The sequence below is a fragment of the Scyliorhinus torazame genome, chromosome 3 (assembly GCF_047496885.1).
Source record: "Scyliorhinus torazame isolate Kashiwa2021f chromosome 3, sScyTor2.1, whole genome shotgun sequence".
NCBI lineage: Eukaryota > Metazoa > Chordata > Chondrichthyes > Carcharhiniformes > Scyliorhinidae > Scyliorhinus > Scyliorhinus torazame.
This window is the reverse complement of record NC_092709.1, coordinates 224,156,745-224,733,460: the sequence shown is the minus strand read 5'-3', so window position 1 is coordinate 224,733,460 and position 576,716 is coordinate 224,156,745. Positions and strand designations below refer to the sequence as shown.

Genomic DNA, 576,716 nt, shown 5'->3' with positions numbered 1-576,716 from the left:
GCAGGTCCCTAGAGCATTACTCTGGGTCGCTGGATTACTTGCCTAGTGACAATACCACGACACTACCACACCCCTCTTCCTACTGAAAACATCCCTGCACTTTGACTACAATTTTTGATGGACAAATGGGAGCCATCTCACAGCAGGAGGGAATTTGTGAGTTGTAACTTAACATTGCTTTTAACATTGGCTGAAGAAATAAACTGCGCTGCCTGGCAATATTCCAGGGAGAAGTTTTAATAAGGAATTCAGCAAAATGCTGATGCAGGTGTCGGAATCTTTAACATCCGAGTAAGACTTTTAGACTGAAAGAAGCGTAACAAATAACAGCACATTTAAGGTTAAATGATTTTACTTGCAACAGAGAGGTTGCTGGAATCAAGGGTCACAGCAGGCACACTCTGGGGAACATGAGGAACGTCGAGATCTTTATACACAAAAGAAACCCTTCCCCCCACAGGTGGTACATTGATAATTGCTGAGCCTTTCAGTTGGCTTACACAGAGACAAAGGTGCTATTCCGATACAAAGGGGGGGGGGGGGGGGGGGGGGGGGGTGATCAGATGACGTCAATGTCCCTTGCAATAATTCTACAGAGATGAATATACATTAGCAATACAAAGGCCGTACTAATCGACTGACGTCACTGGCTCCGGTGGTACTGCTTAAACAATTGCATGTGTGTGTCACCATTAAACTGAATTGATCTTATCAGGAGATCGACTAAACTCAAGACAATGTAATTAATTTACAAGGGGCCACCTGGCTGATAATTGAATTAATGAGGTACAGAAAGCAATTTAAAAAGAGACTCTTTAAGATTTTATGTCATGTATCCCATGATTCTTCAGACAGTCAAGTTTAGGTTTCCACACAGGAATAGCTAAAAATTAATCATAAAGTGGTGACTAATAGGTTGGATTCTCCGCTGGCCCCCCACGGGTGGCAGAGTTCCCGATGGAGAATCCAGTATCATGGAAAAAACAGGATCGGCGCCAGGTTTTGATCCATTTTTGATGCTCTGGTTCCACCGGATGACTCATTTGCATCCTATTAATGGGCTGGACACTAGATTCTCCAAGCCTCAGTGATTCGTCAGCCCTCTAGGCCGGGATTCATGTGGGCGAGAATTAGTGCAAGTATTTTCCAGCGTGGCCCTGGCGCGGTGGTTTCGCAGTGGGCCAAAGGGGTAACTCTTTAACATGGGTGTCCCCAAAGTCCATGGGAGGGCCCCCTCCACCCACAATGCATATCCCCCCCACCTCACCCCCACCAGCTTCCCAGCAGAGAGCTCCCATAAGAGAGCCCCAACTTCAAAGGTGTCAGTGGGTTTAAACCCTAGAGATGTGATTTTCAAGTTGTAGGAATTTGCAGTTGCTGCTTTCTCTGTCTGAGCCAGCAGGTGTAGGGCAACAGGTGAGTTTGAAAGCAACAGGGCTGGATTCTCCGATTTTGAGGCTATGTCCCCATGCTGGCGTGGGAACGGTGGCGTTTTACAACAGAAAAATTGACATAAAGCGGCCACCGATCCTCCGTTTGGCAGGGGGCTAGCAGCAAGGCAGTGTAGAGCACCCGGCTCTAGCTACCGATATGGCCCGGACAATTGCCGGGTCCATGGCTGCCATTTGCACGGCGGCGGTCTGCAACGGCCGCACCGCGAAACATGGCGTCGGCTGCTCGCGAACCCGGCCTGCGAAATAGTGGCCCCCCTTTGGCCGGCTTGTGCACCCCAGACTAACTCAACACAGTGCCCCGAGCCTCTGATGAAGTCCGCCCTAGCCGCGGCTCGATCCTCCCCCGACTGTGGCGGCACTGGACTGAGTCTGCAGCCGGCACGCCTAGTTCCTGCAGATGAGACCATGAGGGACCCATGCCGTCAAGAACTCAGACAGTCGGGGGCAGAGCATCGGTTGCGGGCCTCAGGCAATATCCTGAGGACGTCTCCGAATATATCACTTTGGAGGGGATGGAGCATCGCTAATGCAGCGCCGCCCCCGATTTGGTCAGGAACATTGCTTCTCCGGCCGATCGCCGAATGCGATTTCGCCGCCGGCATTACGAGAATCCCGCCCATAATGTTGTCACTGTCTCTGTCGGGACTGTTCTCTGACTTGCAGGCAGGGGGCTGTGTTATGGGGGTTTCTCTGGTGGGGGTTCTGTTCTGGGAGGCTCTGTTATGGTGGGGTCTCTGGCGGGGGAGTCCTCTGATGGGCGGCTCTCTCGTGGAGGAGCTCTCTCATGGCGGGCTCTTTTATGGGGGTCCCTAGTGGGGGTTTGGGGGTTGGTGGGGGGGGGGGGGTCAGGTCACCCTCATCCTGTGGGTGTGGTGATCCAGCAAATCGCGTGGTGGGGGAAGGTTGCAGTTCCATTGCAGACACCTGCTCAAAATGGCAGCCTGATAACGGGATTCGCAATGGAATCCCTCGCCATGAAAACATTTGCACGGCAAGCGATGTTTAATCGCAGCACGAGCGTAAATCGGGGGCGATTCATCTCTGGCGGAAGAACGTGCAGCGGGATTCTCCATTTCAGAAACTATGGGCGGGTTTCTCCGTCCCGCCGTGCCAGATTCCTGATTCGGCACGCCGACGGGACGTTTCACCGGCTGGTCAATGGGGTCGTTGTGGGGCAGCCCCATGCTGTCGGAAAAGCCCCCGGGCTGCCGGCAAAATGGAGAAACCCTGTGGCGGAGAATTCAGCTTCCTATGTGGAAGCTGGGACTGAATCGGTGGTGTTCTACGGCAGGAAAATTGGCGACGTTCCCAGAACAATTCGCATCTGTTAATGGGCTAGCACCAGTGCCACGTGGAACACGACTGATTCCACCGGGCCTGGGCACAGAATCTCAAACAACGATGAGTCAGAGGACAGCTGGGAGACCCACCCCTCCGCCACCCCCCACCCCTTACCTCAACTCTCCCCCCCTGCCCCCCTCCCCCCAACCGGAGAAGGATCGAACCCTCTCCCTGCATCACCTGTCAGCACCCATACCGGCTGCCATGGATGGGTGCTTTGGCCACAAAGGCCCCCAGCTACCCACCCCATGTGCTGTATGCATCCGACTGTCCAACATTGCTTTTCTGTCTGCCCCTCTCTCCCCTCCCCAGGAGAAATGGACCCACAACCGCTGTGAGAGGGAGAGGACCGCAGGAGGACCACTGAAACTGCAGCCCCTCACTGCAGTAGGGCAGCAAGCACTGGACCTGGGAGAGACAGTCACCGAGGCGGATGTCGGCTTTGGGTGAGCAATTGAGACCCCGCCGAGTTGCGGTTCCCCATGTGTGTCACCACCCCCTCCACCAACCCCACCCCCACACCACCCCCACCTCATCAACCTCATCCCCCACCCCCCCGACCCCCACCACGCCTACCCACTTCCCCCTCTACCACCACCACCCGCCACCCCAACCCCAACCCGCGGTCCAATCATGCATCTCCTGCCAATGAGACAGACAATTCTGGTGCCCCTGCCCCTGGCCCCAACCACAACTCCAGAAGGAGAGCAGCGAGATGGGGGATACAGACAGCAATGGGAGCGGTCGACCCACAGCCCCAGTCACCACTCAGCACCAGTCCAGGGATGAAACAGACTTCCCGTCACAGCTGTCTCCAACACACTCCACCATCCCAGAGACTCTCATCTCGGTTGGGAAATTTAGTGAAGAGACTCCTGGTACATTATCTGGTGCACATCACACATGTACTGCGGTACAACAGGTGGAAGTGGGAACCAGTTAGGTTGGCATGAGTGCAGCACAAAGGATAGTGTAGCCATCTGGGATGGCCACGTCCCGATTACAAAATGGACATTTGCAAAGAATGTAGGGAAAATTGGACAATACCGAAAAAGCAAGCAGGTGCAAGGTCTATCTGTTGACTAGAGCCTTAGCTCTCAGACAGGACCGGTACTGCTAAGCCATCTACATACTAATGTGCCATCCACGGGAACAAAAGGCAACATTTAGGTAAACAATGCTAAGCCAGACATCCCGGCGCCAGAGGAGACTAAAACAAAGCAAACCAACAGCCACTTAGGACACGCCCAGCAATCAGGGAACCCACCCCTCTATTGGAGGAAAATCAATAAGGACGATTGGGAAATGGCCCAATTAATTGGGGCCAAGTTCAAGGCCCGCCCAAAAGCGCGCAAAGCCCTTTTGGGTATAAAAAGGGCTCTCCAAGAGAGGATCGCTCTCTTGGCCTTGGCTCTCAGTGGGGAGAGACCCGCCAAAGCTATGCCAGACCAAGTAAGTTCCAAGTCAACGCACACTACGAGATAGACGCTCCTAGTTGCTATCCTGTAAACAGCTCGACCCAGCAGCCTCAGAACCGAGCAACGGCCATTGTTCCTCTGACTGAGTGGGCACCCGAAGCTAAGTATAGGCTTTTAGTAATAGTGATAGTTTAGGTTGTAGAGTTTTATGCATGAGTAGATTTGACTGTGAGTAAATAAATGAGCATTGATTTTGAACTAACTAACTGGTGTATCGAGTCTTTGATCAGAATTCGGTTTTGAACCTTGTGGCGGTGTCGAAAGATACCTGGCGACTCTTGAGCAAACGTGATTAAACAGAGCCAAATTAAGAGACAACAGCAAGTTAGCAACAATAGTGTCAGGGGCTAGGGCACAAAGTTGTGTATATATATATATATATATATGTTAACTTGTTCATATTAAACACATGTTCACAATGTTACAACCTGCCTCTGTGCTCATTTAGAAGGGTTGGGCTGATCTGGGCTGGCCGCAGAGTGGGCGTTGGAGTGGCGGGGGGTGGGTGGGTGAATGTTGGAGGTGAGCTTGGCACAGGGTCCCCAGTTCATAGAACATAGAACATACAGTGCAGAAGGAGGCCACTCGGCTCATCGAATCTGCACCGACCAACCTAAGCCCTCACTTCCACCCTATCCCCGTAATCCAATAACCCCTCCTAAACTTTTTGGTCACGAAAGGCAATTTATCATGGCCAATCCACCTGACCTGCATGTCATTGGACTGTGGGAGGAAACAGGAGCACCAGGAGGAAACCCACGCAGACACGGGGAGGGGACCCTGGAGCTGTGAAGCCACAGTGCTATGCACTTGTGCTACCGTGCTGCCCAGTGCTCACCGCTCCAGTGTCCCGTCCCCATCCCTGCCGTTGGCCAGGAGCCCTAGTCGGTGAACCTGGAGGCAATCAGAATGTCCTATGCGCGCCGGCCGAGGTGTACACATTCTGCGGCCTCCATTGCCTCGGGCCTCATGTCCTACCAATCCTCGCTCTCCTCCACATCCTCTTCATCGAACGAGGCCTGTCGTTCATCCTTCTCCTTCAGCATATCGTCCCCCTGCTGTGTGATGTTGTGGAGGATGCAGCAGGCCACCATGATGTGGCAAACTCTCCTAGCACTATACTAGAAGGCCTCTCCAGAGCAGTCGAGGCACCTGATCTGCATTTTCAAGAGGTCTAAGCACTGCTTGATCACACCCCTGATCGTGGCATGGGCGTAGTTGTAGCAGGTCTCCATGCAGGTCTGTGGCCTCCGGATAGGTGTCATCAACCGCAACTGTAGCAGATAACCCCTGGCACCCAGGAGCCAACACCCCAGCCAAGTGGTGCCTCGAAGAAGCCAGGAACCGTCGAATTTGCCAGGATGAAAGCATCATGCACACTGCCCGAGTATCACATACAAATACGGATGATGCACAGCTCATGTTCACACACCAGTTGCACATTCATCGAGTGGAACCTCTTTCAGTTTGGCAAGAATGGCCCATCGTGTGCTGGTGCTCAGAGGGCAACATTCATCCTGTCGATCACCCTGTGGGCCTGGGACATCCCGGCGATGACAGCAAACCCCGTTCCACAGGCTATTGTGGTGGGCTTGGTCCACATTGAATTTGATGTATTGTGCCAAGTGGGCATATAGGGCCTCCATGATGGCACGGATGCACCTGTGCATCGAGGTCTGTCAGATATAAGACAGGTCCCCATTACAGCGGTGACAATTACCTTTAAGCTCCCTGTGTCCATTCTTTGAAGGAAAACAGCTCTGACCTGCGCCTGGTTCCCACAGACTCATGATTTCCAACAGCTTTCTAGTAGTGGTTTGTGATTGACAGCTTCTACAAACCATCTACAGCTTTGAATCATTCATCTCCTTTTACAGTTCAGTGGCTGAAGGGATGAAACCCCAATGTTTATAAACATTGACCACATCAAAAAGGGGTGTTGGGCTCAGTGACTGAAGTAACCAGCTGGTGTTGGGCTCAGTGACTGGGGTAGCCAGCTGGTGTGGGGTTCAGTGACTGAGGTAACCAGCTGGTGTGGGGCTCAGTAACTGAGGTAACCAGCTGGTGTTGGGCTCAGTGACTGAGGTAACCAGCCGGTGTGGGGCTCAGTGACTGAGGTAACCAGCTGGTGTGGGGCTCAGTGACTGGGGTAACCAGCTGGTGTGGGGCTCAGTGACTGAGGTAACCAGCTGGTGTGGGGCTCAGTGACTGGGGTAATCGGCTGGTGTGGGGCTCAGTGACTGGGGTAACCGGCTGGTGTGGGGCTCAGTGACTGGGGTAATTGGCTGGTGTGGGGCTCAGTGACTGGGGTAACCGGCTGGTGTGGGGCTCAGTGACTGAGGTAACCGGCTGGTGTGGGGCTCAGTGACTGGGGTAACCAGCTGGTGTGGGGCTCAGTGACTGAGGTAACCGGCTGGTGTGGGGCTCAGTGACTGGGGTAACCGGCTGGTGTGGGGCTCAGTGACTGAGGTAACCAACTGGTGTGGGGCTCAGTGACTGGGGTAACCGGCTGGTGTGGGGCTCAGTGACTGAGGTAACCAACTGGTGTGGGGCTCAGTGACTGGGGTAACCGGCTGGTGTGGGGCTCAGTGACTGGGGTAACCAACTGGTGTGGGGCTCAGTGACTGGGGGAACCGGCTGGTGTGGGGCTCAGTGACTGAGGTAACCAGCTGGTGTGGGGCTCAGTGACTGAGGTAACCAGCTGGTGTGGGGCTCAGTGACTGGGGTAACCGGCTGGTGTGGGGCTCAGTGACTGGGGTAACCAACTGGTGTGGGGCTCAGTGACTGGGGGAACCGGCTGGTGTGGGGCTCAGTGACTGAGGTAACCGGCTGGTGTGGGGCTCAGTGACTGGGGTAACCAACTGGTGTGGGGCTCAGTGACTGGGGTAACCGGCTGGTGTGGGGCTCAGTGACTGGGGGAACCGGCTGGTGTGGGGCTCAGTGACTGGGGTAACCAACTGGTGTGGGGCTCAGTGACTGGGGGAACCGGCTGGTGTGGGGCTCAGTGACTGAGGTAACCAGCTGGTGTGGGGCTCAGTGACTGAGGTAACCAGCTGGTGTGGGGCTCAGTGACTGGGGTAACCAGCTGGTGTGGGGCTCAGTGACTGGGGTAACCAACTGGTGTGGGGCTCAGTGACTGAGGTAACCGGCTGGTGTGGGGCTCAGTGACTGAGGTAACCGGCTGGTGTGGGGCTCAGTGTCTGAGGTAACCGGCTGGTGTGGGGCTCAGTGTCTGAGGTAACCGGCTGGTGTGGGGCTCAGTGTCTGGGGTAACCGGCTGGTGTGGGGCTCAGTGACTGGGGTAACCAGCTGGTGTGGGGCTCAGTGACTGAGGTAACCGGCTGGTGTGGGGCTCAGTGTCTGAGGTAACCGGCTGGTGTGGGGCTCAGTGACTGGGGTAACCGGCTGGTGTGGGGCTCAGTGACTGGGGTAACCGGCTGGTGTGGGGCTCAGTGACTGAGGTAACCGGCTGGTGTGGGGCTCAGTGACTGGGGTAACCGGCTGGTGTGGGGCTCAGTGACTGGGGTAACCGGCTGGTGTGGGGCTCAGTGACTGAGGTAACCGGCTGGTGTGGGGCTCAGTTAGCTGCTGAGAGGTGGAGGAAGGGGCGGGGTGGCTGGCACAGCTGGCTGTGTGAAGCCGCTGTGCCGGGCACTGAGTGAGTGGGGGCAGCAGGCTGTGCTGGGCTTGTGGAGTGGGGCTCGGCAGCTCACTGCACGGAAGATGAGCGGAGCGGTGCGGCTGTGCGGCAGCTACTCTAACGTGAGGCAGGAGCTGGTGGAAAGTTTCAGGTGTCCGAGGAAGACGGACGGCGCGGAAGAGATTTACTGCTGCGGCTTCTCGGACCTCAAGTACTGCTGCAGCGAGGCTGACAACTATTTCCCCTATTCGCACGGGTACATGTGGTCACTCAGGTAACCCCGACTGCAGCCAGACCGAGGGACAGAATAGGACAGAGGGGTGAGATACCGAGAGGGGAAGGAGGAGAGGATGGGGAAAGAATTCGAGGGGGAGAGAGAGGAAAGGACATTCATTGCAATGGAGCTTAGCAAAGCTGACTGGTAGGAGCCAGGTTGTCTGGGGCTTTCTGAGGGCTTTTAGTATGTTTGCATTAAATTTACACCAGAGGAGGAAGAACTTGCATTTTATAATTCGGACATCCGTCAACAGTTGGTAGTCATGAGTTGTGGTCCCTGTCACCCAGGCAAAATGCAGCAGCAAATCCTCGCACAAGACCCCACAACCCGTAATGAAACGAGAGATCAGTCAATCTGCTTCTTGTGGCGAGATGAATGTTGTGGAATATGTCATGTCCATCTAAATGGCAAATTAGGGCTGCAATTCAACATCTGACCCAAAACAGCCCCTCCCTCAGCACTGGACCTGAAATGGGATTTACCCATGGAGGCAGGGGGCATGGCTGAAGTATTAAATTAATACTTTACACCGGTCTTTAGCAAGGAAGTAGGTGCTACCCAGGATATCGGTGACAGTAGAGGAAATTCTATCCTGAGAAAGGTTCAAAATCAATAAAGAAGTGTTGATTAGACTATCAGTACTGAACAAGGCATCAGGACTGGATGAGATGCATCCAAGAATATTGAAGAAAGTGAAAATGGAAATTCCAGCGGTGCTGGCCATAATCTTACATTAACACTGCAATGAAGTTACTGTGAAAATCCCCTAGTCGCTACACTCTGGCGCCTGTTGGGGTGCAGTGAGGGAGAATTCAGATTGTCCAATTCACCTAACAAGCACATCTTTTGGGACTTGTGGAAGGAAACCGGAGCACCTGGAATCGAACCCAGGTCCCTGGCAACAGTGCTAACCACTGTGCTACCATGCCTCCCCAGTGGGCAAGCCTCCAGGAACAATTATTCCGGATAGAATTAGTAGTCACATGGAAAAATGTGGATTGATTGGAAAGAGCCAGTATGGATTTCTAAAGGAGAAATCATGTTTAACCAACTTGCTGGAGTTTTTTGAGGAGCTAACAAGAAGGGTTAATGAGGGTAATGTTGGTTTAGTGTACTTGGACTTTCAGAAGGTATTCGATATATAGAAACATAGAAAAAAGGAGGTGGGGAGGCTCTCCTCCTCCTCTTCCCCTACAAGCTTGCTTTGTCATTCATTAAGATCATGGCTGGTCATCCAACTCAATAGCCTAATCCCTCTTTCCCCAATATCCTTTGTTCCCCTTCTCCCTAAGTGCTATATCTAACTGCCTTTTGAAAACAAGATGTTTTGGCCTCAACTACTTCCTGTGGTAACGAATTCCACAGGTTCACCGCTCTCTGGGTGAAGAAATTTCTCCTCATCTCTGCCCTAAATGGTCCACCCCGTATCCTCAGATTGTAACCCCTGGTTCTGGATACCCCTTCCATCAGGAACATCCTTCCTGCATCTAGACCTGTTAGAAATTGATAGGTTTCTAGAGATCCCCCTTATTCTTCTGAACTCCAGTGAATATAATCCTAACCGATTCAATCTCTCCTCGTATGTCTGTCCTGCCATCTCAGGAATCAGTCTAGTAAACCTTTGCAGCAATCCCTCTGTAGCAAGAACATCCTTCCTCAGATAAGGAGACCAAAACACAATATTCCAGATGTGATCTCAACAAGGCCCTGTAGAATTACATGAAGACATCTCTGCTCCTGTACTCAAATCCTCTCACTATGAAGGCCACATACTATTTGCCTTCTTTATCACCTGTTGCACTTGCATGCTTACTTCTGTATGAGATCACCCAGTCTAATTGCACATTTCCCTCAACTAATTTATGGACATTCAAATAATAGTCTGCCTACCCATTTTTGCTACTAAAGTGGATAACCTCGCATGTATCTAAATTATGCTGCATCTGCCATTCATTTGCCCACTCACTCAACTTGTCCAAATCGTATTGAAGGATCTCTGCATCCTCCTCCCAGCTCACCCTCCCACCCAACTTTGTGTCATATACAAATTTAGAGATATTGCATTTGTTCCCTCATCTAAATCATTAATATATATTGTGAATGGCTGAGGTCCCAGCAGTGATTCCTCCAGTACCCCACTTGTCACTGCCTGGTATTTGGAAGAAGACGCATTAATTCCTACTCTTTGTTTCCTGTTTGCCAACCAGTTTTCTATCCATCTCGTACGCTACTCAGTACATTGTTGACAATGTGGCACCTTGACAGTGTCAGCCTGGCAGTCGCAATCTGTGTCAGGGGCAGTGCCAGGGCAGGCTCTATTGGAAGTCCATTGGGGGTGGCATTGATGTGTGCTATAGGATGAGTAGTGGGTATACTTCCGGGGTGTTGGTAGGGGGGTTCAACAACGCTGAGATTGTTAGGGGTGGGGGGGAGCCTCCCCCTCCCCGCTGACTTTACTATCCTGGAAGAAGTCAATAAACGGTTTCCATCTCTGGGCATAGGATGTCCCTGTATGCGGATGACCTGCTGTTGTATATATCGGACCCACTGGAAAGCATAGGGGGTAGCATGGACATTTTGGTGTAATTCGGTCAGTTTTCAGGGTACATGTTAAACATGGGAAAGAGTGAGGTCTTTCCGATTCAGGCAAGGGGTCAGGAGAGGAGGCTGGGCATGTTCCTGTTTAAGGTAGTGTGGCCGAGTTTTAGGTATCTGGGTTTTCACATAGCGCGGGGCTGGGAGAAATTACACGAGGTGAATCTGGCTCGGTTAGTGGAGTGGACTTAAAAGGTGGGATGTGCTTCCGTTGTCAATGACGTGTGCAGTCCGTAAAGATGACTGTGCTCCTGAGGTTTTTGTTTGCATTCTAGAACCTCCCGATTTTTATCCCTAAGGCCTTTTTCAAGAAGGTTTATTCGTGGATATTGGGATTTGTGTGGGTGGGGAAGGCCTCTCAGGTAAAGATGACATTGTTGGATCGAGAGCGGGTGGGGGGGGCGAGTTGGCCTTGCCAAATTTAATGAATTATTATTAGGCGCCAAATATAGCTATGGTAATGAAGTGGGTAGTGGGGGTGGAGTCGGTTTGGGAGCAGATGGAGGCAGCCTCTTGTAAGGGCACTAGTTTGTGAGCCTGTTGACGGCGCCTCTGCCGTTCCCGCCAGCCAGGACCTCCACAAGCCGGTAGTAGTGGCGGCTCTGATGGTGTGGGGACAGTGACGACAGCACCTGAGGCTTCAGGGGGCCTCGGTGGGCCCAGATCTGTGGGAATCACAGGTTCACTCCGGCCGAACTGGATGGTGGTTTTCAGGGTTGGCGGCGGGCAGGGATTAAGCGGTTTGAAGATTTGTACGTGGAGGGCAGCTTCCTGAATTTGGAAGGACTGGTAGAGGAGTATAAGTTGCCCAGTAGAAATGGGTTCTGATACTTACAGATGCAGAACTATGTGAGAAAGCATGTGCCATCCTTCCCTGATCTGCCACACCTGGAGTTGCAGGACAAGGTGCTGTTAGGAAGGGGGGTTGGAGAGGGCAAGGTGTCAGCGATATATAAGGAATTGATGGACTGGGAGGGTGCCCCGATAGTAGTTGGGCAAATGGGAGAAGGAGCTGGGGGGAGAGCTGGAGGCTGGGTTATGACAGGAAGCCTTGAGGAGGGTGAATGGGTCCTCCTCGTGTGCCAGGCTCAGTCTCATTCAATTTAAGGTAGTCCATAGAGTGCATTTGACAGTGGCTAGAATGAGCAGGTTCTTTGAGGGAGTGGAGCATAGGTGCAACAATTCAGGAGGAATACCATGTGTGAAGTAACAGAGCATGTGCGGGGAAGTGGTAGCATAATAAGACGAGGGTAATATTCTGGGAATCCAGCTTCGAAACCCTCCATGGCAGATGGTGGAATTTAAATTTAATTTAAAAAAAGTCTGGGATGAAAACTTTAATGATGACCATGAAGCCATTGTTGATTGTCGTAAAGCCCCACCTGGTTCACTCATAGAACATAGAACATACAGTGCAGAAGGAGGCCATTCAGCCCATCGTGTCTGCACCGACCCACTCAAGCCCTCACTTCCACCCTATCCCCGTAACCCAATAACCCCTCCTAACTATTTTGGACACTAAGGCCAATTTATCATGGCCAACCCACCTAACCTGCACATCTTTGGACTGTGGGAGGAAACCGTTGCACCCGGAGGAAACACACGCAAACACGGGGAGAACGTGCAGACTCCTCACAGACAGTGACCCAGCGGGGAATTAAACCTGGGACCCTGGCGCTGTGAAGCCACAGTGCTATCCACTTGTGCTACCGTACTGCCCTAAAGGAAAGGAAATCTGCCTTCCTTACCCAGTCTGGCCTACAATTGACTCCAGACACACACAGATGTTCACTCTTAAAAGCCCTCTGAAATAGCCTAGCAAGTCACTCAGTGCAAGGGCAATCAGTGTTGGACAATAAATGCTGGCCCAACCAGCAACACCAACATCGTATGTATCAATGCTCAAGCAAAGTAGGCCAGAGATTGAGCATTAGCTGACAACATTCCACAATATATAGGAAGAGAAATCGTTGTTTGAGAAAGGGGTCACTCCACTGCTTCAGAGGAGTAGAGGAATAGATAACCAATCACAAGGAAAGCAGGAAGAAATCGTGGGAGAAACTGAAAGCATGCATTTAGTAGATCTCGCTCAGAAGATTTTTGACAAACTGTGTGAGAACAAAGAAGGCAGCGGGAAATGAGAAAGGTGCCCAACTCTGAATGTCCTCAGCTGCTAGAGGGTGGAGGTGGGGGGGGGGGGGGGGGGTAAGGTGGGGCGATTGGTTAGGGCGGTGGGGGTGGCTGGGTTTGGGGATTTGTGATGGTTTTATTTTTGTACTGTTGTGTGCTTTAAATGTTAAAAATTTTGAATAAAAATACTTTAAAAAGAACTCTGAAAGTCCACCACCACAGAGCCCTGATGAGGAATGGGTTCACCGCACTACCAGAAGGACATGGAAGCTTTGGAGAGAGTGCCAAGAAGGTTCACCAGGATGTTGCTTGGTTTCAAGGATGTTGACTGTGAGGAGAGGTTGAATAAACTAGGATTGTTTTCACTGGAAAGACAGAGGCTGAGACCTGATAGAAGTCTACAAAATTATGAGAGGCATAGACAGGGTGGACAGTCAGATGCGTTTTCCAAGGGTGTAAGTGTCAATTATAAGGGGGCACAGGCTCAAGGTGAGAGGGGGAAAGTTGAAGGGATGTGCGGGGGAAGTTTTTCATGCAGCGAGTGGTGGGTGCCTGGAACGCGCTGCCAGATGATGTGGTGGAAGCAGGCACATTAGCAACATTTAAGAGGCATCTGGATGGGTACATGAATAGGGAGGAAATAGAGGGATACTGACTGATTAATGGCAGAAGGTTTTTTTTTAGTTAGGTCATTGTGATTGGCACTGGCTTGGAGGGTCGAAGGGCTTGTTCCTGTGCTATACTTTTCTTTGTTCTTATGTGGATTCTTTAGACAGATTCAGGAAATGTATGAAGAAAGATTTGTCAGGACTATTTGCTATGGATAAGGATCAGCTTTTTACAGGTGACGAAACAGAGAACCATTCAAAAAATGCTTTCCAGTGTACCAGTGATGACTATGACGATAGCCCTGGGAATAGAATTGCTATGAAGCTAAGCAGAAATACATGCAAATCTGTCATCTAATGATGATAAATCTTCAGAGGAAAAATTTGAAGAAGAAAAGGTAAAAGTAAGTAGTTAATGAAAATATTACTGGGCAGGAAAGTGATTCTGATTTTCAGGAACCTGAGCTGAATGAAGAAGACAAAAGTGATTCTGATGATAAACCGAGTCACCCAGGAAAAAGAGCGTCTCAGAAAGGGGCAGAGGAAAATCAACTTGGCTACCTTCAGAAAAGGTGACGAGTTCAGGAAATCTCATCAAGTAAAAGTAGAGAAATTCTGAAGATGAAAGTAATGGTGATAGTGATGAAATTGACAATGAGTCCAAATCCTCTGAAAAAGTTTTAAGGGAGCTTCTGAAAGTAGGCAATTTACGTACAGAAACTCAAAATGCCTTGAAAGAAGAGGATATAAGAAAGCACATTGCTAATAAAGAAAGGGAGTGATTCTTTTATAATAATCTTTATTAGTGTCACAAGTAGGCTTACATTAACACTGCAATGAAGTTACTGTGAAAATCCTCTACTCACCACGCTCCGGCATCTGTTCGGGTACACAGAGGGAGAATTCAGAATGTCCAAATTACCTAACAGTACTTCTTTTGGGACTTGTGGGAGGAAACTGGAGCATCAGGAGGAAACCCATGCTGACCCAGGGAGGATGTGCAGACTCCACACAGACAGTGACCCAAGCCGGGAATCGAAACTGGGACCCTGGTGCTGTGAAGCAACAGTGCTAACCACTGTGCTCCCATGAGGACAGTGATGAAGACACTGAGGATACACGTGAGGTGGACATTACTAACAAGCAAGATGATGAAGGCTACCTGAAGGTGAAAGAGCAGATGTACCAGAAAATATTAACATTTCTCAGGGGGCTGTTACAGCAGTTCCAGGAAGGTACATGGCAGGAATAGCAGAAATGGAGGAAGAAATTAGATCAGGAGTACAAAGAAGAAAAAAAGAAATACAGAAATTTTCCTGCAACTGGAAACAGAACAAGTAGAAATAAATTAGATTAAAGAGAAAAAGGCAAACAGGGCAATGCCAATGCCCTCTCAAAGATGCATGTTTGTGCAACCTTCCCCTGGACGTATCCTTTAGCCCTGGAGGACGGTATGTGATTTCACAAGGGGCCGGGTTTTATTCCTCACTCAACATGGCTGCCAAATACAGCCAGGCTTCACACAAAATAGCCACCAGCACTGGTGACCTTCAACCTGGAAGTGAATTCACATCAATCTGGGAGATGGGGTTCAGCTGTAAAACAGACTATATAATTGGATCTCCGAGCCATAGTAAGAGAGAAACCTTGGGTTGAGGTGGGAGGGTAGTGACTTCCTGTGTGGATTACTTGCTTTGTGGACTGTGATCGGGGCTGGAGCTTGGCTGTGGATTGGGTGAGAACTTGTATCGGTAAACTTGAACCATTTTTGTGTCGACGACTATGAACTTGATTACATGCCCTTACATGTATTCATCAATAAATTGCTTATTAATTGCATATAGGCTTAAGGTTGCCTGCTTTGGATCTCTAATCCCGCCTATGTCATATCCTGATCCCTCGCAGCATCACAGTATGTATTTCCAATCATTTGAATATTTCCTTTGGACACATTGAAATAGAGTTATCACTTCAAGCCCCAACATCTGTAGTACACTACCACAGGGTTTTTCAAACTGCGGGTCGTAACCTGTGGGGTGGGTGTTGGGAGGGTCAGGGAGCGATCGGTTGTAGTGTTCCTGATCGCGGGAAAAGCAGCCAACGGCTGTGAATGGTTCTTGAATTGAGAATGCTGGCTGGAAACAGCTTTTAAACTGAGAATGCCGGCTGCAACCAGATTTATATTGAGAATACAGCCATGACCGGCTTTTAATTGGAACAATGCAGTCTTCCTGCCAGAATTGGCGGCAGAGAGCAGGTCACACACCCTACACATACACTGATGTCCAGGCCCTGTAACGTCCATGCTTTTGGTGTGAACTCACAGAAGAGAGATTTCTCCATTTTCTAGCTGCCAGCAAGCAAGGCAAAAGGACTGTGTGAAGAAGTGAAGGTGGATTGTTTTATTATAAGGAAGAGAGGACCGGAGACACAAACAGGCCAGGATCTCACAACCAAATCTGCTGGAGAAAGCTGCACAGGAGAGTCCGCGGCAGGACAAAGCAGTGCACCGTATAAAGAGCTCCAGGGCCTCTGGTGAACAGCCTACTAAGAAAAAACTTAAACCGGGAACAAAGCAGTATAGAGATGATTTCTTGAGGTATGGCTTTGTTAATTGTCCCAATGCAAATCAGGATGCATTGCCCATGTGTGTATATGCAGGGAAGTACTGGCAAATGAGAGTTAAAAACCTCATGGCGGTTTCAAAGACAAAGCTCTTAATTTTTTTCAAACGATGCAGCAAGTACTTAAATCATCAGCTGAAGTCCTTAGCAGAAAGGAACATTGAATGACAAAGCACAATTAGCCTCTTACATGGTAGCTTACCATATAGCTCAAGTGAAAATGCCCCACACGTAGCAGAGAAATTAATTCTCCCTATAGTACTAGACGTGCCTCCTACAGTCCTAGATGAGAGGTCAGTTGAAATGCATTCCACTTAGTGATAACTCCGTGGCTTGCTGAATTTTTGATATTGCTGAGAATTTAGAAGCCCAGCTTATTTTAATTTAAAGTAAGCACAGGAGCTCTCAATACAACTGGATGAAAGTACAGACGTTTCAGATTGTGCCACCTTGCTAGTTTACATTAGGTATGTTTGGCACAATGAATTTGTTGAGGATTTGCTGTGCTGCCTGACATTACCAACCAGCATGACTGGCATGGAGATTTTTGAAGCATTGAATTGTTACGTGGTTGGAAAGTGGGGGCTCGACGGGTTAATTGCAGAGGAATCAGAAGCGATGGGGCAGCCAACATTACTGGGAAAAACAGCAGAGTTATAATAAGGATTAAGGAGGCAGTTGGTCAGGACATTATTTGGATTCACTAAGGCATTGGCATTGAAAGGAATTGCATCTGATCTTGAAATGGTGTTGAAAGGAATTGTGAAAGTTGTGAATTTAATTGAACCCAACGCACTCAATATCAGGCTTTTTGAGGCTCCGTGTTCCGATATGGAGGCCGAGTATACACATTTATTGTTCCACACTGAGGTACTTTGGCTGTCAAGGGGTGGGGTGCTTGGCAGTGTTTACGAACTGAGGTATGAAATCCACACTTTCCTCCTTGAGAAATCGTCCCCTCTGACTGATTCATTTGGTGATGAAAGTTGGATGCGAACCTTATCTTGCAGACATTGCTTCAATTATAAACAAACTAAACCTCAAATTGCAAAGGAAGGGTGATGATTGCTTTCGGCACAGTGAAGAAATAAATGCTTTCTAAAAGTAATTGAAAGTTTGGCAATTATGAGTACAAAGCCAAAACTATTACATGTTCCCCACTGCTACGACACATCAAAGAAAACAGTGTTCATATGGGAACTGTTCTTATATACATTCTCCGCTCCATCCTATTTGCTCCCTTCTGCCCAGCTTCTGTGGTTGCCCTTTGAGCTGCTATGATTCTGCTCTTTCATACGATCCCTCAATTTCTTCAAATCTCTTCTCAATTTTGAAAGTTCGGTTTTGTGTCCTGTTCTCCTTTTCCTGCTATGAATAGTCCTTTTTCTGTTTCTACATTGACTTTCTGGGCTTCGTGATCAGATTTCTGTATTAGCTGACTTTACTAGCACGTCCGACTAAATTTTATCAGTCCTTGGGTGACATGCGTATGGCATTTTGCCAACAGTGAGGTAGTGCCTGCTTTGTGGAGAGATTGCCAGATTCGTTAAGGTGGCCTTCCCCTAGCTACCTGAAATTGGTGGTGGGGTTGTGGGAGGTTGGGAATGGGTACCATTGCAGTCAGATGTTCCATGCCCCAAAGAGTGGGCTGTAGGCAGGGGCGTTCACCACTGTGGCCCCAGCGATGCCCCCGGAGAGGTTTCTTTGCTGATCAGTCTGGTCTACCATGCTCCGCCATTCTGAATTTGACATTATATGACTTACCTGCCTCAGCAGCAGCCACCTCTTCCAATGGTGCTGCTAAGGTTTCAGAGCTGCTGGCCCTCTGATTGAGCTGGCAGCATGCAGAATTGGCAGCTGGCAAGAGGCCACCTGGGAGAATGGCTGTGGTAAAATCATTGAGCTAGAAAGTGTGGGCTCAGGACCCATTTTTCGGCCCAACACGAGGTCCCAACGTCTGTAGTCAAATTTAACCCACTGGGCAAAGTTTTCCACCTCATGCCGCTGGTAGCCCTATACTCCGGATCCGTGTGATTCTCTGGTCTCTGGGCCGGGAATCACATGGGCGAGAATCACTACTGGTCCTGCCAAGCGTGGCCCTGATACGGTGGACCTCATGGTGGACCAAGGGGGTAACTCTTTCAGGGAGTTGCCCCCAAAATCCATCCGAGTGCCACCCTGCCCTCCCTACCTACAATGCAAGGCCTGCCCACCCCACCACACTCTCCCCAACACCCCCCTCCTAGAGACCCCCTAAATAAACCCCCAGAGATCATCCAGATAAGCATATCCCCCCAAGGCACTCTAAATAAGGGACCCACAGACCTGCAGAAGAGAGATCCCTGTCAGGAAGCCTCCCCAGAAAAGAGATTCCTGCTAAGAAACCCCTCAGAAGAGTGACCCTTGTCTGGAGCTCCCCCTCTCCTCTCAAGGGAGACCCTTGTCAGGAAGCTAGACAGAGACCATGCTAAGAATTATTCCTCTAACACTCACCTGGGCAATACACCTGCTCTCAAAAAAAGGAAGCAGCACCTGTCAATTCCTGGAACGAACACCAGTCAGCTGTGTCCCTAGGTTAACCCTTGTAATCCTCACCATCCATAAAGTTGCCTGGTGAAGGATTGAATGCAAATCAGGTGCAATTCAACTTTAGTGGGAGAACCTAGGGTGAGATCTATTGGCCACGTGCACTCGAATGGGAGTGTAACACGGCTTGTAGATGCCAGATATAGCCTCACGCGGGCTTCCCGGCAGCCACTACACCTCGCGGAATCTACCCAAGTCCCGCGAGGTGTCGAGATCAGGAACCCGCCCACAAGTGGGCAGTACCAAACCGCACTCACACAATTAGGCCTTAAAACTACTGAGGCTTACTTACCCTTATCTACTGGCCTCCCGGCACCGAACATTCTCCTGAGGTAGTCACCATGCAGGCGCCATTCAGTACTGGTTCACACAAACTGAAACCCCTGGGTGGCCAGGAATAATGCAGGGTGGCCCTCTGGCCCTCCCCCTGCAACATGGGCACCTAGGCACTGCCAGTTGGCACCTTGACATTGCCACCCTGACACTGCCAAGCTGGCAGGATCACCAGGGTGGCAGTTCAGGAGTGCCCAAGTGCTAGGGTGGCACTTCCAAGGGTCAGGTCCCAGAGGGGGGGGGTGCGCATGCCCATGAAAGGAGGGTGGAGTGACATATGAAGGGTGGGGCCTGAATAGGGGTCCCCATGCGACTCTATAGCCATAGCGGGGTGTCCTCACTTGGGGGAGGGGGTGGGGGGTAATGTCCATGTGTATGGGGGGTGGCATTTCCCATGGATGGAGGGATCCACAAGCTCACTTAGAGATCGAGGCACCCTTTCAAAATGGTGGCCCGATCTCTGAGTTCAGCTCCCCGGTAGTGTGGGTTAAACCAATGAGAAACTCCTCAGGGCCCACAAAAGTGACTGGTGTTGTTAGATAGTGGTGGGAAACTTTGTGGGGAAACCTAGTCTTTTAAAGAGGGAATTTGCCCCTATTTCTGTACTACAATTATTTTCAAAACTAAAAATTTTTGAGCAGTACTGTTTTTCTTTGGTTGGCTGATATTTTCTTGTAAAATGTTAGGACCAGGTGTTCAAGCGTAGGTCAAATGTTTGTTGGAGGCCCCTCACATAGAAATATATTGCCAACATTTATCTGTCAATCAATACTACTAAAACAGATTATCAGGCCATTTATCTGCTTGCAGTTTGGGGAACATAGCACTCAAAATGTTTGCTGGGTGTCTTTTAATTACAATTGTGGTTACAGATCAAATTTAATTCATTGGTATTGCACCTTAGTACCTTTAATTATGTTAAGGTACCATAAAACATAGTAGCAGAATTAGGCCACTCGGCCCAACAAGTCTGCTCCGCCATTCAATCATGGCTGATATTTTTCTCATCCCCATTCTCCTGCCTTCTCCCCATAACTCCTGATCCCCTTATTAATCAAGAACCAGGGCTGGATTCTTCGCTGGCGGGATGCTCCATTTTGCCGGCAGCTCGGGGGTTTCCCAACGGCATGGGGCTGCCCCAGAATGGGAAACCCCATTGACCAGCCGGTGTAACGGAGCTTCCCGCCAGAGTGCTGAAACAGAAATGTGGCACGGCGGGGCGGAGAATCCAGCTACCTATCTATCTCTGTATTAAAGACACTCAGTGATTTGGCCTCCACAACCTTCTGGGGCAAAGAGTTTCACAGATTCACCACCCTCTGGCTGAAGAAATTCCTCCTTCTCTCCGTTTTAAGGATCGTTCCTTTAGTCTGAAATTGTGTCCTCTGGTCCCTTATTGGAAACTGATGGTATGCAGCGCATTGAGATTGTCCTGGGATTGTGAAAGGTGCTGTATGACTGCAAATTATTTCTTCTTTATTGGATAAGCACTTTGTTTTGAAAAGAACGGTGAAAATATTTGCAATCATTGTGAAGATAGATATGTTTCAATCCTTTGCCAAGTAATTTCATCCTTGAACTTATTCAAGCGGGATGTACAGGATAAAAGAACACAATGTAGCTGAAATATTCCACAATCCAGTAATGCTGCAACAGAAAAGGGTGCAAACACCTTGCTGCAGATGTCCCTGAAGAGTAAATGGGGGAAAGAATTGACTACGTTTGAGAAAAATAAATTTGAAATTGCCCCATTATTTGCATTTCTTAAATCAGATTTCAATCGGCTGAAGTAATTTGTCATTAATCGCATGAGCTCATCTTTCCCCTACATCCAATGTGGAATTTCAATAAATTCATTCTGAAAGCACCATTTGATGACATTGATTACATTGTCTTTCTGACCCTGTGGTATTATCAGGTATTGCAGTACCCGAGAGTCTGAAGACCATTGGTTAAACCTAGGAGTTTTCCATTGGCTGTTTGGTATGTAGCTCCGCCCTGACAGGTGGGGTATAAGAACCGGTGCCATCCCAGCAGCCCTCATTCTGTACCGAAGCTGCTGGGGAACAGTTCTAGTCTATTAAAGCCTTCAGTTATGTTACTACCTCGTCTTTAATCGTAATTGATCGTGCATCAATTTAATAGACTACACTTAAGCTGAAAGGATGGATCTCCGAATCAAGCTGGAGTGTCTACAACTCATCCCCCACGCGGAGAACTCGGCAGCGATATTTAAGCACTGGCTGGCGTGCTTTAAAGGCTACCTTGAGATGGCCGGAGGTACAACAGAAGAACCTCAGGAGAACAGAAACTGCATCTCCTGCACTCAAGGGTAAGCCCTGGGATCTACACCCTCATTGAGGAGGCGGAGGACTTCGATGCTGTGATCGAACTGTTAAAAGGACATTACATCCGCCCTGTAAATTAGGTCTACGCACGTCACCTGCTTGCAATTCGACGGCAAGGCCCCGGGGAATCATTGGAGGAGTTCTACCGTGCGCTACTGGTGCTGGGCAGAAACTGTGGCTGCCCGCAAGTTTCGGGGAGCGAGCACATGGAACTCCTAATCCGGGATGCCTTCGTAACAGGTATGAGCTCCTCAGAGATCCACCGAAGACTCTTAGAAAATGATACCCTGGGACTCAGAGAGGCACGGGCCCTGGCAGGGTCCATGGACGTTGCCTCCAGAAACGCGCACTCCTATGCACCCGACCGCGCGGCGGCCCCCTGGGCTGCGTGGCATCCCGCAGCGGCAGCCCCACAGACCTTCCTCGTGTCCCCGCAGGCCTGCGCTGTAAAACGGCCCGCTAACTCCGTCGGGCCCCGCTGTTTCTTCTGCGGGCAGGCGAAGCACCCCCGCCAGCGCTGCCCGGCCCTCACCTCCACCTGCAAAGGGTGCGGCAAGAAGGGCCATATTGTGTGGGTCTGCCAAGCACGAGCCGTGGCCGCGGTCTCCAATGACTCCGGACCGCCGCGGGAACCTTTCCTTCGGGCCCCAGGTGGCCAGCACTCACCGCCACCCGCCTATCCTAGGGCCATGTGCGACCCACAGACTCATCTTGCCCCTCGGACACCACACTGGACGGATGGGCGCCGCCATTTTGTCCATCCCCGCCACCATTTTGTCCACCCCCGACCACCATGTACGACCCATGGGAGACGCCATCTTGGATGGGGCCCCAGGGCTCCAGCACGGCCGACTACACGCTGCCCGATCAAAACCCGCAACTACTTCATCTGGCCTCAGTGACTCTGGACCAAAATCGACCTCGGACGCTCGCAACAGCAACGACGACGGTCTTCATCAATGGCCACGAGACGTCTTGCCTGATCGACTCTGGGAGCACAGAAAGTTTTATACACCCCAACGCGGTAAGGCGCTGTTCACTTGTTACACACCCTGTAAACCAAAGAATCTCCCCAGCCTCCGGGTCACACTCGGTGGAGATAAAGGGGTTCTGCCTAGCAAACCTCACTGTCCAAGGCAGGAAATTCAACAAGTTCCGCCTTTATGTCCTGCCGCACCTCTGCGCGGCTGCACTCCTGGGGTTGGACTTCCAATGTAACTTGCAAAGCCTGACCTTCAAATTCGGCAGCCCTATACCCCCTTATTGTCTGCGGGCTCGCGCCCCTTAAGGTCGACCCGCCTTCCCTGTTTGCGAACCTCACCCCGGATTACAAACCCGTCGCCACCAGGAGCAGACGGTACAGTGCCCAGGACCGGACCTTCATCAGGTCAGAGGTCCAAAGGCTACTGCGGGAAGGGGTCATTGAAGCTAGCAACAGTCCCTGGAGAGCTCAAGTAGTGGTGGTAAAGACTGGGGAGAAGCATAGGATGGTCATTGACTACAGTCAGACCATCAACAGGTTTACGCAGCTGGATGCGTACCCTCTCCCTCGCATATCCGACCTAGTAAACAGGATCGCGCAATACAAGGTCTTCTCCATGGTGGATCTCAAGTCCGCCTACCATCAGCTACCCCTCCGTACTAGATACCGCAAATACACTGCCTTCGAAGCAGATGGGCGCCTCTATCATTTTTTAAGGGTTCCCTTTGGTGTCACTAACGGGGTCTCGGTCTTCCAACGCGAGATGGACCGAATGGTTGACTGGTCCGGCTTACGCGCAACGTTCCTGTATCTTGATAACGTCACCATCTGCGGCCATGACCAGCAGGACCACGAAACCAACCTCCGAAAATTTCTCCTGAACGAGAAAATCCTTAACTTAACGTATAATAAGGATAAATGCGTATTTAACACCGACCGTCTAGCCATTCTAGGCTACGTAGTGCGAAATGGAGTTTTAGGCCCCGACCCTGAATGCATGCGCCCCCTTATTGAGTTCCCCCTCCCTCACTGCCCAAGGCCCTGAAGCGCTGCCTCGGGTTTTTCAGTTAATACTCCCAATGGGTCCCTAACTATGCAGACAAAGCCCGACCCCTAACCCAGTCCACAACCTTCCTCCTGTCGACGGAGGCCCGCCAGGCCTTCAGCCGCATCAAAGCAGACATTGCAAAGGCCACGATGCGCGCCATTGATTAGTCTCTCCCCTTCCAGGTCGAGAGCGATGCGTCCGACGTAGCTCTGGCCGCCACCCTCAACCAAGCGAGCAGACCCGTGGCCTTCTTCTCCCGAGCCCTCCATGCTTCCGAAATTCGCCATTCCTCGGTCGAAAAAGAGGCACAAGCCATAGTAGAAGCTGTGCGACATTGGAGGCATTACCTGGCCAGCAGGAGATTCACTCTCCTCACTGACCAACGGTCGGTGGCATTCATGTTCGATAATGCACAGCGGGGAAAGATAAAAAATGACACAATCTTGCTGTGGAGGATAGAACTCTCCACCTACAATTACGAGATCTTGTATCGTCCCGGGAAGCTAAACGAGCCTCCTGATGCCCATCCCGCAGCACATGTGCCACTGCACAAGTCGACCGCCTCCGAGCCCTCCACGAGGACCACTGCCACCCGGGGGTCACTTGATTTTTCCACTTCATTCAGACCCGCAACGTGCCCTACTCCATCGAGGAGGTCAGGACAGCCACCAGGGACTGCCAAATCTGCGCGGAGTGTAAACCGCACTTCTACCGGCCAGAGAGGGCACACCTGATAAAGGCTTCCCGTCCCTTTGAATGCCTCAACATGGACCTCAAAGGCCCCCTCCCCTCCACCGACCGCAACACGTATTTCCTGAACGTGATTGACGAGTACTCTCGGTTCCCATTCGCCATCCCCTGCCCAGTCATGACCGCAACCGCCGTCATCAAGGCCCTCCAGGGTATCTTTACACTGTTCGCTTTCCCCGCGTACATACACAGTGATAGGGGGTCCTCCTTTATGAGCGACGAACTGCATCAATTCCTGCTCAACAGGGGCATTGCCTCAAGCAGGACGACCAGTTACAACCCCCGGGGAAATGGGCAGGTAGAGAGGGAGAACGGAACGGTCTGGAAGGCCATTCTACTGGCCCTACGATCCAGGAATCTCCCAGTCTCCCGCTGGCACGAAGTCCTCCCGGAGGCCCTCCATGCCATCCTGTCACTGCTCTGTACACCTACCAACCAGACACCTCATGAACGTCCCTTTGTCTTCCCCAGGAAGTCCTCCTCCGGGACCTCGCTCTCAACCTGGCTAGCAACACCCGGACCCATCCTGCTCCGGAAGCACGTGCGGGCGCACAAGTCGGACCCGTTGGTCGAGAGGGTCCACCTGCTGCACGCTAACCCCCAGTACGCTTACGTGGCGTTCCCTGACAGCCGGCAAGATACAGTCTCCCTTCGGGACCTGGCGCCCGCCGTAACCCCACGCACACCCGAACCATTACTCCCACTCCCCCCCACCCCTCCACAGCACCTCACAGGAGGGTCAGTCCTCCCGCCGCTCCTGCCTAGGCCCTCCCACCCACCGACGTCCCCTACAGGCGCCCCCCTCTTGTGTCAACCGTTTGCCCCACCAGCGCCGTCTAGGGGTAACGAAGCTGTCATGGAGGCCGAAGCCACGCTCCCGGAGTCGCAGACGCCCGGATCCCCACCAGAATCACCACCGAAGCTCAGACGATCCAGGAGGACGACCAGGTCACCCGACCGACTGATTGCTTCAGTGTAACTATAACTGTAAATGAACACTGAATGTATATATCTTCCACTTATATCTTGTATATATCTTGTAAATATTCTCGACAACTCTGTAAGGAGGTATCACGGTTCCTCCATATCTGATCATACCACGTTAGATGCAATTATAACCACTGGCCACCACCCCCGCCGGACTCTTTTTTAACAGGGGGTGAATGTGGTATTATCAGGTATTACAGTACCCGAGAGGCTGAAGACCATTGGTTAAACCTAGGAGTTTACCATTGGCTGTTTGGTATGTAGCTCCGCCCTGACAGGCGGGGTATAAGAACCGGTGCCGTCCCAGCAGCCCTCATTCTGTACGAAAGCTGCCGGGGAACAGTTCTAGTCTATTAAAGCCTTCAGTTATGTTACTACCTCGTCTTTAATCGTAATTGATCGTGCGTCAGACCCCCAATACAGCACTGATCTCAAAGAATTCCAGTAGATTTTTGAGGCATGGCTTTTGAAACTAACATTTTATTGCAGCTATCCAGAAAATGCATTTGATCACTCTCACCGTAAGCATGTGTTAGACTAAGTAATATTCAGGTTAAGTTTGGGGGGGAAGGGATGGATTTGAATATAATTATTTCTGAATGTCTACTTGTCTTCTTTTGTTCAGTATAGGTGCAATGGTGGGATTGGGAATTGCTGCCCTTGTTTTACTGGCATTTGTCATCAGTGCATTTGTGCTGTGCTACTTATTTCTCTGCACTAAACCTCAAAGATTAGATTCTGGCCTCAGGCTGCAGAACCTGACAGCATCTCCAGTACAAACAAGTAAGACTAAATTTATTAAAGCTAAAGTACCTCTGCTGCATTGTATATGCTTTTGTTTTCTACTGCAAGTTCAAAAATGTTTAGCTCTCCTCAGGGTAAATATTTCCCCTCCCCCTCCCCCCTTACCCCCAATGGTTATCCAGGCTACTTGGCTTTCTGTAAATCATTTCAATAACTAATAAATACCTTAGTAGGAGATGTTACATCTATGATTAAATTTTATTTGTACTATTTAAGAGTTACGTTCATTGCACTTGTGCTTATTGTGTTGGTGTTAATACATAAATCAAAACTATGAAACCCATCATTACACACTCCCATCAGCTAACTTTTGTAGATAGTTCAGCCTGGATTTTCTGTGTCATTGTGCCCGATTTTTGGACCGTACAGTGGATGCATGCTCACTTTTAGGCCCGCCGCCATTTCCAATGGATGGTGAAAGCTCCCATTTTAAAGGGCTGGATGCGATTGGAAATTGGTGAACCAAGGCACATTCTAGTAATGGAGTGCCCTGTTATTTTGCTGCAGCTGAAATAAAGGGAGAAGTGAATTTGAAGGGAGTTGGTGTACACGAGTAAGGAGATCTGGCAGCAATTGTGGAGGGTTTCAGTGAGACCGCAGAACACACGATGATCAATACTGAGGAGGACTGCGACAAACGACTGGAGATCATTAACAAACTTGCAGAATGGACAAATCATCAGCAAATGAAGTTCAACACCGATAAATGTAAGGTAGCACATTGTGGTCGGAAGAATAGGGAGGTTGCTTATTACTTGGAAGGTGTAAGTCTAGGTGGGGTAGATAAACAAAGGGATCTGAGTACAAATATGCCAAATGCTAAAAGTTGCACCACAGGTTAACAAGGCCATTAAAAAAAAATACTAGGGGCTGGATTCTCCATTTCTGAGACAGAGTGTTGACGCTAACGGAGAATCCATGGACTTTTACGACAGAAAAAACAGCGCCACACCTGAATCGATTCCACTCTTGTGGAGGGGCTAGCACCAATGCTGCCTGGAACACAATCGATTCCACTGAAAAATGGGGCGGGATTGGCCGGGTCCATGATCGACACTCAGGAGGCTGACAAGCTGCAGCCGCATATACACATTACACTCCCGACCCACACTTACCCCAACCAAAAAGATGGCACTGGTTGTGCTGGAGAGCACCCATACAGCTGATGGGTCATCTGGGGCCAGGGGGTGCCCTGGGGGGACATCTATATGACCCATAGCACCAGGTTCAAAGCGGGCTGTTAGTGGTGTGCGCAGCTGCATGGCTGCTTTGCCGGTTGTGACAATGGTGTTCCGTGCCCGTCCACCCCGACCCCACAGCCCACCTCCTGACCATCCCCCACTACTTCCCCCAGTCCTGGCAGAAGCACCCAGCCAGGGGCACAACTGTCAGCACGCTATGGTAAAGTTGGACACCTTCCGTACGCCTTCTCTCTCCCTCAGCCGCCGCCATGTTGGTTTCACGATTTTTAAAAGGACAAGTGAGCCACGCCGTCGTGAATGTGGCCCATCGGAGGCGGAGAATGCCGGAGGTCTTGGAGAGTAGCGGGTTGGGCCCACTAATGATTATGCAAACAGTGCCTACTGTACTTGTGGGGTGAAACGCATTGGCGCTGTTTTCGAGGTGACGGAGAATCACGATTTGGCGTCAAATCGATGCCTGTCACGATTTTGGCATCGCAACCGATTCTCCGCCAAATCGCAATTCCCGATTTCGGCGTCAGCTAATGGAGAATCCCGCCCTAGGTTTTATTTCTGGAGGGATAGAATTGAAAAGTAGGGAAGCTGTACAAAACCTTATTGAACTTTGGTGAGACCACACTTAAATAGAGTACTGTGTGGAGTTCTGATTGCCATATTATAGAAACATTGAGGCACTGGAAAGGGTACAGAGAAGATTTACAAGGATGATAATAAAAATGTGAACATATACTTATCAGGAAACAATAGACTGTGTCTGTATGCTCTTGAAAAGGAAGGTGACCCTAATAGATGTTTCTAAAATTATGGGATGTTTTGATACAGTGGATACTGAAAGAATTAGAGGAATTCTTTCAGACCTTTGGAGATGGGCTGGGAGACTGGATGGTGTCAGTAGGGGTGTCGGTGGTCTTCCTGCCATGATGGAATATTATCAGCAGTGGGAAGCTCAGTGGGGCAGCCACAAATTGGGCTGCCAATTCAGCGGTTTATGGGCCCAATTACGGGCCACTTCCAAACTTACCAGTATCTTGCTTGTGGTGGGAGAACCCCCTGCCATCTGGGTGAACACAGGCAGCTTCCAGGGGCTGGAGGAGGCATCTTAATATCTGCTCCATGGCTCACAGACGGATCCCTGGCAGCACTACTGCCCCCAGTTAAATTTGCCACTGCTGTCATGTGACCCCCTCCTGCTCAATCTTTGAAGCCTGTCTGCCTTATGGAAGACGTCTAATAAGAAGAAAACTAGGTGAACCACCCAGCATTGACCTTTGTATCGGAAACAACAAGTCAACCCTACAAATTCTCCTCACGAACATCTTATTACTTGTGCCAAAGTTGGGGGAGCTGTTCCACAGAGAGGTAAAGCAATGCCTCACATAGTCATGCTCACAAAATCATAGGTTCTAGATTCCTCTGTCATCATGCCTGTGAGTAAGTACATTTAGGCCAAATGGCCTACACCTGCCCATAATTTGTGTGTGTTGTATAAGAAGTATGAGCTGGATTAGATCATTTGTCCTTTCAAGCCTGGACCGACTTTCAGCAACACTTATCCTGCAGCACTGAACAAAGAACAAAGAACAAAGAACAGTACAGCACAGGAACAGGCCCTTCGGCCCTCCAAGCCCGTGCCGACCATGCTGCCCGACTAAACTACAATCTTCTACACTTCCTGGGTCCGTATCCCTCTATTCCCATCCTATTCATGTATTTGTCAAGATGCCCCTTAAATGTCACTATCGTCCCTGCTTCCACCACCTCCTCCGGTAGTGAGTTCCAGGCACCCTCTGTGTAAAAAACTTGCTTCGTACATCTACTCTAAACCTTGCCCCTCGCACCTTAAACCTATGCCCCCTAGTAATTGACCCCTCTACCCTGGGGAAAAGCCTCTGACTATCCACTCTGTCTATGCCCTCATAATTTTGTAGACCTCTATCAGGTCGCCCCTCAACCTCCGTCGTTCCAGTGAGAACAAACTGAGTTTATTCAACCGCTCCTCATAGCTAATGCCCTCCATACCAGGCAACATTCTGGTAAATCTCTTCTGCACCCTCTCGAAAGCCTCCACATCCTTCTGGTAGTGTGGCGACCAGAATGGAACACTATACTCCAAGTGTGGCCTAACTAAGGTTCTATACAGCTGCAACATGACTTGCCAATTCTTATACTCAATGCCCCGGCCAATGAAGGCAAGCATGCCGTATGCCTTCTTGACTACCTTCTCCACCTGTGTTGCCCCTTTCAGTGACCTGTGGAGCTGTACACCTAGATCTCTCTGACTTTCAATACTCTTGAGGGTTCTACCACTCACTGTATATTCCCTACCTGCATTAGACCTTCCAAAATGCATTACCTCACATTTGTCCGGATTAAACTCCATCTGCCATCTCTCCGCCCAAGTCTCCAAGCAATCTAAATCCTGCTGTATCCTCTGACAGTCCTCATCGCTATCCGCAATTCCACCAACCTTTGTGTCGTCTGCAAACTTACTAATCAGACCAGTTACATTTTCCTCCAAATCATTTATATATACTACAAACAGCAAAGGTCCCAGCACTGATCCCTGCGGAACACCACTAGTCACAGCCCTCCAATTAGAAAAGCATTCTTCCATTGCTACTCTCTGCCTTCTATGACCTAACCAGTTCTGTATCCACCTTGCCAGCTCACCCCTGATCCCGTGTGACTTCACCTTTTGTACTAGTCTACCATGAGGGACCTTGTCAAAGGCCTTACTGAAGTCCATATAGACAACTTCCACTGCCCTACCTGCATCAATCATCTTTGTGACCTCTTCGAAAAACTCTATCAAGTTAGTGAGACACGACCTCCCCTTCACAAAACCATGCTGCCTCTCACTAATACGTCCATTTGCTTCCAAATGGGAGTAGATCCTGCCTCGAAGAATTCTCTCCAGTAATTTCCTGATCACTGATGTAAGGCTCACCGGTCTGTAGTTCCCTGGATTATCCTTGCTACCCTTCTTAAACAGAGGAACAACATTGGCTAGTCTCCAGTCCTCCGGGACATCACCTGAAGACAGTGAGGATCCAAAGATTTCTGTCAAGGCCTCATCAATTTCTTCTCTAGCCTCCTTCAGTATTCTGGGGTAGATCCCATCAGGCCCTGGGGACTTATCTACCTTAATATTTTTCAAGACGCCCAATACCTCGTCTTTTTGGATCTCAATGTGACCCAGGCTATCTACACACCCTTCTCCAGACTCAACATCTACCAATTCCTTCTCTTTGGTGAATACTGATGCAAAGTATTAATTTAGTACCTCACCCATTTCCTCTGGCTCCACCCATAGATTCCCTTGCCTATCCTTCAGTGGGCCAACCCTTTCCCTGGCTACCCTCTTGTTTTTTATGTACATGTAAAAAGCCTTGGGATTTTCCTTAACCCTATTTGTTAATTACTTTTCGTGACCCCTTCTAGCCCTCCTGACTCCTTGTTTAAGTTCCTTCCTACTTTCCTTATATTCCACACAGGCTTCGTCTGTTCCCAGCCTTTTAGCCCTGACAAATGCATCCTTTTTCTTTTTGACGAGGCCTACAATATCTCTCGTTATCCAAGGTTCCCGAAAATTGCCGTATTTATCCTTCTTCCTCACAGGAACATGCCGGTCCTGAATTCCTTTCAACTGACACTTGAAAGCCTCCCACATGTCAGATGTTGATTTACCCTCAAACATCCGCCCCCAATCTAGGTTCTTCAGTTCCCGCCTAATATTGTTATAATTAGCCTTCCCCCAATTTAGCACATTCTTCCTAGGACCACTCTTATCCTTGTCCACCAGCACTTTAAAACTTACTGAATTGTGGTCACTGTTCCCAAAATGCTCCCCTACTGAAACTTCTACCACCTGGCCGGGCTCATTCCCCAATACCAGGTCCAGTACCGCCCCTTCCCTAGTTGGACTGTCTACATATTGTTTTAAGAAGCCCTCCTGGATGCTCCTTTCTAACTCTGCCCCATGTAAGCCCCTGGCACTAAGTGAGTCCCAGTCAATATTGGGGAAGTTGAAGTCTCCCATCACCACAACCCTGTTGTTTTTACTCTTTTCCAAAATCTGTCTATCTATGTGCTCCTCTATCTCCCACTGGCTATTGGGAGGCCTGTAGTAAACCCCCAACATTGTGACTGCACCCTTCTTATTCCTGATCTCTACCCATATAGCCTCACTGCCCTCTGAGGTGTCCTCCCGTAGTACAGCTGTGATATCCTCCCTAACCAGTAGCGCAACTCCGCCACCCCTTTTACATCCCCCTCTATCCCACCTGAAACATCTAAATCCTGGAACGTTTAGCTGCCAAGCCTGCCCTTCCCTCAACCAAGTCTCTGTAATGGCAACAACATTATAGTTCCAAGTACTAATCCAAGCTCTAAGTTCATCTGCCTTACCCGTAATACTTCTTTCATTAAAACATATGCACTTCAGGCCACCAGACCCGCTGTGTTCAGCAACTTCACCCTGTCTGGTCTGCCTCAGAGCCATACTGTCCCTATTCCCTAATTCTCCCTCAATGCTCTCACCTTCTGACCTATTGCTCCCGTGCCCCCCCCCCCCCCCCCCCCTGCCATACTAGTTTAAACCCTCCCGTGTGACACTAGCAAACCTCGCGGCCAGGATATTTATGCCTCTCCAGTTTAGATGCAACCTGTCCTTAAATAGGTCACATCTGCCCCGGAAGAGCTCCCAGCTGTCCAGATAACGGAAACCCTCCCTCCTACACCAGCTGTTTAGCCACATGTTTAGCTGCACTATCTTCCTATTTCTAGCCTCACTGGCACATGGCACAGGGAGTAATCCCGATTACAACCCTAGAGGTCCTGTCTTTTAACTTTCTGCCTAGCTCCCTGAACTCCTGCTGCAGGACCTCATGCCCCTTCCTGCCTATGTCATTAGTACCAATATGTACAACGACCTCTGCCTGTTTGCCCTCCCCTTCAGGATGCCCTGTACCCGTTCGGAGACATCCTGTACCCTGGCACCAGGGAGGCAACATACCATCCTGGAGTCTCTTTCATGTCCACAGAAGCGCCTATCTGTGCCCCTGACTATAGAGTCCCCTATGACTAGTGCTCTTCTGCGCTTTGACCCTCCCTTCTGAACATCAGAGCCAGCCGTGGTGCCACTGCTCTGGCTGCTTCTGTTTTCCCCTGATAGGCTATCCCCCCCGAAAGTATCCAAAGGGGTATACCTGTTCGAGAGGGAGACAACCACAGGGGATTCCTGCACTGACTGCCTGCCCTTTCTGGTGGTCACCCATTTCTCTGCCTGCACCTTGGGTGTGACCACATTTATATAACTGCTATCTATGACGTTTTCCGCCACCTGCATGCTCCTAAGTGCATCCAATTGTTGCTCCAACCGAACCATGCGGCCTGTGAGGAGCTCCAGTTGGGTGCACGTTCTACAGATGAAGCCATCCGGGATGCTGGAAGCCTCCCGGACCTGCCACACCTCACAGTCAGAGCACTGCGCCCCTCTAACTGACATTGCGTCAATTAATTAGTAAATTAAAGTTAAAAGTTAAATTTTTTTTAAAATGTTACTGTTAACTATATGTTTCCTAGCACTAGATTTCTACTATAAATGTGAAAGCTAAATACAGTACTCTCCGATCTCTGGCTTAGATACCCCTCTAAATTATAATTAAGTAATTATGTTTAATTAGTTTACCAATGCTTAATTTTTTAAGTTTAGTGTAGATTCCCAACCAGCCAATCAGGTCACAGCTTTTCTGTGATGTCACTTCAGTTCCCCCCCCCCCCCCCGCCCCCCACACATACACACACAATTTGAAAAGGTAATAAAAGTAAAAATGAGTAAAAATCACTTACTTACCTTCTGAGAGTCTCAGATGCTCTCTGGTTCTCTCTCTTTCTCTCTCTGGGGGTAGCAGCGCCAGAAACGAAGACATCTCCTTTCTCATAAAGTCCTGAACCCATTCCCCTTCTGTAACTGGTATGTCCCCTCCAGCTCCTCCAAATCTGCAAACGTACCCAACAAATAAATCCCTAAAGTATTCTATCCCCACCTGCCGCCACCCCTGGAACCTCGCATTCATCCCTGCCAGGGCAAATCTATGATTGTCACAGATCAGGGCCCACAGGGACATGCCTTCCATTCTAAAATGCTGCCGACACTGGTTCCACATCCTCAACGCTCATACCACCACTGGGCTTGTGCACTATATGGCCAGCGAGAACGGAAGAGGCGGCAGCAACAGTTCCCTCAACCTGGTCCCTTTATACGAGGCTGCCTCCATCCGCCCCCACAGCAGCCGCTCCTCCACCGCCTATTTCCTAACCATTGTAATGTTTGCTGCCCAATAATAGTTTTGTATGGTAGTCAACGCTAACCCCGCCTCTGCCCAGCTTTTCTGAAACACAAACAAAACCTTTGGCAACATCATCATCTTTACCGACTGGACCCAACCAGCCAATGACAATGGCAGCACATCCCACCTCTTAAAGTCCCCCTTCATTCCCTCCACCACCGCGCCAAATTCAACTAATGCAGCTGGGCCCAACTCCACGCCACTTGTATCCCGAGGTAATGAAAACTCACCCTGAGGTAACAAAAACTCACCCCGATGTAACAACAACTCACGCCGAGGTAACGAAAACTCACCCTGAGGTAACAAAAACTCACCCCGATGTAACAACAACTCACGCCGAGGTAACGAAAACTCACCCTGAGGTAACAAAAACTCACCCCGATGTAACAACAACTCACGCCGAGGTAACGAAAACTCACCCTGAGGTAATGAAAACTCATCCCGACCAGCCAAAGTGACACCCCCCAAACTCCTCCCTGTCCCCAGCAGTAATTGGGAATATCTCACTTTGCCCCTTGTTGAGTTTATACCCTAAAAGGGACCAAACCACCCCAAAATCCCCATGATCCTGCCAAAGCCTCCGACCAGGTCCGAAATATACATCAGGAGATTATCCTTGTTCAAAGAAACTCGGTGCTCCACTTGCCTCCTCTCAATAACCCTCCACCTCCTTGAGAATCTCAGCACCATTGCCAACAGCTCAATTGTCAGGGCAAAGAGCAACGGGGCGAGCGGCACCCCTGCCCGTCTCCTGGTGCAACCCAAAGTAGTCTGAGCTAATCTTGCTAGTCCAAACACTCGCCTTAGGCACCTTATACAACAGCCGAGCCCAGTCCACAAACCTCTGTCCAAATCCAAACTGCTCCAACACCTCAAACAAGTACCCACTCAACCCGATCGAAAGTTTTCTCCTCGTCCATCGCCACAACCCCTTCCACTTCAAGACCCTCCGAGGGCATCATAATTATATTCAGTAACCTCCAGACATTCTTCGAAAGCTGCCACCCTTTCACAAATCCCTTCTAGTCCTCGCCTCTCACCCCTGACACACAATCAACTATCCACATTGCCAGTACTTTCTTCAACAGCTTTGTATCTACGTTCATCAGTGAAATTGGGTTTTACGACCCACACTGCTCCAGGTCCTTGTCTTTCTTTAAAATGAGCGATATCTGAAGCCTGAGACAACATGGTGGGGAGATCTCTCACCATCGACTCATTATACATCTCGAATAACAGGGGCCCCAGCTCCGAACCAAAGCTCTTGTAGAACTCGGCTGGGAACTCATCCGGACCCGGGCCATCCCCGTCTTCATTGACCTCCATGCAATTCATTACCTCTCTCAGCCTAATCGGGGCCTCCAGTCCCTGCACTTTCGCCTCCGCCACCCTCAGGAACTCCAGCCCATCCAAAAACCGTCTCATACTCTCATCCCCCACCGGAGGCTCCGAGCTACACAATTTCCAGTAAAAAGCCTCAAACACCCCATTCACTTCCTTTGGCTCCATTGCTACCATATCCCTACCATCTCTCATCCTCCCAATTTCCTTCGTCACCGCCTGACTCCTCAACTGGTGCGCAAGCATCCTGCTGACTTTCTTTTCTTCCCATCATCCTGTGCAGCATGATGGCATAGTGGTTAGCACTGCTGCCTCACAGCTCCAGGGACCCGGTTCAATTGCGACCTTGGGAGACTGCCTGTGTGGAGTTTGCATGTTCTCCCCGTGTGTGCGTGGGTTTCCTTCGGGTGCGCCGGTTTCCTCCCATAGTCCAAAGATGTGCAGGTTAAGTGGATTGGTCATGGTAAATTGCCCCTTCGTGTCCAAAATGTTAGGTAGGGTGCTTTTTCCAAGGACTAATGCAGACTCGATGGGCCGAATGGCCTCCTTCTGCATTGTAAATTCCATGAATCTATGATTCATATTCTGCCCCCCTGGCCTGCATAGTTGCCCCACCGTCTTTCTTGGGGACACAAGCCCAAACTCCACCTGGAGTTTCTGTCTCTCCTTGAACAGCGCCTCCTCAGATGCCGCTAAGTACCTCCGGTCAACCCTCAGAATGACCTCCACCAACCTCAACCTCTCAGCCCGATCCAACCTCTCCTTATGCGCCTGGATCGAGATAAACTCCCCCCTTACCACCGCCTTCAGCGCCTTCCACAATGTGGAAGCGGAAACCTCCCCTGTCTTATTCTGTTCCACATAATTCCGGATGGTCACCATTATCTTCTCGCAAACTTCTCTACCCACCAATAACCCCACATCCAGCCTCCACTGTGGCTGTTGGGGACTCCCCTTTGCCACCCGCAAATTCACTCAATGCAGCGCATGGTCAAGCACCACGCTCGCCGAATACTCCAATCCAACCCCCGCCAACAGCGCCTTGTCCAGCACAAAGAAGTCAATCTCGGAGTACATCCGGTGGACGTGCGAGAAGTACAAAAATGGCCTCGCCCTCGGCTTCTCAAACTGCCACGTCTGCCCCTCACATGTGTTCCATGAACCCTAACAGCACCTTTGGCATGGACGGCACCTTCCAGGACCTGAAACTCGACCGGTCCAACCTAGGGTCCAGGACCGTATTAAAATACCCCCCATAATCAGCCGGTGCGTGTCCAGGTCCGCAATCTTTGCCAAAACCCACTTCAACACTCCATGTCGTCCCAATTTGGGGTATACACATTCACCAGCACCACGGGCTCCAACCTCCAACTCACCATCACAAATCTACCCCCAGGGTCTGTCACTATACGCCCCACCTTAAAAGCCACCATCGTTTTGATCAACCCCCCTTGTCTTCAGATACGAATGGAATACCTGCTGCACTCAGCCTTTCCTCAACCTTGTCTGGTCCCCTATCTTCAAATGCATCTCCTGAAGAAACACCTCGTCCGCCTTCAAACTCCATGAATGAGCGAAAACGCAAGACCTCTTAATCGGCCCATTTAATCCCCAAATGTTCTAGATAATCAACAGGGTCATGGGGCTCTGCACCCCCCCCCCCTCCTTGGCTCCTTGGTCAGCCATAGCCCTTCTTTATCCAGCTCCCCCAGGTCCATGCCTCGCTCACCCTCGGGGGGGGGGGGGCCCCAAGATGTCTTCCACCATCTCCTCTTAACCAACTGTACCACACCAACTCCACCAACGTCAGCATCCCCCCCCCCCCCATAAGCAAAAAAAAAGACAACCAGCCCACCCCACATACCCCCTCCCCCACTCCCTCCATAGACCAACCTCCCACTTCACTCCTGTTAACCAGCTTACTATGGGTGGCACGGCGGCGCAGTGATTACCGCCGCTGCCTCACGGCGCTGAGGACCCGGGTTCGATCCCAGCCTCGGGTCACTGTCCGTGTGGAGTTTGCACATTCTCCCTGTGTCTGCATGGGTCTCCCCCCACAATCCATCTTTGGTGCAGGGTAGGTGGATTTGCCACGCTAAATTGTTCCTTAATTGGAAAAAAAAGAATTGGGTTCTCTAAATATATTTTAAAACTAGCCTACCCCACTCGATGCAACAGCCTACTCTCCCCCCCCTTCTCCCCTACGACCCCTCACCCCAAGAATGGTTGAACACACTTACCAATCCACATCCAAACACAGTAAATATCACAATTCTTGCGGCATATATACCCACATTCCCCATACTGGCATCTCCAAAGTCCTCCAAAGTTCAATGTCCTCACGTCTCCCAGTCCATGGTCTCATATCTCGTCTCCTCTGCCGTATCAAAATAGAATTCCTGGTTCTGGTGCATGACCCCCAAATGAGCAGGATACATCATCCTAAACTTCACTCCATTCTTGAAGAGGGCCGCCTTGATGCTTTTGAACCCTGCCCGCTGCTTGGCCAACTGCACACCCAAGTCCTGGTAGATACACATCACGTTTCCTTTGCAGGTACATTCTCTTGTCTCCTTCGCCCACCGCAGAACCTTCCCTTTGTCCAGAAAACAATGCGGATACACCACCATCACCCTCAGCACATTCGGCCTCCTCCTCATCGCCCTGTGCACTGAATCCACCTCGGGAAGACAGTTAAAGACGCCCCTCCCCCACCAATGTTTCAAACATATTCGTCACATGCTTTTTGGCCTGTGTTTCTCCTCAATCTCTTCGGACAGCCCTACAATCCGAAGATTCTGCCTCCTGAAGCGATTCTCCTGGTCCTCCACCTCTTTCTCAGCCACTTCTGGCCCTCTGTCACGAGCACAATCTCTGCTTCCAATGAGGCCAACCGGTCCTCAGGATCCACCACCGACTGCTCCATCTTCGGGAGCGCTGAACTCTGTGCCTCCAGCCTTTGCTCCATTCTCTATACAGCCACCCTGATCAGCTCCACCACATTAACCAGGTCTTCCTCTGCTTTTGGAACTTGGCATTCAGAAACTCCACCAATTGCTCAGTAAACCACTGCGCCGGGACGACGCCCCAGAACTCTCAGCCAACTTTCCGTCTGTCGCACTTCGAAAGTCCTCCCGGCCTGACTGCTGCCCCTTGATCGTTACACACCTTTTCCGAAAAGCCATAAACAGGCCCTACTGGAGGAGATTTCTGTCTCTCATTGTTCGTGCACTTTGCACCAGCAAACACCCCCTAATTGGATAAAAAGGAACAAATAATTCCACCTCAAGTAGGAGTCACCAAATGTGCGACCACTCACTCCATGGCCGTCACCGGATGTCATTGTCTGCATGTCTGACACGAGACTTCAAACACAAGTGCTCTACTCTGAGCTTCAAAACTGCAAGCGAGCCACAGGAGGGCAGAGGAAAAGCTTCAAGGACACCCTCAAAGATTCCTTGAAAAAGTGCAATATCCCCACTGACAGTTGGGAATTCCTGGCCCAAGACTGCTCAAAGTGGAGGAAAAGCATCTGGGAAGGAGCTGATCCCCTTAGTTTCATTGCCGAGAGCAAGCTGAAACCAAGTGTCGACGAGTGGCAACCCGGGTACCACCCAGCTGCTCCTCCAACCATTATCTGCCCCACCTGAGACAGTGTCTGTAGGTCACACATTGGACTCATTTTTAGTGTTGAAGCAAGTCATCCTCAACTCAGAGGGACTACCTAATGGGGACATCACTGCAGGAATTCTTCAGATTAATGTCCTAGGCCCAAAGATCTTCAGCTGCATCATCAAAGACTTTCCGTTCATTATAATGTCAGAGGTGGGGTGTTTGCTGCTGATGGCACAGTGTTTATTATCATTCAAACTCCTCAGGTACTGAAGCAGTTCATGACTACATGCAGCAAGGGCTGGATAACATTAAGGCTTGGCCTAATATATGGCAAGTCGCATTTGTGCCACACAGTACCAAGTAATGAACATCTTCAATAAGAAAATCTAACCATCTCCCCATGACATTCAATGGAATTATCATTACTGAATCTCCCACCATCAACCGTCTGACTGAAACACAACTGGACCAGCCACATAAATACTGTGGCTATAAGAGCAGCTTAGGGCCTGAGAATTCTGCAGCAAGCAACTCACCTGCTGACTCCCCAAAGCCATTTCACTATCTACAAGGCACACATCACAAGTGTAATGGAATACTCTGCATTTGGCCGGATGAGTGTAGCTCCAACAACACTCTATGTTCAGTCCCATCAAGGACAAAGTAGTCCACTTGATTGGCACCCCATCAGAGTGTCTGATATTTCTTCCCTTGCTTCTCTCAGTAGGCTGGGATACATTTAATCTGGGCCTGATTATCTATTTTTAAGGATCCCAAACATCTTAATATTTCCTCCCCATATTTATCCCATCTAATAATTCACATACTTCCTCCTTAACTGTGGTGTGTTTATCTATCCCTTGTTTTATGGTCTTACATTATTTTTTTTAATAAAGTATGGGCCATTCTTAATCCTTCTGTTTGCATTTAATATATTGGAAACAAGCAGTTAGAGTCACGTTTTTACTGATACTGCTATTAGATTAATAAATTATTTATAAAGACTACTGTAGCAACCAATTATAACAAATATTGATATAGTTTATGCAAATATTGTAATAGATATTGTAATAGTTTGAAAATCATGAACGACATTCTATAATCAAAGACTTAATGAGAATTTCAGTAAATCTGGACTTTATTGCTGAAGTATCTTTTATTAAGGTCACACGGGTTCAGAGCCTCAAAGCACTGAAAACCAGAATAACAACAAATAGCATTTAAGGCATTCTAAACATTATGAAGCCCAGGCTCTCTGTCATGGCAAAAATTCCAGAAATAGTTAAAATTGATAGGTCCCACTCCCGAACCCAATATTTACCATCTTCACAAGGGCACAAGTGGAGTTGGGCCGAGCTTCACATATGCAGATTCATGGAGGTTGCCGGCCATTTTAATCAGCAGTTGCTTCCACTGAAGTGGGATTTTGGTAGGACAAGAGTGTAAATGCCAAGTGTGCAGATTAGAACAGATAGTGAACTTGGTGGATTTGTTTGGTTAGCCAGGTTACCCCTCTGGAGAGGCAAAGTACCCCTTTGGATAGGGTCCTGGGAATCCTTTGGGAGAGGTAAGGTGTCCTTTGAGAATGTTAAAAGTGAATATGATTATGCACTTATTGTGCACAACCCCATTGGAACTGTCCAGCTATCAAAGCTGGCAAGCAAGTGTCAAGCAAATGTCCAAGGTTAGTTGGCATGGAGGGGGTAAAGGTGGTGGGTGGGGAATGAGTTGATTTGAAGTTGGCACATGATATGAGGGGCTATGAGGTGGATAGAGTGTCATGGGTTGGCATGAATGGAGCCTGGGCAGTGTCCCCCCCGTCCCCCCCACTTGCCAGAATGAAGACCTGCGAGCAGCCATTTATAAAGGTCAGGTTCATTGAGCTGGGAAGTCTTCCGACTCTGAAAACGCTGGCTGGGGATGGAAATATGGGAGTATATCTTATTCAGCAAGCAATTTAAAGTGGAGTATATACAAGGTAAAAATCCTGCAAACACATGATGCCATATTTCATTCAAGAATTGGGGGTTAATTTCTGACAAACAGGATGGAATCTATTAATGCTAAAATACAATATACAGGCACTGAAAATCTGAAATAGAAATAAATAATTGAGGAAATACACAGCATTGTGGAGTTTCAGATCAATAAATTTTGTGAGAATCCAGTAATCTAGGATATTAAATCAAGGTTTCTCTCACCCAAAAATAGTTTGTGATAGATTAAATTATTTTTGTATCTATGTAATTTTGGATAATTGTAAAAATTAAGAAACAAATAGACACCTGTGCATTTAGGTGATCTTTGATGTTTAGATTCAGCTTCATACTAGCTGTTATGTAATTCACATTTCTGCAGCTTTCGTGTCTAAAAGAATATTTACAATTGAGTATCATACAAGGTTTCTGATTTTGACTTGTACATTGTGGAATAATACATGCCTTATTTGCAGGGAAAAATAAAAATAAACGAGGGATCTTGGAAACAACAATACACCCATCACCAGCAGGAGCCCCAGCCATTCCAAAGAGAATTGTTCAAAATAAACCGTTGACAGCAGTCATAGAGACTGAAATTGCAGCAACCGGAATCTCATGAAGTTTGTATTCCTTAAATATGGAATCACATTTTAACATAAATGTTAAGCCTATTTTACTAAGAAGAAAAATACAAAAGTTAACTAAGTTATCCGTTTGTCAAATACAAAGTAATTGAGGATTACTGTTATAAGTACTTGAAGTGTATGTATTAGGTTGTGTTAAGAACTGAAGAGTAAATTGTTTAATGTATGTGGTTTGTGACTTTTGTTTCAAACTTAAAAATGATTTACACAGAAAATAGATTACTTGGGAAAGAAAATCTATTCTAGATTCAGAATGATGGCAATTCAGGTGCCCAAAACATATATTTTATTAATGTTCTTTATATAAATGTTTATTTTTTTAAATGCCACTAACTGAGTTAAGCAGGAAACACTGCCCACATATATGATACACCAAGGATCATGTTAGAAGTTTGAAACTGGAAAATACTGATGGATTTCATTTTGATTCTGTGTAATGTTTCAACATAAGTAAGTTTGGATTTTTTTTAAAGCTAGGAGGGATAATTAACAATATCTGTTACAGTGGAAAAAAAACTGCAGTACAAATATACTACTTCATTTAAGAACGAATACTAATCAAAAAGAAAAATCCTGTTCAACAAATACTGGGCATTGCAATTGAACCATTCAATTGAACCTTCACAACTTTCTAACCTTTAGATCTCAAATTATAGTCTTGATCATTCGTCTAATCACTACTCAGTCTAATGCTGAGCAATTTTGGAGAATGTATTTTTTTAACTATTGGTATTTTAGCTCTGATTTCTTCATGGCAGCAACCATCTTCTGACAAGATGTTTCCCAGGAACGTAATAGCTGCGATACCTGTTCGTGTTATTGATCATTTAGCTCAACAGGAGCACGATAACTTAACAGGGCAGCACGGTAGCACAGTGGTTCGCACCGTTGCTTCACAGCTCCAGGGTCCCAGATTCAATTCTCGTCTTGGATCACTGTCTGTGTGGAGTCTGCACGTTCTCCCCGTGTCTGTGTGGGTTTCCTCTGTGTGCTCCGGTTTCCTCCCACAAGTTAGGTGAATTGGCCATGTTAAATTGCCCTTAGTGTCCAAAATGGTTAAGTGAGGTTACTAGGTTATAGAGATAGGGTGGAGGCGTGGGCTTAAGTAGGGTGCTCTTTCCAAGAGCCGGTGCAGACTCAACGGACCGAATGGCCTCCTTCTGCACTGTAAATTCTATGATTCTGTGATTAACCTCTTCTTTATTCTGACCATTACTTTGTCTGGTCTTCATAACTTTATAAGTCTTTTTTACATTAATTTTCATTCTGTAAGCTTTCACCACTTTATTCATTTCATCCATTAGTATCTGTAGATCTCCTGCCGAGTTAGCCATTATGGCCTGATGCTCTTCAAATCTCACAGTCTTCACCAATTGACCATCTACTTGCTTCACCAATTGACCATCGATTTTAACACATTCTAGTGTTTCTTTTTATCATTGTCTGGTGAAGGATGGAGTGAGTCTGTTGAAGAGAACACAAGAGCAATTAAGATGTTCTCAGGATCGTGGAGGAGGAAAGGTTATTACTGATCATAATCAAGATAAGGCAACAAAGTTGGATTGGCTACATTCCAAAGCATTAGAACATGCTGGTGGAGATAATTGAAGGAAGATTAGAGAGATGTAGAGCAAGAGGGAGAAAAAGAATGATGGTGTTCAACAACTTGAAATTGGAAATGGGAGGCTCCTATAAGCAACTGAAGAGGGTAGCGCAAGACAGTGAGGTGTGGCAAAATGAGCAGAGGAGCTGCCCTTAACAGATCACTACTGCTGCTATTTTTCTTATCCTGCTCTCTTGAAGGTACTGATCCAAACTGGAATATATTTCTCGGGCTACCAGCAGCCCTCCAGTACCTCACCCAAATGACTATGTTTTATATGTGAGCCACAATTATGAGTGTTAGCAGGTTATGGAGAACATGGAATTCAGTCTGTTCGGACCCAATTCTTGTTCACATGAATACATTTTGTTGTTTCAGGGCTCACTGAATAACGATAAAGAGTGCAAATTTCAATTGCTTTTTATTGATTTCACAAGCCCAATGTACTGCTCCAGCTACTGTTATATTATAGAAAATGAGAGCAGGGTTCTCAGTTTGCTGCATTGTTCAGTGCTGAGTGGATTTTGCACCAGTTGTTGCCCCTCGCAAATATCTTGCATGTGGTGTGCTGCCAGCCATGTTCCTATCTGCACCTGGAAATTGGTGGGAAATTTCCATTGTTACTGGCTCGTTGGTCTAGGGGTAAGATTCTCGCTTCAGGAGTTGTTAAGTACGAAAATGTGAGAGGTCCCGGGTTCAAATCCCAGATGAACCCTTTGATGTTGTTCCTTATTAGTAAGCATTTTGGGCAGCACGATGGCGCAGTGGGTTAGCACTGCAGCCTCACGGCGCTGAGGTCTCAGCTTCGATCCCGGCTCTGGGTCACTGTCCGTGTGGAGTTTGCACATTCTCCCCGTGTTTGCGTGGGTTTCGGCCCCACAACCCAAAAATGTGAAAGCTCAGTGGATTGGCCACAGTAAATTGTCCCTTAATTGGAAAAAATGAATTGGGTACTCTAAATTATTAATTTTTTAAAACTGGGGGCAGCACTGTAGCACAAGTGGATAGCACTGTGGCTTCACAGCACCAGGGTCTCAGGTTCGATTCCCCGCTGGGTCACTGTCTGTGCGGAGAGTCTGCACGTTCTCCCCGTGTCCGCGTGGGTTTCCTCCGGGTGCTCCAGTTTCCGCTCACAATCCAAAGATGTGCAGGTTAGGTGGATTGGACATTCTGAATTGCCCTTCGTGTCCAAAATGGTTAGGAGGGTTATTGGGTTATGGGGATAGGGTGGAAGTGAGGGCTGAAGTGGGTCGGCGCAGACTCGATGGGCCGAATGGCCTCATTCCGCACTGTATGTTCCATGTCTGTTCCATGAGATCAACAAGAAATTTGATTCTTTGGGACGAACAACCAAACTTGACAGTGAGAAGGGGGGACTTTCTCCCGACAGTCAACTGCACTCGCTAAGATAGAGCTTTTAAAATGAACATCTCCCTCCGGGACTGAACAATTTTGAATGCCACAAATCCCTGAAAAAGAGATCCAGAAGCTGACAAGCTTAGGGTAAGACCCAAACATGTGCGTGTGATTTGCCAGTCCCCCAGAGCACCGTTTTTGTTCTTTTTAGTGAAAATGTACTATTTATAGTGGGACAATCCACCTGAGGCTTTGTGGGAGTCAGTTTCATGTTGATGATAAAGTTCAGGACATGACCATGAACATATAGGACACAATACCGCACACTTGAGCAGCAAAGGGCATGAGTGATTGTTTGGCTTGTCTTGTGGTCAGCTCCCAGGTCCCAGAGCAGTCATTTCCTGGAATTCACTTCTTTTCACTCTCAGCATTTGGTCAAATGTGACCGCACGGAATCCTGGGTAATCATGGTGCTCAAAGATTTTTGTTTTATTTATTCCTCTTCCTGCACCCACTGGTGCACAAGTCAGATTTTCATCTGTTCTCCCAGTGAGGTTTTTCCTGAAACAGGTCGCTAATAATAATCTATTAGTGCACTGTAAATTCTATGTAAGTAGGCTTACGTTAACACTGCAATGAAGTTACTGTGAAAATCCCCAGTCGCCACATTCCGGCAGCTGTTCGGGTACACGGAGGGAGAATTCAGAATTTCCAATTCACCGAACAGCATGTCTTTCAGGACTTGTGGGAGGAAACCGGAGCACCCGGAGGAAACCCACGCAGATACGGGGAAGAATATGCAGACTCCGCACAGACAGTGACTCAAGCCAAGAGTCACACCTGGATCCCAGGCACTGTGAAGCAACAGTGCTAACCATCGCAGTTTACAGTTTGAGTGTCTCCATTCCACATATAGCATGACTGGCCAGGAGTCGCTTTTGCTTTTAATGACTGCTGGAAGGATTTTGCAGATTGATTTGCAACCTGTTGGCCACGTTATGAATGCATATTCCATTAAAACACAGAATTCCTACTGTGCAGAAGGAGGCCATTGTTATGAACCAGGGTTTAGAGAACCCCAAAGTGTATCATGGAGTTCACCTGACCCACAACTTTTAATAGATTGTGGTATGGGGAGCACACGATCCACTCTACAGGTGTGGTACAGCAGAAATGGAAAAGTATTTTTTAAAGCAAAACAATGTTTATTCTATGAACTCAAGTTAACCTTTTTAAAACATACAGTGAACATCTTAGCAACCATCAATTCAAATACAACCCCCAAAGAATACAACACTAAGTAATCCTTAATAACTTCCCAAACAACATCCAGAAGACAAAAGAAACACCTTCCAACAGAAGCACATTAGGTTTACATTCACTACTGAGAACATTTATAATTCTGAATTCACCAAATGATCAAGAGATAGTCTTTTCATGGCAGAGAGATCAACAGTACACCTGCTCTGTCTGGCTTCAGCTCCAACACACCCTGCAGCAAACAGCCTAAAACAAAAGTAAAAAACTGACAGACAACCCAGCTCCACCCACTCTCTGACATCACTGCAGTAGTAAACACCCATTTCTTAAAGGTACACTCACATGACACCTCTCCGCAAGAAAAAAAATAAACCATCAACTTCAAGATGGTTTCATTTTTCACCTTTTAACGATCATTTAAGAAATGCACACAGTAAATATACTTTTTCGTTTCAAAAAAACAACACACGCAAACAGGTATAATAATATAGTCCATTTATGTTCTTCTTCCTGTAACTAAAATCCTTCTCGATTGATAGTCTCTTTGAACAAGAAGGTCTCTGCACGATCCGTCCATTTCTCTACGCCTCAACATGTCTCTTTAAAGCAGACAGTTTAGTTCAATCTGATCACAGAGCCCCTTGTAATTCTCCAACACAGGAGCATTGGTTATCACAGCTTTCAGGCCGTCAAATGCCTGTTGAAATTCTGCTATCCACTGAAATTTTTTATGTTCTTCAGCAAGTCCATCTGTGGAGCAATCATGCTACAAAACTTTTTCACAAATATTTGATCAAATCCACTCATGCCAAGAAATCGCATTATTTCCCTTTGTTTCGAGGGTATTGAAAACTCCTCAATAACTGTTGGTTTCACATCCCATGTGGCTATTCGACCCTGTCCGATTGTATGGCCAAGGAAAGTGACTTGGGCTTTTCCAAATTCACTTTTGGTTAGGTTTATCACCAAACCCAGTCGATCGAATAACTCCATCAGATGTTTCAAATGTTCTGTCCATGTCTGGCTGAAAATTACCAGATCGTCAATGTATACAGCACAATTGGCTAATCCTGAAACAACTTTGTTAGTTAATCGTTCAAATGTGGCTGGGCGTTTTTCATGCCAAATGGCATAACTTTGAATTGGTATATACCATCTAGAGTCACAAAAGCTGAAATCTCCTTCGTCCTTTCGGATAAGGGGCTGGTTTAGCTCACTGGGCTAAATCGCTGGCTTTTAAAGCAGACCAAGGCAGGCCAGCAGCACGGTTCAATTCCCGTACCAGCCTCCCCGAACAGGCGCTGGAACGTGGCGACTAGGGGCTTTTCACAGTAACTTCATTGAAGCCGACTCGTGACAATAAGCGATTTTCATTTCAAAGGTACCTGCCAGTAACCTTTAAGTAAATCCAGTTTGGAAATAAAAGCGGATTGTCCCACTTTCGCAATGCAATCCTCCAAACGTGGGATAGGATAAGAGTCCGTTCTTGTAACTGCATTAACCTTTCTATAGTCCACACAAAACCGTTGGGTACTGTCTGATTTTGGCACCATCACTATGGGTGAGCTCCATTGGCTGCAACCCACTTCAATTATGCCATTTTTAAGCATACGTTCAATCTCTCTGTTAACCTGTGCCAATTTTAAAGGGTTAAGTCTATATGGATGTCGTTTGATTGGAACAGCATTTCCCACACCTACATCATGTATAGCCATTTTAGTACATCCCAATTTATCTCTACAAACTTGCTCATGTGATATCAATCACTCTTTCAGGTCAGTCCGTTTTTCCTCTGGAAGGTAACTCAACACTTTATCCCAATTTTTAAGAACATCCTCATTTACCAATTTAATTTGAGGTATGTCAAATACCAAGTAATCTGGATTTGGTTCGTCACTTTGAGTTAGAATCATAAAAATCTCCTTTTTCTCTTCTTTCCTTTCAAAGTACCTTTTAAGCATATGCACATGACAAACTTGGTGAGATTTCCTTCTATCTGGCGTTCTTACCACATAATTCACCTCACTTAATTTCCTTTCAATCTGATATTGTCCACAATACCTAGCTTTTAAAGGTTCACCCACCACTGGTAACAACACTAAAACATTATCTCCACTGGCAAAATTACGAACTTTGAATTTCTTGTCCGCTACCCGTTTCATCACATTTTGTGCAACTTTTTAATGTTGTCTAGCCAACTCACCTGCTCTATTTAATCGTTCCCTAAAACTTGACACGTAATCCAATAATGTAATCTCCAATGTCTCACTCTCCAATTTTTCCTTAATCAATTTAAGTGGTCCGCTTACCTCATGACCAAAAATTAGTTCAAAAGGACTAAATTTGTTTGATTCATTAGGTGCATCCCTAATTGCAAACAGTACGAATGGAATTCTTTTATCCCAATCCTCTGGATAATCTTGACAATAAGTCCTCAACATTGTATTTAATGTCCAATACCACCTTTCTAACGCTCCCTGCGATTCTGGATGATACGCAGTTGATTTAAATTGTTTTATTCCCAAGCTATCCATAACTTCTTTGAACAACCTGGAGGTAAAATTTGATCCTTGATCCAATTGTATTTCTGTGGGTAGTCCATTGCTCGTAATGAATTTAAGTAACTCCTCCACAATCTTCTTAGCTGTAATATTTCGTACTGGAATGGCCCCTGGAAACCTGAGAGACACATCCATTATCGTCAAAAGATATTGATTCCCACTTTTCGTTTTAGGAAGCGGCCCTACGCAATCAATTAGGACACGTGTAAAAGGTTCCTCAAATGCTGGAACGGGTATTAAGGGCACTGGTTTTATCACTGCTTGAGGTTTCCCTATCACTTGACATGTGTGACATGATTGACAAAATTTAACTACATCTTTATGTAGTCCAGGCCAATAAAAATGTTTTTGGATTTTAACTTGAGTTTTCCTTATTCCCAAATGACCTCCCACTGGTTCCTCATGTGCAACTCGCAACACCTCCTTTCTATACCCTACCGGCAATACTACTTGATGAACTTCTGCCCACTTTTCATCCGCCTGCATATGTAAAGGTCTCCATTTTCTCATCAAAACATTACTTTTACGGTAATAACACTCTGGCATACTCTCAGATTTCTCTTCCATGTATACTTTCTGATACATCCGCTTTATTTCTACATCTTTCTGTTCTAACCCCGCCAATTTTCTTGAACTAAAAATATCCGCCTCATCCTCCACCTGTTCTTTTCCAACCATCTGATCAAAAATTGTTTCTGATAATTGCACTTCACCTTTATCTTCACTCTCTGATTTCTCCTCTTGACTTAACCTGTGATTTTGCGACTTTGTTACTACACAATCCGGAGAAATCCCAGGATATTCATCCTTCAACACTTCAGTTGTCTGATTTTCCACTGGCTTATCAACCACAGTAGGCATCACTCCCACCTATGATCCAGCTATATCATTACCCAAGATAAACGGTATTCCTGGACAACATAGTTTCTCTATTACTCCTACTACCACTTCACCACTCTTCACTGGACTTTCCAACCTTACCTTATATAATGGAACACTACTCCTCTCACCCTGAATTCCACATATTACCACCTTTTCTGGCAATATTCTTCCCAAACGACATAACTCCTCATCTCTTACCATTAAAGAGTGACTAGCTCCCGTATCTCTTAAAATTGTGAGTTCTTTACCTGCTCCTCCTGATACACATGAGTAAACTTTACCCACACAAACAAATTCTTTGAAGAGATTTGGCACCTTCTTATCAATCATCTCTTGATCAGGCTGTGCAATCTTTTGCACCTCCTTCGCTTCATTTGGGCTTTCCTTTACCACTTTAACAAACCCCACTGTCTTATCCTGTTTTACCACATCAGCCTTCCCAGTGCTTTTCTTCAACCACCAACACTGTGACTTTACATGGCCTAGATTATTACAGTGAAAACATTTGAAACTTTTCATTTATTTTCCACCCTCCTGGGTTTATTTTTTAATCTGAGGTACACTCTCCTTATTATCTCCCATCACATCACCTTTACCTTTACCACTTGAGTATTTATCATGTCCCCAGTTTCTATCCCTCACAGGCTGAAACTGATATTGGAACCCAAGCTTGATTTATGAACTAATTCATAATCATCTGCCATCTCTGCTGCTAACCTTGCAGTTTTAACCCTCTGCTCTTCCACATGAGTTCTCACTACATCAGGAACTGAATTTTTAAACTTCTCCAAAAGTATAATTTCTCTGAGAGCTTCATACGTTTGGTCTATTTTCACAGCCCTTATCCACCAATCAAAATTACTCTGTTTGAGCCTTTCAAACTCCATGTGTGTTTGACAAAATTCTTTCCTTAAATTTCTAAACCTTTGTCTGTCGGCTTCAGGCACTAGTTCATATGCACCTAAGATGGATTTTTTCACCACCTCATACGTCCCAAATACCTCCTCCGGTAGTGATGCAAACACTTCACTACCCCTATCTATCAGTTTTGTTTGAATCAGTAATACCCACATGTCTTGTGGCCATTTCATTTGTTTAGCTACCTTCTCAAATGAAATGAAATAGGCTTGAACCTCCTTCTCGTCAAACCTTGGCAATGCTTGGATATATTTAAATAGATTCCCATCAAGCCTTCGACTTTGACGCTCTTTCTCACTATCCTCATCACTATCCTTCAACTGTACGTTTCCCTTTACGTCTGCCAATTTTAACTGACTGTCATGTTTCATGGCCATTTTCTGAAGTTCAAACTCTCTCTCTTTATCTTTTTCCCTGATCTGTATCTCCCATTCTCTTTCTTTTTTTTTTCTGCTTGGGCTATTCTTTCTTTTCTCCTTTCTTCGCTCTCCTTTTCTTTTACCTCTCGCTCTCTCTTTATTTTTCCTCTCTATCTCTTTCTCTTTCTTTTGACGCTCTCTCTCTTTCTTTTTCCTCTCTTTCGTATTGAAGCTGCTTTAATTCTTACTCATGTTCCATTTGTTTAATTTGTAACCTAATTTTTGCCATTTCCAATGAGTCAAACTGTATCTCAGGCAACTTTAAATGCTTAGCCGCCGCCATAATTACCTCATTTTTCCCCATATTTTGTCAGGTAATGTTAATTGCAATGCTTTTGCCAAATCTAACAGTCTGCTTTTAGTCTCTGTCCGTAAGGTACTGCGTGTGATCGTCTCCACCCCCAAAAAATTCAGAGCCTCTTAAAGAGCCATTGTCCACAACACACGCCCCACTTAAATGAGAATACCACACCTGAAAAGCAACCACAATATGCTCACCCCTCACTGTCTTGAAGTTCACGAAGCCAATCCAATAGATAGACTTTTATCCCCCTCGAGCCCCCAATTTGTTATGTGCCAGGGTTTAGAGAACCCCAAAGTGTATCATGGAGTTCACCTGACCCACAACTTGTAATAGATTGTGATATGGGGAGCACACGGCCCACTCTACAGTGGCTACAGCAGAAATGGAAAAGTATTTTTTAAAGCAAAACAATGTTTATTCTATGAACTCAAGTTAACGTTTTTAAAATGTACAGTGAACATCTTAGCAACCATCAATTCAAATACAACCCCCAAAGAATACAACACTAAGTAATCCTTAATAACTTCCCAAGCAACATCCAGGAGACAAAAGAAACACCTTTTAACAGAAGCACATTTGGTTTACATTCACTACTGAGAACATTTATAATTCTGAATTTGCCAAATGATCAAGAGATAGTCTTTTCATGGCAGAGAGATTAACAGTGCACCTGCTCTGTCTGGCTTCAGCTCCAACACTGAAAACGAAACTAAAATACACCCTGCAGCAAACAGCCTAAAACAAAAGTAAAAAACTGACAGACAACCCAGCTCCACCCACTCTCTGACATCACTGCAGTAGTAAACACCCATTTCTTAAAGATACTCTCACTACAGATATTAATACACACACCCATTTATAAACATCCATTTCTTAAAGGTACTCTCACATTACATCATTCAGCCCATGGAGTCTGTACCAACCCTAGGTACACCTTCTACCCCATCCCTATAACCCAAACAAACATGTACATCTTTTGACACCACGGGGCAATTTAACATGGCCAATCCACCTAACTTGTACATCTTTGGACTGTGGGAGGAAACCAGAGCACCCGGAGGAAACCCATGCAGACTCACACAAACTCCACTCGACTGCAACCCAACTCCACACAGTCACCAATGGCCGGAATTGAACCCAGGTCTCTGGCAGCAGTAAGGCAGCAGTGCCAACCACTGTGCCACCATACTGTCCTTGGCCATCTAGTCCTGAAGTGGGACTCGAACCTAGAGCTTCTGCCTCAGGCAGGGATGTTACACTGCGCCACCAGACTTCCTCTCAAATACTGTAGCAGCTTATATTATCTGGAGATTTTGCTCCATCTGACGTTGTTTCAAGTAGATGGCACAGATTTACATTGTTTCCATTCAGGGACCACATAGGCCGTAACGTCCAAGCTGCCCAGTATTAGATCTTAACCCAAAGATGTGCTGAGGGGTCCCTCTTTGAACTTCACAGGTAAGCATTTGCACAGTAATTGCCCAGAAGTTCAAACTTCTCCTGGGTAATTGTCCTGTGCTGTGAGCCATCTGAAAATGTGATTTAAATTGCAAACTTCTGGCTGAGTTACACTAATAGTTACTCAGAAAAGCTAGAGGAATTAAAACCTCTTCAAACTTCTGGGTAACTACTGTAAAGACCTAGATCGACCTACCAAGGGACTTACCCGCACACACCTGGCCCACCCACATTCTGGATCCCCACCCCCCAAGGGCCACCCCCCTGATAAACCACTCCCCATAGTATTCCTCCAACCCCACATGTAAATCCTCCCACCAGCGCAAGGCTCCTCTTCTCCCCCCCCCCCCCCCCCCCCCCGTAGGCCTGACATTCACTGCCAACATGACCAGATCACACCCAAACACTCCAAAACTCCAAAATCCTGCCCTATCTAAGACCATACTTGTGGACCCACCCTCCCACCTCCCCCAACCAAACTCGTCGTCCACCCCGAAAGCCCAATGCACATCCCCAGACCTGACCTGATCCAAACCCACTGACCCGAACTGACACCCCCCCCTCCCCCCCCCACCCCCAACCCCACCTGATTTCCATCCCACCACTCCTGAGGTCTAACACCACCCTCTCCAGGTCTGACACCCCAGACTTCCAATCCCCCCCACCTCCCAAATACTTTCCACTTACCTTCTCCTTTGCCTGTCAATTTTTATGGGACCTTTAAACTTACCTGGTTTATGGCAGCTAGTGCCATAAAAAAGGGGCCTGTCCTTCTGCAATCGACAAAGTTAGACTGAAGTGCTGGGTCTCGAGGACTGCTGCGCTGCATAGATCTCACCCAGCCTGAGTCAGAAGGCTGGACGAGATTGGCATGGAAGAAATGTTTTTCTTAGAGTGGCAATCGGAAACCGATTGCCACTCCAAGGAAGTTACAGCCACTCTAAAAGTCAGCTAGGATCCATCAAATCTCCTCAAATGTTCCTGATTGGATGGTGATAAACAGCATCAGCAAAGTTGGAATTCTGCATGTTAGGAAATCTGGTTGGCCATTTATATAGCCAATACAGAGCAGGGCTGAAAACATTGAACGTTGGGGAAATCCAGTCCATTGAGTTCACTATCATCTCAGGAAACGAAATGTTGATTTTCTGGTATGGAGGTGGTGGGCCATTTTGCTATTTCTCAATTTGTTTTTACTTCTTTCCATGCAAGAGTTGAATGTGTCAAGTATCCACTTATGTGGCCTCCTGAAGTGCAGCAAGTTAAGAATATTAGATGCACCATTCCATGCAGTTGCCTTTCATATTTTAAGGTTTTCATAAGTAATTACAATGGCTCAGTGTTGAGTTGCTGATTGTGAACTTTCCTTTGATGGGTGAGCATCATTTCATTCCAAGCTGTACTTTGTGGACTGCTTCGCCAATTAGGGTGATGATGTGTTGGGTGCTCTGGATCCGTGGAACACATACAGGCCACCAACACTTAAAATAGTACAACACTATTTTATTAAGTTAGAAACTGTTGAACATACTTTCACTGTGGGTAAACACAATGTTAGATTTTTAAAAAATATATATTTTATTCAATTTTTCGGCCAAACAAAACAATACAAAGGTTTTCCCTTTTTCCAACAATAAAACAATATAAATAACAGTGACCGTTTTAACAAGTAAATAAATTATATATAAACTAAATGGCAACTGCCATAACAAAAATAATAACTCTCCAGATAATAAAATCAAACAATCCAATATACATAACCAAGTACAAATATCTATACCAAAACCACCCCTGAGGACCCCCCCTCCTCCTCCCCCCCCCCCCCCCCCCCCCCCGAGTTGCTGCTGTTACCTTCCTATTTCCTTTATCGTTCTGCGAGGTAGTCAATGAACGGTTGCCACCGCCTGGTGAACCCTTGAGCCGAACCCCTGAGCGCAAACTTTATCCGTTCTAGTTTTATAAACCCTGCCATGTCATTTATCCAGGTCTCCACGCCAGGGGGTTTGGCTTCCTTCCACATAAGCAATATCCTTCGCCGGGCTACTAGGGACGCAAAGGCCAAAACATCAGCCTCTCTCGCCTCCTGCACTCCCGGCTCTTCTGCAACCCCAAATATAGCCAACCCCCAGCCTGGCTCGACCCGGACCCCCACCACCTTCGAAAGCACCTTTGCCACCCCCACCCAGAACCCCTGCAGTGCCGGGCATGACCAAAACATGTGGGTGTGGTTTGCTGGGCTTCTCGAACATCTCCCACACCTATCCTCTACCCCGAAAAATGTACTAAGCCTTGCTCCGGTCATATGCGCCCTGTGCAAGACCTTGAATTGTATCAGGCTTAGCCTGGCGCACGAGGACGACGAGTTTACCCTACGTAGGGCATCAGCCCACAGCCCCTCCTCAATCTCTTCCCCCAGCTCTTCTTCCCATTTTCCCTTCAGCTCATCCACCATGTTCTCCCCCTCATCTCTCATTTCCTTGTATATATCTGACACCCTACCATCCCCCACCCATGTCCCTGAGATCACTCTATCTTGAATCTCCTGCGTCGGGAGCTGTGGGAATTCCCTCACCTGTTGCCTCGCAAAAGCCCTCAGTTGCATGTACCGAAATACATTCCCTTGGGGCAACCCATATTTTTCCGTCAGCGCTCCCAGACTCGCAAACGTCCCGTCTACGAACAGATCTCTCAGTTGCACAATCCCAGCTCCCTGCCATGCTCCAAATCCCCCATCTATTCTCCCCGGGACAAACCTATGATGATTTCTTATCGGGGACCACACCGAGGCTCCCGTCCTTCCCCTATGCCGTCTCTACTGCCCCAAAATTTTCAGTGTTGCCACCACCACTGGACTTGTGGTGTATTTCTTCGGGGAGAACGGCAACGGCGCCGTCGCCAGTGCTTGTAGGCTGGTTCCTTTACAGGAAGCCACCTCCAATCTCTTCCACGCCGCTCCCCCCCCTTCTCCCATCCACTTACACACCATTGAGATATTGGCGGCCCAGTAGTATTCACTTAGGCTCGATAGTGCCAGTCCCCCCCTATCCCTGCTATGCTGCAAGAACCCCCCCCCTCACTCTCGGGGTCTTCCCAGCCCACACAAAACTCATGACACCTTTCTCGATTTTCTTGAAAAAAGCCTTTGTGACCATCACCGGGAGGCACTGAAACACAAAAAGGAATCTCGGGAGGACTACCATTTTGACCGCCTGCACCCTACCCGCCAGTGACAGGGGTACCATGTCCCATCTCTTAAAATCCTCCTCCATCTGACGAATGTGATATAAAATAGTTACTTTAGAGATATTAGTTAATGTAATGTAGAGGTAGGCCAGTCTAATTCTGGTGAGTTCACAGACAAAGGATTTCAGACCGCATGGAAAAGCAGGAAGAGGTGTGTCCACCAAAGCAGGAGAAAAGGATGCTGGGGAATAGGGGCCAGAGGAAGGGATTGGAAGTGAGCCAATCAGAATAGATCAACAGGTCAGGAGGGATATAGGATGACCTATGGACATCGTGAAACTTGATGCCATTTGAATGTATCAGTACAGATTCCTTTGTTCCATATCCTCACTTGATTCCAGAAGTCTATGAAGCAGGATGTGCTTCGTACTCCTGAGAATTGAGGAACGCTTGCAAGCTAAATAAAATAACTAATGCTGTACCTGCAAATCCATCTCGACTTTTATTGAGGCCAGACTGACGGGTAAAGAAACTTGGGATTCTACACATCTGTTCCACCAATCGTGTTAAATTAAGCCTATGTAAGGTTCCCCAACTCCTGGCTATTGAATCCCTAAGTACCGGAAATCTCTTGTTACCTTCCTCAGCGGTAAATCATCTATTCCCCTGCTCTGCTCCCCCGGATGCACCACAAACAACTCACTCTTCCCCATATTCAATTTGTACCCCGAAAATTCCCCAAACTCCCTGAGTGTCTGCATTATCTCAGGCATCCCCTCTACTGGGTCCGCAACATACAGCAATAGATCATCTGCATACAATGATACCCGGTGTTCTTCTCCTCCCCTGAGTACTCCCCTCCACTTCCTGGAGCCCCTCAGTGCTATGGCCAGGGGCTCAATCACCAATGCAAACAGTAAAGGAGACAGGGGACACCCCTGCCTCATCCCGCTATAAAGACGGAAGTAGTCAGACCTCTGCCTGTTCGTGACCACTTGCCACCGGGGCCCTATACAGCAGCTGTACCCATCCAATAAACCCCTCTCCAAAACCAAATCTCCTCAGCACCTCCCACAGATAATCCCACTCCACTCTGTCGAATGCTTTCTCGGCGTCCATCGCCACCACTATCTCCGCCTCCCCCTCTGGTGGGGGCATCATCATCACCCCTAGCAACCTCCGTATGTTCGTGTTCACCTGTCTCCCCTTAACGAACCCAGTTTGATCCTCGTGGACCACCCCCGGGACACAGTCCTCTATCCTCGTCGCCATCACCTTGGCCAGGAGCTTAGCATCTACATTTAAAAGGGAAATGGGCCTGTAGGACCCACACTGCAGCGGGTATTTTTCCTTCTTCAAAAGGAACGATATCGTCACCTCCGACATAGTCGGGGGCAACTTCCCCCTTTCCCTGGCCTCATTAAAGGTTCTCGTCAAAAGCGGGGCCAGTAGGTCCATATATTTCCTATAAAATTCCACCGAGAATCCGTCCGGTCCCGGGGCCTTCCCCACCTGCATGCTCCCAATCCCCTTTACCACCTCCTCCATCTCAATCTGTGCTCCCAGTCCCACTCTCTCCTGTTCCTCCACCTTCGGGAATTCCAGCTGATCCAGGAAACACATCATTCCCTCCTTCCCTTCCGAGGGCTGAGCCTTATATAACCTCTCATAGAATGCCTTGAACACCCCGTTCACTCTCTCCGCTCCCCGTTCCATCTCTCCCTCCTCATCTCTCACCCCACCTATCTCCCTCGCTGCTCCCCTCTTCCTCAATTGGTGGGCCAGTAGCCTTCTCTCCATACTCATACTGTACACCCTGTGCCCTCCTCCACTGTGCCTCTGCCTTACCTGTGGTCAGCAGGTCAAATTCCACATGTAACCTTTGTCTTTCCCTGTACAGTCCCTCCTCCGGAGCCTCTGCATATTGCCTGTCCACCCTCAGAAGTTCTCTCAACAATCGCTCCCTTTCTTTACCCTCTTGCTTCCCATTATGTACCCTTATGGATATCAGTTCCCCTCTGACCACCGCCTTCAATGCCTCCCAGACCACTCCCACCTGAACCTCTCCGTTGTCATTAAGCTCCAAGTACCTTTCGATGCACCCCCTCACCCTTAGACATACACCCTCATCCGCCAATAAGCCCATATCCATTCTCCAGAGTGGGTGCTGTTCTTTTTCCTCTCCTACTTCCAGGTCTACCCAATGTGGAGCGTGGTCCGAAATGGCTATGGCCGTATACGCCGTCCCTGTCACCTTCGGAATCAGTGCCCTTCCCAAGACAAAAAAGTCTATCCGTGAGTATACTTTGTGAACATGGGAGAAAAATGAGAACTCCTTACTCCTAGGCCTACTAAATCTCCAGGGATCTACTCCTCCCACCTGCTCCATGAAGTCCTTAAGCACCGTGGCCGCTGCCGGCCTCCTCCCGGTCCTGGACCTCGATCGGTCCAGCCCTGGATCAAGCACCGTATTGAAGTCTCCCCCCATTACCAACTTTCCCGCCTCCAGGTCCGGGATACGTCCCAACATGCGCCTCATAAAATTTGAATCATCCCAGTTCGGGGCGTATACGTTCACCAGAACCACCGCCTCCCCTTGCAATCTGCCACTCACCATCACATATCTACCCCCACTATCCGCCACTATGGTCTTTGCCTCAAACAGTACCTGTTTCCCCACTAAGATAGCCACCCCCCTATTCTTTGCATCTAAACCCGAATGAAACACCTGCCCCACCCATCCTTTACGTAGTCTGACCTGGTCTATCAGTTTCAGGTGCGTCTCCTGCAACATAACCACATCTGCCTTTAATTTCTTTAGGTGTGCGAGTACCCGTGCCCTTTTAATCGGCCCGTTCAGCCCTCTCACGTTCCACGTGATCAACCGGGTTGGGGGGCTCTTTACCCCCCCCCCCCCCTTGTCGACTAGCCATCCCCTTTTTTAACCCAACTCCTCACCCGGTTCTCACGTACCCGTATATCCCACCGACGGTGCCCTCCCGCCTCGACCACCCCATCCCATAACAGCTCCCCCTTCTCCTTAGCAGCAGCAACCCAGTTAACCCCCCCTCCCTCTCCGCTAGATCCCCCTCTAGCGTAATTGCACCCCCCATGTTGCTCCCAGAAGTCAGCGAACTCTGGCTGACCTCGGCTTCCCCCCTTGTCCTCGGCCCCCACTGTGCGAGGCCCCCTCCTTCCTGCGTCCCCGTTCCCGCCACAATTACCATAGCGCGGGAACAAAGCCCGCGGTTCCCACTCGGCCCCGCCCCTAATGGCGCATTTCTCTCCTCCTTCCCCTTTCCGTCCCACCAGCGCCCACAGTTCCTCATACTCCTCCCCCCCCCCCAACATGGGTAAGAGAGAAAAGTTACAGGATCACAGAATTAACAATTGAAAAATCATCCCACCCCCCCCCTTCCCCTTCCTCGCCCCACATAATCACCCCACCACTTTGTCCCAGAAGCTCTTTCTCTCGCCAGACTATTCCAGCTTCTCGTCCACAATGAATGTCCACGCCTCTTCTGCCGTCTCAAAGTAGTGGTGCTTCCCTTGGTGTGTGACCCACAGTCTCGCCGGTTGCAACATTCCAAATTTAACCTTCTTTTTGTGAAGCACCGCCTTAGCCCGATTGAAACTTGCCCTCCTTCATTAAGCGCCAAGTACCTTTCGATGCACCCCCTCACCCTTAGACATACACCCTCATCCGCCAATAAGCCCATATCCATTCTCCAGAGTGGGTGCTGTTCTTTTTCCTCTCCTACCTCCAGGTCTACCCAATGTGGAGCGTGGTCCGAAATGGCTATGGCCGTATACTCCGTCCCTGTCACCTTCGGAATCAGTGCCCTTCCCAAGACAAAAAAGTCTATCCGTGAGTATACTCCGCACTCCAATTCTGGTATACGCAGATCACCGCGTTCTCCCACCTACAGCTCCGAGTTTTCTTTGCCCATCTGAGGACCGTCTCTCTGTCATTGTAGCGGAGAAACCTCACCACTGTAGCTCGAGGTATTTCTCCAGCCTTTGGTCTTCACGCCAGAACTCGATAGGCTCCCTCCACCTCCAAAGGCTGCCTCCGATCCCAATAGCGAGTGAAGCATCGTGCTCACATATGTCCCGATGTCCGCCCCTTCTGCGCCTTCGGGAAGACCCAGGATTCTTAAATTCTTCCTCCTCGAGTTATTCTCCAGTGCTTCCAACCTCTCCACACACCTTTTGTGCTGTGCCTCGTGCATTTCTGCCTTCACCACCAGGCCCTGTATTTCATCCTTGTTTTCAGCAGTCGTTGCCTTCACGACCCGAAGCTCCAGCTCTTGGGTCCTCTGCTCCTCCTTTAGCCCTTCAATCGCCTGTTATATCGGGGCCAACACTTCCTTCTTCAGCTTCTTCTTCAGCTGTTCCACACAGCGCTGCAGGAACTCTTGTTGCTCCGGGCCCCATAACAAACGGCCACCTTCCGACGCCATCTTGCTTTGAGCTTCCCTTCCTTACCGCTGCTCCAGAGGATCCTCCGTAATCCGGCCGCTACCCTCTCCCTTTTCCATGCTTGTCCGGGGGGATTCCCTTCTGGTTTACCGCACAGTGTTTTTGGCTGTTTAAATTGCCGTTGGGGCTCCTATTAAGAGCCCAAAAGTCCGTTCCAACGGGAGATGCCGAAACGTGCGACTCAGCTGGTCATTGCCGCACCCGGAAGTCAACACAATGTTAGATTAAACTAAAGACCTATGCCTGTCCGAACCAGTCTATGCACTCAGCACATGGTGAGGATCTGTGCTGTAAGCTGTAAGCTCTATCCTTGTAGGAGGCTGCATCCCGAATGAGGGGGAACTCTGATGCCCCCTGTCTTTATAGTGCGTGTGCTCTAACTGGTGATTGGCTGCAGTGTTGTGTGTGTTGATTGGTCTTGCTGTATGTCCATCAGTGTGTGTGCATCTCCACCATGATATACTGGTGTATATTATGACAGGTGAGTTGATGTGCGACTTGCTTAGGAGAAACTATGGTGATGTATTTTTGTTCTTGCCTATCAGGGTTCAGCTTGTGAATAGTGATCCATATTTTTTGTTGTTGTGGCACAGCTTCATTGCTTCAATCAGCTCTCACCAGCTGTCATACTATCCTTACTCCCTCACAAGCATTTCATTGGAAGGATCCATGGTAAAACAGTTCTGAATATCTCTCAAAGAGCCTTGGGATATTTTATTATATTCAAGGCACTGTATGAATACAAGTTGTTGCTTTTGCTATCTTGTTGACAGGGAGGTGGTGTAGCTCTGTTATTTAAGGATGACATCCGGGCAACAGTAAGGGATGACATCGGTGCTATGGAGGATAAGGTTGAATCCATTTGGGTGGAAATCAGGAATAGTAAGGCGAAAAAGTCACTGATAGGAGTAATCAATAGGCCACCAAATAGTAACATTATGGTGGGGCAGGCAATAAACAAAGAAATAACAGATGCATGAAGAAATGGTACAGCAGTTATCATGGGGGATTTTAATCTACATGTTGATTGGTTTAACCAGGTCGGTCAAGGCAGCCTTGAGGAGGAGTTTATAGAATGTATCCGCGATAGTTTCCTAGAACAGTATGTAATGGAACCTACGAGGGAACAAGCGGTCCTAGATCTGGTCCTGTGTAATGAGACAGGATTGATTCAGGATCTCATAGTCAGGGATCCTCTCGGAAGGAGCGATCACAATATGGTGGAATTTAAAATACAGATGGAGGGTGAGAAGGTAAAATCAAGCACTAGTGTTTTGTGCTTAAACAAAGAAGATTACAATGGGATGAGAGAAGAACTAGCTCAGGTAGACTGGGAGCAAAGACTTTATGGTGAAACAGTTGAGGAACAGTGGAGAACCTTCCAAGTGATTTTTCACAGTGCTCAGCAAAGGTTTATACCAACAAAAAGGAAGGACGGTAAAAAGAGGGAAAATCGACCGTGGATATCTAAGGAAATAAGGGAGAGTATCAAATTGAAGGAAAAAACATACAAAGTAGCAAAGATCAGTGGGAGACTAGAGGACTGGGAAATCTTTAGGGGGCAACAGAAAGCTACTAAAAAAGCTATAAAGAGTAAGATAGATTATGAGAGTAAACTTGCTCAGAATAAAACAGATAGTAAAAGTTTCTACAAATATATAAAACAAAAAAGAGTGGCTAAGGTAAATATTGGTCCTTTAGAGGATGAGAAGGGAGATTTAATAATGGGAGATGAGGAAATGGCTGAGGAACTGAATAGGTTTTTTGGGTCGGTCTTCACAGTGGAAGACACAAATAACATGCCAGTGACTGATGGAAATGAGGCTATGACAGGTGAGGACCTTGAGAGGATTGTTATCACCAAGGAGGTAGTGATGGGCAAGCTAATGGGGCTAAAGGTAGACAAGTCTCCTGGACCTGATGGAATGCATCCCAGAGTGCTAAAAGAGATGGCTAGGGAAATTGCAAATGCACTCGTGATAATTTACCAAAATTCACTAGACTCTGGGGTGGTCCTGGCGGATTGGAAATTAGCAAATGTGACACCACTGTTTAAAAAAGGAGGTAGGCAGAAAGCGGGTAATTATAGGCCAGTGAGCTTAACTTCGGTAGTAGGGAAGATGCTGGAATCTATCATCAAGGAAGAAATAGCGAGGCATCTGGATGGAAATTGTCCCATTGGACAGACGCAGCATGGGTTCATAAAGGGCAGGTCGTGCCTAACTAATTTAGTGGAATTTTTTGAGGACATTAACAGTGCAGTAGATAACGGGGAACCAATGGATGTGGTATATCTGGATTTCCAGAAAGCCTTTGACAAGGTGCCACACAAAAGGTTGTTGCATAAGATAAAGATGCATGGCATTAAGGGGAAAGTAGTAGCATGGATAGAGGATTGGGTAATTAATAGAAAGCAAAGAGTGGGGATTAATGGGTGTTTCTCTGGTTGGCAATCAGTAGCTAGTGGTGTCCCTCAGGGATCAGTGTTGGGCCCACAACTGTTCACAATTTACATAGATGATTTGGAGTTGGGGACCAAGGGCAATGTGTCCAAGTTTGCAGACGACACTAAGATAAGTGGTAAAGCAAAAAGTGCAGAGGATACTGGAAGTCTGCAGAGGGATTTGGATAGGCTAAGTGAATGGGCTAGGGTCTGGCAGATGGAATACAATGTTGACAAATGTGAGGTTATCCATTTTGGTAGGAATAACAGCAAAAGGGATTATTATTTAAATGATAAAATATTAAAACATGCTGCTGTGCAGAGAGACCTGGGTGTGCTAGTGCATGAGTCGCAAAAAGTTGGTTTTCAGGTGCAACAGGTGATTAAGAAGGCAAATGGAATTTTGTCCTTCATTGCTAGAGGGATGGAGTTTAAGACTAGGGAGGTTCTGCTGCAATTGTATAAGGTGTTAGTGAGGCCATACCTGGAGTATTGTGTTCAGTTTTGGTCTCCTTACTTGAGAAAGGACATACTGGCACTGGAGGGTGTGCAGAGGAGATTCACTAGGTTAATCCCAGAGCTGAAGGGATTGGATTACGAGGAGAGGTTGAATAGACTGGGACTGTACTCGTTGGAATTTAGAAGGCTGAGGGGGGATCTTATAGAAACATATAAGATTATGAAGGGAATAGATAGGATAGATGCGGGCAGGTTGTTTCCACTGGTGGGTGAAAGCAGAACTAGGGGGCATAGCCTCAAAATAAGGGGAAGTAGATTGAGGACTGAGTTTAGGAGGAACTTCTTCACCCAAAGGGTTGTGAATCTATGGAATTCCTTGCCCAGTGAAGCAGTAGAGGCTCCTTCATTAAATGTTTTTAAGATAAAGATAGATCGTTTTTTGAAGAATAAAGGGATTAAGGGTTATGGTGTTCGGGTCGGAAAGTGGAGCTGAGTCCACAAAAGATCAGCCATGATCTCATTGAATGGCGGAGCAGGCTCGAGGGGCCAGATGGCCTACTCCTGCTCCTAGTTCTTATGTTCTTATGTTGGTTCCGAAAGCCCAAGTCCAAATAGGGAATTGTTTTTAACTTTACATGTCTGGGAGCAACCTGACATTGTGGGTTAACTTCTCATTTTACACCGCGCAATTTTATACTCCTTTGACTTTAGTTTACTTTCAGACACGTTGTGCTTGATGTTCAGTTCCACTGGTGGTGATTCAATATTGTCCATTTCGCACCACCATCAGAGGAAAATTAAAATCCCCCTATATTAGACAATATGCCTCAGGCTTTGGGCAAACATCCACAGCAGAGAAACAAATTCTCCACATTACCCATGTTGGTGTAATATCACAGGTGGATTTATCCAATATATTTTCTTTTTCTTTTCTTTTCATGTACTCAATGATTTGTTGAGCAGCTCGCAGAAAAATTCTTTTCACTGTACCTCGGTACATGGGACAATAAACCAATCCAATCCAATCCAATTCAGAGATAACAATCTTCCAAGCCAATGGGTGGGTGGAGGGGGGGGGGGGGGTTTCCACCCCTATTCGCCATGAGCGCAAATGGTGATGCGGGCGCCAACCCCCACGAGAGCTGAAAAATGAGAATCTCACCGGCGAGGTCGCGCTTTCAGATTTTTCCCGCCAGTGATGAAACGAGGTCCACACCCAGGAAAATCAGAGACTGCATTTCAATACATTTAAATATAATTAATGGCCTTCCCTGCTGTAACAACAACTGTTTTTTAAAAATGTGAACCAGGCGAAGGAAACCCTCTGGTGGCGCACAGGTAAGCACAACTCCCAGGGGGAGAGGGACATGGCTCGGCAGTGCCCTGGCACTGGCCCCAGGGGGCAGCACTGGGAGAAGTGCCAGGGGGAGCCAGTCTTGGGAGCTCCATTGGGAAGAGGCTCCCCTTATCTGTGTGTGGGGGGTGGGTGGGTTACCTGTGTGAATGGGGTGGGGTCCTGTTTTTAAAAATCGGAGATCAGGGGCGTCATTCTCCGACCCCCCAGAGGGGGGGTTCACGTCGACGTAAATTAAACCTCCTTTTCATCGGCGTGACCCGGTGCTCCAGGCTCACGCCGACCAGCGTGGAGGTGAGTGACGGCCTGGGGGGTTGGCTCTGGGCAGGCGATGGCGTGGCCGCAGTCTGAGTGCGCGAGGAGAGGTTTGTCTCGGGTTGTGTGTGTGTGTGTGCGGCGGCGGGGGGGGGTGGTTAGAGTAGGCTGGGCTCCGGGGGAGTGCCGGGAGGGGGTCCGTACCGGGGAGGGGGATGGGGGGTCCATGCCGGGGTGGAGGTTGGGGGGGGGGTCCGTGCCGGGGAGGGGGATGGGGGGTCCGTGCCGGGGTGGAGGTTGGGGGGGGGATCCGTGCCGGGGTGGAGGTTGGGGGGGGGGTCCGTGCCGGGGAGGGGGATGGGGGAGTCCGTGCCGGAGAGGGGGATGGGGGGGTCCGTGCCGGGGAGGGGGATGGGGGGTCCGTGCCGGGGTGGAGGTTGGTGGGGGTCCGTGCCGGGGTGGAGGTTGGGGGGGGGGTCCGTGCCGGGGAGGGGGATGGGGGGGGAGTCCGTGCCGGGGAGGGGGATGGGGGGGTCCGTGCCGGGGAGGGGGGTGGGGGGGGGGTCCGTGCCGGGGTGGAGGTTGGGGGGGGGGGTCCGTGCCGGGGTGGAGGATGGGGGGGGGGTCCGTGCCGGGGTGGAGGTTGGGGGGGGTCCGTGCCGGGGTGGAGGATGGGGGGGTCGGTGCCGGGGAGGGGGATAGGGGGTCCGTGCCGGGGTGGAGGTTGGGGGGGTGTCCGTGCCGGGGTGGAGGTTGGGGGGGTTCCGTGCTGGGGAGGGGGTGGGGGGGTCCGTGCCGGGGAGGGGGATGGGGGGGTCCGTGCCGGGGAGGGGGATGGGGGGTCCGTGCCGGTGTGGAGGTTGGGGGGGGGGTCCGTGCCGGGGAGGGGGATGGGGTGTCCGTGCCGGGGTGGAGGTTGGGGGGGGGTCCGTGCCGGGGAGGGGGATGCGAGGGCAAGTGAGTTGGTCCACCTGGCCAGGTGCCAGCCTCCAACAGTTGGACCCATGTGGTCCATGCCACCTGGCTGGGGGGAGGTGGGGATATGGGCAATGATGACATGTCGTCGTTCCCCTCCCCCCCACCAGGCCATCATGTTTTCCGATCATCCAGCGATGTTGGCCACCGTGGCGGCAGCCGCTCATGTCTATGTTGCCCTGGATGAGGAGGAGGAGCGTGCCAGAGAGGCGGCGCAGGCTGCCGCAGAGGGACAGGCGGCAGCCGCCTAGGCTGGAGGGACACCTGACCGACAGGACGAGGAGCGGGAGGAGGACATCACGGCCCCACGGCAACGGTGACACCCGAGGACGCCCCGTGTGTACCAGCCCCAGCAGTCATACCAGGACCTCACGGACCGGGAATGCAGGAGGAGAGTCCGGATGAGGCGGGAAACCGTGGCACACATCTGCCACCTGCTGGCACACCTGTCACTGCGTGGCACTGGCGGGGGACACCCTCTCCCCGTGTCCGTCAAGGTTACGGTGGCCCTGAACATTTATGCAACGGGGTCATTCCAGGCACCGAGTGGGGACCTGTCCGGCATATCGCAGACATCGGTGCATCGGTGCATCCGGGCAGTGACAGATGCCCTATATGCCATGGCGCACCGCTACATCCGCTTCCCCGTAGACCGGGCCAGCCAAGATGCCGGGGCCGTGGGCTTCTCCGCCGTGGCCGGGTTCCCCATGGTCCAGGGCGCGATCGATGGGATGCACGTCGTCGTGCAGCCACCTGCAGATAACAGGGCCGTGTTCACCAATAGGAAGGGGACCTATTCGATGAACATACAGGTGGTCTGCGACCACCACATGATGATCCTGCACGTCTGCGCCCGTTATCCAGGCAGTGTACACGACTCATACGTGTTGTCGCGGTCATCCATCCCCGGCATGTACGAGGGACGCCATCCCCGGCTGAGGGGCTGGGTGCTGGGCGACAGGGGCTACCCATTGCGATCGTGGCTGATGACGCCTATACGGAGGCCACGCAATGAGGCGGAGAACCGCTACAATGATGCCGATGTAGCGACAAGGGGAGTGATAGAGAGGTGCTTTGGCGTGCTGAAGATGCGTTTCAGGTGCCTGGACCTCTCTGGCCCTCCAGTATCGGTCAGATAGGTTCGGCCGCATCATTGTGGTGTGCTGCGTCCTGCACAACATAGCCCAGCAGAGGGGCGATGTGCCGCAGGCAGAGGAGGGCGGAGTGGAGGAGCAGCAGGAAGAGGTGCAGTCCTCCCCAGATGAGGGGGATGGGGGTAATGGTCAGGGCAGATGGGGTAGACACAGGCGGGTGGCTGTCCACCGTTACCGGCTGGCCCAGCGGGCACGGGACAGACTGATAGCCGCCCACTTCACTGACTAGATGGGCGTGGGAATCGGGTAGTATGGCCACAGACCGCACACCATGGCAACAGCCGACCACCCACACCCCCCTCCCATCCACCCACCCAGCACCCTCACCCCCCTCCCCAACCCCACCCACCCCACCCGCATGCACACCACCCCCCCCCCATTGCCGATCCACCTGCGGCACAATGGGCCGGGCTCTCACAGTTGCGGGTGGACGCGTGTCTATTGCAGGCCATGGAGGATGATGACAACCCGCCCTGCGATGAGCTCCTGGCTCCACATCGTTAGACTATGTCTGACCCATGGCCACAGTACCACCATCCACCCGGACCATCCCTGCATGCGGCTGTGACACTGCAGCGCACGGTCCCGTCCTCTGCCCGGGGGATGTTGATGGCGGCCCAGGGGGAAGGGGGCAGACTCACCTGGGGCTGAGGTAAGACCACCCCTCACACACACACTTGCGCTCAACGTACATGACACCCCCGCACGCTTTGGACAGAGCACAAAGGCAGCTTCTGTAGGTGTAACATTGACTTTAATAACCAAAGGAGTTCATGCACTTGCCCTAGCCCCTAAAACTCATCTGTGCCCTGCACCCGTGCCAACTTACTCAGTGTCTAATTGTTTGGCCTTACGGGCCCTTTGCCTACGTCTACGTGGTTCCCCAGACGGTACAGCAGAACTGGAGGTGGACTCCTGTGATTCCTGCCCTCTGACACTGGATCCCTTTGGCGGCCGTTTCCTGGGGCGTCCTGGCCTAGATGGGCCAGTCTGCGGCCCGGGCGACTGGGATGGCGAGCTGCCAGCCTGTCCTGCCCGTTGCCCACCCGATGCACCTGGGGCGGAAGGGGGGGAGTCTGTGGTGTCGCGGTGTACCGGGACCTCCCCTACAGGGGGAGCTGGGACGGACCACACCACCTCCTCCTCCCTCGGGGTGCCCGATGGCCCCCAGGCCTCTACATGGGTGGGGGATGCGAACGGACTGGCCATCCGACGCCCCCCCGACATCTGGCGCTGCCAGTCCTGGAGGCCCGTGCTGGTATCGACAGAGGTTTGCAGCCATGGAGCCCAGGGGGTTGGCAAGCCCTGTCTGTGACAGTGCGACGCCGGCTCGCACATGGCCACTGGCGCCGATGCCCTCAGCGATGGCCTGCAGAGACTGGGCTATGGCGTTGAGCGCCTCTGCCATCTGGCGCTGGCACTGGCTCATGGCCTCCTGTGAGAGGGCAGCCATGTCCTGGGCCACAGACGCCGCCTGCACGGAAAGCCCCAGGCCTCGCAAACCGTTCCCCATGTCTGACACCGTCGCACCCATTGCCTCCACCGCGGACGCCACCCGTGCGGTGTCAGCCTGGGTGGCACGCATGACCGGCACCACTCCCAGCTCCTGGACGCGGGTGGACTCCTCCACCTGCGACCGCAGCCGCCGCAAGCCGGCCGTCACCCTCTTCGCTCGTCTCCGGGTCGGTGGTTGCATCGGATCTATGGGTGGGTGTGGTAACTCCAGGAACCCGGGATCCATCTGGGCGGCAGATGTTCGCTTGGGCTGGGCTGCCCTCCGACCGCCCGGCCCCTCTGCTGCTCCTACCTCCACCTGCTGTACCGGGACAGCTGTGTTGTGCGCACCAGTGAGTGTACCAGACGCCTCATCACTAAAGTGCCCAACCGAGGTGAGTGTTTCTGCGATGGTGGAGGGTGTTGGTGACAGCAGTGGCGTTGTGTCGTGCTCTTCGTCCCACTCTGAGTCCATGGCACTTTGGGGTGGGGGTTCGTCTCCACCCATCCACTCTGAGTCACTGTCCGGTATTTCGTCTTCCTGGGTAGTGCTGTCCCGGGTAGGGGTGTCCTGGGCAGTGCTGTTCGGGTAGTGCTGTCCCGGGTAGTGGTGTCCCGGGTAGTGGTGTCCTGCGTAGTGGTGTCCTGGGTAGTGGTGTCCTGGGTAGTGGTGTCCTGGGTAGTGGTGTCCTGGCTCGGATGTGACGGGGGCCTGTGGCTGCCCCCCTCGTCGCTGGGTGGTCGCTCCCGCACGTGACGGGGGTGTCGTCTCCCTGTTGCTCCAGGTCTTTCCATCTCCCGTGGTGTGCGAGGGGCATCCTGCGGGCGTCGCATGCTGGAGGGTCCGGGTCTCTCCGTCTCCCGTGGTGTGCGAGGGGCATCCTGCGGGCGTCGCATGCTGGAGGGTGCGGGTCTCTCCGTCTCCCGTGGTGTGCGAGGGGCATCCTGCGGGCGTCGCATGCTGGAGGGTCCGGGTCTCTCCGTCTCCCGTGGCCTCCGAGGGGCATCCTGCGGGCGGTCTGCATCTGCGGGGATGGGTGCCTGGACGTTTGGTCCTGCGATACACAATGAAGCATGCATGCTTAGACATCAGGCAGTGATCAGGTGATATGGGGAAGGGGGATAGAGGGGAGGGGGGATATGGGGACAGGCTGTCGGTGGCTCACTTGCTACTACGCCCCGACCTCTGCATCAGCAACCTCCCGGTCGTCAGGTCCGCCAGCCAGTTCCAGGGCCCTTTCCTCGTGTTCGGTCAGTGGCCTCTCATCAGCGGGGCCTCCTCCAGTCCTCACATGCTCCCTATTGTTCTGTGCGCGCTTATCCTGTGGGTGGGGGGTGGCAGGGGTAAAAGGCAACACTGTTAGGCAGGTATATGAATGCACGCCATCGGTTGCGCGTGCATTGCAGAGGTTAAGGTTAGGGCTGGATTCACTTGGGGATGTGGGGGATATGGGGGAGGGGGGGATATGGGGGAGGGGGGATATGGGGGAGGGTGGATATGGGGGGGATATGGGGAGGGGGGATATGGGGGAGGGGGGACATGGGGGATATGGGGGAGGGGGATATGGGGAGGGGGATATGGGGAAGGGGGTTATGGGGGAGGGGGGATATGGGGGAGGGGGGATATGGGTGATATGGGGAGGGGGGATATGTGGGAGGGGGATATGGGGGAGGGGGGATATGGGGGAGGGGGGATATGGGGGAGGGGGGATATGGGGAGGGGGATATGGGGGAAGGGGGATATTGGGGAGGGGCGATATGGGGGAGGGGGATATGGGGAGGGGGATATGGGGAGGGGGAATATGGGGGATATGGGGAGGGGGATATGGGGGAGGGGGGATATGGGGGAATGGGGATATGGGGGAGGAGGGGATATGGGGGAGGGGGGATATGGGGGATATGGGGGAGGGGGGATATGGGGGCGATATGGGGGAGGGGGGATATGGGGGAGGGGGGATATGGGGAGGGGGGATATGGGGAGGGGGGATATGGGGGTGGGGGAATATGGGGGATACGGGGGAGATGGGATATGGGGGAGGGGGGATATGGGGGAGGGGGGATATGGGGAGGGGGATATGGGGAGGGGGATATGGGGAAGGGGATATGGGGGAGGGGGGATATGGGGAGGGGGGATATGGGGGATATGGGGGAGGGGGTATATGGGGGAGGGGGGATATGGGGGTTATGGGGGAGGGGGGATGTGGGGAGGGGGATATGGGGGAGGGGGGATATGGGGTAGGGGATATGGGGAGGGGAATATGGGGGAGGGGGGATATGGGGGGGATATGGGGGATATGGGGGAGGGGGGATATGGGGGAGGGGGGATATGGGGAGGGGGGATTTGGGGAGGGGGGATATGGGGAGGGGGGATATGGGGACAGGCTGTCGGTGGCTCACTTGCTACTACGCCCCGACCTCTGCATCAGCAACCTCCCGGTCGTCAGGTCCGCCAGCCAGTTCCAGGGCCCTTTCCTCGTGTTCGGTCAGTGGCCTCTCATCAGCGGGGCCTCCTCCAGTCCTCACATGCTCCCTATTGTTGTGTGCGCGCTTATCCTGTGGGTGGGGGGTGGCAGGGGTAAAAGGCAACACTGTTAGGCAGGTATATGAATGCACGCCATCGGTTGCGCGTGCATTGCAGAGGTTAAGGTTAGGGCTGGATTCACTTGGGGATGTGGGGGATATGGGGGAGGGGGGGATATGGGGGAGGGGGGATATGGGGAGGGGGGATATGGGGGGGATATGGGGGAGGGGGGATATGGGGGAGGGGGGACATGGGGGATATGGGGGAGGGGGGATATGGGGAGGGGGATATGGGGAAGGGGGTTATGGGGGAATGGGGATATGGGGGAGGGGGGATATGGGTGATATGGGGAGGGGGGATATGTGGGAGGGGGATATGGGGGAGGGGGGATATGGGGGAGGGGGGATATGGGGGAGGGGGATATGGGGGATATGGGGGAGGGGGGATATGGGGAGGGGGGATATGGGGGAAGGGGGATATTGGGGAGGGGCGATATGGGGGAGGGGGATATGGGGAGGGGGATATGGGGAGGGGGAATATGGGGGATATGGGGGAGGGGGATATGGGGGAGGGGGGATATGGGGGAATGGGGATATGGGGAGGAGGGGATATGGGGGAGGGGGGATATGGGGGAGAGGGGGATATGGGGGAGGGGGGATATGGGGGAGGGGGGGATATGGGGGATATGGGGGAGGGGGGATATGTGGGAGGGGGATATGGGGGAGGGGGAATATGGGGGAGGGGGGATATGGGGGCGGGGGGATATGTGGGATATGGGGGAGGGGGGATATGGGGGCGATATGGGCAGGGGGGATATGGGGGAGGGGGGATATGGGGAAGGGGGATATGGGGGTGCGGGGAATATGGGGGATACGGGGAGGTGGGATATGGGGGAGGGGGGATATGGGGGAGGGGGGATATGGGGAGGGGGATATGGGGAGGGGGATATGGGGGAGGGGGGATATGGGGAGGGGGGTATGGGGGATATGGGGGAGGGGGTATATGGGGGAGGGGGGTTATGGGGGAGGGGGATGTGGGGAGGGGGTATGGGGGAGGGGGGATATGGGGTAGGGGATATGGGGAGGGGAATATGGGGGAGGGGGGATATGGGGGGGGATATGGGGGAGGGGGGGATATGGGGGAGGGGGGATATGGGGAGGGGGGATTTGGGGAGGGGGGATATGGGGAGGGGGGATATGGGGAGGGGGGATATGGGGGAGGGGGATATGGGGGATATGGGGAGGGGGATATGGGGGAGGGGGGATATGGGGAGGGGGGATATGGGGTAGGGGGATATGGGGGGATATGGGGGAGGGGGGATATGGGGGAGGGGGGATATGGGGGAAGGGGGGATATGGGGGAGGGGGCGATATGGGGGAGGCTCACCCTGCCTGCTCTGGCGAGGTCGTTCACCTTCTTGTGGCACTGGGTGCCTGTCCGTGGTGTTAGGGCCGCAGCGGTGACGGCCTCTGCCACTTCCGTCCACAGACGCCGGCTGTGGCGTGGGGCAACTCTGCGGCCGTGCCCGGGATACAGGGCGTCCCTCCTCTGCTCCACCGCGTCCAGGAGCGCCTCCACATCCCGTGACTCGAACCTCGGGGCTGAGCGGCGGCCAGCCATCCAGTCGGGTGTTCCGGTCGGGTGTTCCGGTCGGGTGGGGGGGAGCAGCGCGGCCTTATGAGCCGTCACGCCGTGCGGTGCGTATGACGCTACACGGCGTGAACCACTGCGCAAGCGCAGATCCCGTTACGTCGATGCTAGCCCATTTCGGGCCGGAGACGTTCGACCCATTTTTCCGACGTGACGCAAGTCGGATTTTGCGCCGTTTTTTGCGCCGATCGGCGGACTTTCCGCCGATAACGTAGAATTTCGCCCCTGGTGTCCAGTTTATTTTATAGGAGATTTCAGGATTCCTGATGTTGTCAGCTTATCCCAGCCCTGCCCCGCCAGCATGATGGCGTAATCCACACCCACAAAGCACTGCACAACGTGGCGCAAAAAGCTGACTGCGCAGACGGCGAGCTGCATGCCAGTTTTCTCACCTCAGCCAGCGCTCTCCGCAGAAATGGAAAAACCCGGCCAACCTTTCTAAAGTTCAATCTCAGCAAGTAGTTTATTTTCCTGTGTTGAACTGCAATCTCTATTTTCATTGCAATGCTCTCTGCTGCACTCTCGGAATCATTCACATCACTTCCCATCTGATGTTTCCTGTGCTAACAGAGGTGTTGAAAGGTTAAGTTAGGGCAGTTTCTCTTGAGTCACTATGCAGTTTGGAAGGCATGTTTGTCTTGGCATTATCGAGCAAAGTAACGTTGCTCGTTGTTGACCACTTCTCATCTTTTCCCCCATTGCCTTTGTTGAAATATCCCCAGGCAGTGTTATGACTGTTCATGTCACCTACGACAAAACATGGGGTGGAATTTAACACCCCATCTTGGTGGGCGCAGGGCCATAAAATGAGACGAGTCATTCAAAAATCTACTGACTTCGGCAGGGGCATAAAATCCCACCAGTGTAATCATTTCTCTGGAATAAGCAAGGCAGTTGCTTACTTGGTTTTTAGGGAGAATTAAATAAGTTGAAACATGACAATTTCCATGAAATGAAATGAAAATCGCGTATTAGAACATAGAACATAGAACATAGACATAGAACAATACAGCGCAGTACAGGCCCTTCGGCCCACGATGTTGCACCGAAACAAAAGCCATCTAACCTACACTATGCCATTATCATCCATATGTTTATCCAATAAACTTTTAAATGCCCTCAATGTTGGCGAGTTCACTACTGTAGCAGGTAGGGCATTCCACGGCGTCACTACTCTTTGCGTAAAGAACCTACCTCTGACCTCTGTCCTATATCTATTACCCCTCAGTTTAAAGTTATGTCCTCTCGTGCCAGCCATATCCATCCGCGGGAGAAGGCTCTCACTGTCCACCCTATCCAACCCCCTGATCATTTTGTATGCCTCTATTAAGTCTCCTCTTAACCTTCTTCTCTCCAACGAAAACAACCTCAAGTCCATCAGCCTTTCCTCATAAGATTTTCCCTCCATACCAGGCAACATCCTGGTAAATCTCCTCTGCACCCGCTCCAAAGCCTCCATGTCCTTCCTATAATGCGGTGACCAGAACTGTACGCAATACTCCAAATGCGGCCATACCAGAGTTCTGTACAGCTGCAACATGACCTCCCGACTCCGGAACTCAATCCCTCTACCAATAAAGGCCAACACTCTATCAACCTGGGTGGCAACTTTCAGGGATCTATGTACATGGACACCTAGATCCCTCTGCTCATCCACACTTTCAAGAACTTTACCATTAGCCAAATATTCCGCATTCCTGTTATTCCTTCCAAAGTGAATCACCTCACACTTCTCTACATTAAACTCCATTTGCCACCTCTCAGCCCAGCTCTGCAGCTTATCTATATCCCTCTGTAACCTGCTACATCCTTCCACACTATCGACAACACCACCGACTTTAGTATCGTCTGCAAATTTACTCACCCACCCTTCTGCGCCTTCTCTAGGTCATTGATAAAAATGACAAACAGCAACGGCCCCAGAACAGATCCTTGTGGTACTCCACTTGTGACTGTACTCCATTCTGAACATTTCCCATCAACCACCACCCTCTGTCTTCTTTCAGCTAGCCAATTTCTGATCCACATCTCTAAATCACCCTCAATCCCCAGCCTCCGTATTTTTTGCAATAGCCTACCGTGGGGAACCTTATCAAACGCTTTGCTGAAATCCATATACACCACATCAACTGCTCTACCCTCGTCTACCTGTTCAGTCACCTTCTCAAAGAACTCAATAAGGTTTGTGAGGCATGACCTACCCTTCACAAAGCCATGCTGACTATCCCTGATCATATTATTCCTATCTAGATGATTATAAATCTTGTCTCTTATAATCCCCTCCAAGACTTTACCCACTACAGACGTGAGGCTCATCGGTCTATAGTTGCCGGGGTTGTCTCTGCTCCCCTTTTTGAACAAAGGGACCACATTTGCTGTCTTCCAGTCCTCTGGCACTATTCCTGTAGCCAATGAGGACATAAAAATCAAAGCCAAAGGTCCAGCAATCTCTTCCCTGGCCTCCTAGAGAATCCTAGGATAAATCCCATCAGGTCCCGGGGACTTATCTATTTTCAGCCTGTCCAGAATTGCCAACACCTCTTCCCTACGTACCTCAATGCCATCTATTCTATTAGCCTGGGGCTCAGCATTCTCCTCCACAACATTATCTTTTTCCTGAGTGAATACTGACGAAAAATATTCATTTAGTATCTCGCCTATCTCTTCAGACTCCACACACAATTTCCCATCCCTGTCCTTGACTGGTCCTACTCTTTCCCTAGTCATTCGCTTATTCCTGACATACCTATAGAAAGCTTTTGGGTTTTCCTTGATCCTTCCTGCCAAATACTTCTCATGTCCCCTCCTTGCTCGTATTAGCTCTCTCTTTAGATCCTTCCTCGCTACCTTGTAACTATCCATCGCCCCAACCGAAACTTCACACTTCATCTTCACATAGGCCTCCTTCTTCCTCTTAACAAGAGATTCCACTTCCTTGGTAAACCACGGTTCCCCCGCTCGACGCCTTCCTCCCTGTCTGACCGGTACATACTTATCAAGAACACGCAGTAGCTGATCCTTGAACAAGCCGCACTTATCCAGTGTGCCCAACACTTGCAGCCTACTTCTCCACCTTATCCCCCCCAAGCCACGTCTAATGGCATCATAATTGCCCTTCCCCCAGCTATAACTCTTGCCCTGCGGTGTATACTTATCCCTTTCCATCATTAACGTAAACGTCACCGAATTGTGGTCACTGTCCCCAAAGTGCTCTCCTACCTCCAAATCCAACACTTGGCCTGGTTCATTACCCAAAACCAAATCCAACGTGGCCTCGCCTCTTGTTGGCCTGTCAACATATTGTTTCAGGAAACCCTCCTGCACACACTGTACAAAAAACGACCCATCTATTGTACTCGAACTATATCTTTTCCAGTCAATATTTGGAAAGTTAAAGTCTCCCATAATAACTACCCTGTTACTTCGCTCATATCCAGAATCATCTTCGCCATCCTTTCCTCTACATCCCTAGAACTATTAGGAGGCCTATAAAAAACTCCCAACAGGGTGACCTCTCCTTTCCTGTTTCTAACTTCAGCCCATACTACCTCGGAAGAAGAGTCCCCATCTAGCATCCTCTCCGCCACCGTAATACTGCTCTTGACTAGCAGCGCCACACCTCCCCCTCTTTTGCCTCCTTCTCTGAGCTTACTAAAACACCTAAACCCCGGAACCTGCAACATCCATTCCTGTCCCTGCTCTATCCATGTCTCCGAAATGGCCACAACATCGAAGTCCCAGGTACCAACCCATGCTGCCAGTTCCCCTACCTTGTTTCGTATACTCCTGGCATTGAAGTAGACACACTTCAAACCACCTACCTGAACACTGGCCCCCTCCTGCGACGTCAAATCTGTGCTCCTGACCTCTATACTCTCATTCTCCCTTACCCTAAAACTACAATCCAGGTTCCCATGCCCCTGCTGCATTAATTTAAACCCCCCCAAAGAGCACTAACAAATCTCCCCCCCAGGATATTTGTGCCCCTCAGGTTCAGATGTAGACCATCCTGTCTGTAGAGGCCCCACCTTCCCCAGAAAGAGCCCCAGTTATCCAGAAATCTGAATCCCTCCCGCCTGCACCACCCCTGTAGCCACGTGTTTAAATGCTCTCTCTCCCTATTCCTCATCTCACTATCACGTGGCACGGGCAACAACCCAGAGATAACAACTCTGTTTGTTCTAGTTCTGAGCTTCCATCCTAGCTCCCTGAAAGCCTGCCTGACATCCTTGTCCCCTTTCCTACCTATGTCGTTAGTGCCAATGTGGACCACGACTTGGGGCTGCTCCCCCTCCCCCCTAAGGACCGGAAAACACGATCCGAGACATCACGTACCCTTGCACCTGGGAGGCAACATACCAAACGTGAGTCTCTCACGCTCCCACAAAATCTCCTATCTGTGCCCCTGACTATAGAGTCCCCAATTACTAATGCTCTGCTCCTCCCCCCCCTTCCCTTCTGAGCAACAGGGACAGACTCCGTGCCAGAGGCCCGTACCCCATGGCTTAACCCTGGTAAGTCGTCCCCCCCACAAGTATCCAAAGCGGTATACTTGTTTCTCAGGAGAACGACCGCAGGGGATCCCTGCACTGACTGCTTTTTCCCAGTCCCTCTTACAGTTACCCACCTATCTCCAATCTTTGGTGTAACTAATTCCCTGAAGCTGCTATCTATGACCCCTTCTGCCTCCCGAATGATCCGAAGTTCTTCCAACTCCAGCTCCAGTTCCCTAACTCGGTCTTGGAGGAGCTGGAGATGGCAGCACTTCCTGCAGGTAAAATCAGCAGGGACACTAACTGCATCCCTCACCTCAAACATCCTGCAGGAGGAACATTACACTCCCTTCCCTGCCATTCCTCTAACTTTCTACCAAGATCTGGCTAACAACTAAATTAAATTTTTATAAAAAATAATAATAATATAATAAAATATGGTACTTACCTCAGACCAATGGGTTTTATTATTAGGTTAGAGGAGGAGGGCGGGTGGGAGACACTACACGTGTAGTGTCTCGGGTTTCCTCTCCACCAGAATTTATTGGTGAGGGTCTTCCCAGACGTCCGCGTGTCGACTTCCTGTTCCCGCCTAAAAAACTAATTTAAAAAAAAAAAGAAAAATTCTCAGCTCCTGCTGAAATTGACTAACCAGCCAGCTCCACTCCCACCGAAATCGACTGGCCTGCCCCTGCAAAGACAAGTGCTTTTAAAGGACAGACTTACCTCCCAGCAGCCACTTCCGCACTGCTCCCGCTGAAACTGACTCACCAGCTGTTCTCCCGCCGAAATCGACTGGCCTGCCCCTGCAAAGACAAGTGCTTTAAAAGGACAGACTTACCTCCCAGCAGCCACTTCCGCACTGCTCCCGCTGAAACTGACTCACCAGCTGTTCTCCCGCCGAAATCGACTGGCCTGCCCCTGCAAAGACAAGTGCTTTTAAAGGACAGACTTACCTCCCAGCAGCCACTTCCGCAATGCTCCCGCTGAAACTGACTCACCAGCTGTTCTCCCGCCGAAATCGACTGGCCTGCCCCTGCAAAGACAAGTGCTTTTAAAGGACAGACTTACCTCCCAGCAGCCACTTCCGCAATGCTCCCGCTGAAACTGACTCACTAGCTGTTCTCCCGCCGAAATCGACTGGCCTGCCCCTGCAAAGACAAGTGCTTTTAAAGGACAGACTTACTTCCCAGCAGCCACTTCCGCAATACTCCCGCTGAAACTGACTCACCAGCTGTTCTCACGCCGAAATCGACTCAAGTCACAAGTAGGCTTCAAATGAAGTTACTGTGTCCTATTTCACAGCAATACTTCCCTCCACTCTTGTCGTGCACGAATATCGTGCTATCATGGATGCTACTTTCGTGATTTTAGCAATATGCAGCCAGGGAAATTTGGTCCCGTTGAGTATTTATCTCTTGCAAGAATATGATATCTTAGGTGACCTTGGGTGGAGTCTGCACGTTCTCCCCGTGTCTGCGTGGGTTTCCTCCGGGTGCTCCGGTTTCCCCCCAAAGTCTAAAGACGTGCAGGTTAGGTGGATTGGCCATGCTAAATTGCCTCTTAGTGCCCAGATTTGTGTGGGTTAGGTTATGGGGTTACGGGGAAAGAGCAGGGAAGCGGGCCAAGGTGGGATGCTCTTTTGGAGGATCGGTGCAGACTCAATGGGTCCAATGGCCTCCTTCTGCACTGTCGGGTTCATATGATTCCATGGGCGTGATTTTACCGTCGAGCCGCACTTGCGTGACAGCACGACATGGCCGTTAGATCACAGAAGAGACCAAAATCGAGAACCGTGCCGGGCTGATCACTTTGCGATCTATCTGACCCGTTGGCGAAATCAGGAACCCGCCATGGAGTGAAACCAATAATCACCACTTAAGCCCAATCTCCATACAATTAACGGGAGCGACCCCCTATCTAACGGCCCCCCATGATCTAACCTCCTCCCCAGCAAGAGGTCACTCGGGCATCAATTAGTATTGCTTTTTAAGAAGCTGGCGGAATGGCTGCTGCGGGAATCCGAGGAGGCGAGGAGCCATCTTCACTTCCAAGCAAAGAGCCCAGGGGCACTGGGATTGCTGCCCAGTGCTTGGATTGGGGGGGATACCCCGTGGGTGGCAGTCTCAGTCAGGGTGGGCCACCATCGGTGGGGCGTCGCCCCCGGGCTGGTGGGAGCATCCGGCACCCGCGGGTACACCATGCCACCCACTGGGTCGTGTGTATCCATTACAGGGGCAATCCCAGCCCCTGTCTGTCTGTCCCACCAAACACCCTTCACTCCCACTGACCGTGGAGGTCTCTGGCCACACAGCTGATGGCTATTGCTGATAGGAACTTGTCAATCATAGTTAAGTGAGCACGTCACAGCTCCCAAATGGATTTCTGTGGGTAGGCGTGCCCTTTGGCATGAGGGAGTTATTGCCAGGGCATCCAAATCAGACCGTGATGCCTGGACACTGTGCCCGAACACTGCAGGAAGTAACACCATTGCCGCAGCACCAACATCTGAACGCCCAGGGGCTGGGCTCCAGCACTGGGGACATTCAGCTCCCAGAGGGTGGGTGTGTACACTGGGCAAGGGACTAAGCCCGCTCCAAGTAATGTTACATGTGGATACAAGTAATGTTACATCTGGGATACAAGGTGTGGGGTCCGGTGACCAGGGGATCCCGCTGCGTCTGGGGGCGCGCGGTCAGGGCATGTTGGATTGCAGGAGATGTGGGGGGAGGGAGCAATGTTGGCATAGAGGATCCCAGGGTGGAAGACACAGGATGGATGATATCTTACACCCCATGGAGGCTTCCCTCGCGGTGATGTTGGCAGGCCAGGTGGCCAGACACAGGAGTAGGCGGCAGCAGCAGTGTCGATGGAGACTCGAGGCAGCGGCCTATATCCAGGGCCCGCTGTGGTGAACATATTGCTGCTACAATTCACCACTGTCTTGCATTGTATTGTATTGTATTATGTTGATGCCCTTGTGGGCTCTGCCTATGGCTCCGCCCACCTCGGGGGAAGTATATAGATATGCAGCCTGTAGGCAGCACTCAGTACAGAGCAGGCAGGCACAGATCTAGCTGATTAAAACCACTGTTCACTTCTACTAATCGTCTCGTGTGAATTGATGGTTGCATCAATTTAATCAGCTAAGATATCGCAATGGAAACCGACCTCAAACCTGATCGACTGGATCTCGACCCACAGGCAGCTGAAGCCAAAGGAATCTTTTCACTCTGGCTCCGCTGCTTTGAGGCCTACCTTGCCGCCTCCTCCTCGCCCGCCGTCACCGAGGCACAGAAGCTGAGTCTCCTCCACGCCCGGGTGAGCCACAGAATCTCTGTACCAATTGAAGACGCGACCACGTACGAAGACGCAGTCGCAATCCTGAAAATACACTACGTGAGGCCGGTGAACGAAGTGTTCGCGCAGCATCACCTCATCGCACGTTGTCAATGCCCCGGAGAATCGCTGGAGGAATATCTATGGGACCTGAGGGTACTCGCAGTTGCAAGGACGTCACGGCCTTGCAGCACACTGAGGTACGATCAATTTGGCTGGAGACGAAGTTGAGTTCAAACTGAGGCTTTATTAGTATCTGAAGCGTGGCCTCCTACAGCAGCTGACGAAATGGCTGCTAGCTGAAGGCCACGCATATTTATAACCTGGCTCCTGGGCGGAGCCAGCATGCAGGGGCCCAGGTGAACCTGTAGTGCAGGTTCTACCGTACAACCCTTAATATAGGAACACAGTGGTTTACCACATTCACCCCCTGTTAAAATTGAGTCCGGCGGGGGTGGTGGATAACTATATACAATTTGCAATCTTTAATATTTACAGAACAGTGAAAAAAAAATGTCTCTGGTCATCCGGCGGGCCGGTCAGAGGTTCAGCCGGTCCGGCGCCTTGATCGTCCTCTGGGATCGACGAAGTGGAGCCGGCGATGTTGGTGCTGTCGTGGTCGAAGTTGACTCCGGGAGCGTGCCAAAATCCTCTTCATCAACGGGGGTGGGCAGGGGGAGGACGGACAGTCCTAGGGGGGGTGATGGGGCGACGGGGGAGGGGAGTGTGGCGCCGTGGGCGACGGGGGTGGTGTGGGGGTGGAACCTGCTGGTGCCAGGTCCCTGAGGGAGACGGTATCCTGTCAGCCGTCAGGGAATGCCACGTAGGCGTACTGTGGGTTTGTGTGGAGCAGGTGTGTGGAGCAGGGGTGAGCAGTGGGAGGACGGACGGTCCTGGGGGGGTGATGGGGGCGGCGGGGAAGGGGACGGTGGCGCCGGGGGTGATGTGGGGGTGAAACCTGCTGGTGCCAGGTCCCTGAGGGAGACGGTATCCTGGCGGCGTCGGGGAACGCCACGTAGGCGTACTGTGGGTTTACGTGGAGCAGGTGCACCCTTTCCACCAACGGGTTCGCCTTGTGGAGCCGCACATGTTTACGGAGAAGCACGGTTCCCGGAGCTGTGAGCCAAGTTGGGAGTGATACCCCGGATGTGGACTTCCTGGGGAAGGCAAAAAGACGTTCATGCGGTGTACTGTTAGTAGCAGTGCAGAGTAATGAGCGAATGGAATGTAGTGCATCAGGGAGGACCTCTTGCCAGCGGGAGGCCGGGGGATTTCTGGACCATAGGGCCATCTGGACGGCCCTCCGTACCGTCCCATTCTCCCTTTCTACCTGTCCGTTTCCCCGGGGGTTGTAGCTCGTCGTTCTGCTGGAGGCGATACCCCTGCTGAGCAGGAACTGACGTAGCTCATCACTCATGAATGAGGATCCCCTGTTACTGTGGATGTAGGCGGGGAAGCCGAACAGAGCGAAGATAGAATTAAGGGCTTTAATTACGGTGGCAGAAGTCATGTCGGGGCATGGGATGGCGAAGGGAAAACGGGAGTATTCATCGATCACACTGAGGAAATACGTGTGTCGGTCGGAGGAGGGGAGGGGGCCTTTGAAATCTACACTGAGGCGTTCAAAGGGGCGCCTTCACCAGGTGCACGCGGTCCGGCCGGTAGAAGTGCGGTTTGCATTCCGCACAGACCTGGCAGTCCTTGGTGATCGTCCTTACTGCCTCGATGGAGTAGGGCAAATTTTGTGCCTTAATGAAGTGGTACAACCGAGTGACCCCTGGGTGACAAAGGCTGTCGTGCAGGGCCCGGAGTCGGTCTACCTGTGCGCTGGCATATGTACCTCGGGATAGGGCGTCTGGGGGCTCGTTGAGCTTGCCGTGGCGATACTTAATCTCGTAGTTATAGGTGGAGAGCTCGATTCTCCACCGCAGGATTTTATCATTTTTGATCTTGCCCCGCTGTGTGTTGTTGAACATGAAGGCAACTGACCGTTGGTCAGTGAGGAGAGTGAATCTCCTGCTGGGCAGGTAATGCCTCCAATGTCGCACAGACTCAATGATAGCCTGGGCCTCCTTTTCGACAGATGAGTGCCGAATTTCGGAGGCATGGAGGGTGCGGAAAAAGAATGCCACGGGCCTGCCTGCCTGGTTGAGGGTGGCGGCGTCGCTTTCTACTTGGAAAGGAAGTGTTTTGTCCATAGCGTGCATTGTGGCCTTGGCAATATTCGCTCTGATCCGGGCGAAAGCCTGTTGGGCCTCTGCCGTCTGGAGGAAATGAGTGGACTGTATGAGTGGGCAGGCCTTGTCCGCATAGTTTGTGACCCACTGAGCGTAATACGAGAAGAACCCCAGGCAGCGTTTGAAGGCCTTGGGGCAGTGGGGGAGCGGAAGCTCCATGAGGGGGCGCATGCGGTCGGGATCGGGCCCCAGAACTCCATAGCCGAGGATGGCTAAGCGGTTTGTACGGAACACACACTTCTCCTTGTTGTACGTGAGGTTGAGGAGAGTGGCGGTGCGGCGAAATTTAGCGAGGTTGGCGTTGGGGTCCTGAAACGCCGTTGGTCTCCGTGTGCTGCGGGGTGGACAAGATGGTAGCGCCCGGAGGTCCTGGGGATCACAAAATAGCGGATCCCATGGAACGCATGTTGCGGGGGTGGAGCAAGATGGCGGAGCCCATGAAACGCACGTGTTGTGTGGGGGAGAAGATGGCGGTGCCCATTGCTCACCCATGGCCAGGGGAGGAGGGGAGGAGGGCGGCGGCCATTGTCCGTGACCGGGGGCGACCGCTGCCACTGAGCGGGCCTGGTGCGGGGGAGAAGATGGCGGCGCCCATTGCTCACACATGGCCTGGGGAGGAGGGAAGGAGGGCGGCGGCCATTGTCCGTGACCGGGGGCGACCGCTGCCACTGAGCGGGCCTGGTGCGGAGGAGAAGATGGCGGCGCCCATTGCTCACACATGGCCTGGGGAGGAGGGGAGGATAGCGGCGCCCATTGTCCGTGACCGGGGGTGGGGGCGACCGCTGCCACTGAGCGGGCCTGGTGCGGGGGAGAAGATGGCGGCGCCCATTGCTCACACATGGCCTGGGGAGGAGGGGAGGATAGCGGTGCCCATTGTCCGTGACTGGGGGGGGGGGCGACCGCTGCCGCTGAGCGGGCCTGGCACACCGCTGCGTAGTGGCCCTTCTTCCCGCAGGCCTTACAAAGGGCAGCGCGGGCCGGGCAGCGTTGGCGGGGGTGTCTTTGCTGGCCGCAAAAATAGCATCGGGGCCCCCCGGAGATCACCGGCTGGCACTTAGCGCAGGCGTACTGGGTGGGTAGCCCCCCGCTGGGGCGGCTGCCTGTGGGGCCCATGAAGCATAGGAGGAGTGGGCCGCGCGGTTGGTGGCATATGATTGTACATTGCGCAGGGCGACCGTCATGGAAAACGTTAGTGTTTTAGTCTCTGCGAGGTTGCGCGTGGCCCCTTCTAGGAGCCGCTGCCTGATAACATCGGAGCCAATCCCAGTTACAAAAGCGTCCCTCAGAAGGAGATCTGAGTGCTCCTTAGCTGTAACGTCCTGGCAGTCACAGTCCCGCACTAGTGGGATCAGGGCCCTCCAGAAGTCCTCGATTGACTCACCAGGTAGTTGAGTACGCGTTGCGAGCGCGTGTCTGGCGAAGAGCGTGTTTGTCTTCTGCTCTTAACTCTCTTTGAGTCAAGTCATAGCATCAGTGTAATTGGGCGCATCCTGGATCAGCGGGAAGATTTTAGAGCTGACTCTGGAGTACAAGATTTGAATCTTCTGAGGCTCTGGAACAGGGGTCGGCACTGCGTTGATATACGCTTCAAAACAAGCTCGCCAGTGCTGGAAGTCCTTTCTGGCATCGCTTGTGTGTGGATCCAGCTTCGGTCGATCTAGTTTAATCCGGAGGTCCATCTCCTGAATCAGATACTAATAAATTGAGGCACGATCAATTTGGCTGGAAACGAAGTTGAATTCAAACTGAGGCTTTATTAGTATCTGAAGTGTGGCCTCCTAAGCAGCTGACGAAATGGCTGCGAGCTGAAGGCCACGCATATTTATAACCCGGCTCCTGGGCGGAGCTAGCATGCAGGGGCCCAGGTAAACCTGTCGTGCAGGTTCTACCGTACAACCCTTAATATAGGAACACAGTAGTTTACCACACACATGGAACTCGCCATCCGGGACACATATGTGCTGGAGTCCGGTCCAACTCTGTCAGGCAACGTCTGCTCAAAAAGGGCGCCATCGACCTAGAAGAGACGGTAAAACTATCCACCTCATTAGAGGTAGCCTTCCAGAGTCTAAATGCTTTCCCCTCTGACCACGCGACTTCCTCGTGGGCGTCGGAGGCGCGACCATCACCTGACCCGAGGGTGTCCCAGGCCTGTGGGGCGCGGCTGACCGCCCAACCCGGGGGGCCGCCTTGCTATTTCTGCGGTCAGAACCAACACCCCAGGCAGCGTTGCCCAGTTCGGAACGCAACCTGCAGCGACTGCGGCAAGAAAGGGCATTTTGCCAAAGTCTGCTTGGTCCGACCCAAAGTTGCAAAATCGTAGGCCCGACTCACAGACTCACAGGCTCGCAGACCCCTGCCTGCCGGTACCGCCCCCTTCTGACGTGTCATCCGTCTCATGCTATCCGTGGGGGCCGCCATCTTTAACCCTACCCGACACGCGCGACTCATGGGGGCCGCCATCTTCAACGCCGCCCGACACGTGTGACCGATGGGGGCCGCCATCTTGGGACCACCCCGCTACCACCAACCACCAAGCTACCCGCAGCTTGGCACTGTCACTCTCGACCAGTCACGGCCCAAGCACCTCAAGAACTCCCTGATGACCGCTCGGGCCAATGGGCACGAAAGGCCCTGTCTGTTTGACTCTGGGAGCACGGAGAGCTTCATGCATCCAGGCACGGTAAGGCGCTGTTCCCTCCTGATTTTCCCCCATCCCAAACAATCTCCCTTGCTTCCGGATCACATTCAGTGCAGATCCAGGAGTACTGTGTCGCGAACCTCGCGATACAGGGCGCCGAGTACGCCGATTTTAAACTCTATGTCCTCCCCCATCTCTGCACTCCTCTCTTGTTAGGACTGCATTTCCAGTGCAACCTCAGAAGCCTGACCCTGAAGTTCGGCAGACCCCTACCCCCTCTCACCGTATGTAGCCTCGCGGCCCTTAAGGTCGCCCCTCCCTCGCTCTTCATGAACCACACCTCCAACTGTAAACCCGTCGCCACCAGGAGCAGGCGGTACAGTGCCCAGGACAGGACTTTTATCAAGTTGGAGGTCCATTGGCTCTTGAAGGAGGGGATCATCGAGGCCAGTAATAGCCCCTGGAGAGCCCAAGTGGTGGTCGTCAGGACCAGGAAAAAGAACCGGATGGTTGTGGACTAAATTCTGATATGGCTAACTCGTCATAACCCAGGGCAGTATGAATAAGACAAGATAAGGATTGGATGAGTCTCCTCCAACCTTTTAATGTTCTATCAAAGGACAAGATAATGGTATGAGGGATGAGACAAAGAGTCCGAGAAGATCAACAGGTTATGCTTGTTTCATGACATTGCTTACGTTTCTACATCCGATTGAATTCCTGACTAAGCTGTAGTCACGCAATCTTGATAATGATAATGTATAAATACTGAACTGATTTTCTGTAAAAGCGTGGATTTGAGTAGGAATCAGCAGTGGTAGTAACTGCTCTCCGACCTCAACTTTCAGTCAAAACTGCATGCGGTCGTTTCGTAAATAAAGCCTTGTTATTTTACCATAACAATTTATTGTTGAGTCTTTACCACAGTCAAAGAAGCAGGAAAACTTCTACACAGCCAGACCATAAATCGTTACACGCAACTTGATGCGTACCCCCTTCCCCACATAGTGGACATGGTTAATCCGATTGCACACTACTGGGTTTTCTCCGCGGTAGATCTGAAGTCCACAGACCACCAGCTCCCGATCCGCCCGGAAGACCGCCACTACACTGCCTTTGAGGCAGACAGCCGCCTCTTCCACTTCCTCAGGGTCTCCTTCGGCGTCACCAATGGGGATCTCGATATTCCAAAGAACGATGGACCGAATGGTTGACCAGTACGGGCTGCGGGCCACGTTCCCGTACTTGGATAATGTCACCATCTGCGGCCATGATCAGCAGGACCACGACGCTAAACTTCAGAAGTTACTCCAAACCGCCCAAGCCCTCAATCTCACCTACAACAAGGAGAAATGCGTTTTCCGCACAACCCGACTAGCCATCCTCGGATATGTCGTGCAAACGGAGTCCTAGGGCCCGACCCCGACCGCATGCGCCCCCTCCTGCAACTCCCCCTTCCCCACTGCCCCAAGGCTCTGAAGAGATGCCTGGGGTTCTTTTCATATTATTAGCCCAGTGGGTCCCCAACTATGCGGACAAAGCCCGCCCACTTATCAAAGCCACCATCTTTCCCCTGACGACTGAGGCCCGCCTGGCCTTCAGCCGCATCAAGGCAGACATTGCCAAGGCTGTGATACACATGGTGGACGAGTACATCCCCTTCCAGGTGGAGAGCGACATGTCGGATGTCGCCCTGGCCGCTACCCTTAACCAGACAGGCAGGCCTGTGGCCTTTATCCCCCGTACCCTCAACGCCGCCAAGATTCGACACTCCTCTGTCGAAAAGGCAGCTCAAGCCATTGTGGAAGCTGTGCGGCATTGGAGGCACTACCTGGCAGGTAGGAGGTTCACCCTCGTCACCGACCAACAGTCGGTAGCCTTTATGTCCAACAACACACAGCGGGGCAAGATCAAGAATGATAAAATCTTGAGAACTCTCCACCTATAATTACGATATCGTGTATCATCCTGTGAAGCTCAATGAGCCCCCAGATGCCCTGTCCCGCGGCACATGCACCAGCGTGCAAGATGACCGACTGCGGGCCATCCACAATGACCTCTGTCACCCGGGCGTCACCCGGCTTCTCCACTCATCAAGGCCCGCAACATGCCCTACTCCACCGAGGAGGTCAGGGCCATGACCAGGGACTGCCAAGTCTGCGGGGAGTGCAAGCCGCACTTCTATCGGCCAGACAAGGCCCACCTGGTGAAGGCATCCTGCCCCTTTGAGCGTCGATTTCAAAGGGCCCCTCCTCTCCACTGACCGCGTCATGTATTTTCTCAACGTCATTGATGAGTACTCCCATTTCACTTTTACCATCCCATGCCCGGACATGACCGTGGCCACGGTCATTAAAGCCCTGCACAGCATCTTCACCCTGTTCGGTTTCCCCACTTACGTCCACAGTGACCGGGGCTCCTCGTTTATGAGCAATGAGCTACGTCAGTACCTGCTCGGTAAGGGCATTGCCTCGAGCAGGACTACCAGCTACAACCCCTGGGGAAACGGACAGGTGGAGAGGGAGAACGCAACGGTATGGAAGGCCGTCCTTCTGGCCCTATGGTCTAGAAGTCTCCCAGTTTCCCGCTGGCAGGAGTTCCTCCCCGACGCGCTCCACTCCATTTGGTCGCTCCTCTGCACAGCCACGAACGAGACCCCTCACGACCGTCTATTTGTCTTCCACAGAAAATCCACCTCTGGGGTCTCGCTTCCATCCTGGCTGAAGACACCGGGGCCTATCCTCCTCCGGAAGCACGTGAGGAGCCATAAGCCGACCCCCTGGTCGAGAGGGTCCAGCTCCTACATGCCAACCCTCAGTATGCCTACATGGCGCACTGCGGCGGCCGACAAGATAGTCTCCCTCCGGGATCTGGCACCCACCGGTTCCCCAGCGACCATCACCTACCTCCAAGATGCGGAGGCCCCCCCCCCCCACACCGAACACCACCACCACCCCGCCCCTACATCGCCTACACACACCCCTCGCCCCATCTCCGACCCACCATGATGAAGCTCCAGACGACATGCTCCCTGAGTCAACGAGCCCAACACCCGTGCCCGCAGCGATGAGTTCAACGCCCGTGCCCGCAGCGATGAGTTCAACGCCCGTGCCTGCAGCAAAGCCCAGAGCTGAGGAGATCGCAGCGAACAATCAAGGCGCCGGACAGACTCGATCTGTGAGCCCACTTCACCCCCGCTGGACTTCAATTTTTTAACAGGGGGTGAATGTGGTGAACATATTGCTGCTACAATTCACCACTGTATTGCATTGTATTGTATTGTATTATGTTGATGCCCTTGTGGGCTCCGTCCCCTCGGGGGAGTTATATAGATCTTCAGCCTGTAGGCGCACTCAGTACAGAGCAGTCGCAGGCAGGCACAGATCTAGTTGATTAAAACCACTGTTCACTTCTACTGATCGTCCCAGGTGAATTGATGGTCGCATCACCCGCCCACACCCTGACGACCCAACCATCCCTCAGGTAAGGTACGGACCCAGAGGGCAAAGCCAGTGATGGCCCAAGATGTACAGGCGTTGCTGGTCTTTCAAACAGATGACAGACAGCATGGAGGCCGCAGGAGGCTTCACCTCAAGAAAGGGGACAGTGCGGCAGCTGTGCCATGTCCTCGCAGACGTGGCATCACGTGGAGGATACCCTTTCCCGGAGGCCATCAAGGTTACTGCAGCCCTGAACCTTTATGCCTCAGAATCATTCCAGGGTTTGAGTGGGGACTTGTACGGCATCTCACAAGCTACAGCCAACAAGTGCATCTGTGAGGTCACGGATCTGCTGTTTTCCCGGGAAGCGAACTATATAAACTTTGACATGGACCAGACCCAACGAGATGCTCGGGCAGCCGGATTATCCTTCAGCGAAAGGATGCCCCAGGTCCAGGGGGTAATGGATAGCACACATTTCGCCTTGAGCACATCGGGCGGTCGGTGAGCACCATTTATCGTCAGGCAGGGATTCCACTCCCAGATCGCCCAGCCCGTGTGCTCCACCACCTGAAGATCATGCACATGTGTCCACGCTTCCCAGGGAGTGTGCACGACAGCTACATCCTGGGGCAGTTGGTCATCTCCGGCCTCTTTGAGGACAATCCTAGGATGGCAAGTTGGCTCTTGGGGTACCCACTGAGGAACTGGCTAATGACGCCAGTATGGAGGCTAGAGACCAATGCGAAGACTCGATACAAGGCCTGTGCGGACACCCAGGCTGTCATAGAGCAGTCCATCGGACTGCTTAAAATGCGGTTCCGTGCCTAGACCGTTCTGGTGGTGCACTGCAGTTCATCATCCAGAGTGTTGCCTGCTTTGAGGTGGTCTGCTGTGCCCTCCATAACCTGCTGGCACAGCAGCCGGGCGATGTGCTGGAAGCAGAGGGGGAGGAACATTCGGCCACCTCCCAGGAGGAGGACATGGGGGCGCTGGACAAGGAGGGGCTGGAGGACGAGCCTGTGGAGGACCCGCAGGACCAGCTGGAGGATGAAGAACAGGCGGCTGCGACGAAGGTCCGGCAAGCATGAACCGACAGGGAGGCCCTCATCTTCGCCTGCTTCATATAGGATGTGTCCTCGTCCGTCAACACCCCCCTCCCCCTCACTCACCCCCCCCCCTCACCTTCCCCCACCCTTCCCTAACACACCATCCCACTCCCTGCTCAACCACCCTGTTCTGCCCTCCCAGGGTCTGTGTGACATCACTCCCCGATGATGGAACTGGGTTGGCACTGTCACCCTCGAAGGCAGAGGGTGTGATGATAACCCGCTGAGAGCTGAGCGCTCCTCAATCTATGCCATAGTCTGACCGCTGTCTGTCTGTTGAGAGTTCGCTCACACCCATCACCTGCATGCGGGGTGCCTGTGGGGGGTGGGGATCCAGGACCACCATGCCTGGGGGGGCTGGGGCAGGGGATTGATGGTCACCCGCATTGCAGAAGAAAGTGCCAGAGGCGTCATATTTCCCAGGTGCATCTTTTCTAATGCTGTACATAGTGAGGTGGAGGGGGACGTATGTGTCCCCAACTGCCCTAACCCCAATGGTGCAGCCCTCCCAACCCCTTCACCCACCCCTTCCCCCCCCCTCACCCCACCCACCTCCCCAGTACCCTCTCAGTAACCTTTGAACTGCTTAGTCTTCTGTGCTCTACTGCTGCACCTAGTGTGCCCCAAGATGTACTTTAGAGGTGGAGCCAGCCTGCCGTTTACCTTTTCTCATGACCTTCGATGCCCCTGGCGGGCGTCTTCTGGTGGCTATGGGGCTAGAGGGCCCTGACCCACTTGCCAGTGGCACATGTTGCGCTGTAACACCCTGTTCCTGGTGCTGGCTCCGAGACGCGCCGTTGTCAAAGGGGTGGAACTCAGGGGAGCTGGTGGCCACTGTCGCCAATCAGTAGGGTAGCTCCTGGTTGGCACCCAGCGCCCCCTCCACCCAGCTGGTACCCATAGGGTCCTGGGAATCACCTCAGGACAGAGGGGCAGCAGAATTGAGCCCCGGCTGCCCCTGCGTCATCTGGCTTGGCAAGCCCTGGCAGCTCCCCAACGTCAGCAGCATGGTGTCAACGCCCTCAGCAATGCTCCTCAGTGACTGGGACATGCTCTGGAATGCCTCGGCAATGTCCACCTGAGACTGGGATGTGCACCTGGGACTGGGACACGTCCCTCAGTGAACTGGACATGCTGTTGTGGCTCTCAGCCATGGCCAGCACTGACCAAGCCACACCTTGGATACCTCCACTCATGCTGCTAACGTTGTGCAGCAGGCTCTCCAATGCGGTTGTCATCTAGCAGTGTTGGACTCGGTGCCATCCATTTTCCGGCAACATTGTAGCATCTGGACTCCTCCAGTCAGCTATGGACTTGCTGGAGTGTTGCTGACATCCCCCTCTGAATATCACAGCCGCACCCTATTGACTGCATCAGCTCCGATGAACCTGCTCCAGAGGCTCAGCATCTGACTGGGATCCAGCTGGGTCCTGGGATCAGGCAGACTTCCGACTGCTACCTCACCTGGGCATTACTGCCTCTACCTGATGTGCATCAGCAACTGTGTGGTGCTCAACAGATTGTGCACCAGAAGCCTGACCACTACTGTCGTCCACCGAGGTGCGTGTCTGCTTGGCAGGTGGCAGCATAGTGGTATTGTCGCTGGACGAGTAATCCAGAGACCAAGGATAATTATCTGGGGACACGGGTTCCAATCCCACCACAGCAGGTGATGGATTTTAAACTCAATAAAATATCTGGAATTTTTTTACTTTTTAAAATAAATTTAGAGTACCCAATTCTTTAAAATATCTGGAATTAAAAGTCTAATGATGACCATGAAACCATTGTTGAATGTCATTAAGCTGTCGTAGAGATTGCACTTTCTCCATGAGTTCAGGATTTTTCTGTATTTTGAAGTAGCAGGTCTGGAAGCAGTCTGGTCTTCGAAGTCTGAGTCGCGTGCTAGTTTTTCTTCTTGCTAGAGTCCAAACAATCTATCTGAATTACTTTAGTGTCATGCAAGAGCGCCTTTAAGAAATGGATGTGTAAGCAATGTACCTTTAAGAAAACAGTGATGTCAGAGAGTGGGTGGGGCTGGGCTTTAGGTCAGCCATTTTGCAGGTTTTTAGTTTCAGTTTAAAAGCAGTGTCTGTGTGTTTCCAGAGAGCTGCAAGTTTTGCAGTTTGGTTTTGCTGAGAGCAGCTAAAAAGTGCCTGGCTGGTTTTGCTGAGAGCAGTTTAAAAGTAGAAAGCCAGTTTGCGACAGTCTCTGCCATTCTACAGAAAAAATATATATCCTTTAACCTGATGTGAGACTGTTTAAAGGTGTTAAGGCTCTTGGAAGTTTGAAGGAAGATTTTAAGGAACTATTGACTGTTGCAATATTTTCTGAGTTATCTTTGAAGTAAGGGGTGTTAAGAGATCCAATGTGTATTTAAGATGTTAAGTTGAGTTCATGGAATAAACAGTGTTTTGTGTTTAAAAACCCACGTGTCCATAATTGTAATCCCACACATAGGGAAAAAGCTGTGTGCTCGGAAAAGCAACAAATCCATTAAAGGGAGAGGTTGGTTGAACTCCATGATACATTTTGGGGTTCTGAAAAACCTCGCCCATAACAATTGGGGGCTCGTCCGGGATAAACGTCTATCTAAGTCTATCTATTGGATTGGCTTTTGTGAACTTACAGACAGTGAAGGATTGTTGCTTTTCCGGTGTGGTAATATTAGTTTAAGTGGGGAGAGTGTTGTGAACAATGGCTCTTTCAGATGCTCAGAAGGTTTTGGGGGTGGAGAATGTCACACATAGTACTTTACGGGCAGAAACGAAACGCAGACTGTTAGATTTGGCAAAAACATTGCAGTTAACCTTACCTGATAAAATGTGAAAAGATGAGGTAATTATGGCGGTGGTTAAGCATTTAAAGTTGCCTGAGATAGAGTTTGACTCATTGGAAATGGCAAAAGTTCAGTTGCAAATTAAACAAATGGAACATCAGAAAGAATTAAAGCGGCTGGAATACAAGAGCGAGAGAGAGGAAAGAGAAAGAGAGAGAGAGAAAAAAAAAGAGAAAGAGAGAGAGGGGAAAAAGAAACGGAGAGAGAAGAAAGGAGAAAAGAAAGGATAGCCCTAGCAGAACAAAAAGATAAAGAGAGGGAGTTTGAACTTCAGAAAATGGCCATGAAATATGACAATCAGTTAAAATTGGCAGACGTAAAGGGAAACATACAGTTGGATGATAGTGATGAGGATAGTGAGAAAGAGGGTCATAGTCGAAGGCTTGGTGGGAATCTATTTAAATATGTCCAAGCATTGCCAAGGTTTGACGAGAAGGAAGTGGAAGCCTTTTTCATTTCATTTGAGAAGGTAGCTGAACAAATGAAATGGCCACAGGACATGTGGGTGTTACTGATTCAAACAAAGTTGGCAGGTAGAGCGAGTGAAATGTTTGCATCACTACCGGAGGAGGTATCTGGAACGTATGAGGAGGTGAAGAAATCCATCTTAGGTGCATATGAGCTAGTGCCTAAAGCTTACAGACAAAGGTTTAGAAATTTAAGGAAAGAATTTGGTCAAACATACATGGAGTTTGAAAGGCTCAAACAGAGTAATATTGATAGGTGGATAAGGGCTTTGAAAATAGACCAAACGTATGAAGGTCTCAGAGAAATTATACTTTTGGAGGAGTTTAAAAATTCAATTCCTGATGTAATGAGAACTCATGTGGAAGAACAGAGGGTTAAAACTGTGAGATTAGCAGCGGAAATGGCAGATGATTATGAATTAGTTCATAAATCAAAGATTGGTTTCCGACATCAGTTTCAGCCGGTGAGGGATAGAAACTGGGGACATGAGAAATACTCAAGTGGTAAAGGTAAAGGTGATCTGATGGGAGACAATAAAGAGAGTGTAACTCAGATTAAAAAAGAAATCCAGGAGGGTGGAAAAGAAATGAAAAGTTTCAAATGTTTTCACTGTAATAAACTAGGCCATGTAAAATCACAGTGTTGGTGGTTGAAGAAAAGCACTGGGAAGGCTGATGTGGTAAAACAGGATAAGACAGTGGGGTTTGTTAGAGTGGTAAAGGAAAGCCCAAGGGAAGCGAAGGAGGTGCAAACGATTTTACAGCCTGTTCAAGAATTAATTGTTAAGAAGGTGCTAGATGTCTTTGAAGAATTTACTTGCGCGGGTAAAGTTTACTCATGTGTATCAGGAGGAGCAGGTAAAGAAGTCACAATTTTAAGCGATACAGGGGCTAGTCAATCTTTAATGGTAAGAGATGAGGAATTATGTAGTTTGGGAGGAATGTTGCCAGAAAAGGTGGTGATATGTGGAATTCAGGGTGAGAGGAGTAGCGTTCCATTATATAAGGTAAGGTTGGAAAGTCCAGTGATGAGTGGTGAATTGATAGAAGGAGTAATAGATAAACTATCTTGTCCAGGAATACAGTTTATCTTGGGTAATGATATAGCTGGATCGCAGGTGGGAGTGATGCCTACTGTGGTTGATAAGCCAGTGGAAAATCTGTCAACTGAAGTGTTGAAGGACGAATATCCTGGGATTTTTCTGGATTGTGTAGTAACAAGGTCGCAAAGTCACAGGTTAAGACAAGAGGAGAAATCAAGGAGTGAAGATGAAGTGCAATTATCAGAAACGATTTTTGATCAGATGGTTGAACAAGAACAGGTGGAGGATGAGGCGGATATTTTTAGTTCAGGAAAATTGGCGGAGTTACAACAGAAAGATGTAGAAATAAAACGGATATATCAGAAAGCATATACGGAACAGGGATCTGAGAGTATACCAGAGTGTTATTACTGTAAAAATGATGTCTTGATGAGAAAATGGAGACCTGTACATATGCAGGCGGATGAAAAGTGGGCAGAAGTTCATCAAATAGTATTGCCGGTAGGCTAGAGTAAGGAGGTGTTGCGAGTTGCACATGAGGTACCAGTGGGTGGTCATTTGGGAATAAGGAAAACTCAAGCTAAAATCCAGAAACATTTTTATTGGCCTGGACTACATAAAGATGTAGTTAAATTTGTCAATCATGTCACACATGTCAAGTGATAGGGAAACCTCAAGCAGTGATAAAAGCAGCGCCCTTAATACCCATTCCAGTATTTGAGGAACCTTTTACAAGGGTCCTAATCGATTGTGTAGGACCGCTTTCTAAAACAAAAAGTGCGAATCAATATCTTTTGACTGTAATGGATGTGTCTACTAGGTTTCCAGAGGCAATTCCAGTACGTAATATTACAGCTAAAAGGATTGTGGAGGAGTTACTTAAATTCTTTACTAGATATGGACTACCCACAGAAATTCAATTAAATCAAGGAACAAATTTTACTTCAAAGTTATTCAAAGAAGTTATGGATAGCTTGGGAATAAAACAATTTAAATCAACTGCGTACCATCCAGAATCGCAGGGAGCATTAGAAAGGTGGCATCAGACATTAAAGACAATGTTGAGGGCGCATTGTCAAGATTATCCAGAGGATTGGGATAAAGGAATTCCATTCGTACTGTTTGCAATTAGGGATGCACCCAATGAGTCTACCAAATTTAGTCCTTTTGAACTAATTTTTGGTCATGAGGTAAGAGGACCACTTAAATCGATTAAGGAAAAATTGGTGGATGGGAAATCAGAAATTACACTATTGGATTACGTGTCAAATTTTAGGGAACGATTAAAAAGAGCAGGTGAATTGGCGAGACAACATTTGAAAGTTGCACAAAATGTGATGAAATCCAAAGTTCGTAGTTTTGCCAGTGGGGATAAAGTTTTAGTGTTGTTACCAGTGGTAGGGGAGCCTTTAAAAGCTAGGTTTTGTGGACCCTATCAGATTGAAAGGAAATTAAGTGAGATGAATTATGTGGTAAAAACACCAGATAGAAGGAAGACTCACCGAGTGTGCATTGTGAATATGCTTAAAAGGTGATTTGAAAGGGAAGGAGAGAAAAAGGAGGTTTTAATGATTCTAACTCAAAGTGACAAACCAAATCCAGATGACTGTGAAATTTGACATACCTCAAATTAAATTGGAAAATGAGGATGTTCTTAAAAATGGGGATGAATTGTTAAGTTACCTTCCAGAGGAAAAACGAACTGACCTGAAAGAGTTATTGATATCACATGGGCAAGTTTGTAGAGATAAATTGGGAAGTACTAAAATGGCTATTCATGATGTAGATGTGGGAAATGCTGTTCCTAATAAAGAACATCCATATAGGCTTAACCCTTTAAAATTGGCACAGGTTAACAGAGAGATTGAGAGTACGCTTAAAAATGGCATAATTGAAGTGGGTTGCAGCCAATGGAGCTCACCCATAGTGATGGTACCTAGACCAGATGATACTCAACGGTTGCGTGTGGACTATCGAAAGGTGAATGCAGTTGCAAGAATGGACTCTTACCCTATCCCACGTTTGAAGGATTGCATTGAGAAAGTAGACAATCTGCTTTTATTTCCAACTTCCAGACATTGAAAGAACATTTAAAACATCGGACGGAGTTCTTCGATCGACTTCAGGAGGCGGGTTTGGTGATAAACCTAGCCGAAAGTGAATTTGGAGAAGCCCGAATCACTTTCCTTGCGGAGTTTCCATTATCCTCAAGACGAAGGGAAATAATGTGATCTCCTAGCATGGATGAATTTGATCAAACAGTTGTGCAAAAGTTTTGTGGCGTGATTACTCCACTGATGGAATTGCTGAAGAAACGTAAAAAATTTCAATGGACAGCAGACTTTCAACAGGCATTTGACTGCCTGAAAGCTGTGATCACCAATGTTCCTGTATTGGAGAATTGCAAGGGGCTCTGTTGTCAAATTGAACTAAAGTATCTGATTCTAAAGAGAAATGCCGAGGAGTAGAGGAATGGATGGATCGAGCAGAGACTTTGTTCAAAGAGACTGTCAATCAAGAAGGATTTTGGTTGGAGGAAGAAGAGCAAAGAAAAATGGACTATATTATTATATCTGTTTGCATGCGTTGTTTTTTAAAAAAACGAAAAGGTATATTTACTGTGTACATTTCTTAGTGGATGGTGCAAAAGTGAAAAATGAAACCATCTTGAAGTTGATGGTTTTTTTTTCTTGGGGGGAGGTGTCATGCAAGAGTGCCTTTAAGAAATGGATGTGTAAGCAATGTACCTTTAAGAAAACAGTGATGTCAGAGAGTGGGTGGGGCTGGGCTTTAGGTCAGCCATTTTGCAGGATTTTAGTTTCAGTTTAAAAGCAGTGTCTGTGTGTTTCCAGAGAGCTGCAAGTTTTGCAGTTTGGTTTTGCTGAGAGCAGCTAAAAAGTGCTTGGCTGGTTTTGCTGAGAGCAGTTTAAAAGTAGAAAGCCAGTTTGCAACAGTCTCTGCCATTCTACAGAAAAAATATATATCCTTTAACCTGACGTGATACTGTTTAAAGGTGTTAAGTCTCTTGGAAGTTTGAAGGAACATTTTAAGGAAGTATTGACTGTTGCAATATTTTCTGAGTTATCTTTGAAGTAAGGGGTGTTAAGAGATCCAATGTTTATTTAAGATGTTAAGTTGAGTTCATGGAATAAACAGTGTTTTGTGTTTAAAAACTCACGTGTCCATAATTGTAATCCCACACCTAGGGAAAAAGCCGTGTGCTCGGAAAAGCAACAAATCCATTGAAGGGAGAGGTTGGTTGAACTCCATAATACATTTTGGGGCTCTGAAAAGCCTCGCCCATAACATTAGCAATATCCTGGTACCATGTTATATTCCTTGCCTTTTTCTCAAAGAAAGCCAGATGTGAACTGTTGACAAAGAATATAAAAATAAAAAGTTTAAATCAAAATAATTTATTTTACACTACTAAACTTGAATAAGTTCGCACACTTTACTAAGTAACAGATAATAAACTAATCATACTGAATCTGTAGTACAGTAATCAATATTCTCTCTAACTATTAAACTTCACTTTAACTTGACCTTGTGCTATATCTCTACAATTAAATCTCACTCTGCTCTCATCAGCTTCTCATCATCTCCTCCCAGAATTCCAAGACATGTTGCCTTATACGCAATAACGTAGTAAGGAGGAAATAGCGGGGCACCTGGAGGGAAATTATCCCATTGGGCAGACGCAGCATGGGTTCACAAAGGGTAGGTCGTGTCTGACTAATTTGGTAGAATTTTTTGAGGATGTCACCAGTGCAGTAGATAACGGGGAGCCAATGGATGTGGTATATCTGGATTTCCAGAAAGCTTTTGACAAGATGCCACACAAAAGGTTGCTGCATAAACTAAAGATGCATGGCATTGAGGGTAAAGTGGTAGCATGGGTAGAGGATTGGTTAACTAACAGAAAGCAGAGAGTGGGGATAAATGGGTGTTTCTCTGGTTGGCAACCTGTAACTAGTGGGGTCCCTCAAGGATCAGTGTTGAGCCCGCAGTTGTTCACAATTTACATAGACGATTTGGAGTTGGGGACCAAGTGCAATGTGTCAAAGTTTGCAGACGACACTAAGATGAGTGGTCAAGCAAAAAGTGCAGAGGATACCGGAAGTCTGCAGAAGGATTTGGATAGGTTAGGTGAATGGGCTAGGGTCTGGCAGATGGAATTCAATGTTGCCAAGTGTGAGGCTATCCATTTTGGGAGGAATAACAGCAGAATGGATTATTATTTAAACGGTAAGATGTTAAAACATGCTGCTGTGCAGAGGGACCTGGGTGTGCTGGTGCACGAGTCGCAAAAAGTTGGTGTGCAGGTGCAACAGGTGATTAAGAAGGCTAATAGAGTTTTGTCTTTCATTGCTAGAGGGATGGAGTTCAAGACTAGGGAGGTTGTGCTGCAATTGTATAGGGTGTTGGTGAGGCCGCATCTGGAGTATTGTGTTCAGTTTTGGTCTCCTTACCTGAGAAAGGACATATTGGCACTGGAGGGAGTGCAGAGGAGATTCACTAGGTTGATCCCAGAGTTGAGGGGATTAGATTATGACGAAAGGTTGAGTAGACTGGGACTGTACTCATCGGAGTTTAGAAGGATGCGGGGGGATCTTATTGAAACATATAAAATTATGAAGGGAATAGATAGGATAGATGCAGGCAGGTTGTTTCCACTGGTCGGGGAAAGCAGAACTAGGGGGCATAGCCTCAAAATAAGGGGAGGTAGATTTAGGACGGAGTGTAGGAGGAACTTCTTCACCCAAAGGGTTGTGAATCTCTGGAATTCCTTGCCAGTGAAGCAGTTGAGGCTCGTTCTTTAAACGTTTTTAAGAAAAAGATAGATACCTTTCTAAAGAATAAAGGGATTCGGGGATATGGTGTACGGGCCGGAGAGTGGAGCTGAGTCCACAAAGATCAGCCATGATCTCATTAAATGGCGGAGCAGGCTCGAGGGGCCAGATGGCCTACTCCTGTTCCTAGTTCTTATGTTCTTATGTACCGCCATCTAGTGTTGAATTACACATAGTTTCTGATGTTAACCCTTTACTACGCTTGTACTATAGATATCAGTACAAACAATACCCCACCAAACAGTGAAACATCCATGCCCACCATACAACTTATGCAAACCCCCCCATCCCATCCCAAGAACAAAGAAGTAACAACAAATATACACAAAGTACAAAATAAAAACCAAATCCCTTCCCCTCAACAACCATAAAAGTCCCTGCGGAGCCCATTTAACTTGATCCCAGTCCATGCTTTGTAACAAAGGCCTCAGCCTCCTCCGAAGTGTTGAAGAAGTAGTTCTTTGACTCAAAGGTAACCTGCAACCTTACCGGGTACATTACTCCAAACCGCACTCCACTCTTGTACATAGTGTTTTAGTCTTATTGAAGGCCACCCGCCTCGTCGCAAGCTCCACTCCGACATCTTGATAGCTTCCAACAAGGAGGGTGGCATGGTGACACAGTGGTTATCACTGCTGCCTCACGCCACTGAGGTCCCAGGTTCGATCCCAGCCCCGGGTCACTGACCGTGTGGAGTTTGCACATTCTCCGTGTGTGTGCGTGGGTCTCACCCCCACAACCCAAAGATGTGCAGGGTAAATGGATTGGCCATGTTGAATTGCCCCTTAATTGGAAACAAAAGAATTGGGCATTTTAAATTTTAAAAAAATTCTAATGAGGCTCCCTTCCCACCTCCATTCATGGTTCACCTTCGTCCACTTCAAGGCTCGCTCCTTCTCCTGGAAACTATAGAATCTGACGATAACTGCTCGTGGTGGCTCATTCACCCAAGGTTTCTGCTGGAGCATTCGATGGGCCAATCCGTCTTCCCCCATCATCTTACTGAATACAGCACCAGGGACGTGGGTCCAACTGTGTGAAGTTTGCACAATCTCCCATGTCTGCATGGTTTTCCTCCGGTTGCTCCAATTTCTTCCCACAGTCACAAAGATGTGCAGGTTAGGTGGATTGCCCATGATCAATGCGCGGGGTTAATGCAATGGGGGGGGAGCGGGGGGGTGGATTGGGTCTAGGTAGGGTGCTCTTTCATAGGGTCGGTGCAGACTCAATGGGCCAAATGGCATTCTTCAGCACTGTAGGGATACTATAGATTAAATGGAATAAAGGAATCTCGCATGTTTGGCTTTGAGTGCTAATATTTGCATTGTGCTCATAAAGGAAAAGAGTACACAGTGACAGGAATAAGACACTGCAGTGACCCACTTGCACTCTATACAATGTGGTGGCCTCTTCTCTCAGTTATTTCTATGTGCTTCTCTCTTTGGATTGGGATTGGATTTATTGTCACGTGTATCATGGTACATTGAAAAGTATTGTTCTGCATACAGTCCAAACATAGGACATAAGATAAATATACACCTTTGTGATTTCAGAGGAGGTGGAGGTAGCCTGCTCATGTCTCTGCCTACAGCTTAAACACACACTGCAGTTGTACTCATCATGCCCATGGGAGCAACTCCAAGGCTGGCTGTTAAAGCCGAATCATTTTGGAGACACTGGATCACCTGGCCGTGCTGTAAAGATGCTCCCTCTACAGGAGGGGCCAAGAAAGCTGAAGATTATAATGGTGCCCCATTATAATGGCACACTCATCATTCTCGGTGATATCCTCCACGCTTGGCTGATGTTCTGGAGGTCTGGATGGAGGTACAAGCTTGGGCACAGCTGGTATTCCCTCTGGCCATCCCTGTGTCATAAACACCAGTCAAGGTCATGTGCTGTGCTTGCATCCTGTATGTCAATGAGCTGTTCCTCCATGCACTCAAAAGTGCTGCCGCATATGGCTTTCCATGAGTTTGGTCACTCTCACAATGGGGGGTGGGGGGCTCATAAGCTCAAAGCCCTGAGCCATTGTGATACACATGAGCAAGATGGAATTCTCCATTTTCTGTCCATGACTCCCCACTACTTCAGGGAACTCTGACAGATGGATGCACATCTGCACCTTCTCCTGCTCACTGGTGCTGTGCTTATCATCCAGTAACACTCCATCTAATGCTGCATTAGAACCCACCATTGATGAACCTTTGCTTTCCTTCATGACTCCATACCTCTTTTCATAACCTGCCATTAATTAAAGGAGCAAGTGCCAATATTTACATTGTGCTCATGTGATTGCATCTTCATTGGTGGACAGTGTGCTTGTATGGTGAAATGGTGCTTCTTCTGAGCTCTGCTGTTTCTGCTCTTAGCCCAGTGATGGTGAGGGAGTTGGTCTCCTTGCATCAATGTCTACAAGTATGGGAGACATAAGAAGAATCTGCCTCTGCAGTGCTGAGGCTTTCTAATGCAATTCGGTATTCCATGTGTTGTCAGATGGTTGGTTTGCAAGGCTTCCCCTTAATGAGCAGATTGCTGCTCTGATCACTATCTCCACCATTGATACTGAAGTAAAAAAACTCACCACTATTCTTAAAATTCCCCCTATGCCAAAAAGGGTCAAGATATTCTAAATGTTGAACAAGGTTTCTCACTCCCTGACTCCTATGCAGACTTAAGAAGGTGCTATTCGGGTCAAACTAGTGTTTCAAGTTATCCCCCGGTGTAACCTATATCTTCATAGAAGATTCTATCTACTTCCACTTAGTAGCTTTGATCCTGGGTCCCGCGTTGCTAAGTAAGTAAAGTAGACTTTGTAATAACCACTGTTTCAGGTTAAAACTTTGTTATTTTATTGTTATTTTTTCTTTTAAAAGATAAAATCACTGTCTTTACAGAAAAGTAAAAAGATCTTGCTTCTGAATTCTCCTGGTCAGTTGATCAAACCTTCAGATCTACCTTGACAATCTCTCTTCTTTATCTTTTGGTTTTCTCCTGAGGGATTCGCTGTTCTGCTCGGTTTTCGTGTTCTATCCGTCCCATGACCGTGGGCAGCTATGTGAGCTGATTCTGCTGTCAGAATTTCAGGGTTTATATTGTCCTTTTAGGTGTCCAAGTGATTACATGACCTTATTGAAAGTAACTCTCTTTCGCTGGCAAGTTGCTTCATGGCCTTATTGAAAGTAACTTACTTTCGCTGGCAGGTTGCTTCATTGTCTAATGCAACCTTTAGTTACAGACCCTAGTCACATTTAGTCTTTGAACTATCAGGTTCTGCTTGACAGGTAATAAATTTGGTTGGCAGGTAATCAATTTGGTTCCTGCTTCGTCAGCAAATGTTCTGCTATCAAACCCTAGTGTTATCTTTTTAACCTCAATATTTGACCATAACCTGTGCTCAGTGAAGCAGCTCGCCTGTGCATCTCTGCATTCAACTGGTGTCAGTATATCACACATGTATTCTAACCTTATCTAAATTGGGACGTAAATTCTGACCCTTCTAAGTCGACTACTTGGTAAAAAGGTTTAACTTCTAAAAATGTGTAAACTATAAAATGTAAATTAAAATATAAATGTACTATAATTGTAACTAAAACCCTTTGCTACCTTGTAACTACCACTTCATTTGTTATCAAAACGTAATTCACTAAAGCTTCTTTTCAGGAAAGGAGTTGTCTCAGGCTTCTTGTATTCCAAATTGCTTGTCCTGCTGTTAACCCTTCGTGGGACTTTTTCCCTTACATTAAAATCTCAGGTTTTTCCAGATTTCCATGGTTCAAATGACATATTTTCCCATTTTCCTTTACAATACTCATCGTCACAGCTGACTTCCTCATGGTTCATGATCTTGGCTATTTCCATGGTTCCTTCTTCAATTACTGTAATCATTTGAAGTGTTCAAACCACGTGAGGAGGGGTGAATTGAATCCTTCATTCTCCTACTTCAAGTTTGACCATAATGGAGTTTTTTTTTTGTGAATTTAGATTGGATGTGCTTCACAGATTCTGTAAGAGTCCCTCTATTTACATTTTGAGTTTATGAAGAATTATTCTGACACGTTTCCTTGGAGTAAACGAAGAACAAGATAAGTTTATTGAAACCATTTCCTGCACTAAAACAAACTAGGTAAATCTGAACCAGCATTCATATGGTCACAAAAATTTGTCAGGGCCCACACCCACCCACCAGTACAGATGGCAGAGTAAGTGGATAGGCTTATAGGATTTTTCTAAACAATTCATGAAAAATAAAGCAAAGGGGTATGTGGTCTTGCAGTTTCTTGACAGGTTTTGATACGTTGTTGTCGTTTTGTTCAGCTCCCTTTCTGGCTGTAGTTGTACGGCACAACACTTTCAAGAGAGAGGGAGAAAGACAGAGAGGGCACACAGCTTCAATAGTACAACATTGTTCTCTCTCCTGCTTGGCAAGGGGGAGGGGGGTGTAGGCTTCAAATACCTCGCTGGTGTATATTCCATAAAAAAATGTATTAATTCATGACTTCTGCAGTTATTGTTTCAGAACAGGTAATTGCATTTTAATGTCGCCTCTCAGAAACATTTGAAAATTCTCAGGATGGTGTGGATTGGCAGGGGATGAGGTCTTTCATGTTCCATAGTGGGTTAAGTGTCTGTTCTCATCCCATTTGGTGGAATGCTAAATGCAGCAGTTTGGGCAGTTTTGTCACTGTCTCTAGAGCTCCCAGTTTTTTTTAACACAGCCAGAAAAAGAAAAATTAGAAATTGTATCTTCAAACAGCACATAGTCGTAAAAGATCAAAAACCCATCCACAAGTCTGGACCTTCTCCTAGGCATTATGAGCATGTTTCTCCTGCAAGGACAAAAGAGACTATGTTAAGTACTCTATGGCTAATGTGAGCTGCTCCCAATTCATTTTGAGTCTACAGGTTACAATACTAATAGGCCTTCAAGCATTGGCCTGGGCATGGGTGCTCCCATGCTCAAGAGACGTATGCACCTTGAGGCTCCTCAGCAGGTGTGGCCTCCTCTTGCCACCCTCTGGGAAAAGAACCTGTCTCCTCCCGCTTATGCTCCGTAAGAGGACCTCTAGATCCACATTAGTAAACTGAAGGATTGCTCAGCCCCTTTATTCCTCTGGCTCTTTTGTGGAATTACAAATTCCTCATAGCATAATTCCTACCAAGCGGAAATTAGAACACATAAATGGCAGCGACATTAATGGCTGCTGTAGTCGGTATAAACTAGGCCTACACTTGAGCAGTTTCATCTCAATTTAAGTTCCTGTGGTCTCTGGTTGGTTGCCAAACCCATCTCCATGCCAATGAAAGGGCACACCATTAAACTCAGGGCCGATTGCTTCTCCCCACCTTCAAAGGAAAAATCTTTCCCACAGCCTCTGTTCTTAATGTAAAGTCCAGTATGAATTTCATCTGAGTAAAGTAATGTAACTTTGTTTTTGAAAATTATGTGCAGAAAAGCTACTGTATGGAAACTGAAGAAAATAATCGTTAACTGAACAGTAGTGAGGCAAATTAGGTACATTGCATATGTCCAAGTAGCACTTTGCAAATTTAGCAGCGTCGCTAATCTCGGAATAAATAGCAACTCGAGGCCCAGGTTTTTAAACAAAATTAATTTATGGGATGTGGACGGCGCTGGCTAGACCAGCATTTATTGACCATCTCTAGTTGCCTTTGAGAAGGTGATGATGAGCTGCCTTCTTCAATCACTGCAGTCCATGTGGTGTAGGTACACCCACAGTGCTGTAAGGGAGGGAGTTCCAGGATTTTGAGCCAGTGAAGGTACAGCGATATATTTCCAAGTCAGGATGATGAGTGACTTGGAGAGGAACCTCCAGGTGTTAGTGTTCCCAGGTATCTTGTCCTTCTATATGGTGTTGGTCATGGCTTTGGAAGGTGCTGCTTAAGGAACTTTGGTGATTGTAGATGTTAAACATGGCTGTTGCTGTTCGATGGTGTAGAGGGATTGAATGATTGTAGAAGGAGGGGCAATCAAACGGGCTCCTTTTGTCCTGGATGGTGTTAAGGGTATTTGGCAAAGACTGAAACCTTCAAGTAAAACTTTAAAGGAAGCATTAAATAATTCAATGGACAAATGCAATAAGTATGATGTTGTAAATAATTTTTGATTTGTTCTGTTTAAACCCTGAGTTTAGATATTAACAATTTTGGTTAGCAAGAAAAGAATGGATGACAAACAATCAGAAAACTAATTATGGAAACCTGGGGCGGGATTCTCCCCTACCCGGCGGGGCGGGGGTTCCGGAGGGATGGAGTGGCGTGAACCACTCCGGAGTCGGGCTACCCCAAAGGTGCGGATTCCTCCGCACATTTAGGGGCTAGGCCCGCATGTTTAGGGGCTAGGCCCGCCCCGGAGTGGTTGGCGCCCCGCCGGCTGGTGTGGAAGGCCTTTGGCGCCACGCCAGCCGGGGCCGAAGGGACTCCGCCGGCCGGCGGGAGTCCGCGCATGCGCGGGAGCATCAGTGGCTGCTGACGTCATCCCCGCGCATGCGCAGCAGGGGGGGGGTCACCTATGTGTCGGCCATTGTGGAGACCTACACAGTTGACGCGTAGTTAATGAGTGCCCCCACGGCACAGGCCCGCCCGCGGATCGGTGGGCCCCGATCGCGGGCCAGGCCACCGTGGGGGCACCCCCCCAGGGACCAGATCGCTCCGCACCCCCCCCAGGACCCCGGAGCCCGCTCACGCCACCAGGTCCTGCCGGTAAGGGACCTGATTCAATTCACTCCGGCAGGTCTGGCATAGCAGCAGTGGGACTTCGGGCCATCGTGGGCCGGAGAATCGCCGGAGGGGGGGAGGGGGGGGGGGGGGGGGGGCGCCGACCGGCGTGGCGCGATTCCCGCCCCCGCCGAATCTCCGGTGCCGGTTGGAGAATCCCACCCCTAATATACAAATTGCATCTCAAGTGAATATATACCAGCTGTAAACTATGTTACACATTAACCATGAACTCTGGAGTAGGCCATCACAGTACCACCTACAAAACTAACACATATGCATACACTTTCAATAAAACACTCATCCATGTACTAAATTTAATATATAACAGATTTGTGTCTTAAAGTGCCTTATAGCCAATATTGTATTGGAGGAAACATGACAGAAAATCTGCACACACCACATGCAGGATTTAGGGATAAATATTGGCTAGGATGCTGGGGATAACTCACCAGCTCTTATGGGATCTCTTACATCCACCCAAGTAGGGAGGTAGGAACATAGAAGATAGGAGCAGGAGTAGGCCATTTGGCCCTTCACATCTGCCCTCCCATTCATTATGATCATCCAACTCAGTAACTGGTTCCCGTTCCCCCCCCCCCCCCACTCCCCCATGTCCTTTGATCCCTTTAGCCCCAAGAGCGAAATCTAACTCCTTCTTGAAAACATACGGCCTCAACTGCTTTCTGTGGTAGAAAATTCCACAGACTCATCACTCTTTGGGTGAAGATATTTCTCCTCATCCCAGTCCTAAATGGTTTCCCCCGTATCTTTAGATTGTGACCTCTGGTTCTGGACACTCCCATCATCGGGAACATCCTTCTTGCATCTACTGTGCTAGCCTTGTTAGAATTTTATAGGTTTCTATGAGAGCCCCTCTCATTCTTCTAAACTCCAGTGAATATAAACATATCCTAACCGACTCCTATGTCAGTCCTGCCGTCCCAGGAATCAGTCAGTCGCTGCACTCCCTCTGTAGCAAGAATATCCTTCCTCTGATAAGGAGACCAAAACTGCACACAATGTTCCCGGAGTGGTCTCAACAAGGCCCTGTATAATTACATGAAGATATCCCTGCTCCTGTACTTAAATCCTCTTGCTACGAAGGCCAACATACCATTTGCCTTCTTTACCGCCTGCTGCATCTGCATGCTTATTTTTAGCGACTGGTATACAAGGACACCAAGGTCTTATTGCACATTTCCTTCTTTCAATCTATGGCCATTCAGATAACGATCTGCCGTCCTGTCTTTGCTACCAAAGTGGATAACCCCACATTTATCCACATCACACTGTAATTGTCATGCATTTGCCCACTCACTCAACTTGTGCAAATCACAATGAAGCGCCTCTGCACTCACCGCACAGCTCATCCTCCCACCCAGCTTTGTGTCATCTGTAAATTTGGAGATGTTACATTTTATTCCCTCATCCAAATCATTAATATATGTTGCGACCAGCTGGGGTTCCAGCACCGATCCCTGCAGTACCCCACTAGTCACAGCCTGCCATTACGACTCTTTGTTTCCTGTCTGCCAGCCAGTTTTCAATCCATCTCAATACTTTAACCCCAATCCTATGCGCTTTAATTGTGCATGCTAATCTCTTATAAGGGACCTTTTCAAATACTTCTGAAAGTCCAAATCAACCGCATTTACTGTTTCCCCTCCGATAACTGTACTAGTTACATCCTTGAAGATCCGGTAGATTTGTCAAGCATGATTTCTCTTTTGTAAATCCACGCTGACTCCATCTGATCATGCCACTGAATTCCAAATGCCCTTCTATAAAATCTTTGATAATGGCTCCTAGAATTTTCTCCACTACCGACATCAGGTTTATAATTCTGTTTTCTCTCTACCTCCCTTTTTAAACACTGGGGTTACATTAGCTACTCTCTAATTTGTATTAACTATTCCAAAGTTTATAAAATCTTGGAAGATGACCACCAATGCATCCACAATTTCTAGGGACACTTCCTTAAGTATTCTGGGATGTAGATTATCAGACCCTGGGGATTTATCAGCCATCAATCCCAATTTCCTCAGTACCTTTTCTCTACTAAAACTGATCTCCTTCAGTTTGTCACTCTCACTAAACCCTGTGTTACCCAACATTTGTGGTAAGTTATTTGTGTCCTCCTTTGCGAAAACAGAATCAAAGTATCTAACTTTGTTGGTCAGCCATTTCTTTGTCCCCTTTATAAAATCCACTGTTTTTGACATTTGTCTTCACCAATCTTTTTTTCTTTACATACCTATAGAAGCTTTTACAATCAATTTTTATGTTCCCCACAACTTTACTCTCATACCCTATTTTCCTCTTATAATCAATCCTCCTTTGCTGAATTCTAAACTTCTCCCAATCCTCAGATCTGCCGTTTTCTTCTGACCAATTTGTATGCCTCTTTCTTGGATCTAATACTATCTCTAACTTCCCTTGTAAGCCATAGTTTGGCCACCTTCCCCGTTTTATTTTTGTGGCAGACAGCAACAAATAAGTGTTGCAGTTCACACATGTGCTCTTTGTTTGCTTGCCATTGCCTATCCGCCATCAACTCTTTAAGTAACGTTCCCCAAGCCATCATAGCCAACCAGTGTCTTAAACCATTGTAGTTTCCTTTATTCAGATTTAGGACCTTCGTCTCAGAATCAACTATGTCCCTCTCCATCTTGATGAAGAATTCTATCATTATATTCACTCATCCCTAAGGGGCCTTGTTCAACTACTTTGTCAATTATTCATTTCTCATTACACAATACCCAGTCTATGATGGCCTGTTCTCTAATTGGTTCCTCAATGTATTGGTCCAGAAAAACGTCTCATATACACTCCAGAAATTCCTCCTCTACGGTATTGTTACTAATTTGATTCACCCAATCTTTATACAGATTAAAGTCACCCATATTTACAAATGTTCTTTTATCGCATGTGTCTCTAATTTCCTATTTAATGCCATTCTCCATATCAGCACTACAATTTGGGGGTCTATATACAACCCCCACTAACATTTTTTCCTTTTTGTCTGTCCTTCCTAAATACGGAACAGCCCTGGATGTTCAATCCCCATCGCTGGTCACCCTGCAGCCATGTCTCAGTAATCCCGCCTATATCGTAGCCATTTACATATATTTGTGTGATTAATTAAGTCAGTTTATTGTGAATGTTTTGCACATTAAGGCTTGTCGTTCTAACATTCCCTGTCCCGTTTCCATTGTTTTTCTCTGTGGCCTTCTTTGATTCTGGCCCTTGATTTACCTGCCCATCACTTTACTTATTCCCCTTTCTGTCTTTTGTTCTTGTCCATGTTTCCCTCTCCTCTGACTGATTGCATAGGTTCCCATGACCCTGCCATTTTAACATAAACCCTCTCCAACCACGCTGGCAAATATTTCCCCATGGACATCAGTCCCCGTCTTGCCCAGGTACAATTTGTCCACTTTGTACTGGTCCCACCTCCCCCAGAACTGGTCGCAATGTCCCAGGAATCTGAAACCCTCCTGCTCACATCATCTCTTCAGCCACGTATTCCATCTGATACATCCTGCTATTTCTACTCTGGTCAGCACGTGGCACAGGTAATAACCATGAGATAACTACCTTTGAGGTCCTACTTTTCAACTCCCTATATTCTGCTTTTATGACCTCACCCCTTTTATTTTTTACCTATGTCATTTGTACCAATGTGTACCATGTTCACCTTCCCCCTCCAGAATGTCCTATAGCCATTCTGAGACATCCTTGACCCCAGCACCAGGGAGGCAACATACCATCCTGGAGTTTTGATTTTGGCCACAGAAACACCTATCTATTCCCTTTACAATTGAATCCCTTACAACTATTGCATTCTCACACTTTTTACTCATCCCCTATGCAACAGAGCCAACCATGGTGCAATGGATTTGACTACTGCTGCTTTACTCAGAGGCCATTCCCCCCAACAGCATCAAAAGCGGAAAATCTATTTGCAGGGGAATGGCCACAGGGGATTCCTGTACTGCCTGCTTGGTGGTCACCCATTCCCTTCTTTCCTGTGGAGTCTTAGCCTACTGTGTGACCACCCTCTATATGTGCTATCCACGATGCTCTCTGCCTTGTGGATGCTCTTGCATGTCTCCAGCCGTCGTTCCAGCTCCAAACCCTGGGCTTCCAGGAGCTGCAGCTGGAGACATTTCCTGCACACATGTTGACCTTGAGCACTGAAAAGGTTCCTGGCTTCCCACATAGAGCAGGAGGAGCACACCATGGTGTTGCGCTCTCTTTTCCCTTTAAGTTAAACCTTTTGGAAGATACTTAAAATCAAATAATATCAACGGCTCCAGGGCCCTTCTTCCCTGGTCCTCCTTACTACAGAATATAGTCCTTACAAACCATAGCTGACAAAATATAGACCTTACAAACTATAAGTGATAAAAGTAGTACATACTTAACCGGCCACACTCACCCAATTACCTCTTCACCTGCACAACATTACTTTTGAAGCCTGATGTCACTCAGGAGCTCCAAACTGGCGCTCCTCTCTCAGCCTTGCTCTTTCTCGTGCTCTTTTATCTCCCAGCTACACACTCAGTCTCGCTCTTTTATCTCTCAGCTCTGCTCTGTCTCACACTTTCTCGGGTTCTTTTATCCTCGCAGCTCCCCTCTCAGACGCGCTCTTTCTCTGGCTCTTTTATCTCCCCAACCTCGCTCTTTAATCCTCCTGGCTCTGCTCTCAGTCTCGCTCTTTCTCACACTCTTTTATCCTCCTGGATCTGTTCTCGGTCTCACTCTTTTAAAAAAATAAATGTAGAGTACCCAATTCATTTATTTCCAATAAAGGGGCAATTTAGCGTGGCCAATCCACCTACCCTGCATATCTTTGGGTTGTGGGGGCGAGACCCACGCAAACACGGGGAGAATGTGCAAACTCCACGTGGACAGTGACCCAGAGCCGGGATTGAACCTGGAACCTTGGCACCGTGAGGCAGCAGTGCTAACCACTGCACCACCATGCTGCCCCCTCAGACTCACTCTTTCTCAGGTTCTTTTATCCTCCTGCTCTCAGTCTTGGCTCATTTATGCTCGACTCTGCTCTCAGTTTTGCTGTTTCTCATGTTTATCCTCCCGGCTCGGCTTTTAGTCTTGTTCTTTCTTGCGCTCTTTTATCTTCCAGACTCCGCTCTCAGTTTTGCTCTTTCTCGCAATCTTTTGTCTACCCAGCTCTGTTCACAGTCTCGCTCTTTCTCGGGCTCTTTTATCCTCCTAACTCCATTCTCAGTCCCGCTCTTTCTCACATTCATTTATCTTCAGAACTCCGCTCAGTCTTGTTCTTTCTCGGGCACTTATATCCTCCCAGCTCCGCTCTCCTTGGGGTCCTTGATTGAAGACCGAATTAGAAAGACCAGCGCAACACTCCCACAGAATTTTTAAAAAAATTATGGCTAGGGAGCAGTAATAGTTCAATTCAACAGCTTCAGATGATACCATGTGAATGGTTCTGATGTCACCAGGAATGGATGTCCCAAGATTGAAGTTCAGTGGATGAGCGCAGGTCTGCCTTGGATGGCTACAATCTGAGCTGCTCCTCAAGTCTCACTTGTGGACCAAATGCCCACATTTTGCCTGCACTGTTCTCAAGTAGTTGAGGGTTGTCAGATTTTGTATTGAAGGTTGAAACCTGGGACTTCACCACTTGGGTCTGTTATCGCGTTGCGCTTGGTGATGACTGCAGCCAACCAGAAGGTGTACCATTGACAACTGGGGCATCATCTGTTTGTAGGGTGCGAGCGTGTTCCAGTGGGGGCAAAGGGATTTCAGACAAGTGTTTTTTTTTATAGGTCTTATGTCAGTGGGACTGCTTTGTTAGCTATCAGCCGATGATGTTCTTTAGGAGGATGTTTTCCCTGTGGGGGCATCAGGAGTTTCAGTGCGTGTTGGCCACTCAACACCCCAGAAATAATCCTCATGATGTCCAGGAGTTGGATATCTACATTTGTGTGGAGACTCTTGCTTAAGGCTGAGCAGCAGTACTCTGTTGTTGGGTGGACCAGGGTGTGTGAAGCATTGCATAGTGTGTTAGCTCTGCTGCCCTAGGTGGTATCTGCCAGTTTCCGTAAGATTCACTCTTGTCTGAACCTTGGCTCTGGTGTTCTGGAGGTGTTGCCAGTCAAGAGTGGTGCCAAGGTATCTTGATTTTGGGTTGTGGGTGAGTAGTTGGCAGAGAACTGGACATGAAGTTCTTCCCTGGCTTTCGGGTTGTTCAGGTGAAAGGCTGAAACGACAGTCTTGGCAGTGTTTCTCCAGTGTTCATTTTCTGAAGTAAGCTTCCAGAGAACAGATGGGCAGCATGGTGGCACAGTGGTTAGCAGGGACCCAAGTTCAATTCCAGCCTTGGGTGACTGCGTGGTTTGCACTTTATTCCCATGTCTGCATGGGTTTCCTACAGGTGCTCCAGTTCCCTCCCACAGTCCAAAGATGCGCAGGTTAGGTGCAGTTGCTATGCTAAATTGCCCCTTAGTGTAGGTTAGGTTACGGGGCTAGGGCTGGGGTGTGGGTCAGGGTTGCGTGCTCTTTCAGAAAGTCAGTGCAGATTTGATGGGCCGAATGGTCTCCTTCTGCAGGAATGCTATGTTCAGTGAGTGTTTTCTCAATGTCCTGAAGATCTTCAGTATTTCCCTCAGTACTGCAGTGGATTTGTTTATTGTCATGTGTACCGAGATACAGTGAAAAGTATTTTTCTGCGAGCAATTCAACAGATCATTAAGTACATGAAAAGAAAAGGAAATAAAAGAAAATACATAATAGGGCAACACAAGGTACACAATGTAAATACATAGACACTGGCATCGGGTGAAGCATACAGGAGTATAATGTTAATGAGGTCAGTCCATAATAAGGTTGTTTAGGAGTCTGGTAACAGCAGGGAAGAAGCTGTTTCCGAGTCTATTCGTGCGTGTTCTCAGACTTTAGTACCTCCTGCCCAATGGAAGAAGTTGGAAGAGTGAGTAAGCCAGGTGGGAGGGGTCTTTGATTATGCTGCCCGCTTTCCCCCTGCAGTGGGAGGTGTAGATGGAGTCAATGGATGGGAGGCAGGTTTGTGTGATGGTCTGGGCTGTGTGCAAGACTCTCTGAAGTTTCGTGCGGTGAAGTGTCAGCCTTTACTCTTGTACTCAAGCCCTGGAGTGTGACTTGAACCCAGACCATCATGACACAGAGTTAAGTGTGCTACTAACTGAACCACGCTGATACTACAGTAATTCTTATCAGTTGATTGACATTCATGTAACAACAAAGTAACAGTGACACTGACAGATACAATACCATTATACTTTAGCAAAAATTTGGATATCCTAATGGACAAAGTTATGATTTGATAGGGAAGGACTATTTCTTCTGGCTAGGTATGCAGGTAAGTGGTGGAACTCTCACCTATAAATCAGAAAGTTATGGGTTCAAGTCCCACGCCAAGATGTGAACACTAATCTGATGCTGATACTGTGTGTCTGCTCGCTCAGGGAGACATATAACATCCCATGCACATGCACCATTCCAAAGGGCAGCATAGTACCCCTGGGATCCTTGCAACATTTATTCTTAATCAACACCATGAAAAAAAATTTAGTCATTAGTACCTGTTGTTGGTGGGTGCTTGTTGCATGGATTGATTGTTGCATTCCTGACATTACAACAATGACTTTCCAAACCAAACCTACTCTCTTAACAGGCCCACTTCCCATCCCCTCTCAACCCCACCCGCTCAACATTAGAAGCTTTTTCATCATTCTTGTTAATTTTCTCACATATTATATTTTCAGTCAGTTTTTGCTGGTTTCTAAAATGTTCTCAATCTTTTTGCTTCCTAATCTTTGGAGCATCGTATGTCTTTTCTTTCAATTTAGTACCATTCTAACTTCCTGGGTTTACCATGGATAATGCAGCCCTCTTGTAGAATCTTTCTTTCTCAATGGAATATATCTTGCCGCGAGTTCTGAAATATCCATTTAAATGTCTGCCATTGTTTTTCTAATGACTTATATTTCAACCTATTTTCCCTTTTCACTTCAGCAACTCTATCTTACCAATATTTCTCACTCTCAAACTGAATGTGAAATTCCACAATGTTATGATCACTCTTACTACGAGGATCCTTTACAAAGAGGTTATTAATTAATCCAGTTGTAGCCACCTAAAATGGCTGATTCCCGATTAATTTGGCCAAAACCCCGATCCAAAATGGTGAACGGCAGAGGCTGATGGGAAAATCAGCCAACAGGACTCAAACGGAAGGCTGCAGGTAAAACAGTGTATTCGCCTCTGGGGGAAGCCAGACTGATCAAATCATGCAGCCATTAACATCACAACAATCCAACCATCTGCATAGTGAACAGCCATCCCCGGGAACAATTGCTACACATTAGCATTTGTAAAGCTACTCCAGACCTCTCGGCACCAAGAGAGGCTGACACAAAGAAAGGTGGGCAACCACCCCCCAATCAAGGAATGCCCCATTATTGGAGCATATCGAACTGAGTGATTGGGACCAAGTCCAATCACTTGGAACCAGGGTCAAGGTCCGCCCCGAGAGGCGGGAAGACCCTAGCTAACTATAAGAATAGGGGCCAAGTTCAGATCGGCTCTTCTCTTCCTGCTCGCAACCTTCGCAAGAACCTTCGACAAAGAAACAGTAAGTTTGACTCCAGCGATCGCTACCCGATAGACACTCCTAACCATCGACCTTTATCAGCCTTTGAATCCCACGGGCTCAGGACCAATTCGGAAAAAACATTCGTTTCCCTGACCTGGTGGGCCATTCCTAAAGTTAAGTATTGGCCTGTTAGTTGTAGGTATTAGTCTAGAAGTAGCATTATTGTATAAGTATTAATTGCTGTATATAATAAATGACCGTTGATTTAATTCTTACTAAGCGGTGTGCTGCATTATTAATCATAACTTGAACTTGAACCATGTGGCGGTATCAGAAAGATACCTGGCGACTCGTGAGCAAAGGTGACAGAATTAGAGCTAATAAAACTAAGGCTAATAAGAGCAACATTTTGGCGATATCCTGACGGGACCCGATCTAGAAGTGGAAAACCACTCCAGGAGAACCCAAGAAATTTTGAATTAGAATCCAATTGGAAACAAAAAAAACCCACAAGTGTTCAAGCAGTTCTGATTAATAGTCAAAATTCGGAAGTGTGTGTATGCATGCGTAACTAACAGGGCTATAAGGTAAAACTGATAGATTTTTGTTGCGTCAAAACTGTCGGAAGTCTGTATTTTCGGAAATTAGCGCAAGCCGTACCCGCAATTACTACACCGCCTTAGCCCCCTGTTCCAAATTTAAACGAAGCAAGCGGATAGGAGAGATGGCGATGCAGGCAATGCAGGGCCTCATGAACCCCGAGGAATTTGCGGTCGCAGCGACCAGCATCATTAAAGTGGGACAGTGTCCTATTTGGGAAGTGGAAATTCGGAAATTTCTCCAGGGCAAAGGATGGCCCATGTGGAATGATTTCTGCAATAATGACGATTCAGGTCCCGGAAGTATAGGGCATACTTGGTGGGAGAACCTGAGTGAGATCCATAAAAAGAGCTTAGCAAAAGCGCGCAAGCCGATGGCAATTGTGTCCTATCTGGCACAATTGCGAGGCACAGAGGCGGTCGTCAGGACGCTCCGCAAAGAAATAGAAGGCATACATCGTATGAGTAAAGTTGATGTATGCGAGATTGAGAAAGAGAACCTGGAATTAAGAAGGAAATTAGCAGCAAAGGACGAAGTGGTGGCTGACCCCAAACGAGGTCACCAGTCTTGTCTTGCACATTTGAGTAGTTTCCAGTCCCAGTACGAAAAGGCTTATCAGGACACGCAGCGTGCAGTCCTGGTAAAGAAAGAAACAGAGAAGCAGGTGGAGACGCTACAGAAGCAATGTAGTGATCTCAAGGCAGCCTTGAGAGCGCTCCACGCTGCAACCACAGAACAAAGGCAGAGCACCATAGACGATGCGAAGTGCCGGAAGCAAATTGCAGACCTGCAATCACTGCTTTCTGTCCAAAAGGGATTCCAAGAAACCTTTGGGGAAAGTTTAGACCAGGAAGACGGCCCTGATTGGGAAGAATTACAGGAAACAGCGCAGAGATACGTTCAGGGAACATGTGCGCAGGGAAAGCCCCAAAGGAGAAAAGTACCCCCACTCCCCACACAGCAGGTAGTTCAGGCTCCAATGAACCCTGTGACCACCCTCCGCACGGCCACACCGGATGATGCGGCATATCTATATTCCACCCCCTTGACAGTGACCCAATTACGGGACGCGTGTGAGAAGATCACACCGTTCCTCCCCAGCTCAGACCCCCACCAGTTCTTTGCCAGTTAGACGCCAGGCGCACATGTACGTCCTGGATGAGAGAGAGCATGTAAAGCTCATGGTTCTAAGTTTGGATCCATCGGTAGCAGCAGCCCTTCCCGACCCACAGAATGTAGGAGGAGGCACCCTTGCAGAAATGGATCCTGGATGCGATCGGGTATAACCGGGGTGACCCCGTAGATGGCCTCAATATGGGCAGACAGGAAAAGACAGAACACCCCACAGCGTTTACTGGACGCCTGTGGATTCATTTCACAGCAGTTTTCGGTAATTTAGAACGCGCCCATTTGTCCCAAGACGGTATGGCCAAATGGACCTGCACCCTTATCTCCCATGCCACAGAGGCAGGACAAAATGCCTGTACGAATTATGACCCCTCAGAGGAAGCCCATAATGCGAAATGGGTTTTAAAAAGATTGCCCCGCACCTGGGAGCAGTCTGTACAAAGCAAACCCCCAGTTAGGGAACCCGAGGAAGAGCAGGCAGACATGCATCCAGTTAAAACGCACCAGAACCCCACATGGGTAAACGAAGGAACAGCCCCCCCCACAGAAACCACCGGAATGTTACAATTGCGGACAATTAGGACATTACGCACGAGAATTTCAAGCCCCCCTGAAACAGCAACGGGATCAGCCGACAAATGCCCCCCGAACCAGCAAAGACAACAACAGCCCCGACCCCCCCACCCAGGGAACCATACCCAAGGGAACAATGCACCAGAGAGCCTGCTCCACCTTATGTGCCTCAAGGGTCATGTTACAACTGTGAGCAGCCAGGACACTTCGCCCGAGATTGCAGGAGACCCCCACCAGCTAGACTAGCCCCCAGATATGAAAGAGAACACTACCCACAGCAGCTACAAGGTCCCAGCTGCCCCATGCACACTGTGAGCACTTACCCACCACTTCTCATGGCAGCGTTACCTCAGCAAGGCCACTTCATTTTTATTTCACCCCTCCTTCCTTTCTTCTTTGGTCATGCTGCACTCCCTCCATATGCTAATTACACCCCAGCCCAAATGTGATTTACGATGTCCCGTATTCTGATGGAAACTGCAGGATGTTTTATGTTGTTCGTACGTTTGTTTTATGTGGTTTGTCCGACAGGAGAATTTTTCTGTCACACACCCATTCACCTGAAACTTCTGAGCTCTTGCCCACAGACACGAACCGCGGCCAGACGCTTGTTCAGCGGTACCAACTTGTCCACAGATACCTGGTCAACAGACCAGACATTTGTTCAGCGGAACTAGCTCATCTTCAGATACCTGGTCAGCAGACCACACGCTCGTTCAGAGGAACTAGCTTTTCGTCAGACGCCCGTTCTGATTAGAGGGTAGAATCACAGCAGCAACCTCACCATGACTACATTTTTGCCCGTTCTGGTCAGTTGCTCAGGCAGTGAAGAAACGGCGTGAGACCCGCCCTGCCTGGGGACCCCCCCGTTGGTCAAACACGCTCGGGTAGGGGAGATACGGCATTGGTAGCCGTCCTACCCGGGGACTCCATCCAAATCTTACCTGTCGCGGCCCATACGCACCTCATTTGACCTTTTCCTTTCAAAACAGTTTTATTTCTTTAGGCAACCTTTAGGTTGCTGCCATATGCTATTTACATCCTAGAACATTTGGATGATAAATCAGCACTGGTCCACCATTGGGAAGTGTGCCGTGTCCTAACATTTGTTTTGAAAAAAAAAAAATGAGGGAGTCACATAGAGTGACCAATTATAAGGGAATAATTGGCCCCGAAGGACAGACACACTAACATACCGGATATTATACCAAGATACTGTGCTTGTTTTACAGAACTCCAGAACCGGAGGAAAACAGAACACAAAGAAAGAAAAAGAGGACAGCCATGAGGACTTCTTTCATCGTGATCAAAATTTTTATGATGAACATTTGGTTGCGCAGGAACACGGACCCCATTACTCCAAACCCCCCTGCCGTTAATGTTTCACTGCCCCGCAGTACCGAGGGCCCAGTCACCAGCCACGCTGCATTATCCTGGTGTGCCAAGTTCATAACCTTGTACTCCCTGTCTTATGTAATCGAAGCACTGTTAGTGTTGGCCATACTCTGCTGTGTAGTGCAGACTATGCGCCTCCGAAAATGGCGAAGGAGAGCCTACCGCGCTCGAACCCGGTATATCGGATCCGATCCCCTATATTCGGTTATGACCAGACCCCAGACCCCCGCGATTGATAACAAAATAATAAAGAGCATTCACTTGCGTTATTACTGTAAATAAAGAGATGTACAAAACTTTTCATGAACAAAAAAAAATGTATGATCCTGAGCTTGACTGCCAAGTCAGGAAAGAGTATATTAAATGTTGTGATTATTGTTGTATGTTTTAAGAAGATAGTATAATGCAATGTTTATGGAGTATAGCGTATTAAGGTAAAAATTAGAGGTTCCTAGTTTAATTGTTAATGCATGTCCCTGCCTGACATAGCGCCCTTAGAATCTTTAGGTAAAATTTTTGTGCGTAGCTAGGGTCAGAGTAGTGGCCATGTAGGTTTCCCCCCCGGTCAGGGAACGGAAAGAACAAATTTGTGATCCTTCACGCTTCGCGTTAGGATCATAAGGAGGGAATGTAGCCACCTAAAATGGCTGATTCCCGATTAATTTGGCCAAAACCCCGATCCAAAATGGCGAACGGCAGAGGCTGATGGGAAAATCAGCCAACAGGACTCAAACGGAAGGCTGCAGGTAAAACAGTGTATTCACCTCTGGGGGAAGCCAGACTGATCAAATCATGCAGCCATTAACATCACAACAATCCAGCCATCTGCATAGTGAACAGCCATCCCCGGGAACAATTGCTATACATTAGCATTTGTAAAGCTACTCCAGACCTCTCGGCACCAAGAGAGGCTGACACAAAGAAAGGTGTGCAACCATCCCCCGATCAAAGAATGCCCCATTATTGGAGCATATCAAACCGAGTGATTTGGGACCAAGTCCAATCACTTGGAAACAGGGTCAAGGTCCGCCCCGAGAGGCGGGAAGACCCTAGCTAACTATAAGAATAGGGGCCAAGTTCAGATCGGCCCTTCTCTTCCTGCTCGCAACCTTCGCAAGAACCTTCGACAAAGAAACAGTAAGTTTGACTCCAGCGATCGCTACCCGATAGACACTCCTAACCATCGACCTTTATCAGCCTTTGAATCCCACGGGCTCAGGACCAATTCGGAAAAAACATTTGTTTCCCTGACCTGGTGGGCCATTCCTAAAGTTAAGTATTGGCCTGTTAGTTGTAGGTATTAGTCTAGAAGTAGCATTATTGTATAAGTATTAATTGCTGTATATAATAAATGACCGTTGATTTAATTCTTACTAAGCGGTGTGCTGCATTATTAATCATAACTTGAACTTGAACCACGTGGCGGTATCAGAAAGATACCTGGCGACTCGTGAGCAAAGGTGACAGAATTAGAGCTAATAAAACTAAGGCTAATAAGAGCAACACAGTCTCATAACACATTACCAGTACCAAAATAGTTGGTTCCCGGTTGACTCCAAAACGTATTGCCAGTTGTGTAATAATCAACGTAACACAAGCTAGGATTGTATCCCCTGGAATTTAGAAGACTATGGGGTGATTTGATCAAAATTTACAAGATAATAAGGCGAGCAGATAGGAAAGATCGAAAAATAGAATAGAAAGAAATAGGACAGATAGAAAAATAGGAGTAGGCCATTTGGTCCTCAGAGCCTGCTCTGCCATTCACCATGACACGGCTGATCCTCTATTTCAACACCATATTGCAGCGCTCTCCCCATACCCCGTAGAAAATTGGAGTAGAAAAAAATAGGAGCGGGAGTGGAGAGAAACTATTTAGGCTTGTAATTGATTCCAGGATTAGGGGATATAGCCTAAAATTGAGCCATGCGTTTCAGGAGCAAAATTAGAAAACATTTACACAAAGCATGTTAGGAGCTCTGAGTTCTTATCATATGACTATTGACATTAGATCAATTGTATATTTTAAATCTGAGATTGATCGACTTTTGTCATCTAAAGGAATTTCAGGGATGGGGGAAAATGCAACTATATGGAGCTAGGTCACAAATCAGTCATGATTTCATTGAGTGGCACAACATATTCTAGGGGCTAGATGCCCTATTCCTGATCGTATGCTCCTAAGTCAGTCCTAAGTTTTAAAACTTACCAAATAGAGTTGAAATTACAAGCATTGTAAATCATTGATACGAATATGGTCTAAAAATGCTTATTCTGAACTTGTTGTTGAAAAAAAGAATGTCAAGTCGACTTTATGTAAGCCAGTAATACGTAACGCATTATTTTAGGCTATTGCAGAAGAATAACAAAGATTTACAAATGAACCAGCTGAAATATGTACATTTATAGAGATATTATGTAAAAACTGAGCAGAGATTGCAACAAAGGCTTTACAAATAAAACACTGCATCTGAAAGCCAGATTATATTTCTACCTGAAGATAGATCAATTTTACAAGTCATTATCTGGACAATTGTGATAGAAAAGTGTTAAAAATATTGAAATGTTGCCAAACATTGTTATGTTTGTTTTACTGTTTCATAGTTAATTCAGATAGGGTGACCTTCTGATATCAGAAGACAACTGCTAGTTTGATAATCCATTATTAAAGTAGCCATTTCTGCCCAGTTGTCTAATAATCAACATTATAAATTGTCTGAACATTTTGCATGTAATATTACCTATGCTGAAAACAAATTTGAAACAAAATTTTTCAATGTTTTAAAATGCACATAGCTCCTACAATCAACTATTCTTTTTACACTTTCTCTAACTCACAAAGAAATATTCATGAACATGTGAGCCATTGTCCTGTACACAGAAAAGCAATTAAAAGATGCAGTCGTCTAGAACAACCCTAGGATTGTAACACTGGGCATTAATCACTATCTGAAGAGGGACTAGAACTTTCTGATGAGGAAGAAGTAGGATGCTTTTCCTTTTTCTTAACCTTTTGACGGTGTTTGTGACTTTTGTGCTTGCTTTTCTTCTTAGTTTTCTTTTCCTTTTTAAGATCTTTTTGCTTCTTGCTCTTGTTCTCACTTTTGCCTTCACTGGATGAACGAGATCTGTCAAGACCAATACATAATTAATTTCCAGCCATTCACATTTTTCATAATGCATGTCTGATGTGAGATGGAGTGTCTACTGATGAGGTGACAGTATTCCTGCTTAAACCAGTAGTCCAAGCCCCATTGCTGGCTCTGGATGTTAGATTGCTGTCCAATGGGGGTCCGATAGGTGTGTCACACCCTCTCCCTATTTGCAAAGAGTGATGGAGCTCTTCAGCTGTGGCTTCAACCCACTGAAGATAATAACTGTGAGGAAGGCAATTGGAAACACCTTTGCTACTCTTCCCCAGTAAATGTTTCAAGAATCTCATCGGTCAAATTTTTCTTAAGACTTCGTCAAGGGCAGAATGCAATGGATAAACAGATTTGATAAAAACATTTGAATCCTAAAATGTACAGACCAATATAAAAAGTAGATTGTGCATTTCATTGACCAGGGGAGAAACAAACCGTAATTGAAGTCCATTCTTCATTGAATTATAGTACATTACAGACAGAAGGCAGCCATTTGGCCCACCAGGTTGAAAAAGAGCTACCAGCCTAATCCCACTTTTCAGCCTTGTAGGATCTGACACTTCAAAAATGATTTCTAATTATTTTCAAATGTGTTAGCAGTGAGTTCCTGTTCCCCACCACTCTCTGGGTGAAAATAAATCTCTCAACTCCATTCTAATCTTTCTATGAATTACTTAAATTCATGTACCTTGGTTATTGACCTCTCTGCAGAGGGCAAGAGGTCCTTCTTACCCAAACTCTTTAGGTCTCTCATCATTTTGTACACATCAATTAAATCTCCCTTCTGACTCCTCTGTCCCAAAGAAAACAACTCCATTATATCCAATCTTTCCACATCTCTAAAATTCCCCATTCCTGACAACATCTTTGTAAATTTCCTCTGTACCCTCGCCAGTGTGATCATATTCTGCCTAAAATGTAATCAACAGAACACTGTACAGTACTCTAGCAGTGGGCTAACTAATGTCTTATACAGTTCTAGCCTAACTTTCCGGCTCTTATTTTCAATGCCTCAGTTAACAAAAGGCCAGTATCTCGTATGCTTACTACCATTCTATTACCTTTGGAGATGTGTAGCCATGTTACTCTGCTCTTCTCAGTATCTCATCATTTATTGTGTATTTCCTTGTTTGCCCTCCCCAAATGCAATACTTCACACTTATCCAGATGGAATTTAATTTACCACTTCTCTGACAATGGACTGTCAATCAGGCATCTTCCTGCAGCTTCGATATCTATAGCTTTCTTCCTCACTTGCAACCACATGGCAATCTTTCTGTTATCATCTACAAACTTCTCAATGATGCTTCCTACATTTAAGAATGAAAGTAAGGTGAAACAAGTTCTGTATGCTCTTTCTTACATTAACCAACTGTAAGTTAACAACTCAATTCACAAAATATCGCTTGTAACTTTGTTTAAGTAGCAAAATCGGAAATTGAAATTGGCTATAATAGGATAGACAAAGGTATGATATTTGAGCAAAATTGAAGCAATAGAACAAAATAAATTTAATTACGTAAAGGGACGCAATTGCGTGCCAAGTTCCTATGCCCACATCCCGCCCCTTTAGGAAGGAAAATTAACCATTTCAGCAGACAGCTGATTTGTTTTGAATCGCCCAATTAATTGCGTGCCTATGATTATAGGTCTATGTTAATTTATGTAAGGTTTAATTGCGGATTTGTGGGAACTCAACACACCAGCTGAATGTGGAAGTTATTAGCATAGTCCAGAGGAATTTGTAATAAGTGTGAGAATTGTATCATGTTCGTCACATCCTCACAGATAAGGAACAAACATTATTGCAGGTGGTAATTTATTTGGTTGAGAATGCGTCTGAAATTTTGAATCAACAATGAGGTGACACCTGTAAAATCAGGCATTGAAAATGTAGTTAAATGGAACAAAATAATTTAAGTTATAATGAAGTTACAAGGGGAATTGGGAAAACAGCAATGTTAATACTGATAATTAGAGGAGGCGAGATGTCGCACCCGCTGCTTGTGTGATCTGACAATCTGTTTCCCACCATCTAAATCCCACCTAGTCACAAATAAGGTTAAGGTAATTGGGAAAGGGTAAAAAATAGGTTTGTAGCAAACATCATAGTTCTGATGATGTGTGAAAAGGGAACAAAAAAAAAGTTACATTAACACAAATCCTTTTCTGTATGAAGGATTCCTGGTGTGTTTGTAAGTGCTGTCTGTGTCAGCGAACGGATGGCTTGTTAACCCCCTGTGGATGTCATTTAAGTTTATTCCTTGCCTGTTTACTATGTGCGATTCCCATGCTTCGAGGGAATTACAAAATTGTAAAAGTGATCACCGGGTGTGCCTAAATTTGTAGTCAGGGATTGTGAGTTTGCAGTGGCTCTCGCAACACGTTGATCAATATACAATTGTTCTGTGCGTGAGAATGCTCTGATTATTTTGTGGAAAAGAGAAAAAAACACAATAGAATAGATAAGAAGAAACCTTCCCCCTTGGTGGAGGGATCAATGACCAGGGGGGCATAGATTTACGGTAAGGGGGTTTAGAGGAAATTTGAGGAAAAACGTTTTCACCCACAGGGTGGTGGAAGTTGGAAAGCACTGCCTGAAATGGTTGTGGCAGCAGAGATCCTCATAACATTAAGAAGTATTTAGATGTGCACGTGCGATGCCAAGGCATACAAGACTATCAGGAGTGTGATGGAATACCCTCCACTTGCCTGGATGAGTGCAGCTCCAACAACACTTGAAGCTTGACACCATTCAGGAGAAAGCAATCTGCCAGATTATCACCCCATCCCCCACCATAAACATTCACTCCTTCCAGCAACAACACAAAGTGGTTGCAATGTGTACCATCTATAACATGCACAGCAGCAACTCATCAAGGCTCCTTTGTCGGCACCTTCCAGCCAGTGACATGTGCCACCTAGAATGACAATGGCAGAAGATGCATGGGAACACGGCCATCTGCAAATTTTCCTCTAAACCACATAGCATCCTTACTTGGAACTATGTTGCCATTCCTTCACTGTCGATGAATCAAAATCTTAGAATTCCCTGCCTAACAGCACTGTGGTTGGACCTGTACCACATGGACTGCAGCGGTTCAAGAAGGCAGCTCATCACCACCACCAACTTCTCAAGGGCAATTGGCAAAGGGCAATAACACCAATACCCTCATTTTGTGAAATATCAACACCCTAACTCCAGAACAAAATTAACCAATAACTCAATTTCATTCATATCTAATAGGCAAGGGAAATAATTAAGAATAACCCTTAGTGCTGTTCTTTTAAGCTTCATTCCCTAATCTAGTGCACATAGAAAGTGTTGCCCCAATGGCTACAACTTGGACATAAAAAGGTCATTCAGGCACTCAAGTCTGTTCCATCATTCAATTAGACCATGACATTTTATTTCCATTGATCCACCATGATTCCATAAATGTCATTACCCTTGTCCAATTTCAGTTTTGAAAATTTAAATTGACCCAGCTGCAACAACTTTTCAGGGTAAAGTTTTAAAATTCCCACTACGCTTTACATGAAGAATTGTTTCGTGACAAATTCCCGAGTTGCCTAACTTAAATTTAAACGTTATAACCCCTGGTTTATTCCTTAACCGTGTTGTAAGCAATTAGGAATGCAAATGGCATGTTGGCTTTAGGGGATTGGAATACAAGAATAAAGAAGTACGACTACACTTGCACAGGGTTTTGGTGAGACCACATCTGGAAAGCTGTGTGCAATTTTGGTCTCTCTATTTAAGAAAGGATATACATGCATTAGTAGTGGGTATAGCAAGGTTTCACTAAATTAGTCCCTGGGATGAGGGTTGTCCTAGGATGAGAAACTAAATAATATTCTCTGGATTTTAGACGAATAAGAGACAATCTCATTGAAACCCACAAAATTCTTACTGGATCAAAATTACTACCCAACGGTTTTGTGGCTGCACACAGACTTGAGTGAATAAGGAAGGCTTTCACCATCACCTTCTTGAGGGCAATAAATGCTGCTTCCACATCTCATGAATAAATAGAACAAAAAAGGATTAGATTTGTTTATGGAAGCTGAAGGCCGAGAGGCCAGCCAGAAGAGACTTGGAATACAGGAGTTGAGTCTGGAAATAACTCAGGCATAGCTGTGGAAGATAGGCAATAACAGCAACTTGTATTTATACAGCATTTTAAGGTAATAAAGCCCATCCAGGCACTTCATAGGAGCATTTTAAAACAAAATATGACACTTTGCCACATAAGGAGACATTAGGTCAGAAGATCAAAAGCTTGGTCAGAAGTAAGTACTGAGTGCCTGATGAAGAAATGGGAGGTGGATAGGTGTAGGGAGGAAATTCCAGAGTTTAGGCCCTGGGTATGGCTCCGAATGTGAAATGATTTAAAATCAGGGATGTTCAAGTGTCCAGAATTAAATGAGCACAGTTAACTCAAGAGGATTGTGGGTCTGGAGGAAATTACAGAGATGGGAAGGAGTGAGGACATGGAGAGTTTTGAAAATAAGGATGAGAATTTTTAAATCAAGACATTGCTTGACCAGGATCCAATGTAAGTCAGTGAGCAAAGAGGTAATAGGTGAGCGGGACTTGGTGCATGTCAAGACATAGGCAGTAGAGTTTTAGATGACCTCAGGTTTACAGAGGGTAGAACATGGGAGAACAGCCAGGAATACATATTAAGTGGAGGAACATAGGAATTAGGAGCAGGAGTAAGCAATTCAACCCTTTGAGTCTGCTCTGTCATTTGATCAGATCATGGCTGTTCTCTTCCTGGTCTACAGGTTACAAAGATGTGAATGAGGATTTCAGCAGCAGATGAGCAGCAAAAGTTGAATGATGTGAAGGAGGGGGAAATAGGTGACCCTAGCTCATACAAATACACTTTCGGAAGCTCATTTCAGGGTCAAAATATGACAACAATATTACTCCCAGACAGTTGTCAGGGAGAGAGTTGGAGTTAGGGATGAAGCTTCCAGCACACAGGAAACAAGCTACAAATTTCCCAATGGTTAATTAGAGGACATTTCTACTTGTCCATTTCTTGATATCAATAAGCAGACTGACAATTTTAGCAAGAGTAGATCAGTTGAGAGAGGAGATGATGAGGTACTGGCTGTTGTCAGCGGACATGTGAAAATTAATTCTGTGCTTTTGGATGATGTCGCCTATGAGCAGTATGTAGGTGAGAAAAGGAGGGGGGCCAAGGATTGATTCTTGGGGAACAACCAAAGTACTAATCTGAAAGGAGAATCCATTGCAAGTGATACTCGGATCACGATTAGAATGTACAACCACAATACCGTTAGGTAGTAATTTTGACCCAGTAAGAATTTTACAGGTTTCAATGAGATTGTCTCTTACTCTTCTAAAATCCAGAGACTATTACTTAGCCTCTCATCCCAGGACTACCCTCATCCCGGGACTAATTTAGTGAAATCTTGCTGTATCCACCACTGATGCATGTGTATCCTTTCTTAAATAGAGAGACCTTGAGAGCAGTTACACTGAACTGGATGACAGTGGAAGGGGATTAGAGGATGGTCTGGTTAAACTTGACAAAGTCTGAAAACAGGTCGAGTAGGACGAGGAGGATTGTTTATCTTGTCACAGTCACATAGGATGTAATTTGTGACTCTAAAAAGGGCCATTTGGTATTGTGGGAGTAGAGACTCATTTTGAGAAAATCAAACATGGGATTTCTGGGAAAAATGGGAATGGATTTGGGAGGCAACATGTTCAAGGACTTTGGAGAGGAAAGGGAGGTTAGAGATAGGGTGATAGTTTGCAAGGATGGTCTGGTCAAGTGTTTTGTTTTGAGGAGAGGGGTGATGATGGTAGATTTAAAGGTGAGAGGGGCAACCCTGAAGAGAGAACCTTTAACAACATCGGCTTTGGGAATCAGGAGAAGTTGGATGGCCACCAGATTAATAGGGATAAGGTTGAGGAAGCAGCAGCTGGGTCTTATGGACAAGATGAGCTCAGTGAAAGCAAGAGTTGAGGCAGGAGAGAACCTAGAGCTAGGGATCTAGGGGGAAACTTTAATTTAATACTCACTGAATGTCATTATCGAGGAGTCGATGTGGGGTTGGTATCTAACCAAGTAACTGAAATATTAGCTGAATAATTGACAACAAATAACAGAAGGTGTTCCTTTGGTACCTCACTCCTATAAAAATCTTCACTACTCAATGTGGCTTCTTTGGCCTCACAATGAATATTTAAAAATAAAACCCGCAAAATAAACCTTTGCTTCTAATAAGAATATAAACAATAGGAGTAAGTCATATCTCATGAGACTGTTTTGCCTTTCAACAGGATCACAGATGATTTTCTGCATCAGCACATTCCTGCCCGTTCCCTATATCCCTTGATTCCCTAAGGGACCAAAACTCACAGCCGTGAGCAAACTTATCGTTGAAGCATTTTCAATCCTCTGAGGTAGATAATTGCAAAGTTTCACAACTCGAGTGAAAAAAAATTATTTTCAGCTTAGTCCTAAGTGATCAACCTCATATCCAGAGTTTGCGCACCAATGAAAAAGGCAACAAACTCTCAGAATGGATGAGTTCTTATGAAAGGACATGACTTGAAACTTTGGACAGAATTTAATGTCCACATATGGAGCTGAGTTTCAAGGTGCAGGGTGCTTGATTGGGAGGAAGGGTGCAGTGAGCCCATTGATGTTTCCTCGCCCGCCCCCTCTTCCCCTTCCATTAAGTCTGGGATGGGAAGATGCCTGTAAGCCTTCCCACCGCAATACCAATTGTGGTCCTTAAGTGGGTAATTAATGGTGGCGGATGGGGGACTTGTCATGTGGTTGGACATCTGATGGGTGGAGTCTTGTTCAAAGGCACACAGTAGCTGATTGAGGAACCCAGCATTGGAAAGAGGGATTGTTTTAAAGAGCCAATCCTCTGTCGTTTCTTCTAATCACCCCTCATCTTTCTTGCTGGAGCCCTTCCTTGTCTTTTTCCAGGAATTCTGTTATGAACCCTGAAGGCTCAAGTGCAATACCACCAGAAGCCACTACTCCCAGTCACACTGTAAATAATAGAGAGCTTCAGGCCTCTGATCGGCAGGCAACTCAGGGGAGATTTCAGATAGCACCTTATTGATGCCTTCTGGAAAACCAAGTATATTACATCTACAGTAGCAGTGATGCACAATAAACTTTAAAGAAACAATAATCCACGATTGCTTTCAACACTTAAGAAATTTAATTTACAGATGCAGAGATTCATTTAGGCAGGAAGAATATGGAGTGATAGTACAACATAATGGGAGAAACTTTAAAGGATATGCAGGAACAGAGGAATCTTTGTGTATATGGATATAAGTTATTGAAAATGGTGGGGCAGGTTGAGAGAGCAGTTAAGAAAGCATATAGTATCTTAGGGTTTATTAATAGGGGCATTGAGTACAAGAGTAAGGTCATGTTCAACTTGTGTATGATACTAGTTAGGCCTTATCTGGAGTACTGTATCCAGTTCTGGGCACCATACTTGTAGAAGGATGTGAAGGTATTGGACAGAGTACACAAGAGGAGATTCATAAGAATGATTCCAGGGATAAACAACTGCAGCGATAAGGATAGATTGGAGGGGTTGCGAATGTTTTCCTTGGAGAAAAGAAGTCTGTGAGGAAACTTGATAGAGATATTCAAGATCCTGAGAGGTATGAACAGGGTAATTAGTGAGAAACCATTGTCACTCAAGACAGCATCAAGAACCAGAGGCCACAGATTCAATATGATTGGCAATTGATAAACTAAATAATTGATGTGAGGAAATAATTTTCCACAAATAAGGTTGGCGAAGTCTGGAATATATCCTGAGACAGTGGTGGAGGCAGGTTCGATCGAGGAATTCAGAAGGGAACTGGATTGCTATCTGAAAAGCAAGAATGTACAAGGTTTTGGGGATAAGTTAGGGAAGTGGAACAAGGGAGAATGCTCTTTCAGAGAGCCAACACAAACTCGATAGACCGAATGGTCTCCTTCTGCACTGTAACGATTCTGTGATTGTGATTGAACATGACAATTTTGCCAACTTGGGAATCAGAGTCAAAGCTGTTCGCGTCAGTAATGTAGTTACATTGTGCTTAGCAAAAATATACTTGCCATTCAACAGCACATTTACCTTTTTCTGCGTTCATCTCTTGTCTTATCCTTCCTTTTCTTCTTGTGATGTTCATTCTTTTCACCAGCATGCTTTGTTTCTACAAAGAAAATAGCAGAGGAAAAGTGTTAATTAAAATGCTTTGCTCAAAAAGGTTTTACAAAATCTGTACAACTGACCTGATTTCCACCCAAATCAGGAGTGCCAAAATTGGAGGTTGCGACAGGATGAGCAATTGGGGTTGCGAGATCCCTCTCTTCTGAAGCAGCAATGACCACTGTTGAGCAAAACTAGATCCAAATGGAACTCTTTTTAAATAACTACAACTCCTAGCATGGTCTGTGGTGAGATTGGCTGGTTATTGTGAGATCTGCTGAAGCCCCCCTTCATCCTGCTGCTGGGGAGTTTTAATTATTGTTCATGTATTTAGGAGGAGTGAGTCAGTGGAGATCGTTCCAGCTTTATGATACTGAATAAATTAGGGGTTTTGTTATCACAGAGAGGGGTGGAGGAATTCTCTCTCAATTGCCAGGGATCAATTTGGGCAAAGCTTAGTTGGAGAAGTCAAGTGGTGGCAATAGGTGCTCGGGCACCATGGAGTTGGTACAACTTCCATTTTAGAAGCAGGAAAGTCCCTTCCACAACCCTGCGGCTGCACTGGCCTTCTTCGAACAGCGATATATATTAAGTGCACATCTCAATCCCGATCAAGATTTGGCGTCAAGTTTGATGCTGGTCAAAACATCATACTGGTAATCTGATTAAATTAAACTAAAATGATCAGAAAAGGCTGGGCAATATTACATTTCAAAAGTTCTATTCTATGAAAACCGGAGTTTTAAACTGAGGCTCTATCGTTCAACGCCATCTTCAGAGCATTCAAAGTGGTACAATACTCAACACAAACTTATTCATTGAAAGTATTTAACACATATATAACTGACCTTTCCAGTCCAACCACTAATTTTTCCAGCACAGACTTGGTCTTGAATTGTTGTTACATGTCAAATGCTTCTTGCTGACACAGGACTAGATGAATAGCTATGTTTATATGCAAATTCGCAAAAAGTCTCAATATGTCAAAAAGGAGGCCAGGCTTAAAAAAAAAACTTCTGTAGGAGACTCCAGAATATTGTGGACCTCACTTCGCTCATTATTGGCAGCAAAGCCACTGTGCTCCACATTCAAAAGGCCTCCTCAAAACTTAAGAAATGTGTTATCTGACAACCCTTTGAGCCAGCTCACAACTCTGAAATGGCAGTTACCCTTTCTCCCCGGAGACCCACATTACCCAAACCTAATCATCCTCTCCCCACTTGCCCCTGTCCCAATCCCAATCTGACACCAACCCCACCGTGCCAAATTTCTGACTACCCTGAGAGTTAGTACAAACTAGAAACTTAACTGCACCAGCCATATGAATTCTGTGGCTACAAGAGCAGACCACAGACTGTTGCTGTGGAGAGTGTTTCATCTTCTGACTCTCAACAAACTTTCCATCAGGCAAAAGGTACAAGTCAGGAGTCTAATGAGTATTCTTCACTTGCCCAGATTAGTGAAGCTCAAACATCATTTACTATGATTCTGTTAGGGACTGTTAAAAGAAAAGCTAGAGACTCCAGTATTCAACCAATGGAACTATGCCACATGTTTGCATTTAAAAAAAAATCTTTATTGCAGATGAGAATTAAGCCACGCAAGCACTATTATCTTAACACTATAGTTTATAATTACTTATGTCATAAACTCAGTCTTATCTTTCATTTCTAAAAGTTCCCTTATACATCACAAAAATCTGGGCGGTTCATTCATTTTCCCGGCGAGCAACCCAAAGTTATGCCAAAATCCGCAGTGTTCATACGATTATTCTAGGTAAATTTCTGTGTGGGTCCTTCGAATACCTTTTTGGTTGCGTGATCTTCCGTCTTTTCTTTGTATACTTCATGGCTATGGATGCCTTAGCGTATTCTTCGAGTTAACAGCAGACAACTAACTTCCTACAGCTTTTCAAGTTCTTTGAGGACAACTGTTGATTAATACCACTAGTTGCAAGTCAAGCAAATCTTCCAGCTGTTATTCCCTCACAAAATCCAAATGGATATAAGAGTCCCACTTGCGTTCTGTAATGATGAAATGAGTATTTTCTCTGCTTAATGCAGGCTTAACTATCATCTCCTGTTGTCTCTCTGAATCCAGAGGAGATGCAATCTACACCAAAGTAAAGCTGTAACTGTCTCAGTCTGCTCCCCTAACTGAACGGCTTGCTTCTGTCAGCAAGCACACAAAACCCAATTTAAACAAAAGAACCTTTCAACCAAGACTCCACCCTGAACCAGTATCTTTAGGTTGATGTGGAATGCTTTGGAATGGTTCAAAATCAGGGCGGCAGGGTAGCACAGAGGATGGCACGGTAGCACAGTGGTTAGCACTGTTGCTTCACAGCGCCAGGGTCCCAGGTTCGATTCCCAGCTTCGGTCACTGTCTGTGCGGAGTCTGCACGTTCTCTCTACGAGTAATTACTATGGGGTTAATATCTCCAAGCAAGGCTGCTAACCACTCTGCCCGATTTCTAACCCAATGCCAGAGGCCTGACTTGAACTCCATTCTAAGCATGTTAATAACACTATTTTCAAATTCGCTACTAACCCCACAAATAAAATCACCCACATGCATCATGAAGATGTCCAAATGTTTTCCTCCATGGTGCAATAAAACATTGCAGGGTCTGCTTTCAACTGGAGACAGTGGAATGTTAACAAAACCAAACTCACTGAGAAATACCAAATTCTGGAGGTGTCATTTGACTCGTATACATATTTATATAACTTCCACAGTACCCCTTCTGTGTTTGGCACCTCTTTCGGAGGACAATTTTTTTTTTCTCTTTGAGGCTGATGCCCCGCGAGAAAAGCAGCTTTAATATCTATCAACTTGCATTCCCAAGCATTTGTGACTAATAGAGCCAAGAAGATCTTCAAATTAACCTTTCCTGCTGTAGGTGAATTAACCCTTGCACCTTGGTCACCCACATTTTCTTAAAAACCTTGTGCTACCAGCCTGGCTTTGGCCTTGTAAGTTCCATCAAGTACCACCTTTTCCGTGGCCAATCCACCCATCCTTCACATCTTTGGGTTCTGGGGGCGAGACCCAAGCAGACATGGAGAGAATGTGTAAATTCCACACGGACAGTGACCCAGGGCCAGAATTGAACCCAGGTCCTCGGTGTCGTGAGACAGTAGTACTAACCACTGTGCCATCGTGCCGCCCCCGTGTTTGGTTTTAAACACCCTATTACATCTCTTTGGATAGTTTATTGCATAATGGAATATTGAATCACACCGAAAACACAGATTGTCCACACCCTGGGCATTTCTGGGATTAATTTTTCTGTTGAAATTTCCAAATTCATTCTACTGACCATAATTAAGGTGTTTCTGTCCTCATTATATTTAGTTATAAATCTTCTTTCATATTGACTTTTGTGGCCTGTTTCTAGACCACCTCGCCATCCCATTAACATCACGTCTTCCATAGTCTGTCTTATTGCGCATTGGCCTATTTGAGTCATGAAAGCTGCTGGGCCTCAAAATCTGACCAGGCCTCAAAGCACTTAATAAGTCATCCTTTTTGTCAATTTTATCCATGAAAGTTAATAGTGTATCCAAACCTTCACCTGAGTTTAAATGCTCCGGCTCAAATTCAAAAAATACCTAGCTTATTATGTTTTTGTACGGTAACTAAAATGTCAAGGCCATTCCTTGTTTTTTTCTTGGGAAAGGTCGTAATCCATGTCCACATGGTAACTTTATTCTTCCATTGATGAATGTCAACCCCCTATCACCAAACAAGGGTGGGTAGTCATGCCCCAATATTTTCCACTTTGATTCAGCCATTTTGTTTTCCAAGTTAGTCTAAATTACTCTGCAAGGTTGTAATTCAGAATAGTCTTTTGTCTGAAGAACGGTTAGTTTGCAATCCCTGTTTTTCCTTTACTCATATTTGCTATGCATCCTCTGCTACCAACGTTAGAGTCTGAAGTAACACTGCAAGAAGAACTAGAAAGCAAGTCTTGACTTCGTCAACGTAAAGTTTATTGTGACGAACAATCACCTCTCCATCAAGGCACCACAGTGCCACCTATAAACCTCTTTCAGATCAAACAATAAGTGTGGTCTATTAAACAATTAAAACTAGAAAGGTTTCAGGGGAAAGCGATAGGATGATCTGTGTTTTAGAGACCAAGTTGTCCAAATTATTATTTAAGTTACATAGCAGAGTGCTGTCATACATACTCATTGAACTGCCATTTCACCCAGATAATTAAGAATAATTTGTAGTCTTGGGATAATTCATTTAATCTCCTTAACTGCTGTTCTGTTCATGATGTAGTATTGTAAAGCACAGAAGGAAGCCATTTGGTGTAATACGCCTGCGCAACCTTTTAGTTCCACTTTGCTACTTTTCCTCCACTTCGATGCTTTCCCCCCCATTGTCCTGTCAATTTCTGCTCTTCCTTTTCAAAAGTTACAAGTGAATCTGCTTTCAACGCTCATTCAGGCAGTACAGTCTACATCAGAACCAAATCTAGAGTTAAACAATTCTCATCTCCCCTCTTTGCCAATTACATTAAATCAGAGCCCTCTATTGACCCTCCTACCAGTGGAACTCAATTTTGAATACTTCCCGTATTAAATTCCCGCCTTAACCTTCTTTGCTCTACAGTGAACAATTCCAGCTCCCCCACTTAAACTAAAATACCACACCAGAAAAGCATCAATCGGCGACTTCCGGGTGCGGCGATGACCAGCTGAGTCGCACGTTTCGGCAGCTCCCTGTGAAACGGACTTTTGGGCTCTTGATAGGAGCCCCAACGGCAATTTTGACAGCTAAAAACACTGTACGGTAAACCAGAAGGGAATCCCCCCTGAATACGGATGGAAAAAGAAGGAGAGAGTGGCCAGATTGCAGTGGATCCTTTAGAACAGCGGCAAGGAAGGCAAGCAAAAACCAAGATGGCGTCGGAAGGTGGCAGTTTAACATGGGGCCCTGAACAACAAGAGTTCTTGAAATGCTGTGTGGAAGAGATCAAAAAGGAAATGAAGAAAGAGCTGTTGGCCCCGATACTACAGGCGATCGAAGGGCTAAGGGAGGAACAAAAGACCCAGGAGCGGGAGCTTCGGGTCGTGAAGGCAAAGGCAGCCGAGAATGAGGACGATATACAGGGCCTGGTGGTGAAGACGGAGACGCAGGAGGCACATCAGAAACGATGTGTGGAAAGGTTGGAGGCACTGGAAAACAACGCAAGGAGGAACAACCTGAGGATTCTTGGTCTTCCTGAAGGTGTGGAGGGAGCGGACGTCGGGGCATATGTGAGCATGATGCTGCACTCGTTAATGGGAGCGGAGGCCCCGGCGGGTCCGTTGGAGGTGGAGGGAGCATACCGAGTGATGGCGCGAGGACCGAGAGCAGGAGAAATTCCCAGAGCTATAGTGGTGAGATTCCTCCGTTTTAAGGATAGAGAAATGGTCCTTAGATGGGCGAAGAAAACTCGGAGCAGTAAATGGGAGAACGCGGTGATCCGCGTTTATCAAGACTGGAGTGCGGAGGTGGCGAGAAGGAGGGCGAGCTTTAATCGGGCCAAGGCGGTGCTTCATAAAAAGAAGATAAAATTTGGAATGCTGCAACCGGCAAGACTGTGGGTCACATATCGAGGGAGGCACCACTACTTTGAGACGGCGGATGAAGCGTGGACTTTTATTGTGGAAGAAAAACTGGAATGAGCGGGTTATTAAAAAGAACGTTCGAACAAAGTGGTGGGGCGAATGTGGGGGGCAAAGAGGGGTTTTATGTACTAATCCTGCGATATGGTAACTTTTCTCTCTCCCACAGGTGGTGATGGGGGGAGGAGGGGAGGTGGAGGAGATGGGGCGTTGGCCATTGGGGGCGGGGCCAAGGGAGAAGCACGGGCTTGGTTCCCGCGCGATGATAATCATGGCGGGAATAGAGAAGCAGGAAGGAGGGGGCGTCGCACGGTGCGAGCCGAGGTCACGGGGGGAAGCCGAGGTCAGCCAGAGTTTGCTGACTTCTGGGAGCAACATGGGGGGAGTAATTACGCTAGCGGGGGATCTAGCGGGGGGGGTGGGGGGGGGGGGTGGGAGGGGGGAATTACTGGGTTGCTGCTGCTGGGGAGAGGGGGGAGCTGGTATGGGAGAGGATGGGTGGGGGAGGCACCGCCTGGGGGAGATACAGCTGCGTGGGAACCGGGTGAGGAGCTGGAAAAAGGTGATGGCTAATCGACAAGGGGGAAGGTAGGAAGGTAGGAAGCCCCCCAACTCGGCTGATCACGTGGAACGTGAGAGGGCTGAACGGGCCGATAAAGAGGGCACGGGTACTCGCACACCTTAAGAAACTTAAGGCAGATGTGGTTATGTTACAGGAAACGCACCTGAAACTGATAGACCAGGTTAGGCTACGCAAAGGATGGGTGGGGCAGGTGTTCCATTCGGGGCTAGATGCGAAAAACAGGGGGGTGGCTATATTAGTGGGGAAGCGGGTAATGTTCGAGGCAAAGACTATAGTGGCGGATAACGGGGGCAGATACGTGATGGTGAGTGGCAAACTACAGGGGGAGACGGTGGTTTTGGTAAACGTATATGCCCCGAACTGGGATGATGCCAATTTTATGAGGCGGATGCTAGGACGCATTCCGGACCTAGAGATGGGAAAGCTGATAATGGGGGGAGATTTTAATACGGTGTTGGAACCAGGGCTGGATAGGTCGAAGTTCAGGACTGGAAGGAGGCCGGCAGCAGCCAAGGTACTTAAAGATTTTATGGAGCAGATGGGAGGTGTAGACCCGTGGAGATTTAGCAGACCTAGGAGTAAGGAGTTCTCGTTTTTCTCCTATGTCCATAAAGTCTACTCGCGAATAGACTTTTTTGTGCTGGGTAGGGCATTGATCCCGAAGGTGAGAGGAACGGAGTATACGGCTATAGCCATTTCGGATCACGCTCCACACTGGGTGGACTTGGAGATAGGGGAGGAAACAGGAGGGCGCCCACCCTGGAGAATGGACATGGGACTAATGGCAGATGAAGGGGTGTGTCTAAGGGTGAGGGGGTGCATTGAAAAGTACTTGGAACTCAATGATAATGGGGAGGTCCAGGTGGGAGTGGTCTGGGAGGCGTTGAAGGCGGTGGTTAGAGGGGAGCTGATATCAATAAGGGCACATAAAGGGAAGCAGGAGAGTAAGGAACGGGAGCGGTTGCTGCAAGAACTTTTGAGGGTGGACAGACAATATGCGGAAGCACCGGAGGAGGGACTGTACAGGGAAAGGCAAAGGCTACATGTAGAATTTGACTTGCTGACTACAGGCACTGCAGAGGCACAATGGAGGAATGCACAGGGTGTACAGTACGAATATGGGGAGAAGGCGAGCAGGTTGCTGGCACACCAATTGAGGAAAAGGGGAGCAGCGAGGGAAATAGGGGGAGTGAGGGATGAGGAAGGAGAGATGGAGCGGGGAGCGGAGAGAGTGAATGGAATGTTCAAGACATTTTATAAAAAATTATATGAAGCTCAACCCCCGGATGGGAGGGAGAGAATGATGGGCTTCTTGGATCGGCTGGAATTTCCCAAGGTGGAAGAGCAGGAAAGGGTGGGACTGGGAGCACAGATCGAGGTAGAAGAAGTGGTGAAAGGAATTAGGAGCATGCAGGCGGGAAAGGCCCCGGGACCGGATGGATTCCCAGTCGAATTCTATAGAAAATATGTGGACTTGCTCGCCCCGGTACTGACGAGGACCTTTAATGAGGCAAAGGAAAGGGGACAACTGCCCCCGACTATGTCTGAAGCAACGATATCGCTTCTCTTAAAGAAGGAAAAGGACCCGCTACAATGCGGGTCCTATAGACCTATTTCCCTCCTAAATGTAGATGCCAAGGTCCTGGCCAAGGTAATGGCAATGAGAATAGAGGAATGTGTCCCGGGGGTGGTCCACGAGGACCAAACTGGGTTTGTGAAGGGGAGACAGCTGAACACGAATATACGGAGGTTGTTAGGGGTAATGATGATGGCCCCACCAGAGGGAGAAACGGAGATAGTAGTGGCGATGGATGCCGAGAAAGCATTTGATAGAGTGGAGTGGGATTATTTGTGGGAGGTGTTGAGGAGATTTGGTTTTGGAGAGGGGTATGTTAGATGGGTGCAGCTGTTGTATAGGGCCCCAGTGGCGAGCGTGGTCACGAATGGACGGGGATCTGCATATTTTCGGCTCCATAGAGGGACAAGGCAGGGATGCCCTCTGTCCCCATTATTGTTTGCACTGGCGATTGAGCCCCTGGCGATAGCGTTGAGGGGTTCCAAGAAGTGGAGGGGAGTACTTAGGGGAGGAGAAGAGCACCGGGTATCTTTGTATGCGGACGATTTGCTACTATACGTGGCGGACCCGGCGGAGGGGATGCCAGAAATAATGCGGATACTTGGGGAGTTTGGGGATTTTTCAGGGTATAAATTGAACATGGGGAAAAGTGAGTTGTTTGTGGTGCATCCAGGGGAGCAGAGTAGAGAAATAGAGGACCTACCGTTGAGGAAGGTAACAAGGGACTTTCGTTACCTGGGGATCCAGATAGCTAAGAATTGGGGCACATTGCATAGGTTAAATTTAACGCGGTTGGTGGAACAGATGGAGGAGGATTTCAAGAGATGGGATATGGTATCCCTGTCAATGGCAGGGAGGGTGCAGGCGGTTAAGATGGTGGTCCTCCCGAGATTCCTCTTTGTGTTTCAGTGCCTCCCGGTGGTGATCACGAAGGCTTTTTTTAAAAGGATTGAAAAGAGCATCATGGGTTTTGTGTGGGCCGGGAAGACCCCGAGAGTGAGGAAGGGATTCTTACAGCGTAGCAGGGATAGGGGGGGGGGGGCTGGCACTACCGAGCCTAAGTGAGTATTATTGGGCTGCTAATATTTCAATGGTGAGTAAGTGGATGGGAGAGGAGGAGGGAGCGGCGTGGAAGAGATTGGAGAGGGCGTCCTGTAGGGGGACTAGCCTACAGGCTATGGTGACAGCCCCATTGCCGTTCTCACCGAGGAACTACACCACAAGCCCGGTGGTGGTGGCTACACTGAAGATTTGGGGACAGTGGAGACGGCATAGGGGAAAGACTGGAGCCTTGGGGGGGTCCCCGATAAGAAACAACCATAGGTTTGCCCCGGGGGGAATGGATGGGGGATATGGAATGTGGCAAAGAGCAGGAATAACGCAACTGAAAGATCTGTTTGTGGATGGGAAGTTCGCGAGTCTGGGAGCGCTGACCGAGAAATATGGGTTGCCCCAAGGGAATGCATTCAGGTATATGCAACTGAGGGCTTTTGCGAGGCAACAGGTGAGGGAATTCCCGCAGCTCCCGACACAAGATGTGCAGGACAGACTGATCTCAAAGACATGGGTGGGGGATGGTAAGGTGTCAGATATATATAGGGAAATGAGGGACGAAGGGGAGACTATGGTAGATGAACTAAAAGGGAAATGGGAAGAAGAGCTGGGGGAGGAGATCGAGGAGGGGCTGTGGGCAGATGCCCTAAGCAGGGTAAACTCGTCGTCCTCGTGTGCCAGGCTAAGCCTGATTCAGTTTAAGGTATTACACAGGGCACATATGACTGGAGCACGGCTCAGTAAATTTTTTGGGGTGGAGGATAGGTGTGCGAGGTGCTCGAGAAGCCCAGCGAATCATACCCATATGTTTTGGTCATGCTCGGCACTACAGGGGTTTTGGATGGGGGTGACAAAGGTGCTTTCAAAAGTAGTAGGAGTCCGGGTCGAACCAAGCTGGGGGTTGGCTATATTTGGGGTTGCACAAGAGCCGGGAGTGCAGGAGGCGAGAGAGGCCGATGTTTTGGCCTTTGCGTCCCTAGTAGCCCGGCGCAGGATATTGCTAATGTGGAAAGAAGCCAAGCCCCCGGGGGTGGAGACCTGGATAAATGACATGGCGGGGTTTATAAAGCTAGAGCGGATTAAGTTCGTCTTAAGGGGGTCGGCTCAAGGGTTCACCAGGCGGTGGCAACCGTTCGTCGAATACCTCGCAGAAAGATAGACGGAATGGGAAAAAGAAGGCAGCAGCAGCAGCCCAGGATCGGGGGGGTTGGGGGGGGGGGGGGGGGGGGAGGAGGAACCAGAAGGACTCTCAGGGTTGTTAATATATACTGTATAGTATGTATAGGTCGTTGCTACAGATAATTATATATTGGACTGTTAAATTATATTTTTGGAGAGTGTTACTTGTGACAAGGCAGTTGCCAATTAGGGCTAGTTTTCATTTTTGTTATTTATTATTTATTCATTTTTTTTTTTGTTTATAAAATAGGTCATTGTTATTTGTGTTGTTATAATATTGTGTAAAGGATGCACAATGTACTGTGTTGGTTGACCAAAAATTTTCAATAAAATATTTAATAAAAAAAAAAGAAAAGCATCAATCCTTCACTGTCTTTAAGTTCACAAAAGCCAATCCAATAGATAGGCTTTTATCCCCCTCGAGCCCCCAATTGTTATGGGCGAGGCGTTTTCAGAACCCCAAAATGTATCATCATGGAGTTCAACCAACCTCTCCCTTTAATGGATTTGTTGCTTTTCCTAGCACACGGCTTTTTCCCTAGGTGTGGGATTACAATTATGGACACGTGGGTTTTTAAATACAAAACACTGTTTATTCCATGAACTCAACTTATCTTAAATAAACATTGGATCTCTTAACACCCCTTACTTCAAAGATAACTCAGAAAATATTGCAACTGTAAATAACTCCTTAAAATGTTCCTTCAAACTTTCAAGAGACTTAACACCTTTAAACAGTATCTCATCAGGTTAAAGGATATATATATTTTCTGTAGAATGGCAGAGATATATTAGCTTGGTTGATTTCAGCTCCAGCACCTTGCTTTCTTCTTGCAGCTCTCTGGACACACACAGACACACACCCACTGCTTTTTAAACTGAAACTAAGAACCTGCAAAACCAAACTGCAAAATGGCTGACCTGAGCTGAGCCCCACCCCAAACATCACTGTTTTCTTAAAGATACATTGCTTAAACATCCAGTTCTTAAAGGCACTCTCGCATGACACAACCAAAGTTAGTCATTCCTGGTACCATTCTTGTAAATCCCCTCAGCACCCTCTCCAAGACTTTGAATCCTCCTGAAAGTGTGGTGCTCTAAGTTGCAGACTATACTCTAGCTACCCAGTGCTATAGATTTAGCGTAATTTTCTTTCTTCTTTCCCCCCCGCCCCCCTGCTTTCATGGCAAGGACAAGGTTTCTTGCCCATCACCAAGTGCCCATGACCTGTGTGGCTTAAAAGGACATTTCAGAGGGCAGTTTAGAATCAACCACATCACTGTGGGTCTGAAATCACATGTAGGCCAGACCAGGTAAGGATGGCAGATTTCCTTCCCTAAAGGACTTTAGTGAACCAGTTGTCATGGTATTACTGAGACTAACTTTATATTTCAGATTTATTAATAGAATTTAAATTCCACTAGCTGCCTTGGTGGGATTTGAACCAATGTACTCAAGAGCACCAGTCTGGGCCTCTGAATTACCAGTCCAGTGACAGGGACACTAAACCATGTCTCCTCCTACTCTTATGTCCTGTATACTCAAGTTCAGGTTGCTGATATTTATCAAGACAAGATAAACTGCTAGAAGTCAGGGATGGGGGACACTTTTGTATACTTCCCTTCAGTCTGAAAAACAATTATTCACCACTACTCTCTGTTTTCTACCTTTTAGCCAATTTTCTATCCACACTGCCACCATCCCTTTAATCCATGGACTTCCAGGTCTGCTAGCAAATCTATTCTGTTATATATTATCAAATAACTTCTGAAAGGTCATATATACATCAACTGCATTACTCCATTAACTCTCTTCAATACTTTAAATAATTTCATAAAATTTGTCAGACAGTGTTAGCTGTGGTTCAATGGGCAGCGCATGAAGAGCACAGGAATAATTCCTGGTAGTTGGAAAGAATGGGGGATTTATTCCTGGAGGGGCAGAGAATTTTGGGCTCTCACAAATATCTGAACGAGTTAGATAGCAAGTTTGCAATTTTGCAAAACACATCTTCCCGACATTCCCCGTGGCGCCGCCAGCCTCACTAATGGAAAGGATTCTTTCGCTCGCAGGGTCAGAGGAATGGTATCTTGTGGTGTCTATGCACAAATTATGTTGGAGGACTCAGTATCAGTTGAGGGGATTCAAGGGGATTAAGGCCAAGTGGGAGGTGGTGTTGGGGCCAGTGTTGGACAGTGAGGTGTGGAGCGAGGGCCTGTGGAGTGGAGCAGACTCGATGAGCCAAGTGGCCTAATTTTGCTCCAATGTCCTATGTCTTATGGTAAACTCCCAAGTCATTTGTGCGAGGCTTGGCTTATGTAGGGGGAAGAGGAAAAGCTCCTATCTTTTGGGGGAAGACTGACAGCTGGGAAAGCATAAAAGAATAGACTAATATGACAATGTAGAGTAGTTTAGCGAGAATAGCGTTAATTTCTGAATGAAACTATACAGCAATCATAGAAAGCATAATCATGGCCTAAATTGCAGCTCCTATATCCACTATAATTAGATAGAAATTTATTTTTAAGTTAGAATAATACTGAAATATACATATAGTCAATTGTAAAAGGTTTGTAATGGTTTATTTGACCACATTACTGAGAGTGATGGGAAAATACAGAATCAACACACACACAAACATTGAAAACAGCCAGGCCAGTAGGAATTCTCATCAGTGACAATGGAACTAGTTAGAGCCAAATAGACTAGAATGTATACAGCGCTTCAAGGACAGACAGATAAAGAAGGTCTGGAAACTATATGTGAACCATGAATAAGTTATTAGAAAATCATGAGGTGATCACGCTGGCTACTGGGGTGGGCTAATAACTTTTCAAAAATGTCTAATTACTGTACCAAAACCCTGTGAATTCAGAGAGATTTGGGACTGCCTCAAACCTCTTTTCCCTCGTATGTTGATCAAGCTTGAAAATAAGGACGTCTTCTTACCAGAGTTGCAGTCTGTGAATCTTTGTGTTGACTGAGCTGTAATCAAAGGGAAAGTCCCCCAGGTGAAAGCTAGTCCAATACATAGTCTCTGAAAAAGTTCCTCTTCAGCTTAATACAATGTAAAGTGGTATATAGGGCTCACCCGACTAGGTCCAGGATGAGTCGGTTCTTTGCAGGGGTAGAGGACAATTATGAGCACTGTGCAGGGGTCCTGTCAATCATGTGCATATGTTCTGGTCGTGTCCCAAGCTTCTGGGTTTTTTGGGTCTCCTTGTTTAGCACCAAATCGGCGATTTTGAAAACTGTCCCTTGGTGGCCATATTTGGGGTGTCAGAATCGCCGGGGCTGCAGACGGGTGTTAGGGCAATGTCTTGGCCTTCGCCCCGCTGATTGCCCAGAGGAGAATGCTGATAGGGTGGAGGTCAACCTCTCCACCCAGTACTTCAGTGTGGCTGGGTGATCTAATGGGAGTTCCTATACCTCGAGAAAGTCAAGTACACCGGGAAGAGAGCAATCGAGGGATTTTACTGAAGGTGGCAACTGTTTATTTTGTATTTCAAAGAGCTGGTCATGGTTTGTTCTAACCGGAGGGGGGGGGGCTCTTACTCAGTTGGTTGAGTTATTTTGTCATTGTATTATGTTCAAAATGAAAATAGTTGAATAAAAATATTTTAAAAAAAAGGAATTCCTGGTGTCCTAGCCAATACTTATGATTCAATTAGTATCACAAAAAACATATTATCTGGTCATTATTACATTGCTATTATTGGAGTTTGCGAAGCACAAATTAGCTGCCACGTTTTCACCATTACAAGACTTCAAAAAGTATTTCATTAGCTGTAAAGCGCTTTGAGGTACCCGGTGGTCACAAAAAGTGCTGTATAAGTTTTTTTTTACTGTTTAGCTTTAACAAACCCTGCTAGCTTTCATTTCGTAACCCATGTTTTGCAAGTAAAAATTAGTTTGGGCCTGGATTATTGTCTCTAAATGCTTCCTTACCACTCATGTCTGCCAACCAGCCTGTCCCTCGCCCCTTTCTGAACAAGCTGTAATTTCATTTTATTCTTCTGTGGCATGTGAGTGTTGGAGGCAAGGGCAGCATTTGTTGGTCATCCCTAGTTGCCCTTGAAGATGGTGGTTAGCTGTCATAATTGCAACCTTTCAGTTTTCTGGCACCTCTTCCATATCCAAGCGGGATTGAACAGTTGTGGCTAGAACTACCACTACGTCCACCTCTGCATTCCTTATTAACTAAAGCTGCATGATATCAGGATGATTTTTCTGGCCTATACGTGACTCTAGCCCCACACCAACATGACTGACTCTTAACAGAAATGACTGAGCATGCCACTCAGTTACATTAAACCAGCACCAGGGCAACCAGAGCAATAAGCATCAGCCTTACTGAGATAATAATAAAAAACACAGGCCAACTACCAATCAGAGTATTTACTCACATTATGAAGTGAAATATCATACCTTTTTTGCTAATAATGTCTTGCAGCTGCTGAAGCTCCTCTTCCTCCTCGGTGTCCTCACTGCTGGTACTACTGACATCTAGAACAATATCTTTTTGTGGGTCCACACGGACAAAATTTCGACATTCAAAGGTCAAATGGCCAGCTGGAATCATAACAAATGTTTATCACAACCAAATTGGGGTCCACTAACCACTCCCATTCCATTCACAATTCATCAGACAATGAAGGGGTCATTCCCACATGCAGCAAACATCCAGGGGAGGGTAGCTACATGGAAAATAATATTTGTGCAAGATTATTGCCAAGACCAGCTCCAAGAAGAGCAAGCCTGACCTTTGATACTACTATCGCCAAACCTCCCATCAATATTCTGGAGTTGCCACTGACAGAAACTACTAGCTACATAAATGCCATGGTTATTAAAGCAGATCAGAGGCCAATTATATTGCACCATGTGGTTCACTTCTTTATTCTCCAAATTACCTCCACCATCTAAAAAGGCACAAGTCAGGGACATAATGCAATACTCTCCAGTTGCCTGGATTGATTTACTTGCCTAAACATCCACACTATCCATCACCGATATACCAAAAACATAGAGTACAATATCTTTAGGGCAGTGTCGCAATTCAAAAGGTTCTTCAGTATCAGCTCCCAAAACCAACATTATCCACACTTATTAGGACAGGGCAGGAGATACATGGCTACACCATCACTTCAAAGACATTACCCTACCTTGGACATTTATCCCCATTCCATCATAATCGCTATATCAAAGTCTTGGAACCACCTACCCAATGGCACTTGAACACCTTCTCAGGGATGGACATCTCAAGAATGAATTAAAGAAAATTTGGTCACTTTTTAAATAAAAAAAAGGCAAAAAGTGCAAACAAGCAAACAAACAAAAGCAGAAAGATAGCTATAGGTGCCAATGTACAACAGGTACAGCACAAAACAATACATATTTGGGAGTGAATAAGACCGATGACTCAGGGACAGAATCCCCATGTTGATTCCACGGATAAATGAACCATCTGCACTCAAATAGGACACAGGCAACATTATAGACCTACATCTCAGCCATACTACAAACCAAAATGAAAGAAAAAGAATACCTCGAGAACACCAGTGCTAAAGGGAATTGATTAACTCTTTACAGCGCAGTTTAAACTCTTCTCCAGATCCAGTCTGGAACAGGCAGCTATCCTACAACATCAAGATGGCAACATGACAATAGCAAAGGGAAAGAGAGGACCCAGCAGAACCCAACCTTAATACTCGGCCTAGGGTCTCCCACAAAGGAAGTAAAAAAAGAGCAAGCACAGGAGCCACAAGCAAGAATCCAAACTTCCCCAATCCCCTCACCCACCTCCAGATCAAAGGAAAAAACAGATCACCGAACAACAAGCACCAGAACCGCCAAAAGACAAAAGGATTATGCCACCCAAAGGCAAACATAGATCCGCAACTGAATGTCACTGTCACCAAGGCTCAGTATCCAACATCACCACGGCCAGTCCTTACAGGCACCAATACAAAGAGAGAAGTAGAAGTAATGCCTCCCTAAACTCTCCAAGTCAGAGGAAACGTGAAGAAGAAGAAGAAGAACTGTCAGAACTAACCCCTTGGATCCACACACCACCTTCTAAGATATCACTACTGAGGAGGACCGGCCATTAAACTGCCGAGTGCATCTCATCTCACTCTCCAGACTAATAAGTATAATTACTGGACACAGCGTTCGGACCCTTCCCCAACCTTCACCTCTCTGGATTTGGGCCTACCCACACCGACCTTCCCCACTGCGCCCCCAAGGGAGGAAGGAGGAACCCCCGTCCAAGGATAATCAGGATACTAACCGCGATGCCGAGCTTGGCCTAGCCCAACACCACCACAGGAAAAAAGATCAGAAAATTGACTTCAAGGATTCTCTTGATACCCAAATCCCTCTTGAAACAATGCCAGTTTAATCCTTCCCCACCTCCCCAAATCATCCAATACAGATACCAACAACTAGACCAGTCATTTTCAAACTCAGGGTCATGACCCGTGGGTGGGTGGGTGTTGGGAGGGTCACGGAGCAATCGCAGGAAGAAGTGCTCAAAAGCCGCGATTGGCTTTTAAAAATGCCGGCTGGGCATTCAAGAAGCCGGCCCCCCTCCAGTGGGTCTGGCAATTCACAGGCCTCCTCCTGACATCAGTACGCTGTCCCAGGACCAGATTTTTTGTTTTTAAAATCGATGGAGTCTTCCCACCATAAGCAGCAGTAGAGTGCAGATCACGTGACCTGCACACTTGTCATCATGTGCTCTGGGCGCAAAATCAGGCAGGAGAGATTCCTCCATTTTGTAGCTGCCAGCAAGCAAGCAACAGCACTGTGCGAAGAACTGAAGATGGATCATTTTGTAATAAGGAAGATAGGCCAGCAACACAAACAGGCCAGAATCCCGCAGTTAAATTTGCTGGAAAGAGCTTCACAGGAGAGTCCACAGCAGAACAAAACAGTGCTGGTGTGAGCTCCAGGGCCTCTGATGTGCAACCCATTAAGAAGAAGTTGAAATTGGGAACAAAGCAGTATGAAAGATGATATCTTGAGGTATGGCTTTATTAATTGTACAAATACAAATCAGGATGCAAAGCCCTTGTGTATTATATAGGGAAGTACTGGCAAATGAAAGAGTAAAACCCTCAACATTTCAAAGGCATTGAAGAATGGCGAGTTAGCGGACAAGCATTTTTTTTCAAAGGATGCAGTGAGAACTTAAATTATCAGCTGAAGTCCTTAACAGAAATGAAACATTGAATGACAAAGCAAGCGAGATCTTGAGGCCAAAGCAGGCTCAACTGTCACATTAAAGGTAAGCAAAACTGGTCGCAAGTTCGGGAGGCATGGGTCGCAAAGGTTGGCAGGCATGGGCCACTATGGTCAGCCGGTTATTCAAAATGGGTCCCCGGCAAAACATTTTGAAAAACACTGGAAGAGAGCAACACCCCACGCCCCAATAGTAGGAGAAAAAGGAAACCCTCTTGGGATGCACCACCCAATAAAAGGATATTCAGAGCGGCCTCATTCACAAGAGCTCTGTCAGCAGTAAAACAGACAAAGAGGGAGACCCACACTAGGATAAACGACCGACTCCCTGCTAAAGGGGTTCCAACAAACCAGTCCTCAACAAGATGATACATGGTCTGCCCGGGTTTGAAGAAAAAACCGCAGCCGGAAATAAAAAAACTCTGTTTTTTTTTTAAAAATCGGGGACCTTCCTCTAACGTAGCAAGGACAAATCTAACTTTACCATCCACACTCCCCACCCGCTCCAGCTCCGCTCATCCTCCCGCCAAGGATAAGGAAATAGTGTCCAAATCCTGAACTTAATATTCAGCCTAACATGATAAAACCTTATTAAATCAGGATAACAATGGTGCAGGACATCAGATCCAGGACATTGACTTCCCTGAAAACAAATGAATTGACAACATTAATAGACATCCACATGATTATTAGTGAGTAAAGTCCAGGATAATATGTAAGAAACGATGTGGCCATCAGGATAAAGACCACTCTCCAAGAAAGTAGACATCCGGGGTAAGAGGATCTGAAATGGAGAGCACTCTTCAGGATTTTCCAAGGATTCCAACGAACAGAACACTTCCAACATGCCAACTCGACCGAGCCACATGGTCAATGACCTCGGCTCTAATCGGGGTCGAGGGTGGGGCAGAAAACAACCGACTGGCTCAGTCAATCCCAACCCCTCTTGACTCCAACCCAATGCCAGTTCTCAAAGACAGGATTAAATGTGCTCCATCGAATCCAAGCTGTCCATCTTCCAGATCGAGACCCCTAAGATATGACAGCAGTTTACAAATCCAGTTGGGAACACGTTGCAATGTACACAATGGGCTCCTCATTGGAGACACAGGTGACGACCAAGCTCCTCACCAGCTCCCCATCGTCCTCCCGCGAATACTTCAGGATGGACGACAGGTCATGCAACAGGAACTCAACCATGCGGAGGCGGGCTTCCACCAGGGACAGTGCTCTCTCTGCAAACAAAATCTTCTCATGTGTTGTCATTGCCTGCACAAAAAGACTCTTCGCAACTCTTGAAATTTGGCTTTGATGCCCTTTATCGTGGAGCCAAGACTATCATCTGGATCACCTTCATCCCTGCAGCTATCATCCGTTGGTGTGTACCGTATAGTCAGGGCGGGAAACCACCACCAAGACCACCACCCCAACTCACTACAGCTGCCACAAACAACAAAGATTAAAGCATGTTGTCTCGACTCAAAAGTGTTGAAACATTGACCAATAAATCTCGGTTATTGTAACAGCCATGCAAACCGAAAAAAATCATAAAAAGAATGTGCACAAGGATAAAAATAAAGATGGAAAGAGAAGCAGAGCCAGAGCTCACGAAAATCCGCCGCTTCTGTGCTCACATCACGTGGTCCCAAAAATCGGTCAAGTTAATAAAATGTAAATAAATCTGTAACATGTTGATCACAATTAACAAGTCCAAGCTTACCAAATGTTAACTTTGGCTCAGTGTAGCATTTCTACTTCTGAATCAGAAGGTGCGGGTTCAAGTTTCACTCAAGGATTTGAGCACATATTCTAGGCTGATACTTTGCTGCAGTACTACACAGAACAACTTCCCCATTATCAGAGGTGAATCTTTCAAAATAAATATTAAACCAAGATTCCATTGCCTGTACAGGTGGATGCAAAATATCCCATTGAATACTGGACTTTGGAAGAATTTGAGTTTACCATACAAGCATATCATGCAATATTAAAGTGACATTTTTATAGCACTTTGATCTCAATGAATGGTTTGCTGGGAAATTTCAGACGAGGTAAGGAGAGTTTTCTTTCCTTCCCTGTAGGACATCAGTGAACCAAGCGAGTTTTTACAACAATCTGGTCATTTTATGGTCACCATTACTGAAAATAGCTTTTATTTTTTTTAAAATCCAGATTTATTTACTGTAGATCGCAGATTATTATAAGTCAACCCTAAAAACTTTGAAAAATTCTTCCAAAGACAGGGTTCGACTTATACCAAGTATAAAATGTGAACTGCCAGTGTTGGTTTGGTGATCGTGAATTTGAAATGTGGAAAAGAAAACACCAGTAATTCATATTAAAAATCAATGTTTTATTTAATGAAATAATTCTACAAGGATAGTTTAAACCACAATCATAACCTTTTCAAAAAACGTCAAATGCATCGCCCGTGGCATTCAACTTCTTTGAATTGATGCAGAGTTTTGGCTATGGCATCATTCTAAGGATCCCAATGTGAATCAATTTGGTGCCTCAGGTTTCATAACCATCCCTCCACAACAAACCTTTTTCACCTCCATCCACTGAACTGGATATTCTGCACTTTTTGAACAATCTTGGTTGCTGGACACCTATATTGCTGATGTGTAAGTGGGTACTTGTATTTATGCATCTGTGTGGAAGGTTGGTGGAGGTTGGTGGACCAACCTTCCGCTCGTCTTCTTGTCATTTTAACATTAAGGCTTTGCTTGGCCGGGAGCCAATGTAGATCAGCGAGCACAAGAAGGTAGGGTAATGGGACTTACTGCGAGTTAAGACACGGGCAGTTGAGTTTTGGATGACCTCAAGTTTACGGACAGTACAATGTGGGAGGCCAGCCAGGAATGTTTACAATAGTCGAGCCTAGAGGTAACAAAGGCACAAATGAGGGTTTCAGCAGCAGATGAACTGAGACAGGGTGGTGGAAATAGGTAGTCTTAATGATAACATGAACATGAGGTCAGAAGCTCATCTTGATATCAAATGTCACACCCAATATTGTGTACAGACTGGCTTAATCTCGGACTGCTGCCAGGGAGAGGGACGGAATCACATAATTGATACAGTGCAGAAGGAGGCCATTTCGTCCATTGTATCAGCACTGGTTCACTGAAAGAGCAATTTACTTAGTGTGATTCTCCTGCTTTCTCCCCATAACCCTGCACATTCTCCCTTTTCAGATAATAGTCTAATTCCCTTTTGAATGCTTCTATCAAATCTCCTACCAGCCCTTTCTTCTACAAGGAAAACATCCCAAACTTCTCCAATCTATGTAACAAGGCAGCGGTGGCATAGTTGTATTGTCACTACACTAGTAATCTACAGATCCAGGATAATGCTCCGGGATCCAGGTTCAAATCCTGATGAAATTTAAGTTCAATAAAAATATTCTAGAATTGAAATTCTAATAACCATTGTTAATCGCTGTAAAAAAAAAATCATTTAGTTTATTAGTGCCCTATAGGGAAGCAATCTGCCATCCAGAGCCACACAATATGGTTGAATCATAAACGCCCTCTGAAATGGCTTAAAAAGTCACTTAGTTCAAGGGTAATCAGGGATGAGCAAGAAATGCTGGCCCAGCTAGTGTGCAACACATCCCATGAATGGATAGAAAAAAAAAATGAAGTTCCTCATCCTTGGAACAGTGAATCGTTTCTGCATCCTCTCTAATGTTCCATGTTTCATGAAGTGCAGTGCCCAGAAACACAATATCCCAGCTCTAACCCAACATAGACGTTCAACATAATCTTGCTCTTGTACTTTAAGTCCCTATCAATAAAGCCTAAGATACTATATATTTATATTAACCACATCCTCAACCTGTCCTGCCACCTTCAATGACCTATGCACACATATACTCAGGCCCCTTTTCTCTTCCACCCCTCCCCAGAGTTGTACCATTTATTTTATATTTACTCTCCAAGTCCTTCTAACCAAAACGAATTGCTTCACATTTCTCTGCGAACTTCATTAACCAACTGTCTACTCATTCCACCAACCTCCACAGAAAACAATAGCTTCAGTCTTCCCACTATTTGCAGAGCGTGTTGTCACCAGCCACATCAACAAAGTTAATATCTTCATTGACAACGTGCTTTACTATATCACTCTGACAAGTTTTTCTATATATTGATCAGCAGGTGGATTTTGACACTTAATTCTTGCCACCTTCTTCCAATAGTCACAGATCTCCTTCAGTAAAAGTTACGTCAAATACTCATGATGTTGAAAATATCTCTATGTAACATTTAAATACAAAAACAGTCACCATTCAATGTTTTATCTTAGACTGTCTGGTTCAGCAGTGTTAATAATTGTAATGTTTCAAATTTGATGTTTGTGGAAATGTAAAACTCAACAAGGTGGATTTAGACAAAAGCTAAACTGTGGAAAATCTACCTATATTTAAAATTGCAGAGAACTAGAATGCAAATTGTTTTTCATAAATAGTAAACTTTTGCTTGTAATTGCAACTATCAGGAGAAAATGTTTTGTTCCTTAAGAAAAATAACAATTATTATACAAGTGAAGGAAAATATCAGATTAACCCAGGGACAGCGAAACAGTGGATTATATTGTATTACTGCCGGTCAGAGGAACTTTCGTTAAGGGCTCTTTGTCAATAATGATAGCTATCATTTTGGTTTGCTACTTACGATATCCACATTTCTTGCATCCTGCTCGGATACTGTCTTTATTTGGGCCTGAAATGAAATACTTTAAATTAGAACTGATTTATCGCAATCTTTCTGGAACATAATTTGTTACATTGTGCATTGAGTTTTCAGTATTGCCATTTAGCATCATGTAAAATCGGAGTCATTTTTTTCCTGTAACAATGATATCATGTAAAAATAATGCTTAAAGTATTTCACTGCAGCATGCTCAAAATCCAACTAAAAACCAGTTTGCAGACACTTTTACACGAGGATGTACATTTACGGAACTGCAAGAGTACAATAATCAGGAAAGACAGAACAGAATGGAACTTCTTTCTCTAGAAGATATGAATTTTGTTTCTCGAGTTAATTAAACTTTAATGTCTAAAAGTTAGTTGTTCTTCCTTAAGGGAAGGCATTGCGGAGCCGAATTTGGGTTGGTGACACTACATGAACCTTGTGTGACCTTTGTTAGTTTACCTAGTGTGGTAACCCTCATGAGGACCACTGATCTCCATGTGGGGCTCGTGGAGTACGAGTTCCCATGGTAGAGGGCGAAGTCCGCCCAGCAGGGACCCATTACCAAGCCCTTTAAACGCTGTCCCAGACCTAGACCCGGTGTCCTGTTAGTACTGGGCTGGGACACGTCCATTGTGCGCTGTGGGTGCGGCTGTATTTTTGAATTTAGCATAAATCTATTTAACTCTTCATCTTGTGTGTCTCCTGGGTTGATACGTTGACGATGAGGAGCAAGAACAGGATTCTGTACAGCCCTGCTTAAAAAAAAATCAACTCGTAAGGAAATGTAGGAAGAGAACCCGGAATGTCACTATTCGGGAAACTTGAGCTGTATGATGCAGGCGTGGAGGATCGGCCCCAGTACGCCAAAAGAATGCATTATTTATTTTATGCGAATGGCGTAGAAGGTGACGACAGTCCAAAGATGTGCAGGTTAGGTGGATTGGCCATGATAAATTGCCCTTAGTGTCCAAAATTGCCCTTAGTGTTGGGTGGGGTTACTGGGTTATGGGGATAGGGTGGAAGTGTTGACCTTGGGTAGGGTGCTCTTTCCAAGAGACGGTGCAGACTCGATGGGCTGAATGGCCTCCTTCTGCACTGTAAATTCTATGATAATCTATGAAATCCTTTTGACCGCTTGTGGAGCCCCGCGTTTGGCAGGAGTTTATGGGAAAAAAAAATTTAAAGTACCCAATTAATTTTTTTCCAATTAAGGGGCAATTTAGCATGCCCAATCCACCTACCCTGAACATTTTTGGGTTGTGGGGGCGAAACCCAAGCAAACACGGGGAGAATGTGCAAACGCCACACGGACTGTGCAGCAGTGCTAACCATTGTGCCACCCTGCTGCCCTCCTGTTCGGCATGCGTTTGACTTACCCGGCAGTCCTGGGCTCAAAGGTTTTGAATGAACTTGTAAAATTAGTAGCAAACCACTACGGCCCGAAACCATCGTTATTTCTCCTGTGCTACATGTTCAATACAGCTGGAAGAATCCCTGGATAGTCTGTAACGGAATTCCTGACCAGGCTCAGGAAATTGGCGGAACACTGAATGTGGACATTAAATATGGGTCATCCCTGCTGCAGCTCCTATGGGACCGACAGGCATGTGGGATAAACAACATCACAACAGAGAAAACAACTTACAGAACCCGCCCTGGGCCTTAAAACAACCATAGAACGAGTGATGTCCCTGGAAAATGCTGACAAGGTGGCCAGGAACTTCAAGATTCAATGGACTACAGCGTGCTTAACATCGGGTGACCGTATAGGAAAATCTGGCTCCCCGCAGAAAGCACCTCTGCACCCCAAACACAACCTGTTCACCACTCAGCCACAGCATGCAAGCTGTCGATGGTCACAAAATCCCAGAAACGTTAGGGAAGCTTTCCCGGTGGATTTCGGGGAACAGTCGCAAAGAGTGCTGTACCTACGGTCGAAGGATACAGCTGGGTAAAGGCTGCCAGAAGTGTCAGTCTGTATACCGCTTAGGTTGGAGGCCAAAGCTACCTCAGGCCTGGGCCTTGTAAATTCACAAATCCACAAACCCGAACAGGAAAAACTGATGTAGCTAAACTGCATCACCACCCCCAAAGTTTTTCCATTCAAAATTGAACTCCAGATCAACAGCCACCCCTTGGAAATGGAAGCGCACACAGGAACTGCTGTCTCCATTATAGGAGAGCTGACCTTCAGACACCTCCGAGCAGGCATGTCACCCCTGGGCTTGCGAGACACCAAGGCCAGGCTAGCCACATACACAGGGGAGCCTCTATGAATGAACCACCGTGACCCTAATCTGTCCAGCAATAGAAGGTCAGACACCCTCTAATAATTGTACAAGGACCAGGACCCAGTTTTCTATGCAGAGACTGGATGCAAAAAATCTGATTCGACTGGCAGAAAATTTTCAAAATGTGAACTAGAGTCCAACACAAAGTCATCGGGATATATCCCGAGGTATATCAGGAAAGCCTTGACAAAAATCTACATAGATCCAGAGGTCCTACCCAAGTACTTTAGAGCGCAACCAGTCCCCTATGTCTTGCTCACCAAGGGAAGCACGGTGGCACAAGTGATTAGCACTGTGGCTTCACAGCGCCAGGGTCCCAGGTTCGATTCCCCGCTGGGTCACTGTCTGTGCGGAGTCTGCCCGTTCTCCCCGTGTCTGCGTGGGTTTCCTCCGGGTGCTCCGGTTTCCTCCCACAGTCCAAAGACGTGCAGGTTAGGTGGATTGGCCATGATAAATTGCCCTTAGTGACCAAAAAGGGTTAGGAGGAGTTATTGGGTTATGGGGATGGGGTGGAAGTGAGGGCTTAAGTGGGTTGGTGCAGAATCGATGGGCCGAATGGCCTCCTTCTGCACTGTATCTTCTATGTAAGACAGAGGCCCAACGTAGGCAGCTAAAACGCCTTGGTGTTATATACCTGGTAGTATTTGCGGAGTAGTTCCGACAAGTTCCGAGGAGTACACATCTCCAAAAATCTCCATTGCTTTCGATCGGATCCAACCGAGCACTATTCTTGGCGGCTTAAGAGTACTCTTTTGAACACTGCCCCCAGAAACACGCACACAGGGTGTCAGTCGCTTACCGCTGCCCACAAGCTCACCCAGTCCTGCCAGTAATGGACAAAGTTCTCATTACTTTAAAAACCTTATGGACACTCACCCACGTCGACGTTACCACCAAGAAAGCACAACAGCGCCAGTACTTCCTCAGGAAACTAAGGAAATTCGGCATGTCTACATTAACTCTTACCAACTTTTACAGATGCACCATAGAAAGCATCCTATCTGGCTGCAACACAGCCTGGTATGACAACTGCTCGGCCCAAGACCGCAAGAAACTTCAGAGAGTCGTGAACACAGCCCAGTCCATCACATGAACCTGCCTCCCATCCATTGACTCCATCTACACCTCTCGCTGCCTGGGGAAAGTGGGTAGCATAATCAAAGACGCCTCCCACCTGGCTTACTCAGTCTTCCAACTTCTTCCATTGGGCAGGAGATACAAAAGTACAAACAGACTGAAAAACAGCTTCTTCCCCGCCATTACCAGACTCCTAAATGATCCTTTTATGGACTGATCTCATTAACACTACACTTCTGTATGCTTCACCCGATGCCGGTGCTTATGTAGTTACATTGTGTACCTTGTGTTCCCTATTATGTATTTTCTTTTATTTCCTTTTCTTTTCATGTACTTAATGATCTGTTGAGCTGTTCGCAGAAAAACACTTTTGACTGTACCTTGGTACACGTGACAATAAACAAAATCCAATCCAACAAGTTGGCTACCTTTGTGGAGTCTACGAATTAACTTTCAACAGAGCCTCCAACTTTGACTGGTACCCCATACTGCACATCGAAGATCAGCATGTAAAACTGGCTGGGTGCCATACATTTCCAAGCTGGACAGAAGCCATGCATGCCTTCAGCTGCAGCTTGATTTAGCATCCAGGAAATCCGTCACCATCAACACCCATACGGGGTTATATGAATACACTCGCCCGCCTTTCAGGGTCTCATTGGTGTGCGGCATTTTCTAGCGCAGAAAGAAAAATATCCTTCAAGGGCTGCCTAGGGTGGCAATGTACCTGGATGATATATTAATCACAGGGTTAATACTTGTGCAAACTTGGAGGAAGACCTGCAGCGATTCTACAATGCAGGCATCCACCGAAAAAGTGCATGTTTCAGGCGGGTGAGGTAACATACCTTGGATACCACGTCGATAAAGACAGCCTGCACCCTGTAGAGGACAAAGTAAAGGCCATAAAATACGAACCAACCTCGCGAAACACAATGGAGTTGGAAGTCATTCAACTATTATGGGAGATTTACCTCCAGCCTGGCCACCTACGATGCATTTACAAAACTAAAGCAACAGTTGCTGTCATCCAGCATCTTGGCTCACTACGATCCCAGAAGACCATTGGTACTAACATGCAATGCCGCTCTGTATGGAGTAGGGGCAATCCTCTCCCATCGATGGAACAGACTGATTGCATACACATCATGAACCCTTGCGGATGCGGAGTGCGCTATGCGCAAAATCGAAAAAAAAAAAGCCTGGCTGTGATATTTGGAGTGAAGAAATTCCATCTGTACGTCTACGGTTGATACTTTACAATAATCACAGATCATAAACCACTGGTGGGCCTAAAGTGATCCTTCCCATTGCTTTGGCTCGGATCCAACCGGGCATTATTGTTGATGGCTTAACAGTACTCCTTCGAACACCGCCCAGAAACACACATAGGGCGTCAGTCGCTTACCGCTGACCACAAGCTCACCGAGTCCTGCCAGTAATAGACAAAGTTATCATTACTTTAAAAACCTTATGGATACCCTGCCCATTGCGCAAAGCAAACCCAGGCATGACCAGAAGGACATCATGCTGGCAAAGTTTTGCCACATGATCCTAAGTGGCCGAATTCAAAGACACCCTGCAGGAGGACCTAAAGCCCTTCCACCTAAATGCCTAGAATTCAGCATGGATGACATCATCATCCTATAGGGAGCCCAAGTGGTCGTCCCTCGTCCATGCCAGTGGCCAGTTTTGAAGGAGCTACAAATTCCTGGGGTACAGGTACACACACGCACACTTAGCCAGGCTGTTTATTGGGTCAATGTTTTTAATCTTGTATGTCCATCCATTTGTAATGGGCTTTGACTATCAGGTGTCCTCCATGACTTCCAGCACCACCATAGAGAAACTCTGGTAGTCATTTTGTACTCATGGGATGTTGGAGGTCCTCGTGTTCGACAATGGGACCCCCTTCACCAGTGGAGAATTCCAGGTCTTCGCGAACTGCAACAGGATGAAACACATCCGAAAGGCACCATACCAATTCGAATGGCCTGGCCGATCAGGTGGTCCAAACGTTTAAAAGAAGCATAAAGAAACAGACAGCCAGCTCTTTCGACACCAAACTGACTTAGTTCCCCATCAATTAGAGGACCATGCCACATGCTATGACAGAGATTTGTGCCAGTGAAATTGCTCATGCGGCGACGCCTTCGGACCTGACTCAGTCTATTGTTTTCCAACCTAGGTAGGAAAGTGGAGTCAAAACAAAAGTCCCAGAAAAAAAATTACAATATCCGACAGGACCTTCAGGCCAGGAGATACTAATAATCTGTTATTTTTGAGATGGACCCTCTTGGTTCCCAGAAGTTGTAGTGGAAAAGACTGGTCCGTGTCGTACAAGGTCAAGACCAGGGTGAGGACCTTAGAAACAAAAAACATATGGACCATTTCAGTAGCAGAGAACCTTCTACTGCAGAAACTACTCTGGGTGGGGCATAGCCTTCAACGTTCTTGGAAACTAGCTCCAGGGAGGGTACTTAACCCACTTTAAACCAAGCGTCATCCCTCAAGAGGACAAGACTCTGGCTCACAAATGGAGACTGAAGTGACTCATCAGCAATTGGATATCAACGTAGAGAAAGAGCCTCCATCTGTGGCCTTTCAACATTTGGCTAGGACGTGATAATCCCCCATCCACTCACAACCGTACATATGGTTCCCCTGACGGTGGACACAGGAGAGTGCACAAAGAAGACCCCATCATTGTGGGAGTGAGGGGGATGAACTGGATTTTGGGGGGGGGGGGGGGGTGAGGGACGGCTGGTGGTTTTTATAACCCTCATGAGAACCACGGATAAACACTCATCGATCTCCCAGTGGGGCTCATGGATTAGAAGTTCCCATGGTAACGGGCGGAGGTTACAGAGCTGTTTAAATGCTGTCCCAGGCGTTCTGCTGCAGCAGAGAAACAGGCCATTTGGCTCATCTTGTTTATGCCAATGTTATGTCCTACAAGAGACTCTTACCACTGTAATTCATCCTACCCCATCAACAACATTTCTATTCCTTTCTCCCCCATATGCGTATCTAGCTTATTCTTAAATGCGTCTATGCTATTTCCCTCATTACTCAACTTAGCAAATGCCACATTCTCACCACTCACAGTTAAGGGGTTTCTCCTATATTGCTTATTGGACTTATTAGTAACTATCACAATTCTAACCGCTTGTGGACTCCCCATAAGTGGAAACATCATTTTTAGGACTACTCTTTCAAACTTTTAAGATCTGTAACAGGTCACCTCTCGGTCTTGTCTTTACTGAAAATAAATAACATGGCCTGTCAGTCTTTTCTGATTGTTGTGAACTCTTAGTTCTGGTACCATTCTTGTAAATTGAATTATAGAATGCTTACAGCACAGAAGACAGCCATTTAACTAATTTTGTGCATGCCAGTTTTCCACAAAAGCAACTCAGTTGGTATCACTCTATTAACCTTTCCCTGTCGCCTTACAACATTTTTTCTCCTCAGCTGCATATCCAACAAACACTTTTTTGCATTTTCTCTTGTACTTCAAGGCCTTTTTGTTATATGGAGAGTAGAACGTTGCATAGGACTTCAAAAAAGTTTTCATACAAGGTCAAGATAACTTTTCTTCATTTCAATTATATTCATCTAGAAACAAACTCCAGTGCATTAAAAAAAAAAAATATATATATATATATATATATATATATATATTTCACTCATAAAATTTATAAAAATACTTTATACGGCAGTTCAAGGTTGACTTTATATAAAGCTCAAGTAAGATCAGTTTATTCCAATACAGTACGTGGCACCCTGAGGTACCTCACTAAACTTCAATTATAGCTTGTTATTTACAGTATCCATTCCATGTCAAACACACAGCCCGAGCTGTTTTACAGTTTCTGACCCTCAGTGTACAATAGCAGAAAGGGGTTGTGATATGGTCCAGTTAAGGGCCAGTAACTTGATGTTTAAAGTTTGAAATTCCAGTTGTCCACAAGATTCCATGGTTTTGAAAAAAACAAAATAAACTTTTCAAAGTCAGAAAAGTAAAAATATGTAATATCGGTCTTATACTCTAAACATTCAAAATTAACAGGAGGCAAATGTGAAGTAACGGAAACTATAGTAGAGCACACCACACTGCAAACAGGTAAATTGAAACCAGTGAACCATAAGATCCAGTCACTCCAAGACGTTGTAGCTTTTCAGTGAATACATTCAAACTAATATAGCTTTAATTCCGAAAACCAAACATCTCTTTGGAATGCACTTATTTCCAAGCATTTCCAGTTCTCCAGCTAAGTAAGCCCACCTGCTGTTATAGAATCTTACCTTTCTAGCTGCTAACCCCTTAAATCCACATGGCGCCAACTTACATACATTACAGCGCAGTACAGGCCCTTCGGCCCTCGATGTTGCGCCGACCTGTGAAACCACTCTAAAGCCCATCTACACTATTCCCTTATCGTCCATATGTCTATCCAATGACCATTTGAATGCCCTTAGTGTTGGCGAGTCCACTACTGTTGCAGGCAGGCATTCCACACCCTTACTACTCTGAGTAAAGAACCTACCTCTGACATCTGTCCTATATCTATCTCCCCTATGTCCACTCGTGCTAGCCATCACCATCCGAGGAAAAAGGCTCTCACTGTCCACCCTATCTAATTCTCTGATCATCTTGTATGCCTCAATTAAGTCACCTCTTAACCTTCTTCTCTCTGACGAAAACAGCCTCAAGTCCCTCAGCCTTCCCTCATAAGACCTTCCCTCCATACCAGGCAACATTCTGGTAAATCTCCTCTGCACCCTTTCCAATGCTTCCACATCCTTCCGATAATGCAGCGACCAGAATTGCACGCAATACTCCAAATGCAGCCGCACCAGAGTTTTGTACAGCTGCAACATGGTCTCATGGCTCCGAAACTCAATCCCTCTACCAATAAAAGCTAACACACCGTACGCCTTCTTAACAACCCTCTCAACCTGGGTGGCAACTTTCAGGGATCTATGTACATGGACACCGAGATCTCTCTGCTCATCCACACGACCAAGAATCTTACCATTAGCCCAGTGCTCAGTCTTCCTGTTATTCCTTCCAAAATGAATCACCACACACTTTTCTGCATTAAACTCCATTTGCCACCTCTCAGCCCAGCTCTGCAACTTATCTATGTCCCTCTGTAACTTGTAGCATCCACCCGCACAGTCCACAACTCCACCGACTTTAGTGTCATCTGCAAATTTACTCACCCATCCTTCTACGCCCTCCTCCAGGTTATTTATAAAAATGACAAACAGCAGTGGCCCCAAAACAGATCCTTGTGGTACACCACTAGTAGCTGGACTCCAGGCTGAACATTTCCCATCAACCACCACCCTTTGTCTTCTTCCAGCTGGGCAATTTCTGATCCAAACTGCTAAATCACCCTGAATCCCATGCCTCCGTATTTTCTGCAATAGCCTACCGTGGGGAACCTTATCAAAACCTTTACTGAAATCCATATACACCACATCAACTGCTTTACCCTCATCCACCTGCTTGGTCACCTTCTGAAAGAACTCAATAAGGTTTGTGAGGCACCATCAACCCTTCACAAAACCGTGTTGACTATCTCTAATCAAATTATTCCTTTCCAGATGATTATACATCCGATCTCTTATAAACCTTTCCAAGATTTTGCCCACAACAGAAGGCTCACTGGTCTATAGTTACCGGGATTGTCTCTACTCCCCTTCTTGAACAAGGGGACAACATTTGCTATCCTCCAGTCTTCTGGCACTATTCCTGTAGACAAAGATGACTTAAAGATCAAAGCCACTGGGCTCAGCAATCTCCTCCCTAGCCTCCCAGAGAATCCTAGGATAAATCCCATCCGGCCCAGGGGACTTATCTATTTTCACACTTTCCAGAATTGCTAACACCTCCTCCTTATGAAACTCAAGCCCTTCTAGTCTAGTAGCCTGTATCGCAGTATTCTCCTCAACAACATAGTATTCACACAGGAAAAAGACAAACAAAAAATATTCATTTAGCACCTCTCCTATCTCCTCGGACTCCACGCACAACTTCCCACTACTGTCCTTGACTGGCCCTCCTCTTACCCTAGTCATTCTTTTATTCCTGACATATCTATAGAAAGCTTTAGGGTTATCCTTGATCCTACCTCCCAAAGACTGCTCATGTCCCCTCCTGGCTCTTCTTAGCTCGCTCTTTAGGTTCTTCCTTGCTAACTTGTAACTCTTGAGCGCCCGAACTGAACCTTCACGTCTCATCTTTACACAAGTCTCCTTCTTCCTCTTGACAAGTGTTTCAACTGCTTTAGTAAACCACGGTCCCTCGCTCGACCACTTCCTCCCTGCCTGACAGGTACATACGTATCAAGGGCACGCAGTAGCTGTTTCTTGAACAAGCTCCACATTTCCATTGTGCCCATCCCCTGCAGTTTTCCTCTCCATCCGATGCATCCTAAGTCTTGCCTCATCGCATCATAATTGCCTTTCCCCCAGCTATAACTCTTGCCCTGCGGTATATACCTATCCCTTTCCATCACTAAAGTAAACGTAATCGAATTGTGGTCACTATCACCAAAGTGCTCACCTACCTCCAAATCGAACACCTGTCCTGGTTCATTACCCAGTACGAAATCCAATATGGCTTCGCCTCTCGTTGGCCTATCTACATACTGTGTCAGGAAACTCTCCTGCACACATTGGACAAAAACGGACCCATCTAAAGTACTCGAACTGTAGCGTTTCCAGTCAATATTTGGAAAGTTAAAGTCCCCCATAACAACTACCCTGTTACTTTCGCTCCTATCCAGAATCATCTTTGCAATCCTTTCCTCTACATCTCTGGAACTTTTCGGAGGCCTATAGAAAACCCCTAACAGGGTGACCTCTCCTTTCCTGTTTCTAACCTCAGCCCATACTACCTCAGTAGACGAGTCCTCATCAAACGTCCTTTCTGCCACCATAATACTGTCCTTGACTAACAATGCCACCCCTCCCCCTCTTTTACCACCTTCCCTGAGCTTACTGAAATATCTAAACCCCGGCACCTGCAACAACTATTCCTGTCCCTGCTCTATCCATGTCTCCGAAATGGGCACAATATCGAAGTCCCATGTACCAACCCATGCCACAAGTTCACCCACCTTATTCCGAATGCTCCTGGCATTGAAGAAGACACACTTTAAACCACCTTCCTGCCTGCCGGTACACTCCTGCAACTTTGAAACCTTACTCATGACCTCACTACTCTCAACCTCCTGTACACTTGAGCTACAATTCAGGTTCCCAATCCCCTGCTGAACTAGTTTAAACCCTCCCGAAGAGCATTAGCAAATTTCCCCCCCAGGATATTGGAACTCCTCTGGTCCAGGTGTAGACCATCCCATTTGTAGAGGTCCCACCTACCCCAGAATGAGCCCCAATTATCCAGGAATCTGAACCCCTCCCTCCTGCACCATCCCTGTAGCCACGTGTTCAGCTCCTCTCTCTCCCTATTCCTCGTCTCCCTAGCACATGGCACGGGTAACAACCCAGAGATAATAACTCTGTTTGTCCTAGATCTAAGTTTCCACCCTAGCTCCCTGAATTCCTGCCTTACATTCCTATCCCCTTTCCTACCTATGTCGTTGGTACCTATGTGGACCACGACTTGGGGCTGCTCCCCCTCCCCCTTAAGGATTCCGAAAACAACTTTTGAGTATAATAAATCCCATTTTCTACATTTAAACTTTAATCTTCCCAGAATTAAACATTACCTCTAAAATATTAGCGTGAATTAGATATGCATCACACTGTGACTATGCGGCAGCCGCTCCAAAGCTTAGTGTATCCTTTAACATGTAGTCCTGGACCTTAGAATGTGCTACTCCGCAACACTCATTCCTGCATTGACAACTCGAAGACCAAAAGGTTTTGGGCACACCAAAGAACATCTGTCACCGAGTTGATGGTCCTCCAGCAGCAGTTGATGTTATCTCAGTGCCTTTCCCGGAGAACAGTCTACAGAGCACAGAGCCAGAGTTGCAGAGCTGCTTGCAATAAATCTCGACAAAACCCCTGCCTCTATTTCCAGATCTGCTTTGCAAAGGCACAACAGTCTTGCCCCCACCTCAGCTGCCTTGAGGGAACATGTGGATGGGGATGAGACTCCAGTCATGCAGGAGGGATTTTATGAGGCTCTTTTCACAACAAACCAAGCCATATTTTGGTGCTTGTTTGAAGGTTCTGATGACGAGGCAATTTGCCAAACAACTTTGATGGTCTGTTCAAAGACCTGTCCGACGGAATCTACTACCGCTCTTTCTCGCAGGATCTTGAGGTGGTTACGAATGGACCACTGCCTGATGGCCTCGTGGTCAAAGGTGTTTTTCAGCATGAACTTTTCCATGAGGGATAGTCGGTATGGCATGGTCCAACTGAATGGAGAGTTCCATTGCAACATGGCCTGCTCAATCCTTTGCAGCAATGGGCATAAGTAGAACCTCAGTATGTAGTAACACTTGGTGTTTGTGTATTGGGGGTCTACGCACGGCCATACACAAAAGGTGGTCAACAGAAGGGTGATGTTAGGTATTTACCCTCCCTTATTGATATTTGTTCATCATGTCCATGATTTACATTTGCTCCCGAGGCCAGTTTGAAATAGTACAGGTGCATATCAGTTTGTCATCCAACAATGGATCTGTGCAGAAAATGGCGACTTTGTCCACAAACATGGAAGTTTTGATGAGAGTGGCTCTGGAGCCTGGGATTGCCACCATAGATATACATAATCTTCAGGTCACGGATGAATGCATTCTTAATATCCATTCTGCACCAGATTTGCAAATCACTTTGTTAAGTTTTTTCACAAGAGTCATAGAGGTCCACAGCAGAGAAAAGGCCCTTCGGCCCATTGCATCTGCGCCAGTCAAAATCAACCACCCATCGCATTTTCCAGCACTTGACCGTAGTCTTGTCCACCTTTGTATCGCAAGTGCACACCTAAATACTTCTTAAATATTATGAGGGTCTCTGCCTCCTCCACCATTTCAGGCAGCGAGTTCCAGACTCCCACAACCCTCTGGGGTGAAATAGTTTTTCCTCGCATTCCCTCTAAATCTCCTGCCTCTTACTTTAAATCTATGACCCCTGGTCATTGATCCTTCCACCAAGGGGAAAGGTTTCTTCCCATCTACTTTATCTATGACTTTCATAGCTTTATACATCTCAATTATGCCCCCCCCTCAGTCTCCTCTGCTCCAAGGAAAACAACCTCAGTCTATCCAATCTCTCTTCCAAGTTGAAACCCTCCAGCCCAAATAACATCCTGGTAAATCTCCTCTGTACCCTTTGAAGTGCTATTATATTGTTCCTATAATGAGGATTCCAGAACTGCACACAATACTCTAGCTGTGGCCTAAACAACATTTTATACAGTTCCAGCATAACCTCCCTGCTTTTAAACTCTATGCCTCGGCTAATAAAGGCAATATGCCCTCGTAACCACTGTATCCACCTGCCCTGCTACCTTAAGGGACGAGTGTACATACACACCAAGGTCCCCCTGATCTTCGGTGCTTCCCATGGTCCTGCCATATATCATGTATTCCCTTGCCTTGTTTATCCTGCCCAAGTGCATCCCCTCACACTTATCCGGATTGAATTCCATTTGCCACCGTTCAGCCCATCTGACCAGTCGGTCTATATCCTCCTATAATCGAAGACCATCCTCCTATTTACTACCCCACCAATTTTCATATAATCCACGAACATATCAACCCTCCTACATTCATATCTAAATCATTTACATAAACCATAAACAGCAAGGGCGCCAACACGGATTCCTGCGGGACCCCACTGGGCCCAGGCTTCCACTCAGAAAAACACACCTCCCCCATCACCCAATGCTTCCTAGTCCCAATTGCCCACATTTGGCCCAGAACCTTCTATACCCAGCTTTCCCATATAACTGTCGAAATGCCTTTTAAAAGAGAAAATTGTACCCGCCTCTACTACTGCCTCTGGCAGCTTGTTCCAGACACCCACCACCCTGTGTGTGAAAATATTGCCCCAATCAACTTTTGAAAGTTCCTGTCTAATACCATCAAAATTGGTCTTGCCCCAATTTAGAATTTTAACCTTTGGGCCAGACCTATCATTCTCCATAGCTATCTTAAAACTAATGGAATTATGGTCACTGGTCCCAAAGTGATCCCTCACTAATACCTCTGTCACCTACTCTTACTTATTTCCCAAGAGGTCAAGTTTTGCCTCTTTTCTAGTTGGGCCATCCACATGCTGAATGAGAAATTCCTCCTGAATACATTCAACAAATTTCTCTCCACCCAAGCCCCTAACGCTATGGCTGTCCCAGTCAGTGTTGGGAAAGTTAAAGTCCCCAACTATTACCACCCTACTTTTCTTGCAGCCGTCTGTAATATCCTTACAAATTTGCTCTTCAATTTCTCGCTGACTATTTGGGGGCCTGGAGTACAATCCTATCAAAGTGATCTCTCCCTTCTTATATTTCAGTTCTACCCAGAGAAATTCAGTGGGCGAACCCTCGAATATATCCCCTCTCAGTACTGCCATGGTATTCCCCCTAATTAAAAACGCAACTCCTCCAGAAATTCTCTCTTACCTGCTGTTCTATCTTTGCTATAGCATTCGTATCCTGGAATATTGAGCTGCCAGTCCTGCCCCTCCCTCAGCCATTTTTCAGTCATAGCTATATATTCCAGTCTCATGTACCCATCCATGCCCAGAGTTCTCCTGCCTTGCCCATCAGGCCACTTGCATTGAAATAAATGCAGTTTAATCTGGACTTTCCTGGCTCTCTGCCCTGCTTTCTCAAACCATCTGTCCGGTCATGTTTTGTACATGCTTAGTGTGTTTTATTTCTCTTAGCTTTACTGGATCCATTCATGGAGTTATCCACATTCTCTGTACTCTGTTCTGTGGCCGTTTTTGATTTTTGACTTTGGTTTCTCTGCCTTTCACTTTTCCCCTTACTGCCTTTTGTTTCTGTCCACACTTTATTTCCCTCCGACTTCCTGCAACAGTTCCCACCCCCCTGCCACATTAGTTTAAACCCTCCTTAATGGGTCCTACGCTTCCTCAAGCTATCCTTTTACCCTTAATGTAAAACGTAAGATTTTCCTTTATTTTACCTGCCAATATCCTTTCATGTACCTTTTGCTCTCCTAATTTCCTTTCTAACTTCCTTCTTGCACATTCTACATGCCTCTAGGGCTTCTGTTTTGAGCCCTTGATATCTGCCATAAGCCTCCCTTTTTCACCTTATCCAATGCTGTTTTGAGCCCTTGATATCTGCCATAAGCGTCCATTTTTCACCTTATCTAAAGCGGTTATATCCCTTGGTATTCAGGGTTCACTCGATTTGTTGGTCCCACCCTTTTTCATGATTGGAACATGTTGGACCAGCACTCACCCTATTTCCTTCTTCAATCCGTCCCACTGTTCTGTCACAGATTTATCTAAAAGTATCTGCTCCCAGTGCACTCTGGGCAAATCATACCTGTTATTATTAAAATCGACCTTCCCTCAGTTTAGAACTTGGATTTCAGGCCCTTGTCTTTTTCCACAACAATCTTGAATCTAACGGGTGTTATGATCACCATCTGCAAAATGACTGATACTTCAACCACGTGTCCGGCTTTGTTACCTAAAATTACGCCCCAAGGCTGTCCCTTTTCTCCTTTTTGGTTTTTAAGTTCTGCCCACATGGCCTCATTTGAGGAGTTTCTAAGATGTTGCCCCTCCTTACTGCTGTAATAGACTCCCTGGTCAAAATTGCGACACGTCCTCTTCTTTTACCTCCTTCTCCGTCTCGTCTGAAGATCCTATATCCTGGAATATTGAGCTGTCAATCCTGTCCCTCTCTCAACCATGTCTCAGTGACAGCAATAACATCATACACCACGTTTTAATTTGTGCCCTCAACTAAACTGCTTTATTCGTCAGGCACCTTGCAGTAAAATAAATACTATTCAATCTTGCCAAACTCCCTTGTGACTTAACTGGTCTAGAAATTCTATGCTGCCTTCCTGACTCACTAGAGGTCTCTTAATTTTGGCTGTGCATCTCTTCCTGCTGAACTTTCTCTCAGCTTCCCATCCCCCTGCAAGTTACTTTAAACCCTCCCTAACAGCACAAGCAAACTTCCCTGCAAGGATGCTGGTCCCTCCTGCACATCTCTCCAGCTACATATTCATCTGGATTAACCTTGTGTTCCTAAACATCTATAGATGTGGAGTGAACTGGCAAGCCTGTATTTGACCCATCCCTAGTATTTACCCTTGAACTGAATGGCTTGCTTGGTCATTACAGTGAGTGATTAAGAGTCAACCTATGGGTCTGGAGTCAATCACATGTCGTCCTGATGAGGTAAGGATGGCAGATTTCCTTCCTTAAAAGGATATTAATATAATAATCGCTTGTCACAAGTAGGCTTCAATGAAGTTACTGTGAAAAGCCCTGGTCGTCACATTCCAGTGCCTGTTCGGGGAGGCCGGTCCAGGAAAACAAACCGTTCTTGTGGTTGCATTTAAGAATTCCGTTCCCTCTAAACCTTTCACACCACAGTTAAGGTTGGGAAAGTTGAAATCGCACACTATCACGACCATATTATTTTAACGGACCATATGGGCGACAATGGCTGATAGTTTAATGATCATATTACTTATTTATCGTATTTAAATTCCACCAGCTTCCATGTTGCAATTTGAACCCATATCCCCAGCGAATCAACCTGGGTCTCTGCATTACAGGTCCAGTGACATTACTACGACACCACTGTCTCCCCTTTCTGCATACAAGTTACTTAGCCTGTCCTTAATCGTTGCTATAGCAAAACTCAAATCACTATTGAGAAGAGGTTCAACATTGGATAAGCTGCACCAGTTCAACCTTCTACAAACTACGACAATGAGTTTTTGACAACAAAGACCTGCGCATCATGCTTCACAAGAGTGGACACTGGATGGGAAAATGATCTTGGAGGCCCCTGCCGCAAATAACCTGCTGGCTCTTCACCTTTTGGAGGTCGTCCTTGACATAGAGCCTCATTGACAGCAGAAGCATATTCTGAATACTTTTCTGGAGTTCTGTCATTTCCCTCAGATTCTCTCTCGCCACCTGAATATCTTTGAGAATGAAGAACTGTTTGAAACCTTATCCCATTTAGATTCTTACTTCACAGAATATTTGGCCTCTGTATTCCTTTTGGCCTCTGTATTCCTTTTATCAAATGCACCAACTCACCATATCTATACAAAAATGAATTTGCAATTTACATTCCCATGCTACAAAAGTTTATGTTGCAGTAATCCTCAATCATAACTATATGCCTCAATTTAGTATTGTCTGCAAATCAGTGCTGTTGTATTTCAGGGCAATTATTGAGAGGAGAACCCTTAAGTCTTCTCTTAGTAGCCCTTTGGGATCAAGGAGAGTGTTTCCAAGCCAGTTTGATGCCTTCTGAGATGGCTGATAAATTGAGGATGGTCTGCATACTCTACCACATAAGCGGCAAGTGGTGCTTGGAGAGTGGGGTAGATGGTTGTTTGGAGGTTTTTGCGCTCTCTGACACCTCAACTTTGCCACTGGAGGCTCCTGACAAAATCTCTCAATGCGTTTGGTGTCCTCCTGAATAAACTTACTCCATTTTGGTCAGTCATTAGCAGGAACTCCCATGAGTCGGTGAGAACATTTGACGTCTTCAGGGATGCGTTGAGAACATCCCCAAAGCCTTACAGTTGTCCGCCTGGAAGTTCCTTGCTGTGAGCGAGTTGAGTTCTGAGTAGAGCTGTTGATTGGTGTCAGGCACACAAAAGGCAATGTCCTGCCCAGCAGAGCTGGTTATGAGTGATTTAGTTAGACCATCATTCTTGCAACTGGATTCTTGCGAAGGCATTGTTGGTGGCACTTCTCCAGTACTTCGAGATGCCTGCTGCTGGCTGTCCAAATCTCCAAAGCATGTAGGATTGCCTGAATACCTGTTGACCACCTCATAGAAGAAACAACTATTTGGGGAGAAGGGTGATAACTGGGCCGTAGATTTCTCCCGATAGTCGACCTGAATGAACGCAGTTTCTATTTCCTGTCCATCAGTGACGTGTTGCTCCTTTAAATGCTGAACACAAGTAAGTCACACTTACCACCGATTGATCCTTGCAGCACGCCCTTCCCTCCCTTTACCGTGCTGAGAGGAGCAGAAGTTACAAATCATTCTAAATATATTCAATCACCTGAAAAAGCCATTGAAGAATTCCATTCGCTTCCAACTCCAGCGAGCTCCCAAGTACGCTTGCCAATCTGGTGCACCGTTCAATATCTTCCCTCCAGCCACATTTCCCACTCCCCCCTGGTAACCGCAATAATAAATATCAAACGTCGCCAATAAAAATAAATATTAGATTTTTAACTCCCCTTTCAAAGTCGTACACGACATTTTATGCCTTTCCGTTAGAGTTGATGCCTCTGTGCGTCAATGACTTGGCGCAGTTTGCTTTCAGGACCGATTTTGCCGCGAGCCGGAGCGGATTAGTCGGGCGCGACGGATGAGTTGCGAAGATATATAAAAAAAATCGCGGCGACTCGAGGGGGAGGGTTCCTGTTGGAGCCGAGTACTCGGATGGTCTGGGAACCACGTTTTCATAGACAGGGTTATTTTAAAGGTAGATTTTTTATAGTGTGTGTGGTGAGGGAGGCCCGGCTTGGTGATCAGGAACTGTAGCTCGAGCGCGTTCTAAACCGCCGCCATGAGCAACATCTACATCCAGGAGCCGCCGAGCAGCGGCAAGGTAAAGACCTCGCTACAACTTGGGGCAACAAGCATATCAGTTAATGTCTTCATGTGAGAGGTGTGCATGTAAATTAATTTAAGAACAAGGCCGTTGACCAATGGGGCTAGTTCCTTCTACAGGCCACGTCAAAACGGCTATGTAATCCCTTTAATTTAATTTTTTGAGAGAACGTATTTGTTATTTTGACATTACTCTTCCCCCGCCCCAAACGTGACGGAGCAGATTTTCGTCTGGCCTTCATTTTTCATTTGTCACTGTTTACCTCCACATCGAATTTGTTTATCTCTTTACAACTTTCATAGCAGTTACTCCTGTACACGAATCAACAAGGGTCATGCCATGTTCAACTCACTTAAAAGAGTATGGAGTAGCCACGGCACCTTGATTATAAATATGTCTCCTAAAAGCAGTTGTGTGGCCAGTGATACTGTATGGCTGTGAAAGCTTTTAAAAATCTTTTATTATTGTCACAAGTAGGCTTACATTAACACTGCAATTAAGTTACTGTGAAAAGCCCCTAGTCGCCACATTCCGGCGCCTGTTCGGGTACACTGAGGGAGAATTCAGAATATCCAATTCACCTAACAAGCACATCTTTCGAGACTTGTGGGAGAAAACCGGAGCACCTGGAGGAAACTCACACAGACATGGGAAGAATGTGCAAACTCCGTACAGATAGTGACCCAAGCCGGGAATCGAACCTGGGACACTGGCGTTGTGAAGCAACAATGCTAACTACTGTGCCTCCGTGCCCCTGGACTGTCATAAGTTACGGCAGGAGAGCCCAAAGCCATGGTATGCTCCACGTGGAAGGACAGACAAAAAGGAAAAGGTGGTGGAGTTGCATTGCTGGTTAAAGAGGAAATTAACACAACAAAAAATAAAGAAAAGTACAGCACAGGAACAGGCCCATGCTGCCCGTCTAAACTAAAATCTTCTACACTTCCAGGATCCTTATCCCTCTATTCCCATCCTATTCATGTATTTGTCAAGATGCCCCTTAAACGTCACTATCGTCCCTGCTTCACCACCTCCTCCGGCAGCGAGTTCCAGGCACCCACTACCCTCTGTGTAAAAAAAAAAAACTTGCTTCGTACATCTCCTCTAAACCTTGCCCCTCGCACCTTAAACCTATGTCCCCTAGTAATTGACCTCTTTACCCTGGGAAAAAGCCTCTGACTATCCACTCTGTCTATGCTCCTCATTATTTTGTAGACCTCTATCAGATTGCCCCTCAACCTCTGTCATTCCAGTGAGAACAAACCAAGTTTATTCAACCTCTCCTCATAGCTAATGCCCTCCATACCAGGCACCATCCTGGTAAATCTCTTCTGCACCCTCTCTAAAGCCTCCACATCCTTCTGGTAGTGTGGCGACCAGAATTGAACACTATACTCCAAGTGTGGCCTAACTAAGGTTCTATACAGCTGCAACATGACTTGCCAATTTATATACTCAATGCCCCGGCCAATGAAGGCAAGCATGCCGTATGCCTTCTTGACTACCTTCTCCACCTTTCAGTGACCTGTGGTCCTGTACACCTAGATCTCTCTGACTGTCAATACTCTTGAGGGTTCTACCATTCACTGTATATTCCCTACCTGCATTAGACCTTCCAAAATGCATTACCTCACATTAGTCCGGATTAAACTCCATCTGCCATCTCTCCACCCAAGTCTCCAAACAATCTAAATCCTGCTGTATCCTCTGACAGTCCTCATCACTATCCGCAATTCCACCAACCTTTGTATCGTCTGCAAACTTACTAATCAGACCAGTTACATTTTCCTTCAAATCATTTATATATATACTACGAATAGCAAAGGTCCCAGCACTGATCCCTGCAGAACACCACTAGTCACAGCCCTCCAATCAGAAAAGCACCCTTCCATTGCTACTCTCTGCCTTCTATGACCTAGTCAGTTCTGTATCCATCTTGCCAGCTCACCCCTGATCCCGTGTGACTTCACCTAGTCACAGTGAACAGCAGCGAAGACATTAGCTCTGACGATATGGAATTTGTATGGATAGAGCTGAGAAACACTTAAGGGGCAAAAAAACATTAATGTGTTATATAGACACCCAAACTGTAGTGGTAGATGTTGGGAATGGCATTAAAAAGGAAATTAGAGATGCATGCGATAAAGGAACATCTGTAATTATGGGTGATTTGAGTCTGCATATAGTTTGAGCAAATCAAATTAGTCTGCACTGTAAATTCTATGAAAGAGGAGAAATTCCTGGGAGTGCATACAGGATGGTTTTCTGGAACAAAACATTGAGGAAGCAACCAGACAACAGGCCATCTAGACTATGTTTTGTGTAGTAAGGAAGGAATAATGAGAAACTAGTTGTGCGATGTGTCTTGGGGATGATAAAATCTTTCATTAAGATGGAGAGTGACATAGTTGATTCTGAGACTAAGATCCTGAATTTTAATAAAGGAGACTACAATTGTACGAGGTGCGAGTTGGCCAAGATCAATTGGGAAATGTTACTTAAAGGGATGACGGTGGATTGGCAATGGTAGTCATTCAAAGGGTGCATGGTTGAACTGTAAAAATATTTATTCCTGTCTGGCGCAAAAATAAAACCGAAAAGATGGCAAAACCGTAGCTTACATGGGAGATTAGAAATAGTATAAGATCCAAGGAAGAAGCTCACAAATTGACCAGGAAAGACAATAAACCTGAAGATTGGGCGCAGTTTAGAATTCTGCAAAGGAGGACCATGGGATTGATTAAGAAGGGGAAAGCAGAGTATGAGAATACGGTTCTGGTCAATGCAAACGTTTCTATAGGTATGTGAAGCGAAAAAGATTGATGAAGACAAATGTGAGGTCCCTTACAGTCAGAAACAGGGACACTATAATGGGGAACAAAGAAATGACTGACCAACTAAATAGATACTTTGGCTGTGTCTTCAGAAAGATGGACACACATAACATACCAGAAATGTTGGGGAACGCAGGGATTAGTGAGAGTGAGGAACTGAAGGAAATAAGTATGAGTAGAGAAATGATGTTGGGGAAATTGATGGGATTGAAGGCTGATAAATCCCCAGGGCCTGATACTCTACATCCCTGAGTACTTAAGGAAGTGGCCCGAGAAATAGTGGATGCATTGGTGGTCATCTTCCAAGATTCTTTAGACTCTGGAACAGTTCCTACAGATTGGAGGTAGGTAATGTAACCCGTTATTTAAAAAGGGCAGTAAAGAGAAAAACGGGAATTATAGACAAGTGAGCCTGACGTCGATAGTGGGGAAAATTCTAGAATCCATTATCAACGGATTTATAGCAGAGCACTTGGAAAGCAATGTCAGAATCGAACAGTCAGCATGGATTTATGAAAGGGAAATTATACATGATAAATCTCCTGGAATTCTGCGAGGATGTAACTGGTAGAGTTGAAGAGGTTGAGCCAGTGGACGTGGTTTTTTTTTTGACTTTCAGAAGGCTTTCGACAAAGTCCCACATAAAAGATTAGCATGTAAAATTAAAGTGTTTGGGATTGGGTGTAGTGTATTGGGATGGATAGAAAACTGGTTGGCAGACAGGAAGCAAAGAGTAGGAATAAACTGGTCTTTTTCTGAATGGCAGGCAGTGACTCGTGGGGTACCGTAGAGATTGGTGCGAGGATTCCAGCTATTCACAACATATATGATGCAGAGATGTTTCAGTGTGATTTGGACAAGCTGAGTGGCTGGGCAAATGAATGGTAGATGCAGTATGATGCAAATAAATGAGAGGTTATCCACTTTGGTAGAAAAAACAGGAAGGCAGGTTATTATCTGAATGATTTGTTTTGATTTAGATTTATTGTCATGTGTACTGAGGTACCATGAAAAGTATTGTTCTGTGTACAGTCCAGGCAGATTGTTTCATACATGAAAAACATGCAAATGGCGATAGATTGAGAGAGGGGAATGTGCAATGAGACCTGTGTGGCCTTGTACATAAGTTGCTAAAAGTAAGCATGCAGGTGCTACAGGCAGTGAAGAAGGCAAATGGTATGTTGGCCTTCATAGCTGGAGGACTCGAAAGTGCAGGAGCAGGGATATCTTTGCAATTATACAGGACCTTGGTGATGCCATACGAGGAAGGATGTTCTTGTTATAGAGGGAGTGCAGAGAAGGTTTACCATACTGACTCCTGGGATGGCGGGACTGACAAATGAGGAGAGATTGAGTCGGTAAGGATTATGTTGCTGGTCTTCAGGCGAATGGGGGAGTGGGGAATCACATAAAGACCTATAAAATTCTAACAGGACTAATGCAGGAAGGATGTTCCTGATGGTGGGAGTGTCCAGAACCAGGGGTCACAGTCGAAGGGTATGAGGTAAACCTTATAGGACTGAGATTAGGAGAAATTTCTTCATCCAGAGAGTGGTGAGTTTGCTACCACAGAAGCAGTTGAGGCCAAAACATTGTATGTTCTCAAGAATAAGATGGATACAGCTCTTAGCTCTTGGAGCTGAAGGAATCAAAGTGTATGGGGAGGGGGAAAAGGGGGAATAGATTATTGAATTAGACGATCAGTCATGATATTGAATGGCGGAGCAGGCTCAAAGGACTGAATGGTCTACTCTTATTTTCCATGTTTCTATCAAGAAGAAGGGCATTTGAAATGAAAAAATGGATATTACGCTTGTCATGAATGGTCAAGTGGACAAACAAATGAGTGGGTGCTTTAGAAAGTTGGTACTAAGGGAAACTTGTTTGAGACAGTGATATCAAGGAAGCTCACATATTTGGATATGTGATGTGAACAGGAGGGAAGTGTTTAGAAAAAGAGGTAATGCAAGGCAAAAGCATCGTGAAAATGTGCACAAGGAATACCCAAGATGGCATGAATGAATAATATCAGAAAATGGACTGACCACTCTAGATCAGGCAGTAAGGACAGCAGAGATAAAAATCAGTGGAGAAAGATTATTCAAAGCTGTAAAATATATTTTTACATTATCGCTATTTCTCTTGTGACAGTAGTGATATTTGGTGAGTGCAACTAATTTTACTGATGGAGCAACTACATTGGAACTTTGCTGAAAAGGAATGCTGCTGGGAGAATCAGTGATACATTGCACTTGCTTGATTTTGAAGGCCAGCTGGAAGCACAGAATCAGTAGCTTTATTGTAGGGTTACACAGGTGCAAGAGTCTGCCAATACATTGCTCAAGTATCCATCATTGTTTCATTATTCATTTTAAGCTATCAATCAATAGATAGTCTAATCCTTTGTCCATACAAGGGTCAGTGGACTGAAATTTGCAATATGAAATGACTGATGTGTGTGATATTTCTCCACTCTCCCTTCCTGGACTGTGGTTTTTGAGGTTGGTTTAGCACCCCAGTTAAGGTCAGTTAATTTAAATTAGGCCAGTGGTCAAACCTTTGTAGTCTGTGGGATGGTATCGTTTGCTTACTCACTTGGCCATAGGGGGATAGAATGTTTAACAACATTTCAGTTCTTTTGCGTATTGGCCTTGATTTTTGCAATTAAAATAACAATGAGCGTGACTGCACTCACTTTTATTGTGAATAATTTGAACAAATACTTGGACAATGCATTGGCAGACTCTTGCACTTGCGCAACCCTACAATAAATCTGGAGTCTGTGAATGACACACCTGAAAATCTGGAAGTTGCAGTACGAGTTTTCCTGTCCTTTCACAAACTTTGCTTCACCAGTATCTTGCAAGTCTCTTTGGACCAAAAAAGGATAGAGCAGGGTACTTTCTAAATGGAAAGAGGTTAGATATAGTGGATGTCCAAAGGGATTTGGGGTTTCAAGTGCATAGAAACATAGAAAATAGGAGCAGGAGGAGGCTATTCGGCCTTTCGAGCCTACTCCGCCATTCATTATGACCATGGCTGATCATCCATCTCCATAGACTAATCCCGCTTTCCCCCCCTATTCTTTGATCCCCTTCACCCCAAGTGCTACATCAAACTGCTTCTTGAAAACATACAGGGCGGGATTTTCCATAGCGCAACGCAGAAATCGCGATCGGGTGGAGAATGGACTCCGACACCAAATTGGGGCCGATGCTGGTCTGCCATGCTCTGCGCCCACCACAATGGCGTCATCGTGACACACGCCATTTAAGTGCTGTTGGCGCATCAATTGCTGGCCAACCCGCGATGGGCCGAGTTCCCCGCAGGACACGTGTGGTCTCAGCCAGCGTGTCGGCTGCGGACTGTGTCCTGCGCCACCACACTCAGCCGGGATCTATGCCGTTGACTGGGGAGGCTTCTGCTAGGACTGGCGGGCTGGTGGGGAGCGGTCAGGGGGTGGGCTGTGGATCACGGTTGGTGGGTTAGGTTTCGCGCATGGCCGGTGCCATGTTGTACAGCGCGACCGCTGCAAGTTTTCAGCTGTGCGCATGCGCGGCCCGGGCCCGACCATTCTGCGGCTGTTTTCGGCGCGATCCGCGGGACTTTCACTCGCCGTCGGTGCTAGCCCCTCACCGGTACCTGAATCAGTGAGGGGTTGGCGCCGAATTTCCTGTCATAAAAGTGGACACATTCTATGCTGGCGTCAGCACTTAGTCTCCAGAATGGAGAATCCATCCCACAAATGTTTTGGCCTCAACTACCTTCTGTGGTAATGAATTCCACAGGCTCACCACTCTCTGGCTGAAGAAATTTCTCCTCATCTCTGTGCTAAATGGTCTACCCTGTATCTTCAGACTGTGATCTGAGGTTCTGTACACCCCCACCATAGGGAACATCCTTCTTGCATCTACCCTGTCTAGTCCTGTTTGAATTTTATAAGTTTCTATGAGTTCCCTCCTCATTCTTCTGAACTCCAGCGAATACAATCCTAGCTGATTCAATCTTTCTTCATACGTCAATCCCGCCATCCCAGGAATTTGGCAGATAAACCTTTGCTGTACCCCCTCTATAGCAAGAACATCCTTCCTCAGATAAGGAGACCAAAACTGCACACAATATTCCAGGTGTGGCCTCACCACGACCCTGTATAATTGCAGCAAGACATTCCTGCTCCTGTAATAGAATCTCTCGCAATAAAGGCCAGCATTTGCCTTCTTTACCGCCTGCTGTACCTGCATGCTTATCTTCAGTGACTGGTGTTCAACGACACCCAGGTCTCGTTGCACATTCCCCTGTCCTAATTTATGGCCATTAAAATAATAATCTGCCTGCTCGCTTTTGCTACCAAAGGGGATGACCTCACATTTATCCAAATTGTACTGCATCTGCCATTCGTTTGCTCATTCATTTAACTTGTTCAAACCCCTGAAGGATCACTGCATCCTCCTCACAACTCACCCTACCACCCAACTTGGTGTCATCTGCAAATTTGGAGATATATTTTGTTCCCTCATCTAAATCATTAATATATATTGTGAATAGCTGGGGTCTCAGCATCGACCCCTGAGGTACACACTAATCACTGCTTGCCATAAAAAACCTGTTAATTCCTACTCTTTTTTTTTTTTTCCTGTCTGCCAACCAGTCTTCTATGCACCTCGATACACTACCCTAATCACATGCACTTTAATTTTGCATGCTAATCTCTTATGCGGGCCTTTGTCAAAATACTTCTGAAAGTCCAAATAAACTACATCCACTCTACTAGTTTCATCCTCAAAGAATTCCAGTAGATTTGTCAAGCACGATTTCCCCTTCATAAATCCATGTTGACTCTGTCCGATCCTGGTACTGTTTTCTAAGTACTCTGCTATAAAATCTTTGATAATGGATTCTAGAATTTTCCCACTACTGACGTCAGGCTTACTGGTCTATAATTCCCTGTTTTCTCTCTACCTCCATTTTTAAGGAGTGGAGTTACATTAGCTACTCTACAATCAGCAGGAGCTGTTCCAGGGTCTATAGAATCCTGGAAGATGACCACCAATACATCCATTATTTCTCGACCTATTTCCTTAAGTACTCTGGGAGGTAGATTATCTGACCCTGGGGATTTATCAGCATTCATTCCCATCAATTTCCCAAACACAATTTCTCTACTAATATTGATCCCTTTCAGTTCCTCCCTCTCACTAATTGTTGCGATAGATTCTTAAAATTCCAAAAACAAGTTCAGAAAATAATCAAAAAGGCTACTGCAATGCTAGAGGATTGGAGTATAAAGACACACAAGTTGCGCTGCAGCTACACAAAACCCTGGTTAGACCCCTCTTGGTCCAGAGGAGATTCACAAGAATAATCCCTGGAATGAAGAGCTTGCCATATGAGGAACGGTTGAGTTTAGAAGGATGCGGGGGGGGGGGTCCTATTGAAACTTACAGAATACTGCGAGGCATGGATAGCGTGGACGTGGAGAGGATATTTCCACGAGTGAGAAAAACTAGAACCAGAGGGCACAATCTCAGACTAAAAGGGATGATCCTTTAAAACTGAGATGAGGAGAAGTTTCTTCAGCCAGAGGGTGGTGAATCTGTGAAACTCTTTGCCGCAGAAGGCTGTGAAGACAAAATTACTGAGTGTCTTTAAGGTAGAGATAGCTAGGTTCTTGAATAATAAGGGGGTTATGGGGAAAACAGGAGAATGGGGATGAGAAAAATAGCCATGATTGAATGGGCCGACTCGATGGGCCGAGTGGCCTAATTCTGCTCCTATGTCTTATGGTCTTATGGACTACTGTGAGCAGTTCTGGCCATCACACCGTAGGAAGAATATTTTGGCCTTGGAGGGAGTGCACGTAGGTTTACAAAAATGATACCTGGACTATGGGGGTTAAGTTACGAGGAGAAATTACACAAATTAGGCCTGTTTTTGCGAGAATTTAGAAGGTTAAGGGGTGATCTGATTGAAGTACTTCAGATATTTAACAGGAAAGACAGGGTAGATCCACTGGTTGGAGATTCTAAAACAAGGGAGCATAGTCTAAAAATTAAGGTAAGATCGTTTAGGAGAGAAGTCAGGAAGCACTTCACTAAAGGGCGGTGGAGGTTTGGAACTCTCCCATAAACAGCAGTTGAAGTTAGAGCAGTTAATTTTATATCTGAAAGAGATAGATTTTTATTGAGCAAAGATATAGGCCAAAGGCAGGTATATGGCGTTAGGCCACAGATCAGCCATGATCCAATTAAAGCCCGAGGGGCTGAATGGCCTACTCCTGTACCTATGATACAGGGATTTCAATTTTGTGTCTACTGTAAGGGTGTGAAACTGGTTTGCTAATTACCCACAAAGTACACCAGAAACATTTAGGGCTGGTACATTCAGGTGTGAATTAATTTTTAACGGTGTGACAAGTTTAAATTACTGCTAGGAAACCCTTCTGGCACTGAAATCATTCCTCGTGTCTAGTGCCAACTGAGCCTTTTTCATCACAGATTGACTAAACAATAGCGGCATCTCGCTAGAAACCACATCAGTACTGATAAACAAATTGATCCCTGCAATCTTACAAGGGAGGACCACCCACTTGGAGGATGTGAATGTGTTGTCATCCCTGAATGTGAAGCAGGTGTTGCTTTTATACTCCTTGACCTTCCACCGCGTTGTCTGTCTCTCTGTGAGAGACCCCATATAGTAGTTAAGCCAGTCCACACCACACACTATAGAAGTGCAACCACTGCCCAAAATTGCACAGTTGAAGGAATCGACCATCAAAATGCTCATTACTGGATTCAAACTCTGAGTGACCAATACAATTCCATCATGGCAGTCACAATCATCAGTTTCAGTCTCCGATAAATCCATTTCATGGGTTACTTCAAAAACACGGTTCCTTTGCTGTGAGCAGTTCATCACAGAACGATACTGGGAATCACACCAGAAACACCGTTTCACTTCTGGTAACCCTATTATAGAAAGGATATTATTAAAGTAGAAAGAGTGCAGAAAAGATTTACGAGGATGCTACCAGGACTTAATGATTTGAGTTATAAGGAGAGGTTGGATAGACTGGGACTTTTTTCCCTCTAGCATAGGAGGCTTAGGGGTGGTCTTCCAGAGGTCTATAAAATAATGAGATAAGGTAGACAGAACATAGAACATACAGTGCAGAAGGAGGCCATTCGGCCCATCTGCACCGACCCTCTTAAGCCCTCACTTCCACCCTATCCCCGTAACCCAATAACCCCTCCTAACCTTTTTGATTACTAAGGGCAATTTATCATGGCCAATCCACCTAACCTGCACGTCCTTGGGCTGTGGGACGAAACCAGAGCACCCGGAGGAAACCCACGCAGACACTGGGAGAACGTGTAGACTTCGCACAGACAGTGATCCAATGGGGAATCGAACCTGGGACCCTGGCGCTCTGAAGCCACAGTGCTATCCACTTGTGCTATCGTGCTGCCCCAAGATAGTCAACATCTTTTCCCAAAGGTAGTGGAGTATAAAACAAGAGGACTTCGTTAGGTTCAAGGTGAGAGATAGAAAAGGGTCCAGCGGGGCAATATTTTCACACACAGGGTGGTGAGTGTCTGGAACGAGCTGCCAGAGGCAGTAGTAAAGGCGGGTACAATTTTGTCTTTTAAAAAGCATTTAGAGAGTTATATGGGAAAGCTGGGTATAGAGGGATATGGGCCAAATGTGGGTAATTGGGACTAGTTTAGTGGTAAAAACTGGGTGGCATGGAAAAGTTGGGCTGAAGAGCCTGTTTTCATGCTCTATGATGCATGTATTCTCATTCCTTCAGAATTTAATTATTGCTGGAAATCTAATATTTTAAAATGTAAATGTTTTTCTAATTTTTATCACTTTCGTAATCCAATCTTCTCTATTTCACATTCTCTATGTGAGCTTACTATGAATTCAGTATTCTAATTCATACTTCCTGGTTCAGAGTCTCCATGGGCGGGATTCTCCCTCCCGCAGCAGAGTCCCTGTGCCGTCGGAAACGGCGTTTTATGACGGTGTCAGGGGCCCGATCCGACAACTTATTCTGGCCTGCAAAAGAGACCAGCACGGGCGCATCGTGAAGTGCCAGACCGGTGTCATTCGCACGATGCCCTGATGATGCGGCGCCGCGTCGCTTAAAATGTGCGCGAGCGCCGCAAACTCACGAGACCGGCGTGATGGGCGCCCCCCGCCGTGCCGCCCCAAGGAGTGTTGCCAAACCCCCCACTTGACCCTCATGGCTGCACACCCCTGAGAGCCGCCGTGGCCGGGTGCCCAGTGCTCCCATGCCATCATATAGGCGAAACCTGCGCGGGATGCTGTGTACCGACTAACTCTGATGCTAGGGGAAGACAGGAGAAGACAGCCCACAACCACAGGGAGCGTGCGAGAACTGGAGGGGGATCAGCTGTACTGAACCCTCTCACAGTACACGAGCAGAGGGCACTGGACCTCGTTGTTGGAGGCGGAGACCAGGAGGTTGCCCCTTGCCAGATCGGAGACGCACCAGCAAGTGAGAGTCCTCTGCCTGCCTCCACCCCCAATCCCCCCCCAGCACACACCCTCGCCACATTTCCCCCCCCAGCACACACCCTCACCCCATTCCCCCCCCAGCACACGCCCTTACCCCAATTCCCCCCCCCTCCAGCACACACTCTCACCCCATTTCCTCCCCCCCCCCCCCCCCCCCCCCCACCTCCCCACTACACTCCCTCACCCCAGTCAGCGTGTGTAATGATACATGCTGCATTGTGTGTTGCAGGACCTGCCGCTGATCGTCCAGGACCGTCTGGCGCTACTCGGACCTCACAAGTGCCAGGTCCAGATGTCGTCTAGGAAGGACGCCATGGCGGGGAGGGCAGACGGCAACGAAGGCCTTCCTCCGTATTGTGACCCAGCAATCGGACGCACAGAGGACTGAGACCCAGGACAGTGATGAACAGAAGACGGACACCCAGGACAGCGACTGCCCCGAAATGGGGACGATGGACACTGACGCGCATGACAGTCAGGACAGTGACGCACAGAGGACGTCAAGCCAGGACATTGAGACACAGAGGACGGACAGACTTGGCGTCACTGCATTCACCCACACTCCCCACCATCGCAGAGACTCGCACCTCGGTTGGGCACTTTAGTGATGAGGCTTCTGGGACACAGACTGGTGCGCACCACACAGCTGTACCGGTACAGCAGGTGGAGGTGGGAGCAGTCAAGGGGCCGGCGGTCGGAGGGCAGGCCAGCCCCAGCCCCAGCAACCAGCTGCCGCCCAAACGGTTCCCGGGTTCCTGAACTTCCCAGTCCCACCCATAGACCCGATGCAGTTTGAAACCCAGGGACTAGACGACGGGATGACGGCCAGCCTCCAGCAACTGCAGACGCAGGTGGAGGAGTCCATCTGCGTCCAGGAGCAGGGAGTGGTGCCGGCCATGGCTGCCACCCAGGCCGACACCGCACGGGTATGGCGTCCGCGATGGAGGCAATGGGGGCAACGGTTTCGGCCATGGGTCAGGTTATGCAAGGCGTGAAGCTTCATGTGCATGCGTCATCCGTGGCCCAGGACAGGGCTGCCCTCTCACAGGCAGCCATGTGCCAGAGCCAACTGGACATCTCAGCCGCGCTCTGCAGTCTGGCCGAGTCTCAGCAGACCATCGTTGAGAGCACTGGCAGCGTGGCCCAGGCGATGGCTCAGTCTCAGCAGGCCATCTCAGAGCATCGGCGGCCTCGCCCAGATACTGGATGGCATCTTACAAGCACAGAGGGAGGTGGCGCAGTCTCCGACAGGGATGGCCCACTCCCTGAGCTCCATCACTGCTAACATTCAGATCCTGGTTGATTCCGCAGCGGGCCTCGAGGACTGTCAGCGCCAGGTGTCGGGAGTGCCTCGCAGCCTGTCTCCGCTCACACCCCCGTCCCATAGAGAGGCCCGGGGCCCACCGGGCACCCCGAGGGAGGAGGAGGTTCCGGGGCTCGTCCCGATGACTCCTGCAAGGGAGGTCCCGGAACACCGTGGATCCTCGGACCCACCCCTTACCATCGATGGATGCCGGCTGCTGGGAGGTGTGCCACTGGTTGGGTGCCCCACCAGTGGGCAAGGCCCAGGGCCATGCGGGCGGACAGCGCTCGGGGCCAGTGCCCATTAGCCTGGCCGCCGTTCTGGCGGCAGTGGCTCTGGCATTGCCCTGCACTGGCATGGCGGCTGGTATGTCATCCACACGTCACCGTCCCCCTGACATAGAGGCCCCTCACCCCACAACAGGGAGGACCCACCCCACCAACGTAGAGGCCCGCCCCCCCCCTCAAACATGGAGACCACCCCGTCGTCCGCAGCCCCGTCCGTGTCCGTCCCGAGAGTGTCACGAGCGCTATACGCCGGCCTCTCACCTCCTCTCCCGTAGTGTTGTACTTTGTCTTGCTCGCACAAGCTATAGATCCCCTTTAGAGGGCACAGTTCTGAATTAACTCCAGGATCTCAGATTACTGCTCAAAATCCTGTGAAAGTTCTGTCGGTAGCACTTTGCTCAGTGATGGGTGAGTGCTATTCCTTCACCGTTGACTCCAAAACCCTGGCAAACAAACTGAATTGGGGAGTATTAGCCAACTAATAATCGCCTTGAAAGAAGAACTAAATATATGGTATAGCAATTCTGATCTTGAGTCCTAGATTCCGAGGAGTAATCTAATTGAATACATGATGTGATATACTGGAATACTCGATACAGTAAAACCTCTGAGTCAAATTCCGGGGGATTACCACCAAACTCGCGTTTAGCAGAGCTTTGTAATAGCCAATGAGAACCCGTTCCTACATGAATACATCTCTATAATCCTACAAATGCAGTCTGTCAAATACAGTAGATTCATGTACTGAATGAAAACATAGTAAAGCAGAAATCTCCGTCATCTTTTTCGGCTTAGCATACTGTTTTTGAATGTGCACACTACAGTCTGCCATGTTGTCACTGCTGTCAAACATGTTTTTGGTGATTTTGTGCTGCAGCGCAAAATCCCTGAGCATTTCTACAGCCTTTGTGGCACCGGCTTTGGCTTCCTTTAACCATGTTAGCAGAGCTCCTTCAATGTTGGGATAGGAAGCAAATCTCATTCTCTTCCCTGGAGCTAATGTTTGTTTGTCGGAACTGTTCAAAGATACTCGCTTTATCTTTCAAAATTGTGTACAAACTTGATGGCAGAATCTCCCTCTCCTTTGTGATATCCACTTTCTGTTTAATGCCATGACTTTCCACTTGCTGTGTCAACTTCACCTCTCTAATCAACTACACTTTTAACTTTCCCACAGGTTATCCATATTTGAAAGTTTTGCATGTCCTTTCACAGGAAACTCAATGTCAAATTATGGCTTTCCTAGTATTCTATGATTTTGTGCTGTTGTGAGGCCTAACTTTGCTCTGGCCAGTGCAGTCAGATAACATGTTTAGACAATTTTGGCCTATCACGGGTATCTTTCCATGGGATTTGCTATTCCGTTGGCAACTTTGACCTAATCGGAATTTTGTGTCATCCGAGTTCGACAACTCATGATTTCACTGCAATGTTGATAAATTGGAGCTCAGACCATGTTCTTCATTGTGGAATTTTTACTTTTCAGGTTCTTTTGAAGACCACAGCAGGTGACATTGACATAGAGTTATGGTCCAAAGAGGCACCAAAAGCATGCAGAAACTTTATCCAACTCTGCTTGGAAGGTATTTTTCAAAACATAAATTGTTTTCCAACATAAATCAATATGTGGATGGAGTGTTTATCCCCCTATTTGGTAAAGTTTTGTTTCAGTTACATTATTGAGGATGAGTTTGATAGTGAACTCAGGATATTACAAATCAGGTGCTATATTTTGCAATCCTGATGTTTTTTCCTGGTAATATTGTCATGTGAGAGTACCTTTAAGAAATGGGTCGAAAGAGAAAATGTTGGAAAATCTCAGCAGGTCTGGCAGCATCTGCAGGGAGAGAAAAGAGCTAATTTTTCGAGTCCGATGACTCTTTGTCAAAGCTAACAGACAGAGAAAGTGGGAAATATTTATATTGAGGAGTGAGAGTGAAAGATGAGTCATAGCCACAGAAACCCAGGAAAACCGGATGCTAATGGCCACAGAAACCAAGGGGAAAGAATGCTAATGACAGTCCCCAGAGAGAACAAAAGATGTGAAAGGCCAAACAGCAGGGAGACTAACATCAGAGGATGAACTGTAGATGTGGGGGGAGGGGAAGGGGGAAGCAAAGAGGAGAAAGGGGAAGGAAAGGTGGATAAGATTGGGGGGGAATTAAGAAAGGAAGAAATGGTAAAAGACAGTTAAAATGAAATGGGATGAAAACAAATGGGTCAAGGTTGGGTAGAGCTGATCATCTGACGTTGTTGAATTCGATGTTCAGGCCGGAAGGCTGTAGCGTGCCTAACCGGAAGATGAGATGTTGTTCCTCCAGTTTGCGTTGCGCTTCACTGGAACATTGTAGCAGGCCAAGAACAGACATGTGGGCATGGGGGCAGGGTCTTTTGTTAAAATGGCAAGCAACAGGAAGTTCTCCCGCGCCACTACCCTCGCCCCCTCCCAGAACAAGGATAGAGTCCCCCTCGTTCTCAAATTTCATTCCACCAGCCTCCGAACCTCTGCCAATTTCGCCAACTCTACCGTGATGCCACCACGAAACACATCTTCCCTTCACTCCCTCTGCCAGCATTCCGCAGAGATCATTCCCTCCGAGACAATCTAGTCCACTCCTCCACCATACCCAGTACCTCTCCCATCACCCATGGCACCTTCCCATGCAATCACAGAAGGTGTAACACCTGCCCCTTTACCTCTTCCATGCTTAACATCCCAGGACTAAAACACTCATTCCAGGTTAAGCAGCGTTTCACTTGCATCTCTTCCAATTTGGTCTACTGCATTCGCTGCTCCCAATGTGGTGGTCTCTATATCAGAGAGCTCAAACGCAGACTGGGTGATCACTTTGCTGAGTATCTTTGGTCTGTGCGCATTCAGGACCCTGACCTTCCTCTTGCTTGCCATTTTAACAAAATTCAGATTCCAGCATCTGCAGTAATTTGCTTTTATTTAAGAAATTGGTGTTTTTTATAGAATAACTGTAGTGGGTGTACCTTTAAGAAATGGGTGTTTATTACTGCAATGATGTCAGAGTGGGTGGAGCTGGGCTGTCTGTCAGCTTTTAGTTTCACTTTGAGAAAAGCTTGGGTGTGTCTTTTTTTGGTTTTGTTTCAGTGTTGGAGTTGCAGTCAGCCACAGAATGTGTAATGTTGTTCTCTCTGCCATGGAAAGACTATCTCTTGATCATTTGGTGAATTCAGAGTGATAACTGTTGTCAGTAGTGAATTTAAACCCGATGTGCTTCTGTTAAAAGGTTTTTTTAATGTCTTGTGGATGTTAAAAGGAAAGTTTAAGGATTACTTAGTGTTGTATTCTTTGGGGCTGTATTTGATTGATGGTTGGTAAGATGTTCACTATGTTTTTAAAAAGGTTAACTTGAATTCATAGAATAAACATTGTTTTGCTTTAAAAAATACTTTTCGATTTCTGCTGTACCACACCTGTAGAGTGGGCCGTGTGCTCCCCATACCACAATCTGTGGGTCAGGTGAACTCCATGATACACTTTGGGGTTCTCTAAACTCTGGCCCATAACAATATCAATTCTTATGTATGTTGTTTCATCAGATGAATCCCCATAACATTTATTGAAACAGTTTCTGATAATATGAATGTAGTCTGGCTTTGCAGCTGCAAAAGGATGTGTACCTTCAAACATAATTTTTGTAGCCACCTGGCACTGTCAGAGTAGTACTGTACTGAAGAAGGCTATTTGGTCCATCAAATCTGTGCCGGTTCTTTCAAAGAACAATTCAGTTGGTCCCACTCTCCTGTTCATGTCCATTTATTTTCTCCTTCAAGTATTTTTTTTCCTTCATGATAAAGAAGGTCACCTAGTAGTAATGTCACTGACTAGTAATTCTGAGGCCCAGGGTAACATTTTGGGGACATGGGTTCAAATCTCACCACAGCAGCTGGTACAATTAATAAATCTGGAATTTAAAGCTAGTCTCAGAATTTATGGGTATGACAATTGTCATTTATTGTTGTAAAGACCCATCTGGTTCACTAACGACCTTTAGGGAAGGATATCTACCATCCTTACCTCCGCGGGGAAGGCCTCGCTGAGGCCGCACTTAGTCCCGTTTCCTGCACTAAGGAGCTCTGCTCGCCGGAACTCCTCACTGCAGGAAGGGATCGGGATGCTATTTTTAAATGTCCCAACTCATCGATAAGGGGGTCCTCAGTGGCCCTATGAACCCCACCTCACAAGCACAGGGCACCCCTGGGCCCAATCCCTGCCATGGGGAAAAATGCCAGTTTGGTATTGCCAACCTGGCAGTGCCCTTCTAAGGTGCCACCTGGGCAGTACCAGGCTGGCAGTGCCAGGATGCCAGGCTGGCCGTGCCAGGGTGCCCAGGTGACATCAGCAGTGCCAGGGTGCCGCCCAGTCCAGAGGGCAAGCACCTGGGGACCTCTGATCCCCTAGGAGACCTCCACAAGTGCCGTTCCATCTGATTTCCGTTTGTGGGGACCAGCACTGAACGACGTTCACCTGAGGTCTCTGAGGCGAAGATGTTAGATCCCTACGCCTTGGGTAGATCAGGGGAGTGCATATTAGAGTGAGACTAGCTGTCTTCCTCTAGTATGCAGATTTGCAAAATAGTTATGGGCAGGATTCAGATCACAATATCTCGTGAGATTGAGTTAATTTCACGAGGTGGACGAGCCAGGTAGATCTCGGAAGAGGGATCTCCTGGCATCTACTGGCTGCACTGTGCCACCTTTCGAGTGCAACGCGGGCAATAGATCGCACTTGTTCGCTTCAATCTTTCAGATATTTAATCACCGGAAATTTCTGCTGATTCAGTACTGGATATTGGGGAGGCAGTCCGATAATTTAACAACAGTGAGTTGAGAGAGGTGGCAGTGCAGTAAAGCTGGATGTTGTCAACATGCATTCATTTTCGGACGATGTTGTCAAGGGATAACATATAAATGAGAAATAAGAGGGTGCCAAGGATAGGATGGGGAGGTGGTGGCGTAGTGGTATTGCCACTGGTATTTCTCATCCAGCGATCCAGGGTAAGGCTCTGGGGTCCTGAGTTCGAATCCCATCATGCAGATGGTGAAATTTGAATTTAATAAAAATCTGGAATTAAAAATCTAATGATGATGTTGCTCTTTTACCTGAACTACAAGACGCGAGTATGTTTCTTGTATTGGACAAATGACCACACAACAAGTATGTTAGTTCAGTTATAATTTATTATTAGACACAGGCTTGGTGCTATGCGTAATAATCTACACGCGGCTACTAATTAAACTACACCTAACAACTAAAATGACCTTTACTTAACTTCCAAGTGACCGGCTCTGTGCAGGTTAGACAAGGCCTTTATCTGGATCCTCACGTGTGTCGGCTGGAAGTCTTCAGGTTCATCTCGGCTGCGGCTTGTTCTTCAGGTAGCGATCGCGGGTCCTTGAACTTGGCTGGTCGATATGCTGCAGTTGGTCAGAGCAGAGGCCGGTCCCAAAAGAGGCCGAATACTGGTTGCGCAGTTCTTCTTATTCCCCGATCTTTCACGCTCTTTTGGGCAATCCCAACCCGATATCCAATGGATCGATAGGGTTTTGATCACCCTAATTGATTCTGACCAATTAGGGGCGGGTACCTCGATGGCTTGGGTGAGTCCCAGCTGCTATTGTTGAAGGCACGTATGCACTCCCATGTAAGGTAAATAGGCGCCCCCGGGTCTGCTACTGTTGCTACGTTTCGATCTGTATCCCATTGTACTGGGGAAATCGGTGATTGACCTTTAGCAGGTGTGAGTTTCAGTTAGGTCTGGTTTCCGTTTGCACAATACACAGGGGCTGTGTACCATCTGTGACCCAACCTAACCATAATTCCATTTTCCTTTGCAGGTGGTCATTTGAGATGGCCACAATGACCATTGTAGATTGTTGTAAAAACCCATCTGGTTCACTAATGTCTTTCAGGGAAGGAAATCCACCGGCTTTACCCGGTCTGACCTACATGTCACTCCAGACCCACACAGCAATGTGGTTGACTCTTAACTGCCCCCCACTGAAATGGCCTAGCAAGCCACCCAGTTCAAGGGCAATTAGGAATGGGCAACAAGTGCTGGCCCAGCCAGCGATGCCCACATCCCAAGAATGAATAAAAAAAACCTTGGGGGCACCAGAGGTAATGGTGCAGGAGCAGGAGGGAAGGCATTGCAAGTGAAACTATTAGAATAGAATTAAATGAGTCCAGTCACACCCAGCTGGCCAACAGTGGAGAGGCATTGAAAGAGGTGAAACAGGTCAACACCTGCAAAAAGCTCAAGCAGGATGAGGAGGAATAGTTTATCTTTGTCACAGTCACATGAGATATAATTTGTGACTTTGATAGCTAGAGATCAACAATAAAAAAATGACCTTTCCAGCATCATCCAAATGCTGACAAGGAATACAAAAAGCGATGAACAGGGTAGTTAAACTGAACAATCTGGTTCAACCCTAGACAGTGGCTGGGAAGGGATAGAGTTGGTGGCAAGAGAGTGCAATTTATGGTAGAGAATGAAAATAATGGCTTTTATCTATGACATCTATGATGTTATCTTCCCATTGTTGAACTGGAGAGAATTACAACTTATCCATGGACTGTATGGACAATGATGGAGGAACCTCCGCTTTCAGAATAAATCAACTCACATTTTGGCACTAGAAGAGACTGTTTTTGACTTTCATCCACTCAAATCTCATCTTGTATGTTATTGTGGTGAAATAAAGACAAAAAAAATGCCTCAGGTCCATTCTATAAAGAGAAAAAATATTTTAATGTTTTGGGAGTAGACCTGTTATTGAAGCCGTCATTTTTCTGATTTATTTTATTCTTTCATGGGATGTGAAGTCTCTGGCTAGACCAGCATTTATTGATCAATAACACAGGCAGCTTTATGTTCCTTGTTCAAGATGCAGGTTGTGCCAGACTTTGTGATGGAAATTCCTCCTGTAAATGGAGCGGGTGATCTGTACTATACTTTGCAGGGAAATGCAAAATTTGGTGAACAGAACATGGAAAGAGTAGGTCATTTAATCTCTTAGCCTCACCAGTTAGTGAGATTATGGTTGATATGCAACCTGTCTCCATTGCAACCTGTCTCCATATACCCACCTTTTGCTCCATATCCTTTTACCCCTTTGGATAACAAACATCTATCAATTTCAGATTTAAATCTAACAAAGGATCTAACATCAAAAGCCATTTCCAGAAGAGAGTTCAAAACTTCTAACACGCAGATATTTAGAAATGTTTCCTAAAATTATTTCTGGAAAGCCTGGCTCTAATTTTTAGACTGTACATCCTAGTCCTTCACTCCTCAATAACCAGAACTAGTTTCCCTCTATTAGTTCCCATTTCTACCTTGAAAACATGGATCAAACCTTCTAAATTCCAGTGAAGACAATCACTTCATGTAATTCTCCTTGTAAGTTAGTCCTTGGTATTTATGTGGCTTCCTGGAAAAACTATGCTACACTCCCTCTAGGTTATCCTCTTCAAGATGTGATAACCAGAACTGCTCACAGTACTGCTCACAGCACTGCTGTCTCACAGCTCCAGGGATCTGGGTTCAATTCCAGCCTTGGGTGACTGTGGAGTTTGCACCTTCTCCCCGTGTCTACGTCGGTTTCCTCCCACTGCCCAAAAGATGTGCAGGTTAAGTGGATTGGCTATGCTAAATTGCCCCTTAGTGTCCAAAAGGTTAGGTGGGGTTACTGGGATATGGGGATAGGGTGGAGTATGGTCCTAGGTAGCTTGCTCTTTTAGTGGGTCAGTGCAGACCCGATGGACAGAATGGCCTACTTCTGCACTGTAGTGATTTTGGATTCTATTCCAGATGTTATCTAACCCAGGCTTTGTATAGCTGAAGCATGTCTTCGCATGAGTTCTGTTCTAGTCCTCTAGACATAAAAGCCAACATTTGTTAGGATCCCCAACCAGATCCCAATTTTTGTTAGGATATCGGATGAGAAACCCCAAACAATTTGCAATTTGTAAAACTGTGAGGAAAGGATACTTCATTCAGAGTGATGACTATGACCAATAGGTATCTTTTATGTTAAAACTAACTTAAAGTTAAACACAGAATTAACGGCATTAATATCAAAGCTTTACAATTAACAGTTAAACAGTTATTAAATAAAAGAAATACTTTAATTCACTCTCTACACCTGCCACATTACAACAAAACAACCCAATACAATTCAAAATCCCCCACTCATAAATATTTAGCAATCAGGATTACTTGCTGTTCTCTGAAGATCTTAAGAGATGGGCCCTTTCAGGAACAACCTGAAAATCGTTCTGTCTCATCAGGCACAAACCCTATAGCCAAACTGCCTAAACCACAGACAGATCTGGCTCCTCCCATTGATTACATCATCTGTATCCACTAAGGTGCCTCATGACCTGCTTATCGAGGACAAAACACCATCCCTCATTAATTGTCTTCACTCACAGGAACCTTCTTTCTATAAACAATATTCCATTAGGCATTAATATGTAAATAGGTAAATGGTTAGAATCAATGATTAACTCACTTTTACAACATCTTAATTACAGCTTTAATAGATATATTGCCTGTATGTATTTTAAACCAGGGTTTTTAACAAAATTACGACAACAACGTTACTACATCTTTGTAATCTTATGCTTCTATCCAGACTACCACCTATTTTTGCGTCTTTGGCAAATTTGGAAATGTGCTTTTGTATCCATCATCTAAGTCATTAATAAATATGGTGAGTAGCTGAGGTCTCAGTGCAGAGTGGGGCATTGCTTGTCTCATACTGCCAATTAGAGTACCTGCCTATTATGCCCATTCTCTCTTTCATGTTGTTTAGCTAATTTCAGAACCCGGTCAAAATTTGTCTTTAATTCTATGAATTTCAATTTAAACTAATAGTTTCTCATGAGGAAGTTTATTAAATGCTTTCTTAAAGTCCTCATAAGTAACATTAGACATTTTTGTGTCCACTACTTTATTTAGCTCCTTAGAAATTAGTCACAAATGACCATTACAAATCTATGTTGACTCTCTCTGATCAGCTGAAAAGTTCCAAGTTGTTCAGTCACCCTATCCTTAGGTGTTCGGCTAACTGGTCTATCGTTTCCCAGTTTCCCTCAGTCATCTTTCTTTAACAGTAGCATGACATGCGCGATTTCCACTCTAAAGGAGCGGTTCCCAAATTGCGAGAACTTTAGAAGGTTATAGTTAGGGAATCAGCAATGTTCTAACCTACTTCCTCTAAATTCCTGGATGTAAACCACCTGGTCCTGGGACTAGTGATGGCTAAGGGGCTGCTATCTGCAATAAAAGGGAAGTGTGCGGGGTTGCAGCAATGTGAACTACAACGATAGCATGTATTTTATATATCACCTTTAATGCATAAAATGTTTAATGCCTATTTATACACAGAAAGGACCTGTGACACTGGGATAAGGAGATTGAAGGTCAGGTTGAGAAGATAGGTTTTGAGAACGATTAAATAGGAGGACAGAGAAATAATAAGGCATTGCAGTTTAGGGAGGGAATTACAAAGAGTGGAGCCAAGGTAACTCGCTAATAGTAGAACACAGGATGCCAAAGTCAGAAGTTATTTGGAGACAGAAGGGGAGGAAAGGCCGGAGGTGCTTGTAGAGGCTGGTTGGAAATAGGGCCTGAGGCATTTGAAGCCAAATATAAATAAATTTTAAAAATGTTGGAAAATACTCAGCATGTCTGGCAGCATTTGTGAGTGAGTTGATGTTTCAGGTCTGTGAACTTCCAACAGAACTGGTATAAGTAAAAAATGGAAGAGGTTTTGAGCATTAAAGTTGGAGACTGGGAATAAAAATAAACGGGAAGGTCTGCGATAGGGTAGAGGACAGGAAAGATTAAATAACAAAAGGTGCCATGGTGTAAGGCCAAAGCGAATGGTAATGAGCCAAGTAAAGATGCAAAAGATGTGTCTAGAGAAGGTGTGAATGGTTGAATAGCTGCCATGCCAACCGGAAGTAAAGGAAGGACGAAAGAGAAGTGATAATAAACTGAAGCAGCAAAGAAACACAAACAATTGGGAGCAGAGTTTATAATCTAAAATTGTTGAACTCAGTGTTATGTACATTTTAAAGGTGAGTTGTAGTTCCTTGAGCGTGTGTTAAACTTCATTGGAATGCTAGCAGACCAAAGATAGAAAGGTCAGAATGGGAGCAAGGTGAAGAATTGAATGACAGGCAATTGGAAGTTTGGGGTTATTCTGGAACAGAGGTGTTCAGCAAAGTGATCACCCAGTTTGCATTTAGTCTTCCAAATGTAGAGGAGACCACATTGTAATCAGTAAATGCAGTTAACAAAACTGAAAGAAATACAAATAAATCAGTGTTTCACATGGGAGTGTTTGAGCCTTGGATAATGAAAATAACAAAAACATGTACTGCATCTCCTGTACTTCTATGGAACGGTACCTTAGGACAGGTGGGGTTTTTGGGAGTGACTGAGGAGTCAGAATGCCGAAAAATGGGACAGGGAAAATCTATTTGGTGGTTACATAATGTTGGAAGTGGAACCACCCCACCAGCTTCTGTATTCAACGAGTCATCCTCTGCTTGATGTCGCCATCAGTTGCAACTTTCCACCTCCCCAACCCCACTTTCATTATTCTGTATTGACTGTTGACTTTGTGATACACTGGTCCAGTTGTCAGTCAACTCCCAACACCCGCTCCCTTTCCTATGGCATGTTTCCATGGAAGTATAGTAGATGCAAAACCTGCCCTTTCCCATCCTCCCTTCTCTTGGACCAAGGCTCCACATTCAACTTACAAGTGAAACAACATTTACTTCTTTCAGTTTAGTATACTATATTTGTTATTTATGATGTGGTCTGTTCTACATTAGTGAGATCAAAGCAGATTGGGTGACTGTGGAACACCTCCATTCAGTCTGTAAGTATGATCCTGAACTTCCAATCACCTGAACTTCCAATCACCTGTCATTTTAATTCTCCACCTTGTTATCACTCTGACATTTCTGTCCTTGGCCTGCTACAGTGCTCCTATGAAGCTCAATACAAACTCAAGTAACAGTGCCTCATCTTTTACTGGGGACTTTTGTAGTCTTCTGGACTCAACAAAGAGATCAACAATTTTCAATCTTTATCTTAAATCCATTTTATTACAATTGTTTGCTGTTTTCTCATTTCTCTTTTCCCATTTTTCTCATTTCCTTTGCCGTCAAACAACAGCTATCAAGCTATTCACAGCTCTCCCAAGAGGTCCACCTCGCAAAGAGGTACATCTTCAGATAAACAACTTGGGTGGGATTTTCCGACCACCCGCCGGGTCGAAGAATCCCCAGGGGGACAGCGCAAACCACCGATCTGCGAGCGGGCCTGTTCAATGGGGGCACTTCTTCCTTCCGTGGTGGCCCTTGTGGGGCTTCGCCATGGCCGGCGCGGAGAAGAGAACCCACTGCGCATGCGCCAAAATACACCGGCCGGTTTGCGCATGCGCGGAACCGCGCCAGCGGTTCCGCACATGCGCGAGATCACGACGGCCTTCGCGAACTCGTGCCGTCCCTTCGGCGCCGGCTGGCACGGCACCAACCCCTCCACATGACTCCATCATGACAGGTGCTGGATGGAGTCATGCCCACATGAATTCCTCACCTTGGGGGCCCGTTGACGCCGGAGTCGTTGGCACCGATTTTCCCGCTGGCATGGGGACTTAGTCCCCGGAAAGGAGAATCCTGGCCCTTATGTTTCCTTATAATTCGTTGTGGTTGCGGCCATTTTGGTGTTCAACCTAGACTGCAGAGATTGACACAGGAAATTTTGAAAGAGCTGGGCCTAGAGTTGAGATATGAGGAAAGGGAGGTTAGCTCAAGAGGATGGATGGGTCAGAGGTTTGTTATTTTGAAGTGTTGACCAAGATTTTGAAGGTGAGAGGATGTAACAAAGGAAAGAGAATTGTTGACAATATTAGCTGTCCTAAGACCAGTAGAGGTAGTTCAATAATTTGTTGTTGAGTGAACAGGGAATCATAGGACCAGTAAATTTATTTTGCAGAAGACTTGAGTTTGGAAAAAGTGGGAATGGTTGCAGATGGGATAAGAAATATAGTTTTGAACTGGACTTGCTAGGAAACCTAAATAGTGGTTAGGGGAGGGAAAGTAATGGAGACATCTATACAGATATTTTCAGTCTTAGAGCTGATGACTCCATGAACTACTTGCATGTTGTTTTGGAAGAGAAAGTGGATGCGACGGGAGAACAGCATTTGTATTGCTGAAAGAAGAAACATGTTGTTGAACATTTTTGTCTTGCATTCATCAAAACAGAGGCAAGGGATTTTCACAGTAACTTCATTGCAGTGTTAATGTAAGCCTACTTGTGACACTAATAAAGATTATTATTATTAGAATGTCAATTTTCAAAGGGAGCAAATATTTATCCTGCTTGAGAACAGATGTTGGTTGGTTGGCAAGTTGACTGATTGGTCAAAGTGTTGCCACAAAGAATACAGCATGTCTCCCAAGTTTTTGTTTAATTCAAAAAATAATAATGCCTACTAGACATATTACTTTTAACTGTAGAGGACAGATCCTCGCATATGACTATGTATAACTTCTCGCAAGTGTAAGTGAGCCAGGTTGCAAACCCAACTGAAAATCTTAAATTGGCTTTTAATGTAATTCATAACACACTCATGATTGGTTAATAAGTGCTGTCTAATCGTGGAATCAGAGAGTTAGAAAGACTCACGACACTAAGAGAAAACATTTCTCCTCATCTTTGTGTTAAAAGGACACCCCCTTATTTTAACATAATGCCTCTAATTCTCCCATAAGGAATGTCTAGGATCTTGCTGAGCTTCCTGAGTGTTGTTGGAACCGTACTCATCCAGCCAAGTAGATTTGACTTTATAATAAATTAGACCGTTTGCCTATCCATACGATGTTACTCTTTGTTACTGGTGCAACATGTTCTTAAAAGAAGGGGTGCTTCTGATCACTTCAATCCTGAAACTGATAAATATTTCTAATCTGCAAATTTCACTGACCATACAACCATTAAGCTTTAACCTGGATCTCTATTTACTTAACAATTAAAATTCATGGCCTTAATGGAACATGGCTCCTCCTTACCAGCATTATACACTGTGGAACACTTTTGATGACTTGCTGGAGCCACCTTGGTCAGAACCTTCCTCAAATCATGCGATTTCCGCTTTAGGATGACAGGTGCTGGATGGAGTCATGCCCACTGACCCCAAAAGCAGAGTTTAGGTGGTCATAGGGGTGGGAGAGTGCTGAGATGGTTGGTTGGAAGGCCTGGCTCAGTTCTTTGGGACTTTATCCAGTTGTGTCATAAGCTGTTGGGCTTCCCAACACTCACCCTTCATACTCCTCAACCCACTACCCGTGATACCTCATGTCCCCATGCCAACTCATGGCCCTCCTCCATGACCTTTCATACATTCATGCCAACTCATGCCGCCCTTGACTCCCTCATGCTTTCCATGCCACCTACACAACAACGCACGCAGTATTCACCATGGCAGGTCTCAGGCGCAAAGTTGAGCTTCTTCTTTCTTCACATGTTTCTTCTTTCAGCAAAACAACTTGCTGTCAATCTAATACAGCTCTCATTCAAGCACACTTGACAGTGAAAAAAAACTCCCATTCATGAAATCCATTCAGTGTTTTAAAGTCTCTTCAAATGATTAATCTGTTGTAAAAACTAACTTCTATTCAAACCACGCAACAAAGATAGTGAATATTTTAATCTCTTTAGACTGTCATTCTAACTGCGAACCCAGAACCCCTGCTGAGATAATTGGAGCTTTTGAAATTCAGCTAAGTATCAACAAAGATCTCTACTGAAATTGTGTCTGTTTTTTCTAACCTAATCAAAGAAATCCGGCAGACTTTTTTAACTCTGTGACAGCCAAAGCCTATTTTTTCATGTTTAAAGAGCAGGCAATTCAAAAACGTTAAGATCATAACAGTTATATAGATCTTATCTGCTCTTCAAGAGTGTTTACGTCACTGCATCGACTCGTGACTCCAACAGTGCAAGTTGAGGCTCTTGTAAGAGCCAAAATGTAGTCTGCTTGAACTCACCACTGAGTTCAAAAAGCCCTGTGAGTTTGGGTTTCTCTCCTATGTGAATCATGCTGTGCGCCCTTCCCCATGGCGGCAAAAATTGGATCTGTCAGAAATGGGAGTGAGACTTCCACATCCAGGTCCCACCTGTTATTTTTAAATGTCCTCAATGCCTTCCCATCTCTACAGAAATCTAACCCTATTGTCAGCTTTGGCTCAATAGTAGCACCTGTGCTTCTGAGACAGAAGCTAGAGACTTGAACATAAGATACAGTCTGACCCTCCAATGAAGTACTGAGGGGTGCCATTTTTCAGGTGAAACGCTAAACGGAGGTCCTATTGGATGGATATAAATGATGCCCTGGCACGACTTTGAAGAACAGTGAAATTCCGTTGACTTGGATATTTAACCCTCACCAATCTGACCATTATTACATTGTTGTTTGTGCTACCTTGCTGTGCACAAGTTGGCTGCCCAATGTAGCCAGTTAAAATGGCTAACACCCGATTTAGAATGGCTAACCCCGATTTAAAATGGCGAACGGCAAAGGCTGATGGAAAAATCAGCCAACAGGACTAAAACGAGCAGCTACAGGTAGACTGTGTATTCACCTCTGGGAAGGCCAGACAAGATCGATACCAATAACCATCAGTACAACAAAACACCAGCCATCTGCATACTAATGAGCAATCCCCGGGAACAATGTGCAACATTTTAGACACACAAAGCCAATCCAGACTCGGCGGCGCCAGCAAAAGCCTACACAAAGGGAGGTGAACGACCACCTCAAGACCGCCCAGCGATCAAGGAATCGCTCCAGCATTGGAGAATATCGAACCAAGTGATTGGGACAAAGTCCAATCACTTGGAACCAGGGTCCGCCCCGAAAGGCGGGAAGCCCCTGGGGATATAAGAATAGAATCCAAGTTCAAATCGGCCCTTCTGCTACCCCTTCTGCCACCCTTCCGCACCCTGCTGCTGCTTCTTCTGACCGGGTCACTCAGCAACGCAGACCAACCCTTGACAGTGACCGGTCCAGCCATTGCGAAACATCCAGTAAGTCTTACTTCAACGCTCGCTACGAGATAGGCGCTCCTAGCTACCAATCTGTACCAACTTCGAATCCCGCAGGCTCAGAACCCGAACGAAAGGCCATTCGTTTCCCTGACCTGGTGGGCCATTTCCAAGTTAAGTATTGGCCTGTTAGTTGTAGGAAGTAGCTTAGACGTAGAATTTATGAAAATGAAAAATGAAATGAAAATCGCATATTGTCACGAGTAGGCTTCAATGAAGTTACTGTGAAAAGCCCCTAGTCGCCACATTCCGGCGCCTGTTCGGGGAGGCTGGTACGGGAATTGAACCGTGCTGCTGGCCTGCCTTGGTCTGCTTTAAAAGCCAGCGATTTAGCCCAGTGAGCTAAACCAGCCCCTGCATTTATGCATGAGTATTGATTACTGTATATAATAAATGTGCTTTGATTTAATTCTTACTAAGCGGTGTATTGGATTATTGATCATTACTCGGACTTGAACCACGTGGTGGTATCAGAAAGATACCTGGCGACTCGAGCAAAGGTGATAAAACAGAGCAATTAAACTAAGGCATAAGTTAGCAACACCATATGACAGCAGTGACTATACATAAAAATCCTTATTTGGCTACAGAGCACTTTGGCACGCATGAAAGGCATTATTTAAATGCAAGTATTTTTATAAAACATGGTTATCCTGACTTAATATGAAAAATGTCACAGTATATATCTGCTGCTCTGCATCTAAAAATATTACATAGTTCAGGAACCACACTTAGTTACTGATGCCAAGAAATCTTTAAAAAGCTGGAATGGGCTAGTTGGGACGACTGACCTGTTTCAGTGCAGTACATCCTATATCAACTCGAGTATTTCCTGTATATTTCTTTGGCCCTGGGGAGGAACTAGGAATTTACATCCAGCTGCCAATCTATAAAGAAATAATTACCTTCTAATTAACCTTGGGACATGCTTCTTCACAGCAATTATACCTTGAAGAAATATAACTCTACCTTAGCAATAGAATTATATATGACATGGTTTAATCCTCTCATCAATGTAAAGAAATATATCTTCTAATTAGTTGTGAGCAACACCAGATACCCCAATACACGGAGACAGGTCATTTTTCCTCCTGACATTTCTTTCTTCGTTTGATAGCTGATTTATCTCTGGCAGAAGTACATCAGTATGCAGATATTGATTGTCCTAAAGAAAGTAATGTTGGCTTTGAGTCAGCAATGAGTAACTTGCTTTTGCAAATTCTGGGGCTGAATAGGAGACATTAGTTTGCATTTTATGTTTTCTGTTAATTTTAACCTCGCTGAATTTGGGTATTCCATATACAGCTGCTACAGTGATCATTTGGATATATGAGTTTAAAAAAATAGATGATTGAAACTTACTGAAAACAGCTAATTTCTAAATAAACCCTTCTAATTGTAAAACCTTGTATATTTTTCTTTCCAATCAGGATATTATGATAACACAATATTTCACAGGGTTGTACCTGGCTTTATTGTTCAAGGCGGGGATCCAACAAGAAGTGGAACAGGTGGCGAATCAATATATGGGAAGCCATTTAAGGTCTGAATTCCTCCCCACCCCCAATTTTTTCTCTTCCTTTTAAGCTATTGATTAATATTGGGATAAATACCTTATTGCTGGTAACCTATTTGCTATTGTTTTCAGATGACAATTGTGAGAAACCAAAAGGTATGGATAAAGTAGACGTGGATGCTGCCTCTTGTGGGGCATTCTAGAACAAGAGGTTATAGTCTTGGGTTAAGAGGTAGCAAATTTAAAACAGTTGAGGAGAAACTGCTTCTCCCAAAAGGTTGTGAATCTGTAGAATTTGCTACCTCAGAGTGTGATGGTTGCTGGGACAGTGAGTAAATTTAAGGAGGAGTTAGGCAGATTTTTAATTGGTGAAGGGTTATGGAGAAGGGGCAGGACGGTGGAGTTAAGGCCAGGATGAGATTAATGGTGGAGCAGACTCGGTGGGCCATATGGCCTTTCTGCTCCTATATATTATGAAGTAACTCAGCACAGATTTGTGATCGAATCTGAGACCTGCCCATGTGACACATGTACACTGGATTGTATATTGATTTGCTAAGCCTTTGAGGAAGTGGAATGTCTGAATTTTTTGCATTTGTTTATTTTATATTTAGAGGATTTCTGCGGATGTTTTGTGCTGTGCAGCTTCGAGCTCTGATTTGAATAAACGTTAAGAATTTAATATTTTCATACAAGTTGGATTTTTTTACTTGTAGACTATACTTTGTATTTCTGGAAGTTCTTTGAAATCTTTATTTTTCATTAAATCTATTTTTTTTCTTTATTATTTAAACTTGCAGGATGAATTTCATTCTCGTTTACGTTTTAATAGGAGAGGATTGGTTGCCATGGCAAATGCTGGACCTCATGATAATGGCAGTCAGTTTTTCTTCACATTGGGTCCTGCGGATGAACTCAATAACAAACATACCATCTTTGGAAAGGTTAGTTTATGAGGATAAAGAAATGTTGCTATTGGATTTTAGTTTTATCTACTGATATGTCCAAGGTTGAAACTGAAATTAACAAATACACTCTTGAAACTAGCACACGCACTGAATGCACTTTCTGTATACATTAATTACTCTTACTTCCTGTGTTGCAATTTTTATGTGAAACTTATAACATAGGCTTTCTGTGTTAACATTTTAATGGAATCCCTAAATTAATAAGTTCAATATTGTCTCTTGTGCTCAAATTCCATTCCTCCAACCACTTTCTCCTGTTGCACCCCCCTTCCCCATCTCCCACCTTTATTGTTGTACTGGCCTCAGAATCAAAAACTCTTTTCAAGTGGTTTATTCTCTTATGATCTAATCTTTCCTTAAATTACTCAAGTGTTTATGATGCTCTTATTTTCAAAGTAAACTACTTAAAGTTGGTTAAGGCTGAGAATGGAGTTTTTCTCACTACTAGAGCTGGTAAAAATATTTTCTAGACCACATTGGGCTTCAAGTCCAGTTCCTGGCAACTAGCCTAACTCTATTTAAAAAAAAAAAAGAAAGTAAATCTTTTTAGCCTTATTAGGCCACATATCCTGCTCCCAGTAACTAGCATTGCCTTTTAAGTTCCATTACCCCTTTTTTCCTGTTTGCCAACTGTTAATTGCTATTATCCAACCCACGCTTCAAATGTCTGTATTGGGCCTTTAACGTGGTACTTGCTTTTTAAATACCAGGGTGGTATTCCTTGTGTTTAACATGTTTGGACTTAAAAAGCGGATCACTAAATGAGATCCTGACAACATTTCAAAAGCTGGTTCTTCGTTACAGCTGGGAACCACCTTTTGCACTACATGGAGGAATTCCTTTAAAAGCTTCTACATATCTCGATAAATTTCTGTTGTTTAAGTGCAGAAACTTTAGACACTTCCCCAAATCTGAGACTAGGGGTGTACGGTTTCTCCAGCTTCCTGGTGCAGCAAACACTTGCTGATTTTTTTTTCATCCAAGTCGAAAGACGTGCAGGTTAGGTGGATTGGCCATGATAAATTGCCCTTGGTGACCAAGAAAGGTTAGGAGGGGTTATTGGTTACGGGGATGGGGTGGAAGTGAGGGCTTAAGTGGGTCGGTGCAGACTCGATGGGCCGAATGGCCGCCTTTTGCACTGTATGTTCTATATCTATGTCTATGTCCTTTGCTTCCTGCATTGAGCATCTACTACTCACTTTGTACCCTTCTTCCCTCTCTGACTGTGAAGCACATTCACCATGAAAAAGAACAGCTTGCTTCCCAGCTGCAGCCCAAAGGGCATCAAAATCTGCTGACTTGTAACATTCCACTGCTGCCACTATAAAATGTTAGCTTATTGTCCATATGGCCACTTGCAAGAAGAAGAGAAAAAATGGTAGAATGGAGAGCAAAAAAAGAATTTGCCAAAAGGTTTCAGGAAAACATGAATAAATTATGACCATCACAACAGCAATGCCTGGACAATATCTAGGCTTGGACTGACAAGTAGCAAGTAACATTTGTGCCACATGAGGGGCAGGCAATGACCATCTCCAGCAAGAGAGAATGTGACCATCGTTCCACGACATTCCAAGGCATTACCATCACTGAATCCTGGGGATTACCATTGACCATAAAATGAACTGGACTAGCTATATAAATACTGTGACTATAATGCGAGGTGAGAGGCTGGAAATTCTGCATCAAGTAGCTCACCTTCTGATTCCTCAAACCCTGTCCACAGACAACAAGGCACAATTCAGGAGTGTGATGGAATGCTCTCAATGTGCCTGGATGAGTGAAGCTCCAAAAACATCTAAGAGGCTAGAAACCACCCAGGACAAAGCAGCCTGCTTGATAGGCACCTCATCCATAAACATTTGCAACCTCCACCATGATGCAAGTAGCAGCAGGTTATACCATCTACAAGATGCATTGTAGGAACTCACCAAGGCTTCTTTGACAGAATCTTCCAAACCAACGACCACTCCAGAACTTGTTGCGTTCCTAGTAAGCTGTTCCAGTACAGCTAAAACATTAACATCTTCCCAGCAAATGGAATATTGCAAAGGCATGCCCTGTACACCGAAATCAGGACAAATCCAACCCAGCCAATTACTGCCACATCAGTCTAGACTCGACTATCAGTAAAGTGATAGAAGAAGTCAATAACAATGCTATCAAGCAGCCCTTTCTTAGCAATAGCCTGCCCACTGAAGCTCAGTTTGCATTCCATCAGTATCACTCAGCTCCTGGCATCATTACAGCCTTGGTTCAGACATGCGCTAAAGAACTGAATTCCAGAGGTGTCCTTGACATCAAGGCAGCATTGGACCAAGTAAGTAAGTAAGCATTAAATAGCCATAGAAAAACTGGGATCAATGGAAATTGGGGAACTCTATGGCTGGCTGGAATCTTTCCTAGCACAAAGGAAGGTGATTACGGTTGTTGTAGATCAATTATCTCAGCTCCAGGACATCACCATATGAGTTCCCCAAGGTAGTGTCGTAGGCCCAATCAACTTCAACTGTGACATCAATGATCTTCCTTCCATCAGAAATGGGGATGTGTGCAATAGCACCATTAGCAATTCCACAGGTACTGAAGCAGTCCATGTCCAAATGCAGCAATATTCAGGCTCGGGCTGGCAAGTAGCAAATAACATTTGCGCCACATATATGACAAACAATGACCATGTCCAACAAGAGAGAATCTACCCATCCTTGACCTTCAGTGTCATTACCATTGCTGAATTCCCCCATAATCAACATCCTGGTAGTTACCATTGGCCAGAAACTGAACTGGACTTACCATATAAATATTGTAATGGACCCCCCTTCCACAAATACTCGCTCCATCCATCACCGACACACAGTAGCAGCAGCACGTACCGTCTACAAGATACACTGCAGGAACTCTCGAAGGCTCCTTAGACAGCACCTTCCAAATCCACGACCACTCCGATCTAAAAGGATAAGGGCAGCAGACACAAGGGAGCACCACCACCTGGAAGTTCCCCTCCAAATGAATCACCCTCCAGACTTGGAAATATATTACTGTTCCTTCATTGTCGCTAGGTCAAAATCCTGGAACTTCTTAACAGCACTGTGAATGTACCTACAATTTGGCCCATTCCTCGTTTCAATAAGTGACTTTCTGCTACCCTTGTCCCACCAGTACATTTCGCCCTATGTTCTACAGGGAGAAAATCCATACTGCTAAGTGTCTGGAAACCATTTTAAAGTTGTTTGACTGGTTATATTTTTATTTTCATAATAAGCCACTTAAAACGAGTTCCTGGTTATCACTGAGAATGTAGCTTTTCTCAACTCTACCTGCTTTTCTCAAAACTGCCCAATGGTAAACCTCTTTTACTCAAAGCATACAGTAAGTTCCGACTTAAAGTTATAGTTCCTGAAGTGAATCATTTGTTCCCATAGGAATTGATGTTAAAACTGGAGTTAGATTCCTTTGGACATTTCTCGCCTGAAATGTGCAGGTTGGAATACTATATTGTTCATGTGCATTCCTAGCTGAAATAACTTGCAAAATAAAATTGATCTCTAAGATGAAAGAAATACTGTTCAGTTAGATACTTTGGGCCCTTTCTCAACAGCGAGAAAACATTATAAGTTGAAACTCTGCACATCCTAATTGTCTACATTCCTAAATACAATAACCTTTAAATAAAATAATTTTAAAACTCTAAAAGAAATACAATATACAGTAAATTTTCAAAGAAATTACTCATCTGGTTTTGGACTGACCTGGCTCCATCTAGTGGCAGAAAGTGGTCTTTGGGTAGTGGCAATGGATACTGGTGACTTTGGAGAGTGGAATGGGAGCTGGGGGGGTGGGGGGAGAGAGAGAGACTTTAGTACTGAAAGCAGGGGCGGAACCATTGAGGAAAAAGACTTGTGCACATGCAGGCCACAGAAGAAGTCTGTGAGAAAACAACGTTTAAGTGAAACTCACAAAGTTAAATTATATTGTCACTAATAAACAACGTGAAGGAGAAACAACATTAATTGAGGTGACTAAGTGTGGACTTACTGTATATGTGCTTTTGCTGTAATTGTCGATTTACTCCTGGAATTGATTTGGAGATGGAGCTCTGAGTTCTGTATGGTAAGTATGAAGAAGTAGTAAATGATTTTTGCATTTACTCACAGTAAGTTGCAGGGTATCTTCCCCCTCTTACCTATTCACGTAGCTCCATCTTTCTCTCCTCTTACACTTATTTTTCTCTTTACATCAGGAAAACCTCTTTCAACTTATTAGGGGAAGGGAGATATAAGATTTTCCTTCATTTCAGACCTGCTCTGAGAGCCTGTGCCTTTCATCTGCTTACTTTTCCCTGTTTCCTTCTAATGGGCAATGCCACTTATGCATTACATATCTTGAGTTCCCTTGCAGCTTCACCAATTTCCATTGCTCCAACCCCCCCTGCAAAAACCCTTCTAATCTTGTTCCCACTGTTGCTAACTGTTCTGCAAAGTTCTTATTTTGCTTTACTGAAATAATAAAAAAGCGGTGCATGCATTAAAAGTAAATATAACAATTTTCTTTGTGTCTGGTGTAGCTTTGAATTTAATACTACTATAGATTACATTTAAAGTTCTTAATGAAGTTTTGCTGGTCCATGCAACCAAATTTAATCTATGTATATTGCAGAATTAGAATCTAATAAGTCAATCATGTTTTATTTATAGGTGGGAAAATTATTGTAAAATTTTCTTTTTACAGGTGACTGGTGATACTATTTATAATATATTAAGATTAGCAGAAGTAGAAATTGATAAAGATGAGCGACCAATCAGCCCTCATAAGATTAAGTCTGCAGAGGTGAGAAGAACAATTTTATATTTTCATTTTAATTATTTCTACGATTCCACATTTAACTTTGGAGACCTTGACCATAAGATTAGAAGAACATTTTTGGCTACAATTCTTTCTATATATTTATCTGTTTGACATATGCATGTGCTGCTGTAAAAGTATAAATTTATGTCACATAATGTTTTGTTACTGAATACCTAACATTTACCACAAGGTGGCCAACAGTGCATTTTCCATCTTGCTACAAGTAAGTTAATAATAATAATAATATTGTCACAGGTAGGCTTACATTAACACTGCAATGAAGTTACTGTGAAAAGCCCCTAGTCACCACATTCTGGAGCCTGTTCGGGTACACAGAGGGAGAATTCAGAATGTCTAAATCACCTAACAGCACGTCTTTCAGGACTTGTGGAAGGAAGCCGGAGCACACGGAGGAAACCCACACAGACACGGAAAAAACGTGCAGACTCCGGGCAGACAGTGACTCAAGCCGGGAATCGAACCTGGGACCCTGGCGCGGTGATGTAACAGTGTAGATGCGTTGGTGGTAGTTTTCCAAAATTCGCTAGATTCTGGAAAGGTTCCATCAGACTGGAAAGTAGCAAATCTGACTTCTCTGTCCAAGATGGGCAGCAGGAAACTATAGACCAGTTAGCTTTTCATCCAGCAAGGAGAAGGTGTTAGAATCTATCATTAATAAGGTTATGGTTGGGTACTTGGATAAACTCAAGGTAATCGACAAGAGTCAGCATAATTTTGTGAAAGGGAAATCATGTTCAAGCAATTTATTGGAGTTCTTTGTAACATGCACTATGGATAAGGGGCTGGGGGAGCCTGTAGATATGCTGTACTTGGATTCCAGAACACAAATGTTAGTGAGGGATCTGGATGTATGTGTGCATAGATCATTGACAAGGGCAGGTGGAGAGCAGTTAATAAAACATTAAGTATTCTCGGCATTATTCATAAGGGACTAGAGTACAAGAACTTGTACGAGACATTGGTTAGACCACATTTGGAGTATTGTGTTCAGTTCTGGAAAGGATGTGAATGCATTGGGGAGATTGCAGGAGAGGTTTTCAAGAATGGTTCCAGGGATGAGAAAATTCAGATATGAGGATGTATTGGAGAGGTTGGGATTGTTCTTGTTGGAGAGAAGAAGGCTGAGAGGAGATTTGATAGATGTTCAATATCATGAGGGGCTGGACAGAGTAGATGGGGACAAACTGTTCCCACTTGTAAAGGATCAAGAATGAGAGGGCACAGATTTAAAGTGATTTTCAGAAGAAGCAAATGTGACGTGAGAAAAAACTTGCTCACAAGTGGTTCAGGTCTGGAATCCACCACCTGGAAGTATGGTGGAGACCAGTTCAATCGAGGCATTTGAGAGGGCATTAGATAATTACTTGAATAGAAACAATGTGCGGGGAATGGGGAAGAGGGAAGGGAATACCACTAAGTCATGATGCTTGTTTGGAGAAGTGGTGCAGACATGATAGTCCAAATGGTCTCCTGCACTGTAACAATTCTATGATTCTGTGATATAAGGTGAGAAGAGACTTGTGCTGAACATAAACACTGCATGAACTTGTTGGGATGAATGGCCTGTTTCATTGTGGTATGTTCTATGTAATATGATGCAATGTACCTATATTTTATGCATATCGTGTAACATGCTGTCTAAATGCCATGATTTTGCACAGAGTGCTCAAAATGGAGAAAATCAGTTTCAAAGCGGTTCTGAATCATTAAAAATCATATTCTTTTCAAGCCATAAGATTTGGGAATGAGAACAACAGTAGTCCTCTTGTTTCATTGTATTAAAAGGGAAAGAAAGTCTATCGGTGAATATATCCCAGGACAATGTCCTGGAAGAGCATACAGTGCTGTACTGCTTGAACAGAGCTTTCAATACATTCTTATGAGCGTATAGACCATTGTGTCAATGAACTAATAGTAGTTGCATGTATGGATGAAATTAATGTTAAATTCCTTAAATTAGTATCGAGGTGGGTTTGAACACATATTAGGTCAGCTGGCGTGGGTCATGAAGTTTGACTGGCGTGCATTGCGAAGGTCGGCACGTGTGTGTCCCGAATGTCAGCAGGTTCATAAAAGTGGGACCCGGGAAAAAAGTTTCAAACACACTGGCCTGGAACCGAGCATACAGTCTCGGAATAAGAAGCGTGTCATTTAAAACTGAGTTGGAGCTATATATCTTCACTCAGGTTGGGGAATCTTTGAAATTCTCTACCCAAGAAGGCAGTTGAAATGCAATCATTGAGCATGTTCAAGACAGAAATTTATAGATGTCTGGGGCTAATGACACCAAGGGATATGGGAATAGCTTGGGAAAGTGCTGTTCAGGTAGATTATCAGCCACAATCCAAATTGAAAGATGGTGTAGGCTTGACAAACTAAATGATTGACTCCTGTTCCTGTGTTCCCTATTTGCCTGGCAGCTGTCTTTTCGAGCATGCAATAGGTTTCGGTTTACCAGAACGCCATCGTGGTCCCTATCCACATGAATGGAGATCCTAGTAAGACTGAAAACTAAATGGATCTTGCTGATATCAGTGGTTATTAGGATTGCCTTGTGGCAATCTGGAGGTCCTGGAATAATATAAAAGGAGTCAAGTTGGATTTTATTTCAATGAGAATTGGATATGACGGGGTGCATTTGATGTTTCTGGTCCTTTGGACTGATACACTTAACATTGCCTTTATCAAACAAAAACCTGAAATCTTCAGGAGTAGATGGCCAACTTTTGGATTTTATCTGTGACCTTTAATGAATAGGAAAATTGTTAAGGACCATTGTCGTGTAATTGCACAGCTTTGCGGATAAATGCAGCCGACAAATTCTCCCTCTGTTCCCTACTGAATCTTTTACATTCTAACATAGGCCTGGATTCTCCATTTCTGAGACTAAGTGCCGATGCCAATGGAGGATCCGTGGTGTTTCACGGTGGGAAAATCGGCGCAAAACCCTCACCGATTCGACTACCGATGAGGGGCTAGCACCGGCGCTGCATGAACACGCGGAAAATGGTTGGAGAACCGCCGGGTCCCGTGCTACACATGCGCACGGCTGACAAGCTGCAGTCGCGCGTATGCCTACACCCCCCACATGCACACCGGTAGCGCCGGAAAAGATGGCACTGGCTGTACTGGATCGCATTCCCGCCTACCCCGACCCACAACCCACCTCGTGGCCACCTCCCACCAGCCCTGGCAGAAGCCCTCGGCTAGCGGCACAGATCTCGGTCGATTGTGGCTGTGCTGGATACTGTTCGCACGCCCTCTCTCCCCGATGCCGGGAGGCCAGGCTCCTGACAATTGGGACCACACGTGGCGTGCGCCGTCGGGAAATCAGCCCATCGGAGGCAAAGCATTGTGGGTGGGCCAGCTAATCACATACCAATAGGGTTGCGACTGCACCTGTCCCAATGACTGCGATTTGGAGGGGGCGAAGCATCGCGACCCTGCTTCAAACTTGGGCCTGCCCCAATTCCGGCATCGGGAGATATTCCGCCCGATCGTCGTTCCTGATTTCGACGAAGGGCTACAAAGAATCCCTTCCATAATCTTTCTTCTATGAAAAAAATTGAAGTGCTAGTTTAAAGCACCAATATTTTTACTTTTCTCTCCCTTCATGGTCATTTAACAGCACTATCGATTTTGTAGACATTTTTTAATGTATATAACCTTTTCTATTTTCATGGATGGGTAGCTAGCACAAAAATTAGAGCCTCTCAAACTTTTATTCATGAGTAGTGAATAACAATGCACAAAATTTATTAATGATACGCTATTTTGGATAGCATGAGGTATCTATTTTGGATGTTTCTGAGTTGGCATGCAGAGAAATCCTAAATATATATTTTAGTTATATAATGCTGACAATGATCCATCAAGTCTTTTAAGGGATAAAAGTGATGGTGATGGTGGGCGGCACGGCAGCACAGCACTGTTGCTTCACAGCGCCAGGGTCCCAGGTTCGATTCCCGGCTTGGGTCACTAGTCTGTGCGGAGTCTACACGTTCTCCCTGTGTCTGCGTGGGTTTCCTCCAGGTGCTCCGGTTTCCTCCCACATATCCCGAAAGACGTGCTGTTAGGTGAATTGGACATTTTGAATTCTCCCTCTGTGTACCCGAACAGGCACCGGAGTATGGCGACGAGGGGCTTTTCACAGTAACTTCATTGCATTGCTAATTGAAGTCTACTTGTGACAATAAAGATATACCAGGTGGATTTACCAATAGCAGAAAGGTCAATTGGATTCTTCACAAATTAAAATATTTTAGATTGGGCTTCTGTGGTAGTTTTTTTTCCAGTGTTTTCATAGAACCTTTATTGATTAGTCTTTATTTCACATGAACAAGAAATGCGCTTCTTCAGAATTTTGCCCTTGCAGAGGGTAACATGGCTTGAGTCCATCAATTAACTGCAGTAAATTAAATGCTGGAACTTATTGGTAGCACGGTAGCACAATTGGCAGCACGGTAGCACAATTGGATAGCACTGTGGCTTCACAGCGCCAGGGTCCCAGGTTCGATTCCCCGCTGGGTCACTGTCTGTGCGGAGTCTGCACGTTCTCTCCGTGTCTACGTGGGTTTCCTCCGGATGCTCCAGTTTCCTCCCACAGTCCAAAGGTGTGCAGGTGCAGGTTAGGTGGATTGGCTATGATAAATTGCCCTTAGTGACCAAGAAGGTTCGGAGGGGTTATTGGGTTACGGGGATAGGGTGGAAGTGAGGGCTTAAGTGGGTCGGTCCAGACTCGATGGGCCGAATGGCCTCCTTCGGCGCTGTATGTTCTATAAAAGCTTTCCACTATGCCTCAGCAAATGAAAATATTACATTGAGGAGCAGACTGAAATGCCTAATTATTTACAAATCGGATGGCATAGTGAAAGATGGGAAGTGATCCTGCCATTATAACCGCCATTATGCTCAAAAATTTTGAAAACAGTTCAGAGAGCTAATTCACTCTCTTCCTGTCTTTATCAACAGAACTTTGGAAAATTATTTGAGGGAAAGGTTCAAGAATTCTGCTGACTGGGTCTCCTTCTTTACCTTGTCACTTCCATCCTCCTTCATGCTGCTTTGGTAACAACTCCTTTTCCTCTAAAGGACTAATCCGATTAAATCTGGTTACCATTGATAACTCATTCATCAGCAAGAACCTCCAGTTTCTAAACTGAACAACTCTTTGATCTCAGAATAACAGATTAAAGACTCAATACTATATTGACATCCCAAACATTTATTTTAAAATTAAGTGCAATGTTACAACTACTTGATTGAATAATACCTCTTTTTAAAATAGTTTTAAAAATAATTACTGTTATTGTGAATCTTAAGGGCTCTTGACTTGTTTGCCCAGCTGAAAATGCCCGGAATCACATATACTTAACCAATGTCTTGATTGTTATGCATACATTTATACAGCAATGTCATAATTAAACAGCAGTGCACAGGATGAGTTAGCTGGCTCAGCAGACAGATTGGCTATGATCTGCCACCTTAATTGTAAGATAATAAGAGCAGAATTTGATTTTCGTGAGATTTGAATAATGCTCATAAACTTGATGCAGTGAAATGTTACTTTTCATCATTTTAAACATTCACATTCACATGCAATAACTTCAGATATCCAAGATATGTTATAAAATGTTGCAAAGCAATTTTCTGCCACTTGATGTCCCCAGTGTAATTTGTGCATGCAAGCAATTTTTATTGATTCAAGTGCCTACCAGATAAACCAAAGTATAATTTCAGTTTTATGGCAAGTTGTTTTAAGCCAATATCTGTTTAATTGTCCGACAGAAAAATATTAGTGTTATGCACGCCTAAATTAGTGAGCCAACAAACGTTGACATAAATAATGGCTCCTACAGTTTTTTGCTATGTTGGGATGCGGATTTACATCTCTGGAAATTTTCAAAGTCAGATATAACTTTGAAACAATGCTTTTCTCCAAACATTTTGGTATTGACCTCTGCTTTTCTCTAATATTTAGATATTGACCTCTGCCTTAATGTCAGTGTTAAAACTATATAAAAGAAAATACATTGTATTGAAATATTTGTTTTTAAGCAGAATTTTATGAAAACATTTTTCTAGGTGCTGCACAATAGTTTTGATGACATTGTTCCAAGAGTGTTGAAAAAACATAAAAAGGAAAAAAGAGAGGAAGAAGTGAAAAAATCTTATTCCAAAGGAACAAAGTAATAAAAAGTTATCAATCTTATTGACCTTTTTTCATGTTTATAAGCTCTTCTATTTTCATGTACAAATTATGTAAACTCTTTTGTTGGTATGAATATTGAGCATGTGTATTTATATCATTGAGTTTTATTTACATAGTTTAATTGAAAACCTCAATCTTAGATGGGACTACCCCCTCCCTTATTTCACTTGCAAGTATTGTACATTTTTTCTTCATGAATTTTGATGCTAATTGACTTTAATGAAGTCCCAAACTCTAGTTTCATTTAAGCGAAAAAGCAAGTTTCCCAAACTGCAATACAAATGGCCCAACATTATAAGCAATCTCCTGCCACATTTCTATGCTGAACAGCACACACCCATTTACCAACTAGTAAAGTAACAAAGTTAGTCCCATTTAAGGTTGAAGTTTTCAATGAAGAGCAACTAGCACACTATACTACAAATGTCATATCTATTCTGTCTCAGAAGTCTAAGTGCTCCATATTTAGAAATGTTAATATTTCTGCTTAAAAAACTCTTGTCTCTTTTGCAGATTTCTTTAAATGCTAGGATATTTCAACATTCTGACTCAAGCAATATTTCTGTATTGCTAGTTTTGTACCATTTGATCAAAATGTAATTATCAATCTGAGCCAGTAATGTATTAAAGCGGCATCAGCTTTCTTTTCCTACAGCAGATGCTGAATGAGTTCAGGTGTATGTTCTGAAACAGTAAACAATGTGCATAACAAAGGTATGAAGTTACAAAAGCATGAAGTTACTTTTGCCAAATCTGAACAAACAGTGGTACATCTGTGACCTATATAAGACTCAGACGGACAATTAGGTTTGTTTGAATGATCTCCAGAATTAGAATTGGGAGTTTTGGAATTTATCTGGCACCTCATCAAAGTGAAGTATCATTTCAGTCGTACAAGTAAGAATCTATTAGTAACTGAAAAGAAGGGCAGTTACTATTTCAGCTTGAGAAGCATCATCTCAGCTTGAAGTGTCAGTTTTTCTTTTCTCTCTAAATCCCAAGAAACTTGAACGTGTTACAACTTTATTGTTTTAATTTTCAATTTAAGTCTCTTGCATATGTTAAAAGACCTACCGTTTTAGGTTGATAAGATTTTCAGGAATCAAGATGTGTCTGTTAGAAGAAATGTTTTAAGTAAATCCCCTGTAAGTAAATTGTTAAGTTAGCTCCTGTTTCTCCTTGATAAGACAAGGCTCACGATAAATCAGAGCTAACACTCCTCTCGTGGCTTCCATTTGAAACTGTCTGAACAGCTTCAACCTGAAACAGTTTATGTGTTTACCTTAATCAACACTAGCTTCACTTGGCTTAATTCAGAGAAACCAGAGCTGCTATGTTTTGGGGGAAAAATAAGGAAAATAAATAAATGGTTGAACTTTTAAAAAGCAACAAATGGGCAGAAACTTAGGGTTTAGATACATAATTTTTTACAGAGTGGGAACAAGATAATTTAGTTGTTTATTTTTTTTTAAAAAATGTTCCTAGATTTTATAACTAAGGAAAGAAATAATACTTAACAAATATAAAACATTGGTTAGGTTCAGTAAGAATATTGTGTGCCTGCTAAATCTCTTCTATAAATTATGTAAGCAAATCCGAATCAAAAAAGGTTTAGTGGGAGCTGGTCATATTAAAAAAAAAAGACAGAAAATCCTGAATTATATTAAGGAAATGCTTTAATGGCTGACTGTTTTTTTTGTTCCAGAAATTTCAGTTTACTTTCCTTTGGAGAAGAAGCAGAGGAGGAAGAAGAGGAAGTGAACAGAGTTAGCCAGGTGGTTACCTGATTTCATAAATTTGGGTGTTAAAAGCTGTTGAATTAATTAAATTAATTTTAGAAGCTGAAATTGAAAGAACAAAGAATATTACAGCATAGGAACAGGCCCTTCGGCCCACCAAGCCTGCGCCAATCTAGATTTCTTATTTAGACCAGCTACTTATTGCCCAAATTATATGTATCCCTCCATTCCCTGCCTGTTCATGTGTCTATCAAGATACTTCTTAAACTTTGCTATTGGGCCTGCCTCCACCACCTCCACTGGCAACGCGTTCCAAGCACCCACCACCCTCTGCGTGAAAAGCTTTCCCCGCACATCTCCCCAAAACTTTCCCCCTCTCACTTTGATTCTGTACCCCCTTGTAATTGAGTCTTCCACCCTGGGGAAAAACTTCTGACTATTCACCCTTTCTATACCTCTCGTAATTTTGTTGCCCTCAATCAGGTCTCCCGCAGCCTCCGCCTTTCCAACAAAAACAATAGAGTTTATTCAACGTCTCCTCATAGCTACACCCACTAGACCAGGCAACTCCCTGGTAAACCATCTTTGAACTCTCCAAAGCATATAGGTCCTTCTGGTACTGGGGCGACCAGAACGGCATGCAATATTCTAAATGTGGCCTAACTATATTTTAATACAACTGAAACATGACCTGCCAACTCTTGTACGCAATTCCCCGGCCGATGAAGGCAAGCAAGCCATATGCCTTCTTGACCACCTTATCCACCTGCATTGCCACTTTCATGGAACTAAGGACCTGAATGCCCAGATCCCTCAGTATGTCAATGCGCCTGAGGGTTATGGCATTTACTGTATAATTCACACATGAATTTGAACTTCCAAAATTCATCACCTCGCATTTGTCTGGATTGAACTCCATCTGCCATTTCTCTGCTCAACTTTCCAATCTATTTATATTCTGCTGTATTCCCTGACAGTCCCCTTCACTATCAGCAACTCCACCTAACTTTGTGTCATCTGGAAACTTGCTAATCAGACCATCTACATTTTCCTCCAGATCATTTATATATTACAATCAACAGTGGTCCCAGCAATGATCCCTGTGGAACACACCAGTTACAGATCTCCATTCTGAAAACCTCCCTTCCACTGTTACTCTCTGCCTCCAGTTCTTTATCCATCTAGCTATCACACCCCGAATCCCATGCAACTTTACCTTTGGTACCAGACTGCCAAGAGGGACCTTGTCAAATGTCTTACTGAAGTCCATTTAGATGACATCCACAGTCTTTCCCTCGTCAATTAATTTTGTCACCTCCTCAAAAAACTCTCCTATCAAGTTGGTAAGACATGTCCCCCCCCCCTGCGCAAAACCATGTTGCCTATCACCAGCGAGTCCATTTGCTTTCAAATGTGAATAAATCCTGTCCTTCAGCATCTTCCCCAGCAGTTTGCCCAACACTGACGTCAGGCTATAATTACCTGGATTATCCCTGCTTTCCTTCTTAAACAAAGGGACAACATTGGCTATTCTCCAATCCTCTGGAACCTCGCCTGTGGTCAAAGATGATGCAAAGATAGCTGTTCAGGCCCAAACCACTTCCTCTCTTGCCTCCCACAGGATGGGATATATCCCATCCGGCCCAGGGAACTTGTCTACCTTAATGCAGTTGAAGATATCCAACACTTCCTCCTTCATTATGCTGCCATGTCCTGGAGTATTCACACAGCCATCCTTAACCTCAACATACGTCATGTCCCTCTCCTTGATGAATACCGGTGCAAAGTTCTCATTAAGGATCTCACCCACTTCCTCTGACTCCAAGCATAACTTCCCTCCTTTGTCCTTGAGTGGGCCTCATCTTTTCCTAGCTACCCTCTTGCTCCTTGTATATGTATAAAAAGCCGTGGGATTTTCCTGGACACTGCTTGCCAATGACATTTCATGGCCTCTTCTAGCCCTCCTAACTCTCCATTTGAGATTGTTCCTATTTTCCCTATATTCTTCAAAGTCTATTTTTAGTTGCCTAGCCCTTATTATTTTTGGATAACTGGGGCTCTTTCTGGGGAAGGTGGGACCTCTACAGACAGGATGGTCTACATCTGAACCTGAGGGGCACAAATATCCTGGGGGGGAGATTTGTTAGTGCTCTTTGGGGGGGTTTAAACTAATGCAGCAGGGGCATGGAACCTGGATTGTAGTTTTAGGGTAAGGGAGAATGAGAGTATAGAGGTCAGGAGCACAGATTTGACGTCGCAGGAGGGGGCCAGTGTTCAGGTAGGTGGTTTGAAGTGTGTCTACTTCAATGCCAGGAGTATACGAAACAAGGTAGGGGAACTGGCAGCGTGGGTTGGTACCTGGGACTTCGATGTTGTGGCCATTTCGGAGACATGGATAGAGCAGGGACAGGAATGGATGTTGCAGGTTCCGGGGTTTAGGTGTTTTAGTAAGCTCAGAGAAGGAGGCAAAAGAGGGGGAGGTGTGGCGCTGCTAGTCAAGAGCAGTATTACGGTGGCGGAGAGGATGCTAGATGGGGACTCTTCTTCCGAGGTAGTATGGGCTGAAGTTAGAAACAGGAGAGGAGAGGTCACCCTGTTGGGAGTTTTTTATAGGCCTCCTAATAGTTCTAGGGATGTAGAGGAAAGGATGGCAAAGATGATTCTGGATATGAGCGAAAGTAACAGGGTAGTTATTATGGGAGACTTTAACTTTCCAAATATTGACTGGAAAAGATATAGTTCGAGTACAATAGATGGGTCGTTTTTTGTACAGTGTGTGCAGGAGGGTTTCCTGAAACAATATGTTGACAGGCCAACAAGAGGCGAGGCCACGTTGGATTTGGTTTTGGGTAATGAACCAGGCCAGGTGTTGGATTTGGAGGTAGGAGACCACTTTGGGGACAGTGACCACAATTCGGTGACGTTTACGTTAATGATGGAAAGGGATAAGTATACACCGCAGGGCAAGAGTTATAGCTGGGGGAAGGGCAATTATGATGCCATTAGATGTGACTTGGGGGGGATAAGGTGGAGAAGTAGGCTGCAAGTGTTGGGCACACTGGATAAGTGGGGCTTGTTCAAGGATCAGCTACTGCGTGTTCTTGATAAGTATGTACCGGTCAGACAGGGAGGAAGGCGTCGAGCGAGAGAACCGTGGTTTACCAAGGAAGTTGTTAAGAGGAAGAAGGAGGCCTATGTGAAGATGAAGTGTGAAGTTTCGGTTGGGGCGATGGATAGTTACAAGGTAGCGAGGAAGGATCTAAAGAGAGAGCTAAGACGAGCAAGGAGGGGACATGAGAAGTATTTGGCAGGAAGGATCAAGGAAAACCCAAAAGCTTTCTATAGGTATGTCAGGAATAAGCGAATGACTAGGGAAAGAGTAGGACCAGTCAAGGACAGGGATGGGAAATTGTGTGTGGAGTCTGAAGAGATAGGCGAGATACTAAATGAATATTTTTCGTCAGTATTCACTCAGGAAAAAGGTAATGTTGTGGAGGAGAATGCTGAGCCCCAGGCTAATAGAATAGATGGCATTGAGGTACGTAGGGAAGAGGTGTTGGCAATTCTGGACAGGCTGAAAATAGATAAGTCCCCGGGACCTGATGGGATTTATCCTAGGATTCTCTGGGAGGCCAGGGAAGAGATTGCTGGACCTTTGGCTTTGATTTTTATGTCATCATTGGCTACAGAAATAGTGCCAGAGGACTGGAGGACAGCAAATGTGGTCCCTTTGTTCAAAAAGGGGAGCAGAGACAACCCCGGCAACTATAGACCGGTGAGCCTCACGTCTGTAGTGGGTAAAGTCTTGGAGGGGATAATAAGAGACAAGATTTATAATCATCTAGATAGGAATAATATGATCAGGGATAGTCAGCATGGCTTTGTGAAGGGTAGGTCATGCCTCACAAACCTTATTGAGTTCTTTGAGAAGGTGACTGAACAGGTAGACGAGGGTAGAGCAGTTGATGTGGTGTATATGGATTTCAGCAAAGCGTTTGATAAGGTTCCCCACGGTAGGCTATTGCAAAAAATACGGAGGCTGGGGATTGAGGGTGATTTAGAGATGTGGATCAGAAATTGGCTAGCTGAAAGAAGACAGAGGGTGGTGGTTGATGGGAAATGTTCAGAATGGAGTACAGTCACAAGTGGAGTACCACAAGGATCTGTTCTGGGGCCGTTGCTGTTTGTCATTTTTATCAATGACCTAGAGGAAGGTGCAGAAGGGTGGGTGAGTAAATTTGCAGACGATACTAAAGTCGGTGGTGTTGTCGATAGTGTGGAAGGATGTAGCAGGTTACAGAGGGATATAGATAAGCTGCAGAGCTGGGCTGAGAGGTGGCAAATGGAGTTTAATGTAGAGAAGTGTGAGGTGATTCACTTTGGAAGGAATAACAGGAATGCGGAATATTTGGCTAATGGTAAAGTTCTTGAAAGTGTGGATGAGCAGAGGGATCTAGGTGTCCATGTACATAGATCCCTGAAAGTTGCCACCCAGGTTGATAGGGTTGTGAAGAAGGCCTATGGAGTGTTGGCCTTTATTGGTAGAGGGATTGAGTTCCGGAGTCGGGAGGTCATGTTGCAGCTGTACAGAACTCTGGTACGGCCGCATTTGGAGTATTGCGTACAGTTCTGGTCACCGCATTATAGGAAGGACGTGGAGGCTTTGGAGCGGGTGCAGAGGAGATTTACCAGGATGTTGCCTGGTATGGTGGGAAAATCTTATGAGGAAAGGCTGATGGACTTGAGGTTGTTTTCGTTGGAGAGAAGAAGGTTAAGAGGAGACTTAATAGAGGCATACAAAATGATCAGGGGGTTGGATAGGGTGGACAGTGAGAGCCTTCTCCCGCGGATGGAAATGGCTGGCACGAGGGGACATAACTTTAAACTGAGGGGTAATAGATATAGGACAGAGGCCAGAGGTAGGTTCTTTACGCAAAGAGTAGTGAGGCCGTGGAATGCCCTACCTGCTACAGTAGTGAACTCGCCAACATTGAGGGCATTTAAAAGTTTATTGGATAAACATATGGATGATAATGGCATAGTGTAGGTTAGATGGCTTTTGTTTCGGTGCAACATCGTGGGCCGAAGGGCCTGTACTGCGCTGTATTGTTCTATGTTCTATGTATGCTTCCTTTTTCTTTCTGACTAGTCTCACAATTTCCCCTGTCATCCATGGTTCCTTAATCCTGTCATTTCTGTCCTACATGGAGTAAAATTGTTGTGACTCGGGCAACATAGTAAGGCGAAAAGGTCACTGATAGGAGTAGTCTATAGGCCACCAAATAGTAACAGGATGGTAGGGCAGGCAATAAGCAAAGAAATAACGGATGCATGTAGAAATGGTACAGCGGTTATCATGGGAGATTTTAATCTGCATATCGATTGGTTTAACCAGGTTGGTAAAGGCAGCCTTGAGGAGGAGTTTATAGAATGTGCCCGGGATAATATCCTGGAACGGTATGTAATGGAACCTACAAGGGAACAAGCGGTCCTGGATCTGGTCCTGTGTAATGAGGCAGGATTGATTAATGATCTCATAGTTCGGGATCCTCTTGGAAGGAGCGACCACAATATGGTGGAATTTAAAATACAGTTGGAGAATGACAAGGTAAAATCAAACACTAGTATTTTGTGCTTAAACAAAGGCGATTACAATGGGATGAGAGAAGAACTAGCTAAGGTAGACTGGGAGCAAAGACTTCATGGTGAAGCAGTTGAGGAACAGTGGAGAACCTTCCGAGCGATCTTTCACAGTGTTCAGAAAAGGTTCATACCGACAAAAAAGAAAGACGGTAGAAAGGGGAAAAATCGACCGTGGATATCTAAGGAGGTGAGGGAGAGTATCAAATTGAAGGAAAAAACATACAAAGTGGCAAAAATTAGTGGGAGACTAGAGGACTGGGAACTCTTTAGGGGACAACAGAAAGCTACTAAAAAAGCCATAAAGAAGAGTAAGGTAGACTATGAAAGTAAACTGGCTCAGAACATAAAAGCAGATAGTAAAAGCTTCTACAAATATATAAGACAAAAAAGAGTGGCTAAGGTAAATATTGGTCCTTTGGAAGATGAGAAGGGAGATTTAATAATAGGAGACGGGGAAATGGTTGAGGAGCTGAACAGGTTTTTTGGGTCAGTCTTCACAGTGGAGGACACAAATAACATGCCAGTGACTGATGGAAATAAGGATATGATAGGTGAGGACCTTGAGATGACTGTAATCACTAAGGAGGCAGTATTGGGCAAGCTAATGGGGCTAAAGGTAGACCAGTCTCCTGGCCCTGATGGGATGCATCCCAGAGTGTTAAAAGAGATGGCTAGGGAAATTGTAAACGCACTAGTGATAATTTATCAAAATTCACTAGACTCTGGGGTGGTCCCAGAGGATTGGAAAGTAGCAAACGTGACACCACTGTTTAAAAACGGAGGTCGGCAGAAAGCGGGTAATTATAGGCCGGTAAGCTTAACTTCGGTTGTAGGGAAAATGCTGGAATCTATCATTAAGGAGCAAATAGCGGGGCACCTGGAGGGAAATTGTCCCATTGGGCAGACGCAGCATGGGTTCACAAAGGGTAGGTCATGTCTGACTAATTTGGTAGAATATTTTGAGGCCGTTACCAGTGCAGTAGATAACGGGGAGCCAATGGATGTGGTATATCTGGATTTCCAGAAAGCTTTTGACAAGGTGCCACACAAAAGGTTGCTGCATAAACTAAAGATGCATGGCATTGAGGGTAACGTGGTAGCATGGGTAGAGGATTGGTTAACTAACAGAAAGCAGAGAGTGGGGATAAATGGGTGTTTCTCTGGTTGGCAACCTGTAACTAGTGGGGTCCCTCAAGGATCAGTGTTTGGCCCGCAGTTGTTCACAATTTACATAGACGATTTGGCGTTGGGGACCAAGTGCAATGTGTCAAAGTTTGCAGACGACACTAAGCTGAGTGGTAAAGCAAAAAGGGCAGAGGATACCAGAAGTCTGTAGAAGAATTTGGATAGGTTAGGTGAATGGGCTAGTGTCTGGCAGATGGAATTCAATGTTGCCAAATGTGAGGCTATCCATTTTTGGAGGAATAACAGCAGAATGGATTATTATTTAAACGGTAAGATGTTAAAACATGCTGCTGTGCAGAGGGACCTGGGTGTGCTGGTGCACGAGTCGCAAAAAGTTGGTGTGCAGATGCAACAGGTGATTAAGAAGGCTAATCGAGTTTTGTCTTTCATTGCTAGAGGGATGGAGTTCAAGACTAGTGAGGTTATGCTGCAATTGTATAGGGTGTTGGTGAGGCCGCATCTGGAGTATTGTGTTCAGTTTTGGTCTCCTTACCTGAGAAAGGACATATTGGCACTGGAGGGAGTGCAGAGGAGATTCACTATGTTGATCCCAGAGTTGAGGGGATTAGATTATGACGAGAGGTTGAGTAGACTGGGACTGTACTCATTGGAGTTTAGAAGGATGCGGGGGAATCTTATTGAGACATATAAAATTATGAAGGGAATAGATAGGATAGATGCGGGCAGGTTGTTTCCACTGGTCGGGGAAAGCAGAACTAGGGGGCATAGCCTCAAAATAAGGGGAGGTAGATTTAGGACGGAGTGTAGGAGGAACTTCTTCACCCAAAGGGTTGTGAATCTCTGGAATTCCTTGCCCAGTGAAGCAGTAGAGGCTCCTTCATTAAATGTTTTTAAGAAAAAGATAGATACCTTTCTAAAGAATAAAGGGATTCGGGGATATGGTGTACGGGCCAGAGCGTGGAGCTGAGTCCACAAAAATCAGCCATGATCTCATTAAATGGCGGAGCAGGCTTGAGGGGCCAGATGGCCTACTCCTGTTCCTAGTTCTTATGTTCTTATACTGGCATAGCTTCTTGGTGGTTCAATTTGTCGCTTGTTAAGCTTGCTCTTTTAAAAAATACATCCTTCTCTCCTGGAAGCTAGTTTGCTTGCTTTCCTCATAAGGCCTAATTTGTTTTCTCATGTTTAACTCTTTTAATTTTTTACTCATTTAATGCTTGTGGAAATCTGTTACATTTCCAGTGTCTTTCCTTCTTTCATCAGGGTGTGGCTTATTTCTAGGGGTATTTAGTACATTTTTGTTACAGTTTCTAAATGGCCACTCATGTGTTGGTGTTGCCAGGCTTTTCATCGCTTCTGTTGTCACCTGACCAGTCCCCATACATGCAATTAGCAAGAACCCCTGTTTTCTTAAATCTTTCATGGGATGTGGGTGTCACTGGCTAGGCCAGCATATATTGCCCTCCCTAATTGCCCTTGAGAAGGCGGTGGTGAGTTGCCTTCTTGAACTGCTGCAGCCCATCTGGCTTAGATTTACACACAGTGCTGTTAGCAAGGGAGTTTTAGAATTTTGACACAGTGATTGTGAAGGAATAACAATACAGTTCCAAGTCAGGTTGGTGTAATGCTTGGAGAAGAACTGCAGGTGGTGGTGTTTCTATACATCTGCCCTTGGTGAGAGAGGGCACATGTTTGGAGGGTGCTTCTGAAGGAGCCTTGGTGAGTTCCTGCAGTGTATCTTGCAGATGGTGCACATGGTTGTTACTGTATTGGTGGTGGAGGAATGAATGTTTGTGAATGGTGGGTCAGTTAAGCGGGCTGATTGTTCCTAGATGATGTTGAGCTTCTTGAGTAATAATAATCTTTATTAGTGCCACAAGTAGGCTTACATTAACACTCCAATGAAGTGTTGAGGGTCACTATTTAAAAATAAGGGGTGCTTATTTAATATGGAGAGGGTTGTGAGTCTTGTGACGAATGCAGGATTTTAGATATATTGGATTATAAACATTTGGCAATTTAAGGGTTAACAGACTTGGTTAGATTGTGTTTGACTGCAGCAGTCATGTTTTTAAAAGAATCTTGTTTTGCAAGACCAGAAAGCTTTTAGGAGCCATAAGTGAAAAGACCAGAGTAATGTGTTTTCAGCCTGGGCTAATGCAATGTTGTTTGACCAGGCAAAGCCCCTGGGGTGTTTAAATAGGGAGTGACTGGAGATGCCTCTTTCAATTCAAACTTTTTTCCTGGGTATGGAAGAGATTACTCAGGATGGTTTACAAAGGGAGACTGAAGGTTTGGTGGAGAAGCTGCAGTTGACCTTTTTCAAAGGGGTAAGGAAGGTAGAGATAATACAAGCCATAGCTGAACATTTGAATGTGCCAGAGAAGCCTGAATCATTGGAATTAGCTAGAATTCAAATACAAACAAAACAATCAGAAATGCAGGAAAAATATAAATGCAAAGAAATAGAACTGAAGAAATTGGCAATGACAGAGGAAATGGAAAAGAGGAAGCTTGAAGTAGAAATGGAAAGATTAGCAAATGAAGAAAGGAATAAGGAAAAATAGAGAGAATTTGAACTTCAGAAACTGGAACTGCAAGGAGAACATCAACTTAAAAGGTTGGAGTTAAAGGTAGAAGATGAGGAAGGTCTAGAGGAAGAAGAAATACTTCCTAGTCAAAAGCTTAGAAGGGATATGTTTAAATATATTCAAGTATTGTCCAGAGTTGGTGAGAAAGATGTGGAAACCTCTTTCATCTCATTTGAGAAAGTGGCTAAAAAATTGAATTGGTCAAAGACAATGTGGGTAGTGTTGGTTCAAACAAATTTGGTAGGTAGAGCTGTAAAGTGTTTGCATTACTATCAGATGAGGTATCTAGGGATTATGACGAGGTACAAAAGACCATATTAAGTGCATATGGACTAGTGCCAGAAGCCGACAACAAAAGTTTAGAAATCTAAGTAATAAGCCAGGTCATACAATTTGAAAGAATTAAACAGAATAATTTTGATCGGTGGATAAGAGCATTAAAAATAAACCAAACATATGACGCTCTTAGGGAAACGATTATTTTGAAGTAATTTAAAGATTCATTTCCAGCAGTCGTGACAACTCATGCGGAAGAGCAAAGAGTTAAAACTACTAGATTGGCAGCAGAAATGACAGATGATTTTGAATTGGTTTACAAAGCAAAGTTTGGTTTTCAACCTGTGAAAGATAGAAACGGGAAAGGTGAAATTCACAGGTGGTCAATGCAAATGTGGTTTAGTTGGTCCTTTTATAAGGAGAGTGTGCCTCAGAGTAAAAAGGAAACCTATGATAATAGAAGGGAGATTAAAAAATCTAAATGCTTTGATTGTAATAAAGTTGGACATGTGGGGCGGGATACTCCGCAATCGGCGCGATGTCCGCCGACCGGCACCAAAAACGGCGCGAATCAGTCCGGCATCACGCCACCCCAAAGGTGCGGAATTCTCCGCATCTTGAGGGGTCGAGCCCTCACCTTCAGGGGCTAGGCCCGCGCCAGACTGATTTCCAGCTGGCGGGAAAGGCCTTTGGTGCCCTGCCAGCTGGCGCGGAAATGACTTTGCCGTGCGGCGCATGCGCGGGAGCGTCAGCGGCTGCTCACGGCATCCCCGCGCATGCGCAGTGGAGGGGGTCTCTTCCGCCTCCGCCAAAGTGGAGACCATGGCGAAGGCGGAAGGTAAAGAGTGCCCCCACGGCACAGGCCCGCCCGCAGATCGGTGGGCCGCGATCGCGGGCCAGGCCACCGTGGGGGCACCCCCCGGGGCCAGATCGCCCCCCCAGGACCCCGGAGCCTGCCCGCGCTGCCTTGTCCTGCCGGTAAGAGAGGTGGTTTGATCCTCGTCGGTGGGACAGGCATTCCAGCAGCGGGACTTCGGCCCATCCGGAGAATTGCCGGGGGGGGGCCCTCCAACCGGCGCTGCGCGATTCCCACCCCCGCCGAATATCCGGTGCCGGAGAATTCGGCAACCGCCGTTGGCGGGATTCACGCCAGCCCCTGCCGATTCTCCGACCCGGCGGGGGGTCGGAGAATCCCGCCCGTGAAGTCGCAGTGTTGGTGCCTTAAGTCAAATACTGGGAAGACAGACTTGGTAAAACAGGATAAGTCAATCGAGTTTATTAAAGTGGGAAGAAAAACCATTGTTTCAGTGGATGAGGTGCAACAGACTGTATAGCCTGTTCAGAGGTTGGTGGATAAGCAGAGCCAGAACTTTTAAGGATTTTATTTGTGGGGTAATGTTTACTCATGTGCACAAGGTAGAGTAGGTAAGGAGATTAAGAGCTTAAGAGATACAGGAGCAAGTCAATCTTTAATGGCGAGAGATAAGGAGATATGTAGTTTGGAAGGAGTATGCCAGAAAAGGTGGTAATATGTGGAATTAGTGGTGAGAGGAGTAGTGTGCCACGAAGCAAAGTAAGGTTAGGCAGTGTGGTGAAAAGTGGTGAAGTGGTAGGAGTAATAGAAAAATTACCTTTTTCAAGGGTACAATTTATCCTAGGTAATATAGCTGTATCACAGGTGGGAGTGCAGCCTGCTGTGGTTGAAAAAACAGTGGAAAGTCAAAACACCAGGGCCGGGATTCTCCGACCTTGCGCCGTTCGGAGAATCGCCGGGGGGATACGACCTCGGTGGGGGGGCCTCCATGGTGGCCCACGATCGGGGCCTACCAATCGGCGGGCGGGCTAGTTCCATGGGGGGCCTATGTTCCTCAGTGCCGGGCCCCTGTAGGGCTCCGCCATGTTGCCCGGGGGCCGGCGCGTAGAAGGCAACCCACGCGCAAGCGCAAACTCGTGTCGGCCGTGGTGTGCATGCGTGGACTCGCGCAGGCCGTTGCGCGCATGTGCAGACTTGCGCCGGCCGTGGCACGCCGGAGCTGCGGACACCACTCCGGCGCCGTACTAGCCCCCTAGGAAGGGGTGAATACCTGCCACTTGAGGTCCGTTGACGCTGGAGTGGCTAGCACCGCTTTTCACGCCGGCATCAGAACTTGGCCACGGGATTGGAGATTCCCAGCCCAGATGTTGCAAGAAGTATATCCTGGAGTGTTTCCTGATTGTGTGGTGACAATATCACAAAGCCACAGGTTGAGACAGGAGGAAGAGAACTCTAGGAGTACCAAGAGGAAGGATAAGTTCATTTCCGTTGAGTTCAGTTCAGATGAGATGAGGTAGTTGTCAAAAAAACATCTTTGAACAGGTGGTTGGTAAAGAGCAGACGGTGGATGAAGCAGATATCTTCAGGCAAGTTGGTTGAATTACAGCAAAAAGATTCAGAGATAAAGCAATTGTATCAGAAAGCTTATACAGAAATCGAATCGGAGTGTATACCAGAATGCTATTACATTAGAAATAATGTATTAATGAGAAAATGGAGGCCATTACATATTCAAACAGATAAACAGATGAGAAATGGGCAGATGTTCATGAAGTGGTATTACCAGTAGTTTATAGAAAGGAGGTTTTGTGGGTAGCGCATGAGGTTCCAAAAGGGGGTCATTTAGGAGTAAGGAAAAATCAAGCAAAAATATTTTTATTGGGCATAAGGTGTAGTTGAATTTTGTTGTTCATGTCAGGCAATCGGAAAACATCAGGCAGTAATTAAACCAGCACCTTTAATACCCATTCTAGCATTTGCCGTGAGGTCGCATGGTAACATAGTGGTTAGCACAGTTGCTCCCCAGCTCCAAGGTCGCAGGTTCGATTCCCAACTTGGGGTCACTGCCTATGCGGAGTCTGCACGTCCTACCCATGTCTGCGTGGGTTTCCTCTGGGTGCTCCGGTTTCCTCCCATACTCCAAAGATATGCAGGTTAGGTGGATTGGCCATGATAATTTGTCGTTCGTGTCCAAAAAGGTTGGGTGGGGTTACCGGGTTATGGGGATGGGGTGAATGTGTGGGCTCAAGTGGGGTGCTCTTTCCAAGGGCCGGTGCAGACTTGATGGCCAGAATGGCCTCCTTCTGCAGTGTAGATTCTATGATTTGTGGGCGGCACGGTAGGACAGTGGTTAGCACTGCTGCTTCACAGTGCCAGGCTCCCAGGTTCGATTCCCGACTTGGGTCACTGCGGAGTCTGCACATTCTCCCCGTGTCTGCGTGGGTTTCATCCATGTGCTCTGGTTTCCTCTCACAAGTGCCAAAAGACGTGCTGTTAGGTAATTTGCACATTCTGAATTCTCCCTGTGTACCCGAACAGGCGCTGGAATATGGCGACTTGGGACTTTTCACAGTAACTTCATTGCAGTGTTAACGTAAGCCTAGTTGTGACAATAATAAAGATTATTATTATTTGAGGAAACTTTAGGTAGGGTCTTAATTGATTACGTGGGGCCCCTGCCTAAAACAAAAAATAGGAATCCGTATCTGTAGACCATAATGGCTGTATCTACAAGATTTCTGGAGGCAATTCCATTACATCTAAGAACATAGAACATACAGTGCAGAACGAGGACATTCGGCCCATCGAATCCGCACCGACCCACTTAAGCCCTCACTTCCACCCCATCCCCGTAACCCCTCCTAACCTTTTTGGTTACTAAGGGCCAATCCACCTAACCTGCACGTCTTTGGACTGTGGGAGTAAACTGGAGCACCTGGAGGAAACCCACGCAGACACGGGGAGAATGTGCAGACTCTGCACAGACAGTGACCCAGCGGGGAATCGAACCTGGGACCCTGGCGCTGTGAAGCCACAGTGCTATCCACTTGTGCTACCGTGCTGTCCACGAAGAAGGTTGTAGAGGACTTGATCTAATTTCTTTACCAAATATCGACTACAAAAGGATTGCGGGCCTGACTGTTTCTAATCCTGACAATGACCTACTTTAAAAATCTAGCCCATGGGCTTTCAGGATCATGTTATGCTGGTAGAAGTATAACTGTTTGTAAGGCTCCCCAAGCCAAACAGTAACAGTCCACACAAGAATATCTTTCATTACAAAAAAACCCAAAGCATCTGTTGCAAACTTGCAAATACAACCATCAACTATGACAAGTGACATAGTGGATGCAAGGCAAAGTGTTACTTCAATTAGAGTCAAATATTTTGCCTTGGCCAGACAGAAGTGTACGAAATGTGTTTCCTTAATTGGCACTAGACAAGATACTTTAACTAGCTAACTCAGTGAATTCAGTGCAGCATAAGTATTTGTATGGCTTAGCTACTCATTCCTTTAAGCAGCTGAATCTTTGCAGGAGTTGCAAGTTTATTTTCAATTTCTTGTTATCTAATTCCATATTTCAATGGGATTCTTATGTTAACAATTTAATTTCAAAACTATCTAAGTGCAGGACGATACTTGTAGCCCTTTGAGTCCAAAAGATATTGATGCTATATTTATCTTGTATAATATTTTCATCACATTGAGTTATTCAGTTTTTTTAAAGGATCTATAAAATGTAATTATGTTATCCACTTCTGTTTCACAGAGTATGAAAGGAAAAAGCAAAAGTAGTCATGATTTGCTGAAGGATGACCCCCGGCTAAGTTCAGTTCCAGTTGTTGAAAGGTGAGTCCTGTAAGTTCTCAGCTCCTCTGAAGGCTCAGTTGGTGAATATAATAGTCAGGGTAGAAATCCTAAATATTTTAGCCAGGGTGGTCTTGGACGTAACCCTTGGTCTGTGTTTATTTACTTAATCTTGGCTTGGATGGCAGACTGGGAACTAAGAGTGTCCCAGCCCTAGATAGAGAAATTGTAGCAAGGTTTGCAGAATGTGGGGTAGGGGAAATACTGAGAGCCACCCTGTTGCCTTGCTGCCACTCCCCTATCCTGCAACATCCCCACCTCCACCCCCTCCATTCCGCAAAATCCATCACTCACCTGAGCCTCAGGGGCGTTTTTACTGCAGCAATCACAACAACCCCCATCCCACCCACATTTAAAAAAATTATTTCATGAGATATGGATATTGCTGGCACTTTTTGCCCATTCCTAATTGCCTTTGAACTGAGTGGCTTCTTTGGCCACTGCAAAGGCAATAAAGAGTCAACCACATTGCTCTGGGCCTGGAGTCATGTGTATGTCTGACCAGCAAAGGATTGCAGATTACCGTCCCTGAAGGATAATGCTGAACCAGTTGGGTTTTTGCAACTATAGATGTGGTTTCATGGTCACTATTACTGAGACCAGCCTTATTTTCCAAATTTATTTTGTCACAACCCCTTAAGGGGGCAGAACCTACATTGTATCAGATTCCCTTCCTGCACCTTGGAACACAAACACCTCGAGCGATTAGGGGGTGGAGCTTCCTCCCAATTGGAGGAACCCCCACAGGAGCAGGTCGGGTAAGAGGACCTTGAGGGGAGTGGAGTAGAGAGTTATTGTATTGTGGAGTAGTAGAATAAACTTTGTTGTATCCTGTCGATCTGGCTACGTGTGGAGTCCTTGCCTTCGGTCACAACACTGGCAACAAGGATAAAGTGGAGCTGCCGCAACCACAGGACTCTGCATCTCCAGCCAGCCTCCGTGGGACCTTGAGAGGTATTCACCACATACAGGGCAATGGCGCTCATCGATAAGCTTGAAACAGTTGACACCAATACAGAAAATGGGCCCTGTATGTTGAAAGGGTGCAACAATTTTTTCGAACAAATACCATTGCGAACAGCGAGCAACAGATCGTAACTTCAATCGCAGTCAGCACTGAAATTTAAGTTTTAATTAAAAACCTTGCTTACCTGGACAAACCAGATGAACAAGCATTCGCTACGCTAGTCGGCCATCACCCTATTGTGGTCCGACGGTAGTGGTTTCATACGGCTTCACAACCCCTGACTGAGTCAAACAGGGAGTATTTGACACGCCTGTGTGGTCTCACCGCCCCCTGCGAGTTTGGAGCCACCCTGGCTGAGTCCCTGAGGGACTGCTTCGTTTGTGAACTGTGGCACTGGGAGACGCATCAAAAGCTGTTGATGTAGACATCCCTGACCCTCCAGACGGCCGTGGATGTAACTCGTGGGAGATTGCCGGAAGCGGGCTTCAGGAGCTCCACGGCTTAGCGGTCCTCAGCATTGGTCATCGGTGGGACTGCCAGTCAGCAGCTCCTGGCAACGAGAAGCTGGGGTCATCACAGGGTGGGAGCCATTGCAAGTTACTCAATAGCGGCTGAGACTTACCCTGGAGCCACTGGAGATTCTCCCCCGACCCAACACTATAAGATGTCAACCGCTACATTGAGCAGGACACCACATCTAAGAAGGAGGCTCCTGGAGGTTGCACAAAGGAGCCGTTCCCAGGCAACAGGCCAGTTGTCATCTCCTGAGAGGCCGAATTTACTTCCTGGAAGACCTGGAGGCTGAAAACCACACCTGCTGTTACACTATGCCACGGGCCCCAGGACTGCGTCTATCCCAATGACTCTGCAGATTAATAGACACCCCACCAAGAAGGAGCTTGACACAGAGGCGGTGGTCTCCGCCATCAACCACTGCACGTTCACAGCAATCCAGACCAACCTCCAGACGCTGGAACTTAGGATACAGGAGCCCAGTTAGCCACCTATACTGGGGAACCTTTGGCTATTGAGGGCACTGCCCATGTGCCCGTATATGGGGATCAGTCCACGTGCCTAGCATTGGTGGTAGTAAGCGGCGACCGACCAAACCTTTTGGGGTGTGATTGGCTCGGACATCTGCGACTAGATTGGCAGAACGTTTGCCAGATGTATCCCGTGGGCCAGAGGGATGCTGGCTAAATTTCTGTTTTTTTGCGAAGGCCATGGTACAATAAAGGGAGCGATGGCCAAAATCAGCCATGGATGAGAACGCTCAACCCAGGTATTTTCGCACCTGCCATGTGCCATACGCACTTGACCCAAGGTTAACCGTGAGCTGGACCGGTTGGAACAGTTGGGCATTATCCGCCCATCAATTTTGGAGATTGGGCCATGCCAGTGTCTCGACTGGTCAGTGCGGCTTTGTCTCGACTCCAAGATGACCCTTAACCCAGTGTCCCGTCCCAACCATTACCCGGTCACTCAAATTGAAGACCTCCAGGCTCAGCAGGGGCAAGACATTCACGAAGATGGACATGAGCCACGCATACCTACAGCTGATGCTAGACCCAGGGTCGTGGAAATACATAACGATTAACACCCATCGGGGTCTGTAGGAATAGACCCATTTACTGTTCGGGATCTCCTCGGCCTACGCAATATTCCAGCGTGTCAAGGAGAACCTATTACGTGGATTGCTAAGGATGGCCATCTACCTGGACAATGTCCTCATTACTGGAATCTCCTACATGGAACACATGGAGAATCTCACCGAGGTCCTTGAGCGGTTTGCTCGAGCCGGGGTCCGCCTCCGGAGGGAGAAGTATGTTTTTCATTCACCTGAGGCTATTCACCTGAGGCTGAGGTATTTGGGCTCCCGGGTAGAAAGCAGGGGCCTCCATCCAGTGGAAGATGAGGTACGGGTGATCCATCAGGTCCCCATCCCTCGTGACCCATTCATTTTTAGGTCTGGTGCATTATTATGGGAAATTCATTCACCGGATGGCTACGCTTCTCAACCAGCTCCACCAACTATTGAAGAAAGGACAGCGATAGGACTCGGGCAGCTCGCACCAGAGGGCTTTCCTAGAGGTAAACCAGCGCCCCTCGTTGGATGAGTTACTGACCAATTTTGACCATCAAAACCTTGCTCCTTACATGCGATTCCTCACCTTATGGCATTGGAGCGGCTCTGGCACACCGCATACCTGACGGCTCGGACTGGCCGATAGCCGTTGCATCCCGCAAACTTGTGGCGCTAAACGGAACGACGCGCAGGTGGAAAAAGAAGGTTTGGCCATCGTATTCACAGTGCGAAAATTTCACCAATACGTTTATGGATGCAAGTTTGCGATGTACACTGACCACCAGCCCCTGCTGGGGTTGTTTAAAGAAGACCGAGTGATCCCGTGTCGGCCTGGTCCAGCGATGGGCATTGCTACTCACTGCTTACGAATATACCCTGGAGCATCGTCCGGGCACAAGAAATCCGAATGCCGACGCGTTAAGCTGCCTGCCCCTCTCCACAAAACCAGCACCAGATGTGGCCATGGAGGTGATAGTTGCCCTTCACGTTTTGGACACCCTGCCGGTAATGGCAGGCCCCATAAAAGAGTGGACCCAGACATACCCAAAATTATCACGGAGTCAGCACATAGTCCAATATGGGGCCCAGCATAGGGTTTTGCCAGTCCAATATGGAGCTCAGCATAGGGCTTTGCCAGGCGAACTGAAGCCTTACACCTTAAAATTGCTGGAAATAAGTGTTGAGGATGATGCCCTTTAGTGGAAGACACGAGTGGTTGTGCCCAAGCAGGGTCACGCATCTTTATTGGAAAGACATCCACAATGGACACCTAGGGGATGGCCAAGATGAAAATGCTGACTCACAGTTATATTTGGTGGTCCGAATTAGATACCGAGATCGAGAAGGTGGCCCACAACTGCAGTCTATTCCAGGAGCATCAAACTGCCCCGCCGGCAGTCCTGATGCATTCCTGGAAGTGGTCCAGGAAACCATGGTTGCAAGTCCACGTAGACTTTGCTGGTCTGTTCCAGGGGCCACATTCCTCATACTAGTGGATGCTCACTCTAAATGGCTGGAGGTGCACCAGGTTCCCACTGCAAACACATGAGCCCCGTAGACAAACTGCGGAACATCTTCACGCTCGGTTTGCCCAAATCCTGGTTTCGGAACAGCATTCACCAGGCAGGGGTTTGCGTCGTTAATGACTGCGAACGGCATCCAGCATGTACGTACCACCTGCATTCAAACAGGTTAGCCGAACAGGCGGTCCAAACCTTTAAGCGAGCCATACGGCGCTGAGGACCCGGGTTCTAAACCCGGCCCTGGGTCATTGTGCGTGTGGCGTTTGCTCATTTGTCCATGTGGAGTTTGCACATTCTGCCTATGTCTGCGTGGGTTTCATCCCCACAACCCAAAGATTTTTTTTTTATTAAGGGGCAATTTAGCATGGCCAATCCACCTACCCTGCACATCTTTGGGCTGTGGGGGCGAAACCCACACAAACACGAGGAGAATGTGCAAACTCCACACGGACAGTGAGCGAGAGCCAGAATCGAACCTGGGACCTCAGCGCCATGAGGCAGCAAGGCAACCACTCTTCCACCGTGCTGCCCCACCAAACATGTGCAGGTTAGGTGGATTGGCAACGCTAAGTTGCCCCTTAATTGTAAAAAAAATTATTGGGTACTCTAAATTTTTTTAAAAAGCGAGCCATGAAAATAATGGCCACAGGATTCTGGGAAACTGAGTTGGCGCGTTGCCTTTTCAGTTACCACACAATGCCAGATTGCGCCAGCAGAATTACTTATGAGGCGACAACTCAGGACTTGCCTCAGTCCCGTCCTCCCCGATGCGGGATCACTCGGGTGCATCAGCGTTTAGACTGTTTTATGGGAGACTCATGCTGGAACCCGAAGACACGGTCTATGTTGGAAATTAAGGGGCGGGAGCCACATGGATTCCTGGAGTGGTCACACACGCAACCAGACCAGTATCCTACATGGTCCAGACCCAGGGAAAAGCACACCGCCAACTGGACCACATGCGTCGACGGGAGCAAGCGCTGTCAGAACAAAATCCGCAGACCCCACTCAGGATCCGGGCACCATCCCTCGTGCAGCCTAGGAGGATTTCCGAAGCCCACACTCACTATACCCGCCGGCTGTCGGAAGTCTGGAAGCCGACATAACTGCCGCGGCCACTAGTCCATCCAGCGACGAAGACAACAGTGATGGTGGTTCTGACATGGACACCGGGATGTTATGGCCCCTAAGGGGGCAGAACCTACACTGTGTCAGATTCCCCTACTACACTTTTGAATATGAACTCCCTGGAGTAGGGGGCGGAGCTTCTTCCCAATTGGAGGAACCCCCACTGGACAAAAACCCCGCCTTGGGAGCAGGTCGGGCAAGAGGACCCTGAGGGGAGTGGAGTAGAGAGTTCTAGTGTGGAGTTGTCAAATAAATCTTTTGTATCCTATCTACCTGGCCAAGTATGGAGACCTTGCCTTCGGTCACAACATATTTATTGGATTTATTCATTGAATTTAAATTCCACCAGCTGTCATAGTGGGATTGGAATCCATGTTCCCAAATAATTTGCTGGACTCATTTCCCCTCATAAGCAATAGAGCTGCCAGCTTCTGATTGGCCAGCAGCTCTGAGTGGGCTTGTCCTCCTGCCCCCTGGGTCCTGAACTTGTGGGAGCTCTGCCGGTGACCTCTCAATAGCCTTATTGGCACATATGTGCATGATAGCATAGTGGTTAGCACAGTTGCTTCACAGCTCCAGGGTCCCAGATTCGGAGTCTGCACATTCTCCCCGTGTCTGCGCGGGTTTCCTCTGGGTGCTCCGGTTTCTTCCCACCAGTCCAAAGATGTGCAGGTTAGATGGATTGGCTATGCTAAATTACCCTTCGTATCCAAAAATGTTGGGTGGGGTTACTGGGTTACACGGATAGGGTGGAGGTGTGGGCAGAATGGCCTCCTTCTGCACTAAGTTTTATGAAAATAATACTGACATGCCTGCCCAAGAAGAGGCAATGCAGATCTCTCACCGGCCCTCTTTGCCACCCCTCCAGATTGTGGCTTACCTCTGTAAATCTGCAACTCAAAGATCCTCTTCTTGCTTCTCGCCACTCATATCAAGAGTTCAGGATTGGGAAACGATGAGCAGTAGTTCCGGGGAGCACAATTGGTGATGAGGGGGTAGGATGGCGAGTGAGGACCGGTGGTAAGAAAGTGTGTTGAGGAATTGGAGAGGCAGAGAGCTGACGAGGAAATGAGCCTGAGGATTGACTTGTGGGAGGGGCAGTGAGCTAGAGAGACAGCGAGCTGGAGGTAAGTAGAAAGAGTTAGAATATTTATTTATTTTATTTGACAAGTTATTTCATTTATGAATATGGGATTTAGCAATGTATAAAGTATTTTAACTTGCAGGGTACATAATGTTTTGATGTGTTTTTTTTTGAGAAACATCCTACAGAGCATAACTGCAGCTTATACATTGGTTCGAAAAGAAAAATCTGATTTGCTAAACACGGATTCATTTAAAGTTGCACTTTTCAAGAATGCAACTATACTTAAACGAGAACTTGCTATATAGCCTGTTCACAAAAGCAGGACAGATCCAATCTTTAGTCTATTCTCAATCATCAGCAAAGTGATGGAAAGTGAGAACAGTGCTGTTAAGCAGCAATTACTTACTAGTAACCTGCTCACTGAAGCTCAATTTAAGTCATGGCCAGATCTTTTGGGCACCAGACCTCGCTATTGCCTTGGTTCAAACATAGCCAAAAGAAGGGAGAGCAGCTACCCTTAATGTCAAGGCAGCATTTGGCCAAGTGTGGCAAAAAGAGCCCTAATAAAACTGATGTGAAGGGGAATTGGCAGGGCGGAGTGAAATTTACCACTCGCTGAGACCATACCTCAAACAATGGAAAATGATTGTGGTTGTCCGAGGTCAATCAGCTTGATTCCATGTCATTGCTGCAGACGTTTTTCAGGGCAGTATCTTGGGCCCAATCATCTTTAATTGCTTCATCAATAATTTATTTCCATTATAAGGACAGAAGTTGGGATGTTTGCTTATGTTGGTTAGCTGTTGGGTTCCATTTGCTACTCCTCAGATATTTCAGCAGTCCGTGCCCACATTCACCAAGACCTGGGCAACATTCAGGTTTGGGCTGACAGGAGGTAAGTAACATTCAGAAATGCCAGTAATAACAGTCTCCAACAAGAGAGTGTCTAACCACCTCCCTTTGACTTTGAATGGGATTACTATTGCTGAATCCCCCCCCTTCCCCCCCCCCCCCCCCACTCCATATCAGCATCCTGGGGGATACCATTGAACCAGTCACCTGGCAACGTCATACCCAGCCCTGTGGACCCTGAAAAGCCCCCCTTACTAACACCTGGGGACTTGTGCTAAAATGGGAGAGCTGTCTCACATACTAGTCAAGCAACAGTCTGACATAGCCATACTCACAGAATCATACCTTACAGGTAATGTCCCAGACAGCACCATCACCATCCCTTGGTATATCCAGTTCCACCAGCAGAACAGACCCAGCCGAGATGGCAGCACAGTGGTATTCAGTCGGGAGGGAGTTGCCCTGCGAGCCTCAACACAATTTGGACGTCATAAAGTCTTGTGGCATCAGGTCAAACATGGGCAAGGAAACCTGCTGATCATCACGTACAATCCTCCACCTCAGCTGATGAATCAGTACTCCTCCATGTCGAAAAGCACTTGGAGGAAGCACTGAGGATGGCAAGGGTGCAGAATTTACTCTGGGTGGGGAATTTCAGTGTTCATCACCAAGAGTGGTTTGGTAGTTCTTAAGGTATAGGTATACTCACTAAGCTGTTAGAGAAGGAGTTCCTGGATTGTGCCCCTGCGACATTGAAGGAACGGCGATATATTTCCAACTCGGGGTGGTGAGTGACTTAGAGGGGAACCACCTCGTGGTGGGGTTTCCAGGTATCTGCTGCTCTTGTCCTTCTAGATGGTAGTGGTTGTGGGTTTGGAAGGTGCTGTCTAAGGAACCTTGGTGAGTTACTGCAGTGCATCTTGTAGATGGTACACACGGCTGCCACTGTTCGCCAGTGGCGGAGGGTTTGAATGTTTGTGGAAGGAGGAGCAATCAAGCGGGCTGCTATGTCCTGGATGGTGTCAAGCTTCCTGAGTGTTGTTGGATGGTGGACAGGTTTTGGGGGGTTAGGAAGTGAGTTTCTTGCGGAGGATCCCTGGCCTTTGACCTGCCCTGGTAGCCACAGTATTAATGTGGCTAGTCCAGTTCAGTTTCTGATCAATGGTAACCCCCCAGGATGTTGATTGTGGGGGATTCAGCAATAGTAATGCCATTGAATGTCAAGGGGAGATGGTTAGATCCTCTCTTGTAGGAGATGGTCAGTGCCTGGCACTTGTGTGGCGCGAATGTAACTTGCTACTTGTCAGCCCAAGCCTGGAGATTGTCCAAGTCTTGCTGCATTAGGACATGGACTTCTTCATTATCTGAGGAGTCGTGAATGGTGCTGAACATTGTGCAGTAATCCGCAAATGTTCCCATCTCTGACTTTATGATGGAAGGGAGGTCATTGATGAAGCAGCTGAAGATGGTTGGCCTGCGGACACTACGCTAAGGAACTCCTGCAGTGATGTCCTGGAGCTGAGATGATTGACCACCAACCAAACCATCTTCCTTTGTGCCAACCAGTGGAGAGCTTTCCCCCTAATTCCCATTGACTCCAGTTTAGCTAGGGCTCCTTAATGCCATACTCGGTCAAATACTGCCTTGATGTCAAGGGTAGTCACTCTCATCTCACCTCTGGTATTCAACTCTTTTGTCCTGTTTGAACCAAGGCTGTAATGAGGTCAGGAGCTGAGTGACCCTGGAAGAACCCTGGAAGGTGTTTTAGTAAGCTCAGAGAAGGAGGCAAAAGAGGGGGAGGTGTGGCGCTGCTAGTCAAGAGCAGTATTACGGTGGCGGAGAGGATGCTAGATGGGGACTCTTCTTCCGAGGTAGTATTGGCTGAAGTTAGAAACAGGAAAGGAGAGGTCACCCTGTTGGGAGTTTTTTTTTTATAGGCCTCCTAATAGTTCTAGGGATGTAGAGGAAAGGATGGCGAAGATGATTCTGGATATGAGCGAAAGTAACAGGGTAGTTATTATGGGAGACTTTAACTTTCCAAATATTGACTGGAAAAGATATAGTTCGAGTACAATAGATGGGTCGTTTTTTGTACAGTGTGTGCAGGAGGGTTTCCTGAAACAATATGTTGACAGGCCAACAAGAGGCGAGGCCACGTTGGATTTGGTTTTGGGTAATGAACCAGGCCAGGTGTTGGATTTGGAGGTAGGAGAGCACTTTGGGGACAGTGACCACAATTCGGTGACGTTTACGTTAATGATGGAAAGGGATAAGTATACACCGCAGGGCAAGAGTTATAGCTGGGGGAAGGGCAATTATGATGCCATTAGACGTGACTTGGGGGGGATAAGGTGGAGAAGTAGGCTGCAAGTGTTGGGCACACTGGATAAGTGGGGCTTGTTCAAGGATCAGCTACTGCGTGTTCTTGATAAGTATGTACCGGTCAGACAGGGAGGAAGGCGTCGAGCGAGGGAACCGTGGTTTACCAGGGAAGTGGAATCTCTTGTTAAGAGGAAGAAGGAGGCCTATGTGAAGATGAAGTGTGAAGTTTCGGTTGGGGCGATGGATAGTTACAAGGTAGCGAGGAAGGATCTAAAGAGAGAGCTAAGACGAGCAAGGAGGAGACATGAGAAGTATTTGGCAGGAAGGATCAAGGAAAACCCAAAAGCTTTCTATAGGTATGTCAGGAATAAGCGAATGACTAGGGAAAGAGTAGGACCAGTCAAGGACAGGGATGGGAAATTGTGTGTGGAGTCTGAAGAGATAGGCGAGATACTAAATGAATATTTTTCGTCAGTATTCACTCAGGAAAAAGATAATGTTGTGGAGGAGAATGCTGAGTCCCAGGCTAATAGAATAGATGGCATTGAGGTACGTAGGGAAGAGGTGTTGGCAATTCTGGACAGGCTGAAAATAGATAAGTCCCCGGGACCTGATGGGATTTATCCTCGGATTCTATGGGAGGCCAGGGAAGAGATTGCTGGACCTTTGGCTTTGATTTTTATGTCATCATTGGCTACAGGAATAGTGCCAGAGGACTGGAGGACAGCAAATGTGGTCCCTTTGTTCAAAAAGGGGAGCAGAGACAACCCCGGCAACTATAGACCGGTGAGCCTCACGTCTGTAGTGGGTAAAGTCTTGGAGGGGATTATAAGGGACAAGATTTATAATCATCTAGATAGGAATGATATGATCAGGGATAGTCAGCATGGCTTTGTGAAGGGTAGGTCATGCCTCACAAACCTTATTGAGTTCTTTGAGAAGGTGACTGAACAGGTAGACGAGGGTAGAGCAGTTGATGTGGTGTATATGGATTTCAGCAAAGCGTTTGATAAGGTTCCCCACGGTAGGCTATTGCAAAAAATACGGAGGCTGGGGATTGAGGGTGATTTAGAGATGTGGATCAGAAATTGGCTAGCTGAAAGAAGACAGAGGGTGGTGGTTGATGGGAAATGTTCAGAATGGAGTACAGTCACAAGTGGAGTACCACAAGGATCTGTTCTGGGGCCGTTGCTGTTTGTCATTTTTATCAATGACCTAGAGGAAGGTGCAGAAGGGTGGGTGAGTAAATTTGCAGACGATACTAAAGTCGGTGGTGTTGTCGATAGTGTGGAAGGATGTAGCAGGTTACAGAGGGATATAGATAAGCTGCAGAGCTGGGCTGAGAGGTGGCAAATGGAGTTTAATGTAGAGAAGTGTGAGGTGATTCACTTTGGAAGGAATAACAGGAATGCGGAATATTTGGCTAATGGTAAAGTTCTTGAAAGTGTGGCTGAGCAGAGGGATCTAGGTGTCCATGTACATAGATCCCTGAAAGTTGCCACCCAGGTTGATAGGGTTGTGAAGAAGGCCTATGGAGTGTTGGCCTTTATTGGTAGAGGGATTGAGTTCCGGAGTCGAGAGGTCATGTTGCAGCTGTACAGAACTCTGGTCCGGCCGCATTTGGAGTATTGCGTACAGTTCTGGTCACCGCATTATAGGAAGGACGTGGAGGCTTTGGAGCGGGTGCAGAGGAGATTTACCAGGATGTTGCCTGGTGTGGAGGGAAAATCTTATGAGGAAAGGCTGACGGACTTGAGGTTGTTTTCGTTGGAGAGAAGAAGGCTAAGAGGAGACTTAATAGAGGCATACAAAATGATCAGGGGGTTGGATAGGGTGGACAGTGAGAGCCTTCTCCCGCGGATGGAAATGGCTGGCACGAGGGGACATAACTTTAAACTGAGGGGTAATAGATATAGGACAGAGGTCAGAGGTAGGTTCTTTACGCAAAGAGTAGTGAGGCCGTGGAATGCCCTACCTGCTACAGTAGTGAACTCGCCAACATTGAGGGCATTTAAAAGTTTATTGGATAAACATATGGATGATAATGGCATAGTGTAGGTTAGATGGCTTTTGTTTCGGTGCAACATCGTGGGCCGAAGGGCCTGTACTGCGCTGTATTGTTCTATGTTCTATGTTCTATAACCCAAACTGCGCGTCCATGAGCAGGTTATTGCTGAGTAAGTGCTGCTTCATAGCACTGTTGACGACTCCTTCCATCACTTTGCTGATGATGGGGTGTACACTGATAGGGTGGTAATTGGCTGGGTTGGATTTGTCCTCTTTCTTGTGCACAGGACACACCTGGGCAATTTTCAACATTGCTGGTTCGATGCCAGTGTTGTAGCTGTACTAGAACAGCTTGGCTAGAGGTGCGGCAAGCTCTGGAGCACAGGTCTTCATTACTATTGCCGGAATATTATCAGGACCTACAGCCTTTGCAGTGTCCAGTGCCTTCAGTCTTTTCTTGATATGACGTGGAGTGAATCGTATTGGCTGAAGACTGACATCTGAGGCTGGATTCTCTGCCCCGCCGCGCCACATATTTGCCACGGGATTCTCCGTTACGCCAGCCGGTCAATGGGATTTCCCATTATGGGGCAGCCCCACGCCGTCGGGAAACCCCCGGGTGCCGGCAAAACGGAGAATCGCGCTGGCGAAGAATTCAGCCCCTGACCTCTGGAGGAGACCGAGATGGATCATCCACTCGGCACTTCTGGCTGAAGATTGTTGCGACTGCCTCAGCCTTGTCTTTTGCACATATGTGCTGGGCTCCTCCATCATTGAGGGTGAGGATATTTGTGGAGCCTCCTCCTCCAGTGAATTGTTTAATAGTCCACCACCATTCATGGCTCGATGTAGCAGGATTGCAGAGCTTAGATCTGATACGTTGGTTGTGGAATTGCTTAGCTCTTACTATTACTTGCTGCTTATGTTGCTTGGCACACAAGTAGTCGTGTGTTGCAGCTTCACCAGGTTGACACCTCATTTTTCGGTATGCCTGATGTTGCTCCTGGCATGCTCTCCTGCACTCTTCATTGAACCAGGTTGATCCCTTGGCTTGGTGGTAATGGTAGAGTGGGGGATAAACCGGACCATGAGGTTGCAGATTATGTTTGAATACAAATCTCCTGCTGCTGATGGCCCACAGTGCCTCATGGATGATCAATCTTGAGCTGCTACATCTGTTCAAAGTTGATCCCATTTAGCACGGTGGTAGTGCCACACAATATTCTCAATGTGAAGATGGGACTTTGTCTCCACAAGGACTGTGCGGTGGTCACTTCTATCAGTACTGTCATGGACAGATGCATCTGCAGCAGGCAGATTGATGAGGATGAGGTCAAGTATGTTTTTCCCACTTGTTGGTTCCCTAACCACCCGCTGCAGCTCCAGTCTAGCAGCTATGTCCTTTAGGACCCAGCCAGCTCGGCCTATGGTGGTACTACCAAGCCACTCTTGGTGATGGATATTGAAGTCCCCCACCCAGAGCATATTCTGGACCTTGCAACCCTCAGTGCTTCCTCCAAGTGCTGTTCAACATGGAGGAATACTGATTCATCAGCTGATGGTGGCCGGTACATGGTAATCAACAGGAGGTTTCCTTGCCCATGTTTATCCTGAAGCCACAAGACTTCATGGAGTCCAGAATCATACTGAAGACTTGCGTTCCAAAATTTCAAAATTTGCCGTGCCCCTAGTCCGGCTGTTCCAGTACAGCTATATCACTGGCATCAACCGGCAATGTGGAAAGTTACCTAGGTGTGTCCTGTACTCAAATAAGGCCAAATCCAACTCTGCTAATTACCGGTTTACTCTCCATCATTAGTAAAGCCATAGAAGGAGTCATCAATACCAACATCAAGCGACATTTGCTTGACAATAATCTGTTCACTAATGTTCAGTTTATGTTCTGCAAGGGCTACTCCGCTCCTAATCTCATTACAGCCTTGGTTCAAGCTGGACAAAAGAATGGAATTCCAGGGGCAGGGTGAGAGTGACTACTCTTGAATCAAGATAGCATTTGACCGAGTCTGGCACCAAGGAGCTCTCGCAAAATTGGAGTCAATGGGAATCAGGAGGAAGACTCTCCACTGGCTGGAGTCATAATTGGCACAAAGATGATTGTGGTGGTTGGAGGTGAATCACCTCAGTTCAAGGGCATCACTGCAGGAGTTCCTCAGAGCAGTGTCCTAGGTCCAGTAATCTTCAGATGTATCATCAGCGACCTTCCGTCATAAGGTCATAAGTGGGGATGTTCATAATGTTCAGCACCATTTGCTACTTTTTTGTTTTATTCGTTCTTGGGATGTGGGTATCAGGACTCTGGTAAGGTGTTGCCATGGAAATGCACCAGTTGATGATAATTGCCGGTTTCCATGCCAATGCTCGGCAGTTAGCTGTCAGCCACCATCAACTGATGCATTCCCCATGGCAATGCCTATACCAAGCAGAATCTACTTGCCAACCAATCAGAACACTTCTCATACAATATAAGTTGTTGTTTTCTACTTGTATTGACATTCTTGCAAAAGGCCCGATAAATGCAAGACAAGAAGCTTTGATGTGTGTCTTTTTTCAGCAATACTCAAGTTCTGTACTACCAAACGACTAAAGATGATATTTCTAGTAACCGGCAAGGTTAGAACTAGGCACAAGATGGTCAGTAATAAATCCAATTAGGAGTTCCAGAGAAACCACATTACTGACAGCATGGTTAGAATGTGAAACTCACTACCACAAGGAGAGAGAGGTGCAAGAATTAAAGACTTATAATGGGGACATTACAATTTTCCTGATATAGACTGGGATGCGAATAGTGCAAAGGAACAAAATGGGTATGAGTTCCCAGAATGCTTTCAAGGTGATTTTCTGCAGCAGTATGTTTCCTGTCCAACAAGGGGGCAGGTACTTTTGGACCTGGGAAATGAGTTGTCCCAATTGGATCAAATATCAGTGAGAGAACTTTTAGTGGGCAGTGACCATCGTATCACAGGATTTAGGTTGGCCATGGAAAGGGACAAGGAACAATCCAGATAAAAACAAATTACGGACAGCACAGTGGCGCAGTGGTTAGCACTGCTGTCTCACAGCGCTGAGGACCCGGGTTCGATCCAGGCCCCGGGTCACTGTCCTTGTGGAGTTTGCACATTCTCCCCTTGTCTGCGTGGGTCTCATCCCCATAAACCCAAAAATATGCAGCGTAGGTAGATGGGCCATGATAAATTGCCCCTTAATTGGAAAAACAGAATTGGGTACTCCAAATTTAGTTGACAGAAAAAAAAAGCAAATTACTGTGGATGCTGGAATCTGCAACAACAGAAAATACTGGATAATCTCAGACGGCCTGACAGCATCTGTGGAGAGAGAAGGGAGCTAATGTTTCGAGCCTGGATGACTCTTTTTCAACCCATTGACATAAGATCAATCCAGAGCTGGTAAGAAGGAGTAGGGCTAATAAAGGATAAAAAGGGGACTTGCATCTGGGGATAGGAGAAATAGCAGAGGTATTAACCGAGTACTTTGCATCTGTCTTTACAAAGGTGAGAGGGGAGGTAACTGGTACACTTCCAGAATTTACAATTGAGATGGAGGAGGAGTCAGAAAAGCTATCTTTACTTAAAATAAATAAGGTACTAGGACCGGATGAAATGCATCCAAGGGAACTGAAGGCAGTGAGAGTGTAAATTGCAAAGGCATTAGTGATAATCATCCAGTCCTCCTGAGACATAGGGGTGGTGCAAGAGTTGTAGCCATCTGACATGGCCACTTCCAACTAAGCACAGAGCAACTCGCAAAGACTGATGGGTAAAATGGACAAGCCAAGAGTCAGGCAGGTTCTGAGCCTGAAATGCATATGTGCCAGCAAAGTCCAGACGGTATCGAAACCCCGTCCCATTAGCATGTTAATCAGGCCGATTAGCAGGTGATGGCCCATCTCCCCCAACACAAAGGACTGGTACTCCAGCTACCGGGGCAGTCCCAGACATTTCGGCGCCACTCCCTGTCCAAGGGAAACACAAACAACAGGGTCAATGACCGCTTGAAACACGCCCAGTCATCCAGATCCCCGCCCACTTATTGGCAAAGGAATCGAACGGAGTGATCAGGGATCACCCAATTAGTAAGGCCCAAATCGAAGGACCGCCCAAAAGAGCGCAAAAGCCCCCAAGTATAAAGGAAGAGTTTGCCATATGCTCGCTCTCTTTTGGCCTTGGTACCCCAGTCATGGTCATCGCCAAATGCAGCAACACCAGAAGCAAGTTCGAGTTCAACGCCCACTACCAGAAGGACGAGCCCAGCCGAGCAGCAGTTACCACTTCGAACCCAAGAGATCCTGAACAGTGGCCACTGTTTCCTGACCTAAACCGGGTGCCCGAAGTTAAGTACAGGTTGTCTTAGTAATAGGTGTAGTTAACTAGTAGTGTTTATGTTGCATGATTGATATTACGTAAATAAAGTACCCATGACCTTGAACTAACTAATTGGTGTTTGGCTCTTTGATCGATAGCCGGTTGAAACTTGTGGTGGTACCATTAGATACCTGGCGACTCTAAGCATTCAGACAGAGACAATATAGAAAGAAGGTAAATTCACTGATTACCCTAATTGGAACAGAGCCAGAGTAAAGAGCATAGTAAAGAGAAACAGGCAACAGAGGAGTCTAGAGTTGCAAATATTAAACTCTTGTTCAAAAAAGGGGTGCAAGGATAAAGCCAGCAACTACAGACCAGTCAGTTTGACTTCAGTGATGGGGAATCTTCTGGGAACTGTTGTTCAGGACAAAATCAATTGTCATTTAGACAATCGCAGAATAATCAAAGAAAGCCAGCATGGATTAACTCAGGGGAAATCATGGTGAACTGACTTGCTGGAGTTTTTTAAGGAGGTAACATAGAAGGTTGATAATGACAACACTGTTGATGTGGTGTGTTTGGATATTCAAAATATTTGCTGGACAAGATGGAGCCGGAACGTGGCGACTCTGCAAGCTCTCCCTAGCAGATCCACTTTTTATTTAACTTGCAATCGTTCTTATCTTTTAAAATTTAATTCTAACACTAACATTATTACTAACCTCTCTCTTTTATCCCTATTATGTATTTTCTTTTATTTCCTTTTCTTTTCATGTACTTAATGATCCATTGAGCTGCTCGCAGAAAAATACTTTTCACTGTACCTTGGTACACATGACAATAAACAAATCCAATCCTATCCAAGACATTTGATACAGTGCCATACAGATTGGAAGAAGGTTGTGAAATTCTCCATGGGTCAGTGTTGGGACCCTGCCTCTCTCTAATATATATTTATGACCTAAACTGGTCATTAATTTCTAAATTTGCAGATGCAACTAAGAAGGAAACGTCACTGTGATGAGGATAGTCTTGAAACTTCAAAAGGACGTCGACATGTTGGTAGATTGGGCAGACAAGTGGCAGATGACGTTCAATGCAAAGAAGTGTGAGATGATTCATTTTGTCAGGCAGAATATGGAGAGACTATAAAATAAATGGAGAAACTCTAATGGAGGTGCAGGAACAGAGGGACTATGTAAATCATTGAAGGTGGCAGCCCATTTTGAGAGAGTAATTCATAAAGCATATAGTACCTTCGGCTTTATTGATAGGGGCATTGAGTGTGAGAGTAAGGAGCTCATTGTTTACCAAACTGATTCCTGGGATAGCGGAACTGACATGAGGAGAGATTGAGTCAATTAGGATTATATTTGCTGGAGTTTAGAAGAATGAGGGGGATCTCCAAGAGACCTATAAAATTCCAAAAGGACTAGACAAGGGCAGATGCAGGAAGGATGTTCCCAATGATGGGAGAGCCCAGAACCAGGGGTCACAGTCTAAGGAGATGGGTAAATTAGGTAAATTTCATCTAGAAAGTAGTGAGTCTGTGAAATTTGCTACCCCAGAAAGCAGTTGAGGCCAAATATTGTAGGTTTCAAGAAGGACTTCCATATAGCTCTTGAGGCTAAAGGGATCAAAGGATATAGGGGAAAGGCAGGTACAGGTTACTGAGTTGGATGGTCAGCCATGATCATGATGAATGGTGGATCTCTGTTGATTATTCTTTTTGTCTACTGTCATGTGAGAGTACCTTTAAGAAATGGGTGTTTATCAAATAGCTGTAGTGGGTGTACCTTTAAGAAATGGGTGCTTGTCAAATGGCTGCAGTGATGTCAGAGAGTGGGTGGAGCTGGGCTGTCTGTCTGCTTTTACTTTCCCTTTGAACAAAAGCTGGTGTGTGTCTGTGAGTTTGAGTTTCGTTTTCAGAGCTGGATAGCTGCAGGCAAAGCAAGCAGCTGTATAAAGATCTCTCTCTGCAACCCCAGATCATTTGGGGATTTCAAAGTGGGTTATGGGGATAGGGTGGAGGTGTTGACCTTGGGTAGGGTGCTCTTTCCAAGAGCCGGTGCAGACTCGATGGGCCGAATGGCCTCCATCTGCTCTGTAAATTCTATGAAAATTCTATGATAACTGCTCTCAGTAGAGAATGTAAACCTGATCTCCGTGTTAAAGAGGGTATTTGTCTTACGGATGTTGTAAAGAACGATTAAGGGTTACTTATAGAGTACTGTATTCTTTGGGGGGAGTATTTTAGTTGATGGTTGCTAAAATGTTTAGTGTGTTTAAAAATGTTAATGGGATTCATGGAATAAACATTGTTTTTGTTTAAATATACTCTTAGTTCTGTGTTGCATCACACCTGTAAAGTGGGCTCTTGTGCTGCCCATAACCAAACTCTATTCAAAGTTATGGGTCGACGATACACTTTGGGGTTCTCTAAACCCTGGCCCGTAATACTACTATGTACGTATTGTGTATGTACCCCCAGCCGCAGAAAAATACTTTTCACTGTACTTCGGCACGTGTGACAATAAATCAAATCAGGTTTGAAGGGCTCAGTGATCCACTCCTAATTTCTATGTTTCTGTGTTAATTTTGTATAAGGCACTATTTTCTTCTCATCTGGAGTACTGCATCTAGTTCTGGGCACCATACTTGAGGAAGAATGTGAAAGAATTGGGGAGAGTACAGAGGAGATTCACAAGAATGCTTCCAGGGATAAGTAACTGTAGCTATGAGGATAAATTGGACTGGGTTTTTTTTTTGTTGAGAAAAGCAGCCTGAAAAGAGATTTTATAGAGATATTCAAGGTTCTGAGATGTGTGGATAGGGTAAATAGTGAGAAACTGTTCCCATTCAAGAAAGCATCAAGAACTAGAGGGCACAGTGATGTGAGGAAAATAAAATTCACCCAGAAAGTGGTTCCAGCCTGGAACCAACTCCCTGAGAGGGTGCTGGAGACAGGTTCAATCAAGGTATTCAAAAGGGAATTGGATTGTTATCTGAAAAGAGGGAATATGCAACATTTGAAGGATGAGGCAGGGGAGTGAAACTCAGTAGAAGCTCTGTCAAAGAGCCAGAGCAGATTTGATGGGCTAAATGGCCTCAGTCTGCACCGTAAATGTTCTGTGAAGGAGTAATTAAGGCAAAAAACATGCGTCCATTTAAGGGGAAGCTAGATAAACACGAGGGAGAAAGGACTAGATGGATATATTAAGGTTACACGAAGTACGTTAGGAGGGGGCTTGTGTGGAGCATAATCATGGCATGTACCTGTTGCAGCAGTGTTAGTGAGTAGCCTGTTTCTGTTCTGTAAATACAATGTGGTTTGAATCGTATGCAACATGACTTATTGTAATGAAAAGAAGGATATAACATTGTCATAGATGTGTAACCTAAGTTTGGAGTAGCAAGGATTTTTTGTATGTACTTCTGAGTTTAGTTACTGTCTCAACTATACGCTTATTCACAGGATTATAAATGATCCCACCGTGATTCATGCCGAGTGGACATTGATCACTGGAAACTGAACAATCGAAAACTGAACAATTTTATCAGAATGTGTATCTAATATTCTGTCCTTATTGTATTCTCTCCAGTGAACCTGGAACAACGAAGACAAAAAAGGGATCTGACAAGGTATTGTGTTGGGCATTCTTTGCTGTGAAAATATTATAGAATCAAACTGAATAAGTGGATAGTAACAAGCTTTTTCCAAGAGTGGGGGTGTCAATTACAAGGGGTCACGATTTCAAGGTGAGAGGGGGAAAGTTTCAGGGAGATGTGCGTGGAAAGTTCTTTACGCAGAGGGTGGTGGGTGCCTGGAACGCTTTGCCAGCGGAGGTAGTAGAGGCGGGCACAATAGCATCATTTAAGATGCATCTAGACAGATATATGAACGGGCGGGGAACAGAGGGAAGTAGATCCTTGGAAAATAGGTGACAGGTTTAGATAAAGGATCTGGATCGGCGCAGGCCTGGAGGGCCGAAGGGCCTGTTCCTGTGCTGTAATTTTCTTTGTTCTCTTTGTTCTTTGTGTACTTTAAATAAATATACCGATAGTCTAATACAAATTCAAAATGCGCTTGTAACCCTTTTAAGAAATATTCCCAGAGATTTTCAAGATGAGGTTTTGAAGTTGAAAGGGTGTTAGACAGGTAGTAGATGATTAGGAACAAGGTTATGGTCAGAACCTGGGGGTGGGCTCCAGAGCACGACTGCTCTATCAAAAAGTCAGCACAGTTACAACAGGCCAAAATTCATCCTTTTGTGCTGTAAGTTTCTGTGATTCTAGCTTTCCATGACAAAATTTCAGCCCTTTTTTATCTTCCATATCTGCCACTTTTCCCTACAACCTGCTGCTGCTCCTACACTCTCTCTCTCTCTCTCTGCTAACTACTGTGTCTTTGGGACACCTCTTCAGTGCTTGCACATAAGGCCCAGATCATGGAGCCAGGTGTCCAGCAACAACCTTTATAACACCAAGTTGGGGGTCATATTTTAAACAGTTTAAGTACAATTGACATCCACATTAATTGACTGCTAGCAGAGTAGTTATGTAACTGGGCTAGGAGATCGGAGGCCTGGACTAATAATCTAGAAAACAAGAATTGAAATCCCAACAGAATAGTTTGAGAACTTTTCTTTTGAGGGAAGGAAACGTATTGTGCTTGCCTGACCTGACCTATACCTGACTTAATTCACATATCATTCAGATTGACCCTTAACTCTGTTCTAAAGTTGCCAGCAAGCCATTCAGTTGTATCAGCACCATCACAGGGCATCCAGGGATGAAGATTACACGCTGGCCTTGTCAGGACACGCACATTCTGAGAAGAAGTAAAAGAAAATAGTGCACTAAGTGGCTTTAAATAATAAAAATGGGCTTTCCAGATCAGTTCTCAGAATGTGCTTTTAGAAAACATGGCTGAATCATGGAACATGAAGCTTAATTTTCTTTCACATTTTTACCCCAAACATATTACCAATTCAAAATCTCCTGAACACAATCATTCCCCTGCATCCTCAATAATGTGAGACCTTTCTCCCTATGGCCCCAACCCCCCAAACCGAAGATAGTATCCCCTCTCGCCAACAACTTGTAGTTATAAAGCACCTTCAATGGAATAAAGCATCCCAAGATACTTTCCAGAGGCATTATAAGATATAATATAACACCAAATCACATAGGCAAATAATTATTGCAGATGGGGGTCAAAAAAGTAATGCTAGGGAGTTTGAAATAAGTGGTTTTAATGATGGTACGAATATGTGGTTGAAAGCTCATCTTGGCTCATCTTATGGTCTGTAGCAAAAGCAAGGGAGAGCAGCATCATACATAATATGTATTTTCTTAATGCCACTCTCCCAATGACTAGATTTCTGATTCATAAGAATATAAGAACTACGAGCAGGAGTAGGCCATCTGGCCCCTCGAGCCTGCTCCGCCATTTAATGAGATCATGGCTGATCTTTTGTGGACTCAGCCCCACATTTCGGCCCGAACACCTTAACCTTTTATTCCTTTATTCTTCAAAAAACTATCTATCTTTATCTTAAAAACATTTAATGAAGGAGCCTCAACTGCTTCACTGGCAAGGAATTCCATAGTTTCACAACCCTTTGGGTGAAGAAGTTCCTCCTAAACTCAGTCCTAAATCTACTTCCCCTTATTTTGAGGCTATGCCCCCTAGTTCTGCTTTCACCTGCCAGTGGAAACAACCTGCCCGCATCTATCCTATCTATACCCTTCCTAATTTTATATGTTTCTGTAAGATCCTCCCGCATCCTTCTAAATTCCAACGAGTACAGTCCCAGTCTACTCAACTCTCCTTGTAATCCAACCCCTTCAGCTCTGGGATTGACCTCGTGAATCTCCTCTGCACGCCCTCCGGCGCCAGTACGTCCTTTCTCAGGTAAGGAGACCAAAACTGAACATAATACTCCAGGTGTGGCCTCACTAACACCTTATACAATTGCAGCATAACCTCCCTCGTCTTAAACTCCATCCCTCTAGCAATGAAGGACTAAACTCCATTCGCCTTCTTAATCACCTGTTGCACCTGTAAACCAACTTTTTGCGACTCACGCACTAGTACACCCAGGTCTCTCTGCACAGCAGCATGTTTTAATATTTTATCATTTGAATAATAATCCCTTTTGCTGTTATTCCTACCAAAATGGATAACCTCACGTTTGTCAACATTGTATTCCATCTGCCATACCCAGCCCATTCACTTAACCTATCCAAATCCCTCTGCAGACTTCCAGTATCCTCTGCACTTTTTGCTTTACCACTCATCTTAGTGTCGTCTGCAAACTTGGACACATTGCACTTGGTCCCCAACTCCAAATCATCTATGTAAATTGTGAACAATTGTGGGACCAACACTGATCCCTGAGGGACACCACTAGCTACTGATTGCCAACCAGAGAAACACCCATTAATCCCCACTCTTTGCTTTCTATTAATTAACCAATCCTCTATCCATGCTACTACTTTCCCCTTAATGCCATGCATCTTTATCTTATGCAGGAACCTTTTGTGTGGCACCTTGTCAAAAGCTTTCTGGAAATCCAGATATACCACATCCATCGGCTCCCCATTATCTACCGCACTGGTAATGTCCTCAAAAAATTCCACTAAATTAGTTAGGCACGACCTGCCCTTTATGAACCCATGCTGCGTCTGCACAATGGGACAATTCCCATCCAGATGCCTCGCTATTTCTTCAAGATGGATTTTTGGCAGAAGTGCAGTTGCAACACAGGAAGTATCAACCTATACATTCCCAACACAGTCTTTTGCCCTGAGATGGTGCTGATACAACTGAACTGGGCAACTTTAGAGGACAGTTAAGAGTCCATCTGAATGGTAGGGGAATTAAGTCAGGTACAGGCTTGATCCAGACAATCTTATTCAAATCAAGTCAGAGCTGAAATCAGCTAAGTATGCAATTGACATAAGTTTGGATTAGAAGCCAACTATTTTACAACAGCTTTACAAATAAAGTGAATATTTACTTTTCTAGGAGGAAGATGATGAATCTGACGACGAAGAATTGGAACAAATCAAAGATCAGATTGCCAAGAAATTGAAGAAAGATAAAAATGAGGATGTCAAGTCTCAGCTCAGAGAGGATGATGATGCTGATGAGAAAAAGAAACTCAGCCGCAGGTCAGTGCAGCATTTTAATCAGTAGTTTTCATTTTTCTGAAATGTTATATTCAACTTGAGGTGATCGCTAATCTAATGATGAAATTTGAACTGTTTATGTTTCTTTTTATCTAAAGTTAGTGTACTGCCCATTCAGATGTTTACTTACCCAATCCAAATGCAACCTGCACTTTGTACATTAGGTATATTTACATTGGGAAAATATTTTTGTTAAAAGTCCTATTGAAATTATACTTTGGAACAGTCACTTGGAAATTGACTTTGGTCGTCAAACTAGTGTGTTCTTTTCCATGTTATTGTCCATCTATATCAAAGTGTTTATGATGGTTACCTCAAATCTGTAAAGAACTAGAAAAGATTGGGGAAGATGTGAATTGGATGTCATTCTTTGATTGGTCATGTAAGGTGTAACTGTACTCAGAAAAGCAATTACTTTAAATTTGTTTAAAATACTTGATGAAGAGAAAAAAATAAGTGCATAAATGGTCAAATGCATGTGCATTACTTCCCAACTTGTTTGACTTATGAAGAGCCAAATTTGTGAAAAGTTACCAAAATGTAAAGTATTGTGGTCTGGTTTTAGTTTTTAGCCACTGTTGAAATGTTACATAAGAACTAGGAGCAGGACTAGTAGTTCAGCCCCTCGAGCCCGTTTCGCCATTCGGTACGAACATGGCTGATCTCCTCTCGGCCGTAACTCCGTTTAGCTGCCCATTCTCCATACCCCTTAAAGCCATTACTAATTAAAAATCTGTCCATCTCCTCCTTAAAGTTACTCAGTGTCCCGGCATCCACTGTATTCTGGGGTAGTGAATTCCACAGATTCACAACTCTTCAAGAGAAGTAATTTCTTCTGACCTCTGTTTTAAATCTGCTATCCCAAAACCATGACCTCTCATTCTCGATTGCTCCACAAGAGGAAGCATCGGTCTAACATGTCAATACCTTTTATCATCTTATATACCTCAATTAGAGGTTAGAAATGTTGATGGAAATGTGCTTAAATTCTACAATCAATAACCAATCCTTCTGACTTGGGAAACTATATGAATGATCTGAGGTATATAGTAGTAATCGTAATTCTAATTCTCTAAATTACAATTACAATAGTCACTGTAATAAGTTACTTACCAGTAAAGTTCTATACAGAGATCTTCCTGAACATACGTAAGTTTTAGATCATGTTATGAGCCAGGGTTTAGAAACTCCAACGTATATTATGAAGTCCACCTGACCTGCAACCTTTATGTTGAAATTGGCTAGGATAAGCACAAGAGACTTCCCTTCAGGTATGATTCAACAGTCTTCCGAGACACTTTAATCAAAATAAGCTTTATTCTACGAACTTGGTTAACACGTGTATATATAAACAAGCAGAAATAATTTTTATCAATTACAAACATAAAGACACCCCAGAGCTACAGTAACCTGTGTATAAAACTTAATGAATTCCCCCTTAACTGTTCCAATCCAAAAACAAAATCCCATAAACCAAAACCCCTTTTCAAGGGTGTGGCCCAGCACTCTGCATTCTCATTTGAATAAGACTGACATTCCCTGAGATTCTGATCCCGTCTCACCAGTAGGTTTAAACCCTTCCGGAAAGCAAACTATATATTTTAAGTTACCAAAGCAGGTAGCTATAATCAATGTTTTTTTTTCTGGAACAACTCTTAAAAATGAAAATAGAGAGAGACAGGCCAAAACACTTATTTTCTCTGTCTGTAGTCCACAGCAGTGAAAACGAACCACATAGCCACAGCCCAGCTCCACCCACACAATGACATCACTGAAGCCATGTGATAAGACAAAAACCTTTCTTAAAGGGACACTCACATGACAATCATTTGCAATGAATTATACCTAGTTTGCCTTGAAAGTGCATTTCAACTTGATTTCTGTCAAAACAAGGGGTTGCTATAATGTTTACATGATTCAGACCCAAGTAGTTTATTCAATAACAATCTTCAATATATATTGAATATATAACAGTAATATATATATCTATCTATCAACTTTCAATATATATTGATTCAGATTACATTGAATGACAAGTAAATAATACAAACTTATTCCTTAAACTTGGATAGATCAGACTCCACTCTCTAGGCTGTTTGTTGTGGACTTCTGACCTTTTTCAGATGACCAACTTTCAAAAAGAAAATGTTCTATCCTTGTAATATCTGACTGTCTTGAGTGCAGGTGCACATTTCTAGTCATTAACTATCCCACCATGTTGACTCTGCGTCGGCTTGACTATGGATGGGTCACGCATTGTATTGCCGAATCTCATGTCTTTTCATGGCTGTAGAAACAGTGCGTACTTCTCAAGAATGCATAAGACTATATCATCGGAGTACCGATGAAATACTTAAGGCCTTGTATGGTGCTTTCATATACTACAAATGAGAGCAGTTCCCATGTTGATCTTCTTGCAACCAGCTTGCTTATTTAGGTATCACACCCACCCCAAGTTCCCCCAAATTTGCTCTCTAGCTAATTTGCAGAAGGAAAACAAGCTGTTGTATGCTATTTTTTTCCGATTCAAACCATTTTCTTAAAGTATGGTTTTATTAATATCAAAACAATTCAGGCTTACAAATAGAGATACTTACACCTTTAAATCAGTAGTATGATTTTAAATGTAGAATGGCTAATGCTTCTGCTTCATAAACACTACGAGAATAGTCCTTCACTGAGATCCTGAATGGTAAGAGGTTAATCCTCCACCAAAATCCTGTGTTGCATTCTTCTGGTCTGATGTGTGCACTGAGCCCTAGTTGGTCTTGTGGACTGTCTCCTGCATTGTTCTTGCTGAATTGACAAAAATACCTCTTTCAGTGATTTTTCCCCTCTCTTTTCTGCTGTTACATGGGTATTGCTACCAAATAGTACCTAATGTTTACAGTGCTTACCCATTGTCTCTTGAGGTCTCCTTGGCTGTAACCTTCCAGACTGCCCACATGATAATTTGTTGCAACTTTCATGCACTCTTGAACAGTCCGATAAGCAGTTTTAACCAAACACAGTTTGGGTGGGATTCTCCGTTGGCTGGTTGGCTGGAAATCGGGGCATGCGATCGGGCGGAGAATATCTCCCAACGCCAAAATTGTGGCAGGCGCCGATTTGACGCCGAATCGCGATGCTTCTCCTCCCTGAAAACGGCGTCAATGCGTGCACACCGCGTGAAGTTGAAACACCGAACGCAGATCATCACTGGGCCCAACCATGATTCTCCGCCTCGGATGGGCCGCGTACCCAACAGAGAGCGTACGGACAGTATCCAGCACCACCAAACTTCGCCACCAGCCATGCCTCTGGCCAGGGCTGGGGGAAGTAGTGCGGAGTGGCCAGGAGGTGGATTGTAGGGTCGGGATGCACAGGTATGCAACGTTATTACTGCAGGCGGCAAGGTAGCCATGCAGCTGCGCATGCCGCTGACAGCCTGCTTTAAACTATTGCTCTGTGCTGTATAGATGACCCCTTCGGGGCACCCCCCTGAGTGTCCTCTGGCCCCAGCCGACCCATCAGCTGTATGGGCGCTCCTGTGTGTGTGTGTGTGTGTAGGTAGGTTTGTGTGTGTGTGTGTGTATAGGGGTGTGTGTGTGTGTGTGTGCAGGTGAATCTGTGCAGGAGGATCTGTGCAGGTATGACGCTGTTTTTCCTGACGTGAACGTCCATGGATTCTCTGTTGGTGTCAGCACTTAGACTCAGAAACAGAGACTCCAATCCAGCTTCTTTGACAGGTAATTAACCCTTATTTGAAAACGCACGGAGATAGTGTGTTTGTTAATTATTTGGAATATTAGAAACATTTAACTTGGATGTAAACTATTATGTGAATGGGAATGGGATACAAGACTAATCATGTAGCATGTAAATATAGAACTGTGTTAGAATGAGGGTATCTGTGGGTAAAGGAATTAATGCTGACAGATTGACCATAATTGCAGCTGCAAAATCTGGACCTACATTTCTGACTATGTTGAAATGTTAACAAATTATGCTCTATTTCAAGTTTTAATGGATAATCTCAAATTTATAGCTATTTTGCAGTGGAACCATGAAGTATTAAATGGATAGATGTCAGTGAATAAGTCTACTGATCTTTCACTTTTAGGAGTAGCCTACGGTTCACAGGTATTAATGTTTTAAATGATAAGATTAATGGTAATTTTATTTGCAGCTATCCATTCTTGGAAAATGTGTCACAGATTTGCATAGTTTTGGCTCTGGGATGAGACTAATAGGTTGTTTACTGCCAATGTTACTTTAAGTCAGTACTGAATGTGTTGTATTTGAGGTATTTCTCCTTCTTCAGTTCTTTGCCCCAAAGCAGGTTCAACCCACAATGTTATGGTTTCCATCAAGTGTAGGGCAAGGTCGGGAATCCACTACAGACGGAACAGGGATTAACCTGTGGTGGTAAGTGAACCACTATGGATAGTGAGGCCCTAATTTTTTTTCCATCACATGGCTGACCAGGACTTTCTCCCATTTTTATCACCAAGGCCATCAAGTCCTGGAGTGGAAATTGAGCCCCTAAACTTCTGACTCAGAGGCAGAGCACTACTCACTGTGCCATAAGATTGAGGTACTTGTATAATTCATTATGGAAATATTGAGTTTTGGAGTAAGTGAAGAATAGATATTAAATATTTTGAAGTCGAACCTCAAGCCACAGTCACTTAGTTCAGATGTGGTTGCCATGGATTGCAGTGGCATCCAGAAATTCCCACGTGCTGCAAGAAACTTCAAAAAGAACCTAAGAACTGAGAGGAGGAGTAGGAAATTCAGTCCCTTGAGCCCACTCCGCCATTCATTACGATCATGGCTGATCTCATCTCGACCTCAACTCCACTTTCCTGCCCATTCCCATTCCCATAACCCTTCAACCCATTACGAATTAAAAATCTATCTCCTCCTTAAATTTACTCAATATCCCGCATCCACCACACCCTGGGGGAATGAATTCCAAAGATTCATGACCCTTTGAGAGAAGTAATTTCTCCTCATCTTTGTTTTAAATCTGCTACCCCTTATGCTAAAACTATGACTTCTCATTCTAGTTTGCCCCAAAAGAGGTCTGTTCTACGTCTACTTTGTCAATACCTTTTATCATCTTGTATGCCTCAATTAGATCTCTCATTCTTCTAAACTCTAGAGAGTATAGGCTAAATTGCTCAATCTCTCTTCATAAGACAAACCCCTCATCTCTGGAATCAATCTAGTGAACCTCCTTTGAACTGCCTCAATGCAACTTCATGGACAGCACAGTAGCATAGTGGTTAGCACAGTTGCTTCACAGCTCCAGGGTCCCAGGTTCGAATCCCGGCTTGGGTCACTGAGTGTGTGGAGTCTGCACATTCTCCCCCTGTGTGTGTGGGTTTCCTCCAGGTGCTCCGGTTTCCTCCCACAGTCCAAAGACGTGCAGGTTAAGTGGATTGGCCATTCTAAATTGCTCTTAGTGTCCAAAAAAGGTTAAATGGGGTTACTCGGTTACGGGGATAGAGGGGGAATAGGGTGGAAGCATGGGGCTTGAGTCTGGTGCTCTTTCCAAGGGCCGGTGCAGGCATGATGAGCTGAATGGCCTCTTTCTGCACAGTAAATTCAATGATCCCTCCTCAAACAAGGGGAACAAAACTGTACACAGTACTTCAGGTGCGGTCACAGCAATGCCTTGTACAGTTGCAGCAACACTTTTATACTCTATTCCTTTTGCTATAAAGGCCCAAATTCCATTTACCTTCCTTATTACTTGCTGTACCTGCATGCTAGTTTTCTGCGATTCATGCACAAGGACACCCAGATCCCTCAGCACCAAAGCACTCTGAAGTTTCTCTCCATTTAGATAATAAGTTGCCTTTCCTCTTTTCGACCAAAATTGATAACTTATCGATGTTAAGCTCCATCTGTCAAATTTTGGCAACTCACCTAACCTATCAATATCCATTTTTTAATTTCTTATTTCCTCATTGCAACTTACTATCCCACCTATTTTAGTGTCATCTGCAAATTTGGCTATAGTACCTTCCATCCCTACATCCAAGTCATTAATATACGTTGCAAATAGTTGGGGCACGAGTTACATCTTGCCAACAAAAAAAAGACCCATTTATTGTGACTCTCTGCCTTCTGATGTTTAGCCAGACTTCTATCCAAGCAAATAAAATACCCAAAATCCCACCTGTGTATTAACCTTTTGTGCGGCATCTTATTAAATGCTTTCTGGAAGTCCAGATATACTAGATTTAGATTTATTGCCATGTGTACCAAGGTATTGTTCTGTGTACAGTCCAGGCAGATCGTTCCGTAAATAAAAAACATAAGACATGCAATAAAGCCAATGCAAATTCATAGATAGACATTGGGTGAAGCATATGGAGTATAGTGCTACAACAGTAGAGAAACTGCGTAGAGAGATCAGTTCAGTCCATAAGAGGGCCATTCAGGAGTCTGATAACAGCAGGGAAGAAACTGTTTTTAAATCTATTGGTGTGTGTTCTCAGACTTTTGTATCTCCTGCCCAATAGAACCTCAAATAATTCAAGCCCTGAGGTAATTAAGATATGTACTATGGTGTCAATAATCTTGCAGAAGAGGAAAGGGTGAACAAACAAAGAACAAAGAAATGTACAGCACAGGAACAGGCCCTTCGGCCCTCCAAGCCCGTGCCGACCATACTGCCCGACTAAACTACAATCTTCTACACTTCCTGGGTCCGTATCCTTCTATTCCCATCCTATTCATATATTTGTCAAGATGCCCCTTAAATGTCCCTATCGTCCCTGCTTCCACTACCTCCTCCGGTAGTGAGTTCCAGGCACCCACTACCCTCTGCGTAAAAAACTTGCCTCGTACATCTACTCTAAACCTTGCCCCTCTCACCTTAAACCTATGCCCCCTAGTAATTGACCCCTCTACCCTGGGGAAAAGCCTCTGACTATCCACTCTGTCTATGCCCCTCATAATTTTGTATACCTCTATCAGGTCGCCCCTCAACCTCCTTCGTTCCAGTGAGAACAAACCGAGTTTATTCAATCGCTCCTCATAGCTTATGCCCTCCATACCAGGCAACATTCTGGTAAATCTCTTCTGCACCCTCTCTAAAGCCTCCACATCCTTCTGGTAGTGTGGCGACCAGAATTGAACACTATACTCCAAGTGTGGCCTAACTAAGGTTCAATACAGCTGCAACATGACTTGCCAATTCTTATACTCAATGCCCCGGCCAATGAAGGCAAGCATGCTGTATGCCTTCTTGACTACCTTCTCCACATGTGTTGCCCCTTTCAATGACCTGTGGACCTGTACTCCTAGATCTCTTTGACTTTCAATACTCTTGAGGGTTCTACCATTCACTGTATATTCCCTACCTGCATTAGCCCTTCCAAAATGCATTACCTCACATTTGTCCGGATTAAACTCCATCTGCCATCACTCCGCCCAAGTCCCCAAACAATCTAAATCCTGCTGTATCCTCAGACAGTCCTCATCGCTATCCGCAATTCCACCAACCTTTGTGTCGTCTGCAAACTTACTAATCAGACCAGTTACATTTTCCTCCAAATCATTTATATATACTACAAACAGCAAAGGTCCCAGCACTGATCCCTGTGGAACACCACTGGTCACAGCCCTCCAATTAGAAAAGCATCCCTCCATTGCTACCCTCTGCCTTCTATGGCCTAGCCAGTTCTGTATCCACCTTGCCAGTTCACCCCTGATCCTGTGTGACTTCACCTTTCGTACTAGTCTACCATGAGGGACCTTGTCAAAGGCCTTACTGAAGTCCATATAGACAACATCTACTGCCCTACCTGCATCAATCATCTTAGTGACCTCCTCGAAAAACTCTATCAAGTTAGTGAGACACGACCTCCCCTTCACAAAACCGTGCTGCCTCTCACTAATACGTCCATTTGCTTCCAAATGGGTGTAGATCCTGTCTCGAAGAATTCTCTCCAGTAATTTCCCTACCACTGAAGTAAGTCTGTGTACAGTCCAGGCCTGTACACCGGCCTGTAGTTCCCAGGATTATCCTTGCTACCCTTCTTAAACAGAGGAACAACATTGGCTATTCTCCAGTCCTCCGGGACATCCCCTGAAGACAGCGAGGATCCAAAGATTTCTGTCAAGGCCTCAGCAATTTCCTCTCCAGCCTCCTTCAGTATTCTGGGGTAGATCCCATCAGGCCCTGGGGACTTATCTACCTTAATATTTTTTAAGACACCCAACACCTCGTCTTTTTGGATCTCAATGTGACCCAGGCTATCTACACCCCCTTCTCCAGACTCAACATCTACCAATTCCTTCTCTTTGGTGAATACTGATGCAAAGTATTCATTTAGTACCTCGCCCATTTCCTCTGGCTCCACACATAGATTCCCTTGCCTATCCTTCAGTGGGCCAACCCTTTCCCTGGCTACCCTCTTGCTTTTTATGTACGTGTAAAAAGCCTTGGGATTTTCCTTAACCCTATTTGCCAATGACTTTTCGTGACGCCTTCTAGCCCTCCTGACTCCTTGCTTAAGTTCCTTCCTACTTTCCTTATATGCCACACAGGCTTTGTCTGTTCCCAGCCTTTTAGCCCTGACAAATGCCTCCTTTTTCTTTTTGACGAGGCCTACAATATCACTCGTCATCCAAGGTTCCCGAAAATTGCCGTATTTATCTTTCTTCCTCACAGGAACATGCCGGTCCTGTATTCCTTTCAACTGACACTTGAAAGCCTCCCACATGTCAGATGTTGATTTGCCCTCAAACATCCGCCCCCAATCTATGTTCTTCAGTTCCCGCCTAATATTGTTATAATATAGACATAGACATAGACATAGAAATAGACATTCTTGCAAAAATCGAATAAAATCACCTTGCTAATGGAGCTGATGTTGGGAATGAAGCTCTGGAAAGCTAAATGACTGATATTGACCACATCAGTAAAGGAACTCATCTGACAGTCACATGCATCCTTACAAAGAAAAAAGTCAGAAGTGAGCAGGCTGACAGAATGAACAACAGAACTGTTTTTCCTCTCACTATCCTATGCTACTGAGCTACCAGGAGTTAAAGATTTGGAGGGGGTGGTGGTGCTGCAACTTGGAAGAAACAGGGTTGGACCATAAGAAGAAGGGAAAGAAGCAAAATACAATTAAAGGGTGATTCCTTCATCTCGTGGAATGCAATGATATTTTATTGGAAATAAAAGCATGAAGGTGTGCAGAAATCCTATAGTTCTCTGAACTTTGGTCATTGACAGACTTGCTGCTTCATGTGTTATGAGCCTACTTTCACACCTTGAAATGTTTGAGTTTTGATTTGAATGAAGAAAGTGAATGGATTTGAGAAGAAAACATAAGTTTTCAAAAGTAAGGTGCATTTTTTTACATGCGTGAGAGTGGATTTAAGCAATTCAGTGCCTCTCGATGAACAGTACCGAATTCATATTACTTTATGCAAACGATAGGTTTCAAGGCAAAGGTTCAAATAAGTTGTTCTGAACCACGGATATTTATTATTTTAGTAAACTGCTGCCCATTTCCTCTTCTTCTTATGTGTTCCTGCCCAAGATTTTGCTGGAACGATTTTGCTGGCAGTATCTTGCGCTAAACGTGTTTGAACACATTTAGATTTTAAACATTTTTTGCTCATGGTGTTTCTGGAAGTGTGTACTGATAATGGCAATATGAGGGTTACAGGGATTCGGAATCTTGAACATCAGGACAAGCAGTGTACCTCCTTAATCATGAAATTTAAGGATTGAGAAATAAATTAAAGGAGAACTGCAACAAAGGGTGAATAAGAGTAGGTAGATTCTACGTCAAATCAGGTAGGGGGGAGAAAAATTAAGTTAAGAGAAGGAAAAGTAAGAAAATATTTTAAATTGAAGTTTTTAAACTCTCCCTAAAACAATTCACAAATTAAAGGAATCAGATTTCTGTACAAGAGAAGTTTAATAACTCTCATCAACAATTATCATGGGGGTGATTCTCCGAGCCCCGCGCCGGGCCCTGAGAATTGCCCCAACCGCATCGACGTCAGCGCGCAATTCTCCCAGGTGCGGAGAACCGGTGCTATTTGCGCCGGCGCGTTTGGCGCGGCGATGGCCGCGGGCCACTGGAATCGGCGGTGCCGCGCGGATCCGACAGATTCCCGCTGGCGCCGTTCATCCCTGGTCGCTGCCGGCGGGAACTCTGCTCGAACAGTTGGGGGGGGGGGCTCCGATGGGGTCTGGCCCGCGATCAGGGCCCACTGATCGGAGGGCCAGCCCCCCCCCCCCCGGCCTACTTTCCCGGCCGCTGAACACCGACACCATGTTGAGTCGGGGCCGGCGCGCTAAAGAAGTACCCCACGCATGCGCGGGTTGGCGCGGTGGCCATTTGGCGCCCTGAAAGGAGGCTGGAGCGGCGTCCTGTGGTCAGTCGTACCTGGGCCCGATTCGAGTTGTGAAACGCGACGGCGTTCACGACGGCGCAAACACTTGGGCTCCATATTGGAGAATCACCACGCATGTCTTTAAAAGACTGCATGTGCTTGTAATTACAAGACTTAACTTTCCATGCTGATTGCAATGGAGAACAAGGGTGGAATTTCCTGAGGCCTGCCAGAGTGGGACAGTGGTGTCTCAGGCTGGGGATTTGCGTGAGAGGAGCCATGGGGTAGAGCTGCAAAGAGGAACCTCAGACCTAAGGAGCTGAGAGATGAAGCCTTAAAACGACAGTGAGGAGCTGAGGGTCCAGAGTGGTGTCAACACCTTGAGGTCTGCCAGACAGTAAAGGAAGAGTGATAGAAGCATGGGAATCATATATACCCGGTGATATGGGCGGCACGGTAGCACAGTGGTTAGCACAGTTCTTTCACGTGCCAGGGACCTAGGTTTGATTCCCGGCCTGGGGCACTGTCTGTACGGAGTCTGCAGGTTTACTCCATGTCTGCGTGGGTTTCCTCCGGGTGCTCCGGTTTCAAGTCCCAAAAGACATGCTGTTAGGTAATTTGGACATCTGAATTCTCCCTCCGTGTAGGTGCCTGAGTGTGGCGACTAGGGAATTTTCACAGTAACTTCATTATGTTAATGTAAGCCTACTTGTGACAATAAAGATTATTATATTGTCCATGTCTTACATGGACAGAGCAGTTGCTTAATGACATAAAGAAGCAAAGACCAGGATAATTTCAAGGTTTGTTATGACTGGTCACATAATGCATTCATTTTGTTCCTGGATTAATGTGCATTATTACTTAGAGAGCATAAGCTGTTTGAATTATTTTGCAAATCAATTAAAAAATAATGTGGAGGACATCGAGACGCGGGAAGTGGTTCCACTATTTCATTTAAAATGTCTTGGTTTTATTCTGCTTTACAGTAGATAAATATTATTTATTGATTAGAAACTGTAAAAATAGTTATTTTGATTTCCTTCAATTTCAATAAATTCCAGAGAGAATATGCAAATTTTACAAAAATCACAAAATCAACAATTATGTTTAGTGTTTGTGTCAATGTGCAATTAGGGAAGTTATCAAAATAATGAATAAATCAAGATATGAACTATTTAGCTATTTTAAATAAAGCACATAAGCAGGTTTGATTATCCTGACGCTACAGCTTCGCCTTCAACACCATAATCTCGGCCAAGCTTATATCAAAGCTCCAAAACCTAGGATTTGGCTCCTCCCTCTGCAACTGGATCCTCGACTTCCTGACCCATCGACTACAATCAGTAACGATAAACAACCTCCATCACGATAGTGCTACATACCACCGGGGCCCCACAAGGCTGCGTACTTAACCCCCTACTATACTCCCTACATACACACGACTGTGTGGTAAAATTTGGCTCCAACTCCATCTACAAGTTTGCTGATTACACGACTGTAGTGGGTCGGATCTCGAACAATGATGAGTCAGTGTACAGGAGGGAGATAGAGAACCTAGTGCCGTGGTGTAATGTCAACAGTCTCTCCCTCAACGTCAACAAAACTAATGAGCTGGTCATTGACTTCAGGAGCGAAGTATCATACACACCCCTGTCTGCATCAGTGGGGCTGAGGTGAAGATGCTTGGCAGCTTCAAATTATAGGTGTGCACATCACCAACAATCTGTCCTGGCCTGCCCATGTCGATGATATGCTACAACCAAGAAAGCACAACAGCGCTTATACTTCCTCAGGAATATAAGGAAATTTGGCATGTCCACATTGACTCTTACCAATTGTTACAAATGCACCATAGAAAGCATCTTATCTGGCTGCATCACAGCCTGGTATGGCAACTGCTTGGCCCAAGACCGTAAGAAACTACAGAGAGTCATGAACGCAGCCCAGTCTATCACGTGAAACCACCTTCCATCCATTGAATCTGTCTACTCCTCCCGTTGCCTTGGGCAAGTGGGCAGCATAATCAAAGGCCCCGCCTACCCAGGTTACTCTCGCTTCCAACCTCTTCCAACGAGCAGGGAATACAACAGTCTGAGAACACGCACTATCGGGTTCAAAAACAGCTTCGTCCTTGCTGTTACCAGACTCCTGAATGACCCTCTTATGGACTGGACTGATCTCTTCATACATTTTCTCTACTGAGCAGTACTGCAGTCCCTATGCTTCACCCCGATGCCTGTGTCTATATATTTATATTGAGTATTTATGCATGTCCTATGTTTATTTTCATGTATGGAACAATCTGTCTGTACTGTACGCAGAACAATACTATTCACTGTATCACGGTACCCGTGACAATAAATCAAATCCACTCCATTGCGCTTATTTCATTCTTACTGTACCCGGCAGTTTTAAATTCTATTGCATTGAAGCCATATGCAATTTACTGAGGTCCCATTTAACAATTTAAATTTTCTATTCCTACTGATATAAATGAATATACGAGACAATATTTGACTTGCTGTATTTTAAATGTACTTTTTAAAAAAAAAAAAATTTTTATTAAGGGTTTTCATAAAATATCAGTAACAAAATGAGAAAGAAAAAAGAACCCAACAAGGTTAAGTACAAAACACAATCTAAAAAAGCAACCCCCCAAACCCCTTCCCCCCCCCCCCCCCCCCCCCCCGTACCTAAATAATAAATTAACATTAACACCCCGACTTAAGACAACAGGTGTATACACCCCCTCAGACCCTTCCAGTGTAAATAACATAAACAAAAATAAAGTAAACCCCCCCCACCCCCCGAGCTGCTGCTGCCATTGACCAATGTCTATCGTTCTGCCAGAAAGTCTAAGAACGGTTGCCACCGCCTAAAGAACCCTTGTACCGACCCTCTCAAGGCGAATTTCACCCTCTCCAATTTAATGAACCCTGCCATATCGCTGATCCAGGATTCCACGCTTGGGGGCCTCGTATCTTTCCACTGAAGGAGAATCCTTCGCCGGGCTACCAGGGACGCAAAGGCCAGAATTCCGGCCTCTTTCACCTCCTGCACTCCCGGCTCCTCTGCCACCCCAAATATTGCGAGCCCCTAGCCCGGTTTGACCCTGGATCCTACCACCCTCGACACCGTCCTATTTTAAATGTACTTGAACCTCCAGAATATCTGGAGACTAATTTTCCTAGCATTTTGAGCCTCTACCTATTACCTTACTGCTTGGTTGTTCAAATCGAATCAAAAATTCCCTTGCTTACTGCTAAATTTAAAGACCGAGACAGCATTACCTTGCAGATAATTGGCAATGATTTAAGGGCAGACAGACTGAAATATATTAAACACAGAATAAATTGTTTGGGCACAAGTACTGTAACCCTGCACTGAGGTTTTTCTTGGCTGTGCACCGTACACTGTTACTGGGTATAATGTATGGCAAGAACAATGCTTTAATTGTTGCTGTACTTCATCCTGCTGCTGTTTGGCATGTGTTTAGGTAAGACTATATTCATCCAATAACCTGGGAAAAAAATTATTCAAATGACCTGTGAATAATGTGAACATTTCGTTGAAGGTGTGAATATATTGTCCTATTTATAAAGTAGATTAGTTTTGTGCAAAGTAAGGAATTAAATCAAAACATTTCATCACCTGTTTTCACTTAATTCAACATATATTTTTGAGTGCATTTGGCACTTCTTTCCTCATCTTCTTCCATGTTTATTTATAAAATTAAGAACAACCAAAACACTGGTTTCTGGAAATCTCAAATTAAAACACAAAATTCTCAACCCTAATATATCAAGCTATATCTGTGAAACGAGAACATCTCAGGTTGATGACCTTTCATCAGAACTCCAGGAATTTATATTGTATATTGAGCTGTCAGTAATGTAGGCATACAAGAAAAACAATTGTGCAGTGCCTTATTTTTGGAAGTTGATTTTCTAACTTGCTAAACTATTGGCCTGGGTTCTCCACCTCGCGACGCCAGAAAGGAGATTCAAGCATCTGCCGAAAATCTATGTTCGTGCCCGGTACCAAACCAAAAGCCATGCTCCGGGTCTTCGCTGGTGGCGGCAACTGTATTCGCGCTGGTGGCGATATACAAAACCAGCATTTGCATGCGTTTACATATCATTACCGGGTTTGACCCAGTATGCTCCGCATCTCTGCGATGCTCCACTCCTCCGTAATGCTCCACCCCTGTCAGGCGGGTGCAGTTTATTACAGGTATTTACAAACGGGGTCTGAGCGCCAAGGCTGCTGAGGGAGAGAGAAGGTAAGCAAAGTTTGTAAAATTATTTTTTAAATGTACTTGCTGCAGGCATGGCTGCCAAGGCAGGGGGACAGTAGCAGGGAGCAACTTGCTGACATATCAGTGGATTCAGGGTGACCCCCTTGGGATCGGTGGTAGCCCTGCACTGACTGCCATTGCTGTGGTATTTGTTTTAAAAGCAACCATTCGGTACATGTTACAGGCCCCTGGCTGCTCACTCTGCCGACTGCTCACTGTGTCCTGTAAATGTTCACAGAGCCTCGGGTCATTTTGAAGCCCAGCCAGGCCATCCTCTGGAAATCCTCAGACCCCAGCTGACCCATCAATGTGATGGGCATGGCCAAGCTCAATCAGTAGCCCACCAGGTGCTGGCACCCCTCAATGCACTCATCATATGCACAGCCTCACTGCAGGGGATTAGCAGAGCTCATCCCAAACAAAGGATACATGCCTTATTTTTGGAAATTGGTTTTCCAACTTGTTAAAATACTGGCCTAGATTCTCCGCTTCGCAATGCCGGAAAGGAGAATCAGGCATCCGCTGAAAATCGAGGTTTGTGCCCGGTTGTTTGAATTGTTTTGCAAACCAATTAAAAAATATTATCTGAAGCCATGCTCCAAAGCCCTGCTGGTGAGGGCAATGCCATTTGTGCCCCTCGCCGGTGGCGGTATACGCATGGGGCCTTTAATACTCTCCCTGGCACACTGCCCCTCTCGGGGTAGAGGCCTCACCAGTCACACTATCAGCAAGCCCACTCCACAGGACCACCAGCTGTCTCCAAGCCCGACCTACCCACTGCGTCCCTGCTCCTATCCATTCTATCCCCAGACATGTTGTCACAACCTTTGTGTCACATCCAGGATCCGCATCACACTGCACTAAGTCCCCAGCAGACACCCACCTCCCTCGCTCAACCCCATCTGTAGGACACCAGCTTCTAAGATGTAGGTGGTGGGTGGCACACCGTGACTCCACCGCACAACCAGGTGACACACTGCTGGCGGAATAGCATATGACCCATCCAATGCGGCATCAACAGTAGACCGCACTGGAGAGACAGGACAGGGGCTACAGAACCTATCACTGGCACGGGTTGCGGCAGCCACTGGTGGTTGACAGGGATGGGTAGATGAGGATTGAGTCACCCCAGTGATACTCACTGATGGGGTCAGGGGTGCAGTCTGGAAGGCAACGTACCGTGTGGGGGGGTGGATGCATTTGGAGGGTGGAGCTGCGAAAGTGCAACTCAGGGCTGCCATGTAACCTGTTGGAATTGGATGGGCAAGAGAATACTCATGTTGCTGACATGTCTTCTCATTTACCCCCTGCAGAATGATTTTTGGAGTACAGCCAGGAATGCTTGCACTCTAAATGGCCGCAGCGGCCCTAGCTGATGCACAGAGGCTGCAGGCACAAGCGTTGCTCTGGGAGGATCCTAAATAACAGGAGCCTACTTCAGAAGAGCAGGGGCCAACCGGTGAGGCTGGAGAGCCGACCGTCCCAACAGTTCGAGGAAGAGGTGTGGAAGAGAAGGAAATGAAGCCACATTCATTCCGTCGGCACCAGTCCTTCGGGGCCTTGTCGGACTGAGCCTGCAGCCGAAGATTTCGGCTAACCAGGGGGACCATGTAGCATTCGTGCCAGATGATGGTGCACCTGGAACTAAGGGGGTGTGGAGAACAACACCCAAACACGCCGTCCTGAACTTTTTTTTCCTCTGGGTCTTTCCAGGCACCAAGTGGCGACCTGTCTGGGACACTTCCACACAGATGCATCCGCACTGCTACAGATGCCCTATATGTTTGGGCAGCAGACTACATAAAGTACAGTCTGGACCAAGCCCACCAGGGTACCCGGGCAGCAGGACTCGCCCCCAATCGCTGGCATGCGCAAGGTCCAGGGGATGATAGATAGGACATATACCCCCTTCCGAGCAACGACTCATGAGGGGATGACCTTCAACAACTGGAAGAGCTTCCACTCCCTGAACGTGCAGTTGGTGTGCGACCACCAGCTGCACATCATGCATGACTGCGCCTGATATCCAGGCAGCAGGCATAACACATATATATCCTGGCACATTCGTCGGTTCCTAGCACCTTTGAGTCACTCCTTCGGGCAAGGAGTTGGCTCTTGGGCGACAAATGTTATCTGCTGAGATCTAGGCTAATAACGCCTGTTCGGAGGTCCCAGACCAACGCAGAGAACAGCTATAAAGACTCCCATGCAGCAACCAGGAGCTTCTTTCAGGGTGCATCGGTGTCCTGAAGGTGTGGTTCGGATGCCTGGATTGCTCTTGTGGGACTCTCCGTATAGCCCTAGGAGTGTCTCACACATTGTGGTGGCCTGTTGCATCTTGCACAACATTGTACAGTAGAGGGGGGAACATGCTGGAGGAGGAAGAGGATGATGACCAGGGGAACCAGGGCATGGAACCTGAGCAGGCACAGGAGGCCACCCTCCCTGTGCGCCAGGGCCGTCGCACATGGGACATCCTCATTACCTCCAGGTTTGCCGACTTGGCGGCCTAGCCACCAGCAGCTCCGTCACCCTGTCCCACCCCTCCATACTCCTCCATAGCTGCTCACATCCTCCCCGTCTCTCCTCACATCACCACAGCCCCGCACCCCAGCTCCCCAACCCCGTTCCGAGCGTCTTACCAGCATCTCTACAGGATGCTGGCCTTGAGTTGGCAGTCTCAGCGAGTCTTGTCCACTTGACGGAGGATGATGACGACTCCATGTTAATGAGCTCTGCTGCTCCTCATTGTTTGATAACGTCTGACTCCTGCCTTCGGGATAACATTCCACTGTCCGCTCGGGTCATCCCTGCATGTCTGCTGGCCATTCCATCTCATGGATCCATATATCCTCTTGGTGGGGTGGTGGGGGGGAAGAATGGGGATGGTGAGTGGTGATGGGTAATTCACTAGGTAAGCTGTCTTACATGGCACCCTCACACATGTGGCCCGTTCACTGCCGCCTCTGAGGGTGACCCTGGGTGGAACATCCTGGGGACCCTGCCTCGTGCTATCCAAAGCCCACACCCCCAACTACCCACACCCCCACGCGGCACACCCTCTACACCAAGTGCAGCCCATCCCTGACACCCTTCAGACAGAGGTTTGAGGCAGGTTGAAATTTTGATGCTAATGTGTTTAATTGTGACTATGTACACTATTGTGCCCTAACCCCTAGCTCTAACCTATGTGCTATACCCATGATAACTTAACTGGTGTCTAACTTAAACTTACGTGGCCTACTGCGCCATCTAACTGTCTCCCCAGAAAGCACACCAGACGTGAAAGCGCCCTGCTGAGTTTCTCGCCCTGTGACCCAAGGTGCCTTTGGCGGCCGTCCTCTGGAGGGTCTGGACCTGGATAGCCCTGGGCAATTTTTGAGTGTCACAGGTGACGGAATACCACCCTGTTCTGCCCGCTGGCCATCAGATGCGCCAGTGTTAGGTGGAAGGATTCAGAAACGCTGAAGTGTTACAGCAACTCCCATGCGGGGCACCGGCATGGGCCCCATCACTTCCTCCTCCATCGGATTACTTGATGGCCCCCTGGCCACTCCATGGGTTGAAGGTGAGGCCGGAGTGAGCTCCGGAAGCTCCACTGTCACCTGGTGCTGCCAGTCCTTGAGGCCTGCTCTTCTCTGAGCCAGGTTCTCGATGCCTTCAACCATGGAGCACAGGGCCTGGGACATGTCCCTCTGCATCTTTGTCATGCCCATTAACGCCTCAGTCATGCCCCTCTATGACTGGCCCAGTTCAGCCAAGCCCGGCCAATGCTCTCGACACCCCCAGTCAACTCTGGTGCACCGCAGCAATGTCCATGTGGGCCATGTACATGGCTGCCTGTGGTTGGGCTCCCCTGTCCTGAGCCTCAAACATCGAACGCACAGTGTGCTCCAAACCTTGGACGTCTTGACCCATGGCTGTGACTTTCTCACTCAAGGCTTCCACCGCGGACGTCACCCATTCAGTGTTGGCCTGGGTATCATGCATTGTCGCCAGGGGATCCAGAACCTAAGGCAGTTGGACTCCCACAACTGCACCTGCTGGCGCTGGAAGAAAATGTATAATTGCCAGACTGATAAAATGGCTACAGCTGGTCACGCTGGTAGTTTTGAAAGATTCGAAGCCGTTCCAATGGACAACCTCCTTGGAGTATGACTATTGTATGAACATTCCAGTCAAGCCAACATAAATGATCAGTAGACCAGACATCTGCACCAATCAGCTTTGGACAAAGGCAAAGTTATTGGATTCCTCATCTCCAATGTTGTGCTAATGGTTTTCACAGTTACCTGCTCAAAAATGCAATGTGCTTAAACGAGAGTACTTGAAGTACATTATTAGCTGAATGGCTTGGCCTAAAACCACCATGTCACATGTCCAATACTTGAGCTGTTTGAATTGCTTTAATTATACAGCTTTTGGGATTCTGTGTTCTGTTGCGATTTAATCTCAGAAGAAAAAAATCAGACTTCAGGCTAGTAGCCTGCCTCTGACCTCCATCTCTCTCAAAATCTGATCTCCAGAAAGAATCCGACAAAGTGAACTAATTCTCAAAATACAAGAAGGCTTTGCATCTTCAACTGCCTCAACCTGCAGCCAAGTTGCTAGGACCAAGGCCAGGAATTAAGAACATAAGAACTAGGTGCAGGAGTAGGCCATATGGCCCCTCAAGCCTGCTCCGCCATTCAATGAGATCATGGCTGATCTTTTGTGGACTCAGCTCCACTTTCCGGCCCGAACACCATAACCCTTAATCCCTTTATTCTTCAAAAAACTATCTATCTTTATCTTAAAAACATTTAATGAAGGAGCCTCAACTGCTTCAACTGGGCAAGGATTCTGTAAGATAAAGCTACATGAAATAACCTTCAATGGACATTGACTTACTGGATTCTATTCACATGAATTGATGCCAATAAGTTAGCCACAATTTGTAACTTCTCTCTCTTTCTTTCTCTGCCTTTCTACCTTGTGTGCTCACAAGCGTGTCTGTGTATCGCAATCCATCCCTTGGGCTTTGAATGTGTTACTCCTAGTTTACTTTACCTTAAAGAATTTGCTGTGGGCTTATTGTTAAGATTGGACCTGTTTCGGACGCCTTGTCAGATGCCAACTGTGGCTAGGATACTGGACCAGAATCACAATGTTTAAAACTTTTTTTTTTACTGTGCAGAAAGATTGTTTTACTCCAGGAGTGATTGCAAAAGAAATAGAGATTGGTTATTTTTACAAATAAAACTATTAAAACAAAATAAATTTAAATTTAAACTTCAAAATTAACCAGTACAGCTTACATGTATCTGTTAGCCTAACACACGATTTCCCATAAACCAGCACATAAAATGAACATCCAGCTCTCAACTCCATTTAGACAGGCAGGCAATAATGATACTTGCATTTTCAGAATATATTCCTGTTGTTGAGTAGCTCCCAAAAGCCGGTCTCGGTGGCTGCTTTCATGACCTCTCCCAGTGGCCTTCTAAATCCTTCTGCCCCCACCTGTTTGAACACGGTTCTTTTCTCTTTTTGAGTTCCGCCCTGCCCCTCAAACAATGGTTCTGTCCTGGCGTGTCCAGACCTGAACTCATCATTGCTTTTGATTATCCATTCCCGTTTACACAAAAAACAGGTCCATGCTATGAATATACAATTAACCTCCAATTTACAGACAAACGAGGCCATCAGACCTAGTAATGGGCTAATAGCTGGTCAGATCAGAGTGTCCCGGAGGACAATGAATCTTTTGTGAATAGCCCTGGCTGGACAGGGGTATCCTGTCCCCATTAACGAGTTTAAGTCTGAATTGGACAATTGACTCAGGCAAGGTGTGAGTGCATACCTCTGACTCCGTGTTCGCCGAGTTACCCTCAGACTGTTAACTCCTAAATTGCCCACTACATCTTCAATTCTATTTCCGGATCCAATTTCCTAACATCTCCCTATCGTAACAGACCTCCTAAACCGGGGTTGTGAAACACACTGCGGCCCATTTGAAAAGGGAAGGATGCTAAGGGAAATAAATTAGAAGTTAAAGTATTGGTGTTATGGGCAGAAGAGGGGTACGGTAGAAAGGTAGAAATAATTCAATTCATCTCGTCATCTATGCACATCTCCCAGTACAATTTGAATTGAATTGGACAGTAAAATCTGAATCAAATCAAAATTTATAAACATACAATGTTGATGAGCAGGAAAAGATCAGCTGGCCCATCAACCCTACCTCACATCTTGATGGTTGAAGGATCATGATTAAGCTCTTCCTCCTTCCCATAATATTTCTTTTAGTGTATCAATGGGTGAACAGCTGTCATAATTAGACTGCAGTGAAAGCATGGTAAACAAGAGAAAATGCACCCCTGATGCAAAGTGCCTACGAGCAATGTCACGGGACATCTACTTGTTAACTCCTCAGTGAATGTATACATTTTTATATCTGATGCATGGTTATAGTTGATGTGTTCTTTATTGATTTAAAAACATCTTTATTTTATAAAGGAGTGATAACCAAACCATTGCTATTTTATTTTCTGGTAACATCGTTTTTTAGCTGCAATAAGACAGGCAGTTAAATCTACATTTGGTTTTGTTGTGATGTTTATATTTAGTTGTTTGAAACATCGTATTAATGGTGCCCATAAATTTTAAACTTTTTTTGTGAATACAAATTAGTAGTATGTGTTTCAAAACAATATTTATTTATTCCTGATTTCCAAATTGAAAATGAGACTTTCAGGAAATATTTTCTAAATGTACAGCATAGCATGCACAGAAAAAATAGGGTGAACAATTTATTCCTTCACCTAAAGAAATTGATGATAGATAGATAAATTACGTTTTATTTCATAACTTCCTATTGTTCCATAACCACTAGCTTTCATACCCTTTTGCTAGATTGAAAAAACATAGGAAATAGGAACAGCACATATGGCCCCTAGAACCTACAACACAATCACGGCCAATCTTTTGCCTCAATTTCACTTTCTTTCTCGCTTCCTAAATTAGAGACTAATAATCTAACTATCTTAGCCTTAAATATGCTCAATGCGAAGGCATTCTTTGTGTTAGAGAATTCCAAAGATTGACAACCCTCTGATTTGCCCTTTCTCTCCTCCTTGTAGTTCTACATGATTGACACTTACCCTGAGACTGCTCCCATCCCTGATCTAGGTTCCTGTGTCAAGAGAAACAACCTCTCAGTATCTACCCCCTCAGGCTCCTTCAGATTCTTGTATGTTTCAGTGAGATCATCTCTCATTCTTCTGAACTCCAGAGCGTATAGGCCCGGTTTACTTAGCCTCTCATAAGGGTGGCCCAGTAGCACAGTGGTTAGCACTGTTGCTTCACAGCTCCAGGATCCAAGGTTCGATTCCCAGTTTGGGTCACTGTGCTACCGTGGGTCACTGTGGGAGTCTGCACATTCTCCCCGTGTCTGATGAGTTTCCTCCGGGTGCTTCAGTTTCCTCCTATAAATCCCAAAAGACGTGCTGTCAGGTAATTTGGACATTCTGAATTCTCCCTCAATGTACCCAGACAGGCGCCGGAGTGTGGCGACGAGAGGATTTTCACAATAACTTCATTGCAGTGTTAATGTAAGCCTACATGTGACAATAATAAAGATTATTATTATTTGTAGGGCCACGCTCTTACACCAGTAACCAATCCTGTAACTTTCACTTTGCTGCCTCCGAAGCAAGTATATCCTTCCTTTAGACTTTGATGAAAACTGCACACAAGGTGTAGTCTCATCAAAACCCTGTTCAATTGTAAATACATAAGATATAGGAGCAGAATTAGGCCATTTGGCCCATTGAGTCTGCTCCGCCAATCGATCATGGCTGATCTCATCCTTGCATTAACTCCACTGTCCTGCCTATTCTCCATAACTCTTCAACCCATTGCCAATTAAAAATCTGTCTTAACGCCTCCTTAAATTTATTCACTGTTTCAGCATCCATCGCACTCTGGGTTAGTGAATTCCACAGATTCACAACCCTTTGGGAGAAGTAGTTTCTCATCAACTTTGCTTTAAATTTGCTACCTCTTAACCTAAGACTATGACCTCTTGTTCTAGAATGCTCTACGTCTACTTTATCCATACCTTTTTTCATCTTGATCATTTGATCTCCCCTCATTCTTCTAAACTCTTGAGAGTATAGGCCTAAACTGTTCAATCTCTCTTCATATGACAAATCCCTCATCTCTGGAATCAACCCAGTGAATCTCCTCTGAACTGCCTCCAATGCCACTACATTTTTCCTCAAATAAGGGGACCAAAACTGTGCATAACACTCCAGGTGTGATGTCACCAATGACGTTTCCTTACCGTTATACTCTATGCCTTTAGCTATAAATGCCACCATTCAGTTTACTTTCCTTATCTGCGGCACCTGCATGCTAGTTTTCTATGATTCATTAACGAGGACCCCCAGATCCCTCTGTAAGGGAGCACCCCAAAGTCTCTCCCCATTTAGATAAGGTGCCTTCACATTTTTCAGATCAAAATGCATGACCTCACACTTATCCACGTTAACTCCATCTGCCACATTTTGGCCCACTCTCCTAACCCATCTATATCTATTTGCAGCCTTTTTGTGTACTCACAGCTTACATTCCTACCTAGCTTTGATTTGTCAGCAAGCATGGATATCTTATTCTCAGTCTTCATCTAAGTTATTAATATAACTTATAAACAGCTGAGGCCCCAGTATTGAGCTTTGCGACACTCTGCTAGTTACACCCTGCCAACTTGAGAATGCCCCATTTATTCCTACTCTACCACTTCCTGTCAAATAAGCAATCCTCCGTCCTTGCTAAAATATTGCCACCAACTCTGTGCTCTTATCTTGCATATTTACCTTTTCTGTAGCATTTGTCAAGTACTTTTTGGAAGTCCAAGTATTTTACATCTACCAGTTTCACTTCATCTGCCTTACCAATTGCATCCTAAAAGGAACTTGCAAATTTTGCAAAGACAAAACCATGTTGACTCTGCCTGATCATTCTATAGTTTCCAAATCCATTGTTAAGACTTCTTTAATAATATGGTGAGTTTTTCCAATACATCTTGTAGATGGTATACACTGCTGCCTCCATGTATTAGTGGTGAAGGGAATAAAAGCTTTAGGTGGTTAATAGGATGCCATCAAGTGGGCTGCTGTGCAACAAGACCTGAGTGTTCTTGTACACCAGTCACTGAAAGTAAGCAAGCTGTTACAGCAGGTGTTAAAGAAGCCAAATGGTATGCTGGCCTTCATAGGGAGGGGATTTGAGTAAAGGAGCAGGGATGTCTTGCTGCAATTATACAGTGACTTGGTCAGACCACAGTTTTGGTCTCCTTATCTGAGGAATGATGTTCTTGCTCTAGAGGGAGTGCAGCAAAGGTTTACCAGACTGATTCCTAGGTGGTGGGACTGACTTATGAAGAGCGATTGAGTTGGTTAGGAATATATTCACTGGAGTTTAGATAAATATGGGTGGGTCACATCGCAACCTAATTAAATTCAAACAGGAATAGACAGGGTAGATGGAGAAAGGATGTTCCCGATGGCGGGGGAGTCCAGAATTAGGGATCACAGTCTAAGAATACAGAGTAAACCATATGAGTTGAGGAGAAATTTCTTCACCCAGAGAGTGATGAGCCAGTGGAATTAGCTACCAGAGAAAGCAGTTGAGGCCAAAACATTGTATATTTTCAAGAAGAGGTTCGATATAGTGCTTGGGACTAAAGGGATCAAAGGATACAGGGGGAAGGTGGGAACAGGTTACTGAGTTGGGTGATCAACCATGATTGTAATGAATGGTAGAGCAGGCTCGAATGGCTGAATGGCTGCCTCCTGCTTCTATTATCTACTGTTATGATCCCAGTTGATATAACTGGACGGGAAGATCCCAGAATGGAGCCCTGGCTCAACAGACCATAACATAGAATCATAGAATTTACCGTGCAGAAGGAGGCCATTTGGCCCATCGAGTCTGCACTAGCCCATGGAAAGAGCACCACACTTAAGCCCACACCTCCACCCTATCCGTGTAACCCAGTAATCCCACTTAACCTTTTTTGTTTGGACACTAAGGGGCAATTTAGCCTGGCCAATCGACCTAATCTGCATATCTTTGGACTGTGGGAGTAAACCGGAGCACCCGGAGGAAGCCCACGCAGACACGGGGAGAATTTGCAGACTCCATACAGACAGTGAATCAAGCCGGGAATCGAACATGGGACCCTGGAGCTGTGAAGAAACAGTGCTAACCACTATGCTACCGTGCCACCCTTTGACATTTTCTTTATAACACGTGGAGGAACAGAGTTACAGGACCACTAATTATTTTAACAAGAAGGAAAGAGCATATATTGAACATGAAAAATTGGTAGTAATCTTCCAAGAATCCTTAAATTCTGGAAAAATCCAAGAGGATTGGAAAACTACCAAAGTAACAACATTATTTACAAAAGGAGGGAGATAAAAAGCAAGTAACTTTGGCCAGTTAGCTTAACTTCTGTAATTTAGAGTCTCTTATAAAGGATGTAATAGCAGAAAATTTAGAAATGCATAATATGATCAAGCAGAGTCAGCATGACTTTGAAATGGAAATCATGCCTGACAAATTAATTAGAATTCTTTGAGGTGGTAACGAGCTGGATTAATAAAGGGGAACCAATAGCTAATATACTTGGATTTCCAAAAAACATTCGATAAGATACCACACAAAAGGCTACTTAATAGATAAGAGCCCATGGTGTTTGGGGTATTATATTAGCATGGATAGGGGATTGACTGATAGAGTTCGGATAAGAGGCATTTTCAGGGTGGCAACCTGTAACTAGTAGAGTGCCACAGGGATCTGTGCTGGGGCCACAATTATTTACAATCAATGACTTGGATAAGGGATGTGAATGCACAATTGCCAAATTTGTGGATGACACAAAAATAGGTGGGAAAAAGGCAAGTGGTGAGGATTACACAGTTTACAGAGGGATATAGACAGGTCAGGTGAGTGGGCAGAAACTTGGCAGATAGAATATAATGGAGGAAAATGTGAAGTTACACACTTTGGTGGGAAGAATAGAAGAGTTATGCACTTTGGTGAGAAGAATAGAAGAGCTGAATATTATTTCAATGAAGAAAGACTGCAGAAAACTGCAAAACAGGGATTTGGGTGTCCTTGTGCAGAAATCACAAAAAGCTAGCAGGCAAAGTCAGCAGGTAATTGGGAAGGCAAGTTGAATCTTGGCCTTTATTTCAAAGGAATGGCGTATAACCTCTTACTGCTCTCATGTGATTGCCAGCGGCTCGATTGCCAGGGCGAACAAGACCGGGGACAGCAGGCATCCCTGTCTTGTGCTCTATGCAGCTGGACCTATTCATAGCTATTGGCATTAGTCTGAACGATCGCTTTGGGGCGCTGTACAGATGTTTAACCCATGAGGCGAACCTGGCACCTAGTCCAAACAGCTCTAGTACCACAATTATGTATTTCAATTAGACTCTATCGAAGGCCTTTTCTGTGTCCAGGGAGACTATCACCTCTGATTTTCTCTCCCCGGATGGGGTCATTATCACGTTCAGGCACTTGATGTTCGCAGTTAGCTGTCTACCCTTAACAAAGCCCGTCTAGTCTTTTGTGACTGCTCTCTAGCCCCTTAGCCAGGACTTTTGCGAGTATTTTCATGTCCACATTGAGCAGCGAAATGGGTCTGTGATCCGCACTCTGTTGGGTCTTTGTCCTTTTTGAGTTTCAGTAATATGCTGGCCTGAGTTAACATTTGAGGCCGGGTGCCCCTCGCTAGTGAGTCTGCGAACATTTCCACAGCTGCAGGGCCAGTGCCATTGCAAATTCTTTGTAGAGGTCCGCCGGGAACCCATCGGGTCCCGGCGCCTTCCCCGCCTGTAAGAAATTGATGCTCTCCATGGCCTCTCCTGATCCTAGTGGTGCTTCAAACCCCCTCCATCTATCACCCCCACGATAGGCATGTTTAGTGCATCCCCGAGTCCCTTTCGGGGGGTCAGAGGTTTACTGTCCCTGGTAGTAGGCCTTGATTGCTTTGTTGAACTTTATTGGTTTGGCTACCAATCAGCCTCTGTTATCTTTTACCTGGGTAAAGGTAAGAGAGAGGCAAAAATAAACATTGGACCACTGGAAAACGTGGCTGGAGAAGTAATAATAGGAAACAAAGAAATGGCAGAGCAACTGAATAGTTACTTTACATCAGTCTTCACGGTGGAAGACACCAGTGGGATGCCAGAGCTCCAGGAGAATTAGGGGGCAGAGGTGAGTGCAGTGGCTATCACTTAAGGAGAAGGTTCAGGGGAAACTGAAAGGTCTGAAGGTGGATAAATCACCTGGACCGGATGGACTACACCCCAGGGTTCTAAAAGAGATAGCTGAGGAGATTGTGGAGGCATTGGTGGTGATCTTTCAAGAATCACTGGAGGCAGGAACGGGCCCAGAGGACTGGAAAGGATTAGCAACACCGCTGTTTAAGAAGGAAGGGAGGCAGAAGACGGAAAGTTATAGGCCGGTTAGCCTGACATCGGTCATTGGTAAGATTTTAGGGTCCATTATTAAAGATGAGATCACAGAATACTTGGAAGTGCATGATAAACTATGACTGAGTCAGCACGGCTTCGTCAAGGGGAGGTCATGTCTGACAAATCCGTTCAAGTTCTTTGAGGAAGTAACGGGGAAGTTAGACAAAGGAGAACCAGTGGACGTGATTTATTGAGATTTCCAGAAGGCCTTTGACAAGGTGTCGCACAGGAGACTGTTAAATAAGTTAAAAGCCCATGGTGTTAAGGGTAAGATCCTGGCATGGATAGAGGATTGGCTGACTGGCAGAAGGCAGAGAGTGCCCCCCTTCTTGTGGGATCAACCATACTTAACTTGTGGATGCGCTCCTGTAGTCCGTGGTTTCTCTTTGTTAGGGGGCCTTCCAAAATGGCCACAGTCAACGCTCTCACCATGATGGCGGGCCCCCTCTGCTCTGTGATTTCCCTTTTTTCCCTTTGTCCAGAGGCCACCAAACATGGCCCCCAACTGTGTGTAACCATGTGAGTGAAACCCTGCACTCCAAGATTTCCCTTTGGGGACCCTCCAAAGTTGCTGCTTGCGGTGCCATCTTGTTCCATGTTTTTCATATCGACTTGCTGAAGCCAGTCTAGAGCCCCCCATATCTTTTTGTTCTGCCCCATCCCCTATACCCCCTCTCTTCTGTCTACACCTCTGTTCCCCCCCTTTCCAGCTCGTGTGGTCTGACCCCCTTCTACCCCGCTCTGCTAGTGTCCCTTCTATCTCTTCCTTGCCCTTTCTTGCGCTCTGCTGCCCTTGCCCCCCTCCTTCCTATGAGCTGGTTCCCCTGCTCATACTGAGGTGATGCAGTCCCTTGCAAAATTGACCATTTGTTCCTTTCGTTTTCCCCATACCTTCCTCACCACTGCCACTCTTGCTGCCTGCCCAGTTCATTCTTACGCACAAACTTATCTGCCCCTGCCGAGGCAGTAAAATAATGTTCTTTGTCCTGATATGTTACCCAGAATTGACTTGTGTGTATTATTTACAACCCATGGTTGTAAATGCTCATTGCAAAGTAGTTATATTGACGAGAAAAGAACTGCTAAAATTCCCAGAAATGTGACTAATTTGGGAAGGACTAGGATTTGAAACTGCTGTTCTCGAATTATGAAACATCTTTACTGGTGTGCTACTGAGCAAATGGATTTTTTTAGTCCCAAACTATTTGAAGTGCCGGAACTAAACAAAAGACCTATGAATTGTGGTTTCTGGGAAATAATTTTTTAATTTGTGTGTATTGTGTGAAACCTTCCAGGCTTATACATAAATTGCTACCGCACTAATTGATGAAATGACAGTTGCTAGCTGTTGGCGGTATATAAATTTGAATGGTACTTATTGTTCTCTTTCTTTCAGTAACTCTGGCTAGTAGTCAGGAGAGATGCCTGGCTGCAAGAATGACAATACCTTCTTCTGTGCTCAAGGACTTGTGTTCTAATAAATTATGACACAGATACAATTGCACATTAGTTCACTTCTCTTGCAAAGAAAAGTAATTGTTGAGTGGAAATTGTCCATGCTTCATTTTTGGCAACCGGGAATTGATTGGGACCTCCACTTCAAAGTGCTTGTCACTGCATTCACTTCCCAACATTAAGATGTTCTTAATATAAAAACAAACAGTGCTGGAAATACATGGCAGGTCAGTTAGTATCTGAAACAGACCTGTGATATTAATATTTACATAGAGTACAGGAGCAAGTTGAACTTGTATGAGACATTAGTTCACCTTCAGCTGGAGTATTGCATTCAGTTCTGGATGCCTGTCATGTGAGAGTACCTTTAAGAAATGGCTATTTACTACTGCAGTGATGTCAGAGAGTTGGTGGAGCTGGGCTGTCTATCAGCTTTTTCCTTTTGCTTTAGGCTTTTTGCTGCAGGGTGGGTTTGGTTTCATTTTAGTTTTGGAGAAGCTGAAATCACAGCAGGGTGTGTATGAATCTCTGCAAGCTTATGAATGTCCATTTGCTGATTTCAACATGGTAACTGTTCTCAATAGTGAATTTAAACCTGATCTTTATGTTAAAAGGATCTTTTATCCTCTGAATGTTGTTTGGGAATTTATTAAGGATTACTTAATTGTTGTATTCTTTGGGGGTTGTATTTGAATTGATGGTTGCTAAGATGTTCACTGTTTTTAAAAAGGTTAACTTGAGTTCATAGAATAAACATTGTTTTGCTTTAAAAAATACTTTTCCATTTCTGCTGGACCACACCTGTAGAGTGGGCCGTGTGCTCCCCAAACCACAATCTATTAAAAGTTGTGGGTCAGGTGAACTCTGTGATACAGTTTGGGGTTCTCTACACCCTGGCGCATAACAGTGCCACACTTTAGAAAGCATGTGTAGGCATTGAAGAGAGTGCAGAAAAGATTCATGAAATAATAGAATTCATAGTGCAGAAGGAGGCCATTCAGCCCATCGATTCTGCACCAGCCCTTGGAAAGCCCACACCTCCACCCTATCCCCGTAACCCAGTAACCTCACCCCGCCCTTTTGGACACTAAGGGCAATTGATCATGGCCAATCCACCTAATCTGCGCATCTTTGGACTGTGGGAGGAAACCGGAGCACCTGGAGGAAGCCCACACAGACACAGGGAGAACGTGCAAACTCCGCGCAGACAGTGACCCAAGCCGGGAATTGAACCTGGGACCCTGGAACTATGAAGCAACTGTGCTAACCACTGTGCTGCAGTGCCAGGGATGAAGGAATTCAGTTCTGCAGAAAGACTGGAGAGGTTAGACTGCTTTCCTTGGAGAAGAGAAGGCTGAGAGAAGATTTGATAGAAATATTCAAAATCATGAGTGATCTGGACTGTGTACATAGGAAGAAACTGTTCCCACTCATTTAAAAATTTTTTAGAGTACCCAATTATGCATTTTTTCCAATTAAGGGGCAATTTAGTGTGGCCAATGCACCTAACCTGCATATCTTTGGGTTGTGGAGGTGAATGTGCAAACTCCACACAGACAGTGACTCTTCTGCCCCGGGTCCTCAAGAGCCGTAGGTAGCAGTGCTAACCACTGTGCCACGGTGCCACCTAAACTGTTCCCACTCATGAAAGGATTAAGAGGGCACAGATTTAAAACAATTTGTAAAAAAGGCTAAAATGATGAAAAACATTTTCATGTAGCAAGTGGCTAAGGTTTCGAATGCATTGTCTGAGAATGTGGTGGAGTCAGGATCAATCAAGACATTCAGAGGGGAATTCAATTGTCCCTCGAAAGGAAGCAATGTGCAGGATTATAGGAGAAGGCATCGGAATGACATGAAGCTGGGGAGCCAGTGCAGACACAATGGACAAAATGGTGGCCTCCGCTGTAACAATTCTGTAATTTCTTTTTCTCATAAATTTAGAGTACCCAATTCATTTTTCCAATTAAGGGGCAATTTAGCATGGCCAATCCACCTAGCCTGCACATCTTTGGATTGTGGGGTTGAAACCCACGCAACACGGGGAGAATGTGCAAACTCCACACGGACAGTGACCCAGAGCCAGGATTGAACCTGGGACGTCGGCGCCGTGAGGCAGCAGTGCTATCCACTGCGCCACCGTGCTGCCCTCAATTCTGTAATTTAATATGAGCCACATCACATTTTAAAAACTAACTTCTCAACTTACCCTGCAACCATATTAAAATTGTACTATGTAACCTGTATTGGCGTTCCACATGCATTGACTAATGGGGTATCGCAGGGATCGGTGTGAGGAACCCTGCTCTTCACAATATATATTAATGATTTAGATGAGGGAATAAAATGTAATATCTCCATATTTGCAGGTGACACAAAGTTGGGTGTGAGGATGAGCTGTGAGGAGGATGCAGAGATCCTTCAGTGTGATTTGGACAAGTTGAGTGAGCAAATGAATGGCAGATGCAGTATAATTTGGATAAATGTGAGGTTTTCCACTTAGGTAGCAAAAACGAGAAGGCAGATTATTATCTGAATGTCCATAAATTAGGAGAGTGGAATGTGCAACGAGACCGGAGTGTCCTTGAATACCAGTCACTGAAGATAAGCATTCAGGTACAGCAGGCAGTAAAGAAGGCAACTGGTACGTTGGCATTCAAAGCGAGAGGATTAGAGTACAGTAGCAGGGATGCCTGGTTGCAATTATACAGGCCCTTAGTGATGCCACACCTGGAATATTGTGTACAGTTTTAATCTGAGGAAGGATGTTCTTGCAAAAAAGGTAGTGTAGCGAAGGTTTACCAGTCTGATTCCTGGCATGGCGGGACTGACGTATGAGGAACGATTGAATCGGTTATAGAATCCTTACAGTGCAGAAGGAGGTTATTCAGCCCATCGAGTGCACCGACCCTTCGGATGAGCACTCTACATATCCACTCACCCAACCCTACCCCCGTAACCCCATAACCTAACCTGCACATCCCTGGACACTAAGTGGCAATTTACTATGGCCAATCGACCTACCCGTACATCTTTGGACTGTGGGAGGAAACCAGAGCACACAGAGGAAACCCACGCAGACACGGGGAGAATGTACGAACTCCACACAGTGACCCAAAGCCAGAATTGAACTCGGGTCCCTGGCGCTGTGAGGCAGCAATGCCAACCACAGTGCCACCATGCCGCTGGAGTTCAGAAGAATGAGGGGGGGATCTCATAGAAACCTATAAAATTGTAACTGGACCAGACATTGTAGATGCAGGAAGGATGTTCCTGATGGTAGGTGTGTCCACCGTCTTAGCTTATGGGGTAGACCATTTAGGACAGAGATGAGAAGAAATTTGCTCACCCAGAGAGTGGTGAGCCGGTGGAATTCATTTAAAGTCTGATGCTCTACCGACTGAGCTATCCGGGCCCTGTGCCGGTGGAATTCATTACTACAAGAAGTAGTTGAGGCCAAAACATTGTATGTTTTCAAGAAGCAGTTCGATATAGCACAAAGGGTGAAGGAGTCAAAGGATATGGGGGAAAACGGAATTAGGCTATTGAGTTGGATGATCATCCATGATCATAATGAATGGGGGAGCGGGCTCAAAGGGTGGAATGGCGTTTTCCTATTTGTATTTTCTATGTTTCTAATACTCATTCCAGTGAGTCGAATACAATTTGATTTTAACAAATTCCAGTTGGCTGCCGTGTATAAACTTATATTTTTCCAAGTGACATTTAATTTTGTCTCGGATTATTATTCCTAAAAGATGTTAAGGCGACTGGTCTGTCGTTGTCAAGTTTATTTTTCTCTCCATCTTTGAACGTGGGCAAAATTTGACATTCTCTCATCCTCTTGCATCATGGGCAGCATCTGGGCAGCACAGTAGCACAAGTGGATAGCACTGTGGCTTCACAGCGCCAGGGTCCCAGGTTCGATTCCCTGCTGGGTCATTGTCTGTGAGGAGTCTGCACGTCCTCCCTTTGTCTGCGTGAGTTTCCTCCGGGTGCTCCGGTTTCCTCCCACAGTCCAAAGATGTGCAGGTTAGGTGGATTGGCCATGATAAATTGCCCTTAGTGTCCAAAACGGTTAAGAGGGGTTATTGGGTTACTGGGATAGAGTGGAAGTGAGGGCTTAAGTGGGTCGGTGCAGACTCGATGGCCTGAATGGCCTCCTTCTGCACTGTATGGTCTATGTTCTATATGTGGCCAGAGCTTCACTATCTCCACCCTTCCTTCCCTCAGAAGCGAGGATCTATCCCCAACAGAGTGAGCGATTTGTCAACTGCCAATCTCCTCCATATCTATTTTCATCCAATTCAGATTATCTACAACCTCAGTGTAACCTTGGCAGCATTGTCTTCTTTAATAAATACTGATGCCATATGTATTAAACTGTTCATCCTCCCCGAACCAACACCGTTCACCCTCTGCCAACACTGCTTACCCCCTCCCAACACTGCAGAGCCCATCCTCCATTGCACACTTCACCACACCCGCACCCCTGGCACTGCTGACCCCCCTCATCCACCCCAGACCCTGCTCATATTCCTGACCGCCAGCACTGCTCAAACTCTCGTGATACCGCTCACCTTCCTCACAGCACTGCTCAACCATCTGCATCCCCAACACTGCTTACACCTGTTACAACACAGCTCACTCCCCTCCTGTATCCAGGGGGGCAGGAGCTTTGCAATATCAAGGGTAAAGGAGGGGGCTGAGCAGTGTCGGGGCTGCGTGGGTAGTTTAGTGAACCTTACCAGGTGGAGGAGGAGGGAGTGAGCAGTGTTGGGGGTTGTTAACAGTGTCAAGGATGTATGGGGTGGGGTGGTGAGCATTGTTAGGAAGAGGAGGGAGTGAGCAGTATCTGGGCTGCAGACCGGGTGTGAGTAGGGTCAGGAAAGAGGTGTGCAGTGTTAGGCGTCTGGGACGGTGTTGAGCAATGTCAAGTATTCGACAGGGGAGATGAGTGTTGTCACAAGTGGGTGAACAGTGCCAGGAGGCGGTGAACAGTATCAGGCATGTAGGAGGAGGATGAACAGTGTCAAATGTAAAGTCAGCAGTATTAGGAGGGGGTGAGCAGTATCTGGGATGGGAGAAAAGGGTAAGCAGTGTTGGGATGCTAAATAGGTAAGTACTGGGCAAACATTACAGGTCCCAGGGACACTATCAGCAGCCATACAGCTTGGGCTCCAGTTCAATTCAGCTCCCTGGAACTTCTCATGTCATTGCGCCATGCAAATATCTCAGCATTCACCGCTGTTGGGATTGAAGGACTGGGACATCAGGTTTATTAAGTAGCTATGGAAAAGGATCATTCAAATATACAAACAGATGAAATAGGAGCTGAAGTGGGCTATTTGGCCCTCCAGCCTTCACCGCCATTTATTCAGGCCATGGCTGATCTGTTTGCGTTTCTAATTTTACATTACCATCTACCCATGCTAACCTTTGATTCCCTTGCTTAACAAGACTCTGTCTTAAAAATATTCAATGACTCCACTTCACCACCTTCTGGGGAAAAGAATTCTGAAGTTGGGCAACAGTATGTTAGAAATAAATTCTGCTCATCTTAATCTTAAGAGGGCGACACCTAATTTTAAAACAGCATGCCCTAGTTCTAGACTCACCCACAAAAGGAAACATTCTTTCCACGTCCACCTTGTCAGGATCTTATATATTTCAATCAAGTCACCCCTCACTCTTCTAATCTCTGATGGAAACAAGCCTAGTCTGCCTAATCTTCCCTCAGATAACCGGTTTTATCCAGGTATCAATCCAGTAAACCTCTGAACCGCCTTCAAATGCATTTACATTTTTCCTTAAATGAGGAGACCAAAGCTGCACATACATTCAAGATGTGGTCTCACCAATGCCCTGTACAACTGAAGCATAACATCCTTAGTTTTATGTTCGATTCCTCTTGTAATAAAATACAGCATTTCATTAGCCATCTTAATTACTTGCTGTACCTGCACACTAACATTTTGTGACTTATGCACGAGAACACCTAGATCCCCCTGCACCTCAGAATTCTGCAGCAAAGAGAGAACAAAGAACAATTCAGCACAGGAACAGGCCTTTTGGCCCTTCAAGTCTGTACCAGTCATGATACCACCCTTGGTAAAAACCCTCAGCATTTCCTAGTGCCATATCCCTCTATACCCATCCTGTCCATGAAAGAGCAATACAGCAGTTCTCCATTTAAGTAATACTTTGCCTTTTAATGTTTCCTGCTAAAGTGAACAACTTCATTTTTTTGTTGTTAATTTACGGGATGTGGGGATCACTGGTTAGGGCAGCATTTATTGCCCATCCCTAGTTGCCTTTCAGAAGGTGGTGATGAGTTGCCTTCTTTAACCACTGCAGTCCTTGAGGTGTATGTACATCCAATGTGCTGTTAGGGAGGGAGTTCCAGGATTTTGCCCCAGCGACTGAAGGAAAGGCGATATAATTCCAAGTCAGGGTGGTGAGCGACTTGGAGGGGAACCTCCAGGTGGTGAAGTTCCCTTGTATCTGCTGCTCTTGTCCTTCTAGATGGTAGTGGTCGTGAGTTTGGAAAGTGCAGTCCAAAGGACCTTGGTGAGTTACAGCAGTGCATCTTGTAGATAGTGTACACGGCTACCACTGTTGGTCGGTGGTGGAGGGTTTGAATGCTTGTGGAAGGGGGTGTAATCAAACGGGCTGCTTTGTCCTGGATGGTGTTGAGCTTCTTGAGTGTTGTTGGAGCTGCACTCATCCAGGCAAGTGGAGAGTATTCCATTATACTCCTGATTTGTGCCTTGAAGATTTTAGTTTCTCTGCTGTTAGGCCTTTCATACCTTTTATTCTCTCTGGGGACTGCCATTAGCACTCTTTTCCCTTGGTTTCTGTGGCTATGATTATGACTTTCATTCCCTCACCTTACAGTATAAATATCTCCCACTTTCAATGCCTTTCAACTTTGACAAAGGGTCATCTGGACTCTTTTCTCTCCCTACAGATGCTGCCAGACCTGCTGAGATTTTCCAGCATTTTCTATTTTGGTTTATTTCACCCCACACAAGGGGCGTCATTCTCCGACCCCCCAGCGGGTCGGAGAATGGCCGTTGGCCGCCGTGAATCCCGCCCCCGCCGGTTGCCGAAGTCTCCGGCACCGGATATTTGGCAGGGGCGGGAATCGGGCCGCGCCGGTTGGCGGGCCCCCCCGCTGGATTCTCCGGCCCGGATGGGCCGAAGTCCCGCCAATAAATTGCCTGTCCCGCCGGCGTGGATTAAACCACCTTTTGAACGGCGGGACAAGGTGGCGTGGGCGGGCTCCGGGGTCCTGGGGGGGGGCGCGGGGCGATTGACCCCGAGGGGTGCCCCCACGGTGGCCTGGCCCGCGATCGGGGCCCACCGATCCGCGGGCAGGCCTGTGCCGTGGGGGCACTCTTTCCCTTCCGCCTCCGCCACGGTCTCCACCATGGCGGAGGCGGAAGAGACTCCCTCCACTGCGCATGCGTGGGAAACTGTCAGCGGCCGCTGACGCTCCCGCGCATGCGCCGCCCCGAGATGTCATTTCCGCGCCAGCTGGCGGGGCAACAAAGGCCGTTTCCGCCACCTGGCGGGGCGGAAATTCCTCCGGCGTCTGCCTAGCCCCTCAATGTTGGGGCTCGGCCCCCAAAGATGCAGAGCATTCCGCACCTTTGGTGCGGCGCTATGCCCGTCTGATTGTCACAGTTTTGGGCGCCAGTCGGCGGACATCGCGCCGTTTCGGGAGAATTTTGCCCAAGGTTTCCATGCTTTCAGATTTCTAAGCCCTAAATGCTAGAATTTCTTAACCCCTCTGCCTTTCTTAACTTTAAGGCACCCCTTAGAAGCTCTGACCATGGTTTGATCGCCAGTCCTAATATCTCCTTGTCAGTTTTGTTTTGTCTGATTACCAACAAGTATCTAAAGCCGTTAAGCATTCATGCATATGTTTTGCAAATGAGTATTAACATTTCACTGTCTGTTACTGATGTTTTATTTGTGAATTGGACATGCATTTAGCCACATCTAGATTCCAAGTTAGCCACATGTGACCAGTGGCTGAAAGCTGGGGGTTAAACATTGGATTACCCCAGTCCAATAAAATAATTATAACCTCCGTAAGTAACAGCTTCCCAAAGTGTTACGCAAACTATCCAATCTCAGGATGTTTAGATAATTTTTTAAAATTCTATAAGGTTGAGAAAGATGGTCACAAAATAACATCTGACAGATTTGATGTGGTCTGCATGTATATCCTGCAGTGACAGAGGGCATAGTTACTGCTTTGTGGGGCCTCTGTTGACTATCCTGAAAGAATGATGAATCTCTGGTCAAGTCTCCTTCATCCAAAAAACAATCTTCTAAAGCCCAGTCAAACACTGTAGCTGCCAAGATGATTCGTTTTTTTTTTAATTAAAAAAAAATAAAATTAGAGTACCCAATTCAGATTCTTCAATTAAGGGGCAATTTAGCGTGGCCAATCCACCTAGCCTGCACATCTTTGGATTGTGGGGGCGAAACCCACGCAAACACTGGGAGAATGTGCAAGCTCCACACGGACAGTGACCCAGAGCCGGGATCGAACCTGGGACTTCGGTGCCGTGAGGCAGCAGGGCTAACCCACTGCGCCACCGTGCTGCCTAAGATGATTCGTTAAAGCATTTAACTGAATCAGCTTGGAAACTAAGTTGGCACTTCTAAAGGAGAATCTGAAATCTGATGCACAAATACGTTCCTCCTTGAAAACCAAGTTCAGGAACCATTTCTGTAAATTGAGCAAAAAGGCTGATTGCCTTTTCATTCATTCACATTGTGTGGGCATTACTGGCTGGGCCAGTATTTATTGCCTATCCCTAATTTCCCTTGAGAAGGTAGAGGCTTCAGGCCATGTAGTGTACATGTACTCACAGTGATGTTAAGAAGGGAGTCCCAGATTTTAACCCAGTGATATTGGAGAAACGGCAATATATTTCAAATCATTGTGGCTTGGAGATGGACTTGCGGGTGGCGGTGTTCTGTCTGCAAGTTCCCCTCCTAGCACCATTCTCTGGTATATAAAACACCACAGAGCAAAGCACAGTCTACAAATAACAAATGGGGTCCAAGGATAGCTTCATGAAGGACATCAGCGGTAATGGTACAGAAGCAGGAAGAGATGCCAATGCAAGTGATACTCTAGTTGAGACGAGATAGATCAGAATGGAAGCAGCCAACAGCAATCCCACCCAGCTGGTAAAATGGAGAGACATTTGAGGAGGATGGTGTGGTCAACCATGTCCAAGCCTCCAGAAGGATGAGAAGAGATAGTTTACCTTTGTTATAAACACCTTTGTAACTTTGGTAAGAGATATTTTGATACGAGCAGGAATGGAAACTTAATTGGAAGGATTCAAAGATGGGAATTCAGAAAACATGCACAGGGATTTGGAAGATGACAACCCGTTTAAGGACTTTGGAAAGAAATGAAGATTGGGGGTGGGGCAGGGGTTTTGCAAGGACAGTTGGATCTGGGTTTTTTTGAGCATGCGCAGTTGGGGCAGCTCATTCCCACGCATGCGCAGTTGGGCCGCGCCATCCTGCGCATGCGCGAGGAACTTCTTACGCCCGCCGGCCCCTCACCAACATGGCGCCGATGTTCTGGGGCCGGCCGTGGAAGGAGGTAGGCCCGGGGAGGGGAGAGGCCGGCCCGTCAAACTGTGTGCCCCGATCGCTGGGCCAGACCCCATCGGAGGCCCCCCCCCCCCCGGTGAAGGAGGACCCCCCCCCCCCCAGCGTTCCTGCACATTTCCCGCCGGCAGCGACCAGGGGTGAATGGCACTGGCGGGACTCATTTCTTTCGCTGGCCACTCGGCCCATCCGGGCCGGAGATTCTCCGAGCGGCCCGGCGCAATTCTCGCGGCGCTGGTGTCGGGGGGGGGGGGGGGGGGTGGGAGAATCACGTGAAGGTGTCGGGCGGCATGGCGCGACTCGCGCGACGCCCCGGCGATTCTCCCACTTGGCGTGGAGGGGGAAGAATACCGCCCGCTATCTTTTCTTTAACGTCGACTAAATATTTCTAATTCTTGAGAGTCAGGCATGGGCAAGTGACCCTTCAGATAGCCTCAAAGGGTGAGAATATGATGAGTCTTAGTTAAATGTCACTCTTATATATTAAAATAGACACGGATCTGTATGGTAAAATATATACGCAATTTATTTAAAGAGAAAAGGGTAATACAAGTGTTTTGATAAATGATACAGTTTGACAAATGCAGGATATGTGATGAGTTAGCCTGTGAACTCCCTAACTACATAATTGCTTAAGCTATAAAGATTTCATACTTGCAACAACTAGTAGTCTCGGAGTTCAACACTCAATCGAGAGCAGAACTCTATGAGTCGAGATAGCAGTTTAAACACCTAGTAATCTCCTAAACCGCACTCCAAGCGAAACTCTAACTTTCGCAGCTTTTGTTTAAATATTTATATCCTTTTCTTACTTGAGGAGTTTGACTCCCCAGTTATTTCGAGACAAAGAACAGTCCCTCTTTTCGTCAGCAAGACCTTGGTTTCTAAGGAGGTCTAACAAGACACTAGATACGAGGTTGATACCTCCGGTAACTATCTCCAGAAAATCACCAGCCTCCTTTCTTGGCAGGGTCTTCTGCCAGGCAGTAACCCCCATAGTGGCAAGGCCATTCTACATGAGATATCCTCCCTTAGTCGGCAGAGCTTATTTCCAGACAAGGCCACAAGACTTAATGAGTTCACTGCATCTGGACTCTTACAAAGATAATGTCTGTAATACATATTCAAAACATTATTGCGATAAGTAATGGTTTACAATAGATAAATGACTTCATCCGTCATCAGTTTTTAATATAGGGTTAAATACAGGATTTAATATAAAATCAGCTCTGATCAGTTTTTCATATAGAGTGAATATATGATTTAATATAAAATCAGTTCTGATCAGCCTTTAATATAGGTGGATACCGCCACACAGGTTAGGTGGGGTTTCGTGGATAGGAAAGGGAAGTGAGTCTAGGTAGGATGCTCTTTCAGAGGGTCGGTGCAGACTCGATGGGCCGAATGGTCTCCTTTGGCACTATAGGGGATCGGTGTCTTCGATACCTAAATTCTGGCTTTCTAAGTCCATCCCATTCCTGGGCTCTAAATTTATTTTAAATAGTGAAAGCAAAATAATTTACCTGGTAATTTAAAAAACTTCACCAATAGTATTTAGTGAATGTGTGGCTGAGAAATTGGTTTTGTGCCAGAAACCAGAATGAAGGGGCTGTATATGCTTCACTCGTTTCTATTGAATATTGCAGCAGGCAGGAATATTAAACAAGCAAAATAGTCCTGATTGGCATAATCATGGAGCTTAATGCTTATTTTGCTCCAGTACCCAAAGCATTCAGAAAGTGCCTTTTGCCAATTTATAAAGTGGCACACTTCCATGGGGATATTGCAAGTTGGAGATTGTTCCTGGGATTTAGGGCGCGATCTACCGGACATGTCATGCCCAACCATCAGTGCGCTGTGGTCAGTAGATACCGAGTGAGGCCTCCCGCGAGTTCCCCAGCAGCCACGATGCCTCATGGGATCTCCCCAGGTCTGCGAGGCAATGTGACCAGAGTCCCACCCACAATGGACGGGGCCAGGCTGCGCCCGCTTAAGTGTACTTACCGAGATCTACCAGCCTCCGCAGGGATGCCCCAGCTGGGCACCATTCAGTACTGGTCCACACAAACGTGGACCAGGCGGAATAGCACCCGGAGGGCCTTCTGGGGCCATCGGAGACTCCTGGGTGGTCAAGGATGGGGCAGGGGACACCCTGGCTTTCCCTCTGGAATGTGGGCACCTTGACACTGGCTGGCACTGCCACTGGCAATGCCAAGGTGGCACCACAAAGCCAGGAGCATTCCCAGGGTGCCTGGGGTGACACTGGGTGACACTAATAGGGTGACACTGAGGGAGGGCCATGCCCATGAAAGGACGGTGGAATGGGCATGAAGGGTTGGGGGAATGCAGGGAAGGCAGGTAGGGGTCTCTGGGAGGTTGGAGGGTGAAGGGTGGGGGTCCTGGAGGGAGGGTGGTCTTTAAGGGGTTGGAGGACGTCCCTGTGGTAAGTGGATAGCATCCTTGCATCTGAGCCAGGAGCTCTAGGTTCAAGTCCCACTCCAGGTCTGAATAAGAGCCATATTGGACTCGAAACGTTTCAGTTTCGCTATCCACAGATGCTGCAAGACATGCTGAGTTTTTCAAGCATCTATTGTTTTTAATCCACTCCAGGATTTAATGGCCAAGGAAGTTGTATTCAGAACACAGTCAAGCAGGTTGAGGATCAATTTGTAAATCTTTCCAAAATACGCCATTGGCTGCAGGCAGTAAAAGCCAAAGAGATTCATCCTTAGTCAGCCATGTGATGGAAAGTAAATTAGAGCCTCAACAATAGGTATTCATATATTTGGACTACAACATGTATGTAAAAGTGTATGTTGCCACAACTTGTTCTCCTTGGATGGGGGAGTCCAGTTAGCCAGACAGATCTTCTGGATCAGATTGGTGCCAACAGCACAGGGTTTGATCCCCATTTCAGCTGGGATGTATTCAGGACTCCCTCTTTGCTCTACTTATGGTGGAGGTTGAGTCACTGTGGGACAGACCTGCCTTTGGACAGAGAATAAAAATACAATTCTCTCTACATATCTATATATTTTATATGGTATTACATTGTATTATGTGATATATATCATATAATGTTATATTGTATAATTAATGCTTTATCTAACCACATTATCTATTTTCTTTTTTTTTCTAATTTTTGGTGTCTATTTTCTATTTTAAGAGCCTTTTGAATAGGCTGTATTGTTGGAAAAGTATTTTCACCCTTTATTCAGGTGTAGGATTCCTACCAAGTGGTGAGTGAAAACACCTGACAAATGGATAAACTGTGATTAAATGACAAGAAGATTTTTAAAAAAAATAATGGATATGCAAAAGTTGGCCGGGCATACAATATAGACTAACAGTAACCACCTTATTCACATACCCCAGCGCTGAATACTGTCTAAGATGCCTTTCACAAAAAACATGGCATCTGCCAGGATCCTTCTTAAAGGTAGTCTGTAGCAGAACTTGAAAGGATAGACTCTAAACGTCATCCTTCTTTGTTTACCTTTGAGTATATGACACACTTATAGCTGTAATACACTGTTTCTCCATTTCATTTTATCATCTACAGCAGAGGATATTCATAATGGTGGTGCTCTTCAGTATAAATGTAATTACATGTTCGTCCATTCATAAAATGAAAGAAGCAATTACTGATGATCACTTTGCGACATCAGGAGCATCAAACTCATGGTTGCTGAATGGCAGTCAGAATTATTCAATTAGTAGGGTGCAGAAATCCACCCAGCCAAGACCAATGGTCTCGGGAGCTGTGGGTGCACCACATAGTAGGCGTCCAGTGAGCAATTCCAGAGATCTTGGGAGCTCTTTTGTACCAAAGTTGGGCTCAGTGGCATGTTCTCCCCGTGTCTGTGGGGGTCTCACCCCCACAACCCAAAGATGTGCAGGGTAGGTGGATTGGCCATGCTAAATTTCCCCTTAATTGGAAAAAGAAATTAATGAGGGGCATAGATAAGGTAGATAGTCAACATCTTTTCCCAAAGGTAGGGGAGTCTAAAACTAGAGGGCATAGGTTTAAGGTGAGAGGGGAGAGATTCAGAAGGGCCCAGAGGGGCAATTTCTTCACTCAGAGGGTAGTGAGTGTCTGGAATGGGCTGCCAGAGGTAGTAGTAGAAGCGGGTACAATTGTGTCTTTCAAAAAGCATTTAGATGGTTACATGGGTAAGATGGGTATAGAGGGTTATGGGCCAAGTGCGGGCAACTGGGACTAGGTTAATGGTAAAAAACTGGGCGGCATGGACTGGTTGGGCCGAAGGGCCTGTTTCCATGCTGTAAACTTCTATGATCTATGATCTATGAATTGGGTCCAGTCATGTGAGAGCCCCTTTCAGAAAAGTGTGTTTATCAAATGGCTGCAGTGATGTCATTGTGTGGGTGGAGCTGGAATGTTATTCTGTCTTTTACTTTTGTTTTGAGCTGGAAGCTGCTGTGTGTCTTAGCTTCATTTTCGGTTGAAAGCTGTATTCGGACTACAAGGATGTTGCAGTCTCTCTCTCTCTCTCTATGTTTAAAAGGTATTCAGATCACTTGATAATTTAAAAGTGATACCTGTTTTCTGTAGAGATTTCAAACCTGCTGTGTTTTTAAAAAGGGTCTTTTGACTTATGAATGTTGTTAGGAAAGTTATTAAGGGTTACCTATAGAGTATTGTATCTGGGGATTCAGTGTTGGTAGTTGATAAACTGTTTACTGTGTGTTTATAAAGTGTTAACTGAATTCATAGAATAAAACATTGTTTTGTTTTTAAAATACTTATGGTCTCTGTTGCATAACAACTGGATAATGGACCTTTGTGCTCCCCATAACCAAAATCTATTAAAAGTTGTAGGTCAGGTGAACTCCATGATATACTTTGGTCTTCTCTAAACCCTGGCTCATAACAATACTTTAAAATTTAAATTTAAAAAAAAAAAGTTGGGCTCAGTGTTGGTGATTGTTGACTCAGGTGAAGAGTTGAGTTCCAATCCAAATTGTCACGCGATCACTAGCTACATACTGACGCTGGATTGCCAAGAATGTGATTGCCTGTCCATCCCCTTGAATGAGCAGGTTATGAGGCGTAGAGTACATGAACGACACACCTTTGTTACAATCACAATTGTGTGGAATGACCAGTACCTCGGGTGTATCCTGGCCAACGTTCAGAATTTTGCCATGTAAGTTGCTGAAGTATGGCTAAAATGTCACAATATCGGTAGTGTTATAAGTAGGTATACATTTTTATGCTTGTTACTGTTCAGTTCTGCTAATCTACATTATGGTACTCTTAATTATTTATAAATCATGAGGGTGAAGAGACACTGACTCTGAAGTTTGTGATGATGTGCCAGGTGGTAATTGTCGGGCTGCCCAAATCCCAAAGGAAAACCTGGACAAGCCATCACAATGATTTGCAATTTGTATTTTATTACGAGGAGGTATGTATTTTGAAGTCAGGAGCAATAATCATTTTTAGAGATTTTAAATATTAAATTAAAACATTTATTACCAAAAAGAAAAGAAAACTGAAACACACAAGATTATATTTACACAATTAAAAGTAGATCTACAAACATATCCCAAAAGATTTCTGCTTAGTAAGCTCAGAGCTAAACACTTCTTTTCGGGCAACAGTCCCAAAAGATTTTTAATGTATACAATTCCAGTAGGCTTGCCACAAGACATTCATTGCTGCTTTTGAGGAAGTATTTCACAGGGCTTTCTTCTCACTCGATAATGGAAATCCAAAACCTGCATCAAAATCTTGCAGTCGAAACACCTTTCTCTGGGAGTGTGGCTAAGGCTCACTCTGGGTTTTTTTCACAGCTTTATCGAAGCATAACACATTCTACTGGAAAGCATGGTCGCTCCTACCCATACAGCTTCTAATCTCTATTAAATATGTTTTTCCTCTTTCATGTTTAAAAACTATTGTTCTTGGGAGGGGGTGGGCACAGTGGTGCAGTGGTTAGCACTGCTGCCTCATGGTGCCGAGGACCCAGGTTCAGTCTCGGACCCAGGTCACTGTCCGTGTGGAGTTTGCACATTCTCCCCGTGTCTGCGTGCGTCTCACCCCCACAACCCAAAGATGTGCAGGGTTGGTGGATTGGCCATGCTAAATTGCCCCTTAATTGGAGAAATATTAAAAACTATTGTTCTTACATTTTTTTAAAAGCCTTTTCCCGGAATATGAAGATATTTCATGTTTTTAAGACTACTACTTTGAGGTAAAAAAATAAACTTTACACTTTGCTTAACTCATTTGTGATCATTGCCAGTTGTAAATTTTCCTTTTGCAGTACAATAGCTAAACTTCAGTTTATCCACTTATCTTCTAATGCAAATTTCTGTTTCTGCTGCCTTTCTCACCTCCACTTGTGAATGCTTACTTTCACACCCATTCCTTTTTGATGTTTTGAACTTGCGATCTTCAGTTTAATTAAATTTGGCACACACACACATAATGCAAGCCTGTTTCACGGTATACCAGAGGGATATTTCTTAACAAGATACTAAAGATGATAATTCAGATCAGAAGCCTCTATAGAGTATACAGCAGGAAGATGAAATATTGTTCCTGAAACTTACAAAAAGCTTAATTGGAAAAGTGTAGAAAATTGAAGACAGAGAATTCAAAATAGGAAGGAGAAGCTGAAGTTGTGAATCAAAGGTGACTAAAGTAGTAGATAGGGGAATATCTATAGATGCTATTTATATGGATTTCCTGAAGAAATTTGATTAAGTCACTCAAACTGTTAATGCCACCTCCCCTTCAAATGGAACATGAAATTCATTAATGTTATGATTGAAGGCAGTGGCATTATGATATTATCGTTGGATGAGTAATCCAGAGACACAGGATAATGCTCTGGGAACCAGGTTCAAATCCCACCGTGGCAGATGGTGAAATTTGAATTTAATTATAAAAATCTGGAATTTAAAGTCTAATGATGACCATGAAACCATAGTTGATTGTTGTAAAAACCCATCTGATTCACTAATGTCCTCTAGAGAAGGAAATGAAAATCGCTTATTGTCACAAGTAGGCTTCAAATGAAGTTACTGTGAAAAAACCCTAGTCGCCACTTTCCGGCGCCTGTTTGGGGAGGCTGGTACGGGAATTGAACCGTGCTGCTGGCCTGCCTTGGTCTGCTTTCAAAGCCAGCGATTTAGCCCAGTGTGCTAAACCAGCGCCTCTGTGGTCTAGCCTACTTTGACTCGTAAATGCACTCACCGATGGGCAATAAATGCTGACCCTGCTAGTGACGCCATCATCCCATGAACGAATAAAACAAAAACCTAAACGTTCCATTACCACAAGGTTTTTGATTATTGTCTCATTGTTCATTACCAGGTCCTGATTAGCTTGCTCCCTGGTTGACTCTAGAATTTACTGCTCTAAAATATTGTCCCGCATACACTCTATGAATTAGAGTGCCAGATCTCATTTTGCTTATGAAGAAGGAGATATGGACTCAGTCATGTCCAAAATGGTTGTCTGAAAAATTGCATTGCATATTTGGTAGCCTTGGCCCCTGTTGTACCTTTCAGTATGATCCTTCATGTCACAGAGAAAGTATTGCAGAGTTGCTGCTGTTGGTTCTCATCGAGGAGCTTTGTGACGTTGAAGGCATATAGTTACGAGTGCAGCAAGGTAGTGGGGCAGCTGCTCCCTTTTGCAGGTATCCTGTGACTGAGATGGGTGAGAGAAACTAAAAGAGGCTGCACCTTCAAACATGAATGTGGGGGGCACGATTGGGAAATGACACAAAAATTGGCCGTGTAGAGGATAACTGTAAGCACCAAAATTATATAGATGGGTTGCTGGAGAGGACAGGAAAGTGGCAGGTGCAATTCAACTCCGATAAGTAGGAGGTAATGCATTTAGGGAGATCAAACAGTAAAAGGGAATACATAATAGATAGGAATATACAGAAAGGGGTAGATGAAGTGAGAGATCTTGGCTTGCAAGTGAACAGGCCCCTAAAGGTAGCAGTACAGGTAGATAAGGTTGTAAAGAATGTATATAGAATGCTCTTCTTCATTGCCAAAGTATTAAATACAAAAATAGGGACATAACGGAACTGTATAAGACACTGGTGAGGCCACAAATGGGGTATTGCATGTAGTTCTGGTCACCACATTACAGGAAGGATAAAATTGCTCTGTAGAGAGTGCAGAAAAGGTTTACTAGAATGTTGCCAGGCTGGAGAATTGTTGCTTCAAGGAGAGGTTAGGGTTGTTTTCCTTGGAACAGAAGGCTGAAGGGTGACATGATTGAGGTGTACAAAATTGTGAGGGATAGAGATAGAGGAATAGGGAGGACCTGCTTCCCTTAGCAGAGAGTTCAATAACTAGGGATCATAGATTCAAGCTAAATGGCAGATGGATTAGAGGGGACATGAGGAAAATCCATTTTACGCAGAGGGTGGTAGGTGTCTTGAATTCACTGCTTGAGTTGATGGTGGAGGCAGAGACCCTAAACTCTTTTTAAAAGTACCCGGATCTGTACCTTAAGTGCTGTAAACTACAGGATGATGGGCCGTGGGCAGGAAGATGGGATTAGAAAGAGGACCTGTGACGTCATGGACAAGATGGGCCGAATGGATCCCTTCTGTGCTGTATCAGTTTTTTAAGTATGTTGATTACATTTTTACATACTCAACACAGACAAGAATTCAAAAACAAAACAAGCAAATATGAAAGTTTTAAAAAAATACATAAATAACTTAAATACTGTAATCATACTAAATACTGTAACTAAACTCCCTAACAGCTGACGATGTCTAGACCATTAAAAAAAGAAAATAAATGGTTGCCATCTGAGATAGAACCTCTCCACTGACCCCCGATAGTGAATTTGATTTTCTCCAAGGGTAAGAATGACATCAAATCACCCAGCCAAGCAGAAGCACTGGGCAGATTGGGAGACCTCCAACCAAGCAATATTCGCCTCAGGGGATCAGTGAGGCAAAGGCGACAACATCCGTCCCTATCCCAGACTGAATCACCGGCGAATCTGACACCCCAAGTATGGCTACCAGCACTCGTGGGTCTAAATCCAAATGGAGTATCTCCGACATAGTGCTAAAGAAGCAAGCCCAGAAGCCTATGAGTTTGAGGCAGGACCAGAACATATGGGTGTGGCAAGCTGGGCCAAGAGAACAGCGATCACATCTATCCTCAACATTTGGGAAAAACCCACTCATCCTTTCCCTAGTCAAGTGCGCCCTGGGTAACACCTTAAACTGAATTAGGCTGAACTGGCGCACATGGACATGGAATTGACCCTGTGAAGGGCCTCCCTCCAAGCTACACTAGTAAGTATAGGGCCCAATTCACTTTCCCATTTAGCCCTCATCCCGTTTAATGGGGAGGGATCCGATGAGACAATATGACTTTTTGGACCGAAAGAGTCCCCTTGCCAGGCTGAACCAAAGAAAGAATCTTGTTCAGCAAGGAAGAAGGCGGCGCCAATGGAAAGGAAGGAAAAGTCGTACGCGAGAAGTCGCAAACTTGAAAGTTATGAAAAAGGCTGGAGTTGGGTAGCGGACATTTATCAGCCAACTCCCTAAAACTGGCAAATCTCCCCTTCACGAACAAATCCCCAAAGTGCTCCAGAACCTTCACTTTCCAAGATTTAAATGTTGGGTCCAAACCAGAAAGTAGGGAAAGGTGATTGTTACAAGTAGGGGCTAGCAAAAAGAGAGGGAAAGGAGCTTAAAGTACTGTCAAAACTGTTTCCAAATCTTAAGAGAGGAGACCACCCACTGGGTTTGAGGAAAATCTAGCAGACGAAAAGGACAATGATATAGTGATTATGGCAACAAGAGTAGAGGTAGAGCAGGAGCAAACTTCCATTTGTCCCCAAATAGAATCAAAGTCACTGATTCATAACAACATTTTTTGGATGTTAGCAGCCTAGTAATAAAACAATAAATTCGGGAGGGCCAGGTACCCGTCTATCTATCTCATTGGAATAGAACACTATGGATTCTGAGATTCTTACCCATCCAAATAAAAGCAGATATTAATTTGTTAACCTTGATGAAAAAGGATTTGGGCAGAAAATTTGGAAGACATTGAAAGAAAAAACCTTGGGAGTACATTCATTTTAATTGTTTGAATCCTACTGGCCAAGGATAGAGGAAGTTTGTTCCACCTTTGTAAGTCGGTTTTAACACTATTAATCAGGCTTGAGTAATTCAACTTAAGAAGTGAGACCCAGTTGTGGGCCACCGTTGCTCCTAGCTAACGAAAACTTGTGTTAGAGAGGTGGTAAAGTAACATCCCCAGTTGGGTTCGGCTTCCAGGAGGGTTACCCGGGAAACATTCACTCTTGGCTAGATTCAATTTATACCCAGGGAAGAAGCCGAAGGTATTAAGCAACTTCATTATGCCGTTGATGAAGGGTGTTGGGTCCATAATATAAAGAAGTAGGTCGTCCGCATAGAGTGATACTCAATGCTCCACCCCATCTGAATTCTCCCTCAGTGTACCCGTACAGGCGCCGGAGTGTGGCGACTAGGGGATTTTCACAGTAACTTAATGTAAGCCTCCTTGTTAATGTAAGCCTACTTGTGACAATAATAAAGATTATTATTATTATGGGTGCAGCTCCAAAATCACTCAAGAAGCTTGACACCATCCAGGACAAATCAGCACACTTGATTAGCGACCCCTCTGTAAACATTCACTCTCTCCACCACCGCTGAACAGCGGCAGCTGTGTGTACCAACTATAAGATGCACTGCAGGAACTCGCCCAGGCTCCTTAGGCAGCACTTTCCAAACACACAACTGCTTCCTTCTAGAAGAACAAGGACAGCAGACAGATGAGAACACCACCACCTGGAAGTTCCCCTCCAAGTCACTCTCAATCCTGACTTGGAAGTATATATATTTTTAAAATTCATTGATGGGATGTGGGGTCGTTGGCTTGGCCAGTATTTATTGCCCGTGACTAATTGCCCTTCAAAAGGTAATGGTGAGCTGCATTCTTGAACTGCTCTAGTCCCTGTGGTGTAGGTAACCAGACATTGCTGTTAGAGAGTGAGTTCCAAGATTTTGACCCAGCGACAGTGAAAGAATGGCATTATATTTCCAAGTCAGGATGGTGAGTGACGGACGATTCCGACCATTGTCTCATGATTTAATGCAAGTTAATACAGGTTACTATGAACTTGGTGCACATTAGTGATTATCTCATGTCAAATTTGTAAAACTTATTGACATTGTGTTAAAGAAAAAAAATCATCGCAGCATTTGCTTGCCTCCTTTGTCCCAGTTCCATGGGGAACGAGGAAGTCATATATGGTAATGCTGATCAGCTTGTTCATCTTTCACCTGCATATTATCAGAAAGAATTGCTTTTGCCAGGCAGAGTAGTACAAAACTCACCTTTTAGATGTTGAACAGAGAGGGTTTGAATATTCTTAATAAGCTCTTGTTCTGTCTTGTCTTTCATATCTCTGAGCATGATTGACTTTCATGCATGAAGCAGGTGTAAAATGAAGCATGACTGCCAGGTTGAACACAACCAATAACACAGTGGTGTTGAAAGATGTTTCTTTATTGCACGAAGAGAGTACAATGACTTCCCATTTTCTTGGAAGTTTTGATTTTCAGGAATCAGATTGTGTGTGTGTTCTTAGGGACTGCTTATATTTTAAAACAACCGTACCTCCCTTCCTCTCCCCACCATCCATGAAACTACAAAGGAAACCACAGCTAAATTATACCTGCAATCCATTGTTGAGATAATAATTTTCATACAGTAGTTGTGTTTAAACTTGTGTTTAAACAGTTCCTCATTAAAATAAAAAATAATTAAACCTATTCAGTACTAGAATGTGATCTTTTTGAAATCTGCGGCTATAAATAGTATGGGCTCATGGTGAAAAAGTTACTTACAATGCAATGAGTCACAGTTGGCTGTCACCATTTGTGAATTTGCCCATGTTTCACTGCCTGTTTAAAAAACTTCTGCTTTAACTGACAAATGTGGCAAAATGTATTACATTTTTCCTTACAATAGCTCAGTGGGCTAGACAACTGGTTTGTGATGCAGAACAACGCTAGTAACGCAGGTTCAATTCACGTACCAGCTGAGAATTCTGAATTCTCCCTCCGTGTATCCAAGCAGGCGCCGGAATGTGGCGACTAGGGGCTTTTCACAGTAACTTCATTGCAGTGTTAATGTAAGCCTACTTGTGGCAATAAAGGTTATTTATTTTATTTAAAAGAAGCTAGGCAGTTGCGGAATTCAAACCAGCTTTATTTAGACAGTGAAGGGGCAGCACAGTGGCGCATGGTTAGTACTGCTGCCTCACAGCGCCAAGGGCCCGGGCTTGATCCTGACCCCATGTCACTGTCCGTGTGGAGTTTGCACATTCCCCCCATGTCTGTGTGGGTCTCACCCCCACAACGCAAAAAGGTGTGCAGGGCAAGTGGAGTGGCCATTCTATATTGCCCCTTAATTGGGGAAAAAAAAAGAATTGGGTACTTTAAATTGTAAAAAGAAATGTAGACAGTTCTTGAAAATATTTTGTGATATTAATATAACTGTAGTTTCAGCAATGAACTTCTTTTCTGCTGCACTCATTCCTGTCAAGGCAAACAACTTAAAGCCGCATTTTTCATATAATTCTATATATTACCTGTTCTAGATTTATTAGCTTTTCATTCCTTTTATTTCAAGAAAAATAATTTTGATGCAAACCTATGATATCATGTGAAAAATGAATTTACATGCTGCATTCATTCTTGGGAGTTCAAATTTTTTTTAAAAAAAATTATTTAATGGGTTGTTGGCGTCACTGGCCATTTGTTGCCCATCCTTTGAATTGAGTGGCTTGCTAGGCCATTTCAAAGGCAGCTGAGAGTCAGCCACATTGATATGGGTCTGGAATAGCATATAGGCTAGAATGGGTAACAGTGGCAGATTTCCTTGCCTAAAGGTAATTCGTAGACCAAGTGGGTCATGAGTAAATCAGAGCATTAGCCTGGGCACCTGGATGACTAGCCCACTGATGCTCTCACGCAGCCTCCCCCAAATGGTAATTGGGATGTTTGAATGCTATTTTGTTGGTTTCGTTTTATAATATAATTAAATGATTTATTCAAAGTTTTGATAAACTAACATTTGAGCATCGTCTGAACAATTTGCCTTAATTCTTACAAAGCAAATATTTCAATGGTTTTTCAATCATTATATTGGAATATATAAACAGGGGTAGGCAATTCAGTTCATTGAGCCTATTTCAGTCTGAACTTATGGTTGAACTATACCTTGGATCCATTTACCTACCTTGGTTCTATAACTGTTAACATCGTTGCCTCACACAGAGCTATCATCCCAGGAATTGGTCAAGTGAGCTTTTGTTGCACTGTAGGGAAAGTATAGCCTTTCTTCTTCAGCAAGTATATCCTTGAAGATTGAGACAATCAAAGCCTTCCACTTTAGTCTTGACAAAAACTATCTCACAGCCCCTGATTCCACCCATTTACCAGGCTGCTGGTTGATGTTAAAACCAGCTAGTGGGTCCTGTATGACCCTCCCTTGAACTTCTGTCTTCACATCCAGTTCATCACATGGCTTATCTTGACCTCCACTATATTACCTACTTTTCCATTTTCTCATCTCCACGAGCTAGGCTTTAACTTTTTTTTCAACAGTTTTCTCACTGTCCTTGGGTGCTCTACCCTATCCAGCTCTCCAAGTTATTCAGAACAGTTGCCTTCTTTGCTTTCTATCTTAAATTCTACTGACTCCATCGTAATTGACTTATCTCCAGTGGCATCCTATTTCCCAATGTGTTCATAGAATCATAAAATCTTACAACACAGAAGTAAACTATCTGGTCTGTCATGCCTATTGTTATGGGCCAGGGTTTAGAGAACACCAAGGAATATCATGGAGTCCACACAACCTTTAATAGATTTTGGTTATGGGGAGCACAAGGGCACACTTTACAGGTGTGATGCAACAGAGATCTAAAGTTGTTTTAAAACAAAACCATGTTTATTCTATGAATCCAGTTAACATTTCATAAACCCACAGTAAACATCTTACCAACTACCAACACTGATAACCCCCCAAAAAGATACAGTACTCTATAGGTAACCCTTAGTAACTTTCCTAACAACATCCATAAGCCAAAACACTTTTTAACAAAGACAGTAGGTTTGAATTCTCTACAAAGACCAGTTCTCACTTTTAAATTATCAAGTGATCTAACCATACAGAGAGAGACCAGTATACATCCGATTGGTTTGAATGCAGCTCTCCAACTGAAAGTGAAACTGAAACACAGAGCCAAAAAGAGCTTCCAGCGCAAAACGAAAGTAAAAAGTAGAATCACATTCCAGCTCCACCCACATAATGACATCACTGCAGCCATTTGATAAAACACACTTTTCTTAAAGGGACTCTCACATGACACTATGCTGGCTCTTTAAAAGAGCTGTCCAATTAGTCCCTCCCTCCTCCTGCAATTCCTTTCCTTTTTGTGTATACATCCAATACTCTTTGACAGTTACTATTGCTGGGTGTTCCAGACCTTGCACCGTAAGCCAAAATGTTCACATCTCTTCCTAGTATGTTTGCCATTTATCTTAAATCTATATAATTTGGTTGTTGACTCTCATGCCAATGGAAACAGTTTCTCCCTATCTACTCGGTCAAACCTCTTCAATATTTTGAATACCTGGCAATCAGGTGTGGATGGGAAGGACGCTTTGCACAGAAGTTACTGGGAATCTGGAAATAAAAAAGCTGTTGATACGAGGTCAATTAACAATTTCAGAACTGGGGTAACATATTAACATGGATAGAAGATTGGCTGGCAGAAAACTGAGTTTTCAAATAAATGGGTATTATTCTGATTGGCAGGATGTGATAGGTGGAGTCTGTTGCGGGGCTTCAAACATTTACAATTTATATCATTGACTTAGATGAGGGGAGTGAGTGCATGGTAGCTAAGTTTACAGATGACACAAAGGTAGCCAGGAAAGTATGTTGTGAAGAGGACAGTAGTAGTTTGCAAATTGATATAGATTGGTTGAGAGAGTGGGTAAAAATCTGGCTTATGGAGTATAATGTGGGAAAATGTGAAGTTGGTCACTTTAGCCGGAAGAATTAAAAAGCAGAGTATTACTTAAATGAAGATCTGCTGCAGAATTCCAAAGTGCAGTGAGATCTAGGTGTTCTTGTGCATGATTCCCAAAAAGTTAGTATGCAGGTACAGCAAGTAATTAATGGAATGCTATCCTTATTAAGAAAGGAATCAAATATAAAAATAAGGATGTCCTGCTTCCGTTATACAGGGCATTGGTGAGACCACACCTTGAACACTGTATGCAGTGTTGTTCTCCTTATTTAAGGAAGATGTAAATGTATTTGGAGGTGGTTCAGAGATTTAGTAGATTGATATCTGGAATAAACAGGTTGTCTGATGAAAGGTTAGAGAGTCTAGGCTTGTTTCCATTGGAGATTAGAAGACTGAGAGATGACTTGATTGAAGTTTATAAGATCCTGAATGGTCTTGACAAGGTGGATGTGGAAATAATATTTCCTCCTGTGGGTGAGTGAGTGCAGAATTAGGAGCCATTGTTTTAAAATTGGGGGTTGCCCTTTTAGGACCAATAAAGTTTTTTTTTTCTTTAGGGTTGTGTGACTTTGGAACTGTTAGAAGATGATGGAGGCAGGCTTATTGAAGATTTTGATGCTGGAGGTAGATAGATTCTTTTTTTAAAAAATATATATTTTATTCAAGATTTTTTGGCCAAACATAACAGTACGTAGTGTTTCTTTTAAACAACAATAAAGCAATATAAATAACAGTGGCCAGTTTTAAACAAATAAATAAATAATATATGAACAGAAACAAAAACCAAACTAAATGGCAACTGCCTGGTCAAGAATAAATACTCTCCAAAGATACAATCCAACAGTCCAATATACATTATCTAAAACAAGTGCCCAACATCCCTGAGAGTCCGTCCGATTTTTACCCCCCCCCCCCCCCCCCCTCCCCCTCCCCCCCTCCCCCCTGGGTTGCTGCTGTTGTCTTCTTCTTTTCCATTCCCTCTATCTTTCTGTGAAGTAGTCGACGAACGGTTGCCACCGCCTGGTGAACCCTTGAGCCGAACCCCTTAATACGAACTTAACCCGTTCTAACTTTATAAACCCTGCCATGTCGTTTATCCAGGTCTCCACACCCGGGGGTTTGGCTTCCTTCCACATTAACAATATCCTGCGCCGGGCTACTAGGGACGCAAAGGCCAAAACATCAGCCTCTCTCGCCTCCTGCACTCCCGGCTCTTCTGCAACCCCAAATATAGCCAACCCCCAGCTTGGTTCGACCTGGACCCCCACCACCTTCGAAAGCACCTTTGCCACCCCCACCCAAAACCCCTGTAGTGCCGGGCATGGCCAGAACATGTGGGTGTGATTCACTGGGCCTCTCGAGCACCTCGCACACCTATCCTCTACCCCCAAAAATTTACTGAGCCGTGCTCCAGTCATATGCGCCCTGTGTAACACCTTAAATTGTATCAAGCTTAGCCTGGCACACAAGGACGATGAGTTTACCCTACGGAGGGCATCAGCCCACAGCCCCTCCTCAATCTCCTCCCCCAGCTCTTCTTCCCATTTCCCTTTCAGCTCATCTACCATGATCTCCCCCTCGTCCCTCATTTCCCTATATATGTCCGACACCTTACCATCCCCCACCCATGTCTCTGAGATCACTCTATCCTGCACCTCCTGCGTCGGGAGCTGCGGGAATTCCCTCACCTGTTGCCTCGCAAAAGCCCTCAGTTGCATATACCGAAATGCATTCCCTTGGGGCAACCCATATTTTTCCGTCAGCGCTCCCAGACTCGCAAACGTCCCATCTACCAACAGATCTCTCAATTGTGCTACCCCTGCTCTTTGCCATGCTCCAAATCCTCCATCCATTCTCCCCGGAACAAACCTATGGTTATTTCTTATCGGGGACCGCACCGAGGCTCCCGTCTTTCCCCTATGCCATCTCCACTGCCCCCAAATTTTCAATGTAGCCACCACCACCGGGCTTGTGGTGTATTTCTTCGGTGAGAACGGCAGCGGCGCCGTCACCATAGCTTGTAGGCTAGTCCCACTGCAGGACGCCCTCTCCAATCTCTTCCACGCCGCTCCCTCCTCTTCTCCCATCCACTTACACACCATTGAAATATTGGCAGCCCAGTAGTACTCACTTAGGCTCGGTAGTGCCATCCCCCCCCCCTGTCCCTACTACGCTGCAAAAATCCCCTCCTCACTCTCGGGGTCTTCCCGGCCCACATAATACTCTTCTCGATTCTTTTGAAAAAAGCCTTCGTGACCACCACCGGGAGGCACTGAAACACAAAAAGGAATCTCGGGAGGACCACCATTTTAACCGCACCCTCCCTGCCAGTGACAGGGACACCATGTCCCATCTCTTAAAGTCCTCCTCCATCTGTTCCACCAACCGCGTTAAATTAAGCCTATGTAATGTACCCCAATTCTTGGCTATCTGGATCCCCAAATACCGAAAGTCCCTTGTTACCTTCCTCAACGGTAAATCCTCTATTTCTCTGCTCTGCCCCCCTGGATGCACCACAAACAACTCACTTTTCCCCATGTTCAATTTATACCCTGAAAAATCCCCAAACTCCCCAAGTATCCGCATTATCTCTGGCATCCCCTCCGCCGGGTCCGCCACATATAGCAACAAATCATCCGCATACAGAGATACCCGGTGTTCTTCTCCTCCCCTGAGTACTCCCCTCCACTTCCTGGAACCCCTCAATGCTATGGCCAGGGGCTCAATCGCCAGTGCAAACAATAACGGGGACAGAGGACATCCCTGCCTCGGCCCTCTATGGAGCCGAAAATAATCAGACCCCCGTCCATTCGTGACCACGCTCGCCATCGGGGCCCTATACAGCAACTGTACCCATCTAATATACCCATCTCCAAAGCCAAATCTCCTCAGCACCTCCCACAAATAATCCCACTCCACTCTATCAAATGCTTTCTCGGCATCCATCGCCACCACTATCTCCGCTTCCCCCTCTGGTGGGGGCATCATCATTACCCCTAGCAGCCTCCGTATATTTGTATTTAGCTGTCTCCCCTTCACAAACCCAGTTTGGTCCTCATGAACCACCCCCGGGACACAATCCTCTATCCTCGTTGCCATTACCTTGGCCAGAATCTTAGCGTCCACATTCAGGAGGGAAATAGGCCTATAGGACCCGCATTGCAGCGGGTCTTTTTCCTTCTTTAAGAGGAGCGATATCGTTGCCTCTGACATAGTCGGGGGCAGCTGCCCCCTTTCCCTCGCCTCATTAAAAGTTCTCATCAGTAGCGGGGCCAGCAAGTCCATATATTTCCTATAGAATTCAACTGGGAATCCGTCTGGTCCCGGGGCCTTCCCCGCCTGCATGCTCCCAATCCCTTTCACTACTTCCTCCGTCTCAATCTGTGCTCCCAGTCCCGCCCTCTCCTGCTCCTCCACCGTAGGAAATTCCAGCTGATCCAGAAAGCACATCATTCTCTCCTTCCCATCCGGGGGCTGAGCTTCATATAATCTTTCATAAAATGCCTTGAACACTCCATTCACTCTCTCTGCTCCCCGCTCTATCTCTCGCTCCTCATCTCTCACCCCCCCATCTCCCTCGCTGCTCCCCTTTTCCTCAATTGGTGGGCCAGCAACCTGCTCGCCTTCTCCCCATATTCGTACTGTACACCCTGTGCCTTCCTCCATTGTGCCTCTGGATTACCTGTAGTCAACAAGTCAAATTCTACATGTAGCCTTTGCCTTTCCCTGTACAGTCCCTCCTCCGGTGCCTCCGCATATTGTCTGTCCACCCTCAGAAGTTCTTTCAACAACCGCTCCCTTTCCCTACCCTCCTGCTTTCCTTTATGTGCCCTAATAGATATCAGCTCCCCTCTAACCACTGCCTTCAGCGCCTCCCAGACCACTCCCACCTGAACCTCCCCATTATCATTGAGTTCCAAGTACCTTTCAATACACCCCCTCACCCTTAAACACACCCCCTCATCTGCCAATAATCCGATGTCCATTCTCCAGGGTGGACGCTGTTCTTTTTCCTCCCCTATCTCCAGGTCCACCCAATGTGGAGCGTGATCCGAAATAGCTATAGCCGTGTACTCCGTCCCCGTCACTTTCGGGATCAGTGCCCTTCCCAAAACAAAAAAGTCTATCCGTGAATAAACTTTGTGGACATAGGAGAAAAACGAAAACTCCTTACTCCTAGGTCTACTCAATCTCCAGGGGTCTACTCCTCCCATCTGCTCCATAAAGTCCTTAAGCACCCTAGCTGCAGCCGGCCTCCTTCCGGTCCTGGACCTCGATCTGTCCAGCCCTGGGTCCAGCACCGTGTTAAAATCTCCACCCATTACCAACTTCCCCACCTCTAGGTCCGGGATATGTCCTAACATACGCCTCATAAAGTTGGCGTCATCCCAGTTCGGGGCATATACGTTCACTAAGACCACTGCCTCCCCTTGCAATTTGCCACTCACCATTACGTATCTGCCCCCACTATCCGCCACTATGGTCTTTGCCTCAAACATTACCCGCTTCCCCACTAGTATAGCCACCCCCTGTTTTTTGCGTCTAGCCCCGAATGAAACACCTGCCCCACCCATCCTTTGCGTAGTCTGACCTGGTCTATCAGTTTCAGATGCGTCTCCTGCAGCATAACCACATCTGCCTTAAGTTTCTTTAGGTGTGCGAGTACCCGTGCCCACTTTATCGGCCCGTTCAGCCCTCTCACATTCCACGTGATCAGCCGGGTTGGGGGACTCTTTACCCCCCCCCCCCCCCCCCCCTGTCGACTAGCCAAAATCCTTTTTCAATCCAGCTCCTCACCCGGTTCCCACGTAGCCGTATCTCCCCCCAACGGCGCCCTCCCGCCCCGACCACCCCACCCCATACCAGCTCCCCCTTCTCCCCAGCAGCAGCAACCCAGTTAACCCCCCACTCCCCCCCCCGCTAGATCCCTCACTAGCGTAATTACACCCCCCATGTTGCTCCCAGAAGTCAGCAAACTCTGGCCGACCTCGGCTTCCCCCCGTGACCTCGGCTCCCACTGTGCGAGGCCCCCTCCTTCCTGCTTCCCTGTTTCCGCCATGATTACCATAGCGCGGGAACAAAGCCCGCGCTTCCCATTTGGCCCCGCCCCCAATGGCCGGCGCCCCCAGCTCCTCCTCCTCCCTCCCCCCTCCCCCACGACATGGGGAAGAGAGAAAAGTTACAGGGTCGCAGGATTGACAACTTGGGAAATCATCTCTTCCCCCTTTTCACCCCACATATTCGCCCCACCACTTTGTCCCAAACGTTCTTTTTCTAGCCCGCTTATTCCAGTTTCTCCTCGACAATAAATGTCCACGCCTCTTCTGCCGTTTCAAAGTAGTGGTGTTTCCCTTGATGTGTGACCCACAGTCTTGCCGGCTGCAGCATTCCAAATTTAACCTTCCTTTTGTGCAGCACCGCCTTGGCCTGACTAAAGCTTGCCCTCCTTCTCGCCACCTCCGCACTCCAATCTTGATATATGCGGATCACCGCGTTCTCCCACCTACTGCTCCAAGTTTTCTTTGCCCATCTGAGGACCATCTCTCTGTCCTTATATCGGTGAAATCTCACCACAATGGCTCGAGGAATTTCTCCAGCCCTCGGTCTTCGCGCCATAACTCTATAGGCTCCCTCCACCTCCAACGGGCCCGTCGGGGCCTCCGATCCCATTAACGAGTGCAGCATCGTGCTCACATATGCCCCGACGTCCGCCCCTTCTGCACCTTCGGGAAGACCAAGAATCCTTAAATTCTTCCTCCTCGCATTGTTCTCCAGCACCTCCAACCTTTCCACACACCATTTGTGTTGTGCCTCGTGCATCTCTGTCTTCACCACCAGGCCCTGTATGTCGTCCTCATTCTCAGCAGCCTTTGCCTTCACGACCCGAAGCTCCTGCTCCTGGGTCTTTTGCTCCTCCTTTAGCCCTTCAATTGCCTGTAATATCGGGGCCAACAGCTCCTTCTTCATCTCCTTTTTAAGTTCTTCCACGCAACGCCGCAGGAACTCTTGTTGGTCAGGGCCCCATATTAAACTGCCTCCTTCCGACGCCATCTTGCTTTGTGCCTGCCTTCCTGGCCGCTGCTCTAGAGGATCCACCGCAATCCGGCCACTTTCCTCTCCTTTTTCCATGCGTGTCCAGGGGGGATTCCCTTCTGGTTTACCGCACAGTGTTTTTAGCCGTTAAAATTGCCGTTGGGGCTCCTATTAAGAGCCCAAAAGTCCTTTCCACCGGGAGCTGCCGAAACGTGCGACTTAGCTGGTCATCGCCGCACCCGGAAGTCGGTAGATAGATTCTTGTTACGCAAGTGAACCAAAGGTTATTGGGAATTTGGAATCCAAAGATCAACCATGATCTAATTGAAAGGTGGAGCAGGCTCAAGGAGCCAAATGGCCTACTTGTGCTCCTATTTCTTATGTTTGCATCTGAGATTGATAGATTTTCCTTCGACAAGGTTATTAAAGGTTATGGAACCAAGGAATATAGATGGAGTTAAGAAACAGATCAGCTATGTTCTAACTATGTCAAAATGGCTCACGGTCTGAATGGACTATTCCTAATCTTATGTTACTAGAAGTCTCATAGATTTTCAGTAATGACATTTGAGTATCAACCTCCTGTGGCCTACTTTAACACCAGTTTTCTGTTTTTAAAACTTGCATTTTAAATGTCATCTTTCTTTCCTGGCAACTAAATACACATAACTTTGATCATTCAACACATTTTATACTGTGAAATCTGTTCTTGACACGAGCTCTGAATACATCTACTGTGAAAGATGCCTATCCAAGCACAAATCATCTGGAAATTAGGAAACCTAACATTAAGGCACTGTTTTCCTTTAGGACAAAAGTTAGATAAAAGTAACCAGGTGGACAGTTGTTGACTGTCAAAAGAAAGCATTCATCAATGGCCAGATTATCATAATTCAAGGTAATGGAAAAAATATTTTTTAACTTGGAGAAAGATAAGTTCTGGTTTTCTCAAATGTAACCCAAAAAAAATGTAGTGTTTTGATCAGTCAAAATGGGTTTCATTAAAAGACAACAATGTATTATCTATTTCAGAATTAATCTTCCCACCTTAGGATGAACTCAATTTAGAGACCAGGGAAGATTTTGAGGTCTCCCACCTGATAGGATTGGGACTGCAAAATTTTGGGGAATGACATACTGCACTGTCCAGCTGACTGTGGCTGTCTCTATTAGAAAGGTGTCAAGAGACGGTTCAGGGGAAATATATTAGAATGGTTCCAGGCATGAAAGACGTCATCTACATGAAGCTACCGAGAACTTGTGGTTGTTCTTAGAGCAGAGAAAGCTAAGGGGAAACTTGATAGAAGTGTTTAAAATCTTGAAGGGATTTGTTGAAGTAAGAGAATCTGTTCTCAATGGCCAAAGGGTCTGTAAACAGAGAACAGCAATTTCGAGTAATTCGCAAAAGGATCAGAGGCAACATGCAAAAAGATATTATGCAGGAAGCCGTTAAGATCTGAAATGTATGATGTAAAAGAGTAATGGAAACAGATTAAATAACTTGCAATAAGTGCCACAACATACTGAAATTCATGCTTTAGAAGGTATGTGTATTCTGGAGATTTTTTCAGAAGATCAAGATGTAGAATCAGTTTGGGTGGAAATAAGAAATAGAAAAGGAAATAAGTCACTGGTAACTAGGAAAAGCTTATAAGCCCCCTAACAATAGCTACATAGTAGGATAGAATATACATCGAGAAATAATGTTGGCTTGCAAGAAAGGTACTTCAATAACAGTGGATGATTTTAATCTTCACATCAATTGGACAACACATTCGCAAAAGTGACCTGGAGGCGGAGTTCAAAGAGTGTATTCAGGACAGTTTCTTAGAACAATACATTCCAGAACCTACCAAGGAAGAGCCTATTTTGGACACGATAATGTGTAATGATACAGGATTAATTAAATATTTTATAGTGAAGGATTCTTTCGGAAAGAACAATCATAATTTCACGCTCAGTTTGAGAGTGAGTCATGATCTTAAACTTAAATAAAAGCAATCACAAGGGCATGAGTTGGCTAAAGCAGACTTGAGTACATAAGTTAAAAGGGAATTCAGTGAGGAAGCAGCAGCAGGCTCAACAAATATATAGTTTACATAGAACATACATTGCAGAAGGAGGCCATTCGGCCCATCGAGTCTGCAGCGACCCGCTTAAGCCCTCACTTCCACGCAAACCCAGTAACCCCTCCTAACCTTTTTTGGTCACTAAGGGCAATTTATCATGGCCAATCCACCTAACCCGCACGTCTTTAGACTGGGAGGAAACCGGAGCACCCGGAGGAAACCCACGCAGACACGGGGAGAACGTGCAGACACCGCACAGACAGTGACCCAGCAGGGAATCTAACCTGGGACTCTGTCGCTGTGAAGCCACAGTGCTAATCACTTGCGCTGCCCCACTGAGGAAGAGAGACTCTACCAGAAGGATGCACCATTCATGGCTAACTGAGGAAGTTATGGGTGGCATCAAAACAAAAGGAAAGGTGTACAATGCTACAGAGACTAGTGAAGGACCAGAAGATTGGGAATGTTTTAGAAACCAGAAAGGATGACTTAAAAAAATAATGAGAGAAAAATTAACAAGAATGATAAAAACCAATAGAAAAAGATTCTACAAGTATATAAAAAGGAAGAGTATCTGAAGTGAGCATTGATCCCTTAGAACTGGGAAATTAATAATGGGAAACTTGGAAATGGCAGAGGCTTTAAACAAGTATACTGCGTCCATCTTCACAATCGTGTTCAAAGTAGAAGTCACAAAAAGTATCCCAAGAACAGTAGAAAATCAAGTAGCAAAAGGGAGGGAGAAACTTAAAACAATCAGTATCACTAGAAAAAAAGTTAAATGAAAACTAAGGGGACTGAAGGCTAACAAGTCCCTTGGACCCGATGGTCTGCATCCTAAGGTCTTAAAATTAGTAACTGCAGAGATACTGGATGCATTAGTTGTAATCTTACAAAATTCCCTAGATTCTGGAAAGGTCCCAGCAGATTGGAAAACCTCAAATGTAATACCTCAAAGAACAAAACTAGAGGCCAGTAAGCCTTATGCCAGGTTTCGGGAAAATACTAGAACCCATCCTCCCAACCCTTCAAGCTCCACCTGATCCAAATATGACAGAATCTGCAGATTTCACATGACTTATAGCCATCCCAGAACCCATCGAACTGGTGTTGAAGCACGTCATCCTTGATCCTGAGGGACTGCCAAGAAGAAGCAGAGTAGAATGCTGAAAATTCATGTGCTCCATCTGCACAGATTTCCTATGTAACAAACTTCACTTCATAGGAACATACAAATTTGGATCAGGTGAAGGCCCCTAAAGCCCGCTCCAGCATTCAGTAAGATCATGTCTGATCTGGTTTTAACCTGAACTCTACATTCCCGCCTACTGCCAATAACCATTCAACCCTTGCTTATCAAAATTCTATCGACTATTGCCTTAAAAACAACAAATCTTCTTCCACTGCCTTTTGAGAAAGAGAGTTCCAAAGACTCTCAACTCTCTGAGAGAAAAAAATCTCATCTTTGTCTTAAATGGCCAACCCCTTATTTTGAAACAGTGGCCCCCTACTTCTAGATTCTCCCACAAGAGGGAATATTCTTTCCACAGCCACCCTGTCAAAACCTGTCAGGATCTTGTTTGTTGCAATCAAGTCCCCACTTACTCTTTTAAACTCTTGTAGATAGGAGTTCAGCTTATGCAACCATTCCTCCTAAAAGAACCCTACCATTCCAGATATTAATCTAGTAAACCTTCTCTGAAATGCTTCCAACACATTTACATCCTTCCTCAACCAAGGACCGATACTGTGTACAATACTTCAGGTGTGGTCTTCCCAATGCCTTGTATAACTGAAGCATAACCTCCCTACCCTTGTATTCAGTGCCCCTTGTAATTAACAATACCATTCTATTTGCTTTCCTAATTACTTGCTGTATCTAACTGTTTGTGATTCATGCATGAGGACATCCAAGATCCCTCTGCCTATTAGAGCTCTGCAATTTCTCACCATCTAAACAATATGCTTTTTATTTTCCTGACAAAATGGATGATTTCACGTTTTCCCACATTATATTTTGTATTCCAGATTTTTGCCTACTCACGTAACCTACCTATATTCCTTTGGACCCTCCTTTTGTTCTCTTCACAACTTACTTTCCTACCTCTCTTTGTGTCATCAGCACATTTGGCAGCGATACCTTTGGTCCCTTCATCCAAGTCATTGACATAAATTGTAAAATGTTGAGGCACCAACACTGACCCCTGTGGCACACCAATTGTTACATTTTGGCAACCAGAAAATGAGGCATATATGCCTGCTCTCTATTTCCTATTAGAGAGCCAATCCTCAATCCACACCAATGTTGCCCTCTATACCAATGGTTCCCAACTGCTGTGCCACGGCACACTGTGCCGTGAGAAGGGTGCAAGTGTGCCGTGGCCAACGACACTCCCGCACATGCGCCCTTTCATCAAGCCACCCAACAAGCCCCAGTCGTTTGGATTAAATTCCCGTCAACCAGGTTGACCCGGTCTATTTGTTTCTCTGTATCCTCAGGAATCTCAATTTAAATGGCCTTCAATTTGCTATTCAAGACCAATCTCTGCTGGTTCCAATGTGATCACCTCACAGAGCTGTTTTAAAATTAATAAATTCTATCTGATAAACAAAACAGTCAGTGAAATACACAATTGTCCATATCCTGTCTTTATTCAGAAGGTTAATGGGACCATTCTAGATCAGATTAAAGTGTGTTTATCACTTTTCCACATTCAGTGACTGCTTTGGTTTCTGGGCTCCCTAAGCTGTGGACAGCAAGCTGCGTTTTGCATCCCGATAGCATTGACGCACTCATTTGGAGCACCAAGACTAAACTTCCTCCGAGGATGTCTTCTCCAGTTCTGCAGAGCCCAAAGTGGCCCAGTCAGTTTGTCATTTATGTCAGAGGAGATAATTGAAAATGTTACCTGTATTAATACATACATGATGCCAATTCACACAGCAACGGTTTTCATATATAACACGCATGGGGCCCTTTTAAATGTTAACAAATTTGAAAAGGCAATGGCAGTTATCTAAATTGAGTTATCCTGGGAGAAAATTGTTATTCTTAGATTTGCTTTATCTTCTGTTTTAAATCAGAAATAACATACCTTTCAGTCATTTGATAATGTTCTGATTATTATTAATGAACAGGTTTGATGCAATCCATCCAAACCAGACGTTTTAGACTCTTTGTACTTTATCAAATATCTTTTTTTTAAAAAAATCTTTTTTATTGTTTTTTCTCGTATTTATAAACATGTGTATGTACATTACGTTTTTCTTGCCCCCTGTGATAAACCAGCCCCTAACTAACATGATAATTTAACTAACACGATGTACATTTTGTTGCCCTCTGGATCGGTCTATGATACCCCCCCTACCTCCCGTCCCCCATTGGCTTCAGCACCCTTCCTTCCGTGCCCCCCCCCCCCGGGGTTGCACAGTCCTTTGGTTCCTCATCTTTTTTTTTTCTAGCTTACTCCTCGTTGCTAGCCTCGAACAGGTTTCAGAACAGGCCGACAAACTGCCCCCAAGTATCCAGGAAGCCTTCCTCTGACCCTCGGATGGCGTACTTAATCTTCTCCAGGTGGAGAAATTCCGAGAAGTCAGCGAGCCAGTCTGCAGCTTTGGGTGGTGCTGCCGATCGCCAGCCGAGCAGGATTCTCCGGCGTGCGATTAGGGAAGCGAAAGCAAGGGAGTTGGCCCCCTTCCCCATGTATAACTCTGGCTGCTCCGATACCCTGAGGATTGCCACTATTGGACATGGCTTCACCCTCACCCCCACAACCTTGGACATTGCCTCGGAGAAGGCTGTCCAGAAACCAGCAAGCTTGGGGCAAGCCCAAAACATGTGGGTGTGGTTGGCCGGGCCCCTCTGGCACCGCTCATATTTGTCCTCCACCTTCGGGAAGAACCTGCTCATCGGGTTCTGGTCAGTTGCGCTCTGTGCACCACTTTAAGCTGCATTAGGCTTAGCCTTACGCAGGAGGAGGTGGAGTTCACCCTGCTCAGTGCTTCGTTCCAGAGTCACTCTAAGAGCCCATAAGGATGGATGCATGTGGGGGAGGGTCACGTTAACTTTTCGTGATGGCGGGGAGAGGTTGCCCCTCTTTGGGGGGGGGGGGGGGGCGGGGCACAGTTGCAGTGCTGCCCATGTCTGCAGGGACTGCAATATATCTTTCAAATTAGTGCCCTGTCTAGCTGGTGAGTTTAGTTTCGCATTGCAGGAAAATAATTCTACGTGTGGGATTTACCACTGAGAAACTCTCCAAGCTCCAGAAAAATGACTATGGAAGGGATTTACCGGCTGTTCATGCCAGCGGGATATTATAGTCCCGTGCTGGCATCCAGGTTTCCCGTTGATGAGGGATGCAGTCAACAGGAAATCCCTTTGACAAAGGCGGGACCAGTGAATCGCACTGGTAGGACGCCTCCACTGCTGAAAAACATGAAGCGGGTTGGTTGGTAATTCCAGCTCTATGTGTGGGTAAATGCCGGCCTGGATCTCACCAAAAAAACCAGTGTGAATCACCCTGACAAAATCGCCCAGAATGACACTTAAGTCATTTTTTTGGAGAATCACGCCCTTAGAATTACCTCAGTCCTCAGTTCGTCCTCCATTTTTGTCTGGTCTCGTCGAGAGGTGTTCGAGCTCTGACCAGTAGCTGTCTGTATATTTTCCCACATAGCCCCCCCCCCTTCTCGCTGCCTGTGCCTATCAGGTCCTCTAGTAGTGTGTTTTCTGGGGCCCCGGGGTACCCTACTGTCTCTTTGTGGAGGAAGTGTTTTATTTGGAGGCGTCTGAATTCCTGTCCTTTTGCTAGTTTCCACTTCCTCGTCAGTTCGTCCAGTGTTGCCAGTCTGCGCCCTACGTAGAAGTCCCCGACCGTCAGCGTGCCCCCGCCCCGCCTCCATCTTTTGAAGGTGGTATCTAGCATGGCTGGGGGAATCTGTGATTGCCGCAGACGGGGCCATGAGGGATATTTTGGTTATCCCGTAGTGCTGTCTCAACTGGGCCCACGTTCTCAGTGTGACCGCTACTACTGAGCTCGTTGTGTATCTTGCTGAGGAGGCTGGAGCCAGGGTACGGAGGGTCGTTCCTTTACAGGATGCCTCCTCCATTTGCACCCAATCTGTGTTGGGTTCTTGTACCCATCTCCTCACTTTTTCTGCCGTTGCTGCCCAGTGGTAGTATTGTAGGTTCGGTAGAGCCAGGCCTCTTCTGACTTTTCCTTTTTGCAGTGTTGGTTTGGGAATTCTCGGGTTCTTACCCCCCCCACACAAACGCCATGATTAGACTGTCTACGTTTTGGAAAAAGGCCTTGGGGATGAAGATCCGGATGGATCTAAACAGGAAGAGGAACCTTGGCAGTACGTTCATCTTGATCGTCTGCACTCGCCCCACCAGGGAGAGTGGGAGTGAGCCCCACCGTTGAAGATCTTCCTCAACCAGGTTGGTCAGGTTCCACTTGTGGATCTAGGTCCAGTCTCTGGCTATTTGGATCCCCAGGTAGCGGAATCTGTTCTGGGCTGTTTTAAACGGGAGCCCCTTCAGCTCTGTCCCTCCCCCGTTTGGGTTCACTGGGAATACCTCGCTTTTGCCCAGGTTAGGTTTGTAGCCCGAGAACATTCAAAACTCTTTCAGCATTTGCAGTATTGCCTTCAGTCCCTCCTGTGGCTTCAAGACATAGAGGAGCAGGTCATATGCATAGAGTGAAGCTCTGTGCTCTCTGGCTCCTCTCCAGATTCCCTTCCAGCTTTTTGAGTCTCGCAGAGCTAACGCCAGGGGTTCGATCGCTGACGCGAACAAGATTGGAGACAAGGGTCAGCCCAGTCTTGTTCCTCGCTGTAGCTGAATGTATTCAGAGCTGGTGGTGTTAGTTCAGACATTTGCTTTGGGAGCGTTGTACAGGAGCCTCATCCAGGCAGTGAATCCCACTCCTAGCCCAAACCGATCCGGTACCTCGAGGAGGTAGTTCCATTCGATTCCGTCGAAGGCTTTTTCTGCGTCCAGCGAGACGATCACCTCTGGTGTTCTCTCCCCGGAGGAGGTCATTATCGCATTCAGCAGCCGCCTGATGTTCCCTGTGAACTGCCTACCCTTGACAAAGCCCATTTGGTCCTCTGCGACCACCTCTGGCATGCAGCCCTCCAGCCTTTTGGCCAGGACCTTTGTGAGTATTTTTGCATCCACGTTCAGCAGTGAAATGGGTCTGTATGATCTACATTCCGTCAGGTCCTTATCTTTTTTGGGTATCAGCGAAATTGTGGCCTGCGCCAGCATGGGGGGCACGGTTAACTTTGCCAGTGAGTCCGCGAACATGTCCCTTAGGTGTGGGGCCAGGACTGGTGCAGATCTTTTGTAGATGTCCGCTGGGAACCCGTCGGGTCCCGGTGCCTTCCCCGCCTGCATGGAGCTGATGCTCTCCATGATTTCTCCCAGATCTATTGGTGCTTCCAACTCCCCCCTTCTGTCTCCTCCCACAACTGGTAGTTCCAGTCCGTCTAGGAACTGTTTCATCCCCCGCCCCCATTGGGAGGCTCAGAGGTGTACAGTCCCCAGTAGAATGTCTCAAATGCCCGATTGACCTCCTTTGGTTCTGTTACCAGTCTGCCTCTGCTATTCTTTACCTGCGCTATTTACCTCATGGCTGCCTGCTTTCTCAGCTAGTGAGCCAATAGGCGGCCAGCCTAGTCTCCGTGTTCGTAGACGATCCCCCGTGTTTGGCAGAGTTGGTACATTGCTTTCCTAGTGGATAGCAGATTAAAGTCCATTTGCAGCTTTTTCCTCTCCGCCAGCAGCCCTACGGTCGGGGCCTCGGAGTATTTTCTGTCGACTTCCAGGATGGAGTCCACCAGTTGTTGCCTAGCCACCCTCTCTTCCCTATCTCTGCTTGTCTTGTAGGCTATGATCTCTCCTGTAATCACGGCCTTCAGTGCCTCCCAGAACGTGGAGGGTGAGACCTCCCCGTTTTGGTTGTTACAACGTAGTCGCCTATGGCCCGCCATGTTTTTTGACAGAAGGCCTTGTCGGCCAGGAGGTCCGTGTCCAGCCTCCACGTGGGGCGCTGGGCCCGACCTGTCACCAACCTCACATCCATATAGTGAGGTCGCGGATAACGATCACGGAGTACTCTGTTCCCGTGATCCCTGGAAGCACCAATTTCCCCACTGCAAAGAAGTCGATACCTTGTGTACTTGTGAAAAGTATGAGAATTCCTTCTCCCCCGCGTGCAGGAACCTCCATGGGTCCACAGCCCCCATCTGCTCCATAAATGCTCCTAGTTTCCGAGCCATGCCAGTTTTTTTCCCTGCTCTGGGGTTTGAACGGTCGGTCAGTGGGTCCTGCACGCAGTTGATGTCGCCCCCCCATAATCAGTTGGTATGTGTCAAGGTCAGGGATTTCTGCCATGGTCTTCTTTATGAATTCTGTGTCGTCCCAGTTGGGAGCGTACACATTTACCAGTATGACCAGTGCCCCTTCCAGGACACCGCGGACCATGACGTACCCTTTGTTAGGGGGCTGTCCAAAATAGCCACAGTCAACGGTCTCGCCATGAGGTTGGGCCCCAGCGCTCCGGGGTTTCCCTTTGTCCAGGGGGCGCCCAACATGGTCGCTAGCTGTGTGTACACCACATGGCTGTGCCCCTGCACTCCGGGATCTCCCTTTGCCCTGAAGCCCTCCCAAGTGACTGTGGCGCCATCTTGGTTCCTCACCCTGCTCCATGCCCGCCGAGGCCTGTGTTTGTGCTGTTTATCTACCTCACACTTCTCTTTGCTTCACTTTTGTTCTGCGCTCTCCCCCCGACTCCTCCCCCCCCCCCCCCCCCCCCCCCCCATAGTCCCTGTCCATCTGCCACCCCCCTGCGTTCTTCCCACCCCTTCTGCACCGTCCCCCGCCCTCCCTCTTTGTGCCAGGCGCTCCCTCTCCCCTGAGAGGCACGCCGCGACCCTCCTTTCTTCCTGTCCTCCCATGTTGGCCCTCCTCGCTAGCATGGTGGCCCTCCTCCCAGTACTTGCCCTGCTCTGGCCCTGTTTTACCTTACTCTTGCTAGCCCTTGTCTCGCTCTCCTGTCCACTTTTCTCACCCTCATTTCCCTTGCTCCACCCGCACCCATAGCATTGAGAGAAGAAATGAGCCCGGAAACAAGTCAGCACAGTCCCGCGCAATACACCAAACACGTGTGTACAGTTCATGATCTTATTGTCTCTGTTTGCAGTCTGTGTTCCGCTCTTTGTTCCGATTCTTTCTTTCTTTTCCATCCCCGTCACTTTCATGATGGTCGTTGCAGCTGTTTCTCCCCCAGTTTGTTCGATCTAACAAACTCCTCTGCTGCCACCGGGGTGTTAAGAAACAGCTCCTTAAACTTCCGGTTGCGGAGATGCCCAGCTAAGCCGCACGTTTCGGCGGCTCCAGCTCAAACGGACCTTCGGGCACTTTTAAGAGCCCCAACGGGGAATTTTTTCAGGACGAAACCCGGTGCGGGGTGAGTTAACAGGGAGTCCCCCCCAACGCAAGAGAAAAATATCGGCAGCGGTGGTTACATCGCGAAGAATCCTCGAGGATAGGGACAGGAGGAAAAAAGAAGCAAGATGGCGGCGGAGAAAGCCCAGGCGACATGGGGGCCCAATCAAGACGAATGTTTAAGACGGTGTGTGGAGCTACTTAAGAAGGAGGTGCTGACCCCGATGCTACAGGCAATTGAGGGGCTTAAGGAGGCACAAAAGACCCAGGAGACGGAGCTCCGCGTGGTGGAGCAGAAGGTGACGGATAATGAAGATGAGATCCTGGGCCTGGCGGTCAAAACACAGACGCACGAGGCGCTCCACAAAAAGTGCATTGAAAGGATTGAGGCCCTAGAAAATAGAGCACGAAGGAAGAACCTTCGGATCCTGGGTCTCCCCGAGGGAGTGGAAGGAGCGGACTGCGGGGCTTACGTGAGCACGATGCTAAGCTCGCTGATGGGAGCTGAGGCCCCTTCGGGCCCCTTCATCGCTTCAATGATAGAGAAGTGGTTCTGAGATGGGCCAAAAAGGTACGGAGTAGTAGATGGGAGAATGCGGTGGTACGGGTGTACCAGGATTGGAGTGCGGAGGTGGCGAGAAGGAGGGCGAGTTTTAATCGAGCCAAGGAGGTGCTACACAAGAAGAAGGTGAAGTTCGGGATGCTGCAGCCGGCGCGACTATGGGTCACGTACCAGGAGAGACATCACTACTTCGAAACGGCGGAAGAAGCATGGACCTTTGTTAAAGACGAGAAACTGGATCGGAACTGAGGGACTGATCTTAGAGGGGAAATGACACTGTCGATGTATATAGGGATGTAAATTGGGAAGGGGGGGGGACACTAAGAAATGTGGGCGCCGGTGGGGGGAAAGAAGAGACATAGGTGGGGGATGAGGAATGGGAGTGGGGCGGTAGAGGGAGCTGCACCACAAGGGGCGGGACAACTACAGAGAATATGGGGCCTACTGTCCCTGTTCCCGCGCCAGAAAGGTGATGGCGGGAAGATAGGCGCAAGGTAGATGGGAGTTCCCCACACTGGGGGGGGGGGGGGGGGGGGGGGGGGGTGGTCAAGGAGTGAGCGGGAGAAGCCGGTGTCAGTTGAAGTCAGCTGACTTTCGGAAGTAATATGGGGGGAGCAATCACGCTAGATGGGGATCTAGCGGGGGGAACGATAACTGGGTTGCTGCTGCAGAAATCAAAGAGGAACTGGTTAAAGATAGGGTGGTCGGGGCTGGAATGCGCCGCCTGGGGAACGGGTGGGAGCACGGAACCGGGACGTGGGACTGGCCTAGAGAGGGTGATGGCTAGTCGACATGGGAAGGGGGCAGGTAGCCCCCCAGTGCGGCTGATCACGTGGAACGTGAGAGGCCTAAATGGACCGATTAAAAGGGCCCGAGTGTTCGCACACTTGAAAGGACTGAGGGCAGACGTGGCTATGCTTCAGGAGACGCACCTGAAGGTGGCGGACCAAGTTAGGTTAAGGAAAGGATGGGTGGGACAGGTGTTCCATTCAGGGCTGGATGCAAAGAATAGAGGGGTGGCCATACTGGTGGGGAAACATGTATCATTCGAAGCTAGGAGCATTGTAGCAGATAGTGGAGGCAGATATGTGATGGTGAGTGGCAGACTGGAGGGAACGGAGGTCGTGTTGGTTAACGTATATGCCCCGAATTGGGATGATGCGGGATTCATGAAGCGGATGCTGGAACGTATCCCGGACCTGAAGGTAGGAAACTTGATAATGGGGGGAGACTTCAACACCGTGCTGGACCCAGGGTTAGATAGATCTAGATCTAGGACCGGAAGAAGGCCGGCAGTGGCCAAGGTGCTTAAGGGGTTTATGGACCAAATGGGGGGAGTGGATCCATGGCAATTTGTTAGACCGAAGGCCAAGGAGTTCTCCTTCTCCCATGTTCACAGGGTGTACTCCCGGATAGATTTTTTTGTTTGGGGAAGGTCGTTGATCTCGAGGGTGGAAGAAACTGAGTATTCAGCCATAGCTGTCTCAGATCATGCCCCACATTGGGTGGACCTGGAACTAGGAGAGGAGAGGGAGCAGCGTGCACTCTGGCGATTAGATGTGGGATTGTTGGCGGATGAGGGAGTCTGTGGAAGGGTGCGGGGATGTATCGAGAGATACCTGGAGGCCAATGACGACGGGGAGGTCCGAGTGGGAGTAGTATGGGAAGCACTAAAGGCGGTGGTCAGAGGAGAGCTGATCTCCATCAGGGCCCACAAAGGGAAAACAGAGGCCAAGGAAAGGGAAAGATGACTAGGGGAGATTTTAAGGGTGGATAAAGAATATGCGGAGGCCCTGGAGGAGGGATTGTACAGGGAGGGACGACGACTCCAGACGGAGTTCGACCTTCTGACCACTAGGAGGGCGGAGGTGCAGTGGAGGAAGGCACAGGCGATGAGATGTGAATATGGGGAAAAGGCTAGTCGCCTGTTGGCCCATCAGCTGCGAAAGAGGACAGCGGCAAGGGAGATAGGGGGAATTAGAGATGAAAAGGGAGCTACGGTGCGGAGAGCAGGGAAGATAAACGAGGTGTTTAAGACCTTTTACGAAAGACTTTATAGGTCCCAACCCCCGGAGGGAAAAGAGGAGATGCGGCAGTTTTTGGACCAATTAAGGTTCCCGAGGGTGGAGGAGCAGGAGGTGGAAGGCCTGGGGGCACCAATTGGGGCGGACGAGGTTACCAAGGGGCTGGGGAACATGCAGGCAGGGAAGGCCCCGGGACCAGATGGGTTCCCGGTGGAATTTTATAGAAAATACGTGGACTTGCTGGCCCCGCTGTTGGTGAGGACTTTTAACGAGGCCAGGGAAGGGGAGACTCTACCCCCGACAATGTCGGAGGCGACGATACCGCTAATTTTGAAGGGGGATAAAGATCCGCTGCAGTGCGGGTCCTATAGGCCTATTTCACTACTAAATGTGGACGCCAAATTGCTAGCAAAGGTGCTGGCAACGAGGATAGAGGACTGGGTCCCGGGGGTGGTGCACGAAGACCAGGCGGGATTCGTAAAGGGGAGACAACTAAGTGTCAACGTGCGACGGCTATTAGGGGTGATAATGATGCCCCCAGCAGAGGGGGAGGCAGAGTTAGTGGCGGCAATGGATGCAGAGAAGGCATTTGATAGGGTGGAGTGGGAGTATCTATGGGAGGTGCTGAGGAGGTTCGGGTTCGGGGATGGGTTTGTTAGCTGGGTCAAACTCCTCTATGGGGCCCCAACGGCAAGTGTGGTCACGGGTCGGCAAAGATCGGAGTATTTCCGACTATACAGGGGAACAAGACAGGGATGCCCGCTATCTCCATTACTGTTTGCGTTGGCAATTGAACCACTGGCCATGGCGCTGAGAGACTCCAGAAAATGGAGAGGGGTGATGAGAGGGGGAGAGGAACACCGAGTGTCACTCTACGCGGATGACCTACTGCTGTATGTGACGGACCCAGTGGGGGGGATGACAGAGGTCATGCAGATATTGAGGGAGTTCGGAGATTTCCCAGGATATAGGCTTAACATGGGAAAGAATGAACTTTTTGTGATACACCCTGGGGACCAGAGTAGAGGGATAGATGGCCTGCCTTTAAGGAGAGTGGAAAGAAACTTTCGATACCTGGGGATTCAGATAGCCAGGAGCTGGGGAACCTTGCACAGACTTAATCTGACACGACTGGTGGAACAAATGGAAGAGGACTTCAAGAGGTGGGACATGCAGCCACTGTCACTGGCGGGCAGAGTGCAGGCAATTAAGATGATGGTCCTCCCGAGGTTCCTATTTGTGTTCCAATGTCTCCCTATACTGATCACTAAGGCCTTCTTTAAAAAAATAGACAGGAGCATCACGAGCTTCGTGTGGGCAGGGAAAGTTCCGAGGGTAAGGAGGGGGTTCTTACAACGTAGTAGAGACAGAGGGGGACTGGCGCAGCCAAATTTGGGCGATTACTACTGGGCCGCCAATGTGGCGATGATCCGTAAATGGATGATAGAGGGAGAGGGAGCGGCGTGGAAAAGATTAGAGAGGAAGTCCTGTAAAGGGACGAGTCTAGAGGCGCTGGTGACGGCGCCACTACCGTTCTCACCAAAAATATTTACCGCAAACCCAGTGGTCGCGGCAACATTAAATATCTGGGGGCATGGAGGCGACAGAGAGGTGTGCTGGGAGCCTTGGTGGGGTCCCCAATTAGGAACAACCATAGGTTTGCCCCAGGGAGGATGGATGGAGGATTCCAGAGCTGGCACCAATTGGGAATTAGGAGGGTGGGAGATTTATTTATAGACTGGACGTTTGCAAGCTTGGGAGCGCTGGAGGAAAAGTATAAGCTGCCCCGGGGAAATTTCTTTAGGTATATGCAGGTGAGGGCGTTCACAAGACAACAGGTGAGGGAATTTCCATTGCTCCCGACACGGGATCCAGGATAAAATGCTTTCGGGGGTGTGGGTCGGGGAGGGCAAGGTGTCAGAGATATACCGAGAGATGAGAGAAGAGGGGGAGGAGCTGGTGGGCGAACTGAAAGGAAAATGGGAAGAAGAGCTCAGGGAGGAGATAGAGGAGGGTTTGTGGGCTGATGCCCTAAGCAGGGTAAATTCCTCTTCCTCGTGTGCCAGGCTTAGCCTGATTCAAGGGGGGGAGGGGGAGGGGGGGAGGGGGAGGGAGGAGGGGGGAAGGGGGAAGGGAGGGAGAAGGGGGGGGGGGGGAGGGGAGGGAGGAGGGGGGGAAGGGGGAGGGGAGGGAGGAGGGGGGTAAGGGGGAGGGGAGGGAGGAGGGGGGACGGGGGAGGGGGAGGAGGGGGAGGGAGGAGGGGGGAAGGGGGAGGGGAGGGAGGAGGGGGGAAGGGGGAGGGGAGGGAGGAGGGGGGAAGGGGGAGGGGAGGGAGAAGGGGGAAGGGGGAGGGGAGGGAGAAGGGGGAGGGGAGGGGGGAAGGGGGAGGGGAGGGAGGAGGGGGGGGAAGGGGAGGAGGGGGGAAGGGGGAGGGGAGGGAGGATGGGGGGAAGGGGGAGGGAGGGGGGAGGAAAGGGAGGGGGGAGGAAAGGGAGGGGGGGAGGAAAGGGAGGGGGAGGGGGGGAAAGGGAGGGGGAGGGGGGGAAAGGGAGGGGGAGGGGGGGAAAGGGAGGGAGGGGGAAAGGGAGGGGGGAAGGGAGGGAGGGGGGGAAAGTTTCATGTTATGTTATTTGGTTAGTTTACCATGTTAGTTAGTTACTCATTATTAGATTGTAGTTATCATGTTACGTGTACTGTTAACTTTTCTTTTTGTTTGATGTGTAAGGGGAAAAAATTGTGAATGAAAAACTTCAATAAAATATATTTTTTTAAAAAAAGAAACAGCTCCTTCCCCTTGAATGTTACCCAGAGTTTGGCCGGGAATAACATCCCAAATTTAACAAAACTTTTGTAGAGTGCTGATGTGGCCCTGTTGAACTCGGCCCTTCTTTTGGCCAGGTCCACCCCAATGGACTGGTACACTCTTCTGATCTTTCCTTCCCCTGTGCTCGACCTCATCTGCCGGGCCCACTTTAGGAATTTTTTAGGATTCTTGGAACCCCTGCAGCTTTGCGATAATCGCTCTGGGCTTCTCCCCGGCTTTGGGCCTGGGTCGAAGCGACCTGTGCGCCTTGTCTATTTCTGGGGGTTTTGGTAATTTCTCCCTTCCCATTAGCTTGCCCAGCATTTGGGAGATGTAGCCTGCTGGGCCTCTGCCCTCCATCCCCTCTGGCAGATCCACTATTTTAACATTCTGCCGCCTGGACCTGTTTTCCTGGTCCTCCACTTTTCCTCTTAGGCTCCCTTGGGACTTTACCAACCTTTTCACCTCGGTTTCCTGAGGTACCATCCTGTCGCTCTGGTCCGAGGCGGCCCTCTCCAATTCCAGAATCGTTTTCTCCTGCGCCTCCATCTTCCTTCCCAGGCCTTAGATGGTTCTTTGCATTTTGTCCGTTGTCTCCGCCAGCATCTCCTTCATCATTGTGTGGAGCTTTGTCCTGAGTGCCTCCTTCATGGCGTTTATCTCTGTTTTTATCTCCTCCTTTATGGCGTTTATCTCCGTCTTCAGCATGCTTCTCCATTCCTTCCCCTGTGCGGGTGGGGGGGATGGTTGCCGCGTCCTGTTCCCTCGGCCCGCCAGCTTTTCCGCTTCCTGGTTCGCCTGAACCTCCGCCTCGTCTCGTAGGGCCATCTGCCTGCGCGGCCGCAGCGCCTGTCTTTTTGATTCTCGCCGTCCCCCCAGTTTATTATTATTTGCAGGCATATTTCTGATATGTGCCTTTCTCTTTTTGCTGGGTTTTGGTGCGAAAAAGAAATTCTCTTTTTATTTCAAAGAAAAAACCCCAAAAGGAAAAAATTTCCCCTTTTTAAAAGAAAAAGGATTTAAAAAAAAATAATTTAATTTTAAAGTTTTAAAATCTTTTCAGGAGAGGAAAAAAAAAATTGAATACAAAATTTGTCTTCCACACCGTGCTCTCTGAGTCCTCCGACTTTCAGGCTGTTTCTTAGTCGCGATCCCCATTCCTCCTTCACGTGCAGCCCACCGGGACCAGTCTCTCCTCTCTCGCCTTTTTTTTTCCTCTTTGGCTATTAATGGAACGGAACTTTGGTGCCTGGGCAGGGAGAGGGAGGCATGGCCGATTTCGCAGGACTTTAATTTTTTTTTAAACCTGCTGGGAAACCATCCGAAGAAAAATGAGATTTTGTGGACCTGCGGGAGCCTCTTTGCTGAGGCTGCTCCGTTCGCGAACGCCACCGGACTTTATCAAATATCTGATGGAAGTTGTGTAAGTTTTCAATTTGAATATTTTCCTGATTATTTGACAAATTAATTTCTCCCCTCGGATATTTCCCTCCCTTCTTCAGGCTCTGAATCCAATCCACTAATTCATTCGGCCCCGACTGTCCCACAACACAATTTATTTCCTTTTTTCTGAGTTCAGATCTGTGCACCAGAAGTTCACTTCCATTTCTGTCCACATCAGCCTTTCCCTCTCTGGCCCGAAATCCAGTAAAATGTTCTTAAACAGCACGGTAGCGCAATGGTTAGCACTGTGGCTTCATAGCGCCACGGTCCTAGGTTTGATTCCCAGCTGGGTCACTCTGTACGGAGTCTGCACGCTCTCCCCGTGTCTGCGTGGGATTCCTCTGGGTGCTCCGGTTTGCTCCCACTAGTCCCGGAAAACGTGCTGTTAGATAATCTGGACATTCTGAATTCTCCCTCTGTGTACCCGAACAGGCACCAGAATGTGGTGACTAGGGGCTTTTCACAGTAACCTCAATATAAGCCTACTTGTGACAATAAAGGTTATTTAAAACAGACAGATATGGGAACTTCCCCTGACAAACACTTTGAGGCTGTTTCGTGGTCAGTTCTCGCCCATCATCTGCTCCTGGCAAATTCCGAGGACCCCATTAGGAATTGAATTGTTCAGTTTCATTCACTCTGCATTCCAGCTGGAAGTTGCCCTTTCCTCACAGGTTCTGATCTAGAAATGAAAAACCTCGCACGTTCATCATCTTGATAAAGGGAGCTTGTTGTCAAGCATAGATGTGCAGACCTCCGGTGTAAACATAGGGAAGTTACACACTCAAATTGTCCCAAGTGAGAGAGCCTGAATGTGTGCTAGCTATCATGTCTTTGTGTAGAATACATTGACCATTATTGCTTGCAATCATTCTTATATTCCCTGGTACTTGGGTGACTATGTTAGTGCCATTTCATACCTTTGTCTTGAACTGTCCAGTTGGAGAATATCAGAAGTGTGCCTCAAGATTTTTACAGTATAATGGTGTGCCGTGACAGATAAAAGGTTGTGAACCACTGCTCGACCCCTTACTGTCACACTCTGGTTACCATTATCTGCATCATTATCCTGCATTATTGCCTTGTCCTTTATCTTTCACTTTTCAAATCTCCCCCCACATGATCCATTCAGATTTCGGTAATTGGCAAAAAAAAAATGAGAGGCAATATGAGGAGACTTTTTGAAATAGGAAACTGTTGTGATACAGAATGCACTGCCTGAAAGGATAGTGGAAGCATCTTCGATAGTAACTTACAAAAGGTAATTTGATGAATACTTGAAAGAAGGTATTTGCGGAGCTGTAAGGAAAGAGCATAGGCAAGGGATAAATTGGATTTCTACCAAAGATCTCAGTCAGACATGACGGGCTGAATGTCCGCCTTCTTTCCTGAATCATTTTGTGATTCTATAAATGTTTGTGTGTTATCTATATGTATGCACATTTTTTAGTCTAAAATTGGAGCTAAATGCACATTTGAGCCAGCTGATATAAAAGAGAACCTAAATGTCTTCTATTGGCAAATAAATAATAAAAGAGTATTGATTTTATAAGGCCACGAAGGAGTCCACACCAAGTAGTTCAAAGAAACATAGTTTATTTACAATGACTATTATTTTCATCACACAGTAAATCCCAACCAGATCTGCCTTGCTGGTCGGTGCCTAACTGGCCGGTTTTATATACTGTACAACTATACATTGTTTAGTGGTTCCCCGTCCCCTTAACGGCGGGAGCTCGTATTCTGCAAGGTTCACAGGGAAATTAATTGTTCCCACCCCGTAAGGTACTTGCGGGTTAAAACAATTAAGAGAAGGGATAAGACCAAAAGGGGACTTCTAATTGGAGGCAGAGGGTGTGATTGATGTATTAAATTCGAACTTTTCATCTGTCTTCACAAAGGAAGAAGATATTGCTGAAGTTATTCGAAAAGAGGAAACAGTCGAGATACTGGATGGGTTAACAATTGATAATGTGAAATTAGAAAGCCTTGCACTACTTAAAAGTCGAGGATGCTGAGGGAAGTAAGCATTGGCCATAATCTTCCAAATCTCCTTGGAAACAGGTGTTGTGTCAAACCATTCAAAAGGATGTAAAAGCAAATTACTGCAGATCCTGGAACCTGAAACAAGAACAGAAAATACTGGATAATCTCAGCTGGTCTGACAGCATCTGTGGAGAGAAAAGATGGCTAACATTTTGAGTCTGGATGACTTTGACAAAAACCCAGCGCAATTAGCTGGGTGTTATTCGGCACTTGGAGCACAGAGAAATACCACGTTATCGAACTGCCGCACTTAGTCCTGTTTCCTGCACTGAGGAGCTCCGCTCACCAGAACTCCTCAGTGCAGGATGAGATCACGACACCATTCCAGAATGGCACACCGATCTCTCGATACTCCGACATGACCCCAGAACCCCAACTCACTGATAAGTGGGGTCCTCAGGCCCCCTGCACCCGCACAAGACACCCCTGGGCCTGATCTGCAGCGTGGGAAAATGCCAGCCTGGCAACTTGACAATGCCAGCTCCCTGGCAGTGCCCCTGCCAGCTGGTAGAGCAACCTGGGCACCTTGGCACTGCCAGATTGACAGTGCCAAGATGCCACCCTGCCCAGAGCGCAAGCATCTGGGGGCCTCCAATCCCCTGGTAAACCCCTACGAGTGCCGTTCGGTCTGGTACCCATTTATGGGGACCAGCACTGAAGGGCACTCGCCCTAGATCTCCAAGGCAAGGGAATTGGATCCTATGCCTTGCGTAGATCACATTAGCATGAGACTAGCTCTCTCACTCTAATATGCAGATCTACTAAAAAGTGATCCAACCAACAATGGGCGGAATTCACATCGTGACATCTTGCGAGATCGCCATGCTGCGCAGCCTTTTGGATGTAACGCGGCCGGCAGACCTCGCCCTTAGTGTGGACTAGGTGTGGTGGGGAGGGGTTGGGTTTCGCAAGTCGCAAAATAGTGCAGGAGGAGTGTGAGTCAGCTGGCTGGTTAGGAGATCCATTTTGGTCCTCCGTGATAGCAGCGCATCTCCTATCAGTGTTCTTCTGCCCCCTAAACCTCCACCATCAACCCCTCAAATTTCCCATGCTCCATACATGTTCACTCTCCATGTATCCCCCATTGCCAATAACCCAGTATCCACTATGGGCAGATCTCGGGAACTATGTCTTTAAAATGTTAAACATATAAACTTTTAACAATCTGATAGAACTGTCATTCAAACATTTTAGAACAAAATAAAAAAAGCATTCAAAAAAATGTTATTCCCCTCACGTGGTCAATCTGTTGGAACCACAGACACTTATTCATTTACCCTATCAAAGACAGACAACTCTTTACTAGCCACACAAAACTATCACTAAAACTGCAAACACAGCTTCCTGCTGAGGCAAATGGTTCTGGAGCTTTTGAAACTCAGCCAAACATTCACATTAGCCCCAACTAGCAAAACAAATGCTTGAAAATATAAACAGCGGAGTCTATTAAAACTAACAGTTGTTTCACAGCTCCAGGGTACCAGGTTCGATTCCCGGCTTGAGTCACTGTCTGTGCGCAGTCTGCACTTTCGCCCTGTGTCTACGTGGGTTTCCTCCGGGTGCTCTAGTTTCCTCCCACAGTCCAAAGATGCGCAGGTTAGGTGGATTGGCCATGATAAATTGCCCTTAGTGTCCAAAAAGGTTAGGTGGGGTTACTGGGTTACGGGCTTGGGGTGGAGGTGTGGGCTTAGCTCTTTCCAAGGGCCGGTGCAGACTCGATGGGCAAAATGGCCTACTTCTGCACTGTAAATTCAATGATTCTATGACTGCAGAGATACACAACCTTTTACGATTCAAAGCAGATTGTTTGTCAATAAATGGAGTGGTGCAGGTGGTTAGACTTTTTAAAATTTTCAATAGCAAAATTAAGGATCTCTGAAAATTTAAATGAAAGTCCAAAACATGACAGAAGAGTTTCCCAGCATATTTCCCTACAGTTCTGAATGCGTTATTGCAATTTTTCCAATGGAAAAAGTACTCTAATGCATCTCAACATTTAAGTAATGCTGGTCAACTTAATTTTCAGGACAGAGTTTATGTTGAATCACTGCAGTTTAAACATAGTTGTCAAAATATTTTAACACTTGTATGTCAAAATGATCCCGACTTCTCAGACGGTTCCCCTGAATGGTCACAATCTGTGCAGTGAGGCACATTTTTACAGGGCATTAAAGCCACGACAATTGATTGGGGGAGGTTGTTGAGGAAATTCAATTTTCCTACAGAGCTCACAATAATATCAACCTCAAAAGAGATGCCAGTGAGGTTATGACCCAAGGCCGTTTCTAGCTGTGACAATGTCACAAGAAAATAGCACAGGATCGGGAAGACAACAAATTTGAAGTTACTGCAAAAATATTTTACGTTTTTGTCATTAGTGATTCCGTTTCCATCTCCAACACAGATGAAAATCCACCCCTGCTCCCACTTTCTATTTCCTCCTAATTTATAGGTTATACTCCTTTGTGTCCAAAGGGTGACCATTATCCGCCCTCTCCTCACAATCCAGAGCTTGGCCCCTACTTGAAGCTTCTTATTGGATTAATTGTCCGCATGCAAGACTCTTCCCAACCCACATATGTTTTTTACCTGATGTTTGCTTCAACCTGAAACATCAATCCCATAACCTGCCCTGCATGACCTGATCCTGGGACCGGTCATATTTTCCCCGACTTGCAAACTCCATGCAACCAACATTAATTTACTCAGTGCAACCAGACCCGTTACCCAACCTTGGCCGTGGGTCCACAAGCAACACCAGACAAGTAGACCTGATATCATTGGAGATTCTGAAATCATTTCAGGATGTAGAATTTTCCCTGTCAGTTTTGAAATATTGCTTTGGTTCAAATACTGCATATTTAATGAAAGATATTTTTCATGGATATCTTCATTCATTTGACATTGATTGTGTACCTGCTTAATATGATATATGAATTATCACTTCATACCTTCTGAATTAACATAGATAGGCACTTATCATTACAAATCTGCAAAGAGTAAAAACGTGAGATGAGAGAAACCTGTCTGTAATGAAATGCAAAAGAGTTTTATGTTAGCCCAAATCTTCAGGCTCTGGTATGCCAGAAACCGGATGTACAACGGGAGTTGTGCATGAGGACCCTGTAGAGGTCCGGACATGCATACGTACCTATAAGGGAATTGCTTGAGAAGTATAAACTTCCAGTGGGCAGTTCTCCTGCTCCCTGAGATATTCCACGAATGTCTCTGACTTTGAACTGGAGTCAAAGACTTGGGAAAGATCTTTGCAACTTAACTGGATAATTATCTATGAAATGTTAGACAGATTAAAACCTGGTCTAATACCTGGGTAATTCCACTCACCTGTCTACCTACCCGCCTGCCTACCCATTCATCCATTCACTAACACACACTCAAAGACTGCACTTTTAAACTTATTAGACAGAATATGGCACCTAGTGCTGTAAAAGGTTTTGTCCTCTCTACCCCAAATTCTACTGCACTCTGACAGAGTTCCCCAGGGAACACCGTTCCGTGGATTTCTTTGACAGCTAGGATCAGAAGATCCTGGAAAGAATGCGCAGTAGCATCGGATCGGGAGAATCCGATGCTTCTGCGCTCCTTGTAACATGCAGGCTATTACCTTTATAAATTAAAGGCACTATCATGAAGAACATATTACCGACTTCACAAACTTTAGATGCTGTCCTGAAATCATTTAAACATGTAAAGTTTTACATAAGCATAACAAAATGTATAATGCATGTTTGACATTCAGACTTGACTGTCTGGTTTTCCTGGGACATTCAATGATCTCATTGACAACAGAACTATTGTTATTTGATTATAAACAGACCCAGGTTTTTTTGATTAATGCTTTTGCATACAGAGCATGAAGGGTGCTGTTCATTTTGCAATCATTTCCATCTGTTATAAATTCTTATCAGATGTTATTTTAACACATGGCTTCACTGTATCTCCGTTTGGATAAACAGTGTTGCTTTATTACATCAAAATATCTTCTGTAGTAGCCACAGACTACCAGTTCCAAGTTTGTAACCAGTACTCTATCTTTACATTGCATTTAGTTTCATGATTTGTCATGAGCGACACCTTTTGAAGTTGGAAGAAACTGAATATAAATTGTTGTCTGTGGTGCACACTGTCATTGATAACAATTGAAATGCAAAATGGGTTTGTTGGTAGACAAAAATGCTTTCTTGAGCCTCCAATGGGCTGAGAGGTTGAAGCAGACCAGTTTAGCCTGCAAACCCTACCAACTTCACTACGTAATGGCAAGTTTTTGGGTGTGGGATTGAAATGGAACCAGTTGTTATTGGAATTGCCATAAGTTGTAAACCGAGCAGTTTATAAAGTGACTGATATTAGAGAACTACTTATTACAAAATTACTGGGAAAATTAAAGCTTTTCCAATCATACCCAGAACAAGTATGACAAAAATCAGATACAATATTAACCTCTACCATTATCTAGAAATGCATTTCAGTAGTATCCTTGCAGAAATACAGAAGTCTTTTAATTCCGTATTCTGCATGCTGGCGCTTTAAGGTTAAGCTAAACTATTTTGCTCAATAAGTGCCAGATATGAAGAGCATTTAAATGTAATCCAGTCACATCACAACCGAAGTGGAGCTTAAAAAACATGCAAGCAGAGGTTTTATTCCCCCTTTCAGGGCATTTAAGACCATTGATGTCACATTCACTCTGACATTTTTGGTCAGGAGTTTTTTTACATTGGACTTTCCTTGATATTGCTCACAGATAGATATTTTTAAAAATAAATTGCAAACATTTACCTCCACTCATCACCCACCTAGCTTAAATAAACTATTATGTCTGCCAACTTTTTTTTCTTACATAGTTGATGAGATGATGTTGTCGTCAATTGGTTTGAGAGCATGTGACAGCTGAATCTTTCCTGTTGGTGGTATTTTAAATATGTCACTACCAGGATAACAGCCACTTAGTGTTTTATTCATGGCCATTGGTAACCAGCAACAGATCATTTCAAGGTATTAGTAACTGAAAAGCTTTTTCCTTTACTTCAAAGATTGCCAAACTTTTGTAAAATTACAACATTTTAATCTTATTTAAATATTTTGAGGCTTATTTTTAACAGGAATAAAGCATACATGCCAACCGAGAGCACTAGCAAAAGCTGACTGATGCTTTTAAAAGGAGACAAACCAAAGATTGCCTTGAATAAAAGTCTGTGGAAAGTGACTATAAGCAATTTGACTGAAATTGCATTAGGGCATGGGCTTGTAACTTAATCTGTGGATATGCGCAGGAATCTTTCACTTTAAAAGTCTGACAGAAGATGCAATTTGTAAAGTCACAAGATTTTTTCCAGTGGTCTGTGGAGCATTTCCCATCAACCCCTTCCAAAAATTTAGATATTTGGCACTTTGATGTATTTCTGATATTTTGAAACATACAATAAGATTGGGCATTGCATTTTCTTTGCATCGGAAAAGAAGAGAACATTTGCTCAATTTATGGAAAAGTATTGTCACTTAGGGAATTAATTAATTTTTGTTAAATTTTTAATGGGCGTTATTTAATGGCTTTGTTGCGCTTAGGCGAGAGAAGCAACGAGGCCGTTACATCACGGGAGATGCCAAAAATGAGAACCGTGCCAGTTGTGCATTCTAACCGGCCTGCTCCCGTTGGCAAAATTAGGATCCCACCACAACGTGAAGCCACAGATGCTCTGTTTGCCCTGGCAGAAAACTATATAAACTCTGATATGGACCAGGCCCAATAAGAAGCCTGGGAGCAGGATTCTCTGCCATCGCCAGGATGCCCCACGTCCAGGGGTAATAGATCATATGCATGTCACCTTGTCCACACCGGGCCATCTGGGAGTGCCCTACATCAACAGGAAGGTTTTCCACTCCCTTAACATCCAGCTCTTGTGCGACCACCACCTGAAGATCCCAGGGAATAAAGGGGTATCCGCTGATGACCTGGCTAATGACGGCAGTACGGAGACCTGATACAATGAGGCCCATGCAGCCACCTGGTCTGTCATTTAGCGGTACATCGGAATCCTCAAATTGCGGTTCTGATGCCTCGACCGCTCTGGTGGTGCTCTGTAGTACAGCCTCCAGAGAGCTGCCCGCTTTGTGGTGATCTGCTGTGTCCTCCACAACCTGGCACAGCAGCAGGATGACATGCTGGAGATGGAGGTGGAAGAATATGTGGCCACATCCGAGGAGGAGGACAAGGACGGCCGGATCAGGACGGGCTGGAGGACGAGCCCGGGGAGTGCCCTCAGGACCAGCCGGAGGATGGAGGACAGGCGGCAGCGGCGAGGGTCTGGTAAGCCTGGAGGACCAGGGTGGAAGAGTCAATTACTAGGGAACATTTAACAGTAATTTAAGTAATTTAACAGTAGTACCCCTCAAAACGTATCACTGCCGTACCATATTCCACGACATTGATGTTTCTTCTTGGTGAGGGAGATGCCTCCAAACAGATGATAACTTTCATCATACTTAATAATAATAATCTTTATTAGTGTCACAAGTAGGCTTACATTAACACTGCAATGAAGTTACTGTGAAAATCCCCTAGCCGCCACACTCAGGTGCCTGTTCCGGTACACTGAGTAAGAATTCACAATGTCCAATTCACCTAACAAGCATGTCATTCGGGACTTGTAGGAGGAAACCAGAGCACCTGGAGGAATCCCACGCAGACACGAGGAGAACATGCAGACAGTGACCCCAAAGCCGGGAATTGAACCTGGGTCCCTGCCGCTGTGGAGCAACAGTGCTAACCACTATGCTACCATGCCACCCCTATTATGCTACCATGCCCACCTACTTTTCCAACCTACCTGGTATGCTGAGTACTCTTAAAGTCCTGTGTGACTGCCATTGCAATCAAATAAAAAGTAGTGAAACTCCCTCTGAGCAGGCAGGTCATCCGAACCAACAGCGAAAGTTTCCGATAGATGCGTCAGATTTTTGGAATCAGAAATATGGAAAGTCACATGAATTATTATTAAAGAATACAACAGATTGCAAAGCTAGGAATGAAGGCTGGAAGTCGGGTACACCTGAAAGCACACTTTTAGGTCCTCCATTTTCATATATATCATTCCAATAGATTTTATTTCTAATAACAATCAATAAACCTCTTTGATAAAGTAATTAATTTCAACATAGATTAGAAAATACCCCATCTGATCATAGAGGAAGAATGCTTAACATTTTCTGTCTGACTAAAGTTCTATGAAGCATCTTGTGATATTTTTCTATTAAAAGTATTAAATAAAGCTACTTTTAAATAAAATATCCTCAAGCTGAAGAAATTATATTCAGCTTGAAAAACAATTAAGTAGATGCTAAAATGTCAGATAATGCACCAAAATAAACTTAACATCAAAATCTCACGTAAGTTTTAAATTTTACCCAAAACTATTGAATCTCATTACTTTTATTGCAGAGGAAATAACAAACTTGCACGTAAACAATATATTTCACATTTCCAGAAAAAGTGCTTCACAGGCAGTGAATTGTTTTGAAGTGTAATCACTGTTTTTTAGGCAAACGTGGTAGCCAATTTGCACACAGCAAGGACCAACAAACACCAGTGAGGTAAATGGAACAGGCAGTCTTGGTGGTGTGAGTTGGGGGATAAATATTGATTACAACGGCAGGAAAGCTCTCCTGCTCCTCCTCAAACCCTATTCCTGCTCAAATCCAGCCATGAGATATTTCACAGTCACTTGACAATGATAAACTAACCCTCATTGTCCTTCTCAACCTGTCTGTGGCCTTTGACAAGATTTTCCACACAATCTTCCTCTAGCAACTCTCTACTGTTGGACCAACTGGATAGGACTGTATTCTCTGATTCAATTCTTACCTATCTGATTGTAGCCAGAGTATGACGCCATGGCTTCTAATCCCACTCCCACACCATTATTTCTGGTGGGATCTATCCTTGACTCCATCCTATTTCTTATCTGCATCTATCCCCTCCGTGAGATCCTCCAAAAATTACTATTAGCATACATATGTACACTGACAACACCCGGCTTGCCTTCATCACCAGCTCTCTTGACTCCACTATTGTTTAACTATCAGACTGCTTGTCCGACAACCACTTGCCTGAATGAGTGTGCTCTCAACAACATTTAAGAAATTCAACACCATCCGGCCCCATTGATGCTGACAGGGGTGTGTACGATACTTTGCTTCCTGAAGTCAATGGCCAGCTCTTTAGTTTTGCTGACATTGAAGGAGAGATTGTTGTCGTTACACCACTCCACTAGGTTCTTTATCGCCCTCCTGTGTTCTGACTCATCATTGTGCGAGATCCGACCCACTACGGTCGTGTCGTCAGCAAACTTGTAGATGCAGTTGGAGCCAAATTTTGCCACATAGTCGTGTGTGTATAGGGAGTATAGTAGGGGGCGAAGTACACAGCCTTGCGGGTCCCCGGTATTGAAGACTATTTTGGAGGAGGTGTTTATCCTTACTGATTGTGGTCTATGGGTCAGAAAGTCAAAGATCCAGTTGCGGAGTGAGGAGCCAAGTCTTAGGTTTTGGAGCTTTGATACGAGCTTGACTGGGATGATGGGGTTGAAGGTGGAGCTGTGTTGCTAACTTTTGGTTGGCTCTTAAATGTTGCTCGTTGTGTCTTTACTTAATTTGCTCTGTTTCTATAACCTTTGCTCTAGAGTTGCCAGGTATCTTTATGATACCACCACGAGGTTCAAGTTCAAGTGCTGATCAATAACCTAATACACCAGTTAGTACGTTTCTCATCAAAACACATTTTTTTTAAAATAAAATATATTTTATTAAAGTTTTTTGATCAACCAAAAATTTTTCCGTTTTTACAACTTTGTAACAATATATACATTGATCGTTTTTAAAATAATATATTAACTAACGGCAAGTGCCAACACAAATAAAAAGAAAAACGAAAAGAAATAGTAACATTGAGAAGATAACTATGAACAACAAATATGTAACAACACACAAAAAAACCCCAAAGACCCAAATGCACCCTCCCCCCTCCCCTCCCCCCTGGGTTGCTGCTGTTGTCTTTCCTATTTTCCCTTATCGCTCTGCGAGATAGTCGAGGAACGGTTGCCACCACCTGGTGCACCCCTGAGCCGAACCTCTTAGTGCGTACTTTATCCGCTCCAATTTTATAAACACTGCCATATCGTTTATCCAGGCCTCCACGCCCGGGGGTTTAGCTTCTTTCCACATAAGTAGAATCCTTTGCCGGGCTACTAGGGACGCAAAGGCCAGAACATCGGCCTCTCTCGCCTCCTGCACTCCGACTCATCTGCAACCCCGAATATAGCCAACCCCCAGTTTGGTTCAACCCGGACCCCCACCACCTTTGAAATCACTTTTGCCACACCCACCCAGAACCCGTGCAATACCGGGCATGACCAAAACATGTGGGTGTGGTTCGCAGGGCTTCCCGCGCACCTCCCGCACCTATCCTCCACCCCAAAAAACCTGCTCAATCTTGCTCCCGTCATATGCGCCCTGTGTAGTACCTTGAATTGGATCAGGCTGAGCCTGGCACACGAGGAGGAGGAATTTACCCTACTTAGGGCATCTGCCCACAGCCCTTCCTCAATCTCTTCCCCCAGCTCCTCCTCCCATTTTCCTTTCAGTTCCTCTGTCATCGTCTCCCCCTCGTCTCTCATTTCCCTGTATATATCGGACACCTTACCATCACCCACCCATGCCCCCAAAACCACTCTGTCCTGGATCCCTTGCGCCGGGAGCTGCGGAAATTCCCTCGCCTGTTGCCTCACAAATGCCCTCACTTGCATATAACAAAATGCATTCCCAGGTGGCAACCCGTATTTTTCTGTCAGTGCTCCCAGACTCGCGAACGTCCCGTCCAAGAACAAGTCCTTCACTTGCGCAATTCCTGCTCGCTGCCAAGATTGAAATCCCCCGTCTATCCTTCCCGGGATGAACCTGTGGTTGTTCCTTATCGGGGACCACACTGAGGCCCCCGTCACTCCCCTATGTCGTCTCCACTGCCCCCAAATCTTCAGAGTCACCACCACCACTGGGTTTGTGGTGTACCTTTTCGGGGAGAACGGCAGCGGCGCTGTTGCCAGTGCTTTTAAGCTAGTTCCCCTACAGGACGCCATCTCCAGCCTTTTCCACGCCGCTCCTTCTTCTTCCCTCATTCACTTACATATCATAGACACGTTAGCGGCCCAATAATAATCACTCAGACTCGGCAGTGCCAATCCCCCTCTATCTCTACTGCGCTGCAGGAACCCCCTCTTTACCCTTGGGGTCTTTCCGGCTCACACAAAGCTCATGGTGCTCCTGTCCACCTTCTTAAAAAAGGTCTTTGTAATCAGTATGGGGAGGCACTGAAACACAAAAAGAAACCTCGGGAGGACCACCATTTTAACCGCCTGCACCCTGCCCGCCAATGACAGGGGCACCATATACCACCTCTTAAAGTCCTCCTCCATCTGCACTACCAGTCGTGTCAAGTTAAGCTTATGCAAGGTTCCCCAGTCCCTGGCCACCTGGATCCCTAAATACCGGAAATCTCTTGTTACCCTCCTCAGCGGCAGCTCGTCTATTCCCCTGCCCTGTTCCCCGGGGTGCATCACAAACAGTTCACTCTTCCCCATATTCAGTTTGTATCCCGAAAACTATCCAAACTCCGAGTGTCTGCATTATCTCAGGCATCCCTTCCACTGGGTCCGTGACATATAACAGCAGATCATCCGCGTATAATGACACCCGATGTTCTTCTCCTCTAAGTACCCCTCTCCACTTCCTAGAGCCCCTCAGCGCTATGGCCAATGGCTCAATTGCCAACGCAAACAGTAACGGGGACAGGGGGCACCCCTGTCTTGTGCCCCTATATAGTCGGATGTAGTCAGATCGTTGCCAGTTCGTAATCACACTTGCCACCGGGGCCCCGTATAGGAGCCGAACCCATCTAATGAACCCCTCTCCAAATCTAAATCTCTTCAGTACCTCCCACAAATAGTCCCACTCCACTCTATCAAATGCCTTCTCTGCATCCATAGCCACCACTATCTCCGCCTCCCCCTCCGGTGGGGGCATCATCATCACCCCCAACAACCTCCGTATATTGGTATTCAATTGCCTCCCTTTAACAAATCCTGTTTGGTCACCATGCACCACCCCAGGGACACAGTCCTCTATCCTTGTCGCCATCACTTTGGCCAATAACTTGGCATCTACGTTCAGGAGGGAGATGGGCCTGTATGACCCGCACTGCAGCGGGTCTTTGTCTCTTTTCAGGATCAGCGATATCGTCGCCTCCGACATCGTCGGGGGTAGTGTCCCCCTTTCCTTAGCCTCATTGAAGATTCTCGTCAAGAGTGGGGCCAGCAGGTCCACATATTTCCTATAGAATTCCACCGGGAACCCATCTGATCCCGGGGCCTTCCCTGCCTGCATGTTCCCGATTCCTTTTACCACCTCCTCTACCTCAATCTGCGCTCCCAGTCCTGTCCTCTCCTGCTCCTCAACCTTCGGGAACTCCAACTGGTCTAGGAAATGCATCATTCCCTCTTTCCCTTCCGGGGTTTGGGCCTTATACAACCTCTCGTAGAATACCTTAAATACCCCGTTCACCCTCTCCGCTCTCTGTTCTCTCTAACTCCTCCGATCTCTCTCGCCGCCCCCCTCTTCCTAAGTTGTTGGGCCAGCAGTCGGCTCGCCTTCTCTCCGTATTCATACTGTACTCCCTGTGCCTTCCTCCACTGCGTCTCCGCCTTACCCGTGGTCAACAAGTCAAAGTCCGTGTGTAGTCTCCGTCTTTCCCTGTGTAGCCCTTCGTCCGGACCCTCCGCATATTGCCTATCCACCCTCAGTATCTCCCCAATCAGTCCCTTTCTTTACCCTCTTGTTTCCCCTTATGGGCCCTTATGGAAATCAGCTCCCCTCTCACCACCGCCTTCAGCGCCTCCCAGACTACTTCCACCTGGACCTCTCTGTCATCATTGACCTCTAGGTATCTTTCAATACATCCCCTCACCCTTCCACATACCCCCTCGTCCGCCAACAGTCCCATATCCAATCTCCAAAGTGGGCGTAGCTCCTTTTCCTCCCCTAGTTCCAGATCTACCCAATGTGGGGCATGATCTGAAATGGCTATAGCCGAGTACTCCGCTCCTGCCACCTTCGGGATCAGCGTCCTTCCCAGGACAAAGAAATCTATCCGGGAGTACACTCTATGAACGTGGGAGAAGAAGGAAAACTCTTTACTCCTCGGTCTAGTAAATCTCCAGGGATCCACTCCTCCCATCTGCTCCATAAAGCCCTTAAGCACCTTGGCCGCTGCCGGCCTCCTCCCAGTCCTAGATCTGGACCGGTACAGCCCTGGGTTCAGCACCGTGTTGAAGTCCCCCCCCCCCCCCCATTACCAACTTTCCCATCTCCAGGTCCGGAATGTGCCCCAACATACGCTTCATAAAGTTCGCATCATCCCAGTTCGGGGCATATACGTTCACCAGCACCACCGCTTCACCTTGCAATCTGCCACTCACCATCACGTACCTACCCCCACTGTCCGCCGCTATGGTCTTCGCCTCAAACGATACCCGTTTCCCCACCAATATTGCCACCCCTCTATTTTTCGCATCCAAGCCCGAGTGGAATACCTGTCCCACCCATCATTTTCTTAATCTGACCTGATCCGCCAGTTTCAGGTGCGTCTCCTGAAGCATAACCACGTCTGCCTTTAGCTTCTTTAGGTGCGCAAATACCCTTGCCCTCTTAATCGGCCCATTCAACCCTCTCATGTTCCACGTGATCAACCGGGTTGGGGGGTTCTTTACCCCCCCTCCCCTCGTCGACTAGCCATCCCCTTTTTTAAACCAGCTCCTCACCCGGTTCCCACGCAACCGCTTGTCCCCCAGACAGCACCCTCCCGTCCCGACCATCCCATCCCGTAACAGCTCCCCCTTCCCCTTATCAGCAGCAACCCAGTTAATATCGCCCCCCCCTCCCGCCGCTAGATCCCGCTCTAGCTTGATTGCACCCCCCCATATTGCTTCCCGGAGTCAGCAAACTCTGGCTGACCTCGGCTTCCCCCGTTTATCCTTAGCCTCCCTGCGTGTGAGGCCCCCTCGTTCCTACGCCCCCTTTTCCCGCCACACTTTCCATATCGCGGGAACAGAGCCCGCGCTTCCCTCTCGGCCCCGCCCCTAATGGCGCAGCTCCCTCTCTCCTTCCCCTTCCCCACCGGCGCCCACATTTCTTCGTGTCCCCCTCCTTCAAGGGGAAAAAATTCCCCCATCTGATTTACAATTTCTTGCCACCACCTCACTACTTCATTCCAAACATCCTTTCCCAAATCTAGTCCAACTTCTCCTCTTGAATGAATGTCCACGCCTCCTCTACCGTCTCGAAGTAGTGGTGTTTGCCCTGGTGTGTAACCCACAGTCTTGCCGGCTGCAACATTACGAATTTCACTTTCTTCCTGTGGAGCACCGCCTTGGCCCGATTGAAACTCGCCCTCCTTCTCGCCACCTCCGCACTCCAATCTTGGTAGACGCGGATCACCGCGTTCTCCCATCTGCTGCTCCGTGTCGTCTTAGCCCATCTCAGGACCATCTCCCTGTCCTTGTAGCGGTGGAATCTCACCACTATTGCTCGCGGTGTTTCCCCTGCCTTTGGTCTTCTCACGAGGACCCGGTACGCCCCCTCCACTTCCAGGGGGCCCGTCGGGGCCTCAGCTCCCATTAAGGTATGGAGCATCACGCTCACGTACGCCCCAACGTCCGCTCCCTCTGCCCCTTCGGGAAGACCCAAAATCCTTAAGTTCTTCCTCCTCGAGCTATTTTCCAGGGCTTCCAATCTCTCCATACACCTCTTGTGTAGCGCCTCGTGCGTCTCCGACTTCACCACCAAGCCCTGTATCTCGTCCTCATTTTCGGCAACTTTTGCCTTCACTCCACGGAGCTCCATCTCTTGGGTCTTTTGCGTCTCCTTCAACCCCTCAATCGCCTGCAGCATCGGCGCCACCACCTCCTTCTTGAGCTCCTCCACACATCGCCAGAGGAACTCCTGCTGTTCCAGGCCCCATATCAACTGGGCTCCCTCAGCCGCCATGTTGCTTCTCCCTTCCCTTCTCTGCCACTGCTCCAGAGGATCCTCCACAATCTGGCCACTACTATCACTTCTTTTCATCCACACCCGGGGGGACTCCTTCCTATGTCGCCTCACACTGGGTTTAGCCTTTGAAAATTTCCGTTGGGGCTCCCGATAAGAGCCCAAAAGTCCATTGAAACGGGAGGTGCCGAAACGTGCGACTTAGCTAGTCATCGCCGCACCCGGAAGTCATCATAACACATTTATTATACAGTCAATCACTACTCATGTATCAAACTCTACTTACTAGACTATCTCTAACACTAAAAGGCCTATACTTGTCTGGAACCTGCTTTCACCAGTGCGTCGGCTTTTACGTTTCCAGGTGGGGAGGAACGGTGGTGACTTCGTACTTAAATAATACCAAATATCCTGCCCTGTGCTTTGTCCAAAATGTGCCGGAGCAATGGGGCTGAAGGGAGGGGTTTTCCAACCCCGGAAACAAATCCTCTTGCTTTCCACAGGGGTAGGAATTCTGCGAGGCTGTTACAGACATAGAGGCTGTAAGAGTATATGTCTGCTGGGCTGGGGAAGGAATCTGGGTGATCTACAATGTATGCAATGGCTGCTAGTTCTGCCGCCTGCGCGCCCAGGTGTCCTGGCAGTTTTAACGAGATTTCTTCTAGGGCACGTCCTTGCGCGTCCTCGACATAGATGCCGCATCCTGTATTGCGCTTCCCGTTTAATATAGTGGAAGAACCATCCACATATATTCTCAAGGGTGTGCACGTGTCTGTGTGCTGGGGGTTCTGGGGTGAACTACCTATCTTTTTGGGGGGTGTTTTTGCGATAAAGGGGCCTGTGTTGTGGTGCGGTGAGATGATTTCACATTTGTGGGGGTGCCTGGGTACTGAAGGTTGTCGGCTAGGAAAGTGTGGGTCTTGGTTCTTTTAACAGTGATGTCCCATCCCTGCAAGAGAAGGGTCCATCTGGCTGCTCTGATCTGGCTTACTGTACCGTCCTTAAGTCGTCCGTCTAGTAAAAGTTGGGTGCGGGTGTGTTCCGTGAGGATTGTGATGGGGTTTAGTCCGGTGATATATGAAAAGTATTGAACTGCCCAGAAAACTGCGAGCAGGTGCCTTTCATAGGCCGAAAATTCCTGCTCCACAGGATCTAAAACTCTGGAGGCGTAAGCCACGGGTCTTAACTGTTCGTGCAGTTCCTGGAGGAGCACGGCCGAAAGGGTACGATCTGTGCGAGCTATCTTTATAGCATAGGGGGAAAGCGGGTCTGGAACCTGTAGTGCGGGGGCTGCAATGAGTGCGCGCTTTAAAGCATCTACGGCATCCGTGTGCTGCGGAAGCCATTCCCAAGGGGCTCCTTTCTTTAGGAGTTCCGAGAGGGGTGCTGCTTTGGTGGCGAAACAGTCAATATGGTTTCGGCAGTAGCCAACCAGTCCTAAAAACGACCAGAGGGCTGAAACATACTGGGGAAGGGGCAATTTGACAATCGAGTCAATTCTTTTATGCTCGATCTTGTGTTTACCATGCGTGATAATCGTTCCCAAATATACCACTTTGTTTTTCAAAAGTTGGGCCTTCTTGGGGTTCACTTTACATCCAATTCGCTGTAGGAGTTCCAGGAGTTCGGACAGAAGCGCGATGTGCTCTGCCTTGGTGTCTGTCTGCAGTAATAGGTCGTCTACATACTGGACCAGACATTCGGGGCGAGAAAAGTTTGATAAACCATTGGCCAGCTGTCAGTGGAAAATGGAGGGGGAGTTGTGGAATCCTTGTGGAAGGCATGTCCACGTGAACTGCTGACCTTTAAAAGTGAAGGAAAATTTGTACTGGCACGCCTTTGCCAATGGAATGGACCAGATTCCGTTACTGATGTCCAAAACCGTAAAATATCGTGAGTTGATTCCCTGTTTGAGCATGGTCTCGGGACTTGTGGCTACTGTGAGGGCTGCTGCGGGGGTGACTTTGTTGAGTTCCTGGTAATCGATGGTCAATCGCCATGATCCATCGGGCTTTCTCACTGGCCAAATCGGGGCATTATTAGTAGAGGCTACTGATCAAAGTACGCCTTATTCTAATAAACTATCAATAACTTTTAAGATTTCTCCCTCTGCCTCTTGGGGAAATCCATATTGCTTCTGGGGTCTAGGGTCAGGTCCTGTTATTTGAACCGAATCAGCCATCCTGCCGCAGTCATGTTTATGACTCGCAAATGCGGTCCTGTTTTTCTGGGGAACTGCCCTAACCTGTTTGCGCTAATCGTGGTCGGGTCAAACCAAAAATCGCCGACTGCGCTAATCTTATTAGCATACTCACCTACTGTGAGCGTTGCAGGGGCTCTTGCTGACTTTGTCATTTTCCAGACACATTGATTTACTGGGTCAAATGATAGGTTGTGGGAGTTCATGAAATTGATGCCCAAAATGTGTTCTGCTGTGTGGGGCAGATCGACCAAAACTATGGGGTGTTTTGTTGTAATGTTGCCAATTTGAATGGGTACAGGGGCTGTGATGTGTCCCTGTTGTGAGTGGCCTGTGAAGCCGCTGAGGGTGATTGTGGCTGTAGTGGGCCACGTGTCGTTTTGGAACATGGTGGAGGAATTTATTGTGGTGCGGGACCCTCCTGTGTCCCAGAGAAATTCGATGGGCTGTCCCCGTATTTTCGCTGCAACGACTGGTCGGCCGGACCTATCCCAAAGGGTGTCGCAGACCCGTGGAGGAGCCCGAACACCGTCAGTCAGTTCCGTTCATGTCTGTCTGGTCTGAACGGGTGCTTACACTATGTATGGGCTCTGTCCTGTTATTATTCAGAGTGCTGGGCTCTCTGTGGTTTTTGTGGGGCATTGCACTCTCATGCAAAGTGACCTAATTGTCCACAATTGTAACACTCCTGTGGTTTCTGTGGGGGGCTGTTCATGCCTTCGTTCACCCATGCGGGGTCCTGGTGCGCTTTAACTGCTTGAATATCTGCCTCTGCCTGCTGTTCTTTGGGTTTTCTAATCGCGGGTTTGGTGTGGACAGATTGCTCCCAGGGGCGGGACAACCTTTTTAAAACCCACTTTTCGTTGTGCGTTTCTTCCGAGGGGTCATAGTTAGTACAAGCTTTTTGTCCTGCCTCTGTGGCATGGGAGATAAGGGTGCGGGTCCATTTGGCCATGTTGTCTGGGGACAAATGGGTGCGGTCTAAGTTTCTGCAAACGGCTGTAAAATGGATCCATAGGCATCCAGCAAACGCTGTGGGGTGTTCTGTTTTCTTCTGCCTGCACTTATTCAGACCTTCTACTGGGTCACCTCTGTTATAACCGATTGCATCTAGGATCGCCGTGTGCATCTCTGCAAGGGTACCTCCTCCTACATTCTGTGGGTCGGGAAGGGCTGCTACAACAGAAGGGTCTCAGCTTAAAACTGTGAGCTTCACTTGCTCACGCTCATCCAGGCCGTACATGGTCGCCTGCTGCTTCACTCTAGCAAAGAAGTGGTGGGGGTCTGAGGTGGGGAGGAATGGTGTGATCCTTTCGCACGCGTCCCGTAATTGGGTCACTGTTAAGGGGGTGGTGTAAAGGAATTCCGCGTCTCCGTCCGATGTGACTGTGCGGTGGGTAGTTACTGGATTCATGGGTGCCTGATCTATCTGCTTTGTGGGGGGTTGGGGTGCTTTTCTCCTTTGGGGCTTTCCTTGCGCACATGTTCCCTGTACATATCTATGCGCGGTTTTGTTTAGTTCTTGCCAGTCAGGGTCGTCTTCTTCATCTAATTGGGATCCAAAGTTGCTTTGAAACCCATTTTGCACTGAAAGCAAAGACTGCAGTTCCGCAATCTGCTTCCGGCATTTTGCATGATCCACTGAGCTTTGTCTGTGCTCCGTGGTGGCAGCATGGGAGTGCTCTTAACACTGCTTTTAGATCGCTGCACTGCCTTTGCAATGCCTCTACCTGTTTCTCTGTCTCTTCTCTTACCAGGACTGCACGTTGCGTGTCCTGATAGGCCTTATCGTATTGGGTTTGGAAGCTGCTCAGATGCGGTAGACAAGACTGGTGTGCCCGCTTGGCATCATCCACCTCTCCGTCCTTTGCTGCCAACTTCCTTCTCAAGTCTATATTCGCTCTCTCGATCTCACTAACATCGACCTTGCTCATTCGATGTCTCTCTTCTATCTCTTTGCGGAGCGTCCGAACGACGACCTCTGTGCCTCGCAATTGTGCCAGACAGGACACGATTGCCATCGGCTTGCGAGCTTTCCCTAAGCTCTTCTTATGGATTTCGCTCAGGTTCTCCCACCAAATATGTCTTATACTCCTGGGACCTGTTTATTCATTTGAACAAAAGTCACTCCAAAGGGGCCATCCCTTCCCTTTGAGGTACCTTCTAATCTAACTTCCCAAACGGGACACTGACCGACTCTGCTGCTGGTCGCTGCGACCACAAATTCTTGAGGGTTCATGAGGCGTTCCATTGCCTTCATTGCCATTTTTCCTATCTGAATGCTCCCTTTTAAAATTTGGAACGAGTGGTACTAAGGCGGTGCTGTAAACACGGGTACGGCGTTCGCTATTTTCCGGAATGCAAACTCCCGACAGTTTTTCGCAACAAAATCTATCAGTTTTACCTTATAGCCATGTTAGTTACGCATGCATTAACAAGCTTCCGAATTATGAGGATTGATCAGAACTGCTTGAACACTTGTGAATGTTTCTGTTCCCAATTGGATTCTAATTCAAATTTTGGGTTCTCCCGGAGTGGTTAGGCCATTTTAAAGTTGGGGAGTCGCCAGTAAATGTTGCTAACTTTTGGTTAGCTCTTAAATGTTGCTCGTTGTGTCTTTACTTAATTTGCTCTGTTTCTATAACCTTTGCTCTAGAGTCGCCAGGTATCTTTATGATACCACCACGAGGTTCAAGTTCAAGTGCTGATCAATAACTCAATACACCAGTTAGTACGTTTCAAATCAAAACACATTTATTATACACAGTCAACCACTACTCGTGTACCAAACTCTACTTACTAGACTATCTCTAACACTAAAAGGCCTATACTTAGCTTTGGAACTGGCCCACCAGGTGTGGGGAACAAATGGCCTTTCGTTCGATTCTGAGTCTGCAGGCTTCAAAGCTGGTATGGACTGGTAGCTAGGAGCGCCTATCTCGTAGCGTGCATTGACTGGAGACTTACTTGGTTGGTGCAGCTACTAGGCGGGTCACGGTCAAGGGTTGTTTCGAGCTGCTGAGAGACCCTGCCAAGAAGGACGAATTGAACTTGGGGACTCTATTTTATTGTCCCCAGGGGCTTCGCGCCATTCAGGGCGGACCCCGTACCTGGTCTCCAAGTGATTGGACTAAGTTCTGCTCATTTGGATCAATTTCTCCAATACTGGAGCTGTTCCCTGATCGCTGGGCGGTTCCTAAGTGTCCGTTGGCCTTCCTTGGTCTTGGCTCCTGCTGGCGCCGAGGAGTCTGGCTTGGCCTTGTTTACCTTAACTGTTTCCAATTGTTCCCGGGGATTCCTCATTAATATGTAGATGGTTGTTAGTTTCAGTGCTCCTGCAAGTTCTGATATACAGGAAACTTTGCACCTGCTTGTTTTTCCTGCGTTGGCTGAATTTCCCTGCATTCTTAGCGGATCTCCATTTTAAAGTCGGGAAGTGGCTAACCCAGGTGGCTACAGCTGTAGTCAATAAATAGGAGTCTGATGTCAGAGTCCTTGTTGTTGAGATGCTGCAGGGATGAGTGTAGGACCAGGAAGATAGCGTCCGAGGTGGAGATGGTTGACAGCTTCAAATTCCTAGGTGTGCACATCACCAACAATCTGTCCTGGTCCACCCACGTCGACACTACGACCAAGAAAGCACAACAGCATCCATACTTTCTCAGGAAACTAAGGAAATTTTGCATGTCCACATTGACTCTTACCAACTTTTACAGATGCACCGTAGAAAGAATCCTATCTGACTGCATCACAGCCTGTATGGTAACTGCTCGGCCCAAGACCGTAAGAAACTTCAGAGAGTCCATCACACAAACCCACCTCACATCCATTGACTCTGTCTACACCTCCCTCTGCCTTGGGAAAGCGGCAGTATAATCAAAGACCCCTCCCACCCGGCATATTCACTCTTCCAACTTCTTCCATCGGGCAGGAGATACAAAAGTCTGAGAACACGCACTACCAGATTCAAAAACAGCTTCCCCGCTGTTACCAGTCCCCTAAACGACCCACTTATGGAGTGATCTGATCGCTTCACACATCTTCTCTACTGAGTAGTACTACACTCCTGTATGCTTCACCCGATGCCTGTGTCTATGTATTTATATTGTGCATTTTATGTTTGCCCTATGTATTTTCTTTAATGTATGGAATAATCTGTCTGAGCTGTACGCAGAACAATACTTTTCACTGTACCTTGGTACACGTGACAATAAACAAATCCAATCAATGGCTGTCTTTGCCCCCAGCATCTGTGCATCCTTGTTTGTATCCAAATGGGTGTCCAGTAAGGCTCCATGATTCGCCAGCTCTCTTCACTTTCTACATCAGTATGGCCATAGAACTCATTCATGACCAACTTTCACAAGCAACCATGATTGAGTTTCGACTCAACAGCAAGCTTATCAACCTCAACAGGTTGGGAGCCAAGACTAATGTGATCTTCCCACATATCCATGACTTACAATATATATTTCCAACGATTGTGCAGCTCTGGCCCACACAGCAAGCAACATTCCGACCACCCTCAACATCTTCAACTCCGCATGTAAAAGGGTTGGTGTCTCACTCAACATCAGCAAGATCAAAATCCTTCATCAGCCATCCCTGGACAAGCACCTACATCTCCAGCCATTGTTGCTAATAAGGAGACTTTAGAAGTCATTGAACACTTCTCCTATATTGACGTTTACCTTTCTCAAAAGGTCACTATTGAAGTGGTCCAGCACAGAATCAGCTGTGTTGACACAGCCATCCAAAAATTGCACAACCAGGTCTTCATAAAAGAACAAAGGTTTTAGAATACAATGTTTTTTTTGTCACCACCCTTCTTATATGACAGTGAGACTTGAGTCACCTCAGTAAAGACGCCTAAAGAACATTTCCACTAGCGGCCTCTCCACAGGGGACTCAAAGTCAAGTGGGAAGATAGGCAAACAAGCTACAAAATCCTCACTGAAGTCAATTCCTCCAGGATCGCAGCCAATATTATGTTAAATCATCTCTTCTGGTCACTGCACCTACATGCCATATAATTGATGTCCGAAGCAGATTCTCTTTTCACATCTTAAGGGTGGCACCCAATCCCATGGAGGACAGAGATTTTCCATCCTGCCACATCATTTTCTGGTACGGGATGCCCTTGCAGGCTGTGGGATCCTCCGTCCCAGCAGCCGGCCAATGCGGTTCCCATTGTGGTCACCCCCACGGCGTCAGCAAACCCACATGCGTGCGCTGCCGGTGAAAAGGAGGAACCTGCCGACAGAAAATCCAGTTATAGGACACTCTGAAGGCCTCATTGAAAAGGGGCAATGCCCAATTGACATTGGTGCGTATGAAAATCTAACCGCTAACTGTGACATATGGCGCTGCCTCATCCAACAAGCCGCAACATAGTCAAAATCTTACCACCTAAATGCTGCTACAGGGAAGTGATGAAAACAGAACTCAAGGACCTTCCTTTCTTCTGCCAAAAGTTCTGTGGCTCCAGGATTGACTGCTGAGTCATTGAGGACAGATGAATCATGAAACCTCATTTCAAGGGACTGATGAGGACACAGATGGATGTAGCACAGTGGTTAGCATTGTTGCTTCACAGTGCCAGGTCCCCAAGTTCGATTCCCACTTGGGTCACTGTGCAGAGTCTGTATGTTCTCCCCATGTCTGAATGGATTTCCTCTGGTTCTTCAGAGGGAGTTTCACTACTTTTTATATGTTTGCCAATGGCAGCCACACAGGCCTTTAAGAGTACTCAGCATACCAGGTCAGCTGGCAAATAGGGGGGGCATGGTAGCATAGTGGTTAACACTGTTGCTTCACAGAGGCAGGGATCCGGGTTTGATTCCCGGCTTGGGTCACTATCTATGTGGAGTCTGCACGTTCTCCTCGTGTCTGTGTGGGATTCCTCCAGGTGCTCCGGTTTCCTTCTACAAGTCCCGAACGACGTGCTTGTTAGGTGAATTGGACATTCTGAATTCTCCCTCTGTGTACCCGAACTGGCGCCGGAGTGTGGCGGCTAGGGGATTGTCACAGTAACTTCATTGCAGTGTTAATGTAAGCCTACTTGTGACAAAATTAAGGATTATTATTATTACTTTGCATCTCAGAGCGAATGGCTCAAAGCATGAGTGTAGTTGAATCAGCAAATATGTTTAGTTTACCTGACCTGATTAGATCAGCAATCTGATTCCTACATTACATCCATGACCTGGCCTCAATTACCTGCTTCTCAAGCTCCCCAGTTGTTTCCAACTATGCCACCTTGTTGAGAGTGCAAGGTTACTTTCTTATATGATGTGGAGATGCCGGCGTTGGACTGGGGTGAGCACAGTACGAAGTCTTACAACACCAGGTTAAAGTCCAACAGGTTTGTTTCGATGCAGCGCTCCGAAAGCTAGTGACATCGAAACAAACCTGTTGGACTTTAACCTGGTGTTGTAAGACTTCGTACTTTCTTATATAGTTGAGAAAAAAATATGTCCGTCCTCTTCCTGACTGCATTAATAACCTGGTCACAGAATTGATCTTGATTTTCTGCTGGAAAGAAAACTGAAAGAAGACACAATCAAAAAGCATGCATAATATCACATCATTACATTATTATGATTGCAGAACCAGAAGATGTGAGTAGAAAATTGGCTGAATTAGCTGGTTAGTTTATAGATTAAATGAATGTAATGTTAAATAATTTGTTTACAGTAATGGATCAATGTCTGGTTAAGGATAGTATTCAGATTTTTGAGGATAAATTTACACGTGGATCAAATAATCCTTTCAACATAGTGTTCAGAGCCCAGTAAGATCATGAGGATATCCCAAGAATGCCATTGCTCATAATTGATTAATGTGGATGATATATTGTTGAATTTGTGTTCTGACTCGGCTGAGAGAATTTTTTCCTGAATTTATTTTCTTGGAATTTTTTTCCATCATTAGTCATTACTCTATAAAGATTAAGTTAGTTGGAGAAGTTCAAAATTGATGCAGATTGTATGTGTTCTTTTGGAAGGAGTAGCTAGATGAGAAGAATGTATCATTGCAGTTATTGTTACAGCCTTACACTGATATAGGGTGAAGTAATTAAACTTTGCCCTCTTTAGAAAAAATGTTTCCATTAGAGTGAATGGTGCTAGTTGAAGGTCTTTTGATAAAAGTAAGGTTAAATGGAGAGCACCCTGTGGTGTGAACATTTAATTATATATGGGAACTGTATGGATTATGATTGTCACAGATGGAAGCTTTTTATGTTAAATAGTAAAAGCCAGTGATTATAATGTGTTGAGGTTGGAAGTGGTAATTAATTCAATGTGCTTTGATTTTTAGTTGGCATTATTTCTTTCTTCAATGCCAAACACAAGTAGAGGTCTTTCAGCTTGTGTTATGCATTTCTGTATGCAGCAAATCCAGTTCAATTCTTATTATCCCAGAAACAGTTATTTTTAAGTGTATTTTGATTTTTACACTTGGGTTTCTTCCAACAATGAATAGACCGTATGTCCTGTCCTGGATGCATCTAGTGTCTTCACAATTACCTACAACTTGATTTTGCAGTCAGTGGCAAAATAGTAGCACTCAACATACTTATAGCACCCATAAACCTTTTGTGCGCCTTTGCTTGGCCATTTATGGGTCATCAGGAATCTTAATCCTCCACAGGGATCTGGAATCTATATCAGAAACAATAGCATGACAAAGCCAACCTGATTAAAGATTTTAAAAACTCAGTCGAATCCAAGAACTGTAGGTTAAAATATTGAATTCAATGTAAAATTATGCATCAAAGCAGAGGAAAAGAAATATGCAATTAAGAGAAATTTTTTAAATAAAGTTGTTTTTCATTTTTACAAAAATCTCTAACACTAATTAAGATCTGTAGGAATGTGACTCCACACTTTTAAAGATAAATATTTTTGTGCCAGACATGTTGTAATTTGTACCTGACATGCTGTTTAATATTCACTTACATTACAATGGACATGCCTAACTTTTTCAGTACTAGTTTGAGTCAGTACCACAACTTTGAGTCCTTTATGTTTGAATGACGAGTCTCAATGAGGTACTAATATAGTGAAGAGATAAGCAGAGCAAATCCATGTTTAGCTGCACATATGCAGATGTTGGAAGTTGCAGTTCTATTTACTCTTCAGTAATATTGGATGCTGATAGCTTTCTTGTTAGTCCTGTTGCAAAATCTAGGCGATTGTTGTAAAAGAAGAATGATTCCTGCACATCAAGATCTGGATTACTGGTGTGTAGGGGACACTGGGTCTTCAACAGTGATATGAGTAATAACTTTTGTTGAGCAAGAGATCTAGCCCTGAAAAAAATAATGTTCTATTTATGGTATGTTATTATGTGTCTACATGACTTCCGGTGCCGGCATAGAGGAGGAGGTTGCACATTGGAGGGCTCCTGCTCGAGGCTTGATGTTTTAGAATTTAATGCCCGGTCCCAGGGGCAATTTTTGGTTAAATAAGTGCAGGAAGACATAACGAAGAAAGATGTCCAAAACCCAAAGGAAAACGGCCGTGAAGAAGGGGTCAAATGTAGGTTCACCATTGAGTGGAAGGGTCGACTCAGGAACTGGAAGGAAGGCGGAGGTTGCGTCGCCGGGTGAGGCCGCACTGCTTATGGCAGAAAAGATGACTGAGGTGATGGTCGTGGAACTTGAAAAACAGTTCGCAAACCACATGGAGGTGATGAGGAAGGAGATGGTGGCGGTATTGAAGGTGCAGGTGGAGGAGGCGATTGCCTCGGTGAGGGTGGTGGTATCGAGCGTAGCGGCCGAGGTGTGGGAGCAGGGTGAGACACTGGAGGAAGTGGAAGAAGCATTGTCGCAACACAGTGATCAACTCACCTCGATGGGTAAGGAGCTGCAGAGGGCAGCTCCTTTATTGTCACAAGTACCACGGTACAGTGAAAAGTATATTTCTACGAGCAGCTCAACAGATCATTAAGTACATGAAAAGAAAAGGAAATAAAAGAAAATACATAATAGGGCAACAAAAGGTACAGATTGGAGGATTTTAGGAATATTTTCTTCTAAATATTGGGACAGCTGAGAGTTAAAAGCCTTCGAGTTAGTGTGTGTTTGACTGCAGTTGTCAGGTTCATTAAAAAATTCTGTTTGCAGAACCTGGGTGTCCTTAGCAGCCAGAATATGATATTGTTGAAAGAATGTGTTTTTCAGTCTGGGTTAATACACAGTAGTTTGACTGGGGAGTTGATGGGTGGGATTCTCCACTCCCACGCCGAAGTGGCCGCGCCGTCGTTAACACCGTCGAGGTTCATGACGGCGCGGAACGGCCCCGGTCCCGACCGATTCAGGCCCTGACAATGGGCCAGGATCAGGGCTGCGTCATCTACACACGCCGGGCCTTGTCGCCCGCGTAAATGACGCGGCCAGCGCAGCATAACGGGCGTCACCGCGCATGCGCGGGTTGGCCGGCGCCATCCCGCGCATGCGTGGTTGCCGTCCTCTCTAAGTCCGCCCCGCAAGAAGATGGGGGACGGATCTTGCGGGGCCGCGGAAGGATGGAGGTCCTCCTTCAGAGAGGACGGCCCGACGATCGGTGGGCACCGATCGCGGGCCACCCCACATTTCAGGTAAAGCCCGGTGCAGGATCCCCCCTCGTCCCCCGTCCCCCCCCCCACATGCCGCCCCCCCCCCAGCGTTCACGCACCGCTCACGACTGCAGCGACCAGGGGCAAGATTCTCCGATCCCCCGCCGGGTCAGAGAATCGTCGGGGGCTGGCGTGAATCCCGCCCCCGCCGGTTGCCGAAGTCTCCAGCACCGGATATTCAGCGGGGGCGCGAATCGTGCCGGTTGGCAGGCCCCCCCCGCGCGATTCTCCGGCCCGGATGGGCCGAAGTCCCGCCGCTAAAATGCCTGTCCCGCCGGCGTAGATTAAACAACCTACCTTACCGGCGGGACAAGGCGGCGCGGGCGGGCTCCGGGGTCCTGGGGGGTCGCGGGGCGCTCTGGCCCCGGGGGGTGCCCCCACGGTGGCCTGGCCCGTGATCGGGGCCCACTGATCCGCGGGCGGGCCTGTGCCGTGGGGGCACTCTTTCCCTTCCGCCTCCGCCACGGTCTCCACCATGGCGGAGGCAGACGAGACTCCCTCCAATGCGCATGCGCGGGAATGCCGTCAGCGGCCGCTAACGCTCCCACGCATGCGCTGCCCGGAGATGTCATTTCCGCGCTAGCTGGCGGGGCACCAAAGGCTTTTCCGCCAGCTGGAGGGGTGGAAATTCGTCCGGCGCCGACCTAGCCCCTTAAGGTTGCCCGACTGATTTGTGCCGTTTTGGGAGCCAGTCGGCAGACATCGCGCCGTTTCTGGAAAATTCCGCCCCAGGCATGGACGGCGCCAGGGGAACCCGCCGTTTTGGCCTGGCCGCTCGGCCCATCCGGGCCTCAGAATAGCGGGGGTGCCGGAGAATCGCCATTTTCGGTGTCTCCGGTGATTCTCCGGCCTGCGGCCCGCAAAACTCGACCAGGCCGTTCCCGCCGCTTGGGAGAATCGCGGGAGGGCGTCGGACCAGTGTCCCCGGAAATTTTGGCGGCCCAGGCAATTCTCCCAACCGGCGTGGGAGTGGAGAATCGCGCCCGATGTGTTTTTAGTCCGTGGAAAAAAAATGTTTTTTAACTTGGGGTGATGAGATAATTTCTGGGTGGAACCAAGAAAGGCAGAGAGTCAGTGAGTTTGGAGAAGCTTTGAGAGAGAGAAGAGCTGAGTTCTGATTTGCATGACTCTTGAGTCCACAATTCTTTCCATGTAGGTAGTTTTAAAAAAATGAGTAATAATATTTTAAAGCAGAGCAGTCTTGTCTGAAGACAAGGAAGAAACTGAAACAACCTAGTTGAAGCAGCCAGAATCTGAAGGGGTTCCAACCAGAGCCAAATCTGTTGTATAAAGCATGTATAAAGCACAGTGACTAGCACTGTGACTTCACAGCACCAGAGTCCCAGGTTCGATTCCCTGCTGTGTCACTGTCTGTGCGCAGTCTGCATGTTCTCCCTGTCTCTTTGTGGGTTTCCTCTGGGTGCTCCGGTTTCCTCCCACAGTCCAAAGGCGTGCAGGTTAGGTGGATTGGCGATGATAAATTTCCCTTATTGTCCAAAAGGATTAGGGGGGGTTATTGGGTTCCGGGGATAGGGTAGAAGTGAGGGCTTAAGTGGGTCGTTGCAGACTCAATGAGCCAAATGGTCTCCTTCTGCACTGTATGTTCTATGTATTACTCTATGCCCCGATAATTGTAAGCTGGATTGAGAGCTGGATGTCTTTTGCTTTTTGTTTAATGGGAAATTGAGTAGTACTGTTAAGGGGTAATTTCAGGTTCTCCCTTCACGCCATGCAATGTCCCTATCTTTATTCTGTTCTGTGAGAACTCTTGAATGTGATTGGCTCCTTGAACAGCTTGGTAACATCATTACACTCAACACAGGGAATCCCTATTAAACAATGCTACAATCTATTGTGTTGCAGAAGAGGTAAAGTTCTTGCTACATGATTGCTAGTTCCCTCAGTGAGACTTTCTCTGAGATAAGTAGCGAACGCCTTGCATCAAAGTCGAGACCGATATTTCTTGAATTCATGGTTGTAAATGGTGGCCCATGTTTCTAATAACCACATTCTCTTTGATTAAGCTCTGAATTTCCAAGTAACTGCTTGGAACCTGTTATCGTTGGTTTTATTGCAGAGCAAATTATATGCTAATGTAAATATTGTTTTCATGCAGTGAAGAGCTACGCAAAGAAGCACGTCAGCTAAAGCGTGAAATATTGGCAGCAAAACAGAAGAAGCCAGAAATTCTTATAAAGGAAGAAGAAGAGCCACCAGGTAAACATTAAGAGCATACTTATACCGATTGCTGAGGTTTCAGAATTGTATGACTGTTGTTCCGGAAATCAGCAAAAGTCATGTTACTGTGGCTCAGCAGTTTATAATTGGCTGAGTTTCCCTGCTACTGCATCCAGGCGAGCACCCTGTCCATTTATACATTTCCACTCGGGTGTTAAAATCAAAAACAAGTAGTTCACTAATGAAGCATCTGGGCATCTATTCAGCAGTGATTTACTAGTATTTCTTTTAATTTAGTATGCTGTATTCTTGTTCACAATGCAGTTTTCTGTAATTTGGGGAGATTGGCACAGATTGGGTGACCTTGAATGCTGCATTCAGCCTACTTCTATGATCCTGAGCTTTAATCATTTGTCATTTTAATTCTTTGTCCCATTCCATTCTGAACTCTCTGCCCTCACCCTTTTGCATTGTTCTAATTAAGCTCATTGGAAGCTCAAGTAGCAGCACAGGCGGAATCTTGTGCCCTCCCCAGTTGCAGGTTTGATGGCCAGGGAAGGGGCCTTTAATTGGGTGGGGAGCCCTCACCACCCCAATTAAGTTCATGCCAAGATACCTCATGGATAACCATCCTTTCCCCACTGCCAGTTGAGGTCCTTAATTAAGTAGGCAAATAATATCTACTTAAGTGCCTCATCCTGTTGCTGGTGTTAAATCAGTAGCAGGTGAAGCCTCGCCATGCGAGGTTGCTTGCAGGACCCGGCATCAGGAAGGGGAGGACTCTGAGAACCACCTCCCTGCCCTTGTTCTCAATCCCCCCCCCTCCTCTGTGACCTTCGTCTCACCATCACACCTCTGATCTGGGATCCTGTGTTGAGCCTTGTGTGATTGACATTCTGACAGCATCCACCACCTCACCAGTGGCACTGACAATAGAAATGCTGGTTCTTGATCCTAGAGGAAGGCCTGCTGATGGCCTGTCAAGTACCAGTGTGGAACAAGATGCGGCAGACCGTTCCAAAAAGAGGCAAGTCAGGACTCTCGCCGGCTTTCCAATCAGTGGCCGAAACCCCTACCACCTTCACAAGATTCCACCGATCAAGTTTTTCTTAAGCACTTCATAACTGTCAACATGCAGACTGCTGATTATTCCTTCTGGGTTACAGATTTTTACAACCATGTTCCCCAGTTAAGACACTTACATAGGCAAAAGCATTGATAACAATATTGACCCTGGGGATAATTCTGTTTACATTCCTTCAGCCCAAAAACCACTATACTCTGTTTTGAACCTGTAATCAATTTCCGAACATGCTGCTACACTCTTTGTATGTCTTAATTTTATCAACATGTCTTCTGCATGTCACCATATCAAAAGCTTTTTGAAAATCCATGGGCGGGATTCTCCACTCCCGCGCCGAAGTGGCCGCGCTGTCGTGAACGCCGTCGAGGTTCACAACGGCGCGAAACGGCCCCGATCCCGACCGATTCAGGCCCTGACAATGGGCCAGGATCGGGGCCGCGTCATCTACACGCGCCAGGCCTTGTTGCCCGCGTAAAGGCGGCGCCGCATAGATGACGCGGCCGGCGCTGCATAACGGGCGTCATCCGCGCATGCGTGGCTGCCGTCCTCTCTAAGTCCGCCCCGCAAGAAGATGGCGGACAGGGCCGCGGAAGGAAAGAGGTCCTCCTTCAGAGAGGACGGCCCGACGATCGGTGGGCACCGATCGCGGGCCACCCCACATTTCAGGTACCCCCCGGTGCAGGATCCCCCCTCGCCCCCCTGCAGGCCGCCCACCCAGCGTTCACGCACCGCTCACGACGGCAGCGACCAGGTGTGGACGGCGCCGGGGGGAACCCGCCGTTTTGGACTGGCCGCTCTGCCCATCCGGCCTGAGAATAGCGGGGGTGCCGGAGAATCGCCATTTTCGGTGTCTCCGGCGATTCTCCGGCCTGCGGCCCGCAAAACTCGACCGGGCCGTTCCCGCCGCTTGGGAGAATCATGGGAGGGCATCGGACCGGCGCCCCGGGAAGTTTTGGCGGCCCAGGCGATTCTCCCAACACCGCGGTGCGAGAGTGGAGAATCGCGTCCCATATATCCATTTTGTCTGCATAGCACCAGTAATTATGGTGTCAGTTTAGTAGCAAATTGCTGTCCATGCCAGTTAAGTCACAGGACATGCCAGATGTCATCAGGTAGTTAGTGGGGAATTCTGTGCATGTGCTGTAAATATGCAGAGTAGGTAGATTATGACGCAAGTACCATCATGGAATGCTAATTTGATGCCAGATATGCCATTTTGTATCTTGCCATTGTAGTTAACGTCCTCTCTTAAATATCCACAGCTGTGCCTCCCACCAGCGCTACTTAAAGGTATCATCAACAACTTACAATAAAAATAGAAATTTCTGGGAAATTCCAGCAGGTTTGGCGGTGGGGTGAGTTAACTCGTTCCGAAGAAGTCATATTGGACTTTAAACATTAACTCTGTTTCTCTCGCTACAGATACTGCCAGACCTGCTGAGCTTTTCCAGCATTTTCTGTTTTAATTTCAGATTTCTACATCCACAGTATTTTGCTTCAACAACTTGCAGATTAATTGCTGATAGGGGAGGCGGTGATGTTGCTCTCTTTGGTTGGCTCTGAATATGGCGGTCAATATGGTCGCCTTCCTTAATTCTAATTACGTTTGCTCTAGAGTCGCCAGGTATCTTTCGATACCGCCACAAGGTTCAAAACCGTATACTGATCAAAGACTCGATACACCAGTTAGTTAGTTCAAAGTCAATGCTTATTTATTTACACACACAGTTAAATATACTCATGCATAAAAATCTACAGACTAAACTATCACTACTGCTAAAGCCTATACTTAGCTTCGGGCGCCCACTCAGTCAGAGGAACAATGGCCGTTGTTTGGTTCTGAGGCTGCTGGGGTCGAACTGGTTTAGGGGAACAGCAAAGGTTGTCTGTCTGGTAGCGTGCGTTGACCTTGGACTTACTTGCTTCTGGTGCAGCTGGTGGACAGGTCTCTCCTCGGTGAGAGCCGGGTCCAAGAGAACGATTCTCTCTTGGGGGCTCCTTATACCCAAAGGGGCTTGAACGTGGCCCCAATCAATTGGGCCGTTTCTTGATCATTCCTATTGATTTCATCCAATAAAGGGGTGGGTGCCCTGATGGCTGGGCGTGTCCTAGGTGGCCGTTGGCCTGCTTTGTTTCGGTCTCTGGCGCCGGGGTGTCTGCCTTAGTATCGGTTACTCAAATGTTACTCTTTTGTTCCTGGAGATGGGCCATCAATATTTACCATTTTGGCCTACAGTTTTGGTCTTGTCTGGGAGCTGCGGCTCCAATATACAGACAAGCTCTGAACCTGCTTGTTTTCTCAGTATTGTCCATTTTCCCTGCAATCTTTGCAAAGTGTCCATTTTGTAATCGGGAAGTGGCCATCACAAATGGCTACAGTGACGTTGTGGTATTGTCATTGGACTAGTAATCCAGAGACCCAGGCTAATGCTCTGGTGACCCGGGTTCGGCAGGTGATGGAATTTAAACTCAATAAAATATCTGGAATTAAAAGTCTAATGACCATGAAACCATTGTCAATTGTCGTGAAAACCCATTTGGTTCACTAATGTCCTTTAGGGAAGGAAATCTGCCACCCTTACCTGGTCTAGTCTACATGTGACTCCAGAACCACAGCAATGTGGTTGACTCTTAACTGCCCCCTCAAGGGCAATTAGGGATGTGCAATAAATGCTGGCACAGCCCACGGTGCTCACGTCCCAAGAACGAATGAAAAAAAACGCTCTGTTTTGTCTGAGTTTGTGAAACTTCTAAGTGTTCAGAAAAATTGTTAATGTCTGCGGGAGTGGTGCTTCACATGGGGAAAACATTGCTTGAGACTACAAGAGCCCTACGTGCACCATTTACTCCTAATCTTGGGTATGATGGTAGCAGTCTCCCTTGGCCTGCAGCATGAGAGGCGAAATAGGTCAGAGGCAGCAACTGAGAAGACATGCTGCTTGCTGAGAGAGAACTGGGAAAAGGGGTCGCAGCAGAGAAGGCCTTACCCACCGAGAGTCTCTGGGAACACTTCCTATTCCTGCACCTGAGCCAAGGACAGTGTTTGGTGCCTGCAATTCAGCAAGGAGGTGACAGACCTGTACCTCAGAACAGGCAACGATAATGACATCAGTGTCTATGCCTATGACTAGATATTCCACACTGGAGCAGGTGACATTGCATCGCCCAGTTTGCCGTCTGTTATTGCATTAGAGAGGCGATGGCGGCTCTGCATACCCGGTGAGGGTTCTTCCTTGTCTTCTCTCTAAATTAGCGGTGCACCTCAAAGTGAGATGTACCAAAACTGCAAAGAATACTCCTCACTGGCATGACAGTTTTGTGATATTGTGTCCAGGGACATCCAGTTTTAGGGTGAAGGGATGGCAGTGTCAGCGATCTTACCCAACCCATTCAGAAGCCAATTAAGGTGTTTGAAGAGCACATTAGGGGCTTGTTAAAATGAAATTTTCCTGGGGTGCATAGACTGCACACCATGTCCGGGGCAGACCAGTTGAGAGAGAAGGCAGGCACAGAGTGTTGAGCCAGTCATGGCCATTACAGGGAATTAGCTAGGTTCCATAAAAAGGTGAACAGCTCAGAGGGGATTCGCCCATTTAGAGATCGGTGCCATCGGTTCAGTGCAGTGGGCAGGAAGCGCCAAGTCAATGCTGTGGGGCACAGGAGCAGGGGGCAAGGATGACAAATATGTCTTTGGGGAGGGAACCTGAGCACAAGGAAGGCTGCAGCTCGATAGGCCAAATGGCCTCCTTCTGCACTGTAGGAGTTCTACAATGATTCTAAAGTCCATGATTTCAGCATATTACCGACTGCCAAAGATAGAGCAACCTAGAGATGTCTGGGAATTAGTGCTGAAGGAGGCTACAACTCCAGGCAGATGGTGACAGACATTTGAGCCCAAACTGAGCACCGCAGAGCATGTTATTGATATTTAAGTGCTGCTTGATAGCACTGTTGATGAGAACCTTCCATCACTTTGTTTTTTTGTTTTTTTTAAAAATATTTTTATTAAGGTTTTTTATCAACACAATTTTTTCCCCTTACAAACAATAACCCCCCCCCGTAACAAAATAACGCAAATTCTCCCTGAGCAAGATATATACAAGGCAAGATGGTATATTTACATAGCTTTATACACTGGCTCTTGGCCGCGCGTACCGTTTCCCCCCACCCTCCATGCTATCTCCCGCTCGTCCATCCCCTCAGACAGTCTCTCGTCCGTCCCCGTCCCCCCCCAGGGTTGCTGCTGCTGCTGATCGACCTTCTTCTAACGCTCCGCGAGATAATCTAGGAACGGTTGCCACCGCCTGTAAAACCCCTGTGCAGACCCTCTCAAAGCAAACTTAATTCTCTCCAATTTTATGAACCCCGCCATGTCATTAATCCAGGCCTCCAGGCTAGGGGGCTTCGCCTCCTTCCACAATAGCAAGACCCTTCGCCGGGCTACTAGGGACGCAAAGGCCAGAATTCCGGCCTCTTTCGCCTCCTGCACTCCCGGCTCATCCACTACTCCAAATATTGCTAGCCCCCAGCTTGGCTTGACCCGGACTTTCACCACCTGGGATATTACTCCCGCCACTCCTCTCCAGAACCCCTCCAATGCCGGGCATGACCAAAACATATGGACATGGTTCGCCGGGCTCCCTGAACATCTTTCACATCTATCCTCTACCCCAAAGAACCTACTCAGCCTCGCCCTCGTCAAATGCGCTCTGTGAACCACCTTAAATTGTATCAGACTGAGCCTGGCACACGAGGAAGAGGTATTAACCCTACCCAGGGCGTCGGCCCATAGCCCTTCCTCATTCTCCTCCCCCAGCTCCTCCTCCCATTTACCTTTCAGTTCTTCTACTAGCGCTTCCCCCTCTTCTTTCATCTCTTGGTATATTTCCGATACCTTGCCCTCCCCGACCCATACCCCCGAGATCACCCTATCTTGAACTTCTTGTGCCGGGAGCAACGGAAATTCCCTCACCTGTCGCCTCACAAAAGCCCTCACCTGCATATATCTAAATGCATTTCCCGGGGGTAACTCAAATTTTTCCTCCAGTGCCCCTAGACTCGCAAATGTCCCGTCAATGAACAGGTCCCCCATTCTTCTTATCCCCGCCCGATGCCAGCCTTGGAACCCCCCGTCCATCTTCCCCGGGACAAACCGGTGGTTATCCCTGATCGGGGACCACACCGATGCTCCCATTGCACCCCTGTGTCTTCTCCACTGGCCCCAGATCTTTAATGTTGCCGCCACCACCGGGCTTGTGGTGTATTTTGTCGGCGAGAGCGGCAGCGGTGCCGTTACCAACGCCCCCAGGCTCGTCCCTTTGCAGGACGCCATCTCCATCCTCTTCCATGCCGCCCCCTCTCCCTCCATAACCCACTTACGGATCATCGCCACATTTGCTGCCCAGTAGTAACTCTCTAGGTTTCCCTCCTCGGTCCCTGCTGCGTTCCAAGAACCCTCTCCTAACCCTCGGGGTCTTATTTGCCCACACATACCCCATAATACTCCTACCTACTCTCTTGAAAAAGCCCTTGGTGATCACGATAGGGAGGCACTGAAACACGAACAAAAACCTCGAAAGGACCACCATTTTGACCGACTGCACCCTACCCGCCAACTAGAGCGGGAGCATGTCCCATCTTTTAAAATCCTCCTCCATTTGCTCCACCACCCTCGTCAAATTCAATTTATGTAGGGCCCCCCAACTTCTGGCTATCTGGATCCCCAGATACCGAAAACTCCTCTCCGCCCTCCTCAGCGGCAGGTCCCCTATCCCTCTTTCTTGGTCCCCTGCCTGTAATACAAAAAGCTCACTCTTCTCTACATTAAGCTCGTAGCCCGAAAACTCTCCAGAGTCTGCATGACCTCCACCATCCCCTCCATTGGGTCCGCCACGTAGAGCAGCAGGTCACCCGCATATAGCGATACCCGATGCTCCTCTCCCCCGCGGACTATCCCCCTCCATTTCTGAGACTCCCTAAGTGATATGGCCAAGGGTTCGATCGCCAATGCAAACAACAGGGGGGACAGGGGGCACCCCTGTCTCGTCCCTCGGTACAGCCGAAAGTACTCTGACCTCCGCCGGTTTGTCACTACGCTCGCCACCGGGGCGCTGTAAAGGAGCTTAACCCATCTAATAAACCCTCCCCCGAACCCAAACCTGCGCAATACCTCCCAGAGGTACTCCCGCTCTACTTGGTCAAAGGCTTTTTCCGCGTCCATAGCTGCCACTATCTCCGCCTCTCCCTCCTCCGATGTCATCGTTATCACGTTTAAGAGCCGCCGCACATTGGTATTTAACTGCCTGCCCTTTACAAATCCCGTTTGGTCCTCGTGTATCACCCCGGGACACAGTCCTCAATCCTAGTGGCCAGTACTTTCGCCAATAGCTTAGCATCCACATTGAGGAGCGAAATCGGCCTGTACGATCCACATTGCAGTGGATCCTTGTATCGCTTTAGGATCAGGGAGATTGTCGCCTCCGACATTGTCTGGGGCAGGGTTCCCTCCTCTCTTGCCTCGTTGAAGGTCCTCACTAGTAGCGGGGCCAGCAGGTCCACATATTTTCTGTAGAATTCCACCGGGAACCCATCCGGCCCCGGGGCCTTCCCCGCCTGCATGCTCCCCAAACCCTTACTCAACTCCTCCAGCCCAATTGGAGCCCCCAAACCAACCGCCTCCTGCTCCTCCACCCTCGGGAACCCCCGCTGGTCCAGGAATCGCATCATCCCCCCCCTTCCCCCCCTGGGGGCTGGGACCTGTACAGCTCTTCATAAAAGTCCTTAAATACCTTATTTATTTTCGTTGCACTTCGTACCGTGGCTCCCCTTCCATCTTTGATTCCCCCTATTTCCCTCGCTGCCGCCCTCTTACGGAGCTGGTGCGCCAGCATCCGACTAGCCTTTTCCCCGTACTCGTAAGTCGCCTTTTGCGCGTTCCTCCACTGTGCCTCCGCCTTGCCCGTGGTCAGCAGGTCAAACTCCGTCTGGAGCCGTCGCCTTTCCCCAAGTAATCTTTCCTCCGGGGCCTCTGCGTATCTCCTGTCCACCCACAAGATCTCCCCCACTAACCTCTCCCTTTCCATTCCCTCTATCTTCTCCCTATGAGCCCTGATGGAGATCATCTCTCCCCTGATCACCGTCTTCAACGCCTCCCATACCACCCCCACTCGCACCTCCCCGTTGTCGTTGGCCTCTTCAAGTACCTTTCAATACACCCCCTCACCTTCCCACACACCACCTCATCGGCCAGCAGTCCCACATCCAGCCGCCACAGCGGGCGTTGGTCCCTCTCCTCTCCCAGCTCCAGTTCCACCCAGTGCGGGGCATGGTCCGAAACGGCTATGGCCGAATACTCCGTCCCCCCCACTCTCGGGATGAGCGCCCTGCCCAGAACAAAGAAATCTATCCGGGAGTAAGCCTTATGCACGTGGGAGAAAAAAGAAAATTCCCTGGCCTGCGGTCTTGCAAACCTCCATGGGTCCACTCCCCCCATCTGATCCATAAACCCCCTAAGTACCTTGGCCGCCGCCGGCCTCCTTCCCGTCCTTGATCTGGAGCGGTCCAGTGCTGGGTCCAGCACCGTATTGAAGTCCCCTCCCATTATTAGTCCTCCTATCTCCAGGTCCGGAATGCGCCCCAACATGCGCTTCATGAATCCAGCATCATCCCAGTTCGGGGCGTATACATTTACCAACACCACCCTCGTCCCTTGCAACCTACCGCTCACCATCACATATCTCCCTTCATTATCCGCTACGATAGTCTTGGCCTCAAATGACACATGCTTTCCCACCAGAATTGCCACCCCTCTATTTTTTGCGTCCAATCCCGAGTGAAATACCTGTCCTACCCATCCCTTTCTTAACCTGACCTGGTCCGCCACCTTCAGGTGTGTCTCTTGAAGCATTGCCACATCTGCCTTCAGTCCCTTCAAGTGCGCGAACACTCGAGCCCGCTTCACCGGCCCATTCATCAGGCCCCTCACGTTCCACGTTATCAGCCGGATTGGAGGGACTCTCACTCCCCCGCCGACTATCCATCTCCTTTTCTGGGCCAGTCCCTTGTCCGCGTCTCCCTCACTCTCCAGTCCCCCAGCTGGGGGACCCCCGTCCCAGCCACCTCTTCTGTGTCCCGTTCTCTTTCGGCCAGTGCAGCAGCAACCCTTCCCCCCCTCCCCCCTTCCCCACCTCTCTCCTCTCCCCCCCCCTTCCCCCCCCCCCCCTCCCGCTAGATCCCCGTCTAGCTTTTTTGCTCCCCCCCATATCCCTCCCGTAAGTCAGCTGACACCTGCTGACCCCGGCTTCCCCCGCCATCCCTTTAACCCCCCCCGTGTGGGTCTCTCCCAATCAATGTACATTCCTTTGTCCCCTTCCCGCCCTTTTTATTTATTTTTTTGCCGCGCGCGGGAAAAACCCCACGCTTCCCAAAGCCTGCCCCGCTCCCCATGGCGCTGCTCCTGTCATGGCCTTGGCCCTCTCCCCCAGCCCATATATCCTTTCCTGCGCGTGGTTGACCCCCTATGTACAACAAACATCATACTTCACCCCTCAAACACCCCCCTCCCACACAAACCCTCAATTAGAGTCCAATTTTTCAGCTAATATAAAGGTCCACGCCTCTTCGGGCGTTTCGAAGTAGTGGTGTTGGCCATTATGTGTAACCCACAGTCGCGCTGGCTGCAGCATTCCAAATTTCACCCCTTTCCGGTGCAGCACCGCTTTGGCCCGGTTGAAACCCGCTCTCCGCTTAGCGACCTCCGCGCTCCAGTCCGGGTATATTCTGATTTCCGCATTGTCCCACCTGCTGCTCCGTTCCTTCTTGGCCCATTTCAGGACCCTCTCTCTGTCCGTAAACCGGTGAAATCTCACCACCATCGCCCTTGGCGGCTCTTTTACATTGGGCTTCCTCGCTAGCACTCGGTGCGCCCCATCCAGCTCCAGCAATCTCGGGGGGGCCTCCACACCCATCAGCGTCCCGATCATTGTGCCCACATATGCCGCGGCATCGGCCCCCTCCATTCCTTCTGGGAGACCCAGGATCCTCAAGTTGTTTCTCCTTGATCTGTTCTCCAGGTCTTCGAGTCTTCCCGCCCACGTCCTGTGCAGCGCCTCGTGCCGCTCCACTCTCCGCCAGGCCCACGAGCTCGTCGCCGTTCTCACTCACTTTTTCCTGGATCTCCTGAATCTTCACCTCTTGGGCTTTCTGGGTTACTCCAAGTTTTTCCACCATTGCCAGTATAGGCGCCACCATCTCCTTACGCAGCTCCTCGAAGCAGCCCTTGATGAACTCTTTCATCTCCTCTCTGTCCGTGGGCGCCGCCATTTTGTTTTTTTTCTTCTTTCTTCTCCCGCTGCTCCAGGGCCGCTTTCCTTGCCGTTTCACTGCGGGTCCGGTCCATGCAGGGCTGTAGGAGGCTTCCTCCGTTCTTCCCCACGGGTTGGTTTTTTTTTTTTTAAAGGTCCGTTGGGGCTCCGTTAGCGGGCCCAAAAGTCCGTTTCTGCGGGAGCTGCCGACTCGCGCGGCTTAGCTCCGCATCGCCGCGACCCGGAAGTCCTCCATCACTTTGTTGATGATCAATAGTAGACTAATGGGCAGTAGTGATTAGATTTGTCTTGACATATCTGATCAATTTTCCGCTTTGTTGTGTAGATACCAATGTTGTTGTTGTACTCCACAACAATTTGGTAAGGAGTGCAGCTAATTCTGGAGCACAAGTCTTCATTACTACTGTGAGATGTTGTTAGGACCCATAGGCTTTGCTGCATCCAGTGCCATCGGTCATCTCTTGATGTCAAATGGAGTGAATCAAATTGGCTGAAGACTAGCATCAGTGATGCTGGGGACCTCAGGAGGACGCCACAATGTGTCACCCATTCAGCACTTTTAACACAAGACAGTTGCAAATGCTTCCACCTTGTCTATTGCAATGATCCCTGCCTTTGAGGATGGGGATATTTGTTGTTTATTTGTCCACTGCCATTCACAAGTGACGTGGCAGGACTGCCACACCTATTGATTGTGGGATTTCTTAGCTCTGTCTATCACATGCTGCTTCCATTGTTTAGCATGCATGTAATTGTGTTTTGTAAGTCCACAAAGTTTCAACCTCATTTTAGGAATGTCTAGTGCTACTCCTGACATGCTCCCCTGAACTTCACTTTGAATTGTTCCTGGTAACTCACCACTTGAACATACCTGTACTACCCTCTATATCTACTACCAGTAGATTGTGGTTGCACATGTCAGATTGAATAATTATATTTCCTCTTCCTCAGTCTATTCATCATCTGGGCCTTCAGCCTTCTGCTCCACTGCCTGACCATGCAGCAGTTCTTGGGTATCTAAGCACAAACGCAGAAGATCAGGCTTGGGGTGAAGGAATGAGGGAAATCAAAGGTGCATGATACATCATCTGTAGATTGTAAAGCATAACATTATCAGATGAGGGTCAAGTGAGATTTTAGAAGGTGGATGAGGCAGGAATATACTATCATCCTTGATGGTTTCAGCCTCACTGCCAGCCACTTTCTCAATGACAGCCACTCCAGTGATGATGGCCAGCATCACCCCATCCAAGAGGATGAGCACAGGCAGCTATGCCTGATCCAACCAGTTAGGTGCTGCTACTGTCTTATGCGCTGCAAGAGAGAATGAATGTGGTGTCATGTATTTAGCTAATATGCCATGATTGAACAGTTAGTTGCCACTGCATGCAAGCTATAAGATGTGTATGCCGTCTGCATTTGTGCTAATCTGTGAGGGTATAAGAACATAAGAACTAGAAGCAGGAGTAGGCCATCTGCCCCTCTAGCCTGCTCTGCCATTCAATGAGATCATGGCTGATCTTTTGTGGATTCAGCTCCATACCTCTTAATCCCTTTATTCTTCAAAAAACTATCTATCTTTATCTTAAAAATATTTAATGAAGGAGCTTCAACTGTTTCACTGGGCAAGGAATTCCATAGATTCACAAACGTTTGGATGAAGAAGTTCCTCCTAAACTCAGTCCTAAATCTACTTCCCCTTATTTTGAGGCTATGCCTCCTAGTTCTGCTTTCACCCGCCAGTGGAAACAACCTGCCCACATCTATCCTATCTATTCCTTTCATAATTTTATATGTTTCTATAAGATTCCCCCCTCATTCTTCTAAATTCTAACGAGTACAGTCCCAGTCGACTCAACCTCTCCTCATAATCCAACCCCTTCAGCTCTGGGATTAACCTAGTGAATCTCCTCTGCACACCCTCCAGTGCCAGTACGTCCTTTCTCAGGTAAGGAGACTAAAACCGAACACAATACTCCAGGTGTGGCCTCACTAACACCTTATACAATTGCAGCATAACCTCCCTAGTCTTAAACTCCATCCCTCTAGCAATAAGGACAAAATTCCATTTGCCTTCTTAATCACCTGTTGCACCTGTAAACAAACGTTTTGCGATTCATGCACTAGCACACCCAGGTCTCTCTGCACAGCAGCATGTTTTAATATTTTATCATTTAAATAATAATCCCTTTTGCTGTTATTTCTACCAAAATGGATAACCTCACATTTGTCAACATTGTATTCCATCTGCCAGACCCTAGCCCATTCACTTAACCTATCCAAATCCCTCTGCAGACTTCCAGTATCCTCTGCACTTTTGGGTTGTGGGGGTGAGACCCATGCAGACACTGGGAGAATGTGCAAACTCCACACGGACAGTGACCCGGGCTGGGATCAAACCCAGGTCCTCGGCCCCATGAGGCAGCATTGTTAACCACTACGCCACCGTGCCGCCCTGGTCACTTGTAAGATAGGGCATGTGACGATGCAGTCACGGCAGTGCGTCACATATTCACCAGAATTATACTAGGTCTAAAATTATTAAAGTATGAGCTAGGCTTGTATTCTCCCTGAATATCAAAATTGAAGTCTTTAAGTTGATGGAAGGAATTTGTAAGGTGGACAGAAACTACTTCCTTTGGCGGGGTGTCCAGAACAAGAGGCATAATCTTAAAATTAGAGCTAGACTGTTCAGGGGTGGTCCAAAAACATTTCTTCAGCAGAGCATTGTGGAAATGTGGAACATTCTACTCTGAAATGCTGTTGAGGCATAGCCATAGAAACAGATTGATTTTTGTTTCACAATGGAATTGAGTGTTGTGGAATCAAGACAGGTCAGTGAGCCTAAGATACAGATCAGCCATGATCTGATTAAATGGCTGACGAAACTCAAGGGACTAAATGGCCTACTGCTGTTTTTGTGTTCCTGAACTTGCAGAGTGTGAGATTTAAACAGCAAATTGGGATCTCACATAATGTGAAATTATTTTTTCTAAGAACAAGTTTCTGCATGTGTATGGTTATTCATATGTTTCTGTGCATATTGGTAAGTGTCTGAGCATATTGCTACCTCGAAGCCCAAGTTCCTGTTCCAATTTCTTCTTTATATCCAAAAAGATAATTTATGCCACTTCTACAGAGCAAGAGTTTCTTCTGGGGCAGGATTCTCCGAGCTCCGCGCCGGAATTGCGCTCAGCTCGGGGGCGGAGAATGGGATGTCAGATCCGCGATCGGGTCCAAAGCCTTCCGTGGACCGGAGAATTGCCGCCAGTCACGCGCGCGGCTGACACGGCACAGGTCGGGAGCCATTGAAAGAGGCCTCCGTGGCAATTCTCCGCCGGCAGCTGGCTATGTTCCCGCCGGCGTGGTTCACTCATGGTTCCACCCGGCGGGAGCTCGGAGTGGCGGCTGCAGACCCAGCCCACGGCCGCCCTGGTGGGGGCGGGGGAATCCGTCGCCGGAGTGGGGCCTCCAGGATGGCCAGCTTCGTGATCGGGGGCCACCGATCAGTGGGCGCGCGTGATCTGCGGGGAGCCTATATTGTTGGGGCCGGCTTGCTGTGTGGGTCCACCATGTAGCATGCGCGGACCGGCAGCTGGAAGTGCAGGGCCCCGTATCGGCAGTCGCAGCTGCGTGGAGCATTCCGGGGCCCTGCAAGCCCCCTTCAAAACTGAGAATCTATCTGGACTTTCTAGAAAAAAAGTCCAGAATGATTTGCGCCCGTTTTCTCACAGGCGTGGGGACATAGCCCAATTTTCAGAGAATTCCGCCCTAGATGTCTCAATGGCAAAATAAATCGAGGAAGAGATTCAAAGAAAAGCAGAGATAAACTTTGTGAGGGGAATTCAACAACAGTACAGACATACAGAAAATAGAAGAGGCAGAAAGTGAAAAGTAAATTAAGAGAGGAGGTAATTAACAATCGAGAGAGCAGAAAAAGAGACCTTGGGCTTGAATTTAACACCCAAATGGAAATATAGCAAAATGAACTGTTGTTTACCACCTTTCTGAACAAAAAGGCCGGGCAGGTGCTGCACAGCTGTTAAAATCAAGCAATGGGAAACCACTGCTCAGTAAGGAAGGATACAGTCCCTGACACTAGGACAATCGCTGCTGATTACAAAGATAGTAATGGCCTTATCTTTTTCCATCCTTCCAGCTGGGTCTGCTTGATCCAGGCTATAGCAGCGATCCCTGGACACGTTCACCCACAGAGAGCAATGGTGAAGTTGTGCACCGGAGAGGCCACACCCACCTTTTACCAGCTGCCATGTTCAGTACATTTTAAAAAGTCTTAAGAGGATGGCTGAGGGCAGTCAGGGGTTGGGTAGTCAGCGGGATGAGTGTCGGTAATCAGGAGATGGGCAATCGGTGGGGTGGGTAGTCAGTGAGATGAAGGAGAGGTTGATGGGTTTGGGCTCCACTGTTAATCAAAACTATACCAAAATCTGGAAATACTAGGGTCAGTGTAAAAGACATTTTCAGAGAGGTCTAGGCAGCACAAATCTCCTCTTTGGAAATTTAAACTTCTCGCGCAATTGCCACACCTGTGCGTGTGTCCCGATGCACACTAGCGGTGAAAATCTGAACATTTGCACTGTTGGTATTGGTAGATCCAGCTCTTTGAATTTATTTCGGCTTAGCAACTGTCAAAATCTGCCACTCCTTTGGCCCTAAATATATTCATTGCTTTGCCTTGTATTTTGTTGCATCAATTTTGGAATTATGGCCTTCTCCCAAGAGTTAACAAATCATTCTTCTTGGGCACGTCAGCTGTCCCATCATGGCATATAATCATATTTTGTATAACCTCAATGTTTTTGTTTTATTACCTTGTTTGGTAGATTATTCTAACCATTTATCACTGGGTAAAGAAGGCTTTTTTCTGATAAAGGTCGCTTTTGCTCAGTTTGTAGTATCCTTACCTGAGTCAGAAGGTTATGGGCTCAAGCATCACAGAAGGATTTTTATGTTCAGAGGTATTGCATTTTCAGATGTACGGTCCTTTGGATGAAACTTTAAACTGGAAGGAAGGTCTGTTTTGATAAAGATTCCATGGAATGTTTTCAAAAGAGCAGGACTTCTCCAGGTCAGCTGACTATTATTTCCCCTCAACCAACACCATCAAAAACATATTACTAGATCATCCAATTTGCTGTTTGCATGTATTAGCTGTGGCTCATTGCTAACACTTGTTTCTGAGTTCGAAAGTTGTGGATTCAAGTCCCACAACAGTACAGGGAGAGTCCTGCACTGTCCCACGATAGTACAGAGGGAGTTCTGCACTGTTGGAAGTGCTGTCTTTCAGACTAGATGTTAAACCAAGGCCCATCTGCACTCTCGGGGTGGGTGGGGTACTGAGGTGGGTGAAAGATCCCATGGCATAATTTCAAAGAAAAGCATTTGGTGCCCTGACCAACATTTATGCTTCAATCAATATCACTGAAACACTTACCATATTGCTGTTTATGAGAGCTTAATGTATGCAAATTGGCTGGCACATTTCCTATGTTATAATAGTGATTACATTACAAAAGTACTTGACCGTATGTAAAGTGCTTTGGAATATCCTGAGACTATGAAAGGAATTTACATTAATGCAAGTCCTGTTTTCTGTTATTTGTGAAACCTTGCTGTGTGCATACTGCTGTGTTTGCCTAGAGAACAACAATGACATATTTTCAAGGCAGCATGGTGGCGCAGTGGTTAGTGCTGCTGCCTCACGGCACCGAGGTCCCAGGTTCGATCCCGGCTCTGGGTCACTGTCCATGTGGAGTTTGCACATTCTCCCCGTGTTTGCATGGGTTTCGCCACCACAACCCAAAAGATGTGCAGGGTAGGTGAATTGGCCACGCTAAATTGCCCCTTAATTGGAAAAAATAAATTGGATACTCTAAATTTATTAAAATAAACAATGACTTATTTTCAAAAACAGTTCATACTTTAAGGACTTAGTGACTTAGTTTGTTTAGACACAATTGCATCTTACAATTCTCTGATTCTCGTTACCATGATTAATCTATGCTTACTCCAACTCTGTTGGTGATAAATATCCAATTATGCTGCTTCATTGCCATATCTCAAGCTGTGCAGTCAGGGAGTTTGTCTTCTACATAATCAGGAGTCTTGAGTCAGCGTGTGCAAACCAGGACTCTGCTCGGTCTGTAAGGTGCTTTCAGTTCTAGGCCTACGTTTAATTCAGACCAAAGTGATGGCCCCACCTACCCTTTTTGAACACTAAGGGCAATTTAGCATGGCCAATCCACCTAACCTGCACATCTTTGGACAGTGGGAGGAAACCGGAGCACCCGGAGGAAACCCACGCAGACACTGGGAGAATGCGCAGACTCCGCACAGACTCTGCCCCCTGTTGGGAATCAAACCTGGGACCCTGGAGCTGTGAAGTAATCGTGCTAACCACTGTGCTACTGTGCCAGAGGCAGCTAATTAGATTGATTCAATCCTAGTGATGGAGAATAAATTAAAAAATAGTTTTTCAACTCGTGCCTGTCCGAACCCATGACACATTGGTTCCTGACAGACCCATTGTGCAACTGAGTCCTCCAGAAGCATCATTGACAAACAAGTCACAAGATTTGAAATATGAAAACTCAATTTATCGTGGTTTCAGTGTAATCATTTTTTGCAAAGTTAATTGTGCATATTTATTAATTGAATTCATTACAAGTTGTTTTCATTTGAAACATTTTATGCTCATTGAAGTAATGGTTATCTATTTTGGAAATAAAATAATTTATCACTTTTGCATCAATCACCTCATCACCAAGTTACACGTTAAGGGAACCGCTTATTTGACTGATGCTTACCGTTAACTAAGTGAATATTTCATGGAGCGTCAGTGTGACATTTCTTGGAAAACTAGGTGAAACTTCCAAACTTGAGCTAATTTGAAGAACCTTTGAGCTGTGAATACACACTCACTTGGGAAGGGGTTCAGTCTGACGAACATAAGAAGGACACAAAATTGGAATTACTAGAAATCTCAAGTACAAATAGAAAATGTTGGAAATGCACAACAATCTCAATGATATGATAAATTTATAGCAGCCTGTTTATTAAGGGCCATTACATCTCCATGTTTTAGTCCTGCCCGAAGCTGGAAAGGTTTTGGAGGACCGTGTACAGCACCATTTCGGGGGTTCTACATGTGGACATGGAGCCCGGTCCCCTAGAAGCCATATTCAGGGTGTCGGACTGGCCGGAGCTGCAGGCCGGTGCAGGGCAGAAAGGGCCTTCCCCTTGCTGATTGCTCGTCGGTGGGTCTTTGTTGGGGTGGAGGTCAGCTCCTCCATCCTGTGCCTCAGCATGGCAGAGTTTCTGACCCTGGAAAAGATGAAGTTTGCTCTGAGGGGGGCAAGTGATGAGTTCTACAATTGTTGGGATGTTCACATGCATTTTTGGGAGTTGGTTACTGTTGACTTTCGAGGGAGGGAAAGGGGGGTGGGGGGGAGATTGAGGGTGTTGGGCTTCTCTGGGGTTGTTTTGTATTGTAAAATTGTTGAAAATACCTTAAACTGAAAACTGAAGCCATTGTTTTCGGTCCCCAATCCAAACTTCATTCCTGAGCTACCAATCATCAAAGCTCTTCCTTTGCTGAATCCATGAGTGTGTGGTACTATGTGACTTCCTTATTATCTCTAGCTATACCTTCTTGGCGGGAGCAGCAGATTTCTTGCTCCCATTACTAGAGAACTACCTCTTCAGCTCCTCACTGAACACAATGTCAAATCAAATGAGCCAAAGGTTTGCCCATCTGGAGTTCATTGTCGCACATTTTCTTTTTTCAAACTCCAGCTTCTCCAAATTACATCTCTGGATTCACCTTTTAAGTACTGGAGTTGTGATTGTATCATGCGGTTTAACATTATGTCTGCTGCCACATGTTGGATTGCAATCTCGGAAATAAAATGTGCTTGCTGATAAGCTCGTTGCATACACAGTGATATTACGTTTTCCTGGTTTTGGAACCCTGGTTTTCAAAGTATCTTCAAGTAATTATCAGGGCCATATTTCAGTAAGCGAGTCATTAATCTGAGGAACAGACTCCATAGGGAAGTTGTTGAAGGGGTTACTGTTGATTCATTCAAATGCAAATTCAATAAATAACTTCCAGAAAATACAATTTTTGGATATTTTATATGAGGTGTTTGAGAATGTCACATGGTAGTGTAGCATGCTTTGAAGGACTAGGTGATTTTGGAGCAAGAATTCCAAAAGATCTCCATCACTGGGAGTTTCCTCACTTGATATCTGGGTTTGGTTAGACTAATTAATTGAATGCTACGATTAGTTAACTACTCCATTATCATTGTATCATGCACCTATCAGGATGTTAGAAAGGGAATTAGACAGAACTTGATCTTTTTTTGTCCAGCAGTCCCTAAGTTATACACTTAAATATTGTCATTCAGAGTGGTAGATCTGTATTATTAAGATAATTGAGGATCACAAATAAGTATACCCTTTTATATCTAATATTTGTAACATTAATATCATTCCTACATTGCAATGTTTTTAGATTATTTTTATATAATTAAAAATAATGACTATTTTCTGAAGATATTTGACCCCACCAACCTTATGAGAAATATCTGACGTATACTTGACAAACTGACTTTTCAAACTGATTTGCAGTGTATGCTTTAAATCCTGAGGAACAACCCCAAAAAATTGTCAGTAAGGTATTTGGATAACTTTTAAGTTTAATTCACATGTTAAATTGGGCGCAATAATGCACAGCTAACATGTTTCAAAGCCTTCGTTAACACAAAAGGATTATAAAGATTTGAAACTCCGAATGCCTTTTCTAAATTGTACAACCGATGATCATTAAACTCTGATTCTGTAAGAATTGGAAGTTTGAATCAGTTGTCCAATTCTTTTATGGTGCTAGACGAGCCAACTAAACAAATTGAATTCAAGAAATCAGGAATAATTAATGGGCTTGATTAAATAACCAAATAAATTGCTTGATTTATTTTTTATTCATTCATGGGATTTGGGCATCGCTGGCTGGGCCAGCATTTATTGCCCATCCCTAACTGAACTTGAACTGAGTGGCCTGCCAGGCTATCTCAGAGGGCATTTAAGAGTCAACCACTTGGTGTGGGTCTGGATTCTCACGTAAGCCCAAACCAGGTAAAGCTGTTAGATTTCCTTCCTTAAAGGACATTAGTAAATCCTGATGGGTAGTTGCGACAATCATCTCATGGGCATTGTTAGACTTTTAAATTCCATGGACTGGATTCTCTGCACCCCGATGCCAAAATCGCATTCGGTGACGGGGCAGAGAATCTGTTTTCCAGCACGAAATCGGGACTGATGCTGGTTCCGTTATTCCCCGCCCCCCCCCCCCCCCCCCCCCCCCCCCCCACCCCCGAAAAGCGGCATACTTGGGGAGTATCCATCACCTCAGGCCATTGCCCTGCTATTCTCCGCCCCCAAACGGCCGACTTCCCAACGGCGTGGTTCTAATCTGGTCCTGCCATTCGGGAACCTCGCGTGGCGGCTGCGGACTCAGTCCAGGGCCGCCACAGTCGGGGGGTGGCCGATCGGAGGGCAGGGGGGGGCTTCACTTGGGACTGGGGGCTATGTAATAATAACAATAATCGCTTATTGTCACAAGTAGGCTTCATTGAAGTTAATGTGAAAAGCCCCTAGTCGCCACATTCCAGCGCCTGTTCGGGGAGGCCGGTACGGGAATTGAACCCGCGCTGCTGGCATTGTTCTGCATTACAAGCCAGCTGTTTCGCCCACTGTGCTAAACCAGCCACCTGTGTGCAGGTGGTCCAGGTCGGCGAGCCAACGAAGCGGTAAAAGATCACAGTTTTCACGACGGTGTGAGGACATAGTCCCAAAAACAGAGAATCCAGTCCCATATTTTATTGGATTCAAATTTCACCATCTACCATAGTGGGATTCAAACCTATATTACCCCTGGTTTCTGGATTACCACTCCAATGACAATATCACCAAGCCTCTCCTAAAAGATTGGGTGTTTATAAACAAATTGATTGGTACAAACACTTAAATGTTTAAATGGGGCTGGTTTAGCACAGGGCTAAAGAGCTGGCTTTTAAAGCAGACTAAGGCAGGCCAGCAGCACGGTTCAATTCCCGTACCAGCCTCCCCGAACAGGCGCCGGAATGTGGTGACTAGGGGCTTGCCACAGTAACTTCATTTGAAGCCTACTTGTGACAAGCGATTTTCATTTTTTCATTTTCATGTTTCACAATTATCCTTCAGTGAAGGGAACCTGCCATTGTCATCATATATAGATACATGTGATTCCGCTCTCACACTTGATGCTTGCCTTTTAATACCCTCTGGGCAACTTGGTATGTTTAATAAATCCTGCTTTGCCATTGTCACACACATACCAAGCAAAAATAATCATAACTAAATTGCCTGCATGATACATGAAAAAAACATTGACAATCTTCCATCTTTAATTTTTATTCCATATGATTTGGATAACATATAAATGAACCGAAAATTCCACCCCTGTATACATCTTGGATTAACTGCTGGAAGGGATTCATATAGAATAAAGCATAACCAATCTTAAAAGGAACATTATTTGTCCATGGCCTGTTTGTTCTCTGTGCAACACATTCCCAACTTATGTGTGGCCGCACACATGCACTGCTGAGAGGAAACATTGGGCATTACCCACTTCCACTGGGATTTCACCCCATGGAAAAGAGGCCAGGAAATGCCATTGTTAAGGAGCTCAGGCAGACCTCCCACACATCCTTGCCCTGCCAAGCTGAGGGAGCAACCATGCTTCCCTCAGAAATTAAACCTAGCTAGTAACTTACTAGTTCCAGCGGACTGAGAACAGATGTGGATTCTGCTGTAAGATTAGTAAAGGACCCAGAATGTCAGTGAGAGCATGTAATCAATCATCGAGGGGATGACTTGCTAATTCTTTTAGGAGCAGCAGTTATGTTTTTGAGGAGATCTTCCTGAACTGCATCTCCTACATTGCAGATAAGTGAGATTGTTGTAAGAGTAACAACAGGTGCTGCTGTTTCCCCCTTGCAGGTATGAGACATCTGGCCTGACCATGCTAATAACCCTACCTGCAATTTAGGATATAGTTGGCGGTCTTCATTTTGGATGGTTATGGATTTCATTCTCCCATGTTTCTGCTGATACAGTAGACCACAAATGTTTGCCAGATTGATTCTGGAAAAATACACACGCCATTATTAATGCTCAAATCAATGAAAAATTTCAGTGGATTAAGAGCTACAACAAGATTTGCGAATCTCCAGAACTGGCTGGTTGGTTTACATAAACATCATCTCGCTTTTAAACCTCCCATTATTTTTAAGAACTTGTTAGATTTGAAAATTAACTGCCCATTAAACTCACCACAGAAAGTTATGACTAATGATCCTAAGTATCCTAATGCAATGTCAATCAACGTCTCTGGCCCAGAAAGAAACAACTTAAAATGTTATGCATTTTGTAAATTATTCGTAGAGAATTTAAATATATAATTTTTTAGGAGTCACAAACTTGAAATAAGGAGTTGACCATTTCGTACTGAGATTTGGAGAATTTTTTTCATTAAAAGGGTTGCAAATGTTTGAAATTATGTACCCATAAAACTGCTGATGCTCAGTTGAGTACTAAGGGAATTAAGCAACATGGAGATAGAGAGCAAGGTTCTGTTGAGGTAGATTAACCACAATCTTATTGCATGACAGAGAAGGCTCAAAGGCCCAAATAACCGACTCCTATTTTTTATCTTCGTACTTTTGATGCGTTTTTTTGCCCGGTCCACTGTAGAAATTGCAGTAGCAGGCCTTCGAAAAATATTTTATAGATGCTAATGTGAGCACAAGGAGGTTTTATGCCATGGTGAATAGTATCCCTGCCTCTAAGCCAGAAACTCTGGGTTCAAGTCCCACTTGAAGACTGTGCTACCGTGACGTCCCTTTGTAGTCAATCATAGAATTAATCAAGATTTATAGTTAACCTTCAAACTGTTTGCAAATATTCAGTAAAGGATACAAGCCTAGAACCATCTCCATGCTTGCTGGTACACACATCCCTGTCTAACACTATATTGAACCTGGGTGCAGGCTTTCTTACATCAGGGTAGGACAGTGGTTAGCACTGTTGCTTCATAGCATCAGGGTCCCATGCTCGATTCCCGTTTGAGTTACTGTCTGTGTGGAGTCTGCACGTTCTCTCTGTGTCTGTGTGGGGTTCCTCCAGGTGCTCCGGTTTCCTCCCACAAGTCCCGAAAGACGTACTTGTTAGGTGAATTGGACATTATGAATTCTCCCTCTGTGTACCCGAACAGGCACCGGAGTGTGGCGACTCGGGGCTTTTCACAGTAACTTCAGTGCAGTGTTAATGTAAGCCTACTTGTTACAATAATAAAGATAAAGATTATTATTAATTGTGGGGGCAGGTCTGTACTTCGTCCCACATTGATCCGATATGTGCCAATTCTTGTACCACTCTGCCCTCCCCCATATTACGACAGGAGGGGGCATCAGGAAGCTCGCTTGCCCGTAGGCATATTGATTGAAACTCTTAAATGGTCAGTTTACTGCCACTTAAAGGCCTCAATCCATCTCCATCACAATTTTTTGGTTTGTGGGAAGGTAGAGGCAAGGTAAATCACCTGGCATGTTTCCCTAAGTTGGATCATTAGGGCACCCTCCCCAAGATCATATTCCTCTCAATCCCTCATCCACGGTCTCTAACTCAGACCCCTGCCCCACACCCCACCCCCGCCCAACAACTCGATTACCTTATTAAGGCTGCCATCAGCATAATATCGCTGAGGGGCAGTCAGCATCCTAGTCAATGTGGTGCCAACCAACTTTTAGTTTAGGGAGGTAGGTAATCCATCCACCTGTAAAAATTCACTCCATGGCGATTTTGACATAAAAAGTAGAGAACTCCGAGATAAGAATAGTTTGGTGAATTCAGACAAATAGAACGTTCTTGGTCAGGCTGTCACACTCAATTTACGTGGTGACCTGATCCAACATCCTAGCATTTGATGTGGGCCACATCTGATTTGACACAATAGGGTAGAAATTGGTATGAGTAGTGGCCATTTTGAGTGCAGTGGGTTACATAAAAAATTGGGTCATGAGTTGACTGTACAGTCCCTTGAGCATGTGTTACATTAGAACGATCATGACTGCTCATCAACTATTACTCCACCTTCCCATGCACTCACCATATCCCTTGATACCCTGAGAGGCTAAAAGTCTGCCCAACTTAGCCAAATATATTCAATAATGGAGCACCCACAACCCTCTGGTGTAGAGAATTCCAAAGATTCATAACGAGAAATTTCTCCTAAGTCCTAAATGATGGTCCCCTTACCGTAAGTCCGTTTTCTCAATTGTCTAGAAACAACCTCGCATTGTCTAACCTTTGAAGCCTCTTCAGTTGTTTCAATGAGATCACCTCTCATTCTTCTGAATTCCAAACAGTATAGGGCCAATTTATTCAGCCTCATCATAGGTTAGCTGTCCTATCCCTGGAACCAATCCAGTGAAGTTTCACTCTACTGCCTTCAATGCAAGTCTATCCTTCCTTAAATAATGTGACAAAAATTGCACAAAATACTCCAGGTGATCTTCCTAAGTCCTAAAATTGTAGCATGACTTCCTTATACTTGTACTCCAATCCCTTTGATGTGGAGATGCCGGCGTTGGACTCACCTGATGAAGGAGCTGTGCTCCGAAAGCTAGTGATTCGAAACAAACCTGTTGAACTTTAACCTGGTGTTGTAAGACTTCTTAATGTGTCCAATTCTCTTGTAATGAAGACCAACATGTCATTTGACTTTAGAATTGCTTGTTGTATGTGAATGTCAACTTTCTGCATTCTTTGCATGAGTACATTTACAAGTTTTGTGGGTTTTCATTTTTAAAAATCACTTTCCAATTTTTACTCTCAAAGTGAATAACCTTACATTTTCCCAACATTATACTCCATCTGCCATCCTTGTTGCCCACTCACTTAACCTATCTGCATCTCTTTGAAACCTCTTAAGTCCTCTTCACAGCTTATATTCCCACCTAATTTAATATCATCAAACTTGGGTATATTATTCTTGGTTCCTTTGTGTAAGTTATTGTTATGGATTATAAATTAATGTGGCTTGAGCACTGATCCTTGCAGCACTCCACTAGTCACAGCCTGCCAACTTGAATATGCCCTACTTACCCCCATTCTCTGCTTCTGGCCAATTAATCAATCCTTTATCCATGTTAATATATTGCACCAATTCTATCAGTCCTTATCTTATGTATTTTTGTGAGTCATCCTATCTAATGCCTTTTAGTACTCCAAGTATTTTCCATCTATTCATTTCCTTTATCTACCTACCAGTTACTTCCTCAAAAACCTCCAAGAAATTTGCCAAAAGTGGATTAGTGCACACCATTCTCATGAGGCCATATACCTAATTTGTGCCAGCAACCTGACCACTGCCATATTGGGCCTCAATGATTTTAAGCATTCATGTGCCAGTTTTAGGACTCTTCCACAAAAAGTGTAGAAAAACTAGATGAAACAAGCGCCATGCAAGCTCCATTTTGTTTTTTCAGTTCTATAGAGTCTAAAACAGCAGCCTTTATAGGGACCACTGGAGACCATAAGACATAGAAGCAGAATGAGGCCACTCGGCCCATCGAGTCTGCTCCGTCATTCACTCATGCTTGCTGAAGTCTAGGTCTGAGGTGTTTAAGTCAGGCGATCCTGACCTATACAAGTAAGCCAGATATGATCTAAGGAAATCCATCAAAGATGCCAAAACACAGTACCAGACCAAGCTCAAGTCACAGGCTAGCCACGCGGACCCCCGCCGACTATGGCAAAGTCTGCACGACATAACGGGCTACAAGATGAAGGCATGTAAAATCGCCGGCTCCAACGCACCCCTCCCTGATGAGCTCAACGTTTTCTATGCCCGCTTTGAGCAAAAGGTCAGCGAGAGCATGCCCTCCACCCTGGAAGCCTCGGATCCGAGGTCACCATTGCAGATGTCAGAGCAGCCTTCTGCTCTGACAATTGCTCTGTTCAACCCACGGAAAGCCACTGGCCCGGATGGGGTACCCAGACGAGCACTCGGGTCTTGCGCGGATCAGCTGGCGGGGGTATTCACAGACATCTTCAACTTCTCTCTACAACAATCCGAGGTCCCTATCTGCTTCAAGAAGACGACCATCATCCCTGTACCAAAGAAAAGCCAGCGTGCCTTAACGACTAACGTCCAATGGCTCTGACATCCATCATTATGAAGTGCTTCGAAAGGTTTAATCATGGCACGAATCAACTCCAGCCTCCCGGATTGCCTTGATCCACTACAGTTCGCCTACCGCTGCAACAGGTCCACAGCAGACGCCATCACCCTGGCCCTGCACTCAATACTGGAACACCTAGATAACAAAGACACCTATGTTAGATTCCTATTTATTGACTACAGCGCAGCCTTCAACCCTATTATTTCGACAAAACTCATCTCCAAACTCCGTGGCCTGGGCCTCGGCTCTTCCCTCTGTGACTGGATCCTGTACTTCCTAACCCACAGACCACAATCAGTAAGGATAGGCAACAGCACCTCCTCCACGATCATCCTCAACACCGATGCCCCACAAGGCTGTGGCCGCAGCCCCCTACTATACTCCTTATATACCTATGAGTGTGTGGCTAAATTCCCCTCCAACTCGATTCTCAAATTTGCTGATGGCACAACCGTACTAGGTCGGATCTCAAATAATGTCGAGACAGAGTGCAGGAATGAGATAGAGGATCTGGTGAACTGGTGCGGCGACAGTAATCTCTCCCTCAATGTCAACAAAACGAAGGAGATTGTCATCGACTTCAAGAAACGTAGAGGAGAACATGCCCCTGTTGACATCAATGGGAACAAAGTAGAAAGGGTCGAGAGCTTCAAGTTTTTAGGTGTCCAGATTACCAACAACCTGTCCTGGTCTCCCTATGCCGACAATATAGTTAGGAAAGCCCACCAACGACTCTTACTTTCTCAGAAGACTAAAGAAATTTGGCATGTCAGCTATTCTTTCTGGTTATATCACAGCTTGGTATGGTTCCTGCTCTGCCCAAGACCACAGGAAACTACAAAAGGTTGTGAATGTAGCCCAGTCCATCACGCAAACCAGCCTCCCATCCATTGACTCTATCAATAATTCCCGCTGCCTCGGAAAGGCAACCAGCATAATTAAGGACCCCACGCACCCTGGACATACTCTCTTCCACCTTCTTCCGGCAGGAAAAAGATTACAAAAGTTTGAGGTCACGTACCAATCGACTCAGGGTCTAGCTTCTTCCCTGCTGCCATCAGCCTTTTGAATGAACCTACCTCGTATTAAGTTGATCTTTTCTCTACGTCCCAGTTATGACTGTAACATTACATTCTGCAGTCTCTCCTTCCTTCCCTATGCACGGTATGCGTTGTCTGTATAGCATGCAAGAAACAACACTTTTCACTGTATACTAATACATGTGACAATAATAAATCAAATCAAATCATGGCTGATATTTTTCTCATCCCCATTCTCCTGCCTTCTCCCAATAACTCCTGATTCCCTTATTAATCAAGAACCTATCTATCTCTGTCTTAAAGACACTCAGTGATTTGGCCTTCACAGCCTTCTGTGGCAAAGAGTTCCACAGATTCACCACCCTCTGGCTGAAGAAATTCCTCCTCATCTCTGTTTTAAAGTATCATCCCTTTAGTCTGAGATTGTGTCCTCTGGTTCTAGTTTTTCCTACAAGTGGAAACATCCTCTCCACGTCCACTCTATCCAGGCCTTGCAGTATCCTGTAAGTTTCAATGAGATCCCCCTCATCCTTCTAAACTCCAATGAGTACAGACCCAGAGTCCTCAACCGTTCCTCACACAACAAGCTCTTCATCCCAGGGATCATTCTTGTGAACCTTCTCTACCCTTTCCAAGGCCAGCATATCCTTTCTTAGAAATGGGGTCCAAACCTGCTCACAATACTCCAAATGGGGTCTGACCAGAGCCTTGTACAGCCTCAGAAGTACATCCCTGGTCTTGTATTCTAGCCCTCTTGATATGAATGCTAACATTGCATTTGCCTTCCTAACTGCCGACTGAACCTGCACGTTAACCTGAAGAGAATTGTGAACAAGTCCCTTTGTGGTTCTGATTTCCTAAGCATTTCCCCATTTAGAAAATAATCTATGCCTCCATTCCTCCTTCCAAAATGCATAACCTCATGAAGGGAATGGTGAAGATTTATTTTTCTTCTGTGGAGCTTTGCGGAACAGCAGTGATACTTCCTATTCAGCAGCATTATTATAGCCCAGTGCCACAGTACTCAACACTCCTGTGGACCACTACTAGTAGTACTAAGCAGTCCTATATCTCTTCCATATATTGAGCTTGTAATGTTGAACATAGTAAGTGTCCTGAATGGGAATAATCTTTCTCTGTTTATCCAAAACAAGGTTCTGAAATTTCACTCCCTCATTTACTGGCTGTTCCTCTGTGAGCTGTGCCTACTCACCATGCTTCTGATCATCATGTGCCATTCCTGAACCTCTATATGCCAGTCTACCTTTCTCTTTCAAGCAACCCCCCCACCCCTTCAATCCACAGTCACCCGATCTCCGACTGCGATTCCTGCACCAATTTTCCCCCTGCCTAAACCCCAGGCTCCTGATTGCTCTCTGTCCTAATCTCGATCTCACTTGACGGTCTTGTTTTCAGAAATTGGTCTCTTTGCTGTTCAGGATTAATTTCTTGTTGCTATATTCAAATTTGTATTCTTTTAAATTCCACAATAGTCCAGTTACTGCAGAAAAAAACAATCAATTTTGAGCAGCTAATCATATTACTTATACAATCAAGCAACCAACCTGATCATTTTAAATGATTCGTACTCTTGACCAGATTGAATTAAGCAAACTTAAGGCAAAATTCAATACAACAGGTACATTCTTTTGAAAAATGTACTGTCCACTTACTCACACTGAGCCTTCATTCCACATTCTGTTCGCTTTTCGTAGGTACACTTAAGTTTGTGATTAATGTCAGTGAGTATTTTTCGAATTGGAAGGTGTATCATACGAATTACATGTTATTAAATGATACTGCCAAATCTGGCATTTTGTTGCAAAAAGAAATCAATTATTTTATTTTACTTTTTTAATAAATTTAAAGTGCCCAATTCTTTTTTTTTCCAAGGGGCAATTTAGTGTGGCCAATCCACCTATCCTGCACATCTTTGGATTGTGGGGGTGAGACCCACGCAGACATGGAGAGAATGTGCAAACACCACACAAACAGTGACCCAGTGCCGGGATCAAATGCGGGTCCTCAGCGCCGTGAGGCAGCAGTGCTGACCACTTTGCCAGTGTGCTACCCCCAAAAAATTGATTATAATGGGAAGAAAAAAATTGCCTATCCTTACCTACTATCTTCCTTGATCTCTAACTTTACTGTTTGCTTTGCTGCTTTTCTTTTCACAGGTTACTGAGATTTTATCATTGATACATCATGGAGATCTCACCCCTGTCATATGTTAATATTAGGATCAGAACATCAATATATAATGCATCCAAATCCCCTCCTCCAGATTATCCCTGTGTGTGCTTAATTCATTTTCTTCCTCCTATTGCTGGAGGGTGAAAATATATTTTAATTCTAAAAAAAGAAGTAATGCTTATTACTGGAAAATTTTCTAAGCACCAATGTAATATTTTTAAAGAATTATTAGCTTATCTGGTGGTACAAAGTGTACTTGGCATAATTGTTTTATATGCTTAGTTTTAAACCTCTTGGCATATTGCTTTGGCATAAAAGTTGCATGAGAGCTGTTTATTGCCTTGCACTCCAGATATTATCACTTTTGTATCCACCACCATTTGGTATAATTACCGCATTCTTTTTCTATCTACCATGTTTGACAGCTTAAATGTAATTCTTTGACCATTTTAATGGAGAAAGTATCTACACTCCAATGATTTAGTCAACAAAATTTTTATCTACACATGTACAAACACAAAGAATTTTCTCATGTGAAGCAATATTCAGATGTTAATGTTAGTGCCTAGCACTACCAGGAGGTGGGAGCTAATTGTGTGTGAGGTCAAATCAGATGGCAGTCATGATGGGGCCTGCAGCTGTCTTGCAGACGGCAGGAAGATTTACTTCAGACAAGAATACAAATTACACAAGAATACAAGAAATAGAAGCAGAAGTAGGCCACCAGGCCTTTCAAGTCTCATAGAATTTATCATAGAATTTACAGTGCAGAAGGAGGCCATTCGGCCCATCGAGTCTGCACCGGCTCTTGGAAAGAGCACCCTACCCAAGGTCAACACCGCCACCCTATCCCCATATCCCAGTAACCCAACCCAACACTAAGGGCAATTTTGGACACTAAGGGCAATTTATCATGGCCAATCCACCTAACCTGCACATCTTTGGACTGTGGGAGGAAACCGGAGCACCCGGAGGAAACCCACGCACACACGGGGAGGATGTGCAGACTCCGCACAGACAGTGACCCAAGCCAGAATCGAACCTGGGACCCTGGAGCTGTGAAGCAATTGTGCTATCCACAAGGCTACCGTGCTGCCCCGCATTCAGTATTATCATGGCTGATCTTTGCCAGCCTCAACTCCTTTTCTGTGCCATTTCCCTATAGCTCTCAATTCTGCGATCTATCAAATATTTATCCATTTCCATTTTGAATATTTCCACACCCTCCAGAAAATTCCAGAAGTTCACCACTCTCTGCAAGAAGATATTTCTATGCACCTCAGTTTTAAATGACCAGCCTTTTATCTTGTAGCTGTGTCAACTTCTTTGAGACTCCCACTAGTGACAATATCTCACCATCTACTCGTCAAGCCCTCTCAGGATCTTATATGTTTGAATAAGGTCACCCCTCACTCTTCTGAACTCCCAAGGAATGCAGACCCAGACTTTAGTCTCTCTTGATAGAATTAGTAGCCGGAGTAGGCCATTCGGTTCCCCAAGCTCGCTCTGCCATTTGATAAGATCATTGTGGTCTCTACTCTCTTATCTGTCATCGATACCCTTTGAATCCCATGTCAATCAACAATCTATCTAATTCAACCTTAAAATATTCTATGACCCAACTTCCATTGCTCCCTGGGGAAGAAAATTACACAGATTAACCACCTTCTGAGAAAAAAGATTTCCCCTCATCTCCATCTTAAACAGGAAATTACTTTTAAACTGTGTCCCCTAGTTCTAGTCTCTCCAATAAAGGGAAACAGCCTTTCAGCATTTTCTAATTAATTTGCAGGATGTGGGCATCGCTAGCTAAGCCAGCATTTATTGCCCCATGCCTAATTAATCTTGAAGGTGGTGGTGAGCTGCAATCTTGAACCACTGCAGTCCATGTGGTATAGGTAAACCCACAATGCTGTTAGAAAGGGGGGTTCAAGGAATTTGACTCAGGAACAGCAATATAGTTCCAGGTCAGGTTGACATGTGGCTTGGAGGGAAGCTTGCAGCTGGTAGGGTTCCCATACATCTTCTGCCCTTGTCCATCCAGATAGTGGAGGTTGCAGATTTGGAAGATGCTGTCGGAGGAGCCTTGGTGAACTGTTGCAGGGTATCTTGTAGATGGCACACTGCTACCACTGTGCTTTGGTGGTGGAGGACTGCCATTCAAGTGGGCTGTTTTGTCCTTGATGGTGTCACGCTTCTTGAGTGTTGTTGGAGCTGCACTCTTTCAGGCAAATTTAGATTATTCCATCAACAACAAAGAAGAAAGAAATGTACAGCACAGGAACAGGCCCTTCGGCCCTCCAAGCCCGTGCCAACCATGCTGCCCGACTAAACTACAATCTTCTACACTTCCTGGGTCCGTATCCCTCTATTCCCATCCTATTCATGTATTTGTCAAGATGCCCCTTAAATGTCACTATCGTCCCTGCTTCCTCCACCACCTCCGGTAGCGAGTTCCAGGCACCCACTACCCTCTGCTTAAAAAACTTGCCTCGTACATCTACTCTAAACCTTGCCCCTCTCACCTTAAACTTATGCCCCCTAGTAATTGACCCCTCTACCCTGGGGAAAAGCCTCTAACTATCCACTCTGTCTATGCCCCTCATAATTTTGTAGACCTCTATCAGGTCTCCCCTCAACCTCCTTCGTTCCAGTGAGAACAAACCGAGTTTATTCAACCGCTCCTCATAGCTAATGCCCTCCATACCAGGCAACATTCTGGTAAATCTCTTCTGCACCTTCTCTAAAGCCTCCACATCCTTCTGGTAGTGTGGCGACCAGAATTGAACACTATACTCCAAGTGTGGCCTAACTAAGGTTCTATACAGCTGCAACATGACTTGCCAATTCTTATACTCAATGCACCGGCCAATGAAGGCAAGCATGCCGTATGCCTTCTTGACTACCTTCTCCACCTGTGTTGCCCCTTTCAATGTCCTGTGGACCTGTACTACTAGATCTCTTTGACTTTCAATACTCTTGAGGGTTCTACCATTCACTGTATATTCCCTACCTGCATTAGACCTTCCAAAATGCATTACCTCACATTTGTCCGGATTAAACTCCATCTGCCATCTCTCCGCCCAAGTCTCCAAACAATCTAAATCCTGCTGTATCCTCTGACAGTCCTCATCGCTATCCGCAATTCCACCAACCTTTGTGTCGTCTGCAAACTTACTAATCAGACCAGTTACATTTTCCTCCAAATCATTTATATATACTACAAACAGCAAAGGTCCCAGCACTGATCCCTGTGGAACACCACTGGTCACAGCCCTCCAATTAGAAAAGCATCCTTCCATTGCTACTCTCTGCCTTCTATGACCTAGCCAGTTCTGTATCCACCTTGCCAGCTCACCCCTGATCCCGTGTGACTTCACCTTTTGTACTAGTCTACCATGAGGGACCTTGTCAAAGGCCTTACTGAAGTCCATATAGACAACATCCACTGCCCTACCTGCATCAATCATCTTAGTGACCTCCTCGAAAAACTCTATCAAGTTAGTGAGACACGACCTCCCCTTCACAAAACCATGCTGCCTCTCACGAATACGTCCATTTGCTTCCAAATGGGAGTAGATCCTGTCTCGAAGAATTCTCTCCAGTAATTTCCCTACCACTGAAGTAAGGCTCACCGGCCTGTAGTTCCCTGGATTATCCTTGCTACCCTTCTTAAACAGAGGAACAACATTGGCTATTCTCCAGTCCTCCGGGACATCCCCTGAAGACAGTGAGGATCCAAAGATTTCTGTCAAGGCCTCAGCAATTTCCTCTCCAGCCTCCTTCAGTATTCTGGGGTAGATCCCATCAGGCCCTGGGGACTTATCTACCTTAATATTTTTTAAGACACCCAACACCTCGTCTTTTTGGATCTCAATGTGACCCAGGCTATCTACACACCCTTCTCCAGACTCAACATCTACCAATTTCTTCTCTTTGGTGAATACTGATGCAAAGTATTCATTTAGTACCTCGCCCATGTCCTCTGGCTCCACACATAGATTCCCTTGCCATCCTTCAGTGGGCCAACCCTTTCCCTGGCTACCCTCTTGCTTTTTATGTACGTGTAAAAAGCCTTGGGATTTTCCTTAACCCTATTTGCCAATGACTTTTCGTGACCCCTTCTAGCCCTCCTGACTCCTTGCTTAAGTTCCTTCCTACTTTCCTTATATTCCACGCAGGCTTTGTCTGTTCCCAGCCTTTTAGCCCTGACAAATGCCTCCTTTTTCTTTTTGACGAGGCCTACAATATCTCTCATTATCCAAGGTTCCCGAAAATTGCCGTATTTATCCTTCTTCCTCACAGGAACATGCCGGTCCTGAATTCCTTTCAACTGACACTTGAAAGCCTCCCACATGTCAGATGTTGATTTTCCCTCAAACATCCGCCCCCAATCTATGTTCTTCAGTTCCCGCCTAATATTGTTATAATTAGCCTGCCCCCAATTTAGCACATTCATCCTAGGACCACTCTTATCCTTGTCCACCAGTACTTTAAAACTTACTGAATTGTGGTCACTGTTACCGAAATGCTCCCCTACTGAAACATCTACCACCTGGCCGGGCTCATTCCCCAATACCAGGTCCAGTACCGCCCCTTCCCTAGTTGGACTGTCTACATATTGTTTTAAGAAGCCCTCCTGGATGCTCCTTACAAACTCCGCCCCGTCTAAGCCCCTGGCACTAAGTGAGTCCCAGTCAATATTGGGGAAGTTGAAGTCTCCCATCACCACAACCCTGTTGTTTTTACTCTTTTCCAAAATCTGTCTACCTATCTGCTCCTCTATCTCCCGCTGGCTGTTGGGAGGCCTGTAGTAAACCCCCAACATTGTGACTGCACCCTTCTTATTCCTGATCTCTACCCATATAGCCTCACTGCCCTCTGAGGTGTCCTTCCGCAGTGCAACTGTGATATTCTCCCGAACCAGTAGCGCAACTCCGCCTCCCCTTTTACATCCCCCTCTATCCCGCCTGAAACATCTAAATCCTGGAACGTTTAGCTGCCAATCCTGCCCTCCCCTCAACCAGGTCTCTGTAATGGCAACAACATCATAGTTCCAAGTACTAATCCAAGCTCTAAGTTCATCTGCCTTACCCGTAATACTTCTTGCATTAAAACATATGCACTTCAGGCCACCAGACCCGCTGTGTTCAGCAACTTCTCCCTGTCTGCTCTGCCTCAGAGCCCCACTGTCCCTATTCCCTAGTTCTCCCTCAATGCTCTCACCTTCTGACCTATTGCTCCCGTGCCCACCCCCCTGCCATACTAGTTTAAACCCTCCCGTGTGACACTAGCAAACCTCGCGGCCAGGATATTTATGCCTCTCCGGTTTAGATGCAACCCGTCCTTCTTATATAGGTCACACCGGCCCCGGAAGAGCTCCCAGTGGTCCAGATAACAGAAACCCTCCCTCCTACACCAGCTGTTTAGCCACGTGTTTAGCTGCTCTATCTTCCTATTTCTAGCCTCACTGGCACGTGGCACAGGAGTAATCCCGAGATTACAACCCTAGAGGTCCTGTCTTTTAACTTTCTGCCTAGCTCCCTGAACTCCTGCTGCAGGACCTCATGCCCCTTCCTGCCTATGTCGTTAGTACCAATATGTACAACGACCTCTGCCTGTTTGCCCTCCCCCTTCAGGATGCCCTCTACCCGTTCGGAGACATCCTGGACCCTGGCACCAGGGAGGCAACATACCATCCTGGAGTCTCTTTCACATCCACAGAAACGTCTATCTGTGCCCCTGACTATAGAGTCCCCGATTACTATTGCTCTTCTGCGCTTTGACCCTCCCTTCTGAACATCAGAGCCAGCCGTGTTGCCACTGCTCTGGCTGCTGCTGTTTTCCCCTGATAGGCTATCCCCCCCGACATTATCCAAAGGGGTATACCTGTTCGAGAGGGGGACAACCACAGGGGATTCCTGCACTGACTGCCTGCCCCTTCTGGTGGTCACCCATTTCTCTGCCTGTACCTTGGGTGTGACCACATTTACATAACTGCAATCTATGACGCTTTCCGCCACCTGCATGCTCCTAAGTGCATCCAATTGCTGCTCCAACCGAACCATGCGGTCTGTGAGGAGCTCCAGTTGGGTGCACTTTCTGCAGATGAAGCCATCCGGGAGGCTGGAAGCCTCCCGGACCTGCCACATCTCACAGTCAGAGCACTGCACCCCTCTAACTGACATTGTGTCAATTAATTAAAATAAAAAAATTTTTAAAATGTTTTTACTGCTAACTATCTGTTTCCTAGCACTAGATTTCTAATAGAAATGCGAAAGCTAAATATAGTACTCTCCGATCTCTGGCTTAGATACCCCTCTAAATTATAATTAAGTAATTATGTTTAATTAGTTACCAATGCTTAATTTTTTTAATTTAGTGTAGATTCCCAACCAGCCACTCAGGGCACAGCTTTTCTGTGATGTCACTTCAGTTTCCCCCGACACACAATTTGAAAAAGGTATAAAAGTAAAAATGAGTAAAAATCACTTACTTACCTTCTGAGTGTCTTAGATGTTCTCAGGTTCTCTCCCTGACAGAGACTGCTCCTCCACCTCCGAACCTTGACCTGCACAATACCAATAATATAATAGAATAATAATATAATATGGCACTTACCTCACACCAATGGGTCTTATTATTAGGTTAAAGGAGGAGGGCGGGTGGGAGACACTACACGTGTAGTGTCTCGGGTTTCCTCTCCACCAGAATGTATTTGTTGTGGGGGGGGGGGGGGGGGGGGGGGGGGGGGTCTTCCCAGAAGTCCGCGGGTCGAAAAAAATAAAACAGAAAAGAAGTGTTTTTTAAAAGGATACACTTACCTCCCTGAAATCACTTGCGCACCGCTCCCGCTGAAATCGACTGGCCTGCTCCTGTGAAGGTAAGAGTTTTTAAAGGATACACTTACCTCCCAGAAATCACTTGCGCGCCGCTCCCGCTGAAATCGACTGGCCTGCTCCTGTGAAGGTAAGAGTTTTTAAAGGATACACTTACCTTCCAGAAATCACTTGCGCGCCACTCCCGCTGAAATCACACTCCCGACTTGTGCTTTGCAGATGATGGATAGGTTTTGGGGGAGTCAGGAGTTACTCACCACAGAATTTCCAACCTCTAACCTGCTCTTGTAGCTGAAATACTTCTATGGCTGGTCCAGTTCAGTTTCTGGTCAATGTTAACCTCTTTCAAGTTCCCTCAGGATTTTGTTGCTTCAATAAGATCATCTCTCATTTTTTTAAACTCCAATGGAGTTTAGGTCCAATGTGTCCAACCGTTCCTCCTGAAACAACCCCATCATTGCAGGCATCAGTCCAGCGAACTTTCTCAGCACTGCTTCTAATGCAATTATATATTTTCCTTTACTTTAGACAGTACTCCAGATGTGGGGCGAAATTCACCCGAAACGGCGTGATGTCCGCCGACTGGCGCGCAAAACGGCGCCAATCAGACTGGCATCTCGCCGCCCCAAAGGTGCGGAATGCTCCGCATCTTTGGGGGCCGAGCCCCAACATTGAGGGGCTAGGCCGACGCCGGAGGGATTTCCGCCCCGCCAGCTGGCGGAAACGGCCTTTGTTGCCCCGCCAGCTGGCGCGGAAATGACATCTCTGGGCGGCGCATGCACAGGAGCGTCAGCGGCCGCTGACAGTTTCCCACGCATGCGCAGTGGAGGGAGTCTCTTCCGCCTCCGCCATGGTGGAGACCGTGGCGGAAGGGAAAGAGTGCCCCCACGGCACAGGCCCGCCCGCGGATCGGTGGGCCCCGATCGCGGGCCAGGCCACCGTGGGAGCACCCCCGGGGCCAGATCGCCCCGCGCCCCCCCCCAGGACCCCGGAGCCGCCCACGCCGCCTTGTCACGCCGTTCAAAAGGTGGTTTAATCCACGCCGGCGGGACAGGCAATTTATCGGCGGGACTTCAGCCCATCCGGGCCGGAGAATCCAGCGGGGGGGCCGCCAACCGGCGCGGCCCGATTCCCGCCCCCGCCGAATGTCCGGTGCCGGAGACTTCGGCAACCGGCGGGGGCAGGATTCACGCCAGCCCCCGGCGATTCTCCGACCCGGCGGGGGGTCGGAGAATGACGCCCGTGGTCTCACCAATGGCTGTACAACTGTAGCAAAATTTCCCTACTTCTACATTCCATTCCCCTTGCGACAAACAACAACATCCCATTTTCCTTCCCAAAAGTAAATTACTGCAGATGCTGGAATCTGAAACCAAAGAGAAAATGCTGGGAAATCTCAGCAGGTCTGACACGACAAAGGGTCATCTTGCCTCAAAATTTTAGCTCTTTTCTCTCCCTACAGATGCTGCCAGACCTGCTGAGATTTTCCAGCATTTTCTCTTTGTTTCCATTTTCCTTCCTAATCACTTGCTGTACCTCTAGACTAACTTTTTGTGATTTATGCACCAGGATACCCAGATCCCTCTGTACATCAGAGTTTTTGCAGTCTCACTCCATGTAAATAAGATACTGGTTTAGCCCCAAGTGCTAACTGGCCTGTAGTTCCCTGGTTTCTGTCTCCCTCCTGTTTTGAATAATGGAGTTAATTTGTTTTTTTTCCCCAATCTAATGGGACCTTTACAGAATCTAGGGAATTTTGAAAAATTAAAACGAATGCATCTTTTTTTCAGCAGCCACTTTTAAGAGCGTAGGATGCAGTCCATCAGTACCAGAGGATTTGTCAGTCTTTAGTTCTGAACTTCTCTCAGTAGCCTATCCCTGGTGATTGTGGTTGTTTTAGGTTCCTCCCTCACATAAAGAGTAATGGAAACCTGAAACTCTCTTTCCCCCAAAAGTCTGTGAATGCCAGGTAAACCTTTTTTATAGTTCTTTATTTCATCCTTTTATATATTTTCAGTAGAAATTCCAGTGAACAAAATTTGAAATCGAAACTGCTTAGGTAAACTGTTGCAGTGGCTTCATGGCAGGAAGGAATAATTATAGAGAGACAAGTTTGCATTGCAGGTCTCCTTTATAAATGTGGAGGTGGATACATTTTTTTTATAATCTAATTTATAGTGGTTAAAAGGTTGACAGAAAATGTAGATTCAAAGGCATTCTGAGTACTTTAATAATGCTTTTGAGATTGAATTTCACAACTATTATTATATTAAAACTGTAAATGAACGGCCTTAATTTTAAATGCATGCCTTCACCAATGTATTTCAATTTTATTCTTCCCTACTTGAAAACAAAATACTCAGCAGCATGATATGTAAAATGCATCAAATAGAAATCATATCTGATAAATAAGAAATAGAAGAAAAGGAAAGAGAAATTTATATTTCTTAGTTGCAAAGGTAGCAGCCCAGTGTGGTTGCACTCGAGGATTGTACTGGAGTGGAATTTTGAAGTTTGAGAGTACTGTAGCATAGCTGCTCGTGGTTATGAACCTGGGAAATCAACTTTCATTATGGAGGGAGAGCACAGAGTTTGTTAGAACTGTGGAATGGGAGCCAACGTTTAGCTCATCTAGAAGTTGAACATAACTCACTGGGGCGAGTTTTCATTTTGGGTTTGGGAGCCCAATGCTCAGGGCATTTCCAAATCCCAACCCGGCACCCCATCAATCCCAGCGACGCATGCAATTTTCAAATCTATACCCGCTAAAATTTAATTAATTATCTTTATTGTCACAAGTCGGCTTACATTAACACTGCAATGATGTTACTGTGAAAAGCCCCTAGTCACCATAATCCGGCGCCTGTTCAGGTACACAGAGGGAGAATTCAGAATGTCCAAATAACCTAACAGCACGGGCGTGATTCTCCGAGATCCACGCCAGGCCGGAGAATCGGCGCAACCGCGCCCCGATGCCGGCGCGCGATTCTCAGAGGTGCGGAGAATCGGCGCCATTTGTGCCGGCGCGTTTGACGTGCCGCGGGCCACTGGAATCGGCAGGGCCGCTGATTCTCTGGCCCGGATGGGCCGAGCGGCCGTGCGGAAAAAGCAGAGTCCCTCCGGTGCCGTTCACCCCTGGTCGCTGCCAGCGTGAACTCTGCGCGAAGGGTCGGGGGGCGGCCTGTGGGGTGGGGAAAAGCACTCCTTCACCGAGGGGGGGGGGGGGGGCCCACCGATGGGGTGTGGGGGGGGCCCTCCGATGGGGTCTGGCCCGCGATCGGGGCCCACCAATCGGCGGGCCTGCCTCTTCCCCCCCCCACCCCGGGCCTACTTTGTTGCGCTGCCGGCCCCTGAACCCCCACGCCATATTGCGTTGGGGCCGGCGCGCTGCAGAAGTCCCCCGCGAATGCGCAGGTTGGCGCGGCCCAACTGCGCATGCGCGGTTTGGCGCAGCGCCGGGAAGGGAGGCTGGAGCGGCGTGAACCGCTCCAGCGCCGTGCTGGCCCCCTGTAGGGGACAGAATCGGTCGTCCCCGTGCCCATTTGGTGCCGGCGTGAAACGCGCCGGCATTCACAACGGCGCGAACACTTTGTCTCCATTTTGAAGAATCGCCCCCCACCTCTTTCGGGAGTAAACCGGAGCACCCGGAAGAAACCCACGCAGACACAGGGAGAACGTACAGACTGCGCACAGCCAGTGACCCAAGCCGGGAATCGAACCTGGGACCCTGGAGTCATGAAGTGACAGTGCTACAGGCTGCCACTAATTGTCCCAGAAATGAGTTCAGCACCCAATTAGGGGCATCAGACAGAGGCAGGATCAAATCACAGAGATATAATTTTAAAGGCAAATTACAGCCAGGACTGGGCTTACCATAAACTTTGAAAATGGATGACCAGAGAGCAGAGGGCCAGCAATGTTTTGGGCAGCCATATTCAGGTGGTCCCATGTTTTTCTGATGTCACCCATGAAGCCCTGATGAAGCTTTGGTGGACAGAAGAGCTATACTCTTCCCTCCATTTGGACGAAGAGCTACAGAAAGCCAGACCAAATAGGCAAGACTAGAGGTAACCACAGATGCAAGCAGCCTTATGTTTCTCAAGAACCCAGACATACCCTCGTCACAAAATCAAGCTTCACAGACCTAGCAATGGCAGCCTTGTGCCACTGCATTAACAGCAGAGTTTCACTCACTCTTTTTCTGCAGCTTTTCAACACTAGTTACGAGCACTTTTGGCTCCCCGTTATGTTCCTGACAGCTATGCTCAAACACATCTCAGACCCTCCATGTTCCCAGTGGGAGCCATTTGAAAATTGCTATCTGTTGCTCCCCATTCAGCCTTGTTTCCAAGGAGCAGTCTCAGAGCAGTGAGTATAAAGTAACTTACCCCGGGGATTCGCAGCCATTGTTTCCAGGGTGCAATCTCGGAGGGCAGAACAGTGAGTATATAAGCTTACCTCGGGGATTCGCAGCCTTGTTTCCAGGGTGCAGTCTCGGAGGGCAGAGCGGTGAGTATATAAACTTACCTCGGGGATTCACGGCCTTGTTTCCAGGGTGCAGTCTCGGAGGGCAGAGCGGTGAGTATATAAACTTACCTCGGGGATCCGCGGCCTTGTTTCCAGGGTGCAGTCTCGGAGGGCAGAGCGGTGAGTACATAAACTTAGCTCGGGGATTCACAGCCTTGTTTCCAGAGTGCAGTCTCGGAGGGCAGAGCGGTGAGTATATAAACTTACCTCGGGGATTCACGGCCTTGTTTCCAGGGTGCAGTCTCGGAGGGCAGAGCGGTGAGTATATAAACTTACCTCGGGGATCCGCGGCCTTGTTTCCAGGGTGCAGTCTCGGAGGGCAGAGCGGTGAGTATATAAACTTACCTCGGGGATCCGCGGCCTTGTTCCCAGGGTTCAGTCTCAGAGGACAGAGCATTGAGTATAAAGTAACTTACCTCGGGGATTCACGGCCTTGTTTCCAGTGTTCAATCTCGGAGGGCAGAGCGTTGAGTATAAAGTAACTTACCTCGGGGATTCGCAGCCTTGTTTCCAGTGTTCAATCTCGGAGGGCAGAGCGTTGAGTATAAAGTAACTTACCTCGGGGATTCGCGGCCTTGTTTCCAGTGTTCAATCTCGGAGGGCAGAGCGTTGAGTATAAAGTAACTTACCTCGGGGATTCACGGCCTTGTTTCCAGTGTTCAGTCTCGGAGGGAGAGCGGTGAGTATATAAACTTACCTCGGGGATTTGCAGCCTTGTTTCCAGAGAGCGGTGAGTATAAAGTATATTCAGTTAGTAACCTCGGGTATCCCACTGAGCTGGAAAAACAACTGGAAAGGTGACATAACAGGGAAGCTGTGACCTGTTTGGCTGGTTAAGAAATCAGTGCTAAATTTGAAATAGATCAGTACAAAACAAATTAATTAACTAAGTAAAGATGGCTGGGCAGGTGATGTGCTGCAGCTGTATGATGTGGGAACTGGCAGATCCCATTGCAAGCTGCAGTGACCACATATGCATTAAGTGTTGGTTGCTTGAGGAATTTCGGCTCAGAGTTGATGAACTGGAGTCTGAGCTTCAAACACTGGCACATTCGGGAGGGGTAGAGTTATCTGGACATTTTGTTTCAGGAGGCAGTCACACCCCTTAGGTTAAGTACCTCATATTTGGTCAATAGTCAGGATCAGCAGGGTGTGACTGCAAGTGAGGCAGGTAGAGCGATCCTGAATTCAGAAACGGAGGAGCCTCAGCTCTTGACCTTGTCCAACAGGTATGAGGTACTTGCTCCCTGTGTGGATGAGGAAAAGGACTGTAGGAAGGATGAGCTAGCCGACCACTGCACCGTGATACAATAAGCCATTCAAGCGGGGGAAGCAAAAAGGCAAGTGGTAGTCCTAGGGGATTCTATAATTATGGTGATAGATAGCATCCTTTGTAAGCAGGATCGAGAGTCCCGCATGGTATGTTGCCTGTCCGGTGCCAGGGTGAGGGACATCTTTGACCAGCTTGAAAGGATAATGGAGCAGGAGGGGGAGGATTCAGTTGTTGTGGTCCACGTTAGGACAAACAACATAGGCAAGACTAGGGAAGAGGACCCGTTGGGAGATTATCAGGGACTAGGAGCTAAATTTAAAAAACAGAGCCTCAAGGGTCATAATCTCTGGATTACTACCCAAGCCATGTGCGAATTGGCATAGGGATAAGAAAATTAGGGAAGTAAACACGTGGCTAAAGGAATGGCGCAGGAAGGAGGGGCAACACAGTGGCACAGTGGTTAGCACTGCTGCTTCACAGCTCCAGGGACCCGGGTTCAATTCTGGCCTCGGGTGACTGTCTGTGGAGTTTCTCCCCCTGTCTGCGAAGGGTTTCCTCCGGGTGCTCCGGCTTCCTCCCACAGTCCAAAGATGTGCAGATTAGGTGGATTGGCCGTGATAAATTGCCCCTCAGTGTCCAAAAGGATAGGTGGGGTTCTGGGTTATGGGGATAGGATTAAGTAGGGTGCCGAATGGCCTCCTTCTGCACTGTAAATTCTATGCGGGGTTTCATTTCATGGTGCATTGGTTCGGTATTGGAACAGGAGGGATCTGTACCGTTGGAACAGTCTCCACACCTGAACCGATCTGGGACCCGTGTTCTAGTGAAAAGGATAAATAAGGTGGTCTCAAGGAGTTTAAAGTAGCAAGTGGAGGGGAAGGGTAACACTACAAGAAATACAATGGTTAATGGGAAGCACAGCAGCAAGTTAGCGCGTGGGATGGTGGATTCAACTACATGGAAAGTTATGAAAAAAAAAATAAAGGGAAGAAGAACTCAGGATATGTTATTAATGGAGGTGTTAGGATTCAAAATGGTATTAAAACTCACATAAAGGCTCTTTACCTGAATGCTCGTAGCATTCAAAACAAGATAAATGAGTTGACGGCACCAATCATTGCAAATGAGTATGATTTATTGGTCATTACAGAGTCATGGGTGTAGGATGGTCACGACTGGGTGTTAAATATCCAGAGGTATCAAACTATTCGGAAGGACAGACAGGAAGTAAGGTGGTGTAGCTCTGATATTTCAGGATGACATCAGGGTAGTAGTGAGAGATGATACAGGTTAGTTGGAGAAAATGGTTGAATCCATTTAGGTGGAAAGTAGAAATAGTAAGGAGAAAAGGTCACTGGTAGGCATAGTCTATCGGCCACCAAATAATAACATCACAGTGGGGCGGGCAATAAACAAATAAATAACTGATGCATGCAAAAATGGTACGGCAATTATCATGGGAGATTTTAATCTACAAGTTATCCTAGATCTGGTCCTGTGAAATGAGACAGGAATAATTAATGATCTCATAGTTAGGGATCCTCTCGGAAGGAGCGATCATAGTATGGTTGAATTTAAAATACAGATGGAGAGTGAGAAGGTAAAATCCAATACCAGTGACTTGTGTTTAAACAAAGGAGTCTACAATGGGATCAGGGAGAAGTTGGCTAGGATGGAATGGGAGGAAAGACTTTGTGGTGGGACAATAAAGGAACAGTGGAGGACTTTCAAAGAGAATTTTCACAGTGCTCAGAAAAGGTATATACCTGTGAAAAGGAAGGATTGTAGGAAAAGGGTATCTAAGGGAATAAAGGAAGGTATCAAATTGAAAGAAAATGTATACTATGTGGCAAAGATTAGTGGTAAAGAACGTGGAACACACAGTGCAAAAGGAGGCCATTCGGCCCATCGAGCCTGCACCGACCCACTTAAGCTCTCACTTCCACCCTATCCCCATAACCCAATAACCCCTCCTAACCCCTTGGACACTAAAGGCAATTTATCACGCCCAATCCACCTAACCTGCTCGTCTTTGGACTGTGGGAGGAAACCGGAGCACCCGGAGGAAACCCACGCAGACACTGGGAGAACGTGCAGACGCCGCACAGACTAGAGGATTGGGAAATCTTTAAAGAGTCGATTTCGGCGGCGTGAGAACAGCTGGTGAGTCAGTTTCAGCGGGAGCATTGCGGAAGGAGGTTGCTGGGAGGTAAGTCAACCTTTAAAAGCACTTGTCTTTGCAGGGGCAGGCCAGTCGATTTCGGCGGGAGAACAGCTGGTAAGTCAGTTTCAGCGGGAGCATTGCGGAAGGAGGTTGCTGGGAGGTAAGTCAACCTTTAAAAGCACTTGTCTTTGCAGGGGCAGGCCAGTCGATTTCGGCGGGAGAGCAGCTGGTGAGTCAGTTTCAGCGGGAGCACTGCGGAAGGAGGTTGCTGGGAGGTAAGTCAACCTTTAAAAGCACTTGTCTTTGCAGGGGCAGGCCAGTCGATTTCGGCGGCGTGAGAACAGCTGGTGAGTCAGTTTCAGCGGGAGCACTGCGGAAGGAGGTTGCTGGGAGGTAAGCCAACCTTTAAAAGCACTTGTCTTTGCAGGGGCAGGCCAGTCGATTTCGGCGGCGTGAGAACAGCTGGTGAGTCAGTTTCAGCGGGAGCATTGCGGAAGGAGGTTGCTGGGAGGTAAGTCAACCTTTAAAAGCACTTGTCTTTGCAGGGGCAGGCCAGTCGATTTCGGCGGGAGAACAGCTGGTGAGTCAGTTTCAGCGGGAGCACTGCGGAAGGAGGTTGCTGGGAGGTAAGCCAACCTTTAAAAGCACTTGTCTTTGCAGGGGCAGGCCAGTCGATTTCGGCGGCGTGAGAACAGCTGGCTGGTTAGTCAATTTCAGCAGGAGCTGAGAATTTTTCTTTTTTTTTTAAATTAGTTTTTTAGGCGGGAACAGGAAGTCGACCCGCGGACGTCTGGGAAGACCCTCACCAATAAATTCTGGTGGAGAGGAAACCCGAGACACTACACGTGTAGTGTCTCCCACCCGCCCTCCTCCTCTAACCTAATAATAAAACCCATTGGTCTGAGGTAAGTACCATATTTTATTATATTATTATTATTTTTTATAAAAATTTAATTTAGTTGTTAGCAAGATCTTGGTAGAAAGTTAGAGGAATGGCAGGGAAGGGAGTGCAATGTTCCTCCTGCAGGATGTTTGAGGTGAGGGATGCAGTTAGTGTCCCTGCTGATTTTACCTGCAGGAAGTGCTGCCATCTCCAGCTCCTCCAAGACCGAGTTAGGGAACTGGAGCTGGAGTTGGAAGAACTTCGGATCATTCGGGAGGCAGAAGGGGTCATAGATAGCAGCTTCAGGGAATTAGTTACACCAAAGATTGGAGATAGGTGGGTAACTGTAAGAGGGACTGGGAAAAAACAGTCAGTGCAGGGATCCCCTGCGGTCGTTCCCCTGAGAAACAAGTATACCGCTTTGGATACTTGTGGGGGGGACGACTTACCAGGGGTAAGCCATGGGGTACGGGCCTCTGGCACGGAGTCTGTCCCTGTTGCTCAGAAGGGAAGGGGGGAGAGGAGCAGAGCATTAGTAATTGGGGACTCTATAGTCAGGGGCACAGATAGGAGATTTTGTGGGAGCGTGAGAGACTCACGTTTGGTATGTTGCCTCCCAGGTGCAAGGGTACGTGATGTCTCGGATCGTGTTTTCCGGGTCCTTAGGGGGGAGGGGGAGCAGCCCCAAGTCGTGGTCCACATTGGCACTAACGACATAGGTAGGAAAGGGGACAAGGATGTCAGGCAGGCTTTCAGGGAGCTAGGATGGAAGCTCAGAACTAGAACAAACAGAGTTGTTATCTCTGGGTTGTTGCCCGTGCCACGTGATAGTGAGATGAGGAATAGGGAGAGAGAGCATTTAAACACGTGGCTACAGGGATGGTGCAGGCGGGAGGGATTCAGATTTTTGGATAACTGGGGCTCTTTCTGGGGAAGGTGGGACCTCTACAGACAGGATGGTCTACATCTGAACCTGAGGGGCACAAATATCCTGGGGGGGAGATTTGTTAGTGCTCTTTGGGGGGGTTTAAACTAATGCAGCAGGGGCATGGGAACCTGGATTGTAGTTTTAGGGTAAGGGGGAATGAGAGTATAGAGGTCAGGAGCACAGATTTGACGTCGCAGGAGGGGGCCAGTGTTCAGGTAGGTGGTTTGAAGTGTGTCTACTTCAATGCCAGGAGTATACGAAACAAGGTAGGGGAACTGGCGGCGTGGGTTGGTACCTGGGACTTCGATGTTGTGGCCATTTCGGAGACGGATAGAGCAGGGACAGGAATGGATGTTGCAGGTTCCGGGGTTTAGGTGTTTTAGTAAGCTCAGAGAAGGAGGCAAAAGAGGGGGAGGTGTGGCGCTGCTAGTCAAGAGCAGTATTACGGTGGCGGAGAGGATGCTAGATGTGGACTCTTCTTCCGAGGTAGTATGGGCTGAAGTTAGAAACAGGAAAGGAGAGGTCACCCTGTTGGGAGTTTTTTATAGGCCTCCTAATAGTTCTAGGGATGTAGAGGAAAGGATGGCGAAGATGATTCTGGATATGAGCGAAAGTAACAGGGTAGTTATTATGGGAGACTTTAACTTTCCAAATATTGACTGGAAAAGATATAGTTCGAGTACAATAGATGGGTCGTTTTTTGTACAGTGTGTGCAGGAGGGTTTCCTGAAACAATATGTTGACAGGCCAACAAGAGGCGAGGCCACGTTGGATTTGGTTTTGGGTAATGAACAGGGCCAGGTGTTGGATTTGGAGGTAGGAGAGCACTTTGGGGACAGTGACCACAATTCGGTGACGTTTACGTTAATGATGGAAAGGGATAATTATACACCGCAGGGCAAGAGTTATAGCTGGGGGAAGGGCAATTATGATGCCATTAGACGTGACTTGGGAGGGATAAGGTGGAGAAGTAGGCTGCAAGTGTTGGGCACACTGGATAAGTGGGGCTTGTTCAAGGATCAGCTACTGCGTGTTCTTGATAAGTATGTACCGGTCAGACAGGGAGGAAGGCGTCGAGCGAGGGAACCGTGGTTTACCAAGGAAGTGGAATCTCTTGTTAAGAGGAAGAAGGAGGCCTATGTGAAGATGAAGTGTGAAGTTTCGGTTGGGGCGATGGATAGTTACAAGGTAGCGAGGAAGGATCTAAAGAGAGAGCTAAGACGAGCAAGGAGGGGACATGAGAAGTATTTGGCAGGAAGGATCAAGGAAAACCCAAAAGCTTTCTATAGGTATGTCAGGAATAAGCAAATGACTAGGGAAAGAGTAGGACCAGTCAAGGACAGGGATGGGAAATTGTGTGTGGAGTCTGAAGAGATAGGCGAGATACTAAATGAATATTTTTCGTCAGTATTCACTCAGGAAAAAGATAATGTTGTGGAAGAGAATGCTGAGCCCCAGGCTAATAGAATAGATGGCATTGAGGTACGTAGGGAAGAGGTGTTGGCAATTCTGGACAGGCTGAAAATAGATAAGTCCCCGGGACCTGATGGGATTTATCCTAGGATTCTATGGGAGGCCAGGGAAGAGATTGCTGGACCTTTGGCTTTGATTTTTATGTCATCATTGGCTACAGGAATAGTGCCAGAGGACTGGAGGACAGCAAATGTGGTCCCTTTGTTCAAAAAGGGGAGCAGAGACAACCCCGGCAACTATAGACCGGTGAGCCTCACGTCTGTAGTGGGTAAAGTCTTGGAGGGGATTATAAGAGACAAGATTTATAATCATCTAGATAGGAATAATATGATCAGGGATAGTCAGCATGGCTTTGTGAAGGGTAGGTCATGCCTCACAAACCTTATTGAGTTCTTTGAGAAGGTGACTGAACAGGTAGACGAGGGTAGAGCAGTTGATGTGGTGTATATGGATTTCAGCAAAGCGTTTGATAAGGTTCCCCACGGTAGGCTATTGCAAAAAATACGGAGGCTGGGGATTGAGGGTGATTTAGAGATGTGGATCAGAAATTGGCTAGCTGAAAGAAGACAGAGGGTGGTGGTTGATGGGAAATGTTCAGAATGGAGTACAGTCACAAGTGGAGTACCACAAGGATCTGTTCTGGGGCCGTTGCTGTTTGTCATTTTTATCAATGACCTAGAGGAAGGCGCAGAAGGGTGGGTGAGTAAATTTGCAGACGATACTAAAGTCGGTGGTGTTGTCGATAGTGTGGAAGGATGTAGCAGGTTACAGAGGGATATAGATAAGCTGCAGAGCTGGGCTGAGAGGTGGCAAATGGAGTTTAATGCAGAGAAGTGTGAGGTGATTCACTTTGGAAGGAATAACAGGAATGCGGAATATTTGGCTAATGGTAAAGTTCTTGAAAGTGTGGATGAGCAGAGGGATCTAGGTGTCCATGTGAATAGATCCCTGAAAGTTGCCACCCAGGTTGATAGGGTTGTGAAGAAGGCCTATGGAGTGTTGGCCTTTATTGGTAGAGGGATTGAGTTCCGGAGTCGGGAGGTCATGTTGCAGCTGTACAGAACTCTGGTACGGCCGCATTTGGAGTATTGCGTACAGTTCTGGTCACCGCATTATAGGAAGGACGTGGAGGCTTTGGAGCGGGTGCAGAGGAGATTTACCAGGATGTTGCCTGGTATGGAGGGAAAATCTTATGAGGAAAGGCTGATGGACTTGAGGTTGTTTTCGTTGGAGAGAAGAAGGTTAAGAGGAGACTTAATAGAGGCATACAAAATGATCAGGGGGTTGGATAGGGTGGACAGTGAGAGCCTTCTCCCGCGGATGGATATGGCTGGCACGAGGGGACATAACTTTAAACTGAGGGGTAATAGATATAGGTCAGAGGTAGGTTCTTTACGCAAAGAGTAGTGAGGCCGTGGAATGCCCTACCTGCTACAGTAGTGAACTCGCCAACATTGAGGGCATTTAAAAGTTTATTGGATAAACATATGGATGATAATGGCATAGTGTAGGTTAGATGGCTTTTGTTTCGGTGCAACATCGTGGGCCGAAGGGCCTGTACTGCGCTGTATTGTTCTATGTTCTAAAGCCACCAAAAAAGCAATAAAGAAAAGTAAGATAGATTATGAGAGTAGACTAGCTCAGAATATAAAAACAGAAAGCAAAAGTTTCTTCAAATATATAAAATGAAAAAGGGTAGCTAAGGTAAACATTGGTCATTTAGAGTATGAGAAGTGGGATTTTATATATGAAATGAGGAAATGGCTGAGGCATTGACCAGGTTTTTTGTGTCGGTCTTCACAGTGGAAGACACAAATAACAGGCAAGGAGACTATGGCAGGTGAGGACCTAGAAACGATCATTATCAAGGAGGTAGTGTTAGGCAAGCTAAATGCGCTAAAGATGGACAAGTCTCCTGGCCCTGATGGAATGCATCCCAGGGTACTAAAAGAGGTGGCGGGGGGAATAGCAAATGTGCTCGTGGTAATTTACCAAACTTCGCTGGACTCTGGGGCGGTTCCGATAGATTGGAAAACAGCAAATGTGACGCCGCTGTTTTTAAAAAAAAAAAGACAAAAAGCAGGTAACTATAAGGCGGTTAGCTTAACTTCCATAGCGGGGAAAATGCTTGAATCTATCATTAAGGAAGAAATCGCGAGACATCTGGATAGAAATTGTCTCATTGAGCAGATGCAGCATAGGTTCATGAAAGACAGGTCATGTTTGACTAATTTAGTGGAATTCATTGAGGACATTATGAGCGGGGTGGATAACGGAGAAACCGGTGGATGTGGTGTATCTAGATTTGCAGAAGACATCCGAGAGCATGGGGCAGCACAGTAGCATAGTGGTTCGCACAATTTCTTCACAGCTCCAGGGTCCCAGGTTCGATTCCCAGCTTAGGTCACTGTCTGTGCGGAGTCTGCACGTTCACCCCGTGTCTGCGTGGGTTTCCTCCAGGTGCTCCGGTTTCCTCCCACAGTCCAAAGATGTGCAGGTTAGGAGGATTGGCCATGCTAAATTGCCCTTAGTGTCCAAAATTGCCCTTGGGTGGGGTTACTGGTTTATGGGGATGGGGTAGAGGTGTGGGCTTGGGTAGGGTGCTCTTTCCAGGAGCCGGTGCAGACTCGATTGGCCGAATGGCCTCCTTCTGCACTGTAAATTCTATGAAATCTATGAGAGAGGGCAGCATGGTATCACAGTGGGTAGCACTGTTGCTTCACAGCGCCAGAGTCTTAGGTCCGATTCCCGGCTCGGGTCACTGTGCGGAGTCTGCACATTCTCCCCGTGTCTGCGTGGGTTTTCTCCGGGTGCTCTGGTTTCCCCACACAAGTCCCGAAAGACTTGCTTGTTAGGTGAATTGGATATTCTGAATTCTCCCTCTGTGTACCCAAACAGACGCCGGAATGTGGCGACTAGGGTCTTTTCACAGTAATTTCATTGCAGTGTTAATGTATGCCTACTTGTGACAACAAAGATTATTATTATTGTACAAGGTACCGCACAAAAGGCTGCAGCATAAGATAAGGGTGCACGGCATCACGGGTAATGTATTAGCATGGATGGAGGATTGGTTAACTGACAGAAAACAAAGAGTGAGGATAAATGGGTGTTTATCTGGTTGGCGATCAGTAGCTAGTGGTGTGCCTCAGGGATCAGTTTTGGGACCACAATTGTGATGATCTGGAGTTTAGGACCAAGTATGATGTGTTGAAGTTCTCAGGTGATACTAAGAGGAGTGATAGAGCCAAGTGCGCACAGGGCACTGAAAGTCTGCAGAGGGATATAGATGGTTTAAGTGAGTGGGCAAGGGTTTGGCAGATGGAGTTCAATGTTGGTAAATGTGAGGTCATCCATTTTGGTCGGAATAACAGCAAAATGGACTATTATTTAAATGCTAAAAAATTGCAGCAAGATGCTGTGCAGAGGGACCTGGGTGTCCTTGAGCATTAGTTTCAAAAAGTTGGTTTGTAGGTGCAGCAACTAATTAAGAAGGCAACTGGAATTGTGTCCTAGAGGGATGGAGTTTAAAAACAGAGGTTATGTTGCAGCTATAGAGGGTGCTGGTGAGGCCACACCTGGAGTACTGTGTACAGATTTGGTCTCCTTACTTGGGAAAGGATGTACTGACACTGGAGGGTGTGCAGAGGAGATTCACGAGGTTGATTCCAGAGTTGAGAGGATTAGCTTATGAGGAGAGACTAAGTAAATTGGAAGATACTCATTGAAATGAAATGAAATGAAATGAAAATCGCTTATTGTCACAAGTAGGCTTCAATGAAGTTACTGTGAAAAGCCCCTAGTCACCACATTCCGGTGCCTGTTTGGGGAGGGTGGTACGGGAATTGAACCGTGCTGCTAGCCAGCCTTGGTCTGCTTTAAAAGCCAGCTATTTAGCCCAGTGTACTAAACCAGCCCCTGGTTGGAATTTAGAAGAATGAGGGGAGGATCTTATAGAAACATATAAAATTATGAAGGGATCAGATTGGATAGAAGCAGGGAGGTTGTTTCCACTGGGAGGTGAAACTAGAACTAGGGGGCATAGCCTCAAAATAAGAGGGAGCAGATTCAGAACTGAGTTGAGTAGGAACTTCTTCATCCAAAGGGTTGTGAATCTGTGGAATTCCCTGCCTAGTGAAGCAGTTGAGGCTACCCCATTAAATGTTTTTAAGGCAAAGGTATATAGATTTTTGAACAGTAAAGGAATTAAGGGGTATGGTGAGCGGGTGGGTAAGTGGAGCTGAGTCCACAAAAAGATCAGCCATGATCTTATTGAATGGCGGAGCGGGCTCGAGGGGCCAGATGGCCTACTCCTGCTCCTAGTTCTTATGTTCTTTTTCTCATAACAAGGTCTACAACAAACCTAAGTAACAATTAATTGGAGGCTTGCTAGTTGATGACGCCCCCGCCATTCCCCCAAAACATGTCATAGAGGCTCCAGGGACCAGTGACACCTTCCGAGTGCATGATTTTCCATGCCTGCTTGCTCCCAAACTTGACCCCACCAGCAATTGAAATTGAGCCCATGGTGACTACACTGGTGCATTCTGGAAAATTAGAAACTTTGCAATCCAGACCACATAATCAAAATTGAACCAAAAAGTATTAAGTTGAAGCCCAGGCTTTTGGAAGAGTCTGGACTTTCAAATAGAGTCTTTAATGAAGACACAAAATACAATTCCGTGGATATTTAATTGTGCTATTGTGGAGACTTCGGTGACAGAGATGTGCTGAGCAGTCGCACATCAGGTGGTTCTCCTCCAGAATACAGTAAAATAGGCACTGTTGGCCAGATTTAGTCGGAGAATTCGGACTTGTTCAACTCCTGAACATAAAAGGCAGAGAAGAAGAGCATAATGCCAGCAAGCAGTAGTTCAAGAGACCGGAGGGAAGTCCGAAGCGATGGAAAAGGGCAGGAGCAGCAAGCGAACTGGTCGGCGGATCCATGAGGCGAGGGGTTCCCAGCCACCCCCAATAACCTGGAGAGGGATGGAAGACATTCCTAACCAAGGAATTGACCGCGATGAAATTGCAGTTCAAGGTGGTGGAGGCGCTGGTCGCCATGCAGACAGCCTCGATGGGATGGGGAAGAAACTGGAGGCTCAGGGAAAGACAGGGAGCTCAAAAAGGCATCAACTGACCAGAGCGACTGGATCATCGCTCTGAAAGCAGAGATGAAAAGGTTGGTGGTGACCCAAGGGAGCTTGAAGGGGAAGGTCGAGGACCAAGAGAACCGGTCTCAGAGGCAGAATATTCGAAGAGTGGGCCTGCCAGAGGAGACCGAGGGCACAGACCCGATTACGATGTGGCCCAGATGCTGGGCAACTTGGTTGGCAGCAACAACTTCCCCAAGCCACCTGAGATCGACGGGGCCCACGGGTCACTCCGACTGAAGCCCAAGGCCAGGGAACAGCCAAGGGCTATAATCGGCAATTTACACAGGTACCAGGATCGGGAGAGGATCCTGCGTTGGGCTTGGCAGACCAAAGCGAATAGTTTGGAAGGACAAAGAATACAGGTGTGCCAAGACATTGGGGCAGACAAAGCAAAGCGCAGAGCTGAGTTTAACCACGTGAAGTCGGCCCTGTACAACAACAGTATAAAATTCGGCATGTTATTCCCAGCCAGGCTCTGGGTGACATTCCAGAATAAAGAACACTATTTCGCTGTCACGGCAGAGGCAGACGGGTTTGTGCAGGCGAATGGCCTAGACAAAAGGCAAACAAAGCAGCGGTGAGGAACTTGCAGGGACAGTAAAGGAAAGTTACAGCCATGGACAATTTTCACGCGGGACAGTACTGCCTCACTTTGAGCAGGAGCATTAGCTCACAGGAAGGAAGGGGCGAGAGCAGCGGTGCACAGGAAAGGGTGAAGAGGAGACAGGGAGGATGGCAACAAATCGGGGATAAGGAGGGGGGAAGATAAGCCCCCGGAGGGAGGCCAGCACACTAGCGGGGAAAGCTACCGCTAGAAGGTATGAAAAAGAAGGGTGCTGCAGCGCATCTCCCAGCGAGGAGGAAGCGCCTAGCAGTGGGGGAGGAACACAGGGATGAGGGGAGAAGGTGATAGGGGGGTAGGGGAGGGTAGAAAGGGGGATAGAGAGGGGAATAGGGACCATCGGGAAAAATAATGATAAGGAAGTAATGAGGACTGGCTTCAGCAGGTCAGGTTCTGGTTAATGGAACAAGATGGCACCATAAGCAGCCACTTTGGAGGGTCCCTAAACAAAGGGAGACCATGGAGTGCAGGGGCTCACCCATATGGCATACACAAAGTTGGCAGCCACGGTGGGTGCCCTGTGGACAAAGGGAAACCCCGAAGCGCAGGGGCCTGGCTTCATGGTGAGAACGGTGACCACAGCCATTTTGGGTGGCCCCCTAACAAAGGAAAACCCCGGAGTGCAGGGGCGCGACATCCAGTTAAGAATGGTTGATCCCGTAGGACCGGGGGATCAGAAACCCCCCACCAAGATAGTCACCTGGAACGTTAGGAGACTTAACGGCCCGGTGATAAGATCCAGAGTCTTCATCCATCTGAGAAGTTTGAAAGGTGACAGAGATGCACCTTAGGGAGAAGGACCGACTGTGGGTAAAGAAGGACTGTTTGGGACAGACATACCATTTCTGCTACAGGACGAAAGCTGGGGGGTAGCCATACTGATGAGCAAGAGGATGATAATCACAGCGACAAAAGTGGTTGCAGATCAAGTGGGATGGTATGGGGGCAGTGGACCCATGGCAGGCCCTGCACTAAGGTGAGAAGGAATTTTCATTCTTCTCTCCAGGACATAAGGTCTACACCCGCAACGATTTCCTAGATGTGGGGAATTCGGTGCTTCCATAAATAATCAGGCAGAATACTCTGCCTTAGTGATCTCCGACCATGCTCCACATCACATGGATGTGAGGTTGGAGATGGGCCACGCCCAACACCCATCTGGAGGTTGGACACAGCCCTCTTTGCCGACAAGGTCTTCTGCCAGAAAACTTCACAGGCCATAGGTTACTAACAACCGGAATGGGGAAGTCTCACCTTCCATGTTCTGGAAAGCATTGAAGGCAGTGATTGAAGGAGAAATTATCACCTACAAGGCTCGTAGAGATGGGGAAGAGAAGGAGGCTAGGCAGCAATTGATCGACTCCATCCTAGGGGTCGACAGGAGATACTCCGAGGCCCCGGCCGCAGAGCTTCTGGCGGAGAGGGAAAAGCTACGAATGGACTTTAACCTGCTATCCACCAGGAAGGCAGGACACCAACTCCGCCAGGCGCTGGGGACCTTTTATGAACAAGGAGAGAAGGATAGCCTCATGCTGGCTCATCAGCTGAGAAAGCACGCAGCCACAAGGGAAATAGCACAGGTGAAGGACAGCAGAGACGGACTGGTAGCCAAACCAAAAAAGGTCATCAAAGCATTGGAGGCCTTCTACCGGGGACTGTACACCTCTGAGCCCCCCGATTGGGGCTCGGGGATGAAACGGTTCCTTGATAGACTGGATAGACATGCCATTCGTGGGGGACCACAGACGGGGAGCTGGAAACACCGATAGACTGTGAGAGGTCATGGACAGCATCAACACCATGCAGGCGGGGAAGGTGCAGGGAACCCAAAACCGGCTCTCGCCCTGCACCTGCGGGAGATGTTCGCAGACTCACTAGCGAGATGCACCCTGCCTCCAATGCTAACACAGGCCACCATATCGCTGATACCCAAAAAAGACGAAGACCTGACAGAATGCGGATTATACAGACCCATTTTGCTGCTCAATGTGGATCTAAAATATTCGCAAAAGTCCTGGCCAGGAGGCTGGAGAACTGCGTAACAGAAGTGGTTGCAGAGGACCAGACAGGCTTTCTTACGGGTAGACAGCTAACTGCAAACATCAGACTGCTGCTGAATTTGATACCAGAGGTGATTGTCTCCCTGAACGCAGAAAAGACCTCCAACAGAGTCGAGTGGAAGTACCTCGGAGGGGTTTGAGCTAGGGACGGGGTTCACCTCATGGGTGAAACTCCTGTACAACGCTCCCAAGGCGAGTTTGGACCAACACCACCAGCTCTGAATACGTCCAGTTGCACAGTGGCACCAGGCAGGGAGGCCCGTTGTCTCCGTTCCTGTTCGCCCCTGCAATTAAACCCCTGGCGATCGCCCTGCGAGACGTGAGGGGCTGGAAGGGAATCCGAAGAGAGGCAGGGAGCACACAGTTTTACTCTGTGCGGATGATCTGCTCCTCTACATCTCAGATCCGCAAAACAGCATGAACGAAACCATGAAGCTTCTGGAAGAGTTCGGAGCCTTCTCAGGCTACAAACTCAACCTGGGCAAAATTCAGGTTTTCCTGGTGAATCCGAGAGGGGTGGGGCAGAATTGGAAGGTCTCCCATCCAGACAGCCCACAACTGGACACGGATCCACAAGTGGAATCTGACCAGACTGGTGGAGGAAGTTAAGAGACCCCTGTATGGAAGCTAGAGAGCAGCCCAGACAGGGGTAGTGAACAAAACTACAGCTGTAACACTCACTGGAAGCACCAAATGTCCATTCCTTGAAGGAGAACAGCTGTGTCCTGTGTTTCAACCCCTCAGATCCATTAGCTGCAAACCATTCATTCATTTCTAGTAGTGGGCTGTGATTGCGACAGCTGCCACAAACCAGCTGCAGTCTTGATTCATTCAACTCTCTTCATGGATGGGAGCCTCTAAGTGCTGAAGCCCCAATGTTTACAAACATCAACCACATTAAAGAAAGGTAAGTCCATTCCAAACAAGGGGTCGCTTTTCTGGCGGGGGCAGGGTCTATGGGGGGGTTACTTTAGTCAGGGGCTCCTTTTAGTCAGGGGTTCCTTTTGGTGGGTCCTTTTAGTCAGAAGTTCCCTGTGGGGAGGGGGGGCTTTAGTCAGGGTGTCCGTGTGGGGTGGTCCCTTTAGGCAGGGGCTCAGGGGATTCTTTCTATTAAGGTGGTCCCTGGGGGGGTCTCCCTAATAAGGGGGTCCCGGGGTGGGGTCGGGAGGGGAGGGTCACCTCCCGACTTGGGGGAAGGGTGGGGGGAACCCAGGCAATCCGGGGTTGGGGGGCTGCGGGACTTCGCTATCGGGCCACCTGCTCAAAATGGCGGCACAATAGCAGGAATCCCTCATATTCCTCGCCATGCAAAATTTCATGGCAAGGAATACGGACATCCCAAGGGGATTGTAAATTGGTTGCAATTCTTTGGCGGGAAAAAGTAGTCTCCCAAACGGGGAATCTCGCCCATAATGTTTTGAATTTAATCGATGTTTGACTGTTTCTATTTTGAGGAAAAAAGGTCAGAAGGGATTTTAAGAGATTGTGCAATCCTGCTTTCAAAGTACAGTGACAAATCTTATGGGGATAATCCATTTAATTATAAATAAATTTAAATGAAAAAAATCCATAAAATATGAAAAACTTTGTATGCAGGAAATGTTGCATAAAGGTAAGAATTTTTTTTAATAGGATCTACAGTTAGATTTTATCTAGGTTTCTTTATATATTTAAAGCACCAATTTTGTTGCTACATAGATTTCCTGTTTGGCCGGTCTGACGATGTCAGTTATAGGGAGCATCCCAGATAACAGACTAACTTCATTAAAAGGTGTAACATTAAACTGCCTCGGATCCAATCCAGAGCTAGCCAAACCCAGGATACAACTCTCCTGGCTGTGAATGTGATCCAAGTGAAAGCAATTGAAAATGACTCTGCAGTATATCAGGGCAGCTTTTGTGCTAAATTCATCCCCATTTAATTGTGGAGCTGGCTTCGTGCAATACTCGCAATGCAGGAATTTATGTAAGATTTTCACAAGTTTGCTTTCCGGTTTTCAAATCTTACAAGTTGTTGGTCAAAACATTTTTTTTAATTATCTTGAATCATTTGTTTCAGAGATTATTCTGCCCACGTACAGAATTGAAAACATATTGCATCATCCAGCAATGGCTGGATACCTTCAGTTGCACACTGCTTCAGCATACAGCTTCCAAAGGCATCAAGAGATGTTCTCGGCCTAATTTTATAGAAGCCGTTTTGACAGTATGGTTATTGTCAAAGGTACATCAGGAGCATTTGTGGGTTATGGGGATATTGTTCCTTTGAGAACTTTTTTCCCCCCATACTACCTTTGACTTTAGTATATTTGACAGCAATGAAGTAATGCAAAATTTCTGGAGGGGAGTATCACGTCATGATTGTCATATTAGCCCCATTGGCTTTGTTATTTTATATTGATCCTGGGCAGACAGGCTAGATGATTGAATATCTTTTATAACAAATGAATGCATATAGCTAATTCATGCATCAATGTAAGTGATACTGATCAAGGTTTTGACACGGTTAATCAAACCATCCTCCTCTCCATTGTTGTTCAGCTGGGTGGAACTGCTCCCACCTAGTTCCATTCATGTGTATCTAATCATAGCCTGAGAGTCACTTGCAATGGCTTCTCATTCTGCTCTCACACCATTACCTCTGGTGTCCCCTCAAGGATCTGCACTTGATCACTCGCCATTTTCAATCTTCACGCTGCCCTTCAGTGACATCATCCAACGCACTTCATTAACGTTCACATGTATGTTGATGCCACCTAACTCTACCTCGCCACCATCTCTCTTGGTTCCACCACTGTTGCTAAATTATCAGACTGCTTATTCAATAGCTATTACTGAGTAAGTAAACGTTTCTTCCGGTTAAATATTAGGAATATGGAAAGCATTGTGTTTTGTTCCCCCTCCAAACTCCATTCCCTAGCTACCGAGTCCATCCCTCTTCCTGGCAACCGTCTGAGATTAAGCCTGTCAGTTCATAACCTGATGTCACATTCAACCCCAAGATAAGCTTCCAACTTAATATTCATGCTATCACTCAACCGCCTATTTTCACCTCTGCAACAGTGCCCAACTTCACCACATTGCAACTCATCTGCTGCTTGAAACCCTTAGTCATGCCTTTACTACCTGTAGACTTAACTGTTCCAACTCCGTGCTGGCTCGTCTCCCATATTCTGACCTCTGTGAACTTGAGGTTATCCAAAATTGCTGCCTGTGCCATAAATCATTCCTGTGCTCACTGTCCTACATTGGCTCCTGTTCAAGCAATGTCTTGATTTAGGGCAGCACGGTGACGCAGTGGTTAGCACTGCAGCCTCACGGTGCTAGGGTCCCAGGTTCGATCCCGGCTCTGGGTCCCTGTCCATGTGGAGTTTGCACGCTCTCCCCGTGTCTATGTGCGTTTCGCCCCCTTAATCCAAAGATGTGCAGGGTAAGTGGATTGGCCACGCTAAATTGCCCCTCAATTGGAAAAAATGAATTGGGTACTCTAAATTTTTATTTTTTTAAAAGAAACGTCTTGATTTTAAAATTGCCGAATATGTTTTCATATCCCTCCCTGTCCTCACCTGCCTATCTCTGTAATCTAGTTTTTTTTTAAAAATATATATTTTATTCAAGATTTTTTGGCCAAACATAACAGTACGTAGTGTTTCTTTTAAACAACAATAAAGCAATATAAATAACAGTGGCCAGTTTTAAACAAATAAATAAATAATATATGAACAGAAACAAGAACCAAACTAAATGGCAACTGCCTTGTCAAAAATAAATACTCTCCAAAGATACAATCCAATAGTCCAATATACATTACCTAAAACAAGTGCCTATACATATACAATAACATCCCTGAGAGTCCGTCCGATTCCTCTCCCCCCCTGGGTTGCTGCTGTTGTCTTCTTCTTTTCCATTCCCTCTAACTTTCTGTGAAGTAGTCGACGAACGGTTGCCACCGCCTGGTGAACCCTTGAGCCGAACCCCTTAATACGAACTTAATCCGTTCTAACTTTATAAACCCTGCCATGTCGTTTATCCAGGTCTCCACACCCGGGGGTTTGGCTTCCTTCCACATTAACAATATCCTGCGCCGGGCTACTAGGGACGCAAAGGCCAAAACATCAGCCTCTCTCGCCTCCTGCACTCCCGGCTCTTCTGCAACCCCAAATATAGCCAACCCCCAGCTTGGTTCGACCTGGACCCCCACCACCTTCGAAAGCACCTTTGCCACCCCCACCCAAAACCCCTGTAGTGCCGTGCATGACCAGAACATGTGGGTGTGATTCGCTGGGCTTCTCGAGCATCTCGCACACCTATCCTCTACCCCAAAAAATTTACTGAGCCGTGCTCCAGTCATATGCGCCCTGTGTAACACCTTAAATTGTATCAGGCTTAGCCTGGCACACGAGGACGATGAGTTTACCCTACGTAGGACATCAGCCCACAGCCCCTCCTCAATCTCCTCCCCCTGCTCCTCTTCCCATTTCCCTTTCAGCTCATCTACCATGATCTCCCCCTCGTCCCTCATTTCCCTATATATGTCCGACACCTTACCATCCCCCACCCATGTCTCTGAGATCACTCTATCCTGCACCTCCTGCGTCGGGAGCTGCGGGAATTCCCTCACCTGTTGCCTCACAAAAGCCCTCAGTTGCATATACCGAAATGCATTCCCTTGGGGCAACCCATATTTTTCCGTCAGCGCTCCCAGACTCGCAAACGTCCCATCTACGAACAGATCTCTCAATTGTGTTACCCCTGCTCTTTGCCATGCTCCAAATCCCCCATCCATTCTCCCCGGAACAAACCTATGGTTATTTTATATCGGGGACCACACCGAGGCTCCCGTCTTTCCCCTATGCCGTCTCCACTGCCCCCAAATTTTCAATGTAGCCACCACCACCGGGCTTGTGGTGTATTTCTTCGGTGAGAACGGCAACGGTGCCGTCACCATAGCTTGTAGGCTAGTCCCCCTGCAGGACGTCCTCTCCAATCTCTTCCACGCCGCTCCCTCCTCTTCTCCCATCCACTTACACACCATTGAAATGTTGGCGGCCCAGTAGTACTCACTTAGGCTCGGTAGTGCCAGCCCCCCCCTGTCCCTACTACGCTGCAAAAATCCCCTCCTCACTCTCGGGGTCTTCCCGGCCCACACAAAACTCATAATACACTTCTCGATTCTTTTGAAAAAAGCCTCCGTGACCACCACCGGGAGGCACTGAAACACAAAAAGGAATCTCGGGAGGACCACCATTTTAACCGCCTGCACCCTACCTGCCAGTGACAGGGACACCATGTCCCATCTCTTAAAGTCCTCCTCCATCTGTTCCACCAACCGCGTTAAATTAAGCCTATGTAATGTACCCCAATTCCTGGCTATCTGGATCCCCAAGTACCGAAAGTCCCTTGTTACCTTCCTCATGTGGATGCACCACAAACAACTCACCTTTCCCCATGTTCAATTTATACCATGAAAAATCCCCAAACTCCCCAAGTATCCGCATTATCTCTGGCATCCCCTCCGCCAGGTCCGCCACATATAGCAACAAATCATCCGCATACCGAGATACCCGGTGTTCTTCTCCTCCCCTGAGTACTCCCCTCCACTTCCTGGAACCCCTCAATGCTATGGCCAGGGGCTCAATCGCCAGTGCAAACAATAACGGGGACAGAGGACATCCCTGCCTCGTCCCTCTATGGAGCCGAAAATAATCAGACCCCCGTCCATTCGTGACCACGCTCGCCATCGGGGCCCTATACAGCAACTGTACCCATCTGATATACCCATCTCCAAAGCCAAATCTCCTCAGCACCTTTAGGAGGAGCGATATCGTTGCCTCTGACATAGTCGGGGGCAGCTGCCCCCTTTCCCTAGCCTCATTAAAGGTTCTCATCAGTAGCGGGGCCAGCAAGTCCATATATTTCCTATAGAATTCAACTGGGAATCCGTCTGGTCCTGGGGCCTTCCCCGCCTGCATGCTCCCAATCCCTTTCACTACTTCCTCCGTCTCAATCTGTGCTCCCAGTCCAGCCTTCTCCTGCTCCTCCACCGTAGGAAATTCCAGCTGATTCAGAAAGCACATCATTCTCTCCTTCCCATACGGGGGCTGAGCTTCATATAATCTTTCATAAAATGCCTTGAACACTCCATTCACTCTCTCCGCTCCCCGCTCCATCTCTCCCTCCTCATCTCTCACCCCCCCTATCTCCCTCGCTGCTCCCCTTTTCCTCAGTTGGTGGGCCAGCAACCTGCTCGCCTTCTCCCCACATTCGTACTGTACACCCTGTGCCTTCCTCCATTGTGCCTTTGCATTGCCCGTAGTCAACAAGTCAAATTCTACATGTAGCCTTTGCCTTTCCCTGTACAGTCCCTCCTCCGGTGCCTCCGCATATTGTCTGTCCACCCTCAGAAGTTCTTTCAACAACCGCTCCCTTTCCCTACCCTCCTGCTTTCCTTTATGTGCCCTAATAGATATCAGCTCCCCTCTAACCACTGCCTTCAGCGCCTCCCAGACCACTCCCACCTGAACCTCCCTATTATCATTGAGTTCCAAGTACCTTTCAATACACCCCTCACCCTTAAACACACCCCCTCATCTGCCAATAGTCCCATGTCCATTCTCCAGGTTGGCGCTGTTCTTTTTCCTCCCCTATCTCCAGGTCCACCCAATGTGGAGTGTGATCCGAAATAGCTATAGCCGTGTACTCCGTCCCCGTCATCTTCGGGATCAGTGCCCTTCCCAAAACAAAAAAGTCTATACGTGAATAAACTTTGTGGACATAGGAGAAAAATGAAAACTCCTTACTCCTAGGTCTACTAAATCTCCAGGGGTCTACTCCTCCCATCTGCTCCATAAAGTCCTTAAGCACCCTAGCTGCAGCCGGCCTCCTTCCGGTCCTGGACCGCGATCTGTCCAGCCCTGGGTCCAGCACCGTTTTAAAATCTCCACCCATTACCAACTTCCCCACCTCTAGGTCCGGGATACGTCCTAACATACGCCTCATAAAGTTGGCATCATCCCAGTTCGGGGCATATACGTTCACTTAGACCACCACCTCCCCTTGCAATTTGCCACTCACCATCACGTATCTGCCCCCACTATCCGCCACTATGGTCTTTGCCTCAAACATTACCCGCTTCCCCACTAGTATAGCCACCCCCTGTTTTTTGCGTCTAGCCCCGAATGAAACACCTGCCCCACCCATCCTTTGCGTAGTCTGACCTGGTCTATCAGTTTCAGATGCGTCTCCTGCAGCATAACCACATCTGCCTTAAGTTTCTTTAGGTGTGCGAGTACCCGTGCCCTCTTTATCGGCCCGTTCAGCCCTCTCACATTCCACGTGATCAGCAGGGATGGGGGGCTCTTTAACCCCCCCCTTGTCGACTAGCCATCCCCTTTTTCAATCCAGCTCCTCACCCGGTTCCCACGTAGCCGTATCTCCCCCCAACGGCGCCCTCCCGCCCCGACCACCCCACCCCATACCAGCTCCCCCTTCTCCCCAGCAGCAGCAACCAAGTTAACCCCCCACCCACCCCGCTAGATCCCTCACTAGCGTAATTGCACCCCCATGTTGCTCCCAGAAGTCAGCAAACTCTGGCCGACCTCGGCTTCCCCCCGTGACCTCGGCTCCCACTGTGCGAGGCCCCCTCCTTCCTGCTTCCCTGTTCCCGCCATGATTACCATAGCGCGGGAACAAAGCCCGCCCTTCCCATTTGGCCCCGCCCCCAATGCCCGGTGCCCCCAGCTCCTCATCCTCCCTCCCCCCCCTCCCCCACGACATGGGGAAGAGAGAAAAGTTACAGGGTCGCAGGATTAACAACTTGGGAAATCATCTCTTCCCCCTTTTCCCCCTCTTCACCCCACATATTCGCCCCACCACTTTGTCCCAAACGTTCTTTTTCTAGCCCGCTTATTCCAGTTTCTCCTCGACAATAAATGTCTACGCCTCTTCTGCCGTTTCAAAGTAGTGGTGTTTCCCTTGATGTGTGACCCACAGTCTTGCCGGCTGCAGCATTCCAAATTCAACCTTCCTTTTGTGCAATACCGCCTTGGCCCGATTAAAGCTTGCCCTCCTTTTCGCCACCTCCGCACTCCAATCTTGATATACGCGGATCACCGCGTTCTCCCACCTACTGCTCCGAGTTTTCTTTGCCCATCTGAGGACCATCTCTCTGTCCATATATCGGAGAAATCTCACCACTATGGCTCGAGGAATTTCTCCAGCCCTCGGTCTTCGCGCCATAACTCAATAGGCTCCCTCCACCTCCAACGGGCCCGTCGGGGCCTCCGATCCCATTAACGAGTGCAGCATCGTGCTCACATATGCCCTGACGTCCGCCCCTTCTGCACCTTCGGGAAGACCAAGAATCCTTAAATTCTTCCTCCTCGCATTATTCTCCAGCACCTCCAGCCTTTCCACACACCTTTTGTGTTGTGCCTCGTGCATCTCTGTCTTCACCACCAGGCCCTGTATGTCGTCCTCATTCTCAGCAGCCTTTGCCTTCACGACCCCAAGCTCCTGCTCCTGGGTCTTTTGCTCCTCCTTTAGCCCTTCAATTGCCTGTAATATCGGGGCCAACAGCTCCTTCTTCATCTCCTTTTTAAGTTCTTCCACGCAACGCCGCAGGAACTCTTGTTGGTCAGGACCCCATATTAAACTGCCTCCTTCCGACGCCATCTTGCTTTGTGCCTGCCTTCCTGGCCGCTGCTCTAGAGGATCCACCGCAATCCGGCCACTTTCCTCTCCTTTTTCCATGCGTGTCCAGGGGGGATTCCCTTCTGGTTTACCGCACAGTGTTTTTAGCCGTTAAAATTGCCGTTGGGGCTCCTATTAAGAGCCCAAAAGTCCTTTCCACTGGGAGCTGCCGAAACGTGCGACTTAGCTGGTCATCGCCGCACCCGGAAGTCCTCTGTAATCTAGTTAACCCTCCAAGACATCTGTACTCATCTAATTCTGGCTTTTTGTGCATCCCCAATTTGAATTGATCCCCCACTTCTGGCCATGCCTTCAGTTGCCTTGGCCTCAGTTCTGAAATACCTTTAAAAACCTTGCCACCTATCTCAGCTATCTCACTTTCCTCCTTTGAGGAAATAACTAGTTAAATAAAACGAATATCTTTGAGCTTGCTTTTGTCATCTCACCTAATAACTCTCTGTGCGGCTCAGGGTCATACTTGGTTTGATAAACCTGTGAAACACCTTGGAACGTTCCATTTCATTAAAGACACTATAAATAAAAGTTGTTGCTGTTGAAGTCATGGTCAATCTTAATAAGGGTACATGGGCAAAGTCCTAAACAAAAAGATCAAACAATCTGCAGTGCTTTTTAACATTGCTGAGCATTGGCATGAATTGTACGTGCCACATACCAACATAATTGATGTGCAGGTTAGGTGGATTGGCCATGCTAAATTGCCCCTTAAGTGTCCAAAAATGTGTGTATTAGGTGGCTTTACGGGGATAGGATGAGGGAGTGGGCCTAGGTAGGGTGCTCTTCCAGAGGGGTGGACTTGATGGGCCAAATGGCCTCCTTCTGCACTGTAGTAATTCTATGATACATTCTGTATTACAATTAATTAGTGAATGGAATCACATTACGGGGGCAGCACGGTAGCATAGTGGTTAGCACAATTGCTTCACAGCTCCAGGGTCCCAGGTTCGATTCCCGGCTTGGGTCACTGTCTGTGCGGAGTCTGCACATCCTCCCCGTGTGTGCGTGGGTTTCCTCCGGGCTCTCCGGTTTCCTCCCACAGTCCAAAGATGTGCAGGTTAGGTGGATTGGCCATGATAAATTGCCCTTAGTGTCCAAAATTGTCCTTAGTGTTGGGTGGGGTTACTGGGTTATGGGGATAGGGAAGGGGTGTGGGCTTGGGTGGGGTGCTCTTTCCAAGAGCCGGTGCAGACTCGATGGGCCGAATGGCCTCCTTCCGCACTGTAAATTCTATGAAATACATTGTTAGAGAGATTCCAAAATTGAAATTTTCTGAGACCATTTGCCATTGCTGAGTGTTTACATGCTGAAAACTGTCAGTTGGAAAGTATAGATGTACTCAGCACCCAAAATACTTTGCACCCAATAGATTTTCCCTGTTGAATGAAAATGTTCATTTTCAAAATGGAAAGGAGCATATTAAAGAATTGATGCATTACTCCAAAGCAATGATAGAAACGTAGAAAATAGGTGCAGGTGTAGGCCATTCGACCCTTCGAGCCTGCACCATCATTCGATATGATCATGGCTGATCATGCAAGTTCAGTATCCTACTCCCACTTTCTCTCCATACACCTTGATCCCTTTAGCCGCATGGGCCACGCCCAGCTTCCTCTTGAATATATCCAACTAACCGGCCCCAACAGCTTTCTGTGGTAGATAATTCCACCAGTTCACAACTCTCTGAGAGAAGAAGTCCTTCCTCATCTCAGCCCTGAATGGCTTACCCCTTATTCTTAGGCTGTGACCCCCTAGTTCTTGACATCGCCAACATCGGGAATATTCTTCCTGCATCTAGCCTGTCCAGTCCCATCGCAATTTTATGTTTCTATGAGATCCCCTCTCATTCTTCTAAACTCCAGTGAGTCAAAGCCCAGTTGATTCAAACTTTCTTCATATGTCAGTCCTGCCATCCCGGGAATTAGTCTGGTGAACCTTTGCTGGACACCCTCAACAGAGAGAATGTCCTTCCTCAAACTAGGAGACCAAAACTGCACACAATACCCAAGGTGTGGCCTCACCAAGCCCTGTATAACTGCAGCAAGACATCCCTACTCCTCTACTCAAATCCTCTTGCTATGAAAGCCAGAATGTCATTAGCTTTCCTCACCGCTTGCTGTACCTGCATGTCAACCTTCAGCGACTGTTCCACAATGACACCCAGGTCTCGTTGCACTCCCTCTTTTCCTAAACTGCCACCATTCAGATAATCTGCCTTCCTTTTTTTTGCCACCAAAACCTCACATTTACCCACATTATATTGCATTTGCCAGGTATTTGCCCACTCCAAGTCACCCTGCAGCCTCTCTGCATCCTCCTCATAGCACACATTGCCACTCAGCTTAGTGTCGTCTGCAAATTTGGAGATATTGCATACAATTCCTTTATCCAAATCATTAATGTACATTGTGAACAGCTGGCGCCCCAGCACTGAACCCTGCTGTACCCCACTAGTCATTGCCTGCCAGTTCTGTAAAGGACCGTTTATTCCCGCTCTCTGCTTCCTGCCTGCCAACCAGTTTTCTATCCACGTCAATGCATTAGCCCCAATACCATAAGCTTTAATTTTGCTCACTGATATCTTGTGGTAGAACCTTATCAAAGGCCTTTGGGAAGTCCAGATACATCCACTGGTTCAGCTTTGTCCACTCTACTGGTCACATCCTCAAAAGATTCCAGAAGATTTGTCAGACATGATTTCCCATTAGTGAATCAATGCTGACCTGGACCGATCCTGTCCCCGCTTTCCAAATGCTCAGTTATTTCATCCTTAATAATTGACTCCAGCATTTTCCCCACCACCAATGTCAGGATAACTGGTCTATAATTTCCCGTTTTCTCACTTCCTCCTTTTTTAAAAAGTGGGGTTACATTAGCTACCCTCCAATCCATTGGAATTCTTCCAGAGTCTATATACATGCTGGAAAATGATCAACAATGCGTCCACTATTTCTCGGGCCACTTCCTCAAGTACTCTGGTATGCACAACATTAGGCCCTGGGCACCTTTCGGGTTTTAATCCCATCAATTTCCCCAGTATAATTTCCTGACTAATAAGGATTTCCTTCAGTTCCTCCTTTATGCTAGACCTTCTGTCCCCTAGTATTTCCGGAAGATTATTTGTGTCCTCCTTCGTGAAGACAGGTCCAAAGTATTTGTTCAACTTGTCTGCCATCTATTTGTTGCCCATTATGAATTCACCTGATTCTAACTGTAAGGGACCTACATTTGTTTTCACCAGTTTTTTCTCTTCACCAGTCTTTTTCTCTTCATATATCTATGGAAGCTTTTGCAGCCAGTTTTTATGTTTTCTGCAAGCATACTCTCATATTCTATTTTCGTCTTCTGTCCTCCATGTCTTTTGTCCTCCTTTTGTCTTTTGTCTTTTGTCCTCCTCTTTAAATTTCTCCCCGTCCTTAGGCTTGCTGCTTTTTCTGGCCAATTTATATACCTCCTCTTTGGCTTCAACAATATCCCTGATTTCCCTTGTTAGCCAAGTTTGAGCCACCTTCCCCATCTTACGCCAGGCAAGGATATACAATTGTTGAAGTTCATCCATGTATTCTTTAAATGTCTGCCATTGCCTATCCACCATCAACCCCTTAAGTATCCTTTACCAGCTTATCCTAGCCAATGCACGTCTCATAGCATCAAAGTTAGCTTTCTTTAAGTTCAGGACCCTAGACTCAGACTTAACTGGATCACTCTCCATCTGAATGAAAAATTCTACCATATTATGATCACTCTTCCCTAAAGAATCTCGCACTACAACGTTGCTAATTAATCCTCTTTCATCGCATTGCTACCTGTTTAATTAGCCCAATCAATATGCACATTGAAGTCGCCCATAATAATTGCTGTACCCTTGCTGCATACATCTCAAATTTCCTGTTTGTTGCCATCCCCAACCTCACATCTCCTGTTTGGTGGTCTGTACACAACTCCTACTAATGTTTTTTGCCCTTTGGTGTTCCGCAGCTCCACCCATACAGATTTCACATCGTCCAGGCTAATATCCTTCCTTACTATTGCATTAATCTCCTGTTTAACTTGCAAAGCTACCCCATCTCCCTTTCCTTTCCTTCTATCTTTCCTGAATATTGAATACCCCTGGATGTTGAGTTCCCATCCTCGGTCACCTTGGAGCCAGGTCTCCGTGATCCCAATTACATCATAGAATGTAGGCCAGTTGCTGCATAAAAATTGAACTCCAGTTTGCCTTAGATGATGTGTGGAGGGCAAGTTGAAAGGAGAGGGTGCCGCAGACTACGCTTCGACATTTCCTAGCAATTAGCTTAAGTGACATGGCACAGAGAGGAAAAGATAGGAATTCAAACCCTTACTGAAAAAAATTAAGAATACAATTGGTGATTTTCAAGTAAGAAAATATGTGTCCACCACTAATCATGGCTTTTGGCTGTTAATCTATAATTGTCATGTAATAGTTGTTTTGCAGTACAGGACGTGAATATTGCTGAAAAAGAGACATGCAGTCGAAGCTTTTCATTTTGTTCTCATCAGGACAGATATACAAGAGTATCAATTGTAAAGGGAACATCAAGCTATACTGCATGAGAAGAGAATGTTGATTGGTTGACAAGCAGAGTCTGATTGGTAGAGGCGTTGCCATGGGGAAAGCACCAGGGAACCGTTAACAGTCAAGCTTTTGTTTAAATTACACCCCACGCAGGTTGGACAAGGCATTGCCATGGGTCGACTCTGGTCAAGACTTTGTTATGGCAAATGACCAGGGAATGGCTGTCCCCCAAGCTTTTGTTTAGTTGTAAAAAGTGCAATGTATGGACATGCTCTTGTCTGAAAAGGACATTTGTGAATATATGTAACCTCTGGCATACCTATGTGAACCCCATTGCGAGCCCAATGATAATCCTAAAATAGTTGTCAGTGCAATTCTTAGCACAATCAGGATTGTGTAGCAAGTGCTATCCAATCGTGGAATCACATCTAATGTTGGACACTATGTTTTGGAGTTTGCAAGCGAGCAGGTTGGATATGGCCAGTACTGTGCCAGTTGTGAATAACCGAAGGAACATGTTGCTTGATACGATCTGCCAGTCATTGGAATGTAAAGCCTATATACCATTTTTTAAAATTTGAAATACTCAATTAATTTTTTCCAATTAAGGGGTAATTTTGTGTGGCCAATCCACCTAGCCTGCACATCTTTGGGTTGTGGGGGCGAAACCCACGGAAACAAGGGGAGAATGTGCAAACTCCACACAACAGTGACCCAGAGCCGGGATCGAACCTGGGACCTCGGCGCTGTGAGACAGCAGTGCTATCCACTGGGCCACCATGCTTCCCTTTAAAGCCTACATACCTGACATCACACCGGCACTGAAATCCTATACCACATTACTCATTTGTGTCATTAAAAAATGTATTTTTGACTTTATGGCACCATCCTGTAAGTGGAGAGTCTCACTTGTGTTGCTATTGCATACTGGCAGCGTGAAACAGTTAGCTTCATCTCTTTCTCAAATTTTTTGAGACACCTTACCTTTCAACGGTAACCGAAGGTAGATTGGGCATTTTTCAGGGCCAAAAGTGGTGTCCTTAGGCCCTTTCATGAGTTTACGCCATATTTAGCGAGCGGTGATCTGAGCAGGTGAGCAAATGACTCGGGAGCTCATTTTATCATTCCAGTGAAAGGTGAATTTAAGTGCAGGATGGTGCCCTTTAACGTGAGTAAGAAAATTCTTACATGCAGCTGCGGATTCAAATATAGCAAACATATTATCCACATATCAGAAATAAACAAAGGTAGGAGGTTACCTGTAATTCCGTCAAAATGTGTTTTTGGTGGAAACTGACAACAGTGTTTTAGAGAACTAGGTCTAGAGGGGATCCTATGGCAACACTATCTATTTGGGCATACATGGTTTTGTTAAAACTGAACTCAACTGCACAAGCTGATGAATTCATAAGTTTGTGATATAGTGATGTGGTTCAAATATCTCTGGATTCCTTTAGCGGTACATTGGTGAATAGGCTAGCAATGTCGAACGAACACATGGGCACAGCATTGCTAACGATATGCAAGACGTGTATTGTTTAGCAATGGTGAAGGAATCCTCCACCGAATAAGCCAAAAGCTTGCTCAGAACTGGTTGCAGCAACTCGCCCAACCATTTGGCCAATCCAAGCTGTATAGACCAGTCATAGATAAGATAGTGTGTAAAGGAACATTACCTTTGTGTATCTTGGGAATCCCATGCAGACGAGCCATGAGGTTGAATCCTATCATATATACTGCCCAATTACTCTTGCGCAAGTCCAAAAAGCATTTTTGTAACTAGTTTTCGAGCAGGACTTAGTGGCTGGTTATTGTCATGTTATTTTGTGTGTACAATACTTCAGTATTGTGACCAATAAGATTTTAATTCTTGCAAGATTAAGAGATCAAATTTAAATTTTGAACTTTTTCAAAATCACATGTTAAAGGATTATTAGGTATTTGTGGCACTGCAATAATATCTGTGTCAAATATCTGTCGGACTTGATGATTTTGGTGTTAACAGAGAAACAAATGAAAAACCTAGAAAGCTAAATGTGCATCTCCACTCTCAAGTAACTGCTGTCCTGAAAAGAACAAAGCATCTGTATGAGTCAAATGAATAAGTGCATTTTCTTTGTGAAACGTTACTTAATCAAATGCATTATTCATAATTTATGTTCTTATTTTTGGTGTGACAAATTGAAAATACTTATTTATTCTTACAACAAGTAAAAATGAGTAATTTTCAAAAGTTTTGTTTTGTTAAGTGTAAACCACCAGAAACAGAAACTACATTTATTACAAATAAATAAACCATTTTTCCTGACAGAGGTAAAGCCACACTACCACCTTAATATTAACATTTCAAATACCAATTGCACTCAATTTATCACTTGAGGAATTTCATCATTTTATTATTAGCTTGTAGTGATTATTATTTTCCATGACCTATTAGTTAATAAGAGGCTGGCTGCAACCAAACACTAATTTTCGGTATTACTTGACATCTATGCTAATCTGCAAGAAACTATTACGTTATTTATGGGGACAGCAGCCTCGGGGTATTCTCAAGAACACTGGTTTGTTTCTTTACTGAACTTCTGATTGGCGAGGTGAAATCTGTTAATGCTAAAGAATTCTATGTTTTTTTTCCTGTTGCCACAACATCAGTGGTATGATTTGTAGCTGCCTCAACCTGAATGACAGGACAAAGCAGGAATCCTGTCAAATGACCTTCAAATTGTAGAATAGTATTTAGCAACAACAGCTGGAGTGATAAGAAATGTGCCCTTCCGTAGTGCCTGTAGGCAACATCATTCAGCATCCTATATGCTACAGTCAGTTTCTAGCACTGGAGAAGAGACATAAATGAGTTAGTACAAACATGAAGAGTACTGCTGACAGCTGTGAAGGATCATCCAACAAAAAAAAAGATGATTATAGCTGGTCTTGGCATCGACAGTCCAAAAGGCGGGATTCGTTTATGGTATCTCAAATGCATGTTATGGGACTGGCTGGTTTCACAGCTGTTCTCGAGTTGTTCCACAGCCAGGCGTTTTTGGGGTTATGACCAACTAGGTAGAGCGGAAAAAAGAAAACAAAGTGCAAGAATAGCCCTACAGTCCAAACTAGGTACTTTGGTACCCTTGAAGGTCTGAAGGAGCTTAAATAAAGTTAGCAGCAAACCAAGTGACATCTGGTGGTGCATTGAGAACATCTATCCTTGCCCATTATTAGACAACATGAAACTTTGCATAAATTGATGCACGGTTGTTATTCCCAAAAAGATCTGTTTCCGAGATTTTTCAAAGATGGGGAGATAGGGTTAATGGCCTGAGTCAGTTACCTGACCACAGCTGCCGTCATGTGTCGTCGTCCAGTTGGTGAGGTCATTTTAAAAATTTGATACTTTTGAAATGTGCACAGAAGTCATGTCAAAATGGAAGCGCCCCTCTTCTCTCTTACCTGAACTGCAGGCTGCTGCTCCTACTGTGCTGGAAGATCTCGTATAGACCTCCAATTTTGAAAGCTTGCCCAACTTTAATTGGACAATGAGTCCGCCCTTTGGCCAATAATTAGCCAATTTGGGGAAAATGACTTTTAGGTGGTTGTTTCCCACATAGCATGGGATTGTGACCTCCAGTCGACCCCAACATCAGGTTTCTGACCAAAAAGGCAAAATCCACCTCTGGGGGTGATTTTAACCACCTTGCAAACATATTTACAAGCTTACGTTTGAAAGACGATGCATTGCAACTCCCGAACCTCATCTGCAGGAAACCAGTCAGCCGCTTATTGATAAGCATGCTTCATATGTGAAGCTGTATTGTGGAAGGTAAAGTCGCCATAGTCCCAGATGACTATAGGCTGCTTTCCCCTTTGAGGGGGAGAGCTGACTGGTGGTGAGGGCACAATGTATGTGGGGAAAAAGGAGGCATGTTAATGACTGACATGCAATTGATTGAATATCATCAGCCTCAGGTAGTCAACATCCATAGTAAGGTGACAAGACATGAAGGCCACCATCCCTGAGCAAGGGCCGGAAGTCAATGGGATTGAGAAGAAGATGACACAGAGGACTGAATATTGTACATGGATTGAGACCTCATATAGACCTCCAATTTTGAAAGCTTGCCCAACTTTAATTGGACAATGAGTCCGCCCTTTGGCCAATAATTAGCCAATTTGGGGGAAATCACTTTTAGGTGGTTGTTTCCCACATAGCATGGGGTCGTGACCTCCAGTCGACCCCAGCATCAGGTTTCTGACCAAAAAGGCAAAATCCACCTCTTATTGCCACATATGGATTACTTCAAGGAGCACCGTCTGATTGAAGGATACCACTGTGAGGCTATTCATAACAGTGTATCCGTCCGTGCTGTTACAAACAAAATGCTGCAGAAATGTTTGACGAGTCAACACCTTCAGACTTTTGCTGGCAACATGCCCTACTCCAGACAGCATCAAAGCAGCTCCCAAGTCTTTGTCAACATTCAGGGGATAATGCCAAGGGAAACCTGTTGTGCAACTACAGACTCTCATTTTGAAGTTGGGAGTTGAAATGACAGGAATCGCAATGCTCAACTTCATGTTGGCCCCTCATGCAAGTCATTTTTCCAACAGGATGCTCACTCCATGTCGGCGTCATCCTCTTGGAATCCTGTGGTTATGAAACCTGCAGCTATGAAGCTTTCCTGTGCACACTTCCCTCATCTGGCCTTTACCAAAGCCTCTTCATTTGCAGCGTCGGCTTCCTTGAACCCATCGCTGTCATCCCTTTCGAGATCCTCCTCATTGGGGAAGATGTGAAGCTCAACATCTCGTGATCAGCCAACCCGTCCCCCTTTGTAGCACCACGTTGTGTAGCTCGCAACAAGGCACAGTAATCCATGACACACGCTGGGAGTATAATATATCTGTCCAGGCATCTGAATCAAATCTTCAGTATCCCTATGAGATGCTCACCCAATGTCTGCGTGGTGGCATTAGCCTCGTTGTACTCCAGCTGTGTTGTAATCAGTGTTTTTCAAGCTTTAGCCGAGCATCCTTGCTTTTGTACTGTGTGCTCGTATTAATAAAGCAAAGGTCCATAACAGCCTTCTCAATTAATTCTGCATTCCCCAGATCTCTCTCTCTCTGCAGTTCCAGAAGACCATAGACATAGGAGCAGAGTTAGGCCATTCGGCCCATCAAGTCTGCTCTGCCATTCATTCATGGCTGATATGTTTCTCATCCCCATTCTCTTGCCTTTTCCACATAACTCCTGATCTCCCTTTTAATCAAGAACCTATCAATCTCTGTCTTAAAGATTCGGCCTCCACAGCCTTTTGCAACAAAGAATTCCACAGATTCACCATCCTCTGGCTGAAGAAATTCTTCCTCATCTAGGATTTTTTTTAAATACCTTTATTCAACGCATTTAACATATATACACAGAGTATAGAATATCAGACGAGCAGCACATCAACCTAATAAACAACCGAACTTCCGGTGACGGCGGGCGGGAGGCGGCCGCACAATGGAGGGCTCCCGTTCGGGAACGGCATTTTCGGGGCTTTAAGCCCGGTCCCAGGGTCCACGGAGGCGGGAGAAGGCACGGAGGAGGCATAGTGAAGACACAGGAGGGAAAAAAAACAAAGAAAAATGTCGACGGTGAGCAAAAAACGGCCGGAAAAAAAACAGCTGAAGGTCCGTCGGGGAGTGGAAAGGTCACCGCGGGGTCACCAAAGAAAATGGAGGCTGGAGCATCAGGGAAGGCCGCACTGCTTACGGCTGAAGAAATAACTAAGGTGATGGCTGCGGAATTTGAAAAGCAGTTGGTGCAGATTGCGAAATGCATGGAGACGGTGAGGAAGGAGATGAGGGAGGTTTAGAGTGTGCTGGTGGAGGAGGCAGTTTCCCCGGTGAGGACGGAGGTGGCGAGCGCAGTGGCGGAGGTGCGAGAGCAAGGGGAGCCGCTGAAGGAAGTGGAGGAGACGTTACTGCAGCACGATGATCAACTTGCCTCGATGGGGAAAGAGATGCGGAAGGTGATGGATACTAACAAGGATCTGCGAGGAAAAATGGAAGACCTGGAAAGCAGATCCAGGCGACAGAATTTGAGGATTGTGGGGCTGCCCGAAGGAGTTGAAGGACCGAAGCCGACTGAGTATTTTGCCGCGATGCTGGCAAAACTATTGGGAGAGGGGGAGGATCCCTCCCGATATGAACTGGATCGGGCTCATTGGTCATGGAGGCCTGTACCAAATGCGAGTGAGCCGCCAAGGGCAGTGACTCTGTGCTTCCGTAGGTACAGTGTGAAGGAGAAGATCCTGAGCTGGGCCAAGAAGAAGCGGATGGTGCAGTGGGCTGGAGCTGGTATACGTGTATACCAGGACTTTACGGTGGAGCTGGCGAGGAGGCGGGCTGCCTTCAACCGGGTGAAGAGGGCACTGTACATTAGCAAGGTGCGATGTGGCATTGTATATCCAGCGAAGCTGAGGGTGACGTACAAGCTCAGGGACTTTTATTTTGGAACGGTGGAAGCAGCGGAGGAGTTTGCGAAAACAGAAGAACTGTGGCAGAACTGACAAATTGAGGAATGGCCACGTGCCAATGTAACCTCATGACTGTATTTTCTTCTTTTTTTGTATCACTGCGCGCGGGTGTAGAGACTAAAGGAGCCAATGTGGTATATATTTGGACAAGGGAAGGGACGGGACTTTCACTCGAAATGAGGGTTCTTTGGGGTGTAGGTGGATATGCGGGGTTTGTGTGCTAAAAGGGGATCTTTGGGCTTTCCTAGGGCCGGGCAAGTGGGAAAGGGACCCGGGCGGGGGCCTCCACGCTGGCCGGTTTAAGCCGGCCAGTGAACAGGAGTGAGGTGGGGCGAGGGGCTGCGGCCATCGGAGTCTGGCAGAACAGGGTCCGAGTGGTCTAGCCGGGGTGGAAAGTTGGGGGTAAGGAACCGAGGTTGGGAGGAGGAGTTTTACAAGAGGCAGTGGGCGGGAGTGGACTGACATATCTTGCTGATTATTGTTTATTGTTGATGCATGTAAATGTGGGAGAAAATGTGAAAAAGGAGGAGAATAAATTTTTATTTTTTTTTAAACCTGATAAACAACCACAATCCTCCAACCCCCCTGACACCAACACCCTGCCAAATCCCGCCTTCCCCATTTTAACCCCCTTACCCCCCTCCCCCGCTGACCCCTCAGTTTTCCTTGAAGAAATTGATGAACTGTTTCCACCTCCAGGCGAACCCCTCTACCGACCACCGCAGAATGAACTTGACCTTTGTGGTGGTATGTATTAGGGGTAGTACGGTACCTGTGAAGACGAGAGGCTATTGGCAGACAGACACTGGGTCCTGGTTGGTTCTGCCGCCTGCTGGCTCCACCCAGCAAGGCGGAGTATAAGAACCCGTGTTCTCCCAGCAGCCGCATTCTGTATCTGAGCTGCTGGGGGACAAGTCTTGCTTAATAAAGCCTCGATTGACTGCATCACTTCTCGGCTTGTGAGTAATTGTTGCGCTACAATTTATTAAGCAGACTTAAAAAGACTATGGAGCCGGAATCCGGATCGCCCGGAGTGTCTGCGAATCAGCCCCCATGCAGCAAACTCGGCGGCCGTGTTTAAACACTGGCTAGCATGCTTCGAAGGTTACCTTCGAACGGCCCCCTGCCGGACCACGGAAGACCAGAAAATACAGGTCCTGCATTCCAGGCTGAGCCCGGAGATCTACACGCTCATCGAAGACGTGGAGGATTTCCCGACGGCGCTCACCATGCTGAAAGGAGTCTACATTTGGCCCATAAACCAGGTCTACGCACGCCACCAACTCGCGACGAGACGGCAAATCCCCGGAGAATTACTAGACGACTTCTACAGCGCGCTATTGATATTGGGAAGGAACTGCAACTGCCCGTCGGTGAGCGCAAACGAGCATACGGAGCTCCTAATCAGGGATGCTTTTGTGGCAGGTATGACTTCTTCTCAAATTCGCCAGAGACTGTTAGACAGAGACTCGTTAGGACTCAGAGGCACGGGCCTTTGCGGCCTCCCTCGACGTGGCCTCACAAAATGCCCGTGCCTACGGCCCCGACTGCGCGGCAGCCCCTTGGGCTCCATGGACCTCCGTTGCGACCGACTCCCCGGCAGCCCCCACCCCCCCGCAAGCCTGCGCGGCCAGAGCACCAGACCATCCGGGTGGGCCTCGCTGCTATTTTTGCGGGCAGGCGAAACACCCCCGGCAGCGCTGCCCGGCCTGCTCAGCCATCTGTAAAAGCTGCGGCAAAAAGGGGCATTACTCAGCGGTGAGCCAGTCCCGGGGGGTCGCCGCTATCTCTGGGGGAGAACGGGGACAGCAGGCTCAACCCCCCCAACGATCTTTGTGCGGCCCGCGGGCGCCGCCATTTTGGGTCCCGGACACAACGCGGGGAGGATGGGCGCCGCCATCTTGTGACCCCCCCGGCCACGTGCGATCTGTGGGGGCGGCCATTTTGTCCACCCCCAACCGCCTGCGATCCATGGGCGCCGCCATCTTGGCTGATAGCCAAGGACCCCAGCATAGAAGGCTCCACGGGGTCTGAAGAAAACGCCGCGATGCAACAACCACGACTGGCTTCAGTGACCCTGGACCAATCGCGGCCCCGGACGCTCCAAACGGCAACAACAACGGTGCTGGTCAACGGGTACGAGACTCCATGCCTGATCGACTCTGGGAGCACGGAAAGTTTTATCCATCCGGATACGGTAAGACGTTGTTTTCTTTCCATTCGTCCGAGCACCCAAAAGATTTTCCTGGCAGCGGGATCCCATTCCGTAGAGATCAAAGGGTTCTGCATCGCGAACCTAACGGTGCAAGGGAGGGAGTTTAGGAATTATCGGCTTTATCTCCTTCCCCAACTCTGCGCTACCACTCTCTTGGGATTAGATTTCCAATGTAACCTCCAGAGCCTAACGTTCCAATTCGGCGGCCCTATACCCCCACTCACAATCTGCAGCCTCGCGACCCTCAAGGTTGAACCGCCCTCCTTGTTTGCGAACCTCACCCCGGATTGCAAACCCGTCGCCACTAGGAGCAGACGATACAGCGCCCAGGATCGAACGTTTATCCAGTCTGAAGTCCAGTGGCTGCTGAAGGAAGGCATAATCCAGGCCAGCAATAGTCCCTGGAGAGCCCAGGTGGTAGTTATGAAGACCGGGGAGAAGCAGAGGATGGTCGTAGACTATAGTCAGAACGTTAATAGGTACACGCAGCTAGATGCGTACCCTCTCCCCCGCATATCCGACATGGTCAATCGGATTGCACAGTACAAAGTCTTTTCCACCGTAGACCTCAAGTCCGCAAACCACCAGCTCCCCATCCGCCCGAGTGACCGCAAGTACATGGCCTTCGAGGCAGACGTCTCGGTCTTCCAACGGGAGATGGACCTAATGGTTGACCAGCACGGTTTGCGGGCCACGTTCCCGTACCTCGACAATGTAACCATCTGCGGCCATGACCAGCAGGACCGCGACGCCAACCTCCGCAAATTCCTCCAGACCGCTAATGCCATGAACCTCACCTATAACGAGGAAAAATGTGTTTTTAGCACTAACCGTCTGGCCATCCTGGGATACGTAGTGCGTAATGGAGTGATAGGCCCCGACCCTGAACGCATGCGCCCCCTTATGGAATGTCGACAGAGGCCCGCCAGGCCTTCAGCCGCATCAAAGCGGATATCGCAAAGGCCACGATGCACGCAATCGACGAGTCCCTCCCCTTCCACGTCGAGAGCGACGCATCCGATGTAGCTCTGGCGGCCACCCTCAACCATGCGGGCAGACCCGTGGCCTTTTTCTCCCGGACCCTCCACGCCTCAGAAATCTGCCACTCCTCAGTGGAAAAGGAAGCCAAGCCATAGTCGAAGCTGTGCGACTTTGGAGGCATTACCTGGCCGGCAGGAGATTCACTCTCCTCACTGACCAACGGTCGGTAGCCTTTATGTTCGATAATGCACAGCGGGGCAAAATCAAGAACGACAAGATCTTAAGGTGGAGGATTAAGCTCTCCACCTATAACTATGAGATCTTGTATCGTCCCGGAAAGCTGAACGAGCCATCCGATGCCCTATCCCGCGGCACGTGTGCCAACGCACAAGTAGACCGCCTCCAAGCCCTCCACGAGGACCTCTGCCACCCAAGGGGTCACTCGATTCTACCATTTTGTGAAGTCCCGCAACCTCCCCATCTCTGTCGAGGAGGTCCGTACAGCCACCAGGAACTGCCAAATCTGCGCAGAGTGCAAACCGCACTTTTTCAGGCCAGACAGAGCGCACCTGATAAAGGCTTCCCGTCCCTTTGAACGCCTCAGTTTGGATTTCAAAGGCCCCCTCCCCTCCACCGACCGCAACGCGTACTTCCTAAACGTGGTGGACGAATACTCCCGTTTCGCCTTCGCCATCCCCTGCCCCGACATGACCACGGCCACAGTCATTAAAGCCCTCGGCACCATCTTTACACTGTTCGGTTTCCCCGCGTACATCCATAGCGACAGGGGGGTCTTCCTTCATGAGGGACAAACTGCGTCAGTTCCTGCTCAGCAAGGGCATTGCCTCGAGCAGGACGACCAGTTACAACCCCCGGGGGAACGGTCAGGTAGAGAGGGAGAACGGTACGGTCTGGAAGACCGTCCTACTGGCCCTCCGGTCCTGAAATCTCCCAGTTTCCCGTTGGCAGGAAGTCCTACCGGATGCCCTCCACTCCATCCGGTCGCTGCTGTGTACCACCACTAATCAAACGCCTCACGAGCGCCTCCTTGTCTTCCGTAGGAAGTCCTCCTCCGGAACGTCGCTGCAGACCTGGCTGGCAGCCCCAGTACCCATCTTGCTCCGAAAGCATGTGCAGGCGCACAAATCGGACCCGTTGGTCGAGAGGGTTCACCTTCTCCACGCAAACCCTCAGTACGCCTACGTGGCGTACCCCGACGGCCGACAGGCCACGGTCTCCCTGCGGGACCTGGCGCCCGCCGGAAACACGCACACACCCCCAACACCAATCACCCCCTCCCTCCCACCGGCGCACCCCACGGCCGCTCCCTTCCCGGGGGGATCGGTCCTCCTCCCGTGCCCGCCCAGGAGTAAAGAACCAGGGACGAACAGCGCAACGCTCCCAGAGACGACAGTGCCCGAGCCAGCACCTGCACCACCACCGGGGCTGAGGCGATCGACAAGCACGACCAGGGCACCCGCTCGACTCGTGGAATCCGTGTGACAAAAATCTGTAAATAATTCTGACAAAACCTGTAAATAGTTAACTGTTGAGCTCAATGCATAGCCACTGTACGAAAATAGTTGCAGGACCAGCTTTGTAAACCCCTACCAACATGCGACCCACCACCCTGCCGGGTTCCTTTTTAACAAGGGGTGAATGTGGTGGTATGTATTAGGGGTAGTACGGTACCTGTGAAGCCGAGAGGCTATTGGCAGACAGACACTGGGTCCTGGTTGGATCTGCCGCCTGCTGGCTCCACCCAGCAAGGCGGAGTATAAGAGCCTGTGTTCTCCCAGCAGCCGCATTCTGTAACTGAGCTGCTGGGGAACAGGTCTTGCTTAATAAAGCCTCGATTGACTTCATCACTTCTCGACTTGTGAGTAATTGTTGCGCTACAACCTTTTCCAACCTCAGGAACTCTGCCAGATCGCTCACCGACACCCCTGCTTTTGGCCGCTCTGAGTCCCTCCAGCCCAACAAAATCCGTCTCCAGGCTATCAGGAAGGCAGAGGTCAGTACGAGGGTGGAGGATAGGTGTGGGTGGTGGGCAAGGCGGCCACGAACCACATCCACATGTTCTGGACATGTCCAAGATTGAGGGGTTCTGGTAAGGGTTCTCGGAGGTGATGTCCGAGTGCTGGGTGTGGGGGTGGTTCCGAGTCTGGAGGTGCCGATATTTGGTGTATTAGAAGACCCGGAAGTGCAGGGGGTGAGAGAGGCCGATGTACTGGCCAAGGTGGCACTGCCAAGGCACTAGGAGCACTGCCAACATGGCACCCCTCAAAGACCCATAGCAGGGTGTCCTCACTTGGGGGTTTTTGGGGCAATGGCCATGTGTGGTTGGGGTGCCATTGCCCATGGTTGGGGGTGTGGGGGACCCACAAGCTGACTTAGAGATTTAGGCACCCTTTCAAAATGGTGGCCAGATCAGCTCCCCAGTGAAGACAAAAATTCGAAGTGTGAGCTAAACAGGTGAGAAACTCCCCAGGGCCCCAAAAAAGTGACTAAGTGTCGTTAGATAGTGGTGGGGAACTCGCTGGCAAAGCTAGCAGGAAACGCCCAGCAAAACCCGCAACAAATGACACTTAGAAACGTTTCCGTTAAATCACGCCCTTTCACACCTTTCCTTCTTTGTTGCTGGGTTAAAATCCTGGAACTCCATACCAAACAAGGCTGTGGGTGTAGGTATACTGCATGGTCTTTAGGGGTTTAAAAAAACCACCCACTTCTCACTGGATATTAGGGATGGACAAGAAATAAAAGAATGACTTGAATTTATATATTGCCATTCATGAACATAGGACTTCCCAAAGTGCTTTCCAGCCAGTGAAGTAGATTTGAAGTGTAGTCATGGTTGCAGTATAGGAAACGGGCTTGCCAGTTTGGGCACAACAATCAGCACAAACAGCAGTGTGATAATGACTAGCTAATCTGATTTTATTGTATTAATAGCGGGACAAATATTGACCAGTGCAATGGGGAGAACTTGCCTGCTCTTCTTCAAAGAAATACGTGGCGTTTTGGTATGCGGGCCTTAGGTAAACAAGTAGTCCAAAAAATGTCTCTTCCGACAATGCTGTATACCTGCAGTACTGCTCTGGGGTGTCAGCTTAGGTTTATGTGCTCAAGACCTGAGTCAGGTGACAATGTTACCAACTGAGCCATAGTTGACGCTGCAATGACAAATTTCATTTATTTCCCAAGTTGCCAATTAGATTTGTCCCAAATTGTCTCTGGAAGTTTCTCCACCACTTACATAAGGCTGGCTGACCTGTATTTGTTAAATTTATCCCTCTCCCCTTTTTTACAAAGAACATAGAAATAGTAGTGCTGAATATACATTGCCTCCAGGATGCAAATTGCAAAAAAAGTGTAAAGATGTAATTTTTGTTATTTGTTGACAGAGACTGAGCAGGCTCCAAATAGTGCAGTGGCAGAATATTTAATTGAAAGGAAAAAATATGAAGAATTACGAAGACAAAAACCAAAGAATGGGTCCAGCCGTGAGGAACAGGTAATGGATCTTACACAAGAACCTTGATCATATTTTCAGCTTAATGCTCTGAAATAACCAGTAGTATGACGTTTAGCGTTCACAAGTTTGAATTGCAATCTGGGCTCGAAGAACCTGATGTCTAGATAACTTCCGGGTCCTGACCCCGTGCGACATCTGCATCACTTGTGATGCAATCTTCAAATGTAGATTCCATAATTGGATCAGAGGCGAACTCAATGCCCAATTAGTGGCACTGAGTGCTCCCAGGAGGTAGGACCTGCGTGCATTGAATAGGCGTTGTAAGCAGGTGACAATAATGCTAGGGCCTTCCACAGACTTGCAGAAGAGAGGAGGCAGCATATCAGAGGGCCAGCAATCTCACTGCACAAAAAAATAGCTAAACTGCTAACTAAGAGAAACTGCGCCTCTGTTTGGTAAAATGTTTTCATCCTAAAATGCAATTACTTTGTTGTACCCCAAATAAAACCAACAGATGCTTAGTAATATGCACCAGCAATTTACAAATTGACAATTGCTGTCTGACCCTTCCTGACCCAGTAACAGGTTCTCAGGAACTGGAGGCGAATGTCTCTTCCCACAGACCCTTCCAACATGGCTAAACTTTGACCATCATAATGATTGGCCCAAACATAGTGCGCAAGTATACTTTGAGAAATCCTTTAAATCTGAGCCGTGCATATCTATGTTAGAGGCTGTTAAGAGCCGGAGAAAACACCACTTTGTGCCCAATAAAACCATGGCCACTATACGGAGAGCCAGAGTTTTACAGCACAGAAAGAGACCCTTCAGTCCATCATCTATGTCTATTGTAATCCCATTTTCCAGCTCTTGGTCTGTAACCTTGTATGCTATGGCGTTTTAAATGTTCATCTAAATGTTTCTTAAATGTTGTGAGGGTTCCCACCTCTACCACCCTTTCAGGCAGTGAGTCCCAGATTCCCACCAACCTCCCTGCTCTTATATTCTATGCCTCAGCTAATAAAGGCAAGTATCCCATATGCCTTCTAAACCACCTTCTGCCTGCCCTGCTGTCTTCAGGGAACTATGGGCATGCGCCTCAAGGTCTCCCTGGCCCTCTGTACTTCCTAGCATCCTAACGTTCATTCTGTATTCCCTTGCCTTATTAATCCTACCAAAATGCATCACCTCACACTTTTTAGATTTGCCACCGTTGTGCCCATGTGACCAACCCATCTAAATCGTCCTGTAATCTAAGGCTTTCCTCCTTGCCATTTATCACACCACCAATTTTTGTGCCATCTGCGAACTTACTGATCATACCACCTACATTCCCATCTAGAACATCAATTTACATTACAAACAGCAAGGTACCCAGCACCGATCTCTGCAGTATGCCACTGGGACGCAGTCACTAAAACAACCTTCAACCAACATCCTCTGCCTCCTTCCACTAAGTAAATTTTGGATCCAATTTGCCAAATTGCCCTGGATGCGGGACCTTTTCAAAAGCCTTAATGAGGTCCATGTGGACTACATCGACTGCACTGCCTTTGTCGACACACCTAATCTCTTCCTCGAAAAATTCATTCAAATTTGTTAGACACGATCTCCCCTTGACAAAGCCATGCTGACTATCCTTGATTAATCCTTGCCTCTCCAAGTGGAGGTTAATTCTGTCCCTCAGAATGTTTTCCAATAATTTCCCTACCACGTTAAACTCACTGGCCTGTAATAACCTGGTTCTTTCCCACAGATCTTCTTGAACAATGGTACAACATTAGCTATCCTCCAATCCTCTGACGCTTCAACTGTGGCCAGAGGGGATTTGAAAATTAATGTCAAAGCCTCTGCAATCTCCTCTCTTGCTTCACACAGTAGCCTAAAATACATCTCATTTGGGCCTGGGGATTTATCCACTTTTAAGCCCGTTAACACCATCTCCCTCTCAATGCTAATCTGTTCAATTATATTCCCAGTCCCCCTCACTGCTTTCTATACCTACATCAACCTTCTCCATAGTGTACAGATGTAAAATACTCATTTAATATCTCACCTTCTTTTGGCTCCACACACAGGTTGCCACTTTGGTCCCTAATAAACCCTACTCTTTCCCTGGCTATCTTCTTGCCCTTAATATATAATTATAAAACTCCTTGAGATTCTCCTTTATTTTGTCTGTCAGGGTTTTTTCATGCTCCTTCTTCGCTCCCCTGATTTATTTTTTTCAGTACCCCCCTGCACTTTCTTTACTCCTCTGAGGCTTTCCACTGTTATCAGCCCCCTGTGACTGCCATAAGCCCCCCTATTTTTCGGGATCCAATCCTGTATTTCTCTTGATACCCAGGGTTCTCTGGACTTTTTGGCCCAACCCTTTAAATTTACAGGAACATGTTGGCTTTGTACTCTTCTCTATTTCTTTTTTGAATGACTCCCACTGGTTTGATGCGCATTTTCCTACAAGTAGCTGTTCCCAGGCCTCTTTGGCCAGATCCTGTCTTATCCTATTAAAAGCGACCTTCCCCCAATTCAGAACCTTTATATCCGGTCCATCTTTGTCTTTTTCCACAACTGTCTTAAATCATACTGGGTTATGGTCACTATCACCTAAGTTGGGAGAGCTGTCAACAGACTAGTTAAGCAACAACCTGGCATAGTCATACTCACAGAATCATACCTTACAGACAATGTCCCAGACACCATGATCACAATTCCAGGATATATCCTGTCTCACCGGCAGTACAGATCCAGCAAAGGTGGCAGCACAGTGGTATACGGTTGGGAGAGAGTAGCCCTTTTTTGGGAGTCCTCAACATCCACTCCATGAAGTCTCATGTCTTCAGGTTAAACATGATCAAGGAAACCTCCTGCTGATTACCACGTACCGGCCACCATCAGCTGATGATTCAGTACTCCTTCATGTTGAACACCACTTGTAGGAAGCACTGAGGTTGGCAAGGATACAGAATATGCTCTGGGTGGGGGACTTCAATGTCCATCACCAAGAGTGGCTTGGTAGAACCAGCACAGACACAGCTGGCCAGGTCCTAAAGAACATGGCTGCTAGACTGTGATTGCAGCAGGTGGTGAGGGAACCAACAAGAGGGGACGACCTGCTTGACCTCATCCTCATCAATCTGCCTGCTGCAGATGCACGTGTCCTTGACAGTATCGGTAGAAGTGACCACCGCACAGTCCTTATGGAGACAAAGTCTCATCTTCACATTGAGAATATCCTTCATCGTATTGTGTGGCACTACCACCCTGCTAAATGGGATAGACTTCGAACAGATCCAGTAACTCAAGCCAGAGCATCCATGAGGTGCTGTGGGCCACCATCAGCAGCAGAATTGTATTCAACCACATGGCCTGGCATATCCCCCACTCTACCATTACCACCAAGCCAAAGGATCAACCCTGGTTCAATGAAGTGTGCAGAAAAGCATGCCAGGAGCAACATCAGGCATACTGAAAAATGCGGTGTCAACCTGGTGAAGCTACAACACACGAGTACTTGTGTGCCAAACAGCATAAGCAGCAAGTAATAGACATTACTAAGCAATTCCACAACAAACACATCAGATCTAAGCTCTGCAGTCCTGCCACATACAGCCATGAATGGTGGTGGACAATTCAACAACTCACTAGAGGAGGAGGTTCTACAAATATCGCCATCCTCGATGATGCAGGAGCCCAACACACATTTGCAAAAGACAAGACAAAGACAAGATTTGCAACAATCTTCAGCCAGAAGTGCCGAGTGGATGATCTATCTCGATCTCCTCCAGAGGTCCCCAGCATCACTGGTAGATGTCAGTCTTCAGCCAATACAATTCACTCCACGTGATATCAAGAAATGGCTGAAGGCACTGGATACGGCAAAAACTATGAGCCCTGCCAATATTCCGGCAATAGTATTGAAGACTTGTGCTCCAGAACTTGCCGCACCACTAGTCAAGCTGTCCCAGTACATCTACAATACTGGCAAGTACCCAACAATGTGCAAAATTGCCCAGTTGTGGCCTGTACACAAGAAACAGGACAAATCCAACCCAGCCAATTACTGCCCTATCAGTCTACTCTGCATATCAGCAAAGTGATGGGAGGAGTCATCAACAGTGCTATCAAACGGCACTTACTCAGCAATAACCTGCCCACTGACGCTCAGTTTGGGTTCCGCCAGGGTCACTCACCTCCTGACCTCATTACAGCCTTGGTTCAAACGTGGACAAAAGAGCTGAATGCCAGAGGTGAGGTATGGGTAACTGCTCTTGTGATCAAGGCAGCATTTGACCATGGATGGCAGCAAGGAGCCCTATCTAAACTGGAATCAATTTGATTTGATTTGATTTATTGTCACGTGTGCTGAGGTACAGTATTGTTCCGCGTACAGTCCACACAGATCGTTTCATACATGTTTAGACACAGGCAGTGTAGTACTACTCAGTAGAGAAGATGTGTGAAAAGGTGTGTGAATGGGAATCAGGGGGAAACCTCTCCGCTGGTTGGAGTCATACCTGGCACAAAGGAAGATGGTTGTGGTGGTTGGGGGTCAATCATCTCAGTTCCAGGACATCACTGCAGGAGTTCCTCAGGGTAGTGCCCTAGGCCCAACCATCTGCAGCTGCTTCACCAATGACCACCCTTCCATCATAAGATCTGAAGTGGGGATATTTGCAGATGGCTGCACAATGTTCAGCACCATTCGCGCCTCCTCAGAAATAAAGCAATCCATGTCCAAATGTAGCAAGACCTGGACAATGTCCAGATTTGGGCTGACAAGTGGCAAGTTACATTCGTGCCACACAAGTGCCAGGCAATGACCATCTCCTACAAGATAGGATCTAACAACCGCCCCTTGACATTCAATGGCTTTACCATCGCTGAATCCGTGTAATCAACATCCTGGGGGTTACCATTGATCAGAAACTGAACCGGACAAGCCATATTAATACTGTAGCTACCAGGGCAGGAATCCTACGGCAAATAACCCACGCCCTGACCCCCAAAAGCCAGTCCACCATCTACAATGAACAATACATGCTGACCTAACCAGCGACGCCTACATCCCGTAAATGAATTTTAAAAAACAAGCACAGTTCAGGAGTGTAATGGAATGCACGGTAGTATAGTGGTTAGCACTGTTGCTTGACAGCGCCATAGACCTGGGTTCGATTCCCGGCTTGGGTGACTGTCTGTGCAAAGTCTGCACGTTCTTCCCGTGTCTGCGTGGGTTTCCTCCAGGTGCTCCGGTTTCCTCCCACAAGTCCCGAAAGACGTGCTTGTTAGGTGTATTTGACATTCTGAATTCTCCCTCAGTGTACCCTAACATGGGCCGTATTGTGGCGACTAGGGAATTTTCTCAGTAACTTCATTGCAGTGTTAATGTAAGCCTACTTGTGACACTAACAAAGATTATTATTATTATGATTTGTCAGGTTTCCCAAGCCCCAAGATACTTGTCTTGAAGAAGTTAAAAATAAAGCATTATTTAAAGTGGAGACCCACGACTTCCTTAAAATGTTTTACTGACTGACCTGACTTCTGAGAATGGGTAGATCAACATCCCTCCAACCAGCCTAAGTTGGAGTCAGGTTTCCTTTTTTTTTTTAAATCCTCCACCCACCATGCAGAATTAAAATTACCCCATGAAGTGTGTACATGAATATGACAACATTCTCCAAAGTATCTGAAATTGCACCAATAAATGTTTTTATTGAAAAAATGTTTTTTTCATTTGGATGATAGGAATTTTGTGTTCCATCAAAGTTAAAGAAGTCACTGAGATTTAGTACAGTTTTCCCATCCTTGCTGTCAAGTATCAACACTGAGCATGCCTAGGTCAGGTGTAGCAAAACATTTATTTTTTCTGCCACAGCAAATACTTTGGGCTCAACATCTGAATTATTCCACTTCTCACAGCAGTCATTTGTTCAAGCAGATTTGTGCAGATGGCATCAGGACCAGATTGAGTCTGTTCAACTCTTAAAGCTAGCAGAGAGGAGACCTTTGTCACATCAATCTATACTGAATTCATACTCAGATGTGAGAAGTGAAAGGACAATATGTAACTTTGTTCTTCAATTTTCTCTTCCACGGGCATTCAACATAAACCAATCACTTGCGTGTATTTCTAAAATATAGTAGATAACAGGAGATAAAAGAAAATGCCTTTTCAAGAAAGGAAGACAGCACTACCGATTTTTTACAGAAAAGCCAAATACTAAAGCAAATTCACATCTTATACCTAAATTATGACACGATTTCTTGTTAACCAATTACAAATGATTTCTGTTAACAGACTTTGGCATTACTTGATCGATTCAAAGTAAAGCTAACAAAGGCTATCTCAGAAACTCCAGAGGAGGAACCAGTTCAAACAGAAGGGGAAGATGATCAGGGCTGGTGAGTGCCATTAACAACAAAGTATCCATTATATCTTTACTTAACTAATCAAGCATTAATATCTAACTTTAAACTGAAAAGACAAGTGTGTTAGGTGAATTGAACATTCTAAATTCTCCCTCCGTGTACCCGAACAGGCACCGGAGAGTGGCGGCTAGGAGATTTTCACAGTAACTTCATTGCAGTGTAAATGTAAGCCTACTGTTCACAGGAATAAAGATTATTATTATTATTGACAATCTGCCCTTAAAAAAAATGAAGTTATAGGCTGAGATTTTCTGGCCTCACTGTGCCAGGACCCGCTGTGGGAATGTGGCAGGCCAGCCAAAAGTCCATTGACATACGGCAGGACCGGACGATCACTGCAGTGGGATGGGCCAGAAAATCCTGCCTCCAGTTCTAAATTCCCCTACATGAAAAAACATCGTTTTCACATCACCCTCCACCCTGTCAAAATCACTCAGTATCTTATATGTTTCAATCAAGTAGCCTCTTGCTCTTCTAGACTCCAGCGGATACAAACCTGGCCTGTCCAACCTTTCCTCATAAGACAAACCTCTCATTCCAGATATTAGTGTAGCATACCTTTTCTTAATTGTATTTACATATTTTCTTAAATAAGAAGACCAATACTGTACACAGTACTCCAGATATAGTCTCATCCTTTTCAACTGAAGCATAACCTTTCTACTTTTGTATTCAATTCCCCTCACAATGAATGATAACATTCTCTTAGCTTTCCTATCTACTGGCTATACCTGCACACTAACAATTTGCGATTCAGGCACTGGCACACCCAGATCTCGCTGCATCTCAGAGCTCTGCGATCTTAGTTTCCTTTTTGGTCTTCCTGCCAATTCTGTTCAATCTTTTGACCTGCCACCCATCTTTCTCAATTATATGCTTTTGCTTTAAGTTTGATATCTTTAACTTTTTTAAATAAGCTTCAAGATATTGGACATGCGCAGATCAGCATGGAAATCCCAAAGTTGTAATATATTGTTTAGTGCTGTGTCACAGAATGTGATTGGATGCCTGGGGAGGCGGTGGCACAGTGGTATTGTCGCAGGACTAGTAATCCAGAAACCTAGGATAATGTCTGGGGACCCGGGTTCAAATCCCACCACTGTAAGTGATGGAATTTAAACTCAATAAAATATCTGGAATTAAAAAGTCTAATGATGACCATGAAACATTGTCGATTGTCGGAAAAACCCATCTGGTTCACTAATGTCCTTTGAGGTTCAAAATCTGCCGTCCTTACCTGGTCTGGCCTACATGTGACTCCAGCCCCACAGCAACATGGTTACTTTTAACTGCCCCCTCAAGGGTAATGAGCAATAATTGGGGATGAGCAATAAATGCTGGCACAACCTGCGACGCCCACGTCACATGAACGGATTTTTAAAAAGGACAGTGTGATGACATTCCTGATCCATGCTGTGAATGTTCAGTAAAGAACCTTTCAATCACTGGTGGTGGAAGCAAATTTAAAAGTAACCTTCAAAAGGGTGTGCATCTCCACTCTATTGGATCAGTTAATGCTGAAAATTATTTTTGCTGCGAGTAAATTAAATGATCGTATTAAAATTGCAGTAGAATAAACACACTTGCTTTTTTGTGTATGTAGTGTTTACACATGTGTGAAGGCTAAAATAAAACTTAGTTATGATTTTGTGTTGTCATGATGTAGACTGGGAGAGTATAAAGCATTCATGTGCAGCTTTCAGAATACCATCAGGCCAGAAATGTAAACTATTAGATATCAGATTGTGCATTCTATGTTATACCAGCAGGAAGCAATCTTGTCCTTTTAACAACTAGAACTGTTTTGCTATCTTAAGGTAAACAGATATTCTCTACTAAGTATTTGGCTAACAAGAAGCCCTTCTCACACCAGTAGTTTCTATAAAGTCTCAATTCTTTTGGCACTTGAATATGTGATTAATGGTTAATTTACCTCTTACAACCCTGGATTTCAATCCCACCCCCTAACCCTCCACTGAAAAGAATGTAGTGTGATATGAGCATCAATTATTTTTCTGGAAAATGCATAATTTCAAAAAGGCTAGCAGTCTGAATTTAATTGACATATTTTGCACACTGTTTGTATGTTTTAACATCATTTATGTATTTTATACTTGCATTACACTGATGTTTTCAGTGCTGTTTATAAAAGTCCCATGTATATTTAGATTTTTTTGTGCCCTCAGTATAAATAATAAGTAGCATTGAGTAGCCAGATTGAGGCTGTAGTCTAGACAAACAGCTGTGCAGTCCGCCATTCGTTTATATAGTGAATGATTTTGTCTAATCTTACTATACATATACTTTCACTCCTGACTATTATGTAGTCTTAAGAGCAGATTCAGCTACAAAAGTTTGGTTTCACTATAATGAAACAAAATGCATGATAACGATTCACGTGTTCTGTTCGATACTTTCTTATTTTGACTACTACTTTCCAAGCTGTTGCTGCTGTATTTAGATGCTGTTTATCTTTGGTGCTAGTATTACAAATTAAAATAAATGAGCTGTCTTGTAATCTTTCATTCCATCCAGTTTATATTGTTTCATAATTTCAAAATTGATATTGCAATATCAGAAATAAAAATGTCGGCTTTCTTCAATATTGATAAAAGGTGATGTTTCTTCAATTTTGAAATGTTTGTTTCAGTTCTAATTTAATGTCAGTCTGACATGCAATTTGGTTAAACAATAGGGAAGAAATTTACTGGAACCAGTGGCTTTTTCTGCCTTTTGTTTTACATTTAACTCATTCCCCAGGAAACATTACTTTTCAGGACCAAAAATCTGCTACCTTTTTTTATTTTTGGCCTTTCGATCTTTCCCACTTTGCATGGTGGTAGTCCAATAATATACATTGGAAAGTGTCCTTACTGTAAACTTGAGACTGAGGAGGAAATGGCATGAACACAATTTATGCATTTTTTCCAAGATTTCCATGTCTCTTGTGTCAAAGTTAAGTTATAGCAGACATCAGGAGAGCCTCTGCACCTATTCATAGCTTTGCCTACTCTAAGCACTGTCTGGTGATCGCTACTGCCAGTATTGCCATGGAGAAACATTTGCAGCAAGTAGCTTGACAAGTACAAGTATTCCTTTGCACTCTTCACAACTTGATGCATGCCCAACCTGCCAGCTATGTCCTTCAGGATTTAGCCCACCCAAAATACATTATGTACTGATGCTTTCCTCAGTGCTTCCTCCAAATGGTGTTCAATATGGAGGTGTACTGATTCTCCAGTTGAGAGAAATTGTAGGTGATAATCTAGAGGGTTTCTTAGCTCTGATGCCATGCGACTCAATTGAGTTTAGTGCCAGTGTTGCAAAATTTCATGAACTAATACCATTCACTTGTAAAATAATGTGATCCTACCACCACTTAATGAGCCCTAATGATGGTGGAGGTGTTTAAAATGCTGGCTGATAGATATGACTCTGAGTACCACAATGATAACCAGTTGCTGGAGTAGTCAACTGAAGCAGTTATCTCTTGATTTCCAGTCTCCAGTTGTTGATCTGGGTGTCCTGGTTCATGAATCACAAGAGGTCCATATGCAGATACAGCAAATGATTAAGAAGGCAAATGGGATGTATAAGTTTGGGAAGTTTTACTGCAGCTGTGCAGGGCCTTTTTGAGACCACATGTGGAATACTGTGTATATACTGTGGAATACTTAGTCTCCTTATTTGAAAAAGATAGGACGGCATTAGAAGCAGTTCAGAGAAGGTTCTCTGGATTCATTCTTCAAATGAGGGGCTTATCTTATGAAAAAAGATTGGATAGGTTGGATCTACACTCATTGGTGATCTTATTGAAACGTGTAAGATTCTGAGGGGATTTGATGGTGGATACCAGGAGGATATTTCCATTTGTGGGAGAGACTAGAACTAGGGGACATAGCTTAAGAGGTCGACTGTTTAAGATGGAGATGAAGAGAATATTTTTCTCTCAGATTTCTTCAGCATATGGAATGCTCTTCCCCAGAAAGCAGTGGAAGGGCGACTTCCGGTGGCGGCTATGAAGGAGTAAGTCGCACATTTGGTGGCTCCCTCTCGGGTCGGACTTTTGGACCTTTTCCCCCGATTTTCTACCAGACTTGAACTGTAAAACTGAAGACCGAGGCAATTGTGTACTGAATTCCCACATCGGTGCATGGAAAGAAGAACTAGAAGTGCTCGTAAAGGCAGAAGCAGAAAGACAGAGAAGGCTTGGGCTGAAGCTGCAGCAGGAGACAGCATGGTGGAGGACTGGACCTCTGGTTTGTCGAACCAGCAGTCAACAGAGCAACTGATGCAAGTTATTCAAGAAGGCTTTGCTAAGCAGAAACGGGACTGCTTGGACCCGATTTTTTTTTTTTTTTTATAAAGTTGATTGAGCGGCTGGAGCTTAGATTGGACGCCCAAGATCAGACGATCCAGAAGGTGGAGAAGGCGCTGGCTGAGCAGGAGGAACATCAAACTGCAGTGGAATTGGAGGTGCGGATGCTGAGAGACCAGCAGAAGAAGCTCCTGGGGAAGGTAGAGGACCTAGAGAATAGGTACCGCCGGCAGAACTTGATTAATCGTTGGGCTCCCGGAGGGGTCCGAAGGAGCGGACGCCGGGGCATACATCGCAGATATGTTTTGAGAAGCTGCTGGGGGATGGGGCATTCTCCTGACCCTTGGAGGTGGACAGGGCTCACAGAGCACTCGCGAGGAAGCCGTGAACGGGAGACCCCCCCCCCCCCGCCGAGGGCAATGGTGGTGAGATTCCACAGGTACTTGGATAAGGAGCACATTCTATCGTGGGCCAAGCAGACACGGAGCTGTAAATGGGACAATAGTATCCTGTGGGTCTACCAAGACCTGAGTGTGGAGGTGGCCAGAAGAAGAGCAGACTTCAACCAGATTAGGTCGATCCTTTTTTAGAAAAAGGTGAAGTTTGGACTGTTGTATCCGGCCCGCCTCTGGGTCATGTACGAGGAACAGCACTTTTATTTCGAGTCGCCTGAGGACGCGCTGGACTTCGCGAAAAGGAAAAGCCTGGTGGTGGACTGAGAACTTTTGAACTTTGCTGCAACGTTCATGGTTTTTTTTTCGTTTTGTTTCTCTGTTCTTTAAAAAGAGGTTTCTCGTTTTTCGTTTTGTGGAAGCTGTTTGTAATGCCTTCTGTATTGATTTGGGACCAGTGGCAGAGCTGAGTGAGTTAAGATTTTCATTTGCATTGTTGGGGGATGGAGGTGTGCTTGTTTAGATTTTGGTGTTTTTCTGTCAGGCAATTGTGTGGGGATTGTTTGATGTTGGACCATGTTTGTATGAGCGGGGGCATGGGGGGGGGGGGGAACAATGGGTGGAAGACTATCCAGCGTCAGGGATGGGGGCCACCAAGCTAGCTGGGCAGGCTAGCTCACGGAAGCGCAGTGGGGGGTGTGCATATGTTCAGTTTATCAAAGGGGTTGGGTTACAGAATGTTGTTACTCGGGGGGTAAAAATATTCTGCTGACGAGGGAGGGACTTGGGCCAAGGGTCAGAGAGGAGGTTGGGGGTGGAGGCTATCTGGGGGCGGTCCTGTGGAGGTGCGGAGCATGGGCTGGAGGTGGGCCAAAAAAGGGGATGGCTGATCGGTGAAGAGGGGGGGGCAATGAGCCCCCCAACTAGGCTGATCACCTGGAATGTTCGAGGGTTAAATGGACCTGCCAAGAGGGCACGTGTGTTCGCGCATCTTAGGGGACTGAAGGCGCACGTGATAATGTTGCAGGTGACGCACCTTAGAGTAACTGACCAGATTAGATTGAGGAAAGGCTGGGTCAGTCAGGTCTTTCACTCGGGACTGGATTCAAAGACTAGAGGGGCCGCGATCCTGATCAATAAGCGGGTGGTGTTTAAGGCAGGTAGAATAGTCTCGGACGTGGGAGGTCGGTACATTATGGTCAGTGGGAAACTGGAGGGGGTGTAAGTGGTATTAATAAATGTGTATGCGCCAAATTGGGATGATGTGGAGTTTATAACGAGGATGCTGGGGAAGATACCGGACCTAGACTCGCACAGGTTGGTCATGGGAGGGGACTTCAACACAGTTATTGACCCTGGCTTGGACCGGTCAATCTCAAAAATGGGCAGTGTGCCAGCAATGGCAAAGGAACTAAAAGGGTTCATGGAGCAGGGTGGGGTTGGGGCGGGGGAGGGGGGGGGCGTCCATGGAGATTTGGGCAGCCGAGGGTGAAGGAGTTCTCCTTCTACTTACACGTGCATAAAGTGTACTCCCGGATCGATTTCTTGATTTTGAGCAGGGCCTTACTGGCACGGGTGGTGGACATGGGGTACTCGGCGATCACAATCTTAGACCATGCTCCGCGCTGGGTTGACCTGCAGGTTAGCAAAGACAGTAACCAGCGCCCGCACTGGAGGTTAGAGGTGGGACTTTTGGCTGACGAAGGGGTGTGCGAGCAGCTGAGGAAATGTATTCAGAACTACCTGCAGGCCAACGACACGGGGGAAATTTCAGCAGCGATGGTCTGGGAAACACTGAAGGCGGTGGTCAGAGGGGAGCTGATCTCGATACGGGCCCATAGGGAGATGGTGGACAGGGCAGAGACGGACCGACTGGTAAAGGAGATACTATAGATCGATATGAAGTATGCGGAGACCCCAGAGGCAGGGCTTTTAAGGGAACGGCGGAGGCAACAGGCGGAGTTCGGCTTGTTAACCACAGTGGAGCAGCTGAGAAAGGCGAGGGGGGGGCGATCTATGTGTATGGAGAGAAGGCCAACAGGATGCTTGCACAGCAGCTTAGAATGACGGAGGCAGTCAGGGAGATAGGGAAAGTAAATGACGGAGATGGGAATCTGGTTGGAGATTCAGCAGGGGTGAATAAGGCGTTTAGTAATTTCTACAGTAGGCTGTATAGGTCGGAACCCCCTAAGGGGCCGAGAGGATGAGGCACTTCTTGGGGGGGCTGAATTTCCCAAAGGGCTGGGGGCCCCGATCGGGTTGGGATAGTGGAGGGTCTGAAGGCCATGCAGGCGGGTAAAGGCCCGGGGCCGGACATACCCAGTGGAGTTTTATAAAACGTTCTCTGGAATATTGGGGCCGGTGTTGATGAGGATGTTCAATGAGGCAAGGGAAAGAGGGGTGCTGCCCCCGACGATGTCACAGGCCACGATTGCACTGATTCTGAAGTGGGACAAGAACCCAGAGCTGTGTGGGTCCTACAGGCCGATATCCCTGTTGAATGTAGACGCCAAACTGCTGGCCAAATTTTGTCCTCCAGGATTGAGGATTGTGTTCCGGACGTTATTGGGGAGGACCAGACGGGGTTTGTTAAGGGAGGCAGTTGGTGGCCAATGTAAGAAGGCTGTTAAATGTGATCGTGATGCCCCCGGAAGGTAGGGAGGTGGAGGTGGTGATCGCAATGGATGCAGAAAAGGCTTTTGCTCGGGTAGAATGGGATTATCTGTGGGAGGTACTGGGACGGTTCGGATTTGGGGGGGGCTTTATTGACTGGGTCAGGTTGCTGTATCAGGCTCCTGTGGCAAGTGTACGGACGAATAGGACAACATCGGACTATTTTAGACTGCACCGGGGGACGAGACAAGGATGCCCCCTCTCCCCACTGTTGTTCGCGATCACTATAGAGCCATTGGCAATTGATCTAAGGTCCTCCAGGGGTTGGTCCGGGGAGGGAGGAGGAAGGGGGGGAGGGGCTGGTGGAGCACAGAGTCTCTATCTATCTATGCTTCTGTATGTATTGGACCCATTAGAGGGGATGGAAGAAATCATGAGAATTCTAGGGGAATTTGGGCGGTTTTCGGGGTACAAGCTAAATATGGGGAAAAGTGAGATGTTTGCGGTCCAGGCGAGGGGACAGGAGAGGTGATTGGGGGAGCTGCCGTTTAGATTAATAGGGGGAAGCTTTAGGTACCTCGGCATTCAAATGGCGCGGGAATGGGACCGGCTGCATAAATTAAATCTGGCCTGGCTAGTAGACCAAATGAAGGACAATTTTTGGAGATGGGACGCGCTCCCGTTGTCATTAGCTGGGTGGGTGCAGACGATGAAGATGACGGTCCTCCCGAGATTCCTGTTCGTGTTTCAATGTCTCCCCATCTTTATTCCGCGGTCCTTTTTTAAACGGGTCAACAAAGTGATCTCTGGCTTCGTTTGGGCGGGCAAGACCCTGCGGGTAAGGAAGGTAATGCTTGAGCGGAGTCGGGGAGAGGGCGGGCTGGAGCTGCCATATTTTACAAACTATTACTAGGTGGCGAATATAGCCATGATCAGGAAGTGGGTGGTGGGGGAGGGGTCGACATGGGAGCGTCTGGAGGCGGCTTCATGCAAGGGCACCAGTTTGGGGGCATTGGTAACTGTGATTCTGCCATTCCCACCGGCACAGTACTCCACCAGCCCCGTGGTGGTGGCGGCCCTGAGAGTCTGGGGGCAATGGAGGAGATATGTGGGAGCAGAGGGAGCATCGGTCTGGTCCCCAATCTGTAATAATCACCGGTTTGCCCCGGGAAGTATGGATGGGGGGTTCCGGATATGGCGGAGAGCAGGGATTGGGAGGATGGGGAATATGTTTACAGAGGGGAGCTTTCCCATTCTGAGGGCGCTGGAGGAGAAGTTTGGGTTGGCGAGAGGAAACAAATTCAGGTATCTGCAGGTGCGGGACTTCCTAAGTAAACAGGTACCAACCTTCCCGCTCCTACCGCTAAGGGGGATTCAGGACACTGTTTCCAGAGGGTGGGTAGGAGAAGGGAGATTCTCGGACATTTACAAGGAATTTATGGGGTCAGAGGAGACGCAGGCGGAGAGGCTGAAGCGCAAGTGGGAGGAGGAGCTGGGAGGAGAGATAGAGGATGGTCTGTGGACATACGCGTTGAGTAGAGACAACGCGTCCGCAACATGTGCCAGGCTCAGCCTGATACAATTTAAGGTCGTTCACCGGGCTCACATGACAGTGACCCCGATGAGCAGATTCTTTGGGGTGGAAGACAGGTGTGCAAAATGTGCGGGAGGACCAGCGAACCATGTCGGGGGTTAGTTTAGCTTAGGGGGTTAATAAAGGTGGGACCTGTAAGGGAGGGAGATGGCTTTTGCACTATGTTTATAGTTTCATGTACATTGTTTATTGTGTTGTTGTTATAATACCAAAAAATACCTCAATAAAATATTTATTTTTAAAAAAGAAAGCAGTGGAAGATGGGTCTAAGAATTTATTCAAGGCAGAGTTAGACTGATTTTTGATAGACAAGTGTTATGGGGAGCACATGGCAAAGAGGAATTGAGATTCAACCAGATCAACCATGATCTTATTGAATGGTCGAGCAGGCCAGAAGCGCTGAGTGGCTTGCTCCTAAATCCTATGTTCTGCCAAGACAATTAATACATCACATGGATGAGTCAAGATTCTCTCTTTATGCCACACTATTCAATGCCCATGTGTAACCACCTTCCGAAACCTTCTTGAGTAGTGCACAGACTTATGTTGTTGGGGAGTCTGTTCATGGGTTGAGCATACTGTGGGCACAATTCAACGGCCTTGTCGCGCCCAGCTTGGTGACGCGACAAGGCCATTGAATCTCGTGAAAGACCTCTTGAGATTCACGATGCTCGAAACACCTCGCAAGATTTAACGAAACCTTGCGCTACGTTGCGATCTGGATCTCCCCCTCACTGGGCAAGATCCAGAGTAACATACATATTTAAATGAGCCAGGGTGCCCGTGCCAGGGATCGGGCCTAGGGATGCCTTGCCTTTAAGAGTGGAGCGAGGATGACCCCCTAAGAGGGGTGCAGTGGGGGGCGGAAGTCTGGAGGCCGCAATGGGGGCAATGAGGGGGTTGAAAGATCAGAGCGGCATTTAAAAATGGCGTCCCGATCCATGAGTCGAGGAAATGAGATAAGGACGACCTCGGCAGGGCATTCCTCACCGAGGCCAAAAGGAAACGGCAAAGTCCCGTTCAATGGCGTGATGTTTCTCGGCGCTACAGACGCCTAGAAACACCCCACTAAACGCGCCCAAAACGGGATTCTGTTTTTGTCCCATTGAATTGCTCCCGGTGTTTCTGTGCGAGCACCCCAAAATGCCATAGTCTGGTCTGGAGCTTATAGGAATCCACTGGAATACCCTCTGCCAAGTCATACATACCTGCAAGGACAGTGTACTGATGTCACAGTTATGGGGAGACACTTTAGGTGCCCATACTTATAAATGTGACAGATGAAATAGCACATGGCTGGGCATGAAGGATCTGCATGCGGGGGCTTGATACCAGCCCCTGAGGTGCATTTCACTTGCTGTACACTGTTGTGACCTGCTGTAGCTGCAAAGAATCTGACATCTGCATGGCTGGAGATGGTGGATCTTTTCAAACAGTGAATGTCAGCTGTGGGACACTGCTTGCACATTTGCAATTCGCAGACTTGAGCATCTAAAAGTTTCCAACAGAAGGCTTTCATGTGCCATTTCTTGCAGCAGAAATAACCTGTTGGCCAACATTAAAAACCTATGCAGGCATAAAAACGCAATGACGACCACTTCACAACTCCCTTACTGTCACAGTGAGTGACTTCCTGGTTGGCCCTCTATGTAGGGACTGAGTCATGAAAACCCTTTGCCTCCAATGTATTTACGGGCCCGCCTTGATCCCATTCCGGCCTCCTGGCACTGAAGATTTCGCCCCCAGAGCCGATTTTTCATGTGGTAGGTTTGCAAAGCCGGGAATTTTCCCAGCTCCTGCTACCCACCTCGAGGATTGTCTCTGGACAACTATTGAGCCCCGTTGATGTGAGGGACAGAGGCGGACTGGGCTCAAATATTATATAGGCTTTATGACCCTATAGTTATCACTGGCTCAGGGCATGTAAAGGCCGTCCACGCCACAAGGCAGACAGCATTTTAGCTCATCAAGAAATTTAAAACAGAATGCTGGAAATACTCAACATATCTCACATCTGTGGAGAGAGAATCAGAGTTAACAGGCTGGATTTAATGAAAGTGGCAGGAGTTTCGTTCCAGGCTGGAGACCAGGAATGAACTCCGTGTTGCCCCTTTTAGGCACGTACCACTAAAATGGACAGAAACAGGTTTTCTCGAGGACCAAGAAAGTGGTGGGGAAATCCCTCTCCCATCCCCCCCAAGAACTACCAGCCAATCAGAGGCTTGCAGCTCTATTGAGCAGCTGCAGCGTTGGAGAGGCTGTGGCCACTGTTGGTTCAACACCCATCCAAGGCCCAGTTTCATCACAGGATCCCAGGCCACAGGTAATTTGTAATGGAGGCCCTGAAGGAGGGAGCATGGGGGTGGTTCTCAGCCACCGCCCCCCTCTCCCGATACCAGCCCTACACCAGACACCAAGTGCCAATGAATAAGGGACACCCCCCCCCCCCTTGGGATCCCACAAGCAACAAGGTTGCTTACCATGATATGCCCTTGGAGAGCCTGTCACTGCAGGATGAGGAAATGAATGCGCACTTAAGGGCCTCAATTGGTGGTGAGATGAGAAGGCATGGACTTAGTTGGGGTGGAGGCTGGAAGTTGACAGGCAACCGACTATACTCCCACTTGATTAAATCCCTGTGTACCTAACCACTCAACTCACCCACGCCCAATGACCGAGATTGTCTGGCCCTTCCCACTGGTAGGATCTTCTGGTCCCGCTGGTTAACAATGACGAGCCCTGAGGTGGGGCCAGAAATTCCTGCCCAGTGCTTAAAGTCATGACATTTCATCAGTTTGTTAACTCTGTTCCTGTCAGACAAGCTGAGTATTTCCAGCATTTTCTGTTTTTATTTCAGATTTCCAGCATCTGCAATATTTTACTCGAAGCTCATTAAGAGCTTTGTTAAGGAGGGAGCCTGAGATTTTGCAGTCGGCTTTCAGTTTCCCAATGTGGCATGGATCACTGCCTGGATGCAGGTACCAAGACTCAGGCTGGGGTGGCAGGAACCAGGCAGACCTCAGGGCCTCCCTTGCCTGCCTGGGCTCCATGTCCTGCCCATCCTCCCCCTCCCCTGCATCCTCCTCGTCAGACGAGGCCTGGGGTGCCTCCTCCAGCACATCACCCCTCTGCTGCGCAATGGTATGGAGGACACAGCAGGCCGCCACAATGTGGGCAACCCTGTCAGCATCATACTGGAGGACCCCTCCAGAGCAGGCCAGGCACCTGAACCACATCTTGAGGAGGTCAAACCACTGCTCGATCATGCTCCTGGTTGCTGCATGGGCTTTGTTGTAGCGGTTCTCAGTGTTGGTCTGTGACCTCCGGATAGGTGTCATCAGCCACAACCTCAGCGGATAACCCCTGTGTCCCAGGAGCAAACCCCCCAGCTGGGGGTGCGTCTTAAACATGTTGGGAATCTTCAAGTATGCCTGTATGAAGGCATCATGCACACTGCCCAGGTATCAGGCGCAGACGTGTATGATGCGCAGCTGATAGTCACATATCAGCTGCACGTTCATTGAGTGGACTCCTTTTCGGCTTGTCATCTGCAGGTGCTCTTAGAGGGACGTGCATAGGGGTCTGGATGGTGAGGAATTTGTTAAGTGTGTCCAAGAAGGTTTTTTGGAACAGTATGTGGATAGTCCGACTAGAGAGGACCTAGTACTAGGGGATGAGCCCGTCCAGGTCATCAACGTTGTAGTGGGGGAACATGTGGCGAACAGTGACCACAATTCCGTAAGCTTTCGGATACTCATGGAAAAGGACGAGTGTTGTCCCAGGGTTAAGGTGCTAAATTGAGGGAAGGCTAACTACAACCAGATTAGGCAGGATTTGGAGGCTGTTGTTTGGGAGGGGCTGTTTGAAGGTAAATCTACATTTGGCATGTGGGAGTCTTTTAAGGAGCAGTTGATGGGAGTGCAGGACAGGCATGTGTTGGTAAAAAAGGACAGGAAAAGCAGGATTCAGGAACCGTGGCTGACCAGAGAAATTGTGAATATTGTCAAAAAGAAGAAAAATGCATATGTGAGGTACAGCAACTAAAAACAGATAAAGCATTTGAAGAATACAAGGGAAGTAGAAAAGAGCTCAAGCAGGGAGTTAGGATGGCAAAAAGGGGTCATGAAATGTCCTTGGCAGACAGGTTTAAGGAGAATCCCATGGCATTTTATACATATATTAGAAACAAGAGGGTAGCTAGAGAAAGAGTTGGCCACTCAAGGAAAAAGGAGGGAAATTATGCATAGAACCAGAGGAAGTAGGTGAGGTCCTTAATGAGTATTTTGCATCGGTATTCACAAAGGAGAGGGACATATTGATTGGTGGTGTCTCAGAGGGAGGTCGTTATTACGAGGGAGGAAGTGTTAGGTGTGTTAAAAAACATTAATGTAGTCAAATCCCTGGGGCTAGATGGCATCTATCCCAGATTACTGAGGGAGGCAAGAGATGAAATCGCTGGGCCTCTGACAGAAATCTTTGTGTCCTCATTGGCCACAGGTGAGATCCCAGAGGATTGGAGGATAGCCGATGTTGTACCGTTATTTAAGAAGCGTTGCAAGGATAATCCAGGTAATTACAGGTCAGTGAGCTTGACGTTAGTGATAGTGAAATTGTTGGAAAAGGTTCTCAGACATAGGATCTATGCATATTTGGAAGTGCATATTTATTAGCGACAGACAGCATGGTTTTGTACGAGGGAGGCCATGTCTCACTAATTTGATTGAATGTTTTGAGGAGGTAACAAAAATGATTGATGAGGGAAGGGCTGTGCATGTTGTCTACATGGACTTTAGTAAAGCATTTGATAAGGTCTCTCATGGCAGGCTGGTGCAAAAGATTAGATCATATTAGGTCAGGGGTGAACTAGCTGGATGGATCCAAAACTGGCTTGGCCATAGAAGACAGAGAATAGCAGTGGAAGGGTGTTTTTCAGAATGGAGGTCTGTAACGAGTAGTATTCCGCAGGGATCAGTTCTGGGACCTCTGCTCTTTGTAATATATATAAATTACTTGGTAGAAAACGTAGCGGGTCTGATTAGCAAGTTTGCGGATGATACTAAGATTGCAGAAGTTACGGATAGTGATGAAGATTGTCAGAGAATACAACAAGATATAGATAGACTGCAAAATTGGGTGGAGAAATGGCAGATGGAATTTAACCCAGACAAATGCAAGGTGATACATTTTGGTAGATCCAATTCAGGTGGGGAGCTACAAAATAAATGGCAGAACCATCAGGAACATAGAGACACAGAGAGATCTGGGCGTGCAGGTCCACAGATCCTTAAAAGTGGCAGCACAGGTGGAAATGGTGGTGAAGAAAGCATATGGCATGCTTGCTTTCATAGGACGGGGTATTGAGTATAAAAGCTCGAAAATTATGTTACAATTATATAGAACGTTGGTTAGGCCACGTTTGGAATACTGTGTCCAATTCTGGTCACCTCACCACCAGAAGGACGAGGAGGCTTTGGAGAGAGTACAGAAAAGGTTTACCAGGATGTAGCCTGGTATGGGAGGGTATTAGCTATGAGGAGAGGTTGAATAAACTGAAATTGTTCTCCCTAGAGAGACGGAGGCTGAGGGGTGACCTGATAGAAGTTTATAAAATTATTAGGGGTAGAGATAGGGTGAACAGTTGGAGGCTCTTCCCCAGGGCAGAAATGACAATTATAATGGGGCACAAGTTCAAGGTGAGGGGGGAAAGGTTCAGTGGAGATATGAGGGGTAAGTTTTTTACACAGAGGGTGGTGGTGGCCTGGAATGTACTGCCAAATGAGGTGGTTGAGGCAGATACGTTAGTGACCTTGAAGACTTATCAAGATACGCACATGAACAGACAGGGTATAGAAGGTTACAGGCAGTTGGTCTAGATAGGATACGTGATCGGCTCAGGCTTGGAGGGCTGAGGGCCTGTTCCTGTGCTGTACTGTTCTTTGTTCTTTGACCCCGTCGTGTAAAAGGTCAGGGCCACCATCATCTTGACGCCCACCGGGAGCGGGTGTCCTTCCCCATACTCCCACAGTGCCAGGTGCGCCATGATCCAGGTATACACGAGGCCTGATGTGGCGTCTCCTTGGCACCTTCTCCTCCTCTGCCCAGAAGCTCATAACTCCATGGCTAATTCACCATACAAAAAGTCTTTATGTAGACGAACCGTCATCCATCCAGTGAATGTGGCCGAGCCAGCAGAAACATTTTTAGCTTACCAATAAGTATGCTGATGTATTTTGTGCCCTTCACTACCTTTAAGTTAGTGACCTTGTCCTGCCAAGAGATGCCAAAGTTATGTCTGAGACAGCAAAGGTGAAACTGTTCAGCCTTTCCCCCTGCCTAGCATATGTTGTCCAGGTCTCACCACTGCTGAGGATGCAGTGTAGTTGAATTGCAGTGTTCTCAGTCAGGTTGCTGTTGTTCCAAATTCTCTTACTCCGTTTAGACGCAACACATGCAGCTTGTGTGATGTCTATGCTGATTTCTGTATCGAGTGACAAATTTCTGGTGATTGTGTACCTTAAATATGCAAAGCTGTCAACAACTTCCAGGTTCACATTGTCAGTGCCGAAATATGGGAGTACTGCAACATCCTGGATCATGAAGTATTGTCTTGTATGATAAATGTCAGACCAAACTGTACACAGGCACGAGAGAGTCTGTCCATTCGCCGCTGAAGGTGTTCCACGGTATGGAATATTAGTACATAGTGAATATTCAGCATGGAGCAAATCTCTGATGAAGGGTTATACACCTTTGTCTTGGACCTCAGGCAAGCAAGCAAGTCTGCAGATGGCGTGAAGGCAAATGACAGCAACAAAAAGGAGAATATACCAAACCATGTTGGTGCCAGAACACAGCCCTGTTTGACTCCATTGCAGATCTCAAAGCATTCTGATGTTTCCGTATCAAAACTGACCAATTGTTAGGGAAAGAGATCACATTGAACAGCTTTGACGGGCAACCAACTTTCACTAGCAGCTGAAATAGACATGGTCATTGCTTTGGTGAGATCGATGAAGGCAGTATATAGTGGTCTCCTTTGTTCACAGCATTTCCTTTTCAGCTGTCGGACTCAGAAGATCATGCTGATTGGGATCTCCCAGTTCTGAAACTACACTGGGACTTGGAGTATATGCGTTTAGCCAAGATCTGCAGTGTGACAAGGGCAACATGAGTCAATATTTTCCCACAATGCTCAGCAGGGAGATCCTTCTATTATTGTTGCCATTGCTGCAGTCGGCCTGGTTATTTTATGGGGTGACAATATTTGCATCACACATATCCTGGGGCATTGCACCCTCCCTCCAGGAGACAGAGACGTTTGTGCATATGCTGCAGGAGTGCTGGTTTCCTTTCCTTGATGAGTTCAGGCGGTATAGCCTGAGGTATGATCAGAGAACACAATCTGAACCATTTGTAGAGGGTTCTATCATTGAGCACAGCAAGAGCTATCCAATTAAACTTACACCCTGTTCATGCATTTCTCTATACTCTTCCTTTGCCAGATGTGCGTGTAATATTTTTTCTTTCAGTGATCTACTCTCAGCGAGCCTTGTCTGTTGTAAGGGTGCTATGTCGGTGTTCAACCTTTTCAGTACCATCTCAATCACAGCTGTCTTGCACATATTATTAACCAGCTGAAAGTCATCTGTCAGTCCCTGCACATGGTCCTGACATTCTAGCTTGCCAATCAAGGAGTTGGCATCTCCTTTCTTTATTTGTTTTCCTGGTGCAATAAATTTCATCCCCCTGCTGAGCAGAGAATCTCAGCGCCAAGCAGCCATTGAAGCTGATGGAGCATGGCAGGTCAGCACCTTACTGGTCAGGGGTTCCTGAGTTGGGATGGACGGTGTTTGACCAGTCAGACACATTGGCCCCTGTCACCATTTGAGAAAACCTGTAGCACCCGTTCTCTACACCAATCAAGTTGGGCTTATCACTCATAACTGCTGTGCCCCATGTTGTGTTAACAATTTGCAGCAAAACTGGAGTGTCCTCTCCATGTGCAAGCCTCAGCACTGTCCAAATCATCAGGATCCCGCTCTCAAGCTCCCCGGTTGAGTCTAAAGGAATGCAAGGCACTAATTTTGGCACTGGCTTGATTAGAGGAGTTTTTTTTAAAATATATTATTTCACAGGTTATAGTTGTCTCTTGCCAGGCCAACCCTAATTGCCCATCCCTAATTGTCCTTGAGAAGGTTGGCGTGGGCACAATGGAGGGCTCCCGGTCGGCAATGGCATTTTCGGGGCTTTAAGCCCGGTCCCAGGGTCCGCGGAGGCGGCAGAAGAAGGGAGAAGGCACGGAGGAGGCACAGTGGAGACACAGGAGGAAAAAAAGAACAAAGAAAAATGTTGAGGGTGAGCAAGAAAACGGCCGGAAAAAAACCAGCTGGAGGTCCGTCGGGGAGTGGAAAGGTCACCGCGGGGTCACCAGGAAAAATGGAGGCTGGAACACCAGGGAAGGCCCCACTGCTTACGGCTGAAGAAATAACTACGGTGATGGCTGCGGAATTTGAAAAGCAGTTGGCGCAGATTGCGAAATGCATGGAGACGGTGAGGAAGAGATGAGGGAGGTTTTGAGTGTGCTGGTGGAGGAGGCGGTTTCCCCGGTGAGGACGGAGGTGGCGAGCGCAGTGGCGGAGGTGCGAGAGCAAGGGGAGGCGCTGAAGGAAGTGGAGGAGACGTTATTGCAGCACGGTGATCAACTTGCCTCGATGGGGAAAGAGATGCGGAAGGTGATGGATACTAACAAGGATCTGCGAGGAAAAATGGAAGACCTGGAAAACAGATCCAGGCGACAGAATTTGAGGATTGTGGGGCTACCCGAAGGAGTTGAAGGACCGAAGCCGACTGAGTACTTTGCCACGATGCTGGCAAAATTATTGGGGGAGGGGGAGGATCCCTCCCGATATGAACTGGATCGGGCTCATCGGTCGTGGAGGCCTATACCAAAGGCGAGTGAGCCGCCAAGGGCAGTGACTCTGTGCTCCCGTAGGTACAAGGTGAAGGAGAAGGTCCTGAGCTGGGCCAAGCAGAAGCGGGTGGTGCAGTGGGCTGGAGCTGGTATACGTGTATACCAGGACTTTACGGTGGAGCTGGCAAGGAGGCGAGCTGCCTTCAACCGGGTGAAGAGGGCACTGTACATTAGCAAGGTGCGGTGCGGCATTGTATATCCAGCAAAGCTGAGGGTGACTTACAAGCTCAGGGACTTTTATTTTTGGAACTGCGGAAGCAACGGAGGAGTTTGCGAAAGCAGAAGGACTGTGGCAGAACTGACAAATTGAGGAATGGCCACGTGCCGATGTAACCTCATGACTGTATTTTCTTCTTTTTTGTATCACTGCGCGCGGGCGTAGAGATTAAAGGAGCCAATGTGGTATATATTTGGACAAGGGAAGGGATGGGACTTTCACTCGAAATGAGAGTTCTTTGGGGTGTAGGTGGATATGTGGGGTTTGTGTGCTAAAAGGGGATCTTTGGGCTTTCCTAGGGCCGGGCAAGTGGGAAAGGGACCCGGGCGGGGGCCTCCACGCTGGCCGGTTTAAACTGGCCAGTGAACGGGAGTGAGGTGGGGGGAGGGGCTGCGGCCATCGGAGCCTGGCAGAACAGGGTCCGAGTGGTCTAGCCGGAGTGGAAAGTTGGGGGGAAGGAACCGAGGTTGGGAGGAGGAGTTTTACAAGAGGCAGTGGACAGGAGGAGCTGGAGACCTGCGGTGGGGGGTGGGGGAGAGCTGTGTAAGATTAAGGGTGACTACGGGTAATCCCTGATTCCTTTTTGCCATTTGTTTATGTAAACATGCGGTTTGGGGGTTGATGGGTAGATGGGATCGTTGTTATTATGGGGATTGACATATCTTGCTGATTATTGTTTATTGTTGATGGATGTAAATGTGGGAGAAAATATGAAAAAGGAGGAGAATTTAAAAAATGGCGGAAAAAAAGAGAAGGTTGGCGTGAACCGCCTTGAACCGTTGCGGTCCATGGGGTGTCGGTACACACACTGTGCTACGAGGGAGGGAGTTACAGATTTTGACCCAGTGACAGTGCAGTGATATAGAATTTACATAGAATTTACAGTGCAGAAGGAGGCCATTCGGCCCATCGAGTCTGCACCGGCTCTTGGAAAGAGCACCCTACCCAAGGTCCACAGCTCCACCCTATCCCCATAACCCAGTAACCCCACCCTACACTAAGGGCAATTTTGGACACTATGGGCAATTTAGCATGGCCAATCCACCTAACCCGTACATCTTTGGACTGTGGGAGGAAACCGGAGCACCCAGAGGAAACCCACGCACACACTGGGAGGATGTGCATACTCCGCACAGACAGTGACCCAAGCCGGAATCGAACCTGGGACCCTGGAGCTGTGAAGCATTTGTGCTATCCACAATGCTACCGTGCTGCCCTAGTTCCAAGTCAGGATGGTGTGTACCTTGGAGGGGAACTTGCAGATAGATGCTGGTATATCCATGCACCTGCTGACCTTGTCCTTCCAGGCGGTGGAAGTTGTGGGTTTGGAAGGTGCTGTCGAGGGAGCCTTGGTGAGTTGCTGCAGTGCATCTTGTAGATGGTAGTGTTGCCATTGTGTGTTGATGCTGTGAATGGATGTTGAAAGTGGTGGTTAGGTGGCAGTTAGCGGGCTGTTTTGTCCTGGATGGTGTTGGCGATGCACTCACGAGTTTCCGGAAAGATTACATATTGAGATATCAGTGCGCCAGGGATTACTCCCTTAGCCTTCAACTCTCCAAGGGTATCCATAAGGCAGTGGAGCTATTTACCAATCATAACCTTTATCTTTATTAATGTCACAAGTCGGTTTATATTAACACTGCAATGAAGTTACTGTGAAAACCCCCTCGTCGCCACACTCGAGCACCTGTTCGGGAACACTGAGAATTCAGAATGTCCAATTCACCTAACAAGCACGTATTTTGGGACTTGTGGGAGGAAACCGGAGCACCCGGAGGAAACCCACGCAGGGACGGGGAGAACATGCAGACTCCGCGCAGACAGTGACCCAAGCCGGGTCCCTGCTGCTGTGAAGGAGGAGTGCTAACCACTGTGCTAGCGTGCGACCCTTAACTGGGGTGGCATGCTGGCACAGCGGTTCGCACTGCTGCCTCACAGCGCTAGATACCGTGTTTGATTCCAACTTCAGGTGGCTGTGTGGAATTTGCACGTGTCTGTGTGGGTATCCTCTGGGTGCTCCGGTATCCTCCCACGGTCCGAAAGATGTGTAGGTAAGGTGGATTGGCCACGCTAAATTACCCCTTATGGTCCAAAGGTTAAGCGGGGTTATGGGGATAGGGTGGGGGATTGGGCCTAGGTAGGGAGCTCTTTTGGAGGATCAGTGCAGACTCGATGGGCCGTATGGCCTTCTTCTGCACTGTAGGGATTCTATGATTCTATTCTAAGATTTGTTTTATGATTAATCTGTCCCCCTGAGAAAAATCATCTGGTCTCTATTTACAGGGAATCCAAATGAATATATTTTTAGTTTACTTTTGGCATAATTTTAGGGCGTGCTAACTGGGCATTCAGTTCTGTATTTGGAACATCTCTTTTTTTGCACACATGTTTTATTTTGTTTTAAAGCACATTTGACGTACATAAATTTAGAACTATCCACCGGGTTACATGTATTGAAACTTTCTTTTGAGCATAAATAAAATATGAATGCAAGCTGATATGTTTAAAACTTCTGGAGTCTGACCCATGTCAGTGTTCTCTTGAAGTTTTGTTTAGTAGAGTATTTAATGTTGTATATTAAAATAATCATAGATCGTTAAATCTACTCTTCTATTTCAATGTGCTACTGCATTAAGTTTATTAGATGCAAGTGATCACTTAGGTGAATTTTATATGCTTACATCATGTTTGTCTAATTTCTTTCTCATCTAGGTTGTCGCATGTCCTCCAGTTTGAGGAGCAAACAAGAAAAGTAAAAGATGCAAACATTCAGGATGAAGACACTTTCGAAATACATGATCCCCGGAATCCAGTGAACAAAAGAAGGAGGGAGGAAAGTAAAAAGATCATGAAAGAGAAGAAAGAGAGAAGATGAAGTCCCACTCCTCCGTAAATAGAAGTTGCATGTAAATTAAGTTCTGTCCTAGTCATATGGTACTAGGTGATGTCTGCAAGTACATAGGCAGCTTGATGCAGTCTGTATACATTTTCTAATGATTTTCTTCAAAATTGAAAATAAATTTTACTGTAGCAGTTTTGCTGTTCTTCTGCAGTTCCTATTGCAGAATATTTTATTCCTCTTCATAATTTACAGCTTGTCGATCTTTGTAAGGCCAAGTAACATAACTGCAGGGATACTCTATACGTGGTCACAGTTTTGTTTTTCATTCATCATCTTTCACATGCCATTGGAGTAAACCCTCGATTGGTAGGATCCGAAAAAATACTATATACAGAGCAAATGTAAATGTTTCCACTTTCCCAGAGGCTGCTGTCCCCGTTGAGAGCTGACTAATGTGGTTTAACTTGAGGGTCACCACATCTCGGGTGAGAGGCAGGGCCTTTATTAATAACCTCAGGAATTCGACCCGTGTTGTTGTCATCGCTCAGCATCACGAACCAGCCAACTAGCTAACACAGAGCACACATATCTTGACATTGTAGAATGACAGGCCATACAAGTAGTGGAATTTAATTCCTTTCCATAGCCAAGTTTGGAAGTAGGGGAAGCCCAAATTAAGTCTGGGGTGGGAAGCCTCATTGATGGCCTTTTTGGCCCGCTGTCTTTGACTACTGAAACGGGGCCTTCTGGCACCACCGCTAGTATTCAACCAGCAGCGGGCTGGCCATGCACAGAGCTGGAAAAGCATGTCCTGTTGTATTTGCTTGCAGGGCCCCAGTGGGTCCCACATTCAAAGGCACTCAGTGCCTGATTGAGGGATCTGGCATCAGAAGGGGGAGGCCTACAAAGAGCCACCATGCATTTCCTTCTGACCCTTTCCACCTCTCGCACAACCCCAGTTCACAATACTCCCTCCCACCCTCACTCACCTGTGACCTGGATCCTTCAATGGTTCAAAGCCTCTCCCTGGGTGAATTGCAGGCAGATGCCAAAGCTCCTGCTGATGCTGCCGAAATAGGCAGCTGCTAGCCTCGGGTTGGCCAACAGCTCTCAGGCAGAGTGGAGGGAGGGCAGGATTTCTGCTCGGGGCACTTAAGTGGCCAGCGGCAGCCAGGATTAAGTGTCTGTTCAGCACTTGATTTGATGAGCCTTCCCAAAGGAGTCAATACAGGGCTTCTGTAGCTCTCCAGCCAGGAGGTGAAGCCTCCCTCTATCCCACAAGACACTGCACTCATTTGAATTTCCCCAGCTAAATGTTCTTTTCTATTAAAACAGAAAGTATTGGAGAAACTCAGCAGGTCTGAGTAAATATGTGGAGAGAGAAACTAACGTTTTGAGTCCAACGTGAATCTCTCTTTTGGAACTCGGGTAGGTTACATAATAAAAATATAGGGCTGGACTTTTGGCTTGAAGGCAGGAAACAGGAGCCAGGACTGTATATGAGTCCTGAGCCCACTCCTAAGGGAGGCAATGGTCACTCTTTGGAACTTTTGCATAGGTACCCTCTTAATTGGGGCGGGTTTAGCACAGTGGGCTAAATAGTTGGCTTGTAATGCAGAACAAGGCAGCAGCACGGGTTCAATTCCCGTACCGGCCTCCCCGAACAGGTGCCGGAATGTGGTGACTAGGGGCTTTTCACAGTAACTTCATTGAAGCCTACTTGTGACAAGCGATTATTACATTATTATTATTAATTGGCATGGTTTCTTGGCTAATTAAGGCAGCAGGTAGGCTCTCGAAGCTGAAAGTAACATGGAAGTTCAACATAGAAGCAGCCTCTCACCGAAATTTTAAGAAATCTAGATAAAATTAAGACCTACTACAAGGAAGCCTTTGTCTGCACCTGAACCCAGGGACGCATGTCTGGAGTGCTGACTCCACCCCCCCCCCCACCCCCCACCCTGCTGTTGGGTGCCTTCCTTCAGACTGGAATATTCAGTCTGGAATATTCTATCATAATTCATTAAAAGGCTTTTTGTGAGCCTACTCATCTGCCCACCTCTGGGGGTAGCCAGCCTTGCCAGGCCACAAACCCACCTCCCCTAAAATGGCTGGTGGAACCATATCGGGAAAGCAGCACGCCAGCCAGCTCTAGTATTTTCAGGTCCCTCTGCGTCCATTTTCAACCTCGTCAAAGCCTGAAACCCCTGCCCACAAAGCATCAAATATTCTGCTACTTAATTCAGCCTCCTTGGACAAATGTGCTTCAACACTGTTTTGTCAACACTGCAAAAACCTAGATTATGCTACATTCTCCTTTACAGGACAAGTCTAAATATAATGCTCTTTAACACTATATAAGTTCTGTGGGGAGTAAAGAGGGAATTATTTTGATCTACTGCTCTATATTTGAAATTTTCCATGAGTTAATTTTGCAGAGGCAGCTGGGACAACACCACTTTAACAGATGAATGGACCTGGGTTGCATTTTATCGTGGCAGCAAATTAAATGGCTGTCGCTGGGCTGCCATCCTATTAAGGGCAGTGACTTGCCATTGAGCTGTTGGTCCAATCAGAGCACCAGCAGCTCAGTAATGCCATTGCCAGCAGTGGCTATTGCTGATGTTGTAACTGGAGGCTAGAAGGCGCATTGATGCTCTTACATTGTAAAAGTCAGAGAAGTGGATCTGCGGGCATAGTGCCAGTCAGGCAGGCCTGGCGAAGCGTAGTGCATAGAAACAAAGAAGGTAGGAGCAGCAGTAGGCCATTCGGCCCTTTGAGCCTGCTCCGCCATTCATTATGATCATGGCTGATCATCCAACTCAGTAACCTATTCCTGCTTTCCCCAAAAATCCTTTGATCCCTTTCGCCCCACGTGTTCTATCTAAATCCTTCTTGAAAACATAGAATGTTTTGGCCTCAACTGCTTTCTGTGGTAGAGAATTCCACATGCTCAGCACTCTCTGCGTGAAGAGACTTCTCCTCACCTCTGTCCTATATGATTTAACCCGTGACCTTAGATTATGATCCCTGCTTCTGGACTCCCCCGCCATCAGAAACTTCCTTCTTGGATCTAGTCTTGTTAGAATTTGATGGGGTTTCTATGTGATACCCCCCGCCCTCATCTAAACTCCAATCAATATGGACATAGACATAGAATTTACAGTGGAAAGGAGGCCATTCGGCCCATCGAGTCTGCACCGACCCTTGGAAAGAATACTCCACACCTCCACCCTATCCCAGTAACCCCACCTAATCTTTTTGGACACTAAGGGCAATTTAGCGTGGCCAATCCAACTAACCTACACATCTTTGGACTGTGGGAGGAAACCGGAGCACCCGGAGGAAACCCACACAGACACAAGGAGAGCGTGCAAACTCCACACAGACAGTGACCCAAGCCAGGAATCGAACCTGGGAACCTGGAGCTGTGAAGCAACAGTGCTAACCAGTGTTCTATCTATTCCTAACTGACTCAATCTCTCCTCATATATCAGTCCCCCATCCCAGCAATCCATCTGGTAAACCTTCGCCGCACACCCTCCATAGCAAGAACATGCTTCCTCAGATAAGGAGATAAAAACTGTACAATATTCCAGGTGTGGTCTCTCCAAGGCCCTGTATAATTGCACCAAGCATTCCTGCTCCTGTACTTTAATCCTCTTGCTATGAAGGCTAATATACCATTTGCCTTCTTTACCGTCTGCTGCACCTGCATGCTTATTTTCAGCGTCTGGTGCACAATGACACCCAGGTCTCAGTACATATTCCCCTCTCTATAGCCATTCAAGTAATAATCTGCTTTCCTGTTTTTGCGACATGTGAATAATCTCACTTTTATCCATATTATATTGCATCTGCCCACTCACTCAACTTGTCCAAAGTACACTGAAGCATCGCTGCAATCTCTTCACAGCTCACCCTCCCACCCAACTTTGAGTCATCTGCAAATCTGGAGATCTTACATTTAGTTCCCTCATCTAAGTCATTAATATACAGTGTGAATAACACGGGTCTGAGCACCAATCCCTACAGAACACCTCTATTCACTGCCTGCCACTTGGAAAAAGATATGTTTATTCCTGCTTTGTTTCGTGTCTGCCAACCAGTTTCCTCTCCATCTCAATACACCACCCTCAATCCCATGGGCTTTAATTTTACATGCTAATCTCTTATGTGGAACTTTGTCAAAAGCCTTCTGCAAGCCCAAATAAACTACATCCACTGGCTCCCCTTCATCAACTCTATGAGTCATATCCTCGAAAAATTCCAGTAGATTTGTCAAGCACGATTCCCCCTTCATAAATCCATTCTGACTCTGTCTGATTCTGCCACTGTTCCAAGTGCTCTGCTATAAAATCTTTTAGAGTGGCCTCTCATATTTTCCCCACTACTGGCATGAGGCTTACTGGTCTATAATTCCCTGTTTTCTCTCTAACTCCCTTTCTTTTTAAAATTTAGAGTACCCAATTCATTTTTCCCAATTTAGCGTGGCCAATCCACCTACTTTGAACATCTTTGGGTTGTGGAGGTGAAACCCACGCAAACACAGGGAGAATGTGCAAACTCCACACAGACAGTGACTCAGAGCCGGGATCGAACCTGGGGGGGCTTATATTAGCTACACACCAACCTTTAGGAACTTTTCCAGAATCTTGGAAGATCACCACTTTCCATGGCTACTTCCTTAAATGCTCTGAATGTAGATTATCATGCCCTGGGGATTTATCGACCTTCAATCCCATCAATTTCCCCAACACCATTTCCCTACTTTCCTTCAGTTCCTCCCTCTCACTAAACCCCCAACATGTGTTCCCCAACATTATTTGTGTTCTCCTTTGTGAAGACAGAAAGTATGTATTTAACCTACATTTGTCTCAACCAATCTTTTTCTCCAAACATACCCTAGAAAACTTTACAGTCAGTTTTTTATGTTTCCCACAAGCTTAATCTCGTACTCTATTGTCGCCTGAATCCCTTGGTCCTCCTTTGCTGAATTCTAAACTGATCCCAATCCTCAAGTCTGTTGTTTTTCCTGGCCAATATGTGTGCCTCTTCCTTGGATCTAACACTATCTCACATTTCCCTTGTAAGCCATGGTTTGGCCACCATTCCCAGTTTAAAGAATGAACAATTGTTGCAGTTCACCCATGCGCTCTTTGAATGTTTGCCATTGCCATCCACCATCATCCCTTTAAGTAGCGTTCCCTAATCCATCATGGCCAACTTACGCCTCATATCATCGTAGTTACCTTTATTTAGAATCAGGACCTTGGGCGCGATTGTCCGACCCCCCACCGGGACGGAGAATCGCCGGGGGCTGGCGTGAATCCCGCCCCCGCCATGTCCCGAATTCTCCGCCACCAGAGATTCGGCGTGGGCGGGAATCGCACGGTCGGTGGGGGTGGGAATAGCGCCGCGCCAGTTGGCGGGCCCACCCCCGGCGATTCTCTGGCCCGCAATGGGCCGAAGTCCCGCCGCTGTCAACCCTCCCGCAGGCGTGGATTAAACCACCTTTTGAACGGCAGGACAAGGCAGCGCAGGCAGGCTTCGGGGTCCTGGGGGGGAGGCGTGGGGCGATCACGCCCCGGGGAGGTGCCACCACGGTGGCCTGGCCCGCGATCGGGGCCCACCGATCTCAGGGCAGGCCTGTGCCGTGGGGGCACTCTTTTTCTTCTGTGCCGTGGGGGCACTCTTTTTCTACCGCCTTCGCCATGGTCTTCACTATGGCGGAGGCAGAAGAGACCCCCTCCCCTGTGCATGCGCGGGGATGACGTCAGCAGCCGCTGACGCTCCCGCGCATGCGTCGCCCGGCGAAGACCTTTCGGTGCCAAAGGCCTTTCCCGCCAGCCGGCAGAGCGGAAACCACTCCGGGGCGGGCCTAGCCCCTCAAGGTGAGGGCTTGGCCCCTAAAGGTGCAGAGACTTCCACACCTTTGGGGCGGCCCAACGCCGGAGTGGTTCCCGCCACTCCATTACGCCAGAAGCACCCGCCCCGCCAGGTAGGGGAGAATCCCGCCCCTAGTCTCAGAATCAACTATGTCACTCTCCATCATTATGGCCGCTTATCCCCAGGGGCCTCGCACAACCAGACTGCCAATTATTCCTTTCTCATTACATAATACTCAATCTAGGATGGCCTTGTTTCTGGTTGGTTCCACAACGTATTTGTCCAGAAAACCATCCCAGATACGCTCCAGGAAATTCTCCTCTACGGCATTGTTACTAATTTGTTTTACCCAGTCTATATACGGATTAAAATCACCCCAAATTACAGATGTTCCTTCATCGCAATCATTTCGAATTTCCTGTTGAATGCCATTCCCAACATCACCATAACAGTTTGAGGGTCTATATACAACCCCCATTAATGCTTTTTGCCCCTTGCTGTTTCTCAGCTCTACCCATACAGATTCCAGATCGTCTGAGCTAATATCCTTCCTCACTATTGTGTTAATTTCATCCTTAACCAGCGATGCATCCCCTCCAACACCCCGCTCACTATCACATACCTTCTTTCCAGATCCCACACTTCCTTGGCCCCCCACAAACCCCATTCTTTTGTTCAACTAAATGGCTACCGCGCCGCCCCCCCCCCCCCCCAAACGACTGAGTCAAACCCCGAGTTAAATATTTGTCCTGGACCTTTACCCGGAAGTGCGCCTCCTGTAAAAAGATCACCTCCGCCTTCAAACTCCACAGGTGTGCAAAGACCCAGGTCCTCGTAATCTACCCATGTAACCCCCGGACGTTCCACCTTACAATGCTTACTGGAGGCTTACATCTCCACTCCCCTCTACCGTTTGCCATCATCTCGTTCCAGAACTGCCTCCTTTAATACCACCCTAAATCGGGCCCATCCAAGATGGTCCCCCTCTCCGTCCATGACCACGCTCAGTGTCCAACTCTGTCACATCGCAATCCCCCCCTCCCCACACCTTTCCCCATCCCCCTGAGCCTGGCCACCTCTCCCGGCCTCCTCCCCCACCTCACCTCCATTCACCAACATTACCTGCCTGCGTAGCAGCTCCCGCTCGAAGCCTTCCCCTGTACACCCCCCCAACCCACCCCCCCCCTGTCAGAATGGTGGTGCCAGGGTGGCACTGCCAAGGGTCAGGGCCTAATGTGGGTCATGCCTGTGAAAGGAGGGGTGGGGGGCTATGAAGGTGGGGGGAGGAGGGTGTGAAAGGCGGTTATTAACAGGCCTCCGGAAGATTGGAAGGGGTTGAAGGGTAGGGGTCCTGAAAGGGGGGGAGCCTGAAAGGGGACATGGGAAGACCTGGAAAGGAGGGGCCCCTCAGCAACCCCATAGTGGGGTGAGCTCACTTGGAGGGGTGTGGGGCAATGCCCATGTGGCTGGGCGGTGACATTGCCTGTGGATGAGGGCTGTGGGGAAAACCATCAAGCTCACTTAGTGATTGGGCACCCGTTCAAAATTGTGACCTGATTTCTGAGGAACCAGTCTGGCCATGACTTCATCTGCCAGTGATGGAAAACAATTCATGGGCACGATTCTCCGTAAAGTTTTCTAAGTGTGGTAGTGAGCGGGAACTGCTGCAGGCTTCCCGGCGCTAGGCCTAGAGAGTGGGGAAGTGTATTACACATTAAACACCCTTGTGCACAACCAGTATGATGCCTCTGTCACTTCCTTCTGCAATGCAGGCTGAACCCTTGGCCCATCTCCAGGTCACACTACGTGCAGGTGATGGGTGTGAGCGAGCACTCAGCAGACAGGCAAGGGTCAGACTATGACAGAGATTCAGGAGCACTGGCGCTCAGCTCTCTGCGGGTTATCACCCCCTTGCCCTCAACAGCGACCCACTGGTGGTGCCGACAAAATCCCAGCACTCTGGAGTGACACATACCCTGGGAGGATGGGGGTAGGTGTGGGGGGTGGGGGGGGGGGGGGGGGGGGGGGGAGGTATCGATGTTGGACCAGGCCACGTCTTATGTGAAACGGGTGAGTATGAGAGCCTCCCTGGCCCTCCGGGCTTGCCGGATCCTAGTTGCTGCCGCCGGACGTATTTGGGCACCCTCCCACTTGATTAAATGCTTTCCCCATCTCCAAACCCATTGCAGGGCAGACATTGAATTTCAAACACAGTACATTAGCTGGTGGACTGTGCTATTAAGAAAGTGTAACCCAGGGGTCACATGACGTGAGAGTGGGAGCGGCTGCATTTTCGTGAGCTCTGGCTCTGCTCGTCTTTTAATCGTTTATTTAATCTCTGCACATTTCATAATTGTCTTTTCTTGGGACATAAGTTATTAATATGTCTGGATGATCCTGCCTGGAGCTTTCAGCCTGGATGTTTTTTGCCTGGATCCTGCGACGAGGAGCCCAGTGAAATTGTAAGGAATCCTCGTGAGGGTGAGGTAGTCAGAATTGGCTGTGATGGGGTCCAGCTTGCAGTGACATTATTGCTGAGGAAAAGGCTTGCAAGCACCTCGGCGGTGCAGTGGGCATCAGGATGGTCACCACCTCGGACGGTATTGCTCTGAATGGTGATCTCAGCTCTGTTTCCACTTCCTTTCTCAACCCTATGAGAGAATTCCTTTCTCCTCATCTCTGTCTTAAATGAGCAACCCCTTATTTTTAAATGGTGATCCCCATGGTTCTAGATTCCTGGACAGGAGGAAATACCCACCCTATACCATAATACCGTATTGAAATTGGATTTCCCCCAGTTAATTGGTCTTACTCTGGATTGTTCCTTGTCCTTTTCCATAACTATCCTGGACATTGATACGATAAGGACTGAAATGAGGAGAAATCTCTTCACCCAAGAGTGGTCGGCCTGTGGAATTCGCTATCACAGAAAGTAGCTGAAACCAAAAAATTGTCAACAGGATTCTCCGTTCCTGAGACCAAGTGTTGACGTCGGGGCAGGATTCGTGAAGTTCCACGACAGCAAAACTGGCACCGCACCTGAACCGATTCAGCGACCGTTAAGGGGCTAGCACCGATGCCACGTGGAACACAATCGATTCCAATGAGAAATGGTGTCGGATTCGCCGAATTCGCGATTGACATTCAAGAGGCTGACAAGCTGCAGCCGCATGTACACACTTCGCCCCCCACACACACCATCCCAGCCAACAAGATGGCAGCAAGGAGAGCGGCCCCAAGATTCAGCGATTCCAAGCTTGAGACCCTCCTGGACGCCGTGGAAGAGTGGCGGGCCACCCCGTGCCCTGGCCCGGAAGGGAGCTGCCAGCCACCACTGTTCACTGTGCTTGGTCGCAGGTGGCAGAGGCCATCAGCACCACAAGTAACACCATCCGGACCGGCCTGCAGTGCTGTAAAACTACACAACCTCCTCAGGGCGGCTGAGCACTGTGTCCCTGGCACCAAATCCCGTTCCGCACACCCGTTATCCCACCCCCTCCGAACCTGGAGGGCGTCTGAAGCCTCACCCTGCACCACATGTTGGCACCCATACAGGCTACCATGCTTGGATGCCCTGACCACTGAAACAACCAGCTACCCACCCCCTAGGCAGCATGCGTCGGACTGTCTAACACTGCGCATTTTCTGTTTTCCCCCCACCCTAGCCCCCAAGAGAAGGCCGCTCATAACCGCAGGGAAGCGGGAGGAGGACCGCCGGACCTGCGGCCTCTCACCGAGGCAGAGCAGCGGGCCCTGGACATGGCGGCGGGCCCGAGGAAAGGGCAGTCACCGGGGTGGAGACCAGCCTTTGGCGAGGAAGTGAGACCCCGCTGAGTTGTGATTCCCCCACCCCCCCCAACACCACCCTCACTCCCAAACCACCCCCAACACCACCCCCGCACCCAACACCACCCCCTCACCCAACACCACCCTCACTCCCAAACCACCCTCACTCCCAAACCACCCCCAACACCACCCCCTCACCCAACACCACCCTCACCGCCAAACCACCCTCACTCCCAAACCACCCCCAACACCACCCCTTCACCCAACACCACCCTCACCGCCAAACCACCCTCATCCCAAACCACCCTCATCCCAAACCACCCTCATCCCAAACCACCCCCAACACCACACCCAACACCACCCTCACTCCCAAACTACCCTCACCGCCAAACCACCCTCACCCCCAAACCACCCTCACTCCCAAACCACCCTTACATCCAACACCACCCTCACCCCAAAACACCACCATCACCCCCAAACCACACTCACCCCCAAACCAGCCCCACATCCCCAACACCACCCTCACCCCCAACACCACCCTCACCCCCAAACCCCCCTCACCCCAAACCACCCCCACACCCCCAAAACCACCCTCGCCCCCAAATCACCCTCACTCCCAAACCACCCCTACACTCAACACCACCCTCACCGCCAAACCACCCTCACCCCCAAACCACCCTCACTCCCAAACCACCCCTACACCCAAAACCACTCTCACCCCCAAAACACCACCATCACCCCCAAACCACCCTCACCCCCAAACCACCCTCACTCCCAAACCAGCCCCACACCCCCAACACCACCCTCACCCCCAACACCACCCTCACCCCCAAACCCCCTCATCCCCAAACCACCCTCACCCCCACACCCCCAACACCACCCTCACTCCCAAACCACCCTCACTCCCAAACCACCCCAACACCCAAACCACTCTCACCCCCAAACCACCCTCACCCCCAAACCACCCTCACTCCCAAACCACCCCAACACCCAAACCACTCTCACCCCCAAACCACCCTCACCCCCAAATCACCCTCCCTCCCAAACCACCCCCAACACCACCCTCACCCCAACATTACCCTCACTCCCAAACCACCCTCACTCCCAAACCACCCCTACACCCAAACCACCCTCACCCCCAAACCACCCCCACACCCCCAACAACACCCTCACCCCCAAACCACCCTCATTCCCAAACCACCCCTACACCCAAACCACCCTCACCCCCAAACCACCCTCACCCCCAAACCACCCTCACTCCCAAACCACCCCCAACACCACCCTCACCCAAACACCACCCTCACTCCCAAACCACCCTCACTCCCAGACCACCCTCACTCCCAAACCATCCTCACTCCCAACACCACCCTCACCCCCAAACCACCCCCAACACCACCCTTACCCCCAAACCACCCCCACTCCCAAACCACCCTCACTCCCAAACCACCCTCACTCCCAAACCACCCTCACTCCCAAACCACCCCCACACCCAACATCACCCTCACCCCCCAAACCACCCTCACCCCCAAATCACCCTCACTCCCAAACCACCCCCACACCCAACACCACCCTCACCCCAAACCACCCCCACCCCCAAACCACCCTCACTCCCAAACCACCCCCAACGCCACCCTCACCCCAAACCACCCTAACCCCCAAACCACCCTCACTCCCAAACCACCCTCACACCCCCAACACCACCCTCACTCCCAAACCACCCCCACACCCAACACCACCCTCACTCCCAAACCACCCCCACACCCAACACCACCCTGACCCCCAAACCACCCTCAACCCCCAAACCACCCTCACCCCCCAAACCACCCCTACACCCACACCTCCCTCACCCTCACTCCCAAACCACACTCACCCCCAAACCACCCCTACACCCACACCACCACCCTCACACCCAACACCACCCTCACCCCCCAAACCACCCTCACTCCCAAACCATCGTCACGCCCAACACCACCCTCACCCCCAAACTACCCTCACCCCCAAACCACCACCACACACAACACCACCCTCACCCCCAAACCACCCTCACCCCCAAACCACCCTCACCCCCAAACCACCACTACACCCACACCACCACCCTCACTCCCAAACCATCCTCACGCCCAACACCACCCTCACACCTAAACCACCCTCACCCCCACACCCAACACCACCCTCACCCCCAAACCACCCTCACTCCCAACACCACCCTCACTCCCAAACCACCCTCACTCCCAAACCATCCTCACTCCCACACCACCCCCTCACCACACACACCACTCACACATGCACATCACCCACACACCACCCTCACTCCCACACCATCCTCACTCCCACACCACACCCTCACCACACACACATGCACATCACTCGCACACCACCCTCACTCCCGCACCACCCTCACTCCCACACCCCCCTCACACCACCACCACTACCATGTGGCCTAGCTTGCAGGACTTCCTGGTGATGGGGCGGGACCTTCTGGTGTCCCCCGACCCGAGCGACAGCCACAGCCACAGCCCCAGGTCCGAGCAATGATATCAGAGGAGACCCATAAGCCCGAGACCCGGGACACTCCGGAGCTTGAGACCGCCGATGATAACACTGATTTCCCATCACAGCTGTCTCCAACACCCTCTACCACCCCAGAGACACTCACCTCAGTTGGACACTTTAGTGAAGCATTATGTGGGACATTATCTGGTGCTCATCACACAAATGTTCCAGTACATTAAGTGGAGGTGGGAACGCCTATGGGGCAGATAGTCGGAGCACGGGCCAACCCCAGGAAGTAGCTACCGTCCAGATGGGTTTCGAGCTTCTGGAATGGACAGTCCCATCGATCGTGGGGATGCAGTCAATGTGCCAGGGACCACATTAGGGGCTGAGGACGGGTATCCAGCACCTGCAGGCACAGGTGGAGGAGTTCAACCGCATGTAGGAGCAGGAGGTGGTGCCGGCCACCCAAGCCAACACCGCACAGGTGGCATCCGCAATGGAGCCCTTGGGGGTGAGGGTTACGGCCATGGATTAGCATCTCCAAGACCTGAGGAATTCTGTGCAGGCAGTGGCGAGGCCCAGGACAGGGCTGCTCTCCCACAGGCAGCCAGGTGTTACAGCCACCTGGACATTACAGCAGTGCACCTGAGCATAGCCCAGTCACAGCAGGCCATGGCGGAGAGCAGCAGTGGCATTGCTGGCATGGTACAGGTGCAGAGGGAGATGGCCAGTCCCAGAGGGAGAGGACGCAGTCATTGGCTGATGTGGCACCGACCCAGAAGGTGGTGGCACGGTCACAGCGTGATAGCAGTCCCATGTGGGGGTGGAAAGAAAAAGGATGTCAGGGAAACAACCCGACACACAAACCAGGCATGGTCTCTGGTGGCGATGATCTGGTGCAAAGATTCAAGCAACTTCACCACAGCAACAGAGGGAGTTGCTGGAGTTTGCAAAGAACTAGGGGAGCTCACCTTCTGTCATAATATCCACTCAGGTATATAATGAGATGCAGATAGGCAGTGATTGACACACAGGATAACCAATGAACACACACAACACAGAACAACCAATCACCAGACAGGACACCACCACTATAAAGTACACAGGGCATTAAGACTCTCTCTCTCACAGTACACAGCTACTGAGATAGAGTGCACAAGCCAGTGAGCACCATCTCCATGAGGTAGAGAGCTAGTCTGGTCAAGCCAGTAGGAGGTTATCAGTTAGATTAATAGAGTGTCAACGCACAGCAGATTATGTACAGCAATCAGGAAGTTCAATGAAACAGTGTTGGACCATCTCCTGTGTCAGAAGCCTGTTTCTAGTTTCACTGCATCCAGTTGCAGTCAATGTTGAACCAACTTACTTAACACATCATGGTACCAGAGTGCTATTAACCCTAACGAACCTACCTCGAGTGCATCTGCAATGACCAGCAAGCAGCCACCCAGCGGCATGGAAAAGATCCAGCCCCCTCCGCAACTCCGGATCTCCGGCAACCTCGGCGACAACTGGAAAGTCTTCAAACAGAAGTTCCTCCTGTACATCGAGGCCTCCGACCTCGAGGCAGCATCAGATGCCAGAAAGATTGCGCTGTTCCTGTCGACTGCGGGGATCAAGCCATCCACATCTATAACTCGCTCATGTTTGCCGATGGCGAAGACAAGACGAAGTTCAAGACAGTTCTGCTGAAATTCGACAGCCACTGCAAAATTGAGGTGAATGAGAGCTTTGAACGGTACATCTTCCAACAGAGGCTTCAGGGTAAGGATGAACCTTTTCAGTCCTTCTTGACCCATCTCCGCATCCTAGCGCAGTCATGTAATTATGACTCGATGGATGATTCCATGATCCGGGATCAGATTGTTTTTGTGGTCCAGTCCGACTCCTTGCGGGAGCAGCTACTCCAAATCAAACAGTTGACCCTCTCCATCGCCATCGAAACGTGCGTTGTCCATGAGCATACAAAAAATCGTTACTCCCGCATCAGGACGGCAGAAACTGCAAACCTGGCCTCCCACGAGGCAGAAAGGGTGCAGGCCATCGCAAAAATGCAAGGCCTGAGCATCGAGGAGAGTGGCTGTTTCGCGTGCTTTTCCCGGTTCCCGATGCATGCGCGCCACGACCGGGTGGACGATGAGGCCGAAGACCCTAATGCATATGTGCGAATGTCGGCTGACCACACTGCGCATGCGCGATGGCACACAGAAAGCTCTGACGTCATCGTAATGACGTGTCCAAATTGTGGCTCCGCCCATTTAAAGCAGCAATGTCCAGCCAAAGGAAGGCGATGTGTACAGTGTGGAAAGCCTGGGCATTACGCACCTTTCTGACGATCCGCTCCACCGAGCAATAGCCAGCGATCCCAGCTGCAACACAGATGTGTCCCTGCGTCCAAGAGCAGGGCATCATCTCAAAGGTCACGGAACCAACAGACTGGGTCAGCTCCATGGTCTGCGTCAAGAAACCCTCTGGCAAACTCCGCATTTGCATTGATCCCAAAGACCTGAATCGCAACATAATGCGAGAGCACTACCCGATCCCGAAGCGTGAAGAATTAACCTGTGAGATGGCTCATGCCAAATTCTTTACCAAGCTGGCCGCCTCCCGCGGTTTCTGGCAGATACAGCTGGACGAGTCCAGTCGGAAGATGTGCACGTTTAACACTCAGTTCGGCAGGTATGAAATGAAATTAAATGAAATGAAAATCGCTTATTGTCACAAGTAGGTTTCAAATGAAGTTACTGTGAAAAGCCCCTAGTCGCCACATTCCGATGCCTGTTCGGGGAGGCTGGTACGGGAATCGAACCATGCTGCTGGCCTGCCTTGGTCTGCTTTCAAAGCCAGCGATTTAGCCCTGTGCTAAACAGCCCCTGCTACAACCGTATGCCTTTTGGCATCATCTCAGCTTCCGAAGTATTTCATCGCATAATGGAGCAAATGATGGAGGGCATCGATGGGGTGCGAGTCTATGTGGACGACATGATCATCTGGTCCACGACGCCCGAGGATCACATCGCTCGCCTCAAACAGGTTTTCCAGAGGATTCATGAAAATGGCCCCCTGCTCAACAGGGCCAAATGCTCGTTTGGTCGGTCCACTATCAAGTTTCTGGGTGACCACATTTCACAGCAAGGTGTGCAACCTGACGCTGACAAGGTGCTGGCAATCAATGCCATGAAGACCCCAGAGGACAAAAAGGCGGTCCTCCGTTTCCTCGGGATGGTAAATTTTCTCGGAAAATTCATTCCAAACATGGCATCCCACACCACGGCCCTCCGGCATCTCGTTAAAAAGTCGACAGTGTTCCAGTGGCTTCCCGCACCTCAAGCGAGTGGCTTGAGCTGAAGGCGAAGCTCACCACAGCCCCAGTACTGGAGTTCTTTGACCCGACCAAGGATATAAAAATATCCACAGACGCAAGCCAGGACGGCTTTGGGGCGGTGCTCCTCCAGCGAGACGGCTCCTCGTCTTGGGCTCCAGTGGCATGTGCATCCAGGGCCATGACTCCGACCGAACAACGGTATGCCCAGATCGAAAAAGAGTGCTTGGGTCTCCTGACAGGAATAGTCAAGTTTCATGACTACGTGTACGGTCTGCTAAAGTTCACGGTGGAAACAGACCACAGGCCTTTAGTCCACATAATCCAAAAGGATTTAAATGACATGACACGTCGGCTGCAGCGAATTCTTCTTCGTCTCTGCCGATATGACTTCGAACTCGTCTACACACCGGGTAAGGAGCTGATCATTGCGGATGCCCTATCCCGATCCATCACCACGCCATGTGAACAGGGCAACTTCATTCACCACATCGAGGCACAGGTGCAGTTGTGTGCCAGCAACCTCCCAGCCACTGATGAACGAGTTGTCCAAATACGCAAAGAAACTGCCAAAGATCCTCTACTGCAGCGCGTGATGCAACACCTTGCCCATGGCTGGCAAAAGGGGCAGTGCCCCCAGTTCTTCAACGTTAAGGACGAGTTAACGGTTGTTGAGGGGATCCTTCTTAAACTCGATAGAATCGTCATTCCCCAAAGCATGTAAATCATGGTGCTCAGACAGATCCATGAGGGTCACCTTGGGGTCGAGAAATGTCGACGCAGAGCTCGGCAGGCAGTTTACTGGCCTGGCATCAGCCAGGACATTGCCAACACGGTCCTCAACTGCACAACATGCCAGAAATCCCAACCATCCCAGCCCAAGGAATCACTGCAACAGCACGAGATCGTGACTTCTGCGTGGTCCAAGGTGGGGATAGACCTCTTTCACGCAAATGGGCGTGATTACGTGCTCTTGGTCGACTACTTCTCCAGCTACCCGGAAGTGATGAAACTGTCGGACCTCACGTCCAAGTCAGTCATCAAAGCCTGCAAAGGAACGTTTGCCAGGCACGGCATACCACTCACAGTAATGAGTGACAACGGTCCATGTTTCTACCAAGAGTGGTCCGACTTTGCACGGTCCTACAACTTCCGGCATCTAACATCCAGTCCCCATTACCCGCAATCAAACGGGAAGGCCGAAAAAGTGGTCCATATGGTCAAGCGGTTGCTGTGCAAGGCTGCAGACTCAGCCTCGGATTTCAACCTGGCGCTGTTGGCATACAGGGCAACCCCTCTGTCGACTGGTTTGTCTCCGGCGCAGCTGCTCATGAACCGCAACCTGAAGACAACTGTTCCAGCCATCCATGTTCCAGACGTTGACCACCTCATGGTGCTGCAGAATGTGACCAGCAGAAGATCACGTATGATGCTCATGCCACGGATCTGCCTGCGCTGGCTCCAGAAGATGTTGTTCATGTCCAGTTGTCAGAGGGAGGCTGGTCAGCCCCAGCTGTTGTCGTAAGACAGGCTGCCCCCAGGTCTTTCATCGTTCAACTGGCTGATGGCTCCATTCTACGGCGCAACAGGAGGGTGCTACGCAAAGTTCCCTGCCCACCACCTGACCGCACTTCTCCACATGTCATCATGCCGCCTCAGGACATCTCGCCCCACGTGGCAACCGATCTGGCAGCGATCCCGCCTGTCCAGGTGCCGGCGTCCCACCCCCTCCACCTCTGAGGCGATCGACAAGGATTTGTCGCCTACCACAAAGACTGAATCTATAGACTTAAACCTTGTAAATTTAGTTCAGTTTGCTTTGTATCTGCACGATAGACACCTTCCCATGTACATATGTTCATTCATTCACCACTTGTACATAGTCATGCATGTATATACCGCTACATTCCAAAATTTATTTTAAAAAGGGGAGATTATCATGATATACACCAGTATATCATGGTGCAGATACACACACACTGATGGACACACAGCAAGACCAATCAACACACAACACCGCAGCCAATCACCAGTTAGAGCACACTCACTAGAAAGACTGGGGGCATCAGAGTTCCCGCTCATTCGGGATGCAGCCTCCTACAAGGACAGAGCTTACAGCTTACAGCACATGTCCTCACCATGTGCTGAGTGCATAGACTGGCTCGGACAGGCATAGGTCTTTAGTTAAATCTAACATCGTGTTAACCCACAGTGAAAGTATGTTCAACAGTTTCTAACTTAATAAAATAGTGTTGCACTATTTGAAGTGTTGGTGGCCTGTATGTGTTCCACGGATCCAGAACACCCAACACATCATGATACCAGGAGTTGAGGGATATTGGAACTTCTTAGACCTACCTGCAAGTGATCTGCCTTCCACCAGCATACAGCCGTCCTGCAAAATGGACAGCGTCCGCCCGCCTCCGCCGCTCCGCATCACCAGTAACCTGGGGGCCAACTGGAAGATATTTAAACAACGCTTCCAGCTCTACCTGGAAGCCACAGACCGGGTAGATGCCTCGGACACCAAGAAGATCGGTCTCTTTCTACCCACGGCCGGGGAACATGCCATCCACATTTTCAATTCTCTCACCTTTGCTGATGATGAAGATAAATCAAAATTCAAGACGGTCCTCCTTAAGTTTGACAGTCACTGCGACATCGAGGTGAATGAAAGTTTTGAGCGCTATGTATTCCAACAGCGTTTACAGGGTAAGGATGAACCTTTCCAGTCCTTTCTCACCTACCTCCGCATCCTTGCGCAGTACTGTAGCTACGGGCCCACCTCCGACTCCATGATACGCGACCAGATCGTTTTCGGCGTTCAGTCGGACCCCCTACGCCAGCAGCTCCTCAAGGTACGGCAGCTCACCCTAGCGACCGCCATCAAGACCTGCGTGCTACACGAACACGCCACTAGTCGGTATTCCCACATCCAAGCGGCTGATACTGTAGCCATCTGGGATGGCCACCTCCCGATTACAAAATGGACACTTGCAAAGACTGCAGGGAAAATTGGAACAATACTAAGAAACAAGCAGGTGCAAGCTCTGTCTGTTGATTAGAACCTTAAACGCTCAGACAGGACAGAAACTACCAAACTATTTACATACTAATGAGCCATCTCTGGGGACAAAAGGGAAACATTTAGATACACAACGTTAGGACAGACTCCCCGGTGCCAGAAGAAGCTAAGACAAAGCAGACTGACAGACACTAGGACACGCCCAGCGATCAGGGAACCACCCCTCTATTGGAGATAAATAGATACCGATGATTGGGAAAGACCCAATTAGTTGAGGCCAAGTTCAAGGCCCGCCCAAAAGAGAGCGAAGCCCTTTTGAGTATATAATGTATCCCCCAAGGGAGAATGCCCTCCTTTGGCTTTGGCTCTCAGCGAAGAGAGAGACCAGCCTAGCAGCTACAGCAGACCAAGTAAGTTCCAAGTCAACGCACGCTATGAGATAGACGCTCCCAGTTGCTACCCTGTAAACAGCTCAACCCAGCAGCCTCAGAACCGAGCAACGGCCATTGTTCCTCTGACTGAGTGGGCACCCGAAGGTAAGTATAGGCTTTAGTAATAGTGGGAGTTTAGTTTGTAGAGTTTATGCATGACTGGATTTGACTGTGTATAAATAAATGAGCATTGCTTTTGAACTTACTAACTGGTGTATCGAGTCATTGATCAGTATTGGGTTCTGAACCTTGTGGCGGTGTCAAAAGATACCTGGCGACTCTTGAGCAAACGTGATTAAATAGAGCCAAATTAAGAGCCAAACAAAAGTTAGCAACATTTACTGGCGACTCTGGTGGGACTCGACTTAGAACAAAGAACAAAGAAACGTGCAGCACAGGAACGGGACCTTCGGCCCTCCAAGCCCGTGCCGACCATGTTGCCCGACTAAACTACAATCTTCTACACTTCCTGGGTCAGTATCCCTCTATTCCCATCCTATTCATGTATTTGTCAAGATGCCCATTAAATGTGACTAAAGAAGTAGCTTAACCACTCCGAGAGAACCCAAAATTTGAATTGAGAATCCAATTGGGAACAGAAAGAAAAACCACAAGCGTCAAAACAGTACTGATCAAGCCTCTGAGATTCAGAAGTGTGTTAATGCATGCGTACTAACAGGGATATAAGGTAAACCTAAGGTAAAACTGTCGGGAGTTTTGTAGGCCGGAAAATAGCGTAAGCATCACCGCTTTATCACCCCCTTTTCCAAATTCAGTAGAGAACCTATTAGAGAGAATGGCAATGAAGGCAATGGAACGCCTTATGAACCCCCAGGAATTCGAGGTCGCAGCGACCACCAGTAGAGTAGGACAGTGTCTCGTTTGGGAAGAAGAGATCAGGAAATATCTCAAAGGGAAAGGATGGCCCCTTTGGAATGAAGTCTATGATAATGAGGAAACAGGACTCGGGAGTATAGAACATACTTTGCGGGAGAACCTGTCAGAGATCCACAAGAAGAGCTTGGGAAAAGCTCGCAAGCCGATGGCAATCGTGTCCTGTTTGGCACAATTGCGAGGCACAGAGGAGGTCATTAGGACACTCCGTAGAGAGATAGAGGAGAGAGACAGAAGTAGTGAGGTAGACGTGAGTGAGGTAGAGAAAGAGAATCGAGATCTGAAAGAGCAGTTAGCAGCAAGGGACAGAGAGGTGGATGATGCCAAGTGGGGACAGAGAGGTGGATGATGCCAAGTGGGCACATCAGTCTTGTCTCGCTCATTTGAACAGATTTCAGACGCAATATGATAAGGCCTACCAGGACACGCAACGTGCGGTCTTGGTAAGACAAGAAACAGAACAGCAAGTTGGGAAATTGCAGAAACAGTGCAACAATTTAAAAGCAGCCCTACGAGCACTCCATACTTCCACAATGGAACAAAGGCAGAGCTCAGTAGACCACGCAAAGTGCCGGAAGCAAATTGCAGAATTGCAATCTCTGCTGTCCGTGCAAAATGGGTTTCAGAGTACATTCGGACCCCAGTTACATCAAGAAAACGGCCCCGATTGGCAGGAATTGAACGAGACTGCCCATAGATACGCAGGAGAAACCCCAGAAAAGGAAAGCGCCCCAACCCCCAACCGAACAGGCAGAACACACCCCAATGAATCCTGTGACCACACACCGCAGGACCGCAGGAGAAGGAGAAGCAGATTTCCTTTACACAACCCCGTTAACCGTGACCCAATTACGGGACGCGTGTGGAAAAATTACACCGTTCCTTCCCACATCCGACCCCCACCAATTTTTCGCGAAAGTCAGACAACAGGCAACCATGTACGGCCTGGACGAAAAGGAGCAAGTGAAGCTCACAGTTTTAAGCCTCGACCCTTCAGTCGTGGCAGCCCTTCCCGACCCACAGAATGTAGGAGGAGGCACACTCCAAGAGATGCACACAGCGATCCTTGATGCAATCGGCTTTAACAAAGGAGACCCTGTAGAAGGCCTAAATAAGTGTAGGCAAAAGAAGACAGAGCACCCCACAGCGTTTGCTGGACGTTTGTGGATTCACTTTACCGCAGTTTTTGGAGAGTTAGCCCGTGCCCATTTGTCCCCAGATAATATGGCCAAATGTACCCGAATTCTAGTCTCCCACGCCACAGAAGCAGGACGAAAAGCTTGGGCAAATTATGACCCCTCAGATGAGGCCCACAATGAAAATTGGGAGCAATCAATTGCAGGCAAAACCGCATTATAACACCCGATGAAGAGCAGGTAAAAATGAACCCAGTTAAGGCACACCAGATCCCAGCATGGGTAAATGAGGGCAGGAACAGCCAACCCCAGCCCAAAGCTCAGGAATGTTATAATTGTGGACAGCTAGGACACTTTGCACGAGAGTGCAACGTGCTCCAGAAGCAGCAGAGAAGCCAACAGACAGGCAGCCTAAACAGGAATAGGGCAAAGCCGATCCATAGCGTTAGCACCCGTTCAGAGAATACAGACATGAACGGCACTGACTGACGGTGTTCGGGTTCCCCAACTTGGGTCTGCGACACCCTTTGGGACAAGTCCGGTAGACCGGTAGTAGCAGGCAAAGTTCGGGGACAACCCGTGGAATTTCTTTGGGACACAGGAGGGTCCCGCACAACACTCAATTCCTCCATGATGTTCCAGCGAGACACGTGGCCCACAACAGACACCATTACACTCAGCGGCTTAACAGGCCATTTACAACAGGGACACATCACAACCCCTGTAGCAATACAGATAGGGAACATCACAACCAAGCACTCAATAGTTTTAGTTGATCTGCCCCAGACAGCAGAACATATCCTTGGGATCGATTTCATGAGCTCCCATAACCTTTCGACCCAGTGAACAAGTGTGTATGGAAAATGGCAAAGGCAGCAAGAGCCCCTGCCACGCTCACAGTAGGAGTACGTAAATAGGATTAGCTCAGTAGGAGACTTCTGGTTCGACTCTCGAACCATTAGTGCAGACAAACAGGTTAGGGCAGTCCTGCAGGAACATAAAGCAGCATTTGCAAAGCACAAGCACGACTGTGGCAGTTTGACTGGCTTTGTGAACATTACAGGTCCCGCCCCTAAACCCCAGAAGCAGTATGGATTTCCCCAGGAAGCAGAGGGAGAAATCTCCAAAGTAATCGAGAGTTTGTTGGATCAAGGCGTACTCAGATCAGTAGCCTCCACAAACAACGCACCGATTTGGCCCGTCAGGAAACTGCATGGATCATGGCGACTGACCATTGATTACTGGGAACTGAACAAAGTAACCCCAGCAGCAGCCCCCACCGTAGCCACAAGTCCCGAGACCATGCTCAAACAGGGACTCCAGTCAAAATATTTTTTTCGGTTTTGGACATTAGTAATGGCTTCTGGTCCATTCCATTGGCTAAAGCGTGCCAGTACAAATTCGCCTTTACATTCCAAGGGCAACAGTACACGTGGACGTGCCTTCCACAAGGCTTCCAAAACTCCCCCTCCATTTTCCACCGACAGCTGGCAAATGGATTAGCAAAATCTTCCCGCCCCGATTGTCTGGTCCAGTACGTAGACGACTTGTTACTACAGACAGACACAAATGGAGAGCACATTTTGCTTCTCGCCGAACTCCTAGCACTCCTAAAAGAAATTGGTTGTAAAGTCAACCCCAAGAAGGCCCAGATTCTGAAAGAAAAAGTGATTTACTTGGGAACAGTGATCACTCGTGGTAAACGCGAGATCGAGCACAAGAGAATTGACTTGATCGTCAAAGTGCCCCTTCCCCACAATGTCTCAGGCCTCCGGTCATTTTTAGGACTAGTTGGTTACTGCTAAAACCATATAGACGGTTTCGCCACTAAAGCAGCGCCCCTTTCCGAACTTCTTAAGAAGCAGGCATCTTGGGAATGGCTTCCACAGCATACAGACGCTTTAAAAAGAGCACTCAGCACAGACCCGCACTACAGGTCCCAGATCCACATTCCCCGTACGCTATAGTGTTAGCAAGCACCGACCGAACCCTTTCGGCCGTGCCCCCTCCAGGAACGCCACGACCAGTTACGCCTCGACCAGTAGCATACGCCTCATGCATGTTAGACCCCGTAGAACAAGGATTTTCTGCCTGTGAAAGGCACCTGCTCACAGTTTTTTGGGCAGTACAATACTTCGCCTACATTACAGGATTCAACCCCATCACCATCCTCACAGAACACACACCGACACAGCTATTGTTAGACGGCCGACTTAAAGATGGCACAGTCAGCCAAATTCGCGCAGCCCGTTGGACCCTCCTTTTACAGGGACGGGACATCATGGTAAAGAGAACCAAATCCCACACATTCTTTGCCGATAATTTGCAGTATGCAGGAACCCCTCATGAATGTGAGATCATCACCACTAAACACAGCACAGGCCCATTTATTCCCAAAATACCCCCAGGAAAACAGGTAGTACACCCCAGAGACCCCAGCCCACAGACACGTGCGCACCCCTAAGGATTTATGTGGATGGCTCTTCCACAGTGTTAAACGGAAAGAGAATTACTGGTTGCAGTATATATGTGGAGGACGCGCCCTACATGAAATTTCCTTCAAGTTGCCAGCACACTTAGGCTCGCAGGCAGCAGAGCTGGCAGCAATTGCATATATTGTAGACCACCCAGACTCGTTCCCGACCCCACCAGACATCTATTCAGACAGCTTGTATGTCTGTAATAATTTGACAGAGTTCCTACCACTCTGGGAAACCAGAGGATTTGTTTCCACGGACGGTAAACCCCTACCCTCAGCCCCACTACTCCGCTATGTCTTAGAGACAGCGAAGGATAGGAAATACAGCATAATTAAGGTTCGCAGTCATCACCGTTCTTCCCCCCCTGGAAACGTTAAAGCAGACGCCCTAGCGAAGGCAGGCTCCTGGCATGGTTATTTCTGGAACCCCCCGAAAGCACCCCAGTACACGCAGTTCAGGTCTCACTGATTTAAAAACCGATGTCACACACTACGTAGAGAATTGTTTAATCTGTGCCCAGAACAATCTGGACAGATATGCTAAAAAGGCTCAACTTGGCCATACCCGCCCCGTTAATGGACCCTGGACAAATCTCCAGGTAGATTATATAGGACTCCCACCCCCATGCAGAAATGGTTACAAGTATGTGTTGGTGGTCATAGACACCTTCCCAAAATGGGTGGAAGCATTTCCGTCAAGAACTAATACGGCCAAGGCTACTGCTAAAATATTAACACACCACATCTTTACAAGATGGGGCCTCCCACGCAGTATAGAGTCCGACCAAGGCTCCCATTTCACCAGACGTGTAATGAAAAACGTCCTCACGATTTTCAGCATTAGACAAAAGTCCCATATCGCATACCACCCCCAGTCAAGTGGTATTGTAGAACGAATGAATAGGACATTGAAAGCCACCCTCAGGAAAATGGTACAGCAAAGTAATAGCATCTGGGATTCAGTACTCCCATTTGCTTTAATGTTTTTAAGAAACACAGTATCTACATCCACAGGATGCACCCCCCACACCCTCATGACCGGACGCCCCATGAAAGGCACTGAGTATGTATTAGGACTGGATTTGGCCAGCCCCGCAGTTACAGCCCTCACGCATGAAAACGCGGTCACACAACTAGTACAGAACATAAAGGCAGCCCAACTTGCCGCAGCATTGGAACCAGGAAGAAACAGAGCAAGGCTTGTTTTGACAAAACAGTACACGCCACTGAGTTTACAGGAGGGCAACAAGTTATACTTTCCCTTTACAACCCCAATTCATTCCTCTCCCCAAAACTTTCTGGACCGTACTCCATTTCGGACAAAGTCAGCCCCTCGGTATACAAGATTACATATCCCAATGGTAAGTCTGTGTGGTTTCATATAAACCAGCTCAAGGCTTACGGCTCACAGAATAACCACACACACCACATCCTGCTCGCAGCAGCAGACAATCACGCCCCACCCACAGGTGACGTATTCCTACCCTCCCCCAACTACTCCAGCCCACCCTCAGACATGACTTCAACTCCGCCCCCAGAGGCACGACTCCACCTCTTCCTTCCCTCAACCAGCAGCGACAACGACAGTGATAGCGATCAAGATGACGATAGCCACAGCACACCACGTCACGCCTACACCCCTGCACCAGGCCCCACTCCCAGTGAATCTGAGCATGATTCTACCGACCCATTTGAAATCACTTATATCTGACCCAGACCCACCGCCCGACAATTACGGATTGAATCATAGTAGCTCCAACCTCGACACACGTATCCCCAAAGGGAGAACGCCCTCCTTTGGCTTTGGCTCTCAGCGACCATCCTAGCAGCTACAGCAGACCAAGTAAGTTCCAAGTCAACGCACGCTATGAGATAGACACTCCTAGTTGCTACCCTGTAAACAGCTCAACCCAGCAGCCTCAGAACCGAGCAACGGCCATTGTTCCTCTGGCTGAGTGGGAGCCCAAAGCTAAGTATAGGCTTTAGAAATAGTGGTAGTTTAGTTTGTAGAGTTTATGCATCAGTAGATTTGACTGTGTGTAAATAAATGAGCATTGCTTTTGAACTTACTAACTGGTGTATCGAGTCATTGATCAGTATTCGGTTCTGAACCTTGTGGCGGTGTCGAAAGATACCTGGTGACTCGAGCAAACGTGATTAAATAGAGCCAAATTAAGAGCCAACCAAAAGTTAGCAACAAAACGGTGCGGCAAGGTCCCCATGAGGCAGAACGGGTCCAAGCAATCGAGCAACTCCAGGGTGTATACCAGTTAAAATGGCTAACTCCCGATTTAGAATGGCCAACCCCGATTTAAAATGGCGAACGGAAAAGGCTGATGGGAAAATCAGCCAACAGGACTAAAACAAGCAGCTGCAGGTAAAACTGTATATTCGCCTCTGGGGAGGCCAGACAGGATCGATACCTGCAGCCATCAGCATAACAACACACCAGCCATCTGAATATTAAGAAGCAATCCCCGGGAACAATGTGCAACAAATTAGACACACAAAGCCAACCCAGACCTTTCGGCGCCAGCAGGAGCTTACACAAAGAGAGGTGAATGACCACCCCAAAACCGCCCATCGATCAAGTAATCGCTCCAGCATTGGAGAATATCGAACCAAGTGATTGGGACGAAGTCCCAATCACTTGGAACCAGGTGCAGGGTCCGCCCCGAAAGGCGGGAAGCCCCTGGGGACTATAAGAATAACGTCCAAGTTCAAATCGCGCCTTCTTCTCCCTTCTTCATCCTTCCGCACCCTTCGAGACCCTTCTGCTGACCTTCTGCAACAACCGCTCAAATCGTAAGTCTTACTTCAACGATCGCTACGAGATAGGTGCTCCTAGCTATCGACCTGTACCAGCTTCGAATCCCGCAGGCTCAGAACCCAAACGAAAGGCCATTTGTTTCCCTGACCTGGTGGGCCATTCCCAAAGTTAAGTATTGGCCTGTTAGTTGTAGGAAGTAGCTTAGAAGTAGAATTAATGTATAAGTATTGATTACTGTATATAATAAATGTGCGTTGATTTAACTCTTACTAAGCGGTGTGTTGGATTATTGATCATTACTCGGACTTGAACCGCGTGGCGGTATCAGAAAGATACCTGGTGACTCAAGAGCAAAGGTGATAGAACAAGAGCAATTAAACTAAGGCTAAAGGTAACGAGCAACAAGGGCCTCAGCCTGGATGAGGGCGGCCATTTCGCGCGCTTTTCGCGGACTCCCTCGCTTGTGCGCACTGAACGAGGGGACGGCGATGTCGACGAACATACTGCACAGGCGCGCACAACGTACGGCCACACCGCGCATGCGCGGTGGCGCAGTGAACGTACTGACGCTACAACGTGCGCCCACTTAAAGCGGCTATGCCCTGCCAAATCCCGACAATGCCTGATATGTGGCAAACTTGGACACTATGCTGCTTTATGCAGATCAGCTCGGCCTGCCAATTCGTATCGCTCTGGCCAGATTTGCAGGAATGTCCGGGCCATTCAACCCACGGTCACCGAGTCCGATGCGGACCTACTACCCGATATTGACATCGAGGACCCGAAGACACCTTTTCGAGTTGGTATCGTTACAAAAAACAGGGTGTCCCCGAAGCAAAGAATCCAGCCTCTATCGGTATACAGCATCGATCCAGACGATGAGTGGTGTGCCACCCTTACGGTCAACTGGTCCCAAATACGATTCCGCCTGGACACTGGTGCCTCCGCCAACCTCATTGCGTGGTCTGACCTCCAAAGCCTTCGTGTCAAACCAGCCATCCTCCCATCAGCCTGTCAGCTATTAGATTACAATGGCAATGCTATTGCTGCCAGCAGCTCGTGTCAGCTCGAAGTGACGCACAAGTCACGCAAAGCCATCCTTCCCTTTGAAATCGTGGGCTCCTCGAAAGCCTCCCTGCTTGGCGCGCAGGCATGCAAGCTGTTGAACCTAGTTCAGAGAGTTCACTCTCTCTCTCCTGCTGACGCATCTGCCTTTCAGGAAACCAACTTCAGGGCGCAGCTCGACGCCATTATCAACCAGTAACACGACGTCTTCGAGGGCATGGGCACACTCCCGTACACCTACAAGATTTTATTAAAACCGAATGCCACACCTGTGGTGCACGCACCTCGCAGGGTCCCAGCACCCCTTAAGGACCACCTCAAGACTTCCGGTTGCGGCAATGCAGAGCTAAGTCGCACGTTCAGCAGCTCCCCCAACGGCATTTTTGCCACATTTTCCGGTGTGGGAAAAAGACTGCAACATTCCCCCGACAGTGTATGGCTTGGACCAGGAGCGGGGTGACTAAAAAAGTGGTGGTGAACCCAAAGAAAGTGCGAGCGAAGAAGTGCAAGATGGCGGCGGGTGGGGACCAGGCGGCGTGGATGCAGTGGGCGCAGGAGCAGCAGGAGGTTATCCAGCGCTGCTCCAGGGAGCTCAAAGCGGATCTGCTGGAGCCAATGAAGGCTTCTATTGATAAGCTGGCCCAGGGGGTGGCGATCCGCGAGATCCGACAAAAGATCTCTGATGACGAGGACGAGATCTTGGGCCTAGCGGTAAAGGTGGAGGCGCACGAGGCGCTCCACAAGAAATGGCAGGAACGGTTCGAGGAGATGGAGAATCTGTCGAGGCGGAAGAATCTGCGGATCTTGGGCCTACCGGGAGGGCTGGAGGGGTCGGACGTGGGGGCCAATGTGGTCACCATGATGAACTCGCTGATGGGAGCGGGGTCCTTCCAGGGGCCCCTGGAGCTGGAAGGGGCCCATATAGTGTTGGCGAGGAGGCCCAAGGCTAACGAGCCGCCGCGGACGGTGCTGGTGCGGTTCCATCGGTTCGCTGATCGGGAGTGTGTGCTCAGGTGGGCCAAGAAGGAGAGGAGCAGCAGGTGGGAGAACGGGGAGGTTCGAATATATCAGGACTGGAGCGCGGAGGTGGCGAAGAAGAGGGCCGGGTACAACCGGGCGAAGGCGGTGCTGCACAGGAAGGGGGTGAAGTTTGGCATGCTGCAGCCGGCACATCTGTGGGTCACCTACAAGGACCGGCACCATTATTTTGAGTCCCCGGAGGAGGCGTGGGCCTTTGTTCAGGCCGAGAAGCTGGACACAAACTGAGGGTCGGGATGGGTGGTCGGGGATTGCTGTTGGTGTGTTATATTTTGAGGGGGGTTCTTTGCTCTTGTCTCTTTTTGGTTCGGTTAGGGTGGTTAGGGTGGGTTGGGCACTGTTTTGGTTGGGTCTGTCGGGTGGGCTCTTGGAGGGGGGCAAGTAAATGGAACAGGGTTAGATGGCCGGTAGGGGGGATGGGGCCCCATGGGGGAGGGGGGGCCCGAGTCGGGGGTGAGGGGACTGGGCCTGTAAAAGGAGCTGCGTCACAGGTGGCGGGGCCGGGCAGGTGGAAAGCGCAGGCTTTTTCCCACGCTGGAGGGGTGGGGCCGGGGCAGGGGCGGGGAAGCGAGGGTTGTTTCCCGTGCTTGGGATGGAAGGGGGAGGCGGAGAGCCTGCTGATGGGCAATGGAGGAGGAGGGGATGTCCCACAATGGGAGGAGTCGAAGGAGAGGCAGGAGTGGCCAGGGTCAGCAGGAGTCAGCTGACTTGCGTGAGTGCAATGGGGGGAGCAAAGCAGCTAGGAGGGGTCCTAGCTGGGAGGGGGGACTGGGGTGCTGCTGCTATGGACAAGGGGGAGCTGGAACGAGTATAGGTGGTTGGGACGGGGGTCTACTGCCTTGGGGAACGGGCCGGGCGTGGGGTGCGGGCAAGTGGCTGGCCAAGGAGGGGTTATGGCTAGTCGGCGGGGGAGGAGGGGGGGGGGGGGGTAGCCCCCTGATCCGGCTGATAATCTGGAATGTAAGGGGACTGAACGGGCCGGTCAAGCAGGCCCGGGTGTTTGCGCACCTGAAGGAGCTGAAGGCGGATGTGGTCATGCTCCAGGAGACACACCTGAAGGTGGCAGACCAGGTAAGATTGAGGAAGGGGTGGGTAGGTCAGGTGTTTCATTCAGGGTTGGATGCCAAAAATCGGGGGGTGACGATCTTGGTGGTAAAGTGGGTGTCGTTCGAGGCGTCGATCATTGTGACAGACAATGGAGGCAGGTACGTAATGGTAAGTGCTAAGCTGCAAGGGGAGAGGGTGGTGCTGGTCAACGTGTATGCCCCGAACTGGGCCGATGCGGGTTTTATGCGGCGCATGTTGGGTCAGATCCCGGACTTGGAAATGGGGGGCCTGATAATGGGGGGGGGGGGGACTTTAACACGGTGTTGGATCCGGCACTGGACCGCTCCAGGTCTATGACAGGTAGGAAGCCGTCGGGGGCTAAAGTGCTGAGGGGGTTTATGGACCAGATGGGAGGGGTGGACCCTTGGACATTTGCAAGGCCGGGGGCTAGGGAATTTTCATTCTTCTCGCACGTTCATAAGGCCTATTCCCGGATCGACTTTTTTATTATGAGCAGGGCGCTGGTAGCGAGAGTAGAGGATACCGAGTACTCGGCGATAGCCATTTCGGATAACGCCCCGCATTGGGTAGACCAAGAGCTGGGGGAGGAGCGGGACCAGCGCCCGTTGTGGGGCTTGGAGGTGGGCCTGTTGGCGGACGAGGAGGTGAGTGAGCGGGTCCGAGGAAGCATAGAGAGATACCTGGAGGCCAACGATAACGGGGAGGTCTGAGTGGGGATGGTCTGGGAGGAGCTGAAGGCGGTGGTTAGGGGAGAGCTGATCTCCATTAGGGTCTACAAGGAGAGGAGAGAGCAGAGGGAGAGGGAGAGGCTGGTGGGGGAGATGGTGAGGGTAGACAGGAGGTACGCGGAGGTGCCGGAGGAGGGACTGCTGAGGGAGAGGCGTAGCCTCCAGGGCGAATTCGACCTGATGACCACCAGGAAGGCGGAGGCGCAGTGGAGGAAGGCCCAGGGGGCGGTTTATGAATATAGGGAAAAGGCAAGCCGTATTCTGGCACACCAGCTTCGGAAGCGGGACGCAGCTAGGGACATCGGGGGAGTTAAGGATAGGGGAGGGAGTGTGGTGCGGAGTGGGGTTGGCATCAATGGGATCTTCAGGGACTTTTATGAGGAACTGTATCGGTCCGAGCCCCCACTGGAGGAGGGAAGGATGGGCCGCTTTCTGGACCAATTGAGGTTCCCGAAGGTGGAGGAGGAACTGGTGGAGGGATTAGGGGCCCCGATTGGGCTGGAGGAGCTGGCCAAAGGGATAGGGAGCATGCAGGCAGGGAAGGCACCAGGGCCGGACGGTTTCCCAGTCGAATTCTACAAAAAATATATGGACCTGTTGGGCCCGTTGTTGGTTAGGACGTTCAATGAGGCAAGGGAGGGGGGGCTTTGCCCCCGACGATGTCCCGGGCACTGATCTCCTTGATCCTGAAGCGGGACAAGGATCCCCTGCAGTGAGAGTCTTCCAGGCCGATTTTGTTGTTAAATGTAGATGCCAAGGTGCTGGCGAAGGTCTTAGCCACGAGAATTGAGGACTGGGTGCCACAGGTGATCCACGAAGACTAGATGGGGAGGCAGTTGAACGGGAATGTGCGGAGGCTCCTGAACGATGCCGGCGAGGGAGGGGGAGGCGGAGATAGTGGTGGCGATGGACGCTGAGAAGGCCTTCGATAGGGTAGAGTGGGGGTACTTGTGGGAGGTGCTGAAGAGGTTCGGGTTTGGGGAGGGGTTCGTCAGGTGGGTTAGGCGGTTGTACGAGGTCCCAATGGCGAGTGTGGCCATGAACAAGAGGAGGTCTGAGTACTTTCGGTTGCACCAAGGGACGAGGCAGGGCTGTCCCCTGTCCCCCCTGCTCTTCGCACTGGCGATTGAACCCCTGGCAATGGCAGTGAGGGAGTCGAGGAACTGGAGGGGGTTGGTGCTGTCATGATATTCAAACATACATCATAACACATACATAATGATAGACAGACCAACGGACCAATTAGCACACATAACACGACAGCCAATCACAGACAAGAGCAGACACAGTATAAGACAAGAAACACGACACTTCCTGGGCAGTCCATCTGGAGACAGCACAGGGCCAGGACCTCATTAGCAAGACACTCACACAGTCACAACGTGCTGAGTACCAAGTCAGATGTATAAATAGTTGGATGGAATAAAACTGCGTTGTACCAATCGCAACCGTGTTGGTTCATCTGTACCTCAGAGCACCCAACACCTCATGATACCAGGATGAATTGATACCTACCGGCAAATCTGCCATCCTGAGCCATGGACACCCGCAACAAACCGCAGCCGTTGCAAGTCGCTGGGAACCTGGGCACAAATTGGAAGCTCTTCAAGCAGCGATTCGAACTCTTCATGCACGCCAATGAAAAACATTGGACGAAACAAAGATTGCCATGCTCCTCACTACCGCAGGTCAGCATGCCATCGATGTATACAACTCCTTGGTGTTAGCGGAAGGCGAGAACAAAGCTAAGTATGACACGGTCCTCCTCAAGCTCGACAAGCGCTTCAACGTTGAGGTCAACAAAAGCTTTGAGAGGTAGGTTCTTTCAGCAGCGCCTGCTAGGTAAGGATGAGCTCTTTCAGTCCTTCCTGACGCACCTCCGCATACTCGCGCAGTCCTGCGGTTACAGCACCACCTCAGAGTCCATGATCCGGGACCAGATCGTTTTTGGCGTTGCCTCCGGCGGCCTACGCCAGCAGCTTCTAAAAATTAAAGGCCTGACCTTAGCATCTGCAGTTGAAGCCTGTGACCTGCATGAGAATGCGACCAGCCGCTATGCCCAATTTCAGGCGACCAAATCGGCACGGAGGGGGTCCCACGCGATCGAATCGGCAAGCCAGGCCGCCCACGAGGCCGAACGCATCCAGGCAATCGAGTTTCTCCCGGCCCGCGGCCCGGACGAGGGCGGCCGTTTCGCGCGCTTTTTAAGGCCTCCCGCGTTTGTGCGCGCCAAAACCTACGGCAACACCGACGGACGTGCTGCGCAGGCGCGCCCGATGCAAGACCGAACTGCGCATGCGCAGTGGCGTAACGAACGCCATAACGTCATGACGTGCGGCAACTGTGGAGCTGCACATTTAAATGGGCAATGTCCTGCAAAAACCCGACAATGCCTACGCTGTGGCAAGATGGGCCACTACGCTGCCTCCTGTTGAGCGGCTCAACCTGTGGATCTTCCACATCTCCGACAACCTCGCAGACACGTGCGGACCATTCAGCCTCCACATCACGACATCCAAACCGACGACACAGATGACCAAGACGCCTTCCGGGTTCCGGTCATTGATGTGAACCGGGTCAACACCATCAATCCGGGCGATGAATGGAGTGCCACCCTGACGGTCAACCGATCGCCGATCACTTTCCGCCTGGACACTGGCGCCTCCGCCAACTCATAGCATGGTCAGCCTTCTATGCCATGAAGGTCAGACCACCAATCCAGCCATCCCGGTGCAAGATGGTGGACTACAACGGGAACGTTATCCCGGCCATGGGATCCTGCCAGCTCCAGGTGACACACAAAACACACACGGCCACACTCTTGTTCGAAATAGTTGGCTCATCGAAGGACTCCCTGCTGTGCGCACAGGCATGTAAGGCTCTCCACCTTGTGCAACAAATTCTCTCTCTCTCTCCAGACGGCACGTCTGACTTCCCGGATGCAGAGTTCTACGCACAGCTCCAATCGCTCCTCGCCCACAACCAGGAGGCATTCGAAGGCATGGGAACACTGCCATACACCTACCGAATTCGCCTCAAACCGGACGCCATCCCGGTCGTTCACGCACCTCGCAGGGTTCCTGCGCCACTTAAAGACCGCCTCAAGCAGCAGCGGCAGGATCTCCAGGACCAAGGGGTCCTATCCAGGGTCACAGAGCCCACGCCATGGGTCATCTCCATGGTGTGTGTCAAGAAGCCCTCTGGCACTTCCGGGTGCGGCTATGCAGAGCTAGGTCGCATATTCGGTAGCTCCTGCTTGGAACGGACTTTTGGGCTCGTTACAGGACCCCCACGGCATTTGTTTGACATTTCCCGGTGTGGGAAGAAGGCTGCAGCATTCCCCCGACAGTGTCCCCCAGGAAGGGTATGTCTCTTGGTTCCCAGACACGGCAGAAACAGTAAAAGATTTGGCTGCAACTGCAGGGTAAACAGGGCCTCTTCCAGCATGCAGGCGGGGGAAGGGCAAGCTTAAAGCTGCAAGCTGACCTGAGGGCCTGTATCAAAGGTGAATTCTAGCAGCAGAGGGAACAACTGTGAAAAGATCTCATCAAGGCCAGTGAAGGGACTTCCGGTTGCGGTGATGCCTAGCTAGCCGCACGCTTCGGCGGCTCCAGCTCCGACGGACCTTCGGGCTCTTTTAAGAGCCCCAACGGGGAATTTTTCGACGACGCAACCCGGTGTGGGGTGTGTGAGAAGAGAGTCCCCCCCAAACGAAGGAGGAAAAAACCGGCGGCGGCGGCTGCAGCGCGAGGAATCGTCGACCAAAGGGTCAGAAAGAGAGAAGTACAAGATGGCGGCGGAGAAAGCGCAGGTGACATGGGGGCCTGAGCAGGATGAAATCGTGAGACGGTGCGTGGAGCTGCTGAAGAGGGAGGTGCTGACCCCGATGCTACAGGCAATTGAGGGGCTCAAGGAGACATTAAAGACCCAGGAGACTGAGCTCCGCGTGGTGGAGCAGAAGGTGACAGATATTGAGGATGAGATCCTGGGCCTGGCGGTTAAGACTCAGACGCACGAGGCACTTCATAAAAAGTGTACTGAAAAGATCGAGGCCCTAGAAAACGGAGCGCGAAGGAAGAACCTTCGGATACTAGGTCTCCCTGAGGGTGTGGAAGGAGTGGACTGTGGAGAGTACGCAAGTAAGATGCTGAGCTCACTGATGGGTGCTGAGGCCCCTGCGGGCCCCATGGAGGTGGAGTGGGCAAATCGGATCCCGGCGAGAAGACCAAAAGCGGGAGAACCACCGAGGGCGATAATCGTGCGATTTTACCGCCTTAAGGTCAGAGAAGAGGTCCTGAGATGGGCTAAAAAGGTGCGGAGTAGCAGATAGGAGAATGCTGTGGTACGGATATACCAGGATTGGAGTGCGGAGGTGGCGAGAAGGAGGGCGAGCTTCAACCGAGCCAAAGAGGTGTTGCATAAAAGGAAGGTGAAGTTTGGGATGCTGCAGCCGGCAAGACTATGGGTCACGTATCAGGAGAGACACTATTATTTTGAGACGGCGGAGGAAGCATGGTCCTTCATCAAAGAAGAGAAATTGGACCGGAACTGAGGGACTGATGCTACAGGAAATGTTATTGTTATTGTTTTTCTTAATGTTAAGGTGGAAGTTAATTGAGAAGTAAACAGGGAAGGGGGAGACATTGGGGAAATGTGGGCGCCGGTGAGGGGGGAAAGATGGGACATAATCGGAGAATGGGGAAGGAGAGGGGGAGGGGAAAGGGAGCTGCGCAATAAGAGGCGGGTCAGGTAAAGGGATGTTCCCGCGCCAGAAAGAATAAGGCGGGAAGACAGGCGCAAGGCGGATGGGAGTTCCCCCACACGGGGGGGGTCGAGGAGTGAGCAGGAGTAGCCGTGGTCAGTTGAAGTCAGCTGACTTACGGAAGTGATATGGGGGGTGCAATCATGCTAGATAGGGATCTAGCGGGGGGGGGGAAGGGGGGGGGGGGGGGACAACTGGGTTGCTGCTGCGGAAATCCAAAAGGAAATGGCTAAAGAGTGGGTGGGCGGGGATGGTGTGCGACGCTGGGGGAGCGAGCGGGAGCGCGGAGGCGGGATATGGGACTGGCCTAGAGAAGGTAATGGCTAGTCGACACGGGAGGGGGGCAGGTAGCCCCCCAGTGAGGCTGATCACGTGGAACGTGAGAGACCTGAATGGACCGATAAAAAGGGCCCGAGTGCTCGCGCATTTAAAAGGACTAAGGGCAGACGTGGTTATGCTCCAAGAGACGCACCTAAAGGTGGCGGACCAAGTTAGGCTAAGGAAAGGATGGGTGGGACAGCTGTTCCACTCAGGACTGGACGCAAAGAACAGAGGGGTGGCCATTTTGGTGGGGAAATGGAAAAGAACATCGTAGCAGATAGCGGAGGTAGATATGTAATGGTGAGTGGTAGGCTGGAGGGAATGGAGGTCGTGTTGATTAATGTGTATGCCCCAAATTGGGACGATGTGGGATTCATGAGACAGATGCTGGGGCGTATACCGGACCTGGAGGCAGGAAACTTGATTTTAGGAGGGGACTTTAATACGGTGCTGGACCCGGGGCTAGATAGATCCAGCTCAAGGACCGGAAGAAGGCTGGCAGCGGCCAAGGTACTTAAGGGGTTTATGGACCAAATGGGGGGAGTGGATCCATGGCGATTTCTTAGACCTAGGGCTAGGGAGTTTTCCTTCTTCTCCCATGTCCATAAAGTGTACTCCCGGATAGATTTTTTTGTGTTGGGAAGGTCGTTGATCTCTAGGGTGGAAGAAGCTGAGTACTCAGCCATAGCGGTTTCGGATCATGCTCCACATTGGGTGGACCTGGAAGTAGGAGACGACAGGGAGCAGAGAACACTCTGGCGATTAGATGTGGGACTGATGGCGGATGAGGGAGTGTGTGCAAGAGTGCGGGGGTGTATTGAGAGATACCTGGAGGTCAATGACGACGGCGAGGTCCCTGTGGGAGTGGTCTGGGAAGCATTAAAAGCGGTGGTCAGAGGAGAGCTGATCTCTATTGGGGCCCACAAAAGGAAAACAGAGGCCAAGGAAAGGAAAAGATTACTGGGGGAGATTTTAAGGGTGGACAGGGAATTTGCAGAGACCCCGGAGGAGGAATTGTCCAGGGAGAGGAGACGACTCCAGACGGAGTTTGACCTTCTGACCACCAGAAAGGCGGAGGTACTGTGGAGGAAGGCACAGGGGAGGAGATATGAATATGGGGAAAAGGCTAGTCGCCTGTTGGCGCATCAATTGCGAAAGAGGGCAGCAGCGAGGGAGATAGGAGGAATTAGAGACGAAAGGGGAGACACGGTGCGAAGGGCAGGAAAGATAAATGAGGTGTTCAAGACCTTCTATGAGGAACTGTATAGGTCTCAACCCCCAGAGGGAGAGGAGGGGATGCGGCAGTTCCTGGACCAATTGCGGTTCCCGAAAGTGGAGGAGCAGGAGGTGGCAGGCCTGGGGGCGCCGATTGAGGTGGACGAGGTTATTAAGGGACTGGGAAGCATGCAAGCAGGGAAGGCCCCGGGGCCAGACGGGTTCCCGGTGGAATATTACAGAAAATATGTGGACTTGTTGGCCCCGTTGATGGCGAGGACGTTCAATGAGGCCAGGGAAGGGGGGACTCTACCCCCAACGATGTCGGAGGCGACGATATCGCTAATTTTGAAGAGGGACAAAGATCCGTTGCAGTGCGGGTCCTATAGACCTATTTCACTATTGAACGTGGACGCCAAATTGCTGGCAAAGGTACTGGCATCGAGGATAGAGGGCTGTGTCCCGGGGGTGGCGCACGAAGACCAGACAGGGTTCGTAAAAGGGAGACCAACTGAATGTTAACATGCGACGACTATTAGGGGTGATAATGATGCCCCCAGTGGAGGGGGAGGCAGAGATAGTGGCGGCAATGGACGCAGAGAAGGCATTTGATAGGGTGGAGTGGGAGTATTTATGGGAAGTGTTAAGGAGGTTTGGGTTTGGGAACGGGTTTATTAGCTGGGTTAGACTTCTTTATGGGGCTCCAACGGCAAGCGTAGTTACAGGTCGACATAGATCGGAGTATTTCCGATTATATTGGGGAACAAGACAGGGATGCCCGCTGTCTCCATTGTTGTTCGCATTGGCAATTGAACCTCTGGCCATGGCGTTGAGAGACTCCAGGAAATGGAGAGGGGTGATTAGAGGGTGAGAAGAACACCGAGTCTCGTTATACGCAGATGACCTATTGTTATACGTGTCGGACCCAGCGGGGGGGATGATAGAGGTTATGCGAATTTTGAGGGGGTTCGGGGAATTCTCGGGGTATAGGCTAAACATGGGGAAGAGTGAATTATTTGTGATACATCCAGGGGACCAGAGTAGAGAGATAGAAGGCTTACCACTAAGGAAAGTGGAAAGAAACTTCCGATACCTGGGGATTCAGATCGCTAGGAGCTGGGGAACCTTGCACAGACTTAATCTGACACGGCTGGTAGAACAAATGGAGGAGGACTTCAAGAGGTGGGACATGCAGCCTCTATCGCTGGCGGGCAGGGTGCAAGCAATTAAGATGATGGTCCTCCCGAGGTTCTTATTTGTATTCCAATGTCTCCCTATACTAATCACCAAGACCTTTTTTAATAAAATAGATAGGAGCATCACGAGCTTCGTGTGGGCAGGGAAAGTTCCGAGAGTAAGGAGGGGGTTCCTTCAGCGTAGTAGGGACAGAGGAGGACTGGCACTACCGAACTTTGGTGATTACTATTGGGCCGCCAATGTGGCAATGATACGTAGATGGATGATGGAGGGTGAGGGAGCGGCGTGGAAAAGACTGGAGAGAAAGTCCTGTAAAGGGACGAGTTTAGAGGCGCTGGTGACGGCGCCGCTACCGTTCTCACCTAAAAAGTTTACCACGAACCCGGCGGTGGCGGCAACACTGAATATCTGGGGACAGTGGAGGCGACAGAGAGGGGTGCGGGGAGCCCTGGTGGGGTCCCCTATCAGGAACAACCATAGGTTCGCCCCAGGAAGAATGAATGGAGGATTTCAGAGCTGGTACCAGTTGGGAATTAGGAAGGTGGGAGATCTATTTATAGATGGGACTTTTGCGAGCTTGGGAGCATTGGAGGAAAAGTATAAGTTGCCCCGGGGAAATTTCTTGCGATATATGCAGGTGAGGGCGTTTACTAGACAACAGGTGAGGGAATTTCCGTTGCTCCCGACACAGGGGATACAGGACAGGGTGCTTTCAGGGGTGTGGGTCGGAGAGGGCAAGGTGTCAGAGATTTATAGAGAGATGAGGGAAGAGGGGGAGGAGTCGGTGGGCGAACTAAAAGGAAAGTGGGAAGAAGAATTAGGGGAGGAGATAGAGGAGGGTATGTGGGCTGATGCCCTAAGCAGGGTAAATTCCTCTTCCTCATGCGCCAGGCTTAGCCTGATTCAATTTAAGGTGCTACATAGAGCACACATAACGGGGGCAAGATTGAGCAGGTTCTTTGGAGTGGAGGACAAATGTGGGAGGTGTGGCGGGAGCCCGGCAAACCACGCACATATGTTTTGGGCGTGCCCGGCACTGGAAGGGTATTGGAAGGGAGTGACGGGAGTGATTTCGCAGGTGGTGAAGGCCCGGGTCAAACCAGGCTGGGGGTTAGCTCTATTTGGAGTTGCGGAAGAGTCGGGAGTGCAGGAGGCGAAAGAGGCCGACGTTGTGGCCTTTGCGTCCCTAGTAGCCCGGCGCAGGATCCTACTCATGTGGAAGGAGGCGAAACCCCCCGGACTGGAGGCCTGGGTAAATGATATGTCGGGGTTCATTAAACTGGAGCAGATAAAGTTTGCCCTGAGAGGATCGGCTCAAGGGTTCACCAGGCAGTGGCAGCCATTTCTCGACTACCTAGGGGAACGTTAGAGGAAAGACAGATGACCAGCAGCAGCAACCCAGGGGGAGGGGGGGGGGGGTTTAGTTTAGTTTAGGTCAATAGACAATGGGGTTTTGTTCCCTGTGTATTGCTCAAAATTTCTGTTTTGTTATTGTTTCGTTTGCTTTGTAAGAGGGAAAAATTGTTGTTTGGAAAAAAATTTCAATAAAATATATTTTTTTAAAAAAGAAGCCCTCTGGCGAGCTCCGCATCTGTATAGACCCCAAAGACCTCAATAATAATATTATGAGGGAACATTATCCCATACCTAAACGGGAGGAGATCACCAGTGAAATGACCCAGGCGAAGATATTCACGAAACTGGATGCTTCTAAAGGATTTTGGCAGATCCAACTGGACCCGTCCAGCCAAAAGCTATGTACCTTCAACACCCCTTTCGGCAGGTTCTGCTACAACCGGATGCCATTTGGCATCATCTCGGCATCCGAGGTCTTCCATAGAATCATGGAGCAGATGATGGAAGGCATCGAAGGGGTGCGCGTATATGTGGACGATGTCATCATCTGGTCCACCACACCGCAGGAGCACATACATCGTCTCCAACGCGTTTTTGCCCGCATACGGGAAAACAGCCTGCGCCTCAACCGAGCCAAGTGCTCCTTTGGCCAGACCGAGTTGAAGTTCCTGGGGGACCATATCTCCCGGTCAGTGGTCCGTCCGGATGCAGACAAGGTGAGCGCCATCACAGCCATGCCGCAGCCGGCCGACAAGAAGGCTGTCCTATGCTTCCTTGGCATGGTCAACTTCTTCGGGAAATTCATTCCCAACCTTGCCTCCCACACAACGACTCTGCGCCACCTTGTCAGAAAATCCACAGAGTTCCAGTGGCAACGCACACACCAGCTGGAATGGGAGGAGCTCAAACGCAAACTCACTACGGCACCAGTGTTGGCGTTTTTTGACACGTCGCGTCCCACCAAAATCTCAACTGATGCCAGCCAATCCGGCATTGGAGCAGTGCTCCTGCAGAGGGATGACACATCGTCATGGGCCCCGGTTGCCTATGCATCGCGGGCCATGACCCCCACAGAACAGTGCTACGCGCAAATCGAAAAAGAATGCCTGGGCTTGCTAACCGGTTTAGACAAGTTCCGCGATTACGTCTATGGTCTTCCACGGTTCACAGTCGAAACTGACCACCGCCCCCTGGTCAGCATAATAAACAAGGACCTGAACGAGATGACCCCTCGCCTCCAGCGCATCCTACTTAAACTCAGGAGGTACGACTTCCAACTGGTCTACACTCCAGGGAAGGACCTCATCGTGACGGATGCCCTATCCAGAGCAGTGAGCACGCCGCCAGGTGCGGAGGCGTTCGTCTGTCAGGTCGAGGCACAGGTGGCTTTTACAGCGGCCAATCTGCCGGCTGACGACTCCAGTCTGGCCCGTATCCGCCGAGAGACTGCGGCCGACCCCCTTCTGCAGCGAGTGATGCGCCACATGACGGGAGGGTGCCTCAAAGGGCAGTGCCCGCAGTTCTACAATGTACGAGACGACCTAGCCATCATTGATGGTGTCCTTCTGAAGCTGGACCGGATTATGATTCCACACAGCATGCGCCAGCTGGTTCTCGACCAACTACACGAAGGCCACTTGGGGGTCGAGAACTGCAGACAGAGCGCTCGAGGGGCGGTATACTGGCCGGGCATCAGTGACGATATTGCCAACATGGTGCTCAACTGTACAACCTGCCAAAGGTTTCAGCCGGCGCAACCTCCTGAGACGCTTCTGCCCCATGAGCTGGTGACGTCCCCCTGGGCGAAGGTGGGTGTCGACCTATTTCACGCGCTCGGCATGGACTATGTCATCATAGTTGACTACTTCTCAAACTACCCAGAAGTCATACGCCTGCACGATTTGACGTTGTCTGCTGTGATCAGGGCCTGCAAAGACACGTTTGCTCGCCACGGCATTCCGATGACTGTCATGTCGGACAATGGGCCCTGTTTTGCCAGCCATGAATGGTCATCCTTTGCTGCTTCGTATGGTTTCACACACGTGACGTCCAGCCCTCTGCATCCCTAGTCCAATGGAAAGGCGGAAAAGGGCGTTCACATTGCCAAGCGGCTCCTCTGCAAGGCTGGTGCTGCCGGGTCGGACTTCTACCTCGCCCTGCTGGCCTATTGCTCGGCCCCACTAGCCACGGGTCTCTCGCCAGCACAGCTGCTGATGGGTCGCGCCCTCAGAACCACTGTGCCTTCCATCCTGGCACCAACAACATACCATGCTCCGGTACTGCATAGGATGCAACTGCAGCGCGATCGCCAGAAGAGATCGTACGACATACGGGCAACTGATCTTCCGTCCCTGGCCCCTGGAGACAACGTCCGCATCCACCTACCAGACGGTGGCTGGTCAGCACCTGCCGAAGTTCTCCGATGCGTGGCTCCCCGCTCGTTCCTGGTACGCATGCCGGATGGATCCGTGCGTAGGCGCAATCGCCGAGCCCTTCGCTTACTTCCACGCTCGCAACGGGACCCTACACAGACGCCGTGTCCTCCACTGGTTCCTGATAGCAACTTCGTGGAGCTGCCATATACCATGCCCCTTCTATCGCCGTCCGTGGCCAGGCTCGCACCTCAGCCGGTGGTTCTCGACCCACCCTTGAGGCGGTCAACCCGAATTTGTCGCCCACCTACTAGACTGGACTTATGAGACTGTTCACACGTCAAACTTTAGCAACTACTGTTTTGTAACATTTCACTGTTTTATCGTTCCAGGCCTCGTTTGATCGTTCCAAATTTCAACGTTCTTCTTTTGTTATGGTACAACCTCGTTAGCATGTCACACCTGACATCGCCCCTTGTATATAGTTAAGCCCCATGTAAATGATGTAAATATTACGCACACATACCTTTAGCTGCACTCAGGACACATTTATATTTATAACCACGTAGGCACATAATCTTGTAAAAAAAAGGGGGGATGTCATGATATTCAAACATACATCATAACACATACATAATGATAGACAGACCAACGGACCAATTAGCACACATAACACGACAGCCAATCACAGACAAGAGCAGACACAGTATAAGACAAGAAACACGACACTTCCTGGGCAGTCCATCTGGAGACAGCACAGGGCCAGGACCTCATTAGCAAGACACTCACACAGTCACAACGTGCTGAGTACCAAGTCAGATGTATAAATAGTTGGGTGGAATAAAACTGTGTTGTACCAATCGCAACCGTGTTGGTTCGTCTGTACCTCAGAGCACCCAACACCTCAGGTGCGGAGTGGGGAGGAGCATAGGGTGTCGCTCTGTGCGGACGACTTGCTGTTATATGTGGCGGACCCGGTAGGGGGAATGTCGGAGGTAATGAGGATCCTCAGGGAGTTCGGGGATTTCTCAGGGTACAAGCTCAACATGGGGAAGAGCAAGTTGTTCGTGGTTCACCCAGGGGACCAGGAGAGGGGGATTGGCGAGCTCCCACTAAAAAGGGCGGAGAGGAGCTTCAGGTATTTGGGGTCCAGGTGGCCAGGAGCTGGGGGGCCCTGCATCGACTTAATTTCACGAGGCTAGTGGAGCAAATGGAGGAGGAGTTTAAGAGGTGGGACGCGTTGCTGCTGTCCTTGGCGGGTAGGATGCTCCCAAGGTTTTTGTTCCTGTTCCAGTGCCTCCCCATTCTTATCCCGAAGGCCTTCTTTAGGCGGGTCAACAGGAGCATAACGGGGTTTGTGTGGGCGCGAGGGACTCCGAGGGTGAGAAGGGTGTTCCTGGAGCGGAGTAGGGATGGGGGGGGGGCCTGGCACTGCCCAACCTCGGTCGGTACTACTGGGCCGCCAATGTGGCGATGGTGTGCAAGTGGGTGATGGAGAGGGAGGGGGCTGCTTGGAAAAGGCCGGAGACGGCGTCTTGTGAGGGTACGAGTCTGGAGGCGCTGGCAACGGCGCCGCTGCCGCTCCCTCCAAGGAGGTATACCACGAGCCCGGTGGTGGCGGCTACTCTCAAAATCTGGGAGCAGTGGAGGCGGCACAGGGGGGAAGTGGGGGCCTCGGTGTAGACCCCAATACGGGGGAATCACCGGTTTGTCCCAGGGAGAATAGATGGAGGGTTTTCGGGGAGGCACAGGGCAGGGATAAGAAGGTTGGGGGACCTGTTTGCGGATGGGAAGTTCGCGAGCCTGGGTGAGCTGGAGGAGAACTATGGGTTCCCCCCCGGGGAACACCTTTAAGTATCTACAGGTAAGGGCGTTTGCCAGGCGACAAGTGGTGGAATTCCCGCTGCTGCTGCCATGCACGGTACAGGACAGGGTGCTCTCGGGGGGTTGGGTTGGAGAGGGGAAGATCTCGGCAACTTACCAGGTGATGCAGGAGGAGGAGGACGCCTCGGTGGTGGAGTTGAAGGGTAAGTGGGAGGAGGAGCTGGGGGAGGAGATCGAGGAGGGGACGTGGGCAGATTCCCTTGGGAGGGTGAACTCTTCCACTTCGTGCGCGAGGCTCAGCCTCATACAGTTTAATGTGCTGCACAGGGCACACATGACCGGGACAAGGATGAGCCAGTTTTTTGGGGGTGAGGACAGGTGTGTTAGGTGCTGTGGGAGCCCAGCAAACCACACCCATATATTCTGGGCATGCTCAGCGCTGGAGGAGTTTTGGAAGGGCGTAGCAAGGACGGTGTCGAGGGTGGTAGGATCCAGGGTCAAACCGGTCTGGGGGCTCACAATATTTGGGGTTGCAGGGGAGCCGGGAGTGCAGGAGGCGAAAGAGGCCGGTATTCTGGCCTTTGCATCCCTGGTAGCCCGGCGAAGGATTCTTCTTCAGTGGAAGGATGCGAGGCCCCCAAGCGTGGAATCCTGGATGAACGATGTGGCGGGGTTTATTAAATTGGAGAGGGTGAAATTTGCCTTAAGAGGATCGGTACCAGGGGTTTTTCAGGCGGTGGCAACTGTTCTTGGACTTCCTGGCAGAACGGTAGACAATGGTCAGCAGCAGCCCGGGGGGGGGGGGGGGGGTTCTATTTTATTTTTGTTTGTCTACACTGGGGGATCTGAGGGGGTGTATATATTTTCTATGTGTTAATTCGGGGTGTTAATTTATTATTTATGGAAAGGGGGGGGGCGGGGCACGGGGGTGTTTTATTTTATTCTGTATTTAATTCTACTGGGTTCCTTTTTCATTTTGTTGTTGATATTTTGTGAAAACTTCAATAAAAATTTTTTTTTTTTTAAAAAGGACCGCCTCAAGCAGCAGCTGCAGGACTTCCAGAACCAAGGAGTGATTTCCAAAGTCACGGAACCGACCGACTGGGTCAGTTCCATGTTATGTGTAAAAAAGCCTTCCAGCGAATTGAGAATTTGCATTGATCCCAAGGATCTAAATCGCAATATCATGAGGGAGCATTATCCAATTCCCAAGCGCGAAGAGCTCACATGTGTGATGACTCGCGCCAAGCTCTTCACCAAACTCGACGCCTCAAAAGGATTCTGGCAAATCCAGCTTGATAAATCCAGCAAGAAACTTTGCACATTTAATACCCGCTTTGGCAGATATGACAGGATGCCATTCGGGATCATGGGCGAGATTCTCCGACCCCCCGCCGGGTCAGAGAATCGCCGGGGGCTGGCGTGAATCCCGCCCCCGCCGGTTGCCGAAGTCTCCGGCACCGGAGATTCGGCGGGGGCGGGAATCGCGCCAGTTGGCGGGACCGCCCGCGCGATTCTCCGGCCCGGATGGGCCGAAGTCCCGCCGCTAAAATGCCCTGTCCTGCCGGCGTAAATTAAACCACCTACCTTACCGGCGGGACAAGGCGGCGCGGGCGGGCTCCGAGGTCCTGGGGGTAGCGCGGGGCAATCTGGCCCCAGGGGGTGCCCCCACGGTGGCCTGGCCCGCGATCGGGGCCCACCAATCCGCGGGCGGGCCTGTGCTGTGGGGGCACTCTTTCCCTTCCGCCTCCGCTACGGTCTCCACCATGGCGGAGGCGGAAGAGACTCCCTCCACTACGCATGCGCGGGAATGCTGTCAGCGGCCGCTAACGCTCCCGCGCATGCGCCGCCTGGAGATGTAATTTCCCCGCCAGCTGGCGGGGCACCAAAGGCCTTTTCCGACAACTGGCGGGGCGGAAATTCGTCCGGCGCCGACCTAGCCCCTCAAGGTTGGGGCTCGGCGCCCAAAGATGTGGAGCATTCCGCACCTTTGGGGCGGCGCGATGCCCGTCTGATTTGCGCCGTTTTGGGCGCCAGTCTGCGGACATCGCGCCGTTTCCGGAGAATTTCGCCCCATATCTGCATCATATGGAACAAATGATGGAAGGTATTGAAGGTGTTCGCATCTATGTCGATGACATAATCATTTGGTCCACCACCCCGCAGGAGCATGTTAGTCGCCTCCAGCGCATATTCAGATGTATACATGACCAAATGCTCTTTTGGTCAGATGGAACTCAAGTTCCTCGGAGACCACATCTCCCAATTGTGTGTGCAGCCGGATGCGGACAAGGTAGCTGTGAAAACACCAGAGGTCAAGAAGGCGGTCCTCCGATTTCTGGGCATGGTCAATTTTTAGGGAAATTTAGCCCTAACCTCCACTCTCATACCACGGCTTTCAGGAACCTGGTCAGGAAGAAGCCAGACTGCCAATGGCTCCCTGCCCACGAGCGCGAATGGAGAGAACTCAAAGCAAAACTGACCACGGCCCCGTTCTTAGCCTTCTTTGATCCAGCAAAGGAGACCAAAACTTCGACCGATGCCAGTCAATCCGGCATTGGCCCAATTCATCTTGGGCCCCCGTTGCATATGCGTCCTATGCGATGACCCCCACGGAGCAGCGCTACGCGCAGATTGAAAAGGAGTCCCTGGGCCTTCTGACCGGTGTGGTTAAGTTTCACGATTATGTCTACGGACTTCCTCAATTCACCGTCGAGATCGGCCATCGCCCGCTGGTCAATATAATACAGAAAGACTTGAACAATATGACTCCTCGCCTCCAGCGTATTCTTCTCAAGCTCCGGCAATATGACTTCCAGCTGGTAACACCCCAGGCAAAGACCTCATCATTGCCGACGCTCTCTCCAGGGCAGTCAACAGTGACCCAGCGGGATTTGCCAGGTTGACGCCCATGTGGCATTCGCGGCCTCCAATCTACCTGCCTCGGATGAACGCCTCGTCCAAATTCGCCATGAGACGGCGGCTGATCCTTTGCTACAACGTGTCATGCACCACCTAACGGACGGGTGGCTCAAGGGCCAATGCCCTCAGTTCTATAATATCAGAGATGATCTGGCGGTAGTAAACGGGGTTCTTCTAAAACTGGACCGCATTGTCATCCCGCATAGCATGCGCCAACTTGTCCTGGAACAACTACACGAGGGCCACCTTGGCGTGGAAAAGTGCTGCCGACGTGCCCGAGAGGAAGTGTACTGGCCCGGCATTAATGGGGACATAGCCAACACAGTGCTCAACTGCCCCACTTGTCAGCGCTTCCAGCCGGCCTAACCACGTGAGACCCTGCAGCCCCATGAGTTGGTCACGTCACCATGGACCAAGGTGTGCATCGACCTGTTCCACGTGCTGGGTAGAGACTATGTCCTGATCGTGGACTACTTTTCGAATTACCCTGAGGTGATACGGTTGCACGACATCCCCTCGTCTGCCGTCATTCGTGCATGTAAAGAAACATTTGCTCGACACGGCATCCTGCTCACGGTTATGTTGGACAATGGCCCCTGCTTCGCCAGCCAGGAATGGTCCAACTTTGCCAGGCGGTACAATTTTGCCCATGTGACATCCAGTCCCCTGTACCCCCAATCCAACGGCAAAGCGGAGAAGGGAGTACATATCATCAAACGGCTCCTATGCAAGGCTGCCGAAGCTGGGTCCGATTTCCATCTTACCTTGCTGGCCTATCGCTCCGCCCCGCTGTCCACTGGCCTGTCGCCAGCCCAGTTACTCATGGATCGTACCCTGAGGACGACGGTGCCGTCCATCCATGTCCCAGACCTCGACCACGTTCCGGTCCTTCGCCGGATGCAGCTGTCTCGTGCACAGCACAAGGCGGCTCATGACTCCCGTGCAGCTGATCTCCCTGCTCTGGCTCCAGATGACAACGTCCGCGTCCATCTTCCGGATGGGGGCTGGTCTGCGACCGCTGTTGTCCTTCGTCAGGTGGCACCCCCGCTCGTTCCTGGTTCGTCTACCGGATGGCGTTGTTCTGCGCCGCAATCAACACGCCCTTCATCTCGTATCAAGCTCGCCACGTGATCCTCCACTGTCACCTCGCCCTCCTGCTGACCCTGCCACGGACTATGCAGAGCTCCCTGTCACTCTGCCTCCCCTTGACTCTGTCGCAGTCCAGCCCGCTCCTGAACCGGCGGCTCTCGACCCACCCTTGAGGCGGTCAACCAGAATTCGTCGTCCACCTCAGAGACTTAATTTATGAACTTTGCGGACTTATAGACTCTCTGAATTGTTTTGTTGCTTTGTTCGATCATTTCCCTGGTTTGTATATAGTGTTGATCTCGTTATTCTTGTTGCATACTGCTTCTCTGCACCAGGCACCTTCCCATGTAAATAGCTTAGTTCCCATGTATGTAGTCCTGTAAATACGTCTTCGCACCCCACACGTAGTTCGGAACATTCTCACCATACATTATTTATTGCCGCACACATACATTCTTTTATAAAAGGGGGGATGTCATAATATACACCAGTATATCATGGTGCAGATACACACACACTGATGGACACACAGCAAGACCAATCAACACACACAACACCGCAGCCAATCACCAGTTAGGGCACACTCACTATAAAGACAGGAGGCATCAGAGTTCCCACTCATCCGTGATGCAGCCTCCTACAAGGACAGAGCTTACAGCTTGCAGCACAGGTCCTCACCATGTGCTGAGTGCATAGACTGGTTTGGACAGGCATAGGACTTTAGTTTAATCTAACATCGTGTTCACCCACAGTGAAAGTATGTTCAACAGTTTCTATCTTAATAAAATAGTGTTTCACTATTTTAAGTGTTGGTGGCCTGTATGTGTTCCATGGATCCAGAACACCCAACACATCAGAGATGTCATAATATCACTCATGTATATAATGAGATGCAGACAGGCAGTGATTGACACACAGGATAACCAATGGACACACGCGACACAGAACAACCAATCACCAGACAGGACACCACCACTATAAAGCCCACAGGGCATTAAGACTCTCTCTCTCACAGTACACAGCTACTGAGATAGTTAGAGTGCACAAGCCAGTGAGCACTATCACCGTGAGGTAGAGAGTTAGTCTGGTCAAGCCAGTAGGAGGTTATCAGTTAGATTAATAGAGTATCAACTCACAGCAGATTATGTACAGCAATCAGCAAGTTCAATAAAACAGTGTTGGACTATCTCCTATGTCGGAATACTGTTTCGAGTTTCACTGCATCCAGTTGCAGTCAACGTTGAACCAACTCACATAACACATCACCCTCGATCTCCCAGCACCTCTCCTGGCACTGATCAAACAGTGAGGAGATGGATTGTATATCACTATGAGGGTGTGCGATCAAGATATAGACTGTCTCAGAGGGCAGCACGGTGGCGCAGTGGGTTAGCCCTGTTGCCTCACGGCGCCAAGGTCCCAGGTTCGATCCCGGCTGTGGATCACTGTCCGTGTGGAGTTTGCACATTCTCCCCGTGTTTGCGTGGGTTTCGATCCCACAACCCAAAGCTGTGTAGGGTAGGTGGATTGGCCACGCTAAATTGCCCCTTAATTGGAAAAAAATAATTGGGTACTCTAAATTTATTTTTAAAAAGATATAGACTGTCTCCTAGATACAGGGGCCGAATTAACATGTTTGCCCCTATGATACAAAAATTCTTTACCTCTAGATGACAAGATACAAATTGCCCACGTGACTGGGGCCAGGTTTTGGTAATCAGAAGAACTCAACCTATACTCATTGGACTTAGCACACATGAATTGACCACAGCACTCTGGGTAGGTCCAGTGGGACATGCCCTTTTGGGCATGGATGTCCTTAACACAATTGAATTCCTCGTTGCATTTTGGAGATGGCCAGGTAACATGGTCTATCAGAAGTCTGAAGAAGGAAAAGTTGGAAGAACACCCAATATGGCCCAAAGATAAGAATGATTGCGGCCTACTCCTGATGGAACCAGCATGATTTACTGGGATCACCCGACCGAGCACCAAACAGTACCCCATCAGCCCAACCTCCATTGCTGGCATCTTGCCTTACATCCAACAACGAGAGGAGCAAGATGTGCTGGTAAAATCACATAGGGCAGGATTCTCCACTAGCCGACACCAAAATCGGTGCGGGGGGGGGAGGGGGGGCAATCGGGCCAAAATCGCAGCAAATGCCGGTTTGACACCAAATCACAATTCTCAGTCATCTCGAAAATGGCGTCAATGCGATGCACGCCGCACATACTTGAGGCACGATTGCATATCATTAGTGGGCCCACCAGCAACTCTCTGCCTCCGATGGGCTGAGTTCCCGACGGATTAGTGTAATCAGTTAGTCCACGTGTGCTCTCAAAAATGGTGAACCTGGCGTGGTGGCTGCTGAGAGAGAGGGTATACAGACAGTGTCCAACACCTCCATACTTCGCTGACAGTCGTGCCGCTGCCCGGTGGGCTTCTGTCAGGGCTGGGGGGAGTAGTGGGGGGTGGCCAGGATGTGGGCTGTGGGGTCGGGGTGGACCGGTACGCAACACCATTGCCACAGCCGGCAAGGCAGCCATGCAGCTGCGCATGCCGCTGACAGACAGCTTTAAATCAGGTACCCTCAGTCATATCGGTGATCCCCTGGGTCACCCCCCTGGGTGCCCTCTGGCCCCAGCTGATCCATCAGCTGTACGGGCACTCCAACACAACCTGTCCTATCGTTTTGGCATTGATCAGTGTGTGTGTGTATCAATAACAGTCACCAGTATGTTTATGCGCGACTGCAGCTCTTCGGCCCTGCGAGTGTCGATCACGGACCCGGCAAATCCCGCACCGTTTTTCATGGGAACCAAGTGTGTTCCATGCGGCACCGGTGCTAGCCGCTCACCGGTAGCAGAATCGATGCAGGTGCAGTGCCGATTTTCCTGTCGTAAAAGTTCACGGATTCTCCGTTAGCATCAATACTTATTCGCAGAAACAGCCCAAAGTTCCTCTAACAGCTGACATGGCCACTTCGGAAACCCAATGGGACATGACATCTGACTGTCAATTACAGGAAGGCCAACCAGTATTTTGATCAAAAGGCAACTTTGGTAGCCGACCCCTCCATCATTTTTAATGCTCTAACGCCGGAACATAAATGATTCTCAGTAATAGATATGGCAAATGGATTTTGGTCGGTGCCATTGGTTCCTGTCGTTCAACTGTGGTTCGTCTTTACCATCCAACAGCAACAGTACACCTGGACATGACTACCACAGGGTTTTCACAACAACCCTATGGTATTCCACGTGGCCTTGCAAAGCCATTTGAGAGAGTTACCTACCTTGCATTCCACGGTTATCCAGTCTGTGGATGACATTCTGATGTGAACCCATCATCTATGTTCCCGCTTCCCAAGGAACAAGAGGGGGGAGGAGAGGGGCATGATTGCGTGGAGATCTTGAACAAAATAGAGGAATCGAGCTTGGCAGCAGAGGAACCATTGTACAACCCAGACCAGGTCCTATTTACACACAGCTCCTCCTTTGTTGACAATGTGGAGATGCCGGCATTGGAGTGGGGTGGGCACAGTAACAGGTCTTACACCACCAGGTTAAAGTCCAACAGGTTTGTTTGGAGTCACTAGCTTTCGGAGCGCAATTCCTTCCTCAGGTGAGTCGATGACATCTGGAGACAAAACCATGGCCCATAACAAATGGAGCAGCGAGTCGTGCCACAAGCACTGCTGCCCGATTTAGCACAACAGATCCATTCATGAGGGCACTTGGCCCCGCAACAAATGATGACATGGTTCCAGAAAAGCTGGTGGAGTCGGGGATTCGATAAACATGCCCAGATGGTAGCCGACCGATGTGTGATCTGCCAGAAGAACAACCCTGGACCTATCACGGTAAAGCTTCAACTGAGGTCCTCAGACCCTGTCGGACATCCAGCATTTGCAGGTCGATTATATCTCCCTTCCCCCATGTCAAGGATACATTGATGTTCTTGTGGAGATTGACAAGTTCTCAAGGTGGATGGAAGCCATTCCAACGAGAAGGACCACAGCCAATCACATGACCAGGTCCTGTGTAAGGATGGGGAGTCCCAACCAGCATTGACTCTGACCAGGGAGCTCACGTTACAGGTGCTGTTTGCCAAGATGCCTGCAGACTGCTAAACATCACCTGGGACTTACAGTGTCCTCATCACCCACAATCGTCAGGGCAAGTGGTACAAATGAACAGAACTCCAAAACAACGACATGCCAAACACCATCAGGAAGGAATCCCGTGGCCCCAGGCACTACCAATCGCCCTGTGCAGTATTAGGGCAACTCTAAATAAAACTAAGTCCATTGGAAATCATAACAGGAAGACTATGTCTCTGCCAGGAACCATTGATTTGTAAAAAGCCAATTGTCACTCAATGAGTGATGCCTTATTAGAAGATTGTCTGAATCTAACAAGATGCTATTAGTTCTGCTTCTCAACATGTATTGGCGGCCTGGAGAGACCCACCAGAAGTAGGACATGACATCGTCCCTGTAGTTTGGGTTTACGTGAAGAAAGTACATAAAGAACCTCTGGATGCTAAGTGGGAAGGACTCTATCAGCTGCTACTGACCACCCAAGCAGCTATTAAAGTCCAGGGGAAGAAAGCTTGGATTCACGCATCTCACGTTAAACGAGCACATCGTGATTAAAACTCTTATCTTTTAAAAGGACAATTCTTGTTTGCCAACATGTGTAACCATATTGTTATATCTGTTGCTTGCTTTTTCAGTTTTTTATGCTTATTGAGGTTATGCCTCTCAAGACTACCCATCATCCCCTCTAGCCTAATAAGTGAGCTTCCTATATTTGGCTGTTGCCAAACAAAGGAACAATCAAAGGCATCTGTGAATGTGTTCCTCTGCAATATTTTCTATTTGGTTGCTTTTATTGATTTATTCTTTTTTTAGAAGAACAATCAAAGGGGGGGATTGTGGGGAAATATTAAAACCAAGTTTTGAAAATATTGTAATTGTGGAATGAAATACAAGCTTGTATTGTTCTGAGTTAAGGTCAGATTATACATTTGCAGTTTGGCAGTGATAATGTTGAAATGTTACACCAGCCTTTAAGGATCCAGACTACAAATGTGCAGAGCCAGTAAGTTCGATACCAGCGTGAGTGATCGTTTGGAGCACCATTCAGAAGCCACAATTCAAAGCTTGTGAGCCCATTAGGGGCAGAGAGTGGGGCGATACCAGAAAGTGCAGGTAAAACACTCTTGATGCACATTGCTCTATCTCTCTATTCCTTGTTCTCTTTCCATTGTTATCTTCCTTATGCCCTGCAGGGCTTTTGTTTCTTTTTGGAATAGAAAGTTTTTGGAATAAACTTAATCTCAAACTACCACCGGACCCCATCTCTTATTAGAAAATAAGAGATAATACACTACTCTTTTTATTTTCTGTTTCTATGACACAATTATCACTGTACCCTAAATGTTCTACTGACGCTTGATCCACTTTGCTCATCTCATTGGCAAGAATCAGATCTAGCAGAGCTTCCTGTCTTGTTGGATTGCAAACATTCTTCTGTAGGAAATTCTCCTGAACACACTCTAGGAACTCTTGCCCCTCTCTGCCATTTACACCACTAGAATGTTAGTCTATACTCAGATAATTAAAGTCTCCTATTATAACTACTTTATATTTATTTTGTTCCTCTACATTTCCCCACTGTTTGATGGCCTATAAACTACACTGATTGCACCTCTTTTGCTCCTTCTGTCTAGCCAAATAGACCCTGTCCTTGGCCCAACTGAGACATCCTCTCTCTCCAGCACTGCAATGCTTTCACTGCAATACCAACCCCTTTGAACACCTTGTATCCAGGAATATTTAATACCCAGTCCTGTCCTTCTTTGAGCCTGGCCTCTGTTATAGCCACAATATCATATTTCCATGTGGCTATCTGCACTTGCAACTCACCAATCTTATTTGTTACACTTCACAAATTCACTTCCTGTACAGTAACCCTCGACACTGCATTACGTTTCCCTTTACTCTAAACCCACTTGATAACTTATTATTTCCTATTCTTGTACTAGCTATCTCTCCCAGTATTCTGTGTGCTTTGCTTTTACTCTCGGATATTACCTCCTAGTTACCACACCCTGCCAAGTTAGTTTAGACCTTAACACAGAGGGCGGTGGAGGCCGGGACGTTGAGTGTCTTTAAGACAGAAGTTGATAAATTCTTGATTTCTCGAGGAATTAAGGGCTATGGAGAGAGAGCGGGTAAATGGAGTTGAAATCAGCCATGATTGAATGGTGGAGTGGACTCGATGGGCCGAATGGCCTTACTTCTGCTCCTATGTCTTATGGTCTTAACAAAAGCATTAGTAAATCTCCCACACAAAAAATTGGTTCTGGCACTGTTCAGGTGAAATCTGTCCAGCCTGTACAGAGTGGTCACAATGTCACAGGAATGTAAAGCCCTCCCTCCTGCACCATCTTTCCAGCCACACATTCATCTGCTTTATCCTCCTATTTCTATTGTCATGATAGGGAAATATTAGGAACTTGGGCCCAGAAATTAGATTCAAAATGTAACAGGCAATTTAGGGTTTAAACAGACTGAAGAAAAAGACTGCTAACAGCCAAGTTGGACGGATAAGCCCACAGCCTGAATTACCCTGTCCCATTCAGACTTAACCTCATTAATAATAATAGCTTATTGTCACAATTAGGCTTCAATGAAGTTACTGTGAAAAGCCCCTAGTCGCCACATTCCGGCGCCTGTTTGGGGAGGCCGGTACGGGAATTGGATCTGTGCTACTAGTATTGTTCTGCATTACAAGCCAGCTATTTAGCCCACTGTGCTAAACCAGCTATTAATAGGAATACACAGGATGCCCCGGTTCAGCCAGGATGATCTACTCAAGATCCATTGTCATTCGGGACATCCTTGTTTGTCCAGCCATCAGCCCATCACAGAGTCCGATGACCTATTTTTCCGTCAATGGAAGGTTAGTTGCATTGTACAGGTGGGCAATAAAAGTGGCCTTGCCAGCGACATCCAGCTCACAGCAACAACATACAATATCAGTGTAAAATGTACCATTATCAACAGTCCCCTATGTAAAATTAGCACCATTTTCATTGACAACTGAACTCCACAGCAGCTTCTGCTATTTAAATTTAATTAATACGGGAAGTCATGTGATGTGAGCCCGGGAGCAGCTGCATTTTTGCAAGCTCCAGCTCCACTCATCTTTCAATCTGTCATTTCATCCATCCTAGCACCGTAGCACAGTGATTAGCACTGCTCCCTCATGGCACCAGGACCAAGGTTCAATTTGGGTGACTATCTGTGTGGAGTTTGCACTTTCTCCCCTTGTCTGCGTGGGTTTCCTCCGAGTGCTCCGGTTTCCTCCCACAGTCCAAAGATGTGCAAGTTAGATGGATTGGCCATGCTAAATTACCCCATAATGTCCAAAGATGTGTAGGTTAGGTGGGGTTGTGGGGATGGGGCAGGGGAGTGGACCTAGGTGAGGTGCTCTTTCAGAGAGTTGGTACAGACTTGATGGGCTGAATAACCTCTTTCTGCACTGTATGGATTTTATGATTCTATGAATGGCATTGCTCTGTACTTTTGCATAAATTGGAGTGGGCAGTCAGCAAAGATAAGGATAAGGGATTCAAATCTGGCCACCTCAGGGGAGAACCTTTGTTTGAGAGGGAGGGCAGAGCTTAGAGAGAGAAAGAGAGAAAGATTTTTTTTTTGAACAGTTACAGCAGAAGTCTGGAGGACACCTAGACAGGCCATGAGGGAAGCTGTTCCAGATTGACTTTTGAAAAGGGATCTAAAGAAATTTAACTTACAGCAGAGAATTGCTCCGTAAATGCAAGTATCATCTTTGCCTGTCTATGTAAGTGGAATGAGAGCAGCATGTTTATTGGATGCCTGATGGGAACTAATGTATTACGGTTAAGAAATTGTATGTAATCTGTTGGTATTAGAACTGAAATAAAGTTTAAATATTGTTCTCCTTTTTTTTATTTTAATAAAGTTTGTTTATAAATTAACCAAGCCCTATTTCTTATATTATCATTCCTGAAATGTATCGATCTTTTCATGCTGCTTAAAACCTAAAAACGTTGTGGCATCTAGTTCAGCCTCTTAACCTCTGTTGAGAGCTGACCAGGCATCCGTAACATTATACCCACCTTTGCGTAATAACGAGCATTTAGAAATTACAAGTTTTCAAGTCCTGCTTGCTAATTTCTGAGCTAGCTTCCTCAATTTTTGGTTCCTAATTGGCCCGAACTGTCCTCTTACAATCCTTTTACTATGTGTATGCCCATAGAGGACTTTGGGATTCCATTTTATGTGAGCTGCAACTCTCTTCTCATACTTTCTCTTTGTTTCTCTTATTTCTTTTTTCACTTCCATTCTGAACTTTTTATTTTCAGCCTGATTCTCCTGCCCTCTTATCATATGCATTCTTTTTTGCTTCAACTTACTCTCTACCTCTTTTGTTATCTAGAGGTCTGGCTTTGCTTGCCCCATCTTACCCCTTGGACCATATTTGAAAGATCTCCTCAGGCAACCCATTGTTAGTTACAGCTTTGCTTGCCAACCTTTGACTCCAATTTACCTGGGCCAGATCTGTTTTCACCCCATTGAAATTAGACCTTGAAATAAGGATTTTTGCTCTAGATTTCTCCATGTGCTTCTCCATAGCTAATCTAAATATTATGAAGCAATGATAATTGTTGACCTACTAACACTTGATCCAAATGATCCCCTTGACCAACCTCATTCCCTAGAACAAGATTCAGAAATGCCTCCTTTTTTGTTGGATTGGAGAAGTACTGATCAAGAAACATCTCCTGAAAATACTTCATAGACTTTCCTTTTTCTGCCCTTTCCACTATTATTATCCCAGTTTATATTAGGATAATTGAAAACGTCCCCCATTATCACTAGTTTATATTTTAGACCCCTGCAATTTCTCTGCAAACGTGTTCCCATATCTTTCACACTAGTTGGACACCTATAGAATGTTTCGGATTCCTTTAGGACGTCCTCCCTCTCTAGCGCTGTAATATTCTCATTAATCAACACTGCCAGCCCTCCTGCATTCTTCCCTTACTTATATTTCCTGAACAACTTGCATCCAGGAATATTTAGTGCACAAGCCTCTTTCATTTTGAGCTAGATCTCTATTATCACCACAACAGCATACTCCAGTGTGGTTGGCTGCTCTTAGAGCTCAACAACCTTATTTACCATGCTTTGTTCATTTACATACATGCAAAATAAGCCTAATTTAGACCTTATTGCATTCCTTCTTACTCTGATCCCAGAGTTTTATTAATTCTTACTCTAGTGTTATCTGCTTCTTCGTCTACCATTCTGCAAAAGATGCAGAAAAAATTAGGTTCCTCTATCTGTTTCTATTTGTTCTATAATAATTCTTCCCATTTTGGTGGATAAAACAGTGGATGGAAAATGGGAGACTTTCAAAGGAGTGATCAATAGGGTGCAAGTTAGGTACGTGCCCATGAGAAATAAATCCGGATTATCCAAAGATAGCGGGCGCGATTCTCCACTCCCGCGTTGAAGTGCCCACGCCGTCGTGAACGCCGTCGAGGTTCACGACAGCGAAAAACAGCCCCAATCCCGACCGATTCAGGGCCCGAAAATGGGTTAGGATCGGGGCCGCGAGAAACTCGGGGGGCCGTGTCGCGAAGGCCGCTTCGTCACCGCGCGACGCCTGAATGATGCGGCGCTGCGTCATAAATGGCGCGATCCGCGCACAGAGGACCCGGAGGAGAAGAGAGGAGGTGGCTGAGCCCCGAAGAGCCGCACCGAGGTTCCGGGACACGGACCTGGACACCCTGGTGGATGAGGTCGAGCAGAGAAGGGACACCCTCTGCCCAAGACGTGGGCATCGCCAGCCATCCAGCGCAGTGAGGCGCGGCTGGCGTGAGGTTGGCACCGCTGTGAGTGCTGTGGGGCAGACCCCCCCGGACGGGGAGCAGTGTCGCAAGAATCTGCACGACCTCACTCGGGCTGCCAGGGTAAGTGCCATGAGGGTGCCCCCCCCCCCCCCCCGGCAAGTGGGGTGGGGGGGGGGGTTGGGAGTGTTGGGGGGGATTGGGGCATCAGGGGCGGTGGTGGGGGTCACGGTGCCCAACTATCTACTCGACCCACATGAGCCCCGGGACCCCCCCTGGAGCGATGTCATGGCGTGCTGTCTCCTGAACCAGCAACAATGTTGTCTCTATCTGCACGCCCTGATGATACCCGCCTAATAGTGATGCTTTATCCAACCCCCCCCCCCCCCCCGCCCAGGACAAGACAGCTCACAACCAGCGTGAGTGCATGAGAACCGGAGGGGGTTCTCCTGTCCTGCACCCCCTAACCGTTCACGAGCAGAGGGCCCTGGACCTCGCTGGGGGATCCCCCACCCGGGAGGTCGCGCCATGCCAGGTCGGAGGCACAGAAGCAAGTGTGAGAACCCTGCATGTCCTCCCCACCCCCAACCGTCATTGGCCCCCTCACACTCTGGCCACTGCACCCCCGATCCCATCCCCCCTCACACTCTGGCCATTGCACCCTCGATCCCATCCCCCCTCACACTCTGGCCATTGCACCCTCGATCCCCTCCACCCTCACACTGTGCACCCACCACCACCATACACCCGGGCCACCGTGTCTAACGAACCCCGAATCTTTATGTTCCCCAGGACCATCCGCTGAACCTCCAGGGACGTCTCGCTCAGGAAACAGCGCAACATCGGCAACCGCAACTGCACCCAGGGACGCACGCCAGAGGTTGGCAGTCGGTTGGACAGGAGGGCAGACCTCTCAGTCTGGGAGGCAGAACCGGGACGCTCAGACCACCGAGACAGACAATAGTGAGGGGCACAGGTTGGACAGTCATGTCGAAGCGCACATCACGGCCACACACCCGCTGGATTCACCTGGAGGTCAAGACGGCATGGAGCTTGCGCCGGGCCATGAGGGGGCCAGTACACACCAGACTTCCTGACGGACGATGACCTCGAGCTTGCGGCACTGCTGTCTCCCACACCATCCACCATCGCAGAGACACTCACCTCGGTTGGGCAGATAAGTGATGAGGCTCCCGGGTCACTGTCTGTTGCGCACCACACAGCCGAGCCGGTACAGCAGGTAGAGTTTGGAGCAGCCGAGGGGCTGGACGGTTGGAGGGCAGCCCAGGCCCAGCAACCAGCTGCCACCCAGACGGTTCCCGGGTTCCTGGATGTAATTGACCCACCCGGACAACCGATGCGTATGGACACCCAGGGACTGAGTAACGGGATGACGGCCATCTTCCAGGACCTGCACACGCAGTTGAAGGAGTCTATCCGCGTCCAGGAGCAGGGAGTGGTGCCGCTCATCGCAGCCACCCAGGCCGACACCGCATGGGTGGCGTCCGCGGTGGAGGCAATGGGTGAAGGGGTTTTGGCCGTGGGTCAGGTTCTGCAAGGCGTTGGGCTTAACGTGCACGCGTCATCCATGGCCCAGGAGAGGGCTGCCCTCTCACAGGTAGCCATGCGCCAGAGCCAACAGGACATTGCCGCCGCTCTCCGGGCCCTGGCCGAGTCTCACCATGCCATGGCCCGGTCCCAGCAAGCGATGGCACAGTCCCAGCAGTCAGTCGCGGAGAGCATTGACCGCCTGGCACACATGATGGATGGCGTCGCGCACTCACAGGTCGAGATCGCATAGTCCTTGGCAGGAATGTGGCACTCCATGTGCTCCATCTCGGCGAACATTCGGACCGTGGTCGACACCGCTGCAGGCCTCCAGGACTGGCAGCGCCAGGTGTCGGTGGTGCGACGGGGCATGTCTCCGATCGCATCTCCGTCCCACAGTGAGGCCCGGGGGCCACCGGGCTCCCCGTGGGAGGAGGAGGTTCTGGGGCCCGTCCCGGTAGCTCCATCAAGGGACGTCCCGGTACACTCGGCCTCCCCCCGTTCCGTCCTTGGCGCATCTGGTGGGGAGCGGGCAGGTCAGGGTGGCACCACGCCATCCAGCACGCCCGCCGAGCAGCCTGGCCCATCGAAGCCGTGCCGCCCCAGGAAACATGTGCCGACGGGGAGTCATGTTGAAGGGCGTGATTCTCAGCAGTCCGCCTCCACTCCTGCTGTACCATCTGGGAACACAACTAGACGTAGTGGTAGGGCTCGTAAGACAAAGACGTTAGGCACGTAAGAAGTTGGCACGGGTGCAGGGCAGAGTCTAGTTGTAGTGGGTAGGGCACCTATGTTAACCACACGAATAAACTCACTGTTGAATTTGACTTGTAAGACTCTGTGCTATGTCCGGTGCCAGGGGGCTCGTGAGGGTGCCCGATTGGCGTAGTGGTATACGAGCCGTTCAAGGTCTGTTCCGGATGTGCTGACCCTTTCCCCCCTGCCTCCAATAATCGTACACCATTGTCCTCGGTACACCAACGCCAGCCACCCCACGGGCATGTGGTGAAATATCCGTCACGAAGGCTGTGACCACCGGAGTGCATGGTTCAGCTATAGCCATGAGTCAGACCTCGGCTGGTGAATCTGAGCTCACAGCTCATCGCAGAGCGGGCCGTCATCATTCAACATGGCACTGATCACACCCGCTTACGCAATCATCAATGTTGTGCAATCCCGTAGTGCCGCAGTGGTAAGGTGATGTGGAATTGGTGCTGTGAACGCGGGGGGGGGGGGGGAGGTGGATGCTGTGTGGTGCCCGTGTACAGGAGTGACGGTGCAAGTGGCAGTGTTCAGTGAATCCCACCCCCACAGTGCGTGAACCGTGCGGCCACCAACGCGCCTCCTGGACGTAACGAGCAGCCGGGCAGTCTCTGTGTCCTGCGCTCCTCCCCCACCCTGATGCGCACCATCATCCTCATCCTCCACATCCTCCTCTTCCCCTCGTTTGCGTTGGCTCCGTTGCCGTCGGGTCCTCCCTCCGGCTCCTCCACCAGGCCATCTCCCCTCTGCATGGCAATGTTGTGCAGTGCACAGCAGACCACAACTATGCGACCGACCCTGTCGGGCCGGTACTGCAGGGCCCCTCCGGAGCGGTCCAGGCATCTGAATCGCATCTTCAGCAGGCCGAAGCACCGCTCCACCACACCCCTGGTTGCTGCATGGGCCTCGTTGTATAGGCTCTCCGCGTTGGTGTGAGTCCTCCATATTGGCGTCAGCAGCCATGACCTCAACGGATAGCCCTTGTCGCCCAGCAACCAGCCCCTCAGCCGCGGGGGAGCATCCATCGAACATTGTGGGGATGAATGACTGCCAGAATGTAGGCGTCATGCACACTGCCGGGGTACTTTGCACACACGTGCATGATCTTCATGTGGGGGTCGCACACCACCTGAATGTTCATGGTGTATGCGCCCTTTCTGTTCATGAACACTTCCCTGTTGTCTGCAGGTGGGCGCATGGGGACGTGCACACCATCGATGACACCCTGGACCATCGGTATCCCGGCCACCTTGGCGAATCCACGTGCCCGTGCTTCCTGCTGTGCTCGGTCCTCGGGGAATTGAATGTACCTGTCCGCGATGGTGTACATGGCGTCGGTGACTGCCCTGATGCACCTGTGGACCGATGCCTGTGATATCCCGGATAGGTCCCCGCTCGGCGCCTGGAAGGAACCGGTCGCATAAAAGTTTAGGGCCACCGTCACCTTGATGGAGACTGGTATAGCGTGTCCTCCTCCCATTCCACGTGATACGAGGTGCGCCATGAGCTGGCATATATATACCCCCTCCCACCTGCACACTCTCCCTCACCCCTCCCTCCCACCTGCACACTCTCCCTCATCCCCCCTCCCACCTGCACACTCTCCCTCATCCCCCCCTCCCACCTGCACACTCTCCCTCAACCCCCTCCCACCTGCACACTCTCCCTCACCCCTCCCTCCCACCTGCACACTCTCCCTCATCCCCCCTCCCACCTGCACACTCTCCCTCATCCCCCCCTCCCACCTGCACACTCTCCCTCAACCCCCTCCCACCTGCACACTCTCCCTCACCCCCCCTCCCACCTGCACACTCTCCCTCATCCCCCCTCCCACCTGCACACTCTCCCTCACCCCCTCCCACCTGCACACTCTCCCTCACCCCTCCCTCCCACCTGCACACTCTCCCTCATCCCCCCTCCCACCTGCACACTCTCCCTCATCCCCCCCTCCCACCTGCACATTCTCCCTCACCCCTCCCTCCCACCTGCACACTCTCCCCTCACCCCTCTCCCACCTGCACACTCTCCCTCATCCCCCCTCCCACCTGCACACTCTCCCTCATCCCCCCCTCCCACCTGCACACTCTCCCTCACCCCCCTCCCACCTGCACACTGTCCCTCATCCCCCTCCCATCTGCACACTCTCCCCTCACCCCTCTCCCACCTGCACACTCTCCCTCATCCCCCCTCCCACCTGCACACTCTCCCTCATCCCCCCCCTCACCTGCACAGTCTCCCTCACCCCCTCCCACCTGCACACTCTCCCTCACTCCCCTCCCACCTGCACACTCTCCCTCATCCCCCCCTCCCACATACACACTCTCACTCATCCCCCCCCCCCCACCTGCACACTCTCCCTCACCCCCCCCCCCTCCCACCTGCACACTCTCCCTCATCCCCCCCTCCCACCTGCACACTCTCCCACACCCCCCCCCCCCCCGTTGGCCGCAGCCTTCTCGGGGAGGCTGACCCGGTCTCCAGGAGGTGCGGAACAGTCCGCTCACCTCCTCCCTGCTCAGCGTCAGCCAGCACGACTGACTGACGACTTTAAATAGCAGGTGTGAACGGCGACGGCATGAACTGGGGTCACGCCGTCGGGACTTCGCCCCATCCGGCCCTGAGAATAGCGGGGGTGGCGGAGAATCGCCATTTTGGGTGTCGGGCGATTCTCCGGCCTGCGCAGCGCAGAGCACGACGGGGCCATTCTCACCGCTTGGGAGAATCGCGGGAGGGCGTCGGACCGGCGTCGCGGGAAGTTTTGGCGATCCAGACGATTCTCCCAACCAGCGCGGGAGTGGAGAATCGCGCCCAGAATACCCTGAATGACTAAGGATATTGATGATAAAATAAGGAAGAAAAAAGAGGCTTATGATGCCTACCAGAATAATAATGGCAATAGAAATCAGGAAGAGAATCCCAAATGCAGGAGAGAGGCTAAGGCTGGAATAAGGAAGGCTAAGGGGAAGCATGAGGAAAGGATGGCAGGCTGTGCTAAAACAAAGACCAAAATGTTCTTCAAATATATTAATTGGTAAAAGATTAGTGAAGGATAGAGTGGGGCCCATAAGGGGCAAGCAGGGCAAACTGCTCACTGAAGCGGAGGGTATGGCAGTGGTACTAAATGAGCACTTTGCTTCTGTTTTTACCAAATTAGAAGATGGTGACAATGGCCCAGTTGAAAATGTGGGTGTTGAACAACTGAGCAGTATAGTGATAGATAAAGAAAAGGTGCTAAAAAAGGCTGGCAGCACTCCAGGTAGAGAAGTCGCCAGGCCCGGATGGAATGCACCCTAGATTGCTGAGAGAGGTAAGGGAGTACATCGCGGAGCCATTGACAGACATTTTCCAGGCCTCTCTGAACACGTGATTAGTCCCGGGGACTGGAGGATTGCAAATGTGATGTTTAAGAAAGCAGCGAAGGATAGCCCAGGAAACTACAGACAAGTCAGCTTGACATCAATAGTGGGAAAACCGATGGAAGCCAAAATACGGGAAAAGATACATATACACTTCGAGAAAAAAAAGTTCATACTAGACAGTCAACGTGGCTTTGTCAAGGATAGGTCATGTCTGACAAATTTAATTTAGTTCTTTGACGAAGTGACAGGCAGCAGATGCAGTAGTGCCATGGATATTGTATATTTGGACTTTCAGAAAGCATTTGATACAGCGCCATATGGCAGGTTGGTTAGCAAATTAGAAATGTTTGGGATTGATGGGTCCTTGGCAGCATGGATTAGAAGTTAGCTAAGAGATTGGAAACAGAGGGTAGGTATAGATAAGCATTTCTTAGGCTGGAGTAGAGTTGAAAGTGATGTTCCCCAGGGCTCAATGTTGGTACCCTTGTTTTTTCTGATTTATATAAATGATTTCGAAGTGGGTGTTGAGGGCAAAATCTCTAAGTTTGCAGATGAAACTAAGCTAGGGAGAATAGTGAACTGTGAGAATTACACTGAGCGACTTCAGAGGGTCATTGACAAGTTGGCCAAATGGGCAGACACCTGGCAGATGAACTTCAATGCAGCGAAATGTGAGGTAATGCATTTTGGTAGAAGAAACATTGGAAGATAATATAGGCTTGATAGTGCAACTTTGAGGGGAGTACAGGAGCAGAAGGACCTTGGGGTTCAAGTGCATAATTCTCTGAAGGTGGCCAGGCTATTGAAACAGTTGTTAAGAAGGCTTATAGCATCCTTGGGTTCATAAATAGAGGCATAGAGTATAAAAGCATGGAAGTGATGCTACACCTCTACAAGTCTCCACATTTGGTGTATTGTATTCAGTTCTGGCACCTTAGTTAAGGAAAGATGTTAAAGCCCTGGAAAGAGTGCAGCGGAGATTTACTAGAATGATACCAAGAATGAGGAATTTTAGATACAAGGACAAATTGGAGAAATTGGGCTTATTCTCCTTGGAGCAGATAAGATTAAGAGGCGGCCTTATTGAGATGTTCAAAATTCTGAACAATTTTGACAGGGTAAAAAAGGATATTCTGTTTCCACTGGTTAGCATGTCAGTGACTAGGTGCTACAAATTCAAGATAGTCAGCAAGAGAGCTAGGAGTGAGATGAGGTGAAAGTTCTTTACTCAGAGAGTTGTTGGGATTTGGAATGCACTGCCTGGGAGAGTGGTGGAGGTGGATTCCATAGGAGGTTTCAAAAGAGAGCTGGATATATATTTGAAAGTGATGAATTTAGAGGGCTACGGAGGTAGGGTTGGGGAATGGGACTAACTGGTTAGCTCTTTTGGGAGCAGGTGCAGACATGATGAGCCGAATGGTCTCCTTCTGTGCTGTAAATAACAAATAACAAAATAACTTTTGTTTATCTAGCTTTTTATTATTCCCTTTCTGTTCCTTTCCCTCTGCCTCCTTTGTTTGTATTTCTTTCTCTTCCTTTTCTCGCTTTTCTTCTGTTTACACGACACCTTGTTATATGCTGCTGTGATATTAGGTCGCATGGTAGCACAGTGGGTAGCACTATTGCTTCACAGCGACAGAGTCCCAGGTTCGATTCCCGGCTTAGGTAACTGTCTGTGCAGAGTCTGCACATTCTCCCCGTGTCTGGGTAGATTTCCTCTGAGTGCTGCGGTTTCCTCCCACAAATCCCGAAAGACGTGCTTGTTAAGTGAATTGGAAATTCTGAATTCTCCATCTGTGTACCTGAACAAGCGCCGGAATGCGGCGACTAGGGGCTTTTCACAGTAACTTCATTGCACTGTTAATGTAAGCCTACTTGTGACAATAAGGATTATTATTATGCTTCAGCAGCTTTTTCAATAACCTGAGATCTGTCGACACAATGATTCCAAGCACTTTCAGAAAGTGCAGCTATTTGCCAGAACGGGAAAAGGTCTCATTTGATAAATGTGTGTCTTTTATTGGGACTGTTGATAGCTCTGTGCCAACCAATTCCCTGTGCAATCTGCAAAATCCCACCTTTCTATCAAGTTAGTCAACTCAATGGGAATTTCCTCTCGCTGCCCCTCTCCCAATAGGCTTCATGCCTGGCATTTCTGGAAAAGTTTTCCTTGGCTTCGCTTTTGTGCTTATAATGTTTCTTTGTCTGAGCCACTTTTATTATATACTGTGCACTCAGTGCTCAGTTTACTGGCAAATTGCCACCATATCAGTTTTTGTTTTGGCTGCACAGGGGCCACCTTTGAATAGTTTATCATTTTTGCAGGCTTTTCTGACAAGGTGTCAATATAGCAAGGTGTAAGTAACATAGGAAGCGCCAGCAGTAAAGACAACAGCCAGTATTGTACAAACTATAGCACAAAAGTGTTGTCAACTGATCTCATTTCTTTTGTCAGGGCTGAAAAGATGGGAATAGATCCTAGACAGAAGCAGGCAATTCAGGCCTCCATGGCTGTATTGGTGATAACTGTTTCAGTTGAGCTGTTTTAGTCTCATGAGCTGATCTGTCCAGGCAGTCGCCTGCCTTTGTGCCTTGTCTGCCCAGATGACACGTATTGCTGTCTGTGTATCAGTAAAGCTCAATGGGGAGTCAGATTTGTGGATTCAAGTCTAACACCAGGAATTTAGTGCAAAATCTTAGGCTGACCCTCCGGTGCAGTACTGAAGGAATCACTGAATCATTACATTGCTGAAGGAGGCCATTCGGCCCATCGGGTCTGCACCGACCCTCTGAAAGAGTATTCTTCCTAGGCCCACTCCTCCGCCCTATTCCCGTAACCCCAGCCAACCTTTGGATACAAAGGGGCAATTTAGCAAGGCCAATCCACCTAACCATCTTTGGACTGTGGGAGGAAGCCGGAGCACCCAGAGGAAATCCACGCAGAGACAGGGACAACGTGCAGACTCCACACAGACAGTGACGCAAGGCCAGAATTGAACCCTGGCCCCTGGTGCTGTGAGGCAGCAGAGCTAACCACTGTGCCACCGTTGAGCGCTGCACTGATGGACGTGCTGTGTTTGGAATGAAACATTAAACTGAGGCTCTGTTTACCCTCGCAGGTGGAAAAGAAATTCCATCGCACTATTTCAAAGACAAGCAGGGGAGTTCTCCCTGATGTTCAGGTCAATACTCATCCCTCTATTAACATCACAAAAGCACATTATGCAGTCCATATTGCAATAACCGGCACAGGACTCACCCAGCTGGGGATGATTGTTTCCCCGGGCTCACTGGAATTGTGAGTTCCCCTGCTGTGGGCTGGGTAGCTTACCCAGCACAAGTATAAAAGCTCGACCACAGGAGAGCCGATTAGAAAGGGGAGAGGACCCGGTGAGGGCCTCACCACGTAATGTTGTTTTACTGAATAAAAGTACTTTTATGCCACTCGCCGGATTCCCCTCACTTTATCATACTGGTGATGAGGGTGAATTGGTGCTGTCGGCATGCTTCCTGTTCAGCTGAGTCACCTCATAAAAATATTGTTTGGAGTGTACTAAGGGCATTAGTTGCTGTGGTGCTTTTTCAGAGCCTGTGCGGACATGGAAGGTGAGCTGCAGGCGGAGGTTTTGCTGCCAGCTTGTGGAGCGCAAAAGCTTGGTGAAGTCTGGGGCCTGGAGGATCCGGCAGTACCGTGCAGCATCATTTGACCGTCTTCTGCTTGAGAGTCGCGCAACATTTCCGTCCATTTCTGTTTGCCGCCATTATGAAATGTGGTTTGCTGTGGCAGAGTGGTCCACCGGGGAACATAGAACATAGAACATTACAGCGCAGTACAGGCCCTTCGGCCCTCAATGTTGCGCCGACCTGTGAAACCACTCTAAAGCCCATCTACACTATTCCCTTATCGTCCATATGTCTATCCAATGACCATTTGAATGCCCTTAGTGTTGGCGAGTCCACTACTGTTGCAGGCAGGGCATTCCACGCCCTTACTACTCTCTGAGTAAAGAACCTACCTCTGACATCTGTCCTATATCTATCTCCCCTCAATTTAAAGCTATGTCCCCTCGTGCTAGCCATCACCACCCGAGGAAAAAGACTCTCACTGTCAACCCTATCCAATCCTCTGATCATCTTGTATCATAGAATTTACAGTGCAGAAGGAGGCCATTCGGCCCATCGAGTCTGCACCAGCTCTTGGAAAGAGCACCCGACCCAAGGTCAACACCTCCACCCTATCCCCATAACCCAGTAACCCCACCCAACACTAAGGACAATTTTGGACACTAAGGGCAATTTATCATGGCCAATCCACCTAACCTGCACATCTTTGGACTGCGGGAGGACCCGGAGCACCCGGAGGAAACCCACACACACACGGGGAGGATGTGCAGACTCTGCACAGACAGTGACCCAAGCCAGAATCGAACCTGGGACCCTGGAGCTTTGAAGCAATTGTGCTATCCATAATGCTACCGTGCTCCCCAATTGTATGCCTCAATTAAGTCACCTCTTTACCTTCTTCTCTCTAACGAAAACAGCCTCAAGTCCCTCAGCATTCCCTCATAAGATCTTCCCTCCATACCAGGCAACATTCTGGTAAATCTCCTCTGCACCCTTTCCAAGGCTTCCACATCCTTCCTATAATGCGGCGACCAGAATTGCACGCAATACTCCAAATGCGGCCGCACCAGAGTTTTGTACAGCTGCAACATGACCTCATGGCTCCGAAACTCAATCCCTCTACCAATAAAAGCTAACACACTGTACGCCTTCTTAACAACCCTCACAACCTGGGTGGCAACTTTCAGGGATCTATGTACATGGACACTGAGATCTCTCTGCTCATCCACACTACCAAGAATCTTACCATTAGCCCAGTACTCTGTCGTCCTGTTATTCCTTCCAAAATGAATCACCTCACACTTTTCTGCATTAAACTCCATTTGCCGCCTCTCAGCCCAGCGCTGCAGCTTATCTATGTCCCTCTGTAACTTGTAACATCCTTCCGCACTGTCCACAACTCCACCGACTTTAGTGTCATCTGCAAATTTACTCACCCATCCTTCTACGCCCTCCTCCTCCAGGTCATTTATAAAAATGACAAACAGCAGTGGCCCCAAAACATATCCTTGTGGTACACCACTAGTAACTGGACTCCAGTCTGAACATTTCCCATCAATCACCACCCTTTGTCTTCTTCCAGCTAGCCAATTTCTGATCCAAACTGCTAAATCACCCTGAATCCCATGCCTCCATATTTTCTGCAGCAGCCTACCGTGGGGAACCTTATCAAACGCTTTACTGAAATCCATATACACCACATCAACTGCTTTACCCTCATCCACCTGTTTGGTCACCTTCTCAAAGAACTCAATAAAGTTTGTGTGGCACGACCTACCCTTCACAAAACCGTGTTGACTATCTCTAATCAAATTATTCCTTTCCAGATGATTATACATCCTATCACTTATAAACCTTTCCAAAAACTTTGCCCACAACAGAAGTAAGGCTCACTGGTCTATAGTTACCGGGGTTGTCTCTACTCCCCTTCTTGAACAAGGGGACAAGTTTGCTATCCTCCAGTCTTCTGGCACTATTCCCGTAGACAAAGATGACTTAAAGATAAAAGCCAAAGGCTCAGCAATCTCCTCCCTAGCTTCCGAGAGAATCCTAGGATAAATCCCATCCGGCCCAGGGGACTTATCTATTTTCACACTTTCCAGAATTGCTAACACCTCCTCCTTATGAACCTCAAGCCCTTCTAGTCTAGTAGCCTGAATCTCAGTATTCTCCTCGACAACACTGTCTTTTTCCTGTGTGAATACTGACGAAAAATATTCATTTAGCACCTCTCCCATCTCCTCGGACTCCACGCACAACTTCCCACTACTGTCCTTGACTGGCCCGACTCTTACCCTAGTCATTCTTTTATTCCTGACATATCTATGGAAAGCTTTAGGGTTATCCTTGATCCTACCTGCCAAAGACTTATCATGTCCCCTCCTGGCTCTTCTTAGCTCTCTCTTTAGGTCCTTCCTGGCTAACCTGTAACTCTTGAGCACCCTAACTGAACCTTCATGTCGCATCATTACATAAGCCTCCTTCTTCCTCTTGACAAGTGTTTCGACTGCTTTAGTAAACCACGGTTCCCTCGCTTGACCACTTCCTCCTTGCCTGACAGGTGCATACATATCAAGGACACGCAGTAGCTGTTCCTTGAACAAGCTCCACATTTCCATTGTGCCCATCCCCTGCAGTTTAACTCTCCATCCGATACATCCTAAGTCTTGCCTCATCGCATCATAATTGCCTTTCCCCCAGATATAACTCATGCCCTGCGGTATATACCTATCCCTTTCCATCACTAAAGTAAACGTAATAGAATTGTGGTCACTATCACCAAAGTGCTCACCTACCTCCAAATCTAACACCTGTCCTGGTTCATTACCCAGTACTAAATCCAATATGGCCTCGCCTCTTGTTTGCCTATTTACATACTGTGTCAGGAAACCCTCCTGCACACATTGGACAAAAACGGACCCATCTAAAGTACTCGAACTATAGCGTTTCCAGTCAATATTTGGAAAGTTAAAGTCCCCCATAACAACTACCCTGTTGCTTTCGTTCCTATCCAGAATCATCTTTGCAATCCTTTCCTCTATATCTCTGGAACTTTTCGGAGGCCTATAGAAAACCCCTAACAGAGTGACCTCTCCTTTCCTGTTTCTGACCTCAGCCCATACTACCTCAGTAGACGAGTCCTCATCAAACGTCCTTTCTGCCACCCTAACACTGTTCTTGACTAACAATGCCACCCCTCCCCCTCTTTTACCACCTTCTCTGAGCTTACTGAAATATCTAAACCCCAGCACCTGCAACAACCATTCCTGTCCCTGCTCTATCCATGTCTCCGAAATGGCCACAACATCGAAGTCCCAGGTACCAACCCATGCCGCAAGTTCACCCACCTTATTCCGGATGCTCCTGGCATTGAAGACCACCACTTTAAACTACCTTCCTGCCTGCTGGTACACTCCTGCAACTTTGAAACCTTACTCATGACCTCACTACTCTCAGCCTCCTGTATACTAGAGCTACAATTCAGGTTCCCAAGACCCTGCTGAACTAGTTGTAGCGCACAAAGACTCACGAGAGACGAATAGAGATGAAGTCGATGAGGCTTTATTAAGCGTGACTTGTTCCCCGCAGTTCAGTAGCTGACTGGCCTGCGGGGGAGAACTCCAGGTTCTTATACTCCGCCTTCAGGGCGGAGCTAGAGGTCAACAGCCAACCAGGACCCGGGATCTGTCAGCCAATGACATCACGGCTTCACAGTCCCACATGACCCCTAATGCATACTACCACATTCACCCCTTGTTAAAAATGAACCCGGCGGGGTGGTGCTTCGTATGGTGGTAAGGGTTTACAAGGCTGGTCCTGGGAGGAAAACTTTTGCATGTACAGAGGTTTTTTTTTGTTTTGAACTATTTACAGTAAAAGGGGGAAAAAGAAAACGTTCTCGTTACAGTCCACAATATGGTAGTGTTACATTGATGCCACAAGTCGGTCGGGCGGTCTGATCGTCCTCGTCGATCGCCTCGGCCCCGGTGGTGGTGCTTGTTCCCGTGTTGTCGTCTCCGGGAGCCTTACGGTTTCTGCTTCCGCTTCACTTCTGGTCGGACCTGGGAGGAGGACCGATTCCCCCGGGAAGGGGGTGCTCGCGGGGTGCGCCGGTGGCAGGGAGGGGGTGATTGGTGTCGGGGGGGTGTGCGTGTTGCCGGCGGGCACCAGATCTCGCAGGGAGACCGTGTCCTGTCGGCCGTCGGGGTACTCCACGTAAGCGTACTGCGGGTTCGCGTGGAGGAGGCGAACCCTCTCGACCAACGGGTCCGACTTGTGCGCCCGCACATGTTTTCGGAGCAGGATGGGTCCTGGGACCGCCAGCCAGGTCGGCAGCGACGTTCCAGAGGAGGACTTCCTGGGGAAGACAAGGAGGCGCTCATGAGGCGTTTGGTTAGTGCTAGTACACAGTAGCGACCGGATGGAGTGGAGAGCGTCCGGGAGGACCTCCTTCCACCGTGAAACTGGGAGGTCCCTGGACTGTAGGGCCAGTAGGACGGTCTTCCAGACCGTGCCGTTCTCCCTCTCTACTTGCCCGTTGCCCCGGCGGTTGTAGCTGGTCGTCCTGCTCGAGGCTATACCGTTGCTGAGCAGGAACTGGCGCAGCTCGTCACTCATAAAGGAGGACCCCCTGTCGCTGTGGACGTATGCGAGGCAACCGAACAGTGTGAATATGGTGTTCAGGGCTTTAATGACTGTGGCCGCTGTCATGTCAGGGCAGGGGATGGCAAAGGGGAAACGGGAGTACTCGTCCACCACGTTCAGGAAGTATATGTTGCGGTCGGTGGAGGGGAGGGGCCCTTTGAAATCCAGGCCAAGGCGTTCAAAGGGACGGGAAGCCTTGATCAGGTGCGCTCTATCCGGCCTGAAAAAGTGCGGTTTGTACTCTGCGCAGATGTGGCAGTTCCTTGTGACTGTACGGACCTCCTCCACAGAGTAGGGGAGGTTGCGGGACTTTATAAAGTGGTAGAACCGAGTGACCCCCGGGTGGCAGAGGTCCTCGTGGAGGGTTTGGAGGCGGTTAATTTGTGCGTTGGCACATGTGCCGCGGGATAGGGCGTCGGGCGGCTCGTTCAGCTTTCCGGGACGGTACATGATCTCATAGTTGAAGGTGGAGAGCTCGATTCTCCACCTTAAGATCTTGTCGTTCTTAATTTTGCCCCGCTGTGCATTATTGAACATGAAGGCTACCAACCGTTGGTCCGTGAGGAGAGTGAATCTCCTGCCGGCCAGGTAATGCCTCCAATGTCGCACAGCTTCCACTATGGCTTGGGCTTCCTTTTCCACTGAGGAGTGGCGGATTTCTGAAGCGTGGAGGGTTCGGGAGAAAAAGGCCACGGGCCTGCCTGCTTGGTTAAGGGTGGCCGCTAGAGCTACATCGGAGGCGTCGCTCTCGACCTGGAAGGGGAGGGACTCGTCGATGGCGCGCATCGTGGCCTTTGCGATATCCGCTTTGATGCGGCTGAAGGCCTGGCAAGCCTCTGTCGACAGGGGGAAGGTCGTGGTCTGTATTAGGGGGCGGGCCTTGTCTGTGTACTGGGGGACCCACTGGGCGTAATATGAAAAAAAAACCAGGCAGCGTTTTAGGGCTTTTGAGCAGTGTGGGAGGGGAAATTCCATGAGGGGGCGCATGCGTTCGGGGTCGGGGCCTATTATCCCATTGCGCACTATATGGGCGCCGCCATTATGCTCCACTCACAACACGTGCGGCCCGTGGGTGCCGCCATCTTGCTTGTCTCAGAACCAATGGACACCGCCACCTTGCCTGCCCCAGGACACATGCGGCCCGAGGGCGCCGCCATCATGCCTGCCCCAGGACATGTGCGGCCTGTGGGCGCCACCATCTTGCCCGCCTCAGGACCCCTGCCCGTCGGGCACCTGATCGGGCCGCTCATTGCCTGCAACCGTCGACGACCAGCCGCGTCTCGCCTCGGTCACAATCGACCAGTCTCGACCACACAACCTCGCGACCGCTTCGACAAAGGTGAAGGTCGACGGGCATGAGAAATGAGATATCCAGCCTTCTGGACTCCGGGAGCACTGAGAGCTTCATCGACCCCGATACGGTAAGACTCTGCTCCCTCGTGGTACACTCCTCAACCTAACTTACAACAAGGAGAAGTGTGTGTTCAGCACGAACCGATTAGCCATCCTCGGCTATGTGGTTCAGAACGGAGTTCTGGGGCCCGACCTCGATCGCATGCACCCCCTCATGGAACTCTCCCTCCCCCACTGCCCCAAGGCCCTCAAACGATGCCTGGGGTTCTTTTCGTATTACGCCCAGTGGGTCCCAAACTATGCGGACAAAGCCCGCCCACTCATTCAATCCACCGCTTTCCCACTGATGGCCGAGGCTCACCAGGCCTTCAACCGTATCAAGGCCGACATCGCCAAACCGCGATGCACGCTGTCGAGGAGACGCTCCCCTTCCAAGTCGAAAGCGATGCATCAGACGTCGCTCTGGCCGCCACCCTCAACTAGGCAGGCAGGCCCGTTGCATTCTTTTCCCGCACCCTCCATGCCTCCGAAATTCAGCACTCCTCCGTCGAAAAGGAGGCCCAAGCGATCGTTGAAGCTGTGCGATATTGGAGGCATTACCTGGCCGGCAGGAGATTCACTCTCCTCACTGACCAACGGCCGGTTGCCTTCATGTTTAACAACACACAGCGGGGTAAGATCAAAAACGATAAAATCTTGAGGTGGAGGATCGAGCTCTCCACCTACAATTACGAGATTTTGTATCGCCCCGGTAAGCTCAACGAGCCCCCCGATGCCCTGTCCCGAGGTACATGTGCCAGCGCACAAGTGGAACGACTCCGGACCCTGCACGACGATCTCTGTCACCCGGGAGTCACCCACTTTTACCATTTCATCAAGGCCCGCGACCTGCCCTACTCCATCGAGGAAGTCAGGGCGATCACCAGAGACTGCGAGGTCTGCGCGGAGTGTAAACTGCACATCTACCGGCCAGACCGAGCGCACCTGGTGAAGACCTCCCGCCCCTTTGAACGCCTCAGCGTGGGCTTCAAAGAGCCCCTCCCCTCCACCAACCGCAACACGTACTTTCTTAATGTGGTCGACGAATATGCCCGATTCCCCTTCACCATCTCATGCCTCAATATGACGTCTGCCACCATCATCAAAGGCCTCAACACCATCTTCGCTCTGTTCGGTTTCCCCGCCTACATCCACAGTGACCGGGGATCCTCATTTATGAGCGAGGAGCTGCACCAGTACCTGCTCAACAGGGACATTGCCTCGAGCAGGACGACCAGCTGCAATCCCAGGGGAAACGGGCAGGTGGAGCGGGAGAATAGGACGGTCTGGAGGGCCGTCCAGCTGGCCCTACGGTCCAGAAATCTCCCGGCCTCCCTCTGGCAGGAGGTCCTCCCCGACGCACTTCATTCCATTCGGTCGCTCCTGTACACCGCGACTAATGAATCCCCCCCACGATCGTCTCTTTGCCTTCCGTAGGAAGTCCACCTCCGGGGTTTCGCTCCCAACGTGGCTGGCAGCTCCAGGACCTGTTCTCCTCCGTAAGGCTCCACAAGGCGGACCCATTAGTTGAGAAAGTACAGCTACTCCATGCAAACCCACAGTACGCCTACGTAGCGTACCCCGACGGCCGCCAAGACACAGTCTGCCTCAGGGATCTGGTACCAGCTGGGTCCCAACACCCCCCCCTCCCCTGCCCCAGTGCCACCCTCCCCTCCCCCAGCGCACCCCACCACGGCCCCTGCTCCAGGACAATCCGTCCTCCCCTTGTTCCCACCCGGGGATGAAGAGGATTTCGGCACGCTCCCGGAGTCACCGAAGACCAAGCCGACGACTGAGTCGCCACCAGCACTGCGGCGCTCTCAACGACAGATCAAGGCGCCCGATCGTCTAAATATGTAACCTACTCTGTAATTTTAAAACCAATCTGTATGTATATAGTTTTCCACCACCCTCACTGGAATCATTTTTAACAGGGGGTGAATGTGGTTGTCACCACTGTTGTATTATATTGTATATATGGGTATTACGGTAAGGCCCCTGTACTACAGGTACGGAGGTAGATCCCTGCCTGTTGGCTCCGCCCAGGGGGTGGAGTATAAAGGTGTGTGCTCTCCGAACAGCAGCCATTTTGTAAGCTGTGTAGGAGGCCACACATCTCTGTGTAATAATTGTGCTAACCACTATGCTACCGTGCTGACATTGCAAAGCTGGGCACACTGAATATGCTCAGCACATTGTGAATGCTGGGGACATTGCCAATGCTGGGGACATTGCCAATGCTGGGCACCTTGTAAATGAACATAAGAACATAAGAACTAGGAGCAGGAGATGGCCATCTGGCCCCTCGAGCCTGCTCCACCATTCAATGAGATCATGGCTGATCTTTTGTGGACTGAGCTCCACTTTCCGGCCCGAACACCATAACCCTTAATCACTTTATTCTTCAAAAAACTCTCTATCTTTATCTTAAAAACATTTAATGAAGGAGCCTCTACTGCTTCACTGGGCAAGGAATTCCATAGATTCACAACCTTTTGGGTGAAGAAGTTCCTCCTAAACTCAGTCCTAAATCTACTTCCCCTTATTTTGAGGCTATGCCCCCTAGTTCTGCTTTCATCCGCCAGTGGAAACAACCTGCCCGCATCTATCCTATCTATTCCCTTCATAATTTTATATGTTTCTATAAGATCCCTCCTCATCCTTCTAAATTCCAATGAGTACAGTCCCAGTCTACTCAACCTCTCCTCATAATCCAACCCCTTCAGCTCTGGGATTAACCTAGTGAATCTCCTCTGCACACCCTCCAGTGCCAGTACGTCCTTTCTCAAGTAAGGAGACCAAAACTGAACACAATACTCCAGGTGTGGCCTCACTAACACCTTATACAATTGCAGCATAACCTCCCTAGTCTTAAACTCCATCCCTCTAGCAATTAAGGACAAAATTCCATTTGCCTTCTTAATCATCTGTTGCACCTGTAAACCAACTTTTTGCGTCTCACGCACTAGCACACCCAGGTCTCTCTGCACAGCAGCATGTTTTAATATTTTATCATTTAAATAATAATCCCTTTTGCTGTTATTCCTACCAAAATGGATAACCTCACATTTGTCAACATTGTACTCCATCTGCCAGACCCTAGCCCATTCACTTAGCCTATCCAAATCCCTCTGCAGACTTCCAGTACCCTCTGCACTTTTTGCTTTATCACTTATCTTAGTGTCGTCTGCAAACTTGGACACATTGCCCTTGGTCCCCAACTCCAAATCATCTATGTAAATTGTGAACAGTTGTGGGCCCAACACTGATCCCTGAGGGACACCACTAGCTACTGATTGCCAACCAGAGAAACACCCATTAATCCCCACTCTTTGCTTTCTATTAATTAACCAATCCTCTATCCATGCTACTACTTTCCCCTTAATGCCATGCATCCTTATCTTATGCAGAAACCTTTTGTGTGGCACCTTGTCAAAGGCTTTCTGGAAATCCAAATATACCACATCCATTGGCTCCCCGTTATCTACCGCACTGGTAATGTCCTCAAAAAATTCCACTAAATTAGTTAGGCACGACCTGCCCTTTATGAACCCATGCTGCGTCTGTCCAATGGGACAATTTCCATCAAGATGCCTCGCTATTTCTTCCTTGATGATAGATTCCGGCATCTTCCCTACTACCGAAGTTAAGCTCACTGGCCTATAATTACCCGCTTTCTGCCTACCTCCTTTTTTAAACAGTGGTGTCACATTTGCTAATTTCCAATCCGCCGGGACCACCCCAGAGTCTCGTGAATTTTGGTAAATTATCACTAGTGCATTTTCAATTTCCCTAGCCATCTCTTTTAGCACTCTGGGATGCATTCCATCAGGGCCAGGAGACTTGTCTACCTTTAGCCCCATTAGCTTCCCCATCACTACCTCCTTGGTGATAACAATCCTCTCAAGGTCCTCACCTGTCATAGCCTCATTTCCATCAGTCACTGGCATGTTATTTGTGTCATCCACTGTGAAGACCGACCCAAAAAACCGGTTCAGTTCCTCAGCCATTACCTCATCTCCCATTATTAAATCTCCCTTCTCATCCTCTAAAGGACCAATATTTACCTTAGCCACTCTTTTTTGTTTTATATATTTGTAGAAACTTTTACTATCTGTTTTTATATTCTGAGCAAGTTTACTCTCATAATCTATCTTACTCTTCTTTATAGCTTTTTTAGTAGCTTTCTGTTGCCCCCTAAGGATTTCCCAGTCCTCTAGTCTCCCACTAATCTTTGCTACTTTGTATGCTTTTTCCTTCAATTTGATACTCTCCCTTATTTCCTTAGATATCCACAGTCGATTTTCCCTCTTTCTACCGTCCTTTTTGTTGGTATAAACCTTTGCTGAGCACTGTGAAAAATCGCTTGGAAGGTTCTCCACTGTTCCTCAACTGTTTCACCATAAAGTCTTTGCTCCCAGTCTCCCTTAGCTAGTTCTTCTCTCATCCCATTGTAATCTCCTTTGTTTAAGTACAAAACACTAGTGTTTGATTTTACCTTCTCACCCTCCATCTGTATTTTAAATTCCACCATATTGTGATCGCTCCTTCCGAAAGGATTCCTAACTATGAGATCATTCATCAATCCTGTCTCATTTCACAGGACCAGAACTAGGACCGCTTGTTCCCTCGTAGGTTCCATTACATACTGTTCTAGGAAACTATCGCGGATACATTCTATAAACTCCTCCTCAAGGCTGCCTTGACCGACCTGGTTAAACCAATCGACATGTAGATTAAAATCCCCCATGATAACTACTGTACCATTTCTACATGCATCAGTTATTTCTTAGTTTATTGCCTGCCCCACCATAATGCTGCTATTTGGTTGCCTATAGACTACTCCTATCAGTGACTTTTTCGCCTTACTATTCCTGATTTCCACCCAAATGGATTCAACCTTATCCTCCATAGCACCGATGTCATCCCTTACTGTTGCCCGGATGTCATCCTTAAATAACAGAGCTACACCACCTCCCTTACCATCCACTCTGTCCTTCTGAATAGTTTGATACCCTTGGATATTTAACTCCCAGTCGTGACCATCCTTTAACCATGTTTCAGTAATGGCCACTAAATCATAGTCATTCACGATGATTTGTGCCATCAACTCATTTACCTTATTCCGAATACTACGAGCCTTCAGGTAAAGTACACTTATGTTGGCTTTTTTACCTCTGTTCTGAATCTTAACACCTCGATCAGTAACCTCTCCTAAGTTATATTTCCTCTTAACCTTTCTCCTAATTTTCCTTGTCGTTGAACCCATATCTTCATGTAACAACCTGCCGCGTCGCTTACCATTGATGTTTTCACTTCCCGTTTTATTCCTTTTCGTATTCCTGGTCCTATTCACTGAGCACCCCTCAGTCACTGTACCTTGTACTGTCGCCCTTTTTGATTTTTGTCTATGGCTTCTCTGCCTTACACTTTCCCCCTTACTGCCTTTTGTTTCTGTCCCTGTTTTACTACCTTCCAACTTCCTGCATCGGTTCCCATCCCCCTGCCACATTAGTTCAAACTCTACCCAACTCTCCCCAAATGCTGGGGACATTGCCAACGCTAGGCACATTGTAAATATTGGGTCAGTGCCAATTCTGCGCACATTGTAAATGCTGGGGACATTGCCAATACTGGGCACATTGTAAATGCTGGACACATTGTAAATGTGGGGACATTGCCAATGCTGGGGACATTGTAAATGCTGGGCACATTGTAAATGCTGGGCACATTGTAAATGCTGGAAACATTGCCAATGATGGGCACATTGCCAATTCTGGGCACATTGTAAATGCAGGGTACATTGTAAATGCTGGTCACATTCTTCAAGAACACTACCATAATACCAGCACTAAAGAAGAACAAGGTAGCCTGTCTTAACGACTACCGACCGGTGGCCCTGTCATCTGTTATCATGAAATGCTTTGAGCGGCTAGTCATGACACGGATCATTGCCAGCCTCCCAGATGGTCTCGATCCATTGCAGTTTGCCTATCACCGCAACCGGTCCACAGCAGATGTTATCTCCCTGGCTCTACAATCAACACTCGAACACCTTGACAACAAGGTAAGACTACTGTTCATCGACTACAGCTCCGCCTTCGAACACCATTATCTCAACAAGACTAATAACCAAACTCCTCAATCTTGGACTTGACCCCTCCCTGTGCAGCTGGATCCTTGACTTCCTCACCAACAGACCGCGATCTTTCAGGATAGGCAACAGCACCACCTCCACAATAGTCCTCAACACCGGGGCCCTGCAAGGATGTGTGCTCAGTCCTCTACTGTACTCCCTATACACTCATGACTGTGTGGCAAGATTTAACTCCAACTCAATCTATACATTTGCGGATAATATGACTGTGGTGGGCCGTATCTCAAACAACAATGAATCAGACTACAGGAGGGAGGTAAATCACTTGGTTGCATGGTATACCATAAATAACCTCTCACTAAATGTCAGAAAGACCAAGGAACTGATCATCGACTTCAGGAAGCATAGCATGACACACACTCCCGTCTGCAACAATGGCTCCGAAGTAGAGATGGTCGATAGCTTTAAGTTCCTGAGGGTCACCATCACCAACAGTCTGTCCTGGTCTACTCACGTTGATGCAACAGTCAAGAAAGTCCAACAACGTCACTACTTCCTACAGAAGCTAAAGAAATTTGGCATGTCTGCATCAACTCTCACTAACTTCTACAGATGTGCAATAGAGAGCATCGTATCCAGCTGCATCACAGCCTGGTATGGCAACTGCTCAGTCCAAAATCACAAGAAACTGCAGAGTGTGGTGAACTCAGCCCAACGCATCACACAAGCTTGCTACCCTCATATTGATTCTGTATACACCTCCCGCTGCCGCTGCCTCAGGAAGGCAGACAGCATTGTCAGAGACCCCTCCCACCCAGGTATGGCCTTCTTCCAGACCCTTCCATCAGGCAGAAGGTACAGAAGTCTGAAGACCCGCACATCCAGACATAGGAACAGCTTCTTCCCCACAGCTACAAGACTCCTCAACGACACCCCCTCGGACTGATCTGTTCCCTGTAAGAACACTAGCGGGGTTCTCTCAGCCCACGCCGGTTCGGAGAAATCCCGGGCCAGGCGTCGCGCCGCCCCGACGCCGGTCTGCCGATTCTCCGCTGACCGGAGAATCAGCGCCATTGGCACCGGCACGGTCGGCGCGGCGTCGGTCGGGGGCCGCTCTACATGGAAACCCCGCCACTTCTTGGCCCGGGATGGGCCGAGTGGCCGCCCAAAAGAGCCCGAGTCCTGCCGGCGCCGTGTACATCTGGTCTTACCTGGCGGGACCTCGGCGTCCATCCTGTCGGGGGTGGCCTGGTGGGGGGGGAGGGGGCATCCGACCCTGTGGGGGGGGGGGCGGGGCTCCACCGTGGCGTGGCCCATGATCGGGGCCTACCGATCGGTAGGCCAGCCTCTCCAGGTGGGGGCCTCTTTTGCTCCGCGCCGGCCCCTGTAGCCGTACACCATGTTACATCGGGGCCGGCGTGGAGAAGGAAGCTACCGGTCCCTTTGCGCCTGTCACAGTGCACATGCGGGCATTTGTGCCGGTCTCTGTGCTCATTCGTGCTGGTCACAGCGCGCATGCGCAGACCCGCGGTGCCCATTTGACACCGGTATCGGTAGCTGGAGGGGCGTGGATCGCTCCAGTGCCATGCTGGCCCCCTGTAGGGTAGAGGATTGCTACACGTAGCGGTCCGATGAGGCCGTCGTTAAACTCTCCAGGTTTTACAATGGCGTCAACACTCTGCCGTCAGATGGGAGAATCCCGCCCACTATTCAAGACGCCCTATGCTGCTCTTGCTCATGTATTTGCTTTGTTCGGCCCCTTGTTCCGCACTGTAACCAATCACTGTTTGTCGATGTACCATTTGTCAATGTTTTCTGTTGATTATTCTTTTTTGTCTACTATGTACGTACTGTGTACGTTCCCTCGGCTGCAGGATAATACTTTTCACTGTACATTTCTTCGGTACATGTGACAATAAATCAAATCAAAGCACATCAACATTGCAAATGCTGGGGACATTGCCAATGTTGGAAACATTGCCAATGCTGGGCACATTGTAAATGCTGGGGACATTGCCAATGCTGGGCATATAGTAAATGCTGGAAACATTGCCAATTCTGGAAACATTGCCAATACTGGGCCATTGAATATGCTAGGCACATTGCAAATGCTGGGCATATGGTCAATGCTGAGGACATTGCCAATGCTGGGGACATTGCAAAGGCTGGGCACATTGTAAATTCTGGGGACATTGCAAATGGTGGGTGCACTGTAAATGCTGGGAACATTGCCAATGCTGGACACATTGTAAATGCTGCGCACATTGCCAATGCTGGACACATTGTAAGTGCTGGGGACATTCTAAATGCTGGGCACGTTGCCAATGCTGGACACATTGTAAATGCTCGGGACATTGCCAATGCTGGACACATTGTAAATGCTGGGGACATTGCCAATGCTGGGGACATTGTAAATGCTGGGGACATTGCCACTGCTGGACACATTGTAAATGCTGGGAACATTGCCAATGCTGGACACATTGTAAATGCTGGGGACATTGCCAATGCCGGTCACATTGTAAATGCTGGGGATATTGCCAATGCTGGGGACATTGCCAATGCTGGTCACCTTGTAAATGCTACGGACATTGCCAATGCTGGGGACATTGCCAATGCTGGTCACTTTGTAAATGCTATGGACATTGCCAATGCTAGGGACATTGCCAATGCTGGTCACTTTGTAAATGCTACGGACATTGCCAATGCTGGGGACATTGTAAATGCTGGGGACATTGCCAATGCTGGTCACCTTGTAAGTGCTGGGACATTGTAAATGATGGTCACATTGTAAATGCTACGGACATTGCCAATGCTGGATACATTGTAAATGCTGGGGACATTCTAAATGCTGGGCACGTTGCCAATGCTGGACACATTGTAAAAGCTGGGGACATTGCCAATGCCGGTCACATTGTAAATGCTGGGGATATTGTAAATGCTGGGGACATTGCCAATGCTGGACACATTGTAAAAGCTGGGGATATTGCCAATGCTGGTCACCTTGTAAGTGCTGGGACATTGTAAATGATGGTCACATTGTAAATGCTACGGACATTGCCAATGCTGGACACATTGTAAATGCTGGGGACATTCTAAATGCTGGGCACGTTGCCAATGCTGGACACATTGTAAAAGCTGGGGACATTGCCAATGCCGGTCACATTGTAAATGCTGGGGATATTGTAAATGCTGGGGACATTGCCAATGCTGGACACATTGTAAAAGCTGGGGATATTGCCAATGCTGGTCACCTTGTAAGTGCTGGGACATTGTAAATGCTGGGCACATTATAAATGCTACAGGCATTGCCAATGCTGGACACATTGTAAGTGCTGGGGACATTCTAAATGCTGGGCACGTTGCCAATGCTGGACACATTGTAAATGCTGGGGACATTGCCAATGCTGGACACATTGTAAATGCTGGGGACATTGCCAATGCTGGGGACATTGTAAATGCTGGGGACATTGCCACTGCTGGACACATTGTAAATGCTGGGAACATTGCAAATGCTGGACACATTGTAAATGCTGGGGACATTGCCAATGCCGGTCACATTGTAAATGCTGGGGATATTGCCAATGCTGGGGACATTGCCAATGCTGGTCACCTTGTAAATGCTACGGACATTGCCAATGCTGGGGACATTGCCAATGCTGGTCACTTTGTAAATGCTATGGACATTGCCAGTGCTGGTCACCTTGTAAGTGCTGGGACATTGTAAATGCTGGGCACATTATAAATGCTACAGACATTGCCAATGCTGGACACATTGTAAATGCTGGGGAAATTGTCAATTCTGGACACATTGTAAATGCTGGTGACATTGTCAATTCTGGACACTTTGTAAATGCTACAGACATTGCCAATGCTGGTCACCTTGTAAATGCTACGGACATTGCCAATGCTGGGGACATTGCCAATGCTGGTCACTTTGTAAATGCTATGGACATTGCCAATGCTAGGGACATTGCCAATGCTGGTCACTTTGTAAATGCTACGGACATTGCCAATGCTGGGGACATTGTAAATGCTGGGGACATTGCCAATGCTGGTCACCTTGTAAGTGCTGGGACATTGTAAATGATGGTCACATTGTAAATGCTACGGACATTGCCAATGCTGGATACATTGTAAATGCTGGGGACATTCTAAATGCTGGGCACGTTGCCAATGCTGGACACATTGTAAAAGCTGGGGACATTGCCAATGCCGGTCACATTGTAAATGCTGGGGATATTGTAAATGCTGGGGACATTGCCAATGCTGGACACATTGTAAAAGCTGGGGATATTGCCAATGCTGGTCACCTTGTAAGTGCTGGGACATTGTAAATGATGGTCACATTGTAAATGCTACGGACATTGCCAATGCTGGACACATTGTAAATGCTGGGGACATTCTAAATGCTGGGCACGTTGCCAATGCTGGACACATTGTAAAAGCTGGGGACATTGCCAATGCCGGTCACATTGTAAATGCTGGGGATATTGTAAATGCTGGGGACATTGCCAATGCTGGACACATTGTAAAAGCTGGGGATATTGCCAATGCTGGTCACCTTGTAAGTGCTGGGACATTGTAAATGCTGGGCACATTATAAATGCTACAGACATTGCCAATGCTGGACACATTGTAAGTGCTGGGGACATTCTAAATGCTGGGCACGTTGCCAATGCTGGATACATTGTAAATGCTGGGGACATTGCCAATGCTGGACACATTGTAAATGCTGGGGACATTGCCAATGCTGGGGACATTGTAAATGCTGGGGACATTGCCACTGCTGGACACATTGTAAATGCTGGGAACATTGCCAATGCTGGACACATTGTAAATGCTGGGGACATTGCCAATGCCGGTCACATTGTAAATGCTGGGGATATTGCCAATGCTGGGGACATTGCCAATGCTGGTCACCTTGTAAATGCTACGGACATTGCCAATGCTGGGGACATTGCCAATGCTGGTCACTTTGTAAATGCTATGGACATTGCCAGTGCTGGTCACCTTGTAAGTGCTGGGACATTGTAAATGCTGGGCACATTATAAATGCTACAGACATTGCCAATGCTGGACACATTGTAAATGCTGGGGAAATTGTCAATTCTGGACACATTGTAAATGCTGGTGACATTGTCAATTCTGGACACTTTGTAAATGCTACAGACATTGCCAATGCTGGACACATTGTAAATGCTGGGGAAATTGTCAATTCTGGACACATTGTAAATGCTGGTGACATTGTCAATTCTGGACACATTGTAAATGCTGGTGACATTGTCAATTCTGGACACATTGTAAATGCTGGGCACGTTGCCTATGCTGGACACATTGTAAATGCTGGGGACATTGCCAATGCTGGGGACATTGTAAATGCTGGACACATTGTAAATGCTGGGGACATTGCCAATGCTGGACACATTGTAAATGCTGGGAACATTGCCAATGCTGGACACATTGTAAATGCTGGGGACATTGCCAATGCTGGACACATTGTAAATGCTGGGGAAATTGTCAATTCTGGACACATTGTAAATGCTACAGACATCGCCAATGCTGGACACATTGTAAATGCTGGGGAAATTGTCAATTCTGGACACATTGTAAATGCTGGTGACATTGTCAATTCTGGACACATTGTAAATGCTGGTGACATTGTCAATTCTGGACACATTGTAAATGCTGGGCACGTTGCCTATGCTGGACACATTGTAAATGCTGGGGACATTGCCAATGCTGGGGACATTGTAAATGCTGGACACATTGTAAATGCTGGGCACGTTGCCAATGCTGGACACATTGTAAATGCTGGGGACATTGCCAATGCTGGACACATTGTAAATGCTGGGGACATTGTAAATGCTGGGGACATTGCCAATGCTGGACACATTGTAAATGCTGGGGATATTGCCAATGCTGGTCACCTTGTAAGTGCTGGGACATTGTAAATGCTGGGCACATTATAAATGCAACAGACATTGCCAAGGCTGGACACATTGTAAGTGCTGGGGACATTCTAAATGCTGGGCACGTTGCCAATGCTGGACACATTGTAAATGCTGGGGACATTGCCAATGCTGGACACATTGTAAATGCTGGGGACATTGCCAATGCTGGGGACATTGTAAATGCTGGGGACATTGCCACTGCTGGACACATTGTAAATGCTGGGAACATTGCCAATGCTGGACACATTGTAAATGCTGGGGACATTGCCAATGCCGGTCACATTGTAAATGCTGGGGATATTGCCAATGCTGGGGACATTGCCAATGCTGGTCACCTTGTAAATGCTACGGACATTGCCAATGCTGGGGACATTGCCAATGATGGTCACTTTGTAAATGCTATGGACATTGCCAGTGCTGGTCACCTTGTAAGTGCTGGGACATTGTAAATGCTGGGCACATTATAAATGCTACAGACATTGCCAATGCTGGACACATTGTAAATGCTGGGGAAATTGTCAATTCTGGACACATTGTAAATGCTGGTGACATTGTCAATTCTGGACACTTTGTAAATGCTACAGACATTGCCAATGCTGGACACATTGTAAATGCTGGGGAAATTGTCAATTCTGGACACATTGTAAATGCTGGTGACATTGTCAATTCTGGACACATTGTAAATGCTGGTGACATTGTCAATTCTGGACACATTGTAAATGCTGGGCACGTTGCCTATGCTGGACACATTGTAAATGCTGGGGACATTGCCAATGCTGGGGACATTGTAAATGCTGGACACATTGTAAATGCTGGGGACATTGCCAATGCTGGACACATTGTAAATGCTGGGAACATTGCCAATGCTGGACACGTTGTAAATGCTGGGGACATTGCCAATGCTGGACACATTGTAAATGCTGGGGAAATTGTCAATTCTGGACACATTGTAAATGCTGGGCACGTTGCCAATGCTGGACACATTGTAAATGCTGGGGACATTGCCAATGCTGGACACATTGTAAATGCTGGGGACATTGTAAATGCTGGGGACATTGTAAATGCTGGGGACATTGCCAATGCTGGACACATTGTAAATGCTGGGGACATTGCCAATGCTGGACACATTGTAAATGCTGGGGAAATTGTCAATTCTGGACACATTGTAAATGCTGGGGACATTGCCAATGCTGGGGACATTGTAAATGCTGGGGACATTCTAAATGCTGGGCACGTTGCCAATGCTGGACACATTGTAAAAGCTGGGGACATTGCCAATGCCGGTCACATTGTAAATGCTGGGGATATTGTAAATGCTGGGGACATTGCCAATGCTGGACACATTGTAAAAGCTGGGGATATTGCCAATGCTGGTCACCTTGTAAGTGCTGGGACATTGTAAATGATGGTCACATTGTAAATGCTACGGACATTGCCAATGCTGGACACATTGTAAATGCTGGGGACATTCTAAATGCTGGGCACGTTGCCAATGCTGGACACATTGTAAAAGCTGGGGACATTGCCAATGCCGGTCACATTGTAAATGCTGGGGATATTGTAAATGCTGGGGACATTGCCAATGCTGGACACATTGTAAAAGCTGGGGATATTGCCAATGCTGGTCACCTTGTAAGTGCTGGGACATTGTAAATGCTGGGCACATTATAAATGCTACAGACATTGCCAATGCTGGACACATTGTAAGTGCTGGGGACATTCTAAATGCTGGGCACGTTGCCAATGCTGGATACATTGTAAATGCTGGGGACATTGCCAATGCTGGACACATTGTAAATGCTGGGGACATTGCCAATGCTGGGGACATTGTAAATGCTGGGGACATTGCCACTGCTGGACACATTGTAAATGCTGGGAACATTGCCAATGCTGGACACATTGTAAATGCTGGGGACATTGCCAATGCCGGTCACATTGTAAATGCTGGGGATATTGCCAATGCTGGGGACATTGCCAATGCTGGTCACCTTGTAAATGCTACGGACATTGCCAATGCTGGGGACATTGCCAATGCTGGTCACTTTGTAAATGCTATGGACATTGCCAGTGCTGGTCACCTTGTAAGTGCTGGGACATTGTAAATGCTGGGCACATTATAAATGCTACAGACATTGCCAATGCTGGACACATTGTAAATGCTGGGGAAATTGTCAATTCTGGACACATTGTAAATGCTGGTGACATTGTCAATTCTGGACACTTTGTAAATGCTACAGACATTGCCAATGCTGGACACATTGTAAATGCTGGGGAAATTGTCAATTCTGGACACATTGTAAATGCTGGTGACATTGTCAATTCTGGACACATTGTAAATGCTGGTGACATTGTCAATTCTGGACACATTGTAAATGCTGGGCACGTTGCCTATGCTGGACACATTGTAAATGCTGGGGACATTGCCAATGCTGGGGACATTGTAAATGCTGGACACATTGTAAATGCTGGGGACATTGCCAATGCTGGACACATTGTAAATGCTGGGAACATTGCCAATGCTGGACACATTGTAAATGCTGGGGACATTGCCAATGCTGGACACATTGTAAATGCTGGGGAAATTGTCAATTCTGGACACATTGTAAATGCTACAGACATCGCCAATGCTGGACACATTGTAAATGCTGGGGAAATTGTCAATTCTGGACACATTGTAAATGCTGGTGACATTGTCAATTCTGGACACATTGTAAATGCTGGTGACATTGTCAATTCTGGACACATTGTAAATGCTGGGCACGTTGCCTATGCTGGACACATTGTAAATGCTGGGGACATTGCCAATGCTGGGGACATTGTAAATGCTGGACACATTGTAAATGCTGGGCACGTTGCCAATGCTGGACACATTGTAAATGCTGGGGACATTGCCAATGCTGGACACATTGTAAATGCTGGGGACATTGTAAATGCTGGGGACATTGCCAATGCTGGACACATTGTAAATGCTGGGGATATTGCCAATGCTGGTCACCTTGTAAGTGCTGGGACATTGTAAATGCTGGGCACATTATAAATGCAACAGACATTGCCAAGGCTGGACACATTGTAAGTGCTGGGGACATTCTAAATGCTGGGCACGTTGCCAATGCTGGACACATTGTAAATGCTGGGGACATTGCCAATGCTGGACACATTGTAAATGCTGGGGACATTGCCAATGCTGGGGACATTGTAAATGCTGGGGACATTGCCACTGCTGGACACATTGTAAATGCTGGGAACATTGCCAATGCTGGACACATTGTAAATGCTGGGGACATTGCCAATGCCGGTCACATTGTAAATGCTGGGGATATTGCCAATGCTGGGGACATTGCCAATGCTGGTCACCTTGTAAATGCTACGGACATTGCCAATGCTGGGGACATTGCCAATGATGGTCACTTTGTAAATGCTATGGACATTGCCAGTGCTGGTCACCTTGTAAGTGCTGGGACATTGTAAATGCTGGGCACATTATAAATGCTACAGACATTGCCAATGCTGGACACATTGTAAATGCTGGGGAAATTGTCAATTCTGGACACATTGTAAATGCTGGTGACATTGTCAATTCTGGACACTTTGTAAATGCTACAGACATTGCCAATGCTGGACACATTGTAAATGCTGGGGAAATTGTCAATTCTGGACACATTGTAAATGCTGGTGACATTGTCAATTCTGGACACATTGTAAATGCTGGTGACATTGTCAATTCTGGACACATTGTAAATGCTGGGCACGTTGCCTATGCTGGACACATTGTAAATGCTGGGGACATTGCCAATGCTGGGGACATTGTAAATGCTGGACACATTGTAAATGCTGGGGACATTGCCAATGCTGGACACATTGTAAATGCTGGGAACATTGCCAATGCTGGACACGTTGTAAATGCTGGGGACATTGCCAATGCTGGACACATTGTAAATGCTGGGGAAATTGTCAATTCTGGACACATTGTAAATGCTGGGCACGTTGCCAATGCTGGACACATTGTAAATGCTGGGGACATTGCCAATGCTGGACACATTGTAAATGCTGGGGACATTGTAAATGCTGGGGACATTGTAAATGCTGGGGACATTGCCAATGCTGGACACATTGTAAATGCTGGGGACATTGCCAATGCTGGACACATTGTAAATGCTGGGGAAATTGTCAATTCTGGACACATTGTAAATGCTGGGGACATTGCCAATGCTGGGGACATTGTAAATGCTGGGGACATTGCCAATGCTGGACATATTGTAAATGCTGGGGACATTGCCAATGCTGGACACATTGTAAATGCTGGGGAAATTGTCAATTCTGGACACATTGTAAATGCTGGGGAAATTGTCAATTCTGGACACATTGTAAATGCTGGGGACATTGCCAATGCTGGACACATTGTAAATATACCCTTAGTTGGTAAGAGGGCTCCAGCAAGGTGATGAATACCACCTGCAACACGGCGGCAGCACTGGTTAGTGCCAGCAGCCTGACCAAGAGGGCGGGTGTGCAATGTAGGAAAAAGATAAATAACCTATTCTGATCAGTCAGGGTAAGTGCTCCCGGTCTCCTCCCTGGTCTCCACCCATCCGCCACCTCATGCACACTTGAGTAAGTTTGCACACGTGCAGTGAGGAAACATCCGGAGTGAAGCGGCCAGAGTGAAGGCAAACCTTGGGAATTTGAAGCAGAGCGGGAATTCGGTGCAGACTGGAAAGAGGTGCTTTTTCCATTGTTACTCCTTCTGTTTTGCAACTTTTGCATCAGCAGGGAGAAAACCAAGGAGCATCCTGGGAAGGTAAGTGATAGAAAAACCTACCTTGGCATCTGTGGTGAATGTGAAGGTAAATGGTACGTGAAGGTAAGAATTTAAAGTTTATAAATTAAAGTTTAAAAACCAAATCAGTATAATAAGGAGATATAAAAAAAAAGTTTTTAAAAATAATAACAATAATATATAAGTTAATTTAAGGGTTAAGACATGTCAGGAGAACCCAGACCCATGCCATGCTCCGCGTGTGCGATGTGGAGTTCAGGGACCCTTCTGGCGTCACTGACTCCTTCACGTGCAGGAAATGCATCCAACTGCAGCTCTTGTTAGGCTGCTTGATGGCTCTGGAGCTGCGGGTGGACTCACTTTGGAGCATCCGCGATGCTGAGGACATCATGGATAGCACGTTCGCTGAGTTGGTCACACCGCAGGTGAAAATTACTGAGGGAGATAGAAAATGGGTGATCAAAAGACAGCAAGAGTAGGAAGGCAGTGCAGGTGTCCCCTGTGGTCATCTCCCTGCAACAAAGATATACCGCTTTGGATACTTTTGAGGGAGATGGCTCACCAGTGGAAGGCAGCAGCAGCCAGGTTCATGACACCATGGCTGGCTCTGCTGCACGGGAGAGCAGAAAGAAGAATGGCAGGGCTACAGTGATAGTGGAATCCAGCATAAGGGGAATAGATAGGTGGTTCTGCAAACGCAATTGAGACTCCAGGATATTATGTAGCCTTCCTAGTGCAAGGGTCAAAGATGTCTCGGAGTGGCTGCAGGACATTCTGGGAGGGGGGGGGGGGGCAGGGTGAACAGCCAGCTGTCGTGGTGCATATAGGCATCAACGATATAGGTAAAAAAACGGGATGCGGTCCTACAAGCTGAATTCAGGGAGTTATGAGTTAAACTAAACTGTAGGAGATCAAAGGCAGTAATCTCAGGATTGCTACCAGTGCCACAAGCTAGTCAGAGTAGGAATATCAGGATAGATAGGATGAATGCGTGGCTCGAGAGATGGTGCAAGAGGGAGGGATTCAAAATCCTGGGCTATTGGAACCGGTTCTGGGGGAGGTGGGACCAGCACAAACTGAATGGTCTGCACCTGGGCAGGACTGGAACCAATGTCCTGGTGGGGTGTTTTCTAGTGCTGTTGGGGAGGGTTTAAACTAATGTGGCAGGGGGATGGGAACCGATGCAGGAAGTCGGAGGGAAGTAAAACGGGGACATAAACAAAAGGCAGTAAGGGGGAAAGTGTGAGGCAGAGAAGCCATAGTCAAAAATCATAAAGTGCCACAGAACAGGGTACAGTGACTGAGGAGAGCTCTGTCAATAGGCCCAGTAATAGTAAAAGGAATAAAATGGGAAATAAAAATATAAATGAAAAGCGAAGCAGCAAGTTATTTTATATGAAGATATGGGTTCAACGATAAGGAACATTAGGAGAAAAGTGAAAAAGAAAAATAACTTAGGAGAGGTTACTAATAGAGGTGTTAAAATTCAAAACATCTGGGTCACTGTCCATGTGGAGTTTGCACATTCTCCCCATGTCTGCATGGGTTTCACCCCCACAACCCAAAGATGTGCAGGGTAGGTGGATTGGCCATGCTAAATTGCCCCTTAATTGAAAAAAAAATTAATTGGGCACTCTAAATTTTTAAAAAAAGTTTCAAAACGGAGGTATAAAAGGCAACATAAGGGTACTTTACCTGAATGCTCGTAATATTCGGAATAAAGTAAATGAGTTGATGCCGCAAATCATTGTGAATGACTATTATTTAGTGGCCATTACTGAAACATGGTTAAAGGATGGTTACTACTGGAAGTTAAATATCCAAGGGTATCAAACTATTCGGAAGGACAGAGTGGATGGTAAGGGAGGTGGTGTAGTTCTGTTATTTAAGGATGACATCCGGGCAGTAATGAAGGATGACATCGGTGCTATGGAAAGTAGGGTTGAATCCATTTGGGTGGAAATCAGGAATAGTAAGGCGAAAAAGTTACTGATAGGAGTAGTCTATAAGCCACCAAATAATAGCATTACAGTGGGGCGGAAAATAAACAAAGAAATAACTTTGTAGAAATGGTACAGCAATTATCATGGGGGATTTTAAACTACATGTCGATTGGTTGAACCAGGTAGGTTAAGGCAGCCTTGAGGAGGAGTTTATAGAATGTATCCATGATAGTTTCCTAGAACAGTATGTAATGGAACCTATGAGGGAACAAGCGATCCTAGATCTGGTCCTATGTAATGAGACAAGATTGGAGGGAATGACGTTGAAGTCTTTGAAGAGCCAGAGGAATCCGCTAGAGCGCCCCCTAGTGAGACTCTGAGACAGTTGCCGATTAGGAAAATACCAAACCCTGATGCTGAAACGGCGGCCGCCCAGCCCACGATAGACGTTTATTTCCCATGGAGACCCAGTGAGATGATGGCTATTCTGGCTGCAATCCCAGACAGGAAGAAGTCTCCTGCTGCTTTTCGTGGATTATCTGAGAGCTACCATCTCAGTTCATCAAGCTGATTCTAGGGACCTCTGGGTCCAACCAAGAACCCGTCCCTGGACATACAAGCGGTGGTAAATCTGGTAGAAGAGATTCATACTACTCGGGTTTTCCTCAGTCTGGGACCTAAATGAATTAAGTGTATCTCCTGATAACCTACGTTCTAGTTGTACTCCCCTCCTTACATGCCCCATCCTCTCTCTAGTCCCCCTCTCTCTCTCACAACCTCTTCCTACCCTCCCCTGACGGTCTGATTTTACCTTTATGGCACCAATCTTAACATATCCAAAATCAAATTTACATGTACTCCAAAAACAAGGCAATGTCCATGTAATGTTCCCTTCCCATCGCCGGGACCGGTGCAGTTGCTTCATGAGTCCTGCATTGTCCGTTAACCTGATGACCTTCCATGAGTCGATACCATGTCCTCGTATAAGGGGGCAGCGAAGAACATCACCTCTGCATAAACAAAATGTCCTAGTAGTTTGGTTGGGGTTACAGATGTAGATGATATTTCCGTTTTCCATGTCCGTCGCCGATGTCACTCCAAGCGAGGCGAGGCCGAAGATTACACAGGCGGTGTGCAGCCACCCCATCATGCTTCACACCTGTAAAACAGTGCTGGGGAAGGGAGGCAGGTTAGTAACTGACCTTTTTACAGTGGTGGAGGTGGACCCAAGCACTCCGCCCCTCCAGTTTAACTGCAGTGGGGGTGGTAAGGAGAACTTGGAAGGGCCCCTCCCATCGCGGCCCCGACCCTTTCTGAGTCCAATTTTTGACCATGACATAACTACCGGGCTGCACTGAAAGTGAGCTAGGTAATGGGGCGGTGGCGGGTGAGCCGCGCGGACCTGGCCATGGAGCTCCTTGAGGACCTTAGTGCGGGCCTCTTGTTACCCAGCATCCTTTTCTCCTCCTCTACCAGACACCCCTCCCCCTTCCTTGCCATGCTTTCTGAAATCCTTTGTCTGTGAACTCACGAGAATTAAACTGGCCTCTATCTACATTACTGTATTTAAACTTACTATTTTATATCACATTCATCAATAGTGAGGGACTCTCTCGGAAGGAGCGATCAAAATATGGTGGAATTTAAAATACAGATGGAGGGTGAGAAGGTAAAATCTAACACTAGTGGTTTTTAAAAAAAAAACTCAACTCCTCTTTAATACGTGACAAAAATATATAAATTTACATTTGAAACATTTTCACCTGCATTTGTAAATGATGGTTTATAAAAGCAAAACAAGGTTCAAGTCTTTGGCAGTTGACATGGCAATTTTTTCCTTTCTCGGTTGCATACTACGAAAGATCCATCAAACATCACATTTCCACACCACTAAATTTACAAAGCTGATCATCAAACATTTATTTACAACATAGATTGGACCACCAAGAACAACAGAATAGAAAATAATCATGGTACATGCTGATATTTATATATAATGATACATGTTTACAGAATATATACAGTTTTTACAGAACAACAGATCTGTATGAACTCGACCACGCTGTAAATAGAGAAAACGTCATTGCTTGTAAGGCAGCAAAATGCACCTTTTTTCTACACCTATACAATAAAAGCAACACACGCCACAACCTTTTGCAAGTTGTACAGCTCCAAATGGTCAGATTGTGCGGTAGGTTAGGTAGTCGACTATCTTTGGTGGGATAGGTGGGTTTTCAACAGAACTGGTGACCATCACTCTTCGCAGAGCCATGCGACAGAGATGCTGAAGACTGGGGACATGTCTGGGAGTGGTCCAGAAGTGAACACTACCAGCTTGTGTCCTGTGCTTAAACAAAGGAGGTTACAATGGGATGAGGGAAGAGCTGGCTAAGGTAGACTGGGAGCAAAGACTTTATGGTGAAACAGTTGAGGAACAGTGGAGAACCTTCCAAGCGATTTTTCACAGTGCTCAGCAATAGTTTATACCAACATAAAGGAAGGACGGTAGAAAGAGGGAACATCGACCGTGGATATCTAAGGAAATAAGCGAGAGTATCAAATTGAATGAAAAAGCATACAAAGTAGCAAAGATTAGTGGGAGACTAGAGGACTGGGAAATCTTTAGGGGGCAACAGAAAGCTACTAAAAAAGCTATAAAGAAGAGTAAGATAGATTATGAGAGTAAACTTGCTCAGAATATAAAAACAGATAGTAAAAGTTTCTACAAATATATAAAACAAAAAAGAGTGGCTAAGGTAAATATTGGTCCTTTAGAGGATGAGAAGGGAGATTTAATAATGGGAGATGAGGAAATGGCTGAGGAACTGAACAGATTTTTTGGGTCGGTCTTCACAGTGGAAGACACAAACAACATGTCAGTGACTAATTGAAATGAGGTTATAACAGATGAGGACCTTCAGACGATTGTTATCACTAAGAAGGTAGTGATGGACAAGCTAATGGGGCTAAATGTAGGCAAGTCTCCTGGCCCTGATGGAATGCATACCAGAGTACTAAAAGAGATGACTAGAGAAATTGCTCTCGTGATAAGTTACCAAAATTCACTAGTCTCTGGGCTGGTCCCGGTGGATTGGAAATTAGCAAACGTGACACCACTGTTTAAAAAAGGAGGTAGGCAGAAAGCGGGTAATTATATGCCAGTGAGCTTAACTTCGGTAGTAGGGAAGATACTGGAATCTATCATCAAGGAAGAAAAAGCGAGGCATCTGGATGGAAATTGTCCCATTGGACAGATGCAGCATGGGTTCATAAAGGTCAGGTCGTGCCTAACTAATTTAGTGGAATTTTTTGAGGACATTAACAGTGCGGTAGATAACGGGGAGCCAATGGATGTGGTATATCTGGATTTCCAGAGAGCTTTTGACAAGGTGCCACACAAAAGGTTGCTGCATAAGATAATGATGTATGGTGTTAAGGGTAATGTAGTGGCATGGATAGAGGAGTGGTTAATTAATAGAAAGCATAGAATGGGGATTAACGGGTGTTTCTCTGGTTGACAATCAATAGCTAGTGGTGTTCCCTCAGGGATCAGAGTTGGGCCCACACTTGTTCACAATTTACATAGATGATTTGGAGTTGGGGAACAAGTGCAATGTGTCCAAGTTTGCAGATGACACTAAGATGAATGGTAAAGCAAAAAGTGCAGAGGATACCGGAAGTCTGCAGAGGGATTTGGATAGGTTAAGTGAATGGACTAGGGTCTGGCAGATGGAATACAATGTTGACAAATGTGAGGTTATCCATGTTGGTAGGAATAACAGCAAAAGGGATTATGTATTTTTATCACAAACTTCTTTTTGAAATTTCCCATAAACCTAAGGGTCAAAAAGACTCTATATGGTGCTAGGATTCACTCCTAGACTCATTAATGCAAACTTAAGTAGGTGCTATTCAGAGTCAAACAAATATTTCAAGTTATTCCTGGTATAACCTATATCTACAAAGAAGATTTTATCTACTTCGCACTCAGTTGCTTCGATCCTGGGTCCTGCTTTGCTGAGGTAATAGTATGGTAGACTTTCAATATTTTGTAATAACCACTATTTCAGGTTAGAGTAAATTTTTAGTTTACTTTATTTGTTTCAAAAGATAAAATTACTGTTTTACAACAAGTAAAAAGATCTTGCTTCTGGAGGCGCTTCGAGTTGATCAGACCTTCGTGGCCTCCTTGACAATCTCTCTTCCTCTTGATGTTCTCAGTAGTTCTCTGTTTGGCTTCTGAGTCCAGGTGTTCCCATGTACCGAAGTTGCTGCAAAGAGCTCATGCTGGCAACAAGCGATTCAGGGTTTTTATATGTTTTAATTACCCTTCTAGAAGCCTTACTGATTACATGATCTTCTCCTAAGGTAATATCTTCTGCTTATCTATGTGTACATTTTGTCCATTTGTTGACATCATCAAGGCTTGATGTTTAATTCAGCTAAAGCGTAAACACACCTCTTGTTGATGTGGTGTTAACATCAGGGCTCTGTGGTGTTAACATGAGGGCTCTGTGGTGTTAACATGAGGGTGCTGTGGTGTTAACATGAGGGCGCTGTGGCGTAACATGAGGGCTCTGTGGTGTTAACATGAGGGTGCTGTGGTGTTAACATGAGGGCTCTGTGGTGTTAACATGAGGGCTCTGTGGTGTTAACATGAGGGCTCTGTGGTGTTAACATGAGGGTGCTGTGGTGTTAACATGAGGGCTCAGTGGTGTTAACATGAGGGCGCTGTGGTGTTAACATGAGGGCTCTGTGGTGTTAACATGAGGGCTCTGTGGTGTTAACATGAGGGCTCTGTGGTGTTAACATGAGGGCTCTGTGGTGTTAACATGAGGGTGCTGTGGTGTTAACATGAGGGCTCTGTGGTGTTAACATGAGGGCTCTGTGGTGTTAACATGAGGGTGCTGTGGTGTTAACATGAGGGCTCTGTGGTGTTAACATGAGGGTGCTGTGGTGTTAACATGAGGGCTCTGTGGTGTTAACATGAGGGCTCTGTGGTGTTAACATGAGGGTGCTATGGTGTTAACATGAGGGCTCTGTGGTGTTAACATGAGGGCTCTGTGGTGTTAACATGAGGGCTCTGTGGTGTTAACATGAGGGCTCTGTGGTGTTAACATGAGGGTGCTGTGGTGTTAACATGAGGGTGCTGTGGTGTTAACATGAGAGCTCTGTGGTGTTAACATGAGGGCTCTGTGGTGTTAACATGAGGGCTCTGTGGTGTTAACATGAGGGTGCTGTGGTGTTAACATGAGGGCTCTGTGGTGTTAACATGAGGGCTCTGTGGTGTTAACATGAGGGTGCTGTGGTGTTAACATGGGGGCTCTGTGGTGTTAACATGAGGGCTCTGTGGTGTTAACATGAGGGCTCTGTGGTGTTAACATGAGGGGTCTGTGGTGTTAACATGAGGGTGCTGTGGTGTTAACATGAGGGTGCTGCGGTGTTAACATGAGGGATCTGTGGTGTTAACATGAGGGTGCTGTGGTGTTAACATGAGGGCTCTGTGGTGTTAACATGAGGGTGCTGTGGTGTTAACATGAGGGTGCTGTGGTGTTAACATGAGGGTGCTGTGGTGTTAACAAGAGGGTGCTGTGGTGTTAACATGAGGGCTCTGTGGTGTTAACATGAGGGTGCTGTGGTGTTAACATGAGGGCTCTGTGGTGTTAACATGAGGGTGCTGTGGTGTTAACATGAGGGTGCTGTGGTGTTAACATGAGGGCTCTGTGGTGTTAACATGAGGGCTCTGTGGTGTTAACATGAGGGTGCTGTGGTGTTAACATGAGGGTGCTGTGGTGTTAACATGAGGGTGCTGTGGTGTTAACATGAGGGCTCTGTGGTGTTAACACGAGGGCTCTGTGGTGTTAACATGAGGGTGCTGTGGTGTTAACATGAGGGTGCTGTGGTGTTAACATGAGGGTGCTGTGGTGTTAACATGAGGGCTCTGTGGTGTTAACATGAGGGCTCTGTGGTGTTAACATGAGGGCTCTGTGGTGTTAACATGAGGGTGCTGTGGTGTTAACATGAGGGTGCTGTGGTGTTAACATGAGGGCTCTGTGGTGTTAACATGAGGGCTCTGTCGTGTTAACATGAGGGTGCTGTGGTGTTGACATGAGGGCTCAGTGGTGTTAACATGAGGGCTCTGTGGTGTTAACATGAGGGTGCTGTGGTGTTAACATGAGGGCTCTGTGGTGTTAACATGAGGGTGCTGTGGTGTTAACATGAGGGCTCTGTGGTGTTAACATGAGGGCTCTGTGGTGTTAACATGAGCGTGCTGTGGTGTTAACATGAGGGCTCTGTGGTGTTAACATGAGGGTGCTGTGGTCTTAACATGAGGGCGCTGTGGTGTTAACATGAGGGCTCTGTGGTGTTAACATGAGGGCTCTGTGGTGTTAACATGAGGGCTCTGTAGGGTTACCATGAGGGCTCTGTGGTGTTAACATGAGGGTGCTGTGGTGTTAACATGAGGGTGCTGTGGTGTTAACATGAGGGCTCTGTGGTGTTAACATGAGGGTACTGTGGTGTTAACATGAGGGCTCTGTGGTGTTAACATGAGGGCTCTGTGGTGTTAACGTGAGGGCTCTGTGGTGTTAACATGAGGGCTCTGTGGTGTTAACATGAGGGCTCTGTGGTGTTAACATGAGGGCTCTGTGGTGTTAACATGAGGGTGCTGCGGTGTTAACATGAGGGCTCTGTGGTGTTAACATGAGGGCTCTGTGGTGTTAACATGAGGGCTCTGTGGTGTTAACATGAGGGTGCTGTGGTGTTAACATGAGGGCTCTGTGGTGTTAACATGAGGGTGCTGCGGTGGTAACATGAGGGCTCTGTGGTGTTAACATGAGGGGTCTGTGGTGTTAACATGAGGGCTCTGTGGTGTTAACATGAGGGTGCTGCGGTGGTAACATGAGGGCTCTGTGGTGTTAACATGAGGGTGCTGTGGTGTTAACATGAGGGCTCTGTGGTGTTAACATGAGGGTGCTGTGGTGTTAACATGAGGGCTCTGTGGTGTTAACATGAGGGTGCTGTGGTGTTAACATGAGGGTGCTGTGGTGTTAACATGAGGGTGCTGTGGTGTTAACATGAGGGCTCTGTGGTGTTAACATGAGGGTGCTGCGGTGGTAACATGAGGGCGCTGTAGTGTTAACATGAGGGTGCTGTGGTGTTAACATGAGGGCTCTGTGGTGTTAACATGAGGTGCTGTGGTGTTAACATGAGGTGCTGTGGTGTTAACATGAGGGCTCCGTGGTGTTAACATGAGGGTGCTGTGGTGTTAGCATCAGGGCTCTGTGGTGTTAACATGAGGGTGCTGTGGTGTTAACATGAGGGCTCTGTGGTGTTAACATGAGGGTGCTGTGGTGTTAACATGAGGGCTCTGTGGTGTTAACATGAGGGCTCTGTGATGTTAACATGAGGGTGCTGTGGTGTTAATATGAGGGTGCTGTGGTGTTAACATGAGGGCTCTGTGGTGTTAACATGAGGGCACTGTGGTGTTAACATGACGGCTCTGTGGTGTTAACATGAGGGTGCTGTGGTGTTAACATGAGGGCTCTGTGGTGTTAACATGAGGGCTCTGTGGTGTTAACATGAGGGCTCTGTGGTGTTAACATGCGGGTGATGTGGTGTTAACATGACGGCTCTGTGGTGTTAACATGAGGGTGCTGTGGTGTTAACATGAGGGCTCTGTGGTGTTAACATGAGGGCTCTGTGGTGTTAACATGAGGGCTCTGTGGTGTTAACATGGGGGCTCTGTGGTGTTAACATGAGGGCTCTGTGGTGTTAACATGAGGGCTCTTTGGTGTTAACATGAGGGTGCTGTGGTGTTAACATGAGGGCTCTGTGGTGTTAACATGAGGGCTCTGTGGTGTTAACATGAGGGTGCTGTGGTGTTAACATGAGGGCTCTGTGGTGTTAACATGAGGGCTCTGTGGTGTTAACATGAGGGCTCTGTGGTGTTAACATGAGGGTGCTGTGGTGTTAACATGAGGGCTCTGTGGTGTTAACATGAGGGCTCTGTGGTGTTAACATGAGGGCTCTGTGGTGTTAACATGCGGGTGATGTGGTGTTAACATGAGGGTGCTGTGGTGTTAAAATGAGGGCTCTGTGGTGGTAACATGACCTTGGCTTGTCTGAACATCGGCAAGGAGGCTTGGCTGAACACTGGCAGGGACGCTTCCTGCTGATTACTGTGCTGTATTTCAGCCTTTTAATCCTTTAACATTTTTAAGCATTTTATTGCATTTGCATTTATAGGATCTTTTTCCATTTCTCCTGCTTCGCCTTTTTCATGTTCCTTTAGGTTATCATCAGATCCATGTTTCAAATGACATTCTTCCCATTATCTCTTACAATAATTATTTAAATAATAAAATATTCACATGCTGCTGTGCAGAGGGACCTGGGTGTGTTGGTGCATGAGTCGCAAAAAGTTGGTTTTCAGGTGCAACAGGTGATTAAGAAGGCAAATGGAGTTTTGTCCTTCTTTGCATAGGGATGGAGTTTAAGACTAGGGAGGTTCTGCTGCAATTGTATAAGGTGTTAGTGAGGCCACACCTGGACTATTGTGTTCAGTTTTGCTCTCCTTACCTGAGAAAGGACGTCCTGGCGCTGGAGGGTGTGCAGAGGAGATTCACTAGGTTGATTCTAGAGTTGAGGGGGTTGGAATATGAGGAGAGGTTGAGTAGACTGGGACTGTACTCGTTGGAATTTAGAAGGATGAGGGGGGACCTTATAGAAACATATAAAATTATGAAGGGAATAGATAGGATAGATGCGGGCAGGTTGTTTCCACTGGCGGGTGAAAGCAGAACTAGGGGGCATAGCCTCAAAATAAGGGGAAGTAGATTTAGGACTGAGTTTAGGAGGAACTTCTTCACCCAAAGGGTTGTGAATCTATGGAATTTTCTGCCCAGTGAAGCAGTTGAGGCTCCTTCATTAAATGTTTTCAAGATAAAGATAGATAGTTTTTTGAAGAATAAAGGAATAAAGGGTTATGGTGTTCGGGGAGGAAAGTGGAGCTGAGTCCACAAAAGATCAGCCATGATCTCATTGAATGGTGGAGCAGGCTCGAAGGGTCAGATGGCCATCTCCTGCACCTAGTTCTTATGTTATGCTTCAGCCTCGCAGAGACCCAGGTCCCGATCTCCCAGCAGCATCCTCAAAATCCCTTGGTGCTCCTCATCAGAACCTCTTCCTTTTTAAGCGCAGTGCCCACTCATGCCAGGTGTCATTGACCTCTGACCCGCCAGGTGTCCAGCTCACATTATGCTCATTTGTGTTCTTGCAGGAGAAGCTGCCCCACAACCACCGCAAGCAAGAGAAATCGGGTGGTGGGATTCCCGAGCTGTGGATCCTGACTCTGTACAAGGAGAGAGCCACAGAGCTCACAGGGGCGGAGCAGGAGAGGGCCTGTGCTAAGAACGAGGTGTGCCTGTGAGTTAAAGTGTGGATCCACTGCACCTCCATCCAGATTACCAGTCTCATGTGAGTTCACTGTAGCCAAACCCTTGGCCAGGCCATGTACTAAAACTATGTCCCTTGCCTTGCAGGAACATTAACCAAAGAGCCTGGCCCATCTGCCAGCAGTGTCCATAAGGCCATAAAGATAGGTACAGGAGTAGATTGTTCGGCCCCTCGAGTCTGCTCCGCAATTCAATAGCATCATGGCTGATTCAACATTGTTCAGGACCACTTTCCTGCCCTTTCCCTGTAACCCTTGATTTCCTTATTGATCAAGAATCTATCCACATCAGCCTTAAATATACAGAAGGACTCTACCCTCACAGCTCTCTATGACAAGGAGTTCCAAAGATTAACAACCCTCCTTTATTCTGAGGTTATACCCTCAGGTCCCAGACTCTCCCATGAGGCAAACATCCTCTCAGCATTTATCCTGTCAAGCCCCTTAAGATTCCTACATGTTTAAATGAGATCACCTCTCACTCTTCTAAATTCCAATGAGTCCCAACCTGTTTGACCTTCGTTCATAAGACAATCCCTCCATTCCGAGAATCATCCTAGTGAACCTTCTCTGAACCACAACGAATAAATAATATCTTTCCTTAAATAAGGGGATCAAAACTGCTCTCAGTACTCCTGATGTGGTCTCACCAGTATCTTGCACAGTTGCAGCAAGACTTCCCTACTCTTATACTCCAACACCTTTGGAATCAGGGCCAACATTCCATTAGACTTCCTGATTACCTGCTCCACCTGTGTGCTAGCTTTCTGTGTTTTGTGCACAAGTACCCCAAGTCCTTTTATGTTGCAGCCTTTTGCAGTCCTTCTCCATTGAAATAATACTCTCTTCTTTTGTTCTCGTTTCCAAAATGGAAACTTCACATTTTCCGACATTATACTGCATTTGCCAACTTTTTCCACATTACTTAACCTATCGATAGCTCTTTGAAAATTGTTTGTATCCCTCTTGCAACTCACCTTTCCCCTTATTTTTGTGTTGTCTGTAAATTTTGCTACAGAACATTTGCTTCCTTCCTCCAAATCATTAATATATATTGTAAACAACTATGGTCCTAGCACAGATCCCTGTGGAATCTCACTGGCTGCAGGTCCTACTGCCCACCCTCGACATCGCCTTGCAGGAGGACGTGGATGAAACGTCACAGCTATCGCCTGTACCATCCACCATCGTGGATACACACACCTTGATGGGTAATCTTAGCAGGGCTTCTGGGTCACTACCTGGTGAGCACCACACAGCTTCCGAGGTACATCAGGTGGAGGCATGAGCATCCCAGAGATCGGAGAGTCGGAGATCCGCTGGATCCTAAGACAAAGCTGTGGCCCGGCCAGGTGCTGTGCCTCTGGACACATTCACCCATCAGCTGCTGGAGTTGCAAAGGTAGAGCTGGGAATTCCAGGAAGGGTTGTCATGACACTCCTGTGATTGCAAGGTTGAATGGAGGAGTCCCAAAGCCTTCTGTTGCAGGAGATGTTGCCAGCAATGTGTGGCACCTAGGCCAACACTGCAAGGATGGCAAACACAGTGGAAAGCCTGGGGCAAAAGGTAAATTCCAGGATGGGAGAACTCTGAAGAATGGCTCAGTTCCTGAGGACCATGACTGAGGGGTTCAGCACCATGGTGAAGACAATGGCAGGCCTCCAGGACTGGCAGCACCAAATGACATTGAGGTTTCTGGCGCTCAATCCAGCTGCCCCCATGTCCCATGAAGTAACCCAGCAACCCATGAGCACCTGAAGAGAGAAGGATTCACTGGAGCATATCCCAGGGCCTTCCAGCCGGGAGATCCTGAGAGTGAACAGCCTATCTGAATCCCCTTTTACTGAGACCATCACAACTCAGGCGCAGCAAGCAGAACAGGGTGGTGTGGAAACATCAATGCCACCAAAAGGTAGGCCAGTGCCCTCCCGGTCCTGGCCTTCCAGAGGATGCCTGCCAAGAGTGGACAACGTGCTGGTTGTACTCCATGAAGCGGGAAGCGATGCGAGCATTCCTAGTCTTTCTGCCCATGTGCATCATCGCCCTCGCAGTGCCTCGATCCTCCAAATCCTCAGCAGCTTCTTCCTCAACTCTCTCTTGAACGGCCTCCTTGACATGCTGATCCACCATGTCTTCCTCATGAAGGTCGTCGCCCCTCTGTAGAGTCAGGTTATGTAGGCACAGCTGACGACCACGATACAGGAGACCCTCTGGAAGCTGTACTGGAGAGCCGCAGTGGACTTGCTGAGTCAGTGGAACATAGGAATTAGGAACTGAAGTAGGTAATTCAGCCCTTCGTGCCTGCTCCCATTCAATCAGATCATGGCTGATCTCTTCCTGCTCTCAAATCCACCTCCCACCTGTTGTCCATATCCCTTTAACCCTTTTTGAATCAAAAATATATCTATTTCTTTCTTAAAACCATTTAATGACTCAGATTCCACCCCACTATGGGGCAGCGAGTTCCACAAATTCACCACGCTCTGCGAGAAGGAGTTTCTCCTCATCTCAGTTCTAAATCTACCACCTATCTACCACCTCTCAACCTATATCTGTGACTTCTCGTTATAGATTTCCCCACAAGGGGAAACATTTGGTCTACATTTACTTTATCAATCCCATTTAGTATTTTATACACCTCGATCAGATTCTCTCTCATCCTCCTAAACCCCAGCGAGTATAAGCCCAAACTGTTTAATCTCTCCACATACGTCAGCCCTTTCATCCCTGGAATCAATCTGGTGAACTACCTCTGAACTGCCTCCAATGTCACCACAGCCTTCCTCAAATAAGGAGACCAAAACTGGACACAATACTCCAGATGTGGTCTCACCAACACCACATACAATTGCAACAACACTTCTCTACTTTTAAACTCCAGTCCGTTTGCAATAAACGCTAACATTCCATTTGCCTTTTTACTTATATACTGTACCTGCACATCGACTTTCTGTGATTCATGAACAAAGACACCCAGATGCATTTTGAATCTGCTTTCCATTTAGATAATAATTTTGCCTTTCTATTTTTCTATTTTTTCTGCCAAAATGGAAAACCTCACACTTATCTACATTAAACTCCATCTGCCACATTTTGGCCCAATCTCCTCGCCTATCTATATCCATCTGTAAAATCTTTATCTCCTCTTCACCAACTGCTTTCCCACCTATTTTAGTATCACCCGTAAATTGTGCTATGTTACACTCTCCCTGCAATCTCACCTTCTGGATCAATCATTTATTCGGCACCTTATCAAACGCCTTTCGGAAGCCTAGATATACCACAACCACAGGTTCCACATTATCCACCTTGCTGGTAACGTCCTCAAAGAACGCAAGCAAGTTTGTCAAGCATGACTTTCCCTTCATAAAACCATGCTGACAATGGCAAATTGAGCTTTGTCTTGCCAAAAGTTGTCATCTCCTCCTTAATGATTGATTCCAGCAACTTCCACACCACAGAGGTCAAGCTAACCGGCCTATAGTTTCCTACGTTTTGATTAGGGGTGTCACATTAGTGTGTTTCTAATCCATTGGGACCCTTCCAGAATCCAGGGAATTCTGAAATACCATAACCAATGCCTCCAATATCTCCGCTGCCACCCCCCTTAATACCCGAGGGTGCAGGATGGAGACTTATCTGCCCTTAATCCCATCAGTTTATTCAATACTGTCTTCCTCGTGATGGTTATTGCACCAAGTTCCTCTGCATTAACTGCAGTTTTTAGAATTTTTTTATTATCTTCTACCAGAAGACAAAGGCAAAATATTGGTTTAGTGCCTCTGCCAAATCTGTGTTCCCCATTATTACCTCACCAGTATTGCCCTCTAAAGGGCCAACATTTACTTTAGCTATTCTTTTCTTTATATACTGATAGAAGCTTATTGAATCAGGGTTTATGTTCTGTGCTAGTTTCCTTTCATAGTTCATTTCAGCTCTTATGATTTTATTTTTAGTAGCCTTTTGCTGGACCTTCATGTTCTCCCAATCCTCCAGCTTACCACTAGCTTTTGCAGTATGGTATGCCCTAGCTTTTGTCTTTATGTCTTCCTTGACTTCCTTGTTTAGTCATGGAATAGTTTTTGCCCTTTTCTATTCCTCTTCTTCTCAGAGGTGCCCTTTAATTTAGTGGTATTTAATATCTCCTTGAACATCCACCATTGATCCTCAACTGTCCTACCCTCAATTATCTGTCCCCAGTCTACTTGGGCCAACTCTTTCCTCAGGCTTGTATAATTACCTCTGCCCAATTCTAAAACCCTAGTTTAGCACTCTGTCTTCTCTTAATCAATCTGAATTTGAAATTCTAGCATGCTGTGGTCACTCCTTCCAAGAGGATCCTTAACGATAAGACTATTTGTCAAACCTTCTTCATTATGTAATACTAAATCTAAAATAGCCTGCTCCCTCGTTGGCTCCATAACATATTGCTCTAAGAAACAATCCGTCATACACTCTATGAAATCTCCTCGAGGCTACCCTTGCCAATTTGATTAATCCAGTCAGTGGAATCGCCTTTTCTGGAGGCCAATGCACCGCACTATCACAGATGGAGGCATTGTGAGCCACCTTGTGCCAGGTCTCTGTTGCGGTCTCTGGCCTGCACACTGGTGTCATTAGCCAAGACCTCAGGGAATATCCCTTATCCCCTATAAGCAATCCCTGCAGCCTGGGTTGACCCTTGAAAATGCCAGGGATCTGTGATTGCCAAGGATGTGCCAATGGATAGCACAATTGCTTCACAGCTCCAGGGTCCCAGGTTCGATTCCGGCTTGGGTCACTGTCTGTGCAGAGTCTGCACGTCCTCCCCGTGTGTGCGTGAGTTTCCTCCGGGTGCTCCAGTTTCCTCCCACAGTCCAAAGATGTGCAGGTTAGGCGGATTGGCCATGATAAATTGCCCTTAGTGTCCAAAATCGCCCTTAGTGTTGGGTGGGGTTTACTGGGTTGTGGGGATAGGGTGGAGGTGTTGACCTTGGGTAGGGTGCTCTTTCCAAGAGCCGGTGCAGACTCGATGGGCCGAATGGCCTCCTTCTGCACTGTAAATTCTATGATAATCTATGTAACTACCTTGCATGCTCCCTGGAAAATGTGCACACGCGTGCATGAATCACATTTGCTGGTCACACACCAGCTGCATATTGAGGGATTAGAGCCCCTTCCTATTTAGGAAAGGGATTCCCTGATGCCACAGGTGCTTAGAGCGACATGGTGCAGTCGACCATCGCCTGCACCTGTGCCAGGCCAGCTATGATACCAAATCCCATAGACCTCTCGTCTTGCTGGGACTGGTTCATGTAAAATGAATAAAGTCCTAAGCTCTTGCACACAATGCAGCTGTCATTTAAGGATGGATGCCTTCAAGGTGCCACACAGTTCACCCGTGGAGTCCTGGAATGACCCTGTTCCGTAAAAATTCAGAGCTGACATGACCTTCACAGCCACAGGAAGCAGCTGTCCCCTGCAGCCAGGTGGCATTAAGTCGGCAAGGATGTGGCACTGGCACTGCACCATCTCCCTGGTGAGGCAGAGTCTCCCTTGGCACATGTTGCCCCACAGCTCAGTGAAGGGCATTCAGATCCTGTGCACGCCCGGTTTCCTTCTGTGCCTTTGTGCCCCCTGTACAGCTAGTGCAGACTTTGGCCCCGGAGCCTGCCTTGCCTTGGTCTCCTGCCGCTGGATCTTCCCTGGGTGCTGCTGTGTGTTGCTGCTGGAGTCTGTGCTCCTATAGCACTGTAATAAGAAGGATGGCGAGTTCCATTGGCTCCATACCGATATGGCGTGGCTACCTGCATGGGATGAGATAGACAGTTAGGTTGGTGTTGCAGCCGGATAACGTCAGTACCTCCTCTAACCAATTGGCCTCCTCCGGACCTAGAAGCAGCGAGACCCACACCTTATCCGACGGCTACCACTCACTGGCAGCTCTGGTGCCCTCCCATCTCCATTGCATCCCTATGCCATCGCCCAGTCAGAGCCACCTTTGGCCCCACATCTGGTTGTCCCCTCCCTTATTCTCTATAATACTGGGAGTTCTGACAGGAGGTTCAAATGCTCGCACATTCCTAATGGGCAGAGCCAACTGGATGGGGACCAAAGGATCTCACTTTCAGGCATTGGGGTCCGGCACATAAGCAAGCCCAGTGCCTATCCCACGTGTTTAGCATTGAATTCTACATATTTGTCCTGTAAGATCTTATTATCTTCCCTCGGATAAGGTACTCAGTCCGATTAAGAGGCATCCAAAACACTCTTTATTTTTCAAGAATTCACTTAATACATTTGCTCACAAATAAATCGAAAACTTAGATCAAAATAATCCATAAACTGGTCAGGACATAGCAAAAAGCGTTAAACATAAAAGCATAAAGATATTACTTTAAACACAAACAGATAGATGATTAAAGGACTCAGGAAGGCAGGAATTCAAGAGCGAAACTTTGCCCACAAGGTCTTATTTTTAAGGGAATCCATATCTATGGTCTAACCCCCTTATTTACTCTCATTGGTTCTAATTCTCAGCTGAAGCTTTCTGATTTATTCAAACAACTGTTTTTCACTTAAAACATGATTTGTTATCCAGGTATTGGTCATTACTTCAATTCACTGATGTTTATCAAATTAATTTGATGAACCGGGCAGCACGGTAGCATTGTGGATAGCACAATTGCTTCACAGCTCCAGGGTCCCAGGTTCGATTCCGGCTTGGGTCACTGTCTGTGCGGAGTCTGCACATCCTCCCCGTGTGTGCGTGGGTTTCCTCCGGGTGCTCCGGTTTCCTCCCACAATCCAAAGATGTGCAGGTTAGGTGGATTGGCCATGATAAATTGCTCTTAGTGTCCAAAATTGCCCTTAGTGTTGGGTGGGGTTACTGGGTTATGGGGATAGGGTGGAGGTGTTGACCTTGGGTAGGGTGCTCTTTCCAAGAGCCGGTGCAGACTCGATGGGCCCAATGGCCTCCTTCTGCACTGTAAATTCTATGATTCTATGAGAAGCCCACTTCTGACTTAAGGCCCGGTGACCTCTGAACCCCCTGGTCTCTTCCTCAAGATGCCGATCATCCCCAACGCAATCTTCCAGGCCTTCCCTACCCTCCCCATCCTGGGGCCCTTTACACTTACCCTGTCCTCCGGCACTTAGGCTCAGGCAGCTTGATGCAGTTCCTCTTCTGATTACAGCAGCACTGTCTTATCGACTGGCAGCTCTCTAAGGCTCCCACGTGAGAGGCGGAAATCCTGCAGTCAATCAATGGTCATTGGAGGTCTAAATTGGCTGTGGGGAAGTCGGAATCGGTGGGGACTCTTTGCATGGTGGGTGGAGAGCCACCACCACCCGAAAACTCAGGCCAATCGTTGATGACTTATACTATATTCTTCCCAATGCTGAAATAGGAATCTGGCTTTAATGGCAATCGCTTCACAGCTCCAGGGTCCCAGGTTCGATTCCGGCTTGGGTCACTGTCTGTGCGGAGTCTGCACATCCTCCCCGTGTGTGTGTGGGTTTCCTCCGGGTGCTCCGGTTTCCTCCCATAGTCCAAAGATGTGCAGGTTAGGTGGATTGGCCATGATAAATTGCCCTTAGTGTCCAAAATTGCCCTTAGGGTTGGGTGGGGTTACTGGGTTATGGGGATAGGGTGGAGGTGTGGACCTTGGGTAGGGTGCTCTTTCCAAGAGCCGGTGCAGACTCGATGGGCCGAATGGCCTCCTTCTGCACTGTAAATTCTATAATCAAATAATCAATTAAATATCTAAGTGCACCTGCCACATATGCCATTCCTACAAATATTGCTTGCATTAACCTTGCTTTTGATACATTTTTATTACTAAATGTTTCTGTTGCTAGGCTGTTGCTAGGCTGTGACACTTTCTTATTACTAAATGCATTGTGGAACAAAGGTCTCTTCATTGCAAAGGTCTTTATGCAACTTTTCTTTTGAAATAATATTAGCTTTGTACAGCAAATCTCATATTCTTTATTTGAAACCATGACTTTCGCTTTGTGGATATTCCATTTTCTGTCTAAGTACTGAATTTAAAAATTATACTGCATTAAATTCTTAAGAGTCCCAAATAAATCACTGAGGCAATCAGTAAATCAATAAATCTGTAATCTATCAGTCCCATTCCTTGACTATGAGATTGTAGGCAGCTGACATGATTAAGGGTTAATTCTTGATGGCCAATTAGTTTGATGAGCATGAGTATTAGGAAAGTTAGAGGGCACAATTGCTTTCTGCTTCAGGGATAACTCAGCCGCCCATAGACTTTTATTATTCAGAATATAATAGGCTGAAATAATATTAACTGACAAATCAGGAGACATATGTTTTTTCCTTTTATATTTTATGTTACATTCACATTATGAGACCATAAAAGGAATTAACAATATGTTCCAGTTCAGTTGCAGGCATAGAACATGTGGGCCTACATTTTCTCTTTTCTCCACTGTCATTTAGGTTCAAATCCATTTTCCCTTTGATGGTTTTAAAGGTCTGGCATGAAATAAGTTAAGGTAATATGACCGAAATTCCTAGTGGGTAGACTTCACTACTGCCACCACAACAATTTGCATTTATAAGGACATTAGAGCAGAAGAACTCATAGCAGCTGTAGGCCATTCGGCCCAACAAGCCTGCTCCATCATTCAATAAAATTGAATGTCCCCCATGACCTTTCACTTTCTTGTCAATCAAAATCTATCTTGCCAACCTGTAAATAACCCATTTATCCCTACTCTCTGTTTACTATTCGTTTCCAAATCCTCTATCTGTGCTGATGTAGAACCCCAACACCATAAGCTCCTGTTTTCTGAAGTAATCTTTTATTTGGCACCTTATCAAATGCATTTTTGCAATTCAAATACATTACTTCCACTGGTTACCTTTGTCAACCCTACTTGTAACATTCTCAAATAATAAAATATTTCAAGGTGCATTACAGGAACATTATGGAACAAAGGGTGTCCTAGACCAGGCGGTAAAGTAATTAAAATCAGGAATGATCAAGAGACCAGCATTGGCAGAGAGCAGAGATCTGGGGGCAGTGGGGTGAGGAATGTAGGGCTCGAGAATATTTCAGAGATAGGGAAGGCTGAGATCATGGAGGGATTTTAAAACAAGGATCAGAACTTCAAAATGTAAGGGTTACTTGGCCACGAACCATTGTAGATCAGTGAGTGCACGGGAAATTGGTGAGTAAGGCTTGGTGCGAGTTATGACACGGGCATTGGATGACCCCAAGTATCTGAAGTGTAAAATGTGGGAGGTTGGCTAGGAGTGTGTCAGAATAGTAAAGTCTGGAGATAATAACGGCATGGATAAGTGTTTCAAAGGAAGTCCAAAATTTGAAGTTGCCAGAGTGGAAAAAATAACATAGAAAACAATTAAATCACAACAGATATTAAAACAAAGTTGTCAGCATAACTTTAGGGTTATGTTATCATTACCTTTATATATTACTCCTAGAAATACCAAGCAGGATGCAAAGAAAGCAACTGATGCAGGCAATATCACTAGCTAATCTAAATTGCTAGTTTTCCAGGCTACAAGATGTTTGTTTTTCTCTTGACTTTAGTAACATAACCTTTGATATATAAAGTGAGTACATTTTTACTGTTTTAAAGGTACCGGGCCCAAAATACATTTGAAATAATCTTGCTACCACAAAAATGCAGGTATGGATTTATTTACTGTCTTCATGAATTCTGGTATGTAACCTTTAAACTAAGATCTACCTTTGATTGACATTGCCCGAAGCCTTGAAATAATGAATGGCTGTGCAACAAATGACCATGCATGTTCCATTGGTTGGAAAAAGAGCAGCACTCTTCCACTGTACGTGTTTAAAGTGACATCTTGGTGCATGCATCTGCAGGGGCAAGTATGTGTAAACCTCGATAGGAATTAAATGGAAATTCCCTCATTCCTAATGTTACGAGGGAAGTGTGTAGATTGCTGATTAGGAAATGCTGTTGAATATTGTATGTTACTTACTCGATTGTAATGTCAGATCAATTGACTGTGAAGAATCAATGCTAAATCTAAATAACTATGGGCCACAATAATATATTCAAAGCAAATTAACATCTAAAAGCCATTTGGCTAATTTTAGGATCTGAATCATTTATTAAACAATCAAATATAAATATGAAAGACTTATTATTGCTATTGTAATTATCCTCCTTTATATGTTTTGATCTGATCACAAGTAAAGAATGAGCCTGCATCTGCATCCTGCCTTTTTATATTGTTGCAATGCCCCTCCGTCGTACAGAAAATATTGATTGTTTTTGAAATACAACCACTGTTATTTTGTAAGCAGGTATGACAGCCTACCACTCAGCACAACGTTCCATAAACAGAAAATTAGATGGTTGACCAGATAGTTTTTTGTGTTCGTATTGCTTGAGGGAAGTGTTTTGGTTATATGCCAGAAAAGCTCTCAGCTTTTGTCTGAATAATATCATGGGGACTTTTATATCCACTTTAACAGGTAGGTGGGGCACATCTGACACCAAGCAATCTCTCATTGCTGAGCCATTACTGAGCCAAGTAACATGGGGCAGAATTCTTTAGTCACTTGGCGTGTTAGATTGCAGGAAGAGAGAGGATCCTGTAAAATTCTTTGGTGCCTTTCTACCATCTACCGGTCTGCCCAGATTTGGCCATGATTTAACAGTGGGTTTAACAGTGCCCTGCCCCACCTTGCACCAATTCAGGCCTCAAGGGTGACTGAAGGGGCACTTTCCACCCAGCCACAATTCAGAAGGCGGAGGTCGGCTGACAAGTAGGAAGCTCA

At 47.4% G+C, this 576,716-nt stretch overlaps 3 protein-coding genes and 1 long non-coding RNA gene across 7 annotated transcripts; 3 read left to right on the top strand and 1 right to left on the bottom strand.

Annotated features, from left to right (window-relative positions):
- The first annotated feature begins 7,940 nt into the window (after positions 1-7,940).
- Positions 7,941-41,282, top strand: LOC140409577 (protein shisa-like-2B). Its single transcript, XM_072497947.1, has 3 exons — positions 7,941-8,187; positions 25,807-25,964; positions 40,946-41,282. Exons 1-3 carry the CDS (start codon positions 7,997-7,999, stop codon positions 41,089-41,091), a joined length of 495 nt encoding a protein of 164 aa, XP_072354048.1. The 5' UTR covers positions 7,941-7,996; the 3' UTR covers positions 41,092-41,282.
- Positions 41,283-102,355: 61,073 nt separating this feature from the next.
- On the bottom strand, positions 102,356-168,524 carry srek1ip1 (SREK1-interacting protein 1). Of its 4 annotated transcripts, XM_072496937.1 has the most exons (7): positions 168,306-168,524; positions 150,674-150,721; positions 143,178-143,321; positions 141,699-141,734; positions 128,660-128,738; positions 120,376-120,493; positions 102,356-103,137 (listed from the first exon to the last, which is right to left on the bottom strand). In XM_072496937.1, exons 1-7 carry the CDS (start codon positions 168,316-168,318, stop codon positions 103,114-103,116), a joined length of 462 nt encoding a protein of 153 aa, XP_072353038.1. In that variant the 5' UTR covers positions 168,319-168,524; the 3' UTR covers positions 102,356-103,113. The 4 variants fall into 4 exon arrangements, with proteins under 4 accessions (XP_072353038.1, XP_072353036.1, XP_072353037.1 ...); XM_072496935.1 differs by lacking the exon at positions 102,356-103,137 and having other exon boundaries at positions 119,646-120,493; XM_072496936.1 differs by lacking the exons at positions 102,356-103,137; positions 141,699-141,734 and having other exon boundaries at positions 119,646-120,493.
- A 127-nt stretch (positions 168,525-168,651) lies between these two features.
- cwc27 (CWC27 spliceosome associated cyclophilin) lies at positions 168,652-465,466 on the top strand. Its single transcript, XM_072496934.1, has 14 exons — positions 168,652-168,860; positions 183,315-183,411; positions 198,429-198,541; positions 199,315-199,458; positions 204,211-204,309; positions 210,433-210,536; positions 212,265-212,334; positions 226,539-226,618; positions 246,056-246,095; positions 249,487-249,632; positions 356,524-356,624; positions 437,826-437,935; positions 444,198-444,301; positions 465,146-465,466. Exons 1-14 carry the CDS (start codon positions 168,819-168,821, stop codon positions 465,306-465,308), a joined length of 1,413 nt encoding a protein of 470 aa, XP_072353035.1. The 5' UTR covers positions 168,652-168,818; the 3' UTR covers positions 465,309-465,466.
- LOC140408967 (uncharacterized) lies at positions 253,064-262,385 on the top strand. The gene is made up of 2 exons (XR_011940250.1): positions 253,064-254,226; positions 261,238-262,385. It is a non-coding gene; the product is annotated as an uncharacterized lncRNA (long non-coding RNA).
- Positions 465,467-576,716: the final 111,250 nt, after the last annotated feature.

Coding starts and splice junctions, on each gene's coding strand:
- cwc27 (XM_072496934.1), top strand. CDS start 168,819: ATGAGCAACATCTACATCCAGGAGCCGCCGAGCAGCGGCAAG. Junction 168,861..183,314: donor AGCCGCCGAGCAGCGGCAAG/GTAAAGACCTCG, acceptor TTTACTTTTCAG/GTTCTTTTGAAGACCACAGC. Junction 356,625..437,825: donor GGAAGAAGAAGAGCCACCAG/GTAAACATTAAG, acceptor ATTTGTTGACAG/AGACTGAGCAGGCTCCAAAT.
- srek1ip1 (XM_072496935.1), bottom strand. Junction 128,739..141,698: donor ATTCACAGACTGCAACTCTG/GTAAGAAGACGT, acceptor TTTTCTTTGTAG/AAACAAAGCATGCTGGTGAA. Junction 120,494..128,659: donor AGAGATGAACGCAGAAAAAG/GTAAATGTGCTG, acceptor TGGTCTTGACAG/ATCTCGTTCATCCAGTGAAG.
- LOC140409577 (XM_072497947.1), top strand. CDS start 7,997: ATGAGCGGAGCGGTGCGGCTGTGCGGCAGCTACTCTAACGTGAGGCAG. Junction 8,188..25,806: donor GGGTACATGTGGTCACTCAG/GTAACCCCGACT, acceptor TCTTTTGTTCAG/TATAGGTGCAATGGTGGGAT. Junction 25,965..40,945: donor AGCATCTCCAGTACAAACAA/GTAAGACTAAAT, acceptor CCTTATTTGCAG/GGAAAAATAAAAATAAACGA.